Source organism: Semicossyphus pulcher, unplaced genomic scaffold (genome assembly GCF_022749685.1).
Source record: "Semicossyphus pulcher isolate SPU_LCO1_2020_fin unplaced genomic scaffold, fSemPul1.0.p SCAF_16, whole genome shotgun sequence".
NCBI classification, from domain to species: Eukaryota; Metazoa; Chordata; class Actinopteri; order Labriformes; family Labridae; genus Semicossyphus; species Semicossyphus pulcher.
The window spans coordinates 7,798,159-8,317,500 of NW_027211670.1; the positions used below are offsets into that span (position 1 = coordinate 7,798,159).

Here is a 519,342-nt window from a genome sequence, read left to right on the forward strand (position 1 = left end):
CAACATCCCAGTAAATAGAAACTTTAGAAAATTGATATGAATTTATAAAATAAGGAGATAATAATAATCAAGCATGCAACATGAGGCCATTTAGTAACCTACCTTTATTTTCTGTTTTCACCTGTTGAAACATTTATAATCAAATCATTATTTAGAATCATTACATTTTTCCTTCTGCTTGTAGTATTCCACATCTTAAATGATCATTTGATAAAGATTTTGCAGATCATAAAAAGGCATTTGACACAACAAATCAAGATATTCTAAATCATAAGGTTTACAAAGTTTGTTTCTGTGATCAAACTTCAGAAACAGAACAGAAATCATCTTTTATAAAGACAAAAACAGGAGTCCCACAGGGTTCTGTTCTTGGCCCACTTCTTTTAGTTTATATACAAATTACATACAAAAACATGGTTCTGTAAAAGGTTTTCAAACATATGCAAATGAAACAGTTATATATGGACAGTATATGGTAGAAACACTTCACTCAACTATTATATCATTTACAGTCCATAGCAACATGGTTTAAGAGCTTATGCCTTATACAGTAGTTAACATTTAAAAGAATCAAGTCTTATCAAGTTTTATTTTTCTGCCAATGCTTGTTCCTCAACAGAGGCTATGCCTCTTATGATGCGATACAACTGGGCCAAGTTTTGGACAACAAGCTGCTAAGATAAAAATTGGCTTGCTCTCAAGAAATCAGATGTTCTAAGTAACAATTATTTTATTTAAGCTGCAAGTCTATGACTCATCTATACATTATCATTACCCAATTCCACTTACAGTTTCACATTTGGTAACATGTAGAGCATCTAACAGGATTTGTAATTCGTAACAAATCCTCATTTGTACAGAAAGTTTATTTTTCAGTGGACCAACATGTGCAAAACCACCTGCAAACTGGATCCTGATTAAAGTTTATGTTTTGTACCATCTCTCATGTATTTCTTGTTGAGTTATGTGTTCTTAAAGGCCCAGAAGGTATAAGACACTGCACATTAGCTTAAGCGTAATGCTATGGCTTGTGGCATCACATTACATAGGCCTACTTGTCCCTATACAAACAGAGGAATAAATGAATATTACATGCATATGTGATGCATATTGTGTAAATAAACATTACTCATTTAATATTGATTCCATTGCACATTTGCAAGTCTGTACGTGATCAGGTTCAGTTGGTTGCAAGGCAAAGCACCATTTTTATATAAATGGTGTATATATATAAAAATGGTGATTTGCCATGCAACCAACTAAACCTGATCACTTGCAGACTTTGGGGCAGAGTATACATTTGCCCTGTGGCCCCCTAGTGGGATCACCCAGTCATGGCTGGATGAAGTTCTCTAACTGGGCACGATACCACATCACCAGGGTTTGATTCCCATGATATTTACGCTGATGTACATATCCACAACTGCCACAGTTTATTGATGTGGTTAATAAATGATAATACATATTTTATAGAACCTTTATATAGTTTGTCATGCAGTGGAATCCCATTTTTGATCGCATTAAAGGAGTTCAGTAGACGTTTTAACAACATAAAGTGCCTGCACTATACAAATTGTCTAGAAGATTCATGATTTGGATAGATTTCTGATTACATTCTGTTGGCCAGTTTAGTTTATTTTCACTGATTTGGACAGAGGACCTTTGGGGCCTTGTGACATTGAAAAAAGATTGTCTTTCTCATAAACATGTTTAATTTTGCATTTTTAGGTCAGGAGCATTTGCAGCCTTACTTTTTTTTGTCAATTGAGTTCACTTTCAAAACATACAAAATGTAATATAAGATGATGGATTTGGTGTGGTTACAAAAATAGGCAAACCTCATGCATATTTTTTAATCCCGATAGGCCACTTAATATGTTTATGAACACAGTATGCATCCCAAAAAGCCTGAATCAAACAGAACCAGGATGAATCAAACATGCATCCCTAGCAGTCAAATCACACTGTATTCAAACTTATAGAACACATCATGATGTTTAAATACATTAAACCATGTTCTACATCTGTTTATTTTGTGCAGCAATTACAAGTAACATATTTGCTTTAACTGTTAAACTCAGTATATGCACATTACTGCAAAAGTTTTGAGCAACAAGCAGAGGTAGGATATACAGTAAATGTCACACTGCCATACAGATGTTTTAACCCAACTGGCTGTAGTATAGGCCTACATCCATACTGAGCTGTGTACAGTGTAGCAGTATGCTGCAAAAGTATATTGAGGCAAACATTTTGGTTTTAACTGGTCATTGCTTTGCAAACCTTAAAGACTATAGCATAATGATAATGTCCCTGGAGTTATTAAGTTTCATAAGAGAAAACATGATGCAGAGACTCAGGTAGCAAATCCTGTTTTGGGAGTGTATAAATACTCAATAAGTGACAGAGTAAGGGCTGGTGGCTGTTTTGGTGCATGAGGAAGAGTGTTTTTTGACTGAGGGCTTAATGCAGAGTAAACAGACAGACAGGCTGAGGAAATTGCATTCTTCTGTGCTGTATAATTGAGGATTTACAAATGCACGCATGGATCCATGCCAATGACAAAACAAACAAATCAAAATAAGGAAGACAGCATTGGGTCTTTAATTTAGTGAATGTAAAAGTTCCACCAAATCTTTCCAGTCATGCATAGAGTTTTCAGTGTTTGTGAATCCACCTTGTTTGAAGCACTTTAAAAAAATATTTTGCTTAAAAAAAAAAAAAAAAGGTTTAAGATGCAAAACTGATTAGCAATTACAATGGACTACTTGCATTGAAAACAGCTGTTTAACAAAATCCAACTTTTATTTTTTCAACTAAACCTCACCAAAAGCAGATGCAAGTTAGCTGCATGTTAATTCAGAATACATCCCTTTTCTTTTTCTTTTTTTGCATGCACAGGCCAGCAAATAAGCATTATATTTTAACCACCAATGCAGCTGCACATTTGTCAGCTTTATTTTTTTATTTGCATCCCCTCATCCTTACCCGCTGCCACCAGCAGCACCACCATCACTTCGCAGGCAAACAAGCCTGTTCTGCCCGACATTATCTCCATCCAGACTCCGCTGGAAAGGAGGTTGAAATGACGGATGCAACCATGGAAGAGAGACCCGGAGACAGTTTATTTACATCCGAAGAGGCTGTGTAAGTTTAGAGGGAAGCCGCTGCGTGTGTCTCCCTCTTTACTTTCACCGACCCCCTCCTCCTCCGCTGGCAGAAATTTATAAAGAACAAAAAATCCGACGAGGGAGGGAGGGGGGTTGATATACGCCGAGGCTGAAATCGAGAGGCGAACCCAGGGAAAGAGGAGTAATTTGTACACGGGACTTTCCCCCTCTTAGTCCCCCAAAAGGAGGGGGAAAAGTCGCAATATTGGAAACGATAAGGAATGAGCTTCTAAGGGCGTGAAAACGTCTGCAATTGTGGATACTTTATATATTTTTATTTCGAAAAAATATGGCCGAGAACGTTCTGGACCATGGCCCGCCTTCAGCCAAGAGGCCTAAACTCTCCTCTCCGGCACTTTCCGCCTCCGCCAGCGATGGAAACGGCAAGTATTGTTTAATGATTTTATTTGTTACGGTGTTATTCCTTGGTTGTGTTATTTTTCAGCGGCTTGTGTTCACTTGAAAGGCGAAGAAGACGCGTGATTACTCCTCTGTTTTTGTCGTAGCTTGCTAACGTTAGCTAGCTAGTAGTGAATGTGTGTCGGACGTTGAGAGGAGCTCCCCCAGCTAGCTCGCATGCTAACATCCATTTTAGCCGGAGGTAGCTCTGTTAGCTATAAGGCTAATGCTAGGCTAGCTACCGAATGCGGGTCCTCAACTGACGGTCCCGTGTCTAATGGCTACTTTAGCCGGGCTGATAATAAGCTCAATGCCAAGCCAAGTTATAATAAAGTTTTTTTGTGTCTTACAGCTGTCCCAAATTAATAGTCAGCTAAAGCTACCCCCTTTTTGTTATTTGAGTTTTGAAGGCTGCTAGCGTCTGAAACAATCTGTTATGTTGCCCCATCAGAACTCGCACCCGTTCCCAACTGACGTTCGCTCCCGTCGATAGTGTAACGTTCGAAAACGTTGTCATTGATGGTGGGGAAAAGCTAAATTTAGGCCCATTGGTCCGACTGATTGTTAAGCCCAATTTGCCATTGTTGTTGTGTTTTTGTGGATGGCGTGTGACAGCAGCTGGAATAGTGGCCTGCGAACAAAACTGAGGAGCATGGACAGCGCCATGCCCAGCCACTGCAAGTCAAATTGGCAAGCACATACTGCTCCATGTACGAAATAGTCACCCAGATTTCATCACTTAAATCACTCACTAAAGTATTTTTCATAAAAGAGCTGCATCTCAAGGCTGTCTAATCAGCTCAGGTTGTCAGATGCAGTTAGCATCTGTGGAAAGGGACTTTTACACTTAAATCATTCAGACGTTACCTTCCATGATGAGGTGCTGTGCAGTGCTGTCAGGAACATTATATGTGTGTATATAATGTATTGTCTTCTAAAGATTATTTGTGACACCACTATTCCAAAAATATAGCATATGCAATGAAATGTGTATAAGTTCTTGCAGAAGCTTACTTATCAAAATGGAAATGGTAAATGGACTGTACTTACAAAGCGCTTTTCTAGTCTCCGGACCTCTCAAAGCGCTTTTACACTACATGTCACATTCACCCATTCACACACTGATGGCAATAAACGAAGTGCCAATTTCCAATCAGGAGCTATGCATTTCCACCAGGAGTAATTTGGGGTTCAGTGTCTTGCCCAAGGACAATTCCAGACGTAGTTCATTAAAGTTCAGGACTGCAATTGCATGTTATTTTTTATAGTAGCTCAATCACTTTCAGTTTACATGAGTAAATATCATGTATTGTTACTTAAAATATGACTTGAAGAACTGATCCATGTATACATGTAGGATGGATGAGTTAGGTGGTATGTGTTGGCTTACCGTGTTAAGAACAACTTATATTTGCGAAAGAACAGGACTTGATTAGATTCTGTACTTTGAGGAATTTGGGGGGGGTGGGATTTTTCATCTTTATGTTCAGTTTAAAGATGCAAGATGTTTTTGATTTCTGAATAGTGCTCTTTTGATCTCAGACAGTGTTTGACTTGGCTCCATTTTGTGGCGTTACCTCTATGAATTGGTCCATTCGTCACCTTGTCTGCACAAACCTGCCTTAGCAACATGTTGAATCACTTTACCAGTCAGGGATTCTCTGTGCAAGCCGGCCATGTGGGCGTGTGTGTTTGCATTTATATATGTGCAGGCAGCTTAGCACAAATCTTAAAGTTCTTTAGGATCAGTTGTGTTGTGCTTGATGGCATGTTATGGGAGAAAATTGGTGATACACCTCTAAACAGCTTTTATCTGATTTTTAATGTCCGCATGCAATTGCATTTTCACTCAGCCATGCTGAAAAATGAAGGATTACACCAGCTTAACATGGCTGTGGCCCTATTTGTCCTCGTCCTCACCCTTTCCCCATTTTGTCTCCCATCTCATTGTTTCCCCCCTTCTCAACTTTGTATTTCTTCCCCATTTTAGATTTCGGCTCTCTGTTCGACCTGGAGCATGATCTCCCAGATGAGCTCATCAACTCCAATGAACCAGGCCTGGTCAATGGTGGGGACCTCAGCCAGCTGCACACCACACTGGGAGGACCTGCAGGGCTGGGTCCTGGTGGAGGAAGTGGAGGGCCAGGAGGAATGGGTCTTGGTCTTGGCCCTGGAGGAGGTCCTGGTGGAGGTCAGGATGCAGTAGCCAAGCACAAACAGCTGTCTGAGCTTTTGCGTTCGGGAGCACCATCCTCGACCCCACAAGGGCACCAAGGAGCCATGGGCAGCCCAGGGGGCCCCACTGCCATGGGGCAACACTTGGCGAACATGAAGGCGTCCCCTGGCCAGGGGCCTCCGCAGATGATGGGCCAGGGGCAGCAGCAGCACCTCTCCCCTCAGCAGCAGGCCAACATGATGCAGCAGCAGCAGAATGCGACAATGATGGGTGGCATGAACAGAGCCATGATGGGAGCGCAGCAGAAAGGCAATAACGGGCAGCAGCCAGGCATGATGGGGAGTCAGGTGATGAACGGCTCCCCCAGGATGGGCTTTGGGAATCAGGGGATGGGTGGCAACAGCAACCTGTTGGCTGAGACCCTACAGCAACAGGGAGCTGGGGGCCAAGCTGGGATGAGAGGCCAGCAACCTGGAGCCATGAACAAGGTAAGGACACCTTCAAATATAGAAAGTTTTTATTAGATTTTTTTTTTTTTTTAATTGATGGGATTTTTTGAAGGTTTTTTTGATTATTATTAATTACTAAAGGCTCTAATGTGTTCATTTTTTCCCCATTAAAACCCACAAAGTAGTGCTCTTGGTCCATGACTGTCTCTATGTATTTTAACAACCATGAGCGATGCACAGTACACTTCCGCTTGGAGTTGAAGTGGCAGAAAAACCGCTCTGCTTGTGTGATTGACAGTCCCACAGGAGTCACAGTAAAAATGTTGCAGTGGTAGGCCGTTGCTACTGAATGAATGTGGTGTTGAGACACTGATGTTTGATTCAGCCATAGACATCAAGAGCAGTGAAATGGATTTCAGGTTGGGTATAATAAGCAGTAATATAAACATGCAATGCAGGCTGTGAAGGCAATAGAAGGGATAGAAGCTTTCCTCCAGAGAAATTGGTCAGTAATTTAAAGAAAACCTCAAATATCTCCTTCAATGTGCAGGGAAAGGGGGAACTTTTCATTACAGGTTGCTGTTACAAACTCTGCTGGCCACTGTTAGGTTTTTTTTAAATGATTTCATTGCCTTTTACTTAACACAATACCATGTTCCACAGATTTGAGAAAGTTAAGGTTCGAGTAGTAAAACCAGATGATTCAATGTTTTTTGGGAAATTTAAATTAGGCTTTGATGGAATTCCTGTTGTGTGAAAATATCCACAGGCTATGCAAGGTTAACAGTTGATTTGAGAGCTTGGGTAGACATAGGAAGATCACGTTGCAAACTGCAACAACAGAAAAAGCAGTTACATTTACAGCTTAGACGTGATCACTAAAAACATCTGTCTTCTTTTTTCCTCCTTCCCTCCAAGATGGGGATGATGGGGAACCCAGGGGGCCCCTTTGGAGGTCCGTACGCGGGGCAGGGAAATCAAGGTCTGGGAGGCGCAGGGCTGGGCCCTCAGCTCCAGAACAAAGGTGCCATGGCCAACAGCCTGGCCCAGTTCAGCGTGGACAAGAAGAACCAGCCCATGCAAGGAATGGCCACCATGGTAGGAAAATTGTGTGACAGACCAAAAATAAGTCGATCATACTCTCTTTTACCTACTTGCACTACTGTTAAGTTATTTCCCATTACTTTTTCACTAATTGTGTAAATTACTCCTTGTTTCGTTCTACCTTACACCTCTCTATTTCCTGTTTTCTCTCCTACTCCTCTCTCATCCATGTATCTGCCTTTCATTGCCTCTCATTCCCTCCCACTTCACTTTCCAGGGCTCCCAACAGTCACAAACGGGTGTGGGCGGCCCCTCAGGTGCACCTCTGGGAGGGGCCCCGGGGATGGTGCCTAACGCTCAGGCGGGTCTAGTCGGTCCCAGTGCCCAGGTTTCTGCAGCATCTGCTGCAGCCGGAGCACCACCAACAGCTGACCCTGAGAAGCGCAAGCTCATCCAGCAGCAACTGGTGCTCCTGCTCCATGCACACAAGTGCCAGCGGCGGGAGCAGGCCAATGGTGAAGTCCGCCAGTGTAACCTACCCCACTGCCGCACCATGAAGAACGTCCTCAACCACATGACTCACTGCCAGGCTGGCAAGTCCTGTCAGGGTGAGTAGTAGAGATGTTGTGTGCTCATGAACTCAGAGGAAATCTATGGTGTGTCTGTGTTTGGCAAGACATTTGTTACAGAGATATTTAAGAGTTATCAAGGAAAACCCAGAGTTTTATTTGTATTCTAACATAAGAAAGGTCTCTTCACTTATCCTTACGAAGGAAACAAGCACGGTTGCATTTAGTGTGATTTACCTTCAACAGAGAGACATTGAACACTCTCTTGGATGATGTTCAGGGTTTACACTGATTATTAAAGTTTATGATCTAAGAGAAATTGACTTTGGTGGCTGTGTCCTCCAAATGTCGGTATATGTCCTATAATGCAACAGTAAAGCTCTTAGGCAAACAATGCAAGAGCTTGAGCAATATAAGGTTATGGCTACACAGACAATACTCGTTAGTACAGTAGGCAGCTTGAAGTAACAGTACAAAAAACGTTAACTTTGTAACTTTGTTCTTCTGCCTCTTTCTCTTCTCTCACCTTCCTCTGTGCTTCCTTATTCCTCCTGTCTTTCTGCCCTTTTTCATACCCAGTTGCTCACTGTGCATCATCGAGGCAGATCATCTCCCATTGGAAGAACTGCACGCGGCACGACTGTCCTGTCTGCCTGCCGCTGAAGAACGCTGGGGACAAGAGGAACCCGCAGTGTGAGTGTCTGTATCTGACCAAACAACGCTATACCTGCACATTCTGTACATCACCATAAATGTGACTTATTATATATTTATTGCAAATATATAACTAAATAAGTGAGCTAAACAAAATCTACTGTTTACTAAACATTCACCAACTGATCAGATATATTTTTAACGCTCTCCTCTTCTTATGTCCTCACAGCTCTACTTGGTGCGGCCGCTGCAGGTTTGGGCAGCTCCCTAGGAGCAGTACCGGGCGGCCAACCCAGTACTCCCAACCTCAACCAGGCGAGCCAGATTGACCCCAGCTCTATAGAGAGAGCCTACGCAGCCCTGGGCCTCACTTACCAGGGCAACCAGATCCAGGCTCAGTCTGCCCAGCCCAACATGCCCAACCAAGGCCTACAAGGCCAGGCTGGCATGAGGCCTCTGAACCCAATCGGTGCGTAGGATGCACTTTCACTTAACTTCTTTTTCCAGGGTATTCAGTAGAAAGATATACTTTTCCTTGTCTCTGATAGCAACGATTGCTCAGCAGACAAGAAGTGTTAAAGTGACTGAAATGTTGATATTACAATTTGCAGTAGTCCAGATTCTCCAAATTGACTTTCAATTATGATGTATTCCTGGAAGGCACTTAAAAGTTCCTGCAGAGAGTATCTTTATAGGGCCCTAGGTGAAAGAATAGAGGAGCCCAATAGATCCAGTACGTTCAGCATCTCAAGTATACACTTTTGGTATGTTTCCAAGACCAAGAGCAAGGTATAATACTGTCTTTATTAGTAGGGGGACAACTTACAATGTCTTGTCCTTCCATCTGTAGGTGCGAATCCAATGGGAGTTAATGGAGGTGTGGGGGCTTCCAGTCAGAGCCAACAAGCCAACCTGCTGCAGGATACCATGATGCACCTCAATGTAACCAGTCAAAGGTAAGAAATAAGGCCGAACACCTTAACTAATTTTTGGCGGATACCATCATTGGATGCAGCTGCCTTGGCTAGGAGCATTTTACTTAGTTCTGCATCAGACCAGGGTGTGTGTTATTCAGCTAATCATTCAATTTATGCCCCCTTTCATCTTCCAGTCTGATGAATGATGCTAGTGGAGTCGGGTCCATGCCCACAGCAGGCCCTCCCTCTTCCTCAGGTATGAGGAAAAGCTGGCATGAGGACATCACACAGGACCTACGGAACCACTTGGTACACAAACTGTAAGTGTTAAAGAAGAGCCCCACACTTCATGTTTGTTCGCACTGCACATTTAATCAGTTGTTGTTGGCATATAATGTAGTCAATTATGTTATTTTTAATTATTTGTTTTTTTTGTATTTTATTTTGCTTTTTCAAGGAGCACAAAAACTATGTATACATGAAAAATACAGTGCATTAGAATACAATTAATGACAACACAAAGTTAACATACGCTACACACATTTAAATAAAACAAATAGACACTGTGTACAATGAGAACAAAACAATTTTACTTAAAACAATTAGAGACACAAGACAACTTAGTGTTTAGTTTACTCTCATTCCACAACCAGTGACTCATTTTCTCTAGGGGTGTACAGCTGTACATTTCAGGCCCGACTCAAATACACCTCATGTACAGCTTGTATCAGTCAGATTTTGAAACGTCAAATTCAGCTCTGACCACATCCTCAGATTGTCCCCCACACATGACTACAAGTAGCATTAACAGGTTGAGAGTTGCACAAGAGAATTATTTTCCTCATATAGCAGTCATTGCGATACATGAGCCTGCTGATATCTTTTACATGCTTGACATGACACTTATTGCTGACAAGAAATAACAAAAACTTAACCCCAATAAACAGCAGGGCTATGACTATGCACTGGCACTGGGAAGATATACACAATCCAGGTAGTGTTTCTCTAGCTGCATCAACAGAGTAACGCTATACACTATGGGACTATGGGCCATATTAATGCAAATATGAAAAAAATGACAGACGTTACCAACTACATAATATTCTCTACCTTTCACTTTTCCTTCCTCCTTTGACTTTTTTCTCCTCCGTTTTCCCACCTGCAGTGTTCAGGCCATCTTTCCGACTCCAGACCCCGCCGCCCTCAAGGACCGCAGAATGGAGAACCTGGTGGCCTATGCTAGAAAAGTTGAGGGGGACATGTACGAGTCGGCCAACAGCAGAGTAAGTCGCTCTCTCCTTTACTGTGCTCCTCAGAAAGGCAGAGGGAAAACTGCCTGAAGTTATTTTGTGGCTGTAGCCGGTTAAGCGGGGTACGCACTGATTTTTTTGATGGTTCTAAAGATTATCTCGCTAGATGTTCCTGTGGTGTGAGGGATGTTAAGAGTGGTTTTTACTTCCCCTTATCTGCTCGGAAAGGCCGTCATGGTGATCGTAAATAGTAAACATGTTCAATATTTACGATGCGATATCCTGTTGTGTGGGGGGGAACCCCGATGACAGCCGAGCACACAGTCTGTGGATTGTCACGTGGAACGAAAAGATAGCCAATGGGGAAGCATGCTGACTCAAAAAGGAAGCACGATACTCTTTGGCACAACAACCGCAGCAAAAAAGTAACATGTACAGCCCATGTTCACGCCACTTCATCCACAGTTTGTTCTTTTTTTCTTCCTGAATTTTCAGTAAAAAGTCCAAAAACTATCATTGCCGATTCTTTCTGCCCATCATTTGTTTACTCTAAAGTCTCGTATGACCGCGAAAGTTTTGCGAGATTTCCAGTGTAAAGTTTTTCCACCTCTGGTTGCCGGTGAATGAATCTGTTAAGCGTGCGGTGTGCTGGTTTGGCGTAATCGTTGCGCTCCACACACTATAGAAGCAAAACTGTTAAATCTATGATTATATATCATGTGTCATGTGTGGGGTCTCTCACATTTTCCACATCTCTTTTAGTGTGGGCCAGGCATTACCTGTGTCCTCATAGATTGAGTTGAAACTTGAGTGAAAAACCTGCATATGAGCCTGTTCACTTATGTTTACAGCAACTAGTAAAACACTTCCTATGTGTTTTACTGTTTCTGTTTTACATTAAATCTCAACTGTTTATATATCTAATATTTGCTGTTAAAATTAATTGCTCCCCTCTTTATGACAGGCTGAGTACTATCACCTGCTAGCTGAGAAGATCTATAAGATCCAGAAGGAGCTGGAGGAGAAGAGAAGGACCCGTCTCCAGAAGCAGGGTCTGGGCCTCGGGCCTGCCGGCATGGGTCAGCCCCCCACTGGACTGCCTCCAAGTAAGCGGACATGCATAGCAGACGTTGATAAGCTAATGTTACGCTGGGCTGCAGGGGCTCATGTGAACGATAATGCAATCTGGCAGTATGTGACTTTTTGACATTTTAGCATTGTTTTGCATCTCTTACCTCGTGCATTGTGATCTGTGACCTCAGACTTGTCGCCTCAGGGTTATTTATATCATACGTTATTATCTTGATATCTTTTGATATAGATTATGTGGTTTATTGGACCAGGGGTGCAAAAATGTCACCAGATTTTAAAGCTGACAGAAGAGATTTGCCTGTAGACTCATTATCAGACAGTTTTGTTAACCCTGTCATCCTTCCTGGTTGGAAAGAGGCTCAAACTGTACTTCCTGGTGTTTCTGTTGAGTCAACCTCTTTTTCTCTCCTGCTTACAGGCAACAGCTTGATTTTCTTAATATCATTTCTTTTGTTTAATTTACAGACGGCCCCCTCCCTGACCCACCAATGGTGCGACCAGCTGGACCAAATCAGATGGTCAATAGGATGCAAGGCCCAGGTAAAGATGAATTTAGATTAAGTTCTTCAGTCAAAGAAAGAGCCACATTTTGTTTGTCGTTAAGCCAAACCTGTCCCCACAAGTGTGCATGTATGGGAACACTTGTAAAGCACAATATGTAAAGCTGTTTTTATATGAGATGTTACATGTTGTATCATGCCCCTTTCTGTGTTTGGTCAGGTATGAATCAGTTCAATCAGATGGGGATGCAGTCTATGGGCCAGAGGTCCACGCCTCCTCTCCCTATCGGACCGTCTGGCAACCAGGTCAGTACTGAACACACCATGTGTCACAGAGTTTCATTTTTACTTCGCCCATTTTACTTCGGGCCATAAACGCAGTTAATGATTCACGTAAGTGCTAAAGTGTGTCTTTTATACAGCACACCACCACATTTTATTGTTTTAACTGTATTCAGGACAGAAGCGTGTTCAAATTGGGCGGGGGTAGTAAAAACGGTTAAAAACACTACTTTAACCGATTTAGTGGCTTTAACATTTGTAATGGTTTTAAGACCCCTGCTTTTGCCTCCTTAACTCTAGATGGGAATGGTCGGACCGAGGATGGGGCAGCCTAATGTGAGCCAGCTTCAGAACCAGTATCTGTCCCAGGGACAGTTTCCTGGCTCAGGACCAGGAACGGCTCAGTCTGGGATGAACCAACCTGGAGCACAGGCAGGCATGGCACAGGTAAGGTGGCCTCACGTTATTTCTGCCCGCTTTTAGGTATCTTGATAGTAGATGTGTGATAAATTACACATCAGCACACATGTTAATTGTAAAGCTGAGCTTTCTGCTGTTGATTTCTTTGTAAAGGTGTATTATAGATGATAGTAGTAGTGTTTATAGTACAAAGGTACCTATGCTAGGACTTGATATACAACACAAGCCACATCTCAAAATGGAAAGCACACATTTCTAACTTACAAATTATTCCTACGTCCTTAATTTTGTTTTCTCTCTTCATCTTCTATCTGAAGACGCAGATGGGCACTCCCCCCTCTCTTCCAGTTGCTAGTCCTCTAGCACAGCCTGGTTCAGTCGGTGGTCCTGGTAGTGTCTCGGCAGTGGGTCCCATGGGTCCTCAAAGCGTCGGCGCAGTAGGTCCCAACTCAGCTGTTGCTGCTTCCTCAATGACTCCATCAAACGCAAACCAGCAACCCAACTCCATCCCCCATTTGGCAGCCATGCGTGGCAGCTCACCTTCACCTGCTCACAGCCGGTCTCCTACCCCTCACCAAACACCCCCTAGACTAGCTGGGTCCCAGACTCCGCAGCCACACACCCCTAACGCACCCCAGCTGGCTCCACCCTCAGTCCCCCAGCAGAACCAGCATGCCCAGGGCCCCGGCTCCAACAAGTCCCTCCAGCAGCAGCACATGGGGCAAGCTGGTTCGACCACTCCATCTCACCCTGGACTGGCCTCCAGCTCAACGCCGCATGGTGCTCAACTGCCACGCACTCCGGTCAGTGTAAATCAAGACCAGACAAACTTATTCCACAGATTTAACTAACTAACCTTAACTTGTGTCCTTTTGATGTTATTATGAGATCAGTCATTTTACTTTTAGTTTTACGCCTGACTGTGTTTCTATGTCTCTCCCTAGCTGTCCCAAAAGGGTTCTTTCCCAGCGGACGGTCAGGCTATGACTCCCGCCTCCGTTAGCAGCCTGGACACATCCTCCCAACAGCAACAGTTGGACACTTCAGGGGCCAGCCTCGACCCCAAGATGGAGATCAAGCAGCAGGACGAGGAGGATGAGAGCGATACAGGTAGCTGCTCCAAAGGAGGGAAGCTCAGCAACCTCAAAACTGAGGAGAAGCCTGTGAAATTGGAGCTGAAAAAGGAAGAGTGTTCTGGAGAGGGAGGTAAAGGTGTTCCCATGGACACATCAACAACAACGCCCACAGCAGGCGTGAAGACGGAAGACAGGAAACCGGAAGTAAAAAAGGAGGTGAAAGAGGAAGAAGAGACGTCGGAGGCTACACCACAGGCCCAAGCGAAAAAGAAGAGTAAGCGAAACGTCTTTGTATTTTGTCGTCTTTGAGTTTGTATTTAATTTGTACTAATTGGCTTCATGATTTCATTTTTTAATAACTCTCTTATCCCATTCTTCTCTCTGATGTATTTTTCCTCCCAGTTTTCAAGCCAGAGGAGCTTCGCCAGGCGCTGATGCCCACGCTAGAGTCTCTCTACAGACAAGATCCGGAGTCTCTGCCCTTCAGAATGCCTGTAGACCCACAACTGCTGTGCATACCTGTACGTATCCCTGCTGCACTCCTCTCAGTGCCCACCATGTCTCTGTGCGGATTCTATTCCTCACTCGTGTTATTAAAAGCCGTTGTCTGTACCGTCTTTTGTTGTATACTTTGCAGGATGTCGCTTTCATATGTCTTGCTTACTTGTGTATGATCATTACAAAATGTGTGACACAAGTTTTAATAGAATGTTCTCACTGTGTTCTCGCAGGACTACTTTGACATTGTGAAAAACCCCATGGACTTGTCTACTATTAAGCGAAAGCTGGACACAGGTTAGTTCTTCTTGCCTAATGTTTGCTCAGAAAAGTATTTCACAATGAATCAAATAGTTACGAATTCATAAATTTGTGTTCAGGTAAAGAAGATAAAGATTGGAGAATAATATTTTTCTGAATGCACTGTGCACCTTTTGTAATGCTGACTTATAAGAATAATAGTTTTGACAGGAGGCGCCAGTATTCATTATTTTGTTTTATACTCTTGGGGGAGAATTCACTACACATGAATTGCGGCCGCTGATGGCACCATCATTTGCACCCGCTATCTGCTCCGTCTCAAGGTCCGATTCACAAGTCAAATTGCACTCATGATATTCAAGCGCAAACATGCCTATAACATTTCGCAGATTGGTGCAGTTAACTCTTGTTTTGTGTCTGAATGTGGAGAGAAGCTGTCCGCACCTCCGCTCTCTGCTGCGCGGTGCTGCACTCTCAGGCATTAACTGAGCTCCACACTGACAGAGCTCCACAGATCTGTGATAAGCAGGGAGAGGAGGGGGAAGCCCTTTTAATTATTATTTTAATTAATAATGACAATATATTATTAACAGGCTGTATTTACAGACAAATACATTTTTTTGATCACACAAAAGGTTGAATTGTCGTCATGATGACTAGAAACTAAAATACTAAAATGCGCCGCAGTTACCACCAGCTCTCAGCAGACAATATTTTCACTCTAACTGTGCAGTGCTGTTAGGGCTTGTGTTTGTGAATTACGTGCATTTTGCCACAAGGCTCATTTATATAGAAAGGGGCCAAATTTCCCCCGATTGTCTGCATAACGACTCATTTAAATACGCGCACTGGAGAACAGAGACACTGTTTGCTCTGAAGCGCACTTTGGGGTGCATTTAACCCTCTGCATGTTCTTCAAGAAGTCTTATTGTGTCATTTGCACAGGTTTAGCAGACGCAAAAGCCGCTTAATCCTTTAGAGAATTCCCCCCTCGGTTCGTTAGCAGTACAACTGTAGCCCGTTTATAGGAGATGCTCCAACGAGCACTTCCATCATCCCATGCTTTGTGTTTTGCTTGTAGGTCAGTACCAGGATCCCTGGCAGTATGTGGACGACATCTGGCTGATGTTCAACAACGCCTGGCTGTACAACCGCAAAACATCCAGAGTCTACAAGTACTGCTCCAAGCTGGCCGAGGTTTTCGAGCAGGAGATCGACCCCGTCATGCAGAGCCTGGGCTACTGTTGTGGGAGGAAGGTGAGACAAGCGGCAAAATGCATGGCTGAATAAGTACGCTTGTAAAAGTTTGAAGAAGACTGGAGGTTAAGATGCTCAAGTTTACAAAGAAATATCAGTTAAACTAAACAGATGTTTGACTGATTGGCTGGTTTGACAGGTGCTATCACACTCGCTCTATTTACACGATACATTTTTAATGCAAACTTACCATCAGATGAACAGAGCCTTCATAAGAGATATAGAGTATATGAAGTTATACCTTGAGAATGTTTCTGTAGCATCTGACGTCTGTGAAACGTCTGGATAAGGTGGTGTATAGTAACGTTTTTAGAGTGTTTGGATGCAGAAATTAACCATCTGAAAATGGAAGCTGTAAGGTTGGTTCATATCTAAATTTGGCCATGGGCATACCACAGTATCACATTTCAGCTCTCATTAGACTCATCTATTTTTGGTTTTGCAGACAAATAACAAAACAGATTGACCCTTATTATGAATGGCTGCCTGAAGGGTTACTTCTGATAATGTAAATATCTGCATATGAAGGTAGAGTCTGAAGGTCTGCTTTTCTTACTTCTGATTGTAGTCCATGTCGTATTGACAAATAGCATTTGAGAGGTGGTTTTAAACTGTCTGAACAAAGAAGCAAAAGAGACAGAATCTATCAGCTTCCTTCTGAAGACAATTTAGCCTTTGATATACCTCTATGCATTTGAAGGCACCCAAAAATCTGGTCGTGGATGTTATCTCTCAGCTACAACTCCATTATCCTGTTACAAGTTGCTAGTTGGACTGTAGAATGCCCAAGGACACAAGAGGAGGCCTTGGCCTGGATATCCTTTTGTGGATATGAACTCTTACCGTCAACCCCAGAGGCTTCATCATCTTTAGACCATAACTGATTGGTTCCAAGATGGCTGACGAGGAAGCACAGCAGAGTAGCGGTAGACGTTTAACAAACAAAGCCAAACAGAAATCGAATCATCAAAGTTCAACGTTGGTTTTAAAGCTTTATGTGAGGCTCATCTCATCCAGAAGGACTTCAGTGTCCATTCATTTGAATTAGTCCTCACGTATTTTGACGCATGATTATCCGAGGTGGGTGTGACGGAAGTTACCTTGTTGATGTTCAAAGATTAATGTGTTTTTTTCCCCCCTATTTTTTGCCTCTTTCCCTCAGCTGGAGTTCTCTCCTCAGACACTCTGCTGCTATGGAAAGCAGCTGTGCACTATTCCCCGAGACGCTGCTTACTTCAGCTACCAGAACAGGTATGGAGGGAGGGAAACGTCTTCATGTTACACACTTTTATAACTTCATGTTCTGCTTACAACACTGGCATTTTAACAGTCGGTCCTCTTTTCTCACATCTTTAACCTGAGCGTCCTTAAACTAATGTAGAAATAACACCTCTGCACAGAATCTTTAACAAGGTTTCTTTCAGTGTTTAAGGAAAAGTCGACACAGACAAAGCAAAGGTGTCCTTTTTATCCTTTGTCCTTTTAATGGAAAGCGTTACATCTTAATTGATTCTTTACCCACCCATGAAAACCTTAGAGTGAGAGGACCCTCTTTAAAATGAACTGCTTGACTGAGCGAACAGCTGAGCAGTCGTCTGTGCTCACTTGTTCATATTTGTTCAGTGTCTGCATTGTGTCCTGTGCTGCAGCTTGCGCTCCAGTCCCCCCCCCCCCCACCATGTTTAGCTCCCGTTGATTCTGCTCCCGCTCTGCTAGCTGTGATGGTGCTTGTTGTTGCTCATCCTCTCATGTCCAAACCGCTAATCTGTGCTTTGCCTCGGCTCTCTGCTGCGTGTTGTCTTGGATGTTCGTCTCGTCTTGTTCCTTACGATTTGTCTGTCCTCCCTTCCACTGGCTGTGATGTCAACATTGGCTTGCTTTTGCCTTGACCAACCATGCACCTCCAAACCCATCCCCTCACCCTCACCCCTCAAAATCATCACTGGCTGTTGCGATGACGACTTCCCGCTGTCCTGCGCTCCTACTTCCTGCTTGCTCCGCTTGTGGCACCCTTCCTTGCCACCCTCCCTTGGTGACTGCCCTCCCGTGTGCTGTCTGTGATTGACTGTGCTGTGGGAACGGTGTAGTTCACCAAAATTTGGGCTTATTGCTGACAGGTACCACTTCTGTGAAAAGTGCTTCAACGAGATCCAGGGAGAGACGGTTTCCCTGGGTGACGACCCCACTCAGCCACAGACGTGAGTGCTAGTCCATTTGATAAGCAAGAATATACTCTATTTAAAATTATTTTATGTATTGTAAAAGGGATCATCCTGGTATTTTAGCCCCAGTCCTCTTTCAGATAGTATTAGCTATGTAATCTATGCTTAAAGCGGCTGTTTTTATTGCTGTATTATTATTGTTCCTAATTTTGTAATACTGTCTTTATTCATTTAGATCTATTAATAAGGATCAGTTTGAGAAGAAGAAGAATGACACACTGGACCCTGAACTGTAAGTTAATAGTATTTAAGGAAACTGTATATTACTTTGAAGCTTATTTAGTTGACTCTTAAATAACATGTGTCTTAAACTCTGTCACCCTTTTCAGGCTTGTTGAATGTATGGACTGCGGGCGCAGGATGCATCAGATCTGTGTCTTGCACAACGACACAATCTGGCCATTGGGGTGAGTAGATATTTTTTTATTCCAGTCGTTCTCAGAGTTCTTGTGAAAATCTTGACGTAGTTCGCTAATAGTATTATTTTATGTTACTCAACTGACTTTTTTTATTTCACAGTTTTGTATGTGATAGCTGCTTAAAGAAGGCAAATAAGACGAGGAAAGAGAACAAGTATTCTGCCAAAAGTAAGTGGCGATGTTTGATCTTTTGGTTGCATACTTTTGACCTATTCATATAAGACTATGTCACACATTAATCTCATATTGTCACCGTTAAACACCTGAAGCCTCTTGTCCAAAAAACTGTAGTTTGACATGTATCACTGCTGAACTACAAACTTGCTTTAAAACAGCTGCTAAATCAAACAACAGTTTAAAGGTGTAATATGTAGGGTTTTTCCTTGCATTTTGTCAATACATTCAAACTGGGCCCCTCCTCCTGGGCTCTTCGTCACTAGAAGCTTACTCTCACTCTTTCGTGCGAGAACACACCCACCCCGCCGAGCTTACACTGACAGCATCACGGTTACCGTTGCGCTAGCATGCTTACCGCCGGTTAGCTTGTCCTACCCGGATTGAGACACCTAACCTGTCCAACAGAAAGAAGGCCAACTCTGCATCACTCTTTCGCCATGTTCGCCGGTCTGAATGGGGCCCAGTTGCTAATTTAAACCACTCCCACACTCATCTATACGCTGTGATTGGCTCAGGGAACCACAACAGCGCCCCTCCTGAAAACGTCCCGTGCAAAGCAAAACAACAGAATAGATGCAGAGGGAGGGGTCTCACAAGGGTCTGCACACACACTCACCAACACACATGTATAGAGGCCCACAAGTGATGATTTATATTATATTTGTAAAAGTCTATATTTTATTTTTCTAGGAAAATCCTACTTATCATACCTTTAAGTCTATTTTTCCTTTGACTTGCTAACTTGGTCCATTGCTTACTTCCTGTATGACTAAGCACAGTATGTCACATTAAACATCTCTAAATCGGTATTTTCATAGCTTAGTATTTTTTCTCATCTGTATTTTAAGCTGTTGTCCATGCTCTCCTCCACACAGGGTTACCCCAGACAAAGTTGGGCTGTTACCTCGAGCAAAGGGTGAACGACTTTGTGAAGCGTCAGAGCCACCCGGAGACCGGAGAAGTCACGATTCGTGTGGTTCACGTCTCTGACAAGGTGGTGGAGGTTAAACCAGGCATGAAGTCCAGGTACAAGAGCAACACGCAAACATAACAAACACTTTGCAACTCCAACTCCGGATGGGAAGAGAATAATTTGTTACAAAACTAGTCGCAAGAAAACTAGACATATAAGTTAGCCAAAAGAAAAACAGATTTCGCAAAAAGCAAACTTTGCAGCAACGTCAAAACTGTCATACATTCATCACTAATACAATATGGCTGCTGTATTTCTAATACAGAAGTTATGTATGAATGTGAATGTGTAAGTGGTTATATTTTCCATTTGAATTGTTAAAAATTGTCATTAAGTAAGGGCATGGTTACTTATCTACAAGTAGGGTTCTTTACTTTGGCTTAGAACTTGTTGACATAGAAAGAACACAGTGATATTTGATGAATGCACATTGTTTATTTTACAGTCAGTAAGTTTGAACTCTAAAGTCTCCGAACTTTTTTTCTCCACAGATTTGTGGACAATGGAGAGATGTCCGAGTCTTTCCCTTACAGGACGAAAGCCCTGTTTGCGTTTGAGGACATCGACGGAGCAGAAGTCTGCTTCTTTGGTATGCACGTTCAAGAGTATGGATCTGACTGCCCCCAGCCGAACCAGAGGTAATGATATCACTGTATTACTAACATTATTTTATTTGTTTTTTTTAATGAAAATTAAGTTAAATAAATCAGTATTTAATAGTAAGTAATATTTCCTCTTTCATCCACTCAGGCGAGTATACATCTCCTACCTGGACAGTGTACACTTCTTCCGGCCTCGCAGTCTGAGAACAGCAGTTTACCATGAAGTCCTCATCGGCTACTTGGAGTATGTCAAGAAGTTGGGGTGAGTGCTGCTGCTAATAGATTTACATTTATTTTAATCCTCACTATCTGACTGCTTATGCAGTTTTTTTTATCCTGACTCCTCCCATCACACAGCTTACTCTTCTTAATCTGTAAAATATTGCTTATTGTTTTCGGTTTCGTGTTCCCACCTCAGCTATACCACCGGCCACATCTGGGCCTGCCCGCCAAGTGAAGGGGACGACTACATCTTCCACTGTCACCCGGCAGATCAGAAGATCCCAAAGCCCAAACGCCTCCAGGAGTGGTATAAGAAGATGTTGGACAAAGCTGTGGCAGAGCGGATAGTGCATGATTACAAGGTAAAGAGGCAGTTCTGAAAGTAATTCTTTTGTGTGTTTGAGGAATTATATGAAAGGTAAAAGTCAGACATCTTTCATTTTACAAACATACTTGCCTGACCCTTGGCTAAATTTCTCCATCGTGTGAAGCACAGCAATTTATAGCAAAACTCTAACTTTACTTCTTGTACTCCAAAAGGATATCTTCAAGCAGGCGACAGAGGATCGTTTGACCAGTGCCAAGGAGCTGCCTTACTTTGAGGGCGACTTTTGGCCCAATGTGCTTGAGGAGAGCATCAAAGAGTTGGAGCAGGAGGAAGAGGAGCGGAAAAGAGAGGAGAACAGCACTTCCAATGAGAGTATTGATGTAAGTATGATATCATCTGTCACCATGGCCCTGAAGTGTCCTGATGCTCCCAGTGTCTGATCACTGTCGTTCCCCTTCTTGCTCCTGCAGGACACAAAAGGTGACAGTAAAAATGCAAAGAAGAAGAACAACAAGAAGACGAGTAAGAACAAGAGCAGCCTGAGCAGAGCCAATAAGAAGAAGCCGGGGATGCCCAATGTCTCGAATGACCTATCACAGAAACTGTACGCCACTATGGAAAAACACAAAGAGGTACGAGACAGAGAAATAATACATTGCTCATACTTGTACGAACCCTAATTTAAAATGCCTGAATCTCGCTAATTGACAAACTTCTTCAGATTGAATTCGCTTTGAAAGACCGCTCTTCTTCCTCCCCTAGGTGTTCTTTGTGATCCGGCTGATCGCAGGTCCGATGGCAAACGCTCTGCCGCCCATTGTAGACCCAGATCCCCTGATGGCATGTGACCTCATGGACGGCCGTGATGCTTTCCTGACAATCGCCCGGGACAAACACCTGGAGTTCAGCTCGCTGCGGAGGTCCAAGTGGAGCTCCATGTGCATGTTAGTGGAGTTACATAACCAAAGCCAGGACCGCTTCGTCTACACTTGTAATGAGTGCAAGCACCACGTGGAGACTCGCTTCCACTGCACCGTCTGTGAGGTGAGCTGGGGAAGGGTTGTTCTGTTGGGTCTGATTTATCATAGTGACAAAATAAAATGTGTTAAATGTTAAATTCAAGCCTGCAAAATATCACAACTAAACACTTTTAACTTTACCCCACAGGATTACGACCTCTGCATCACATGCTATAACACTAAGGGCCACGAGCACAAGATGGAGAAGTTAGGCCTTGGTTTGGATGATGAGAGCAGCAACCAGGCTGCCGCCACCACTCAGAGTCCCGGAGACTCTCGTCGCCTCAGCATCCAGCGTTGCATCCAGTCCCTCGTCCATGCCTGCCAGTGTCGAAACGCAAACTGCTCTCTGCCGTCCTGCCAGAAGATGAAACGGGTCGTTCAGCACACAAAGAGTTGCAAGAGGAAAACCAACGGTGGCTGTCCCATCTGCAAGCAGCTTATTGCACTGTGCTGCTACCATGCGAAGCATTGTCAGGAGAACAAGTGCCCGGTTCCGTTCTGCCTCAACATCAAGCACAAACTCCGTCAGCAGCAGCTGCAGCACCGACTCCAGCAGGCCCAGATGCTCAGGAGGAGGATGGCCAGCATGCAGAGAGTGGGACAGCCCGCTCCTGGAGGAGTTCCTGGGGGTAACGGACTCCCCTCTCCTGGAGCCAACAACGGTGCAACTGGTCCTGGTACGCCTACATCTGTGGGCACGCAGCCTGCTACCCCTCAGACACCTACCCAGGGGAACATGCCTGCGCTCCCTCAGCAGCCGGGAGTCGGGATGGGAGGAATGGGAGGAATGGGAACTCCGGGCCAGCAACAGCAGCTTCAGCAGCAAGGTGGTGGCGTTCCCCCTCAACACCATCTCCATCAGTTTCAGCCCGTGGCTGGGGGAGGTGGAGGGGGGATGATGAACTCTCCCCAGCAGCAGATGATGCCTCAGCTCCAGCAGCAGCAGCAGCAGCCTACCAACGTACAGCAACTTCAACAACAGCAGCATCCTGGTGGTTTGCCTCCATACAACCCGAGACCACCTGGAGCATCTCCTCTCCACCAGTCCCTGGGCAAACCTGGGCTGGGTCCCGCTACCCCACCCCAGCAGCAGCAACAACCCAACCAAGGCCAGGGGTCCATGCCTGTACCAGGCCAGCAGCAGGGGCCCCCACTGGCTGCTGTAGAGACGGCCCTGAAGATCCAGCGGCTAGCAGAGAACCAGAGACAGATGGCTCAAGTTCAGGCCCAGATACGTGGCCTCGGACAAGGAAGCATGATCCCACCACATCCTCACCACCAAAACACGCAGGCCCAGATGGGCATGCCCCATATGGGGGCCCAGGGCATGTCTCCCCAGGCTCAGGGGGTTGTTGGCAGGACTATGTTAGACCCACAGCAGCAGGGAATGCTTTCAGGGATGCAGCAAGGTGGCCCTCAGTCCCAGTTGCCCCCTCAAGTTCAGCAGCAGCTCCAGCAAGTCCAGCAGGGTGGAGGTGGACAACTTCAGCCAGGAAACCAGCAGTGGGGGGCCGGGGGACCAGCCATGAACCCACAACAAAGATCGGGCATGATGGGTCACATGGCGCCGCAGCAGCAGCCAGCGGTTGCCCAACAACAGCAGCAGCCGATAAATCAGCAACAACAGCAACAAGCAAACCGCGGGCTGATGCAGGTGATGGGTGTAGCAGGAGGGGTAGCAGGGACGCCTGCTGCACTTGCAAGCGCAGCTGCATCAGGAAACCTACCGCAGGCAGCGCTACAAGATCTCCTGAGAACACTGCGCTCCCCGAGCTCCCCTCTCCAACAGCAGCAAGTCCTCAACATCCTTCGCTCCAACCCCACCCTGATGGCAGCTTTTATCAGGCAGAGAGCAGCCAGGTATCAGGGTGGTCAGGGGGGGCCTGGAGGACCAGGAGGACCTCCACAAGGGGGGCCTGGAGGAGTGAGATTCCAAGGGGCTGCTGGAGGGCTGCCTGGGGCTAACATGGACGGACAACAGCAGGTTAATGTCAACCAGGCAGGTCAGCCAGGAATGAACATTGCCCAAGGTGGAGCAGCCGGAGGGAACATGCCCTTGGCTCAGCTTCAGCAGCTACAACAACAACAGCAACAACAACAACAACAACAACAGCGGCCGATGTTGCCTGGAAATCTACAGCAACAGCAGATGGCTGCATTACAACAACAACAGCAGCAACAACAACAGGGAGCCATGCAAGCAGGGCAACAAGGCAACATGAGCAATATGACGCCACAGTTCAGAGAGCTGCTGATGAGACGACATTTACAACAACAACAACAACAACAGCAACAGCAGCAGCAACAACAACAACAACAACAACAACAGCAGCAGCAGATGGGAAACCATGGGCAGTTCCAGCAGCCTCAAGGACTAACACAGCCGCAGGGCCAGCAGGGCTTCATGCAGCCAGGCCAGGGACAGCCAGGCATAACCCCCTCCTCTCAACCCCAGCCTGGAAGTGGAGGAGTAGGGGGTCCCCAGCAGCAGCAAGGAGGACCTCAGGGTGGAGCAGGACAGCTGGGTCAGCAGCAGGGCTACCCCAATTCTATGTCCCAGGTGGCTGCAGCGCTACAGCAACGGCTACAGCATCAGATGCAGATGCAGCAACAACAACAGCAGCAACAACAGCAGCAAAATTCAATGGCTGGACTTCAAGGACAGGACGGAGGGCCGGGTGGAGGCACCGGGGGATCAGGAGGACCTCCGCTCCAGCCTGGACAAGGGGGACCAGGTCAGGTGCAACAACAGCAAGGAGTCGGGGGAGGAGGTGGTGGGCCCCCACTGCCACAGACGACCCAGAGCATGCTTCACCAGAGCATCCACCAGAGGCTCCTGCAGCAGCAGCATCTGGGTGGGGGCTCTCCAGCTCACCACAGCAGTCCCATGAGTCCCCAACAGCAGATGGCGCAGTCGCCCCATCCCCACCTCCAAGGACAAGGAGGACTTGGTCCAGGAGGGTCACTCAGCAGTCAGGTCAGGTCGCCGCAACCCTCGCCCAGGCCGCAGTCGCAGCCTCCGCACTCCAGCCCGTCGCCCCGCATGCAGCCCTCTTCCCAATCGCAGCCACAACCCTCGCCTCATCGCATCTCCCCGCAGACCCAGACTGGCTCACCTCACCCGGGCCATCTAGGCCAACATCACCCAAGTATGATTCCGCCCCAACCTCCACAACCCCAGCAGCAGGCGTTATCACAACAGCCGGGAGGTCCTGTAGACCCGGCTCAGTTCAGCTCGGACCAGAACTCCATCATGTCCCAGCTGAGCGGAATGACGGGGATGCACAGCGGACAGGGGGGGCAGGGGGGACAGTCGGACATGTTGGGTGGGAACAATAACAGCAGCAACACCAACCAGGAGCTGGGAACGAACATTAACCACAACAGTTTAGACCTGATGTAGCCTTGACTCCGCACTGTCTCTCTGTGTTGACGCTCTGATCAGTCGCCCCGAACGACAAACTGCCACGAGAGGAGAGCGAGGCGGGACTACGGCGTTGGGGTTTTAGAAGTTTTTATTTTTTATTTAAATATTTTTGTGATGTATAAATAAGAACTGAAGCTTCCTTCCTATGGGAGATGCAACATAAATCTTAGAAGTCAATAAATGAATAAATTAAAACAATGGTAAGTTATTGCTGTTAATATATATCTATATATTTTTGCCAATTGTGTACAAAAAGGTGGAAGGGCAGTGTTTCAGGTTGAAGATATTTCTTCCTTAGTCTATGACACAATATTTTTGGGGACTGAGAATTTTTGCCTTTTTATGAATATTTTTAAGATTTTAAATGTGGCTAAAAATTAAAGTGAGTTGACACAATGTACCTTTTTTATGGTTTTGTTTTCCTCCTCAAATACCCAGTCAAAATTGTATCTATTTTGCAGAGCAAGTATATTTTATTTCTGAATTCTTTTTTTCCCCACCCCTCAATGAATCGTTTAACAAGCGTCTACATATCGTCTTCTGGACAGTTTTTACAGCAATGTACAGCGACTGCAACAATTCACATATATGGAGTTTATATTATTTGATATGTTGGTGGGGGGTGTTCAATGCAGTTTTTTTTTTTTTTTTCCCTTTTTTTTTTTTTTTTTGGCAGGGTTTACTGGTTGGAATGAAACCTCAACAGTGTTTTGGGAAGTGGGTGACATTGACGTGGGTGTGGTCATATTTTTCGATGGCCAGATCTGCAGAACAAACCCCATGGGCCACCTCTCCTTCCATCCTCAGTTATCCTATGAATGTGTACAGCTTCCTGACCCCCACCCCCCACCCACCCACCCACCTGCTCCAAATGGAGGGATGAACTGTTGATTTCCGACCGTCTAGCTGTCAGGCGCTTTGTTTCAAGCTGGCTGATGTTAGAAGGTTGTGCGTGTACATATATTTACAGCCTTGTTTATGAACTGTGACATGTGGAAGAGGTTGATAAAGTTGTTTTTCTGGGCTGCAGAGGTTTGAGAAAATCCTGCCTGTATCCTCCACCCCCCAACGGTTTCCTTCTCTCCTCTCCTTCCTCTTTCTTCCTCATCATGACTGCCTCTCAGCCACAAGATTTATTTCAATGTTAGTACTGTACAAAGTAAGAAATGTTGGACTTAGATACTGTTTTTGTAATGAAAGTGAAAGATGTAAAAAAAACAAAAAAAACCTGTACATAATTTAAACCTTATGAGCAGAGAAGTTATTTTCTGCTGCTTGTTTTCCCTCTTGTTTGATTGGATATTTGCTGTATCTGTAAAAACTTCAAAGTACTCCTGAGCTACTGTACAGTATTGAGATTTTTTCTAAAAGGTACAGTATGGGGTGTAGTGGGTCACAAGCACCAATGCGCCTTTTTCTGTGTATTTTTGACAAGGTTTTAGGGAGGGAGGGGTTACTGCAACACGTCACACACCTGAACAATCTCAAAACTTAAACGTGAAACCCGCAGGAAGTCGAGCCGAGGCTGGGGTTCATTAGAGGTGTGATCTGAAAGAGTTTAAATTTGGTCATTTAGCTTTTTATGGAGAGGACTGAAGACACAATATTCACATGCTCACTATTTTTCTCAAAAGGTTGGGCTTGCTGGGTGTGGGGAGGGGACGCATCAGAACCAGGTGGCAATATATCTTGAGACTTATTTTATAAGAAAAAACAAGGAAAAACTGTCTTTTATATATAGATATATTATTTAATTTTATTTTTTGGAAATAAAACTTGAAGCTACAGGAATTATTAGATAAAACATGTTTTGTTTTGTATTAAAGATGTTATGGTGATGCAAAAAGACACTGCAGACAGTCATTCAGTTTGCCCTGGGGAGGCCGTGGAGTATATTATACCATCCTTTTTAAGAAATGTTTCATGTACATGAATATAGTTGTAAACATACTGAATCACTGTACAAACCGATGGCAACTGAACAAATAGTTTTGTTTTAATCATTTCTTCTCCTTAAAAGAGACTGGAAATAAGACTATTTAAATATTTGTTTAGTATTCAAATGGAATCTTTGACCACTTTTTCGTTCCTCTTGTTAACAATTTTGGTGCTTGCTGAGAGAAAGCAAAAATAACTGTTGCTCCATTTTCATTAGTTTTTTTTTTTAAGTTATTTTGGTGGTCTGATTGTTTTTTGCCAATAAATTAATTGTACAATAAAGTATGTTTGTACCATTGAAAAAATACTCTATTGTTGCCTCCTTTTTCACAATTATATAAATAATGAATAAACGACTTAACTCAAATGTAAGCATTATTCAATGAACATTTCATGTAAATGTAGATTTAGGAGGAGTTTTGTTTTTACATTTTCTAAGTTATTTAATGGGTTTGAACAAGAACTAGACTTTTATTTTGGTTGTTGAATTGCAGCTATATCTACAGGCTGATATTAGCTTATTACAGATATATCTGTTGGTGTTTATGCTGCGCAATAAGTAAAAAGAAATTGCACTTTAGAAATTGCACTATAGAAATAGCAAACAAGCAAACAAATCAACTTAGTTTTTTAACTGCAAAATATTAGCTCTAAATGTATCTCAGTTACAGTTGTAAAAATACTGAGGAATCAGTATCAAAGTTTAGTTAACAACAATCTGGTTACTAAAATGATCAGGTAAGGTGAGGGGTTTAAACTTAGATGTAAGCATCATTGTTTTTAAATAACAATACCCTTTCAGACATTATTTATTTAGTTTTTCTTTAGACCCCTACCACTGACTTAGAAAACAAAACAAAACTGCAACACGAGTCCCCCAATATCTCAATATATGGAACTGACTTTGTACAACTCATTTCACAAAGAGTAAGTCAAAGATTCAAACCCCAACTAGTTTTATGACAGTGTAATCTTACTGAACCCTTATATATTAATGGGAAAAAACAATCTTCAGTAATACAGGCATTAAAACTGGATACAACTGACCAAATTTATGTCAAACAAAAGTGTGCCAGCCTCATTATTTTACAAGAGAAAGATTCTAAATAAAGCTTGAAATAAATCATGAGCCAGCTGTGTTGTAAGCTTTCTGTTTTACATTACACAACAGTTAGTCCCCATCAAGTAATCTCAAATGGACATTCCATGAGTGCTGATATATAGAACATCACTCCGCCTCGGCCAGGTGTTCTGAATACTGTTAATTAACATTACAGCAGACTGTCTACATTAAACAAGCTGGTGCCTCTGAATCACATAAACTCTTATTACACAGGTTGCATCATAAATTAACACAGATACATGTACATCACACAAAGTAGCTGATCTGTGGTCACCTGTCGGCACAGAGTGCAGGAGAATGTTTGGGTTGCTTGGTAACAAAAGTCAAGTTTCATTAAAGTTGTGGAACTAGTTGAGTTGGTGGAGCAAAAACCAATCTGTTGATTATTACTGTTTGCTACTGTTTGCCGCTTGTGTAACTGTTGTATAAAAGTCGGTGGCCTCGTGCCTACAACCTAGGGGACAGAGGGGTTCTCCCTGTGCATGCATGGGTTCTCTTCCTCCCACAGTCCAAAGACATGCTCGTTCGGGTTCATTGGTGACTCTAAAAAAGGTGTGAATGAGAGTGTGAAAGGTTGTCTGTCTCTATGTGTCAGCCCTGTGATTGACTGGTGACCTGTCCAGGGCGTACCCCGCCTCTCGCCCAATGACAGCTGGGATAGGCTCCAGCCCTCACACAACCCTGAATCATGCTGCTAGCTCCCCCCGAGCCTCTTTGTTAGCAGACCATTTACAGAGATAGCTTTTTACTCTCTTTTTTTTTATTAGAATTGCACCTACCTGAACCATCTTTACAGCAAAGAAGTAAATGAGTGTTCATAGACATGACATGTAACAGCTGTTATCCATAGAGGTCCACGTGTGTTTGTGTCTCTCATAACTTTAACACTCAAATGTTTGATGTGTCAATAAGCAGCTGAACAAGTTTGGTTAAAATGATATTAAACATGAGCAACATTTATTTTAGTGTTACAATAGAAATATTCTATACACACTGACACTTCATAGACCGGAGCAGGTTTACATCACAATAAAGTGCAAGGTTCTCAGTCAGTGGAGGATGAAAGCAGCACAAGCAACCACAGAGGCCACAGTCATATCCAGGTGCTTGTTTTACATACATACATTTAAATATGGCATCAGCTCAGTGTTATCACAAACCGTATAAAACTATTCTGTTCAGTCATCAGCATGACGGATACACAGGGTTCTTTAAAGAATAAATATACATTCAGGTCAATGTAGAAAAATAAGGACTTAAAAAATACAAGTTTCTTCCTCCTGTCGCCTCAACTTCATCCCCTTTTAATGTTTGATCATAGTTCAAGTCTTAATAACATCAGTGGACGATCGTGGACACATACAGAAACAATAACCTGCGACAGTAATAGTGTGTGTTTTATGAAAGCATAAGACATTAGCCCTACAGACAAAATAATGCAACATCAGGCACTTCCGCTCCCTGCGGCTTCATTGTCACACCGAGACGCTTTTGAGATCACGAGACGCTGACCCATCATCCATCAGCGCGGGATAAGCATCTTGTGAACCAATGGGACGCCTCTGTGGGAGATTCCACAGACGTGACACATCACATCGGCTCCTGTGTCCACCGGGCAGGAAGCCAGCAGGGTTAGAGGGATAGACCGGGTTCAGATTTGGGCTTTTATTGATTTAATAAGCGGTTTTTATCAGCATTTATCCCTGACCACAGTATAATGAAATCAGTGTGTAAAGCTGAGGGGAAACTTACACTTTATATTTGGTAACATTGTTTGAAGAGTTCGTCTTCATTTGATTGATTGCTGTTGTGTAAAAGACAACACTGTGTCTCATGTCGTGTCCCATTGCACGTACTTCACTTCGCTAAATCACTTCGGGCTTACACATTTGTTTCCTACCTTCTATGCAAAAACACATTTCAGATGAGTTGAATTGTACATTTTGAAATGTCAGTGTCAATATTTGTAAAACTTCTAAATCTATGTTTTTCATTACACACATATTTTCCCTCTCATACTTCTGTTTGTAGCAGAAGTTGTTTTCTGAACTGCTGCTTCCGAGTTCAATGATGAGCTTTAAAACTCGACTTCTGGGCCAAATTAGGAAAAACAAGAATTTAAAAAATCTACACTTCAATGACAACTAAGCAAACTTGGGTCATGTGATTTAATCAGCCAATAAATGGACCAAGAGGGGACTTTTTTTTTTCCACAGTCAAGACTGAACCTCTTAGACTTGATTTTCATGCCATCATGTCTTGATTTACTTCAAGATGTGCAATCCATCCTGTGAACATTCACTTGCTCTTGCTGTTTAAGCCTAGCTTACACAATTTAATGTAAATGCACGGCCATAAGGTGACTGTTTAAATTGCAAGATTTGGTGCCTTTTTTGTTTTGATAAGTTCATATTTTTGTTCCAATTTGTCCTCTAACAATAGTTAGGTTTCTGTATACACACTGATATGTAAGTGTTAGAAATGGACATTAAAGGAGGCCTTCCGAATTTGCCAACTAGGGGCCAAAATTTAAAATCCCTCTTTTCTAAAAATGTATAAACTAAATGTAAGATGAGTCTTCTGTAGTACTTTGCTTGTATCCCTCCACTGCAGCTCAACAGGGAAGACTGAGGGCTCTATGTAAACGATCTATAGCACATGGTCAAAGTTCCTGGTACAGATGGATTTAGGGCCTTTTTGTACTTTAAATAAAATAGCTGTCAGACAAGTAAACTATGATTTACCCTGTTAGTTAAACTCTAAAGAGGCTTCTACAAACACACAAACTCCTCTCTCTACAGCGCTATTCCACAGTGCATTCTGTTACCGTGCCTCTTCTAGTTTCCTAATGTTGGTACAACACTCGCGTGCTGTAAGTCATGAGATGAAGACCTTTGTGGACGGATGAAACTACACTGTAAGTCTTTGAATGGCTAAAACTGTACTGGGGGGAGAACGGCATGCAGGCGGATCAAATCGTCTCTCAGATGATTTTGAAACGCGAACAAGACTAAGCCACATGTTGTATAGTAGTAACAGTCTATGTGTTCACAGGTTACGGGTACAGCATGTTAGTATGGGACTGACCTCACTGTACTTTGTACTATACGTATAAGTCCAGTACTGAACGGTTAGCTAAGTGTGGAAGAGACAGAGAGGCAGCGGCCATGTTTACATGCACAGAGAACTCCTCTTCTTCACATGACCCCTCATGTTACTGGATGTCAGGTTAACTAACTAACTGAATTATGTTGTATTCTTCACTCTCATACGAGGATAGACTGTTGATTCATTCGACTGAACTTTATTGCAACTCTATGTTTCAGTTTCATGCTGCTCTTACAGCACATTTTTCTGTAGCTTCTATTTATTTTGCAATTCAAGCTCATCCCATTTGCTGATGTTTAAAACTCCTAAGAGCCTATTTCACAAAATAAAAGTATGTGAGGAGAAAACAACAAGAACATTTTAGTGCAGGGTCTACAAAACAAACGTTTCAGACCTCTTGTAGCGCTATGGAGCAATGTTTTGATATGATTTGGTCCCTATTTTGTTAGCTATTGGGCAATGTGATTCAAGACATACTGCTGCTGTTGTCTCAAAGTGGCAGTAATGCACCAAAAAGTAAAAAAAGGAGCAATGTGCCAGCAAAATCCAAGGAAGAGGGAATCTGAAGCAAGCTAATGTGGATGTGATCAATGCAGGGTAAAATGTAATCTTTAAAGTGATAATCTCGAAGATTTTCATGTAAATAAACGTCTGTTAAGTCACTATCCATCTCTGAATGAGGTAACACAATGGTTATTGAGCCTATGGCCCGCTGATGAAAGCCTTTGCATTTGCAGTATTACGGACTGGGTGACTGGTGCAACTTTTGCGGAAATATTCACAAGCGGCGCCCGGTTAGTGACGCGTTTTCCATCAGCCAGCAGTGATTGGCCAGAGAGGGTAGGCGGAGCTAAGCGGCTACTTTTCCGCTCTCTGCAAGTGTTGCGAGTAAACAGTAATCTACTATGGCTGAACAAACAAAGAAAAGATGGATGACTACAGATACAACTTCGACGCTCAGATGAAGGCAAACAGTCTAAAAAGGAAAGCGACCGTCAGCGAGGAAAATCAAGAGTTAGGAAGCAAAACGTGTGCGAGGTGTAAACAAACAGCACACACACAGCGCTGTTCCGCCCTGCCGGCTCTGCAGTTTACATAGACGCCTCTAACTCCGATGCCCCCTCCGATGAACAACTTCACCCTACCATTCAACCTCCGTGAGTTCTACATAGAAGATGGAACTAAACAGAGGCATAATAATCCCGCCTTGACCTGTCAGTGTAAAAAGCCCTACTGTATGGATATCTGGGAAGTGTGCCCTAGTGTTGGGAATTACAGATCTTTGAAGGGAGCCGGATCTTATGGCGCCATTTTTTCAGGGGGCGGAGGTTACTTGGTGCGAAATAATCACTAGGATAATGATAGGGTAACATTTGAATCAGATTCCAACTTACAGCAAGCTCTTCATCTACCTTCCCCTGTCTCAATGGGGTTATGAAAGGTGCTGCATATTCTTAGAGAGATGTCTGTTTTATGGGCGAGTGGGGTCTTCTTGTGCCAGTGGTTGCCTAAGCTGCCTGTGGTACTCCGGCATAAAGCGAGGGGATGTAGGGCAGGCAGTGAAATGTAGGCACAATTATAAAATGAACGGCTCTCACCTACGACTCGGTTCCCACCGTTCATTGTTTGTCGTTCAAAAGAATCAGATTGTTGGTGTCACAACACTAGCGTGCTCCCGCAATTACCGTTTTTCACCATAGGTGCCGCCAAAGAGAACGAAACTGAGATCTTCGAGATGATAACTTTAAAACAGGCTTTGCAAATATCGTATCAGGAAGATGGACCTTAGGGCTACAACTCTTTTTGTCTCATCTAAACTCGCTGTAACGGCGGGTTATGTAAAACATCAACAAGGTACTTTTAAATGGGAATGCTGAAGCTGAAAATCCTTTTAAGAGTGCTACTCTCGCCTCACCTGACTGGCCTGCATGGTCACATTTTCAACTGTCCCGTCTGATGAAGAAGATTACAGAGGCAAACAATGGACCTCTCAGCTAGTCTACAGGGCCAGGGACTGGTTCTCATCCAAAGAACGGCACCAGCCTGACACTGACAAAAGTCTGGCAGCCATATATTGACCACATTTGGTCCTCCAGTGCCAGAGATTAGATCTCAATCAATTGCATGACTTCTGTCAAACTTCTGCTTCCCTGATTTGGTCCCTGTTTGAATGATCTAATTTATTCATCTCAGTGGAGAACATGGAGTTTATTGAATTTAGACTGTATTTATTTCGAAGTCATAAACAGTTGAGAGGTTGTCAAAGCTGAACAGCTCAACCTAAACATGATCACCTGGAGCTCAGCCTGTATTCCAGTCACTCTGTGCATGTAAACGTACCACTGACCCGGCTGGAAGTAGCTGGTTAGAGGAAGAGCAGAGCGAGAGGGAATGAAATCACCAACTCCTCCCCACGAACCAACACTCACGTCATCACATTTCAGACCTCCAGGCCCAAATCTCTGAAGAAGCCTTTGGCCACTCTCGACTCTCTGAAAGTCACTGTGAGGGAGTTCAGGGTGACGTCTGTGACCGTCACCTCCCCTGTTCCGATGATGGGTCTCCAGACGTCGCTGTTGTCCGGCTTCTTCGATGAAGCGACCTCGTCCGGTTCGAACGCGGAGCTCCATTCATCCGTCCTCTCCGGTCCTGAGTGAGACAGGAGCGTGGAGAGAGAAGGAGAAGAGGATAGAGTTGCATTCAGATGGCGATTACATCAAATCTATCACGCGTTCTGTTATTGAGTTAACCTGCCTGGATAAACTATCTCGGCTCTTATGGATGTAACAGGCAGATAGGAAGCATTTGGCTGCAGAAACAGACAGCTCCAACTGTTTGTGAGCTGATAATGAGAAGTTATAGTAATCTCACCTTTAACTGTTACAAGCAAAGTGCCAGTGCCTGCATTTCTTATTTGATGATGATGTTATTTTGGCAAAGGTAAGACCCGTTAATTCGTTTCTTTTCTGGGTTCATACAGCAGTAGTTGGCCAGTTAGTGCAGCTTCTGTGTAACTTCCCATTTACAGTGAAACTAACACCAGAAACAGATGAATGGGCGCTCCTCCGGGGGATGTAATGAACCAAGAAATGATGGTGTTTATTTTGCAGACGTATCTAGAGGGGTGAATTTCGCTTTTCACTTTTGATCTGAACACACGGTCGCTTCTCAAGTTGCTAGTTGGACAGTAAACAAAGCAGCGCATGGAAAAGGAAGTCTTGGCTTGGCAGTCCTGGTCTCTTAAGGCTGGCTAAACCGGAATGCCTGCAAAATTCACCGTCACTCCCAGGGGCTATGGCTGATGGGTTCAGAGATTCCTTTATTTCTTTATGTGTCATTTCTTGGGAGTATCTATAAATGCTTCATATCCCTAGAATCTGCACAACCAAAGCTAAAGTACTATGTGAGTTTATACACCATAATACCTAGATTAAAGTACTCAAACTGTGAAATAATAATAGTACCTCTTATCTCTTTGCTGATTTTGTCCTGTACCTGCTTAAGTGTTAATTTTTACCAAATAATCTCAGTCATATGCATCACTCACTTTAATTTTTTGCCCTGGAAAATGTAAACAAAGGCAGCGTGCAGTTAATCATTTTATCTGACACCTACCCCCCCCCCCCACCAGCAGTTTCAGGCATTAAAAATAACTATAACAAAATAATCAATCTTGTCACTGATGGTCTGGTTTGCTTTTGTAGCTCATATAGAGACATCAGAATTCATTTCAGCCTGTTTCTCCTCAATGGAGCTTTAAGTCTGTAAAACTTTAAGATTTTAAAAATGTTGTAAGTTAAGCTCTAGTTTTATTGTATTTAAGTTAGATCAATTAAAAAAGGATCATGCAAACAACAGTCAACAGCGACATCGGCGCCTATGCCTTGTCACCACGTTTTACACCATATGTAAATAAAGTAATAATGTCATTAAGAAATGTATAACATGATGACACTTAAGATGGATTTCTTTGTTTTGGGCTGCAAAAGCAATGAAGGCTTAGCTGTCACAGTTTTGGTATTAGATTACTTGATCATTCGTCTAAGTCAAGTTCATCTGCAGTCTTGTGCCAGAGGTCCGTCTTCATAGGGATAAATAGTTGCTACTTCTCTGTCAAATAACTGTCAGACTTAAAATTCACGAATTATTCATTAAATATTTACATGTGCGATGGCGTCAAACTTAAAGATATAATCTCGAAGTTCTCAGTGTCGTTCTATTTGGTGGCACCTAGTGGAGATATAAAAGTATTGCAGGCGCATACGTCCCAATTAACACGTTTGGCTCCGGTTGTAACTCTTGATTTTCCTCGCTGACGGTCGCTTTCTTTTCTAGACAGTTTGCCTTCATCTGAGCGTCGAATTTCTTTCTCTTTCTTTGGATTTTCACTTATGTTTGAAGTTGTCTCTGTAGTCATCGATCTTTCCTTTGTTTGTGTTTACTCACAACACTTGCAGAGAGCGGAAAAGCAGCCGCTTAGCTCCGCCTACCCTCTCTGGCAGACCAACCACTGCTGGCTGATGGAAAACATGTCACTAACTGGGCGCCGCTTGTGTTTTTTTTTTTCGTGAATGTCGCCACAGACACCCGGTCCGTAATATTACTATATACTGCAAATGCAAAGACTTTCATCAGTGGGCCATCGGCTCAGTCACCATTGTGTTAACTCATTTGGGGATAGATAGTAACATAACAGACCTTTATTTCAATGAAAATCTTCATTATCACTTTATTGAGTTAACCTGCTAATAAGGATGTAATGTTATTGGTCAGTGTAGTAATTTGCTTCTAAGGTTGAGACTCTGCAGGAACTGCTGCTTTACTTTTCCATTAACTTCTATTCCAGAGTCTTTGCTGAGTCCATATTTTGAACTCTGCATGATTTTCTCCTTAATCAGCTCAGGATGGAGGAAGTTTAATGCTTTTGGTTGCCTGCCCAGTAAAGAAAGCCTGCGCATGTCCGTGCCTGAAAGAAGGTTCACAAAGAGTCAAGTAAACTGGGTCTGATGGTGATTAGAGTCAACTGGCTGACCGACTGACACACTTACTGTTTAAAATGCCTCTGCTCTGTCCTGTCTTCTCTAGTAGAGCCTCCTCTTCCCCCCCCTCCTCCTCTCTATCCTCTTCATCGTCTACATTGTCCTCCTCCTCCTCCTCCTCCTCCTCATCTTCTTCCCAGTCCTCTTGTGTAGGACTTGGTGGGTTTGAGTCAAGGCACGTAAATTGTGACCTCTCAGGATTGCTCTTTCGATGAGCTGGTGGGCTCTGCTTGCTGGCGCTGTACGGCTGCTCCTCCTCCTCCTCCTCCTCCTCCTCCTCAGGTACCAGCGAGCGCGTCAGGGAGAGACGAAGGCGTGGCGGAGGTGTTTCTGGGGTCTTGTGAGCGCTGCGGAGATCCATGGTGTAGACAGTGCTCTGAATAAAGACCAACAAGAGAGAACAGTTAAACTTTACAATCAGAATCTCTGTAGTAATATCAAAGAGGTTATAAAGGAGAGTGCAAACACGGCTCTGTTGTGAGGATATTTCAACTGCAGTATTAAGCAAAATCATTGGACAGGGGCCAACAAGGGGAAAGAAAGTTGTTATGCAGATTAGAAAAATCCAAACTTTACCTGCAGAAGGAGTCTTTTGGTCTTGGATCCTTTTCTCCTGTGCCCCAGAGCTCTGTCTCTCTGCTCTCTGAAAAGCCAAACACACTGTGAAAAGAAGCTGATGGCAAAATGTCTTCTGCACATACATTATATAGCTAACCATTTTAAGAAGTGTTTGTAAGTCTTTAAGCACTTGTTGTGTTCAGATGTGCATTGGATTACACTTTGAGACACTGACCCCAAATTGGCATCGCCATCAGTGTGTGAATGTGATCCCTGATTGACAGCTGGGCACTTTAGGTAGCAGCCTCTGCCATCAGCGTGTGAATGTGTGAATGTGACATGTAGTGTAAAAGCAGCTTTAGAAAAGAGCTATAAAAGTACAGTCCATTTACAATTTACTTTTTCACATGACCTATGCAATGGGGGTAGATGGTAGCTCAGTCTGTAGGGACTTGGCTTGGTCCCAGAACGGACACCCTCCTGGTAGCTGGAGAGGTGGCGTGTCATTTCCTGGGCACTGTTGAGGTGCCCTTAAGCAAGGCATGGAAACCCCCAACTGCTTGGGGTGCATGTCCATGTGCAGCCCCCTCGCTCTTCATTGAGCATGTCAATAGAGTCCATAGAGTTTGTGCCGAACATATATCGGGCCTGTGTGTGTCGCATGTTTGTAATAATAACAGAGTGAAAACATTGAATTTCCCCTCGGGGGTTAATAAAGTATATCTTCTTCTTCTTCTTCTTCTGAGAAGCGTATCCAGGGAATAAGCTTCAAAACATCCGTTTCTTACCATTAACCAGAGTTTTCGCTGGCAGCAGCACTGAGGGACAGTGTATTACTGTTTGGACACTGTATTTTTTCTTCTAATGCATGAGTACAAGGACACACATGCATGTGGTTAAAGCAGTTTACATTTAGACCAATGGCTGTACATTATTCCACTGATTCACAAGTGACAGTAAATGGCAGAAAACACAAGATTTATACGTGTTATTTTACGTAGCATTTTCAATCAGGGTGATCTAACGGTAAACTGATTCTTTGTCTGCCATTGGCCCTAACGTTGACACCAACGTTTTAGATGTGGATTTGATTTTAGTTGTGTTTTGGCATGGCGGTACAAGCCAAGAACCCAGGACACACGCTAATGCCAGCTGGAGAGAGGCCTCGGATCTGGGTCTTGGTCTGCTGAGTCATTATGTGTTTTTGATTAATATAATCTAAGAAGAGTATTTACTCATACTGTTCATTTCTGCGCAGCTATGTGTCAAACCCTCTGAGCTTCCCTTGAATCTCAGGGGGCTTTTCTTCAGCAAAGTTTTACATGCTGTTGTGTCGAGCCTTACTTCTCTTCATAGGCCTGCACCAGTCGTTGGTCCAGAATGTGTTCCTCAGGTTCCCACGTGCTGTATCTACAAGACGTCACAAATAGTATATTAAAGCCTCCGTTATGTTTCACCCATTTGTTGCTGTAATCAATCAGATGATTAAATCATTCTGTCAGTTTTTTGACATGTTCTATTTTAAAAAGATTTTAATTAAACACTTATTATGTGTTAAAGACGGGCTTACATAACAGCTGCTTGTTCTCTAAAAGTTACTGTGTGCTAAAAAACAATGGCACAGTGGTGACACTTAACCGATCATTACTTTGTCATTACACAACGCACAAAAATGGGGATTGTTTCTGTTGCTGGTGCAGCAAATAACCTGATAAAAAACCCCATTTGGAAAAATATTTTCCCTTTCATAATCAGTTCATGTGCTTGTTTTGTAAAAGCTGTCATACTTATATAACCTCATCCAAAAGCATTATGTGCATATGCTTTATAATACATTTCAATGTGACTATGACGCACATTTGCAAGTGTTATATAATCCATCAGTCTATACTTATTATTACGTTTACATACTTACTTTGGAGGCCATCCTTTCCACTTTAACAGATACTCCACATTCCCCTGTGGAGACATGAGATTTCACAGCAATGTAAGCCAAGGAGTTAATTGTATTAAGAATATACTGTACCTTTCCACAGCCTTCCTATACAGTACTTTCTAGATGCCAGTGTGAAGTACTGTGGTCCCATCTTTATCTATCAAACTGTGAATTCTTTGTCCAAGAAGATTTTTTAGGAAATTAATAAACATGTTTTTTCGCAACAGTGGGCTACTGGAGGTCAGCTGTTTGTAGGATGTGGGTGTTCAGGTCAAGAAGTCAAACTGAGAGAGGCTGCATCTGCTGCAGCGCTGATTTGAACTTGATTAAATCTGCAGGAGGATGAATCTGTCACGATGGCTCAGGAGGGACTGCATCAATTGTTGCACAGTTCATTAACCTCCTGCGACGGATGCAAACCATTATGAATTATACATTTAAGTATCACATGAGTACAACGCATGCAAGCAGAGTTGTGTAAATCAATATCAGAACTCCTGCTTTTGGTTATATTAACCTCTACTCTACTCTCATCTACTTAATGTCTATTATTATTAAAATCTATTGTATTCATTCTGTTGCATGGACATTTTGTGCAGGAGGTTGTTGCCATGCCATCAGATAATATCTATAATTAAAAGATCATGTAAAATGTGCTGTATGTTTTCAATATACCAGCCAAGCCACTCAGAGTTAGTCATCCATGGTGACATCATCCAACAACAACTTCCGAGCTGCCAAAAGTATTCTCAGAGGGTGAAGTCACCACGTTTCCCGGCTTTACATTAGTCACCCAGTTTCTCGTGTGCAACAAAAAGGGCCTAAAATGTTTCAGTATGCTGGTAGATTTAGCCCCTTATTCAACAGAACTTAATATGCTGGAACACAAAACTCGTTGTTAGAAAGATGCGTCCTAATCCTACATATCTTGCAATGTGAACACATACATGTTTTTATCTACAGTATATAAACAAGGCAATAAACAATACTTTTTGTACCCTCATTCCAGAGAACAGCTCTCCTCCTCAGTGTATTTTAACAATATTAAACAATATAAAAATATTGGTAAACCTTTTTTTGAGTTATTGTTGGACAGGGCATTTTAACTCTGGCCTATGTTTTCTTTCTACTAACTTCACTGTATGAAGCCTCTCTGTAAGCTTAAAAAACATTTACACAAAGTGTTGACAACATAGTATCAAGCAAGTCTCCATTACTAACCCTAACCCTTATATAGGAGTTAAAGTTAGATTGCATACCAATTTACAGTATTTTTCTTGTTGGTTGCATACACCTTGCAAACATTCTTAGTCAATGAATTATGTAAACATTACTCACATGTTGCTGCTTAGATTGTAACCGATTTTATCAATGGGTTGATTGACAGCGACTATGGGAAATCAATACCCAATGCACGACATTTGCAGAATATGAAGGTTTTAATTTAGACTGCTAGTAAGACAACGCACAGTTTTAAGAGCTCACTTTTGTTTCTGAAAAAACAAAGTGATTAGACAAACATGATTACCAATTGATTTATCAATAATCTAAATCTTTAGTTGCTTTAGTTGCAGACCTCCTGCACCTTATAAGATGTAACATTTATCATGCATTTCACAGGTTAAATTAGCTGCTAGCCTGACTCAAAGCCTACTAGCTTGAAAACTCAAATGTTGAAGAGCTAATGGAAAGAAAATGCAGCCAATTGACATAATAGCTAATATGCTGTGCCTGTGCTTTTAACCTAGCATACTTCCGACCTAGAGCTCCTTTAATCATATCATAAGTTTTTAGCAAATTTATCTGGCCCTGTAAATTTAAAGCTCCTATGAGGAACTTTTGGTTTGTGTTGATTTTGGCGCCCCCTGTGGACAAAGCCGTATCTCTTTTCTCTTCTAACAGTCATATGTATCACTCACTTTAAATTTTTGCACTGGAAAATGTAAACAAAGGCAGCGTGCAGTTAATTGCTTCACCTGACACCTACCCACCACCAGCGGTTTCAGGCATTAAAAATAGCTATATAGAATGAATCAATCTTGTTGCTGATGGTGTGGCTTGCTTTTCTAGGTCATACAGAGTAATCAGAATTAATTTCAGTCCGTTTCATTACCAGCGAAAAACTCCTCACAGGAGCTTTAAATAACATAACATTTAATATAGTAAACTGGGGTTTACAGGGGCCCCTCTTGCGCTCTGGGGGATCCATATTTCTACCTGCGCCCCTCAGCTGTTAACCCTATATTAACATTTACCTAACTCAAATTAGCACCAAATAGGCCAAAAAATGAAGGTGTTCGTTTGAATACATCATCCCTTGTACTCTTATGCTGCCAAACACCTGACATGTTAAACTGGAGTGCAATGACAACACTCTCCACGTTACGTTAAAGGGACAGCCTCCTCTAACCCGCCCACTTTCTACAGCCTGCAATTAGATAACCAGATTAGCCGCTCAATTCTGCTCATTTAATCTCTCAAGCTTTCATTAGCATCAGAAGTAGCATCTCTTCCTCCCAAATATGTGACTCCTTAGGTTGCGGACAATGTCCCGCAGCTGAACGGACTACCATATTTCGTTAAAATGTGTAATGGTTACCTTTCTAACTCTTTTCTTGAGGACTGATTCCACAGCGAACACTTGCTCTCCAATCGCTGACAGCTCCATCTCTGTGCGCGCGACCGTCCGCTGCCTTTTAACTGTCAAAGTAACGTCTTTCTCCTGAACAAACTAAGCTAACGTTAACTGCTAATGACAGCACTGCTTCGGTCCTGTCCTCTTCCCACCGCTTCTCCCTCAGCCGTCTTGTTTTTCCTGACAGTTTAAGGACCCTTTGATCTTGAGCGACTTCCTTGTGATGTATCTTTCCGAGCGTCCAGTGACTTTACAAAATCTGCGACACATCTGCACACCGCTTTGCGCGAGCCCGTCTCCTAGAGCGCGCTCCCTTTACAATGAGTCCGCGCGTGCCACTAGCTGCTTCATCATCATCCTTATCCTTCATACAGGGCATGGATGGATACCCAAAAACAGTGTGGGATCAAATACTCAGCAGCCTCAAGTAAAAAAATGTAAACCTACAATGTAAAAATGACTCTTTTACGAGTGAAAGTCCGGCAAACAAATTGTTAAAATAAGTATTATCAACATTTTACTTTAAGTACCTAAAGTAGCCTATACGTTTTCATTTAGCAGAAAGGTAGATGTGTATTTTTTAATTATTTCTTATTAATTATTAATTTTTAGGGATGGGAGGTGACTAATGTGGTAGGAAAATACAATTCTGCTACAAAAACGTAATCCTTTTTTGAGGGGAATGAAGCCATCTAAACATGTCAGAGACATCACTCTGTTAGAACTGCAAACAATTAATAAGCATTTAAAGCTCCTGTGAGGAGTTTTTATCTGGTTATGAAACAGACTGAAATTGTCTCTATATGACCTACAAAAGTAAACCAGACCATCAGTGACAAGATTGATTATTTCTATATCATTATTTTCAATGCCTTAAACTTCTGGTGGGGGGAAGGAGTCAGGTGTCAGCGATTACCTGCACACTGCCTTTGTTTACATTTTCCAGGGCAAAGATTTAAAGTGAGTGATTCATATGACTGTTAAGGAAAGCAGGATACGATTTAAAAAAAGACAACACATTAATCATGCACAGGACGAAATCAGCAAAGTGATAAGACAGCTTTGTCCACAGGGGGCGCCAAAATCAACACAAACTGAAAAGTTTGTCACAGGAGCTTAAACTACTCAGATCCTCAAGTACAACAAATGTAAAACTACCAAGTCTTTTACAAGTGAGAGTCCAGCACACAAATTCTTAAACTAAGTATCATCAACATTTTACTTTAAGTACCTAAAGTAAAAGTTTTCATTTAGCAGAAAGGTAGCTATGACTTTTTCAATCATTAGGGATGGGAGGTGACTAATGGGGTAGGAAAATACAAACTAAATCCTGTTTTTGGGAATGAAGCCATCTAAACATGTCAGAGACATCACTCTGGTAGACCTGCAAACAACTAGTAAGCATTTAAAATGTAGCAATGGGCTCAAAAAAGCCAATTTTTCAGTCTCACTTGGCAAAAAGGTTTAGTTTTTGTATTTTGAGCTTTTCATGATTTCTATGTAAAATCTTTATTTAAAATTAGCTAGAAACTGCATCTGTCAAATTAACTTAATTGTGTTTACACATTATATTAGCAGAGTCTGAAAAAGAAGGTGGAATAAAATGAAAATACTCCAGTAAACAAGTAACTCATGTATGAACTTAAAGGTAGGGTAGTCTCCTCACATTCTGAGCTATTAACGATGACAACGATGCGCTCCTTCTCCCCAACGCTCTCTCATGGACTCGTCATAATCAGTAAGTTAGGCAAGGCACTACATGTGTCTGGTTGGATACTTCCAAAATCTAGTTGAACCTTTCTTTGATTAACTTCCTCTACCGACCACAACATCCACAAAAAGAGCAGTTTCCTACTCCAAAAATTAGCAATAAGGCTTTCAGAGCAAATAATTACCCATTAATTGGAGCCACACTGTAGCTTTTACATAAAGTGCCATTATAAGCATTTTATTTGTATGCAAAAATAAAAAAACAAACAAAATACAGTGACAATCAGGATTCCTTTATAAGAAGGGCTAAAAGATTGTCATGGCAAAAAAAGCAAATGTTCAATGCATTGTGAGACACTATTCATGATGTGACTGGGTCCAAAAATTTCACCAATCAATGACACAACCTCTCCGGTGTTTTCTGCGGGTTCACTTGGTTATGACATTAAAGGTCTACGGACTGGGCAGGAAGTAAGAGCGTCATTCCAAAATAAGACATGCACCATTGAAAAACATGTGATCTTTACAAAATCATATCATTTCAAACAATTGTAAATAACATAAAGCCCTTGGCTGCAAAAGTGAAAACATTATATTTGATAAGTTTCAGTTGTTTCTCCTTTTATTTAGGACAAATTGGTGCTCTGGAAAAATCTCCTGAAATGGCATCAAACTGCACAAACCCTCTTAAATTTTCAGAGCAACAAATATTCTTTATGTAAACAAGTTAAGGCCAATATTGTCGTTACACAGACAATACATGTAGAGTATTAACAGTTTCTCTTCTGCTGATAGATTTGAAAGCTACAAACAGTGGAATCTCTCATAAGGCTCATTTCACAACAAACAACCAACAAAACACAAGTCTGACTGGTCATGTGCTCGCAACCAGCTGGTCAACTTTCACTTTCCTTTCTACATTTTCTTTCTTAACATTCTTCTCCTCTTAGGCTCACTGCATCTGACAACTTCCCTTTGTGCAACCAATCTCTGAACCCCTCCCCAGACAGAAACATCACACACTAGAGACCCCCATGGACTGTTTATGATTTGTTGAAACAACTTGTGACATCCTCTTAGTGCTTGTTTGGCAGGTTTGAGAAAAGAAGTGTAAGAAGAGACGGAGCCCTGCATCAGATGAGCTCCTGTGCTACAGAGGGCTGCTGCGGTGTGACCCTGTGGACCTGTGTGGACCCAAAGGGAAAGAAGATAACAGAACTTTCCTTTATTTTGTCGCCTGACTGATGGATGTCATTTTACCAACATGCAAAAAATAGTAAGGCCCTAATTAAGCAAGATTGTGCGATATGGTAAAAATACAAATATTTTTTTATATCAATATAATTTGTTCAGATTATCAATGACAATTTAAATAACAAGATCAGTTACTCGCTTTTGACTAAATCATAAAGTCCTCATCAGCAGATTAAGTTTATTCAGTTGTCTGTTATTTTCATTACAACTACACTGTCCATTAATCTCACTAGAAATGTAGAATTATGTTATTTGAATAAATGTCTGTTAAGTCACTATCTATCACCGAACTAGGTAGCACAATGGTGACTGAGCCTATGGCCCACTGCATTTGCAGTATATAGTATTATTATGGACCGGGTGTCTGTGGCGACATTCGCGGAAAAAATCACAAGCGGCGCCCAGTTAGTGACGCTTTAGTGGTTGGTCTGCCAGAGACAGTAGGCGGAGCTAAGTGGCTGCTTTTCCGGTCTCTGCAAGTGTTGCGAGTAAACAGTAATCTGCTATGGCTAGACAAAAAAAGAAAAGATGGACGACTACAGATACAGCTTAAACAATAAGTGAAAATCCAGAGAAAAAGAAACAAATTCGACGCTCGACAGAAAATCAAGAGTTACAACCGGAGCCAACCGTGGACGTCACACATGCAACACTGTCTGGAAAAGAGCCCAAGAATAGTATTTTAGTTGCTGACAAAATACAATATGACTCAAAATTTTTGCCATTGTTTTTGTTGTCAACTGGTTGAATAATGAACTTCCTGTTTAATCTCTAGCAGAAAGTTTGAACATCCCATTTCAATGGCAACTGAGCAAACTCAATCTGTTGAATCATGAGGACCATGTGAAGCAACCAAAAACTTCAGAATCAGCCTGTAAGTAGACTTTGGAAAAAGTAGTCGATAAAACAATCTCACAGTCAAACATGAACTGTCAGATTGTACCTGCATATTATAATTACGTTTGGCCAATGTTTGTAATTTAATATTTTGAGAGTTAAACAACTGGTTATCTCATCACTGGGATTTGACAGATATATTAATAGGATACAGTATAATTCTACTGGAGGATGATAATCGTCTGTATTGCATTATTATTTCTCCTACGACCAGCACTCTTCATTACCTTAAAGCAACCATTAACAAGTGAATAATAAAAAGAAAATTAAATGACTGATGCTGTTACGTCTTCAATGAAAGGAAACGGAGGCAAACATCCACTAGAGGGAGTGCTCGGCCTGGGTGTTGCATTGCTTTGTTGCATATAAAACTGTTGTGTGGGCACAGCTGCTGTACACAGTAAAGGCTCAGTCTGTGCCACAAGTGTTTGAGAAGTGGATGAAATACAAAGTTAGCAACGTGATAAATCACAGATTTCTGATGTATCATACGCAAAAAGTGACAAAGGAGGAGGAGTGAAGTGGAGTCACGCTGAGGCAAGGAACGGCACGCTTTGGTGAAAGTGAAGGATGGCGGGGATAAGGACAGCGTTATTCACGACATGAAGGTAGAGACGGAAGCAAGAAGACACATCAGTGAACATCGGGACTGAAGCGGGGAGGATCACTGAGGGAGACAGGCACATAAACACAGGATTTTCAAAAAGCCTGAACTCCCGTGACTTTGGAAAGTTGAAAAAAACAATAAACAGAGCAAAAGTTGACATTGAAAAATAGTCAATATATATAAAAAACACGAGGGTAGCAGAAACATAAGAGTAACTTGTTTTAAAGTCTTAACTGTGTCGTGAGTAAAGGACTGTGATTCTTTGATTCTCCCTGGAAAGTGTTTGCTTCCTTCACTGCTTTGCCTCTTATCACAAAAGAGTCCAGCAGTGGCTGTGTAAACAAAACCCAAAAAAGGGGGGGAAACACATCTGCAAGTGTGCATCCACGTGATTGGCTGTGCACGACCCTACTTCCTCTCCTGTTCATTCCGTGATTCGCCTGTTGGCCCTGTCGGAGCAGTGGTTGGCTGGTTAAACCTTTAGCCATCGGACCGCCATGTTTGGTGCGCCTCCACTTCCTCTGAGACAACCAATAGGAGTTCACAGTTCTTCCCTCGCAGCTGCTGGCGGAGAAACTTCCTGGGATGTGGGAAAATTAACAGAAAGAAGGAGAGTCGCAGTTATGCAACATGAGCAACTGTTTTATATTAGTTTGTATAAAAAAAGGAAAACACTACAATATACAGGTCAATGCAATTCCTGCTTTAAGCTGATTTTTGGCCAATTACAAGCAAAAAAAACATGTTAACATATGATTACTTTCTAAAAATGTTATGGTGAGTGTGCAAGAGAACAGTGGCCTATTCACACATACAGCAGACACTTATTTGGAGTAATATAAGCTACCTGACAGATGTAAGACCAAAATTCAGTCTCTTTTAGCTCCGTTTTGGTCTTGGTAGCAGGTAGCATACATTGGGTTAACGAGAGCTCAATCTCAGATCCCATTGGCTATAGTCTGACGACAATATAGCCTCTGGGGACAACGATGAACATGTCTGGGCATGCAGCCAGCGGTTAGTAACAAACAACATCCGGTCAAGACTTCCTTTTTCCGCGGGCTGCATTGTTCACAGAAAAAGAATCCGTTTTTCTTGTTGATTTACTTTAATTAACGTGTCATGTAACATGTAGATTAGTAAAAAGTAAAAATGAAGCTTTGTCCGGTTTGTCCTCAAGAGGAGAAAAAAACTACTTTTAAAATGCCTGTGTGTTGAACAGAGGTTGGATCATATCTGATGCATTCGGGAAGTCGGGAAATCTGAACGGCTTTCGTGACACAGCGTAAAGGAAATTTGTCTCACGTTAAAATTTAGATCTAGAACGGATTGTTAGCATTTAGCATGCAGATGTCTGTTTATAGAGATTAATAAGAAGCTAAATCATCATCAGATTGCCGCTGATAGGGGCCGGGATGTCATTACGGTGCGTTATGTTCCGCCTGCTTTTGCTCTCCACACGGACTGTTTTTCCTGCATATGCCGGAGCCTGCTGATACAGGATTGGTCAATATTACTCGGACTACAAGTGTAGTCCAAACGGAAACCAGAACACTTGCCATCCCTAAAATCCACGTCCCTGCCTACAAATTCTACATTTCTATGTAGAATAGCAATAAGCTGAATGAAGCTTAAACACTCATAAAAAAGATCAAATTCTTTAGTGTATCTATTGCCAGCCAGCAGTTAGCTTAGCTTAGCATACTTTCATGTAAGCATAATTACATCAGTTCATTTTGTAACTTTGGGGCTACCCCTGAATCAGGACTTAAGAGTTTACTTACAGCTGCCACTTAAACTGCTGCATTTATATATTAACACATGCAGTATGTAGACAGTATAATATAATGTTTATTTTGTAAAAGCATTTTTCATGTTCTAATAGTACGCATGTTCATTCCTTTAGCTAAAGGTTTCATTGTCATTATATACTGCATTATACAATACAAACATGTATAATAAAACATCAATATATTTCACCTATTTAAGAAAAAAGTTTGAACGAATTCAACGTGATATGGAATTAATTCAAATTATATCGAAAACTACGGGGGGCATTGTAGTGGCACACTACACATTGGGTGCACACTGTGGTACATAACGCGCTTCTGTGGTGGGTTGGTGTTGATATGATCAGTTCTGTAGCACGGCCTTAGACTAGAAGCGTAGCTCTGTTTTGGAAGAGCTAAGTGCGTGAGAATGGGGTGGTAGAGCGAGTGAGAGAGAACAAAAGTGTGCGCACAAGTTAGGTGAAGTGTTGGGGAGCAGAGAAGAGTGATCGGTAGCTTAAAGGTGAGAGCATTCTGGGACTCTGGAAAGCAGATTACTAATTTTTTTGTGGGCAATCACATCATTACAGTTTGAATATTAATATTTCACCAGGTTTGAACAATATATCGAATTTCGATTGAAAAGTGACAGCCCTAGTATACCAGCATGCTAATGTCAGCCTATTTGGGTCTCTTGTTTTAGCGGTACAACTCTCAATGAAATACCTTGGTTCATGAACTGTGACATGAAAACATCAGATTCAGAGACATTAAAATTGTGCATCCTGCCAATATTTATAGTTAAAAAATCCTAGCGAAATATGGGGCGTCTCTCCCAGCTGTCCTTTAACAGTGAAATTGGCAAAACCCTCGGTCACACTGGACGAGGCGAGAGGAGGTTGTACAAGCATTTGGTTCTCCAGCGTTTGGTTGGCTAACTTCACTAACATTCAGCGCCGGAGCAGAGGACAAAAATGAGTCCCTCAGCTCTCTGTTTCCATCACCAACTTTTCAGTTCCATCAATGTAAGTTTGGTGGTTCAGTTATTTTCAGCCTGTCATTCTTCTGCATTGCTCTGTTTGCTATGAATCGACTTAAAAGAAGAAGAAGCGCAGCACTTTGACAAAATGTGGATTGACTTTTACGGGGGAATTCCTACCAAAAATGTTTAAATCTGAAATTGAATATACCTTTTTAAAAAAAGACAAAATAGAAATCATTGTGTGGCCACGCTGGCACCTCCAGAGAGCTATTACTATCAATCAGATAGTAGGCAAACTATTTTCTAGCTTTCTGAGAAGTTTCAAAGCAATCTGGCGAATACTTTAGCTGTAAAGAAAATCTCACTCTTGACCAAAGTGTTAGACAGACAGACCAACATAATCATCCTTGGATCACTACACCACCCTGCCACTAGGAAAAGACAGGGTATGGTACCGTATATTCCTGTCTCTGCTGCATTATGGCAGATAATTCTAAACTGCAAAGTCAACCTTCCATAATAGCTGTCAAAGTACGAACACAAGCAAATAAACAGATATCCAATAATGCCCACCTGAGCTCATCCGGGGTGCCGATGGGTTGGGGGCTACGCAGCTTGGAGTCCAGGTTGTAGTATACTCCCCCGACCTCTCTGACTCCTATCCAGTGCTGCCGTTTGAGCGGCAGCCGGAGAGGCCCCCAGCGCAGGTTGGACGGCACGTTCAGTATGAAGCCTGTCACGTTGGACAGCTCGATGCTGCCGACATCCCTGGAGGAAGAGAGCAAACTTTACTTTGTACCATCAGAAAATGTAATGGAGTAACAAAGCACCTGCATCATATTGTGATTTATTATAGTAGTGAATGTTCTCTACAAGAAATGCAGTGTTTTGATTGACCGCACAAGTATTTTTGTAATTCTCTATCACAATGTACACAAATTGTATAACCTGTTATAAACACTACTGACAGCCTTTAAGTTCTGTGTGATATGAAACTAAAGTTAATCCAGGAACCTGCCTGAGATAGTTATCATAAGGGGGGAAAAGGGGGCTTGTTGTCCATGATAGCGATTGGAGCTCAACGGTAACTGTTCTGACAAATGAAAAACAACAAACATGAACAATACAATGTATTCATTGCACTATAAAGTGCTGTTAACTAGACTTAAAGTGATAATCTTGAGGATTTTCATTTAAAGTCACTATCTATCGCCGGATGAGGTAACACAATGGTGATTGAGCCTATGGCCCACTGATGAAAGCCTTTGCATTTGCAGTATATAGTATTATAACAGACCCAGCAGTGGTTGGTCTGCCAGAGAGGGTAGGCGGAGCTAAGCGGCTGCTTTTCAGGTCTCTGCAAGTGTTGCGAGTAAACAGTAATCTACTATGGCTGAACAAACAAAGAAAAGATCGATGACTACAGATACAACTTCAACAATAAGTGAAAATCCAAAGAAAAAGAAACAAACTCGACGCTCAGATGAAGGCAAACAGTCTAATAAGGAAAGTGACCGTCAGCGAGGAAAATCAAGAATTACAACCGGAGCCAACCGTGGACGTCACACATGCAACACTGTCTGGATATTTGGGAAGTGTGCTCCCACAATTACCGTAAGAGAACAAAACTGAGATCGTTGAGATTACAACTTTAAAACTGCCTGTACCAAACCGCATACATCTTTTTAGATACATGTAGAAACTTCCCATTTCTCAAATGTCAAACAGCCTTAAACTGGGTGCTGATGGTGTCTGAACTGCCCCAAATCTGAAGAGTTTCAGCATTAAAATGTAAAAGATGGACACGACAAGGTCACCAAAACATTTCAGAAAAATATATAATATGTTAAATACTAAATAATACTAAACATATATTCCTTACCTTTTGATCAATACTAAATTGCAATTGCACTGAATTATAAACATGTTAGCTTTGGAATAAGGTACTGCCATGTTGGATAGTAGGCGAACCTTACCGACGTGTGCTGTAAGCATAGGCTGTGTAAAGCCCAAACCAATTACCTGTGCTCTTGTTTCTTTATTTATTGCACACAATAATGACATTTCTTGAATCCGGGTAGAACATAATCTAAAAGTAAGCTGGCCTAACCACATTTAAGCCACTACTAATCAACCTGCAGTCATCATGGCAGCGTTGTAAAAACAGCAAACCTCACGTCGCATGCAACACACCTGGCTGCATTTACCTGTTCTGCAGAAATGCAATACCATTATAGGCAGCCTCCCCCAGTGTAGAAAAAGAACACTACAACTACTACAAAAAAAAGTCCCAGGTCACAGCTACATTGCCAAAGCCTGAATACATGCTATAGGCTGAATAAGCGCTGGGTTGTATCAATCACTAACAGAGAAGCATTGTTGTTTTTGTAGCAATGATTTTGTTCCTGTTTTGGAGACAGAGAAGCAGGAACACATCTTCGTGATAACAGTAACATTTTACTGATAAAAGCACATCTGCGGCCGCTGTTAACGACCTCAGTCATGTAAGACTTTAAAAGAGGGAAACAGGAATGCTGACAAAACTGTCTCCTCGACTTTGTCGACTGATGAAACTGCTGACTAATCAAAGAGATCATTCAGGGCCCTGCTGATTAGCTGACTGAGGTGCAGAGGAGGACACAGGGAGCCTCATTGCAACATTTACCTTATGTGACATTCTAGGATTTAAGTGGATGCTCCTTTACTGCAGTGTCACTGTACACACTAGGTGTCTGTGCTTCAATGTGCGTTCATGGAAGACAAGAAAGTAGCAAAAGGAATAAGCCAGGTGGGATGAAAGCTCCTTCTTCCTGACCCTCAAACTGATAATTAAGAGACGCAACAAGGGCAGCAGATAAAAGATGTACTACAGCTACAACACAAGCAACTGATCTTAAAAAGGGTGAAAATAAATCTTGAGTAAATTAACTGTCTCTTAGCAGCCTTATGTTTCTTTGAGGAAGAACAATGACAACAGAAATAGATGTTTTCAGCAACCAACATACCTTCTTTTATCCCACCAGACTGCCTCAAACCCTCGGGTCTGCAGGGCGGCCATAATGACATTTACATCGTAGTTCCCATTTCCCAGCATGCTCTTCTTGTGAGGTGTCACCAGAGTGCTGGAGTGCCTGCAACAAGTGTGCAAGAAAGATTACCAGAATATTCCTAACGTTTCATGTGAACACGCCAAATTTAGTGCATAGTTTGGTATACCAGACACCTTACCTCTGGTATATCTCCTGCAAGGTGTCCCTGCTGAACGCTGTCCCGTCCTGGAAGACGTTATTGAGCGCGTGCAGAGCGCACAGCTCCCTGCGCTGCTTCTCATGATAAATGGCTTGAGGTGTCAGAGAGGGTTGAGGAGGCAGCGGGGAGGTGAGGGAGGAAGAGGAGGATGAGAGATCCTGCTGCTGTTGCTGCTGCTGAGAGTCCGATGGATCCCTGCTCTTCCTCTCCTCAGCTCCCACCACCACCTCCCCTCCTCCTCCTCCACCACCTCCTTTCTGCTTGCCGACCTTCCAGGGCATACAGCCCAGCTCTTGCAGGCCGCCTCGCCCCTTCCCCTTCCACTCACCGGCCGGATACGGAGCGCTTCCCATCCCTGGACGTTCACCACCAGCACCGCCACAGCCGCCGCCACCTCCTCCAGCTCCACCACTACCTCCACAGCTCCTACCTTCAGAATGCTACATCAGCATCAGGACAACCATTGCCATAGCAACCTCTCAGCCGCTTGGAGGAGAGGAGCTTGTGTGTCTCTGTGAATGGTCGAGGGGGAGGTGGGGGTTGCGAGGTAAATGAGACCTGCGGCTTGTTCAACACAGTAACACCTGCTCTCTCTAAAGGATGGATGTGACGAAAGGTCAACACTAGGGACCAAAGATACTCCAGATGCTCCCAAATGAAAGATTACTCCTCCAACAGCACCACAGCAGTGTCAATCAAAGTGCAGCTGCTCTCTGTGTGTTTCCACTTCCTCCATCTTTTGTGAGTTTCAGTGTGTTGACAGCCCTTTCCATCTAGTCATCAAGCCTATAGCTGTGCACTTCTTTCCATCACCAGGCTCTGACCATGAAGGGTCACATCCACTGGAACAGACTCAACAGATATGTGATGCTGAGCAGTGACGGGTGCACGAAAAAGCCCTGAAAGATGGACAAAAATCATTTTAAATTACAAATATGGTCACAAATTCCCACAGGATAGCAGAGCCCAAAATGACACCTTAAAACTGCACACTTAATTGAACAGCAGCCAAACAACTTCAACACTTTAAAGCAAAGTTGACTGTGTTGTTGACGGTGCTAGATAACTTAGATAACATTAAAAGCTGCACCAGTCCCCTCTTGGTCAGCAGACCCCAAAATAAGAAGGTAAACATTAGGACTGGATAGAGGAAGCAGGCTGCTCACTAAGCTAGCAACATATCACAACACCGCCGGACAAAACAAGACACACACATTAGTCAGTCTACACTTTCATGAGAAGGGATAGCTGCTGTTTTACCCAGAAATTATACACGTAAAGATGCTATTTATCCAAGATAGTAACATGTATTTGTCGTTAGTCTCCTGGCTGCTCTACGTGACTCCCGTTTAACAGCAAACACAACCACAACGCTTCCTTAACGTCTTATAACTTCATTTTCTCCAACCGAACACTTACCTGGTGGTTTCCTGCCGGTGGTGTCACAGCAGGGCAATCATAAACCGGTAGAAAAACTGTATTTACTCTATCCTGTGTCCCTAAATACTGCTCAGTCCTTTGTCTTTGCCAGTTTTTCCCTGATATAGCTCTCTGTCTCTCTCTGTCTGTCTCTCTCTCCGTCTGTGCAGACGCGGACATGCGCAGTAGCGCCTGCCTGGCTCCATATTGCTGTCACCGCCTGCGTCAGTAGACAGTGGAGCCGTCCCTCCCCTGAGACTGCGAAACCCACTTTATTATGACTAATCAAAAAAATTGTTTCATGCTTGTTGGTTGATTAAAGTGTATTTATAGATACACATTTTTCTTTTTCAAGAGTCGTATAGTTAAAGTGGTTATAACCATAATGTTTACACTAGTAGTTGATCACGTGATTTAGAGAAGCCACAGATGATTATCACTTTACTTTTTGTCAAGATCTTTGAAGCTTTTTAGCCTCTTTAAGTTAATTGTTTTGATTTTTAGCCTGTATTTAGCAGTATTTTATTATTGAGGAAATTATTAAGTCAAAATGTCAGCAAACATTTTGCATCCAACAGAAAAAAGACACATTTCTAGCTCTTGAACAAAGTGTCTGGGCAATCTGATGAAGGCGGGTAAGTTAGAAACCTTTGCTACTTTCCTTTAGCTTTATTGAAAGTCTGTGAGAGTTAAAGGATCATCAAGATTCAGCCCTGTTTTACCTAGGATATGTCTGTAAAATAATGTGGATGATGTAAAATTTGAGAACAGACCTTTTTTGTAATGGATCTTAAAATCTAACAAAGTGTAAATGGTTATTTTACTAGTAACCACATCCTGGTGTCCCCTCAGTTCTTTAGAAGTTGTTACTGAGCAGTAACAACTTACCCAATAGGGACACTGAAGGAGGAGAATATTGGATTTTTTACCACCTTTGCACTTCATTTTTTGAATATATAAAAACACTCTATGTGATGCTGTCTGAGTGAAGCCAGTTTTTTTTAAACCCTCAACCCACAAACAATAAAACAACAGATGCTAACTCATATTGTGTAATGACAATGATTTCTTCCATATCTGTCTTGTGGTCAGGGTTCACAGAGTTTGGTTGCAGGAGGGTGTGATAAGCTATTTTGTCTTTACAATCTGCTTCTAACTCTTTCAGTTGGATCCCTGAGCCTGGTGAGCATTTTGACCTTTTCCTTTACTTACATTTCTCTTTTCTTCTCAGATCAGAGGTCAGGTTTGGCAAAAGAACATCAGATCAGATGATTATCATGCCAGTGAGGAACCCGATTGGTCAGTTAAAGGTTGCGAGTTCTCTCTTACCACAAGGCCAGAGCTCTTCAAGTCTAACTAGGCCCTCGGAAATGCAATGAACAGAAATTTATGGAGATACCAAGATGACTATGAGGGTGAATTTGGTTATGTACTCTACCAACAGATATATATTTATATATATATATAATGGGATTAAACATGCATGCTCAAAACAAACCTTTCTTGATGAATAAGAACACTGTAACATGACATTCAGTTGCTCACAAACCATCAGTAAAAACCTTGGGAGAAAGTGTTGAAAGAAGAAAGTTTTCCCTGGAGGATTGTTCCTTTTTAAAAAAAAATAAAAACAAAAACAATATAGCACAGAATACACTTCTGAACTCTACCCTGAATACAACCTCGTTTTTTTCTCCCTGATCACGTTTAAAGTTTAATTTCTCTTGTAAATTATGAAAGACGGGAGCAATGGAACAGAGTAAGAAAACATAGAGGACAGGTCTACACAGAAGAATAATAAACCAACAAATTCTAACACATCACAATTGGAAAATTAAGTTACGTTAAGCACATATGTGACCTAAAATATCTGTAGTATGTTAAAAACCAAAAGGCAGCAAGTAGTATTAAACTCATGTGGACAGTGTTAAACCAGCAAAGTCATAACAACATGCAAAGAATCACCATTGCACTTAAACTCAAAATTGCACTTTTAACAATGGAGTGAATGACCAACACCGATGACCCCATCTCTTTATTTACATGTGTCCCAGTTTTCTAGCAAGTTCAGAGGCCATGTCAGCCAGCAGCTCCTCCCTGATGCGCTCCTCCCTCATCTGCAGCTCGTGGACAAAACACCCCCTCACTGTCTTCATCTCCATCACACGCTCCACCAGCTGTCTGCGCAAGACACTCCGCTCCTCCAGGGGGCGGTCTGGCCTGTTGTCCACCAGCTCTGGCCTCTGGTCGCACACAGACAGAGCCTTTTTTAGACTCCCTGCGTCTGCGTCCAGCAGATTTTCTAAAGTCTGTTTCTGACCCAGGCGGTCTGCATGAGTAAGCAACGGGATGATATACTCCACAGCCCCGTCTCCAAAGAGTTCACATGCGGCTTGGATTGCCTGAGCCGCATCCTGGTCGATCTGCATGCTCGAGCCTGGAGCTCGGATCACCAGAAGGAAGGCGTGTGGTCCAGGACCGGCGAGCTGAAGGCTCCTCAGAGCTTCTCTGGATCTTTTGTTGTTCCCCAGTGAAGGCCCCAAAATGTCTGGGGTGTTGATTACTGTTACCAATCTTCCATCTATTACTGTCTTTCTCATAGTGCACTCCATTAGAGGACCCGTGGGTTCCCTAGGTTCACTTTTGCCCAACAAAGTGTCCGACAAGGAGGTCCGTCCTCCACCTGAGGGTCCCAGAAGGATCAGCCTCAGGCCTGGATTGCTGGTTGGATCTAACTCTGACTCCAGTGCTTTGTCACTTGATGAACCTGCAGAGATGAGAATTAAGAAAGGACTCGAGTGAGTGGATTTCCTGTTTTAATTTTATTATTTTCATCACAACAATAAAGAAAATTTTGAAAACCTAAAAACCTATCTGAGGAAACTGAAGGTGAACGAACCTGTGATTTTTCTGATGAGGGCATTGAGCCACTTGAACTTGGAGGCACATGCTGATGGAGGAGAACATTGGTTTAAATGTAATTATAGGCCTTTAATTATTATGTAGATCCATCTCTAAAATAGCCACAGTCCCCTGAGATACTAAATTGCTGTCATGTGTCTGCTGAGTCTCTGAGTCACTTCCTTTAATTACCCAAACGTACCCACTCAGACTGTAAACTCCTCCTGACCTGTTTACCTTCACTGAAAGTCCATTTGAAGCACACAGTGAAGAGTAAACAACATCCGACACAAGCGCAGGCAGCACTCACCTACGAAAAACTTCCAAACTCGAGCCAGCCATTTACACAAGCTCTGGATCCCTGACACACAGGACATTAGAGGAAAAGTTAGTTTAAAAGTAATTTACTAGTTAAATGTGACACAGAAATGAGTGAATGTATATTTTATACCACGAAGGGTTCCCACGAGGCGGCCCACCCAGCCCCAAAGAGCTGACAGACCTGAAGAAAGAGCAAAAATGAGAGTTTTGGGGATTTTATTTCACTTTATACACACTAATGTAATATATATTATATTAAATTATTATTGTTATTTAATCTATCTATCTTTAATCTATCCTTCTTTAATTTGGGACAGTTAGGGTAAAGGTTAGCTCTCTGCAATGTCACTTAAAGCTCCTATGAGGAACTTTAAGTTTGTGTTGATTTTGGCGCCCCCTTTGGACAAAGTCGTACCTCTTCTTTCTTTGCTGATATTGTCCTGTACATGTGTAAGTCGTGTTTTCTGATTATCAATCTCCTCCTGTTTTCTTTTAACAGTCAAACATATCACTCACTGTGAAACTTAATGTGGAAAAAAAGGCTGATTTGGCAGCCCAAAGTGAATCGCCTTGTCTGACACCTACCCCCCAGCAGTGGTTACAGGCCTTAAAAATAACTATAAAGATATAATCAATCTTGTCGCTGATGGTCTTGTTTACTTTTGTAGCTCATGAAGAAGCATCGGTGTTAATTTCAGTCCGTTCCATAAAAAGCTAAAAACTCCTCACAGGAACTTTAAACTATACTCACCAGTTAAAGAGCAGAACAGACGAATGGGCCATCGGATCAGAGCTGGGAGCGCTGCAGTAAAAACAGTGATGAAAGATAAAAGGTGTAAAATGATAGTTTATATCGAAGTTGCATTATTTTCTTATATGGTTTTAAAATGAGGTTCAGTTTCAATGAGTTGGTTTTAAATCTAGTTTAGTTAGTCCCTAAAAAATGTCCAAATTATAAATATAGAGGCACAAGCCTTAAAAAAAAAGTGGCGCCTTGATTGGTTGTTTCAAGCAGCTCTTCTATTTGAACTTTGAAGATCAGATCCTGCAAACTGCTCTTACTGTACAGATTTAAATAATTCAGTAAAGCACCAGCATGGAATAATCCATCCACCCATATACACTAAATACACTCTATCCTGCTACACAATATTTAATCATATAAAGTACGCATATAAAATTGCAAAACTTTAAATTCCAATTTCATGGAGCCTTTGTCTGCTGTACGAGCTAAATTCTTACTGAAACATTATAAATCTTAAGGGCTAAATTTGCAATAACAGAAACATTAGTTAAACAGCTATGTATAAACAACTCATACTTTAATTTCATGCCACCGGATATTGAGAGGTGAATTTCCTTAATCTGAGAAAGAGGAAAATTCAAACAGATCACAAACAGAGGTGGGCTTTATGAATTCAAAGTATTAGGTTGGTGTTATTCCATATTTTGTTACTGTTTTAAACATAAATATTTGACAATGTACATAGAGTTAATGCATTTGTGTGCATTTGGAGGGAACTATTTTCAGCAGCGGATTTATACACATTTGTTGCATATGGTCAGCAACAGAATGCGGTATGAGGGATAGCAATGGAGTTAAATGGGAAAGGGGAACAAGGCCACACAGGCAATACTTGTTAGCGAGAATAATAATTATAATCCTTGTTGCTTTTGTTAGAAGAGTTATCTTCTTTATCCTTTAGAGAAATGTGTTTTTGATCTGTAAATACATGAGCACAGTAATGTTCTTGTAAATTGGTTTACTGTAGCCGATGTTGATATAATTATAATAAGTATATTTTTAAAATGACTTAGGTTAGGTCGCCCTCTGTAAGTAGGAGGGCTGGAGCCTGGCTCAACTCCATATAAAACCACAAGAGATGTCTGTTCTTATCAAAGCCTTTTCTGATCAACTCAGACAACTCAACAAGTTTAATCAGTTTAACTTTATCTTAGCTGACTTGTTTTTATACCTACTATCTCTGTGGAGGACAGGTCAATTAATCACAGAAACAATATGGCTGATATGTTGGTGATATTATCTGTGAACGAATCTAAACTTGTGTTTTGGTGGGTGACTGACTCTGTGAGAATCTGTAGAGGAGATACCCCACCACAGTAAACGCTCCCATCTGGGTGCTGCTGCCATTCAGCCACCAGCCTAAACAGAGAAGGGAGGGGGGGGAAGCACGACATTAGTACAGCAATGTTGTACACAACTTATCATGGGGTTAACCTTTGACCCCAATGTTTAATACTCTAAATCCCTAGTTGTTGAATGGGCTTTGTGCTTGTGTGCCTATGTAGGCATGTCAAGTTTACATTCAAAATAAAAGTTGGCTAACATGAAAACTTCTATCATGCATATTTCTGACAGTTTTTGACGTGGCAGTTCACAGCTGATGCAAAAACAATTGTTTCAATTTGACTATTTAATAAAACAGCATAACATATTGTTGAGTATTAGACGTGTTCAATGTCTCGTGAATTCAATCAGAACTGGAAAGCGGACAACAAACTTTTCACTGCCTATATTTATTTTGAAAAACTTTCCCGGAAGTCAAAACATTTCGGTGTCAACTTGAAGTTATTGATTATTCACAGTTTGGTAGGTGATTTTTTGCAATCAATATAATACAGTATAATATGAGATTAAAAAAGGATATGTCATGAAACCGCTTAAATTGTATGAGCATATAACGAAAGTAAAATACAAATAATACTCCGTATATTCCGTTTGAGGCGCAGACATCTTTCTGGTGTTAAAAGTGTATGTTTTTTGTTTAAGTACTGTTTTACCTGCATCCTCTGGGTTGTCTCTTTCACACTGACACTCCATTTCTCCTCAGTTGACGGACCTTCAGCCAACTTCAAGGCAGCGCGAACCACTTCTTCTCACAACTTTCAAAGTAAAAGCCCTGTAAATACATTGGTTAAGCCGTGTGTTACGAAGTTCATGGCACGAAATAAAACAATCGAAACTAGGAACAACACCCTGATTAAATCTGAAAATACAGCAAATAAGTAGTGTAGTAGCCTAGATAACGTTTAAACAACAGGTCACATTCAACTCAGACCAAGAGAAGTCAGTTTCAAGAGGGTAAACCAACCAGAAATCCTGCTTTGGACTCAAGACATACAATAGAAAGCAGTTATAAAACCATTATTAACTACTTTAACTTTAGAATATTTCATAAGCCCCATTACCTGCTGTGTAGTCAGATTATCCTCAAGCAGAAATGCCATGTACTTTCAACCAAATCTGACCAAACACACACGAGGTTGGAGTTGTGTGAGATCCCTTCTTCCTGCTGTTATGCAGAAATGTTTTCCTGTACAGGCCTGCCCTCAAGAGGAACACTGCTCTTTATTCTGCTGAGTGGTAAAACAATGCAGTATGAAGGTCCAGGTATACTGATAATGCTGCAGTCTTTCCTATGAGTCTCACTTTGGATGGACACACCTTTTTCTCTGCTACAAGAAGAACTGGAAATGCTGCTTAAGATGTGCGGTATACTGACTCATGCGGTTATTAAAATAGAACAGAGTAGAAGCACGGCAACAAAATTATTTTGTTTTATTAGTACAAATGCAAGATTTTTAACAAGGGTCATCACTAGTTACATTACTTTATTTTTCCATCCAAATAAACCAGTCTGTGGGTTTCTAATCAGTTAAAAAAGACATATTTTTTACAATCAAACATTATTAATGTTATTATTATTATTATTAAAGCTTCAGACATTAGCACTTAGCCGCACTGAGCCATGCTGCTTGTAAATAAAAAAATAAACACACATTTAACCCGGCCGGTCCCAAAATTGTGGTTGTGGAAAGTAAAGGTTTTTAAAGGTTTAAAGGTTTTTCCACACCTGGAAGTGCAACAACAGATAAACTGATCTGAACATGTTTGCCTTCTCAAAAAGGCACAGTGGGGTTTCTTTTTAAATCGTCATTAGCCCAGCTTGTCGATAAGCGCATCCATCAGCTCCTGCTTCTTGGTCCCAGTGGTCCGGACCCCGAGCTGCTTACAGGCCTCCTTCAACACGGGCACGGTCAGCTTTCCCAGGGTGCCGTTCTTTACATGGGCCTTCAGCTCGTCTTCTCCCACCTCTACTTTGGGCTTCTTCTCGGCTCCGCCTCCGGTGCCAGCTTAAAATAAATAAATGGAGAAAGATTCAGCACAAAGAGAAATCTGATTTTTACTGAAGCACAGCATCCAGTGATGGATTTCATCAGGTCTGATCGTTTACTCGATCAAACCGCAGCAGATGCAAAAACAACAAAGATGGAGTAAGCTCAGTTTCTCTAATGACTCCAGACACTAAGGCTGCACGATAAATTGTTTAACCATCGCAATTGTGATGAGCGCATGTGCAACACGTCAAGCTGCTACTTTATTGTTTCCTGGTGCAAAAGGAGTACTGGACATTTCTCGTTTTCCCATCACTAATCTACAACAAAAGTCTGTCTGATATAACTTTAGACATACCGTATAAGTAACGCATCTGCAGCCCACAAGTCTGTTTGTAGTCATTTTTAAAAAGAAACGTGTCGCTCCACCTGAACCCTCTCTACTTTTTCATGCGGGTGTCAGAGTCAAGACCAAAACCAAGAGTGATAAAAGTAGAAGGGTTTTGTTTTGTTAAAGGAAAATAGACTTAAAAGTCACAAATATTAAATAGGATGATTATTAACTGTATATATGTGCATTAAAACACACTAAAGTTATCTGGAGTAATTTCCTGTATTTTTTTATATCGCTGAACAAAGAATTATCGCAATGTCACTTTTTCCAGTATCGTGCAGTCCTACCAGACACTTGCCTGTTTTGCGTTTAGCTGCTGGTTTGCCCTCAGGGTTGTAGCCCTCAGGGTAGACCAGATCTTTAAATTCCTGAGCCAAAGGACCCAGATCGCGGTCAATCTGCTCCACCTTTGGCACTGAGGCAGAGAACAGAGAGACAGACAGTGTCAGAAAGTGTGAAAAGGACGGAACACCATGTGTTTTCCCAGCAATAAGAGGAAACATGGGATTTCTGAATGTTTGTTCGTCTGCGTCTTACTGATGAGGTCCTCTGTGTCCTCTGGAGCCACCATGTCCAGAGCCAGGGCCTCCAGGTTCCTGTAGTGCTGCTGAATGACTGGATTCTCAAAAGCATCACTCCTGCGTTACAAAGAACAAAACCTTGTCACGGAAAAAAGCAAGTGCATGAGATCGTTATGAGCAGATATCACACCTGGTAATATTGATTTTGTAACCAGAAAGAGTCAATAAAGTTGCAATAAATTAGTTTACTTTTTGTGGATTCTATAAATGCTCCCAGGAAAGAAATGCCTCTGAAGTGGCAAACACCAAAGACACTTACAATTTGATATAGCACCCTAGTTCATTTCTACAAAGCCCGTTAAGGCATCTCTAAACTTAGATCTCTATAAATCACGTAGCATGTGCAGGAACCTGTATTTGAAGCGCAGCTTGGACACGATCTCCTTCATCTTGTCCACCTGTATCTGTGAGGCTGATGGACTCTGCGGAAGATCCAGGGTCCGCAGATCGTCAGCGTACGGCAGGTAGATGGCGTTGAAACCTGATACAGGTAAGAGAGATGATCAAGCTTCGCTACAACACAATGACTCAAGACTATAATAAAGCTGCCTATCATGCATATTACCGTTAACTGAAAAGCCAAATATAGCGGCAGAACTTCTAAAAGGAGCTAAATTTTAGTGGTGTTTACCTGGTGGTGTTATCTGTACTTTCCCCTCGTCGACCTCCTCTCTCTGAGGCACCAGGGCAACAAATCGAGGCGGGTCGTTTTGGCGAGCGACGCACCGGCACAAAGCGAACACGTTTCTCTCGCTACATTTCGTCAACAAGGCAGAGAAGAGACAAGCGCTGCCTGAGGTGGAAAACACAGAAGAAATTAGAGCTGAGCCAACAGACATACTTTGTTGGTATTAATTCAGAGTGCTTGAATATACTTCTGAAAACACTGTCCAACAAGTTGCTAATTATAAAAGGCTCAATCAGTAAAAAAACATTGCCATTTAAAACTAAAATATTAGCATGTTTATTCAAAAACTACAGAGCCCCTCTGGTGACATTTGAGGGAAAAGAATAAAGCATGGCCACGAGATGACGCATGGCCACGAGATAGTAACGCGCGGCCACCAGATAGTAACGCGCGGCCACGAGATAATTCCACGAGGGTGGAGGTGCATTCAGACACAGACCAAGAGCAAATTGCACGGAGTAGAAACACGTTATGGTCGTGTTTGGTCTTGATTATCATTTATACAATATGCTTTGGGAATTGGACCTTGAGACAGAGCAGATAGCAGGAGCAATCCAAGGTGTTAATAATGGCAGCAATCGATTCTCAGTGAATTCGTATTAACAGCAGCTCATAACGATTCTAGAACACTAACTTCACACCGCAGGTTCCCACAGACGAGGCCTATGACCTGTTCTTAGTTCACAATTGACAGAGCAGTGAGGACACATTCAGGTGACGAGCGGATGCGGCGATATTGATGCGCGCTTAACCCACGTTGGAGCTATCAGACACAACGCGTGGCCGATAATTAAGTCATGTTTCTCTCATTTTTTCCCTCAAATGTCACCAGAGGGGCTCCGTAAAAAACAGATACATAAACAGTAAAATTTCAAATAACACCAAAATCTTTTCCCATGTTACAATGTCTTAAAGCCTAAGTGCTTGTTTTGTCTAACCAACAGCTAACAACCCAAATATATCCAGTCAATTATCCAAAGGGCCAATTAAGAGCAGCAAAATCTGAAAACTGAGATGCTCAAATTAAGTCATTTTTGGTATTTTTCTTTAAAAAATTAATTAAATGGTCAGTCTATTATAAAAATTAGGGATCGACCGATTATCGGCCACACGGCGGAGAGGAGAAAAAGTTCATTTCTTTGCTAATTTTATTTAACTTTGTTTTATTTACTTTATAAAACTTCAGGAAGTTGTTATTTATTTATTTTTACATTTTCAGTTAACTTTATAAGAGATGCTGCTGACCCTGGGAACTCCCGGCGCTTTTTGTTTGTTTGTTTAATAAACATATGCTTAAAGGCATTTAAACAAAGTTAAGTGTTGGAGTTTGTATTATTCACAATTTTGATGCCAATATTTTCACTTTTACTGTAAATGAATATCGGCTCCAAATATTGGTTATCGGCCTCCTTGACTACTAATAATCGGTATCGGCCCTGAAAAAACCATATCGGTCTATCTCTAATAAAAATAGTTTGTGTAAATAACCAAAGTGAAAACGGTGGTTTAGACATTTCTTACTCATAGTATTGAGTCGGTCAGACACAGACAGTCAAACAGCGCTACCTTTCACCTGCTCCTCATCAGGGTAGAGGAAGACAGCAGGTCGGATGTGGTGGTGACGTTTGAGCTTCTCCATTGGTTTAAATCCGATCAGAAACAGTCCGGGATCCTCAAACTTCTTGATGGCGTCCACCTCGTCTTTCTCCATCACTATCTGTTTCTTGCCATACGTCTACAGCAGACACACACAAACAGGCAAGAAGAAAAAACACCACCAACAAATTTACTAAATAAAATCACTGATATTACTCAAGTCAACATGATTCAGGTAATTTGCCATTCTAGTGGATAATGGCCTAAATTTAAAAAAAGGATTAGCTAGTTATTAATGAGTTATCTTAACAACTAACAGTACACACAACAGTTGAAAAAAATAATATATTTAGTTGTCTCCTACCTGGGCTTTCTTTATCTCACTGGTCAGCAGTAGGCTGCCAGTCTGGGTGTGGAAGGTCCGGATTTTGCGGCTGACCGTCTCGTTGGTTTCCCGGTAAAGAATGACGGGAGGTGGTTTCCGAGCTGACACAGCATTTGAATACATTCCCACTGCTACGTTCATGCCCTCACCAAGACACAGGTTTAACCTAAAGATGGCAGAGAGGGAATGATGGTGTGAAGGATAGGATAGAGTTGAGTGATTGAACACAAAGACTTAAATATATAGAAAAATAAAATGAAAAAGTGTCTAAACTGCAGTAAACAAGTGAGGAAGACAAACTTTTATTTTGCCGAAAATTGAGACCATGTCACTTATCTCTACCTTGCCCTTGCTCTCTTCTTCTGCTCCTTGGCATTCACCCTCTCCTGGAGGTCCACCAGTTTGTCACATGGCTCCAGCTGCAACTCCAACTCGCTCTCATCCTCAGGTGGACTTACGATGTCACGAAAGAAGGGAGCTACATTGAAGCCACCCGGTTTCATCAGATGCATTAAATCAATGATGACACCTATGAGAGAGTAGGAGATTTCAAAACTGCACCTGTATTATTGAACTGAATGTTGAAATAAGACTGCACTTTAGATTCTTTTTCATAATAAAGAAAAGTATAAACTGCCACCTTTGAGCTTTATCAAAAAGCAGTTTTACAGGCTTTAAAGAAAAATCTTCAGTCGTACCGGTCTCTTTGAGGTCACCGGCCTTAGTGCGAGCCTGTCGGTCCTTTGCATTGTCGCCCCTGTGTGGTTCATCCCTGCAGGTGAAGATCATGAGCCGCTTGTGTGAGAGGCGTAGCTTGATATCACTGTAGAGGTTAGCACAGCACCACAGGGCGTCGCCCAATGACGTCTCCCCGCTGCCCATTGTCTCTGCTGCTAGCTTGGCACCTATTTCACCCCGCAGAGCGTCCACTTCCTGCACACGCTTTGCTCCTGTGGAAAATAACAGATACATGTAAGAACATAGACAAGGAAAAAAACTAAAGATAAGGGGTGTAAGTAAACGTGCAGAAGACCAGTGCTATAAGACTTATAAGCGTTTGAAGCAGAAACAACAGCATTATAAATGAAGTGATCCCGTGTACGTTTTAAAAGTGCTGCTTCTTACCCGGTTCATCGAGGTCGTGGTACACGTAGACATGCTTGAATGAGTTCCTGGGATTTTTGCTGTGCTCTGTGCCGTAGAAAACCAAAGCCACCAGGTCCCTGTAACTGCTGATGATCTTACTGGTGTACACAGTGCGCACGACCTACAAAGGAAGATCACAGACACTTATACCCCTTTCCCACCTGAATTGTATCCTTTCCCACTAAGCAAAAAAGAGGTTTTTAATTTTCTCATACAATTTTTGTAAAAAAAATGATTCTTTATTCAAAATAAGTTTTTGTAATAAGGATGATTTCAGACAAAAAATGTGCCTATACGTGATATTTAAAATATCAGCTGGTTAAGATCCGCATAAATACCTTTATCAAACATTTTTAGTTGTTCCAGAACAAGATTGGCTGTTGCAAAAACAAAAGAAGCCGAACACAACAGAGACAAAGCAAAAGAGACGAGTGGAAAACTGGCCATGTTACCTGCATGGTCATGTCGAAGTTTGAGGGCTCCCCGTCTTCTCCTTTGATGAACATTTCCTTGGAGGCATCGACTAAGAAGACCAAACTGTCTCTCCCTGTGATCTTGTAATCTCCTGACAAATACAGAGAGCAGGTTTTTTGTTGTGCAACTTTAAAGCAGCAGGCAATATCTGATCTGAACACATTTTAAACTCATAAAGTGAAGTTTCTAACAGGAAACTGCAGGGCATGCAGTGCAATCAAAGCAAAGTTCCATAAATGGTGAAATGCAAAGTGATTTTGTTACTTGTAAGAGGGGAATAGTGGTCTAATGCATTATTTGCACTTCAGATAAAGTAATAAGGTGGCTTTAATCTTACCTCCTGATTGCTCTCCTTCATCTTGCTCTTCCTCATCATCCTCATTCCGGTAGTAGGCATTCCACTCTGCCATTTGTCCCGCTTATGGTCCTGTCAAAGGATTCAAATGTATATAAAGACACAACAACAGATCAAACAATGTTGCAACATTTGATATGTAAACTGTTGGTAAATGGCACACATATTGATATTTTTCTATGAAAGTCATTAACTGGATCATGTCCTAGCAGTGGGCCAAGGTGGTAGTTATACCCATTTTTAATGCCAAGGCATTCAAGTATGGATCATTATGAGCTGTGTTAGATTATGTCTTTATAACGAGGCTCAAAGGTGGACACTATTTACTGTCATGCCGTGCTCCTTCAAAACTTTCAGAAACTGCCTTGCAAAAAATATGCAAAATAAAGTGTGGCAGTTATTTAATATGAGAATAATAAAGTGAAGGACAAATCCACTCTCAAGGAATTGTTTACCTTTAGCTAGCTTAGCTTAGCTTGTAACTAGCCACTTTTCGTTTCAGTTGTATTTTTGCTGTAGCTTAGATTACAAATGCATCTTTCTACTAATGCTCACAAACTATATGTGTTGAGCTGAATCTCAGGAATGGGTCTAGAAGGACTACACTTCCCAGAGTGCACCAGCAGCAGCAAACCGGCTGCTTGTCACCTAATCAGTCATTGGCACTGATTTGGAGCACCTGAGGAGAAATGGAGGTCAGTCATTCAGACAAACTTCAGAGAGAACAAGCTCCAAGTTCACTCATTGCGGCATTGATTACATTGACTTTCTGTTGAATGAGTTTGCACTAAGATTACTTATCATTTTGAGTTTGAAAAATTAAAAGTATAAGATACAGAAGGATAATACAAAGTTAAAAATGTTAAAATTCTGTTAAATGTTAAAACTTGACTGAAAAAGTGGTTAATTCATGTATGTTTAATTAAATGTTTAAATTCATTTAAAATTCATTTAAAAATGTTTAATTAGACTTCCGGTTTGCAGAGGATGGAGTAGGTGCGTGGTTTTCTAGCTCCCGCTAACAACTTTTCATTTTCCATTTAAAACCCTATTTTTGTTCTTGCATCAACCTTTATCCGAGGCTAAATTTAAAACCGCAACATAGTACGGCACAAATATGTCCAAGTCCGGGAAACAAACGAAGAAAGAGTGCTCTACGGCTAGTGCTAGCACTAACGCTAGCTTAACAGCGGCATACATGTCAGACCTACTTGAACAGCACAGAGCAACACTAGCCTTGGACTTCAAGTCTTCGTTTGCAAATCTGGATACCAAGCTCGACCAGATTCAGGCCATAGTTTCAGGCCAGGTACAGCGTATCACCGATCTCGAATCGAACGCGGAGGAGGTCAGTCAACGTCTGGAGCAACTTGAAGCTACATGCACGTTGCTACAGGGAGACAACAAGTGGCTGAAATCTAAACTTTACGATTTAGAGGGAAGGAGCAGGAGACAGAACATTCGTATCGTAGGCTTACCGGAGTCTGTGGAGGGCACCCGCCCACGGTCTTTTTCTCCCAGCTTCTCCTCGGCATTTACTCCGGAGCTAGACAGAGCCCACCGCAGCCTTGCGCCCAAACCTGGACCTCAGGACCGACCACGTCCCGTCATTATTCGTTTTCACCGATTCCAGGTGAAAGATGTGGTGATGAGAGAGGCACGTAAACGCGGCGACCTGGCATATAATGGCCACAATCTCCGATTCTACGAGGACTTCACTGCAGATGTTTTGAAGCAACGGGCTGAATACAAGGATGTGATGGCTGAACTTTATAAAAAAGGGCTCCGACCGTCTCTCCTCTTCCCAGCGAAGCTGCGCGTTACTCTCCGGTGCGGCGAGAAGAAGTGGTTATCGTCTGTGTCTGAGGCTGTCCGCTTCATCGACAAGTCAAAAGAGAACTGCGGTCAAGCCAGCCGTGGTTCGCGTTTCCTTGGTCAAATCAGCCGCACCTTTTTTTTTCCAGTGCGCAAATGCACTAACATTTAAGGTAATCGTAATGAAACCGCTCTGAAGAGCTGCTGGTAGTGAATTTGGGGCAGACTGCGGTCTCACAAACAGATACTTTTACAGTAATTATTCCCGGTAATAAACTGAAGGTATCACGAAGGTATCCTTCCGGATTTCAAAGTAAAGGACGACGTGAGAAAAAAACAAAAAAACATTGTTTCCATAAGTAGTCCAAGATTCATATATATATATATATATATATATATATATATATATATATACATATATTCATATGTCAAAATCCTTAACAAAGAACAAGATTAAGTATATTTTGCCCAACTTTGATGTGGAATAAAAACCTTATTTTCCATAAGTAGTCCAAGATTCATGTACTGCTGAACTAAGTACTTCCTAGAGTACATGCATGAATAATAAGGAGTACTTTTACTGAGTACTTTTCGAGTAATACTCAGTCAACATCCTTAACAGAAAGCAAGAATAAGGTTGCTTCACCCAACTTTGATGTGGAATAACAACCTTATTTTCCACAAGTAGTCCATGATACATATACTGCTGAACTTAGTATTTCCTAGACTATTTGTATAACAACTATGAAGTACTTTTACTGAGTTCTTTTCGAGTAATACTTTGTCAACATCCTTAACAGAAAGCAAGAATAAGGTTGCTTCACCCAACTACTCGAAAAGTACTCAGTAAAAGTACTCCTTATTATTCAGGCAAGTACTCTAGGAAGTACTTAGTTCAGCAGTATATGAATCTTGGACTACTTATGGAAAATAAGGTTTTTATTCCACATCAAAGTTGGGCAAAATATACTTAATCCTGTTCTCTGTTAAGGATTTTGACAAAGTATTACTCGAAAAGTACTCAGTAAAAGTACTCCTTATTATTCATGCAAGTACTCTAGGAAGTACTTAAATCAGCAGTATAGGAATCTTGGACTACTTATGGAAACAATGTTTTTTTGTTTTTTTCTCACGTCGTCCTTTACTTTGAAATCCGGAAGGATACCTTCGTGATACCTTCAGTTTATTACCCGGAATAATTACTGTAAAAGTATCGTATGTTTCATGGGTCTGATTGTGAGACCGCAGTCTGCCCCAAATTAACTACAAGCAGCTCTTCAGAGCGGTTTCATTACGATTACCGTAAATGTTAGTGCATTTGCGCACTGGAAAAAAAGGTGCGGCTGATTTGACCAAGGAAACGCGAACCACGGCTGGCTTGACCGCAGTAAAAGACTGCTCATCCACTCCGCCATAATCTGACATCCAAGGGCTCACGACTAGTCATTCCAGCCTTATTATGATGCTCAATCCGACTTCTGTGAGTAAACATCTTCGGACTTTAGTCCTGTCCATCTACCGTTTCCGTGGACTACTCTGACACATGCCGTCTCTATATAATATAGCGGGCTGGGCTCTTTGTTATGTTAGATTTTACTTGACACATATTATCTTTAATTTCTACATGTTAAAGCAATACGTTCCAATAGTTGAAGAATAATACGGATGACCAGATAATGTGACTCTGAATAATGTTTTCCCGAGGAGTCAAGTTAAAGAGACAATGTTAAGGTGAAGAAGCAGACTTAAATTGTGCTTTACTGATGTTGCTCACATCTATCATGTCTATCTCACATTTCCCCGTTGTTTGACTCTGACCAGTGGCGTTTGGGGAGATGTTGGACAGGGCAGTTTTTTCACTTTAATGTTAAGGGTAAAGCGAGGGGCGCAGCTATCCTTATTGATAGAAATATTCCCTTTGAGCCTTCTAAAGTTATATCGGACAAAAACGGACGCTTTATAATTGTCTCAGGCAAAGTTTGTCATAAGTCAGTGACGCTAGCTAATGTGTACGCTCCAAATATTGATGATGTACAGTTTATGAAGAATTTCTTTTCTCAACTACCTGATCTTAATTCTCATTCTCTAATTCTTGGCGGAGATTTTAATTGTTTTTTGGATGCTGCGCTAGATCGTTCCTCCCCTAAACCTACAACTTTGAGCAAGTCTGCAGGTTATATAAAATCATTTCTTTCGGACTTCAGCCTCTCCAATCCCTGGCGTTTTTTATATCCCTCGGGAAGGGAATACTCTTTCTTTTCTCATGTCCACCACACTTACACCCGGATTGATTATTTTTTCTTAGACAACTCTTTAATCTCAACCCTCAAATCCTGCAGTCATCAGAGTATTATTATTTCAGACCACGCACCTCTTGTTCTTACATTGGATTTTCTAGACTTTGAGCAAGTAAGAAAGCACTGGAGACTGGACCAGTTGCTGCTCGCGGATGAGACATTTTTAACACGCATCTCTTCTCACATTAAAACATTTCTTGACATTAATAAAACTCCAGGTATGTCCAATAAAACAATTTGGGTGGCCATGAAAGCATATCTTAGAGGTGAAATTATATCATTTGCAGCATATAAAAGGAAGCTTTCAAAACAAAAACAAACTGAAATTGCTAATACAATTTTAAACATTGATAAACAATACGCAAATTCACCCTCTCCTGAACTATATAAGGAGCGTTTGAAACTCCAGACAGAATTGAACCTTCTTTTAACTCGCCAAGTCAAAGGCCAATTACTTCGGAGTAGAAGTAACTTTTATGAGCATGGTGAGAAGTTAGGCAAACTCTTAGCTAATCAACTGCGTGGTATGAGAGCAAAGCAGCTTATAGCTGGAGTACGGAAAGATGATGGGGGTGTAACATCTGATCAGAAAGCAATTAATGAGAAGTTTAGAGTCTTTTACTCAAATCTGTATAGTTCAGACTGTACAGCAGGTGTAAATGTCATGGAAAACTTCTTCAGTAATTTGGATTTACCATCCCTTTGCCAAGATTTGAGGAATAATCTGCAAGCACCTATCACCCAAGAGGAAATTGCTGTGGCAATATCTTCAATGCAATCAGGCAAATCTCCTGGCCCTGATGGGCTCCCTTCAGATTTTTTCAAGAAGTTTTCTGCTGAGCTGACTCCATTTCTATGCTTAGTGTTCTCTGATTCATTCGACTCAGGTGCACTCCCTCCTTCATTCAACCAGGCCTGTATCTCCCTTTTGTTGAAGAAAGATAAAGACCCGCTAAATTGTGCTTCTTATAGATCAATATCATTATAAAATACAGATGTAAAGATCCTGGCCAAAGTCCTAGCTCATAGGTTGGAGGACACCCTCCCCTCCATTGTATCCCCCGACCAAACTGGGTTTATAAAAAATCGCCATTCATTTTACAATATCCGCCGTCTGTTTAACATTTTATATTCCCCAAAGCACGGTGAGTCAGAATGCCTTCTCTCTGTCGATGCTGAAAAAGCATTCGCATATTAACAAATAGCCATTACTCAAAGTATTTCAATCTACACCGAGGGACTCGACAGGGTTGCCCTTTGAGCCCACTCCTCTTCGCTATTGCCATAGAGCCGCTCGCGGTAGCTATCCATAATAATAGGAAAATACAGGGAATATATAGGGGGGGTATCGAGCACAAGGTCTCGCTCTACGCAGACGATTTACTCCTATATGTATCAAAACCAGCTACGTCCCTATCAGAAGCCCTCACCCTTTTTGAGCTTTTCAGTCAGTTTTTGGGATATAAACTTAACTTAAATAAAAGCAAACTTTTTCCAATTAACAAGGAAGCCCTTAAACTTAACTACACAAATCTTCTATTTAAGGTTGTTACAGATAATTTCAAATATCTTGGCATTTGAATTACTAGAGAATTTAAACATTTATTCAAATCTAATTTTCTAAGTTTATTTGATCAAGCTAAAGCGATTCTATCTAAATGGTCCCCCCTATTGTCTCTTATCGGAAGAATAAATTCAATAAAAATGACATTGCTTCCAAAATTCTTGTATCTTTTCCAGTGCCTCCCCATTCTCATTCCTAAATCCTTTTTTAAAGCTCTTGACTCTTTAATCACATCCTACATTTGGAATGAAAACATCCTCAATTACGTAAGGCATTCCTTCAAAGGCCTAAGCAGGCTGGAGGAATGGCTCTACCTAATTTCCAATATTATTATTGGGCAGCAAATATCCGCTGTTTGATATGCTGGATGTACTTTCACCTTGAACCCTGTTGTCCTGTTTGGGTAACAATGGAGGTTTGTGCTAGTGGTCCAATATCTTTACCTGCCCTATTGGGTGCTGCCCTTCCACTAGCCTCGGACATTCCCAACAGTAATCCCGTGGCAAAACAGACTTTGCGCATCTGGACCCAATTCAGAAAACATTTTGGATTGCAGACTATTTCACTTCCAAGTCCTATCGCAGGCAACCACCTCTTTGTTCCTTCAATGGCTGACGGTGCATTTAAGATTTGACACAAAAAAGGCCTGAAATGCCTTGCTGATCTTTTCATTGATAATCACTTTGCCTGTTTTTCTCAACTGAGGGAAACCTTTGGTATTGACAGCACTCATTTCTTTAGATTCTTACAAGTGAGACATTACGGACAGGGTTTAATACCACGCTTCCCTCATAAACCTCCAGCCAACCAGGTTGATATATTTCTCTCTGTCAACCCAACATCAAAAGGTATTATGTCTAACCTCTATAACCTTATTTTAAAGTTGCACTGCCCCTCAATGGATGCTATTAGATCAGCTTGGGAACAGGACTTAGATTCTACTTTTACAGATCACACATGGAATCAATCCTTAACCGCATACATTCTTCTTCTATGTGTACATGCTCTTTTACAATTTAAAGTTGTTCATCGCATCCATACATCCAAAACTAAACTAGTTTGAATGTACCCGGACGTTGACCCCACTTGCGATAAATGTAGAGGCGCACCTGGCTCACTTCTGCACATGTATTGGTCATGTCCTGCTTTAGTTACATTTTGGACATTATTCTTCCTAACTATCTCAGAAATCCTAAAGCATCAATTTGAACCAAATCCTTTGACTGTGATCTTTGGCATATCTTTAGATTTGGACTTGCCGAAAGCGAAACTGAATGTGTTGGCCTTCACGTCTTTGCTGGCTCGGCGGGCCATCTTACTTAAGTGGAAGGATTCTGCTCCTCCCTCCCACTCACACTGGATTAGAGACACAATGACTTGCTTGAACTTAGAGAAAATCCGTTATACTACCCAGGGAGCAGAAAATAAATTTTACAAAGTATGGCGCCCCTTCTTGACATTTTTTGAGAAACCCACTACAGTCATCTCTGAGTAGCGTCTTATTTCATTTTTTATTTTATTATGTATTTTCTTATTTTTCCTTTTCGTTTTCCTCTTTATAATTTTTGCTTGTGGTTAATTTAGTTATTATTATTATTATTATTATTATTGTTATTTATTTATCTAATTTTCTTGGGCTGGGCGGAGGGATGGGGGCGGGATACACTCTACATCCTACTCATTTACCTGATACTTAAATATTACAGCTTGCTTTTTCAGTCACTATGAAGAACTTAAGTCTCTTTGTATGGTTGTCTATAAAGTTAACTGTACCACCATTTTATAATTCAGAACATGTCTTCTGTGATAAGTTGTTTTGTTTCGGTGTCTGATTTGTGTGATGTTTTGTGACATGGATGAGTGGTGTTGTTATATGGGTGAAGAAAGGAAAAAATATTTCATTGTACACTTTACATGTTCTTCATTGCTGGCTATCAATAAAAAGACCTTTTGAAAGAAAAATGTTTAATTAAAATGTTAACTTTGTTTCTCTGTCTTTAAAGGTTTACAACCAACTGAGAAAGCCAAAAGAAAAAAAGAAAAGTGATTGAGTTGGAAATTTGAGTTGTCCTTGTGTCCTTTGGAAGCTGAACAAGAGTGGGACTTGACAATAAGAACTAAACTCATTAAAACAATCATCCGATACATACTAAGTTAAGGAATGAACATACACACACACACACACTCACGTTTCTGCTCAGTAGCCACAAGTCCAGGCAAGTTTCAATGGCTGGCGCGCTCCGGCGCGTGAACAAGCATGGTTAAATCCTTACACTTCCACTTTTCGTTTATTGGTTAATCCGTTTGTTACGAAGTTCATGAACGAAATAAGACAATCGAAACTAGGAACAACACCCTGATTAAATCTGAAAATACAGCAAATAAGTAGTGTAGTAGCCTAGATAACGTTTACACAACAGGTCACATTCAACTCAGACCAAGAGAAGTCAGTTTCAAGAGGGTAAACCAACCAGAAATCCTGCTTTGGACTCAAGACATACAATAGAAAGCAGTTATAAAACCATTATTAACTACTTTAACTCCAGAATATTTCATAAGCCCCATTACCTGCTGTGTAGTCAGATTATCCTCAAGCAGAAATGCCATGTACTTTCAACCAAATCTGACCAAACACACACGAGCTTTGAGTTGTGTGAGATCCCTTCTTCCTGCTGTTAAGCAGAAATGTTTTCCTGTACAGGCCTGCCCTCAAGAGGAACACTGCTCTTTATTCTGCTGAGTGGTAAAACAATGCAGTATGAAGGTCCAGGTATACTGATAATGCTGTAGTCTTTCCTATGAGTCTCACATTGGAGGGACACACCTTTTTCTCTGCTACAAGAAGAACTGGAAATGCTGCTTAAGATGTGCGGTATACTGACTCATGCGGTTATTAAAATAGAACAGAGTAGAAGCACGGCAACAAAATTATTTTGTTTTATTAGTACAAATGCAAGATTTTTAACAAGGGTCATCACTAGTTACATTACTTTATGTTTCCATCCAAATAAACCAGTCTGGTTTTCTAATCAGTAAAAAATGACAAATTTTTACATTCAAACATTATTAATGTTACGTGGGAAGCTTTAAACATTAGCACTTAGCCGCACTGAGCCATGCTGCTTGTTAAAAAAAGCAAATAAACACACGTTTAACCCGGCCGGTCCCAAAATTGTGGTTGTGGAAAGTGTTTAAAGGTTTTTCCACACCTGGAAGTGCAACAACAGATAAACTGATCTGAACATGTTTGCCTTCTCAAAAAGGCACAGTGGGGTTTCTTTTTAAATCGTCATTAGCCCAGCTTGTCGATAAGCGCATCCATCAGCTCCTGCTTCTTGGTCCCAGTGGTCCGGACCCCGAGCTGCTTACAGGCCTCCTTCAACACGGGCACGGTCAGCTTTCCCAGAGTGCCGTTCTTCACATGGGCCTTCAGCTCGTCTTCTCCCACCTCTACTTTGGGCTTCTTCTCAGCTCCGCCTCCGGTGCCAGCTTAAAATAAATAAATGGAGAAAGATTCAGCACAAAGAAATATCTGATTTTTATATAATAAAATAAAGATAATGTCAGTGTGATGATCGAGGCAGGCTTTTAGTTATGCGTGGCAGCTTTTCAGTGTGTGTATTGTTATCAGCGGCACCTCATCATGGTGCTGGTTAACGCTGTGGCTACATATACAGACTGGTAATGGAGCAGACATGCCACGGAGTATTTACTTTTAGCGGCTAGAACTGGCTCTGTGTGTTGACAGGAAGTAAGAGACGGTGAGCTTCGGTTTCCAAAAAGAAACCGTCACTGAGCTGGTCACGCTGATTACACAAACATTTGAACACCGTTAGAAACGGTAGATGACATACCGTATAAGTAATGCAGCCCACAAGTCTGTTTGCAGTCATATTTAAAAAGAAACGTGTCGCTCCACCTGAACCCTCTCTACTTTTTCATGCGGGTGTCAGAGTCAAGACCAAAACCAAGAGTGATAAAAGTAGAAGGGTTTTGTTTTGTTAGAGGAAAATACACTTTAAAGTCACAAATATTAAATAGGATGATTGTTAACTGTATGTAAAAGTTATCTGGAATAATTTCCTGTATTTTTTTATTCGCTAAACAAAGAATTATTGCAATTTTTTCCAGTATCGTGCAGTCCTAGCAGACACTTGCCTGTTTTGCGTTTAGCTGCTGGTTTGCCCTCAGGGTTGTAGCCCTCAGGGTAGACCAGATCTTTAAATTCCTGAGCCAAATGACCCAGACGGCGGTCCATCTGCTCCACCTTTGGCACTGAGGCAGAGAACAGAGAGACAGACAGTGTCAGAAAGTGTGAAAAGGATGGAACACGATGTGTTTTCTCAGCAATAAGAGGAAACATGGGATTTCTGAATGTTTGTTCGTCTGCGTCTTACTGATGAGGTCCTCTGTGTCCTCTGGAGCCACCATGTCCAGAGCCAGGGCCTCCAGGTTCCTGTAGTGCTGCTGGATGACTGGATTCTCAAAAGCATCACTCCTGCGTTACAAAGAACAAAACCTTGTCACGGAAAAAAGCAAGTGCATGAGATCGTTATGAGCAGATATCACACCTGGTAATATTGATTTTGTAACCAGAAAGAGTCAATAAAGTTGCAATAAATTAGTTTACTTTTTGTGGATTCTATAAATGCTCCCAAGAAAGAAATGCCTCTGAAGTGGCAAAGACTCTTACAATTTGATATAGCACCCGTTCATTTCTACAAAGCCCGTTAAGGCATCTCTAAACTTAGATCTCTATAAATCACGTAGCATGTGCAGGAACCTGTATTTGAAGCGCAGCTTGGACACGATCTCCTTCATCTTGTCCACCTGTATCTGTGAGGCTGATGGACTCTGCGGAAGATCCAGAGTCCGCAGATCGTCAGCGTACGGCAGGTAGATGGCGTTGAAACCTGATACAGGTAAGAGAGATGATCAAGCTTCTGTACAACACAATGACTCAAGACTATAATAAAGCTGCCTATCATGCATATTACCGTTAACTGAAAAGCCAAATATAGCAGCAGAACTTCTAAAAGGAGCTACATTATAGTGGTGTTTACCTGGTGGTGTTATCTGTACTTTCCCCTCGTCGACCTCCTCTCTCTGAGGCACCAGGGCAACAAATCGAGGCGGGTAGTTTCGGCGAGCGACGCACCGGCACAAAGCGAACACGTTTCTCTCGCTACATTTCGTCAACAAGGCAGAGAAGAGACAAGCGCTGCCTGAGGTGGAAAACACAGAAGAAATTAGAGCTGAGCCAACAGACATACTTTGCTGGTATTAATTCAGAGTGCTTGAATATACTTCTGATAACACTGTCCAACAAGTTGCTAATTATAAAAGGCTCAACAGTAAAAAAAATTCTGTTTAAAAAAAAATATTACTACAGAGCGCCTCTGGTGACATTTGAGGGAAAAAAATTATGCATGGCCACGAGATGACACATGGCCACGAGATAATAATGAGTGGCCACAAGATAGTAACGTGCGGCCACGAGATAGTAACGTGCGGCCACCAGATAGTAACGCGCGGCCACAAGATAATTCCACAAGGGTGGAGGTGCATTCAGACACAGACCAAGAGCAAATTGCACGGAGTAGAAACACGTTATGGTCGTGTTTGGTCTTGATTATCATTTATACAATATGTTTTGGGAATTGGACCTTGAGACAGAGCAGATAGCAGGAGCAATTGATGCGCAATCCATGGTGTTAATAGTGGCCGCAATCGCCATTTTTTTTCAATTTTTTTCCCTCAAATGTCACCAGAGGGGCTCCGTAAAAAACAGATACATAAATGGTAAAATTTCAAATAACACCAAAATCTTTTCCCTTGTTACAATGTCTTAAAGCCTAAGTGCTTGTTTTGTCTAACCAACAGCCAACAACCCAAATATATCCAGTCAATTATCCAAAGGGTCAATTAAGAGCAGCAAAATCTGAAAACTGAGATGCTCAAATTAAGTCATTTTTGGTATTTTTCTTTAAAAAATTAATTAAATGGTCGGTCTATTATAAAAATAGTTTGGGTAAATAACCAGAGTGAAAACGGTGGTTTACACATTTCTTACTCATAGTATTAAGTCGGTCACACACAGACAGTCAAACAGCGCTACCTTTCACCTGCTCCTCCTCAGGGTAGAGGAAGACAGCAGGTCGGATGTGGTGGTGACGTTTGAGCTTCTCCATTGGTTTAAATCCGATCAGAAACAGTCCGGGATCCTCAAACTTCTTGATGGCGTCCACCTCGTCTTTCTCCATCACTATCTGTTTCTTGCCATACGTCTACAGCAGACACACACAAACAGGCAAGAAGAAAAAACCCCACCAACAAATTTACTTAATAAAATCACTGATATTTTTATATTTAAAAAAAGATGAATTAGCTAGTTATTAATGAGTTTTCTTAACAACTAACAGTAGACACAACAGTTGAACCATATAATATATTTAGTTGTCTCCTACCTGGGCTTTCTTTATCTCACTGGGCAGCAGTAGGCTGCCAGTCTGGGTGTGGAAGGTCCGGGTTTTGCTGCGGACTGGCTCGTTGGTTTCCCGGTTAAGTCTGACGGGAGGTGGTTTCCGAGCTGACACAGCATTTGCATACATTCCCACTGCTACGTTCATGCCCTCGCCGAGACACAGGTTGAACCTGGCAGAGAGGGAATGATGGTGTGAAGGATAGGAGAGAGTTGAGCGGTTGAAAACATAACAAAAGAAAAAAAACAATAACACAAAGACTTAAATAAATAAAAAAATAAAATGAAAAAGTGTCTAAACTGCAGTAAACAAATGAGAAAGACAAACTTTTATTTTGCCGAAAATTGAGACCATGCCACTTATCTCTACCTTGACAAGGCTCTCTTCTTCTGCTCCTTGGCGTTCACCCTCTTCTGGAGGTCCACCAGTTTGTCACACGGCTCCAGCTGCAGCCCCAACTCGCTCTCATCCTCAGGTGGACTTACGATGTCACGAAAGAAGGGAGCTACATCGAAGCCACCCGGTTTCCTCAGATGCATTAAATCAATGATGACACCTATGAGAGAGTAGGAGATTTCAAAACTTTAGAGTCTTTTTCATAATAAAGAAAAGTATAAACTGCCACCTTTGAGCTTTATCAAAAAGCAGTTTTACAGGCTTTAAAGAAAAACCTTCAGTCGTACCGGTCTCTTTGAGGTCACTGGCCTTAGTGCGAGCCTGTCGGTCCTTTGCATTGTCGCCCCTGTGTGGTTCATCCCTGCAGGTGAAGATCATGAGCCGCTTGTGTGAGAGGCGTAGCTTGATATCACTGTAGAGGTTAGCACAGCACCACAGGGCGTCGCCCAATGACGTCTCCCCGCTGCCCATTGTCTCTGCTGCTAGCTTGGCACCTATTTCCCCCCGCAGAGCGTCCACTTCCTGCACACGCTTGGCTCCTGTGGAAAATAACAGATACATGTAAGAACATAGACAAGGAAAAAAACTAAAGATAAGGGGTGTAAGTAAACGTGCAGAAGACCAGTGCCCTTATAAGCGTTTGAAGCAGAAACAACAGCATTATAAATCAAGTGATCCCGTGCTGCTTCTTACCCGGTTCATCGAGGTCGTGGTACACGTAGACATGCTTGAATGAGTTCCTGGGATTTTTGCTGTGCTCTGTGCCGTAGAAAACCAAAGCCACCAGGTCCCTGTAACTGCTGATGATCTTACTGGTGTACACAGTGCGCACGACCTACAAAGGAAGATCACAGACACTTATACCCCTTTCCCACCTGAATTGTATCCTTTCCCACTAAGCAAAAAAGAGGTTTTTAATTTTCTCATACAATTTTTGTAAAAAAAATGATTCTTTATTCAAAATAAGTTTTTGTAATAAGGATGATTTCAGACAAAAAATGTGCCTATACGTGATATTTAAAATATCAGCTGGTTAAGATCCGCATAAATACCTTTATCAAACATTTTTAGTTGTTCCAGAACAAGATTGGCTGTTGCAAAAACATAAGAAGCCGAACACAATAGAGACAAAGCAAAAGAGACGAGTGGAAAACTGGCCATGTTACCTGCATGGTCATGTCGAAGTTTGAGGGCTCCCCGTCTTCTCCTTTGATGAACATTTCCTTGGAGGCATCGACTAAGAAGACCAAACTGTCTCTCCCTGTGATCTTGTAATCTCCTGACAAATACAGAGAGCAGGATTTTTTTGTTGTGCAACTTTAAAACAGCAGGCAATATCTGATCTGAACACATTTTAAACTCATAAAGTGAAGTTTCTAACAGGAAACTGCAGGGCATGCAGTGCAATTCCATAAATGGTGAAATGCAAAGTGAAATTTTGTTACTTGTAAGAGGGGAATAGTGGTCTAATGCATTATTTGCACTTCAGATAAAGTAATAAGGTGGCTTTAATCTTACCTCCTGATTGCTCTCCTTCATCTTGCTCTTCCTCATCATCCTCATTCCGGTAGTAGGCATTCCACTCTGCCATTTGTCCCGCTTATGGTCCTGTCAAAGGATTCAAATGTATATAAAGACACAACAACAGATCAAACAATGTTGCAACATTTGATATGTAAACTGTTGGTAAATGGCACACATATTGATATTTTTCTATGAAAGTCATTAACTGGATCATGTCCTAGCAGTGGGCCAAGGTGGTAGTTATACCCATTTTTAATGCCAAGGCATTCAAGTATGGATCATTATGAGCTGTGTTAGATTATGTCTTTATAACTAGGCTCAAAGGTGGACACTATTTACTGTCATGCTCCTTCAAAACTTTCAGAAACTACCTTGCAAATATGCAAAATAAGGTGTGACAGTTATTAAATATGAGAATAATTAAGTGAAGTCCAAATCCACTCTCAGTTTCAACTTTCCCCATCTTTCAAAACAGTCTTTGCTTTATCAAGGATTGTTTACCTTTAGCTAGCTTAGCTTAGCTTGTAACTAGCCACTGTTCGTTTCAGTTGTATTTTTGCTGTAGCTTAGATTACAAATGCATCTTTCTACTAATGCTCACAAACTATAAGAACTAAACTCATTAAAACAATCACCCGAGACATAATAAGTTAAGGAATGAACATACACACACACTCACGTTTCTGCTCAGTAGCCACAAGTCCAGGCAAGTTTCAATGGCTGGCGCGCTCCGGCGCGTGAACGAGCACGCTAAAAACTGTACGGAACGTCTCCTCGTCTATTGGACACCTCTCCGCCAATCAAACATACTGGCCAATCAGAGTGAAGTAGGCGGGATAAGATAGTAGAGAGGCTCGACACCGGAAAAGGGTTCCCCCTCCATGAGAATGCACTTTTTTGACAGCCGTGTTGTTGTTTGCAGTTTGACAGTGACAAAGCACGAGCTGTCAGCACTCGGCTACCTCTGGGGAATTAGTTTAACTACTTTTTAAAATCACTTTTCGTTTAAGATAGTCTGTTTCCTATTTTTTATCCGCTAAAGTTAAACGATAAACTTTTTGATAAAGTTTTATTTGTTAGCCGCCGGTAAATTAGCTAGCCAGTCAGTTCTCAGTGGAAGTGAGTCAGCTTGTATGGTAGCTGCACTTGTTATTTTAAAGAAATCCTTTTGTGTGTTATCATGGACCAAACTGTCTGTTACCCAGTGAAACTCTACATTTACGACCTGTCCAGAGGCATGGCCCGCCAGCTGAGCCCTCTCATGCTAGGTGAGTACCTGTCAGGATACCAGCTAACTTTATGAAGCCGCAGACTGTCCAATCTGGCACAGAGATGAAATTTTTTTCTGCCAACTTGTTGCACAGATAAGTTAATTCTGATTAAATTTATTGTTTTATCATCTCAGGGAAGCAGCTTGATGGGATATGGTGAGTGCAGCTTCTTATATTAAGCTTATGTTGTAGAAGTCTTCTCTTCTTGTCATCTGTAGTCAGTCACTTTAATTTGCTTGGTTTTGTTGAGTAAGAAGTTGATGTGTCTCATAGGCACACTGGGATTGTGGTCCATGGAGAGGAGTTCTTCTTCTCAGGTTCAGGAATCAACAGTTGTCCACCTGTAAGAAACAAATTTATCCCCTTCTGAAATACAAAACATTATTTTAACCCTTTGCTTTTTTAAATTACTGTAGAGTTAAATGAAAATAATTAGAAAGGAATGGATCAAGAAAAATCTGTCATAGGTTTTGGAACAAGTTATCCACTGAGGTGTGTATGCGTGTGTGGTATCCTAGAGCGGGACCGTCTTGGGTGATCCTTTATCCATAGTGAACCTGGGCTCCACTGAGGTGACTCCAGACATCTTTACAGAGCATCTGAACTCATTGTCAGAGTCCACATACAGGTAAAGGCTCAGGCTCTGGTGGTCAGGGGTCACTTTTGCCACTGCAGGTCTTTCACTAGGAATACACATGTTTATTAGCTTACTACCACATAATTTGTATATAGGTGACAACTTATATTTTTACATCTGTAAGATATAAAAAAGTAATATCCCCTGTTAGCAATACATATTTTATGTCAACATTATCTTGAACGCACTTCATTTTCAGTCATTTAAGTTTCTTAACTGTCCATCAAAATGTCTTTATCTTCTATTTTCCTGCCACTCACCCGCCCATCTCCACCCTGTCTTTTCTCTTTGATGTGTATCTGAGTTGATGTCTCCATCATGTCACTTTCTCTCCCTCTGTTTCTTCTCCTCCTGCCGCACAGAGGTGACAAGTACAACCTGCTGGAGCACAACTGCAACACTTTCAGCAACGAGGTGGCTCAGTTCCTCACGGGCAAAAAGATCCCGTCCTACATCACTGACCTTCCAGCTGAAATACTTGCCACGTGAGTCCACAGATTACTCGCTCACATAAAGTTTAGGCATCAATTAGTACTCTTGATTTCAGTGTAACTGTACTCTTTACTGTGTTTCCTCTTTAGGCCTTTTGGTGCAGCTCTCCATCCCTTACTGGGTGCCGTCATCGTAAATCCTGGAGGCAACAACGTCACTGGACAGCCATAGACGATGCTCCTGCACTTTACTTCAAGGGTTCAGAAAGAGAGGAGGACCTTGGACATCAGCAGCATGCCATACCTTGATTACATCTCTCTTAAAGAATATACATACTCATCCTTTTTAAGGGGCCTTATTATGACAGAGTGTAGTTTAATGCCTCTTATAAGGTGCCAAGTTTCCATCCTAACTTCTCGTCTTTGTGGTAAAGTTTTTGTTCGTTGTGCACATCTGGGCCTCTGAGTTGAGAGCCTCTCCTCATGTTCAGGGATGCTGTTTATTATAATTGATCACAATTCTAATAAGTTAATGCTGTATTATCTATTATTAACGCTTCATTTTCTATTATTAATGCGTGTTAAAGATACTTTTATTGTCCTGAAGGCTACAAACTCCTAGGGGGGAATCACTAAGAATGAATTGCAGTCGCTGATAGCACCATAAATTGCGCATCATTTGCACCCTCTATCTGCTCCGTCTCAAGGTCTGATTCACAAAGCAGATTGCACTGATGATATTCAAGCACAAACACGTCCATAAAGTTTCACAGATCCGTGCAGTTTGCTTTTGTTTTGTGTCTGATTGTGGAGAGAAGCTTCATTTTTTTTAAACGAGCACGCAACAGCAACTCAGCAAAGTGTTCCCGTGTGCCGGGGCTGTGCGAGGTTCAACCCGGGCACACGGGAACACTTTGTCCACATGTGTGGAGCCGTTATGCGCAACGGGGATTATTATGTGGTCTCTCGCATAATAATGTGGTGATTGGTCTCTGAATTATCAAGATTGTTTTTACAGACATTTTTTGATCACACAAAAAGTGGATTGTCGTCGAGATCATTGGAAACTCAGAGCGTGACAGACCTTATAAAACTGCGCCACAGTTCCCACCAGCTCTCTGCAGGCAGTAATATTTTCACTCCAACTGCGCGGTGCTGTTAGTGCTGGCGTTTGTGAATTAGGTGCTTTTTGCCACGAGGCTCATTTACATAGAAAGGGGCCAAATTTGCCCTGAATGTCTGCATAATGATTTATTTAAATACGCACCGAAGCACAGAGATGCTGTTTGCTCTGCAGCGTACTTTGGGGCGCATTCAACCCTCTGCGTGTGCGTCAGGAATGGTTTTTTTTGTGTCATTTGCACAGCTTTAGTGGGTGCAAAAGTTGCGCAATCCTTTAGTGTATTCCTCCCTAAATGTTTTACTTAAATACCTACATTTTTGTTTAATATGTATCAAAAAACAAATAGTAATATTTGTCTACCCATTCTCTAATTATTCTTCTTCTGAACATGTCATTATCTGTTTAATTTGTATTCAGGTCATTATTATGTTAGGAATCACGGTTAGGAAAAGTTAAGCTCTCACTCACTCGGTTTTTCTTGCCATTTTGCAAATGCATTTTAACCAAACCTCCGAGAGCTGTCTTAGTGTACTGACATTAAACCTCTAAGATGCTTCATTCAGGAACCTCTAACGACCACTTAGCATTGATTTTTCTAAATACAGGACCAATCATTTTTTACATCAGCAGCTTCACCTGCCTAGATTTAGAATGTGCTCAGTTTGAAGGACAGGCTGTTGCACATTGAGCAACTGTGTCTGATATAACTGAATATTTTGTACAGTTTGTATTTACTGCATTACCGCAGGGTCATTACTCCCTCCTTGAAGAAAATATATTGCTGATGCTCTCAGTGTTTTTATTCTCCTGTCTTATCGTAATATATTATACTTATTGTTAGTATTGTTTATTCTAAAGCTATTATACCTACTTTATTATGCTTAAAGGGTGTCTGTGGGTAGTTAAAGAATGATTAGATTGACTGAAATGTAATTGCACATACATGCCACTAAAGTGACTTACATAGCTTATAAATTGGATTGTCTAAATTCATTTTATTCATTCTTTTGCACTGAAATGAATCAGTCACGAAAGGCCTGATTGATGATTCTAATCGAGCTGTTTCTAGATAAGCTTAACTCCCTTTAAATGACCTTTATTACTGACTTGAGGAGAGAAATCTATAGAAAGTTTAATGAATTATTTATACAAACTGTGGTCTTCAAGGTCTTAATAAAACTGTCTGTACTTTGACACCCTGCACTTTGTTATATGTGACGTTTGAAACTTTACTTAAGTTGTATAATAAAAAAACCCTTTAAATCTTGAAATCGTTGCACTGTGAACTGTTTTATGTTAAAACTGCTGCATCAGTGTTTTATATTGTAAGGATTTACAAGTGATCTGACAGGACATCTGGCTTATATTTCAACACGACAATTATAACTGCTTTGGAAATGTAGTATAAAAAATAGCCACAGGGTGACACTACAGGCTCGCTACAACGGCTGCTCCTGGTTCATGTCACAACACATCAGAGCAATGCATAAGACCTAAATGTGATTACATTACAATTCTCCCATTGAAGGGTGAATTGATGGTTACTGGGACACGGTTTTGATTGTCGCTGCTTCAGTTCCCAGTCGGGGATGCACTGCAGGAATGTACTGTCTACTACTACTGTCAGAGAGAAGAGAAGCTGCTGTGGCCGACAGCGAAACAGCATCTGTGCTCTCATTCTCCTGTCAGTGCATAACTAGTACTTTTGGATTTTATCCCCATCAATAACACACACTATTTACTAATAAAAATATGAAGCAAAAGTTGTCAAAAGATCTAATTATGATGTTTTTCTAATTCTGGTAAATTGATCTAACAGACAACTGTAATGAAGTTAATTGGTTTTATCCGATCAATTTGCTTCGACGGACTAAATGAAATCAAAAGGTCCAATAACTGTGATACAAACACAAAGCTTCACATTAGTTTTAAGAATCTTTAATATTTCATCTTTAAAAGTGGCATCATTTGCTAAACAATCCTCTGCAAAGAACATTTCTAGAACATTTTGTGTATAAATAAGTTGTTTTGTTGTAATAAGAAGTACAGTTACATACACTATATACACTTTTTTGCTCCGTGCTGTTTCTCACAGCAATACAACCTCCGTTTACTCCCCTATCATATTTGTATTTATACATTTTTATAGCTTTGTTCTCTTCTTTGTAACACATACACTGTAAGATAATAACCTGCGAATGTTCCTTGTGCCCATGAGGGATAAATTCCTGTCTTTCACCCGGTTGCAAAGAAACAATTTCTGTTGCATGTACAGAAATAAACATCACAATCTCCTCTCTGTTTTAACCCAGCTGCTGCATGCTCACAAATGTTTCACTGCAAATCAAATTTGTACCCAACACAACTTGTTTTTCCACAGCGCCCCATTTATCATTGTCAGTATCGCGTAAACGCACAGTATAAACATTTCCAGTGCTTGAGACAACCTGTCTTATCCCTACAGTAAATCTGTGTTTCACCACTAATGTGAAACCCACTGAAGTCATGTGACACACAGTTCAGCAGGCCCACTAAGTCCTCTTCTATTGCACATTAAAAATTGCACCACTCGGCTATTATAGTCCCTCTGTGTTATTAAAACCATTCACATGAAATAATATATTTGACTTCAACAGTGATTATAATAAATATTCTTAGAAATAAAATGACCTCATTTCATACATACAGCCCTTATTCAAACAAAACACATAGAAAATACATATATTTACATAATATTCATAAATAAAGCAGAACCATTATTTCAGTGAGGTTTGCACGACATTAAACCTAAAAACTGTGTTCAGAAAAATCAAAATGTACACAACACAAAGAACAGAGGTAAATAGTATCAGGTGGAGAAAAAGCATGATCTCATATCAAGAAAAACATTGGAAGCACGTGCTCACGCCGAAGAACTCAACTTCTATTGCTCGTAAAAACTGATTCTGGGTCTTTAAACCAGCAGATCTCAACATTGTGTATTTTGCACTCGTATCATCTAGCATTGTAAAAATGATGCCTCTCCAGGATCTGCAGTAATGAGAAACAGTGTAGTTACAGACATGTTGATCTATAGTGTAAAGTTATGAGAACTAATTGCATCTAAAATGATTGTTGTTGAGCAAAAGTTGAAATTTGATTTATTGCATTTTTAGTTTGTCCATATTCATGCTGCTTAATTGCTGAAACATGTCTTTGTGCATATAGTAATAGATGTTTGTAATGGAAGGAAAACTAAGTTATTACATTGTCAAAATAATTATAACTGAATTTATTGCAGTGCACTTTTTAGATAATAAAATACTTGCTCTAATTCTGTCCATTGAGTTGGTAACCGCTATCAAAGTGTGGGGTTAATATTAAGTACCTGCAATACCGTAAAATTCGTTGTATAAGACGCACTTTTAATACAGTTTTTTTTTTCATCTCAAAAGTAGGTTGCGTCCTGTATACCAGTGTAAAATGCAGAGAGAGGTATTTTATTGTGTTACGGTAATTTAGCTAGACGCTGGCGCTATAATCTAGCTAAAGCTTCATCAAGGACATGCAGCGTCATGACCGCCAGTGCAGCCGTAACCCTGTCTGATATTCCGGTACAATTTATATTCCGGATTTTACTTAAAGCTCCTGTGAGGAGTTTTTCGCTGGTTGTGCCTGAAACTGCTGGCGGGGGGTAGGTGTCAGACGCAGCGATTGAATGCACGTTGCCTTATTTTACATTTTCCAGGGCTGAAATTTAAAGTGAGTGACACATATGACTGTTAAAGAAAGCAGGATTTTGTTAAAAAACCACAACTTTAGCATGTACAGGACAAAATCAGCAAAGAGATAAGAGGTACAGCTTTGTTCACGGGGGGCGCCAAAATCAACACAAACCAAAAGTTCCTCACAGGAGCTTTAAATACAATCAAATAACTAGTGTAATGTGAAAGGGGTCACTTGAAGGAATGAACCCTCAAAGAATTATCATCCAACTCTACAGTTTGTCTAAACTTTTTGGAGCATTTTAGCCTTCTCGTTGTTTTTTGTTTTCCAACCAGCAACTTCACTGCTCTGTATTTTATGCTCACCTGCCTGGCAGCTCTAAAATCCCTGCCTTAGCGACCAGCTTGTGAAACATGAGTCCAATTACATAATGATGTTGCCTCCTTGTGTAAATCGTCAATATTTGCTTTCATGTCAGCTTTCACACATTTAGTCATGTCACTGCTGTTGAAGACTTGTTTTTGCTGCCCCCAAGTGGCCACAAACATTGCTGCAGGCTTAAAATTGCCTTCGTAGCTTTGTTAGATTGTTTTGATATCAAATTCTGCGAACAATGTTCTTGTTTGTTGCCATGAGGGTTATGGTTGCTTATAGGTGTTTTATTAGTTATAAAAGGATTTCAGAAAGGTTAATAAGTATCTTAGGAAAATGGAAACTCTAAATTTTGTTTGACATCAAAGCCCCATTACTTCCTGCTTAACTTTGTTTGACTATAGGATTCCGAAGTCGAAGCTAGCCCTAGCATGTTTGTGTGTGTCTGTTTAAGAAGCTGAACCAGTAACGTTTAATTTAGTTGGGTTTTTCTGGACTCACTTTCTGCTGTAGGTCATGGTCAGGTTCGGATCTATTTATTTCTCTTGGTAATGAGGTCAAACAGGAACCTAACTTGATTAAATAGAGTGTTTTAACGTGACGTCAGTTGCAAAGAGACAATGCTTCCTTCCTTCCTACCTTACAGTATATGCTGTGACTGTATAAAAAGATGGACGATGTGTCTTCACCTCCTCTTGTACAAAAGTGAAGCCAAAATATCGGAAGCGGGCGCTGTCATCTTGCCCATTTGAAGCCAGAGTCTGTGCAGTAGAAATCGGCTAGGTAGGTACCACCCTTCCGCTACCCAAAACGCACACATTTACTCATCTTTTTTGCTTGACTATTAATCCAGCTGCTACAAAAGCCCTTAACACTTGAAACAAATAAAGGGGTTTGGATTATCCAACTCTCTCTCCTATTGGAGTTTCTGGACACGTGCAATCAGTAACAGTTCACTTCCTTGTGCAGTTCCTGAGGGTGAAACTTTCAACAACAAGTACAGCGTACAGTTGCATTAACTGTTGCACACATTGGAGATAAGATGAGAAATATCTAACGCTTCCGGCCTGAACATGCCTCAGCAAATTCCCCCGCAATGATGCCCGGGGGTTGGAAATTACACACAGGCATCCACATACGTCCACACACTCGAAGTTATGACCCAGACAGCTCTGTTGTGAGAGACCCAGATCCACAGTGACTCCTTCCCTTTCCTCCCCTCGAGGAAGGAACACATGCAGCCATGTAGCTTTTGTTTTTCTATTTTTTCTCCTCCCTTTTATTCTCTTCTAAAGAGTCCCAGCCTCTGGCCCTTACTCTGTCCCTCTCTTTCCTACTCTTCCTATCTCTGGCTGGGATGGAGGATGATGGGAGCTGACATGATGGTGCCATTGTCCTCTCCGTCGAGTTAATGTGACCTCAGGGATGCTGTCCCTGTATGCTTGGCCTGATGGCACAGAATGCAAAGCGTTTCATCGTGGAAAGAGGGTGGGAAAGGCCGAGAGGGGTAAGAAAGAAAAGAGCAGAGAACAGCTGTGCATGGAGGTAGACCGAGAGAAGCCGAATATTGGAGGTGTTTTTACAGAGAGAAGAGAAGAGAACCTGTCAGAGACGGCATAAAAAGACATTTGAAGGGCCTGAACATGACCTGAATTGTGTTCCCTTGAGATAATTTATGATTACTCTGAAACTAAAATCTATGTGATGGAGTTCATTTAGCCTAATCCTTAAATCCTCTAAAATAAATCAGAATTTAAATGCTTTGATTATTTTTGGAATGATTTTTCTGTAATCCAGTTAAATAAGGTTTGCTATTTCACAGAGATGTAAATTGAATCAGCCTTCAAAGCTGCCGTTTTGTAGGTCTAATTTAAATATGCTCAAGTCGAGATCCTTTTCTAACCAGATTGCTGACAGAGAATATTTAAATATGACAGAAAATGGTGCTCCATTTAACCATAATCTAACAGCAAAGAGTGATTTTTACTGCACCATAACGAAAACAATATCAAAGAACGCTTTCCAAAACAACATTTGGCGTCATGCTGACATGTTTAACTTCCAAATCAGACTTTTTAGTGTTCAGGAGCAAAAACATCCCACTCACTGTAATTACAAAGGACTTTTCAACTGTCGCAGCAAAGAATTTAATTTGATTATATGTGGCAAAGCAATTTATAAGAAGCATATAATTACAGTATACATTTCTATAAATGTCATAAATTAAAGTATTTATACTATTTTTCTTGTGTTTCTGCTTGTATTAGCTCCCAGATAAGGAGGTCCCTGTTGTTACACACATTACTGATTTAATCGATTTAGCTAAGAGGACAGCTCGACAGTTTGAAATCATGCTAAACTATTGTATTGCTTAGAGTTAGATGAGAAGATTGATACCACTCTCATCTTCCTAAAGTAAATCTAGCTACTACAAGCAGCTAGTTAGCTTAGCTAGCATAAACACTGGAAGCAGCTAGCTCTGTTCTGAGGTAACAAAATCTTCCTACCAAAGCCTCTAAAACTCATATAGGCCTACGATAGGTATGTTGATTGTTTAATCCATACGAGACCAAATTACCAAACCAAAGGCTCCAGGAAGGAACTGCACATATACTCTTCTTTGTGACTTTTGCTTAGCTAAGCGAACTAGCTGCTGTAAGGAGCTTCACATATACAAATATGAGGGCGGTATCAATCTTCTCATCTATCTATGGTGGTGAAAAAGGCTCTATCCCAGAATCAAATATTTCAGTGATGGGGAGGGAGCTCTGGGAGGGTTGAGAAAGACAAATACCTGTGTGTCTACAAATCCCTGTACTGTAAAATTCGGCGTATAAGACGCACTTTTAATACACATTTTTTAATTTAAAAAGTGGGCTGTGTCCTGTATACCATTGCAACCATTATACCAGAACAAAATGCAGAGAGGTATGTTATTGTGTTACGGTATTTTACCCAGACGATGGCGCAATAATCTAGCTGAAGCTTCGTCACGGACATGCCATGTAGCCGCCATCCTCACAACAATCAACAGGGACTTTAAACAGTGATGGCTGAAGGGACGGCTACAGTGCCTGTGAAACGTTCCAACGGGATGCTGCAGTGGTAGAAATCTAATTTCACTAAGCAACGATTTGATCTGGCAACAGATGACGTGTATAACAAAAAGGAAAAACGGTCAAATTAGCAGGTATCTTTAACAAATATACTAATAATACATGCAACAACTAAAGGTAGATTCGAATATAAACGAAATGACAGTGTCAAATACGATAAAGAGAGTATAATTACTGCAACGTTGTACTGACTACGGCAAACCAGTCTTCCTCCCGTATTAGACGGCCGGGCTACAACGGAACTTTTTTCGAATGCCGTAGCCGTCCCTTCAGCCGTCGCTGCTTAAAGTCCCTAACGTTACAGTAACTCAACTACGGCACCTTTAGCTAACAGGATTGCAAACTAGACATGGTGAAAACAGATGGCAGGCTGGTAAAGTTGTGTGTGTTTTGAATGTGTTTCAAATGAAAATAAATTAAAATACTGTTTATTAATAAATAGCTTTAGAAAACCTTTTTCCTTCTGGTATAACCCCAAAAACAGACTGCCGCTTATATTCCGGATTTTACGGTAATTGGTTCCTGAAGTCTAACATCTGTAGGTAAACCCAATAAATTGATGTTAAAGGTTAAAAACTACTATTTCCATAAAATCCGCAAATGGTAATAGCTGCATATGTGCACCAAATGTACGTAAAAACGCATGGGCTGGTTTTTCTCATTTCCAGGCTCATTATGGAATGTTATTAACAACTGAACCTGCCCATGAGCAGGCGTGGTATTTTGCAGCTACGTGTACCAATGACCTAACCTTAACCAGAACTACTTGGCTAACACAAACCCACTGTTTATTCCTGCCAAATCTGACAGGAAACCAGCATGTTTAATCTCACCACCCACAGAATCAAACTGTTTCTCTGCTCTTTGTGGGATTTTGGTTGCTCTGTGCTTCCATTTCTCTTCCTATACGGCCTGTTCAACCACGACACCTCCACACTGTGAAGCTAAAACTGTAGCGATTGAGAACCTCTGAAGGTTGTGTGACCTACAGCAGCCTGAGAGTGATTCGTCTCCGCTGTTTTTCTCCTGAATCTCACTATTCCCACTTTTTAAAACACCTCTTTTCATCTGAAAGTTTCTTCGGTTGGATAAACTGTCCCAGACTCTGGCGTTTAACGCCAAAGACTTTTGATGGTATGTTTTGCAGTAGCTTGGTTTCTGAGGTCTTGGCACTCAGACGGTCACCTCAGTCGTACTGTGGGTGGAGTAGCTCTTCTGTCTGGCGTGTTGGTAGTAGGAGGGTTGAGATGGGTGTTGGGATAGGTGCTGCCCCTGTACATGCTGCACCTGCCTCGCTCCCTCTCCAGCTCCTCGATACATCCCTCCATAGGGCTGGTTAAAGAGTTCCTGCATGTTCTCTATGCTCTGCTGCCTCCGAGTGGAGTAGCAATGTCTACGATTGGAGCTGTGCATGTTGGAGGAGGACGTAGCGTGTCCAGGGGCAGAGGTCTGTCTGTGAACGTGGCGGGCGGCAGGCTCCCAGGCTCTGAAGGCCGAGCTCGAAAGCATCGGGTGCGTGGTGGTCTTGGGAATGTGCGAATGCTCCAGGTGGCTGGAAGGGATGGAGATGGAGAGGGGGGCTTGGAGGTCGTGGTGTGGTGACACATGCTGGTGGATGTATGACTTCTCTTTGGGCTGTATTGGCACAGGCTGGAAAGTAGGAGGTGCCACCGGCTGGTAGTGGGAGAAGTCCATGAGCGGGAAGCTCTTGTAGTAGCTCTTAGACGCACTGTGTGCTGTAATGAAGACAGGGGTGGGTGAAGACAAGTGTGAGAAAAATCACAAGGTTTATTACAGTAGAATCAGACATGATTTCTATCTCAGTTAATCGCAGAAATCTCTAAATTAAACAAAATAAAGCAAGAACATGAGCAGGTGCCAGATTATCCAGACTTATATGGAGAATTAAGATCATCATAGTTTACAGAATAACTTCCTGGTTTAACTTTTAACCTGTTAACTACCGACCAAGCGGCAACCTTTTATCTGAAAAATGAAACTTATGCAGAAGCAATCTTTGAACCCAACGGCTGTTGTCTGACGACGATATAGCCTCTGGGAGCGACAGCCAACTTTTTAGGGGTTCCGGTGTAGCCAGCAGTTAGCAATTAAGGCCAAAACTGTCTTTTCCGTGTGCTGCATTGTTTACAGTGACTAGCAACTTGAGAAGCGAGAACGTTGTTTGAGTTAAGCTACTGCATCTAAAAATGGAGTTAGCTGCCCTTGCATGTGGATTTTGTTTATAGAGATTAATATAAAGCTAAATCATCGTCAGATGACTGCTGATATGAGCTGGGATGGCTTTACGGTGGATTGTTTTTCCTGCATGCAACCAAAGCCTGCTAGTACAGGATTGGTCGTTACTACTCGGACTACAAACGCACTACAAACTGAAAGCAGAACACTTCTGATACTAAAATCTGGCACCACGTCTACAGATTCTACATTTAAAGCAGAGTCTGTAACTAGAGAATAATGCAGAATTAACAAAAACTGCAGTTCCTTGAATGGCCACTTGAGACAGGCTCAAAGTGAGTCAATTCCCACAAAAGCCCAAATGTCATACTTTACAGCAGTATTAAACATGCCTGTTATAAAAAAAACGGTTTAGAGCTAATTTCACTATTCATGACAATTTTACAGGGGTTGGATTTTTTATATTACTGACCTGTTTAAATATATTTTTATTCATATTAAGACATAATGCTATGCATGTATTGGGGTGAGGTTGGTAGGTGTAGACTAAATGTACCTGTGTTGGTGCCATTTGGATTGTTTTTCCTGTAATAAAGAGCTTGCTGTGTCCTAACATGCCTTCCAAGAAGAGTTCCTGTTTTGTCAAAGAGTGACATTCTTGTGTAATTGTATTTAAATATTAGCCCTAATAAGCAGGTATCTTTGTCTGAGCAGGCAATGCTTGGCTCGCTAACTTGTTCAGTGTTTTTTAAACAATTAAACTTGTTGCATCCTGTCCAATGGAGTCGTTGTTTTTGCTTTTCCCTGAGAAGAAAGATCATACGTTCCCAAGCTTTTATACCTTTTGTAGACTATACAATCCATCAGCTACCACCACAAATATAAACACATTCTGTGGTAAACACTGTGTTTAACTAGACGGCTAATGAATTAGCCATGGGCCTTTACTGTATAGCTTTGATGACTTAGTGCTAGCTAACCCTTTTCTCTTCTCCTGCTCCGACCTCTGGCTGTCTGGCTCCAAAAAAACAAACCAATGAGTAGCAAACTACAAGGAAGAGCCAAACATTTTAGATATGCTAATTTATTTTATTCACCCCCAAATGAAATTATAATGTCATCATTTACTCTTACCCAAGGATTATCAAATAGGAATTATAGCCAAAAATAGTTGGAGTGAACAGTGTAATCCTTTAATTTACTGTAGTCTTCTCTGTTTATAACTCTTCTCAATTAGGTCAGTTAAAGAAACTCATGCTATATTTGGCCTCTTTAAACTTGTTTATACTTAAGAGTCATTTTCAATTTGTCACAGTCTGATGCAGTTCTGAGTCACCACAGAATTAGCCTAAAATGAACTGCCAATGTGCAAACACAGAGTTTGTCATTTTAGGAACACTGGAGACTGAATCACACTTAATCCCTGATGCATTTATTAGGACCTCCCGGCTCCAAACTGTCAGCACTGTCCCCTTCTTTTGCCTAATGAAGTCTTTTAAAAAGTTTTAAAGGGGGACCATGCAACTTTTGAAAGAAGAAATTACTTATTTTTCTTGCTGCTAATGGAAACTTGAATGCTTAAGCAGTAAAACCCACACTTGCTTAATTTAATACACTGAGGAGTTTGCCGCTTCAGCCTCACTTGGTCTGGTATGACCCGTAGCTTTGGGCTTTAGTTTGCTAATGGTAGGTAGTGTTTGCTAGCTGAGTTCACTTTCATTACTTAGCCTGCTGCCTTTATGTCTCTTCTCTTCTTAAGCTACTAAAACACTATGCTTTAGCATTTATCAATGTAACTTTAAGTGCCTTTTTATTATTTTGTTAGCTTTAATAGCACAAATAAAGACTATAAAAAAATGGGAAGAAGTCCTCACAAAGGTTCAGTGCAAGCATCAGATGCACAAAAAAACAATTACATTTTCCTCCACAAATAAATGGTTATAGAAAATAGAAAAAATTGACTTTAATTGCAGTTAAAGATAATATATGTAGAGAATCAGAAGAAGGTAGAGCAGTCAGGAGGACAGGCAGGGTTTGAAGAAGATCAAAGGCGAAAGCTGGTGATTTCAGTATTTCCATTTGGTTTATGCCCTCAAGGTGAATAGTAGGAGTACTCTTCTTCTGATGGCAGACGGCAGGGAGAGCGATAAAGAGGGAGAAACCGAGGAGTGCAATGGATAGGGAGGTAAAGGTATGTGTGTCAGAATGTGGGGACATAATGTAGCTATGAAGGTTTATAAATACCCTCGCCCTGAGTACACAGTTTGCACGTGTTTGTATGAGTGTGTGTGTCATAGGCTAGCATGAATGTCACAGAGAATTATTTAAATAAACTAAAAACTGAGGTCACTGCCGCTAGCTTCCTGGCTACATGAACTGTAACCTTGTCCCTGTATGTGTTTTCATCATTTTGGTCTGAAGGTGAGTGAGTCAGTTAGTCCACTAACAACAGCTGTTGTTTTCATGGCTATGCAAAAGCAATTTTTCCAGGTACAATATTAAAAAATTGTTAATAAACTAATTCAAATAAAATCATTCAGCAATAAATGTTCATATAAAATAATGTGTTATATTTGAATACACTGTTTGCAGACCAATTTATAAGGTTGGTGATTAAGAATAACACTTCATACATTTTTGACAGTGTGTTTATCTGCTAAAACCTAAGCTGCAAATGACTGAATGTCCAGCTAACTAGCTTACTCCTTGCTAGTATCCTAGCCTTACTTCTGAAGCAAAGGATTATATTCTTAGCTAACTGCTGTTTTGTGGGGTTACAGTAGAAAAGGTCCACTTTAAGACCGACAATTCATTGTATGTTAGCAGCTCTGTTGTTCCCCTCATCGAATGTAATACTTTTCCTAACAAAAGTCATTACCAATAGTAGCTTTACGTTAGCTAAACTTGTTGATTGGTCCTTACCACAATAGCATGTTCTGCTTTATACTTATTGTGGGAAATACATACAATACAAAGTCTAAATCTAACCTCTATGTTTCTACTCCAAGTATAATGTTAAGTATCAACAAAGGGTTAAGGTAAGCCATGCTAACTATTTAGCATCTATACCCCCCACCAAAGTCATTACACGAGTTAGCATTACGTTAGTCAAACTTGTTGATTAGTCCTTATAACAATAGCCTTTTCTGTTTAAAAAATTAAACTTATTGTGAGAAATACGAGCACATCCAAATCCAACTTCTATGTTTCTACTCCAAGTATGTTTTTCTAAAATGGTTAAGGTAACCCATGTTAACTATTTAGCATATATTCTCCCCACCGAAGTCAATACAAAGTCTAAATCTAACCTCTATGTTTCTGCTCCAAGTATAATTTTCTGTATGTACCAAGAAAGGGCTAAGGTTACCCACGCTAACTATTTAGTAACACAACAATGCTCAACCGCCAATGCCTGCTACGTGGATTATTATCTGATAAGGATACTGACGTTTGGTCTGGAAGTTTTTTTATAGCAGCTATGTATCAGTTAAGGCCTTTTACTCTTTTACTCGGTTCTCATTTTAAAATTAGATGACCAGAAACATAAAAAAACTGGAGACAGAGTTTACAGCTAACGCATGTTGCCATCATCAGTTAGCTAGCAAGCTAAAAGTATAACAGTTGTCTTTTCAGTTGAAAAACAAAAGAGGCGTTTGCTGGATAAAACAACAATTTTAACTGTTTGTCTTTGTCCAAAATTACCATGAATGTACTCTAAATCAAACACACTTATCATTGTAAACTGTATATGTGCCATGCTAGATTGAAAAAGCTTGACAGGCATAGCAACAGTAATTAAGGGTGGGGATAGGGGTTGTAGCTAAAGGTCAAATGCTTATTTTTTTTCACGCCCTCTAGCGAGGCACCTTACCTTCAGAGCTACAGCGTCTATGTGTAGAAGCCTTTGCACTTACTAGACATCTCCCATTTGTATATTTAGTGTATGTAGTGTGTTCTGTGCTTGAAAATCACACTCATATTTAGTTATCCTTCCATGGATGATAAAGAAAATCTACCTTGACAAGCGTTGATTTGCCTCCAGCTCAGAAACACAAAGGATTGTTATATTCTAACAAGATGCCTGGGGTTGGATGTTCCGTACATGATTACACCTTCTGTTCAAGGACGAAAACGTGTTTGTGTGCGTGTGTGTGTGACCTTTGCTGACATTAACGGTGTGTACCATCACCTGGTAAAACCCTACAGCCTCTCCTCCAGGCTGCAGTAGCTTAGCATGTTCATCGTGAATATCAGGAGGCAAAAGTGCAGTGAACAAATAGTGACCATATATTAAGGAATCGTGAGTGTAAAGCTACAAATGTGCAACTTAAAAAAATAAGGTTGGGGAGAAAAGTTTTATTGTGGTATAGTTAAAATCAAAGTGAGGACATGAGAGGATGGTGCGTTCACTGTCACATGGTTTCATAGTTTTCAAGTTTGTCCCAGTATTTTTCCCTGTTCCCCGAGGCTGCGTTGCATAAAATACCAAACTGGTAGAGCTCTATCCTTGAAAAGATTGTTGCACAGAGATCTGTTAATAATTAAAACAATAAAATGTTCTGTTCTGTAACTCTTATTAGACAGTTTTCTAGGCCTGTCTTGGCCATGAGGAAGTTAACTGTGAAAGTATTTTATCAATCACATACAAGACACTTACCGATCGCACCACAGTGCCTAACAGGAACAGCATGTGCTTCCCTTTAAGATCAACTCCATCATCACTTGACACCTCCTGTGCTGCCATCCTACTGTACTCTAAAGTTCACTGTGTCAGGTGGAGTCAGCATCATTCTGTGTGCGTTTGTGTGTCCAACTTACCCACAGCTTTGAGGGAGGTATACTTGTTGAGTCCCACTGCGCTGTGGTTGCTGTGTGGGTGTGGAAGCCCTTGTCCGAACGGCCCGTAAGCTGAGTTATTCAGCTGGTACTGTTCTGGTGAGAGGCAAGCAGAGAGATGGGCAGAGTCAGTTGGTTAAAGTAACAATGTCTTTACAGAAACCTTCAGACAGTCTAACTCATTTTCTTTTAAAGCAAACAGATCCAGAGTTTGGAGTGTGCTTTGTTCTTTTTTCAACCAGAACCACAACCCTGCTTGGTGTTTTAAAGATGATGTAACCATACCATTGCCGATTATGCAGATGAAAAATAAACATTAAAAATGCAGGCATTGAACTGATTAACCCCGAAGGAAGCCCTGGAGCAAACTTAGCACCCCTGGGGCCCTTCTGAACAACAGTTTCTTCCGCTCCATGCGCTCTTAGAGCACCCTGTCACCTCGAGGTACCAGCATGTACAGTGCCCACAGCAGAATCAATATGGCAGCTTCATTATAATTATTCTATAGCTTCAGATCCAACTAGTACTCCTGTAGTATTGGGGTTACTGGTGTTCATTTGTATCAATCCCGTTATATTTCGTCACATTCGCACACCTACCCAACTCCATCCATCCATCCATTGTCTATACCGCTTATCCTGTTCAGGGTCGCTGGGGGGCTGGAGCCAATCCTAGCTAAGCAAGAGGCGGTGTATACCCTGGACTGATCGCCAGGTGATACATACAACTTTTCACACTCACAATTTAGAGTCACCATTTAACCTAACGAGCATGTCTTTGGACTGGGGGAGGAAGCAGGAGTACCTGGAGGGAACCCACGCATGCACGGGGAGAACATGCAAACTCCACACAGAAAGGCAGGAAGGAATTCCAACTAGGAACCTTCTAGCGATGAGGCGACAGCGCTAACCACTGCACCACCGTGCAGCCCAACTACATGACCCCCAAAACTGTACTAAAAGCATTTAGGGTCCCTCGCTCACCATGCTGAGAGTTCGTTGAAGCTGGTATTAAGTGTCTGTGCCCTGAAAAATAAAAGGCTACATTCTTGGGAGTCAGTGATTTCAATTATTTAGGGCTGGTTTTCTATCTCCAAATAGTTTTTTCACAGGAAAAAGCAATCAGAGTACAAGAAAATACAGGTGGACCTTACAAAACACTTTAAACAGAGTTTGCACAGAGCGGTGAGAGTTACTGGCTACAGAAGTGAAGAAGCCTTTTGGATGAGAGGCAAAACATCTGCAAGAACTTCAACCAAGCCGAGTTGCCTTTTGGATTAAGCTTTGAATGGTAACCTAATTTACTTTAGTTAGCTCTATGATGATTTGTGGGTACAATACATAGGCTGTATAAAAAGATGGACATGACAGCTCCCTGAAAGTGAAGCCGAAACATTTCAAGCGCCCCCTGCTGACTGGCTGCAGTATAAGTCATAAAGCCCGCCTCCTCTATGTTAACAGATGGGACATGAGTCAAACTATGAAATCAAAATACACGCCTGATAATTTTTTTTCAAACATGGTGTCTGTCATTAAAGTTAGTTCTTATGCTGATTTACGTCCAAGTGTTCATTTTTCTGACAAGTTTATTTTTAATTAGTTATTTGATGCTGTAAAAAGGATGATTGACAGCTCTGTTGACAAATACGGCTCCTGCAGCTGATCTGGATTAGCAGAATGGAGGACGATCCGCGAGAGGAAACGTAACAAACACAATCACTACAGTCATTGAAGTTTCCATACCTGTGAACGTTAACCTCAGACCAACACAAAGAAGCTGTTCTGCTGTTAAACACGCCGCCGTGCAGGATCCTTGCTGTTTTTTCAGTAAGTTAAGCGTGTGCTTTGGTTAGCGGTAGTGGCCGTATGACGTCACCATCGCAAGATGGCAGCGCCTATCGCGGGGGCTATTTTGGCATCACTTTCGTACAATGGGAGCAGATGGAGACACGCTGTCCATCTATATATACAGTCATTGGTATAATCCTGAACACAGGAGTAATTCTGCTGTAGTGGGACATAGCTGCAGGTTGGTATTCAAACCTAAATGCTATGGGGGCACACTTATCTGTAACTTTAAAGTGGAGTATTTTAAACATTTGGTGGCATGAGGTAGAAGAGGCCTTTGTCATTGTTTGGAATTTGGCCATGAACCTTCAGCTCACCATTGTTTTAACTGGTGGGAATGTGAAGTGTGAGAGCTGGATTAACAGTTAAAATGCAGTCCCTTTACCTCTAGGCTGGTGACTTTGCATGAGACAGCAGCCCCGCCCCTGACAAAGCTAAATAAACTGGGTTAATGAACAATGGAACAAACTATCTGAGATAGAGAAGCCCTGGCTATTAGCATTAATGAAGTCCACTGATGCAGCCAGCGCATTTGATGTCAGCCCCAGGAATAGATCGGCACACATGCAGCGCTCACGGATGCCAACACTAACACACACACACACACACACACACACACACACACAAACACACACACAGAGGCAACATGCTTTGTAAGGTCATTTGGATGAAAGCAACAACATCAGAGGTAATTGGAATGATCTTTTTTAACCTATTTAAAATGTGTTTTAGAGTGTGCCATACACAAGTAAATCAGCAAACTGCAGTTCCTACAATAGCCAGTTGAGGCTGGCTCCAAAAGCGAGTCAATTCCTATTCCCCGTCATGTTTTAAATGTCAACAAAATTAAGCATCTTTACAGCCTAGTACATAAAAGGGGGTCAACTTTCATACGACAGAAATGTCAAAAGATATTAAGGCTTAAAGTTGTGAATAAAAAGGGGTGTGGCCAGTTTGAATAATGGGAAGGAGCTTCTGGCTGTCTGCTAGGTGTCACCTCAGCTAATTCCTGCCACTGAACTCGGCTGTGTTTGATGCGTTGTCTCTCAATAAAAAGTAATGCAAATATTAGAAATATGACTTGGTCTGCAGTTTATTGTACTACTAATATCCAAGACGTCTCCATCTTTTAGGTGAGTGAATATATGTTAGCACTTGTTAGCAGGTATATTTTTCTGCGGCCACAACACCTAGCTTGGTAGCTTATTCAGCGTTTCAAGGTAACATTGATTTATTTTTTGCAGCGCACCTGAGATGCGTGCTAGCGAGTGTTGAGTTTAGCGTCTTAGGGTCCTATCGTCCACCCGGCACAAAGCGCCAAAGAGCACAATGCAAGTGTCATTGCTATCTTCCACCTGGGGCAGTCATCATTTTCACGCCTAGCGCCAACATTGTGTAAATAGCAAGTGATCTTGCACCACTGTTAGCGCCAATGGGTATGTATGTCTTAAAATGATGTGTGGTCAGGCAAACGGGTGGCGCATTGCTATCTTGAGGACGCAGAAAGCGACAGCGCCATAGACCAATAAAAACCTGGTCTAAAGTCTATGGCGCAATCTGTGTTTGCTATGTAGAGGGCGCATTATGGACATACATCGGAGAGTGAACAACACGAGTCTCTGCTTGTCACTCACATAGCACAGCAGCACTTCTACTCATAAGGAAAAAGTGTGTTTGCAGATACAGTGAAAAAACATTTAAGGGAAAGACAACAACAAGCTTTGGTTTCCCTCGTCTCCTTAAATCACGATACTGCTTTCGGTTTGTTACAGATCTGCTGAGAAGTGCAAGGAAGACGTTTACAAGCTCAGCACTGCCTCCACACACACCTCCCTCACCTCAGGGTGATGGTCAGGGAGACCGACACAAAGCTCTCCATAATGCGCGGTGTCCAGTTTATGTAAGAAGAATGACTGAACTGCACCGGGCTCTTAAAGGTAATGAGAGCTGACACTCTGATTGCTTTGATTCATATTAGCCAAAAACACGCCTATGAATAATCCAGGGACTTAAACTAACCTCTTTGCGCCTCGGTTTGCGCCCAGATTGTGCGCCGTCTTACTAGGAAAAGTGCGCCAGACGCCCTAAATCACTTAGACCATGCGCTTTAAACACACTCTATTGGTTTCACTCAAAGTGTAAACCAGCCTACTCACTGCTTTAACCACACCCTCGACCTTGTTCTAGCTTATGGCCTTGAAACCGAAAACTTAATTGTCTTCCCACAAAATCCTCTTTTATCAGATCACTATTTAGTAACATTCGATGTCCTATTAACCGACTACTCTCCAGTTAACAAAAATGTACTCACAAGATGTTTGTCTGATAGGACTGTAGCTAAATTTAAGGAAACAATTCCAGCTGCTTTTAATTCTTTACCACATCTGTTTACTACAGAAAGCTCTTATGCTAATGTTAGTCCCTCTCAGCTTGATCAATTTGTTGATAGTACTGCAGGTTTGCTGAGAAGTACTCTAGACTCGATTGCCCCCTTAAAAAAGAAGATTATTAAACGACAGAGGCTAGCTCCATGGTATGACTCAGAAACCCGTAACTTGAAGCAAATGTCGCGTAAATTTGAAAGAATGTGGCGATCCGCCAAAACAGAAGAGTCTCGTTTACTCTGGCAAAATAGTCTTAATAAATACAGGAAGGCCCTACGGCATGCTCGAGGTGTCTACTACTCCTCCCTCATAGAAGAACATAAAAACAATCCCAGGTACCTTTTCAGCACTGTAGCCAGGCTGACAGAGAGTCACAGCTCCACTGAGCCAAGTATTCCTATAGGCCTCAGCAGTGATGATTTCATGAGCTTCTTTAATGACAAAATCCTAAAGATAAGAGACAAAATTTGTAACCTCCTGCCGTTAACTGGTGCAGATGTATCTTTGGAAACTGCTCAAAAACCTGATGTTTACCTTGACTGTTTTTCTCCAATTGACCTTCCTGAGCTAAATTCTCTGATATCTTCATCTAAACCATCAACCTGTCTTTTAGACCCGATTCCAACCAAGCTGCTTAAGGAAGTCTTTCCCTCAATTAGCACTTCTTTACTAGATATGATCAATATGTCTTTATCGACGGGCTATGTACCCCAGCCTTTTAAACTAGCTGTAATTAAGCCACTTCTTAAAAAGCCTACCCTAGATTCAGGCACCTTAGCTAACTATAGACCTATATCTAACCTTCCTTTTATCTCAAAGATCCTTGAGAAAGCAGTCGCTAATCAATTATGTGACTTTCTTCATAACAACAGTTTATTTGAGGACTTTCAGTCAGGATTTAGAGTCCACCATAGCACTGAGACAGCCCTTGTGCGAGTTTCAAATGATCTACTTACTGCTTCAGACAGAGGACTTCTCTCTGTACTCGTCCTGTTAGATCTTAGTGCCGCTTTCGACACGATAGACCATCACATCCTGTTACAGAGACGAGAACATTTAATTGGCATTACAGGATCTGCACTAAGTTGGTTTAAATCTTATCTATCAGATCGATCTCAGTTTGTTAATGTTCATGATGTGTCCTCTATGCAAACCAAAGTTAGTCATGGAGTTCCACAAGGTTCTGTGCTCGGACCGATTCTTTTTACCTTATATATGCTTCCTCTGGGTAATATCATGAGGAAACACTCCATTAATTTTCATTGTTATGCAGATGATACTCAATTATACTTATCTATGAAGCCAGATGAAACCAATCAGCTATCTAAACTAGAAGCATGCCTTAAGGACATAAAGATCTGGAAGACTAGAAACTTTCTGCTACTTAATTCAGACAAAACTGAAGTTATTGTGCTCGGCCCAAAACACCTTAGAGACTCTTTCTCTAATGATATAGCTGCCCTAGATGGCATCAGCCTGGCATCCAGCACTACTGTTAGGAATCTGGGAGTTCTATTTGATCAGGATATGTCCTTCATCTCCCACATAAAACAAATATCAAGGACAGCCTTCTTTCATCTTCGCAACATAGCAAAAATCAGACACATCTTGTCTCAAAACGATGCAGAAAAACTAGTCCATGCATTCGTTACTTCCAGGTTGGATTATTGTAACTCGTTACTATCAGGCTGCCCTAATAAGTCACTAAAAACTCTGCAGCTGGTACAAAATGCTGCAGCACGTGTGCTGACAAGAACTAGGAAGAGAGATCACACCTCTCCTGTATTAGCCTCTCTGCACTGGCTTCCTGTAAAATCTAGAATAGAATTTAAAATCCTTCTTCTTACTTACAAAGCTCTTAATGGTCAGGCACCATCATATCTTAAAGAGCTCATAGTGCCATATTACCCCTCTAGAACATTGCGCTCCCAGGATGCAGGCCTGCTTGTGGTACCTAAAGTCTCTAAGAGTAGTGTTGGAGGTAGAGCCTTCAATTACCAGGCCCCCCTCCTCTGGAACAATCTACCAGTCAAGGTCCGGGAGGCAGACACCCTCTCTTCTTTTAAGAGTAGACTTAAAACTTTCCTCTTTGATAAAGCTTATAGTTAGGGCTGGCTCAGGCTTGGACTAGCCCATAGTTATGCTGCTATAGGTTTAGACTGCCGGGGGGATCTGACACACCAAGCTTCTCTCTCTCTCTCTCTCTCTCTCTCTCTCTGACTCTCTCTCTCTCTCTCTCTCTCTTCCTCTCTCTCTGACTCTCTGTCTCTCTCTATCTCTATCTGTCATATTAATGCAGCTCATTAACTCTGTATTTTCTGGTCCCATTAACATTACTAACCACATATCTTCCCGGGAGTTCTTGTGCTCCCTTGTCTTGAAGGTTCCTGAGGATCGTTGCTGCAGACCACCTGCTGCTGTGGACCTGCTCGACTGCAACACCTACTAACATCAGCCTTCCCCATAGTATCATTATTGTTGCTGCTAATGCTAATAGTAGACCTGTTGACTTCAACTGTTACAATTACGATTACCTCAGCCTTTATCGTTACTCTGCTTCTCTCGCTAATTTATTTATTTATTTATTTATTTAGCCAATCTTCACCCTAGTCTACCACTATTATTGGCATTGTAACCATAAGTATGTGTCTGTTGTTGTTCATGTAACAAGGACATATGTTGTTGTGGTAACAAGAACATATGTTGTTGTTGCTCTCTTTGCCTGTCTCTATCCTGCATCTCCTTCTATCCCATTTCCAGCCCATCCAGTCGAGGCAGATGGCTGTTCAACATGAGTCTGGTTCTGCTCGAGGTTTCTGCCTGTTAAAAGGAAGTTTTTCCTTGCCAATGTGCCGAATTGCTAAGTGCTACTCATGGTGGATAGGGCCTTCTGTGTTTTTTAGTCAAAGTAACAAACTACTTCAGTCTGCAACCACCACAAATAGAAATGTATTCTTTGGAAAACAGTGTTATTAACTAGCTAATTAGCCAGCAGATGGATTAGCCTTATACGTGCTGCACAATACAGTGTTGCTAACCCCTCGCTCCTCTCCAACTCAAGTCTAAATTAATGGGTGATGTCACCATGGCTACGTCCATTTCTCACATACAGTCGAGGGCAAATGTCAAGTCTATTGGTGCATATGCATGCATGTTTTCAGCAGGGAGAAGCACATCATTAGACACAGAAGATTATATTACATCTGTGACTGTCAGTGATTAGAGAGAGGTGAACATGGGACAAGTTATGAATACTAATCGCTGCACAGCACACAAGACACACATTAGAGAGTCATGTGTGACTTAAAGAGAGGCAGAGCCGGAGAAAGAGAGAGAGAGAGACGTGGAGGATGGAGGTGGCAGCAGGAGTAAATGAGAAAATGATCCTGAAGCCAGAGGCAGAGGAAAATGTCAGGAGTTAGTCCTTACAGTAACAACATTTACACTTACAACTCTGAGCCTCTACCTTAATCACTGTTCACACACGCACGCACACACACGTCAATGTGCAGTGCGCTGTCGTTTAAGCTGATTAGCTGTGGAGTGTGTGTGTGTATGATCAGTGTATCATCCAGTGTAATTCGGTGGTGCTGACCTCTCAGAATATGCCAGATTAGTGGATTATGAGGAAAAAGTCCTTTTCATGCTGTCATCATCATCATCATTATCACTACTTTCATCATCACCAGCATCATCATCCACCCACTTCTCATCACTATCTTCATCTTCTTTTGTTCATCTTGACGTCGAATGAGACACACAGATTCTGTATATTCATTTACGGTAACATACAGTACACACGGTATATCCTATAAAAGTAAGCAAATCTCAAACAATCAGCCCTTTCTGTTTTTGCCTGTATCTTGTAAAATGATGTTAAAGGTATTTGTTTTTTTAAAGTGGGGTGGTATGAGGTACTTACTAACAGTAGATGATGGTCAGCAGAGCCTCATTTTAGAGAAGCTGGTCCGTGTACCAACAAGGAAGCTAAACTATGTACCACTGTAAATGGGGCCACTGATACACGTAATTTAGCCACTTTAAAAAAATAAATTCCATATAAAAGAAATATTTCAGCTTACGTTTTCTGACATCAGAAAGCCCTTTCCTCTGGGACTATGTTTTGAACCAAACAATGGCTCTGTATTACTACGCATCAGACATGTGGACTTGAGTCACGGTGACTTGGACTCGAGTCGACTCGAGTCACTGTTTGAGACTTGACATGACAAAAAATAAATGACTTGAGACTCGACTTGGACTTAGAGCCCTGCGCAGGACTGTCTTCTTAATCCCGCTCCCCTTGAACTGCAATGTGTGTTTTCCACTCCCGCCCACTTCCGCACAGATTCTGACCATTCCCGCCCGTACAATAGAGTTCCATTGATTTTGTGTCTTTTCCCGTCCCGCGGGGAATAAACGTTATTGTATTTTTTAGTATTAATAAAGAGAGGCGCAATGCGTATACTTGGGTGATTCCAAAAGACGAGGAAAAGCGCATGGACCAAAAATAGCCAGAGGCCGACACAAAGCTCTCCATCGTGCTCGCTCATTCTGGTGCGCACTCTCTCTAATATAGCCTACATGCGAGACAGACAGACAGACACACATACACACATAAATAAGAGGTAAATTTATTATAATCCTCAAACATAACTAGCTGTGGCACTGACAATCATGCCCACAGATATTAATACACTGTCCAGCATTACGCACGCACAGCCATGTGATCCAGCAGCAACAATAAGTCAATAAACATTTACAGCATTTACATTTGTTTTTGCTTTGATTACATTTATTTCACTGAATATCAATAATTATGATACAGATACGATTCATTGTCATACTTTTTGAACAGGTTATATAGACTTCACTTGACTTGACATAACCTGTGACTTGCCCCAAAAAAAATGACTTGAGACTTACTTGGGACTTGAGCAAAGATAATAAACTTTACAGGAAATGGTACAAACAAATAAATAGATAAGAACGCTCATGCTGATGTCCTCTACGCCCGTGTGCAAACACCCATACCAAAAAGCAATCAGGACATATTAATGACTCCATCTGCTTGGCCAAACCCTTTTCTAGGGTACAAGTTTTCCGTGCTTGCGTAATGGAATAAGTGTGTTAGAGTGTGTGCATCACTGTGTGCAGACCGATACATAAAACAGGAAGTGAGGGAATTAGGGGAGGTTGTGGTTTGTGGATGTTAAAACTCCAGCATGGCTGCACCCGTTAATTTCACCATTAGGCACCTCCAAGTGAACGTCTAGCACTGGGATCTTTTAAGTGCAGAACAGGAGAGCAGGAACGCCGCTTAATCAGTTACATCGTGTCTTCTCTCTCTCTGTGGGAACTGGAGGCAGCGGACGATTAAGGTAAAGATCTGACCTCCTTTTTGTGTCATTTGTCAGAAGGAATCAGGTGTGTTGAAACAAGCCGACAAATCTTAGGGATGAAGAGAACTATTAGGTCCAGAGACAGGTAGGTGTAAATGAGTGAGAATATTTGGGAGTAAGAATACCCCACTTAATAAAAAAAATGTTTTAATAACTTCAAGTATGTCTTAAGAAAATGTGTCTCTACTGGAAGGACAACTCATCATACTTCTCTTAAATATTGGGCCTCTGTAGATGGCATTTTATCATGTTTCTCTTCTTAAAGGGCACCTTATTCATAGAACACACTAGAAGGTTTTCATTTAAATAAATGTCTGTTAAGTCTCTATCTATCGCTGAATGAGGTAACACAATGGTGTATGAACCCACTGATGAAAGCCTCTGCATTTGCAGTATTACAGACTGGGTGTCTGGTGCAACTTTTGTGGGAAAAATCACAAGCGGCGCCCAGTCAGTTTTCCATCAGCCAGCAGTGATTGGTCTGCCAGAGACGATAGGCGGAGCTAAGCGGCTGCTTTTCTGGTCTCAAATTTGACGCTCAGCTGAAGGCAAACGGAAAAGGAAGTCGACCGTCAGCGAGGAAAATCAAAAATTACAACCGTTACAAAGGGAGCCAACCGTAGATGTCTGGTTATCTGGGAACCACATCACGCTAGTATGCCCCCGCAAACCAGCCATGTTGCAGTTTACATCTTTCAGTGTAATTTTGTCAGAGTCCGGGAATTTATGTGTATATCTGTAAGAATAAGTAGAGAATAGAATTGACTATTAAAACCAATTAACAGCATCAACTGGCCTACATTAAACAGGAAAGATTTCACCACCATCATTTGAAGGCGGGACATGATATGACATGACATGATAGATCGAACAGGTTCGCAAGGGGTTGATCGAGGGGAAAATTGTCCTCTAACTAATAGAAAATGGTGTTTTATTCTATCTGAAAAGAAAAACAAATCAGATGTAATAAAATTACCTCAAGCAATACTGAGATATTATGTTAATAGGAAAAGGATAAATAGGTCTCACTGCAGCAAAATAAAGTCGAGGTGAAATGAAAAATGTCATTTTAGATCCTTTTTAATCCTTTTAAATCACATCCTCCTCTATTTGATGATATAGGCCAAAAAAAATACAGAAAATCAATTTCTTCGTATTCTTGTTTGTATTCTAATATCCCGTGTGCTTACGTAGGCTAGAACCAACCAATTTCAACCAATCAATCTGCAACATTTAGCCGCAGAGCACCAAGAATGCTCGGTCAGTTAGCTAGCTACTGCGCTGTGGAGAATGTCTGTCTACACCCACTTCTCAACGATCAAATCAAATCCCTCTGATGATATGTCCCGCCTGCACGTCCTGTTTCACTCGGAAATACATCACGATACGGAAGCTAGATACTCTCGAAATGCCGTTTCAGCTCGACTTTAAGATGGTAACCGCCACATTGTTTGACTTGGCAACAACAGTGGGCCAGCTCTCTACTGGAAATAGCCCTGATGGAGTGGTCCGTGGCCCGAATGCATGGAGCTTCCATTAAGACTCTCCGGGCATGCAATGCAGCTTACAAGGCAGTTAAAGAAATGACACAGCGTGATCGACCTTAATATGTTGTTAAACTTTTGTTTTAGGGTTGAGAGATCTGGGGTGGGGCGTATATTGGTTGCCGGGGTGGGGGGTGAATAAGGTACAAAATATAAGTTGTGTAATGTTTTTTCTATGCAAACTTTTTTCAATAAAAAATTGATCAAAAAAAAAAAAAAAAAGGATAGGATAGGATAAATAAAGTGAAGTCACAGTGACCTTGAACCCTTAACCGCCAAAATTCACCGGTTCATCCTTGAGTCCAAAAGGATGCTTGCACCAAATTTGAAGATACTCCCTCAAGGCTTCCTGAGGCATTGCATTTATAAGAATTGGGTAGTAATATTGGGCATTAGAGTTCCACGACCTTTTACAGGACATTATGATGTTGACCTTTGACCTTTTTGGTATAAAATGACATCACTGCATAATGTTTTGTTCTATTATACATTTATAAGTAACTTTGTCATAATTTTCCCATGAAGAAGGTTTTAACATACAAGGAATGTGGCTTGGTGTTTTGGTGCAGAACAATGGACTGTTAATGGTAAATACTGTCGTGGCGAAATAAGCACGGAAACCCAATCAAGCAGGAGAAGGTCAGGAAGCTCAGTTGCAAAACAAAACCATATATGGTGGTCTGGGAACAGTACACTTGGGAAACAAGGTTGAACACACATTAAGCGAGAGATCATGTCAGGATGACAGAAGAACTTAGTGTTCCCAGTAAAGATAGTATCAATAGCCAAAAGTGTCCACTCACACACTCACAGAGGTTGACGTCAATGAAGGGCTATAACTAGATGAGGAAATTGAGAGTCTGTCAGTCTGTCTGATAATAATAATAGATGTGAGGTGGTTGAACTGTGTATTGCATCTTCAATAACCCCGCAAAGGCTGCAGTTATGATCCTGTGTTAAGTCTCGTTTATCATCGTCATCGAGAAAATCTTCAACGATACTTATACAGTGCTTTTCTAGTCTTTGCGACCACTCAAAGCTCCTTTAACACTACATGTCACATTCATTTACTGATGGCTACCTAAGGTGCCCAAATGTCAATCAATCATCACATTCATACCCGAGCAATTTGGGATTCAGTGTCTTGCCCAAGGACACTTCGACATGTAGCCTGAGGGAGCTGGGGATCAAACCTCCGATCTTCCGATTGAGAAACGACCAACTCTACCACTGAGCCACAGCTGCCCAATAAACACAGCTGTAGAAATCACAGTGACCTTTGTCAACTCAGTTCATCCTTAAGTCCGTGTGAACGTGTGCGTTAAATATGAAGATACATCCTCCATTCACAAGACGAGCAGAAAATAATGCCTCGGCTCACAACCATCCTATGCAGAAGTAATCTATCTTCCATGAGCTATCCAAGAGGGCATGCTGAGGCCTTGCTGCTTCTTAAAGAAGACCATCTTTTTTTTTTGTCTGACAAAAAAATAGGCAGAGAAAAAGGAAAACCAATTTAAAGTATTCTTATGATTGTGTTATAATGGCAGAGCTTCTGGCTTCTCTGTAGTTTTCTTTCAGAAGATAGAGGGTATTGCTGTTGGATTTTGAGATGACAGGAAGAAAATATATTTTTGGTTAACTGCAGACGCACAAATGACGCACAAGCAAGAGTGGAGACGTTTAGATTGAAAACCAACTTGAGGTCAGAAACGTAAAAGAAGAGAAAGTTTTTAGGAGATGTTGAAGGAGTTTTTGATCCAATGGGATTCTCTCTCACAGACACAAGTACACGCACACACCTATACCCTCAGCCCGCTGTTTACACTGCCTCGCTTTTGTGAGTGCTCAAGACCGTGAAACACCAAGAAAAGCAGTGAGGCCAACACGTGTCCCTGCATATAATGAGCGTTTTTGTGTTCAAAATGTGCATGTCTAAGTGTGTGTCTGTGTGTGAAACGACATGAAAGCAGTCTTAAGTGCCGTGGGGAAAGCGATAAAGGAGAGGGAGCGTTGCAGGCCGGCTGTCATCACTAAGATAAAATATGAACATGAGAGAATAAAGCGAGTACGTCTGTCAGATCGTATGTTTAAAGTCTTTATGTGTCATCATTTACTGCAGCAGAGTCACAGCAGACAAACACATCCTCCTCCCACCCCCACGTATTTTATAATCCTCGCTTTGTGCGATCTGCTGAGTCGTGGTACACATGCCTTTTGTCAGAATAATCAACATGACACGAGCGAGGGAGCAAAGATTCAAAGTGAGATCATTAATTTACAGGAATAAGTGGTTTAAATCTCATGGCCCCGAGGGAAGAGTTTAGACAGCAGGGAAGCATTTAGGAGGAGGCGAGCGCTCCAAAAGCAACTCTTTAGTCAGCTGGGAAAAAACGAAATAAAAGCAGGAGAGTAAACGGTGTAATTTGTGTTACGAAGAGTGATTTGTTACTGGGTCATGCTACAGCGCTTCTGCAGTCGTCTTTGATAAATAGGTCAGCGCTTTTGGCTTCAAGCTTTCTTTCTGCAATGACTCATGTTTGTTGGTGACTTTTAGACCAAAATATTTCTGCTTCCTGTCCCCAGTTAGCATGTAAATCACTCAAACTGGGTCTGGCCGTTAACGTTTCTGACATTTCAAACCTTTAAATTCACAGTGAAACTGAAGTGAGAGCATCTCCGGCTTCAGTGTTGTCGCATACATCCCAGTGTTACACAACATGCAGTTGGAGTTTAAGCTACCAGAGGAACTTCAAACCCTGAAGTGAGATTGGGTTGCTCACAGTTAGCATGACTTAGCGAATATGGCACGATATGGAGCCGTAGGGAGCTGTTGGCCTCATTGTTTGATCAGGAGATAGAAGATAAAGTTCAAATGAAACATTTCGACTACTACCACGCAATGTTAACAAACTTGACACTTTGTCTTATGATATTGTCTTGCTAGCTACCTACAAGCTAACGGTTAAGTGTGGTTATACATGACTGGCGGGTAAGAAAGTCACCCCAACTCACATTTGATTGGATAAATGTTCCTGCCCAAAAGCTTAAGAGAAGACTTTTTTGTTTAACAGGAAAATAAAACGGGGATTTGGATACTAACACACTCTTAGTTTTTGGAGTCACGTGACTTGACTCAGACTTGAGTCACAAAGCCGGTGGACCCGTGAAGACCTCTAATTGCACCTGCAGATTTGCATATCATTAAAGACTGATCTATCACATTTGTTGCAGGTCTGTGTTGTGCAATTCTAGTTGGTTATGAATTTATTATTTAGTTATCAGTGTTGGGTAACATTACTTTTAAAAGTAGCGCGTTAGAGTACTTTTGCATTACCAAAAATTAAAACTCCCTTTGTGCCTTGTTACGCATGTTGGTTATATTGTCAGGACGGCGTGGAGCTGACTGTACCTCTACCTTTGAATGTATTGACTCTACCATCATTGCATAGCCTCGTTTACGGCCCATAATCTGTAACTCTGCAGCCTAATAACAGGAACGACTGCCGCAATATAACCTTTACAGCTCTTTTTTATGCTAACAATCTGACAGTGAACTGGGCAGAGGCAGACAGTATTAGGCACAGCTCTTTCCATGAAAACAACACAGGTTCTTAGTCCATGTCCACAAGTACACTGGTATTTTTCAAAACGTAGCTTTTTCTCTGTGTTTTGGCACAAACGCCATTTTAGGTCACTGAAAACACATCTTTTGAAAACCCTGGCCAGGGTGAACTCTCCGTTCCCACGGAGACGTGTAGACGGGGTAAACAGTGTTTTTGGCTTGTGATGTTTGGCTGTGCGCCGTTATGTCCTTTGTATGGCGTCACAACTGAGGCGACATTCCTTGTAAATGATGGACATGACAAAAACAGTGATGCTTAACAGGACTTTGTACATGTTTACACATATATGTACAGTTACTCGTCTACTATATTGAGGAACAAAGGCGTTGGAATAGATTTTTTCAGACGTTTGACGGGCTGCGATTCTTCTTCTTCTTCTTCTTTTGGTTACATCGCCGCCTGTTGGTGTGGCATTCTCATGACAGCGTTCCAGTTGTGTTTTTGCGTTTTGTTTTTTATAACCGTGCTTGTGTGGATGGGGTTTTTTTTGGTTTGTTTTCAATAATACCCGTATAATATAATAATAATAATGGCCTTAGTCCCACCAGTATTGTGGAGCTGCGTTTAGCTGCACATGCTTCTTCACATTTGAAGTTGAGCTCTTCACAGCTGACTAGCACTTATCTTCCAGATACAACTTCTTGTTCTTGCCCCTTTTTCCCCAAAATTCTGAACAATGGGAATATTTCCACAAAGTAAACGCTGTCCTCTCTGCCACCTTGCTAGTTGAATTAGGTAGCTTCACATGCGCACTGACACAGCTGTGTTTACCTTCTGCTGGTGCGCAGCTACCTGCCAAGAAGTAGGAGAGAAACAAAAACAGTGCTTTGGGGATTTTCTATTTTTGTGGCGACAAAAGGAAAAAGGGAAATACAACTTTTTTTTTTTCAGTATCAGATTCCTTTTGATGGAAAAGAAACTAAATAACAGATTACTTGAATTGCAAAAGTAACGCATCATGTTACTCATTGCCACAAGAAAGTAATCCGAGTATTCTAACGGATTACTTTGTAATGTGTTACCGCTAACACTGATAGTTACATAATGTTATTTTGATGTGTCAACCACAGAAAGAAGGGCAGTTGGCCTTTAAACAAGTACCTCTAATCAGTTCAAATGTATCACTGTGTGTAATGAGCATTACTTTTTCCAAAGCCTGTCTGCGATCTTATCTGCTGTGGAAAAACCAATACTGTTTATCTGATCTCTGCCCAGCAATCTATGTCGCATTCCACTTTCTGCTGTGGCTCAATTAGGCAACATTTTGTCATACATCTAGTCTTTGCGTACATTGTGAGACATCTTAAATTCACATGATCCCAAATAAAGCAGAAGAGAGTTCAGACGCGACTGTATCAGGGTGAACAGAGGATTTCTGACAGACTGAGGTGATTCATGATGTGAAGCAGTGATGTGTCGACCCTTAAATGTCAACCCATGACCTTCCTTAAAAACATGAGATGACCAAGAACCAATTCATGTGTGGACTAATATCAGGTGACGTATTATCAGTTGTTCTCCAGGCAAAGTTAACTTTTTCCTCTCAGACAGTAACCTGTCACGGGGAGTTCTCATGCGATACGATGAGGATTTCACTTTGTTGTTTTGTCGGAACTAAGCAGCCCGCTGGACAAGGTTTTTTTTTTGCCGTCTGATTTTATTGCTCACAAACAGCCAGCGGACATTTAGTGGGTGTAACGTGCATGAATATGGAACAGATTTGCATCAATAAGTGTTACCATCAACACTGATGTCCCTGCCAAGTGTACTGCCTCCCGCTACTGTCGCTCCACATTAAAAAGTGGACTATTAATGTCCCACACCTACATTTACTTACATATATTTCATTCAACCACAACGTTCTGCTACATGCCCTTTTACAAGTCCCTATCATGTGCTTAAAAAACATCCAGTATTTGTAGGACGTCTGGCCCCCCAGAGGCTGCTGGGTGATCGTTTCAATCCTCAAGCGCTCGCTGGTTCTCAGCAGTGGGAGATTTAAAATTCCTCTGTTCGCTGTCGACGACTACACAAGGCTTAAACCTTTTTGAGGGCAGCAACAGGAGAAGCAGCAGGAGCGAGCTCATAAACGAGGGAGAAATGGGGAATAAAGAGAACTATGTCAGGTGTCAAGGTCAATAATAAGCTATGTGTTGTCATTTTTGAAATACACAGAGTAGACACGAAACATTTATACGTGGCTACCTGTGATTGACAAATCATGGCCTCAGCGGCCTGCCGACCAGTGTAGATGTGTATCAGTCCACCACCTCATCTAAATATTTTCCCTTCCTGCTCAAAAACAAAAAAACCAGGCAACAGCAAAAATTGCAAATTCAAAGCTTTAAAACACGAGTCAACAAACCAATAGTCCAAACCACGGGCAGCTACATCCACTCCTTTTATACAGTATATGGCACATACCTCCAAAGTGTTGGCTGCCTGCTTGTTAAACCTAAACCAGGACCTTTACGTTTACATGTATGTTCTTATGCTATATTGTCACAAGCCCTTTTTACACTGTCAGACCAAGTTGGGATTTAAACGCCTCTGTTATGTTCCGTCTTCTATGTAAAACGCTCGGAGGCGGAATGGAAGTCGTTCCGCTTCTGAGCCGGCATCGGAGGTAGCAACAGAGGCGTAACGGCCTCTGTGTAAACAGCCGAGCCGGCAGGGCCGAACAGCACCGTGTGTGTGTGTATTTCACATTTCGCTGTTTGTTTACACCTCACGCATGTTTTGCTTCCGCAACGCCGGACAGCTTTATGCTGACATTGCTTGGTTCAATGTAAAATGGCAAAGGGTGCATGGTGGTGGAACTTCGTTACAGCGCTGAGTAAAAAGGGCTATAGTCTAAAATGCTTGCAGATGACTCTTAGACTTGTTAAAACCATGTTTGAAAAAGTTTTTTAAACTGGGGTTGTTAAAGGGATAGTTCTGATTTTTTGAAGTGGGGTTCTATGAGGTACTTATCAATAGTATGCGTACACGTACAGTAGATAACAGTTAGCTTGTTCCCTGCTAGCCGGCTGGAGTCCCTACATGGAAGCTAAGCTATGCACCACTGCAGACGGGGTCAAAAGTACCACGTACGTCAGACAGCCCTTTCCCTCTGCACTATGTCTCACTCTGCACGACAGCCTTGTATACCTCAGCATGCAGCGCACGATATCGGATCAGCTGTTTGGGTCAGTGGTTTATAGGAGAGACAATAAATAAAAGAAAAAATGTTTTCTGCGCACTTGTCATTGTTTAAGTCCAACTAGCAACTCAAGATGCGGGAACTGAGTTGGAGTGAAGGGATAAGGTATATGACTGGACTGTTAGCTGCACATATATGCAGATATCTGTTTATAGAGATTAATTAGCAGCCAACTTATCATCACATATAGCTGATGGGTTTCGGGGAATGCAGTACAACCGATGGGTGCAGCCTGTTATGCTCTCCACACGTTCTGTGATGGGACATGTGTGAAAGGGTAAGGGAAAATGTCGGGGGCAGACTGTTAGGAAAACGTCAGGAGTGCATGTGTGAAAGTGGCTTTAGACACAGGTGAAACACATCAGGGAGGAGCAGGTAATCACACAGGCGGGAAACACAGGAGGACAGGAAGTGGAGGATCTGAAGCGAGACACTGAAGGTGAGTATCAAAATAAAACAGGAAACACATAACATAAGTGTAACAAAAGGGAACTATCAGGAGCAAGACAGGCTCCATATTACATCCAAAATCAGAACTCCTTCACCCCTTCACCGAGTCCCTGAGTCTGATTTCCTCTGATGAGGTCCTGCTTACTATCCCCGACACCAGCCTGCAGAGCCTTCAGCCTGGTAGCCAAATTCCTCCCAGCACACATCCACAATGTTACATGTTTGGACACCTTAAAAAACTCAATGTTCTCAAAGCCTATGGTCTTTGATTTTAATGTGCAGATCAAACACAGTTAGTGTAATTTTCTGCTGTTGTGCTGCTTTGTATGAATTACCATATGTAAAGTGTCATTGCATCCCTTGAAAGCAGTTGCATTACTCTTACACTGGACATATTTGAACATGATTTGCAATCATCATTTAGTGCTAATTTTAATATCAGATATGTCCATGCTGTGTGTGCATTTCATTTTAAACTGCATCAGTGGTCCTGCTGCCATGACACAAAGTTCTGCAGATTTTCTTTCCGGCTAAGCATAAAACGTCATCACAGCTCATCACACTTGCAATCATGAGAGTGGATCGCTGCTGAGATCGACTGATGTGTCCATTAATATTTATGATTTGATATCTGCAGGGCCATGAAGTTCTCCTGTTGCAGATCAGCATCGTCAGTTACACCGTGACCTGTATTTCTTTAACCCCCTTCTTTGCTCCATCACAGCTTGATTCTTGTGCATTTTAGTGATTTTTACTTTACTGTCCGTCCATGCACGAACAACCGTTACTCAGCAACTTGGAGATGAAATAAAAAGGCTGCTGCCAGACTGTTCCTTATTTTTACAGTGTCACTTCCAGCTTGGTTGTTGCCCTTTTTAAGTGTATATGATCAATACAACCTGCTGTGATAAAGCATCCACCTCATACAGCCTGTCATATCATGTCAGCAGCAAAAGATGAGAGCAGGCCGCTGCAGGGGGTCGCTCATATCAAACACTCTCCTTCCCTCTGACACACACACACACACACACACACACACACACACACACAGGCTCACCAACATGCATAATGATCCACACGTGCACAATCAGCTTCACTTTTAAACAAAATGAACATCGGTCCAAACCTTGAAAATAACACGACCCTCTTTTTCTCAACGCTGTTAAACCAGAGTGTGTTATATGCAGGCTGCTGTATCTGCATGTATAGAGAGTGTATGGAAATGGCACACGCTGCCTGTAGGGCAGCCTGCTTACATTAACATACTAATTAAACTGCTTATGTGTGTGTGTGCGTGTAGTGTATGAGAGTGCGTACACGTGCAACAAGCCTGTGTTCTACTTCCAGATGAAGATGCTCATTGTTCACTCTGTCCTCTTTACACCTCTCTTCCTAAATCATTCTCAGCAACCAGAGCCAGAGCGGACAAAACATTTGAAATGCTCTGAACTATTCACGGTCAATTCTGAAATATAATCGGAGAAGAAAGCAACATCAGTTCCTCCTCACAGGGTGAATTTATGCGTGGAGATTTCAGCGGTAAAAAGTTGTCCATCAAACACCAACATAAAACCACAATATAACTAAACTAACCCAAAATGAAAGTGAAGGCCACAGACTGTTTAAAAAGATAGACTGTATAAAAGTCAAGCCAAATCATCTCTATTGCCCCCTGCTGACTGGCTGCAATATAGGTCATAAAGCCGCCTCCTCCATGTTAACAGATGGGACATTTTTTTCAAACATGGTTTCTGTCATTATAGTTAGTTCTTATGCTGATTTACGTCCAAGTGTTTATTTTTCTGACAAGTTTAAATTAAATTAGTTATCTGATGCTGTAAAAAGAGAGTGTAGCGTCATGATTGACAGATCTGTTGACAAATACGGCTCCTGCAGCTGGTCTGCTCCAGATTAGCCGGGTAGAGGAGGAACAGCAACACTAACACTACAGTCATTGAACTTTCCATAACCGTGAATATTTGCTTCAGACTAATCTCGAAACCCATCGGCTGTAGTCTGACGAGGATATAGCCTCCGGTTAGCCAGTGTTTAGCAGTAAGGACTTCCAGCCAAGACTTATTTTTCTGTAAGCTGCATTGTTTACAGTCCAGTTAGCAACATGAGAAGCGACTGTGTGTTCAGATCAAAAGTGAAGTGAATTTCGCCCCTCCAGGTATGTCAGCAAAATAGAACTTCTTGGTTCATTAAATCCCCCGAAATGAGTGCCTGTCATCTGTTTGTGGTGAATCTCAGTTTCACTGTCAATAGTAGGTTACACAGAGGCTTCACTCAGCTGTAATTACTTCCGCGGTATGAACCCGAAAAAGAATGTTTTTCTTGTGCTTTACTTTTATTACGGGTCTTAAGTTTGCCGAAATTACAACATTATGATGCAGATTAGTAAAAAGTAAAAATGAAGCTTTGACGGGTCAGTCCTCAAGAGGAGAAGACTTTTAAAATGCTCGTTTGTTGAACGGAGGCCAGCTCAAAGATTGCTGATGCATTCGAGGAAGTCAGGAAATCTAACTGCTTAATGGCTTTCGGAATTTGTCTCCAGTTTAATTTTTTTATCTAGAACGGAATTGTTAGCTGAACTTGCTGCAGATGTCTGTTTATAGAGATTTATAACAAAGCTAAATCGTTGTCATACGTGATTGGTCAATACTACTCGGACTACAAACATACGACAAATGGAAACCAGAACACTTCCTGAACTAAAATCTGAACATTTTTATGTAAAATCTGTAAGTAGAGATAAGCTTCAGACAACACAAGAATGTGCCGACGAAGTGAGCGACAGGAGGAAGTGGCTTCTACACCCAAGCTGCATCAATGGGTTTGGATAAAGGATGGATGATTTTTCCTTGATTTTTAACTCTGCCTGTTAGATTCTTTGAAGCTGTGTAAAAGTTTTAACTGAGGATGCAAAATTCAAATCATTACAATTGAAAGGGGTGAAATTCATTTCATGTCTGACCCTGCATATAATACTCTCCAGTATGCAAATACAGATAAAGAGAATCAGATCCAACATGAGATGAAGCTGTCAGTTGAGCTCCTCTGAGGTTGGAGTGTGATTCTCACTGCCTTCACACACATGCAAACACACACACACACACACACACACACACACACACACACAACCTCCCTGTATTTGAAACCAGCATCAGTACTCACCACTCCTGCTGCGCAGCATCCTGGCTGACACGCCGTTGGCTCTCCCACCGTTGGGCGAACTGGCCGCGGCATTTTCCACCGTGCTCACCTCAGCTCCCTGCTGCTTCAGCAGGTCCGTCAGAGTCCTGGAGAAGAACACACACACTGAATGTAAGTGACTGCTCAACATGTCATTTGCTCTCCAGTGATGAAGCAGGTTGAAAGAAGGTTAAACATCAATTGTTATTTAAAATCCCAAAGGGTATTATTGCATTGCAAAACACAAATGAGCCTCAAATGACGTAGCTTGTACAAAAAATGCTCAGCCATGTGCCATTGGCAAAACAGAATTTAAAAAGTTTAAAGGTCACAGCAAAAGAGAAGCTACGTTGGATGAAAATGAATCACAGAAAAAGTCTTTTTCATTTGACCTTGCACACAAAACGGAGTATTTGCACAGCTTGATTCTGAAACAACAGCAGCCTGTGAGCGGCAAACATCATCTGTGGTCCAGATGTGTACAGTCGGTCCCCTGCAAGGGCTTTCCTGAACAGCTGCAACCTCTGCGAGCGCACACACACACAATTGCAGACACACTAATTTGCACCACGTCCCTTAATCCACAAGAAGCTGTCCGCGGTAGTTTGATTGACAGATTGATGTGGTGGAAAAGGAGGCGGGAACTTTGCATGATTTTGCTTTCCAAGATATTTTTCCAATGCTCCCATCTGCTGTCAATATATTTGGACCATATGTATTCATCAACAGCAGACGTCATTAGTCAGCTGATAGCAACACAGCTGTAAATGAGCGAATGATTTTGTGACGCATGAAAGGAGCATCTGATGCCAATCAGCTGATGACAAATGTTACGCCATGTTATGCAGTGTTAGATCGGACGTGATGTCCCATGGAGCTGAAAACATACTGGAAGAAGACCAGGATTTATTTTTAACACGACTTTTGTTTACATGCATCAATATGATGCAGCCTGTTTGAGCCATCATTTTAAATTTGATCGCTACAATGCTACTTTGTCTCTAAATGTCTTTAAATTTAGTTCCATATATGACACTACTGAACCCATCGTTAAACCACTTCTGCTGCGTCACCTTCAATTAAGGAAGAGGTTCTGCATACTGCTATAAAAGTGAGCGTTTTAAAATCAGATTCATTCTTTAATTAATGTCATCCTCCACATCCTGCGCTTGCTGAGGCAGATTCTCATTCAAAGTGGCTCATCTCCCTGCTGTGTGTTTATGTGCATTTTTGCTCTGCGAGTCCTCTGGGATGAATTCCAGTCAGCTGTATTTGTCTAGCGGCCTTTTTTCGCTGAACAACATACGGGGAAAGATTTCCTGCAATATGGTCATGTTTGGACTCAGGGCTTGTTGTATTTGGAAGCCAGAAATGCAAACACACACATTTTTGTACTTCCTGGTACAAGGACTTCCTGTTTGTTTCATGAATTCACTGTCGGCGAAAGACACATGCTACCAGGCTACTCCAACCGCTTTCCCACAGCTGATGACACCCTTTTTGTCTCACACTAACACAAACACACACACACACATACACACTGGCAGGCATACTCATCACTTTGAATAAACACATTTCCGCTCCCTGTGCATTTGCTGAATTTACAGTGTTGATGATATTCACTCCCTTGATCAATAATTCAAACACTGGTGCCTCTGTTTCGCTAACGAAGCTCATGTGTTTAGCGCCTTCTACCACACACACACACACACACTTACACATATGCAGGTACAAACTCCTTACAACCCAGAGTATGACTGATCTGACAGCGAAGGCCAGGGGCAGCTTGCTCACACTCAACTTGTCAAATAGAAAAGTGAGACCCGTTGGCCACTTCTCTGATCATCTGCAAACTGTTTATGAGTGTGACGATCTCAAAATGTCTCCTGTGGGGACTCTGATGATGGCATGAAGCTGTTTACGTGTCAGATATCATAAACTTGCTGTTTAATCAGCCACAAGTGTCACAACTAGCCACGTGTGTACAGTTTATGGATTTTGTGGCTTTTGTATTGACTCAAAAAAAAAGGTTTATCGTATCATATGGTTTTGTTTTTGTATCGTAACGTTTTATACCCAATCCTTTCATATCGTGTTGGTGCCGTTTTGAAATGTCCTGTATCACATCGTATTGTGTGTTGTTGCATCGTTCCGCATGGTGCTGTATCATATCATTCATACCGTATTGTACTGTTTTATATTGTATCATATATTAGCATATTGTATATTGTTGTGGTATTGTTTGGTATCGTATTGTATGGTCTAATATTGTGTCGTATTGTTTGGTTTCACATTGTAAAGTATCATTATATTTTATGGCATTTTATGCTATGCTATCATATATTAGCATATTGTATCATATTGTATCGTATTGTGTTTTGTTGTATGACATGTATTACAAACTTTAGGCTCCTGCTTGCGTGCTTCATGTATTTTATGCCACTGGCTACTAACTTTTTACTCCAACACCATCATGACGCTTTCTCTCTCTCTCTCTCTCTCTCTCTCTCTCTATATATATATGTAAATATATATATTTATGTTTTTGTTTTTTCACAAACTGTTGTTGTGTTCTTTTTTAGGGAGCCTATTTTAACATCTGGCCAGGGACTACAGATGTAAACTAGCCTTTTGGCTAACTCTGGCGTATTTACAGAAATGTTGATTAACATGCACTCTCCCTGTAAAATAAAAATAAAAATAAATAAATAAAAAAATAAAATTAGCATATTGTATCGTATTGTGTTTTGTTGTTTGGTGTTGTAATGTATGGTATAATATTGTCATATTGTATTGTTTCACATCATTTAGTATCATATTGTATTGTTTTGTATGGCACAATATTGTATGCTATACAGTTGTATTGTATTGTATGCTATCATATATCAGCGTATAGTATCATATTGTATTGTATCATGTTTTGTTGTTTGGTATCGTAATGTGTGGTGTAATATCATGTCGTATTGTATTGTATCGTATGCTATTATTTCACATTTTCTTATTGTATTGTACGATATCATATACTGTATTATATGGTATCTGTTTGTATCTGATTGTATCACATGGTGTTGTATGATATCATATAGCAGTACTGTATCATATCATAGTAAAGCAGTTATCCACCTAAATGTTCTGCTGTGGATAGTTTATTTCTGGGCTGAATAATGGGCTTTGTGGCAGATAAAGGAATGCTGGGAAATGTAGAAGATGAGACATGTTATAGGAAGATAAAGTCCCAAAAAACTAATTACCATAACAACAAGACATTTATGAGTTGTACTCTATTTCTATAGAGACTTATTTCGTCAAGGAATATAATATTCATTCATTTAAATCAATTCAGATCATAATCATCTTATTGTGAATCCTTTTATCCACTGTGCATGCCGTCTGTAGAAAATTTGGACTTGAAATTGTGCCCTTCTAAATATTTGCATAGCACGACAAAAAGACTTTAAACGCCTCCTGATCTCTGTTCTTCTTCTGCAAAGATGTAAATCACTTCCTCTCCTCTTCAGTTTTCAATTCTTTTTCCTTTCAGTCGTTTCATTCTTTCTCCGTCTTCCCCCTCCTCACCTAAACTCAGCCCTAAATCTGTCTCTTTCTTTTCCTCCCCCTCTTTAAACCATATCGTTTGTCTTTCTTTCCTCCAGTCTCTCTCCGCTCCTCATCCCCTCTCTGACTCACTGCCGTGCGGCGCCTCGGGCCTCCACACACTCTTCTCTTGGCTTGCCGCTCAAACAACTTGCTGATTTGGACTTTTAATCTTCAACAAAAAAAAAAAAAACTTCACCTGTCTCCAGGCTATGTAGTGTTTATGTGTTGGCTGTGCTTCATGAGAGTTTCTACGGATGCCTTTGAAAGAGTGAAGATGGCCGTGCGTCTGGTTAAAAGATTAAGACTCGCAGAGGGGGATAGATTGACAGAAATAGCTTGTGCTGGCTGCGAATGATGAACTCTAAATCAGTGACAGGTGCATGTTTGTGTGATAACCTGGATCAGTTTTCATATACTGTCAATACTTCCATGGTGTCATCTCAATTTGTCATGCTGTTGGTGTTTTTCTTGTGCCCACAATGATCCAAGTCAGAATTAAAAAGTTGTTCCTGGGTCACAACAACTACCACAACTAACTTACAAATTAGCTTATTATTGATCTTCAAACTTACCCACAATTTAAAAAAATGATCTCCAACTTTCCCATCAAAACACAACTTATTGAAATTATACTTATGATTCATATTTACATTACTGTAATCAGCCCCCAGGATTATTTTCAGGTGCAAGAATTCACCAAAATTCAACCTGTCCTGAGATCTTTCACCAACTTGTGTGCACATGTATTAATTCTTTCTACAAAAGATTGAAAGTTGACATAAAAGTGTGCAAATATCATCAAATTTTGTCACCATACAGTGTAACCAAAGCTCAACAAACTAACTTCTTTCAATCTTGCTGTTCGTGACCTTCCCAACCCCCGTCACATGCGGAGCAACTTCCAAAACTTTGGCATTTAGTCCTTTTCATGTCCCCTGCATAGCGCCAGCTCCATCTGCACACACAGAGACACAGTTTTCCCAACTTAGTCCCTCCTGTAAAAAGTCAGCTTGTTGGGAGCTCGGGGCTCTGTTGGAACTGCAGGTGCCTAGCGCTTCTCAGTCAATGGTGCTGCTGTCTTTGGAAGTACTTTCAGCTGACCCACTTCGACACCTCCTGTTGGCCCAGGTCTTGAGCTGGTACACTTATTCTGAGAAGCCATCGCTCCATAGTCGTTCCGTGTGATAGCTAGCAAAACTGGCTATAGCTACTTGGTTCAGCACAATATTGTGATACAAAACCGCCAACCAGGACTCGTGTGCACGCACACTTTGACTCTCACCAGCACTCTCATAAAATCTGTTCTAAGGCAAACTATATCTCTGGGACAGGTGATGTAATGTAAAAAAAAACATAACCCAAATCGATATATGACTCCCTCTGGGGTCGCGACCCCCAGGTTGAGAACCACTGCCTTAAATGACTTGATGACTTTGTGGCCCTGAGTTGAGACTCCGAGGCACAGCTGGGAGACTTGACATGACATGACATAAAAGTTAACAGAGGTACCTGAGTATTAAATATGAATAAAGAAATTATTTTTCTCTTCATTGTGCTGACTTAAAAGCAGAAACAAGAAAAAATTGCAGACAATTCCATAAGTACCCTCCAGGTTACTCCTCCCAGGGCTCTATATTACTCTTTAACATATTACATAAAGGCAGTGTGCCCGATGTGAGGTCATCTGTACCTCCATGCTCTCCCTTTGCATTACAACCACATTGAGATGAGACTTTGCTAACGTCCTGTAACAATCAATTACCCCACCCAGAACAGGACATACAATCAGCGATCATATACAGCTAATATAACTCTCAAAACAGATCTCTCTGCAGCATGACATCATTGATTCCCTGCAATGTAAATGTCCTGAATACATTAAGCTGCATACATGCAGGACATACAGTTCAATGCATGTTTCCTGTACAGCCTCACGTCCTGATCATACATTATTGAGCACATTATTGATCCTGTAACAGCACTATTACAAATATTTCCCGCTCTATCTCTGGAGTTCAAGATTAATTACAATTTTTTTCTGGTAATTCAGTTACAGAATTTCTGGCACTGTTATGGAGTCTCAGTTATATGACAAAGAGGCTTGACGGGCTTGAATAGTAAACACTCAGTCACACAGAAACACATGTCACAAGCACACACATGGAAATGATGAATGATGTCCGTCCACTTTACTCAGCAGTCCATCAACATGCCCTGGCCTCTTATTTTTCTCATACCCTTCATACTCTATCACCATCTGTCTTCTGACCAAAACTGATGTCTAGTTTCTACGAACCATCCTCTAGGAGATTATCTACAAAAACAAATAAATAAATATAATATAAAAAATAATAGAAGATAATACATTCAATGGCAAAATGACTGTGGCAGACATCTCTGTGTCACAATCCATTTATTCCCCCTCTGTTGTCACTTCTCTCTCGTCACCCAACTCCCTCTTGTCTTCAGAGGTACACTTAAAGCTCACATCGCTGTCACTGAAGATAAAGTGTGACAAGATGACAACTTACATCTTAAACACATCACACACACAAGTGTTTATGCACTCTGAATTGTTGAAGACAGCAGAACTGCAGCTTCACATAGTAAGAATAAATCTGTATGTATGTTTCATTGAAAACAGCAGACATGGCAACGATGAGGCATGTACACCTATATTTACATCTGACTGCTCATTTCTCAGCCATGCAGAGAGCTATAATGTCCATGACAAACAGGATTAATGGTGACATATCTAGTGTGTTTCAGTTTTCCAAATAGCACAGCCATGAGCTGTTGGATGTCGGGTAAATCTGAGCGTTTGTGGTTTTATGAAAAAATGCTAACATGTAGCATTTAACTTAAGCATGTATATTTAATTCTTACATTTTTCAGCCACTTAGTGAATAAAATCATATGTTTTTCAGGTCATTTATGAGTATCTAGAAGCTTATAGTGTTTTTTGGGATATAATTGAATTGGCGAATAGCTTGTGTGTGGATTGGTATTTCATGCTAACAAGCTAACTAGTTGTTTTACCTCTTTAGCATAGAGGTTATCAAGCGTATTTCTATTTTAGAAGCAAATTCAAAAGGATGCAATAGAGTTATATGATTATTAATCTGTTTTCAAACAGCTTTCTGGTATATTCAGTTGTCTTTGTTATTGTTCAGCTTTTAGAAGCAGGAAGCTTCTTGAACAGTTATGTTTTCATGCTAACAAGCTAGCTTATTTAGTTGTCCTTTCAGCACAGAGGTCGATATTTGGTTTCTCTTTTTCTCTGCCACTTTAAATATAAAGGAAACGTAGTTCTCAGCTGATTTTTTTAAACTTCTCATGCACCCTATACAGTTTTCCTGGGTGTTTCTCAGCTGTTCGATGCGGGTACAATATCATCTCAGCAGTTTTGTTTCCATTCTAACAAGCTAACTTGTAGTTTTTCCCTGTTTAGCAGTGAGGTTAGCCTGCTTGTTTCCTTTTTGTGACCTACTTTAAAGGATGTAATGCAGTTCTATGGTTATTTATCAGTTTTTAAGAAGCCTTCTGCTGTATTTAGTTGTCTTTGTTATTACTCAGCTTTTAGAAGCAGGAAGCTTCTTGAACAGCTATATTTTCATGCTAACAAGCTAGCATATTAAGTCTTCCCTGCAGCACAGAGTTCGATATTTGTTTTTTCTTTTTCTGTGCCGCTTTGAATATGAAAGAAACGTATTTCTCAGCTGATTTTTTTCTTACATCTCATGTACCCTATATAGTTTTCCGGGGTGTTTCTCAGCTGTTTGATGCAGGTACTGTATCATCTCAGCAGTTTTGTTTCCATTTTTACAAGCTAACTTGTAGTTTTCCCCTGTTTAGGAATAAGGTTAGCCTGCTTGTTTCTTTTTTAATCTATTTCAAAGGATTTAATGCAGTTCTATGGTTCTTTATCAGTTTTTAAACTGCTGTATTTGGTTGTCTTTGTTATTATTCAGCTTTTAGAAGCAGGAAGCTTATTGAGCAGTTATGTTTTCATACTAACAAGCTAACTTGTTTAGTCTTCCCTCCAGCACAGAGGTCGATATTTGTTTTTTCTTTTTCTCTGCCGCTTTGAATATGAAAGAAACGTGTTTCTATGCTGATTTTTCACTTCTCAAGTACACCATATAGTTTTTACAGGGCGTTTTCAGTTCTTTGAAGCAGGTATCATCTGAGTGGATTTGTTTTCATACTAACAAGCTAACTCGTACCTTTCCCAGAGGCTGCAAAGTGATTTTTCTTTATTCAGCCAACTTGAAAATGGAAGAAATGCAGATTTTTGCTGAATTAAAAGTTTTCGAGTAGCTCACATAGTTCTGTGGGTTCTTTATAGTTGTTTTTTTTTCGTGCCTTTTTGAAGCTGTAGACAGATGGTCCAAGTTTCTGAGAATGATGAAATGGAGCTACCAGGGCTAATTCACTGAGAGTTTGCTGGTGCTACTAACTTCACTTCTGACGGTTTTAAGTACGACAGACAAAAATGTCTTATGGGAATCAGCTTTTTAAGCAACATTAAAAATGGAAATGCCACCCTCAAGGTAGAAGAGATAAGAAGCTGCAAATCTTCAGAGTTTTCAGATGTCAACCATTTTATCTTCACCCTGATAAACAGACCAACCACAAAGACAAAAACAGAAACAGTACACAGACAAACCCTTAAGTCAGTAGTCGCTGACCCACATTAAAGTATCTGTTAGGGCTCAGTGAGGCCTGCAGGACTGAGGAGGAGGAGGAGGGAGGAAGGTAAAGCAGCTGGGAGGTGAAAATTGTCACATCTTATACAGACAGGAAGCTGTCAACTTATATGTCCCTCCACTCCGGGAGGAATAGTTGCAAATGGTGATGCGCTTGCATATGTCACAAGCAAACATGATGCAGACATGCTCTCACACACATCAGTGACAGGTGAGAGGTGATCGGGAGTGACAGCTCCACCCTGGAGCTAATGAGAAGGCAGGAAAGATGGAGCACAGCTGAGAAAGTGGAGCAGAGGAGGAGGAAACTTTAAGGAAAGTCGCTAAAAACTTCTGTCCTGTTTCTCTTCTTGGTGCAAATGTATTTCCTCACACGGCGGATATTTAGGGCTCACTCTGGTTTGATTCGCTTCCTGCCTGGAGAGTTTTTTCTCCTTTCTTCTAAAGCCGGAGGAAGTCACAGAGACACTCGCTGCAACAAAGAGATGGAGCTCATCAGAGAAACGGGATGGCGGCATAGATGTGTGTACTCTCGGGTTTGTTGATTGAAGTGTGTGTGTGCTCAAACAAGTATACTGTACATCAGTGAGCACGTAGGGTTAAATAAATTTGAGTTTTACAAAAGTGTATTCATTTTTTTAATTTTAAGAAGAAGCAGATAAAGAAGAAAGAAATAGCGTCTTGGAAGATTCGTAAGGTTTTACTTTGTGTAGGTGTTATTGTTGTCAGAGTGTTTTCATGTGCATGGGGGTGTTCTCACCTATTTACATGACTAGCAGGAGCCCAGAGAACATCAGGAAGCGTATTCACAAACATTCTGACATACTCTCAGAGAGCTCCTAACTTAGCGTAAAAAATCTAGCAAGGAGTCCTCACTTAGGAGGTGTGATTTAGGAACACTCTCAGAGCAACAATGAGCAAGGAAGAGACAGAAACTTGTATCCTAGTGAGGAGGTGTAGTTGACCGAAAAATCGATCGGCCTAATAATAGAATCTGATAATATAATAATAATAATAATAATAATAATATACATCTCACTAAATTGTGTAAATCTCAATAAATTGTGTAAATAAAGTTTTTGAAAACACGTGCCCATTTGTGCAGTAGCCTCTTCACATGCATGATAGTTCTATTTGCTCATGTTTACTGACTTTGCTGGTCATTTTAATCTAATTGATATTAATGAAGGAAAATGGCTCAGCTTCCGTGTGCTGTTGACAAACACTACTTCATTTTCTGATGGTGCAATAATGCGGATGTGCGTCCCATCAATTACACCAACAACACCGGGGAAGCCCAGTGGCCCTTTAATGAGCCTGCAGGGTGTGGACATCCAGTGGAAACGGAACAGATTGCGTCACAACGCAAGGTGCCAAATATCGTAATGTTGTGATCACTGGGTGTCGTGTCGACGACCAGCTAACCTTTAAGGTTCATGTGGCCTCGATTGCTTGGTCATGTCGATTTGCCCTGTACAACATCAGGAAGATTGGACCCTATCAGAGCATGCAACACAACTGCTGGTACAGGCTCTCATAATATCACGCATTGACTACTGCAACAGGCCTCCATACATGCACATTCAAACCTCTGCAGATGATCCAGAACGCAGCAGCGTGACTGGTCTTCAATCAACCCAAAATAGCACAAGTCACTCCACTGCTCATATCCCTCCACTGGCTCCCAGTTGCCACTTGCATCAAATTCAAAACCCTGTTGCTCGCTTACAAAACAGCAACAAAAACGGCTCCTGCCTACCTGAACGCCCTCATCCAGGTCTACACTCCCTCCCACCTACTACGCTCTGCCAATGAAAGACGCCTGGTACTCCCATCACAACAGGGCCCTAAGTCGCTAACTAGCCTCTTCTCCTCAGTCATCCCCAGGTGGTGGAACGAGTCCCTTTCACCTTTAAGAAGAAGCTAAAGACCCAGCTTTTTATGAACACCTCTGCTCTGCTGATATTTATGATGATGATTATGATATTGACCATGTTGATGATGATGGAAAAAAAGTACATATATACTGTATATAGGCTATATATTTGCTTCCTTACGCCCTGTGCACTGCCTGTCAGCACTTGTGTCTGATCGCACTTGAAGCTGTTTGTTAGAAGTTACTGACGTTGTTCCCTCCTGTCTTGATCATTGCTTGTGTTGTATTAACTCTCAGATGTACGTCACTTCGGACAAAAGCGTCTGCTAAATGAAATTGTAACACTTTAACGTCCGGTCATATTGCGTTGTTGTGTTGAGTGAAAGATGTGAGCACATCTGTTATGGGATCTACCACAAACAGCTCCAGAGCTGTTAAAGAGCAGCTGCAGTCATGTTTTAAGACATATAGGCTTGAAATAACAAATTGTGTCTGATATATTTTTTCTGCAAAATATGTTTAATTACCTTGTAAAAATCCTCCCAAGGCATCTCCTCCTTCTCCCTCTCTAAAAATTCCTCAATCTGCATAGTCCCCGCCCACTATGCATATTTCCAACCTCCACCTCCACCTCCGTCCCCAAAACAAAAACACCTGTTTAATGGCAACTTGTTGAAACTTAGCTAGCTTGAAATGTAGTAATTAGTAGCAGTGACGTTAACGTTACTAGTCAGTAGTGAGAGAGAAAATTACGATTATTACAACTAGTTTGCAGATCACGGAAGTGGTTGCCAGAGGTTGCACATAATGTTACGCATAGCGTCACCCCGTCCAATAACGGGATTGGCTCCTTAGGTTTGTGACGTCTCAAACCTGCCAATCTGAAAACGTGTTGTTCAGCCTGTCCTTGGTACACTGCAGTTTAAAAGCAGACAGGCCCAGCCATTGAGACGACTGCTCATGTTGTCCCTGATATGTCTTGTAGCACATGAAGAACACCACATGGGGATGTTCACAAGGTTAAACACTTGATTTTCACTGCAGGAGTTCACTTTAATTGGGGTGTAGCTTCAGTTTATTAAGGGCTTTATAAAAAACTGAAAACCAATAATTCTTTACTCATATTCAGTTAAGAGTGACTGATTTAATGTTTCCAGGTTGTGCTAAAATCCCTCTGGCTTGTGTGTCTTTTTGATTCTAGCTCTTTAATTCGTCAAACAGGAATAGCTGGATCTCCTGCAGGTCTTCAGACCATCCGTACAAAATGCCTTTCATAATTACTCGCAATAAAATCAACCTCTTTTATTGCAGCCCTCCACAGCTTGTGGTGGTAGGAGAACACTTTCCCATGATTTACTATCTTCTAAAACTGCAGAGCTGATGACAGAGAGACACATGACCCTCTATCAATGACTTAATCCCTTTCTAACAAGTCATCAGTCAGCTGCCTGCAGATATATAGAAGTCATTATAAAGGATCAGGAGTTTCTCACTTTCTAATAAGCCATCAAGACAGATTAAGGAGCTGTCACCGAGACAACTGGGCGATGATGTCACCAGCCACGGGGATGTCCTGCGCCCGAAAGTTGATGTAATGAGCCTAATGGTCATTGCTAATTTCTTGTAACGCTTGTAAAACATGCCTTATTAGAAAGTGACCCACGTAAGAGAGCACAGCCTGAAGTACAGCTAACTAAACTTGCACCAAAGTGTCTCTAAAAAACATCAACAGGCCCAAATTATCTTCAAATATTAAAGAGCAACTCTCACAGAGAGCAGGAACAGCCACAGGAGAGACATATATTTGTAGTGCGACAAGAACCAGTGGAGAACTGGGCAGGTGTCGTAATGAGTGAACGACATTAGCTTAGAGATTAGATATCATGACAACATTGTAAAGCTTATCACATACCAAAGGCTACAACAAATCATGAGTAGTAGTAAGTGGGAGCATTAATATTTACCCATTACAGTTACTACTGTGCGAGTATCAGCTTGTATCAGTTGTATTTTGTATTGCCTTCTATATCGGTAAATTCGTACTACGTTTTAAGGTGCCACGGCGATGTGTGAGAGAGAGGAGAGAGACAGAGGGGGAGAGAGCGATGACAGTTTCCTGATACATTGTTTGATAGGTGCTTGTGTGACCCGTCCCGAAGTCTCGTCACAAAACGCACCCAGGCACGGAAGCTAGCTCCGTTCCTCTTCCTGTCAGGAAAACGGTGGGTTCGATGTCCTGTCAAGCTAGAATTTGTGCAACCGGCACAAACGCAAAAATTAACCATCATAAGAACTGGTGAAATGAAATGTTATATCTCTTTGCCACCAAAATTAGAGCGTTGACGCAGGTTTTTCAGACCCATGAAGACCCGCTAATAAATGCAGATTGTCTCTTTTTCCATTGCCAGTGAAGTATACTCCTTTCGGTCTCTTTTCTTCTGCGACACAGTCTGACGTCACAAACGCGCCTGAAACAGGGTTAGTAACCAGTGAAGATTTTATGGCGGTTAGGTTTTTATTGTATCTATTACTCATTCAGTCTGTGTATCAAACTTGGTGCTAACAAATTTGGAACGATGTTCGAGCACTGCTTGGACGAAGACAGACAGAATTTGTTGCTGAGATGACAAGGAGTCGCATCAATGCGCTTCATAGCATCGTGCCAGAAAGGGGGCGGAGATTAGCGTGTCGACCCGGGTTTTGCATTCCCATCATTACCCGATTTACTGCAGAGTAATTTGACCTGGAAAAGACTACAGAAATAATATCTACACAGTACGATACGACCGTTCAGACTCACTACCACCTACTTCTGCACGCTGAGCTAGGGCAGAGTCTGACACCGCGAGCCCCTCTTGTTACGTAATATAACGCAATGTTGGGAAAAAAAGCCCTTTTTAGCAACTTCACTGAAAACGGCCACTTTTTCCTTTTAAATTTGTGCCCTTATGTCTTGTGAATAATATGAAATCTTTTCCTTTAAACTTTTTCAGGCAAGATTGAGTATTAAAGGAATAGCTCAGATTTTTGGACACGAAGTTGTGTGAAATACTTGCTAGTAGTGTAGTGGATACAAAGCTATTAGCTCACTCACACAAAATCAAAATCAACACAAAATCATCGTTCTAAGATTTCATATACTGCGCCATTTTTTTTTTCCACTATTTTCTCTCTTAAACAATCCAGTATCACTACGCCTGCGGTAGTTTGGTTTCTCAGGTAAGCCAACCTAGTAGCCGTTTCACGGTGATCCTGACTGATTCACATCATCGTTGAAGTGAACATATCGGACTATGAAAGTGATGACGAAGATTTCCTTTTACAACCAATCCAACAGCATTTCTGGATAACCCCAACCCCACACACACACACGCACACGTTAGTATTACCTATTCTCTCTTACCTGGAGTGCGCAGCCATGCTCTACAAAATATAAATTTTCTTCTGTCCTGGACGTGTAGGGACATAATCATCTGCACTGCAAAGTTTTTTTACCCTCATCGCCTTGGTACCTATGTTCAAACCGACTGCAACAGGCCAAAGTTCTCTACGATCCGTGTCAGGAAAACGATGAAAAACGTGCGGTGCATTATTTTTATTACTACAGCCAGGAAAATCACAAATTGGCACCATTTAGACATGTATTTTCCTCTGTTACAACAAACGTTGTCTCCCAAGTTACCAATTCCAGCGTGTTCTCTTAGAAACAGCTGATGGATCACGTGACCTGAGAAACTGGCCTGCTGCAAGCGTAGTGACACTGGATTTGTCAAGAGAGAAAATAGAGCCAAAAAACGGCGCAGTGTTTGAAATCGTAGGACGATGATTTTGTGTTTGAAATGGATCACCATCGCCTGCGTGTTTTTGTACGGTAAAACTTTTTGGTTTCATGACCCTGGCACCTCGCCGGAACTACTTATTCTACGTTCAGAACCGGCCAGCACTCCGACCACGGGACTCGGACTCGACTAGCAAGTATTTCATACAACTTAGAGTCCAAAAACTATCCCTTTAATGTGGTAAAAAAAATGTAACCTGCAAGTTGCTCTTTAACCATGACGTCGCATCATGTTGTGTCACAGAGAAAGTCAGAGGGCAGACGGGAAAGTGATCCCGTTTGTTGCGTGCAGCGAGAGTCCATATGTTTACCCACAGTGTATCGAGTATTGCTTATCTGTCTGCCTTAAATCAGGACACAGCAGTGAAACCCTTTAAGTGACAGTGTCCTTCATTACATAACATGATTGGTGGAAAGCCCACTGCAGCACACGCACGCACACACAAACACACAGTAGCGATAACTACATGCAAAGCAGTCAAACATATAGATCTGTATGCATGCGTGTAGTGCTGATGCCGGATAAAGACCTTGTATCTCCGGAAAAGCTCTGTCATTTTCATCCTATAGAGGAATCATTTTATTCCAACTCAGTTTGAACTTTATTCATCACCATAATAAGTTGGTTAATTTAAACTTCTACTTAATTGTATTTATCTCATAACTGGAGATACAAGGTTTTCATGTTGACCGTATCTGGAGTGCAGGGCCACACAAACAGTCACATACATGCATGCACGTCAACACTCACATGAATGCACGCACTCACTCGCACATGCTCAGTTTGAACCATGTGACCTCTGCTGTCCTATGTTGGTCCTCGGCCTCTCACACTTGTGTTAGGTGGACTTTGTATCGCGGCGCCTCCCGGCTATCCTGACCCCTCACTGCGGGGGGCTGCTCCGTGCTCACGCAACCTAAATGCCACCACTATCATTCTTGTTGTTAATTGAACTATAAATCACTGTGTGTGTGTGTGTGTGTGTGTGTGTGTGTGTGTGTAAAATCATGAAGGTCATTGGTGTTTGTTTACTCTTTGAGGTTAAAGCCAGCCTCTCTCCCGGTTGAAGCCTTTCATTAGACGTGACACATATGACCTAAGGCGGCGCTCTCCATTGCCTTTGTTGGCGGAGGATTAGCGCTGAATGCTAACACACTGGACCTGGTTTCACCGTGTGTTTAGAAGGTGTGTGTGTGTGTGTGTGTGTGTGTGGAGAGGAGTGTAATCTGAGAGGAGGATCATTTCGGATTGTAACTTTCAAAGCTGATTCGGGAGAAGTGCAGGGATTTCAGAGGGTAATCACTCTCTGCTTGCTGGGTGTTTTCGACGAAGAAAAGGATGATGGGAAGGAAAGAAAGACAAATAAATAAGAAAGAGCAAAAGCATGGCAGAGTGTAGAAGTTTCCTTTTGGGCTTCAGCACATCAAAATCCAGCTCTGAAGTGGGCGTGTGCACGCGTTCACGCCTTTCACCTCCTGAAGTGTGTGCGGAACATGAGGTCTTAGTTGCATGTACATTTAGGACCAGGGATTTATGTCAGCGGGCTAATAGCTAAATGAGCGTGCAGGCAGAGTGGTCCAGAAACGGTAAAGCTGTAATCTTGGGGAAATTTGTTTAATCACAGGGAGGAGCGGTAATCTGTCGAGATGGGCTCGGGGAAGGGAAGGAGAGTGTTTATGCAGCCGGAGTGTTTCTATTTCAGTGAGGTGCTACCCTGCAGGAAATATTAATCCTGACTGTGTGTTAGCCGAGGAATGAGCTCAGGTTAATGGGAGACGCAGGAGCAGAGCTGCTGGAGAAGGGCGTGGTGGTCTGCGTGTCCACTTTTGAATTAAAGTGCAAAAAGAAACAAACGAGGGAGAGGGTGACGCAGACAGAGGAGGTGCGAGGAAAACGGCCGGTGCAGAGGTGCTTTGAGGAACGTGTGACGGAGAAACTAAGCATGAGGAAAAACAAACGGCACGTGATGGAACGGAGATTCCAGGGAGAAAACGAGATCAAAAAAAAAGAAGCTCGCAGAGATAAGAAGAATTAGCTCCAGAGAGAGAGGAGAGCGAGGGAAGGGGGGGACCAGCGAGGGATGGATGGTTTGGGATGAAAGCGAGGAGGCTTGAGCCCATGCTGTGCGCCGTTTGCTGTAATGATTTCCTGAGGCGAACAGATTGAACCCTGGACCACGTATTGAACCCGTGTGTGTGTGTGTGTTTACACGTGTGTGTGCAGTCTTGCACTGGTATCCTTATAGAGAGAGAGAGTTTATGTCTGAAAAAGCAAACTGTAAATGCTTTGTGTTTTCACTGCACAAGACTGTGCGGGACAGGATCAGTGTCTCAGCTAATGGGGGCTTAATTTGATGAGTTTTTGTTGTTTAATCCAAAAAAAGAAGCAATTTGACTTTTGCTCACAGTAAAAAGTTGCACAAGTGCACACTCAAAACCTACAGCAGCAAAAATGGTTTGCTCAATTTTTCTTTTGTCATTTCGTTGTTTTATTTCAAATATACGTCATGCTTACAAGCAGAGCAAATGGTACACAAGGGATGAGATACAAAAGCATATTAAAAAAGAATAAAAATGAAGAAGGAGAAAAAACAAAGAAACAAGCACAAAGAAAAAAAACAGTGAAAAATGAAAAATTAGAAACATGATACAAAAATGATGAGAAAAAGCAAAATAAGGGTGTAATACAGGCGTATGTAGGAGTCTATAGAAATGTTAGCTTATCACCGACTCAAAGGATTACCTGGCTCATAAAGCACAAAGCTTTGCACACTAATTTTAAAAAAATCAATCTTTCTCTGATTTGACTTTCTTTATCAAATTGAAAAACACTCCTGTTGTACTTTGGGTAAACTGATCACCTGCTATAAAAAATGTCTTCCCTCAAAAGTTCTGTGAGGTTTGGATGAGCTGGTCTCGTGTGTTTTTAGAGAAGGCTTAGATATTCATTCATACAAGTGCAAGCAACATGCAGACATGCTGGTAGGCCGACGGAAACAGGGACACAATCAGAGCTGAAAGAAGGGGATTCCAGGCGGGCTGTTTGCATACAAAGGTTTCTTGTCTGCTGGGGTGAAGCCAGAATTTCAAACTTTACAACATCTCCCAGAATGCATCAGAATAGACATGCATGCGCAAACAAATACACACATACATGCATTCACAAACACACAGACATGAATACACGCAGACGCACGCACAAATGTCTATCCTACTACACTTTTTACTTGTCTATCCTTTAAGTGCCACATCATTGACATACAGACCTTGCACACACACACTTACACACACACACACACACGTCACTATCCTCACCTGGAGTTGAGGTCAGAGTGCGCTGCCCCCGCTGCGCCTCCTCCACTTCCTCCGCGGCTCTTCTCCAGGCCCAGTTTGGTGAAGATGCCCACCAGCACCATGATAGCCACCACGCCGCAGATGATGTAGACGATGAGGTGTGTGCGGTCTCGGTCCCCGTCCTCCTGGCCCTCGGTGATGGTGGCCACGGGCTTGCCCGTGTTGGCCCAGATGGGCGTGTCGTAGTTGGAGCAGATTCTCTGGTCCAGCCGCTGCTGGCGGAACTGGCAGCAGAAGCGGTAGAAGCAGGTCCCACAGCAGTACAGGAAGACGCCGGCGTTGCAGTTGAACGGCGGGTCCCATTGGCCCATGACGTCGTAGTAACCCTGACAACGTGTCCCTCCGGCGGGAGGGACATCTTCGTCGTCTGCGTCTCCGCCGCTGGTGGGAGTGGACAGGCCCGTCTCGGCAGGAGTGTTCAGAGTGGGCTCTACGTAATTTGGGGCCGTCTGGTTGAGTGGCGCCGTGGGGGCGATGAATGGGTCACCTTCTGTCACTGTGCTGACAGATGACTCCTGGGCGAGGGCAGGTGGAGGTAAAAGGAAGGAGAGGAGGAGGAAGAGGAAAAGGTGGCAGGAGGAATGGTTTGTGACTGCCATGTTGCTGGGAGAGCCTTTCTGTCCAACGTCCCACCTGCAGGAAGCGGACAGGAGAGAGAAAAGATTGGTGGGGAAAGTGTTAAACACAGGACAGACTCTTCACATCCATTTTTTTTTTACTAATTCAAACTCATTAACACAAGATAAAAGCTTTGCAATAATGACATGTCAACAACAGTCTTAATGAGGTTGCATTGTGGAGATGCAAAGCAGCACTTGCTCTATGAGCGTGCACCAATTGTCAAAACAGATTTGCAGCATGTTCCCTGTCTAAATTGATTTCAGCCAGTTTGATTAAACACATGATGCATCTATTGACCCCACACTGCTTATGGAATCAATAATGAAGAGAGGGTAGAGGACGTTTTAAACAGGTCAGTCACAATCACTATTGGCGTTCAGTGAGACGTTATCGTCAGCGAACTTTTTTAGGTTACAAAGAGAACGGCAAACGTTCAGAATCAGCTGCACAAGTGATGATTTATTGTAGGTAGATGGCAAGAAAAAAAGTAGCAGAACCAAAACAGCATCTTGCCTTCAAAATAAGACATTTTAAATGCAGTATTTTATAATAAATACTGCATAAATAAAGCACAATGAATCAAACAAAGCTCACTGCGAGTTCGGCATACAGAATCAGTCTCACCTTTTTCCCTTTGCAGTCTGCACAGTCGACCCTCCTCTGCGATTCTTCACCAAAGTTCAAGGGCTACAAAATTCCCTCTAGAAATATCCACAAACTTTACTCAGCAGCATTTTCCCCCCTCAGATCTCTCGCTCTTCCCTATGTGTTCTCCATCGTCGGCTGGGGGCTTGATGCGGGCGACTCAACAAGCACAAAACGACACGCTCCTCTTATCCTCTTTTCTCCCCCCGTATCACTTCTTCTTCTTTTCCTTCTTCTCTCCTCTGAAAAGGGATGCTCAGTGTGCGCTGGCAGGTGTGAGTCCAGATCAGTCCAGGACTGTTAGGATCTTCTGCAACCAAGATCCCTGTGTGCTGCGTGTGTGTGCATGTGTGTGTGTGTGTGTGTGAAAGAGAGAGAGAGAGAGAGAGAAACTGAATGAGAGAGTGTGTGTGTGTGTGTGGCTGCGCTGAGCGCTGCAACAGTTCAGGAACCAAATGAGATCTCCTCCCCTGTTTACCTCTCGTCAGTGCCAGATAGACAGGGAGAGAGAGGAGCAGGAGAGAGAGGGAGAGTGTGTGTGTGTGTATGCATGTGTATGTTTGTTGTTGGGGGGAGTTATATCCAGCTGCATCTCACATCATCCCTAGAGGGAAAATCCTCGGAGGAGGGAAAAATGAGGAGTGATTAGTGATTTTTTTTATTTTTATGTTGGTGTTTTTTTGTCTCTTTTTCCATTTCGATCCTGTGTGTGTGAACGTGTGTGTGTGTGTGTGTGTGTGTGTGTGTGTGTGTGTGTGTGTGTGTGTGCGTGCGCATGTGTGTTACTATATGTTGGATGTGTTTGAGTGGCCAACGGGGGACAGTCAACATCTGCTGCGGTCACTCCTGCTCATCATCTTCTTATTGCCCCGTCACCGTCTGCCTACTGCCTGTGCTGCATCCCCCCCCTCACCAAACACACACACACACACACACACACACACACACACATAAAGGCAGACACACACGCATGTACACACCTCCCACATCGCTCATCTCCCACGTTGCCATTCTTTCCCCTTTTGGCGTATTTTCCCCACCGTCCCCTCGCTTGTTTGCAGATTTCTTTGTCGAGCATGCTCCTGTGTGTGGGTGTGTGTGTTTGCATGTGTGTGTGTTTGCATGTGAGCGTCTGCTTGCATCAGAAAGATTCAGAAGTCGGCGAGGTCCAACTCCAGCTTTGTCACTTCTTTTGTTTACATCCTAACCTGCGCCGGAGATGCCAAAACCAGGAGCTGACAAACTGGCACACACTGCTGCAGCTCCGGAATACACATGCACAGACGTACACTTTGAGCACACACATGCATGCGCACACACACACTAAATCCACACAGACGAAATCAGTCCACATGCATATGGAAGAAATGTAGAAAGTGCAGATAAAAACCCGCTAATTTGCGCACAAACTTTGTTCTCCTCTGTACACACACAGCCAGATGCCACTGCTGAGGCCAATTATAAGAGCTTTTCTCACAGTAAACGACCACATGTACATTTTTTAATGGAATTATAAGCCAGATTGACAAGGGGCTTTTTGTTTTGCTTCCCGCTAATCTCCTCTCCCAAAATCCCCTCCTTTATGTCTTGTCATTCCGCGGTAAAAACTCCACGCTTCCTCCACTTTCCTCTGATTTTTTTCGCTCGTTTGCGTGCGTGGATATCAGCGAAAGGAAGCGCGTAATAGAGAGAATGAAAAGAGGAGAGCGAATGTAGGGCAGTGGGGAGGAGGCCGACAAGAAAAGAAAGAAAGGAGGAAAGAAAAGAAAGGACGTGGGGGAGGGAGAGGTGGAACAGTGGAGGAGAGACTATTGGCTGAGGACCAAAGATGAAAAAGGAGACGCACACACATAGACAAACAGTGAGATGGGTTAAGAGGAGGAATTAGGAGGGAGAGTTTGGATGGTTTGAAGATGAAGAGAGCAGAGTTGCGACAGGTACCTGATGGGGAAATGGGGAGAGATGATCAGAAAGAAGGGAGAAATGGTTGACATGGCGGACAGGGTGATGAAAAGGCTAATTTATTTATTTACCAGATGTCTTTCCAACTTTATCTGCTGATAAGACTCCCCTCCCTATGATATGAAGTTCAGAGAGCGCATAGAGTATAACCAGACAGATGTGTGTTATATAAGAAAGAGCAGCGAGTATTGATGAGGGCAAGGATGAGGAAATGGAAACCATTTCCAACTGAAGAAAGCTACAAGAACTTAGAACTTCCTGTCATTCCCACCAGATGACACAACAATCTAGGCACAGATCTCGTCGTGCCTTGCCTTGCCGATATCTCTAAATGGACTAAAGGACGGCACCTTTAGCTCATCCTATCTAAGACTGAGCTTCTTGCCATCCCAGCCAGTCCCTCTCTGCAACTAGATCATCTGAAGATGATCCAGAACGCAGCAGCGCGACTGGTCTTCAATCAATCCAAAACAGCACATATCACTCTGCTGTTCATATCCCTCCACCGGCTCCCAGTTGGCACTTTAAAATTGAAAACCTTGTTGCTTCCTTACAAAACAGCAACAACGCCCTCATCCAAGTCTACACTCCCTCCTGCCCACTACGCTCTGCCGCTGAAAGGAGCTTGGTACTCCCAACACGGCCCTAAGTTACGAACTAGACTTTTCTCCTCTGTAGTCCCCCAGCAGTGGAATAAGATAAAGACCCAACTCTAATAATAATAAATGTTTGTAGTGACTTTGGTTACGTGTATTCATTGGGACTGGTGAAGGGGTGTTAAAGCTTTGTAATTATCTGAAAATACGGTACAGCCTTTGAGCCAATCAGAACTTCTGTAGCCACACAATATTAAGAAAAAACTATATCCTAATGAATGCCTCATCTTAATGGGTGTCCTTATGAATCAACCAGGCAACCACAAAGTGTTCAATGCATTAGGTTGAAGTCATAGTTTACATGCAAGTCATAGTAAACATGCAAGAATAAAATATGAAAGTCAATAATGCAAGTGCAATAATCTTATATGTGTAGATACATTGTAATTCTGGGATGTGTCCTTATGACTGTGGTGAGCTCCTCATTTATCCTGTAGTGCCTCCACATTTGTTGGGAAAGGTTTATATTTGTGAAAAAAGCACTTGGCGACAGCAGCAAGTAAAAACTTCTTTGAAACAACAGGTGGATTGCCATCTGCCTCAACTGGTTGCTAAAACTGCTAGTGTGCTATTATTCTATACCTGCTAAATATCAGAGTGTAATCATTCTTGATATAGCCAGTCACATCCCAATCACTTCACACTCTGCCACAAATGGCCCCAGTGCCTGCTGGAGTTCAAAGTTTGACGAAGCCTAAAGAATCACATCATCTGCAAAAAAAAGGTCCACAAACTGGACACTCTTCTCCTGCTGCTGTGCCTTGAGATCCAGTCCATGAACTCCACCAGGGCCAAGGAATTAAACCGGAGTCAAATTCCATGTGCACATACCTGGCCAATAAAGCTGATTCTGAAAACCACAAAAAGAATCAGTAACAAGGGACAGCCCTGGTGGAGTTCAACGCCCACCGGGAATGTGTTTGACTTTTTGCAAAGGATGTGGACATAGCTCTCACGTTGGTTATACAAGGAGTGGACGGCTTGTAGCAAGGGCCCCGGTACCCTATATTCCTACATTATCCCTAAAAAAACCCCACAATCTAATAAAATCTTCAGGTTTCCCCATGTGTTCACAAAACACATGTAGAATGGATATGCAAACTCCCATGTCCCCCCCAGCAACCCTACAAGGGTAAAGATTTGGTCCAGTGTTCCCCAACCTGGAGGGAATCCGCAATGTTCCTCCTGTATCTCAGGTCAGAAGATCAGGTTAGATGATCAGCTTCCTTTCTAGCAACCTGGAATAAACTTTCCATGGGAGGCTGAGTACCATGATACCCCAATAGTTGGAGCACACCCTCCGGTCCATCTTTTTAAAAATGGGAACCAGCACCCCAGTCTGCCATTCCACAGGCACTATCCCAGACCTCAATGTGACAGAGAGGCTTGTTAAGACAAGACAAGCCGAGACAGCCCAAAAATGTCTAGAGCGTTCAGCATCTCGGGGGAAACATATCTGAGGATTGATCTCAGTTGATCTATGGCCTGGGGTGTTCTGGTACCAGGTACACTAATGAATAACTCTATTCTGGTGTGGGTTATGGCAAATCCATGACTAGCACACAAATCCAATAACAAAACAGTGTTCAGATCGGGATGGCAGTTCTTCCCAGTCACCCCCTCCAGGTTCTCAATCATTGCCCACATGGGCGTTGAAGTCCCCCTGCAACACTGTAGAGTGCCTCGGTGGAAACCCATCCAGGACTCCGCACAGAGACTCATAGAAGGCTGCATACTCTGAAATGATGTTTGGAGTACAATTGGGCTCACATCCACGTAAAGCACTGGTTCTGGAACCAAACTCCTGGAGAGAGGCTTGACACGCCATTCCTGGATTTGTGCAGGATGAGAGGTGGATGTTGGGATACTCAAGAGAACCTGGCTTGGCGCTGTTGTCTTGGAGTTCTCCCTAGAGAACAAGAGGGTTACCTCTATGTGAGTGCTTGTCACGAAGAGGTCACTTGGGTCCCACAGAGGGATCTGTGTAGGGACTCTTTGCTCTTTGGCAGCTGCGGCTCAGTGGTAGAGTCGGCTGTCTCTCAGTCGGAAGGCTGGGGAAACATATCTAGAGTCTTCTACGGTCAGCATGTCGAATTCTCCTTGGGCAAGACACTGAACCCCAAATTGCTCCCTGTGGGGAATTGAATGCCTATAGATCCTTTGGAGATTGGCATAGTATCCTTTGCCACCAGTGTGTGAATGTGAGTGTGAAAGGGTGAATGTGACATGTAGTGTTAAAGTGCTTTGAGTGGTTGGAGGACTAAGAAAGCGCTATATAAGTGCAGTCCATTTATTATCTTACCATTTAATGCCCAGGTGGACTTTAATAAATGATTTTTTTTCTATTCAAGTTTTTCCCCAAACTCTTTTACATTTATTTCATTGTTATGCTACTTTACAGTTAATCTTTCTGGACAATAATCTTTCTAGTTGCAGAACATTACCTGTGTCTACAACACATTTGAAAATACACATTTTTATCCAATACTCGGGTGTTCTTTGGAATTCTACCTTGGAATTTTAAGAGATGTGTGTGTACATTTTTTCTGCCATCATGTCAGGTGATAGATATTTGATGACCCCACCTCCCTCTACTAGAGACGTGTTGTTCGTGTGTATGTTTGCTTCTCTTTCTCTGACGAGGCTTTGTTCAACCCAAACACACTTAGAAAATAAATTGAGTGTCTGCAAAAAGGATGAGTGAGCAGATGCTCAGACTTTTTTTCATTGACCATATGTTTGACCGTATGTATATGCGTACACAGTTGTACATTGGGGTAGAATACAATAGCTCTGGTAACTTCCATATTTTACATGCACAAATTGCCTTGTCACCCTAAATGGTGGGAGCAAAAAAAGATAAGTTGCAACAATGAATATGTCACTTTCTGTTTTCAGCAGCATTGCACCTTCAGGGAAATGGAGGTCATGGTGTCTAAATGAGAAATCACGGTGTGTTTTTGTGAAGCATTTAATAGAGACAGGAAAATGAAGATGACGATAACGCGCGCGTGTGTGTGTGTGTGTGTGTGTGTGTGTGTGTGTGTTTGTGTGTGTCGGTATGGTTTAAATGAAAAGGGGTTGTTGTCAACCCATGAATTCTAAATAATCCTGTTGAATTAATTTTCATCTTGAACTAGATTCTCAAAGTGCCTGCAGGTCTCTGATTTACCAGAGCAATGTTGCCGTCTTCATTAGGAGACACTTTGAATATCCCGAACATGTTGAATATTTCATTTGATGAGTTCACAGCGTCTATGAATATTCATACATTGGCTTTGTGTGCCTCCGCTGACAAATGTTGATGGGAAAATTTTAATCCTAAAACACATGTACATATCAACTATTGGTGCTGTATTTAGCCTTTTCGTGGTATTTTTAAAAACAGTTTTCAGAGACAAAGGCTCTTTAAATTGCTTTTATTATATCATTACCACCTCAATGAGAACTGGTTGCCTAAAGCGTTCAGGGAGTTGTAGTAATTTACTAACTAAAGGCAAAATAGAGACCAAGCAGATTGAGAACTAGTTTTTTTTTAAGGCGCTTTGCATCATGGTCTTCCTGAGCAGTCTATGTTTGGTCTGTTGTCTCGGATTTATCACTAAACAAGCAACAAAATGAACCAACAGTTTATTTTTGTATCTCAAAAACTTTTCAAAGGTCAAGAAAGCAACTTTAACATTAAAATAAAAGCTCAAATACATTTTATTATATATCAGTGTGTTAAAAAAAAACAATGACTTTTTTGATCTCTTTAAACTATTTCAAAATATTCCCCGGCACTGACTCATTCTGGAGGGTCTTGCAAGTGTTTCTCATCTTCAGAAGACTTGCAGATAAAACACAGTGATTTACATACTGACAGGCGGCTGTATGTGGGAGCCGAGCAGACATGAAACAGAGGTACAGCAGGCGCAGCAAAGATTCATATTGCGTCTATTTGAAAGCATTTTCAGAGGATGTGTCTAACTTTATCCGAAAACTTGACGATTCCAAATTTGCACTGTTGACTGCTGTGTAGCATCTGTGAATGTGTGTGTATGAGAGTGTTTTCACTGCGTGCACGAGAGAGTGAGTACTCCACTTGAAGCTGAAGAGCTGCAGGGCTGTGATCAGAGGGAAGCCCCCTTAATGAGTTGATCCAAGCGAGGCTTTGATGCCGCTGTTCTCAGGGGATTCTGGAAAATAAAGGGAGGAGGTTGGATGGTGGAATGACCTTTAAACTTTTACAATCAGTGGATAAACGTATGCCTCAGGGTAACGTTACTAAAAAGTCAAGACTTTTTTATGTAATATGCTTTTGAAATCTCTTTTGGGCAAATTTTGCAACAGATTTTATTCAAGGAGCTTCTTGAAAAAATATGCAAGGACTCTGGAGCCTCTCTGTATCTTAGAATATATAAGTGCTGTCAAAATTAACACGTTAATTTTTGCGATTCATTTGAAATATTTAACACGTAAAAAAAAAAAAAAGCAATTAACGCAGGTGTGTTTACTTCCTGTGGCAATTCCTTTGAGTGTTGCCAATTTAGCGACCTTCTCTCTCTCTCCCTCTTGGCAACTTTTTTTCTAAAAAGCAACTAGCGACAATTTTAGCAACTTTTTCAGACCAGTAAAATGTATTATATGGTAATTAATTCCCATGTATGCTGCTCAGAGTAATCGCAGTTCACAGCTCCTCCAAGTTGCTCTCTCTCCTCTTGTCCCGTGCGCAGCAGCACTGCGCAGGCAGTCAGGGGCGGTGCACGGCTGGCCTGGGGCAGCGGGCAGGAAGAGGACAGCGGCCAATCAGGCAGCTCGCTCACCGCAGCAGTGCTGTGACAACCACCACACTGAACCATCCTGGCTAAAGATGGATAAGGACAATGATGGTTGAGAAATTCAACTGGCACTTATAGGCCTCGGTTTTGTTATTATTTCTTTTACTACATAAGAAATCTGCCTTTCAAGCGGACAGTCAATTTTGACGGCCTTGAGGGTTCTATTGGTAATCTGTGTTTAAAGTGAAAAAAAGTGATTAATCACAGCAAATTGTGCGATTAATTAGTTCTTCTTTTTTTTTAATCGATCGGCAGCCCTAGAAAATATATACATTACATACATTAGTCTGCTTATAGTCGGTTGAAGTCCAAATACCTACAGGATACACTGAACATGATAAAAATGCCACATGCTAAACATTTGCATGTGTACACGTTATTGTGACCATGCTGACACTAGCATTTACAACATAGCATCACAAAGGTGCTAGCATAGCTGTATAACTCCTTCTTGTTTGTTAGCTAGCATCGGTCACTTTTGAAGGTAAAATGGTAAAGGAATTATCTCTTTGAATAAAACCTGTCTGAACAAAGCTACATTATTAAGTCAAATATCTATATTGAGGCATACAGGTGTAAAAGGTATTCTTCTGAAGTAATACCACACATACACAAGTGGGCTAACATAAAATGTAATTTCTGAGCTGAGTGATCTTGTATTGTAGTAATTTCAGATTGTTAGCTAGCTAAAGATTTGGGACATACGAATAACCAAAGAGGTCGTCACATGGATTCCACTTCTAAATAATGTCCAGACTATTGATTAACATGCTAATCTAGAATTAACTCTTTATTAAGCTATAATGTCAGTTATGTAAGCTGTGTCTCAATTCGGAGGCTGCATTCGCAGTCTATGAAGGATGTCTTTTGTAGCCTACGCAGGCCGCTAAAGCCGAACTGAAATGAGACAATCTGGTCTATGGAGGATTTCCTGTTTACGTCACCAGCTGTTCCCACCCTTAACCTTGCGTCACCAAACGCAGCTCCTGTCGCCTGGCAAAATGTAGCTAGCGGGCTAATTAGCTATCATAACTAACTTAAGCTATTATTTTAAAGATAATTAGTTTCAAGGCCCCTTTTTAACATTTGTATCTCTAGTTTTTCGACTGAGTTGAAACCACAAACTTTTACAAGTAAAAAGGTATTCCTCGGTCGTTTAAGAGTCCGTCATTTCTTTGGAATGGCACGCAATGAATCTCGGGATATGTTGGGTGGCCCGGGAAAGGGGGACGCATTTGTCAGCCACATCTGAGTCTTCGAATTGGGACCTTGGACGCGCCGCTGTGACACAATCATCCTTCAAATACTTCCTTCGAAGGACGCAGCCCCTGAATTGGGACACAGCTGTTGCTTTTGTCTGAACAAATCAAAGGCTTCTGTTGTTTTGCCCTTTGAGCTGTTACAGCTACAGGTCAGACCAGAGAGTGTGCAAGTGCCTGCCCATGACCGTCTGAGGCCGTCATTGTTCCTGTTGGCATTTCGTTTTCACTGCGCAAGTGATGATTTTGCTTCCCAACATGTACAGGTGACTGAAACAGCCGAGTCTCAATGTGTTTACCCAAAGTAAAGATAAAATGTTATTTAGAGAGAAAGCCGGCATCATGCATGATTAGTTGATATGCTTGGGCCAGTTAATTCTATTTTTAAAATGCAATTATCATGAAGTCCAATCTTAATCACATCTGCTCTCCACAGCAGTGAAATAAAACACACTGAAAAAAACTCATTACAATTTATGGCTGAGAGAAGAGAGGAATGTTCAGAGTCTGTGGTTTTGATTAAAGCTTGGAATTGCAAAGATGCATATATGTTATCAAAGCTGAGTGTCATCAAGTTTGCTGTTCTATTTCTTAAGACCATGTGAACATGACCAATCAGATTTGATTGACACCTGCCTGGCGCCGCAAACAACAGCACATATCTATCAGTGTAGTGCACCCCTTAAGAAAATCCCTGCCATCTAAAAACATGAATTTTAATTGGTCACTGAATGCTATCTGTATCATAGTTAGCAGTTACCATACACCAGCAACATTAGCTGATGAAGACGAGATGTTAAGGGCCTAAAATGTTTGTGATTGGCTGTCGGACATTTAAAATCCATATTTCCACCTGCTGTGCGTCTAATCTGTCTGTCAAAATCAAGCAATGCATTCCTGCAACTGGCTGAATTGGTCCCCCAGGTATCTGACCCAGCCATACAGGTGATACGGAGAGATGCCCTGTGGCTACGAAAGTGGGAAGAATCGGTGGGCAAGTCGAGGCTAGATTATCAAAGGTAAGAAATCCAGATAGTACACAAGATAAAGAGTGAAATGGTGCTTTACAAGTTCAAACACTTGGTACAACCTGATACCAATTTCTGATACCTGTATTAGGCTAATTGAATTAGTTTAAAGAGAGAAAATGTTTTGACTAAAGTGTAATGACTTTTTATTGACTAAAACAGGACTAAAACTATAAAGAGTAAAAATAATCAACATGATCTAAAATAGTTGTCAAAATTAACACTGGGGAACTATCAGCTGAATAGCTGTCATGTGACTTTTTCCTGTGATTGGTTTGTAGAATTTGTTGGGTAATTTGTGAAACAGATACCCAAGCGTAACAAAGCCCAATTCAAACCAAATATCTGAAATAAACTACAGAAACCTAATCTTTATCTACAGATTCTACATAGAAATGTAGAATCTATAGACAGGGACATTAATTGAAGTGAATGAGGAATGGCAACTCTACTGGTCTCCGTCTGAAGTACGCTTATAGTCCGAGTAATATTGATTGACCAATCCATGGACCACGGAACGGGTAGGGCCAAGGCCTGACCCACTTTATAATATAAAACATTGCAGCAAACAATACGTCACCCTATGTAAAACTAAATAACTGTGTGAATAACTGTTAGTTACCTTGTGTTTTTCTCTCCCTACATGTCTCCGCTCTGTTGACATTCATCATGAGCTGTACATTTTTGAAAAAGTCGCCAAAATAAGCCGCAATTTTTCAGCCGCAATCTCGTTTCCACAGCAGCAGGGAAGCAGCGTGTGAAGGAGGCTTGTTGGGGTGGGCCCTACTAATTCTAAATGCGTTTCGCTGTCCATGGACCAATCACGTATCAGCAGACTGCAGCGTAGGAAAAACAGTCCGTGAGAAGAGCAAAAGTGTAATCTGCCATAATGACATCCCGACTCCCATTGTTGGAAAAATACTTAGAGCCTGTATAACCATCTTGACGGTGAAAGTGAACTATATTATCAGAATGAAAAACTTATAACGAGTGTGAAAAAACATATATCAAGTAGAATGAATCAAGTAGAATGATTGAAATCAATGTGCTTTATGCTAAAAAGTGATTTGTTTGAGATTGTCAGAGATAACTGTGTCACAAGTCAGCTGTTTACAATAGCAGGGGTTTTTACACAAGTAGAAACCAGACAACACCGAAACCAAACAGCTAATGGCTAAAAGGTCAGTTTCATTTACACGGTTAAAAATAAGACGAGATGAGACGTAATATAAAAATAGAAGTTTCTATGCATCTATGAGCCCACATCAGGCAGGGCATCCAGGGAGCATGAGAACATGCTCTGTGAATGCTTATTCAGTCTCTATTGCCCGGGCTTAGATTCTGGTTGTATTGTGGTTTTGTTTTTGGACTCAATAAACCTTCAGATCCTGCTTTTCTCTCATCTCATCATCAAGTGACTTCAGTTACCTTTTAATTAAGTTTTTGTATCCAGATTTTAGACACGTATAGAGTTTAAAGTGTCAGTGTTTGGAGAGGCCCAGGCCTCATCTGGCCCTTGGTCTGAGGCCTATTCTGACACGACACCATGAGCGTCAACTGACAATGATTTAGCTTCAGACATCTGCAGCAAGTTCAACTAACAATCTGTTCTATATCTAAAATTCAACTTGAGATAAATTCTCTTAACGCTGTGTCACGAAAGCCGTTCAGCTTTTAGAAACAGATGAAACAGGAATGCCCATAATCTTCACCGTTGTCCCCAGAAGCTATATCGTCTCAGGCGATAGCTGATGGGTTTCTGAGATTGACAGAAACATAAATACTATATTCAGTTTAAGTAAGTTAGGATATGTTGGTGTTGGATTGGACCCAAACTCTCTTCTTTAATTTTGATCTGTTATAATCAGTGTTTGTGTTCGTCATCATACACAGCAATTATCTATTTATCCAGTGATGTACATTCATCAGGAACATACTGTACTTATAACTACCGCAGTTGTAATGATGTTAAGGACATGTAACATACTGTACACACACTCTCGCACAGTTGCATCTGTGTCTCCTGACAGATGTTACCTCTCAGTAGCTCTGACAGCGTGGGGGGCTTTGGGTCAGGCGATTATAAGGTCAGCTCCTTCGGGACAAACAGGCCGACCGCACACTTCAAACAGGAAGCTGATAGATCACAAACATCAGCCCATCGATCTCTGCATATAGAGCGTGATGTCATGCAACCGGATCATGACGGGAGCTCTGCATGCACGTATTTGTGTGTGTGTGTGTGTGTGTGTGTGTGTGTGTGTGTGTGTGTGTGTGTGTGTGTGTGCATGTGTACTAATGTATTCAGCATGTACACTGAGGGATTGTGTGACTGTGCGAGGAGACACATGTTTTTACAGCAGATTGAACGGTGGGATTCACTGAGTATAAATAGAAATGAGACCACAGTAGAGAGAATGCGCAGCTGGTGATTATTACACTTTTTAAGACTACATTTCCCATAAACCCTGATGAATAATACCAACTTTAAAGGTGAATTTCCTCCAGTCATTCATTTCTTTCACCATCTCTGTTGTTAAAATGAAGCTACAAGTCTTTTAAAGCATCATATCGTGTGTAATATGCAAGAAGAGCTGCAACATCAGAGGGCTCATTTCACTGCTCAGTCATACTCCAATGTTAGCAATCAATCAGACTCAGTTTAATAAGCCTTAGCTCATGCAAGGACCTTTTAATGAACACCAATTACATATGTTAATTCAGGCAATGCTTTATCTGCATTTATATGGGCACGGTGCACACTGGAGGATGAGGGTTTTGTTGGACGTGTGTGTGTGTCTGTGTGCTCTCGTTTGTTCAGGTCTCATCGGACCACATTCTCATGTAAAGACTTTATACTCCAGGGAGCTGGAAAAGGTAATTACAAATTACCTTGTGAGGCATTGGGAGGGGGGCTCAGAGCGTCTCTGTGTGCGAGTGTCATCTTGTCATCTACCCATGATGTTGTTGCAGCAGTGCCGGCGTGTACGTGCATTCACGTGCAAACATACCTACGGAAAATGAAACTATGATGTGCACTGTCATAGTGATGATACCTAATTGTGGTGTTTGTTTGATTTCTGGGCGTGTGTGTCTTATCTCTTTTCCTTCGACCTACAATAAGTGCGTTATTTTGAGGCGTCGGCTGTCAATCCTTTGTCTCATATCTGCACACTCAGCCTGTGTGTTTATGCATAAGTGAGTAGGCTAAGTGTGTGTGTGTGTGTGTTCACTCCGTCAGCCCCTGTTGTGTGTTTACATCACGCAGCTAATGAGTGAGTCGGATGTTTCCGATGCTGCAGGACTGAACCCGCATGACGGCACATCGGCCCAACAGCCCAGCAGAGACTGTGACGGACTGACACAGTGTTTGGAGTCAGGCACGTTTAGCGCTCCTCATGTTTTGACCACAGTAAATGTTGCTGACTTCACAGCTCTGCTTCGGGTGGTGGGTTTTTGTGTTGTTGATATGAGTTGTGACGTTAGAAAATGTTTTCTCTCCGACTCTATTTGGTTTGCCCGGAGAACAGTTTAAATCTCTGCCTCTGCCGCTGTCTGTTCCCTCATGCATTAACGCAGCACAGAACATATAAGGTCAGACATCCGCTGGAGCTTTAATAAGGCGAGTTGAGGTGACGCATTGCTGCATGTTTTGGTAATTGTACGGCAAAAGGTGAAAGGTGCAGAGGAAAACTATATGAAGATATTGTGACACAAAAATTGCAAAGCTGCCTAAGACTATAATTGATGTATGTAGTTTATAACATGAACAAATAAAGGCAACAATTTTATACTAATTTAGAATTTGTCAATCATCACTCACTTCTGTCTCCTCAGTAGAGGATTATTAAAGGTTAATATAATTTGAAAACACCTCCTCAACAGCAGAGATATGTGTTTATATATATTTTTAATTCTTATTTGATTATATTTGAACCAATATAATGAAACATCAGAGACCAGTACAGTTAGCAACAGTGCTGGGGGTAACACGGTACAAAATAATCCGTTACTCAGATTACTCTTGTAACGAGTAACGTAACACGTTAGTTCTACATGTCAAGTAATCCTTTATTTTTCTTAAAATGTAACCATTTACTGGAAGAAAAAAATTGTCATATTTGTCAACACAAAAAAACAGAAAATCCTCGAAGCTCACAGCTGCTTCAGTGCGCATGCGTCGCTAGCTAATTCACCTAGCGAGGTGGCAGAGAGGACAGTGCTAACTTCGTGGAAATATTCCCATTAATTTACATTTTTGGGTGAAAGGGACAAGAACAACATGACGGTGAAATGTAAGTTCTGTTTGAAGGATAAGTGCTTGTCAGCTGCAAAGAGCTGTACTTCAAATGTGAAGAAGCATCTGCCGCTAGACACAGCTCTGCAACACTGGTGGGACTATGAGCCTGTGTTGTATTGTCTTTGAAACAGCTGTGCCTAATACTGTCTGCCTCTGCCCAGTTTACTGTCAAATTGTTAGCATAATAAAGAGCTGTAAAGGTTATATTGCGTAAACAAGGCTGCAATGACAGTAGAATCAACATCATACGTTCAAAGGTAGACGTACAGTACACGCCGTCCTGACAATATAACCGACATGCGTAACGAGTCGTAAAGGGGTTTTTTGGTAATGTGAATATACTCTAATGTGTTACTTAAGTAGTAGTAGTTAGTAACAAGTTACTTTTAAATGACAGTAATTTCTTAACGTAACGAGTTACTCCTAAAAGTGACGTTACCCAACACTGGTTAGCAAACATGCCCATACTTTGCACAGTTTGCTGATGTCTTGCTGTATGTTTTCTGCCAACTTAGTGTCAGCATGAAAAACTACCAAGATAACAAAGACAGTTAAAATGTACATAGCTTGAACCCCTAAAAATGTCAAACTTCTTGTTACAAACTGCGTTTGTACAGTCACTGCAGCCTGAACAAAGTGATCATCAATAAATCATTACAGATGGACTCCAGAGATGTTTTAAAACAAGGTTCATTAATTGTGGGAGATATTTCTTTATAACTAAATAGTTCAATTATCCAGTGACATTCTTTGAACAGGTTAATAATGTTCATTTTAAAACCCTTACTCTGTCTCCTACTACTTTTTTCACAGTGGTTGTGACCTGGAGGTTCCAAGTTGTCACCTTGACCTTGACAAGTTGATTGCCTTTCACAGACAAATCTTCAACTCAGATTTAAGGTTAGAAGAAAAAATCTTGGGGTGCTGGTTTAGCTCAGCAGTTAAAATGTGCATCCCATACAGAGAGAGGGTACAGTCCTCGATGCGGTGGCCCTGGGTTGAACTCCCACCCTCAGCCTCCTGCTGAATGTCATCCCCAATGACACTATCCACTGTCCTTTCTCTTTAAATAAAGGCATCACAGGCCCAAAAGATCAAACTTTCCAACAACTGCAAATTAATGTAAAAACTGGATTAAAACTCGCCTGTTCTGCACAGTGAAGCTTAAACATCTAAATGTAGAAACAATAAGCGAAGCACATGTTTGAATGGAGAGGAGCTTTAAAGTTTAACAGCTACAATCACAGCTCATTGCTCTTGGTGAAGGGTCAAACTGATTGAGGATTGCACAGTTATATGGCTTCATCATCAGCATAACATGTGACCATGTAGTTTTATTATAGTATAATCTGACATGAGAAGCTCATTGGTCCAGGATGACCTTTAAGTTGAGGGTAACCCAGCTCTGTATTGATCACTGACTGGCTTGAACGTCTGTCACTTGATGGTTAATTCCAGGCTGAATGAGCAGAATGGCTGCAAACAATCCATGAAACAACGGCGACATTGATTGTTTTTGCTGAGTGCTGTTACCCTGGTATTGAAGTAAAGTTGTTTCATCTAACTGCATCCTTTTTTCAAACCCTGGGATGACCAATGTTTAAGCCAGTCTTTCTCCAGTAATCTAGAGGAGATGGAAGTCTTGCTTTCCAACATGGCCACCTCAGTGTCCCCTATGTTTCCTAAAAGACAGAAAGAGTTTTAGAATGAGACTCCAGAGTGACAGCAGAGTTATTAGAGTTAGTTAGGTGAATGAGCGCTGTTGATCGGACTGTTTGAATGCACTCTGTCAGCCAATTAGAAAAGCAAAGACAAAGAGGGCAGCAGCGCCCAGAGGGCCTTAATCAGAGCGCAGGACTACACCCACAACACCCCCTGACACACACAAACGCATTGTTGTGAGCTATTTTTACACTGAAATGTACAAAGAGCACAAAAGCAGAGGAAGGATATAAAGAGTGTCAGTTTGGATGATTTAGACACAAGAAAGGAAAATCAAAGACTGCAAAAAGCATAGTTTCCAGTTAGGGAACCATGTGTGTGTGCATGTGTGTGCGTCTCCACAGGCCCCCCTGGACCTCCCTGTCAGCACTGACCTTTACCAAATCAAAGGAGATGCAAATATCCAGCTTCATTTGGGCCTATTACAACTCCACACACAGCGACACAGGAGTGAATGAGCTCGGTGCAGACCTCCAGTGAGAATAGCTGTCAGTCGTCTTGGCCCGCTTTGATTAGCAATTTGAAAAGGCCTCTCCCCGGCCCCGACTCTCCTCAACAGATACAAATCAGCCCTGACGCTGCCTCGTCCATTACCGGCATCATTTCTAGAGAGAATTGTAATGAATCTCATTTCCCCACAGTCTTTGTGTCTCCCCGCCCCGTTTCTCTCTCCACCCTCACAGCTTTCACGGCAAAGTGCATTTTTTTTGACAGAAACATCCTCCCGCAATTAACCGACAAATACTTTTTTAGCAGCTCTGAAAGATGAACCTGTGACTTTTATGGTGGAGCATTCATTTTTAGTCATTTTAATACCTAAAGTTTTCAGTATTACAAACTAAGTCTTTTAACTGTATCGTAACTAGGATTCAAAAATAAGACCTGCTTAATGTAGGTAAAACGGTGGTATACTAAGTAGTGCTGCAAAGTTCTACAAGGCCACAATCACAATGACCACACACAGCCCTACACATAATACTGAAACATCAACATAAATCTACATATCAACTTTTTATTTCCCCATAAATTTAAATATAAAAACCCTGTTTCACTATGGATGTGAATAACAACACGATTTATCATTGACTAAGACATATTGCATTTTTTGGGTGTTTCCTGCACAGTCAAAGTTTAATAGCTTTACATTTTAACTTTAAATTTAAACACAAATAATTGTGGCACCCGGAAGACCAGTTGTTTATTCATTTAACAATATCAGATTTCAATGCCAAGTTAGCGAACAGTTTCAGAACACTCAGAAGTTTGTGAGCCATATGCTTTCTGCTGTTGAAACATTTATGCTAGCAGCAATGCTAATACCTGCACTGAGCATTTGAATTAGTATAAAGTCATGTTTATTTTTATTAAATTCTGATCAATTTCAATGGGCACACATATATTATGGATAAACTACGCTAAGAGTCTTAACTTCAAATGCAGTTTGAATAGCAGAAGTATGTAGTAGTATGTTTTATCCCCAAATTCCTACCTAGCTAGCTAGCTGCAATAGTTAGGTGACCTATTTTGCCATTACAGGGTTTGTTGGTGGTTTAACACGTTTGGAAAAGGAGAAAGATGATACGAAATGGTACCACAATTATGTTGGAACGTGATGTCATGGTAAAAAAATGTATCTCTGGAGTTTTGCTTCAGCTGTGTTGTCTTCTCCAGCTGAGGAATCAAATATTTTATGGTGTGGAATCACATGGGTTTTAGGTGAATTCTTAAAGGCTCAGGTCATGAATCCAAATTGGGCATTATTGCCAAGAAGGTTTACACATACAAGGAATTTGTTTTGGTGTTTTGGTGCAGAACAATTATAACAGAACTAGAATAAAAATAAGTAAAAGATAAAAACAAGTAAGCGGCTTAAATAGAACAAGATAAAAATAGGCAATAAGAATAAAAAACAACACTGTAATTAAAAACCGTACAGATGTGCAGGATACTGGTGAGTGCAAAAAGCTTACAGTATCAAATAAAAAAATAGTGCAGTGTACAGACACTATAAAAGTCCAGTGTGCGTTAATGTAACGATTAGAGTCTGATCTACAGTCCTAAAATTCGTGAACTGTTGAGTGACTGAGGGGCTGGATGAGAGTCCGTGTCAAGTGGTCGGGTCCGGGCCTTGTTGACGAGGCTGGCAGCATAGGAGAAGAAACTGTTCCTGTGTCGGGAGGTTTTGGTCCTGATGGACCGCAGCCTCTTGACAGAGGAGAGGGTCTCAAAGAGACTGTGTCTGGGCTGAGAGGGGTCGGCCTCAATCTTACCTGCACGCCTCAGGGCCCTGGAGGCTTACAGGTCCTGAAGAGAGGGCAGATTGCAGCCAGTCATCCTCTCTGTAGACTGGATGATACGCTGCAGCCTGCGCTTGTCCTTGGCATTGGCAGCACCAGACGGTGATGGAGCAGGTGAGGATGGACTCAACGATGGCGGTGTAGAAGTGCACCATCATTGTCTTTGGCAAGTTGAACTTACATCTTAAATCCTCTGCTGTCCCTTTTTGATGAGGGAGCCGATGTTCAGCTCCCACCTGAGGTCCTGGCTGACGACGGTCCCCAGGAAGCGGAAAGACTCCACAGTGGAAACAGTGGAGTCACTGATGGCCAGGAGGGCGGGTGTGGTTGCTTTCTTTCTAAAATCCTTTCTAAAATTTTGATTTTTTTGTGTGGCCACTCTTTGAAAATCTCAACTTTATAGAAAGGCACTTGTGTCCTCATTGTCCACCTTGAGATGTGTTTACTTAACTGCATAACTGAAAAATCTTCTTCTCTATGTAATCTAATTCAAGCTCACTTGAACACGCTCTCTTTCACAACATATGCCAGACTAGGGCCCCCGTGAACAACACATTCAAAACTGGTTCAAAAGTGAACGTTTTTCACCGACTACTTGAAGACTATGTTTTGACCAGAGATCTGCTTTTATATCACAGGATTCATCACAGATTTAAAGACATTTTAAAATTTTCAAGTTGCTATCTCATCTATATTTAGCAGCTTAGTGAGCAGTGCATCACAGTCACCAACTGAAAATGTATTCCAAACACGGTTGAGTTGGATTCAATCTCACAAGAGCTGCATTTAATTAGAGCACTCATCAACATTGGCCACTTAAGGCCATGTCTACACGTACACAGGCATATCCCTGTCCAAACGAAAACGCAAAAAACACATCAGAAACGTCGTCATGAGAATGCCACACCAACAGGCGGCGATGTAACCCTGACATGCAAAGAAGACGAAGAAGAATCGTGGCCAGTCGAAAGTCGGAAAAAGTCTTTGTTTCTCAATATAGTAGACGAGTAACTGTACATATACGTGTAAACATGTATAAAGTCCTGTTAAGCATCATGTTTTTGTCACGTCCGCCATTTGCAAGGAATGTTGCCGCATATGTGTGTCACAGTTTGGCTAAAAATAAAACGGTAAAGGACCCAGGTTTAGACTTAGATATATGATTTCATTAACAAAAGGCAAAAATGCAAAAACTAATCTAGAATCCAACAAAAGACAAAACAGTACCAAAAGGTAGAACAAAAAAGTCTCACAGTCAAGGTAAAAGAATAATCCAAAGGAAAAACTAGAAACACACAGAAGCAACAACGGGGAGCCACAAGGGAACGTTAGTTACGTATTGTAACTCCAGATTCTATGAGATAGAACAGGGAAAATCAACAAGGATGACAAAAGTCCACAGGTAACACGACAAAGACAATGAACCAGCACAAAAACAAGGGAGCACAGAGACGAAATAAATTTAGTAGGGGAGGCTAATCAGACACAGGTGAGACAATCAAGGGGCAGGTGAAAACAATCAGGGCAGGGCACATAATCAAACAAGCGGGAAACACAAATGCAGGAAGTGGACCAACACGAGAGACAAGGTGACAAAGTAAAACAGGACATGATCTAACCAAAGAGACACAAGTGAAATACTAAACAAGACTAAATACTGACAAGAACACAGAAATAACTAAATACAAAACTAAACGATGAGAACTCCTGACAATAGACAAAGTGACAAGGTAAAACAAGAAATAATAACCGAACACCGAAAAACCAGAACTAAACCAGAAACTCATGACAATGTGACGCCTCACAAAGGAGATAACGGCGCACAGCCTGACGTCACGAGACAAAAACTCTGTTTACCCCGTCTCTGCGGAAGGTGACTTTCTGAAAGTCTTCACCCTGGCCGGAGTTTTACAGAAGATCCGTTTTCAGTGACCTAAAACTGCGTTTGTGTGTGGACGAAAGACCAAAACGCAGAGAAAAAGCTCTGTTTTGAAAATACCCGTACGTGTGGACATGACCTTCACTCTTCAAATATATCTTCCCGTTAGTTATTAATGAACTATGTCAGCATCCAGGGGTCGTTCTGCCTTCACAGTCAGAGCTGCACAGCTGAAGTACCTGGGCATGCACAGTCTTCTTTTTTATTCTTCTGTGGATAATGTTTCAAATTGCTCCCTTAACGATGTCTCTGAACCTTCTTGTTAACATCAAACAGCCCAGAAAGCACAGTATTGTTGGAATCACATCTTTGTGTAGACGGGATTTCACCAACTGCTGCAAAAAGATTTCGGAGAAATGCTGTCACAACAATAATTTTTGTCCTCCTTATTACAAATTACAAATTATCAAAATTAATCAATTATTAATTTTTACCCAAGAACATAATGACAGGTCAGTACGGTGGCAGACGAGGGCAATTGCACTTTGTCGGCCCAGACAGTTTCCATTAGAAGAAACAGGCTGCAAATTCAGAAACGATGGCAAATCAAAAACACATGCAATAGTCCAAAACAAATACAGCAACAGAAACGTGCTGCAAATGAAATAAACGTGCTGCAAAAAGTTGAAACAACTACATTCACATTAAATGCACTGCAAATACAGAAATGATGCGAAGTCAAAAACACAAACCCAGAAAAAACATGCCAAAGAGAAACGCTGCGAATCCAGTCAACACAATGGAAGTGCTCCAGGCCTGGCTTAGCTAAGAGCAAGAGCTAAGCGTTGCTTCCATTAGTTACAAGTCCAAATTAATCATGTGCAGCTGGCAGTGCTAAGTACAAAGTCCTCCGTACTCCTAAAGCCCCTGTGCTAGTTAGAGCAGTTAACACCATCACTTCACTGTGCTAAGAACACGACAACGGCCAGAGTCATCTAAAAGTAGCCTACCACTAGCTGCACAGCTAATGCCAGCTAACAGAAGCTAAACTCAGTGTTGTATGATTTCTTTGCTCAGGTTATAAGGTTGTGTTCTTGCACAGCAGTCAGTGGTACATGGACAACAGAGACACTCTGGTCCAGTGTCAACGTTACAAAGTCTGATGATTAATAAATGGGCAGTTGCAGCAAGATTGCCATTGTCAGGAAATTGAGATCTATCTTGCTACGGCCTTCGGAATAAGAACACATAAAATGCAGCCCAGCAAGACCTCCTCGTGTGTGTTTTCCCTAGCACCACAATTGTTTCGTTAACTGGTGCAGACAGCCGCTTGCTGTCGAAGCAACAAGAATCCAAGATGGCTCACCGATGGCTCGCTGATGTCCAATTAAAATAGTCAGGTTGGTCTGGCTCTGAAGGCAAAAAAAACATCCTCATAATTATTTTGAAATGATACAAACAATCTTTACAATTACAATTCTATAGATGTTCTCAAATCCTCTCCATTTAGCTCAGACAGCTCATTCACATAGTCACGTTTTTAGGTCATAAAAATCCGGAAATACAGACTTACCAGGGAAAATCACACCTCTGATGGATGGATTGATATATGGACAGAGACTGGATGGACTGGACTGGATTAGGACATAATATAACTGTACACATGAGTACAGATTGACCCAGTGTCAGCTTATTGATGGATGGCCGGATCATTGAACCATAATTAATCAACCATTAACTCAACATAATTATTTTTGCTGAGGCTCAAAATCACCAAATCTGGAGTTAAAACCTTTCTGCACAGCAGTTTGTCCTTTCTTTCTTCCTGTAAGAGTTTCACTGCTAGTTTTCTTTCACATGGATCAGTTTCCTTTTGAATGTCAGAGAATGACAAAAGTTCAACTCAACCTTATAACGTGCGACATATAATCCATTGATGAAGTCCAGCTATTGATTTCTACTTTTCTAACCTGTAGCTGTGAAAGGTCAAGATGTCAACGCTCCATGTTGCATCAGCCAATCACGGAGCTTCCTCTTTGTCATTGCAGGAAAAAGTTGTTTTGTATTAGCTCAGTTTAGACAAGGCAGTATGCGGTCGAGATGGTAATGTTGTCTCTTTGATGCCATATAAATAACACATGCAGGATTTATATGTTATAATGCTATCTGGAGAATAAAAATGTAGGTGAGGTTAAAGTAACAACATAAAAATGCAGGAGCAACTGAATCCAATGATCATTGGAGCAACAAAATCAGGGTGTGAGAGAACATAAAGCAGAAGAATGAGAAGAGGCTTAGTGCAAAGCTTTGATATCTGTGACCGAGCACATTGTGATGAGGAGGGGAAAAAGAGAAGAAGTAGGAACCTTAAAACCTTCACAAACTTCAGCAGGAGATTTGCTGATTCCATCTTAAACTCAGAAAACATCAACTGTGCAAAATAAACTGTCAGAGGAGAGATTTATTGTTCCACATTACTGGCTCAGGGCAGGTAGACGCACACTAACACACCTAAAGGATTAAATACTTATACAAGCCTGAAATATAATCAGTAATAAATAATATATTCAATCATAAATCCAAACATTCATAGAAATCTCAACCATTACACCCAACTTTACGGCCATGTTTTTGTCCCTGCCCTTGACCTTATTTTTGGAAGCTTTAGGTTACTATGGTAGTGTTCTGCATATGCTGTTTTTATGTGCATGTCAAAGGCCTTTTCCTCACAGGGTGAATGTGTTTGAAATTAATAAGTAGCAAATATTCAACGCTGGAAACCAAGTTATTATGTCAGGGATCATACGTTCGGTACGTGTGTGTGTGTGTACCAAAGACTGTATAAAAAAAATGGAAGACGAGTTTACAGCATCAAATAACTACTAAAACTAAATTTACAGAAAAATGAACACTTGGACGTAAATCAGCATGATAAGAACTAAGTGTAATGACAGAAACCATGTTTGAGAAAAATATCTGACCTGTATTTTGATTTTATAGTTTGACCCATGTTCCATCTGTTAACATGGAGGAGAAGTGACCTGGACTGCAAATCTTGCATACTGCCGACTACGACATGGTATGGCGCACTCACATTTGAGTCTGCGTGGCGTCATTGTAGTACGTCGCAAAAGTGGACTCTGGTCCAATGTAAAATAAGGGGAGGGGAGAGCTAGGCGAGTCGGCTCATTACACACCCTTCCCCCTGAAAAAAGCATGAACAGGCGTTCACGTCATAATTAACATCTATACATCATCTCTGGCAAATCCGTGCAACTCTTCATCCTCAGACTCTTCTTCAAAGATATCCAGGATGCAACGTCGCTATTGTTTGTCCAATTCTGAAGCTGTTGGATAACATGTCACACGCAGATCCTCTCCAGAGTCCGCAAAGACTATTTCATAGTGGAGTGGGCTTATTTTCCGCACCACTCTGTATGGGCCTTTTCAATGAGGAGCAATTTTGGTGCAGAAAGATCGTTCCATTTTGAAATATGAGTTTTTAGCCAAACTATGTCCTTTTCTGCAAAGGTTTGCTCTCTCTTACGGGTCATGTTCTGTTGTAGATCTGATATTTGGTTGATCTTGGGAGACATGATTTTTCATTTGCTGAGGCACTTTCCATGGTCTTGAAAGGTGCACTTAAATATCCAATTGTACCATGAGCTCATACATGTGGGTTTGCGGTAAAATCAAAGAGTCCCTATTTTGAGGTTTTAAAATATGGTCACCCTATATTTGACACATCAAACCATAACCCCCAAAGTTGAGACCAAGGACCACAGGAAGTGCAAGGCATGAGGTCAGCAAGACTACCACAGGTACTGTTGCAGATTGTAGATGAATGTTGATGTCTAAATCACTCCAGCCAAGAGGATATCTCCCTGGGCCATCAGCCAGATAAAGTGGAGTTGAAGCCAGGGCTTCAGCAGATCTTCACTCCCTCTGAACTGTTTCCAGATGGTGCCACTGATGAGGGTATAGGAGGAACCAGTGTTTAAGATTGCAGTTACTTTCAAAGAGCCAACCGTGAAGGGATACCACAAGGGTGACACGTGGCAGGGGACTTCCAGGTGGTATTGTTGGTAAAGGAGTTTTCCAACGGTGTGTGATTGTATTAATAGTAGGATGACTTGGCCCATCTCTTTGCCTCTGATTGGTCTGTAAATCTCTCTTTGGAACTTATTTTTTCCAGATTGATACCGAGGACAGGCTGACGGAGGATGGGGGTTCTTTCTTGGGAGGTGGGTTGGACTGAGATTGCTGGGACACAGGGTTGGTTTTCTCAATGGCCTGATATTTTTTTATGTACATCAATGCCTATACACCGAACAACCTCTTATAGTTGATGACATTTACAATTTTTGACATGCCTATTTTATTACAATACGATTTTCTTGGTCGTGTTCATATAGGTGGATTCTATTTACCTGGATTGCACATCAATAAGACAATTGTGTATTAATTTAATCAAATAATTCAGCAGTGGTCATTTATAACATCTGATAATGTCAGCAGCTGCTGAAATGTATTCATTGTCATGGTCCCAATACACAACCGGCTGGGCCTTTCTATTGCAGGCCACATTTTGGCCTTTGTCACGGCTCAAAAACTGGCTCCTACAGAAAAATTGTGTCTTGTCTAAAGAATACTCTAACAGTGATCCACCATAACTTGAAGTTATTCACACAACACTGTCTCACATGCATGAACTTGTGTGACCTTGTTGTCTAGCTGGCTTTAATCCAAACCATCATAAAACGTCATTGCAGCTAAATGCCAAAGATTATTGAGAAAGCCCAACAATTATGATGTACTTGATTAACTCGGTGAAAAGAGAGGGATGATGTGGTGGAGGACAAGCAAGTAATACTGATAACGTTTATCAGCCAGTGGCAGCTAATGATAAGTAGCAAGCAAGTGGCTGCAAGGAGGTCAACAAGAGGATTACTGGGTTCAGGAATTGAAATGGCTGAGGAGGCAAAGGGCAAAATGCTCTGCATTATAAGTACAAAAACATGCATTGTCCAGAGGTGCGCTACAATGCAGAAAGTGACTGTTCTCACCTTAAAGTCATTAAAAACTTCTTTGTCAGAAGCCGAACTCATCAAAATATGTCGCTGTAGGTACACCTTGAGCGTAAGTCCTTTAGGTTGTTGTTTCGGGGTGCTACTGACGTGAGAATGACAATTTAAATGTCCACTTGGGATCAGGGGCAATGGCTGGGCCTAACAACCACAGGTGTGTCAGCCAGACTCATTTCGGCTGTTAGTCAGTGGTGTTGGAAAATTTGCTAATGTGCTGTACTTGCAGCGTTTTTCTGTTTGCAACATGTTTGTATTTGCTGCACGTTTTCCAAATGATGCACGTCTTGTCGATTGATAAATTGATAAAGTTTTCTTACTTTGCTTGTGTTTTGTGTATTTGCATGTGTTTTCTTAAGTTGCTGCTCAGAGCAACCGTTGCATCCAGTCGAGGCAGATGGCTGTTCACCAATGAGTTTCAACCCTGCTCCTGGAGAGCTACCTTCCTGCATGTTTTACGTTTCTCCGTACTGTAACTCACCTGATTTGAATGATCTGCTTGTTATCAACCAACTGAAACTTCTCATGGGATTGGTAATGAGCAAAACATGCAGGAAGGTAGCTCTCCAGGAGCAGGATTGGAGACCCCAGGTCTGTAGGGCTGCATCCTTCAAAGGATGTGGTCTTTGAAGGATGAGTCATTCGTAGCCAGCGCGGACCGCTTAGGCTGAACTGAAATGACGGAGGAGGATATCCTTTTTGTGTCACCAGCTGTTCCTGCTTTTACCCTTGCGTCATCAACTGCCATTCCCGTCGCCTAGCAACAAGTAGCTAGCTAGCTGGCTAAATAGCTATCATCGTCAACTTAACCTATGATTTTAAAGAACATTTCGTTATTTTTAACATTGGTATTGCTAGCTATTCAATTGAGTTGAAACCAAAAACTTACGTTTAATTGAATTTAGTGTATTCCTCGGCCGCTTAAGAGTCCGCCATCTCGTTTGAATTGGCGTGCAATGAATCTTGGGATACCATTGTGCCATAAAGGATCCTTCGGGAAAGGGAGGACACATTTGAAGTACAGTGTCTTTAAGGAGACTCTATACCAGGGGTGGCCAACCCTGCTCCTGGAGCGCTACCTTCCTGCATGTTTTAGGTTTCTCCATACTCTAACACACCTGATTTGAATGATCTGCTCGTTATCAACCAACTGAAGCTCCTCAGGGGATTGATAACGAGCAAAACATTGGAATCAGGTGTGTTAAAGTACAGAGAAACCTAAAACATGCAGGAAGGTAGCTCTCCAGGAACAGGGTTGGAGACCCCTGGTCTGTAGGGACTTGGCTTGGGAACCGGAGGATGTCGGGTTCAAGTTCTGGTACGGAACAAGCACAGTGGCTGGTAGCTGGAGAAGTGCCAGTTCCTTTTCTGGGATTCGTCAAGGTGTCGTTGAGCAGCAAAGCACCGAATCCCCCACTGCTCATGTCCACGTGCAGCCCCCTCACTCTGACATCTCTCCATTCTGTGGGTGTAGCATGTTAGTAAAAACAGAGTGAAAAGATCGAATGTCCCTCGAGGATTAATAAAGTATATCTTCTTCTTCTAAGTACTTGCTCATGGGAGATTAATGATGGGTCTCTCTCTCAGTAATATATCAAAGAGTACAGTCTAGACCTGCTCTATTGTTTTGTGTCTCAAGATAACTTTAGCTGATTGCTTGATTCTTTTACATCTCTGTTAAACAAGAGATCTGGCCTGTATCACCATGTTTCAAAAACTATGTGTAACATTCAATCAGGAAGACTCGTCTTTAATTCATTATTCATTCACACTCTCTCTCCCTCTCTATCTATTTTCCCGCTTCCCTGATCAGCTGATCATGTGCGTTTACGCTTGGAAGTATTAAACCAATGGATTTCTCTGCGCTGTTGAACTTTAAATCCATTCTCCTCTCTGCTGCTGTCAGTTTGTCATTTCAGCGTGGATCGTTGCGACCCTCACTCCACCCCAGTCATTCCAATCCATCTCATCAGTGTCCAGGTTCAGAAGATCAGTTGTCATCATATCCTGCACACATCCTTCCTGCACCACCACCATCAGTGTTTAGACTCCATCGGGGGTATCCTATCTGCATCGTTACCTCTTTTGAATACATGAATAACTTTGACAACTCTGCAAATTTCTCATTCTTTTCTAAACTTCTAAAATGAATTATTGTTCGCTTATAATGAAGTGTCTCCTGATTGAAATGTGCTTTCTTCCTCTCATCTGGAATCGCCTTCCTTTTTGTGCTGGAAAGTTTGGCCTCAATCGGCCTCTTAGATGCATAAAACATTGTGAATCCAATTTGTGGTAAATTATAATCATCTACATACGAACTCTTTGACTCAAAGGGAAACTACACTTCAGCTTTGCATTCATCATCTCACCGCAACAAGGACAAATTCTCCCCGACGGTGCAGCAGCTTCCTATAGACGCTGTAATGTTCCGTCTTGTCATGAACATTTGCATTGCTAAGCAGCAGCCAGGTGAGTGGCAGTCGCTGTAGTTGATTTTAATAGGGAGCTGCTATTTCGGTTAGTCCTCCAGCAGGCTGCTTTCTCTGGAGTTAATCACACTGAACAACACATCAGAACGCTGCGGCTCCTCTCTCCTCCTCTCTGGGGTCTCCACTGGCTCTCGTATTCCCCATCCCTTCCTCCCTCCCTCCCTCCCTCGCTGCTGCTCCTTGTTTTTATTTATATCTACATCTGTTTCGCCTCCCCCTCGTCTCGTTTACACCTCTCACTCCTCGCTGCTTCTAACCACTTTTCTTTGTTAATCACTCAGAGTCTCTCCGGGATGTTTGGGTTGAATGTCATTATATTGGCTGCAGTGTAATAATACTCACTGCCCACCATCGCTCCCAGGCCACCCATCCAGGATCACCCAGCAGGGTTTTGTCTTTTTAAAGAGCCGCAAATAATCCTGTGGCCACTTTGAACACATGTGAGGAACTTTATCTGAAGAGAAGGATCTGACTTTTGGATTAAAGATGTTAAAAGGTTTCAAATTGAGATTAATTTAGCAAAAGGATTGGGTCTTATTTCCAAAGTTATGTCATTTTTACCCAATTTTTTTTCTTCTTTTGGCACTTTTTGCTTTTATACGACATTTGGCACCAAAGAGGCCGACAGGAAACGGGGGGTGTTGCAGTAATGTAAAATGTGTTGTAATGTTCTGTTAGTAGGGCACATTTCTATTGATTACAGCAGAGTCGAAGTCAGACAGGGCAATAACATCAGTCAGACTGTGAACTGTCTGACAGTTATGCAGATTATCCAAACCATGTGTGTAATGTAATGTAATGTAAAGTAATAGTGTGTCACAGCAGCAGGTTCAGTATGATCGAAGTTAAATCATCAACATTCATCCTCATGTGCACTATGCCTCGTCGAGTGTTTTTCAGTGTTCATTTTGACAACAAATTTCAATTTAGTTTGAGTCTCAGTCTTTTGATGAAAATACTATTTTAGTTTTAGTCATATTTTATTCATCTGAATTAACAGCTCCATTTTATTTAAATTACAGGATAGCAACGCCCAAAAACATTGTTCTTCTGATGCAATAAAGTGCAGTAGACTGACACTAAACATTTTAACAACTGCCAAGCAACAGTTTTATCTTCTTTGAAACCAAAAATCATTTTTTTTATTTAGCACAGGGGTTCCCAGGGGTCGCTTAAACTAACGCATGGAACCGCCCTACCACACAAAGAGACTCACTCTGATTGGGGACCATGCAAAGACATTCCAACTGACTGGATATGGTCACTGGCACACATTTTCGTCTGGTTTTTATTCGCTGACAAAAGTGTCCATACATTTCGTTATCGTCGTCATTTTGCATTGATTTTTATTTAGCTATTGTCTCTTTTTCGGTGTCATATCAGTCCAGCCTAAGCGGTCCGCGCTGGCTACGAATGACTCATCCTTCATAGACCACATCCTTTAAAGGATGCAGCCCACGAAATTAGACACAGCTATGACACAGACAGAGAACCTTTCACGCTCACATTCACACCTACCAGATTTTAAAGCCATTCACCTAACGAGCATGTCTTTGGACTGTGGGAGGAAGCCGGAGGGAACCCAGGCATGCACGGGGAGAACATACAAACTCTGTATCTGTACCAGGAACCTTTTTGCTGTGAGGCAACAGTGTGAACCACTGCACCACTGTGCCACTCTCTTATCAAATATAACATATACCATATAACATACAGTATAACTAGCTTCTTAGAATATCCAGAGCACGGTTGATACTAACAGAGTCTTCCATGAAAATGCTGATTGTAGCAGCTCACGCTGGTCTGCTGTTTACCAAGTTAAAAATAAGACCCAAGTTTTCCTTAATTATTCTCTGGATGCAATTAAAACTGTGCCACTACAATAACACAAACAAGTAGTTGATGCTGGTGCTGCTACTCGTGAGCCTTGTTTGAACTTCATTTAAATTTGGCCCTGAAAGTAAAACAGGTCTTACAGATTTCAAGTAGGGCTGAACATGTGGATGACTGTTGGATATGAGGAGATGAACAATGAAACTGCCACATATAAAGAGCCTACTAGATAATATAGTGCAAAGCCAGTGTGTATAATATAAGACATGCCTTACTGTAACGGTACCCACATTTCCGGTAAGACCACTAATTAATGTAAGTGATTCGCAGTATATCGGCCTGATCACGTCTCTCATCCGTCGTTCTCAATTAAACTGAGAGCTCAGGGCCGTTTGGAGAGAAGCGCTCAATTAATTGATGCTTCCATTGTGATGAACCTACTTTCATGTCGTGCTCTCATCGTATCCATTCAGTGTTTTTTACGCTGATCCGATATCAGAGCGCTGACACAGAAACGATGAACTGTTGACCTGCACCATGAAACCTATTTATTGTAAGAAACAGACCAATAGAGGAGCAGAAAAAGAGCTGAACATGTTTCACACAAAAAGATGCTTTTATTGAAAAAAACAACTTGATTGTAAAACCAGTTCGATCCACTGGGGTCGAGCTGCATGTCAAACCGTCCGACGCCTCCTGTATGCTAATGCAGATCCATTGATCTTAAATGGAGCTGACACTGCAGGCGATTGTGCCGAACTCGACATCATGCTTCATCTTTTTCAATAAAACCTGCTTTTTTTCTGCACACAAACCTCGTCCCCAGCTTTCAGCTCACCTGAACTCTAAGTTTGTTGGACTTTTAAAGCCTCGTTTTTCTCTCCTCTTCCTCCCTCTCTCGCCCGTCCAAACCAAAAACCTCTAAATCAGGCCAACACGGGTGCGTTACATAACTCTGCCTCACTCTGTTTAGCTGTCCCAAGGTTATGTTAAAAGACCTCGATTACATAATAACTGGTCGACCGTGAGTGCAGCCGCCCCTCTAAAAAGCCTGTTTGATCCCACCCAGGTTTACATGTCAGGGTTATTTTTCTCTTAATGCTGCATTGCATCTATTCATAGCACTCATAGCAGCTCATTAGGCCCCAGGACAACAAACCAGCACGTTTTTACTCCTGACAGGGACACGACATGGAGAAAACCCTAAACTATTTATGTCAAACAAGCTGGATGTAGGACGATTTTGGGGCTTTTCCTTTAAACAACACAATGTTTTTTGCAGTTTTAACGTCAATTATGTTGTTGAGTCGTTTGGTTCAGCTGTACGTTTGCGTTTTACAAGGACAGCTTCGGCAACACAAAGAAATGTGGGTTTAAGCTCAAAGTTGCTCAAAAATGCTCACAAGGCCCGAGGGGAATGTAAACTTAATTTATAATTCTCTGTTACAATGTGACCTCATTTAATATGACACATCAGTCATTGAATTATTTGTTAACATAAAAATATTGAGAAGTGTAGTTTTAAGTTAAAGCTTGTGTTTTTAACCAACTTACAGGTTACAGGGATTAAAATGCAGTATAGGGGGCGCCAGTTTAGCTCAGCGTTTAACGCATGCGTCCCATTTAAAGAGGCTCAGTCCTCAAAGCAGTGACCCCAGGCTTGACCTTGACCCTCAGCCCCATGCTCCCCACTCTCTCCTCCCACATTTACAACCCTATCCACTGTTCTATCAAATAATGGCAAAGGCCTAAACATTTAAAAAACAACAACGGGGCTCTGGTTTAGCATAGTTGGCAGAACAGGTCTCATGTACAGACGCAAAGTCCTTAGCCGCAGGTTAGACTGATGCATGTCTAACCCAACTCTCTTCTCCCGATATTTCCTGTCCATCTTCACTGTGATATCTAACAGAGGCAAAAGGCCAAAAATTGTATCTTAAAATAAACGATTTTTTGTACAGAAGCTTTTTTTGATTAAGTCAATCAATCAATTTTTATTAATAAAGCGCCCCATCGTAACAAAAGTTCAAAACACACCTTAAAAATAGAACACGTCTAGTACTCTTTGTTATATCATTTAGAGAGACCCAACATGGATCCACCATGAGCAAGGAGGCAAAAGTGGCAAGGAAAAACATGTTACCCCGTCACAGGCAGAAACCTCTAACAGAACCAGACTCATTTATGAACAGCTATCTCCCCCGACCGCACTCACCATATTCACACAGCGGCCATTTTCCTCTGACATCATGCTCAGAGTGGGAAGCTCAAATACTGTTTTAATGTTTTACTGCTGTGTTCAAGGTTGTTATGAATTAAAGTATCAGACAAATCATTATTATTTCAGTGCTTCTTCAATTGATCAGAAACTGACTATGATGAGCAGTGTAAATCTGGAGGGAAATATGGCCGTGTTTGATAATGTATTAGCTAGAGACAAACAACAGCTAGCTATAGCATTCTGCCACATTCTAGATAATGTTACTGTTAGCTTCTAAGTACCTGAAAGCTAAGATTTTGTAGTTTTACTGTTATTATAGGAAAGACATAAAGTCCTAACGTAATGTTAACAAGGACTTTAGTTGTTAGCTAACATTATGTTAGCTAAGTGGCTGAATGCTAACATTCGCTGTATCAAATTTGTTTGATGTCACTTCATATTTTTACTATCCATTGTCTTTTAAGTTTCTCATTGATCAGGAAGAGATAAAATGATCATATTCGTCATATTCTCTACATTAATGATGTTTACATCCTGGATCACAGTAGTATGACATAACAGCATTTTAGCTTCCAACCCTGAGAGGAAAATGGTCTTCGGGCCGAGATTAAGATGTATATTGCAACCCTTTCCCACTCACAACCACACCACAACTTCTAATACTGTAAGTACTCAGAATATCTTATAAAGTGTGGATCAGACGACTCTGCATTTAGTTTGGGAACTCACAATGACTGTTTTATGTTTGCACGCCCTTGTCTGCGACCGACTCGCTCTCTGTCTTTTTTCCCACATACTCTCTTGTCTTTCAAACAAACAGGTGTAGAATAAAACACTCCTGCTTTTCTCTCAGCCTCTTTGCCTCCCACTTTTCTGAGTGATCCCCCCCCGTCTCCCCCTGCCCGTGCAAATGTCAGCCTTCACATCCTCTGCTATCAAAGGTTCTGCAGTCGCAGCAGGATCCACCTGAACCTGACTGCTCCCCTCACATCATACAACCTCACACAAAACAGGAGACGGAGGCACGACGAGAAACATTTGCTCTCCCTGAAACACAAAGGGGTTGAGTTGAACAAACACGAACAAAAACACACACGTTCAGGTTTGGTTTTTGTGCAACTTTTGGCTCTGTGATGGGTAGCATGGTGCTCCAAATGCAATAAATGGCTAGCAGCCTATTAATCTGCCTAACAAGGACAAAGATAGTGGTTTGGCAGGTTAATTAGAGGTTTAATTTTATAAAAAGGTATAAGGTTTTTTTTTAACTTTAAAACACAGTCATTTAAACACTGTTCATGGAGTCCTGTCATCGCCGTAAAGTTGAAAGAAAACTAGCAGAGACGAAGAAGTCACCACAGGCAGCTGTTGTTTGCTAAGAAATAGTTCCAGCGTGTACTAGTTATGTGTAGATTAAACATTCAAAATATTATGTGTGCTAATTACAGTAGTAAGCTTATATGTGCTAGTAGGCAGTGTTGTAGTCGAGTCACCAAACCTCGAGTCCGAGTTGTGTCTCAAGTCCGAGTCCCAGTCCGAGCCACGAAAGAAGAATCCAGGTCGAGTCCTCCTTACCTGAGTCCGAGTCCAAGTTAGCTAGCAGCTAGCTAACTTTAGCATCTTACTTACTTTTCTGGGTGTGTCCTGGACAGTTGTCTGTTAAAGTCTGAATTTGTCTCTGTTCTCTCCTTGATGGTTCTTTTACATATTGAACATGTTGCACTGCTCTGGCTTGCATTTGCTGTAAAATCTTTCATAGCAAAGCACACCATTCGTGGGGCCTCGTCAGGCATCCTGACAGAAACTTTTGCTAAACAAGACGGCATGTGACGCGCATGCAGGTGAACACATGTATACTCCATATTCCAAGTCCAAATGCAGTCAATGCTCCGGTCCGAGTCATGAGTCCGAGTCCTGGACTGGAGTTCTGCAACACTGCAAGTATGTGCCTTCTTTATCAAAGAGAGAGAGCCAGGCTAGCTGTTTCCCGCTTTTTTCCGTCTTTAAGCTAAGTCGCTAATCACTCCATGGGTGTAGCTTACTTACCATAGAGACAGACTACAACTCGTCATACTCAGTTAGCTTAAACCTCCATAGTTTATCTAGCAAAAGACTAAGTTTTCCAATGACTCCTACAGCTCATCCTCCGTTTGTAGAAAAAGTGGTACCATTCTCTTGCCTTTTTGCCCTTTTGTAAGGTCAGTTTTTTCATTCTGATGCTTATAAAAACCAAGCCATGGTTTTACCGTGTTGGCAGTGCATCACACACCAACTTTGAGATGATTTTTCTGTAGTTTGCTAGATGAGTGAAGTGACAAAGAGACACCTTCAAGCAAGCAAATATACATATTTCCCAAAATAACTGATTCGTATAGGAGAAGTAGCCTAAAAGACAATCATTAAATGAAAAATGTCATTTTAATCCTTTTAGATCACATCCCCGTTCATATTGTGCATCTATTTGACAATATGGGCCAACAAAAATACAGAAAATCAATTTCTTCATATTCTTATATCAAAATCCGATCACGTTTTCTTCCGGTAAAACTAAATTTCACACGTACTTACGTAAGTTAGCACCAAACAATTTCAACCAATCAATCTGCAACATTTAGCCTCAGAGCACCAAGAACGCTCGGTCAGTTAGCTAGCTACTGCGCTGTGGAGAACGGCTGTCTACGCCCACTTCTCAACGATCAAATCAAATCCCTCTAATGATATGTCCCGCCTGCACGTCCTGTTTCACTCGGAATTACGTCACGATACGGAAGCTAGATACTCTCGAAATGCAGTTTCAGCTCGACTTTAAATATCAGAGTATTCTGAAATGTTAACATTTATCTTTGGGTTATCTTCCCCGTCCCCCTCTGACAACCACAAGTGTATTTTGAAACTTTTTTTAAATTAAAAAAATGCAGTTTTCTTTTATTCTTGCAACTTTCAGATTTCAGTGGTAAAAATGTTCTGCTTGGTGTGATTAAAACTCGTGTGTGTGCAGCTGCTGGGCAGGGCCTCATGTCAGCGGGATGTGGAGTACAGAGGAGATCTTTAGCCCTTGTGGCTGCGGCCCTTTGGAGCTCACTGTAGTTAATTAGTGGCATGGCCTCGGGTCTTTTATCTGCTGTGTGTATGGGAGAGAGGAGAGAGAGAGAGAGGTGGAAGTGATGCGGCTCTGGGGAGCTGCTGTGACCTGTGTGTGTGCGTGAAGTGAATCTGTAAGAGTGTACTGGGCTGATTGCATGTTTGCGTGCTGTGCATTGAATATCTGTGTGTGCTGGACTCAGTATGAACGAGTGTATGTGTGTTTGAGAGAGAGAGCGAGAACTGATGGCTCATCAGGGTCTTTGAGGGATGATGATGAGGGGCTGGCCGAGTGAAACTTGAAAGGCTGGAAGTGAGCGAGTCAAACAGGCCGTTCAGGCTTGATACAGGCCTAAAGAAAGGAGGAGGAGGAGGTGATGATGAAGAGGTCACTTTTCTCTCTCTGTTCAAAACAAGAGCTCTCTAATTACTAACACATCTCCCTTTAATTCTGGTCAGTGGGTAGGAATTAGTCTCTTTTACTTGAAGGGGTTTTCACCCTGCAGGATTGCACTTGAGCAAAAATTGTGGTACTAGAAAGACGCCCTAGTTTAATACCCACCGACACCTTTTATTAAACTGTACCTGCGTGAAATAAGTGAATATAATAACCAGGTTTGAGGGGAAAAAAATAAAGTATCTGGTTGTGTATTTCACAGCACATTACTAGTATCTCTTTTGAAAAGTAGAAGTTTAGTGAACACACCAGAGAGCATTAGCATTGTAGTTCTGCTAGCATGTAACATTGTTAAACTTTGCTTTTTAAAAAGGATCATTAATGCAGCAGAACCATAGATTATTTCAGACTTTCTTCTTCTATGTTGAACCTGGCACCAACATTACCCACAATGCAACAAAAATGTCAGTTGTTTTGCTAGTAGCGGCTAATGTAGCCTCGACCCTTTAGCCTTAAGTAGGGACGAGCAACAGGCTACAGAGGTCTGGTAGGCTCACTTCTTCCTCCTCACATTTTAAAAGTTGTAGTTTTCTGACCCACCTAAAGCCGACTTAAGTGACATCACATGAGGCAAAAGACCCCCATCTGGTGAAAATCAAGTGTTTAACCTTGTAAACATCTCCATGTGGTGTTTTTCATGTGCTACAAGACATATCAGGGACAACATCAGCAGTCATCTCCATGGCTGGGCCTGTCTGCTTTTAAACTGCAGTGTACCAAGGACAGGCTGAACAACACATTTTCAGATTGGCAGGTTTGAGACGTCACAAACCTAAGGAGCCAATCCCGTCAATGTATGGGGTGACGCTATGCATCATTATGTGCAACCTATGGCAACCACTTCGGCGATGCGCGAGCCAGCTGTAAATAAAGTATCTTACACAAGTTATCCAAGACAAACAAAAAACGCCATTTAGCTTATAAAATACCAAATAATCTTTTTGACGAGCCCCCACTGGTCACAGCCCGGCTCAGGGGAGGGACAAGAAGGAGAGGACCACACATTACTTTAAACCAAATATGTTTTTATCTGTAATGTCCAGTGTGTTGAATGAGTGTAAATGTCGTGTGAGAAACCAAAGAAACTAAATAAGGAAACAGTCTAACCCAAACAACACACCATATGCCCAGGAAGAGAGAGCGAGAGGGGGGGGCGCCAGCGCTTTAATTAACCCTTCCTTCTAAGCATAATTCTTTAGGGACTCAAACAGAAGATGTGTGTTCAGAGTAACAATTTAAAGTACTAAAGGAAATGTGCCACATTGAAATGGAAAGAAAGCTAATAGCAGCCTGTTGCAACACAGCGCAAATAGTTGATTTTAACACAAGTCCCGCCTCTGACAAGGCAAATAGCCAATCCTAGTTTAGGATTTTGGGGTGGCACTTGGGATAGCCAATCAGATTTCAAGGGGGGCCCAGGCCACCCCTCTGGATCTGCCCCTGGGGACCTGGATGCTAATGCAGAGCTGGTTGTGGGTTGCCCCACCCATGCTATTGTGCGACCAAATGTTTGTACTTGGTGAGGGTACACGCAGTGTGCGTGTGCTACGCCTATTTGCGTTTGTATGGGGCCCATGGTGAGTTTGTGCCCAGGGCCTGTCGTCATGATAATCCGTCCATGCTACTCACGTAAACGTTACTACTACTTATTGCTACATTTCAAGCTAGCTAAGTTTCAACAAGTTGCCACTAAACCATGGCAGATACTTTTTACATGGCAGTGACATAAAAAAAATACATTTTCTGCACCTGCTTTAACACAAGTTTCTCACATGTAAAGAAGCACTCCCTTACAACTGAGCAGTGTTTGATTATTCAAATCTGTGGTGTTGCCTCAGAAGGGTTAGGTATTAGATGGTTCAGTTGCTCATCGGCTTTTTATTACAATCAAGACCAAACATGAAGCTCCCCATATTAGTGTATAAAGGACAACAAATTTAGATCGCGGTGTTTTGATAAAGTGAAGCAGATGATCCAAAGAAAATAAAATGATTGATGTGTCTCATCACCCAGATGTTATTTACTTCTAAAAGAGAGCTACACATACAACTATATTAGCTGCCAGCTTCTCCCACTTGGATCTATTTTTTATTACCTTATCTCAAGCCGTTTCTGGGAGACACTAATTTTCCATGTGTTTCCAATTGTCAAAGTGTGCTGAGTGCACTGCTCTCCTTCATTACACATCTTTTAATGAGGTGATCATGTAATTACATGTAGTCATTACTAGCAGCAGAGAAGATACAACTGGTTTAGAGATGTGTATTCTTTTTCAGGTGTGTATTTTGCCTTTGACAGAGGCAGTTAAGATCATGAAAATAAATATTTGGGTCACTGAAACTTTACATTGGTCAGATTTGAATAAAAATGTTAAAATAAAAGATGTTTGAATCTCATCAAACATGTAGACTTTAAAGGGGTCATCTCTTTTGAATGGATATTCACTTTTCCACTTAAACATTAAACACCCATGCAAAATATGAGAATAAGGCATAATTCCATGTTTTTCCAGAATTACATTTTTAAAAAGGTCGCCTCTGTAATGGGCCGTTCAGAACAGCTGCAGGTTTCTACATAGAACCTTGCTTTCGCTGAAATCGACCAATCGTCATTCACCGTCATTCACTTCAGGCTGCCTTCTACTAGCTTGTAGTCAAGTCATTAAGATTTCAACTTACCATTCGGATATCTTCTAAGGATTCTGGCTCGTACATATAAGGCTGAATAAGTGATCCTAGAGCAGCCATGCTTTCTACAACTTTGGAGTGACTGTGCAGTGCTGCTGCTACGCGGTTACTCCAAATACTGTCAGCCAATCGTGGCTAAGGTCTGACCTTTGAATGACAAAACGGCTTGTTCGTTTCAGGAGGAAGGAGAGGCTCTGAAAAATAATTAAGTCAAAATATGTATACAATTTTGAAAATGAAACAAACTTTACCAACGTGATTAAAAAACACGTTAGAATAAAAGAAAATTGATTGCATAGATAAAATATGCCCCCTTTAAAATGTCATTTACATGCATGCAAACAGGCAGGTCAAACATATGTTGCTTTCAATACAAAAGATTTTAAAAAGGAAATAAAATATTTTTAAAGGGTAAAATAAATATGCTTTCTATCTTACTGTCAGATATCCATCCTGTGTATGGTACAGCATTAAATGATACAATGCAGTCTAATATGAATTGATGGTATCCTAACCTCATCTACATGATGATTTCAGACAGCTGATTTCTTTACAATGGCGCCCTCTGGTGGTCTCTCCATCATCAGGATTATATCCAGCATGAAGTAACAGAGGAGCAGATTACTAATCATTTAATTAAAGTCAGTAACAAAAATAAGTAAATTATCAACATAAATAAAGCAAGTTCTATTGTTTCATATGGAAAGCTTTATATTATATATGTGATGGTGTAAAATAAAAACAGAAGCATCTTTTGAGTTTTTATAGTATGTTTATTTTTTTAACTTTTTTTCTTTAAAAAATGACAAGGTCCAAGTATTTTGGAAGCCCCGCCCTCACCCTATGTTCCCAGCCGGCGAGCTCGACTCTAAAGCAACCAGCAAAGAAAAATAGTCATATGGACAATTGATAATATACACCCCATATACAGCAATACATAGTGGTCTACCATAATGTTACCAATAATACACAACCTCCAATGAGGCTTCAATTCAAACTGTTGCCAATGATATGGTTCATTTCAAAAGCAACTGTCAACCAATGACGGTTGTGTTTTTTTGACTAGTGTGGGCGGGGTTCAGGTTGCCCTGGGAGACGGCGAGGTCACAGACAGCTGCCTTTCTTTTCACACCATCAAGGGCTCAGCTGATCAACACGTGGTGGCTCTCGCTCTGCGTCACCAGGCGGAGTAAAGATGGTGACCTGAACGCCCCCCTTTTAACCAATCAGATTCAGCATAAGTGCAAAGTTTAGGAGGCACTGACACACACACTCTGATATCAGGGAGCCTGAGTGAACGTCACTGACGTCTCAGCTCTAATCTGTCAAACCGTTTCAAAGAGTTGAAATGTTGTAAATGTGTTATTACAGTGACCTACAGTTAGAGTCCTGCTGGTTCACTTTAACCTGCCTTTAATGCAGAGCAGGACACAGGAAGTGGGATTTTACCAGCTTGGCTGTGAACCATCTGCTGGTTGGATCCCCATAGAGTTAAATGTCACAAGTCCACTTCAGTTCCAACAAGTCCTTTCTATGAATTTAACTTCTATGTTTCTTTCTTATTTCAGCTCATCCTGCATACAGTAACAGCCAGTGAACGACAGGGCAAACTGTGTTAAAGTGTGTGTGTGTGTTTGCATGTGCCAGTGACCCCCGCAGTGGTAGAGACAGCATAGAAAAGGTTTCAGTATGTGCATGAAATAAAGAGGCAGCCTGTACACAGTGTGAGCGAGCGCCTGTCAGTCTGCACGCAGGGCTACAGACACGACTCCCAGTGCAGCTGCAGGTCCGTGCTGTCCAGGAAGTCGGCGGAGAAGACGCTGGGTGGAGTGTGCGGCGCAAGCGGGGCCAGGCTCGTCCCGCCGTCTCCATCACCCACTCCCCCTCCTCCTCCTCTCCCTCCTCCGCCGCCCCCGCTCCCGCTTCCGACCATTGAGATATCGAGCCAGTCCATGCTGTCCAGGGTGGGGTCGCCAAAGTCCAGCCCCGTAGAGTGGGGCGAGAAGCCCAGGTCGGACGTGTCCATGGGGGAGGGGGGGTGGTCCAGGATGCTGGGCGTGCTCAGCATCTGGCTGTGGAGGTCGTCGATCAGCGTCAGGCCGCCGTCGGGCTCCACGCCCAGCAACGGGGTGCCGGTGGTGCTCTCCAGGAAGTCTTCCAGGCGCCCGCTGCCTGTGCACGGCTCGCCAACAGAGGGCTGAGGGGAGGGGATGAGGGACTGTGTGGGGGTGGGAGGGGAGAGGTGGAGGGGGGAAGATGGGGAGGGCGGGTCAGAGAGTGGGATGAGGGAAGGGTCTGGGTTTGCCTTGAAGCTGGGGATTTCTGAAGGAGGAGACAGAGAGGAAATTACATCAACATATAGAAGTCGACAGACTTGTGATGTTTCTTATGAATAATGATGTCATGAGTTCATTACCTCCGCTCTTCAGCAGGATGTCAAACAGGTCGTCCATCTGCTGACTGTTCACACCGTTCTCCTGCTAACAGAGAAGAACACAATATCAGTCAGTCACCAGGTACACATGTGAACACAAGCAACACAGACTTTGGCTTTGGTTTGGTTTCGCTCTTTGGTTAGCATTTTCTTTTACCTTTGGATTTCTGGTCGGACACAGCCGACATAATAATGTCGCCATCATCACATGCAGCATTTTTTTTTTCTCTAAAACAGTTGTTTCCAAACTCTACAGGGATTTTAGTGACTCCAACAATCAATTATGTGCCTGGGGCATTCTGTGTAGAGAGGGACAGCACTGAAGCTGCATCTGGGCAAGCTAATGTGTAGCTAAAAGCCCTTTTTACACTGCGACTCAGCCTCAGCGCTGTAACGAAGCTCCGCCGCCATGCAGCCTTTGGCATTTTACATTGGACCAAACAATGCTGGCGTAAAGCCGCCCCAGTGTGTTTTTACAAAGTGCTCCGTTGCGTGAGGTGTAAACAAAGCGCGTGCTTCACATACACACACGGTGCTGTTCCGCCCTGCTGGCTCCTCTGTTTACACAGCCGCTGTTTTGCCTGTGTCACTACCTCCGATGCCGGCTCAATGGCGGAACAACTTCGCCCCACTATTCCAACTCTGTGCGTTTTACATAGAAGACGGAACATAACAGAGGCGTAATAATCCCGCCTTGAACTGGCAGTGTAAAAGGGCCTACTGCTAATGCTACCACACAAGAGGGTGTGTTTTGTGTGGTCATGTTTGAAAGACCAATTTAAATGTGGTACGAAGTTTGGTAACCTCTTACCATAGAGGTTAACAAAGCATCTGTTGGCTTGAACAGACTTTTGGTTTGTGTCACTAAGAATAAAAATCAGAGTCACGTAGAAATGCTTCTTCAGTCTGAACACACCAGATTAACCTGTGTTGTGGTTTGTGCAACAAGTTTATTTTCACTTTCTATTGACTTGAAACGCTTGAGTGGTCGGTGACTCGGGGATTACCAAAAGCATTATGGGAAATGTGTCAAGTTACTCAGAATGCTTCCTTAGGGTATGTCTTGAGGTTAGACTTCAACATTACAGTCTGACATGAATGGAAAATATAATCACAGTCGCACAAAGTCAAGCCCAACATCACTGCACCCTCTCTGCCCCAAATTTTCCAACCGCCTTCAGCTCAGTGAAACGAGCACACGCCTCAGAGACGGAAAAATGGAGGAACAGACAGAAAAAAAGAACAAAACTGAAGGAGAGATGGAAAGAAAGACGAGCTGGAGGACGTACTTTGGAGCGCTGCGCGGGCAGGGAGGTGTTGGGTTTGGGAGAGGGAGGGGTGAACAGTGTGTGCCGGTCGTAAGGCAGACACACCTCCTCTCTCTGCCCAGGTGGAGTGATGAAGAGATGGAATGAAAAGAGAAGAGAAGAAAAAGAGAGGAAAAAAGTTAAGGAAGTTTACAAAACGTGGAGAACACAGAGCAGCGGAGGGAGGAGGAGGAGGAGGCGGTGTTACCTTCAGAGACGAGATTAAGCTGCTTTGGCTTTCGCTGTCGGACACGTCGTCAAAGAAAGGCTGCAGGTTGGGCGGAGCGGTGACGGACAGGCCGGGTTGTGGCACGCCGTTGGTGTCCAGGTGAAGCCCCGCCTTCTGTCCCTGAGCGAAGAGAGTGGAAGAGTGTTAATAGCCTGAACGTTTAATACTCAACTGTAATTGTCTAAGTATCAGGCTGCTGTTTCACATTTTATGTTGTTTTTAAACTGTGTTAATAGTGACACCTGGTGGCAGAAACACGGTACTGCTTAAGGGATGCAGACAGTCAAGCTGCAATTTTGCTCAAGGGCACTTTAAAATGCACTTCACTTCAAAAGGAGCCGATTGATCGTCACTCTGCACTACTGACAGCAGAATTCTGATCGTTACATAAGCTTATATTATTACATAATACAAGAAACATACAGTGAGGTCTGACATTATGAGTTTTTTGAGATGATTTAAATTAGCATAGTTTTGGACATTTATGTGATAACACGTATGCATTGGTTAATATTATCATAATATGTATATAAATACATTCAAAACACACTCATTAAGCACTTTGCAGAAATTGAAAAAAATCAAAAGCTAAGATGGAAAAAATGAAGGCAAAAGCACGGGAGGAATCAACATGCATCAGAAAACAGAAACTGATAGAGTTAAATAATTAATTAATTGACCTCAATTAATTAAATAAATGACCTCAAACTACATTTGCTAATTTTAAGTGTAGATTGAAGGGTTTGGAGGAAGATGCATCAGGTTGTAGATGCTTTGACTAATGACTTTCCTCTATGTGACTATGATCACTATGACTCACTATGTGAGTATTTGTTGAATTGTGTTTGTAACTGTTACTAGTTGTAAGTCTGAAACTTTGTTTAAATGTGCTGCTGTCTTGGCCAGGACACTTTTGTGGAAGAGATCTTTAACCTCAATAATGCTTTTCCTACTAAAATTAAATTTTAATTAAATAACATGACAGAGGTCATCAATATATAATTTATATCTGTAATTGAAGTCAGTTTGTAACCAATGACAAAAACAAATTTGTTAAGTAGTCTATTAGAAGGTTTGGGATCATTAGAACATCATCCTTTACATATGCGGCATGTGTTCATGATACTTTTCCCTAAACAAATTAAATATGCTTATTGACATATTTTTGTTGTTGTACCTTTTTGATTGGCTGGCTCACAGGCTCTGCCTCTGGCTGCTCTTTTGATTGGCTGTCAGTGCTGGGCAGTTTACTGGGAGTCGACTGCAATCTCTAAAAAGAGGAAACCAAGCAGAAAGAACAGATTAATATAATCATCATCTTGTATAATAAGCAACACAGAATAACAGCAGTGATAGTGTAACAGTACCTGCAGTGTGATGCGTCCGTTGGATTTGGCCAGCGAGGACACTCCGTTCTGTCCGTCTGTGGTGTTACTGGTGAGGGCGATTAGGTAGTGGTTGCCGTTGCTGTCCTTGACGAGTGTCGGAGTGCCGTTTGCCTTGAGGAGGTCTAACGAAATGGACTGAGTGTGGATCTGAGTGCCGTTCTGTTGGTTGATGACGACTGGGGTCACCTGGAAAGCAAAAACAAAATGCTTTTTAGTTTCAACACTCAGTTTACAACATGAGCATTTTATGTTTCTACAGCTGCTGAGACACTTTACCGGTTGTGTGGTGACGGCTGCCGTCTGCTGCCTCTGCTGATGCCTCTGCTGAGCCTTCAGCTGCTTCCTCTGCTGGATTGGGTTCCCTGCGGGCTTCTGGATCTGCACTTGAACCTGCTTGAGTTGGACCTGGTTCTTCTGCTGGCTCTGTTGGACCTGCCCTTGTTTGAGCTGGTTCTGCTGCAGCAGCTTCTGCTGACTGAGCTTCTGCTGGGCTAGTTTCTGCTGTGCTAACTTCTGCTGGGCCTGCAGCTGCTTCTGTTGGGTTTGCTGGATGATGAGCTGCTGCAGTTGCTGCTGCTGCTGGAGCAGGATTTGGGCTTCTTTCTTCTGCTGCTGTAGTTTCTGAGGGTTCGACTTTGCCTCGGCCACTTTCTGCAGCTGCGTCGGGCTCTGCTGCAGCGTCTGTTTCTGCTGTTCAGCCTGTTGGACCTGCAGCCGGTGGATCTGCTGCAGCCGGACAAGCGTCTCCTGAGAGCACTGCATCGGCTGCTCTGGTTTCTTCGCCTGGGCTTCCTCCGTTACTCCCTCCATCCCCTCCTCAGGCTCCACCTCCTTCTTCACCTTCACCACGATGCCATTCGGGAGAACAGGGGGCTGAATTGCAGAGGCTTTGATCAGAGTTTGAAGTCTCACCTCAGGGGGTGTTTTGCCCTTCTCACTTCCTGACAACACTATCCCACCGACCATCTTGCCCTGCTCCAGCTGCGACCTGAGCGTCTCCACCAGCCGCTGCTTCTGCCGAAGCATCTTGGTCAGCTCCTCGATCTGTTTGTCCTTCTCCTGCAGCATCTGGTCCTTGTCCATGGTGTCCATGGCGATTCCAGACAGCTGTTCAGAAGGCTGACATGGAGAGGGCCTGGAGAGGCTGCAGGAGCTCTGGATCTCCTCTTTGACGTTGGAGAGAGACTGCGAGCGCGGAGAGACGTTTGACGGGTGCTGAGGAGATGGGTGCAGGGTGAGCTGGGTCAGGGGAGAGCTCACCTGAATGACGACCAAACAAGAAGAGAATGTTAGGAAAGGTTCAAAAGAAAGATGTTAAATTCTTTCACAGTCTTCTTAACAAAAAGACAATTAAAAAAAATCTTATGATCTCACCATCTCCCCAAACATGTCCCCGTTACAGCTCGTCTCATCGGGACTCATCCCAGCCAACGACCTCTCAGAGGGCGTAGGTGACACCGGAGGGCTGGAGCTGGTGCTGCCAAACCGCATGACTCTTCCTGGAACCACCTGAGCTAACTTGAACCCGCACTCCAGTGGATGGTGCTCGGGGGTAGTAGTAGTTGTGGTTGGAGAGGATGTGATGGCGCTAACAGCCAAGGTTGTGGCCTGATGGCAGGGCTGCGATGTGCCATTCTTTAAAACCACTGCAGCGTTGCCATTTAGCTCTTGGTAGTTCCGGAGCCTCTCGATAAGATCGTTCTTGGTGCCTGAGACGGTCAAACCGCGTAGTTTCAGTTCCTGTTTCAGCTCAGCGACCTGGAGGATGAGAAACCAGACCAGGGCTCAGTTAGCAGGTACTGATTCAGAGTGAAAGAGAACAGATTAGCTGAAGTGTGAGAGACAAAAACAGAAAGTGTAAAGTTCGGAGGAACATAATTTGGTTTGGTGGCTCCCAAAATAGGGGCAGTAAGGGCAATTGGGGACATCCTGGCCCCCTATCAGCAGTCACATGACAACGATTTAACTTCCCTATAAACAGACATCTGCATGCTTACAGCTAACAACCTGTTCTAGATCTAAAATTCTACGAAAGCCGCTCAGCGTTCAGATTTCCTGACTTCCTTGAATGCATCGAATCGATCCGACCTCCGTTCAACAAACGAGCATTTTAAAAGTAGCTTTCTTCTCGTCTTGAGGACAGACCTGACAAAGCTTCATTTTTACTTTTTACTCATCTGCATCACGATGTTGTTATTCGGCAAACTTAAGAGCCGTTAATTAAAGTAAATCACAAGAAAAGCGGATTCTTTGTAACAATGCAGCACGCGGAAAAGGAAGTCTTGACTGGAAGTCGTTTATCGCTAACTATAGCCAATGGGATCTGAGATTGGGTATGACATTGCATGTAAGAATTTAGATTAATGATATTTAATTACTAAATTATGAGTAAATTACTAAGATTACTACATTAGTCAGCATTTTCTGACCTCCTTCAATAAAGGGCGGTGGTTTGAAAGAATTGCAAAGCTACAATATAAAACACATTGGTTAACATTTTCTTGGGAGGTTCATGTATTGCGTTGTGCTGTCTGTTCAGCTCACTTTGAAGTCATCCAGGTTGGCCGGCAGAGTGCTTGGTTTGGCTCCGCCCACAGCAGTTTGGCTCTGACGCCCGCTCCCAGTCTGGTTGGAGGCGGCGGGGGAGGTTGTTGCTGGAACACTGCGGGAGGGGGAGGGGCCGGAGTTGGTCGTGGGAGTCTGCTCACTCGGTGGCCTAAAGGAGGCGGAAAACAGGAGAGGATGGATATCGATTGGTAATGTTGATGTCTAACACTCAACACCATAACAAAAATAACAAAGAAATGTTTTGTTATTAGAATTTGACGTTTTAATGCAACAGCAATCATATTCTATAAGACACATATTTAAATGGTTAAACCACAAAAGCTAAATCAAGAAAGAATTTACATAGCATTCACATGACTTCTGCTTTTTGCGTCAGGCTCTATATACTCGCTCAAAAACCACTGATGTGGAAGGAACAAGACAAAGCAGAAAAGGTTTGAAGAAAGGCAGGAAGTCATATTGAAAACTAGAGGCAGAAATGAACTATGGGTAATAACTACTGGGTTAACACGAGGAAGAAAAAGGAGCGTGGTAAACTAGTTGAATCTTTACATTAAGCTACTAAAGTGAGTGACACTCACTTGGGAGGGGCGGGCAGGATGGTGTGGTAGTTGTAGTGCTGCTGCTGCTGGTTGAGGATCTGCAGCTGCAGGAAGAGCTGCTGCTGCTGGAGGAGCTTCGCGTAGGACGAGTTCATCTGAGGCGGACGCTCTTTGTCCGCCTTCTGGTCTGGAGGGATGTACTGGTGGTACTTCAGTTTCTTCACCTGCGCACAGGGGAGCCGAAAGGTTAACTCTTTAATGGTTTTTAACACTGTTGGATCCCAGCAGTGTGGCCCCATCTTCTACACAACTTACTGATGTTGTGTGTATTCTGGTGAAAACAAAAATGTATCTCTTCCCCTTCTAAACTCTCTTCTTGTATAATTTGCTAAATGTCAAAAATATTGAGTTTAGTGAGATCTCGTAGAATCCGATCAGGCCGGTAAATCCTGTGTCTGCACCTTTTACAAAGAAAACGAAACAATGAGCTGACCTTGGGTTTGCTGTCCTTTGCTTTCTTGGGTCTCTGTGGAGGACGGTCTGAACTCGTTCTCGCCTGAGACTGCTGACAGAAAGCGTGAGAAACGGGGTCAGGGAGGAGGAAGTAAGGAAATGAAGACATGAGGGAGGGTTAGTCAGTTATAGCAGCTCCTCAAATATAGACTAAGGTCACATTTATTCACAAGTCATCAAATGAGCAGGAGGTGCAAGTCCACAGGGAAATATGTCATGGTTCTGGGTTAAAAGGAGAATAAGAAGCGATTCTGCACCTTGACCTGTCCAGTAGAGGGGCGGGAGCTCGCTACGGTCACTGTCGTCCCATTTGTCATTTTTGCGAATGGGGAGGAGTCTGAGCTGTTCACCTGGGGAGGAGGTGGCGGAGGAGGTGGAGGACGGTGCTGTGCAAGGAACTGGGAAGATATTACTCTGGTTAATCGTGTGATCATGTTATGAATAATCATTTAAAGTTCTTTATCGTTTGCATTACATCTTGTGACAGTACCTGATTGAGGGAAATGTCCCCGTTCTGGTTGAGCGCGTCGGAGGGAGACAGCTGGGGGACGGCGCTCACAGGGGAGTCGTGATTGGTGAGCTGGTCTGGTGACAGCGCATCGCTGCTGTCTTCATCCAAAGACGAACTCTCCCCTTCAGCTCCCTTTGGAGAATCATCTGTGAGAGGACAACGGATCGGTTCAACATCCAGCTTCTCACAATGTGTGACCCAATCAAGCACAGTCACGGCTGTGTAGCAGATTGCTCAACAGCCGTGACTAATTTTAGAGAAGTTATACAACACTGTATGTCCAACAGTGTTTCAACACAGGAGTGTGTCCACACATTATTGTTGTGTCATTTCTGTTCAAAAGTTCTTATTGTATCACATCGAGCGGGATGATGCAACCTGAACGTACTGAGAAGTGTGTTTGTACACTCATCCTTTAAGAGACTCAATTACAAGAGTGTGTAGATACCTGGATGTTGTAACTGCACAGCTACAGGTGTGCTCAGATCGATCTTACATTAGATTAAGCGGTGGTGCAATCGCACACAGAGTCAGGCAGATATGACTCCAATGAATTCTGTAAGTCAGTTGAAGGTGTGCTGTGTCGTGGCTATAAAACCAGCGAGGGACAAATAGTGATTTGATGCTAGTGCAAACTACAGAAGCCCTTAGTGGACATGCATCAATACATTTTATTGATTCCTTTTTCCCGTGATAACAAGTTATTTCAGTTTTCTTGAGATCTTGACTTATGTATCTCTGTATCTCGAGATAACAACGCAGCACCACTGTCACGTCAGATGACAAGGCACAAAACGAACATAGAAACAGGCTTAACTGGTCTCATTTGTGTGGGCAGTGGCACTGTGGCATGTCCTGGTCTGTAATAGCACCGTGACCTGTTGTTCTGTTCTCAAGATCGTCAGAAAATGATCCCATGATCGCGATTATGTCAAGATAACGGGCCAAATGAATCCGTTATAACTGGAAAACCAGGTTTGTGTTCCAGAGATAACAAAAAAAATAAGTCTCCAGAAGACGACCAGAAATAACTCACAGGGAAAATAGAGTAGATAAAATGTGTATGTCCGCTAAGGGCTTCCGTAGTGAACAACTACAGTTATGTAACTACTGTTACTGTAGCTAGGTAATGGGTTAGCAAACTGTTGCTACAGGGGCTGCTGCAAAGCTAACATGCAAAGAGGACAAGAAGGCATCACAGAGCCAGCACAGCAGCTCCAAACAATGATATTCACAGCTCTTCTGCTCGGCCCCAGAGCCAGGGCTGTGTGCAAACACCAGTTATTGTTTCAGCGCACACACAGAGCAGAGAGCTAGCGGGCTCTGAGGAGACATTCGTCGCTTTAATAAAAAATTGTAATGGATCAGAATCTCACCTCTAAGTCAGGCCGATAAATGAACAATCAGTCTGATTGGATTTACAGAGTCAAAGCTGTTTACAAGTCATCCTGCATGCACAAGTGTTGTGTGCATCCCTGTGCCTGCATGCTTCTTTGAGTACATTATATAATCTTTGAATGTGTGTTAGCATTTGCCTGTATACACACTGTCCTGCACATGTGTGGTTATTGTACTTATGTTTTTGAGGACATTTAGAAAGCTGCAACACTGTCCATATATCAAGACTCGTGTGGCTGTGAATAATACGAGCGGTGTGTTTGTGTGTTTTTACCCAGTGGTGAGTGCACAGTGCAGGTGACAGACAGGATGTTCTTGTGAACCAGTTCGATGGGACCCGGTCTGTGGGAGATCTTGTCGTTGAGGTCGTCGGCCAGTCGCGCCCGCTTCAGCTGCAGCTGCTTGGCCTGCAGGGACGGCTCTGCTGACGTCTCTGTGGAGGAATCAGCAAGACAACAGGCACACGTGGAGATTTAGTCATCGGTTTATTTACATCTACAGGAGAAAACAGGATGCCACCAGGTGCTACTGATACAGAAGTTGGGTACAGACGTTTCATCCTTTTAAATACTCTGACCATTAAAATAGGAAGCTTAATTTCTGAAGATGGAAGATGCTGACATCTAAGGCCCTTTTTTTAAAGCAGTTTATGTGGCCAAGCTCAATTTAAAAACCAAACCAAAAGCAGAAGAATTGCTAATTTAACAGAGGAATTATTATGTGACAAACAGAAATGCATGATGCACAAAATCATGCTACTTCATGAGGACATTTTTAAAACCAGCCTTATTTTAAACTCACTTTAAGGGAACTGACGAAACTCCACATGTACATATGATCTAGAAACCACACATAAACCTTTAAAATGGAATTGGCCCCCTTGTGTTAAACATATGTTTCAGTTATTCAAGTAACTGTTTTTGAAACATGTAAAGGGAATTCTTCTGGGTCAGAAAGTAAAGCTCGATCGTAGGTAAAAACTCACCCTCCAGAATGTGCATCCTGACCAGCTCGGAGCGCTCAGGTCGACTCCGGATCTTCCTCTTCAGATAGTCCTCGGTCTACGACACAAACAGTAGGGAAGGTTAGCAGAGCAAAAAAAGAGGTGATCGACACAGCATCATATTGTGATATTTTGTGCGGCAATATTGTATCAATACCCAGACACCGATTATAGATATGTTATCATGCAAAATTTAAAGTAGTTTCTACACGCACAACAATACAAGTTGTGTTCAGCTAAGTGGTTTTGTTGACATGAATTAGAGGTTGTTTGTCAGAGAACTTTTGAGAAAAACAGATGTTGACAAAGTTTTCCTTCGGAGACCAAGTGTCGAAAACATGTGATGAATTCCAACATACTGTATGTTATTGAAATACTGTGGTAACATCATGTTGTCAGTCCTCGGGTGATTCCCACCCCTAGAAGGTGGATCTTGTTGCTAATGCTAACCGCTACAACTAAAAGCATCCAAAAAGCAGGTGTTGGTTGACATAAATCTTGTCAAAGATTTGCATGATGGCAGTTTTAGATGGCAGCAAGAGGTACATCTGGACTTCGGCTAACATGCTTATAACGCTGAGCAGCTCTGTTGGTCTGTGAGTAGTTTCAATTTTTCATGTATTAAGCAATATGACTATATAAGTGTATGCTGACAGGGGGATTCAATTCAGTGTTCATTTCATCAGCAGAAATCATGACTAAAATGTTTTTTCATGAGGAAGACGAGACGTTGTCGAGCTAAAAATAGATCATTGGTCATGAAAACTCTGACGACATGTATGTTTTGTTTCCGCTAAAATAATAACCTCTAAGATTTTCATGTAAATAAATGTCTGTTAAGTCACTATCTATCGTCGAATGAGGTAACACAATTAAGCCTATGGCCCACTGATAAAAGCCTTTGCATTTACAGTATATAGTATTATTACGGACTGGTTGTCTGTGGCGAAATTCGCGGAAAAAATCACAAGCGGCGCCCAGTTAGTAACGCGTTTTCCATCACGCAGCAGTGGTTGGTCTGCCAGAGAGGGTAGGCGGAGCTAAGCGGCTGCTTTTCCGGTCTCTGCAAGTGTTGCGAGTAAACAGTAATCTACTATGGCTGAACAAACAAAGAAAGAAAATCGATGACTACAGATACAACTTCAAAAAGAAGTGAAAATCCAAAAAAAGGAAACATTCAAAATTCCTTTTTTTTTGACTAAAATGTTTTGAGTTTTCGGCGACTAAAACTAGACAAACTATAAAGAGTAAAAATGACTAAAATGTGACTAATACTTGTAAGCATTTTTGTCTAACGACTAAGACTACGCTGCCAAAATGAACACTGATTCAATTCCAAGTAGTGCTTTGTAATCTGTGCTGTTCATGTATCCTGTAACCAGAAGCTCCAATAAAGCCAGCCCGGTGAGAAAGCAGGAAACCCACTTTACTGAACACACTCACCCTTGCTCGCTCCAGACTCCTCCGCTGTTCGTGAAAGGCTGCCGGGCTCTTCAGTGCTGCATGGGGGGAGGAGGGGGGGGGAGAAAGAGAGAGAGATGGAGTCAGTTCACACAGACTGATGGAAGTCGTGATGCTCCTTTCAGCAGGTGACAATGTGAGAACAGATTCAGATATAGAGGAAGACAGACTCAAAGCAGAAGTGACTGCAGGACGCAAAGGTCAGGAGTGCTATTCTGAACCGCACACTGTGATGACAGCTCAGGAGGCTGAGGGGTCACTGCAGCGTGCTGTGTGTGCATGAACAAGCCACCTGTGTTATTATACTGTAACTGCATTAGAAGTCTTTGGCCTGTTATTTTGCAGATCGAGACACCGGTCGTGTTATTACTGTTCTCTGTGTGCCGGTTACAGTGAAGCAGCTGCAGGAAGTTGTAGTCAATGGTGGCTTAGTTTAGGTAAGTTTTACGAGAGCAAATGTGCAGCGAAACCTCAAAGAAGCACATGACTTTAACCAGAATCAGAGCTTTCTCACACTTCATCAGCAATTTATTTAGCTTACTACTAAAAAGGCTTGTCACATAAACTTTGTCTGCCTATTCTTTCTTTTACTTTGAACTAAAAATATGTTTAAGCCAACTTTTTCAAAGCTTTTTTAGTGACTCTGCTTCTGACAGGCCGACTTCTTTATAGTTTGATTAATTTAAACAAAATATGCTGGCTGTGTGCTGGCTTGGTTGATAAAAGCCTGCGATGACTGTTTCAAAGGGCAACTGCCTGTGTTAATAGTATGTCTGAGAGACGACAGCTGGGAGTCTGAAGGACATCAATTCTTCATGAGCATTAGTCTGGAGTAGATCGTTAGAAAGAGAGTGGGGACTGATGGACGGACTGCTGCACACCAAAAAAAAGTCTAGATTCATCGCTGCACTCCGCCATGACTGTCTGTAATGTAGCCAGTGTATGGGCGGAGGTGTGAATGTCTGTTTGTGTGTGAGAAGCCGCTTTAAACCTAGATCATGTATCTCGTATTTTCAAAAGTAAAAGTGTACGTTATTATCTAACTTTATTTGAAGTTCCAGGTCCTACATTTTTATCTAATAATTCCAAAAAGGTTTTAAAGGGGGGGTAATATTCTAATTTCAAGCTTCATGCTTCACTCTGTTATACCTGTGGAGTAGCTTAGCATCATTTACGGTAAAAAAACCCTCACTTTTCTCACACTGGTGCTCTGTGCAGGCCCTCATGCAGCCTCTGCCTTAAACGGCTCAGACACTGTCCCTGTAAAAAACCCCACCCCTAGGAGCCCTCTTTCTATTGATTGGCCAGCAGTTGTGACGTCACAAAGTACAGCGTGTAGAAAAAACTGTGTGAAACCTTGTGTTCACAGCAGCCTGCAGACTGAGCTGATAAGCCTGGGGATTACTCCTACATACTTTTACCTACAGATATGAAACTTCACCCATCTTTAGTTTGGACATCAACATTGTAAAATTATATACATGTCTTACAATGTCAAACAGCATAATACCCCCTCTTTAAATAGGTTTAATGTCATCTCTTTATAGTAATAGCATATAAGTTAAAGAGGTGTAGCACAGTGTGTTCCAGTGAAGGTAAATGGCCAAGATCAGTGTTTCTAATGATAATGTAATATCAAGACTAACCAGACTGGGACAACAGCCTTTAACATGTAATGTTTGTAAACAGTCAACAGACTCAAACAAATGTTCCCTGTCTTTGGGGAAGGACATCAGGAGGACGGTGGCAGTTGCGATGAAGTAACACTGCTATTGTACTATTGGTGAAGAGCTGGTGAAATCCCCGCTGAAGGTGAGTAAGTGTGGACATGCTGGCTACAGCGGGGCGTCCACTGTATGTGTGACTCAGATGACTGTGCGGGGGTGGGGGGTATTCCATGTGTAACAAGCTCCTGAGGATCGGAGAGGAAGACCCACAAGCCTGCTGTGATAACCAACCGTCATGACTACAGCAGGAGAGACAACTGGTCAGCTGATCCTGCAACCAGCATCCACTGAAATAAATGATCAGGCAGGCTCCTTGTTTAGTGGAATTAATGGAAGACGGCTTAGTGCCGAAATACTGTGAAAGCAGAAGTTTTCGAAAGTCTCTGCAAAGTAGATTATCTAAAAAAACAACAATGTAAGTTGATGCCTTCTGATGCCTCTGAGGCTCTTTCACTGCTTGGTTTGTATGTTAATGCAATCTGTGTCATTATTAAGCTATAATCGACATTTTATTCTGTTTCAGCAGAAGTTAAAAATTCTGATTAAGTTGCTACACTAAGAAATCAATCCCAAAAATTCAGACATTAATGCACAATTCTATTCTTTGACAACCTCAAACCAACTAAAGAATGAGGGGAAAAGAAGCAGAAAATTATCTGGACGTGCAAAAAAGACATCGGCACATACACAGCCTTTACAAAGGTGTCAACTTTAGTGGAAACATCACCTAACACTTCTAAGAACCTCAACCCCTAAGTTCCCCTAACCTGACACAAACACTACAATCTCTACAGAATATCTCAGATACTTAAGGATGTCAAATGTCTGATTTTCAATGTGTTAAAGCCAGCAGCTCAGACATGCCTATATGTATATATATATTTTCAAGAATTACAACACAGTGAGCAACTAGTACAACTGTAAAAATAAAAATAAAAAACATGGCTGACCTCAAGACACAAGAGCCTTGTTATTTGTTCAGTGCAGCAGCTGGGAGCTGTGGTGCTATACAGTGGTTACTGAGAATAGGAGGGTGGAAATGTTGCTCATAACACCTACAGCTCGCAAAACCAGTGTGAGGATTTGAGGCTGCAGCAGAAACTGACCAGTCATCAGTTCCTAGTACTCACTGCCTCCTCTATCGCTGGGAAGGATTCTTTGAAGCACACGGTTATGTTATTAGTAATATTTTGCCTGTAATTATATACATAGTTTTTTGGAAACTTTACATCAAACATGTATCAATTAAAGTTGCTCAGAATTGAATTGAACAGATTTCTAGACAAAAGACAAAATTTGCTCATGTGATACCTTTCCATTCAAAGTCGATAAATGATGATTTATCCATCTGATCTTTTTACAGTCCTCTAACAGGCACAGAGGAAACATTCCTTTGAGTGCTAACACCATATTTTATGAATCCAATGCAAACACATGCTTCTTTTTTTTCCCTCTTCGTGTATCGTGTGCCACAGACGAGCAGTTTGAGAGTGAAATATTCCACCAGAACATGCAGATCCCAATTCAGCGGTCAGGCATGAGGTCTGTTGCATAAGGAGGACACTGGCAGATTTACTGTAACAACTAAACAGTCAAATGAGACTCGATGAAGCCCCAAAAAATAAGTACCGAGTTATAAGTGTCCACTACAGTGTGTTCTTTCCTGCCTAACTCATTCTCTTGATGCAAAGGGAGCCAGTTTAGTTGCTTAAACAGCATTTTGAGTGGACTGATTTGTTATGTAATTCCTTCAGTGTTACATGTCACCACTTACCAACAGCAGTGCTCGATTACAACAGCTGGACAGAGTCAGACTTTGAAGGACTCGCAGCAAATTTTGTTTTGCTCTACACCCCGACCGATGTGGGATTGTTAAGGCCGATACCAGTTGCGATTTGGAGGCCAATATCTGCCATATTATTCTGATACATTATATTTGACCGATATATAAGATTAGACCAATATACCGATATATTAGATTATACCGATATAGTTCATTATACTGATATATAAGATTATACCAATAGATTACATTATACCAAAATATGAGATTATACCGATATATTTCATTATACCAATATATAAGACTATACCGATATATAAGATTATACCGATATATTTCATTATACCGATATATAAGATAATACCAATATATTCCATTATACTGATATATAAGATTATACTGATATGTTATATTATACCGATATACACTAGATTATACCAATGTATCACATTATACTGATATACTAGATTATACCGATATATTAGATTATACTAATATTAGACAGGCTTTAGTTTCTTTACCTGTCAAACATTTTTACATCCAGCAATTTCCTTTTGGACAAAAAACCTCAAACTCACCTTCTAAGGGCTCATCTAGAACATTCTGTGCATAAGCTTCTCTGTTTCCTCCTTTCATTTGGAAATTACCTCTACTTCTACTACTTCATTGTGGATTAACTTCCATATTTCCTGTGTAAGGCTACATTCTTGGTGTTTGGCCTGTTTTTTGAGAGAGAGACTTCTTTGAAATGGTGATGTATTTACTGTTCAGCGAGACGCTCTAAACAGAAATGGAGGAAAATTCTAAAAAATGTATCTCCTCCTGTTGTAATGTGCGGAACTGTGAAACAGGAAGTGGATACACGAGAAGAGGAAGCTGCCCTATTTGATAACATAAAGTGGTGCAAAGACGCCACCAAATTTGACACATGCAGAACACACACAGATAGCATATGCAGATAATGACGAACAGTTTCAGCAGTGTTAATCTTTGTATTGTTGCGTAACCTGAAGTTTTTTTGATTTTAAATGCAGTATGAAGATAAAATTAACCAACATATCCTGTGTAGCAGACGAGGATTATGACATATGTTAAAGCGCGTACACACAATGTCCTACTTTTCTTTTTAAGTTCTTATAAAGAATCATAATATTAAGATCTAACATGAAACTAAATAAGTTTCTGCTTCTTCTGTTGTGTGTATTGAGCATGTGCATCACTGACTGTAGTTGTAACATAATACCTAAATGCTAAGATGGAACTAAACACGTTGTCAATGCAGGGTGCATGTTTGCAGAACACATCACATTTGAACTCTTCGGAGCATCGCAGACTTAAGGCAGACTTACGTGGCATGATCCCTTGGCTGACCAGTTCCTCTCGTGTGCGTCTCTGCAGGAGTTTGAGCTGGAGGACTGCATGGAGACAGAAGAGGTGAGGAGGAGGGGAGGGAGGAAGAGGAGAAGAGAGAGTCAGTGACGGCCGGTGAGAATAAGAAACTGCAGCGATGGATCTCTGAGCTCTTAGAGCTTCTTTATCGTCTCTTGTTGTCCGGCGGTCAGCAGTCCATCCGCCACATTAGATAAATATCCACACACGGAAACCCAGAAGCATAAAGAGGAGCTAATTCATCCTCCCATTTCCCCCTTCTTCTGTGAAGCTACAGAGGAGGCGGTACAAGAAGGGCGTGCAGCTTACTACACACTTCCTGTTTCTGGACTTTTTTTGTTCATTTCTGGTTACTAGGAGTGCGCGGATGTGTGTGAATAAAACACAGTCATCATTTTTCAGAAAGAGATCAGTATAAGAGATAGAGCAAGGATAGCAACAGAACAATTAGATAGCAAACTGAAACAAGAGCTTTGTTTTTAGAGTAAGAGAAAAAAGAGATGTGTGTATCGGCTGATTGCTCCGTCATTTCAAAACAGGAAGTACTTGTTACATAACGCAGAGGCCCGACAGAGAGAGAGTTTTAAGGAACACAGCGCTGGACAAAAGGACTTGTACGACGTCTAACCTTTCTGCACACATACATTTCAGTTGTTGGACATTTTGTAACACCGTCCTTCTCATCTTTGTACCTTTTGAACTTTGACAAAACTCTTTCTTCCACGTTATAATTAGAAGAGTTTTACATAAATATGGCAGCTGCAGGGTCATACAAGTGCATTGTGTTTAACATTTCCAGCTGACATTGACAGAGCGGTGTGTTTAAAGATTGATTTTAACGTTATCACTTGTTTGAAAGCCTTTAAAAGGTTCAGAAGCCGCCTATGTTACTAATTCTTTATCGTTTTATAATCCTTCACGGCCTTGAGATCCTCTGCAGCATCACACAAAGCCTTTTTAACTATGCACCAAATCCTACCACTACTCCCTACCAAAGGGTTTTTTTTAAGACAAAATTGCCTTTAACTGTCTGTATCTTCATTTTGTCTTTGATTTATTTCATTGTTCTATAAATTCCTTTTCTTCCTCTTTTTTTGCTCTTTGATGCCGGTTTTGTTTAATATTCATTTGACTGCTTGATCTGATTGCACAGTACGTGCACTTATACACCGATCAGTCACAACATTATGACCACCTGCCTAATATTGCGTAGGTCCCCGTTTTGCCACCGTAACAGCCCTGACCCGTCAAGACACTTGAGCTCTGAAGGTGTGCTGAGGTATCTGGCACCAAGGCGTTAGCAGCAGATCCTGTTAGTTGCAAGAGGGGCCTCCATGGATCAGACTTGTTTGTCCAGCACATCCCACAGATGCTCAATTGGATTGAGATCTGGGGAATTTGGAGGCCAGGTCAACACTCACAAGTGAACTTGTCGTGTTCCTCAAACCGGAGTGGCAGGGCGCATTATCCTGCTGAAAGAGGCCACTGCCATTAGGGAAAACTGTTTCCATGAAGGGGTGGACTTGGTCTGCAACAATGTTTAGGGAGGTGGTACGTGTCATAGTGAAATCCACATGAATGGCAGGGCCCAAGGTTTCCCAGCAGAACATTGCCTAAAGCATCACACCGCCTTCTTCCATTGCTCCATGGTCCAGTTCTGATGCTCACGTGTCCACTTTCAGCGGTGGACAGGGGTCAGCATGACAACATACACAACAAACTGTGATGCACTGCGTGTTCTGACACCTTTCTATCAGAACCAGGATGAACTTCGCTCCCCACACGCATCAATGAGCCTTGGCCGCCCACCAGTTCACTGGTTTTCCTTCCTTGGACCCACTTTTGGTAGGTACTGACCACTGCAGACCGGGAACACAGTTGCTGAGCTGCAGTTTTGGAGATGCTCTGACCCAGTTGTCTAGCCATCACAATTTGGCCCTTGTCAAAGTCTCGCACATCCTTACGCTTGCCTGTTTTTCCTGCTTCTATCGCATCAACTTCAAAAGGATAAAATGTTCACTTGCTGCCGAACATATCCCACACACTGACAGGTGCCATTGTAACGAGATGTTGTTATTCACCCGACCTGTCAGTCGTCATAATGTTATGGCTGATGGTGTATTCATCTTTTTATTTATTTTCCTGTTATTTCACTTCATAGTACAGAACTTAAAGCTGCTTCCCCTGTATTACGTTTCCAATTTACTTCCTAGTTTAATCGACTCTTCAGTTAGCAACACAGAAAACTAAATAACAATTCATCAGGGACCATGACAAAGACGTACAGAACAGCTACAGGTTTGTCTCTGCAGACACTGAGGTCCATAAGTAACTGATACTTCACTCTACTTCCACTGCAACAGCCTGTTTCCATTTTAAAACTGAAAACTATTTTCACAGACATTCAGCTCAGCTCTTATCAGCTGAGACTTTTTGTCTAAACGCACCAGCTGTCCCTGTTGGAGGGCTCTGTGTGTGTGCGCGCGTATGTGTGTGTGTGTGTGTGTGTGTGTGTGTGTGTGTGTGTGTGTGTGAAGTGGAACACACCACCGAGGCGTCCCGAGCATTTAAGGCCGGGCTTGTGTCTGCTCCACAAGCAGCACCTGTCCCTTCTCACTAACAAAGTGACATCACTGGTGCTTGAAGCTAAGCTAGCTAGCCAGTTAGCTGTCCTGCGTAGCTGCCTCTCTCTGTTATGACAAACAATCCCGGCCTGGAAAAGAAACACTGCGCGTTCTACGAAATAACGTCAGCCCCTTTGAATTTAAATGTCATCCCTTGGCTCTAAATCCTCGCCGGCAGTCCAAGCTCCCCTCCATTATATTTACAAGTGTGTATGCTCTACATCACGGAGGATCAGACCGGCACTAGAGACTCCCCCTCTGGAAGCAATAACATGTCAGGTTCACATTCAGCGAGGTAAACACAGAGACCTAAACACAGCCAGGCCCGGTGAATGTGTGTGTTGCAGCAGCGCAGCAGCGAAGAGATTAATATTCCCTCAGCGACAAACACACGGGCAAACACTTAGGGGGACTCACGTGTTGCTTGAGGCCGCACACACTCGCACAAACGCTCTCTCTGACCGTGCCATGGCAGAGCGCGGGGTAAGATGCCGAGACACTTGGCACTTCCAGGGAAGCGGTTTATTCTGGGAGAGGGAATCTTACACTTTCCCTCGATCCAAGCCTCACATCTCGGAGCTCCCTCCTCATATTCTCTTACACCGACAGAGCCCTGAAGTTGACTTATTTATTCCCTCCTGCTCTGTTTCTCATCTGGTAATTTGTCCCTCATTTGTAGCCGTAGCTGAATGAGAAGCCCTTGTATTAGCGGCTGAGTTTGTGGGCCATGGTCGCTTGTTTTACATGTTTTGTTACATACATCGATGTTGGTATAAAACAGACTTTAAGATGAATGTGTCATTTCTCCGTGCTTCTAAATGCAGAAGTCTCACGCTGACACCTCGTATGTTTTGGTGGCGGTGCTATGTGTGAAAAGCTGCAGTGGTGTTGAAACTGTATGCTGATGTGTCGAACCAAATCAACAGCTAAAATATTCATCCAACACACCAGACTAAGACTTGATATCTAAGACTTAGTGAAGTGCATGTGAACTTCCTGCCCTTGTTTCATGTGAGCATGTAAACACTTTCAGTACTGATGCTAATTAAAATGCTAGCTGTTAACGGCCTGGTGCTTAAACACGACAATGCCTTCCTCTAAATCAGGTTACAGGGCCATTTATGGTTAATTTAAGAAAAGGCTGAAAAGGCAGGGCAGTTTTATTGGGATACTAGGCCACCAGAGCCAGAGCTGGCCTCCGCAGTCATAAAAAGTAAGAGAGGAGGAACAGAGAGCGAGAGAGACAGACAGAAAGCGAGCTGCAGTTAGAGCTGTAAGAAGAAGCAGGGGAAACAGGGCTGCATGAAAGTCTGCTGGTTGATTCACAGACTCTTTCGACTCATGATCAAAAGGATTTTCTGGTAGCAGGATGTATGTTTCCCACAACTATGACAAGTTGCTGGTCAATGAGTCACAGATAAAGTCACAGATAATATAAAGTTAGACACAGCATGAGAGAAAAAACCACTGCAGCAAAGTAACATCCTACTTTCACACCTTAGTTTCTCACTTTGAACATCTTACTGAAAGGGTTTCATGTTTAAAGCTATTTTAATTTTCCACCTATTTAAAATTTTGTTTTGGCCTTTTTCCTTTATTAGATATGACAGGAAGTGTTGGTAGGTCTGTGAGTCAGAGTTGATGCGTCGAGGCCTTTGTACATGGGGCGCCTGCTCTACCAATTGAGCTACACCAACACCTTTAAAATTCCTTTCTAGACATTTAGTACTGTAAATTCAGTGTATAAGACGCGCTTTTAAAACAAGTGGTCTGCGTCCTATACACCGGTGTGACCAATATACATAATATATATAAAGCTTCATCACGGTCATGATCACAGGTGCAGCCGCCCTCCTTTACTGTTGCTCAACTACGACGCCGGGAGTTAGCTGGATTGCAAACTCGACATGGCGAAAACAGTTTGCAGGCTATAATTTGTGTTTTGAATGTTTCAAATAAAAATAAGTTGAAATAGAGTTGAAATAACTTATATTCAAGTTTTTATTATTAAATAGCTCCTCCCTCTGTAAACCCCTAAAACAGACTGCGTCTCATATTCCGGTGCGACTTGTATTCCAGATTTTACGGTAATTGTTATTTCTTTAAGAACATTAAAGAGAACTCATCATTATTATCCAGAACCCAAAGTGTGGGTATCCATATTGTTTGCTTTTCCTGACCAGCAGCAAAAAAGAATCTACTGATGTTATGTGGCAATGAAAAGCAGCATCATTGTAGCATTGCTAAGCAACAAAGAGCTTTCCTTTGAAACTTTTTATCGGACAAATAAAATATATAATCAATCATCACGATATCTTCTTCTTCGACCAATTCATTTGCATTCTCGTTACCCTCATTCATGTCCTAAGCGCCACCGCGAGGAGTCATGAAGTAGTGATGCAGGGAATTCTGTTTAGAGCGCCATATATTTGTAACTTAAAATATGGATATTTGGCGTCAGCGTATCAATAATTGTATCGCACGATTCAGGACGACGATATATTGCTGTATCGATATTTTGTCCCACCCATAATATTCAATGATCATAGCTGATATTGTTTCTGTCAATAAATGAGAAGTGATTTTCTCAGACAGTGCCGTCTCACAGCTACAAGCTACAGCGTACTAGACAGAAAAAGGTTGTATGCTAGTTGTTTGGATAATGAGACTATAAAAAACAGTTTTTTTCTGCAGTTGCCAGGGTTACAGACATGAGAGTCATACGTAGTAAGACATGGGAATTTTGTTTACATCCTCTGACCCGCGACGGGTTAAAGTAAGGGGCATGTAAAAGTGGTGGGTAATGAGGGATGCCAGGGTTAGGTTTAAGGTTAGAGAGCCTTCACTGAGAAGGAAGGAGGAGGTCAGTGAGACAGAGCCAAGTTCCTGCTGGCCAACTAGGCTAATCCTGCTGTGCTCATGTGTCACCAGATCTGATTAAACATGTCTGAGTTCGTCACTGTCCCCAAAGACCCCTCAGGCCTGGCACAGCTTAACCTACACACTCATGACCGTTATAGCAGCACACATGAAGGCAGAATGCTCCGTGCCCACACTGAAGACGGGGAGGTGATCATACCGGCACAGGCCCAGCGTACAAGCATGCTACACTCTGGCATTAGCTTTGGAAATATTCTATTTGGATGCTGATGTTCTCCTGTGTGAGCTCATCATTCGAACTGTAGCACAGTTTGATTGAACGGAGAGCCAGACCACAGCACATGTTTCACACGTCAGTAAAAATGGAAAGAGGCAAGAGGGCAGGAGCAACACAAGGTGAAGGCCATTCACACCTTGAAATCAGTCGCACTGCTTTGGCACTGCTGCGCTGTGCTGCAAAGCCAGATGACAGCATGAAGGGCTGCAGTGAATACTAATCATCTTAAAAGTTCAAGGAAGAGGAAACACACTCCCAAAGCTTTCCAGGCTTTACGCAGTTCCTGTCACTCACACTTTCTCAAGACGTGATGCCTGACAGTGCTGAAGAGTTCAGCTAATGTTAGCGGTTAGCTTTTGAATACGTTTTTTTCAGCTCACTGCTAGGGTCATGTTTGCAGAGTGAATGCCTTTCTCCTCCTTCGTCTCCAATCGCACTGACATCACAGGAATGTTTTGTTTCTGTCGTCAGTCATCCACGACTCCCACTCTTGCTTGTAATGTCGGGTATAAACAAACTAAAGTGAGTGTAAACCATTCCAAATTAGGCTGTATCCCTATTTTTGATGTCACTGTTGGCTGTAGTAAACTATTTTCTACTGGCATACACACTTAAAGGTTTAAAGTTCCTAACCACTAGTAGTCCTGCGGCCGGTCTACAGGTGGCGGTAATGTGCCCAAAAAAAATGCAGCAACCTGTCAGCATAAGCAGGGATGAAGAAGGGCCCGATCAAACGGAGTGCGTTTTAGCAGCTGGGGGCGTTTTTTTGTAGTCGTTTTCGATGATTCGTTTTTTAAGGAAACGCTCTGAGCGCCTCGAGTTTAAAAAACGTCAATTCAAAGCAGAAAAGCGCCCGACGTCCTTGGCGTTTTTTCTCATTGTTCAATAGCATGAATGGAGAGCTGGGCCTTCTGTCAGTTTACAAAATGACGGTTAGGTAAATGACAGCTAATGATTCGGTGGTTGCCTTAACAGAAAAAAAAGATGCATCGAGCTGCTCTTCTTTTAACTGTGGGCTTCAGCATAAAAAGGCAGTGCGGTGCGCCTCATGTTTTACAGTCTGCAAAACCCGCTCCGTCTGATCGGGCCCTAAGACTGCTACAACTAAACATGGAGGTTTTTAAAAATGTTTTTAAAAGTACATAGTTACAAGTTTTTTGTTCGTTTTTAAGCGTTTTGGTGACTCTTTATATAAACATTAAAGGGCCAGTTCACCGATTTTCGACCTCAGTCCTATCATGCTATCATGGGGAGCTAATACCGTTATGGTAGAAAAAAAATGCAATTTCACTCTGTGCCTTTGGAGGACGCTATCCGCTCCTCCAATGGACCCTGGAAAACATCCACCAGACTACGTAAAGGCCAGGGAGCTTGCTAAACTACACTTCCTCACTCTATAACGCCCTCCTCCAATGTCATGTCTCGTTCAAAATCATCAGGTTTGAAATGTAAACTGCAGACCTGAAGATCTTTCAGCCGATCCACCGGTATATTCTCATCATATTTCAGATTCTGTTCCGCTCTGAGCCATCGCCTGCAGCGATCAATGTCCTTGACTGGAAAACGGTAGTATTTCCCTCCAGCATCTCTCACTGGGCCGTTTCTTTCAGAGGGAGGGGCGCAATGCATGCTGGGTGTTGTAGGAATGTAAAATGGGTGAATCCACAAGCTGTTTGTACAACTTCCTCCACAGCTATGGCGCCAATTTGAAATATTATTGCTTCTATCGATTACAGAGAACACCAGCTTTGACTGACAGCGGCTTTTTTCTGGGGCGAGCTGCTCCTTTAATTTGTTTGTTCACAAAAAACGTCTGCAGTGCAGCTTTAAGTCTGAATTAATATGTGATGAGACTTTAACATCTCGGTTTTTTATAGCTGCAGTTCCTGGTCATCGTGGTCGAGTCTTCTCTATTTAAGAAGTTTATCAGAGAGAACAACTACTTCTACTTCCTTCCTATGCAGGCCTGTTACCCACACTGCTTCCCTTTTGCATAGCACTGTTAACTACATACGTGAAGCCAATAGTATGAACCTGCAGGCACATCAACACAAATCATATCAAGTATCTTGAGTCTCAACTGACTGTGTGCAGCTCCGGATCTCCCACCTTCTTTCAGGCTGTGATAGACATGTCTGTCATGATCCATCGTCAGTCCTGCCTTCTCCATGTCCTCTCCCATTGGAGGAGAGCCCGGGGGGGAGGGTTCGAAGGACAAGCAATGGTTGGTGTCCAGCATTATCATTCAGAATGTAGTACAATTATTTGATAAACATTGGACTTCGTATTCAAAAGCAGTCCTCCTCCTGAGTCCAAACTGTTGGCTGTTTGTGGCTGAAGAGGAGAGAAAAGAAGAGTCCTCGATGTGTTGATACTGCGCCAGCTGTCCCCTCAATTAGCTGTCCTCTCTCTCCAAAGGAAGGACGTGATTCAAATGCTTCAGAAGACTGCTGTAAAAGTCACAGAAAATCCTCCTCAATTGAAAAGTATGAGGAAAAAACGCTGCGTCTGCCTCGCCTCTCTCCCTGTGCGTTCCTCTCTTCTGTATCAGAGTAATCGATTGGTCTGCCTCTCTTCTTCTCTTCTTCCTCCTGCTCTCTCCTTCCCTTGCAGTGGCAGCGGGCGAGTCACGACGGAGCTGCTTCCCGGAGAGAGAAATCCACAGAGTGAGTCGTGGACGAAAAAGAAAGCCGAAGGGGAAGGAATCTAAAAAAGAGGCCAGTGGCGGAGCGAGGGAGTCGAGGACAGCAGTGAGCTCGCCAGAGAAGAGTGCCCGGAGAGACTGCTCTGGTTGCAGCTCCTCCTGAATCTCTCTCTCTCTCTCTGACACACACACACACACACACACACAAGCAAGGAGTGTTGCCGATAAAGTTCTCCAGCTCAGCTGTTGCCGTTCATTCACTGTTACAAGCTGACGGGGGACTGCCACATGCGAACCTCCTCCCCGTCAAACACACAAACAGAACAAACTCAGGGCAGCGTGAATGAGACAATCTGTTCTTGAACACTTTCTAAACTACACAGAGTCGCTCTGAAAACGGTGACTCAGTCATTTTATGAGCATTTCTTATTGGGCGTGTGGAAGTAACGGTCTTCAGCGATGACCTCATCCAACATAATCGACCTTTGTGAAAGATGCTCGGGTAAATCTGATACGGGGATGAATCACACGCACACACTGAGTGACTTTTAGAGCGATTGATTGATACCCAATCACTTCTGCAATCCTGGAAAAGGTTTTTCGAGCCGTGCCCTTGAGGAATATGTTTCTGACGACTTATTATGGGATGTTTATTATGCACTCAGAGGTAGAGTTTTTCCTATTTTAACATAAGTGTAAGAGGTTTAGTTTTTAAGCTATTTTAATGGTATTTTAACCATAAGTTTTATAGTTTTTCCACTCAAAGTCTGTAGTTTTCATGTTCTGTAATGAAAATAAACTTTAAATCCTTCAAACTTCTTTGATTTGAGAAAGAACAACAGCGAAGCATCATCTCAATCCTGTCATTAACTCCACCAAAGTGTCCCAGGCTCCCGCAGAATGCTGATGGTAAACGTCGACCCCGGCCGCACCCTCCCTCCCCCATCGCCCCGCTCTGTTTTAAATAGCAGGGCCAGCTGGCCATAAGGGGGCTATATTCAGCTTGGTATCACCTGTGCACTCGCAGGGTAAGGTTACTGCGAGCTGCACACATCACGGCCTGCGAATACACACTAACTTTTAAGCCGCGTTTCCTCGGTCTTAATCAATGTTTCATGAAGCATCACACGAAGGGAGATACATCGCTCTCATAGCTTTTATTTCACAGAGAAAAGCTCATCTATTAATAAACAAAGGCCTGCATAATATCAGTAGAAAAACTCAGCACACTGTGACATCATGGCTGACCACTGCAGGTGACACACACATGACCGCAGCGCACCTGAAAACACAGACAGCACCTTGAACAAACGTCGGCTGATACCGACAATGACTGTCTGTTCTGAGGGTGTGATTAAAGTCCACCTGCTGTTGTGATTCACAGTCTGGGCAGGAAACACACGGATGACAGCACACACACTGGGATTAGGATGTCGCTGTGTGGGCTGGGACAATCTCGGCAGCGAACGCACTTCATGACCTGACACACAACATGCCAAAGGTGTGTTTATTTTCATCTTCATGGGTATAAATCTTGAATACTTTGACATTGACTTTTAATCCTGCAGCTTGAAACTCTGGGCAAAATGCAATAACAAATCTACTCTTTATTGTTTGATCATTTTCAAAGTCATCTTCACTGGTGGTTTAAAAAAGCGGGGGCGTTTTTATGCTTTTAGGGCTTAGTGGCCATAGTGTGTGGGTGGTATGGTTCAGTTCTTTCCCATGACTTTACTACACCTGATTTAGTAGCGATGAAACACTTAGTAACCTGTGGGCTAAGGATCTAGGAGCTACAGATGTAGCTTACAGGCTACAGCCATGCCACTGGCCTATCAGTGATGTATGAAGGCACAGTGGCGCATTGAGCGCACAGTGGCTAAATGCTAACGTCAGCAAGGCAACATGCTCACAATGGCAGTGCTAACATGCTGGTGTTTAGCAGGTATAAGGTTTGCCATATTTATCATCCCCCATTTCATTTCATTATGTTGCTTTTGTATCGGTCAGGTGATCACCAAAGTTAGTATGATTAATCCTAAGGGGAAAAATAATGTTCCGCAAATTGATGCTAGAGCTGCTAAGACAGTACCTAAAGGGGGAGTATTATGCTAAGCTACTCCACAGGTATCACAGATATGAAGCTTGAAATTAGCATAAGTTACAATTAAAAAAACGTAATTTTTCTGGTGTTTTGTGCAGGCCCTCACACAGCCTCTGCCTCAAACGACTGTCAGCTCTGTCTCTTTAAGAAACCCCACCCCTACAAGCCCGCTTTCTTCTGATTGGCCAGCTCTCTGAAGCCTGCTGAGGGGCAGAACTCAAGTGTTCGAGGCCTACCTCCTACCCCTGTGGGGTAAACTTCACTTTTTCGACTTGAAATGAAATGTCTGCTGCTCTTGTAGTTTGACGTCTTTCCTTCACAAAGAAACACTTTCTCCAAGACATTCTTAACCAACTCCACAAGTAGAGCCATTGAGCAGAGTGGTGGAGTGAAAAAAATTTCAGAAGCAGACTGAGCTGCTGGGTGGGCGTGGAAGATGTGTCTCGGGCAGATGCCCAAATATAGAGTTCCTCCACTTTGTGACATCACAAAGTGTCTCGAGGAGTCTGTCTGAGACAGCAGACTGAGACCTTTTTAGCAGGGGATTACTCAAACATACTTTTACCTACAGATTTAAAACTTCATCCTAGTTTAGTACGGACATCCAACATTGTTACATATACATGTCTTAAAATGTGAAACAGCATAATACCCCCTCTTTAAAAGGAATGCAAACCTTGTGGCGGCACTAGAGGAAAAGAAAGGGGATCACAAAATTCACACTGACTACCACTTCCATCCCTTGAGACAGTTTCACATGCTGTTTGTGTTCAGTAAAGTCCCAGTGAAAACCATTACAGTCGGCAGTTAACCTTTAGCAAGAGAAATTAGCCGTCATCGTTCAGCCTCCAAGAACATTCCAGAGAAACTATTTGGCCTTGGACATTTTTTATCAGGGCCCTTCTGTTTTCGTCACTGAGACACATTTCTGGGAATTGAACAAAAAGTCAAAAGTGGTTTTTGACCCAGGAGACAGGATGTAGTAATTGTATGAAGGACTCACTGTAATAGTGATGAGGACTTCCTGTGTAAGTGTTAATGAGGGGAAAACTCCCTCACAGCTTCCAGTTGGTCATTATGACCTGGACCAGCAGGGACATAACCAGTAAAAACAGTGGTTGTTTTACGGCAGCTACAAACACCAGCTTTAAAATACCATAATGTACTTTGATAAATGTATAAGCTACTAGGAAGGACTGTCAGAAACAGACACAGTTAAGTACATTATCATGTTTTGTCCACTGCTTGCTGTGGCATCCCAAACATCAGCCCCACAGCTGCTAAACACAACATGACCTCCGATTTATGTTTTTCTATCCAGGTCCTGGAACATCATGACCCCTCAGCACATCGTACATGTCCTTCAGACACAACCTGCCCAAAACAACAACCCCACCACATTCCAATAACTCTCCCCACAGCAATTAGAAGTTTCCTCAAAACTCCCCCAATCAGTGCCAAACAACAAGACCGGGCAAGCCTGTTCCAGGTGAAACAAGCATGAGGAGCCTGGGAGGAAATCTGAGAGTTTCCGGCCACAGTTGGCACATACACCTCTTTGTACTTTTCCCTCTTTCTCAATCTGTAAAAATGAAATTAAGAGAAGATTTTTGAACATCCTCTTGACTAACTGTTGATGCAGAGCCGTGGTAACTTTTTTTTAACCTGCCAGGCTCGCTAAAGAAAGGTTTACCACTGATGCACCCTCGACATGTACTTAGAAACAAGTATCCGAAGTTGCGAAATCTACGCAAGTGTACCTGGACTTTGACCAGATGTTCACTTTTTGAAATGAGGAAACAAGTTTAGAATACTTTTTAAGTAGTGATGCATAGAGCAGTTTGGGATATCCTCAATAATGAAAAAATGGGTCAATATTCTAAGGTAGCATCTTTGTTATCTGTACCAATCCGCATTATAACCAACAATACTGATCACTTTTCCCAGGATGGATTTTTCCCAGGATGCCCTTTATTCTCAAGGTAGCTTAAAGTGCTAATTTCGAAGATCTTAGTGTCGTTGTCTTGGTTTTCCTGGCTGGCGGTCGCTTTCCTTTTTAGACAGTTTGCCTTCATCTGAGCGTTGAATTTGTTTCTGTTTCTTTGGATTTTCACTTATTTTTCTTTGTTTGTTCAGCCATAGTAGATTACTGTTTACTTGCAACACTTGCGGAGACCGGAAAAGCAGCCGCTTAGCTCCGCCTACCCTCTCTGGCAGACCAACCACTGCTGGCTGATGGAAAACGCGTCACTAACTGGGCGCTGCTTGTGATTTTTTCCGCGAATGTCACCACAACAATCGGTCCATAATAAAACTATATACTGCAAATACAAAGGCTTTCATCAGTGGGACATAGGCTCAATCACCATTGTGTTACCGAACGCAGTGATAGATAGTGACTTAACAGACATTTACTTAAATGAAAATCTTCTTTAACCAACACGAGTGATTGAATCAAACACAAGCAGAGCAGCAGAGAAACCACCCAGGGCATGTGTCCCTCTACCTCAGGTCAGAGTAACCATTAACATTCCAGCAGGGAAAACAGAAGGTGTTTTTTTTTTTCTTCACTTCCTCGTCCCCTCCCCGCCCCCCGCCCCCCGCCCCCCGCTCTGCTGTGGAATTTACCAGCACTGTTTGCATTGAGCTGACTCAACACTGACATCAGGCCCAGGCTTTCTTAGATTTTATCCCTGACATTTGTGAACCGCAAAGAGAGACAGCCTGAGGAATCTAGTTAATGATATCCTGACAATCTGGTAGAAAAAACTCTTAATGCAAACTTGAGTAAGCAAGCCTGCACTTAATCACATACTGTACTGAACTCTCTGTGTGTTTGCACTGGGAGAGCTTAACTCGCCGCCAGAAGCTGGAGAGCAAACTCTGCATGTGTTTGTAGATGATGAAGCAATTGTACTTCCAGGATAGCAGAGGCATAATAAGTCTTGGCTGATCCGATGCTGCACTTAAGATTCGCCGCAGAGAGGAGTCATGTTTTATTCTCTCAGAATTAAGAAAATTGCCTTCTATGTAGCTGCTTCGAAGACAGTTCATGTTTGCAATGTAGGAATGTAATAACTACAGGAATATCTTCTGGAAATTACTCTTACACATGCAGGACAAATGCATGATGGGAAAGATAGCAGGGAAGAGAGCTGCACTGCAAAGCTTTATTTAATTTCACAAGGTCTGGGGTCTGGAATTTTACAATAGTTTATTATCACTCGGTTGCTATTCGTTTAGCATGGGCTGCCAGTTCTGTCAGCTATGATATCTGAAATCATCACCAAAGTAATTTCAACCATAAGTGATCATACTGTCATGCTGCTAATTAAACCTCATTGAGAAGAAGAAACAGGGTATGAACTCCGATATATATATATCGTCTGCTTGCAGCTTTGTTGGACCTCATTTTAGCAATGTCGATATATTCATAGATCTCAGTCTGGTTAGTGATAACCAAAGTGCTAATTAAATATAGTTTTCTTTAAATATCTTTCATCCTTCTCGCTCTGTTATTACGAATATGTAAATGTAATTAAAAGTCTAGTCAATGCTGTCTCTTTGCTGATTTTTGTCCTGTACATGCTTGAGTGGTGGTTTTTAACGAAAAATGTCACCCTGCCTTAACAGTCATAAGTATCACTCCCTTTAAATTTCTGCCCTGGAAAATGTAAACAAAGGCAGCGTGCTTTCGCAGCTGGTTTGCTTTTGTGAGTCATATAGAGCAGTGGTTCCCAACCTTTTTTCCTCAGGGGCCCCCCCTGCTTCTATCTAAGAAAGGCTGAGCACCCCACGCCCGCAAACACGTACACCACAACAATAAAGTGATTATTACAAATCTGGCAAAAATTAACATCAGCTTATAGTTCGATGTCCTTTTAGTTTATCAAAGTTATCTTTAGTTATAAATATAAACACCCCTCTTAGTTAAAGATACAAACATGAAGATAAAAATTTTTGTACTCTTGGGCGCCTCCCATTGTCAATAATCGGTATTTACGAGAGCACTCTTAATTTTCTTTACAGTTTGCCTTCATCTGAGCGTCAAATTTGTTTCTTTTTCTTTGGATTTTCACTTATTTTTGAAGATGTAAATGTAGTCATCCATCTTTTCTTTGTTTGTTCAGCCATAGTAGATTACTGTTTACTAGCAACACAGAGAGCGGAGAAGCAGCCGCTTAGCTCCGCCTACCCTCTCTGGCAGACCAACCACTGCTGGCTGATGGAAAATGCGTCACTAACTGGGCGCTGCTTGTGATTTTTTCGCCACAGACACCCAGTCCATAAAAATCTGATACACTGCAAATGCAAAGGCTTTCATCAGTGGGCCACAGGCTCAGTCACCATTGTGTTACCTCAATCGGTGATAGATAGAGACTTAACAGACATTTATTCACATGAAAACATTTGAGATTGTTACTTTAAATTTAAATATGAGGATGTAGGCATTTCTGAATGCATGTATGAATGTATGAAGGTTGGCGGTTCGATCCCTGACTGCTACAGTCTACATGTTAAAGTGTTCTTTTGCAAGACACTGAACCACCACATGTTTGAATATAGTTACTTCCTGATTGGAGATCGGCCTTTGTGATAGAAGCCATCAGTGTGTGAATGTGTGTGAAAGGCTAAAAGCGCTTTGAGTGGTCAGAAGACCAGAAAAGCACTATGTACAGTAAGTGCAGTCCATTTACCACACACGTGCAGTCCATATAAATTACTCACGTAAAGTGTTGGACCAAGCAGATAAGAGTTTCTTTACTACTAAAAAATATGTACAAGCTTCTAAGAGGCTAAAAAAAGCAACTGAGCACGTGCACACCCAGATACAGAACACCACAGGAAGAGAGAGCCTTAATGAAGCCTGGTAAATTTGGCTGTGGGTAAAGAAAAAAGGTACCAAGGTGAAGAAACAAAGCGCTCTCTTCATGGTCAAAGGTTCGTTGTTAAGTAGCCATTTACCGTTCTGCAGCAGCACCCGTCACCCTCTCACATCTTGTCAATAAAAAGCAGCCTCACAGTGGGCTCATTGTGTTCTGTTGAAGGAGAGAGGAGCACCTATAAGAGTGCAAGCGTTGAGGGAAAAATAGAGGCTCAGGCCAGCTGGCAGCTGTTAGCATCTGGTAACATTACCCTCACTGTAAAACAGAGGGGACTGAAGGAGGGATGGAGGAGGAGGAGGAGGGGGAGAGGTTGTGTTCAGCAAATGAGACTTTAAGAGGCTGAGAGAGAGGAAAAACAGAGCGGCAGAGCCGGAGAGAGAGAGAGGGGTGTTCCCTGCCCAGCGATGACGGCTTTGTAGCAGACTGTTACATAACTCCAACATCTGAAAATCATTTTTATTGTAGCGAACCCCCTAACCTCGTGCCCTACTTACAGAGGAAACACGGCTTTCTCTCCTCTTTTTACAACTGTTTTCCAATCCCGTTTACAACAACAGACTCCAGGGCAGACTCAGAGAGGCGGGCGAGGGAAGCCAATTAGCACGGCGGAGAGAAAAGAGGAATAAAGTCTGCAGAGTTGAAGCGAGGGTGACGGCATGTGCGCAGCAGATGAGCAGGGGGGAGTCTGATACTGTGTGTGTGTGTGTGTGTGTGTGTGTGTTCTGGCTTTGCTTCAGTTTGCTGTTTGGGGTTTTATGGGCGTCTTCTTCCTGCCTCTCGTCTTTCTGTGACTGTATTTAACATCTCATAAAAGCCTGGCGGTTAATTTAGTTCAGCGTCCGAAACGGCAGGTTTTTTATTAGACATCGACCTTTTATTGGGGACAATTGAGAAGCACTTTGAGCCTCATCTCTTGTATGAAAGTTGGAGTACAAATAAAGTTAAACTCAAGGTGTGTCACTTGCTTTGTCATTATAATATAAATATAACCTCACCTATAATAATTTTACCTCACCGCGAACACATCAGAGGCAGACACAGAACTCGGACAGTGGGTTTGTTGTCACCGAGCAGCAGCATTACTGAGGCTAAAAACAAACGCGCAACACAGACCCGCACAACAAGAGTATGTGAACATGAGAATGAAGAGGTATCGAGTGACTATGACGAGTCCCTGATGAGCGTTTCAAGCACAGGCAGCTGTGTTCAGTAGTCTGCTGTGACAGCGCGCGCGCACACACACACACACACACACACACCGGTTGCCATGTCCTCGGAGTAAAAGGGGGACAAAGTGATGAGACAGGAGCCGAGCTGAGTCCCTGGGGTCTCTGTTGATGCTATTGACTGTGAACAATGTTTCCTGCTTGTGTGTGGGAAAGACTCGATTCTCACACTGACATTGACATCATAATAAACTACTCACTTTAAATTGTGACCTGAATATTGCACAAACAGGCCACATAAAGACTGCCTTCTCCGCACATGCCTCTGCATCTGCACGTCAGCTGACACTGACCTCTTGCTACATTCATCAGCTAACGCTAAGTGTAACACTCTCAGTGTTAGCAGGTGAGTCACAGGCTAATGGCTCTTCTATTATTCAGAAACACAGCAGAGAGTTGAACAGGAGACACGAACTAAATCAACTAACAACCACAGCACCAGATTTGTACCTGAGAGCAGGAACTCTGTGTGTGTGCAGCAGTACACCTTGTTCCTACATATTAAAAGCAGAGGCTTTGTATTGGATAATGTTGGGTTCATTTAAATGCAGAGTGCTAAAGTATTTATGCGACCCTTTATTAACAAGGTGTTCCAGAACATTCTCATTACACGACCTACCGTGCAAGACTGCCGCTGTGATCGAAAACGAATACACCAATCTGATTAACATGTTACAGTAGTGTGTTGTCCACACTACACCACAAAACGCTGAGTTAGTGTCATGGTTTTGGCTGTGCGGTGATGCAGTGGTTAGCGCTGTCGCCTTACAGCTAGAAGTTTCCTAGTTTTAATCCCAGTTCAGGCGAAGGAGGCCTTTCTGTGTGGAGTCAGCACTGCGGTTCAGCCTCAGCGCCGCAACGAAGCTCCGTCATCATGCAGCCTTTGTCATTTTAAATTGGACCACGTGACGCCCGAGTGTTTGTTTCTACAAAGCGTTCTGGCGTTGCGGAAGCAAAATGTGCTCAAGGTGTAAACAAACAGCGCATGCTTCAAATACACACACACGGCGCTCTTACTACCTCTGATGCCGGCTCTGAATGACTTCGCCCCACCATTCCGCCTTCGTACATTTTACACAGAAGACAAGGCGTAACAGAGGCGTAGTAATCCCACCTTGAACTGGCAGTGTAAAAGGGGCTTATGTGGTCAGCTCTGTGATTGACTGGCAACATGCTCAGGGTGGCGACCCAATGACAGCTGGGATAGGCTCCAGCCCACTGCGACCCTGAACAGGATATGCGGTATAGATAATGGAGGGATGGATGCATCGGTTTTCTTTATTAATAATTCACATGCAAAGATTTAGGGTGACAAAGTTTTGTGTTGTGTTTAAACTCCGAACTGCAGTGTTGTAAACTTCAGTTTGAACACAAAGAACACAGGCTTAAAAATCAGGCGCAATATATTCACAATATATTGCAGTATATTGAATTGAAACCCCTGTATTATGCCAGATTCTTGCCAACACACGGCCCTAATGTAGACAGGTTCTGTTGTCATATTTCCGTCATGCCAGCAATATTATATTTCCACCACAGCTTTAATGTCTATATCTGTCAAAAATGACGGACATGAAAACAAATGACTGAAACTGATACACAAAGGATTGAGTTAGTGAAATATATCGGAAGTAACTGAAATAACATGAAATAAAAGTGTGACTATCAAAGCCACTTTCAAAGAAAACCACAATCTGGATAAACAGAGGTTTGCTGCCCGGCAGCAGTGCTGTCTGTGTGGACACCACACGCCAACCATAGCAGACCAGCGAGGTAGCTGTCACGCACAGGCAGATGTAGGCAGTGTAGCTCAGGCGTCATGTATGTGAACATATGAACTTAAGTGCGAAAATGTCTAAAGTCTGATATCTATGAATGCAGGTATGATGTAATGTGCAAGTGCATGCTCAGCAGCTCCATATGGCATTATTAAGACTGCTCCCAGCTTGCGTGCCCTGGAGGAATGAATGCTATAAGATACTGTGTATGCTCGTTGGTGTGTGTGTCTTTAAAGATCAGCGATCTACATGAGTGGGCTTGTACCTGTGGGTGTGCAGGCAGGCACCGTGTTCCTGTTGCTACGAGCAGACCTACGAAGCTGATACATCTCTTTTGTGTAGCTGTAGGCTACAGATGTGTGTGTGTGTGTGTGTGTGTGTGTGTGTGTGTGAGGCTGCGCTCGCTCACTTCTCATTATCCAACAAGAATTTACTGGATCACAAATCAAAGATGTGAGTGGTGTTAGTGCTTGTCGAAATACCGCGCTGTCAGGACACAATGTGCAAACGGATGGAAGGCTACCAAAGCCTGTGAGTGCACGTCCAGGTCCCGGCAGTGACTTGAGCAGTGAAGTGTGTGTGTTTCTGTGTGCTTGTGTGTTACTGGTGAGTCATGAAAAGTCTGTGGGTGTGTGCGTGGTGAGCTGGACACTTCTAAGATTTAAGCCCTCTCGCAAAAGTTGCCAGGGTTGCATAAATATGTTTGTGCCTGTTTATTAGACTGAGAGCTGTTTACATTCAGCAAAAAGTCCGACATTTGGTCTCCTGCTGTTTAGATTCAGCCGGTTATGCAATCGTTACTGGAAAGCTGAGATTTGTGCTGCAGTTTCATGTGCACCGTCAACAACATCCATTCATCCTCAAATCAAATGGACTCGAAAAAGAGATGCCATGAGCAGAAACAAAGCCGAGTCTCAGTTCCTATCTTTAATAATATGTTGCAACTCCTCTTTTACGTCTGTTTATCATCTTAAATGAGATGATTCGTCTTGTACAGTTTGAGTGCTTTTATCGGGAATCTACAGATTATCTAACGCCACTTTAGAGTCGCTGGCAGAGATTGGAGGAGACACGCAGCTGGACTGTGTTTGCTGCAGCTGTGTGTTTGGATTAGACTGCAACAGAACCCCCACCTCCTTCCTTCCTTCCTTCCTTCCTTACATCCACACTTACAGAACATTTACGCTCTTATTTTCCAATTCTCTACTCCTCTAAATCTACACTCCTTTATTCTTCTCACCTCATGTATTCCTCCTCTTTCTTGCTCCTCTCTCTCTCTCTCTCCTCCGTCTCAGCCTGACAAGAGAGCTGCGGGCCTCTGCTGCTGGCAGCCTCCCAAATCTGTTACATAACAGCACCATCAGGCTCCCTGAATCACTGCAGGGCTAAGCTAGCCTCGGCCACGCTGCAACGTCTCGCTATCGGATCTTAAAACGCTGCCCAGCAGCTAAGAGTTCCAGATAACATTAGACTTGTAAATTTGTGTTGGCAAACTGATCGTTTCTGGTGCCCGTGGAGCGGAGCCGAGCGCCGATACCTCAACATCTATTGTTATTATGAAGGGAGGGGACGGAGAGGGAATGATCTTTATCTTTGTATGTTTACAAGTCTGCATGATGAGGTCAGCCAAATCCCTAAACCCACTGATGGAAGTCTCCCAGCTCTTCACCTCTCAGCTTGATCTATAGCCTGAATCAAAGACGCATTTTTACACTAATAAGAATAAATACGCACACTAACGCAGTTTGATTTTTCGATTAGTCCTCTGCACTTCTTGTTGGTGCGAAAATCAAGAAGAATTGGCTGCAAAAACCTGCAGACTCTCGAGCAACAGCGGCACAATTACAAATCGATGCTCAGGCCTCGGAAGAAAGTGCTCGCACGCATTAAAGCCCCACTCGTCAATGCACGTGAGCAGCAGACACAGCCCGTGTCATGATCTGGAACAATCTGTCCCGACTGAAAAAGGAGTGGGTCATTTCCACCTAAATCTGGAGCAGAGTCTGCGATGCCTCTAACCTACTTCCCCCCGCCGCTCCAAGCTCCAGGCTCCATGAATGAGCCGGGGCTTTTGTTCTCTGTTCCTCCTCCCTCTGTTATCCAGAGCTGTCTGAATCCCGGGGCCCTGCCGGCCCTGCACTCAGTCCTCGGGGAGCAGCGGTGCCTTGGTCGGACAGTTGACAGCTGCGTTAATGCAGGGTGGAGGAGGGGGAGCCGAATTTACCAACCGCACCTTCCAACCCTAAACGACCCCATTCGCAACGCATACCTGGCACTGAGTGTTCCCTTTTGTTCTGGGGACCCTGTGAGGTAAAACATTTCCACACAACACACTGCACTGTCTCTTGTGTAAAGTTTATCCTTATCTTAATACAAGCTTTCCTTTGTTGGGGCAGTAAACTTCACAGTGCATAATGAAAGTTTCCAATAAAACTGTGTTAAACATTAACCGCATTTAACGCTAAATACTATCACTTCTGGTTGATCGTAATGTGTACAAGACAAATGATGTTCAAAGTGAGCTGCAGCTCAGAGAAACAACAAGTACACCTTTAAGCACAGCCGTACCTGAGCCTGCAGTGTCAATACACCCAGCATGAGACATGCAACAGTTCCCACCTGCAGGCTGCACAGCTCATCTTAAAGTACACCTCACAGGTAACGTTTCATTGTCTTGTTGCCATTATTTGCTCGACACACACACACACAAAGATATGAAAAGCAGAAGACAGCGTTCTCAAATGGACTTTACCTGACAGGATAGTCATATCCTTCTGCACCATGCTGTAGCGAAGCTTCACCCGCCCCGGCAGACTTAGCCGCTCATACTCCCGAGGACACAAGCACAGCGAAAAAGTTTGGGAAACACAGCAGTTGCAGCAGGCGGAGGACAATTCCAGCGACAGGAAAAAAAAAGCCACATTAAAACAGGTTTTCCTCTCACCGGCAGCGTGTGCTCCACAGGTAGCACCTTACATTCCCCCTTTCTCTTCGCTGTCTGACTACAAGTGTGTGCACGCCCCGGCCGGGGAGGGCGTGTAGGTCCGTCCCTCGCTGCTCCTCGGATAACAACAAGGTCCACCCAAAGGTTTCAGAGTCTCCCCCGGTAACACCTCTGGTTTCTCGCCTACTCCTGTGAACTTCTTCAAAACTTTTGGTGACTCCTCTGCACTCAGTCGGCCGGTTTGGAAGTTAAAAAAATTAAAAATGAACAAAAACGAGCCGGTGCCAAGCCTCACCTCCTCTAGTGTAAGTTACACACCCCCTCCTTTTTTTTTGCTTTCCATTTTCCCTCGCTTTCCTTCTGTTCCCTCTGTGTGAAGTTATGCAATACTGCCATTACAGACACGGCTCCCCCCTCTTCCCTTCTTCCCCTTCCTCCTCCTCCTCCTCCTCCTTCTGCTGCTGCTGCTGCTGCTGCTGCAGCCCACACTCCCACTCAAACTAGCTTCCCACCACAAACATCTGAATGATCTCAGTCACATTTGCATAGCACGACAAACAATACACGTTTGTGACTGGGAAGACAGGAAGTGCAAATAACTTTAACCGCATTTTTTAGCGCGTCGACCAAGCCGACAACTAAACATCTGCCTCTGATCCTCAGCCTGAAAAACATGCCACCTCTCTCTCTCTCTGTTAACAATAAATCTCCTCAGCTCTTCCATGACAGAGGAAGGAGCCTTGTGCATAAACACATTGCATAACCTGCTGCGAGAGATAAAGCCGTGATAAGCTTTACTATGTGGGCATTCCCCCTCCGTTTCATGCTTGCATGCAGATATGCTCCTGCAGTCACATGCGATGCTCTGAAAGCATCTTCACGTTAAGATTAGCTGCAGCAGTGCCTGCAGCGACACGTCTGCCGCTGCCTCGCACAATCATGTGTGTGAGGAGCAGGCCAACAAGAGCAGGGGTTGTTTAAAATTTGGGAGTGGTTGCCCGAGGCTGTGAGAGAGTGTGTGTGTCTTTGTGTGTGTCTGTGAGGTAAACATGATCCTGTGACTGCATGTCACACAAATGATGTAAACATGTACCAATGATCTTCTTCATGCACCATAAATACTCCGGCTAAGGCCTCACCTCCTTTTTGTACCGTTGACTTTTATTGTGTGCTATTGTGTATTATTGTCTGTCGCCCCTGAAGATGGTAAATCATTTACTGGTCCCACCTTGCCTCACCTTCTTCTCCTGGCAAATCAACGGCAGGTCAGCCAACGGTGGCTCCGAAAAACAGGGTTGCCAACGCCCAGCTGGGAACAATGGCCAATGTGGCTTACTCTTCTAATAACACAATGTGTGTGTGCGCCTGTAACCAACAGTTACACTCTCCCTCATCTGACCAAGGCTTAGGGATTTCAAGTAATCAGACAGATCTGAAAGCCAACAGCTGAAACGTGTTTGTAAATGTATCCCCGAGTTAAAACTGAGGATGCAGTCCGACCGCATTGTTTAGTAGACGTTCAGCAGAAGCTGGTAAAGTTGGCAAGATGCTTTTAATCTCACATGGCGCTGCAAAACCCAGCTGCACCAAATCAAGTGAAAAAAAGTGTGTTTTGATCTTTTTCCGTCTCGGTTGTGGTGCAGGTTTTTAGAAGCGATGACGTCGTCAGACCAGACGACAGGAAACAACCGCAAAACAGGTTTTTGGGCTTAAGGAGGCATGTGTTTATGTCTGCGACGTCTGCTGCTTAGGAGGAAGCATAATAACATGAGGCATGATTAAACTGCAATCTAAGCGGTTGGGGAAAAAAAGTCCATCATAATTTCCAATATGTCATAGTGATATGTTTAAATGTGTGGTCCCAGAGTCAAAGACCTGTTGGTTAAATATACTTAAAGGAGAAGTGCGGTATTTTTTTTCTAGTTTTACAAATTTGTGTGTCAAAATGAGTCATAGGAAGAAAAACTTTTGGAATCGGTCCAGTAGATAGCCGCGATATGGCCGCAGTGGCTGCAACATAATCCCCTGGGGCAATTGCACCCGATCAAAGTACCTCCACTAAAAGTGCTTGTTTTTGCCGCTGACAGGCTCAGATTGTTTCTCCAGGTGTCCGACAACATTACGGAAATGATCCCGACAAAGATAATCCTTTTTTTAAAGAGTAAGATAAAGTTTTTGTGTAACCAGAAACAGAAGTCTCGCTCAAGGCGAAGTCTCGCTCTGAAATCTCGTGGTTTGCGAGATTGATTGCATGATATCTCAACCAGAATATACAGACGAAGAGCTCATAGAGATTGAAGAGAGAACGAGGAGAGAGAGAGAGAGAGAGAGGCAACAGGCAGAGGAGGGTAAAGCAAATGCACTAACCTACGCTTTCTGTACACCAACACAATAATCTCTCTCCAGCTCTAACTCACGTTTCCTCCGTCCTGATCACACAAGATTTCAGAGCGAGACTTCTGTTTTGGTTACACAAAAAGGACCGTACTCTTCATCTCTGTTGCACCCTTCAAAAGGCACTACAAATAAACAAGGCGCTTTGAGTGCTGGTGACTTTATGAGCAGACGACACAAACAGCACATTCTGCTAATTCAAAGTTCCCACTATAATTTGAACCACAGGAAGTTGCAGCGTGTTACGCTGCCAACTTTTCTCAGTGCTCAGCTAAGTCCAGACGCAAAGCATACAGAGTCCACACAGCAAACATGCAGCACAGTCTAATCCAGAGTAACAGCAGGTCAGCGCGGAGGAGCAAGCCAATTATGCACAGCGGCTTCATCACTCCCTTCTTTCTGGAGACTTCCCTGCACGCACACACACACACACAGAGTTTCACCTGGGCACTTAAATCTGAGTCTCTCTGCACTGAGGCTGCTCTCCGCTGACAAAGGAACAAGACGTACACTCACATATCTGACGTTTAACTTCTGCCTCTCTCTTAAGTCTTTTTTTCACACTTGCACTTAACCTCGAAATTATGTAACGTGTGCTCCGTGCGCTCCTCTTTAGCTTGGAGGAATTTACATTTGAAATAGGCAACCTCAGCGACGGATGTTTGGTGACACGCAAAATGTTAGCTGGAAGCAAAGCGTTGGCCTGCGAGGTCAGTGGGGAGTCGTTTCCTGTAAGTGCAGAGGAAAAACTGTCCCTGCAGCCAGGACAAACAACATTCATTTCTAAACTGTTCATATTGTCAAGAAATAGCCGTCATGTTGACATGTAAAATGCAATAAGCTAACGCCCCCTTGCAGTTCAGCGGTTAACCAACGCCCAAGCCTGCTGTCCCATCATGATTACCTTTATGCAAAATAGGGCTGACATATCAGACTAACAGATCAATTAAAAATTAGTGGTCACCCGATATGGGTTTTTCAATGGCCGATATTTTGAGAGCAGGGCGGCCGATGGCAGATATATGAGGCCGATATCATGTTGTTGCTTATTTTTGCATTTGTTTGTTATTTTTGCACTTAAGAGAGAACGAAAAAAAACGAAACAAAAAAATAAATAAACAACATTATCGTAGTTATTGTTATTGAGTTAGGTGTTTAACGGCGGACCCTTCCCCTTTAAGAACGGTGGCCTTATGTGTGACGTATGCATGTGACATCTGGCAGGTTTGTTATGGGAAGTGAGTGTAGACTGTGTAGAGAAAGTACCCGCAGCAGACTCTGTGAAGCGCATGCTTCAAGCCAGCCACGCTTGTGTATGCAGACATATTTTGTTTGATCAGCCTTGTGAGCGCAGACATCAGCTGATGCTGATTATGTCAAAATGTCATTAATCAGTCGATTAATCGGTCCATCACTATTACAAATCACTAATTTGATTGTGCTCTGCGTGAGCGCATCACACCCTACCAGTTGCACTGAGAGAGGGAGAGAGAGAGGGAGAGACCCCTGTTTAAATAATGGCTTGTGCTACACAGACATGTAGGTCTGTGTAGCTGTCTAAGCATGCCAGTATATGCTTTGTTTGTTGTTTAATGCACAGGCCCACAGTATAGAGTAAAAATGTCTCATATGAGACGGAGTAAACACGAGGTCTATGATAATAATAATAATAATAAGCATGACAGCGGTCAATGGGCCCACCCTAAGGTCGGCGCCACATACCGCGGTTTGCATGCGGTTAGTGCATGCATTTACCATCATAGCCCTAGTTTTAACACGTCTAAAAGAACAGTGTCAGGCTGCACTGGGACAGGAAACATTTCTGTGTTTCGTAGCTTCCTTCACAAAATCAGATAAGACATGCGGCCAAGAGTCAGACAAAACTGCAAAACTGTAGTATATCACCTGATGACAAAGCCCCCGGTCACATACATGAAAAGTCACAGTGGAGCGTTACGGCTTCATTTTGTTTTGTGTTGATGTGGTTTAGAGACAAACTATCACTGAATGAAAGGCCCTTTTGTAAGAGGAGGTTTGACGTTGCTGAAAAGTAACCAGGCCGAGTGTCGGTCCTCCTTTTCACCAGATGATGAGCAGTTAAGCACAATGTTGTTTGACCTCTAAAAAAGGAGGAAGGATGAGTAGTGTTGACTGAAAACAGAAGTGTACACAACTTGTCATTTCCATATGTAAAGACATTAAAAGCTCTTTATACAAAAAGTGCAAAAAGGTTATTTTGCAAGCGAAACACTGAACACTACTGCCATGTGATCAGGGCTGTGATAACCTGACCCTTTACTCCTACACACTCATCATGGTTGGACGACTGTGAAAACGAGCCTGGGTGTACGATCAGTCCAAAACCATTTAGATCCAAAAGGCAGCATGAAAGCAGCCGAGTGGAGCGTGCATCATGCAGCCGAGTCTCACCGTTCTTTCGCTCCTGCAGAGGCATCTCGCCAGGCGCGGGCTGGAGGGACAGCTCCTGGAGCTCGTTGGTCACTGCCTCGCTCTGAGGGCTCGGGGCCAGGCCTGGCGTCCCGGCCACTTCCATGCTGCCAGGACTCGGCTCATGCCCGTTCTGTGGGTGTAGCGCTGCCATGGTGACGGAGAGACCTGTGGCAGAAAATAGGACGTTAATAGTTGAATGAGTCATCAAAAGGCTGCGACCGAAAATAGATTCTAAAATATGAAATTCAGGGTGTGAATCGTTAATTTTTATGACAATATTTAATTTAGAACATCAGTGAAGAGACACTTTAGATCTCAGTTAGATGCCTGTGCAATGCATTCTCCTTTAAAGCCTTTGTTTCATAAGCTCATCATTAAGTGTTGTGCATTTGGAAACTTGTCCTTATTGGCCAATCCGAGTTGAGAATAAAACAAAGCCATGGATAAAAATACAGATAAAGCACCTGCGGCGTTTTTACAGGCCACAACAAGTCAAAAGTTTGTTCCAGGAAACCTAAGCCGTCTCTTCTCCTCTCCGTCTGTCTCTCTCTCTCTCTCTGTCTCCCTCGCTCACACACTCAAACAACAGGGAGAGAGGAAGAATGCAGCGCTGTAGGCTCGGGGATTAAATCAGCCATCAGGGAAGAATTTGCATGTTTGAGCTTTTACAACTGTTGCTGTGGCCGCTGCTTTAGAAAGTCTGAACTCTGTTTATGGATTTTGTTTTACCTCTTAACAAGCGCAGAGCGATTTATATACGTTAAAGCCATCTAACAAGTTAGCCGCACAGCTGGAGGTTAATCATAAAGGAAGCTGTAAAAGTCTGTGTGTGTTCATCTGGCTGCAAGACATATTTCCCCTTTAGGGAAGAGTTAATGTTGGGTTTCAAGCTCCACTCGAGTGAGTCAAAGCTTAACCAGACTGTAACCAGGTACCACACAACCAATCAAGCATTAAGAGTGAAGCCTACAGAAAGGGTTTAGATTTTGATGGTCACACATAAGCATAATTACACGTATATAAAGACTCAAATATTGAAGGAAAATTACAAAACCACTGCTGCACACCTGCCGCTGGGAGCAGACTATAGGACCACCAGCCTATAAGCCTGCTAAAAATCAAAGCAAGAATAAACTGATCTCTGTGCAAACAAAATACAGAAAAAAGTTGCATTTCCTTATTACCAGGCTAGTTTACTGTAATGGTGCGTTCACAGGACTTAAAAAAAAAGTTCACACACACACAACAAGTTGCAGCACCTTACACGGTTCCTTAAATCCCTGCACTTGCTTCTTGTGTGTCAAAGTGTAGATTACTAATTCCTCAAACTCCTTTTGGAGTTTTCGCTGGTTTAGCTCAGTTGGTAGAGCAGCGACCCCATGTATAGCGGCTAGAGATAGACCGATATGGTTTTTTCAGGGCCGATACCAAAACCGATTATTAGTAGTCAAGGAGGCCGATAACCGATATTTGGAGCTGATATTCATTTGCAGTAAATGTTAAAATATTGGCGTCAGAATTTTGAATAATACAAACTCCAACACTTAACTTTGTTTAAATGCCTTTAAGCATATGTTTATTAAACAAACAAACAAAAAGCGCAGGGAGTTCCCAGGGTCAGCAGCATCTCTTATAAAGTTAACTGAAAATTTAAATAAATAAATAAATAACTTCCTGAAGTTTTATAAAGTAAAAAAAACAAAGTTAAATAAAATTTGCAAAGAAATGAACTCTTATCGGCCGTCAGATTTATTAAAAAAAAAAAAAAAAAAGGCCGATGCCGATATGTGTCAAAATGCAGAATATCGGCCCAGCCGATAATCGGTCCATCCCTAATAGCGGCTACAGTCCTTGTCGCACTAATCGCAGGTTCGACTCCCGGCCTGCCGATCATTTGGTGCATGTGATCCCCCACTCTCTCCTCCTCGCATTTCCTGTCTCTCTTCAGCTGTCCTGTCAAATAAAGGCAAGAGCCAATAATCTTTAAAAAAGTATTTTGTCCACTCCAGATATATCTGTGCTATACTTGTACCCTATGAGGCAGACCGCACAGGTTAATCCAGGACTCCCTGGATCAAAACCATACATGGTTGAGCAGCCTTTTGTTTGAATGCCTTCCACCTCTGGGTTTGATTTGAATGCCCCTGTAAAGCACTTTGAATGACCTTGTGTACGGAAGATGCAAAACAAATGAACCTGCCTTGCCTTGTAAACATGTTATTCTCGGCCCAAGACCAACTGTATTCATGATGTATATTTTAGGGATAGGCCGGGCCGATTATCAGCGCCGATATACGCATATCGGCATCGGCCTTTTTTAAAATTTTTAAAAAAATTTTAATCTGACGGCCGATAAGAGCTCATTTCTTAGCAAATTTTATTTAACTTTGTTTTATTTACTTTATAAAACTTCAGGAAGTTATTTATTTATTTAAATTTTCAGTTAACTTTATAAGAAATGCTGCTGACCCTGGGAACTCCCTGCACTTTTTGTTTGTTTGTTTGATAAACATATGCTTAAAGGCATTCAAACAAAGTTAAGTGTTGGAGTTTGTATTATTCAAAATTTTGACGCCAATATTTTAACTTTTACTGCAAATGAATATCGGCTCCAAATATCTGTTATCGGCCTCCTTGACTACTAATAATCGGTATCGGTATCGACCCTGAAAAAACCATATCGGTCTATCTCTAGTATATTTCCTTGTACCATAAACTAATGTAATTGTTTAAGATCCGACATGAATTACACTATTAGGCAACAAAAATGGCGGCTAAATCCAATGTAATGTGTATAAGATAAAAATCTAAACCTGTTTAGATTATGTTACTTTATTTGAACAAGTTACATAACAGCCTTCCAGTGAACTCATTACCCATGTCTTCTGATCGAGCTATCTGATAAACATGTATAAGGTCACACTGATGCTCGAAGCAATAAACTGCACATTGAGAAAAATGTTTGGTTTTTCAAGACTGTATCAAGCCAGGTGTTCCAGTAAGCCCAGACAGAGAAGCAGCGTGCACAAGACCAGGACCTGCAGCCAAAGCAGCTAAATGGAATTCAGCCATCTACAATTTTATAATCGACACTTTTTGCTCTTCATGTCAAAATCTTGAATCAGATGATGTAAAAAAAAAAAAAAAAAAAGGCCTCATTTTTCAGGGAAGGAAATTGTTAACACAATAGCAAATTAAGAGATGTGATATCTTCTAATATGTAAATTATCAGCCCGCCCTGTTTACATAACATTAATATGACACTGACATGCAGCATGTGTAGCAGTTTGACACAGATTTACGTACACAGAGCAGCATTAATGAGTGACAGCTGGGGAGGAACATTGTGTTTCAGACTGGCACGTACATTTGTAATACAAACTGGTTAAGCTGCGTGAAGCTAAGCCTGAACACAAACGTGTCTGAGATTACACCGGTCTGAAGGATTTGTTTTCATTGTAACTCGGTTCACATTTATTAAACACCTCTAACACACAGATGGAACAGAATTTCCTGATTTACTGGACTGAGCCCGGTGTAACTGGTTCTCTTCCTTTATGAAACACTCCTAAAGGCCCAGTGTGTAGGGAAGCACATCACCGATGGTTGTTTACAGAGGCGGGCCCGCTGCTGCGTTGTGTGTTGTTGATCTCTCTCTCTCCTGCTCTCTCTGCAAATGTGTGTTTTCTAGCCGAGGGGTTCTGATGGGGATTCTGTGTTTGCGGCACAGCGGGCCTGAAAACAATGAGGCAGTGTTGTCTGAGATGTCACTCTGCTCTCTCACAATCAAATGCCAGCGCACACACGTCTGAATAGCGGCACACTAACCACATGACCCACTAAATGTACTCTTGATGTCGCTGGCTGCTCTCAGGATGTCTGCAGATTTTATTATGTCAAATCTCAGCATTGAGGATGTTCTGCAGTGCTTGTTAGTAAAAAAAGAAGTAGTTTTTTTACATTAAAAAAGAAGTATAATACATGCAGACCTTTCAGAATACAGGCGATTAGGCCTACTTCCTAAATGATGTATTTCAAGAAACAGAATGAAGAAGCAAGATTTCAGTCGTCTCTGGCCTCTAGTATCATTTAAAGGGCCAGTTCGCCAATTTTCAACCTCGGTCCCATCATGCTATTATGTGGAGCTAATGCCATTATGGTAGGAAAAAATGCAATTTTGCTCTGAGGATGCCATCCGTTTCTGTGGAAAACCTCCGCCAGACTACATAAAACATGTCATCTGGTGGAGGCCAGGGAGCTTGCTAAACTACCCTTCCTCAATCCAAGACTCCTGCCTTTGATGTCATGTCTCATTCAAAATCGTCAGGTTTGAAATGTAGACTGCAGACCTGAAGATTTATTAGACAATCACCACCGCTCTGAGCCATCACCTGCAGCGAAAAAGGTAGTATTTTATTCCAGCATCTCTCGCTAGGCTGTTCCTTTCAGAGGGAGGGGCGCAATGCATGCTGGGTGTTGTAGGAATGTAGAATGGGCGAAACCACGAGCTGTTTGTACAACTTTCTCCACAGCTATGGCGCCAATTTCAAATATTATTGCTTCTATCGATTACAGAGAACACCAGCTTTGACTGACAGTGGCTTTTTCCAGGGGCTGATTACTCCTTTAAACTTTACAAATTAACAAGATTTTTATAACAAAACTGTTTTTGTATTTAAAAAAACAGAGTTTAAATGTCAAATATTACAGTCATACAAAAATGTATCCCTTAAAAATATATTTTAGAAAATGGCAAAATTATGACTTAAAAGGGATGTAACTATCTCTTAGCAGTTTTCTGAGACCAAACCGATACATACAGGACATTTAATGTGATAATACACATGTGCTGGGGTTTAATATCTAGCCATACCTCCCTGTGATCGACTTTAAAGCTGCTGTGAGGAACATTTGGTTTGTGTTGATGTTGGCGCCCCCTGTGGACAAAGCCATACCTCTTATCTTTTTGCTGATTTTGTCCTGTATATGCTTAAGTGTTGGATTTTTACACAAAATCTCATCCTGCTTTCTTTAACAGTGATATCAGTCACTTCAAATTTTTGCCCTGGAAAATATAAACAAAGGCAGCGTGCAGTTAATCGCTTTGTCTGACACCTGAACCCGCCAGCGGTTTCAGGCATTAAAAATAACTATATAGAAATAATTAATATTGTTGCTGATGGTCTGGTTTGCTTTTGTATGTCTTATAGAGTCATCAGAATTAATTTTAGTCTGTTTCATAACCAGAGAAAAACTCCTCACAGGAGCTTTAAATCCCATTTTTTCCCTCCCCAAGTGCAGCATAACATGATTTTCCACAGGATGAAGGAGATCTTAATGGGTTTTATAGACTTGGTGGTGAAATCAAAATCAAAGCATATGCCATTACATAAGCTTTAGAAATCCTTTACCACCGTGTGCACATATCGCGCAACCTGATATCCTCCAGTCAAAGACTTTGCCATTACACTGACAAGACAGCACCAGTGAGCAAATCCTCAAGTTTATCTGCTAATCTAATTCACCTGCTTCTAAGAGGAGCTCTAACACAGCAGCAACCGCATACAGGCATGAGTCTAGTATGTACATTTTGGCCTCATCATATTAACCTTGCAATCACATGTTGTAGTTGTTTATAAATAACTAAAATATAGTTTCAGGATATTAGTTAGCAAAAATGTTTACTCGCACTGCATAAAGCATTAATTACAGTAGTACACACTGTGTGCTTAATACTGGTGCAAGCTGCTGTGGTTTAAGTGTGAGAAAACGATTGCAGTGGCCTCAAAGCATCATGTGATCTCTGTCTTAGTACACTTTGAGATGAATATCTGCAGTCATCAAGACATCAGGGAATATTATACTGTATGTCTGCATTGTATAAATACATGATCTGGCCTACCAGGGCCCAGGTCTTTACAGTGACCCGACAATTTCAAACAAATGCATTTCAAAAGATGTTCCCTGCAGTATTAATTTCTTCATCCTTACTTTCCCAACAGAGGGATGCTGTTCAAACACGCTGTGTTACCTGTTATGGTGCAATGCACTCAAAAGAGAGACGAAAACACCAGCATTCCTCTCTGCACGCCCACACTAGCTTTACAGATGTGTATCACAGGTACACAGAGATGCACACACACACACTGCTCCCTTTTCCCCATGAGACACAGGAAAACCACTACCAAGAATTACATAACCTAAAGGATGTGGTATTCACATGTGTTCACAGAATCTAGGCTAGTAGCTTACCAGTATTACTAGATGTTGGAGAGGCGTTTTCCCATTTCAGCACGTCGCAGCTTTGAACGGTTCTGTTGAGGAAATTAAAAACAATAAAAGCTTAAAAATACAATAATCAATAACTGATCTCTCCCTGCTAAACCCTTTATCTATTCTGGTCCATCACCCTGCGGATTATGATGCTGAGCTGTAGGAGCTGTATGAGTCTAACCAGGGCACGTGCAAAAAGGCCATAGTGGAGTAAAATACGTTAAAAAACAATACTAAGTACTGGACATTAATATAGACATAATAAGAACAGACAAATCCACGTTGCAGGAGGCCTTTCCACATATGTCATGGGGCAGCAGCCTGCAGCTGTCACTGTCCAAAACACAGACATGCTAAGCTATTGTTAGCTTGTCTGGGTGGGAGTTAACCTGAACAGTCTAAACGCAAAATAAAGTGAAGCTTCTGTGTAAAATCACACACAAACGACACAGTGAATGTGATAGGTTACCAGCTACAGTGTAAAGAACTTATTGCTAGCGCCGGCTACATTTGAAATCTGTTCGGCTACCTTGTTGACTCCAGACAGTCAGACATCCCAAGTTAGCTAGCTACTGTTAGCATGCTACATCTGCTAGCTCACTGTTAGCATACTTGCTGTCACGCTACAGTCTGTTCTAATGGGGAAGCTAGCTAATGACGTGATTATCTATTTAATGTATACATTTGCGCTTACTTTGCATGGTCGCCACTTGTTTGATGTATCAGTAATGATAAACGGCTTTGGCATCACACCACCACTTCCGAATCACAAAGGAAACTTTAACCGGAAAACCCTCCTCTGCGTGGGACGCGAAGTCCTCCACAACACCTTTCCCACCAGTGAACTGACACTGCTATGATACAGGAGATAATACAGAGGAGTCATATCCGCTTATTTCAAACACAAGATTGTCTTCAATTTGACATGTTAAACGTTTACCTTAATGAAACGGAAAATTAAATTAAATTAAATTAAATTAAAGGTAAATGCGTGCAGACTGCAAAACTATAATAAACCCCCTCTACAGTCTTTGTCTCCATCTAGTGTCCGCCTGCATGTACTTCAGGAGACAGAGCTACAGGTTAGTAAAACTGCTAAGTTACATACAGTTTGTCTTTTTATATTAATCTTTTCTAAATTAAGTTAGTTTCTTTGGTTGCATTCCCTATCAGTTAGATTTGCACATTAGTGCAAAGTTAATGTTCAATATTTTCAGTATACTTTGTACAACAGATGGCTCTGTCCAAGTTATTTGATTTAATAAGAGGCATTCAATAAGCACCGATATAGAGTACAACAGTACTGGGACCAGAGTTATTTTAGTTTAATTTTTTCTAAAGTATTATAGTTCCATTGGCTTTTTCTTTTACTTAGTCTTTCTGTTTGGTTTTTGATTTCTGTTTAGTTTGAGTTAGTTTTATGAGTATTTTTAGCTTTATTTTGAGAAATTGACTAGTTTTAGTTTAGTTTTTATTTAGTTTTAGGTAGTTTTAGTTTTTCAGGTATTTTGAGGAAAGCCTTGATTTAAAGAAGCTGAAAAAAGTAGGATGAAAGAATGCATGACATCAAATATGATTTACAAAATCCTTGTTTATTTAATGTCCCATATAGTGCAAAGCCGTTTTATTTTTTTAAGGCCAGTGTCTGTCGTCAAATAGAATAGGACAAAGTGATTTCACAGCCAAACTGAGGCTGATTTTACGTGCAGTTCTATTTAGTTTTAGTTCGTGTTGCACTGTTCATTGTAGTTTTTATTAAGTTTAATTTCTTTTTTTTTTAAACTGTTGTTTTAATTTTTATTTCAGTTAATGAAATTATTTTGTCACTGCTAGTTTTAGTCTTAGTTTTCGTTTACTATAATAACCCTGACTAGGACTTTTTGATATATCAATCCACCTTAGTTGCTTTAAATACTTTTAATTAACATTACAGAAAAAAGTCTTTGTCTAGATTGGTCAAAACTAGTACATCAGAATTACAATAAGCTTTTGCTTAATACTCTTTACAAATACATGCAACTTGTACTTACTTTATAAAAGCAATATCACACTCAAAGTCATGCTGTCATACTGAATATCAGCACAGCTGTGATTATCTTCAGCACTCGGCCTGCCTTGTGCCTCTAACAAGATCACATATGTTGATATTCAGTATAACAACACCCCCTATCAGGCAATATTGCTTCATTACATTTTTCAAAATTTTAATGGTTTAAGTTTAATAGTCTCCTAATATTACAAGAGGTTCAGTTAAAAGGCCTCGTTTCTTTAGACATGTGAAGCTGTACATAGAAAACAGCAGGGGTTACACCGACAACACCTGCCTCTCCAGCTTCAAGGTTCATGAAAAACTCCCCGCCTGACAGCACTGCAGCGTATTTTGAGGAGAAGTCAACTGACATTGATATCTTTTTAGGATAAGTCGATGTGTTTGGTTAGAAGTATCTTCTGTATCCTGCTTTCTTTAAACTTTTTTGGTGCTGCCAGAGCTGGACATATAGGCACAGCAATGAGATCATCTTTGTAGCAATGATAAAAGACTTTACTGAGCAGTCAAAAGTCAAAACTAAGAGATCAGTCCAACAGGGAAACAAATCTGAAGAGGAGCCCGCAGGTATCCAAAATCCCAGAGACGGTAGAGCAGAGTCGAAACAGGCAGATTAAAACAGACAAGACAACTAGTGATTGCTCACGACGTCCCACTTGGTTGGACAGGATGAGCGTGGTGGAACTGAGCACTCTTCAGTACCCGTCCAGTCCATAAGGTACTGATTTGATGAGGCCATGGACAGAACAGGCAGGTTACCTGTGGGCTGACAGGATCTGGAGGAAGGCTGAAGTGGGCTCTCCTTGACAGGTTTGACCCTGAAGACATGAAAGGTTGAATACTCATGAAACTGAAATGTTAATTTATTGTGATCCTAGTCAACAAAGCTTTAGTTAATATCTATCCGTTATCTATTATCTTATCCTGTTCAGAGTGCTGGGGGGGCTGGAGCCTATCCCAGCTGTCACTGGGGGAGAGGCGGGACCCTGGACTGATCGGCAGTCAATCACAGGGCTGACACACAGAGACAGACAACCTTTCACACTCAAATCACCCCGAGCAATTTAGAGTCACCTGTTAACCTGCTGAGCATATATTTGGACTGTGTGAGGAAGACGGAGTACCCGGAACCCATGCATGTACAGGGAGAACATACAAACTCCACACAGAAAGGCCCAGTTCGTCCAAACCGGGATTCGAACCAGGAACTTTGTAGCTGTGAGGCAGAAACGCCAGCCACTCCACCATCGTGCAGCCCACTTTAGCTAATATTCCTGGTATAATTTTCTGTTCTCATTGATCACAACAAACAACTGGGAATTTAAAAAAGTAATGTATTAATAGTAAAGTTTTTCGGTCTGAAGGTGGCCAAATGGGGCAGAATGAATGTCATGCCTAAACTATCCATGCTAGTTTTAGCATCTAGCCATGCTACCACAGATCAGCTGTTAATGATGTAAATGTATCTGTATATTGTAACGTATCATCAACCAGTGAAATAAGAATCTGCGGTGTGATTCAGAGGTACCAGCTTGATTAATATAGACATACACGGTCTGCTGTGATGTTAATTTACAGTATTAATTTATGAATACTGGCTGAGGCGGAGTGATACACAGAGTGAAAAGTCCCAGTGATGTTGTACTCTATATCGTTACTCATGGAATGAGTCCAACCAGATGACTTGGTCATTAGTAACAATTTTAAAATTTGTAATAATACATGTTTGTACAAAATTTCATCACAATCTGTCTAGCTGTTGATGAAATATTTCAGCCTGGTTGACAACTTACAGACAAGCCACCCACTTACTACTGATATGAAAGTGTCTCATAAACCAATGGCCACCACACTGGTAGCCATATTGTCCAGGTGGCCACGTTTTGCTGCAGAAAGAGGAAACAAGCCTCACACTCCAACCATATGCTCAGAAAAGTTCTGTATTTTTTCTTTATTCTGGTCAAATTAAGGCAAAAATGTTCTTTAGCTAGCTTGTCCTCACTAATGCAAGTAACAAATACATAAACATATTAAATATATATGTATAACACAGTATCCACCTCTGCACGACAATGTTAGCCTACTTCTGTAGTTCCACAACACTTTTACAAAGACTACACCTCCCAGTAGGCATTTCCTGTCATATGACAGCTGTGTGTTTTGTCATGTGACCTTCACACTGCTCAGCCAGGACTCCGTTTCCCTTTTCGCAGCGGTACAGGCTCCAAACTGAAAACACTTCATTTCCCTACTCACGCTTCACCACATTTTAGACGCGTAACTAAACGGCTCTGAAATTACACTCCAGTTTGTGTTTAGCACAGTTTCACTTCTTCACAGGCTTTGCACAAGACTTGCATGTCAGACTGTGGTAGACTCACAGCCCCAGCGGCTCCCCGGCAGGCCTCTCTGTTCATCGTGCGAGCATCAGTCCACACGCCGCGGTTGGGTGGGTCCAGCTCGGCTACAGAGGCAGCATGGCCCCGGTGCACAGCTAGCCTCTGCTCCTAAAAGCTACAGAAAGGGATTAATCATATCGGTGGTGAACTGTTAAGCTTGGATGTCAATGCTTACGGAGTTTGGCTGTCAGAATGAACGGTGAGTTTGTGGTTTCACTTCCTTTGGCTTGTCAGTCAAACATAAAGGCTTAAAATGTCACATCATGGAGGGGATTCAGTCACTTGTTAGCAAGTGCTGTGTTTAGACAGTAAGTTTGGGATTTCTGCTGACTCTTAGAAAGGACTGCAGCTACTTCACCAGTGTTTGTATTCAGCAAATGGCATGTCCTGTCTTTCAAAGGTTGGTGAATTAAAAGTGAGATGCTCAGATTTTGCTAGGAAAAAATGAAAGCAATTAAACTCTTCAAAAGCTGCTCAAAACGTGACTGGATAAATCTGATCAATGCTAATCAAGAACTGTTTACTCTTCTCTGTGACACCTGATAGTTTCGTTTTGAAGTTAACATTAGAAGCACTGTAAGTAGCCTTGAGGTTATAGAAGTGTGCTAATGACTAGTGCTAGCCTGAATCACATGTAAACATGTAGGTGGGGGAAAGTGACTGATGTTGCTTCCATCCTTCTGCAACTGTTGAGATGGGCTTGATTAAGACACTTGACCCAGAGCTGGCTCAGTAGGGTCTGCAGCTTGTTGGTTAATATTTCTAACAACAGAATGAGAAAAAAACATTAAAATGAAACATAAAAATACCATATGATGTCATTGATGACGACTCATATTTGCACCTCATAGAATGTACTTAGGGGTGCAGCTAATGATTATTTCATTATGTCTGTTACTCTGACGAATACTTTGTGAATATGTATTATTTGTTTGGTCAATAAATTGTCTGAAAATCCCTTAAAAAACGTCCAGCACTGTCTACTTACACCCTAATGTAATGTATTATTCGATCACCAGGATCAGAATGAATCGGGAATGGAGTTAATTGCAAACAAGGACGACTTAATAAAAAGAAGAAAAAACAGAAAGCGAGTAAACAGCATCAAGAAACCTTAATAATAATAATGAAATAATATCATTGTAGGAATGTGTAAGACATTGCCCAGGGAGTGTGCAGAATGTATAAAACAATCCAGATACAGAGATCATAATGCATGTTAATCCAAGTCTTATGTGTTAGTGTAATCCATAAGAGTCAGATGTAGAGTGAGTGCTGAAACAGGCAGCGTATTTTTACACTGGAGAAGCTTGGTCGAAAGATCGATTCTGACTTAAAAAAATGACTGTACTAATTGTTTTAGTTCTAATTGTAACAGTATAACAAACATATATAGACAGGTACGTTTCTAATATTACCACAAAAACATGAAGTTTCTTTAGGAATATTACAGTAACACTAAGTTACATTAAGTGAATATAAAGGCAGATACCTTGTATGTGTGCAAGACACACAAACAAAACAGGGGCCTACACGCTGCTGGTTAGAAACACCAAAGAGTGATTTTAATAATAATCCAAGAAGATTAACCCACTGTAACACACACGTAAAGTTTGTTCATTTCCTGGATTTTTATAAACCATTATGTCATTTCATTAAAAACAAACTGAAACTATGCTTTCATGCATTAAAGGCCCATCACTTCCTTAAGCTGTTCATTTCCGTCTCCTCCTCTTGGACATGCATAAATAATACACACACAACAATTAGTGGTTCTGTAGTCAGTATGATTGAATAATGCCACAAAGAGACTAAGTGGGCTCTTTACAGTGATGTGTCTGTACACAAAAAAGGAAGCTTATCTGGAAAACACAAGATGTGGCGTGACGTTACGGTGAACAGAACAGGTAAACAAAGGTGAAACCAAACCCATGTGCCCATTACCAGCAGTGATTTAAACCATAACGGGAGTGCAACATGAACAATAATAATCATCATAGACATATTACGGCTCCTGCACTGAGTCTGTATTACAGTCATTTTCTCATTCCATCATCTAAGTGACTTTGGGTCACTTTCTTTGTTTGTCTGTGTCAGCAGGCACTCAGCAGAGTGATACCAAGAGGCAGCACCTCCTGGAGAGGCTGCTGGATGCTGTCAAACAGGTGAGTCACCTGTTTTCTGCTTGTTTTTGAACAAGGAAAAACATAACTTAATTCCTAAACCTGCTTGGGCACATACACCCCACACTTTCACTTCTTTATCAGCATAGTGGGAAAGTGCCTTATAGTGTCATTTGGACAAGCCAGATTTGTGTTAATATCATTCGCGACCTGGATCTGGGCACGTCTGACATAAATGTTTATCATTGTTTGACAGAAAAAGAAAGACATTTTTAAAATCTAAGGCTTTGTTTTCAAGACGTCATGTCGCTTTAAGAGTGCATAGTGTGAGCAATATGGCCTTTCACTGCAACAGAGCATTATTTAGCATTAGCTAATCATTGTGTTGTCTAAATATCTTTTACCCTGTTATCCAAAACACAATGGAGGAAGTAAAACTACTTACAACTTTACAGTCATGATTGGTAGATATATGTTAAAATACAGAGTAGGATTTTAGTGGCATATAAGGATCATATTCTAAATGATAGTTTGAGCAAGGAAACATAATACTGATAATGGGATTTGATGTGATGTCCTTTCCTGTACAAAGAGGGAAAGAGAAAGTGGGAGCTGGCTACTGTATCAGGGCTGGTCTGGACTGGTTTTCTGTTTCAAGCTCCGGATGATGTTCCTCTCTGCAAACCTGTAAAAACAATGTTTGGCAAGTAACCAGATTATAGTTGAGGTATTCAGTTAGCTTTTAGTTCTGTTTGTCTTTAAGGGATTATCGCAGGTTCTCTTCAGCACTCTGAACTTTCCAGCTACCGGCTCAACGACAGGCTGCTGGTTGTCTATCCTATAAAGTGCACTGTCAGCACTGTTTTTTTTTTATCAGTAAATGCCTGTGTGTATTTCGCTGGAGTATTTCTTATGCAGCTATTATCATTCCCTTCATATCTCCCCAGTGCCAAATCCGCTTTGGAGGAAGAAAGGAGATTGCCACAGACTCAGACAGCAGGTAAGAGAAGCTGCTATTACCAAGGCATTCTGGAGCGGAATCTGAGTTTATTTAGCATCCAATAGGTTGCTTGGTTTAAGTGTGTCTAATCTTTATTGAAATGTAGAATCTGTAGGCAGGGGCGTGGATATGCTTGTATTCCGAGTAGTAATCACCAATCAGGTATCAGCAGGCTGTGGGGTATGCAGGAAAAACAGTCCGTGTGGAGAGCAAAAGCAGACGTAACGTAATCCACCCTAATGACATCCCGGCTCCCATCAGCGGCTATCTGACAGCGATTTAGCTTCTTATTAATCTCTATAAACAGACATCCGTTGCAACTTCAGCTCACAATCCGTCAAGATAAAAAATTCAACTTGAGACAAATTCCCTTGACATGGTGTCATGAAAGCCGTTCAGTGTTTAGATTTCCCGACTTTATTGAATGCATCAGAAATGATCGATTTGACCTCCGTTCAACAAACGAGCATTTTAAAAGTAGTTTTCTTCTCCTCTTGAGGACAGACCTGACAAAGCTTCATTTTTACTTTTTACTGATCTGCATCATGATGTTATTTAAGCAAACTTAAGACCTGTTAATAAAAGTAAATCACAAGAAAATCAGTTTCTTTTTTGTGTGCATACTGCTGAAGTCAACCAGAGTGAAGCCTCTGTGCCACTTATTATTTACAGTGAAACTGAGACTCACCAGAAACAGATGGACGGGCCTTTGTGGGATTTAATGAACCAAGAAATTACGGCATTTATTTTGCTGACGTACCTGGAGGGGCGAAATTTGCTTTACTTTTGATCTGAACACACGGTCGCTTCTCAAGTTGCTAACTGGACTGTAAACAACGCAGCTCACGGAAAAGGAAGTCTTGGCTGGAAGTCGTTTATCGCTAACCGCTGACTTAACCGGACACGCCTGACATGTTCACTGTTGTCCCCAGAGGCTATATCACTTTATCTCAGACGATAGCTGATGGGTTCATCCATGTCAGTTGATGCTGCACTGTTTTAGACTGAAGTGTGTGCTTATCTAATTTTCAGCCTTTTTTATTCAGTGATTTGGAAATATGCCCTCTATCCTTTTTCTAATGACAAAATAATTTTCAAATGTAGTAAAAAAACTGTTTTTGCTGGCTTTGAAATGTTTTTGATCATTTTCTTTTATCAGTAAGAAAGTTCTATTTTATAATATAATGGTTATTAAAAAAGTAAATAAATAAAAATGATGTACCAACCTTCTTTTATCAGACTTTAAAGCTGTCAAAGAGAAACATCTGAACAATATTTCACATCCTATGCTGCTCAGATCTCATATTGAGGTTGGAGAACAGTATTGGAACCTTCATTAACACATTCTTTACAAAGGACATCTTAGAGACATTTCAGTCATTGTATGATTCAGGGTAGATGTTCAGCAAACATTCATTTATTTACTGTTAATAACTTAGTTGTAGTTTCCAAGTTTAAAAGCAACTGAACCGTCATTCTCGTCTAATTTCATCTCAAAATATTCATACTGGTTCTTTTACTTCTTCTAGTTCTTCTTCTTACAGAGCTCCCATGATTTCTAGTGGCATAAAAAACATGGACTTATACATTTTCATAGCACTAGACATGCACTGCTCACAAAGAGCTGTGAATTATAAATCCCTTTTCTCTCCTAACAATAACTTGTCCTTGTCTCCGCAGGGTCATCTGTCTGTGTGCGCAGTTTGAAGCGGTGCTGCAGCACGGCCTGAGGAAGAGCCGAGGCCTGGCCCTCACCGCCGCCGCGCTCAAGCAGGCTGCGGGCTTCAGCAGCAAGACTGAAGCAGGTATGATACTTAACCAGCTGTACAGTCTGTTAAACTCAGGTCTAAAGTTGAAAAATCAAGGTTGCAAACCTCACAACACAACCAGGCTGTCTGACCAGATTTCTCTGACCGGACTAAAATGGCATGCACAGGAAGGTCTCTGCTTCCCTGTTTCACTCCGCTGTGCTCACCTGTCTGTCTTCAAACCTCAGTCTCTCTGTCTCAGCCTGCGGTGGGAGCACACCTGCTTTGCACTCCTGAAAAGTACTAGAGATGTGCTGTCATTATAAATGCATGTTGTGTGCTCAAGCAGTACTCAAACCGACAGAAGTTTATTTTATATTGCAGGCAAGATCCAAAGATCCCAAACAGCCCCCAGCATGTGTCACTACGGGGAAATAAAATCATAGTGGGTACAAAAATGCATCAGGGTTAACTCCAGCTGATATAATCAGGCAGCTGTAAAAAAACTACTTGGGTTCAAATATTTAGTTAGGTGTTGAAAAATGCAGATGATATACAGTATATGATACAGTACTACAGTATGGAAGATATTCTAAATCTTCCCTTTTTTATGATAAGGACTTTCCCTTTTACTTTTCAGTGTCCGCTGAGGTAGAGAGCTGCATTTTTTTGTTACAGCCACCCCTCTATTTGTCTTTCAGTTGAAATAGTTTTTTCTTTAGAGAAAAAGAGCTTCCAAGTGTTTTATCGACAAACTTATGTAGGTTAACTTTGTTATTTCCAACGAGAATTACATCAGTTGTGCTTTAACACAGTGGTTTCCAAGTCAACATGTTACAAATGTATGTGTATGTAAATGTTACAAATTTAAATTATTTTTAAATAGAATATTATCTTCATTATAACTTATGATATAAAAATTTGTAGATAATGGATGTTACATTTTTTTTCATATAATTTTACTGTAAATGTTCAATCGGTTGAGTTAAGTTTGCCTTAACTCCAAATATGTATTACTACCATATGGAGTGCAAGTAGCTTTACTATTAGCTTACTATCCAAACCATCCACTCAATCTAATAGTATCAGTTCAAAGTTCAATAGTTCAAATCCTTTAGCTAAGTAGTTTTTAAGTATTTGAAGTGTTTAACACATTACTTTGTGTTTCAACCATTTATTACATAAGGCTGCTTTAAGCTAACAGTTTTTCTGTAGCTTTAAGCTAGCTGTTTTAAGCACTTATCTATTACTTTTAGCTTACTATTTCAGCCATTAATTCATAACTTAAGGCTAACTATTCAACCATTCATCCTTTACTTCTAGCTTACTACGTTAAGCTACCTCTTTTTACTACTTATCCATTACTTTAAGCTAACACTTCAACCATCTATCTGGTACTCTAAGCTAACAAGCTAACGTTGAACCTATTTTTTCAACTGTTAATCCATTAGTATTAGCTTTTCAAATTATGCTTTAGCTTTCAATTTAACACATTTATTACTTAAAGCTCTCTTTTAACGATGTATTGATTACTTTAAGATAACACTTCAACCATTTATCTAGTAGGCTATTCAAAGCTAACTAGCTAACTTATAGCCTAATTTTTCAACTGCAGACGCTTTTGTCCAAAGCGACGTACATCTGAGTTTATCCATTAGTTTATCCATTAGTGTTAGCATTTTTCAATCATTAATCAGTAAGCTAAGTATTTAAACTATCCTACTTCTACATTAATTTCTATTCTAACCGCTTACCCATTACTTTTTTCTGTTATTTTTAGCAGGTTTCTGTGATCATTCATCAGCTAATGCTACTTGAAGCTAACTGTTTCTCTTTGCCTCCCTACTTGCTGCTGGCTAACTATTTTTAAAACACACTTTTGGACAAAACTTTCATGGTGTTGTGATGTAATAGGTCATCTGAACTTAAAAAAGACTGCTCTCCTGGCTGAGAGACATTAGTCTCCCATTAGAATAATTTTTTTCCACTGTGTCATATTTAAGAAGCTCATGGTTATTAATTCCAAATGGAGGAGAAATACATGGCTTCTGTAATGGCTACCATGTCATATTCATTAGCATATCTGACATTTTCCAGTATTCCACAGTCGATTAGTAGAAAGGACTGTGGCTGAACTCATGGAGCCCGAGCTCCCTAATGAAGCCAAGCCCTCTGACAGAACCAGAAATAGCAGCCATAATTTTTAACTCATTGTTCTGAGGTTATGTGCTAATCATATGCAAAAAAAGAAGAATAACACTCCTATTCCTATTAATTATCACACCTCAGAAAACTTAACATTGAAGCAGAGCTGCATAAGTTCGATTGCGTTTCATCTTTTTCGATATGTTTGAGAAAATGATACAATTATGTGTGAGTGTTAAATATGCAGAGGTGACAGATAGGGATTCAGGAGGGAGCTGTGTGGAAGGAGGTGTAAATATATGTAAATGAGAGATGGAAGATTTGCTGACTCTGAGGATTTCAGAAGTGTTTTTGCTGCTGCTTCAATGACCTTTTGAACCTATTATGAACTCAAGAACAGTTGTTTTTCACAAATGAGATAAAACTGATTCTCTCTTTTTTGTCTCTTTTCTCTACCTCCTTCCACACCTCTCTTTTTGCACTCTATGCACCCTCTCTGGGCCTCCTTCCTCCTCTTTGTATCTACTCAAACTTTGCATACCCCTTTCGAACTTTGTTTCTCCTTTGTCTTTCCACTTTTTACTCCCTTATCTTCTTCTTCTCTTCCTCTTTATCCCCTCCAGAGTTGACTTTCTGGTTCTATGTGAAGGAGCATCTGAACCGCCACGAGCTCCAGCGGTTCTATTCCCTACGTCAGATCTCTTCAGAGCTGGGCCGAGGTCGTGCCTGGCTGCGCTGTGCCCTCAATGAGCACTCACTGGAGCGGTACCTGCATACACTGCTTGCTGACCGCCCACGCCTGGGGTTAGTACAATGTTTCTGTGTTTGTGTCTTCCTATGAGATATTTCGTGTGGCAAAATATTTTTGAACAGTGTGATCTGACATGCATGCAAGTTATACTGATATTCCAGAATCTTTGTAGATTTGTAGAAGAGTTTGTATTTCCTCAGGTGTGCAGGGCTTTCCTCTTTCTCTCTTGATTAGAGATGTTACTTCACTTCCACTCTGCTTTCTAGAACTTACTATGAAGACTGGGCTTTCGTTCTTGATGAAGAGAGAGCAAGCATGCTCCCCACCATGGCTGCAGGTGAGTTTGTGTTTGGGTGTAATTTATACCATGGTCTGGGTGAATACTTGATTCTGATTGGCTGTTTTAAGCTATTTATTCCTGATAATGGACACCTTCTAAAAAGTTCTGTTGTGTCTTCTCATTGTTTTAAATTAGTGCACTTTATCTAAAATGAGTAACCATAGCAACAGGGACGAAGTCAAAGCCGCCTCAACATTTCTTCTTACCTCTGTGGAGTCCATAACCTCCTGATAATGGACCCCTTGTTGGCATTATCCCTTACACAGTTGCAGCACGCCAGACTTCAGTATAAACATGGATTTACCAAAGTTTAACCATGTTCCCACTATGGCTAAAATGTTAGCCATTATCAGCATGGTAACTATTAGATCAAAATGCCACTGAATGGAATGTTTACACACGTTAACATGTAAATGTGTCATTTTATGCTAATAAAACATGCCATCATCTTAATGTTGGTGTTATAACATACATACATAAATACAAATATACAGTAACACTTTATATTAAGGCACACATATTCACTATTAATTAGTTGCTTATTAGTATGCATATTAGTAGCATATTGACCCTTAATTAGTTATTATAAAGGACTTATTAACACCTTATTATGCATGACCATATTTTACAACTACTAGGCCATTAAAGCTCCAGTGAGGAGTTTTTCAGTGGTTATGAGACAGACTGAAATTAATTGTGATTACTCCATATGAGCTACAAAAGCAAACCAGACCATCAGCGACAAGATTGATTATTGCTATATAGTTATTTTTGATGTCTGTAACCGCTGGCGGGGGTAGGTGTCAGACGAAGCGATTAACTGCACGCTGCCTTTGTTTACATTTCCCAGGGCAACAATTTTAAATGAGTGACGCATAGGACTGTTAAAGAAAGCACGATGAGATTTTGTGTTAAAAAACACCACATGTATAGGACAAAATCAGCAGAGAGAAGACAGGTACGGCTTTGTCCACAGGGGGCGCCAAAATCAACACAAACCAAAAGTTCCTCACAGCAGCTTTAACTTACGTTTTCCCTCAATAACTTCCTAATTACTGCTTATTATTAGCAAGTAAGGGAGTTGTACATTAATTACCATCGTAATATGCTTTGCTCAGTAAGGGCCTTATAAGGTGGAAGTACCTCAAGAATAGTCATTCTCCCTTAATAACAATTGATAAATGTGGACTATTCTTAAAAACACACAATTAGTTTTTACTGAGTCCAAATAACTTAATAATAATTAAGTCTTTCTATATTAGAATATGTTACCCATTCTAAACATACTGTATAATGTAACATCACAACTTGACCATGCTAAAACGATCCAGTTCGTACGTGTTGCAGATAGTAAGTTAAAATGTTAAAGTTTTGCATGTCATGCTTACGCTAGAAGTACACTATAGCACACACATAGCTTCATAGCATAGCTAAAACTGAGTCTAGTTAAATCCGACAACATACAGCTGAGCCTGCTGAGTGAAGTGTTAAATGAGCCTACAGAGGTGATAGCCCTTTGGTTTATTTCTTCTGCTTCTCCCCTCAGGTTAGTCTATGTTTTTTCCCCCCCAGTGATAAGGGTCTAAAAAAATCAGTTATGTCTTAATTTCCATACATAAAAAAGGACTTTGATAGTGAGGCTATCAAAGTTCAAAGTTGGTAATTCTCACCACACATCAGCAGTATGAATACATAAAAACATGCATCACACAAACAAAGCTGTAAAAGCAGTAATTTAACTGACTCTGCACTTTACTTATTTAGCATGACTGCGTTTGGTGCGGATTAGTGTTAATGGCTGTTCTCATGCTGTTCAACTATTGATGAGTGCAACTCAGATGAGCACAAACTCTAAAATATTAAAGTGTAAACCACTGATCTGATGCCAGATCCTCTCCTCTGTGTTCACAAGCAGGCGGAGAGCCGGAGTTCATTTAGATTGCCTGGTTTTGCAGTGTGTGCCCAGAAAAGCCGACTAAGCACTTTACAGGAGTTTAAAACTAAACAGATATTTAATAACTGCTTCTCTCTCAGGTCTGAACTCCATCCTGTTTGCCATCAACATTGACAATAGCGACCTGAACGGCGGTGTGCCACGAACAGGGGGCTCCTCGGTGTCTCACCTCCTGAAGGAGTCCACGCAGGGCATCGGCAGCCTGTGGAAGGAGTCGACTCAGGGGGTCAGCAGCCTGCTGAGAGAGATCAGCACTGCCACAGCTGTGGTTCCTGGGTTTAACCCCAGGGTGGACGGAGCCTCAGACCCGCTGCCTGTCCTGCCACGCAGCACCTCTGCTGGTACAAAACAGACTTCTGTGTTTTCTATTTCACTGATTTGTTGGGTGTTTTGTGTTATTTTATCCACCCCTTAAATGCAGTAAGTATTATGTGATAGTCCTTTAGTTCTAACATAAGATAAATCTGACAGAGGAGGGAAACATGGTTGTTAGAATTGCAATGTAGAGCTTTTTAGATACAGTATCAGAAATAACTTCCACACTGCCTCAACTGTGGTATCGGCAAGCGCTGCATTCAATGCACCAATCGACAACATCATTTTTAAAGAATACAAAACATCTGCTTGTTTCTTCTTCTCAAAAACAGTAGCCTATACAGCTCCAACCCCGCTCCTGGAGAGCTACCTTCCTGCATGTTTTAGGTTTCTCTGTACTCTAACACACCTGATTCGAATGTTTTGCTTGTTATCAATCCCCTGAGATGCTTCAGTTGGTTTATAGCGGTCAGATCATTCACCCCCGTTTGAATATAGATAATTTTAAACAGGTAGAAACACGAGATAAAACAGTTTCATGTCATAAAAGTTTCTCCGCATTCTTCAGTGGACTACAGTAGGGCTGAACGATTGTGAAAAAATATCTAATTTAGATTATTTTCGCTTTTCATTGAAAAATATGAATGATTGATTATGGTGTGATATTTGCAGGGATCTGTACCAAGCGAAGATATTTGATACGTGTGATGTGTAGGCCAGAGCATCTCCCTTAAAAAATATTGCGCCTCCCGATTTGAAAATTGCAGCAGCCCATAACGTGACTACGATTAAATTTCGTTGAATTGTTCAGCCCTAGACTACAGGACAACAGGAGAGGCCGTGACCTGAACTGAGCTGTCGCTATCGCTAGCTGTTTTTTTCAGTGTTGTGACCTCAGCCAAAGATAGCAATCATATCACATCCATAAAGGGTTAGTCATAAAGCCTACAGCTGGTTAATCATATTAATCTGAATATTTTATTATTGCATTAGTATCAGAGGTGTGCTTGGTATTGGCTAATGCTTAAATCGTATTGAGGAGGGATCTGAACATCTCTATCGCCGTGTCCTATTTATTTACTCTTATAAAAAGTGTTCAAAAAAGATCACAGAACAAGCACAAACAGTAAAACAACATGCACTACAGTCTAAGCATGCATAATGGAAGCACTGGTAGAACAAATCCAGTGAATGCAACACAGTGTCTGCAGCAGAGCGCAGCAGCAGTGATGAAATCCCTCATGAAAAGAACAAACTTCCAGAGTGTCGGCCTCCTTGTTTGACCTCGTTTAGCTGTCTGCCTCGGTCCATCCCGTCGGGGGAAATCTTGCACCGTTTTCTCTCCGTATGTAGCGCTCCGAGGGGAGAAGAAGCTTTTAAGTTGTAACTGTGTGGTGTTAAAACTTTCCAGTGGAATGACTTTAAATGAAAATCTAGCTCGAGCTCCTCCAGGAGCAAAGACCCATTCAGATTAAACGCTGGTGGAGGCCTCGCTAATGCACAGCTGGGTGTTTTTGGTCTATAAAGGAAGATCTCATAGAAAGGCCTAATTGTAAATGAACTTAAGATGTCGATTTCACCAGTGCTAAACTTTGCTGTCTGAACATTTGAAGGGAACTCGTCTAGACGGGTTCAAAGTCCTGAAAGTTTTTCCAGTTTGACTTTTTGTTCACTTCTGTTTCATCTCTTCCCCTTCAGACTCCGGGTTGAGGAAAGAGCGCCGGAGGAAAAAGAAAGTTACCAACATCATATCCTTTGATGATGACCTGGACGGAGGGGCGGAGGACGAGGAGGAGGGAGAGGAGGACTCCCAGAAGATGACAGCGATGAGAAAGAGCCACACCGCTCCGGCTCAGAGCAGCGTGGAGGAAGGGATAGACCCCCTGGAGCCGGACTTCTCTGAGTCCCCGGCCCAGAACGGCCTGGACGAGCCGGGCATCGTCAGCTGGGTGGGGTCCCCGCATCCGTCTCGTACTCCTCCTGCTACTACACCTCCTCTGCCTGACAATAAGAGTGTAGACAACGATGAGGAGGAGGAAGAGGAGGAGGTGTACAAACCCAAAGCACAAACCCAGGAGGAGGAGAGGATCAGCTCTGATCAGTGAGTCACACGACCTCAGCTGAACGTCACATTGTAAAACTTTTTCTATCATTGTGACAGAAACTATTATGAGCTGATACCCTCGGAGGTTGTTTGCTTAGTGCCTGTGAAATTAACAAGGAGATCATGAAAAAAAATTACAGCTTTAATTAAGAAGCGCTCATATTTTAGTTTTATTTGTCGAGATGTCAAATTATGTGACGCTGCAGGTGATTAGTTTGATCCAGGAGTGAGCTTCCCCTGTGAAAAGTGAAAGTGATTTTTAATTGGAAAACAAATGCGTTCACAGCCTGCAGAGGCAAAAATCTAACAGTATAAAAGAGAGGTTTGTGGAACACGGACCATCACAGTTGGGTGGAGGGTTTAGTGCAGAATAACTTACGTAAACCTGCTTAGAAATACAAAAACACGCTTCAATACTCTGTAACCTGCCTGAGAATTATGGTGTTTTTTCTGTTTTGTTCAGGATCAAAGTCATCTTGATTGACCGATTCTACATAAAAATGTGGAATTTTTAGTACGGAAAGTGTTTCCGTTTGTAGTCCGAGTGGTATTGACCAATCACGTATCAGCAGGCTTCAGCGTATGCAGGAAAAACAGGAGAGCAAAAGCAGGCGGAACGTATTGCGCCGTAATGACATCCCGGCTCCCATCAGCAGCTATCTGACAACGATTAAGCTTGTTATTAATCTCTATAAACAGACATCTGCAGTAAGTTCAGCTTACAATCCGCTCTGGATCAAAAATTCAACTTGAGACAAATTCCTGGACGCTGTGTCACGAAAGCCGATCAGCATTTAGATTTCCAGATTTCCTCGAATGCATCAGACATGATCGATCATCGATGCATCATGATGTTGTTATTTCAGCAAACTGAAAGGAGAAATTCTCCCCTGGAAAAAGCCCCTGTCAGTCAGAGCTAGTGTTCTCTGTAATCGATAGAAGCAATAATATTTGAAATTGGAGCTGTAGAGAAAGTTGTACAAACAGCTTGTGGTTTCGCCCATTCTACATTCCTACAACACCCAGCGTGCATTGCACCCCTTGCTCTGAAAGGAACGGCCCAGCGAGAGGCGCTGGAGTGAAATACTACCGTTTTCCAGTCAAGGATATTGATCGCTGCAGGTTCAGAGCGGAACAGAATCTGAAATACAACGAGAATTGTGGATCGTCTAAAAAATCTTCAGGTCTGCAGTCTACCTTTCAAACCTGACGATTTTGAACGAGACATGGCACCGGAGGCGGGGTGTCCTAGATTGAGGAAGTCTAGTTTAGCGAGCTCCCTGGCCTCCACCAGATGAGACGTTTTAAGTAGTATGGAGGAGGTTTTCCAGGGTCCATCGGAGAAGCGGATAGCGTCCTCCAAAGGCACATAGCAAAATTGCATTTTTTTCCTACCATAATGGCATTAGCTCCACATAATAGCGTGATAGGACTGAGATTGAAAATCTGTGAATTCACGACCTTCAAGACCCGTAGAGTAAATCGCAAAAAAGTTTCTTTGAGTTCGTCCTCTGTGTGACTTACTATTCACAGTGAAACTGAGACTCACCACAAACAGATGAACGGGCGCTCCTCCGGGGGATTTAATGAACCAAGAAATGACGCTGTTTGTTTTGCAGACATACCTGGAGGGGCGAATTTTGCTTCACTTTTAATCTGAACACACGGCCGCTTCCCTTGTGCTAGTTGGACTGTAAACAATGCAGCGCACTGAAAAGGAAGTCTTGGCTGGAAGTCCTTATCGCTAACCGCTGGCTACACTGGAATGCTTGAAATGTTCGCCGTTGCTCCCAGAGGCTATATTGACGTCAGGTGATAGCCGATGGGTTACGAGATTGGGATCCAAGTAATCAAGTGATATTTCTTTGTGTCTCCATGGAAACACTGCAAACAGAAACTGCTAACAGCAAACTCAGCATCCTTTTTAATGTTCGATAAGTTGTACTAAGTTGTACCAAAGTACCAGACTTTGAATTTCTTTGTAATAGGTTATAGAAGTTTGACCTCTGGGCTAAAAGGACTGGAACAAACTTACTCTCTAATCTAATCTCCCTGAGATAACACTTGTCTTGTTTCAGGGTGGTGGTTGGCAGCCTGCCCACGGTGTCCACGTGGAGCCCTCTGCAGGTGATGACGGTCCACAGCAGCTCTGACATCCTCATTCCTCTGAACCCCACTGACCCTCAGCCAGGTACGGCAAGCCTACAAACACAGCAGGGAAAGCAGCAGACTTTATTTGGAACGCTAAACCTGCAAAGAAGAAAACAAATTAAACACTTCCTGATACACTCTGTTCTGAGAGGAGGAAAGTTGTTGTTGGCTGGCTTGACTGTACACTCCTGTACTCGCTGCAGTCTCTCTACCTGTTCCTGTTGTGTCTATGAACCTGTTCTTATCACTGATAACAGCTGCTTTTGCTTCAGTGCAGCGATCAAATGTCTACAGCATGAATTCTCGGGACTTTCTCTGTCGGTCCGCACCTTCACTTTCACTTCTGTTTTGCCTCAGTGAGCTCTGTGGAGGACACAGCTGCATTTCCTGCTCAGTGTGAGTCATCGGGACTGGTGGGAAACTGCGAGAGCAGCAGATCAGCTGACCTAACGTTCAGGTAAGCTTTCGCCGTTACAGGAGGGGATGGTGCACGTTTGTGTGACAACATTTGCTTCTTTATTCTGTTTTAGTCACTGAATTAAACAAGCAAGTCTGGCTGCAGCCTCAGCTGCCTTTGAAGAAATAAATGATGGACTGAAGGAGCCTCAAAGTACCTGCTTCCTGTCTGTGTGTGTTTCAGTATGGAGTCCAGTCCGCCGGTCCAGTCTGCTCCTCTCTCCAGTTCGCTGCCAACATCTGGTCTGCCTGAGTCCATGACAGTGGGTGAGTGTTTCTCCTCCTTCCACCTGTCTGCTTTTTACTATCCCTCGCTCTCTCACGCTCATCTGTGTGCTCGAACTGGCTTTGTGTTATGAATCATGGTGGATTACACCTCATGTGAGCGAGCATCTACACAGCAGAGCAGAGTTTCCACGGAACAGTTGACTCATAGCATTTAGATCCATGTAACTGCAAAATGCAACAAAAAAATGCATCAATAAGTTTTATTTTTGACCCTTCGCTAAGCCCCTCCCTTGAACGGCCACTGTCCAATCCTACGTTAGCAACCGTAACTAGGCACGGGAGGCTTGTCAAGCTTTCAGAACAAGGAGGAATGCCAAAATGGTCCGACAGCAGATGTCCTCAAAGTTTAGAGTGGGTCTTCATATATTTTGGCTTTTCCGAAGCCAAAAACTCGAGAGGAGAGACGTCGACATGGATTATAAATTGTGGAAGACGGTCGACTGGTCACTGCTTGTGATCCTGCCTGGTCTTCGCTACCACCACCGATGATATCGGCACAGCCTTTATTTAACCAGCCCTTGGTTTGTGCCATTGTGGTGGTGAACTTGTTGAGGATTTTGTCGGGTTTTCCTGTTCAGACTTAAGGAGATCCAGTGTCTGGATCAAGCCCACGATTTGCGAGCAATATCCTGACGCGCCTTAAACAAACTGAAATAGTGGGATAATTTAGTTTAGCTAGCAATGAGCTAAAACATATGAGATAATGAAAGTTATAGGGAGTCTTAACTAAACATTAGCCTAAAATAAAACAATTGATTGACTTACACTGCTGTGCAAGAACATTGTTGTTTCTGTATATGATTGTCCTTAACATGACTTGTCAAGCCGTGGGGTGCCTGACGCTTGCATTGGGACCGCTGAGCTTTTATGTCGTCCTCATTCTCAACACTCCGCTGACTAATGATATTCTGGATGTAGCTATCAAACGAGATTTCTCGTCCTTCTCTTTGATATTTTTCCGGAAATTTGCTGTTATTTCCCTCGGAACATCTCTCCCTGTTATAGCTGAAAACACCATAATATTTATACGCCTGTGCGAAAGCTTGACAGGCGTAGCAACAGTAACCAAAGGAGGCGGGACTTAGCAAAGGGGCAATTTTCACAGTAGATTTTTAGCATATCACAGTAGGAAAAGCGCAGGTGTTTATAGTAGCATTAACGAGGGCTGTATTCCATTTAGCTGCTTCAATTTCACCGTCCTGGTTGTGTGCATGCCGACCCGCCTAACGTGGCTTTCTCAGACGCCTGAATAGAACCGTTGTGCTTTTCCTCTTGTTAGAAGTCAAAATGTCCGCTGTGAAAAAAAAAGCCCATACATTTACGATCTCAAGGATTCATCACCATCACCGAACTCGCTGCAGATTCCGAATAAACCTCGAGAGGAAGTGGAGACTCACACACTACAAAAGCTCCACATTTGCACAAAAGCCTTTGATTAAAGCTTATTTATCTTCATGTTAGACACTCAAATCAAAGATGCTTCAAACTAGATCTCTTGTCTCCCAGACTGCAACTTCTCTGAAGTTTTCTGCTCGGCAACCGGTGACATCACCACACAGAAACTGAAACACTAAGTAGTGGGCAAAAAGCAGCAAAGGAGTGGAACTGTTTTAATTTGCGATTTACATCAGAAGTGATTTACATTCGATATGACAGCAGAAACTTGCTGACAGGTATTTTCAAACACGGTTGTTTGTTTTTGCAGTGATCTAATTGCTATGATTGAAGTCATTCTTCAGTTCTTTGCCATAATCGAACCATCCACCAGGTGGCACTGTTGCTCTAATAGATGCACATGTTACTGTATGCCTGCTCCCCTCAAAGGTTTTCACTTGTGACCAGAACAAAGAGTGAGACACACAGAAATGTGTGCGTTTAACGGCCATTTTTATCAGCTATGCAATTTCAGATGAGGCGAAGACATTACGTTTAAAATAACTTTGAGGACACAGATGTGTGCGACCAACTCACAGCTCGGTGCCCTGCAGCTAATCTGACCCTGAGCTGTCAAACTGGTGTTTTTTTTTAATCCTTAGTTGATGTTTGTGTGACTGTGTGTGAGAGAGAGAGAAAGAGAAGGGAGGTGGGGGGCGGTGGCACCCTCCTGTAAGTGCCGCGATTGAGCCCTCGTCCAATCTATTAGCCCCCGGTAAGAGGAGGCCAAAGGGTCACGCAGAGAGAGCTGGTGATCATAAAATCGCTGGAGCAGAGGCAGGGAAAATAGGCTTCAAGGTTCAGAGATCTTCAAGGCCTCTGAGGGATGTAAAACAGCAGACCTGAGTCAAAGAGGAGGTTTGAGTTAGAAGTCAAATCCAGCCTGAAACTCTGTCACATCAGTGTAACATCAGGGTGTGATGTCAGTCCCTCAGGATCAAAGAGCCGCTCACCAGACCGGCTCGCATCCAACCGGCCGAAAGGGAGGAATCATCACGGCCGAGTCAGAGACACACATTTCTACTTTAACTTAAGAGAATAAAAGTACGGGATGCAGCACAGCCAAAACAGACGGTGTCACCACCAGAACAAATCAACTTACTCATGCTATCACTGCCTCTGTTGCTTTTGCTCTGGGCCCACTCATGTGACCCAAAGCGACAAGTATGGGCACTTTTATAAAGTTCTTCCGTGTAATGTGGAAACCACATTCCAATTCCAAACACATGATATACTGCAGAGTTTGCCTTAAAGCAGGTTAAAGACAATTTACATTGGTCTCAACTTGTTTCTCACTAATGCTCACCATTTATATCTTCATACAGGCAAAGTTAAAGGAGCCCACTACATATTTTTTTATATTAAAAGGATAGCTCTGTTTTTTTGAAGTGGGGTTGTATGAGGTACATATCAGTTGTAAGTGTACTACGTACAGTAAATAACAGTCAGCAGGGCCCCACGCTGCCGGAGTTCCTGCACAGAGGCAGAGCTAAGCACCGCTGAAGATGGGGTCATAAGTACCGCAGACTTTAGCCACTTTAAGACGTCCTACATATTAAACAAACATTTTAGTTTAAGTGTACACTGTATGAGATTTTTCCCTCCGTCTTACCCCGCACAACAGCCCTGTATACCTACGCATGCAGCACACAGTGTCACAATAGTTGTTTGGGTAAAAGTTTATGGAAGAGACGTGTAAAAGAAAACACTATATTATGGAAACAACGAAATGCTGCTCAAAACTCGAACTATCCCTTTAAGTTCATTGTACTCAGACTTGTGAAAAACCAGTTGTATCATGTCTTCTGTACACTGCTCCAAAGTGTTTGAGAATGAATCCTGATGATGCAGTGCTTAGTGCTGTTGCCTCACAGCTAGAAGGTTCCTGGTTGGAATCCCGGTTCAGACGTAGTGGGCTTTTCTGTGTGGAGTTTTCATGCGTGGATTCCCTCCAGGTACTCTGGCTTCCTCCCACAGTCCAAAGACATGCTCATAGGTGAGAGTGTGAAAGGTTGTCTGTCTCTATGTGTCAGCCCTGTGATTGACCCGCCTCTCGTCCAATGACAGCTGAGATCACCTTCAGCCCCCCCTCGACCCATAACAGGATAAGCGGTATAGAATATAGAGGGATGGGTGGATGTCATCGTGAGGTCATCCAGCTTATACTTGCTTGAGCTTGACACATTTTAAAGAGAAGTCCTACTCTTTTTGAAAGGCAATAAAAAAGTCTAATGAAAGGCACTATTCGGATGCATTATGGGAAATGTAGGATCCAGTGTTTTAAAGCTTTATCCACAGTAGGAACTAAAAATGAGCATGTCTCTGCCTCAGCCGGCTGGATTTTGACCGTTCCTTTAAAAGAAAATCTGCCTCTTGTGAGTTCTTTAAATTTATGCAGGCGTGAAATAATAAATTGCTTCAACACTTTAATTAATGCAGGGATCAAAATGAGCAGTTGATTGGCTCTTATGCTGACACAAATACTAATGAGACCTTCTATGGATGGGAAAATGTGCTATATAATTACAGCGCGTGTGTGTTTAGAGCTTAAGAATAGAAACAATATCTAATGAGAGACTTTGCCCTTTTTGTGTTTAAGGCTTTGTTAGAAACACACACTGCTGGATTTTTAAGGGTTTGTTGGAGAAACCGAGAGAACAAGTGTGTTAAGAGAGACATCCTTCTGTGATTTACATCCGGATGTGAGTGCGTGTGGACCGAGCGGGTCATTGATTAGAGAGTATGGAGTCTATAATTCACAAGGCACCTCGATTACATGGCCTGGCTCTCCGCTAATGCATCTATTATTGGAACAATGGAGCGAGAGCATGCAGGTTCCGGTGGAGGGGCACGCACACACACAGATCTTCTCAGGAAAAGGTTGCTCTTACACATATGAGCACAGCATATATTTCCACACACCCATCGGTGCTGTAATTTGTCCACGTCCCCCTGCGAGGACAGAAGGCCGTCTGGCTCCACTGAAGTCCCTAATGGTTCGTCTGTGGCACCCGCTGTGAACGCGTGGTCGGACTAAAGGTCACACTTATTTCTGGCCTGCTGATGTGGAGATAATAGACCTCCTCTTTTCTCCGCTACGCTCCTTCTCTTCCTACCAGGCTCTCAGCTCCGGGCTGGAGGAGACCTACTTGTGTCCGGGGCTCCTTCGACACCCTGCATTAGTTGTGTTCTCTCTCAGTGCTCTCTCTCTGTGTGCGTTTGTGTGTGTAAACGATGCAGGGCAGATTAACTCCTCGTCTCATGCTTGTTATTTTTGAAAATCCTGGTCTTTGAAACCATCATGTGCACCTCCAAGTGTTACTATGGAGATGAGTCAGTGTACCACCACACAGCTGGTCCATATCTGTCCTTTACATCAGGATGGAGATTAACATCAGCCAGCAGCCGCCTGCCAGCACGCTGTAGCAGATTCAGCTTTACTGACTGTTGCTTTAAGGCTGAAAGGATACTGAGGATGTCAGACTGAAGTTGCTGCTATCTGATATTTCGTTATAGATATGTGAAAGGTTCTAACTCAGCTCCTGCCTATCTCCTCTGTCCCCTGGTGGTGGAACGAGCTACCAAACTCCATTCGGTCCGCAGAGTCCCTTTCACCTTTAAGAAGAAGCTAAAGACCCAGCTCTGTCAGAACACCTCTGCACTTAATGATATTGATGCCATTGATGATGACGACATTGAGGACGTAGTTGATGTTGATTGGAATTCTCATGATGATGACAAACTTAATTTGCCTTGTTGATGTTGCTGATGATGATAATTATAAAAACAACAACAAACAAACAAAAAGTGCACTGCCTGTCAGCACCAGTGTCTGATTGCCCCTGAAGCTGTTTGTTGGCACTTCCTGACTTTGTTCCCTTGCTCCACAAAAAGGATCTTACTTTCCACGGCTACAGCGGAAGCTACTGACGGAATAAGGCCCGAGTTTAAAAATACCGAACTTCTCCTTTAACATGGAGGAGGCGGGCTTTATGAGCTATACTGCAGCCAGTCAGCAGGGGGCGATAGAGATGTTTTGGCTTCACTTTTAGGGAGTCTTGCTGATAGTTGTGTGATGTGCCACAACAAAAGACCAAAGTGCAAATGGCACTTTTAAAGCTGAATATCATTGTTCCTTTGTTCACATTTTATTGGTGTTTGTTTGGCTGTGGATTGTCTTGAGAGTTGATGATGTCTTGTTGAAAAATGCTTTTATTTCCAGGTAGAGTTTGGTTGAATATTTTCCTCATTCACAGTTTAATGAAAATGGTATTTCGTGTTTTCCTCCCCTGCATTTATCTGAGACGAGTTTGTTTCTCCAGAGTTTTATTGTAGTTTCCTAAAAAGTATGTTTTACTGCGGCAATAAAAGTGTTGTCTCTGAGCCGGATAGATATCACCCTGTATCACTTCTGTCAGCTGAAAAAAGAAGAGATTTAATGAAAGCAGTTCATCTTAAAGATGAAACAAAAGTACGGCATTATAATCCTGCAAAAGTTGCTGTTATTTCTACATCAGAAAAACTTTAGGTTATTAGTTTATGCATATTGCTGTGTGTAGTGTCTGTGTGTATAATGTGGCTCTGCTCTCTCTCTGCAGTGGAGCTGCGTCAGGCCATTGTGGCCATGATGAACAGGAAGGACGAGCTGGAGGAACAGAACACGTACGTTGGGATATATTCTCCTTATCTGCTGCTCACACACTCACACACGCGCGCACGCGCTCAGACTGGAGGAAGATATCGGATGACCTTTCTGTAAAAATGGTGTCAGCTTGTTTCCTTTTTATCCTGAGACGAGTGTTTTTTGTGCTGACTTGGGGGCAGGAAACAGTTTAGTTGTGTTTGTTTTTTAGCAATAAGCCACCAGAGACGTTGATTTACACTCATTTAACAGCGTCTGAGAGCACACTGCAAACTTGTAATGACACAGTGTTATGTTTATACACCGTTTTGATTAATCATAAATAAATGAGACTCTACTGCCAAGACGTGTTTAGATCTTTATGATAAACTGTGGCGTTAAAATACGAGCGATGCAATCACAGACGTGTCCTGATTAGGTGTTTTATCTCCGAGCTGGATGTGCTCGACTCAGTCAGTCATTACTGCAATTAAAGCAGCTTAAGACTGTTTATCCGACTGACTGTTTGTGAGAGTAACATCAACAGCATGTCAGCGTTTAGCAGGCTCAAATGTAGAGGATACGGTTTGTACACAGCGACGTGCTTATGATGTACTTCGTGTGTTACACAGGTCCCTCCGCAGCCTGCTGGACGGGGAGATGGAGCACTCGGCAGGCCTGAGGCAGGAAACGGATCAGCTGAAGAAGAAGCTGGCAGAGCTGGAGGAGAGACACACGGGCAAGGTCCAGGCGCTGGCCAGGTGAGGAGCAGCTGGGATGTCTGTAGAGCTAAATTGGTTCATTTCAGGTCTGAGGATTGAAGCTGCAATCATGATTCTTAAAGGAACAACCATTAACACAGATGAGGGCTGTGACAAATAGTTTCCCATAAGAATTTATCTGTATTTAGAGATTCTACATAAAAATATAGAATCTATTGGTGCCAGGTTTTGGTTTCAGAAGTGTTCTGGTTTCCATTTGTATTCCAAGTATTTTTGACCAATGAAATATCAGCAGGCGTTGGTTGCATGCAGCAAAAACAGTCTGTGTGGAGAGCAAAAGGGGTAGAACGCAATCCACTGTAACACTGTACCGGCCCTGTTGGCGCTAAACCAAACGATTTACCTTCTTATTAATCTGTATGAATAGAAATCTGCAACAAGTTCAGCTAACAATCTGTTCTAAATAAAAAATTCCACTTGAGCGACAAATTAGCCTGACACTGTGTCGCGAAAGCCGCTCAGCGTTTAGATTTCCCTGACTTCCTTGAATGCATCAGGAATGATCAGTTCAACCTCCGTTCAACAGACGAGTATTTTAAAAGTAGTCTTCTTCTCCTCTTGAGGACAGACCTGACAAAGCTTCTTTTTGACTTTTTATACTTTGGATCTGAACACATGATCACTTCTTAAGTTGCTAATTGGACTGTAAACAAAGCAGCGCACTTAAAAGGAAGTGTTGGCTGGAAGTCATTTCTCACTTACCGCTGGCTACACCGGAATGCCTGAAATGTTCTCCGTCACTCTCAGAGGCTGTATTGTCGTCAGACGATAGCCGGTGGGCTCCAACATGAATACTGAGACAATTAATAGGTCAAAGTATTTTGCTCAACTCTTAGGGGGAGTAACTTGGGCTGAAACTTCACGTTTAACAAGTTGATTCGTAGAAAATTAATTAGTAACAGTTTTAGCAATCTTGTTAGTAATTTTTTAAGCAAAAATACCCTTAATTCCAGCAGCGGAGGGAGAAACAGGCAAAATTAAGGCTGTGTAAAGGAGGGTGTCGGCAGGACAGAACAGCCCTGTGTGTGTGTGTCTCTGTTTCTTAACACTGCAGGCCCCTTTTGCTTCAGCAACCCCACAACGGCAGTATGTTTGGTTCAGTGTAAAAGTACAAAGGCGGCCAAACAGTAGAGCTACGTTACGAGATAGTGGCAGAATGTCTGTGTAAAAGGGCTTTTGTGTAATGAGCATGCGGCTGAAGAACAAACAATGTTGTCATTTTTGCATTAATACATGGACGGAAATATTTTGAAAAAGCAGAGGCTGTGTGGGCAGTAATTCTCTTTTAAACAGAGAAAACGTATCTGTATGCCTGTGGACCAGGCCATCAACTCCTTACAATCAACCTGCTGTGTATACCTGCAGTCTTTCTGCAGGGGCATAAGGGCCTGTGTCCACTAATGGTGTTTTGTGCTGGCAGCGGCTAGTTTCCATACAAAACTGATACAGTACAGTGTCCTCAACGCATCTTTTGGAACACAGCCGTGCTCGTCAATGTCGCATGTCCCTCTCTGACCAATCAAAATCAAGAAGGTGTGGGAGTTCTGATATCATGTCTGTCAACAACAATGGCGGAAGAGAAGCTAAGCCTTACGATTTCCAGGTCCAGAGCTGCTGCTAATGCCAGGACACGATTCCTTTCTGTTGTTTTTGTGTTTTCTTTGTAAGATTTCCTTGAAGAAAAGCAAACATTAAGCAAACAGAGCGATTTAAAACAGACTTAACAATCACTACCGAGGGAAGCGGAGAGCCGCCAGACAACTTTCACACTCTGAAGTGTGGACACAGGCCATTATTGTACTTACACAGTCTGTGTTTGATACCATGGAATTAAAATATTCGGTGTCTGTATTGAGAAGAAAAAAACAGCATAAACATCAAGTGAAGAGGCAGGGTGTCTAATGTTCAGAAATACATCTTTAACTTTTTAGTCAGAGGAAGTTATTTCCTCAATGTGCTGCGTAAAATTACAGTTTAGAGAGTTATCCAAGCAGGGTGCGGGAACACTTTAGAAAAGCCACATTTGAATCACTTGACCATGTAATGATGGTTTGATTTGTCGCCTGCAGATATATATTGGCTATGTGGTGCTGTGGAACAGGACACTTTTTACATTATGCAGATTTAATTAAACGGCCAACAGATCATTTAAATAAACATTTCTCACATCAGGCAGTTTGACTTTGCGGGAAATACACCGGTGTCACATTACCATGAAGTCAAAAGTGGGATTAACATCAGTAAACATTGTGCCGAAGCTGTATCAGCCCTGAGGACGTCTGTTACTGATTAACGCTGCTCTGTTCGGTGCTGATTGTGCCTCACACCTGCAGTAGCTGCATCAGTGTTTTAAACATTATTACAAATATCAGCACTACACCAAACTAATGTCAAAGTTTTTAACAAGACAGAAAAACGAACTGTTCACTCTTAAGTCTCCAGTATTACAGGATGTCTGAACAACATAGAGAACAAACTCATGTGGTCTGTTACATTTCCTCCTCTTAATCACACATACACACACTTTTATCCCAATAAGTGACCACCTACAGTTTCCCTGAAAGTGAATTGCGTCAGCTCAGCATCTACAATTGATTTCCTGCGAGCCAGAAGTCTTCAGTCGAGGCCTGAGCCCTTAAATAGAGGATTAGTCACCCTTCAGCAGTCTAAACAGAAAGCCTCAGCCAGTCTGTGTTCAGATAGGAGCCTCCTACAGTCAGTAAAGCCACCAGCTAGCATTGATCCAAGGAGAGGCTCCAGTTAAGAGTGCAGGGGCTGAGAACGCTGATGGGTTTGTAGTGTGGTGAGGAGGGTGCAGTCGCTAAAGGGCCTTTTTAATCTGTGATAATATTAATTTTCACATTGAACAATTTGAAAGGCCCTTTTATGCCTTTTTCTAACTAAGGTTATGCTTGAGTAGCTTTGAAAGATTCATAGTCTGAAAAATGAATAATTTCTCTTGTTCTGGCCCTTTCTCTAAACCTTTGGTTAGTAATTAATATATATAGTTAATCCTCTATCTTTAAGCAAGGACTGTGTAAAAAAAGTACATGTTACCATGGCGACATAACCTATTGATTTGTGAACTATTGTTTTGGAGTCTTGAGTTCAGCATTCAGGATAATGGAAATACTGTATAATGGAACTCCAACAGGGTGAGCAGGACCCCAACACAAAGCGGAAGGGTTGCTCTGCAATAACAACCTGCTCACACTTCATTATCCTGTTTATTACCAACTTTTTACTCACAAATCAATAATTTGACACAAAATATTGATTTGGAAATAATTTTCTTAATTTAAAAATCATTATATTTCTGTATTCCGTTTGAAAATAGTCTGTTACAGTCACAGTGAGAGCTGCGTCCATAGCAACGGTTAACTCTGTAGCCTTTATTTCTTTCTCTCTGTTTGTTTCTGTCTCTTTTCTGTTTTTTCCCTCTGTAAACAAACCAACGTCAAATTTACTGGACTTCTTTCAGCGGATTGATATGATTACAGTTAGACCTCTGGATTGTGTGATTAGAGCAACCTGTTCTTCAAAACAACGGTCCGTTATTGAGAAATAGCAGACCTCAGAATGCTGTGATAAACCAATCAGAATCAAGTATTTAACACAGCAGTGTAATACATTTATATATTTGGACCATAGTGACTTGCCAATAACATGAATACCATAGTCTGCTTTATTGTCAATTCACTCAAAATGGGGCTTAAAACTAGAAATTAAGACCATTAACTGTGGGTGGGTGTGGGCTTATATAGTTGAGAATGCATGCACTAGCATTTACATTTTGTCTCACCCATGATTCTTTTGTCAAAACAGCAGGTGAGCTGCATGTAGGTTGCTTGTTGTTAATGATGCAATGTATCAAAACCAATGTGGTAGCGTTACCATAAGAAATTGGCATCAACCAGCTCCGCTTACAAAACCACAGCGGATTGTCCACTTTTCAGTAGATAGCGATTGGTGTGGTTCTCTCGGGTGCATAAAATGAAGTAACACATAATTAAGCAATGTCACACTCGATGTTGTGATGTTGTTCGGAATATCAGCACAGCTGTGATTTGGTTGTAGCCATGCTCTTATACAACAGTTAAACAAGCAGCAAATAGTAGTAACAGTATAACTCAACAACAGATTATTTTTTGCTCTTTCAACTCAAATAGTTCCACAACTTAACTAAAGCTGGACTTCTGTTGCCAAGCAACGTAAACATATATATTGATCTGTTTGTTTTAATTTATCATTAACCAGTGAAATAAGAGTCTGTTGTGTGATTCAGAGGTACCAGCTTGATCAATGTAGGCATACAATAGCTGTGTCCCAATCCAGGGGCCGTATTTGAAGGCCGATTGCGTCACAGAAGCACGTCGAAGGCTGTCCCAATTGGAAGGCTCCTTCAGATGCGGCTGACAAATGCGTCCTCTGTTTCCCCGGCCGCGAAGGATCCATTGAGTGCATCCTTTGCAGCCCAACGTATCCCAGGATGCATTGTGCAGCAATTCATACGAAATGGCGGACTTTTAACGGCCGAGGATCTTTAAAATAATAGGTTAACTTACATGACGTTAGTTATGCTAGCTAGTTAGCCTGCTAGCTACCTGTTGCTAGGCAATAGGGGCGGGTTTGGCTTTAACAGTCTACGCAGGCTACGAATGGAGCATCCTCTGTGGACCGCCTCCTTCAAAGGCTACACAGCTATGCTCTGCTGTAAATGTTAATTAACAGTATTAAGAACACCTGGCTGAGGCGGAGTGATACACAGAGTGAAAAGTCCCAGTGATGTTGTTCTCTATATCAGCACTCATGGAATGCTTCTTGTCCAATCAGATTACTTGGTCGGAACTAACTGTTGTATAAGAGGAAATAACGATGGTCAAGTAGTTGTTACTAGAGATAACTCCAGTTCTATGAGTAATAACGCCTAGCATCTCCCTGCACAGTTGGTTATTTGTATGCTGGAGTACATACTTGCGCATCACAACCAAAGCAGAGTGTTTATACAGTATATTTACCTATAAAGTGCTGCTTTGCGTCAGGACTTGACTTGAATTAATTGTAAATAAAACGTTTTTATTCATATTTTTTGCGGAAGTAGAAAAATAAAAGCAAAGAGTTTTACTCACAGGGTAGGGTTGTAAATGCATTTGCATGTTTTTTTTTAAACTTTGGTTACATTTGAACCTTTGAACATCTGACAAAAAAAACATAAAATAAGGGAATTAATTTTAATTCCCCTTAATTGGAGTTGGAATGGCAAGAAAGGTAGAAAAAAAATGATCAAAGAAACAGGAATGGCCTCACTCTCCCTGCAGGTGACCGAGACATACAGTGTGCTTTCTTTACACAAGCAAACACACGCGCACACTCTCAGACACACAAAGCCTATTCTATAGTCCGCCGCTAAATCTCAAGTGCTGCTTTTCCTTCTCAGCCAAATCTGTCTCGATCAATAGCGGCTATAAATACCAGTGAAGGAGCAGCTAGCCACTGAATGAGGGCTGGAAGCTGTCAGCATCATTCAGTGAAAGAGGCTACTGGCAACAGTTGCTATGTATCCCACAATTCTTTGTGATTCACACACACTAAGGGTAAATTGGGAGTCAGAAAGCCTGACATGAAATCTGACACTGAAAAACAACTTCTTCACACGTGAAAGGACAGATTGACCGACAGCTAGCAGAAGTATTCTCCTGCTGTTTCGTTTATTTACTTGACCTTTAGTAATCACACTTTCACAGAAGATGAGCCCCCTAATTCAGGGAAGCTGTGTGTGTGTATGTGTGTGTGTATCTTGAGCCTGGCTGTATATGGGGGTGGAGGAGGATGAGCGAGCCTCCATAGATAGATTTCGGCTGACGTCTGAGGGGAGTGGGCTAAAATGAGCCTCTGCTCACTTATTGAGTTACTCACGCATACAAACTGCGAGATACAGCTGGACCCTTACTCACACACCCATCCAAATATACACCGGAAGTGTAGGACCCCTCCTCACACATGGCAGCCCACATCCTCACTCTCAACCTCCCTCAGGCTGTGGAAATACAAACACACGTGTTATGATCGTCAGACACACACACTCACATCTTCTGCAGAAGAACCCCGTAAAACTTACAGACTGTAAATGTATTTCTGTTCTCTTCTAATGAATGGGTTTAATGGATTTTAAACTTTCCTCTGGGGGAAATAAAATAATACAAATTTTATTGATCAACCATGTCAATATCAGTGGGTTTTTACAGAATTTTGAGGATCGCTGGGGATTCCTCTCAGCATACAGCAAATAATGGAACATTGTTAACATTAACATTGTTATCTAGAGCTGAGTTTGCAGAGGGGTGCACATTCGGGAAACAACAGCTAAACAAAACGTAGCAAAATGGCGGCGGCCGACGCAACACCGTCGCGTCCTCCAAAAGGATTGCCTGCGGGAGCACGTCGGTAATGTGTGAGCGCTCTAAGCGAAGGCGTGTTGGACTTGTGGATGATGCAGACTCGCTGAGATAAGACACTTAGCTTCTCAGCTAGCTAACGTTACGATACGATACGATACGATACGATACGATACGATACGATACGATACACTTTATTGTCCCCTTAAGGAAATTTGTCTTGGACTCCAGTGCTGCACACACTTCACTGCCAATACAGTAGAATTAGAAAATTAAAGACAAAACACAATCCACATGTAGACAAGAGAACATGCCAGTGAAAAACCACAAACATATATTGCACGTAACCCAAATTGCACAGATCCATATAAAGGAAGGCATTAAAAGGGAAAAAAATAAGATAAAATAAAAAATAATAACAATATGAAAAATAGAAATATAGAAATATATAGGAACACCATGATGCTATTGCACAATCCACAATCTATATCACCTCAGGAAGCATTTAAAATTTTGATCGACGTGGGCACAAACGAATTTTTAAAACGGTTTAGTTTGCATCTGGGGACTCTGTATCGTCTGCCGGACGGTAAAAGTTCATATTCCGAGTGAAGGATGTGAGATGGGTCAGACAGAACTCTCTGGGCTCGCCTGAGGACAGACTGCTCATATACTGACTGCAGGGAAAGGTTTTCCGTCCTCCCCACAACCTTCATGGCAGTCTGTACCAGGTGAGCCAACCTAGATTTCAATTTAACAGAGAGACCACTGTACCACGCCGACATCCCGTACCTAATAATGCTCTCTAACACAGCCTGATAAAACAAGAACATTATCTTCTGGTCCACCCCAAACACTCGCAATCTGCGTAAAAAATACAGTCTTTGCTGTAAGCGAGAACTAGCTATCTATATTAGCTATCTATAGACGGAGTTGTATTGGCTTCTAACATTAATATAACACTGTAGTGCTATAGAAAGAACCTGACGCATCTCTTTTCAACAGTCTAAAGTTACAGTCCCGCTGTGTGATTCTTCTCTCATTTACACTTTCAGCCCCTCACCTTTAAACCTTCATCTTTTTCTTCCTCCTCTTATTCATCTTTTGTATCAGTAGGAGCCAAATCAGCAGCAAAATTTATTTAAAGACATATTTTTGAATGAAGAACTCATATTTATTGTTAGTTAGCACATGTCAAAGAACCTCCAACTACATTTAAAATCTGATAGCTAAAAAAGTAATTGTGCAAATCATTATCTAATTAGTCAGCTAATCATTTCAATAATCGATGTATAGTCGACAATCCCAAGTTGCAGCCCAGGTACAAACAAACTACCAATGAAATGTAAAGTTTTAAACCGTTAGTGCTTATTGGCATAGGCATCAGTATACTTAAAATGATGATGGTTGCTAAACTTGTCCAGTTGGTGGAAACAGAAGGTAAGAAAGAAGAAGCGATGCAAAAAATCAATCAATCAATCAAACTGTATTTGTATGGTGCCAAATCATAACCAAATTTATCTCAAGACATTACAAAAAGAGCAGGTCTAGAACATACTCTTTGTTATGTTATTTTGAGAGAGACCCAACATGAATCCACCATGAGTAGCATTCGACACATTGGCAAGGAAAAACCTCCCAGGCAGAAACCTCGAGCAGAACCAGGCTCATGTTGAACAGCCATCTGCCTCGACTGGATGGGCTGAAAGTGGGATAGAGGGAGATAAAAGGGTTTTTTTTAATATATTATTAACAATCTTCACTTGAAAAATTCAGAGTACCTTTAATGGCCCTTAATTGCAATTGGAAAATAATCTGAAATTGTGCAATTAATTATCTCTATCTTCATAACAACTTTTATTTAATAACTATCACTGCTAATGATAACGAATATTGAGTCATTAAAAAATGCTTAAAAATAAATGTCTGAAACCAAAATGCCCTTGCTCTGATATCCAGCCCTCCAACACTTTCCCTCAAGAAGGCTCACAGACACGCTAACACACACACAAACACACACTCTTTCCCCACAACTATTTCTTGTTCCCGTTTTGAGACATCAGTTGGCAGAGTAGAAAGCAGGCCTCTCCAAAAGGAAGATGGGAAAACAGTCGAGTGGGCTCGGGCCAGGAAGTGGAACCTCGTCAGTGGGAGTGGGGGCGGTTGGACAGGCGGACACGTATGAATACACGCACGCACACACACACAAGCACACACGCAAAAAGAAACAAGAGCAGATGCTTTTTCTTAGCTGGCAGAGCTGCGGCCGTCTTTTCTCCAGGCGGTCTGCTTCGGCTGATCGAGGAAGTGCAAGAGAAAGAGCCTGTGAAGTTTGCCTGGATTAGCCTACATGTTGGGAGTGTTTCGGCTCGCCTTTTTTCTTTCTTTGGGAAGTAAATGATGTCAGTCTGCCCCTGGGGTGGCTTTTTTCGTTCAACGCTTAAGTTTTGACAACCCAGACCTGAACCACATTGCCTAACCTTATAGATCTACATTCAAGTACAGCAAGCAGCACAAATACACTGATCAGCCATAACAATACGGCCTCCTGCCTAATATTGCCCTGACCCGCTGAGGCATTGACTCCACTAGACCTCAGAAGGTGTGCTCAGGTATCTGACACCAAGACGTTAAGGCCTGTAAGTTGTGAGGTGGGGCCTCCATGGATCGGACTTGTTGTCCAGCACATCCCACAGATGCTCGATTGTATTGAGATCTGGGGAATTTGGAGGCCAAGTCAACACTTTGAACGTGTTGTGTTCCTCAAACCATTCCTGAACCATTGTTGCAGTGTGGCAGGGCTCATTGTCCTTCTGAAAGAGGCCACTGCCATTAGGGAATATCGTTTCCACAAAGGGGTGTACTTGGTCTACAACAATGTTTAGGTAGTTACAAGTCAAAGTAACATCCACATGAATGGCAGGATCCAAGGTTTGCCAGCAGAACATTACCCAAAGCGTCACACTGCCTCCACCTTGCCTTCTTCCGATTCATCCTGGTGCCATGTCTTCCCCAGGTAAGCGAATCACAGGCACCCGGCCATCCACATGATGTAAAAGAAAACATGATTCATCAGACCAGGCCTCCTTCTTCCATTGCTCCTTGGTCCAGTGATGCTCACGTGCCCATTGTAGGTGCTTTCGGCGGTGGACAGGGGTCAGTGTGGGCACCCTGACCAGTCCTCGGCTACACAGCCCCATACGCAACAAACAGTGATGCTCTGTGTGTTCTGACACCTTTCTTTCAGAACCAGCATTACCTTTTTTAGCAATTTGAGCAACAGTAGCTTTTCTGAGCCTTCGCCGCCCTAGACCATGTCGCTGGTTCACCTGTTTTCCTTCCTTGGACCACTTTTGGTAGGTACTGACTACTGCCGACCGGGACCACCCCACAAGAGCTACAGTTTTGGAGATGCTCTGACCCAGTCGTCCAGCCATCACAATTTGGCCCTTGTCAAAGTTGCTCACATCTTTACACTTGCCTATTTTTCCTGCTTCCAACGCATCAACTTCGAGGACAAAATGTTAACTTGCTGCCAAACATATCCCACCCACTGAGGTGCCATAGAAAGGAGATCAATGTGTTTCACTTTACCTGTCAGTGGTCATAATGTTATGGCTGATCGGTGTATGTGAATTCAGCTTTTGGAAGTGTGACACAAGACTGTATGCTTGGGAACTTTTTTTTTCAGGCTGTGCAGTAAGTTGCACTCAGGAGCTTTATCCTACAATTGAGCTGTCTGTCTCTGAAGGCCTCTGCCTCTCATTTACCTCTTCCAAATGAAATCAGATTGTACCTGAAGAGGAGCCAATTTAGCAGAGTTTATTGCACATTAAGACGACTACAGATGCACAGGGATAATAAAGGAAAGGGTGGGGATTATACCGAGTGGGGGAAAAATCCCTCCAGGGACTCAACTTACGTAAACACTGCAGGATGTTTAAGTTAAAGTTTTTCAAGAGGAAATGAGATCCTTCCTCTGTTTCTGATAGTCCTTTTGCTTTATCGAAAACTAACTAAGAAACATCCGTCCTCTGTAACTTTCTGTCCTTTATTATACAATGTTTTCAATTAGATTAAACTTTTCAACTTTTTAAACTTTCACAATCTGATTAGCTCAAAAAACAATCATAAACTTTTCCGAATCTGCTGGTGCTGCTCTACTCCTCTGTCACACTCGTCTCTCACATGGAAGAACATGAGATGACCTCAACAGCTTTATTAACCAACATAGTTAATAAGCTTATGTCCTGAGTAGACACTCACACCAACAATATTTGTGGTTCAGACTCTTGGCCTTAATGAGAAAGTGGCTCGTGTCTGCTCCCATTGGAGCCGGACAAAGGATGCAGTTTTTGAAGCAGAGATGCCGAGCAAGGACTTCACTCCACCAACTCATTTAAAACTTTCCTGTCCACTAAGGCAGAGAAGACACTTAAAGTGCCAGATGAGTTTCAAACACCCTTCTAGTGATACAACAATCACAAGAAGCAAAGCATAGAAAAAATCGACCGCTCTCAATTGGAAAGCGTCGACACAGAGCCAATGCTGCAGTCACTTGCTATAATTTTGGTTTTGAGTAAATCGTACAACACCCTCAAAGCCTAGAAGATTTGTTTTCTTGTGTAACCATCATTCATGATGTGCCCTGTGTCTCTGAATAATGGTTGACCACTAAACTGAGTTTGTAATGATGGACTTGCCAGAAGCATTAAGGAAGTGAATGCAACACAAATATCTAGGATTGCAGCCCATAGTGAGAGCTTAATAGCATACAATTATCCAGATGTCTAAAAGCAATATAAACATAGGGCATGCTAGGTGGTTAACCTGCTGTCCCAAAATATATGAAGCAGAGCTTAGCAGGGCATTGAACAGAGAGTTATATAAGTAATACTTTCTTTTACCATGGTTAAATTCAGATACCACTGCTACCAAGTCTTCAAATTGGCCACTTGATGATGCACATAGAAGTAGTGCTGAAACATGTCGTCGATTTTGGGTTCTTACAAAGTAGATCTGATTGGTCAATGTTGATGCTAGTGGACCGTGTGTTGGTTGGTCCACCTCTTTGCTCCAGACTAAAATCTCAACTGCTATTGGATGGATGAAATCACATGAAATTGGTTACGCTATTTATGGTGCCCAGAGGATGTCACCTAGTGAGCCATTTACTTTTGATCAAGGATTATCAGCAGTTTAGAAATGTTCACTTAATCCAGTGGTTCCCAAAGTTTTTCTGCAGGGCCCCAATTTGGTAGATGAAAATATTTGCAAGCCCCCCCTACCCCTCACCTTACTCATTGACACACAAACATCCATCCATGGTAAATGGACTGTACTTATATAGTGCTTTTTTTTGTGACCACTCAAAGCTGCTTTTACACTACATGTCACATTCACCCTTCACACATTGATGGCAGAGGCTGCTATGTAAAGTGCCCAACTGTCAATCGGTTATCACATTCATACCCATTGGCTATGCCACCGGGAGCAGTTTGAGGTTTAGTGTCTTGCCCAATGGACATGCAGACTGAGGTAGCTGGGGATCAAACCTCCGACTTTCCAATTGAAAGACAACCGACTCTACCACTGAGCCACAGCTGCCCCATCCATAACACACGCTATCAGACACTTGCTGCTCCTCCATATCTTTCGACATGTCATAAATGCGCCTCTCGATGGTATTGTTGACAGAGGGATAGCCTTGCGTTTGCTGACTGTTGCTTCATCAATCATGGGTGGAACCACAATAGCTGACTATAGTATCAATTCCTCAGCTATAGTTTGCAGCTTTCTACATGAAGCAACTCTGTAAGCTGCTTTTTCAGAGGTGAGTTGAGCATTTGATGACAACGATGCAAATTTAGTAAAGCCACTCTGTTTGGTACGACTTGAGGATAGGGCTGAACCATAAGTCGTTTGTAAATCACTAACTTAATCAGATGAAGTATTTTAGCAGCTTCTGGATTGATTGACACTATAGTTTGTAGAGATATTAATAGTCCCTAGATGATGTATCTTAATGACTTCGATGGTCCTTTGACTATATCCCCAGTGCCACCATGCTTGACAATAGAAAACTCTTGTGTCCTTGCAAATGCTGGAGAGTTTTTCCGTCTTTTGTCCTCCGCTAAACCAACAAATGCCAAAACAATCTGAGAAGGGAAACAACGCTCTTTTGTTGAACTGCTCCGAGCTCATAGACATGCTCACTTTGTGAGAGTGGTGGGAATTGCGAGGGTAGAAAGGGTTGCAAGCCAAAAAAAGCAACAAATGATCAAGCAAGAGCATTGTCAGTCTCCAGCTTCTTAAAATGGTTTGGGTGATTTTTTTCTGTTGTATCAAGATCATGTTTTTGTTGTCATGCCCCTATTTCTGCCTAAAGCATGGGTTGCAATGCTTAATGATGTCTGTGTTGCATTAGCTAGCGCTTAACTATCACAGCTTAAAGCCCCTTTTAGACTGCCAGTTCAAGGTGGGATTATTACGCCTCTGATACGCCTCGTCTCACACTATGGGAAGAAGGCAAGTGAGCGGAGGCGGTGTGATGCTTTGGGCAATGTTCTGCTGGGAAGCCTTGGGTCCTGCCATTCATGTGGATGCTACTTTGACACGTAACACATACCTAAACATTGCTGCAGACCATGTACACCCCTTCATGGAAACGGTATTCCCTAATTGCAGTGGCCTTTTTCAGCAGTGGTTTGAGGAACATGACAACTCAAAGGTGTTGACTTGGCCTCTAAATTCAGATCTCAATCCAACTCAGCGTCTGTGGGATGTGCTGGACAAACAAGTCGGATCCAGGAAGGCCCCACCTTGCAACTTACAGGACTTAAATAGGACACAATGTATAGCCGCATTGACTCCTCACAATAACTGAAAGAACACAAAATGCATGGGGAAAAAATGTAGAAAAGGATGTCCAATAATGTTGAGGCATGTGTTTGAGAGTTTTCTTGTCGGTAATGAGGTTTATGAGACATGTGGAAAATCAATAAATCCCTTGTTTGATTTACCATATGGAGGCTGGAGCTGCTGTACGACCTGAGGGAAGCCGCTCAAACACAGACAGACACAGCAGGCGTATCTTACACCTGCAGGTCGTGTTTTATCAGTCTGCTCTGAAATTGGATTCGACGATGTAATGTGCAGGTGATGCTGATGTTAGAGCCTCGTTCCCTCATACTTCCCTATGAATTTCCCTCAGGACCACTTATTTTGATGATTCACATCATAACGTTGGTGTGATCCATGCCTGTGTCAGGGTTTTGTTCAGTCTCCATCCCCTCGTATAATAATTCAGAGACTTTTTCTTCAGGTTAGGGTTGGTACATTTATTCCTGCAGAGGTATAACCCCGGAAACCTTCATATGTCTTCATGGAAGAAGCCAGACCAATGGTTAAACCTCGAGCTTTCCCAGTTTAAATTGTGTGTTTTGCTGACGTTCAGGTCGGATTATAAATATTTCACACTGAAATTTCTCTTGTTTAAACATTAATGTTGTTTTTCATATCAGGAGGTGTTTTCTCTTTTGAATATTGCAAAAAGCAAGCACATTAAATCAGCAGAAAACATTTCAGAGGTATCAGAGTGATCAATAATTCAAAAAAAATGTGTTCATTATCAAGTTGTTTTAACCTGAAATCGAATATTCAATTTCAAGTGCAGGCGCAACACTTTAAGCTTTGTTTGTTCAGAGGATCATTTATTTACAGCCATGGAAACCTGCTGTGAATAAATGATTCAGAGCATTGACAAAGAACGTTGAACAAACAGTGGTGTTCTTGAATCACTGAAGAGCTTAGGGCTCATTTCTATTGGCAGCATCTTAAATTTGGATTTAGCATTAGAACTGTTGAAATAAAATAAGCTTGTAATGAATTGTGAATATTATAAAAACCCAGACTGATGGAGCGGGTTGGAAATGGCTGTCAGTAGATCCCAGGCGGCGGTGGCACCCATTGAAGTGAATATGTTGAATCGATAACCGTCAACCTTTGCTTCTTTTTGATAGGGTACTAGACTTAAAAAAAAGTACTTTCACCATATCAAATGTTTTGAAATATTTTACCATTAAAGTAAAAATACAAACATGGTTTTAGCTGATAATGTGGAAAATAACAGCAAGTTGTTAGCTTGTGGTTCACCTACCTTTTGTGTCCCGGTGGAAAAAGCCCAGGTGTAATTGATTGATTGGTAACGAGGTGAGCCCGCTCAGATGTCCTTGTGCAGATCCATCGTTAGTGACACCTGTGCTTTTCCTGCCTTAACAAGTCAAAATGTCTGCTGTGACAAAAAATTCCACCTTATTCGCTTATATGGAAAACGTTTTAGCAAAAAAATCCTCAGCGTAACATTTGTGGTCATATTTCTGGACATCTTTTTTGCTCTGTTTTTTGGTCTCCACCAACACAAAATAAGATATGTCTGTCTCCTGATCTCTGGAACTAAATGCGTGTTGCAAGATTGGACGATTATCAACACAATGGAGTGGGAGATACTTTTCGTTATTTTGCGCAGTAGTTAAATGCTTTTTAAAAACCTTACATCTGTTTGTTTATGAATGAAGACATTTTTCTTTTATGTAAAGTTATCTGAAAGACTTGGCCCCTAATACACTAGAGGATTGCGTGGATTTGGGGCCGCTAAACCTGTGTGCTACACGCAAAGGGTTGAATGCACCCCCAACTACGCTGCAGAAAAACATCTCTGTGTTCCGGTGCTGTTTGTATTTAAATGAGTCATATGCAAACATTCAGGGAAAGTTGTACCCTTTCTATGCAAATGAACCTCATTGCAAAAAAGGTCCAATTCACAAACACCAGGGCTAACAGAAGCATGCAGCCTTTGGCAGTGCCTTGGTGTTCACTTTTTTCATTAATGCGCGAGCCGAAACCGAACCGGACCCGTCTATTATTTGAAAGCTTTGGCCCAAACTGAGTAATGTCGGACCCGACTTCACAGCTGATTGCTATTAACAAGTTACCGTTAGTCAGCTGTCAAAACAAACCTTTTTGTCCTACCTGTGTGACGCAGCCTTCTCCCCTGTGCCTGGCCGTGCGTTTAATCCATCCTCTGCCAAGAAAGTTCATAAAACGTCGTAAAAATGTCCTGTTGATAAAAACAGCAACGCTAATCCACTCGTTATTTCCAATTAGAAGTCCACTTGCTGTCACGCAGATGGAGGACAAATGCGTGGTTTTATCAGCATCTGTGGGCTATAAACTAAATGAACAAGCTAAAAGGGCTGGAAATCTCCATAGAGCCAAATTAAACAGCTGAATTTGGTCTTAGCTCTTTACAAGCGGCCATTTAATGACAGTCAACTGATCTGTACTTAATATAAAAATATCAAGCAGACAGCGTTAATGTCTCTTAAAAGGTTTTCAGATTATTTTTCTCTTTTGTAAAAATAAATCAGTCATTTCTGTGAGGAACGACCAGAGAGCTGAAGTAATCGAGGTATTAAGCGACGGCTCTTCCTCTCCTCAAAGTACATGTTTTACCTGAGAGTCGACTAGCAACGCGAGTTCACTCTCATTTCATAAATCTCTGTAATGTGTCTGCTGGTGTTTCAACAGACACAAGAATCATTCTCAGTAAAATGAGACGCATCTGAATGCCTGCGTATCTCCTGGAGCGCCGACGCAAACACACACACACACACTAAGAGCAAGTGGTGTGTATCAGCTCTAATTTAATCAGGCTGGAGCAGCGTCTGGGCTGCGGGTGGTTCCGATAACGACGACGCGGACGGCTCCTCTGAGAGCTCGTCATGTGGATTCAGGAGGTCTCCCGGCAGGCGCCTCCTTTTGATGCTGGAATGTGGGGCTGATAAGCAGGGCACCAAAAATCACCCGTGGAGAATGAAGGGTGGGGGGGGCGGCGGCGGAGCAAGACAAAGGCTGTTAAATTTAACCGCCAAGGGCATAAAGCCGCACTCATGCTCTGATTGATTTCCTCCCCAAAGTCGATGATGTTCAACTGGTTACGGCTTGTAAGGAGACTGCCTCTGTCTCGGCTTTATCTGAGCGTCCGTGTCCGCATCCGCAGTCGGACACACACAAACACACACCACTGCTTTAAGAGGAGCTAATGTGGGACTTTATCTATGCTGGGCTGTAACTGACACCAGTCACACCTGTCATTAAACTGCTTCTTTATCTAATGTGGCTCTTAAACATTTCCAAGTGCTGTTAAATAGCATCTCTTTGATACTTCTAAAATGCTAAGCACAGGTCTGAATACACACTGCTGCCTCTTGGATTCTGTCTCCTTACAGCCTGCAGGCTTTAATATGAGCATTAGTCAGCAGATAAAGTGTATTAATGTGTTTGAAGGTTGGCGGTCGTGCCCTTTATTACAGCCTCTCAGATGTTTGTGCAAGGTTTTTCTGCCTGCTTTCTGTATCCATTTAACAGTTTGTGTGATGTGTTTTCTTTGTGTAGTTTCTAAAGTTACTTCAATTGTCAATACATTTAAATAACAAAACACCCGAATATCCTTAAAAAGGCGTTGCCTCTCAAAGGTTTGTCCTGCAGGTCTCGTGACAGAAACTTTTAACACGGTAGGTGACCGTCTCATTTCAAAACCTGTCCAAAGAATTTACCTGCTCATACAACAGAGTTCTGAGATGATTTTCCCACAGCAATAAGAGGATTTTGCTAACAGCAGTTGTGAACATACTGCACATTCAGAATATGTTAAGTAGGGCTCAGGTTGGGGATCTGTGGAGGGCCTTACCCAAACTATTGCCATGAAGTTGGAAGCAAAATCGTTGTGTATTTAGTAGACTTGTTCAGACGACTAAACATATTTAGAAGTGGAAATGAGATTCAAATCAGATTTTTAAAGATGCGTCTTGATACTTTAACGCTTTAACTGCTCAAATCAGATTTCTAAATGTATTATGGATAACCTTGCAACACAACAGCAACGTCAAATGCAGAGTGACAGAAGTGTATCAGACCAAACCTGACAATTGTTTTTAAGTAGGGGAGGGTATCAAGAACCGGTATTTTTTGGTACCAGTATGTCATTGGTCAATTCCAATGCTGGAGAAATTCTAGATCTATATGGCGAACACATCAAAGTGTTTATTTATTTTTAATCTATGTAAAAGGTAGTTGCGTCTAAAGGGGGCGACATCAGCACCCTCATGAAACATCTAAATCTGAAGCAGTGCAGCTTGTTTGACTGCTTTAGCAAAGCAGCTAACGCTATAGCGATCGCTAGCGTCACTGCTAGTACGTCCTCAGTGCATCCACTAGTCCCGGTGGCTCTGATAGCAGTGCTGCAGGTGGGATTAGCCTAACTAAAAATGCCAGGAAAAACACATGGTTCTTAATAAATAAGCCTGTAGTTATTCAGTCGCTGTTGTTAGCTAGCTTCGGTTATTAGCACTTCTGCGTTAAGTTTCGATTTATTCCTCCGACGGCGTCAGCCACCGCAGATGAAGCTGGGGCTGCTGCTTGACTAACGTAAGCGGAAGTCAGACACCCAAGTAAAATGTCTCTGTTGGTAAACGAGGGAAAAAGACACAGGAAAGAAACGCAGGATGTCTATTGTAAAAGATTTACTTCACTACAGTGGAGACCAGTGGGTTTAGGTACGCTAGTATCTGGCAGCTTGCCTAAGTGTGAATTTTGAGTTGCCATGACAGCCAGAAAACTATTTCTGTATTGCTTATGTTTGTTACTGTTACTACATTTACTGTTAATGTTAACTGATGTTACTGTAGGGAGATGACCACCACCCTTAACCCTGGTTACCCCACTTTTTGCACCAAATAATGGAGAGTAGTATCGATTAGCAGTGTTGTTATCGATAACCGGTATTGATAAAATCCTTATAATACCCATCCCGTATTTTTAAGGATGAGAAAATGACACAAATCCATTCTGATCACTTTCAAATAACAATGTAGATAGTCTGTATACAAGAGTTACTGTATTTTTTAAAGATTTTCAACCTTAGAGGCCGAGCTCAAACGAGGACACAAGTAGGCAAACATGCATGAGGTTGCTTGGAAACAGCGTAAACGATTTCTCTAAACTTGAACAATTAAAATTACTATGTGACCAAAGCTTAGTTTTGGTCTTTATTTTAACACTATTCTTGGATAGAAGGTGAATAGATCACTTGTTTGCACTTTTAATACCCTTCTCTGCGTAGTATTGCAGACCTGCCACCTTCAGAGAACCAGAAGTCCTGCTTAATTTGTTACCACTCGGTAACCTTTTTCTTCTTGGTTGGATTTTAATTACTTTTACATTTTTGCTACTTATTAATAGTTTGAAAAAAAACATGTCTTCGTCCACCCACAGAGCCCGGTTCACGATCTGATCCTGATGGGTATTTTCGGTCTCTGACCCTCCTCTACCGGCCTGCCGGTTGTGCCGCCGGAGGGTTGACGTGCAAGTCAAGACACTTCCCTGTAAATATGCCACTGTGTGACCACCTGGATTACATTTCAAGTGTTTTTATTTTCACCGTTCCTCAGGTGACAAGATGTCACACCAAGTTTCACACAGTGTCCCTCTGCCACACGCTGTCAGGAAAACGGAGTAAACAACTTCCTGTTACTGGCTCGGTGCAGCTCCCAGAGGTGTTAGACGGAAAATGAACCCTTTGTCACTTTGTGCACGGTGGACGGAAGATGCACAAACCTGATTTATGAATTATAGAGTATTTGACTTTATAAAACTCTGAAATGCATGTAATGTATTGCAATTACAGCCTCCTTACTGTATGTGTACTGTGGTTATAAGCTGTGTATGTGTGTGTGTTTGTGCAGGGAGAATGAGGTCCTGAAGGTCCAGTTGAAGAAGTATGTGGGGGCGGTGCAGATGCTGAAGAGAGAGGGGAGCCAGGGCAATGACGGTAAACACACACACACACACACACAAACACTCACATGCATCGTTATGACCTGAAATTAGATTTCATATCTGAGTCCCTGTCCGTCTATTTCGCTCTCAAACAGAAACTCTCGTAGGTGCACACACAGAAAAAGAAGGTCATCAGCTCCCTCCACCTCCCCGATCGGTTCTGAAGCACTTCTCAGGGGAAACTTTCCTCCTCACGGTGTGCAGCCCAGTCACACCGAGCGAGCCTCTCACTCTTTGCGCCCTCTCACGCCGTCTTATCCTCGCTCTTTCTGTTTTTTTGAGTCGATTTGATAATTTTGACTTTGTTTCCCCGCTGCCGGGGGGATGTAAGCGCTGCTCTGTGCAAATACTGGCGAGATAAGCCCCTGCTGTATCAAAGGCAAATAAAATGAACATGGCAGATTATAGAGGGCCACATAATAGCTGATTGCATTTTCAGGGGTGGAAGGGAGAGCGGTTATCTGTGTCGGCCCCGAAGGGTTTATGTGTTTGTGCGTTTTATTGCTGCTTCTTGCGAGAGCACAGAGGTAAAGAGATGTGTAAAAGTTTGTGATGTCGAGTTTTATGATTACTTTTAAAAAGGCCATCTTTAAAAATAAATGTGAACTAAGCATGCATTTAAGTTTATTGTGTAAAGAAGAATAAAAAGGGGAATTCCAGTTTATTACAACATAACTTTCTATCAGCGATATTAAAAAGTCAGCACTGGTGGTCCAGAAGGGCAGACAGCTACAGCAAGCATGGTGGGAATGTTATATCCCAGAAGCAGGGATAGCTAGGCATAAACACTGGGGCAAAATTGAATATAGTGCACTACCATAGTTATATCATCAGTTTTGTGTTGGTACCGCAAATGATTTACTCTACGTAATACTGATCGAAAAAGCGACCGCCGGGGTCAGCCCTACAAATTGTTCTGTATGTGACTGAGTAACTAACTGACTGAGTGAGTGAGTGACAGTACTTTCACAGCTGTAGAGAGAGAGTTGCGACATCGCAATGGCGGATCATGGAGAATATTGGACCTCCACTGATGCCACTCTCTGTCTACACGGCTCTGCATACTTGGTTCGGGGGAGTAGGCGGGGCTGCTCCTCGTTGCCCTCGGCCTCATAAGGACAGTCCTTGTAACACATTGCCCACAAAAGCGCACATTGACCTGATGCAGTCAGCCACATACGAGGTTCTGACCTAGCCTTTTTACTTATATAATGGGTTTAATTTAACTCATCAGATGGAATCATTGCATCACGTGTTACGTTACTCTTGTAACTCAGCAGCAGCTCAGTCAAATAGGAGCTTTAAGACATCTCCAAACCACCAAACTTCTGTGTCACAAGTTCTGTGTATAGCACTTTAACAAATGGAAAATGAGACATTATGAATTATATCGTCTGACAGCTATATAACCTCTAGGGGACAATGGCCAATTTTGGGGATGTCCTACTGTGAAGCATTTGGTTATTTGGATAAGCGAGAAAAGGATGTCGGAGAAGACGTCCTCTTCCGTCTGCTGTTTTTTGTTTACAGTTGGACTAGCTACTTCAGACGCAAGAATGGGGTTGTAGTTGAGTGAAGACGTCCATGAATGGATATTTATCTGCACTTTCAACAGATGTCTGTTATAAAGTTCAATGAAAACCAGTGGATTGCATTATGTCCGATGTGTTCCTGTTCTTATGCTCTGTGCATGGGCTGTTTTCCTGCCAAAGCCTGCTGAGAGGCGATTGGAACATAGTAAATGGGCCGCACTTAAATAGCGCTTTTCTTGTCTTCCAACACTTAAAGTGCCTTTGTACTACATGTCACATCCACCCTCTCACACACACATTCACACACTGATAGCAAAGGCCTATCTCCAATGAGGATCTGTGCATTCATACCCGATTGCTATGTGTTCAGGAGCAAATTAGGATTCAGGGCACTTCGACGACCGACTCTACCACTGAGCCACAGCCGCCCAAAAACACTTCTTGGACTGCAAACCCAGTCCAGAATGACATCCAGTTGACAGAGATTACGATTTAAGCAGACATCATTCATGTTGATGGTTGTCACTGGCCAGCAACAGCTCACGTTAGCCTAGCTAGAGTGACTCCTGGTTGAAGGCGAACAAACCGAATGCAGGCAAATGGGAGAGTGTTGAGCGGGCAAAGGCCATGTCTACACCCAAACTGAGTTTTTGCCTCCTTCGTTTAAAAAAAAACCCCGTCCACACAAGCACGGTTATAAAAAATCCCTGTCCCAAAGAAAACGCAAAAACACAACAGAAATGCTGTCATAAGAATGCCACACCAACAGGTGGCGATATAACCCTGTCATGCAAAGAAGAAGAATCCAGACGCCTTTGTTCCTCAATATAGTAGACGAGTAACTGTACATACATGTGAAAACATGTACAAAGTCCTGTTAAGCATCATTGTTTTTGTCACGCCGAGGTAATTTTGCAAGGAATGTCGCCTCATTTGAGACGCCTCACAAAGGAGATAACGGTGCACAGCCTGACGCCGAAAACGCTGTTTACCCCGTCTACACGTCTCCGCGGAAACTGAGTTTCTAAAAGCATTCACCCTGGCTGGAGTTTTACAAAAGTTTTCAGTGACCTGGACGAAAGACCAAAACGCAGAGAGAAAGCTCCGTTCATGTGGACATGGCCTCAAAGGTTAAGGAGGCCAGTTTTCCTCTCACGGATCCTGAAAGAACAAACGTTCATGATTCATATTTATAATGACATTTTTTGGTATTTAAATTGTGATCTCTTACACAACTCGTTTCTCTAAGCGTTAAGTTATTATATAACATAGGATTTTGTATCAAACAAACCCCGCAATTAACTCCTTAAATCACAGAAGTGAACTCGACTTATACCAGATCCAAATGGGGCCTTCCCTTTAACCTAATCAATCATTTATAAAGTTTTCCACATCTATTTCTTCTGTTTGGGTTCAAACAGTCAAACGATGCCGTCACTTGTTAACCGGGCACCGACCTGCAGCTTGAGCCTTCAGCAGCATCATGTTTAAAACATAGCAGCCGTTTCACATTTCATCCCCCTGCTTCGTGGCAATTACCGTGCTCAGCCTGTCAAACACGGCCGCCCGGCCCGCCACCACCGGAGAGCTCTGTGGGGAGGAACCGGGCGATCGGAGGGATGATTGGAGGGAGAGGATTCTTTCACACCTATTTTATCAGAAAATGGTCTTCACACAGCTCAACTACAAAGTCGTAAATTGGTTCTAGTTGTCTTTTAAGTTTGTTGCTCTCTTGTTTGTTTTTTCTTTCCCGCTCCTGTTGACTTCTCACACCCTCTTCTCCTCCTTTATCACCCCTCTTCCCTACCTCTTGTCTTCCCCTCTCCCTCCATCCCGGCTCCCCTCATCCCGACAGGCGTAGTAATTCCCTCTCGGCAGCGGCGTCTAAATGATTTCATCCTCTCTCGCCTCTGTCTTCTCCTGCTAATGATGCGCCTGGTTCCATCATACTTTGATGTCGACTTCCACACTCGGCTGAGATGTGTGTGTGTCAATGGGAGCGAAGGAGGAGGAATAATGTAGGGGGAGCAAAAGATTGGGGGTAAAAGAGACGATGTGGATGAATTGATACACAAGCGATCCCCTTTTTCATGTGCTGTCAGCCTGCTTGCCGATGATCAGTGTGCTGCCTTTCTGAAAGCTCCTGTCTAATGAGAGCGCTGCGTACGTGATCTCTTGAACGCTCCTCGGGCGCCGCCAGCCCCGCTGACATCCTGTAAGAGACGGCTCTCCTTTCTACTGTTTCAGATAAATGGTAATTATATTTTCTGCGTGGTGCCGTCTATCGCTTAGTTTGGGGGGATTTCCCCTCGTATTAAACTGAGAGAAAAGTGTTCTTTAGAGTGACACGACTGTACAAGTGTGAGGTGCATGAATCCAATCTGAAAATGTGCATCCCTTTAGTAGACGACAGGGTGTGTATATACTTTACATGTCACTTTAATGGGCTCCAATTTGTGTATGTCAAAGTACACGTATGTTCAAGCGCTTCATATGTTTGTGTGTCTTCCTGTATGTCATTGAGAGAAGCCATTAGCAGAACCCCAGAGGACTCGCAATGTAACAGCGACAGTCATGTTTACTGTAAGGCAGAGTAAGATGAAGAGAAGTCTCCGGGGAGACACCTGGCAGCACGAGTCGAATCATCACACACACATATAGACGCCAACCCAGAGTCACAAACTCACCCCGGGCTCTTGAAGCTCTACTCAGCCCGTACAAGTTTTTAGAACATAAATCAGCAGCTTTTGAAGCGAAGCGTGTGATTTCTTTATTATTTATGATGCTCGTAGAGATCAGTGACTTCTTCACGGTGCCATCTGATGATAGACTCGTGGTCATGACTCAATCAGATGCTGTATTTTTTCACCTGGTTTCATCATTCTGTCCTGTCTTTTCATCTATCTCTGTTGGGAGCAGATACGCAACAGACCTGTAGAGAACCTGTGTGAATTTAATTTCAGGAGACGGAGCTGGTTTCGACGGTTCGATCCCTGGCCAGGCCGCATGTTGAAGTGTGATTTGTCAAGATAGCGAACCCCAAATTCCTCTCGACATCACCGTTAATGTGTGATTGAGTGTGTGAGCGCGGTGACATCCTGATGGGCAGGTTGGCGCCTTCATTGCAGCCTCTGTAATCAGTTAATGTGTAAGTGGTTGAATGCAGGGCTGAGGTTGATGTAAAGAGTCTCAAACTCCATCAAGTGTCTGTTGCCTCGGGGTCTGTTAGACATACACCTGTTGCCTTCTCCTCTAAAGCTCCTGAGAGGAATTTTGAGCAGGTTTTGAAACAGTCTGACGCCGCTGTATGACCTACAAAAGCATCCAGACCATCATAATGCCTGTCACCGCTGCTACAACGTCGGTGTCAGACAACACACTGCTGTAGCCGCCTTTGTTTACATTTCCTCTGGCAAAGATTCAAGCGAGTGATACGTTGGACTGTTAAAACGAAGCAGGATGAGACGCCACTTACACATGTACAGGACAAAATCAGCTAAGAGAGAAGAGGTGCTGCTTTGTCCACAGGGGTTGCCAGGATCGAAACAAAACCAAAGCGCCTCGCTGTCGCTTTAAGGAGGGAGGACTTGTGGGTAATGTATGCATGTGATCTAGTTTGGTACGCCTGGAAGTGAGTCTCTTCCGTGCGTGAGTAAAGAAAAGTACAACCGAGGTTACAATCGGTGTAACCGAGCCAGAGTGAAGCGGATGCTTTCTATTGGTTGCTAAGCGAAGAACAATTGACTTGAAAGTAGTCAGAAATGTTGGACAGTGGACTTTTTTTTTCCCGGAGCTGTATACTTGTCTCATTAAGTAGATATCATAAACCAGCAACTACCAGTTGACTATGGGGCGGCTGTGGCTCAGTGGTAGAGTCGGTCCCTTAATAGGAAGGTTGGTGGTTTGATCCCTGACTGCTACTGTCACACCTTGACGTGTCCTTGTGCAAGACACTGAACCCCAAATTGCTCCTGAAGGCTCCATAAGATTGGCACATAGGCTTTTGCCATCAGTGCGTGAATGAGTGAATGTGACATGTAGTGTAAAAGCAGCTTTGAGTGGTCGAAATACAGTCCGTTTACCATTTACTATTGGCTTAAACTAACGACTATTAGACTATCAGTCAACTAGGGAAATCTTAACACCGGGGTAGTTCTAGTGTGACAGGGTGAATACAATGCTTTGGGTGTTACAAAGGCGGAATATAAGTGCAGTCCATACTAATACAAAAATAACCCGAGTACATTCAGACTGGATCCAAATAGAGCCAAGGATCAGTTGACCTGAACGAGGCAGATCTTCTCTCAGCCTCTGGATGTAGCAGGTCAGTAGGAAAAGGGTTCCAGTGGTTGCGGTCCATTGACCTGAGTGAGGTGAGTGTTTGAGAAACAATCAGGGCTGCGAGTGTGACTTGAAATGGAGTGCTTTGGTCTTCAATGATAGGAAGTCAGGATTGGAAAACGAGGGAATCGACTGGATAAGAAAACACTCTCAGAGAGCCTGCGCTGTCTCCTCCTCAGCTTGAGCTCTTTGTCTCTGAGGAGATAATGTGTAAGGGCGTTTGCTTCTCCCAGGGGGAGCTTTAATGGCTGGCTGGTTGACCTGCTGCTGTTTGACTGACTGCTTCACCCGCGGGATTGATTCCCCGGGGGGACAGCCACCGAAACTGGGGAAAAAGGGCTTCGCCGTCTTCCTCTGATTGCTCCACGTAGTGAGCCGAAACGGGCCTGCTGTGCTGAATATAAAAACAGATCGGGATTGGGATCAGCAGTTATTAACCTGTCAAGTGCTGGCTGGGCACGCCGAGGACACTGGAGGTGATCGATGAAGGGTCAGAGGGCAGTTAGTCAAGCGATGGAGTCGCCTCTCTTCCATTTTCTTGTCAACAGCTTTGTGATATTTCTATTTCCCCTCTTTTATATGTATGCAATCCAATATTCTGTTAAATCAATGCCCGTTTCTGTAGGAGCAGCAAAAATGAGGAGTGACCTTAACCACTGGCACGACCTCCCGCTGTTGTTTTCCAGCTCGACTTTGTGACCTTATTTTTTCATCGTGTTTTTTAGTCTTCTCAAATGATAATGGATTCAGCCCCCTGGGTCTGCCCTTACAACACATTTGATCTGTGATTTTTCTTTTCTTTTAGCCAGAAAATAATGAGAAATATGTGTTTCTTTCAAAGAAGTTTTTTGTAAACCCTGCATAATTTCTGTACTTTTATTTCGTTAACCTTTTTTTTATATTTTATTTATACCTTATGTAATTAAAGATCGAAGTTTTTAACCTTGTAAACATCAACATGATTGGCAGGTTTGAGACGTCACAAACCTAAGAAGCCAACCCCGTTAATCGACGGGTTGACGCTATGCATATCATTATGTGCAACGTATGGCAACAACTTCAGCCATGCGTGAGCTAGCTGTAACCGCCATCGCAATTTATGCAAACTCACGACTAACTGCTAATGTTATTGTTACTACTGCTAATTACTACATTAGTAAGGGGCGGTTGGACATGTACATAGTGGGCGGGGACTATGCAGATGCAGGAATTTTTAATGAGGGTGAAGGAGGAGATGCCTTTAGGTTTAGTACAAGGTACCGTAAAATTCGGCGTGTAAGGTGCACTTTTAATTTCTTTTCATCTTAAAAGTGGGCTGCGTCCTACATACCAGTGCGACCAATATACCAGTATAAAATGCAGAGAGAGGTATGTTATTGTGTTACGGTATTTAACACAGACGATGACGCTGTAATCTAGCTAAAGTTGTCGGTTGTTAAGTGACGTCACATCTCCGAATTAAACAGTTTTGGGTCTAAGCCGCTACAACGTCTCCTATTTCCAACATGCTGCAGTGCTGCTTACTGTTTCTGCGAGGAAGACGAACTTGATTGTTGCTAACGTTCGTCACCGACATGCACCGTCAGTGCAGCCGCCGCCCTCACAACAGTCAGCGTTACTGTAGGCTGCCAGCTACCGCTAGCTGCAGCACCAGTAGCTAGCAGGATTGCAATCTCGACATGGCGAAAACAGATGGCAGGCTGTGATTTGTGTGTGTTTTTAAATGAATGTTTTTCCCCTCTCACCTGTGTTGACACACGAGCAGCGTCAGACCTGTACTTCCATTCATTCTGCTTTTTGCCTGTCTTTGCGTACGTGTTTAATTCGCCCATAAATAAACCGGCTGCGGACAGACGGCAGCTTATTCATCTCCAATAAGGAAATGGATTACACGGCTGTTTAAAACCCAATAAGCTTCCCGGGCTGCTCCTCGCTCTCTCCTGCCTCCTCCGACAGCCGGTGGCCTAATGAGTGAATGAGAGGCATTTGTCAGCGCTGCCTGCCCTAATAGGAGAGTGTAACTTATTCATTACACACATAGATCTGCGTTTATTGTGGCTGTGCTGCGCTCCGCTTTGCCCTTGTAGTGCCTCGGGGAGGTCAGGACTCCTGCTTTGAGGCGTCAGAGTGTGCACGCTGTGTTTATGAGACACACATAGATTAATGTGTGTGTGTTAGCATGTTAATAAAAACGTGTGTGTGTAGTTGTTTTGTTTTCCCTGTGTATGTGTGTTTATGTGTTTTACGGAGGCGGATTTTCATTACTTGTTAGCTGAGTGTGTTTGGGGGTTAATGTGAGAAAAGCAGGTCACCATGGCGATAGGGGGGTCATTATAAAGCAAATGTGTGTAGGTATGTGTTTTGTCAGGGCCATTGTGCATATGCGTGCATGTTAATACTGTATTAGTGTTAATTGTTTTGTGGTGGAAGAGTCCCATGTCCCTTTGAGTGAGTGTAGGTGAGACACTGTGCGTACAAGGCTGAAATTAAAGTGTGCATTAGCGGCTGTAGGTGGGTATGAACCCATTGTAACGGGTGTGTAAGTGGTTTATGTTATAAATCTGTTTACGTCCCAGTAGGCCGACTGTAAAAGAGCAAATGATGAGTCATTCTCTGTGTGAATTGAGCTTAATTGCGCCCACACGTTACGCGGCGGCCTCGGATCATAACAGGAGAAGCTGAACAGCTCACATTGTTTGGCCTCTCAGGTCTGAATCCGACAGATTGGACATGTTTACCGGCTCAAAGGTGTGATGGACTCCTCATTTACTCAGCACAGGGTGGTCTGTTTTTGTGTGTGTGTGTGTGTGTTAAAATTAATCCCACACACACTGTTTATTTACCTGGCACGAGAGAGGTGACATCGCATATTATAAGTCACAGGTGGGGCCAGGTGGTCACCGCCCGACAGTCGCGTACGTGTGTGTGTATTTCTGCACCTGCGGCGTCACATCTCACAGGGGTTTCCATGTGGCCGCGGCAGGGGTGCGTGACAGATTTCATCACCTGGACTGATCGGTGTTAATGAACATTTTAATCATCTCGCTGAATGCCAGAGCCTGCTGGGTGTCGTCGCGTCCGCCTTTCCTGCAGATAAATATGGAAAAGTGCGAGGAGGGAAGGCGCTTCACGCGGTGTGGATTCCTGTCTGATGCTTCTTTCTGCACGAAGGAAATCTTAACGTTTCTTTCACTTGCTGACACTTTTTCACAGCATTTGACACATTGCAATGTTTGTTTAGCTGTTAATTAATCTCACAAATGAACATGTTTTAATACAACTGTAAATATCAAGTCTTAATTAACACAGGGCTTTCATGTTTCAGCATTTCTTTGAGTTCGATTTACCGTTAAAAAACCTGCTCTGACAGTCCGACTGTTCTGGACATGGAAAACTCACAAGCTTGAAAGTGATATTGATTTTGATATGAAATCATTGTAGTGTAGTGTTGGCCCATTCATAATAAAACGCCCTCTAGGAATCACAGCACTAATTGATTAACTGACGGTTTTTCTTCTTACAGGAATGAGTAGAATAACTTCGCTGATAGTACGACCACTTAGTTCCTCCGTTGCTCATCAGTGCCTGAAAATAATCGGCACCTAAAAATCAAGGAGACGTCACAGTTTTTGTCTCAGTTGGTCTCTCACAGGCATATTGAAAGAAATAGAAATACCCAGAAAATACCCCAGAATTAAAAAATGCTACAAAAATAGTGAAAGCAACAACCGTGCAATAGGGATGCCACAGTGGGGAAATTTTCCCACTGGCTTATAAACTTGTAACTCCACCGGTCATTGATGATGCTCAAAACCTGTAGAGCGCTTGCTGTGATCTGAACAAAACAATTGCTTAGATGGTTGGTTCATTTTATTTTTTTAATGAAAAAGACAACAATAATAAAACAGAGCAATATTAAAAATTTAAATAGGCTTTTATGAACAAAACGAACAAGGCGGAAGACGGCTTGGCAGCGGCGCATGGCGCGAATACCCGTGCTGAAAAATAAAAATACACAAATAAATCTATAGATCTATAAAGGTTATATAATATACAGTAGGGCTACATAGTAAAAAAAAGTGACATTGGCAAACACTCTGGAACCAAATAAATAATGGGAAACGAATTCAAATAGGAACCAAATAAAAAAGAAAACGAAGCCTGAACTCCAAGTTGGAGGCGGCACAGGCTTAAAAGCCTAATAATAATAATAATAATAATATTAACAATAATAATAATAATGATAGAGAGAGTAGCAAATTGAAATAAGCAAATATTGAACCAAACAAATATTGGAAACGAATGTGGCCTCACTCTCACAAATCTGACACCTGCTGCCACTCTGCTGCTGCTACTGCTGCGATGGAGCAGATACTGCAGTTTCTAATTGTAGCATGAATATACACCACTGTATTTAAAAAGATATATATTTTTTATTTTTTGATGAAAGTGGGAGCTGCGCTGATATGTGAAAATGAAATCTATGGGTTTTATTTCTATACGCCCAAAAAAGGCAAAGCGACGGTGGGGGAGTTATGCGGTGGGGTGCCTGAACACCGTGTAACACCGGTAACACCGACTACCGCGGCAAGCCTACGATTCAACAGTTGGGGTAATATTGTCCATATTATTATGCCAATACCAATCACATAAATCAATCACATAAAATATTCACTTTTCTCCTTTTATGAGACAACCCTGATGGGTTTGGGTTTCCCTCATTGCTCTGCATTCTAGACACAGAAATAACTTCTCTTATTGGTTGTTTTTTACCCACTTTGTGCATGGATGCATTCCAGTCGGTAAGATTTAGAGTCACAAATAATGTGCCATTACAAGTGTCTCTAGGCGAAACACCTGTCTGCCTGAGCATTACTCTACACCCCTGCGGGACAAGAGGATCCAGAATCAGATACGGCTAAGTGCTAACCAGCAAACTTCCAGCGCTCTGCACAGCTAACAGGCCATCATGTTCATGTGTTCCTTTTTCATAATAATGATTCTTTTGTGGTTTGAATTGAACAATTGGAGCTTTTGAAAATTCCCAACCCAAGAAATCTGTGTTCATGATGGAGGTCGTAGCCCCTGTCTCTGTTCAAAGATGCTCTCTGGCCTCAGATGTGATACTTCCTTGATCTTCCTCCAGTAGTTATGTCGCCAAGGACCTTCAAACGTTTCTCAGTTCGGCCGATGAAAGTATATGTTGTCCATTTCACCGTTTCTCATTCAGTCTCTTGTGCAACCGCGTTTTTCACGCCTTTGATTGTCTTCCTCATTGCCTGTGTTGAATGAAAACCTCTGAGCTGCACCTTTGACCATCTAAATTAGCATTTCAAAGTCATTTTACCATTATATCACCTTTTGTGAACTATAACAGCCCAAACAGGAAAATCTACGTGAAAGCTCCGATCTTTTGTTTCTACCATCAACTCATCTTCACAGAGGATCAGAGAGGAGCTTACAGAGGTATAGAAGGATTTTCAAGCTTTCAGACGGCCGAGGCATTGTGTGTGAAACTTGGGAGCGACTCAATTGAAGGAGGGCGGCTCTGATATTTGCGCCTGTTCAATCCTCTTGAAGCTTTGTAATGGAGTGAGTCTGTCTCTGACACTGGATTAAGTGAAGAGAGAGGAGCGAGTATGAGTCTGAAGAGAGAGGAGACAGAAGGGAGCAGGGGAAGCCTGCAGGTGATGCATCTGGAGAATCACCTCCTCTTCAGCCTCGGGCTGTTTTTGAATTCGTACACACATATTTAGAAACACACACACACACGCCTCCAGGCCATTACTGTACCTGGTATTCAAAGCAAAATGCATCTCGCTGTCCTGCAGCCAAACAAGTGTGTCAGACTGGGGGTCCTTCTAAAACTGTACCCTACCCACTCCAGCTCTGTCACGGAGGACAAACTTACCTCTCTCCCGCAGACAAAGGACCTCTCCTAGACATAAAGCGCCTTTCCAGTTTTCTGACTACTCAAGGAGCTTTACATTACATTCAGCATTCACCCTTTCACACTAATTGAGTGCAAGGCAACTGTTCATTAGTGATTCACACACATTCAAACCCCCCAGGCTTTGCCTCTGGGGGCAGTTTGTGTTTTTCTTCTTGATCAAGGATATATTGGCATGTACGCTGGGGAAGCAGCAGACCTCCACTCTACCTTTGAGCCACAGCCACGCCTTTAGAATGCAATGAAGAAGTCTTCCGTTTTCTAGACGAGAAGATTTTTCTGATCTTTAATATTAAGTAACAATTAAAGTAATAATCTCAAAGATTATTAAAGGTGTTTTCCATCACCCAGCAGTGGTTGGTCTGCCAGAGAGGGTAGGCGGAGCTAAGCGGTTGCTTTTCCGGTCTCTGCAAGTGTTGAGACTTAAGTGGTTCTAAAGAAGAACAGAACTTATTTGTATGGGGGTGGCTGTGGCTCAGTAGTGGAGTCCATTGTTTTTCAACTGGGAGGTTGGTGGTTCGATCCCCGGCCGCTGCACTCTACATGTCAAAAGGTCTTTGGACAAACCACTAAACCCCGAAGTGGTGTAGCCATCGATGCGTAACTACAACTGTGAATGGCATAGCAGCCTCTGCCATCAGTGTACTTCTAGTGTAAAAGCGCTTTGATTGGTCTGAAGACTAAAAAAGTATTAGCTGTATTAGCAGAGGCCAAGCTAGGCTAACCATGATGATAGCTGATAACTTAGCAAAGAGTCACTTTAGCATTTGTTCTTGCGGACGGAGGGCTAAGTTCGAATTGCAGAGAGCAGATGTCAGGGCGACATCATGGCTGCTTGTTAAGCTGGCTGTTGTTCTACTTTGACACGTATCCCTGCTGTGACTCGCGGTGGAGCTGCAAAGTGGTGTGACTGTGACAGTGTGTGCATCACTGGAAGGAGTGTTTGACGTTATACGAGTGTGTTTTGAACCACACAAGGAGAGTTTGAGGTTGAGTGTCTTGTTTGAAGGAGGCGGATTTTTAATTACAGCAGCAGCTGGATGTCGGATTCCTCCGACACTCCCACTGATTTCCACACCTCTTCTCAAAGTCGTTGCAATGCACTCTGGGTTAGACGTGGAGGCTTACAAGTAGTCTTTAGCAGCGATGTATTCATTGGCTTGGTTGGATGGAGGGATTATAAATCAGAGCTGGTCGGGGCTCTGCGACAGCCGACCTACATGGCGTCCCACACACAGAGCTGATAATGAAACTGTAGGAGCATCTGTCTCTGTTGTCCTCTCCCCTGTTAGCGTTCACTTCTCATGCTGGCAGATATTTCGGTTAGACATTATTATTGTAGATATTTACAGAGAACTTCCATTTTCTCTTCTTTTGAAATAAATGAATTGGATTTAAGACAACAAAGACATTCAATAGAAAACAAATGATTCCATTTCTTTGTTCTCCAGATTCATTGTAGTTCTTTGGACAGCCGTGCTCGAAATGAAGCTGCTCTGTTCAATTCTTTAGTTTTTCTTCTGATTTCTGAAACTTTGTAACTGACCTGCCTGACTGACTTTTAACTGATAAGCTGCTGAAACAAGTGACGTGCCTTATGGTTCTAAAACACACCACTGGTGACTTGCCAAGCATGCAAACCATCAGCGTCTCAGTTCAGCAGTTACCATCGCTTTCCCTGAAAGGTAAAAACGGTTTGTTCTTGTCGCAAAGATTTGGTTTGATCTGGACTCTTGCCGTCTCAGATGAGTTGAGCAGTTTTTTTAATGAGTGAATGGTTGTCGCGTTGCGTATCTCAATAAGAAGAGAGTTCCAGAGGGTTGGGGCTGCCACACTAAAGGCTCTCTCCCCAAAACTCTACAGGAGGGTGAGGGGAATGTTGAGCAGGCCCGTGTCCCAGGACGGCAGATTCCAGGACGGTGTATAGGGGTGGAGGAGTTCAGAAAGGTACTGTGGGGCCAGGGCATGGTGGGATTTGTAGGTGGGAAGGAGGATTTTATAGGAGATGCAGGACCTGACCAGGAGCTAGCTAGGAGCTAGAGTGTGTTTTCAGCATTGCATCCATCCATTTATCCATTCATCCATCCATCCCAACCCATCCAACCCAACCCAACCAACCCTTCCCATCCCAACCCAACCTAACCCAACCCATCCATCCATCCATCCATCCATCCATCCATCCATCCATCCAACCCAACCCCATCCATCCATCCATCCATCCATCCCAACCCCATCCATCCCAACCAATCCATCTATCCCAACCCATCCATCCATCCATCCATCCAACCCAACCCCATCCATCCATCCATCCATCCAACCCAACCCCATCCATCCATCCATCCATCCATCCCAACCCCATCCATCCCAACCAATCCATCTATCCCAACCCATCCATCCATACTGCTTATCTTGTTAAGGGTCGCTGGGTCAGCTGTCATTGGGCGAGAGGTGGAATACCCTGTACTAATCGCCAGTCAATCACTTGGTTGAAATGCGGCAATCATAGGACCCTTTTTTTAAGAATCCATCCAACAGATGTTTATCACATTCACTTGAAACTACAAATATGAAACCCACTGTGTTGCTAGAGGAAACGGCAGGACATCACCACCATGTCTTTATGACTCATCCTCTTAGCACTGTGGGTAACCGTGCCAAATGTCACACAAAGCAATCCAATGGTTGTTTTGAAATTTGAGTTCCGACCGATGTGGTGGGCTGACTGAATTGTCACCCATAGAGCCGAGCAACGAGTGGCTAAAAATGGATGCTTTTGAGTGTTTTGGGGCCGACCGTGCAGCAATCCCTACAAATTCAGTGGTTAATAATTGTACAATGAAGCAAGTCTTGATTAGAAATGATTGGCTTAATGGCAGGGGAAAGGAAAATATTGTCATTTTTATTGAGTACAGACTGATGAGCTTTGTTCTTTGATGGTGAGATTACAAGCCGACGGTACGGGGCTGCAAAGGTCAAACCAACATTGTAAAACTGAAAATGACTGCAAGAAAAATGGCTGAAAATAAAAGGCACATAGAGACAGACAGATGAATTTATTCTGTCACCCAGCATTTCTGTAATAATAATAATGATACATTTCAGCTTGGAGTGCCTTTCAAGGAACCCAGGGATCCTGCAGACACAAGAGAGTCATTCTTCTAGCCTAGCTTCAGATTGAGTCTCCAAACATGTGGGAGTAATCTGTTTTGAGTAATACTTTTGGGCTTGATTACGAGCTTTCTTTTTCTTTTTGGGAGCACTGCTGGGATTTGGATATGAATATTTAGAGTCTTACACAGATAACTATCCACGCTTGTTTGGAGCCTTTTCATTTCAAACCCCATGGAGCCTTTTGAGACGCAGCCGCAGCCCTCCACTGAGTAAGTGCCACCAGCAACCCAGCAAATCTCTGCTATCTCTTTATCGCCGCCTCAGAGCACATTTCACTCCCTCCCCTCACACCGAGTCACCCATTCCTCTAAGACCCCCTCCTTGTCTCTTTGTGTGCGAGTGCGTGTGTGTTTGACTAATGTCTGAGTGTTTAGCTTGTTAATGTGCAGCTCTATAAACAACTTAATCCTGCTTCTTATGTGCCCGGGAGCACCGCTCTCTGCTCCGTCAAAGACCCAGGGGCTTTGGAGGAGCGGTGCAGGTGAGCGTGTTTGTGTGAAAAAGGCTGTTGACAGAAAAAATGGGGTTTGCTGTCAGGTGAGATGAAGTTGAGAGGCACAGCTGGAGATGAAAGCAGCAATGAAGTCCTCGTAGAAAGATGATGACCTCAGTAGCACCTCGAAAATGTGTCTTTTGAAGAGGAAGTTATGTTTCAGCGATCTAACCTCAGTGGAGTGCTAAACCCAAACTCCAGTCAGTATTCCAACGAATATGAAAAGGTAACGGCGCTGAAATTTGACTCACATTTCTCTTTTTGATTCATTTTTGTGATGTGATCGATCGTTACTTAATGACATCTGCACCTTTTTATAAGCTTTATAAACAGCGACAATCAATGCATTTACAATAGGGACATACGACCTGACTGGAAAAAGTGCATACCTGGCTGGAGGGACATCGCCAGGGAGCTGAGAGTTTGATATTGAGCACACAGCTGTTATAGGCACGTGGATTGTTTTGCGTAATAGAACTGCATATCATTCTGTTTGGACAGAGAGCGTCCGATGTCAGCGATGTGGAGCGGACACGCCGGAGTTGCTTGGTTCAATGTAAAATGGCGAAGGCGCCTTTCGTTACCTTGCTTTGATTCCTGGACTAGAAATGTACCTTTTCATCGTTTACTTTGAAAGTTTTCAATTCAGTCCCAACATACCACACAGGCAGTTAACCAGCTAAGTGCGCAGGAGCTGCTGACATCTGAGCAAGTGATTGAATAAAATAAGCGAAAACCCAACATCCAGTGGGAATCTAGTGTTGATCACAGTTTCATCACAATACCATCTGAACAATCTTTACTCCGAAATCCAAAATATTTCCACACTGCTGATTTATACCAGAAAAGGGAGTAAATATGAGAGCCTTTTATCTTCACTTTGGCTGCTTGATATTGTTTATCTGACTCAAATGTTCCAGGGTATTTAAAAAGAAAGCCGTAAGATAGTTATGGATCGATTGTTATTTTGTATTAAAGATATTGTTTCATTGATCATTGAATATATCAATCCATTTATGTATTGTCACACCTCTATTAGCAAACTAGACAAACTAGCTTTGACTTTCTGCATGGAAGTTAAAATTTACAGCCTGGCACAGATTGAGCTCCTGATTATAATAATGACAAAATATCATTAACAGACTGTATTTGCAGACATTGTAATTTTTTGGATCACACAAAAGGTGAAATTGACGTCATGATTAGTGTAAACTCAGAGCGTGACAGCCCTTATAATACTGCACCGCAGTTCCCACCAGCTCTCTGCAGACGGTGATATTTTCACTCGAACTGCGTGGTGCTGTTATCGCTGGTGTTTGTACATTAGACGCTTTTTGCCACGAGGCTCATTTACATAGAAATGGGCTAAATTTGCCCCCAATGTCTGCATAATGACTCTGTTCGGGGAGCGTTAAATCCTTTTGTCTAATTAGCTCAGGTTTAGTGGCTGCAAAAGCCACACAATCCCTTAGAGAACGAGACCCCGTGTGTTTTATCACTGTTTCTCGAAAACCGCCTCTTCTCTCTCCACAATAGTTGTGGTACGAAGGTTGAAAAAATTGGAAGAATTCAAATTTCAGCTTCATTTTAAATCAAGTGGACCCACGGTGTTAAAACACTCGGGTGCTTTTGTCACAGTTAAAGTGGGTTGTGTTCAGTTGCTTGTTGACATCGTCTCTGCTGCTCAAAATGTACTCTGCTATTATTCTGTGTAAATGTTTTCTGCAATGTTTTTTTTAACTATTTTGATACAATTTATAACCCAGCACCCAGCAGGATGTTGAAATCGAGTTTCAGCTTGCAAAACACATTTCATAACAGAACTAGAGTGCGCAGAATTACATATTGAATTCAATCTTTTGCCTCAGACTCAGTGGTATTGACATGTCGCCTGACAGAGGAGGTTCCAGAGTGGAGATGATGAGAGATTCTTCTTCTAACCACTTCCTGAATCTCCTGAAGGTCTTTTGTATTAGTCAACTGTCTTTGCGGAGGATAAGGCGATCTCTCCAAAGGCCTTCGCTGTTCTTCTTCTCATATATTGTCCTCCTCTGGGACGGGACAGAGGCTATACCTGCTGATCCAACCAACTGTACCACGTCAGGCATTTACAATAATGTAAAGTGAAAGGTCCCGTGGATTGGACATATCTGATGTCACAGTGACGCAGAAGTAAAGTCAAATCTTTAGGACGTGAGCAGCCAATGTTTCACTTTTGGACAGCACACACTGATATATGATTCATCTGAGCCTTTTTAATCAGAACATCTGAACAGATCGAGCTTTGATCGTACACACAGCTCCTGTCACACAGTGACTGAGATAAATATAATTACTGTTTTGGCTCATGTCTGATTATGATATTAGTTTAGATTAATGGGTTTACAGATCAGGGTTTTTAGATTAATTAGATCCGCAGTTTGTTTTTAGCATGACAATCAAGTCCATGTGTTCTTGGTTCTTGTATTAAAATTGAATTACAATTTTTTCTTCCACTTATTGCTTTCATTTTACATCATCTTTGTTAAAACACATCGATGAAAACAATCTTTTTTCAGCTCTATAATTTACTTAAGGATTGGTTATGAGTTTGTCCTGATAAAAACTAGTCTGAAACAGGAGCGTGATTGATAAAACTTTCATAAATAGCCATTAAATATAATGTGACACCCAGTTGCCCTTTTTATACAGAAACTCCACAATAAAACCTTACAGAATCTCCAGCTTTAGCCAACTTTGCTAAGCTGCATGCTGGCGTTAAAGGAGCGAAAGAGGCATGGCTTGTAAACAACAGTTCTGGCGTCACTCAAACACATACAGTTCTGTCCCGAACTGCCTGGCTCTCTCATTAACACAGCCGTCAAATCAGCTCTGTTACTACCTCTGCTGCCCCCATTTCATTGTACCTTTAATCCAGAACAGCAGTGGATTAACAGCAGATGAACGGTGGTTCCATCCTGCCTTGGGACTACTGGCTAATTAGCCTAGTTAGTCTGCCTAGCAAAGGCATAATTAGCTGCATGTGAAGAAATACAGACATTGTACAGTTAAAAATGTAGTGCAAAGGAAAGTGCTGTCTGCAGTAGAGCCCTGCGCAAGACTGTTTTCTTCACGTGTTTTCCATTCCACCCGCTCCCGCAAAGATTCTGACAATTCCCACCCGCACAACAGAGTTCCATTGATTTTGTGTCTTCCCCCGTCCTGCAGGGAATAAACGTTATTTTATTGTTTAGCATTACAAAGAGAGGTGCAATGCGCATACTCTGGTGATGCCAGAAGATGAGGATAAGCTCACCGCTTCCTCAACATGCGCCTGCTTCACCACAGGGAGATTCCTGCTCGAGCCGTGCATGGACCAAAAACAGCCAGAGACCAGCAACGAGCTCCCCATCATGCACACTCATTCTGCTGCGCGATCCCTCTAATGCACACAGAAACAGACACACACTGACATGGAACTGAGAGGTAAATTCATGGTGAACCTCAAACACTACTACCTTTGGCACTGACAATCGTGCCCACAGATATTGATTCACTGTCCAGAATTACACACGCACACGCACAGCCGTGTGATCCAGCAGCAACAATAAATCAATAAACATTTACAGCCGTTCTTTCTCTGATGGTCAGCACACAGAAGTTTAATAACCATAAGATCCTGTTCGTCTGGAGATTTAAATAATGAATGATGTTTCGCTGTTGTGCCTCGTGTGTAAACATACACAGCTTCTCTCTTGTTTCTGCTGGGCAGTGGGATTGCTTCAGTGGTTTTAACATCAATGAATGTGGTGTATGAAAACACAAGGAGCGAGAGAGTCAGAGGACTTTCATTGAATCCTGCACAGTCATGTAGGCAAAGAGGACTCCTGAGCCATCTGTTCACCTGGTGTTTATTCTTAATAAACAAGGTTATTTCAAGACAGTGCGATCATTTACATACTTAAAGGGATGAATTTTCTCAAACATGGTTTCTGTCATTATAGTTAGTTCTTATCATGTTGATTTATGTCCAAGAGTTCATTTTTCTGACAGGTTATTTTTAATTAGTTATTTGATGCTGTAAAAAGGATGATTGACAGCTCTGTTGACAAATACGGCTCCTGCATCTGATGTGTTCTGGTTTAGTAGAGTAGAGGAGGAAAGGTGAGTTGTGTTCTGCTGTTAAACACGCCGGCTTGTGGGATCTTTGCTGTTTTTGTTTTTCTGGTAAGTGTGTGTTTTGGTCAGCCGAAGTGGCTCCACCCGCCGATCTCTACCGCGCAGCCTCTGGCTCCAAAAACACATCACCATCGCAAGATGTCAGCGCTCGCCTCAGGGATATTTTGGCCTCAGATAAGTACAATGAGAGTACATGGAGACGTGTCGTCCATATGTATATATTCAGTGGTATATACAGTATTGTAGCCTGTTCCAGCCTTTACGCTAAGCTAATTGCTAGCTCTTGCTTCAAATTTAGTGCACAGTTAAAGAGGGCTGTTGTTCTTCTTATCTCTCAGTGCAGCTTATTTTCAAAAATGTTGACTGTTCCTTTAGGTGTTTCTCAGCTATCCTTACCATGTATTAATGTTTAACCCTATCATGACCTCAAACTATCCTTTAAGGTCCCATTCAGACAGAGGGTGTTATGAGATTATGTATGATAATTTATTAGCAGCTTATTTAGCTCTTTTTACCTGTTACATAAAAATGTGTACATGCTTTCGCAATTTATTCCTACATCCGTGGTAGAACGTTTGGGTAATTAATGTGAAATGTCGACTGAATTCCAAATCAAAACCATCATTATGGTGTTATTCTCTCCTGACCCCCGCTGCTGCCTGTTTCCCTTTTACATTTAAAAGCGCTGATTAAGTCGAGTCCTCATAATTAGCACGTTTCCAGCACTTAACACACGTGCGAAACACATGGTACGGGTTTTATCTCGTAGATGAAAACTTTCTACAACATAATGAAGATAACTCACTTGGAGGGAATCCACTTAGTGAGCTTTTTTTTTTGGGACTCCCTCCCTCGGTGAATCCCACTGTGCTGCAGCCAACTCAAAGAAGCGCCTGTTTTGTAAAAGTCCTTTGGAGTCTGAATCAAAAGCAACTCAATCTGTGATTGAAATATTTTATGCTGGCACCGAGCCTCGTGCCATCTCTGTCGACGCTCCTCCTGTTTCCTGCTCCCCTGTCCCTCCGCCGCTCATCCTTACTCTCACGTTTATTCTCTTCTATCTTGTTGCATTAATAATCCACGCTAATGCAGAGCGGGTGTGCGGATATAAATAAGAAGCTGTATGTATATTTGATCATCTTCCGGACCTTTGACCGCACATAGAAAGCGGCGGGTATCGGCTCGTGTTTGGAGCTGCTGCCTCGCAGAGAAAATAATGGAGGGTGTCGTCAAAAAAGGAACAGAAAAGCACACTTTACAGTAATTGTGCTTCACTCCTCGTCCCTCTCATCCTCTGCATGTGAGAAAAGCCTGTGAAGTGCAGTTTTTCCTTCAGCTTTCTTCTTGTTGTGTAAATATGGAAAGAAGTGTCAGGATGTTTCGTGGGAAGCTTTCCACAACAGAGACGTTCCAGACTACTTCCTTGAAGTTCATCTCTTAATGATTGTATGTGTTTTGCATATGCCAAGGACAAGACAGGCGATGTGATGCGCCTCTGTGTTGCTGAAATGATCAGCTTAATGCCCGTTTCCACACACCAGCGGGGGTCACTTTCACTGCTCGAGCAGCCCGCAGGCTTTGTTTTCCTCCCCCGTGTTTCCTGCAGGTCTGCTCCGCTGATTAAGCCCAAGAAAGAGAAAGCTCAGATGTCTGCAGATAAGTTCGCATGATTAAAGGACACTTAATAAACTCTGACAACTTTCGGTGTCACATCTTATTAGCCGCGGCGCGCTGTGCGTATAAATGAACCGCGCTCCTGAGTGGCACGCAGGGTGGAGTTGAAGAGTTTAGGAAAACAAAATCTTGCTTGGCGCTGTTGTTTTCAGGAGCTCCGAGCAGGTGGTGCTGATTGAAAGTCGCTGTCACCTCTAGTGATTAGCTCAGTCTGAACTTCAGTGTGTAATAGCACCCTCATCTCCGCCATAATTGGCTCTCCTATTGATTAAATAACATATGCAGTGGGTAATGTTTGTTTAGGAAGTTGAAGTTGGTGAACTTGTTTAGCTGAGCTGTTAAACATCCTGCCAGAATGGCGGCTGCATGATTATAGATGCATATGATTAATATATTGTCTTCTCCGTTTGACATAATCAATGTAATGCTTGGCACACACTCTAAAAGATCTCCTGAGATTATGTATGATAATTTATTTTGGCGGTGTCCTCTGGTTCTCTCAACAGGCCTCGTCTCCGTCGTGATCTGCCAGAATGACTTGTGACTTTCTGAACTTGTTGAATTTACATTTAATTCAGATTCAGTGAGGAACTTAAAGGTATAATCATTCAACTTCTGGTGTTGTGCGTGTGCGCAGGCAGGACGGTGTGTGTTAATCACTTCCAGAAACGTAAATGTAGCAGACTGGGCTGGACGATATGCAGTAGGGCGGCACGATATTGGAAATAACTGACATTTTGTTCTTTATAAAACAAATACAAACACACGTCAGCTCGTGACGGTACCTTTTTTTTTAACGAAAGCTCACTGTCTCCTACATCCTGTCGGCACACACAACCTCACGCCGTGTGTGCGCTGCAGGTTTAGCCGCTAAAAGTAAACACTCTGCGGCATGTCCTCTCCGTTAACAGTCTGTTTATGTAGCCGCAACATTAACGAGCATCAGGGCGGGTGCTGATGATAATGGGAATACACTCTCTGAAAAGCTGCCTGGCGTAACGGAGCGTCTGCCTCGATCATCCAGCCAACACTATCTGTGACAGCAGCAGCGTCACGTGCTTGTTTACAGTTTACAAGCAGTTGACACACACAGACGCTGCAGCACAGCATTAGTTCACTCTGTTGCTCTGGAGAACCGCTGCGCTAATGTGATGTCAGACAGACTTCTCCTGTAGATCAGTCATTAAAAACAAGAAACTGGTGAGTTTTCTTTTTACACTAAGCAACAATACAGTAGCAGCTTGGCATGTTTCACTTCATTTGCGCCCCTATCGCACATCCTGCGATGTGACCGTTGCACATGTGCACATCACAGTCGCAATCATGCAGCCCAAATATGCCGTCCCTCCAGGACTTGGTGGGGTTCTCCTGTGATTGTTGCGGCCTTAAATGCCTGATTTTGTAGCAGCTTTCTAAACATTTGCAATGCAAGTTGTGATATTTTGAGGCTTTTTTTCGGTGTTGCACGTTACACATCAACTGTGAGTGAGTGGGACAAACATTCCAACAAAGCCATCTATTGGCTGAGCGAGCTGTTTGTCTTCTTACATCACTTCCCTGCGAAGACGCCAAATAAAATGTTTGAAAGTTGAAAAAAACGTAAGTAAATCTGAGAACCTACATGTTATTTATTACATTTACGCTACACTGTTTGAGCTCAGCAGTGACTCACATTTGTAACAAAGCCTCTGGTTGGTGGAAAGTAAGATACACGTTCTCCCTCATTGATCAGTAGACTCAACACAAGGTCTCACGATGTGGCTAAGTGGACGGTTAACGCTTTTCAGCCGGGAAATATGGATTGGATGGAAATGATCACATCGAGTATTGGATTTATTATTCTGGACTGACGGTACAGTGTGATGAAACATGGTAGTGGTTGGTTATATTGTGGAAAAGTTGCTGGGGTTGACATATTTATATTACAATACGGTAAATGTACGCAAAACCACACACAGAATAATGTTAGAACTCATGAACTGTGTTTCACTGTAATATAGGTGACATAAATGTGTATAACATATCGTAAATGATGGGATGTACATGTATAAATATCACTTTAGTTCACCTTTGTTAACAAAGAGTGAGTATAGTGAGAGAAACAGGACTATCTGTCAATCACTGTCAGGGTGCTCTCTATGAGCGCTGTGAAGAAGCTGTTGCTCTCTAAGTCAGAGAAACTAACAACTGACACTTCATACTGCTCCATACTGTAGTACAAGTTATGAAATTCTTTTGTTCCATGAATTGTAATGTTGCTTTAAAGGAAACTCCATCGATTTCACACATCAAAGTGTGTTAAAGATCTTGAGGAGAACTTCTGCGTATGAGAAAAAGGTTGTTTAAAGCCTTTTGTGGCTCAAGAGGGAGCTGCGGGAAATACACCACCTCGAGCGATCGGCATCCTGGGTGTGAAGAAGGTAGGTTTGAAAATTAAAATCAGATGTGGAGTTAGACAGAAGAGAACTTAACAGACCTCTGAAGCTCCTCTTCTCTGCTTGAGGCTCGTGGATACAGTAGATGCTACAACAGTCAACCAACCAAAGATCCTCTGAAACAAAGATGGTGCACTACAAGCTAAGCCAGTGGTATGAAATGAACTTCCTGAGTCATTATCCTCTTCACCTTGATGACTATAGGTTCAAAAAAATCTGAGCTCTCATTACAATCAATAGACGCAGGATCTGCCGCTAGTCTCTTAAAGGGACGGCGCAGTGTTGAAACCCACTTGACACAGATTCAGGAGATGACTCTTAACCGTCTCTGGATCAACACATCATAACACATGACTGAAATGTTGGCAGTCCAGCTGCATTATGGGTAATAGTTTAGTGCCAGATTTTGACACAGAAGAAGAATACGTGTTATCTCTGCTTCTCCTACATTGATTTATCCATCATGAGTCGACCACATTGACTGTATGAAAGTGCAACGTTAAATCGTTGGAGTGTTAATTGGATCAGAATGCAGTAATTAAGGTTTTTTTAATTCACTCAAGTCAGCACAAACCGAAGAAAACCTGCTGCCAGAGTGGGCTGGAAAAACTAACTGGACTGGCCACAGACATCTCGCTAGCAGGGTGGACTGACTGTCTGATCTGTCTTGCTCACGTAACCCCCAGGGGTCTCATTTATAACCTATACGCACAAAACAGAGCCTGAAAGTGGCGTACTCCACTTTCCACAGAAATATTGTGATCTATAAAAACAAACATTTAGCAGTGGCTGCTTCACCCGTCACCTCCACAGGAACATTCTCTCTACCTGCACCTGCAATCTAAACTACGTGCATGCTGTAACAACTCGTCACTCGCTGTTTTTTTCTTTTGTTTGTGACCCCAAAACCACAGCCCCCGAACAATATAATTTAACAAGTTAATTTCCCCCAATGGGGGATCAAGAAAGATAGTTATCTTATCTTATATGTGCTTTCTGAACTTCACCTCAGTCAGTCAACTTCGAGCTGTCAGAAAGTTCATTTCCTACGGCTTCCTCTCGGTTGTTTCCGTGATTTACCTTAAACACCTCATTGTGATGTCGTATCAGCAGCTAGTTATTTTAAAGCGCCTAAATTAAACACAGTATGGGATTTAATATCGATTAATTATGGATTTTTCCTTTAATTGTGATTTGAATAGACACTTTGACCTCATTTCACATCAGATTTTGTTGTTTTCTTTGAGATGATGAGACAAATGAAAGAGAAAAGTCCTCTAATCTATACTCTGTCCTCAGTTTGTCTCACTCCATAATTAAGCACTATGGATATACTTATTTAGCTGTCACTTGATGCTGTTGTTTTTTTTTTCTTTTAGCAGATAACAAACTCCAGGCTCTGCATTATAAATTCTAACTGTACTGAACGTAAGCATACATACAGAGACCCCATACTTTTCAGTGTGATCTAAACTATTAGTGCAGTAGATGATACTGGACGACATGGTGGCTGTCATGAGACTAATCTCTTCTGTACTATAGATGCATCAGCTCCCTCCAGGTCTATATCTATTACCCATAGATGGCAGTGTGTCCACGAGTCTCCAGCGCGTCACTGTGTGTCTGCCGCCCTGTAACCGTGTGAGGAGAGGCAGCCAGCCTTTGACAGGCCTCTGTAATGTAGATTTACCATAATGGCCCGCGAGGAAATGAGATGTACACTGTTAAACAGTTTGGAAAGACATCTTGCTCCGCTCTGCCGTGGCCTGACCTCGCTGTACGAGCCGAGCGAGACTCCCGTCCAGATCATTGATTTGACGAAAGGCTTTGACTAATGATACGAGTGAAGGAGTGGGAAGAGTCGACGGGGAGAGAAGACTGTCACAGTCTGTCTGTCTTTTTTATCTCCGCTCTTTTGTGAAGACGTGGGATGAGGTGATGTGAACCTGTTGATAAGGACGAGGCGGCAGAGGGGTTGTGCATTAACGAGCGCCATCGACACCTGTCTCACCTCGTCTGCTGTGAATTTGTCACCTGTGTCCCCCGCCACCTCCTCCTTTGTCCTTTTTGCAAGAGTCCCTCAATTAAGGCGGCCTCTGGTTTCTGAGGCTCATATGGAGGCACTGGTCCGTGTCATTCTCCTCATTCATGGTGGATCAGAACCGGACTTTAGATAGTCGTCTAAAAACGTCCTAAGTAGGACTAATTTGCAGTGTATTCTGGGTAAGCTCAGTCTTGTTTTCAACCTAAAAAAACATGGCTGACTGAGCAACCGTGTCAATCTGCGGCTCTGTTCACTCCAGCAGAAACCATCGAAAGAGTCCGGGGTAAAAAGCTTCACAAGGACATTTTTGTGAGTGTAAAAACAAAAAAAACCTCGTAAGTGATTCGGAAAAAATTGCAGCAACAGGAAATGGAATTAATCCCACAGTTGGCCGAGCATGAAAGACGGTCTCAGGACAGTTTCTCTGAGCAGACAGAAACCAGTGACCATGTCCTCACCGCTGAACTGTACGCTTCCAACAGGTCACAGCGGCCTCTAGAAACTCCAAGAAGTCGTTACCCTGCAAACCATGAATGATTCTCCTCTTTTTGCCGATTTGGGACCGCTGGTCAGCAGGTGCCTCCGCTTGTTAGCATGGAAACATCCCTCTTAGCAGTGGGTTAGCCTGAGGGAAGTGGAGCTATTCCTTTAGGCCTAAAGGAGCAGCTCGCCCCTGTAAAAAGCCCCTGTCAGTCAAAGCTGGGGTTCTCTGTAATCAGTAGAAGCAATAATATTTCAAATTGGCGCCATAGCTGTGGAGAAAGTTGTACAAACAGCTCGTGATTTCGCCCATTCTACATTCCTACAACACCCAGCGTGCATTGCGCCCCTCACTCTGAAAGGAACAACCCAGAGAGAGACGCTGGAGTGAAATACTACCGTTTTCCAGGCTCACAGCGGTACTGAATCTGAAATATAACGAGAATATACTGGTGGATCATATAAAAAATCTTCAGGTCTGCAGTCTACATTTCAAACCTGACGATTTTGAACGAGACATGACATCGGAGGCGAGCGTCCTACATTGAGGAAGTGTAGTTTAGGGAGCTCCCTGGCCTTCGCCAGATGACGCGTTTTAAGTAGTCTGGCGAAGGTTTTCCAGGGCCCATTGGAGAAGCAGATAGCGTCCTCCAAAGACACAGATCTAAATTGCATTTTTTCCTATCATAATGGCATTAGCTCCCCATAATCGCGTGATAGGACTGAGGTTGTAAACCGGCGAGCTGGCCTTTTAAAGCATGTCACAGACTAAAGTACAGGCAAGTCTTTATTAATTATCTTTATTAAAGCAGCCTGCAGGTCTCTGTTCTGTTCGTCTCTTTGGCTCCACTTGGCACCACTGAAACTTTGACATGTTTTTTCCTGCACTCCAGACCTTTCAGTGAGGGATCGTTTTCTCTGTTTTCACTGTGCAGGTACACTCATCTCAGACTGAATACATGGCTGAGATGTTTCTTTCAGTCCTTTTCACAGGGACAAATCTTTTGTTGCTTCTTGTGAGTCAATATTTGCCTCACTATGACTGGAGACTGGAAACTGTTAGCTGCTGTTAGCAGTCACAGTGTTCATAATGTAGTGAATTAAGCATTTACTGTCTGTTTCTCCTACTTTGATATGTTGCTGAAACCAATTGGTGCACACTGCTGTCTTTTTCTGCTTTTCTTTGGCAGCGATTTCTTCTGTTTCAGCACACAAGTCTTGTCTGACATAATAGGATATTTTACCAGATTAATGCAGTGTTTTATGGACATACAATTTCCACACTTAGTTGAGCCGTCTGACAGCGACTCTGACACCTGCGTGAAAAAGGAGAGAGAGACCAGAAGGAGTGACACGTTTCTTAATAAACTTCACAAATAGACTTGTGGATCACAGTTGTGTTACTTGAATGCCGTCAACCATTTTTAATGATGTTTAAATGTATGTTTAATCAGCGTGTCCAGCCCTGTGATGGTAACTTTTCAAATAAAAGCTCACCATCTCCTACTACCTTGCTGAGATTATCTGTGACGGCAGCAGCATCACGCACATGTTTACGGACTCTGGATGCACAGCGGTCAGTTCGCTGTGCTCTGGTGAAGAGCTGCACTAATGTGACATCAGACAGACTTTTCTTGTTGTAGTCATGAAAGACGAGAAAGTTGTAGTTTTGCATCAAGCTACAAAAAAGTAGCAGCTTGGCGTGTTTCAGGTAATTTTCTTGCCGTCACACGTCCTGCCATGGGACCACTGCAACTGCTATGGGCAAGCTAGATATAGTGCAGCCCTACTTTGTAATGTGAATACTAACAAGAAATACATATCAGACTTTTTATGTGTGTTTATCACACGGCTGTTTTTTAATCCTTCATTCTAATTGGTCGATTATGGCATTCTAAGGTCTGCTATTTCTCTATAGCAGACCACTGCTATGAAGAACAGACCATTTGAAACCATTAAACTCTGATCACATCAGTCTGCAGGAAAATACTTCTGTCCGTTTACTGTGGGGGGAAAAAAGAAAAGAGAGAACCAACTGGTAAAAGCAATAGAAGTTATTAGACACAAAGAAGTCATAGAGACTTCGCCTTGATCGAATTGAAGTTTTAACGTAAAGTAAACACCAAGCGGAAAACTGTGTGACGCGGCAGAAAACCTCAATCAGATGCTCTGATCATACTCCTGGTCCCGTTCATGTTGTCTCTCTTCCCCATCAGTGGAAATGTTCTGTTTAATGTGAGTAATAACAGCTCTGTAAGCTCTTTTTAAGTAGGTTTATAGAGTGTACCGTTGCCATGGAAGCAGGTACAACCATAGAAACTGAGGGACTATTTCTTTCGTGGAAGAAGAAATGAATAAATCATTTTTAAATCAGTAAAATTATGCTTTATTAATTCTTTAGTAAGGACCCTTCCACGACGCTCGCTCGCTGTACATTATCCCTCATGTGAGCTGCAAATCTGGATGTGTTTAACGAGAACTTCCCTGGACCCCGTTTTGTTTCTGACAAATGTTTCTCTTCAGTGTGTGTTTGATTGATTTACACGTAAAGTAGCCTCAATACGTCAGAATCAACGGCCGCTACAGACCCTGATACAAACCTCCGTCCTTTTGCTCTTTCTCTCGTACTTTCTACCTCTCTTTTCTCTCATTTCTCTCTGTGTAATTCCGTACTTCATCTCTCTCTCTGTCACTCTCAGTAGCCTCCCTCTGTCGCCCTCCCTCTGGCTTTCCCCTCAGCTCTAAAATAGGAAATGTCTAAATTACACTTGCTAATAGGTTGCAGCAGAGTTTTTTTTGTCTCTGCCACCCTCTGACTTCTTTTTGATTCAGTGTCAGGGACAGAACACATTTCAACTGATACAAAATTAAAAGATTTCTCTCTCCTCTGCTCTCCTCTCCTCTCCTCTCCTCTCCTCTCCTCTCCTCCACATGGGAACATCAATTCTTAATGCTCATTCTGTGCCGGTACCCGTCTCCCCTCTGGGCGTACAAAACCAGAGCGCGGGGCATCGTCGCAAACTCTCAGAGTCTCGCCTCTCTCTTCTAAAACAGCCACGAGAACATGTAGTCTTAATAAAACCCCCAAGACACGTGCGGCAAATCCTCATTAAAGGTACTTCATGCTGCGCGTACACATCAACAGATCATTAGCATATTAATTTTAGTCATTAGAATAACTACTCTTAACAAACAAGAGAGTCACTGAGAGGATTGGCAGCCTCCTTTGGCCTCTACAGTGTAATCTACATGTTGTGCTGATGGGAGAGATTTTGAGGGAACTTTCGGTTAATGTAATCGAGCAGACATTAGGATGCGAAGCACTGTTTGTCTAGTACAAGTGGAAATAAAAGTTGCTCAAATTGGCAGATAGTGAAAGAAGTATGAGAAAGTAGCAACATTACAGCTGCAACTAACAATTGTTTGCATTAAAGAGCAACGTGACAGAGTGGAAACGTGTCAGTCAGTGAATTTAGTTCCTCACGTTGCTGTTGTACACCTACGGTAAGTGCACTCCTCAGTTTGTACACTGCCACGTCATTGTAAGTAAATAGTAAATGGACTGTACTTATAGCGCTTTTCTAGTCTTCTGACCACTCAAAGCGCTTTTACACTACATGTCACATTCACCCTTTCACACTCGCATTCACACACCGACGGCCCAAGGACACTTCCACGTGTAAACCCTCGATCTTGCGACTGAGAGACGACCGACTCTACCACTAAGCCACAGCCGCCCCCCAGTGAGGTCAGAGGTGAAACAGACTTCATGCTTTTAAAGTTGGCAGGGAATTCAGTCAGCATCAAGTTACTATTTTAACATGAGTTAGGTTTTTAATGAATCAATTAAGTTTTATGTCCAAGTGATTTTGGTCTATTGTTTCTTATATCTGACCAACAATCCAAACAAATAAAACAAAACAAATCAGTGAAAGCTAAAGGAGTTTTGGTTTCTTCACAAGAAATAGAAAAGAGAGGAGGAAAAAAAATTTAGAGTTTCCTAAAATTAAGAGGAGGAAGACAGTAAATGTATTAGCCACTGTAGCAGTGTGATTCTATGGAGGGATGAAAGGACGACTGTGGATGGATGTACCCTAACCCTCAAATTCCAGGATCCTTCTCCGGCGTGTTCCGTGTGCGCCGGGACCTCCAGAGTCAATCGCGCCCATTCAAGTCAATGATCGTGATTCCACAGCACGCGTCGCGGTCCGTCTCCGGCGAGTCCCAGAAGCGTCTCTCCGCTCTGCTCCGCTAAAGATACGCGCCGGGTCTATTTTTGACGGAGGCCGCTTCAAGCACACGTCAAACTGAACAGAGCATATCGTTCCAATGTGTGTTGCTCTGTTTAACATTGATGTTATCGTGCGATAATGTGGGTCTCCCGCGATCTTGCAAATCCAGCTGCTTGGGCCAGCGCTCTGCTGCACTGTGGATCAGACACGCTTCCTGTGGGCGAGGGCTCGCGCCGTCTGACGGATCCTGTGGGATCAAGGCGTAATGTTTGGTGATGGTGATTTACTTTCCTCTGGCACCACCGTTCCGACATTTTCTCACGGGGGGCGTATCGCTGTGTTTTAGGTTAGCAAATGTGTATAACACAGGGAGTCTGAAAAAACCTCACTATTATTTCGCGCCTTCGACCCGATCAGCAGCTGAAAAGACAATGGAAAGTGAAATCCAGAGGGACATCATTTGCTAACGTTAGCATTTACCCAGCTAACATTACCATTTGATAGTGTTACGAGATACATAACATGGGAAGTCGTTTATTTCCAGCTAATGTTGCTGTTACTGAGAAATGATTTGAATGCTACCATTGTGACGTGTACAAGGTCCGTACCTTGAGAGTTATCACATATGTTGTTTAACCATAAAATGGGCCATGACCCAGATTTTCACTTTCCTTTCTCTGTACAGTTGCTGATCAATTATTAAGCACTGAAACTATAAAGAGACTCCCGACATTTGTTTGATTTAAAAAGCTGTTAAACAGCAGTTCAACCTTTTAACAGCATTTGAGCTTCCCACCCTGAACGTGACATCAGAGGAAAATGGGCTCTCTGTTTTAAAAGGATGACATTTTCTCTTGTAGTGATTAGCTTCTAAGGCTATCAGGTGGATTATCGTGGCATTTAACATATTTGCGTTCCCCTTATAATGAACTCAAAGGGCTCTACTTTGTCCAATGCTTTGGTTTTATACCAAATGCCTTTGCGTTCAGTGCTATGTACCAACTGTTAGCATGCTGACAAGCTTAACAAAGATGGTGAACATGGTGAAGGTTATTTAAGCATGCTGATGTTAGCATTTAGCTAAAACTACCTAATGTAAATGGTACATGGACTGTACTTACACTGTATAGCACACACTACATGTCACCTTCACCCTTTCACGCACACATTCACACACTGACACCAATGGCTGTGCATTGGCAAATTGGGGTTCAGAGTCTTGCCAAAGGACACTTTGACATGTGACTGTAGCGGTCAGGGATCGAACCACCAACCTTCCAATTGAGAGATGACTGACTCGACCACTGAGCCTCAGCCGCCTGCATTAAGCCTATCCCATGTTCATCCGGTAAATAATTGATTTCTTTCTATTGTTCACAGTTCCACCGATACGACACAGTCTGCCAGTCACTGCTCAGCCCCTGCTGCATTATTCTTCCCGGTCTCACTCGAGTAGTTTCATTGTATTTTCAGTCAACATGTCTGCAGAGTCAGTCTGCATCAAAGTGGATGCTGTTGCCTGAGTGTATGCCGGGGCAGTGATCCATGGAGGACAGGATGGCTAGACGAGCTCATTTGTTACCACGGCTGATGTTGCCTTTTAAGTATGCGAGGAACTCGGCCATTAGACACGTGTAAATGTCAGCGCTGGATGTTTTCTGATTGCATTGTTGCATGTTGTTCTGCCGTGGTGATACATTGGATGTATTTTCACTTGGTATTTTCCATTCATCTTTTTTGTATCTCCAGTTTTAGCTTCCACTTTCTTTGGCCTGAGATGCTGGGAATCATACGTTCTGTTGTTGTGAGGGCAACAGGACAGCTCCGACTCTTCATTCCTTTTCCCCTTCGTTTCACCGTGGAATGCTGCCGGAACACAGACAGCTCTTTCTATCACAATCCACAAAAGCTTTCTTGTCCAATACAGCGTCTTCTGTACATTTTCTCGCCCCATTGGCATCTGTTTTTGAGAGGAGAGATTGACCCTCATTAACTTTTCCCACCCGTATTTTGGGAATCCCAAATTTCCCCACCCTAGATCTTCTCTGCTATTTAAAACATCTCCCACAGTCTTCCTCTTCCCATCATCTAATTGTGACTCTGACTTTCTTCTAATGAGCAGTCACCTAATGTAGTTTGTTGATAATTTGACCCCTTTAACCTTTCTCATTACTCATCAGAGCTAAGTGGCGGTCGGTCGGTCAGTGGGCGGCTCTGAACAGTGAGAGCCGTCGCGCAGCAAACAAATGGCCTGTGTCATTAAGTTGGATGTTAGCAGCGCAGGTGCCCTTTAACGGCACGGAGACTATTAACACAATAACCAAAAAGCAATTACATTGACTTTCTAAAATGGCAGTCAATTAGCAAAGCCGCTGCGCTGCTCGGTGGGAGAGGTGAGAGAGGAAAGACTTGGAGACAGAGAGGAAATTAAGAGTGGAGAGAGTAACTGATGTGATGTAGCAGGAAGGAAATGTCAGATTATTGCTTTTAATGTGGTGCAATTTAGACTAAATCATTTTAAAATACCATAAATTATTTTTATGGTAGCGAGAGATCCAGGCCTTATGCCTTATTTCCCTTGTTTCCTAACCCTCTTAATTTGCAGGCTTTGAATGTGAAAATTATACAGGAAACATTGATGGAAGTTTGTAGAAAATATGATTGGACTAGTCTTCTTTCCATTATTATAATACCAGCTTTCATATATAGCCTCTTGCTCCTTTATTTAGGAAACTACTGTTGGTCTGTCTTATCTTACATATTACATTCTTTGTCCTAATTTTCCTGACATTGAAGGTCCCTAATTTCATTAAACAGTTGGCATGCAGCATACTTATAATAATATTCAAATGAAATAATGACAACCCTTCACAGCGAGCTTCCTCCATGGCCATAAAAATTTAAGATGGTGTAGAAGATTTGCATATCCACTTGAGTGCAGGATCACTTGTTCACAATTTCTCAAAGATTTTCATTTAAATAAATGTCTGTTAAGTCACTATCTATCACCAAATAAGGTAACACAATGGTGATTGAGCCTATGGCCCGCTGATGAAAGCCTTTACATTTGCAGTATTACAGACTGGCTGTCTGGTGCGACTTTTGCGGAAAAAATCACAAGCGTTTAGTGTGACAGTTAGTGACGCGTTTTCCATCACCCAGCAGTGGTTGGTCTGCCAGAGAGTGTAGGCGGAGCTAAGCGGCTGCTTTTCCGGTCTCTGCAAGTGTTGCGAGTAAACAGTAATCTACTATGGCTGAACAAACAAAGAAAAGATTGAAATGAAATAAGTGAAAATCCAAATAAAAACAAACAAATTAGACACTGAGATGAAGGCAAACGGTCAGCGAGGAAAAACAATTACAACAACAATAATAATAATAATAATAATAATACAACCGGAGCCAACCGTGGACGTCACACATGCGACACTGTCTGGATATCTGGGAAGTGTGCTTCCGCAATTAATAATAACAAGCGGTCGTTGCTGCGTCCGATTTTATAATGTGCGACCACATAAACACTCGAAAAGCGGTGACTGTTGCCAAGCAACACACTACCTAACTTCAACACACTATCCAGCTTCTTCCATCGTATTTTCGACTGAAAATTTGAATAACAGAAACCAAAAGAAAAGAAAAATACATGTTACGGATAGTGAAATAAAGAGACTAGAGCTGTATGCAGAAGATACAAATGTTCTCACAGCAAAAGTGAGCAACAAACAAACAAAGGCAATCGACTTGGAAATTGATCACGGCTGCAATCAATTATGATAATCCAGCGTGCATTTTGTCCAATGTGCATTTAATATGTCTCCCACTGTGTTTTGAAAGGCCTCACTGGTATAAAATCATTCAGCACCTGCAGGGCGGGGACAGCTCCATGTTTCTGTCTGACACAGAGTTGAAGGGAGCGCTCTCTATTAATCCAAACAGGGCTCGTCTGCTAAAATGAAACCTCTCTATCTCTCTCTGCGTGCGACGTGCTGCCATTGTGCTTTTCTTTTCAGTTTTGTGGCCGTAACTTTTACTGTCTCTATTACCTCGCTCCATCCTAGGCGAAGAAAAGATACACCCGGGTGCGACACGAACAGGGTTTAAGTCTAACAGGTGCACAGGACGTAACGTAAAGTTACTTTGAAGTACACTGCAGAAGATGCTGCACAGATTTTTCTTTATCTTGCGTATACCGCCAGCCCTGTTCTCACATAATTTCTTTGTTTGTGGATTAAAAAGCGAAAGAGTTGTTCTGCCACAATGACAGACGTGATGAGTCCTAATTTTCCTCTCCACAATAGAAGTCTCTATGACTACGAGATGAATTTGTAAGCTGACTTTTCCGCTGCTTAGAAAAAAATATTTGTCTGCACTTTTGTCTGCGTGCCTGTCTGTGCAAGTGTGTTTGTTATTCAAGGCAGCAGTGCACAGCTTTAAAGAACATGATGAGCACTCTCCTTCCTGCAGAGTGATTGTTTGCTTTTGTACATGTAATGTCGTCTCCCAGTGTGCCGTCGGCTACTATGAGAAAGAAAACCTGACAGGAAATAGGAATAAGAAGCATGTTGTCATGGGAATAGAGCAGATAATAGGCGGGTTGGCCTTGGACAGGCATGAAAGGCTGGTAGGTATTTTGAAGGGCTGCTCTCTGTTTAAGTCCCTGTCACTAACCTGCCTCATGCTGATGTGCTGTCCTAAATGTGCTTGTGTTTCCTGTAAGGGGAAAATAGAGAGAAATGAAGCAGTCGGTGTGGCTGGCTTCAAGTCGATAGTGTAATGAACGAGACACAAGCCACACTTACTGAAGCCTATAAAAATCAAAACACATCTTAATACCAGAACTACATGCGAATAAAAACTGAATATTGTAATTAGAACATTGTGTGCAGTCCTTCAGTGCCTCATCCTCTAAATGCCACAGGACATAGTAGGCTGTATGTAAGAGAACATTACCATCTAACACTTCTACATTAATGTGAATAAATTGAACAGCCTTAACAGGCCCTTCAGTTAACGTAAAATTTAGCTGTCAAAGGTCACAGCGGTAGCGGACTGTATGGACTTCTGTTCTGTGTTGCTTCACACCTAACCCACATGTTTTCCGCTCTCGTAGCTGTGGTGGTGGCTTGTCCCCCGGCTCAACAAACGGCATCAGCTCACGGAAGCCTTCTCCTTCCACAAAACTTACTGAGAGCATATCTCCAGTCACCATGTTCGTTATTAGCAGGCTAATCTTCTCCGCTCTCGTATCATCACAACGATGTGTGCTAACAGGGCTAGCAAATGATGTGATGCGAGACTGCCTGTTGTCTCCACTGGCTCCCCCTTGTGCTTTGAGCGCGTGGCTAAGCATCGAACTAGTGTTTCTATGTGTGTTTAACACCACATATCTTGCACAGCACATTATCATCTTTTTTTATCAAAGCTATTTCAGTAGATTAAGCTAACAGCTAAAGCTGCTAAGCGAGTATAGAGTTAAACGGTTTAACAGAGAAGTCGCTAAAGTAACGACAGTGCTCGGTGATAACTCGTGTATGATTAAGTGCACAGCGGTGAACTAACAGCACTGATGACAATTACAGGATATCAATCGATTTAGCTTGGGCGCTATCGACAGCTTCCAAACAGGAAGTGGCGCAATACGCTCACCGTAGTACTAAATGGCAAATGTCATTGTGATAATGACAGGGTCTTGCAGGGTGTCCCGTTTTATAGAATTCAGCCCCAGCCCCTTGTAACTTTGTCGAAAAGCGAGGGGTAGGGGTAAAAATAAGAAATGGGATTGGGCCATTATGTACATAATTTGACACCTTTAGCGCAGGCTGAATGAGGCAGTGAAGTAGTATGTGAGCTCATGTATAAAATAATGAACGTTCTTTAAACAATAATAGTCTCTGATGTTATGTAAGTAACACTGCTGCTTGTGTGCGTCTCAGGACTTCTTTGTTTCCATTGGAGCCAATCCAAATATCAACACCGAGGGAAACTAGAAAGGTTTGTCCCTCAGACGGGGCACCGAATAACCAGGCCAACACTGTCAAAGTGTTCGTGCCAGTATTCAGAATCTGAATATTTCCATTTTGATGCCCAAATTGGCAAAGATTCAGAATGTCATGCCAGCGTGATAGAAAAGTCTCTGACAGAGTATTCAGACCTTCATGGGCCAATCGACCGTGATTGAAATTTACAATAGAGAAATTGTGGGTTTCAACCCTCCTCAAGAGTTCACTGACAGGAAAAGTGAAAACCATTACTGAGCTGTTTTACTAAAGATCAAACCTGCAGAGAAACCTGCATTTACTACAGGCTTCGCTGAATTAAGATATATCAATCAGACTTCGACAGTACTTCAAGACCTGAAATGACTTTGCGGTATGATACCGAGCTGTAGCTTTCAACGTGTTAAGATCAGAGACTTTAATCTGCCTGGAGAAAAAGCAGACTTTTACTGCAGTGCTTTTAATTTGGTAAAAGTAGTTTGTCGTTCATGCTTTTATGTTCAAGGATAAACAATATTTCATGCATAATTAAATGTAAATGTCGGCTTGCTGCATTACGTGCGAGCTTTTGTAAGCCACTCAGCTTGATTCATACTGTGTTTGTGAGTCACTTAATGGTTGAACACGATGCGAGACAGTTTTGTTTCAGTCCACATTTTGCATGTGATCTGTAAATGTGTGAATGTTGCCATGCATGATTTTCTGCTCTGTGAAGGCTTAATACCTCTTGTAATAGGTTGCAGCAGATTGAGCTGTGATGTTTCCAGCTGAGACATTTTTGGGTCAGAGTTTCTTTTTATTCTAATAATTGCTTTGATCACAGAAATAATTAGATTTTTTCCCTCTCTATCTGCTGCTGAAAACACACGTTAGCAAACAGGCAGCAAAAACAAGTGAAGCGCTGTCAGGTCAGAGATGTAGCAGAAACTCAATCTTCTTAATGCACGCGGACGAGATAATGTGGAAGGAGGAGGGATAATGACTCTCCTGGTGCTGCTGTACTAACTGTTACCTATTTGTTGAATGGAGCCGGGCCTGCTGTGCTCAAGGTGGAGACTTATACAACCCAGATTCAATTACAACACCTCCCACAGTGTTCCTTTCCTCCAGAGTCTTTTGTATCGAAGATGTACAATCGTATCGTGAAATGAAGTCGAATTCTGGTGGAGTGAGTAACACATTTTACCAGTTTACTTTATCCGTCTGTTATTTGTCTTCAAGTCATTACAGACATAATCCTAATCATGCCACATCTGGGCAACAAAAAGTAATATGCACCTCCCCTTTCTTCCTCTTGCCTTCTCTATTCATGAAGTATCACTTCCTTGTTTTTCACCAATAGGCTTGCTCATTCAAGGAGAGTGATCCTCCCACTCAACTGATGAGTGTAACTTGACATACGTGTGCAAACCACCGCTGAATCGGAGATGAACTTGCTTTTAACTACGTGTCCACGTGCGCATGATGGCTGCAGCACGTGCCCTGTGTCTGTTTGGAGCGTCGGCCGTTCTTGCGATCGCGAGATGCAGTCTGCACATGCCCAGTAGGGGCAGTGTGGAGGCAGAGGGGATGTGACAGGCTCAACACAGCAGCAGGGACAACGATGGCAGAAAGTTCTGAAGACAAGCTGATAGACCAAGTCCCCAAAATCCACATCTGTACGATGTGTCATTGCCACTGCACAGCGACAAACATGCCTGTAAAGGTGGAGGCAGATAAATTACCGTAAAATCTGGAATACAAGTCACACCGGAATATATATATATATATCATCAACGTTTCATCTGATGAAGGTCGAAACGTCGATGATACGAAATAAATATCATCAGCAACAAGCGAGACAGCGTGCAGGAGTTTTTCACCTATTGTTTCAAGGCTGCACCTCCCTCACAGGTGCACAGGTTTTCTTAAGTCAATTTATTTTCATTTAAAACACATTCAAAACACACACAAATTACAGCCTACCATCTGTTGTCACCATGTCGAGTTTGCAATCCTGCTAGCTAGCTGGCAGCCTACGGTAACGTGGATTGTTGTGAGGGTGGCGGCTGGAATGGCCATCACGACGGTGCATGTCCGTGACGAAGCGTTAGCACCAATCAAGGTAGTTTTCCTCGCTGTTTTAAGAGAGGAAAACTACCTTGATTGTTGCTAACGCTTCGCTGCTAACAGCACTGCGGCATATTGTAAACAGGAGACGTTGTAGCGGCTTGGACCCGGAAACAGTTTAATGCGGAGACGTGATGTCACCACTTAACAACCGGATAGCGCCATCGTCTGGGTAAATACCGTAACACAATAACGTACCTCTCTCTGCATTTTATACAGATCGCACCGATATATAGGACGCAGCCCACTTTTTAGATTAAAGAAAATGTATTAAAAGTGCGTCTTATACACCGGATTTTACGGTACATTTTCTCCGTGCACGGAAGAAAATGTTGGAGAAACGGATTTGTGATGGTGCCGACGGTAGTTGCATACGGCCTGAGCTCTCTGGTGTGCCCTCTAGAGGTATCCTCCAGTAACACGCGTAGTGTATAGCCTAGTATGTGAACAATTATGTTCATGATGCAGCCGGTTGTGTTCGAGGTGCAAAGTATACCTCCGGCCTAAGCGGATCGTATTTTTAATTGAGTTAATTTTGTCACCCATGCAATGACCCCTTCACAGATGAATTAAGCACAGCAAATCCAAAGTATCTAAAGAGCACCTGTATGTGATTACTACAAAGACCCAGCAGCAGTGCTCCTTCAGTAAATGTCTGAGTTGACAGCAATAAATCAATATCATGTTGAGGTGCAATAAATTAGTTAGCAACAGAGGCAGGTTTCCTTATTATAAAAATGCTTAAAAGTTTGGACCACCGTAGCAAAGTGACTTATTTTGCATAACTGAGTTCCCCCAGAAGAACTTAAGCCATCAAGGTGAAAAATACGCTCTGAGAGAAGAAAGTTTTTCCACAGGTTTAATTTTGGGAAATGAGATTTTGCACAGCAGAATTGGAGAAGTAAGCTGTGTCGGTGTGTGTGTGTGTGTGTGTGTGTGTTTCTTCTTCATGCATCTGTGTGTGTTAGAAACTTGCTTGTGTTGCATCCGTGCATTTCTGATGATGCCAACAGTGGCACATGCACACTAAAATCCAGTTTTTATTCCCTCTCATATGCTGAGAATTTGATGATTAAGCTCCTTACATGCCCTAACACTTCCTATAAATATTAATCAATTCATTCCACTGCACGTAATCCCAATATTGATCGGCCCTCCCTTACACAAGCAACGCCGTCTCATCGCGATCAGCACGCTGCCGCACTCTGTCACCTCAGCGAACGTTCATGTAACGCTGAGAGGTGTGAAGGCTGAACAAAGGCTGAGCACTTCAGATTAGAGCAGATGATAAAATGAAACTTTAATAATCCCCCTGGGGAAACTGGGTCATTGCAGGAGTGAAGAATAAAAGACGAGAAGAGAGAAAATGGAAACTGGCGGATAATGCGAGTAATTACAAGCAAAGAACATACTGTACTGAGGGGGGAAACACAGGAGAAGTCGAGATAGGGCATGCGAGTTGGCAGCGGCGGGTTCGAAACGTCATGTTCATTTGGACGGAGTTGAGAACATATGCTCGAAGCATATGGTGAAAGATGAACGCCAGGCTTTTGCAGATTTGTTTAGGTGCATATAACTGCGTCTAATGAGGCCAGAAAGCTGTAAAATAATCTCGTCAAAGTGTTGAATCCACGCAGCAGGTTGCTTCTGTTCGGGTCACAGCGACAGGCGGGCGGGGATTACTTGCTTGTCCAAACAATCACCTCCCTGATTTGATCAATGTTTCTGTAGACACATTACTGGATTCTCTCATTATAACCTCAGTGGGCCATAATCAGATTTAATCGTCTGAGTCCTTAGAAGAGCGTCAGATGGACTTTATTGATCCTGGCAGCTAAATTGGGTCATTACAGTAACAGCTATTAGATGTTTTTTTCAGCAGCGAGAAACAAACTACTTTTCTGATTCTCTGTTGATCCCTGAAGGAGAAATAAATCTGTTAGTGTGACCTGAAATAAATGGACGAGATGTTCCAGGGCAGCTTGTGATGTTAAATATTTAAGTAGGAGGACAGCTTTTAGCTGTTGCAACCATAGACTGTGTAAAAAGATGGACGACATGTCAGCTCCCTTAAAGTGAAGCCAAAACATCTCTATCGACCCCTGCTGACTGGCTGCAGTATAGGTCATAAAGCCCGCCTCCTCCATGTTAACGGATGGGACATGAGTCAAACTATAAAATCAAAACACGAGTCAAATAAATGTTCCTCTGCTCTGTCTTCATAGTTCCCACTATGGGTCAAAACAATGCTGACCCCGAGGTAACTGTGATTTCTGAGATCAGTCATACAAGTTGTATATCTTGGTTTCAGTGGTGGCTCTCGAGAGCAATTTATACGTGCAGTCGTTGGATGCCCTCGTCCTCCACAATGTTAATCGGCCTGCAAGCTGTAGCCACCCATTTACCGATCGCCGTTGAAAGTTTGTCGCATGGAGAGTTGTCCAGGCGTCTCCGTTGCAAATTATCCAGCGTGGTCTGCCTTTGGGGAGGGGGAGGGGGGGCTCTCTGCGTCAGCTGTGTGCTTGGCCAGCAAGTGGTATTTGCGACTGGACCTTGGTCTTGTCGAGAGATCCATCTGGCAGGGCTTTGAGGCTTACCCTTTTCTTTTTCCATTCCTGTTCAAGGAGGTTTGTTTCTGCTTGCTATCCACAACATTACCGCTGCATCACTTCCTGACTTCCCAAACTACGGGGCGGGCCGAGGGTCACAATCACAGAATGTGTGTGCGTTAATCGTGTGTACGCTCTAGTATTTCGTTGGACTGCCTTTAGCTTTGATTACAGCACACATTCGCCGTAGCATCGTTTTGATAAGTTTATGCAACATTTATTTCCATCCAGAGTTGCATTAATTTTGCAGGAGAGTCGGGCAGCTGCATAAAGTTTTCTCGAGCATGTCCCAAAGATGCTCACTGGGGTTAATGTCTGGACTCAGTGGTGGCCATTGGCCAATCCATGTGCGAAAATGATGTCTCCCTGAACCACTCTCTCACAAATTGAGCCCGATGAATCGTGGCAACGAGTCACATCTTTTCCACGACCACAGGATATGTCTTCTGACTTGGTGTTTAAGAAATGAGAGCTACTCACTGCATCAGTTTGGGTTAAAGAACTTGTTGCGAGCTGAAACTAAGAAATTAATCACTGCAGTAATTTTCCAGTAGAAGGCTCTTAAGTATTTGCTTAGTTAAATCCATATTTATACATATGTATGTATATGTATTATATATATACGTATATACATACATACATATACATATTGGAGCTGTTAAAAATTAACCTGATAATAACGAGTTGAACATAAGTACTTTGAATACTTGAGTGTTTTTAACTCATGTAATGATTTGACTGAGCAACTTTCACTTGTATTGGAGTAATATGTGACCAGGAGTATCTGTACTTTGATTCAAGTAATGGAGTTGGAGTGGATATGTTAGAATGAAAGAATATACATGCAGCTCCAGCCTCAGGCAGTCTTTCATCATGTGTTGTGGACGATGTTCTCATTAACAAAATGTGATTATGGGTGTAAAGACTCCCCAACACACTGCTAATGTTCCTTACCGTTACAAATGCTCTGCATGAGTCACGGCCATCTCTCCATGCTGTTATGTCTCCAGGCCTGAGACGTCTCTTTTTGTTACTATGGGCGGCTGCTGAATGGGAAATGTTTTTCCATTAGTATTCACCATCTGCCAATGACTGATCTTACACATAGATGTAATGCCTTGGTTCTGCAGCAGGTGCTTTGAAACTAATGAAACATTGTGTTACAGGAAGGGCTCGGTGTGCTCCCCAAATCAAGTCAAATTGTGCCATTTTGTGCTGCTACATTTCCAGGAAAGAAATAGCTCTTCGGGTTTCTTTTCAAAGGGTTGCGATATAATTTGACCCGGTGTGTGGTGTGAGAAAGGATATGCTGGGGCAGGAGGCAAGTCATTTCAGCCACTCTTCACCTTTTTTTTTGTGTGATACAGGGGCTGGAAACAGGCGTCATAGATGGCGGGTGATTTGCTCTGATTGGAGCTATTCTGGACACTTTCGAGAACAGATCAAAAAGAGCCCTTAAAATAAAAGTCGAGGATTTAAAAGGATTTCAGTCTGTGTCAAAGGCGGCGTTTCATCCGAACTCTCTTCTGTCTTCTGGTTCACTCACGTTATGCGTCAGGTTAGTAGCTGCAGCCCAGCTACCCTTCTTCGCTTCGGACTCAGTGAAGATCAAGTGTTTTGACGCCATGCACGACACTTTGATCTGATTGGCCTGTTTTTGATGCGTCGTTTTGGTCGGTGTCCGGTCCAAGTGGGTGTTCTTTCTAGCTCGCAATATCGGTAGTTAATAGTAAGTTATCTTCTTTTATTCAATAGTAATATTTATTTATTTCTCAAGGGTCATATGTGCAATAAAAACCTGTCAATGTGCAATAATCTCTCACCACAGTGCAATAACCTAATACCACAGTGCAATAACCTAATTTAGTTTAATCGAACTAAATACCAGGTCAATTACCCACTGTTTACTTGTATATTTCTAAGAGTGTATATTTTATATATTTTGTTATCTAATTTTGTACTTTATATATATATATATATATATATATATATATATATTGATCTTTATTTTTTACCCTCTGTGTGCTGATTCTTTCCTATTGTATTGTACTGTATAAGCTGCTGGAGACTGAATTTCCCAGAGGGAGTCATCCCAAAGGGATCAATAAAGTTGAGTCTAAGTCTAAGTCTAAGTCTAGTTAATATTTGACTAAGTAACAGATTGGTGTACAAATGTAGCAAATGACTTTACTTCATTTAAAATATACTTAAGTTATTATTCCATTCCATCCGTTTCCTGTACGTTTACTTTGCTGGATAGTTTACTCCGAGAAAATCTGACCTTTCAGGTTCACGTGCATCAGAACATTTGTCCACATTTCCTTGTTCAAGCGAGATATCCCGCAAAGATAAAGACAAAAGATTCCACATCTTTTCCCCTCTTAATTAGAGCGGTCGTCTTTCATCCTTCACGCCACCTCAGACCACTAAGCAGCTCTTCCACACCTGTCCTCAGCTTCCCTGTGTGTTTTTTTTGTGCATGTGTAATCAGGATGTCAGCGGTCCACTCATGATCAGCGGGCCTCTGCGTGAGCCGGGCCGGCGCTGAGCTCCCTGATTGGAGCCATCGGAGCGAGGAGAACAGTGATTTCCACACCTTCTGACTCATGTGTGCGCCGTCGAAAATCCTCTTGCAGTTTGTCCTACATACCAGCGGCCTTCCTCCCTCTTCTCCGTCTAAATGCACAAACACGCACTGATACAAAAAGGCCTCTGTTATCTGACGGAGGCGAACGCACGGAATGAACTATGAGCGATTAGAAAATTAAAGAAGATTGCTTTTGATTAGCGCTCGTTAATTAACTCAGTCAGCCTGCCTGCTCCCCAGCCAGCCCATCGTGAATCTATGGCCTGCGTGTGTGATTAACTCCCAGTTTGTGTGTGACAAAGCGTGTGCGCTGTTGTTAGCGTCGCAAGACATAATGTTGTTTTTTCTTCATCTCGACATTTTTGATCTTGTAGCTTTATAATGAAAAACAGATGAACCCTGAACCTCTGTGCGCACGCCGCTCGGTGTGTGTCGGTGCATTCGCATGTGTGGAAAATCTTTTTATTCATGTTTTCATTGATATGCATGGAGGGAAGTAGCCGGCATTCTCAACATACATGATTAGTGGGATGGGACTGCTGTAACAGCACAGCTCGGTGCGCTGCCAAGTGAAATTGAATGGCAATGAATGATTGAAAAGGGGAAAATATATTAAAGGAGAGGACAACGAAGAGGGGGAGGAGGGGGGGGAAGGGTGAGGAAGATTTCAAAGGTAAAGGATGGATGAAGGTTGCATAAGCAAGTGGAAGTGTGGAGGAAAGATGCCAGTAAGTCGGGTAAAAAAGAAGCCAAATCAATACTTCATAGAGGAGAAGACGCAACAACAACAAGGACGTGTTTTAAAGAGAAAAGAGATGAAAGAAAGTAAGAGGCACAAAAAGAAAGAAAGAAAGAACAAAGGATGGGAAGCAGGAGCTGGGAGGGACGGAGTGATTTCATAAGAAGATAAGACACAGAAGACGAGATTCAGAGGAGCCCCAATTTCACAGCGGTGTGAGTGCCGCAGGTTTGTGCTGTTACGGCATGACGAGGAGCGCTCCACTTGATTGCGCATTAGTCCTAGTGTGCAGGCAGCCCCGCACATGTTTTATTTAGCGGGCTCGCTCCGGCTCGCCGAGCGCCTCGGCTGGAGCGGGGACGGACGATTGTTTGCTCTCCGGCCCCGCCGTGCGCTCGGGGTCGCGGACGCCGAGCCGCGTCTCCTCACCGCTAATGGACGGAGCAGCATTAGTCAAGAGTGTCGGCCTCTGCCCTGCTGCTGCGCGGATCATTATCAGCCGTCAAAGCTTCCACTTTAGAGAGGCCGTATAAGGGTTTTCACAGACGTGCTGGGTTAGAAGTCATTTCTAATGTGAGGTCTCTATTCCTCTTCTGTTTTAGAGCATGACAACAGGAACGCAGTCATATGAACTGGATGCAGTTTGTGTTATGTGTTTAGGACACACTGAAAAATAGCCTCTTTAAACCATTTAGGTCACATCCCTATACAAGTCTATGGCAAACTTATCACAAAAAATTTTGTTTGTATTATTAGATTATAATCTAGTTGTGCTTTCTTCCACTTAAAATGTGACTCATGTAAATTTAAACCAGCCAATTTAAACTAATTATATCAGGACATCCAGCCATCGATCAGTCTTCATCTTTTAGCGCTACAGAGCTAGCATTTGGGATTTAGCTAGCTAGCTAAGTTAATGTCTAAAAATAATATTGAACACCAATTTTTACTCCAAGTACATCTTTTTTTTTATATGTCTTTGATTAACTTTGGATCTCACCTTTAAGATTTTCCATTTGTTACTTAGCTAGCCAGGTGTTTGCTAGCGCGAGCTATCTTCTAGGGTTGTCACGATACCAGAATTTCAAACTTTGATAATTGTAAAAAAAAACGTTACTCGATACCTGTTTCATTACCACGGCAACAAAAATAGAAGTCCTTGGAAAAAAATGAGGTAATTTTCTTGTTTTTAGAGCTGTCTTTGTTTCATTGCTTTATTTACGTTAAAGGCGCTCGCTCTTTTCACTTCCTGTCTATGTCGCTCGACTGTATATCTGTTATTTTTTTAAAGCTTCGGTACGTTTCAGGACTATCGAATGTAGAAATAACGGAGATTGTATCGTTTTAAACACATGGTATCAAAAAGTCGTATCAAAATATCGAACACTTTGTTCTGCTTCCCCAAAATATTGTAGGTAAGGGCGAAAAATTGTATCTACAACTCAAGCTGATTGGACATTTGAATTCAGCGACTTTAATGAAATAGCGGGCATAGTCCTTTTAAAATGTAAGTTTCTTGGATGATGAGCACGTTAAGAGTTTTATGGTTTGTCCTTTTGTATGCAAAAAATTGTAGCTCCTCAAGTATGAAAAGTTGGTCTTTCCACTTCTGTCTTCACAATTTTATGTTGCCGTAATGTGGAAATAACAAATCTACAAGAGGCAGCAACTAACCTCATAACAAATTACTTGAGGGAGTTTCCATGAATTTCCGCAGTCAGAAACTCATTTTTCGGACTATTCCATCGCTACATGATTGCAGGGTTATTACAACTCTTTAAATGACTTCCTGATGTCTTAAAAAGCCAAAGAACAACCCTTTTTCAGCCTGACAGCTGGTCCTGCTGTACTTTAGTTAACATCTAGCACTGCTCCGCCTCACGCAGGGTCATCCTTCTGCTTTGTGCTTTAATTATTGAACGTCCCCCTGCAGTCACAAATGGGTTATGTTTATTCTAACGTCTCTTGGATGTTTGGCCTTCACCGTGCAGAATGATGTGTGAGCAGTTTGACACCTGAAGGCTGGTTTTATATTCACCTGCTGAAGGAGGAAAGTTTCTCTGCGGTCACATTAAATCTCCGTTTCAGGGCGATCACAACTAGTTATGATGAAAACAAATGCTATTAAGGAGTTTTTATTCCATGTTTTTTCATGTCTTTAGTTATTTTTCCACTTTCTGAATATTTTCGTTATATGGTCCATATGTTTTTAGCTTGACTTTTTAGATTTTCATGTGAATAAATGTCTCTTAAGTTACTATCTATTGCTGAATGAGGTAACACAATGGCGATTGAGCCTTTGGCCCACTGACCGCCTTTGCATTTCATCAGTGGACATATTATGGACTGGGTGTCGGTGGCGACTATCGCAGAAAAAATCACAAGCGACGCCCGGTTAGTGACGCGTTTTCCATCAGCCAGCAGTGGTTGGTCTGCCAGAGAGGGTATGCGGAGCTAAGAGGCTGCTTTTCTGCTCTCTGCAAGTGTTGCGAGTAAACAGTAATCTACTATGGCTGAACAAACAAAGAAAAGATCGATGACTACAGATACAACTTCAACAAGACTTGGTCAAAACCGAGTATGTGGCAGGTCAATGTGCGCCTTTGAGGGCTATGTGTTACAAGGGCTGTCCTTATGAGGCTGATGATGTTTGAAAGCAGGTGCGCGCTGCGTACGTAGATGCAGGGCAGCGGACGAGCAGCGGAGGAGCAGCCCTGCCTACTCCCCGAACAAAGTATCCAGAGCCGTATAGACAGATAGTCGCGTCAGTGGAGGTCCAATATGCTCCATGATCTGCCATTGCGATGTCGCAACTCTCTCTCTCTCTACGGATGTAAAAGTACCGTCACTCAGTCAGTTAGTTACTCAGTCACCACGGCAGTCAACAAATTCGACGCTCAGATGAAGGCAAACAGTCTAAAAAGGAAAGCGACCATCAGCGAGGAAAATCAAGAGTTACAACCGGAGCCAACCGTGGACGTCACACATACAACACTGTCTGGATATCTGGGAAGTGGGCTCCCGCAATGACCGTTTATCGCCAATAGGTGCCGCCAAAGAGACGGAAACTGAGATCTTCGAGATTACAACTTTGATATGTTGTTTACTGTACAGATTGTGAAGCTTTTTGAGCTATTAGATAAACTTAACGCCGATCGTCACAAATTTGCATCATACCGCTTGCATTCAGACTGCAGCTGAGATAGCGTATGCATTCCCCCAATGCCGGTTTGTGCATATTCAGTACGTACCTAGGAACCTTTTGCAAGCACTCGTTTCTCGTAGGACCTGTTGTAATGCCTGTTGTCGCTAATTTGCATCATACCTAAATAAATCATATCTATTCTATGTGCTATAGACAAATTAACAGTCTCCACTTATTTTAGCATCATTTTTACCAAGTTAGTGTTTTAACACTTTTGGTTTCTGAATGAAATAATGACACAAATTCAAGACTTTGCAGCAGTGTTTTTCTAGATGTTGAACGTCTGGTCCAGTTTCCAGTTTGAGTTGTGTGTGTGTGTGTGTGTATGTGTGTGTGTGTGCGCTTGTGTGTGTGTGTGTGTGTGTGTCCGTCTCTCGGCGGACTTCCCCACTAAAATGGCTCATTATCTCACACACTGTGATCATTAGAGAGGTGTCTCTGGAGATGCACACTCTCAGGTGAAATCCCTGGGGGACACACACCTCTGGGAATGGCACAGTGCTGCCCAACACGCACATGCACACACGCACACGCGCACACACACACACCTATAAACAGGTTTATTACTTCATATGATACTCATTCTGCAGCAGTTGCGCTTGCAGCTTATTGCTCATATATAGCTCAACATTACTGACGCTTTCTACGTATCACACATGCACGCACACATACGCACACACACACATCTGCTGGGGAGTTTTGCTCAGTTAGTTTTGTTATTACAGACCAGCTGTCTGCCCAATTTCCTCGAGTCAGGAACATCTGTGTGTGCCCCCTTCTCTCTCACTAACTCACCACACCTCTCTCTCTCTCTTGTTCGCCCACACTCCCCGTGTATATGTCATTATTAAGAGTCTGTCAATGTGACAGGTAACAGAAATCCAACTTAAGCGGGGGGAGGGGGGGGACTGAGAGCTGAGGGAAATATGTACTGCAAGTGCAAGCGTCAGCAATCCTCTGTTTGTGTGTGTGTGTGTGTGTGTTTGTGTTCAGGTGTTCCTTTGCCACATTTATGCTGTTGTTCCCGTCTGTGTGTGTCTTCTTGAATTCCTCTCTCACTGTGGAAGTACATTATGTGGTCTATTTTACAGTATGTATATATTTTCATTTTGTGTGTGTGCGTGTGTGTTTGTGTACTGTGGTTTTCCAGGCTATTAGGCTGCTGACTGAGGTATACAGTACAGCTATTGGTGGGCCATAGATAAGCTTGGGGATTGCTGTGCTGCTGGGCCCTTTCAGGAGCCGTGATAATGCATTTCTGTCAGAGCCTGTGCGTGTGTGTGTGTGTGTGTGTGCGTGTGTGTGTGTGTGTGTGTGTGTGTGTGCGTGTGCGTGTGTAACTGCCTTGCTGTTCCAGTAAATGTAGTCTGAGCGTGACTTTGTCTTTTTGCTTTAAGGGCTGTATCTCTGTTCATGTATCCTATATGTGTAGATGTGTTTCTCTTTAGTTTCAATGAATCCAAAACAATAAATTATTAAACTGAAAAAATAATAAATTTAAGTAGTTGAAATAAAAGAGAGAAATATGAATCGACTGAACCCCTCTGAGAATTGTAATTATCATTCAGACACAAAAAGCAATTTGAACACCTGCTTCAATAAAGGGGGTCAAAGGTCAGAGAAGCTCGTTTGTTCCCGGGCCGTCACTAAATTAAGAGAGACTCTAATTTAAAACGAAATGAAAAATTAATTTAAAAGCCGACTTTTAAAATAAATGGAAATTATTTTTTTAATAGGGAGGATCCTAACCGTGTTTCTTGTTTAATATACACGTTTCAGCTTTGCATAAATCTTTTTATGTGATTAACTTTTTATGGAGTTTTTCACGGTAAGATCCAGAGACAAAGTGCTGCACAAGCAGCACATCAAACACAAACTGTTTACACATCACCATTGCTTTTATAAGAAAAAAAGGTCCATAAAATAAAAAGACGAAATGCAAATAAATAAAACAATAACAATAATAATAACAAATAAAATAAATTATATGTTGTTTTTAGGTTCTTCATTCTTTCAAAAAGGAGCGTTTATAATTGTTCAAGAAAGAGCCAATCCCAGCTGTCATTGGGCGAGAGGCGGGTACACGCTGGACTGAATGACAGTCAATCACAGGGCTGAAACACAGAGACAGACGACCTTTCAAGTGCAATTTTAGAGTCACCAATGAATCGAATGAGCATGTCTGAGTGGGAGGAAGTGGGAGTACCCACACAGGCACGGGGGGAACATGCAAACTCCAAATGGAAAGGCTACGCCCGAGCCGGGTTCGAACTTGGGACCCTCTAGCTGTGAGGTGATAGTGCTAACCTTTGCCTCAGCCCTAGTCATTAGTATGTTGCTGTAAAAATATAGTATAGTATAGAATTGTTTAAATGTAAAGAAAACACACTTTCTTTTCCCTTTTTGTACAGAAAGAACCAATCTTTTTTTGTTTTTGCTTTTGCAAAAGATAGGGCAGCTGAACGGAGACAGGAAATGTGGGGAGTAGAGAGTGGGGGATGACATGCAGCAAATGATCGGCAGGCCGGCAGTCGAGCCTGCGATCAGTGCCTCCAGGGCCGTAGCCTCTGTACGTACATGAGGCGCCTGCTCCACCAACTGAGCTAAACAAGCATCCCGGGATATATCCCGGCGTATACTGGATGTTGAGAGGCAAGAAGCTGCTAACTCTGAATGAGCGATGTTCTAACCCTGGCTCATAATGAGTTCCATTGAGACGTTGAAAATTGGCACACAATGTTTTTACTATATAATGAGCCATAAGCCGGTATTGTTAAGTTGCATTCAAGTGAGGAGTTTAAGCCAACCTGTTGTTTGTCTGAGTGTCTAAATCTGCTGTTATGTTTATACCTGTACCTGCTCGTGACTCCCAGCACTCGTCTCCCTGCAGTCGTGTCTGTTTTAAACAATGAGTCGTCCTTCCTCATCAATACCTCCCTCTCTCTCCGTCTAGACATTCAGACTCTTTCTTTCTACTCACAGTCCGGTTTTTATAGTTTCCTAAAGTCGTCCCTGAAGAGCCATCACCACTAGTTTATCTGAGCTCTGTGCAGCCTTCGGACATGCTGAATCTCTCAACCTGTACTTTATTTTCCCTCTCTCTCCTTCATCTCTGCTCTACTCTCTCCCTTCTCTGAGTCCTGCTAAGGTTTTAGCTGTGCTCGGTAGCAGTGAAGTAACGCTGTTAATTTGCTTTTTTTCTCTCTGATGAAAAACAACCCGCCTACCGACCACTCCTCCGCAAAACCATTCAGAGCTCCGACTTCGGCTAAGTTCTTGCCGTTCTCCGCTGAGGGAACCCGATTAGATGATGTTTATGGGCTGAGAAGCTTCCCTTCAGGCTGCGTCGAGATGACTTCGGCTGGTTAGCGAGCTACAGTAGTGCACAGAAACAATAAGCTCTGTCTGAACAGAGTCAAAGTAAACGGAGGATGGTGAGAGACGGGGCGTTTATCATCCTGACAGAGCAGAGAGGAGTTTTCTCAGAGGGAAAAATGTGTGTGTGTTAATTTCCTTTACCTTGCTGGTTATGTGTTCATCATATACATCTGCTGCCTCCTGTGTCTTCTCTCCCCGCCAAAATAAAAGCATCAAACAGCCCCAGGTGCCACAACTCCCTACAGAAGACGACACTAAACGCATAATTGGCAGAAACCCATCTTTTATAATTAGTTTTCATTACTCAGTGTGTTTTTCACATGTCACAGTATCTGCACACGTGTCTAAACACAGCTGTGGTCTCTCTCTGTGTGTTCTTGCTGCAGCCCTGTCAGTGTTGCGGAGTGAAGAACAGGCTCCTGTCCCGCAGAATAAGTTCATGGGAGACATCGAGGAGCTGGCCGCCAGCTACGAACGCAAACTCATAGAGGTGAGTGCTGCCTCGTTTCAGTGATACTCGCGACAGCAGTGCCGCAGTTCTGTGTTCAAGATCTCCTTTTTTTAGGTGGTTCACAAATCATCTTGAGTCAGAGGGTTGTGTATTCATTACAGTTTAAACTTTCTGTCTACAGCACTTAAAGGAGGAGTTTGGGAAACTGTTTATTAGCTTTTTGATTTAAATTTGGCCCACACAATTAGATTTTTATAATCTATACAGATGTTGAAAATGTGAGAAACCCCACACATGATGACAAATAATGATAGATTGAACAGTCTATCATCCTCTACTGGAAACCTTGCTGAATCTCTTCAGGTCAAACGCGACTTTACAGTAAACAAACATGGTGGACAACGGGAGATGTCCTTTGGCGCTTCCCCCCGCACAACAGGATATCGGATCGTAAATATTGCACATGTTTAATAAGATGCAACTGGAACTTTTTTTATGATATGAAATTGTAGCAGCCACAACTTTCTTCTGAGCAGATCGGGGGAAGTAAAATAACTCTTGACACACCTCACACCACAGGAACATCTGGAGAGATAATCTTTAGAACCATCAAAAATCTGGACTTTGCCTGCTTTGGTCAGAAGGGGGAATCAGGCCCAAAATCGCCTGGATAATCTTGTTATGTGTACCCCGCCTTAGAAAGCTAGAGCTAGCTGGGGATTAGCTTCGCGTAGCACAGACACTTCAAGCAGAGGGAAACATTGTGGGAGTGAAGCTCAGTGTATTTAGTTGTTCCTTGTCACATCAGCCTAGTTAAAGGTATAATATGTAACATTTCCACATTAGAATATTTATTGTCAGATTATCTCAAACCGTTCAAACACAAACTTTATTCAAGGTTCATCAAGTAGCTGTTTTTTTCAGGTGATGTCAGAAAGTACAGAAGGAAGTTGCCAAACTGAAAACTTTAGCTAACATTTCATGCGGCTATTTTATCAATATGAGATGACATAACTTGAATAACTATGGCTAACTTCGATGTAAACCTTTAATAAATTTCCTAGTCTGTTTTAGGGCCTGTGTCCACTTACTGTGTATTTCTATACAAAACCCATGCAGTTTAGCATTTTCAGCACTCAGCGTCCTCAGCGCAAAAACGGCCTCGGCGTCAGCTGTTTTTCTGTCCCTGCGCTCTCAGCACTTAGTTGAAAATAGTTCAACTTTTTTTAACACCGCTGAACTCCTCAATGTCACCTCTTCCTCACGGACCAATCCAAATCAAGAAGGGGCGGCTTCCGATATCAACTTTGTCAACAACAATGGTGGAGGAAAAGCTAATTCTTTTGTTTTTTTGAAGGTACATTTTCCAGGTGTAGAGCTGCTGCTGATGCCAGGACACGATTCCTTTCCATCGTTTTTATGTTTTCTTTGTAAAATTTCCTTCAATAAAAGCAAATATTAAGCAAACAGAGCGATTTAAAACAAACTTTGTGGTCACTACCGAGGCAAGCGGAAGTGGCACGATACAATTTTCACAACCTAGCAAGAGAAGCGCCGAGAATGAGAAGCGTGAGAAGGTTGTTGGAGCTACCAGCGCAAAAAACGCTGTCACATGTCAAGTCATGTGAGAGAGAATTTTATCAACAATGGTGCTTTATTTACAAGAAAAGACAACGATTCCCATGACCCCTGGCTTAACAGCATCATCAAACGTCATTTTTTGTTATTGTTTTGATTGAGAGACCTCCAGCACCAATGTGGGGTTTTACATTAAAATGATAATGTGTCTTAATTTCCAGCTAATGGTTGCATCTATTTTTCCTACTGTGGACGCAGCCAGGCCAGCTGTTTCCCCGTGTCGACTATTTACACTAAACTACGCTAATACTCTGCTGACTTCTTCATTTACCGTACAGACGTGAGAGTGCTCTCAATCCTCTTATATAACTCCTGGCAGGAAAGTTCCAGTTGCATCTTGTTCAGAAGAGGAAGTGGATTTCTCAGTCTGCGTTTCATCCTGTTTGTTTGAGAGGATAAACATGATCTTTTTCCATCTGCATTTCACTCTTTGTATCATCTGCCGGTGCCAGAACCTCAAACACAATCAGCTCTGTTTGCTGTAGATGAGTGGCGCAAGTCGTAGCTGCTGCCACAGGCGGCAAAGAGCAATATAAGGGCCAATAATCCTGTTTGTTGAAAGTAATTTAATTTATATGGGGCTATAATTAAAGCAGAAAATTGTACTTTTTGCAGCTGCACTCATTTAGAAATGCTCACAGTGCCAGAGTTTTTCCCTCAGCAGATTCTTCTCAAAAATATAGATTCGGTGCACGGTGAATATCTGTAACAACCGGACAGGAGTAGTGACCAATGTGGAAACACTCCCAATAAGAGTGACATCAGCAGCGGAGAGAATCTGTGTCTTCTAATGGCTGCTGAGGTTTTGGGGTGTCCACATGAATAATTAACCCTCCGTTTTATATTTCTTTTATAAGAAATAATCTTTCCTGTGGCTTTCCTTGGCTAAACTATGTTGTCACTTATGAATGCACATGCATGTGTTGTGCATTTTTAATGGTGTTTACTTATTTATTTGTCCATTTGCTCGGCTGTCAGTGTAGATCTGGTGTTTACAGCGAGCACGGAGGACCAGTGTGGGACTTGACGCATCACAGGCTGTGTACTGGTCTCAGGCCAGTCAAAGCTTGTTGTGTTTTTCTTATCAGCGATATGTAAAGACTGGTAGCTGGCTCTTCATTAAATAAAGTTGTCAAGTGTCTTACACAGATACACCAGGCTGTATGCAACTACCGTGTGCAGGATGAGACAGAAACAACAGACATGGTGACACTCGAGGAGGTTGTCATGATGTTAATTCTGGTCAAAGCCATTGGTAACAGAGTGTAACATAAACATCAGTGCAAAACTAACTTACATATTCATGGACGCACACGCGATACAAAGAGTCCGTCGGCGATCACTGATGTCTCCGCAATAGGCGCAGTAAACAAGTCCGGGCATGTCTCCCTCACTGCCGTGTTTCGAGGGGATGCTGCATTCAGGTGCGCTCAGAAATGTGAGTGATCAGGCACGTTGACCTTTTGTACAACGCCTCTTCCGTCAAGCGTGAAAAAGGGAAAGCAAAAAGGGGTTGGAAAATATCGGCATATCAGTCCAATATAAAAAAATCCAATACACACGTAATCTCCTTCCTTTGTCTCTTCGCTTCCTCTACAGGTCGCTCAACCACAGCTGCTCGCTCTCTGTTTTGTTTGCGAGAGCATTGGGTTAAAGATTTGGTACATTTTGGGACCCTGAAATATAAAATAAATAGAAATTGAATCATTTAAAACAAGTGGTACTGCAAAAGTATGAAAATGTGGAAATTTTACAAATGTAATGCAAACAGGAAAATCAAGAGTTGTTATGGTTCACCAATGTTTACAACAGTGGGGTTACAGTTGCCTTCTAATATTTCTATGAAACATTGAAGGCAGAGACAGAGGAAAAAGTTGTGGCTATTTATAAAATGTTATGTTTGATAGTGTCTTTGTGTTGCCGACCCTGATACACACAGTCACACATCATCGGCGCTGATGTGAGGATTCAGAAACAGTGTGCTTTACATGAGCAGCTGTCAACACTACAGATTCTGCTCTCCTGTCACTGAGACAAACTGTGACCCACTCGGTTATTGATTTCTCAAAATGTCACATTGGAGCCTTGTTGGATTCATACAGGCCTGCCAGACACATAAATAAATATTGGACAGAGCTCAGCCTTCATTAACGTGGGAAACACGCCCCAGTTTGTGGCCTAGTTTAATTTAATGATGCTAATGTCTTCTTTGTTTGTGTTTGAGCCAAATCTCAAGGTGCTCCGTGCTCTTTTCCTCCCCCTCCTCTACTGTTCATGTGTCCTGCTCGGCCTGGCACTGTCCACCAAACTAAGTCTCAAGATTAATATATATTACGGATAATTACTAATTAAATCCAGCAGGTAAGGAGGAACGTTATTGTTCATTTGCGGTTCAGCTTCCGTCCAGCTGAAGAAAGCAGGACCAGTTTTCTGTCTATTTTTAGCTCTGCTTTGATCCCATCAACCTTGTGAGAATATTATCTATCAGCTCTTTAGCTGCTAAATGATCCACTGTGTTCACCAGCTCTGCACTAAATGTGTCTGTCTGCTGTTTGGGGCTGAGCAGGTTGTGTACTGTTAGCGTGTCATAGCTTCTGCAGGCCGGACAACAAAACAATGAGCTGAGAAGAGACAAAAACACCTCAAAGGGAACTGTAGTGTTATAACTCTCTCTGGTTTCAGTACCACGAGCAAGGCTTTCACATTATGCACAATCATTTGATCCATTTATAATAGAAAAGTATTGATTTCTGCAGCTTTAAAAGCAGTATTACTATTTGGAGTTCACCGTGCAGCATGTCTTATTAATATATCGTTGTTTTACGTTGTGTCACTTCTTTGCTGTCCATGCAGCTGGGAAATGACAAAACTTCTGAAATCTCTGGGCCTATTACAGATTTAAGGATTTAGAAACTTTGCGAACAATGCTACAAGCAGACCTAAGTGATTACCACTGCCACCTTAAATCGTGAAGCTCTGCTTTTTACCCACCTGATTTCCCTTCACCATCACACAATATCTGCCTCAGTTTGCTCTTAACTTTGTTATTAAAAGGATATTTCTGATATTTGGACACTAAGTTGTATGAAATACTTGCTAGTAGTGTAGTGGATGCAAAGCTATTAGCTTACCCACCGAGTCCCGTGGTCGGAGTTCTCTGTTGTTTAAACATGAACTTGGGTTCTTTGCATTATTTGGTTATGTTAACCAGTCATCATTTTCTGCAAATAAAAGGCCTAAAAGAGAATATTTTTAGGTATAATAAGTTGGATTTTTCTTGCATTTTGTCAACAACACATTCACACTGGGCCCCTCCTCCTGGGCTCTTCGTCACCAGAAGCTCACTCTCACTCTCTCGTGTGAGAACACGCCCACCCCACCGAGCTAACAACGACAGCATCACGGTTACCTTTGCGCTAGCATGCTAACTACGGGTTACCGTTGCGCAAGCGTGCTAACTGCAGGTAACCTTTGCGCTAGCATGCTAACTGCCGGTTATCTTTGCGCTAGCATGCTATTCACCAGTTAGCTTGTCCTACCCGATTTGAGGCACCTACCTGTCTTATAGAAAGAAGGCCAACTCTGCATCGCTCTTGTGCCATGTTCTTTGGTCTGAATGGGGTCCAGTTGCTGATTTGAACCACTCCCACACTCACCTTTACGCTGTGATTGCCTCAGGGAAACAGAACGGCGCCTCTCCTGAAAACGTCCCGTGCCCATAAGTGATGATTTATATTACATTATATTAAGTCTATATTTTGTTTTTTCTAGGAAAATCCTACTTATTATACCTTTAACACAACACAAACCTATAAACAGAAGAACCAGAGGAAAACATATTTTTGCAGTGGTCTCTTATTTTTTTCCGGAATTTTCCCAAGTTCTTAGTTGATAGTCAGAACTTAACATTTTGCAGTTTAGATCAAACATTTAAAAAAAGAATAACATTTAAATCATATATTTTTCTTTGTTATTTAATAATGTTCAGTTGCGAAATTAAGGAAAACACAATAACCTATACTTTTGCTCAAGCTTGTCGTTACTTAAATGTGCGTAATTATGCTCTTGAGTGAGCAGGGACACAGGATACAGCAGAGACCTGAGGAGGGAGGATTTATTTTTACCCTCTGGTGCCTCTAAGGCCACCTCGCTGCCTTCTTCATGCGTCCCGCTCCTTCTCCTCTCAGCTGTGACTCTGAGAAAGTGATACGAGGCGTGTCCGTGTTTGCCTGTATGTTTTCACCAGGTGTGCAAGCTCTAGCATCTCTTACGTCAAGCTGCATGGATGTCTGATCTTGGTGGGTTTAAAAAGCTATCAAACATATCCCAATGGACCGGTGCCTGAAATGAAGGGAGAGACGGGGAAACAAGTGAAACATCGACAGGCGCAGAGAAAGATAAAAAACAGAATGGAGAGAAATTGAAACAACAACTCGAGGGAATGAAAGCACAAACATTTTAATTTCCATGTTTATTGCAAGTTGACTTTTATTGTTTGTGAGTGATAAAAACAAATTACATCATGCAGTTAAAACGTCTACTGAGGTTTCAGGAAACAACAAATCTGCCTGACATCGATCTGTGAGGCTCCAGTGATAAAGAAAGGGTGGACAGGAAGTGATGTAACATATCCTCTTATCAGAGCGCACAAGCTGCTGCTGTTTTTATCAAGTGTGAATCTTAAATGGGGTTTCGCTTTTCATTATCATTATCACATGTTGTGTCCTTGGTTATAGAATGATGTTAGGGTGTGTCACTATCATTGATGTCTTCCATTTGGCAGATACATAATTAAAGTCTTTAATAATCACAGCAGGAACGGTCCAGCGAGCTGAAAGTGATGGAGGAGGGAGTCCTAAAGAAGGAGAAGTTCTCAGTTGCAGTTAAAGGTGAAAACGACTTCTCCTCAGGCTCAGGATTTCTACACCCAAATGAAATGTTTCAGTCGATTCTGAACGCCTCATTCAAGGACTCGTCTCGAGTGAAGTCAGGCTTACTTTTTGTTTCAGACTTCCACACTCTACAAACTAATTTATGCTGCCCGCAGCCGGTTTTCATGCTAATTAACAAGCCACAGTGCAGTTAAAAAAAGGAAATACTGATACCAGCAAATATGTCCGATATATAAGAAAATATAACTGTATAAATGTAACTACATTAAAACTGTTTCAGAGTTCCATACTTTTAAAAAAAGGAATTTTGGCCTTTTATGCAGTGTTAATATCATAAACCAAAATGATGATGTAAAATGTTCGTCAACAACATTTTTCTATGCCGAAGATGATTCGTTGACAAGCTCAAAATAGATTGTTGATAATAAATACTGTCGACACGCATGTTTTGTTTTCTTTAACAAGAGACATGACTAAAATGCGCTCACAGAAAAAGTCTCGTTTTACTCGTCATTTGACGCTATGTCTGCACCGAAAGCGATGACCGACTGTCTGCTTCAGTCAGACAGTTTAAATGAGAAGCGATGATGAATATATAAAAAGTTTCTACTGTAAATACCAACACTGCTGCTGCAAATAAGGCAAGAGGAATGTGCAACATGTGCTACTGTAACTGCACGACTTAATTCTGTGGCTTTGCATGTGTAACATTACGTTCCAGAAGTTTCCATTTAACCTCAGCTGAGGATCTATATTGCCCGTGCAGAACATTGTCAGGAATTAATGTAAGGACAGATGAAAGGACTTTACAGCAGATTGAACCTGTATTAGACTGATTGATTTAGTGTAAAGAGAGAAAACATTCTGACTAAAAGTCATGACTAAAACTTTTTATTGACTAAAACTGGACTAAAGCTATTAAGGGTAAAAATGAATCAAATGTGACTAAAACTAAGAAGCATTTTCCTCTTAAGACTAACACTAAATCTACAGCTGCCAAATAAACACGCTTTTGTGCCTCTGTTCAGAGAGTGAGAACTGTGGATAGTGTCGGAAACATGGGAAAAGAGAGCGGAGATGACACGCAGCAAAAGGGCCGAGGGTGGGAGCTGAACCTGGAGTCACCGCATCAAGGACTGTAGCTTCTGTGTGTGGGACTGCTGAGCTAACCGCTAAGCTCAACTGGCACAAGTCACGTGATAATTGAACTGACAAATGACATCTGAGCAAACACTTTATAATTAAGAATGCTAAAAAAGCCACTAACAACATTTCAATCATAATCTGAAGACAGCTGGCGGGTTTTTTTTCTGTCCATCACAGCTGATCGAAGGATACCAATACAGTCCTGATGACGCAGATGAGCTGACTTTAAATGTCAAACTCTAAATGAAACCTAAAGATGCGTTATTTCATCTTTCATTGAATTTTTAAAGGGGCTTTAAAGATAAATGCACTAGTGTGTATGAATTCAATACCTGCCGATGGTCATCAAATGAAACAAGTTGAAGACACAGGTAACTGTAGTAAAGGGAATTTCTAAACAGGATGGATTAGCCAGCTAATTAGAGTTAAAGATCACACAGAAGTGCCTTAAGAGATCATCACGGTGCAAGCTTATACTGTTTTTAATTAGTCCGTTTGGCTTGTGTTATCATGCTTGAGTGTGTTAACCATAATACAGGCTAAAGGATGAGATGCTTGCAGGCTGCAGCTGTTGTAAAACAACCCTTTGAAACCTGTGCACAGGCTGTTTGCTGTGGTCAGTCATTGCGATGGAGCAGTGTACTCCGCCTTAAGACTCCTGCATTTCATTTATTGAAAAGCGTCTTGAACAATTATAAAATTCAGATTGAGAAATCTAGGCATTATTACATCATACTGTATTGCTATAAACTAGCTCATCCTAACCTAAATTGTTCAGCACTAGTCTGATTCATATAAACAAACTACTTTAGCGAGCATGTGACTTCGCAGTTACAGCACATTTTTTGTCTTGTTTTGTTTTCCCATGACGTGTTTTTATACGGGCTGTGCTGTAATGACACGTAGAAGGAGAGTGCTTTTGGAGGATGGAGAAGAGATATGGGTCGAAAACTTCCAGTGGGATCAGGGATTCTCCCTTTGATCCGCGTGCTCATTAATTAACCATAAACAACATCAAGAACAAGAACAACAATTACGAGCCACCGTCTCAGAGTCTCCCCTGTTCGGAGAGGAGCGGCAGTAACAACTTGAAGAATATGAACTGATATGCCTTTATAATGCTGGCTGTCTTTGCTGTGCAAAGCAAGTGAGTGTGACTCTTGAAAAGCCAAAATACTGCATAATGCATCCTGTTCGTCTCAGAATAATGCAGGTGAATTTGCTTTGAAGTGATCACACATGCTTAGAATACAGATTCCTTGTCAAATTAGCTTTTGCTTGAAGTCCAGATTGGGAAAATATTTTTTCATCATGTATGACAGATGCATGAATGTGTATCAGCTACAATGTTTTAGCATTTACTTCCTGTTTGGATGACTCATGTAAGACCTCCAGCGCAGTATAATCCTCCGACAAGTATTTAAACTTCATGTGTGGCCTATAGATTGAAGAAGTGCATGTATGTTTACATCACACAGCCCATCTATGCTGTGCTTGAGTGTTCTTTTTTGCTGCAGAAGGAGTTTATGGTTTTGAAAGTCTGTTAAAAACATGTCTAACTTAATGAACAGACATTTGTTTTGGCCAGCCTTGTTTCTGTTTACTGCTCGAAATTCATTATATTCAGATAGAAGTACACAAAAGCACCTTCTTATCTCCAGACCACAACTGTCAGTTTTGTCCCCTGAAATGACAAGTGGCTGGCAAATTCTGGCAGCTGTTGCTAGCTAGCTAATTAAACTAACATAAGCTTCATGAGGTGGTTGAGAACGCTACCTCTGGCTGACTCATTCATGTTTCCAAGTGTCTTATTAAGATTTGTAGCTCATAACTGTCAATTTTGCCCCTGGAATGACAGCTGTAGCTGGCAAGTTTGGCAGCAGGAGCTAGCTAGCTTATTAAGCTAAAGTTATTACCATGAGTTTGTGGAGAACGCTTTCCAGCAGAGTTTTCAGCTCATTTTTTTAAAATAAGAGTCTTATGAAAGGTGACTTGCATAAATATTTGACGGCTACATACATGCTAAAATGTTGAGGCTGGCTGTAAGTAACTGTAAATCAATATGATCAGGAAAAATGTTAGCAAAGACTGTTTTTTCTGATATACATAGCTGTGTTTGCCTGTTTGGTTTATAACTTGTTCAGTTTTTTTCGCTTTTAAACTGAAATTGTTTTTACTTGTATAGCTACAAGAAAAAAAGGTGTTTGGGATTAAAGCTTTTGTTGTTGGGTTTTGTCAGCTTGGTCGCTAAATGTCAAAGTGAAGGACACAGCTGCTAGCGGAAACCTGACCAACCAAATGGGGAAAATATTATAGCCTACACAGATTTCTCGGACGTGGTTCAGGCTCATTTTTCCTTCTTTTTTTTGTACATAATCCCTAAACCTGACGAAAAACAAATGTAGTTAGTACATGATGGCCTTGGTGGCAATGTTTAGTAACTGCTGTTGGTAGTATGCTGGTTAGCCGGACATGCTAACGATGTCAGCTGATGTTAGAGCTGCTAAATTAAGAAGAAATAAAAGACACAATGCTCTAAACTATATGACTGCTAAGTATTGCAGAGCTACATCCACACCTTTTGAAATATTTTGACAAATCCAAAGCTTGACAAACCTTAGACATAATGAGGTAGAAAAGTTGTTATAAAGCGGTGCCGTCTGCCTGGTGCGTCTCGCTACAGTAGGTATCAAATTCTCGGCCATGGAGTCCGCGTGTATTGCGTACGCACTGTCCAGCATCATGTAAGCATTGATTCATGCACAAATAAGTGCAGAAATACTTGTGCTGCGATACATCTGATATGTTCATGCTAAGCTAAGTCCTGTCTGTGGTCATTAATATCCAGTCCTTGCTAATGAAAGTGCCTACAGTTGAATGTGAACCTAGTATCAATATGTCTAAATACTTTTGGCATGCAGACACTGGGAGAACATGCACTAAGAGAGGGCTTTGGATCTTGCAGTGCTCATCCGGTTGTGATGAAAACACCCCAAAATTAAAGCTGACGGACTGTACTTAACATTGTCATCACTGCAGCGTTTCAAAGTAATAAGACTACATAACCGCAAAATGTGTCCAAGTGCTAATGGAGCTCGCTGTGTAATGCGGCAGTGACAAAGAGTTCCGTCTGTACCATAGGCCGGATTTAGCTTCTTCTATAAACTCCCATTTCTGTCTTTTCTATTGGTCCATCTGGCGCTCTCATGTGCTCACACTTCTTAACTCATCTCTCTATCTCTCTTTGTATGAGTTTTTTTTTTTCCCACCTCGGTTCAGAGTGGACAGCACAGCTTGTGATGTCTATATCTGTCCTTTCTCACCCTCTTTTTCTTCTTCTTTTTTTTTTTCCCGTCTCTCAGTCACGTCTCTTCCTGTTGAGGAGCAGCTGTGCTGAAGTGAGTCAGAAACACAGATAGAGACACAAGCTGCATTTAGATTTACAAAGTAACCCAGTATCGGTCGTATTCCTTTTGAGGTCTTACCCAGTTTAAGATGTTTAAATAAACCTTTGATACCCTGTGACTAGGTCTCCCATCTGCCATGAATAAAAGAAGATTCAAGACATTTCCTTTTATGCTCTGCCCTCTATGAAGTCTCAGTCCCAACATGAACGTTAGGAACCACCTGCCACTAGGTTTTATGTAACATTACAGTACATGATGACATGAAGGTATGAACATCTCTAAATAAATGTGTAAGTTCAAATTGAAACGAGACAAGCCCATACATTTTTGTTTTACATGACATATTTTCACTGGATTTAGGTTCAAGCATGTGAATTAGACTATTGCAATGCACTTTAGAGAGAATGCAGTTGTAGGATGATTATTGAGATTGAAAATATTATAAAGAATGCTTAATAAGACTAAATTATGTCTGGTTCGGTAATTATGAATTGTTGGGTCTCTACACAGGTTTGGGATGGTCTGTTTGAATGTATTTTTGTGCCCATCCTATCAGAACTGCATACAAACAGTTGAAATGCATAAAACAGTAACATTAACAGTTTTACAAATCCTGCTCTTAACCTTAGTTTTACTTATTTTCATACACTTCTTTTTCAGACTTGTTTCCACTTGCTTTTTTTCCACATAAATCAATGGTATACATAAATAAATAAAAATAAATAAATGACAGTGTATTCTGGAACATTTGTGGGCTGTCCAGGAACGACTTACTGAGGCAGGTGAAAAAATATTTGCTGTAGTAAAGCCGGGAAGCTGTACCTCTCTCATCCAGACTCTGAAAAAACAGATCTCAGTTTAGCAATGTTTCTTAAATACAAGAAAAAAACTCATTGAATATGTTGAAAACAGCCTGATAAAATATGACAGTAAGATGTTTAGGGTTCGAGAAAAAGGACCCAATAAACTTGGAAACAAGGCAATCTAATGCAGTGGTCAGGACCTCAGTCTTATCACGGTTTAACTATAGGAAGTTGTCAGTCATCCGGTCCTTAATGGCAGTTGCACAGTTGTGCAAAGATGTACGTTTGTAGGTGTCATCAGACTTAAAAGACACGTACAACTGAATATCATCCGCGTAGGAGGGGTGCCTTTGAATTTTCAGATAACAGGACTTAAAGCTCCTGTGAGGAACTTTCAGTTTGTGTTGATTTTTGCGCCCCCTGTGGACAAAACCGTACCTCTTTCCTCTTTGCTGATTTTGTCCTGTACATGCTTAAGTGGTGTTTTTTAACAAAAAAGCTCATCCCGCTTTCTTTAACAGTCTTACGCATCATTCACTTTAAATTTTAGCCCTGGAAAATATCAACAAAAGCAGCGTGCAGTTAAACGCTTTGTCTGACACCTACCCCCCTCCAGCAGTTTCAGACAATAAAAATAACTATATAGAAATCATCAGTGTTGTCGCTGATGGTCTCGTTTCCTTTTGTAGGGCATATAGAGTAATCAGCATTAATTTCAGTCTGTTTCATAACAAGCGAAAAAAAACTCCTCATAGGAACATTAAGGGAAGTATAAACAGAGCAAATAATAAAGGACCCAGGATGGATCCCTGAGGCACACCACAGGATACAGCCGCAGTCTCAGACACATAAGGACCAGCTGACACAGCAAAACTCCTATCTGAGACATAAGAAAACTAGTCCAGGGCCCTTCCAGGGACATTCATTCACTGTCTTAGCCTTTCTATCAGGATGCTCTGCCGGTTAACATGGCCACTGTACTGTATGTGACCTCAGCACTGATGTCAGCTGTCGTCTGTTTTGTCATCTTGTTCCGCCCTGTCCCTGTCCTTTTCTTGCCCCTTATCTGTCTGTCTGAACATTGACATGATGTCATATTCTCTCCCTCTTCTTGACCTCATTTTCCTCAACTCCATTCATTGTACTTGTCCTGTTTAATTAAGTTTTGGGTCAGCTCTACTACTGCTGCTGGCTCTCCTTTTCTCCCTCAGTCTCTTTTTTTGGGGGGTTCCGCTCAGCTGGGGCTTTCTTAGCCTTTTTTTTATTCAGGCCAGCACAGCTTGGCTCAGCTCAGATCAGATCATACACCGAGGGAGAGGAGAGGAAGAGGCACAAAGAGATTCAGTAAAGATGGGAGAGGATCATAGAGGAGGCGGATAAGGCGTTGTGTGAAGAAGGAGATTGTGTGTATATGCATGTGTGCATTTTGAACAGTGTGTCAGAGAGTGTTTATGTGAGAAACCATGCGGTCAGCATCACTTGGGTGGCAGTTAGCTATGATGACTACAGCAGTGCCGACAGTTGCATCACACTAAAGCAGCCCTGCAGGCCAAACAAAGTGTTTGATGGCAAACAACAGTATACATCAGTGCTCTGCTCCTGTCCCATTTTAAGTCATAGCAGGTGTGAAACCTTTCCGTATATTCGATACATAGACTCTAAATGTTTGACAGATTACATAATATCTCTATTTTCAAGTGTAAGCCTATAAAAGCTAAGCTGAGCCAGTTTCTCATACATCTTTTTCATCTTCATTTCTTCTATATCAATTATGCCCATGTGCTGTTTTTGCACATATAAATAAAACATGAACCATTCTTTGAAAGTAGGCAATGAAGCGGTTGTTTTTGCAGTGAAATTGTTCTGTCCTGAGAAAATTGCAGGAGTTTATAATTCAACAAAAGAAAAAGTTGCTTTGTATTTACTTTTTAATATGTACTGTTCCACTTTCTAGTGTTGCATGAAATAAATGATACCAATTTGTCTTTGTTGCATAGAGAATTACCAACATAGGCGGAAATGTTGACTGCAGAGCATACAATATGTAGTGAATTTATCATTATTAATGTTATCGGGGTCAGATGAGGGAACTATTTTCCCTTTCACAGTTATGTTTCAGCTCTCTTACTCTTGCTTACAGTAGTCAAACATAGAGGAAAATAAAATTAAAGAATAGAAATGGCTTAGACCTTGGAAAAAAAATGTGTCAGCCAAGTAAATAAGAATGTTATTTTGCTTTATTACACAGCATTTTTTAAATAGCAAATATATACCAAGAGCCATAACAATGTTAAATCCTACATTAGAAAACATAATTGTTTGCAAAGAAACTTAATTTAATCTGGCCCTGGCTAATTAAAGGGACCCCGTGGAGTTTCTTGTGAACAAATAAATATATGTTTACATAAGCTGTTTCCCATCATAAAGCATTGTGTGTATTCTTAAGGCCTAACACGCCTATTGAAAAAAGTTTTCCTCATTAAAAAATTGAAAAGCATTTTTAATATATTTTTAAAAGCCACATTGTTTACATCCATGTTTTCTAGCCCTCTCCAGCACTCTTCTTCTTCTTCCCCTCTTCTTTTGTCAGCAGTGTGTTTTGTATTGCTAGCTTGTCTGCATACTGTATGTGTTGTTGTACACAAGATACAAAGACAGACAGAAAAGGAGCCCATTCCTCAAAAATGTTATGTGCTCCATTCACCGTATTTCACATGGCGGCCATTTTCCTCTGACATCATGCTCATGGTGCTGTTTTCCAGGTTGCAACTTAAACGTAGTGAACCAATCATTTTACTCCCTCCAGATTTATCAGCAAGTAAATATCTGACGAGATGGGGGGCCATGTTTTAAGCTAAAACAGCATATTGTTAACGCATAAGCTACAGTTAGACAGTAGTTAAACTTTACCCTTAGCTACTGCAGTGTAAGTGAGTTAGCTTGCTAAATAGGAAGGGTATGCTAACAATTTAGCTTGCAAAAACAAAAAAAATTATAGGAAGAGCATAAATTCCTAGCTAACAGTTTCCTTTCCTCTTCAAGGCTATCGTGTAAAGCTAGCTAACTGTTGTGTTAGCTAAGAAGTGGTTGAATGCTAATGTTAGCTCTTGTCTAGTACTAGCTAAATATCAAATATGCTGTTTTAACTTGAAATATGGCATGTTGCCCTTCCAGATTTTCACTATCAATTCTTCAAGTCAGTGATCAATCAGAAAGTAATGAAATGCTAACATACGGTCAGATTCAAACTGTTTCTTGCAACCTGGAATACAGCGGTATGACTTATGACAGCATTTGAGCTTCCTGTCCAGAGTATGATGTCAGAGGAAAACGGCCTGCGTGTGAATATGGTCAGTTGTGATACTTGTGATAAAAAGACTACTAGGTATTTGTAAGTTTGAATAATACATGCATAATAAGGATGTAGGAGTTCCTAACAGTTACTGGAGCATCAAACTGTTAAAGTTACACAGGCAGTTTATCACTGTTGTCATTTGGCACTAAGGTACTCGACTTCTTGCCATGTCACTACAAAATAAACAGTTTTAGATATTTGTAAACATGTTGCTGACTTTGCTTGCCCCAGCTCCCCAGACAAAACATTTCAACCCAGTCTGGTCACTTTTGACGCTATATTTGATCTTTGGATGGCCTTGGGACTTCTCGTCTGAGCCCCACTTCCATTAGCTTTAGCCTTGCGCACAAATAACAGCCTCCCAGGGCTTTTACTTTGCTGACTTGTTGAGCTGTCAGGTTTATTGTGATGTTTTTATTGTTTAACACTGAAAGCTTTTCGACTTGGAACTGCTCACGCTTAAAGGAAATTGTAAGCGAGTCCATCACTTTGAAGAGTAACAAGTTCCTGTTCAGGTTGTGGGTGTCAGGAGAAGAGACTCACATGCTTTATTTTCTCACATGCTCATGCTAACACACCCTACAATAGAGCTTGTGTGTGTGCGCCATGTTTCCTGGACACATTTATTTCAATGTTTGCCATGTTATCTTTTTGTATTTTCTGTTTAAATCATGTGCACAGTTCGCAGAATTTTAACCACGGTCCTATCATGCTATTATGGAGAGCTAATGCCATTATGTTAGACAAAAATCCAATGTGGATCTGTGCCTTTGGAGGACGCTATCCGCTTCTCCAATGGGCCCTGGAAAACCTCCGCTGGATGATGCATTTTACCGAGTACCGAGTTTAAATCACTACATTATGAACACTGTGACTGCTAACAGCAGCTAACAGTTTCCAGTCTCCAGTCATAGTGAGGCAAATATTGACTCACAAGAAGCAACAAAAGATTTGTCCCTGTGAAAAGGACTGAAAGAAACATCTCAGCCATGTATTCAGTCTGAGATGAGTGTACCTGTAAAGTGATGGAATCACACTGCACAGTGAAAACAGAGGCAACGATCCCTCACTGAAAGGTCTTGAGTGCAGGAAAAAACATGTCAAAGTTTCAGTGGTGCCAAGTGGAGCCAAAGAGACGACTCAAGACAAAACAGCTCTTCTTGATAAAACAGAGACCTGCAGGCTGCTTTAATAAAGATAGTTAATAAAGACTCTACTCTACTTTAGTACAGGCGAGTACGCCTAGTACTGACATGCTTTAAAGGGCCAGTTCACTGGTTTTCAACCTCAGTCCTATCATGCTTTTATGGGGAGCTAATCCCATTATGGTAGGAAAAAATGCAATTTAGCTCTGTGCCTTTGGAGGACGCTATCCGCTTCCCAATGGGCCCTGTAAAACCTCCGCTAGACTACGTAAAATGGTCATCTGGCGGAGGCCAGGGAGCTCGCTAAACTACACTTCCTCAGTCTAGGACGCCCGCCTTCGATGTCATGTCTCGGTTCAAATCATCAGATTTGAAATGTAGGCTGCAGACCCGAAGACGTTCCACCAGTATATTCTCGTATTTCAGGTGCAGTACCGCTCTGAGCCATTGCTTGCAGCACAAACTGTATTTCACTCCAGCGTCTCTCGCTGGGCCGTTCCTTTCAGAGGGAGGGGAGCAGTGCACGCTGGGTGTTGTAGGAATGTAGAATGGGCAAAACCACGAGCTGTTTGTACAACTTTCTCCACAGCTATGCCGCCAATTTCAAATATTGTTATTGATTATTAAATATTCTATGGATTACAGAGAACATCAGCTTTGACCTGCAAATTGCGAATTGCTCCTTTAAACTAAACTGCAAACCTACCTCTTATTGAAGACCTCTTGCTGCAGCAGTTCCCATAACCACTTTTATGTTTCCCTTTTCACCACCCATAACCTCCTTTTTTTTTTTAATGCGATTTGTTGCCTGAATGAGATTTCTGCAGCCACTCATTAGCACTTCTGTTTACTGGTTAATGCAGGCCTGAAGCCAGCCTCTCTGTGGCCTTGGCTATATAAAGGCCAGATAGAGGACGGGATAATGCAACTGAGTTATAATGCTCATTGCGTGTAAGGTCCAGGCATGAGAGAACGGCTGAAACTAGGTTGTGCATCTTAATGACCCTCCGTTAATAACAGCAGAGAGGATTGAACCTGCCTGTTTAATCAAATTGGCAACGCTAGCACATAACCACACGACCACTGCTTCACCGTTTTGTGCACAAAATTAGCGAGCACACTCTCAGTACACACACACACACAGCATACTGTACATGCAGACACACACCCACACAAACGGACGGAGAATGACAAACTGATTAGCTCCCTCTCACTGAGAATTAATTGGGTTTCTTCACGCTTAAAATTAATTCCCTCTTTTTATAACGTCCCATTTAAGAGAAGCGGCGGCTAAATAAATAGAGGTGATGAATGGCTGGCGTGTCGAGGACAGTCAGAGCTCCTGGGCACACTTCCTGTTCCCCGGCTTGAGAATAACAGGAGGTGGCATGTGCCTGTTGGACTCGGCCATCAGCTTGACCTTAAAGTGTAGCGTTCGGTTGTCCTTTTCAGTGTCGGACACAAAGGTTCTCTCAGGATACAAACACGAGCATTAAGATGTCAGGTTTGCGTCTGTTCTGTTTTATGTTCTAAGATTACCGTCAGCTGTGTTTTATTGCTTTTCGGCCCCTATCTGATCCTGAGATTTCTAGAGTCTGAGTTGTTTAGGGAGCACTTTGATATATCTGTTTATTCCCTTTAAATAATATTCAGAAAGGCAGGCAGAGCCCTAATGGTCTGATGCAATCTCATTCCCATGGTTTCAGCTTAACCGTACCAAGATTTTCGTATACTCCTGGAAGTAAAATACTTGTGTTATGTTTCAGTCTTTCTATCTCTACATTTTCTTTCATTACAAAGTGTAAAAAAAACGATAGCCGAAATCTGCTGCAAGGGATTGACGTCCTTCCAAAGCTCCCCGACTTGTTGCAGCGTCTTTACTTTTATACTTGGGATGGATTAACGCCTATAGAGCTCCGCTTTTATTTGACAGTGCAGAGATTTAACAGCCTGCCGGAGGATACACTTATTGTTTTTCTCTTCATAACTTCTCAGCTGCCGCTAAACAGTAATATAGAGACACACAGACCGAAACGCAAATGAGAGCCTCCTTAGTAAAACTTTCTTTTATTAAAGTAGCTGATGTGTTGATGAGAGGAAGATGTTGATTAGAGGAGACTCTAATTCCTGCTCTTATTACACTACATAGACAATTGCAATCGTTGTGGTATAATTAGTTTTATTTAGTGAGAGCGTTTGTCGATTGGTGTTTCATACTGGGTCAAGTCCTCATGATGATCATAATCTGCCTGTTAGAAACCATAGACTTTATAAATAATGGAGGTAGCCATCATGAGGTGAGCCAGAAGTGACCATATTTGGAAGAGAGGGTGGAGCGAGGGGTTGGCAAACACACAAATCCCACTCTTGTCAAACACTACTACTGTACCTACAACTATGACAGTGTATGTAACGGTCAGCACAGCCCCTGTTTGTAGAAGCTGGCCATAGTACCAACCAATGACTGTATATAAAGATGGCTGACGCATCTCCATCTGCTCCCATTGTACAAAAGTGATGCCAAAATTGCGATGGTGACGTCATTTGGAGCCCAGAGTCTGCGCAGGAAAGATCGGCGGGTGGAGCAGGCCGTGGCCACTTCCACTAACCAAAACACACACTTAACTTACCAAAAAACAGCAAGGATCCCGCACGCCGGTGTGTTTAACAGCAGAACAGCTTCTTTGTGTTGGTCTGAGGTTAACGTTCACAGATATGTAAACTTCAATGACTGTAGTGATTGCTTTTGTTATGTTTCCTCTCGCTGTTCATCCTCCATTCTGCTAATCTGGAACAGATCGGCTTCAGGAGCCGTATTTGTCAACAGAGCTGTCAATCATCATTTTGACAGCATCAAGTAACTAATTAAAAATAAACTTGTCAGAAAAATGAACACTTGGACGTAAATCAGCATGATAAGAACTAACTATAATGACAGAAACCATGTTTGAGAAACATTAATTTCTTGTGTATTTTGATTTTATAGTTTGACTCATGTCCCATCTGTTAACATGGAGAAGGCGGGCTTTATGACCTATACTGCAGCCAGTCAGCAGGGGGCGCTTGAAATGTTTTGGCTTCACTTTTAGGGAGCTGTCATGTCATCCATCTTTTTATACAATCTATGGTACCAACACTGAAGCTAAGCTATGTAGCGCTGTAATAGCTTTTACTTTAGGAACTTCCTGTAGAATCCTACTTATAAAAAACATTTCAGTTTGAGTGAACGCTGTATTTTTAGGGGATTTTCACTGCTTTACTTTGCACTTCACCCATTCCTTCAGGACTACGTTTCCCTTTAATTCCCTATCTGTAAACAAATATCTTTCAATGTACATATATTTTTGAAATGTTTCGCATTCTTGATGAGAGGTGCAGATGAAGATCAATGTATCTGTTAATAAAACCAGCCAGCAGCCTGTTAGCTTAGCATAACAATCAGAAAGAGGGGGGAACAGCTAATCTCTGTTTACTTATAAACATTCTGCTTGTTGTTTTCTTGGTGTGTTTTTTTTCACAGTGGAATTGTCATGATATAAACTTGTGGATGTACATTGGTTACACAACAGAAATCTCCTTCTAAGTGTTTCAAGAGCTGATAAATAAAGTTTTTTATGATCATTATCCCTGTTGTTATTACATAAGAAGCCCCTCCTCCTCCTTCATGGCAGCGAGTGGGCTTTTTAAACGGGATGTGAATCAGTTAATGTAAGAGGGCCGGTGTCGGAGCAGCAGTGATGCGGCGGCTCGGCTCGACCTGTCAGCCTGCGACGCCTCTCTGCTGAAGCGGCTGTGACAGCAGGTGTCCTCCATACAGCACACTGTGTGTCACGGCTGTCACTCTGCCTGACAGAGACCTGTCCGCACTGTCCGGCCTGGTTAGGCAGACTGTTCGGGGAACACACACACATACACACACAGCTTAGCTTGGCCATATTTGGGTGAGAACACACATACACACGAATGTAAATACCACGTCAAGGTTTGTTAAAGCTGATGACAATTGATTAGCAGGCTGGCAGGAGTCTGACTGTTAAGTATATGAACTGGTTTCACCCCCACACACATGCTCTCTCTCTTTCTCTCTCTCTCTGTCTGTTTCTCTATGTCTCTCGCCCCTCTCTCTCCCTCCATCCCACCCGTCTCTGTCGGGGGTTTGACTGTTCCCAGAATCTGTCCAGCTGTCATAATTCATTTAGTCTCACCTGGAGGTTTTCCGCCTTTTCTGTGTTTAACCGACACTGAAAATGTATTTTTGAATGTTCTCATGCTATATATAATGCCTTTACATGATTCTCTATGTCCATATTTACATGATAGGGTCTTATTTGTTCAGCACGATTCATTTAAGTGTCTTCTTTGTGTCTTTCTGTGTGTGTGTGCTGCAGGTGGCCGAGATGCACGGTGAGCTGATAGAGTTTAATGAGCGCCTGTACCGCTCCCTCATGGCCAAAGACCACCTCATAGTCCAGATGAGACAGGAACTCATTGACCTGAGAGGACCGGTGAGTGACTGGACACACACACTCGCGCGCTAATCTCCACTCTCGTATGATTTCCCTGCATGTTTTTCCTCTCCTCCTCCTCTGCCGCCCTGCTATTTTCTCTGCCCTCCACCCAGTGATTTTGTTTGATTTTCATCTTCACTCGTCCCTCATTTGTCCCGGGCGGGGGTCCTCTGCTCTTCTCGACTGCAAATAACGGTTAACTGCATTTTCCTGGACGTTGTCATCCGTGAGATTCCTCTGTTTTCATTTCTCTTTGATGCTCCTGCACTGCAGTTCCCAGAGATAATCTGTCAGTCAAACAGTGTGGGCTCACTTCCTACTTTTTATGTGATGAAGCTTGATTTTCTGTACATGCTGCCCCTCTCTGTGCCTGCGTAACCGCGGTGACTCGCTTCCAATGCTAACTATCTATTTGTTCTGTTAGAGGATGGTTCAAACATATTGCGTTTTTTGTTCCCCGGCACTTCTAAAGTTGTCCTCTACAACAACAACAAGCACAAACAGAATGCCAACATTTGGTCATGCTCAGGAGAGCTTGAAGCAGTTTGGACACACAATCCCACACACACACACATCTAGATAAACACACACACACTCTGTCCACAGTATGAGTTGATACGGCGGCAGTGATGGGAGCCCCAGGCTGAAGATAGGACCTCTTATCCCCCAGCTTCAGCCCTGCTCTGCTGGACCATTCACTGTGTGTGTGTGTGTGCTTGTTTGTATAAGTGTGGGTCCATATCTGGCTGCATGCTTTCAGCTTTCAAGTGCTGCTACAGATGATCAAACCCGGGTCACTTTCTCCCCGCCTCTGTTACCCACCGTCCCTTTCTCTACTCCTCTAAATCCTAGCTTTATCGTAGTGTGTGTGCGTGTGGGTTTGTGCGTGTTTATCTTGGAAAGTTTGATCAAAGCCTGGATGTGGGAGACCCCACTAAAGGGGGCTGTAGTCTCTGTGGGAGAGCTGAGAAGCTGACAGGACAGCTCCAGACGAGAGAGAGAGAGACGGAAGAAACACATACTCATTTTCTCACACACAGACACACTCTCATCCAGAAGGCCAACATCTGGGCCTGGTCATGTGGTTCCTCAGGGGAGCTGGAAGCAAAGAGTGAATTAAATCAGAGGCTTGATGTATTTAAACACACACACACACAATTGCTGAAGGTGTCAAGTTAGGATAACAACTGCTAAGTGAGGATAATCATCAGCAATATCAGCCTCACACACAAACAAGACGTATGCGCATGTAGAGGCATTCCAGATGTGTAATTCAGATGAGTAAAGTGTCTACTGCAGGGGTTCCCAACCTGTTCAGTCTGACTCACTCTACAGCCCTGTCAGATAAACTGAAGTACCCCCTGATGGACACCACCAGTCATGTTCTAATAGTGTTAATTTCAATTGATTTTAAGGTGGATTTCATTCGTACTAAAGTGAATTTTATTAAAAACAATAAATATGTATATACTTATTTTTAATCTGTCAGTGTTAGGGCGGGTTAGTCCAAGATGGTCTAATCCAAGCTCACGTTCCCTATGACACACACACCTGTAGTTAAGGCTGCTCACTTGTGATCCGATCACGAAAACCATATGTTGATAACCAATGTGAACAGGGTCTTAGTGGTGAACAGTCCAACGCTTGGTGAATTCTACTTCACAATGATAGGAAGAGCAGACATAGAAGGATAAAAAAGCGACGTTGCTATGAATGATTCACCGCCACAAGCCAGTGGCACCTCCTGCTTGAAACCCAAAAAGTCAGAAGGATTGTAAGGCCCTGCTTTCACGGTCTGTATTCATACAGACACTCGAGATCAAGCGAGCTTTTGCCCTTCAACTCCACGTCCAAGTTTCTACTTGTGCCACATTGGATTTATAATTAAACTGTTCATGAATTACTTTAAAATACACAAACAATTTCTACAACTACTTTAAGCTAACATATTAAACTGCTAATGCAATACTTTCAGCTATCTTTTTAGACTGTTTATTGATTACGTTTAACTCACTATTTCAGTTGTTTACATGTTGCATTTGGCCTGTAAATGAAGGTAGCTGTTTAACTTTATAGCTAACTAGCTTAATCAACAGTTAATTCAATACGTTTTGCTAATCACTTCAACAATTTATTTTTAGCTAACAATTTCAACTGTTTAGTCATTACTGTAAGCTAACTGTTTTCAATGTTTACCGTAAGTTAACTCAACTTAGCTACAGTAGGCTAACTATTTAAACTATAAACTGTTAGGCTAACTATTTCAACGTTTACCTTTTAAGCTAGCAGGTCAACTGTTCATTTATAACTATTGGCTAATTATTTCAACTATTTACCCTTAAGCTAACTTGCCCTGCAACTGTTTATTAATTACTCACCAATTACTACTTAATTGCTTTCAGCTAGATTTTTTTTTAATCATGTTTGTTACTTTAAGCTATTTCAACTGTTTATTACCGTTGGCTAACTCTTGATCATAATTTATAGCTAGCGACTTCTAACTACTCCTTTAGCTAATTATTTCGACTATTTACTTTTAGGCTTAATAGCTTGCAACTGTTTGTTTATTACCTTTGGCTAACTCTTTTCAGCCATTATTATTATTTATAGCTTGTACTTCTAACTACTCCTTTAGCTAACTATTTCAATTATGTAGTTTTAAGCTAGCTTTACCTAACTTTAGGCTATTTCAACTGTTTATTCATTAATTTCAGCTGATATTTAAACAATTGCTTTTTAAGCCAACTAGTCAACAGTCACATAACCATTGGCTTACTATTTCAACCATTTACTTTTTAGCTTACTAGCGCCGCAACCGTTTTTACTATTACGTACTAATTACTACTTAATAACTTCCATCTGACTTTTTAAAACTATTTATTTCTTACTTTTAGATATTCAAATGTTAATTTGTTTTTGCTAAATATTTTCAGCTATAAATCTATTATCATATGATTAGCTAACTACTTCTAATTGGCTCAATCTATTTTTAATCATAGCACATGGTGTTTAGGTGTTACTGACTCGGGTAGGAGGGAGGTGTGACTGCACAGTCAGCCCAGTGTTGCTTGTGCCCAACTTATCATTGTGACATTTTATTTGCAGAATTCCATCATTGCACCAAAGTGTTATCATATCTTGCTTTTTTCACTCATTAGAACACATAGATGGATAAATATATGTTTTTATATTAGTTGAGCAACTTAACATCTTTCCATGAACCCCCTGGGAACTGCAGAAGTATCGCATTTAGTACAACTCTCCCTGATAGAGAAAGACTTCCATATTGGGCACTGTGTGTGTGTGAGTGCTATATTTGTTTATAGGTTTGCACTGTGTATGTAACAAATGTCCTTAATTGTTTCTCTCTCATTATCAATCTCCACTTCTCTCTTTTTCCACAGGTTCCAGGTGATTTAAGCCAGACGTCAGATGATCCCAGCTTGTCAGATTTCGAGACGTGAGGATATTTCTTTTTTACTTTTTGTCCATTACACTCTCCCCCTCACTCTGTCTTTCTCTGTCCTTCTCTGATCTACACCCTTTTTTTTTTAATTAGTTCATTCTTATCTTTAGACTGTCTTTCACTTTGTTTCTTGCAAGAGCAGTATAGTGCATATAAGATATATCTTCTCTCAGCTTAAGAGTTTCTAAATAATTATTTCCTTAGTTTACCTGTGAGCAACGCATAAAGACTGTTTAATTTCACTCATTCTCCCACTCTCAGATTATGACCAAGTTAGATTTGGTGTTTTGCCAGAGTAAGCTGTAATTTTGTGAAGCTGTCCAAGCAAACTGCTGACTCAGTGTTGATGTTGCTGCTGCCAATGATAATGATAATGAAGGCGATAATGATGATGATGATGACGGCAGTGAGGATGGTTTGTTGTTTGTGCCACTCAGGGCTCATCGTGCTCTCATCAACGTGTGGATCCCCTCTGTGTTCCTGCAGGGCCGAGCTGCCAACGCCTACCACGTCTATCAGGTACACTCAGCCTCTTTATCATCTGTCTGTCTGAGCAGTGTTCTCTTTTTTTACTTGGAGAAGTACGCGCACGGATATGTTGTGGGGAAACCCAACCCAGGGGACAAAGAAGCTGATGAAAACACAGGCAGAAAAGGAGTGGGAGGTTTTTGTGAGCTCAACGAAACAAAAGAGTGATGGTGTTACAAGTTCATTAAGTCGGGGAGCGAGGGAACAAATTTGCAATCTCTGAAGTAATTATACGTTAAACCAACTTTGCATTAATACCACATCATCAATGTTCATTAGCATTGTCGCAGTCGGTGCTTTTTTGTCACTGAACTCGGCTCAAGTGCGCAAAGAGAGCCATCTTTTTTATTTAATAGGTCAGGACAGTCCTGCTTTTAGCCACACTAGTAGACTTGCTAGCAGTGTTTTAACGGTGTGTGAACATCTGATCTGTTTGTCGCTCCAACACTTTGACCGCTACAAAGAAAGCAACAACTTTTACATGCATTGACTTGAAACAATGGTATCCAAAGAATACATCTTCAAGACTTGATTGATCTTTTGATTTTTCCTCTTGAAATATCTCGACTTTCACCAAATTGTTCAACCAAAAAAATGTATGCAGGCATTCATGGTACGGGGCTGCACGGGCGTTTAGCGCTGTTGCATCACAGCTAGAAGGTTCCTGGTTCGAATCTTGGTTTGGACATAGGGGGTCTTTCTGTGTGGAGTTTGGATGTTATCCCCGTGCATGTGTGGCTTCCCTCCGGGTACTCAGGCTTCCTCCCACAGTCCAAAGACATGCTTGTCAGGTTAATTGCCCACAGCTGGGATAGGCTCCAGCCCCCTGCGACCCTGAACAGGATAAGCGGTATAGATAATGGATGGATGGATTAATGGTACCCAGATGAAAGATCTGATGTATCAGTTCCCCTCACTTCTCCTTTAGCACCACCATCAGGTTGACATCTACACTGCCATGCCATGAAATTTGGTACAGACCTTTATGTTGATGCCTTTAGTTTATGTTCAGATACCTGCAAAACTAATTCCATCAGCCTCAGCTGTACGTTAGGTTCAAACTTCACACATGAGCAGCTTGTTGCTTTTTATTTAGGCTTGCATGTTAACAGGTGAGAGCAGCCACACAGCCTGCGCAACACTGCGGCGGCAGCACCACAAATCTATATTATCAGAGGCGTTTTCTTTACGCAAGACGCACTCGGATCTCAACAAAATGATCCGTGGATAGTCAAAGTGATCTCATACCAGCAGTATTAAACCATTCACTACAGTTTTAATGTCTTTATCTGTAGTATACAGAATGTCACAGACACAAAATAAATATATATTTTCAACTCAAACTTTCCTTTAAACTGTTTTGGATTTCTTTCTAAACCGAATATAAGTTAAATCTGTATTAAAAAGCATCAAACATTTGATTATTTATGGCTGCTATAAAAGGAAAACTCAATATAAATGGAGAGGACTGACGGATGCAGCGCTGCAGCTGACACTCTGCTTGCTCCGACACCGCAACAATGTGAGCTGCATCAGTTCAGCAAGGCAGCCGTCACGTGCTGCTGTGTGTCCTAGGCGTTCAGCATTCAGCTCAAATATGTTCCAAAGCTTCACCGAACCAACAGCATGGCTTTAGACTCTTAGGGCCCATGGCGCTAAGTGATTAAAGGCTGATTTCTGACCCTCTTTTGCTAGCTAAGCGGCGCACAATTTGGGCGCAAAGTGAGGCACAAGGCGCAAAGTCCCTTGGTTATTCATCAGTGTGTTTTGGGCGTAACATGATTTAAACCAATCAGAGTATCCGCTGTCATTCCCTATAAGAGCCAGGTGCGCCTGCAGGCAGGAGTGTTGCTATTTACACAACGGATTTCAGCCTTTGTTCTTTTGTAAACCGGCTAGGACCAGGTTTTTGTCGGTCTATGATGCAGTCGCTTTCAGTGTCCTCAAGATAGTAATGCGCTTCTTGTTTGCCACCTCATTTTAAGACCAACATGCTCACGGGCGCTGTCGTTGGTACAAGATCGCTTGCTTGGGAGCTGGGAGTGAAAATGACAACTGCGTTGGGTGGAAAATAACAATGACACTTAGGCTCCTCTGTGCTTTGTGCCGGGTGTACGATAGGGCCCCTAATCCTGTTTTGCTAAAGTGAACAGGCTTTAGGCTTAAAATGGGGTTGTCTAGAATGTTATGTCATGTTCAAGCACCAAAAAAAGAAAATACTAAAAACTTCTTGTTTGTAATCGAGAGTCCCTTTTTGCCTCGCCACCCTTTTAACAAAGCAGTGTCCCTTGTAATCTATTGCTACCTGCCAAAAACTTTTGTAGACCTAAAAACAATCCCCGCTTCTCTCTGCAGTGCCACTTCCGACTTTGTAATCAGGTCGTATCAAACCTTATGGCACTCAAATGACAACACCCCAACAACACTTGGCTGCGTGGAGGGCACTTATCTAAGCAAGGTGTGTTAGGAACTTAACTCAAGAGCAGCTTAACAAACCAAACCGCTGCTACTCGGTGTATCTGTCAAGATATCGACTAAAGTAGACCCTGTGTGACTGTTTTACCATGTCTGTCACATTAACAAGGTGTTACACCTCAGCTCCCTCACCGCGGCCGTCCACCAGTTCCCCCCGGTGAGACAGAAACACACACACTTAGACATGCAATCCCCTGGTTCAGCTTCGTGAGACACACACGCGCACACACAGATTGGCTGTTGCACTGGCACACATGAATACACACGTCTGCTGCTGTGGCACAGACAAAAAAAAAACACAGACACACAGATACATGAAAATCTGTACAGTCGACACACTTTATTTTATGCTGTACAGAACCACTTGTCAGACACACACACACACACACTCACTGAGCTGTTATCTGCTCCGTAGCCAGGAGCTACAGCTGTAACGTTAGTCAGGGGAAACCATATGGGACGGGAAGAGACAGGTGACACATCCTCAGCTCTAACTGATAGTCAGGACTGAGTGGCTGCAGAGCTCAGCCCGGCTCAACTTATACATAATAGATGTAAATTCTCAGCGCGGGGCTCGAGCCGGGAGCGCCGACACCTTTTTTTTTGTGTGTGTGTGAAATAATCTCCATCCTCCCGACAGGGCAGCAGACGCTCCACAATGGCAAATGAGATGCATTGTTTTAATTCCTCTCATTCCTGCCAATTACATCCTCAGGCCCGTGTGCAGGGATTGTCGGTTCTGCGCTCCCCACTGAAGAGAAGACACTGTGATAAAAATATCTGAATCCAAATGATTTGGAACGGGGCATTTCCTGGCATTGGCGCAGGTAAAAGGCTTATGTGGAAAGCAGCTAATTTTTAAAACCTGCGTAAAATGTTGGGAAAGTGACGCGTTCGCTGCAATTTGGGAGCTTATCTGTGCAGAGGGTGCTTCCTAATGGCGCTGTCATAAAATCTCATATTGGAGGATTCATTAGAGAGCGATGTAGTACATCACCAGCTCCTGTGTGTTCCTCCAATGTATAACCTTTTTAATTTGTGTAACGGAGTTAAGCCTCTGATTCGCTAAAGAGGAAGTCCCCTCTGATCTTTGGTCCTTCTAGTTATTCCAGCAATCCTCATCAACTCGTGATCATCTGCATGTCAAAATATTTCCCCTGCTGTGTGATTTAAAGAGATTTTAAAAGCATTTCTAACAAAGGTGATTAAGTGTTAAGTACTTTCTTTCTCATACTGTCCAGGAAAGTGAAAGGTTTACTTTTTTATACAAAATATCACTAATGTTTTAATGTTTCATTCATTAAGAGAGCAGGGACGTTTGTCATTTAGATATAAGGATTAATAAATGATGATCAAAAAGCACTGAAAATCCTGTTAATACCTTCAGAACAGTGTCAAGCATTAATAAATTACCAGTCGAGTTTTCAAAGATTGCTATTTTCCAGATAATCTGATGCTTAGCTCTGTGAATACATGACAGGCACAAACAGGGGCTAATCTCCAACCTTCTAATCTTTCATGCAAACAAACAATAATCTGTATCTTCCTGTGGTTAATAAATAGAATAGAATCTGTAGGCACGGGAAGTGTTCTGGTTTCTGTTTGTCGAACATTTGTAGTTTGGGTAGTGTTGACTCATCATGTAACAATAGACTTCTTATTAATCTCTATAAACAGACGTGCAGCAAGTTCAGCTAACAATCTATTCTAGATCAAAAATATTAACTTGAGCGACAAATTCCCTTGATGCTGTGTCGCGAAAGCCGATCAGGGTTTAGATTTTCCGACTTCCTCGAATGCATCAGAAATAATCGATCCGACCTCCGTTCAACAAACAAGCATTTTAAAAGTAGTTTTCTTCTCCTCTTGAGGACAGACCTGACAGAGCTTCAGTTTTACTTTTTACTCATCTGCATCATGATTTTGTTATTTCGGACCCATTAAAGTAAATGACTTTTTCTGGTTCGTACCGCTGTAGTTAGGCAGAGTGCAGCCTCTGTGTAACTTTCTATTGACAGTGAAACTGAGACTCTTTGGTTTATGACCACATACAGACAAAGCTAATGACATTCAGCCTAAATCAGCCTCCGCAGCACTCTGTGCCAGTTACGCAACTGCTAGCATGCTAAATGGCTACACTTACAGTGATCATGGTTACCACTGAATATCAACACATTAGAGTTAGTTAGTTTATAAACACGCTAGCATGCTAACGTTAGTATTTAGCTCAAAACACTTATCACCCTTTTCCACCAAAATTAGCACGTTGACACGTGTTTTCCAGACCCGGGAAGACCCGCTGTCTCTTTTCCCATTGCCAGTGAAGTATACTCCTGTTGGTCTCTTTTCTGCTGCGTCCCCGTCTGACTGTCCTTTCGAGGACGGACCTGACAAAGCTTCAGTTTAACTTTTTACTAATCAGCATCATGATGTTGTAATTTCGGCAGAGGCGAGACACGTTAGTAAAGTAAATAACTTTTTCTGGTTCATACGGCTGTAGTTAGCCAAAGTGCAGCCTCTGTGGGGCGGCTGTGGCTCAGTGGTATAGTCGGTTGTCTTTTATTCAGAAGGTCGGAGGTTCGATCCCCAGCTCCCTCAGCCTACATGTTGAAGTGTCCTTGGGCAAGCTACTGAACCCCAAATTGCTCCCGGTGGCATAGCCAAAGACTAGAAAAGCGCTATATAAGTACAGTCCATTTACCATTTAAACTGCACTTGATCTGAACACGTGGTCGCTTCTCAAGTTGCTAACTGGACAGCAAACATGCAGCACACAGAAAGGGAAGTCTCGGCAGGAGGTCCTTATTGCTGACCACTGGCTACACAGGAAAGTTTGCCGTCTCTCCTAGAGGCTTTGAGACGATAGCCAGTGGGTTCCTAGACTGTACCCTAGGAAATCCCACGCTTTTTAAATAAGCAATAACGGTTAAGTTAACAGTGTGTGAAATGATTGGAGTGAGCGGATATCTGCCACGCTTTGGGCAATAATCAGTGTCCACCTGCAGCTCCACATTTATGGATCATCTCCAGCATGAAACCTGAATGTTTTCCATGTGTTTCCCTGATTTAGCCTGATTTCTTCCCTCTCACTAACGCTCTCTGCGAGACTGCTGTCCAGCCCTGGAGCTGCTATAAAGCAGAGCCCATCTGTCGTATTGGATACTTCCTCTCCCAGAGCTATATTCGTCTAATGGCTCCCTATGGAAACTGCTTTTGTTCTTAGACAGGCTAATGGATGGCCAAGGTTACCGGAGTCATTGTTTGTTAAGGTGAGGTTGTTGTGGTGATTGAACACCGAGCCAACAGCCTTAAAGACCGGAGAGCATCAGGAGGAGAAGGCAGGGGTCTCTTTAAAATACCCTCTAGCGGCTGCATGGACTTTTCTTCCCTCAGTATTCTTCTCATTCTCCCACACACACACACACACACACACACGCATATGCTTGCAAAATTGAACCAATGATGAGAGCAATGAGCCGTAGCCGGAGCCAGAGAGGGTTTTGGGAGGCTCGGAGAGTGAATGGGATTTTCGTAGCCGGAGCCTAAGTTAGGTCACAGCAACCTTGTGGTTTGAAATAAGCACGCTAACAGCTCTGTTCTGCTGCTTAACTCAACCAAAGAAGAAGAAAGGCTGCTCCAACCTCCACCTCTGTCCTTAAGTGTCGGCTTCCTGCTTGTTGTCTTTCCTTCCTGCGCCATCTCCTCCTTCTCTGCCCATCTTTTTCAGCCTCCGCTCCAATCTCTAGCAGATTGTGCGGCATTACGATGCCGCTAAAACCGCTTGTACTTCCCGTCTGGATTTCCTCAGAGCCACTTTTCCCTCCAACAGTTCTGAAATGACTTCCATCTGAAGCTCAGTAAGGCCCGTGGATGGATGACAAGAGACAGACACAGACGGAGAGCGAGAGACTGATGGATTTGCTCCATTATCAGTCGGGTTTTTTGCTCTTTGTGGCACGCCGCGCCTCTGGGCCTTCATCCCTCGCTGTGCTTCTTTCCCCCTTCTGAACTCATAATGAGAGAATTATACCGGCCGCGGCGAATCAGTGTCTCCCTCCCACACATTACCAACAATAGAGGTTATCATGAGGAGGGAAGGAAGAATCATTTGCACGCCGTCGACGAACACGAGGAGTCATTTGTTGGGTGCGGGAGTGTCTGTGTTTTTATCACCTGTGTATTTTAGGCTGGCATTGTGCTGCGGAAAGAGCATCAGTCACAAGCTGATGAGGAACTCTTTTCTTCCCCCAGTAAATGAGCTGCGGACTAGTTTTATGTTATCAGGATGTGTGGAGGTGTTTGTGCAATAAGGCGTTTAGAGAAAACTCATATAAACTTTAAGAAAGAGAGCGGAGAACTAAAGGAGATCTAAATGGCTTTTCAGTTCTGCTGCAGTCAGGGATGAAATATTTCAGCAGCTCTTGGATAGTTCTCCATGAAATTTGGCACATATATTCGGAGCGCCTGCATGATGAATTCTTCTAATTTTGGTCGTCTTCTTTCTTTTCCTCTCGCGCCAAAATGAGTTCGACATTTACAGCCTTCAGATTGGATTGCCATGAAATCTGTTGAGACGTTCATGTTCCCCTCAGGAGGAGGACTTTTCATCTAAAATGCTCTCATCTGCTTAGAACTCGAATATGTCCAATACTTTGGTTTATGACCACATACAGTCAAAACTAATGACACTCCAATCGGCCTCCGCAGCACACTGTGCCAGTTACTAATGCACAACTGCTAGCATGCTAAATGGCTGCACTTACTGTGAACATGGTTACCACTGAATATCAACATGTTAGAAGTGTTTTTATAAACTTGCTAGCATGCTAACGTTAGTATTTAGCTCAAAACACGTATACCCCTTTCCCACCTAAATGTAGCGTGTTTTTCAGACCCGAGAAGACCCGCTTATAAATGCCGATTGTCTCTATTTCCCATTGCCAGTGGAGTATACTCCTTTCTGTCCATTTTCTGCTGCGTCTCTGTCTGAAGTCACAAACACGCCGGAAACAGGGTTAGTAAACAGTGAAGATGTTACAGTGGTTAGGTCTTTATTGTATCTATAACTCATTCAGTCTGTTTATCAAACTCAAGGCCGACAAATTTTCGAGCGCTGCTCGGACTGAGACGGGCAGAATTTGTAGCTGAGATGACGAGGAGTCGCAGAAGTTACCGACGGAGCATAGCATCACGACGGAAAGGGGGCGGAGATTAGTGTGTCGACACAGGTTTTGTGTTCCCATCAATGCCGATCGGAGCCGAGGCGATAATTACCCGGGTCTACTGCAGAGTCATTTGACCCAGGTCTGAATGCCGATTGTAGCCTTTCCCACTAAGCAAAAAAGCAGAGTGTTAGTGGGTGTTAGCAGTTTTTTTAACCAGTGGGAAAGGGGCTTTAGAGTGCTCTCACACCTGACAGCTTTGACTTTGGGACTTTACCCTGAAAGTGTGGTTCGTTTGGACAGGTGAGAACACACATGCGAACTCCGGTGGGGACCAAACACCCGACCATGGTTTGCCAGCAAAGACGGGACTCGGTCCGGTTGCAAACGAACCATTGCATTGTGGGTTGTTAACGGGTGCTGACACTTGCAGAGACAGCCAGGCAGCAAGAGGATAGACGTGGAGGAGTTACGAGGAAATAGACATATGGGCTGACCAAACAATTTCACAGATGCTTGTGGAAGCACACAAGAACACAGAGGTGTTCAAACTGATCAGTGAAAAACTTGACAACTGAACAAACTGCGGAACAATGTTGGTTAAAAGTAACTCTGTCCAATCACAGAGCAGTTTCCTCACACATTAAAACTTTTGGTCTGCTGGTCAAAGCTGCCGTGTGAACACAAACCAAACTGGAGGCAAAATGCAACATTGTGACAATTAGGTGTAAAAGCACCCTTAGTATTAACAGTACAGCAGCACAGAGAGTGCAGTGTTATTAGCTAAATGATAAAGTTAGCATGCTAACTTGTTTACAGTGTGGCTGCAGACTTGAGCTCTATTTTTCGGTCATTTTTGCGACCATGCTTCCCAAAATTTGGTCTCTATCAGCTTCCGAATCTTTTTCTCTCTCCACATGGTGCATTTAGTTTGTCCTCTTCGTCCAACATCCAACAAGTTTTCATCACCTTGTTGTCATATCTTACGAGGTCAGAGGATGACAGCGGTGAATCCTCTGAGCTTCAAGTTCTGGGATAGAAGTTCAGCTAGAAACATGGTACTTGTGTAGCATATTTAGAAACAACAAAGGTTGACACAGAGTTACTTTAAAGTTGCTGCACAATACAGGTAAACACGGTTAAAAGAACAATTAAAGTATACACACAACATAAACTCTAAATTTTGCTATCTGACTCTGATTTTACATTTTCCCTCCCAGACACTCGGGGGGGAGAGGGGGGTGGCGTCCCACTGAGAAGCTCTCTGCTGTCTGATGGGAGCTTTCAGGTCGTTGATTACTGGGTGTCATACCTGCGGTGCTGCAGCTGTGGGGGGGATCCTCTCTTTGTGCAGCAGCTGACACAGTGGAGCTCTGATAAAGTTTTGTTTGCTAACAAAGACAAATACTCTGATTGGGCGTCTGAAAGTTAAACTCCTTATAAATGCAGTTTCCCTCAAGCTAATTAGGGCATCAGTCAGCAAAACTCTTTGAGAACATCTTGACATCTAAGTTATCAGCACAGGAAGGAAAGGCTGGTATAACATGAGGTCTGATTACTAGCTTTTTAACCCCTTCAGGCATACATTTATGCACACTGCTGACCATTGACTGTATATAATGATGGACGTCACGTCTCCACCTCCTTGTACAACACCTCCTTGTGCGAACACCAGTCCCAGAAGTCCTGCTTCCGGCGCTGCATCATGCATCTCCGTGATGAGAAGTCAATCGTTTGTGGACACACCTCGGGTTACACGATGCTCCTCAGCCTGCATCGTGCATTGACAGGCATGACCATTCTTTTTTTCAATATAAATTTCATGATGTAATTTTTTACTCCTCTACTCCTTCCTTTATCATCTCCCTCTTGTTCATCAGTCTTTTTTTTTAACCCTTGTACCCCCTCTGTCTCCTTTGCCTCACACCCAGGCTTTTGTCTTTTTCCTTTTATCGTGCAGTTTGAAGGCGAGGTTGCTCCTGATCATGAGTTCTAACGAAATTTGGATGCCTTCCCAGATGAGACCAAGACAAACACTTCCTCCTTTTTCCTCTTTTTCCCATCAGTGCGTTTGATCCACACATGCTTATTTTGTTCACGGAGGAGAAAATGAGTGTTGCTGCAAAAACTCCGATTAAATTTGCACGTCCTTGTGCATCGATCCATCCATCCATCTGTGCGTGCATACAGAAACATAAACACCGCAGGTACACAGGTGAATGAAGAGTATTTACAAAAAGCCGCATGCCAGCGTTGGGCCCTCGCACATTTGATGCCCCACTCCCGGCCTGCTTTACATATACTGTACGTTAATAGATATGTGCATATATATTCCAAATAAGTAATTCTCTTTGATCAGCAAAAAGCTGAGCCTATAATTTCCACACAAAGTCAGGGACTCTCTGCAAACTCCTCACTGTTTTTAATCATGCAAATGAGGCGGGATAATGTTTACTGTAACTTTACTTCCTCTCATTCTCCTCCTCTCTCTGTCCTTCACACAGTTGTTCTGTTTCTAAAGAGGCGCGCTCAGAGATACAGCAGGTACAAAGTACACACTGCGTTTTTAAAAGCACCTTTGTATCATCTTTTCTGCATATGCTTGTCTTCTTGCATAGTAGATCACCTTTAACGGTAGCCGTTGGAGAAAAGTCCCAATTAATAGCAGTTACATAAAGCATCCTTCGCTTCACGGTGCTGAGCCGAAGCCTTTAATATGCTCCATATGAAACCACATAAATCAGCCACTCAATGAATAATTGAGACGTCCTCGCTGACACTCTTTCAGATGTGTGCCCCGTTGCCTGCGACGGTCCGCCGTCCCCCAGAGAAAGGCAATACGGGAAATGTGTGAGCGCCTTTAATTTCTATATTAGCCGCCGGGTGTTGCCGGGTTAGCGCGTGAGACCTGTGGCTGCTGAGGCGGCGAGCTTTACATTCAGGGCGGCGAGCTTTACATTCAGAGCAGCTCAGTGTGAGCCGCTGTGATCAGCCACAGGCTCAGACCGCATGCTGATGGACCACTTTATCTATGCAGATGAGATAATACATCCATATGTATAAATGGCTTTGAGTGTGTGTGGAGCTGTGTGTGTGTGTGATGGTGTTGCATTCAAAGACGGATGGATGTTCTGCTTTTTAACGATGTGCATTTCTTCGTTGTTGTGAGTGTGTGTGTACGTGCATGTGAGTGATTATGGCTGGCTGGTGACAGAGGGAGATAGCTATTATGCTGATGATGGTAATGATGAATGTTTTACAATGATGATGCTGATAATTACAAGCGTCGCCTTGGTCGTACTTCCATCTCTCTTAGATTTAACACCCTCAGAAGCTGCTTTTAATGCTGAACGCTGCAGAGCGGGCAGCGCATCGACTCCAGCATCACTGTGATTTACATTATATTTCCATTTCAGGCACTTAAGTCAGTGCTCTTATCCAGAGTGATTCACAATGGAGAGGACGGGCTTCAGTGTCGCGTTCGATGGCACTTAAACAGGATGCAGAGATTTTGATGGACATGGTTGGCAATGGCAGGGCTGAACACGGTTACTCTTTGGTTAGAGCTCAATGATTTTTGATTGTTGAGTTCTTTCTTTATCGATGTCATTACTTAACAATCATAAAAATGTGATAACACCACGGTGGACCCTGTGGTTGGAGGTTGATTATCTGCTCATTTGAAAATTATTCCGTGATGTTTGTGCTTCTACTATGGAGGAATTAATTAAATTAATTAAAAGAGTTCTTTTTTCAAGATTTCAGTGTGTTGTTATGAAAATGGAAAAACACGGGAGTCTGTACCGGTCTGTACATGGTGTTTTATTTTGAAATGACCGGATGCCGTCTGCTGTTTTCGTGTGTGACTTCCTGTTTGGAAAGATCTGCTCTGTTCAGCTTGGTGCGTGCTTGAAGCGGCCTCCGTCAAAAATAGACCAGCCGTGTATCTTTAGCGGATCAGAGAGGAGAGACGCTTCTGGGAAGCGCCGGAGACAGACCGCGGCGCGTGCTTTGGACTCACGAGCGTTGACTTGAATGGGCACGTTCGACACCGGAGGTCGCGGCGCACATCCTGTGGAATTTCAGGGTTAGTGTTTTTTTGGCATGACGAAACACAATGAGCATGGTGGTGCAGTGGTCAGTGCTGTCACCTCACAGCTAGAAGGTTCCTGGTTCGAATCTTAGTTCGGACGTAGAGGGCCTTAATATGTGGAGTTTGCATGTAATTCCCCGTGCATCCCTGTGGGTACTCCGGCTTCCTCCCACAGTCCAAAGACGTGCTCATTAGGGTAATTAGTGACTCTAAATTGCCCGCAGGTGTGAATGTGGATGGTTGTCTGTCTCTGTACGGCCTGTGATTTACTGGCTCCAGCCCCCGCAACCCTCAACAGGATAGGTCTCTTTTTAAAATAGAAAGAAAAGTAATTGTAATTTAAAGTATCTAAAAAATAATAACACTTTTGTTTAAAGAAAATCAAATTTGATTCAATTTAAGTTAAACTGAATGGCTGAAAATAAAATATATATTGCTGTATAATTTTCTTTTTTATGTCTGTTAATTTACCTAGAGATACCTTTTATATTAGTCTCTGCTTTTATTATTTTATTCACATGCACGTTTGTCTAACTCAAGGTTTCGGTGCTGTTCTATTGGAATCATAGACTGTATAAAAAGACGGACACGACAGCTCCCTAAAAGTGCCAAAAAATTTCTATCATGACATATTGGCAACGGCAGATATGTCATTTTTCTGCCGATATTTTATAAAACTACCCTTTAATTCTGCCTAAATTATCCATGATTCCCTAAAAAAGCTTGACGTAATGCTACGACATTAACTCAGCACAAGTGTGCGCCTGCGCAAAGTTCTCAACAATATACAAATGAAGACTAAAAAGTCACAGAAACTTGAGCCAATGAATAGAGGTTAAACAACTTGCACAACTCTTAACTAGCTAACAGTTTGCTCACATTCTCGCACATTTTACCGGACTTGACAACATCAAACACGCTGAAAATACACTCACGGCCAAAGCCATTGCTAACGGAGTGTAACATAAACATCAGTGCAAAACTAACTTACATATTCATGGACGCACACACGATAGAAAGAGTCTGTCCGCGATCACTGATGTCTCTGTAGTAGGTGCAGTAAACAAGCCCGGGCATGTCTCCCTCACTGCTGTGTTTTGGAGGGGATGCTGCATTCAGGTGCGCTCAGAAACGTGAGCGATCAGACACATGATCTTTTGTACAACGCCTCTTCTGATAAGCGTGAAGCAGAGTGCAAGATGTCTGCGGGGTGGCAGTTTTTGGCCACTACGATAAGAGCAGGCATGATATCAGTTCTACTACGGAGGAGACTTGATGTTCTCTGTAGTTAGGTGGAAAAAAAAACCTTTGTCTAAACAGCATCCTGTTTAACAGAACAGACTCTTGAAGTGAAATACTGCTGTGTCACCTCATCAACCATCAAATACAAACTTCAAAGGTGTGTGGTTATCAGGTGGAAATGTGGAGGTGGGGTGAGGACGTGGCTCGACCCTCTCTCCCTGCGGGTATACGGTGGTGGAATCAGGATTTGGCTGGTGACGGTGTTGTCCCTTTGAGGGAGTCGGGAGGGAGAGTGATGATCTCTGCTTTGGCCTCGAGGCATCCGTTTGGATCTCAGGCTGGAATATCATTTTTCAGTTTGCTTCATCTCTTTTTCCCTCTCTGCTTTAACTCTTAACCGTTTTGTTTGTGTCTCTAATTGTCTCATCACTCCAGCTCGCCCTCCCCTCTTTCTTACAGTCCCATTCAGGTCCGCTTCACTCTACACTCCACCCCCGCCCTTACCCTCCATCATTTACTCCCCTTACTCCGCTAAAAGCCACTTTCCAGGACTTGTCAGTGACTCACTCGTTAACATGAAAGAGAGAAGAGAGAGTCTCTTGCAGTGGCTGAGTTTTACTCAAGTGTTTAAGGAGTTGCACACGGAGCGGAAGAGGAGTGGAGAAGGAGGAGGGACGGAGTCGAACGGATCAGAATAAGTGAAGCAATTGTGATAAAAGACGGAGATAAGAGCCGCAGCGTGTCCCGTTTTCCTCCCGCTGCGGCGTCACACCGGTTTTTCCAAGGTTTCTTCCAACCTAGATGTGGAGTGCTCATATGTGGTGGCCACCCGCTGGTCTCAAAGAACTTCTGCTGAGTCATCGAGTGATAAAAAGCTCACAGCTTCTGGTGTGCTGATGCCTGTTCCAGTTAGAGGAGAGAGGAGGAAAGAAGCCTGGGAAGAAGAGAGTCGTTTGGGGCCTTCAAAGCCACATTTTGCCAGCAAGCTCAACGGCAGTTAACCTCCTGACACTTAGTACCTGAGTGTGCACTTAGACTCTGCCTCTCTTTATTTCTGACAGTATAACATCAAGCCCCACTTTAGATTCTGACCTTTCAATCTAACTTTGCAAATTAGCCAAACAATGCAAACAGTCATCATCTAACTGACTCTGCAGTAATTTATCATCACATAAACACTGCTCTAAATGTTGTTATGCATATATTCAGCATTGCACAGCTTTATGTTTCCATTATAGACTTTCTGGCTTAATCTCTGGGCTGCTTGTTTCTGATGAAGTAGTTTATCTCTGATTATCATCATTATTTTTTACTAAAAAGGTCACACAGGGTTTTCAGTCAGGCCTCAGATGACTTGGCTTATTCACTCTTTGCTGATGTTACTTTAAAAGCTGTAGAATGAATATTTACCCTTAAAAAATAGATTATATGGCGGCTTTTATTTGACGTACCCTTATCTATGGTGGCCGACAAGGGTAGTTGAGCTGCGATGGCCTGAATGGCTTCTTTTAGAAGAAATGAGCAACAATGGAAACGGGCCGCAAATGAAACAAATGCATTAACATCAAACCCAGAAAGGAAACACGCTGCAAATCCAGTCAACACAACGGAAAGTGTTCTAGGCCTGTAGGGGGCGCTCGGTGTAACAGCTAAGAGCAAGAGCTAAGTGTTGCTTCCGTTAGCTACAGGTCTAAGTTAGCCGTGCAGCTAGCAGTACTGTCAGCTGACCCTGGTGTCGGGCTCTGAGCACAGGGGATTGTTAGTGATTGTTAGTCACTACTCAATCAGCACTGGAGCTTCAGACCGCCAAGAGTTTGGAGTGTCAGGCCCAGGACGGTGGTTGGGGAGGGAGTAACATTAACATTACAGTAGCCAGGATATTAACAGTGAGGCTAACTTGCATTCTGACATGGGAAGGAGGAGCAGGACCGAAATGCGGCAAGAAAACCACCCCGCTACTGTCTTCCCTAAGCTCAAACTATCCCTAACTCCAAACAGTCAAAGTAACTCTGCTAGTTAGCAGCGTTAACACTTAACTGTGCTCAGAGCCCGACGACGGGCAGAGTCATCTAAAAGTACTGCTAGCTGCACGGCTATTTGAGATCTGAAGCTAACAGACGCTACACTTTAGCAGTGGTTATTTTAGCAAAGCTATCTGTCAATCAGGAGCTGTTCCTGAACAAAAGTTGTGTGATTTCTTCGCTCATGGTAAGGGTTATGTTTTTGCCCAGCAGTCAGCGGTACATGAACAACAGAGACACTCCGCTCCAGCGGCATCTAACTGACCCGTCAATAATAAACCTGTTACACTGAGCGCCCCCTACAGGCCTGGAACATTTCCGTTGTGTTGACTGCATTTCCAGCGTTTTTCTTTTGCATGTGTTTTCTGAGTTTCTGTGTTTACAGTGCATTTGATGTTCATGCACTTGTTTCTGCTTTTTGCTGCCAGCGTGCATTGCGCCCCTCCCTCTGAAAGGAGCGGCCCAGAGCGAGACACGCTAGAGTGAAATATTTTCCAGTCAAGAACATTGATCGCTGCAGGCGATGGCTCAGAGCGGTACAGAATCCGACATACGACAAGAATATACCGCCAGATCGTCTAAAAAATCTTAGGGTCTGCAGTCTACATTTCAAACCTGACGATTTCGAACGAGACATGACATCGGAGGAAGTGTAGTTTAGCGAGCTCCCTGGCCTCCGCCAGATGACTCATTTTACCTAGTCTGGCGGAGGTTTTCCAGGGCCCATTGGAGAAGCGGATAGCGTCCGCCAAAGGCACCTACCATAATGGCATTAGCACCCCATTATAGCATGTTAGGACTGAAGTAGAAAATCGGCAAACCGTCCCTTTAATGCAGTTGGATTATGCTGTGGATCCACCCAATTCTATCTTTCAAAAACACCAGTCTGCACATCGGCACAGTGTAGTTTGCCCAGATCATCAGAGTGATGTGACATTTTCTTTAGTAAATAGAAAACAGTATTAATGATCAGTCCCCGTCACATATACGTAGACGTAGAAGAAGCTTGTGTAGTGGGTAAAATGTGGAAAAACCCTCCTGTGTCACTCTCTTTTAGTTTCAGTCATTACATTTTAATGAGCAGGGTTCCCCTTGAAACGCCATCTGCTTCTTTTATTTCATATTCCACTGATTAATGGAAGCAGCACAAAAGTAATCTGTTAATGTGCGTGCAAGATCGAGCCAATTCAATTCCCTGTTATTATTTTCACAATATACAGGAGATGGCTTGTTATGTAACACATAATGGGAATATGTTTGCATCTATCTTCTGGTGGATTTAAAGCACATCAGGGTAGGTCTTTCTTTGACGAGGGTAGGATCATTTCTGAGGCACTTTTTTTCTTTCTTTCTGCATGTCAGAGCTCACCTCTACCTCACAACCACCCCTCCCCGAGCGGAGACACAGGGTGTAGGACACACTAAAGGTGAATGTCTTTATTTTATCTGCCAAAATAAATATCCCAACCTTTATCAGCAGACGGGGGAGCAGTTACACCTGCACCACCGCCGACCTCAGCGATGGGTCACAAAGTGGAGCTTGCTTCAACTGATGGCGGGAGTGGTGAGGGAATAACAAGCGTCTTATTCCCCGCAGCAGCACTGAATCCATGAATCAAGTCAGTCAAAAGGACACACAGCTGTATTTTACTGTTCTGTGTAGCTTTCATTTGATTCCACTTAGCAACACAACAATGGAATATGGATTATTTTCTTTCAAAGTGCCACCTATTTCTTCATCACGCTGCCAAAACGGTGCTACGCATTGTTTTCCTCGTCGTATTCTTTGTTGACTCAGTCATTACATCAGTCGATAATCCCCCCGTTAAATCATTACTGTAATTTCAAAGCAAGCAAATTTATTTTTCTCCTCCTCCTCACTCTTTCTTCTCTCGCTCGTCCCTTTATTCTTGCGTTTCTCTGCAGGTTCAACTGTAGCTGCCCCTTGTGTTGAAAGGCTTTAGTTCCTCCTCCTCCTCCTCCCTCCTCTCCACTCTTCCAACAACATCCCTCCACACCCCTCCTCCTCCTTCTCACTTCCTCATCTGCATCCATCAGCTTCTTCTCGGCACAGTGTGTAATTCTGTAGGCTGTCAGGAGCAGCACAGCTCTAAAATAAACATCTCTACTGCAGTCAAGGTAGTAATCACCCTCTCTCTGTCTTCTCTGCACGCCTTACTTTCCCAGATTCCTCTTGTAGGGTTTGTTTTGAAGGCTTCTTTTAAATGCAACAAAGATAAAGTTATTTCTTCTCTCTTGTGTAATGGCGACGGCCCCAATCTCGTCACCAAAGGGGTCCTCCTTCTCTGATCATTCTTTCATCAAAAGACTTTTCATGGCTCACACATGTCGGCTAATGCTGGGTTCAGACTACAGGACTAAAGGGGCAATTTATGTCTGTTGAGCATGGCCATACTCCTGTTTATTCCCCTTTTAAGATCAAGCGTCTATAGCCAATTTATGGTTCTATGAGGCTCAGCCAAAAGCAAATGTCAGCATGCTCTTACATCAGGGGTCTCAAACTCAATCAGAGAGGGGGCAGAAATTAAAACTGGGTCTTAGACGAGGGCCAAAACGGGGTCAACATTTTTAGAACAGACTTAAATAAAGCACGTTTTTATCAGAGGTATTATGACAAATTAGTCATACAGAAATATGAACTTTTCTGCTCCCAAGACGTCTTATAGAATTCAGAACAAACCAAGGGTATCAAAAAGAAGAAATGAGATCACATTTAAAATAAAAGACACATCAGCATTATTAGTTTGTTTATGTCTCCCTCTCTATCTGCAGTTTTTCATTTTCAAAAAAGCAGAGCAACATGGTGGAAGCACAAAAATCACAAAATGATCTCCAAATGAGCAGATAATCGACCTCGGATGTGCAAACTGAACTGTAGTTTGTGTGCTGCTCTGCTAACATTGATGTTATCGCGTGATCGTTCAATTCTCACGGATAATGTAGTTCTCCCGCGATCTTGTGATCTCACAAATCCAGCTGCTTGGGCCAGCGCTCCGCTGCACTGCGGACCAGACACGCTTCCTGTGGGCGTGGGCTCGCGCTATTGACGGACCAGAAACGCGGCGCAGATGGAACGCGCCGGAGACGGATCCTGTGGAATCGAGGGGTAACACCGTCAGACCCAGAGCAAAACTTTTAGCATCAGTAAATATATATTGATTTCTGGAGGGGGGTTTTCAGGCATGAGTGAAAAATCAGTGTAGGGCAGTAACCGCGCTATAAATAGCGTTGTTAGTAGTTAATCTACATTTCTCCGTAGCTCGCTGGTAGCGTCACAACTTTCTGAATCAAATAACTTCACTCTTTTATTTATCAAGTAGTGCGGTAGCGTCCACACAAGTTACATTCTCCTACTACAAAGTTGCAGGGCACAGAGCTTTCTGCTGCGGTCTGAAATATTAAGGATCAGCAGATGACTTGTGACGCTGACGTCACTGTCTAATCCTTTAGCAGATGCCTGCTACGTCTCTGCTGCTGGGGACAGCACGCGAGTTACGGAGGAACACTCAGGTGATTTACAGCAAATACGCAAACACAACCAACCACTACAAAATTAGTCAGCGTAGTCTGTGAGCGCCGGTTTACAACTTATCAAGAGTTAACTTCAGAACAAAGAGAGAAGAGGTGTACTGACGCGTTTGGGGATTGGGCATTAGGGGAGAGTGGGGCAAGGTGAGCCACCTCATGTTCCTAGGCAACTGTGCACGCTTTTTGTCATTTAAGCCCCTTTTATGAAGCGCCCATGTTTTGGTTGGCAAAGAAGCATTTTAGTTTAGTTCAATGACAAGTATGTAAAATCAAACTATCGGGGTCACAATGTTTTTTTTTTTCCCAAAATGGTGGCTATGTGGCAAAGTGAGCCAAATGCCGTGCGGTAAATTGAGCCAGTCGTAGTGACGTAACATTTAATGTAGAGTAACTAGTAGCTCACTACATTTCAGCAGCTTGCCCAACACTGGGAAAACATGCTCAGTCCATTCATCTGTTTCCTTTCATGCGTTCCTGTGGTGTCCCTTTTCTACAAACCTCCAAAAGGATTTTAATTTCTGCCTAATTGACCAAATGTTTTGGCCTGATCTGTTCAGAGGGAGGAGTGACATGAGGCTCTGCTGGCTTGGCTTCTGTTTGACTTGGCTCACTCTCTTAATTTTCTTGTTAATTATCGCTGTCTCGCTAAAAAACACAAATACAAACACATTTGAAGACACCCTGGTCTTCTGTCTCTCACAGGCTCCAAAGCTTCTTTTGTCTTTTGTTTCATGCTGCTTTTCATTGAAATCTCCTTGCAATGAAAATATGTTTCCTTCTTCCTGTTGTTTGTTGTTGTAGTTTTTATGTTTCTTTCTCTTTGGTCTGATCAACATCCTCAGCCAGTGTTCAGTTTCTTTTACGTCAACCAGAACATTATTGACAGTAGAGATTGGCAGGTGGAGCTATAGTATTGACGTCCCGCCTTTTCCTACCCAAAACAAATTTAACACCAACGTCAAACCCTCCTACGTAGAGGCACACTACATATTGGTTACATAGTGGTACATACAGTCTGTCTGAGGTACACTGGTGTTGCACGGTCTCATACTAGAAGCGTAGCTCTGTTTTGGGAAGAGCTAAGTAAGTGAGAGTGGGATGGCAGAGCGAGTAAGAGAGAACGGAACGTGTGTTACTGAGAAAAGTGCAACCAGCAGCTGTATAAACAACAGAACTAATGTACAGTTAAGGCTGTGTGTGTGCATAATAAAGCCTCCTTTAGACTCGAGCCACTCTCCTGTGTCTTGCTTGCTGCATGCTGCCGGCATATTAAAGTGATGGGAGTTAGCCCCTAAGCTAGCTACAGCTTCGGCCCTGGAGCAGAACAACAATAAGTCTCTTGGTGCTTTCTGAATACGGTAGGCACGCTGAAGGAGGGAAGGTTAACGACGGCTTGACTCGGACTGGACAGCAGATTACTGATTTGTTCGTGGGCAAGCGTTATCTGCTGCTCTTCAGTTTTGAATTTGATCACATCATGACAGTTTGAACTGTTAAAGGTCCTATATGTAACTTTCAGAAAATCCTCATTCCTAGCGACACGGTCGGCCATTGAGAGAACTGCAGTCAACCTTCTCGTACACGCTCGCTCGGACACTCATGAACGAGCATCCAGAGTTTTTGCCGAAGAGACACAAAACTGAGCTCAGTCTCGGAACTCATCGGCTCTGTTTACTTTTCCTTGACGAGACATGTTCATTGACCGGCATCATGTTGTCCAAAATCAACACTGTTTGTCATAATACCTCAGTGAAGATCATGTTAGGTGGCAAATTTAATTGTCAAGCTAGACTGCCAACACTGATATACACACTCGGATAGTATTTTGGTAGTCATAACGTTAGCGAGCATGCTAAGGTTAGCCAACTAGCTCTATCATAAATACACTGCATGGATCTGCCATTGTGCTTCATAAACAAACGGCAAATTACGCCGGCAAACCAGCAAATCTTCACAAGCATTAGCGAACATTAGCCAGGCAGGGCAGGGCGGCTGGAGAGAGCTGCACCCACCTGGTGAGAGAACGCTGCACGCAGGTTTTGTTTCTATGACAACAATAAGTTGTGGGTCCGTTTTGATCCCCAAAAGCAATTGAAGGTCTCCATGATTCGCATTCCCTGCCGATGCTGACTCTAGTTTTTCCCCCTGACATCAATCACATTCCTGTTTGGCCAGACGGGCTTCACTAGATAAAACCTTTTTTTGTTTTTTAGTCTTGTTTGTACTTTGTGTTGGTGTTTGTTGTTGTGGGTGCCGGTGGTTTGTTGGCATTATCCATCCATCCCGAGTGCTTTACATAAAAATCAGCCCACAGGCTGTTAGGGGCAATGGAGGAAGTTGGGGAAGGTCTCAATTTATCAGTTCCTCAACTATCCCTTCACACATTGGCGATAAGAAATGATATTTGATTGATGAATAATGTAAAATCTTACATATAGCTCCTTTAATATTTCACCAGGTTGAAACGATTTATTATGAGTTATTCTTTAAGGTACATTTCCTCCCATTGTTCCTTCTCCAGAGCCCCTCTGGAGCCGTATTTGTCAACAGAGCTGTCAATCATGGCATTTCAGGCCCTTTTTACAGCATCAAATAACTCATTAAAATTAAACAAAATGTATTTGGCGTGGAGGATGGAGGAGGCGGGCTTTATGACCTATACTGCAGCCAGTCAGCAGGGAGGCGACAGAGATGCTTTGGGCTTCACTTTGGGCGAGCTGTCATGTCGTCCATCTTTTTATACAGTCTATTATTGGAACAGGTGATTTTGATTGACAGTTTTTAAGAATAGCTCCTTTTATTACATGCTAATAAAAACACATTAGCCACCTCCAAACTCCAGTTAGTACATTGTTCAAAGAAGACATGAGCCATCCTCTGCCTTCGCATTGCCGTTGCTTAGTCTTCCAATTGTAAAGTGAGCGAGTGGGCTCCCTGTGTGGCTCTCCTGGGGTGCTGGAAATAGATTTGTAAACCGTTTTTTTCACCACAGTAGGAACTCCTTCAGTTTGCCCGTCTGTCAGATGGGGGGGATCAACAGACCAGGATCTTCACAGAGAGAGATGCATAATGATCATCTGCACTTTCTGCAAGTCTCAGATGTGGCTCTCGACGACTCCTCGTTCCACCTGCTCGTCGGGATACCTCCAGGCTAAAGCTCCAGCTGAATGTCAAGCAAAGAAAACGCTGCAATTATCCTTTCACAGACTTCCTGTTTCAGATGTTTCCCTCTGAAGTTTTCACTGCTTCCTCAGAAAGCTGTTGTCCTTGTGGTTTCTACCTGGTGCTGCGGCTTCCTCGCACATTACAAACTTTGAGTCCCGCATCACTGTGGATGTGTGGATGCAGAGCTCAGAGCAGCGTGCGGTCGCTGGTGTGTCTGCTAATGGGGGACTTCATGAATAAATTAAACACATGCCGGCCTTTTTACATGGAAGCAGGCAGGGGAAACACAGAGCAGGCTTTTATTATAGTGTCACTCCGCAGGCGTCGTTAATGTCATCTGATAAATGTCACCGGACATCGATTGTTGTAATGAATTATCCCTCAAAGGGAAGACATGTATAAAAGATAAAACACACATTTTCACAGGGAAATTGATTTCTTCCCTTTTTTGTCCACTGCTGTCCGTCTGTTCATTCCCTCTTTTCTACACTTATTAACATTTCTGTGTGCATATGTTTGTAGCCTGAATGTCACCACTGATCTTTAGGAATTAGTGCAACTTGTTGGCTTGAAGGGAGCATCTAAAAGAAACTCAGCGCTCATATTACGAGACACAAATCATAGTTATTCGTCCTTTTTGTAATGGGAGATGCATATTTTAACTGACATAAAGATTTGTCTGCTTTTTAGTGCATTGAAAGTGATCACAGTCCACTTTAAAGTGCCTGTCGGTAACATTTTCTGTTCCAGTTTGGAGTGAATGAAAACAGAATAAGGCAAATTAAAACACAAAAAACTAAAGGGGGGAATTCACTAAAGGATTGTGCGATATTTGCGCCTGCTAAGCCTGTGCAAATGACACAAAAAGACTAATTCTCGATGCACACGCAGAGTGTTGAATGCAACCCAAAGTGCGTCTCTGTGCTCCAGTGCTGTTTGCGTGTATTTAAATGAGTCATTATGCAGACAATCGGGGCACATTTGTCCCCTTTCTTCTCAAAAAAGCACCTCATTCGCTAACAGCCCCGCGCAGATAGAGTGAAAATATTACCGTCTGCAGAGAGCTGGTGGTAACTGCGGCGCACCTTTTATAAGGGCTGTCACGTTCTGAGTTTCCACTGATCATGACGACAATTCAACCTTTTGTGTGAACAAAAAATCTGTTTGTCTGTAAAAACAATCTGATAATAATATATTTCATAATTATAATAATCTGGAGACCATTCAGTCTGTGGCTGTTCGAGGCTCAAACCCGGCACACAGGCACAGACACGGGCAGACGGTCTGGAGCCGTTACGAATGATTGGGATTATTATAAGGACGAGCTGCTGTTGCACAGACAGTTAAACTTGTTAACACCTGTCGAGTCTGGACTTTACAATAAACTGATCAAAGATCTGCCCCCTCCTCTCCCTGCCCATCATTGATCTGTGCATGGAGTTGAGCTCTGTCAGTGTGGAGCTCAGTTAATGCCTGAGAGTGCAGCGCTGCACAGCAGAGAGCGGAGGTGCGGACAGCTTCTCTCCACAGTCAGACACAAAACAAGAGCACACTGCACCGATCTGTGAAACTTTATGGGCGTGTTTGCGCTTGAATATTTGCACAATTTGCTTTGTGAATCGGACCTTGAGACAGAGCAGATAGACGGTGCGAATTATGTGCAGTTTATGGTGCTAGCAGTGGCGGCAACTCATTCTTAGTGAATTCCCCCCTAAATACTGTAGTAAAAATGTGATCGATGTGGGCATGTGTATTAGTCACATTGCAGGATTTGCGATTTAAATAGAAGCAAGTGGACTCATACGCTTGTTATCTGCAGGAGCATTCAGTCTGATAGACACAAGCTGGGGTCTAATCAGCCCTGGCTGGGTCACCGGGAGGAGGGTGTATGATGTAAAAAGACCCGAAACACCCGATGATTCCAGGAACATCACTGAAGATATATCCAGAAGCATCTATTGATGTATGTTCACACCACGTACACCTGTTATCTGCAGGAACAGTCAGTCTGATACGACAATTGCAAGCCTTCACCAGATAACAGAGTGTGCAGAGTTGGTCAATGTTGGGCTGCAACAATTAATCGATTAAATCGATGATTAAAGTAGTTGGCAGCGAATTTCATCATCGATTAGTTGGGTCTATGTTATGATGGGGTCACTAGGGGCAGCCAGCCAATGCCGTGGCTTGTGTAGCTGGTCTGATGAATTACAGGAACATCTCCGGTCTCCTTTGGGATAAACATTAATTAATTTTCATTGAGTAGTATCAGTTTGTTGTACAGTGCTGATGATGTGTCCGCCTCCGGTAGATGAGTGTCCGTTTACACGGACAAACGCACGATTACAGTTTCTAATGTTCATTTAAAAACAAACGTGAGGGGGGCGCTGTTTAACTCAGTCGGTAGAGCAGGCGCCCCATATACAGAGGCTACAGTCCTCGTCGCACTGATCGCAGGTTCGACTCCCGGTCTGCCGATCATTTGTGCATGTCATCCCCCACTCTCTACTCCCAACATTTCCTGTCTATCTTCAGCTGTCCTGTAAAATAAAGCCAAAAGGCCAAAAAAAAAAAAAAAACAAACGTGAGGGAATGAAACTCCGTCTGTTTTCTCTCTTCTCCATTTTGTGATGGGTCGGTGGAGACGTCCCCTGATAAAGCAGCAGAGGACAGTAGGCCGTGGTAAAGCTGTTAATAAGCTAACGCCACTGGTGAAGCTATTTAAACGCTAACTCTTGATAAAGCTAATGCCCGGCTTTATTAAACATCACAACATGGAGAGGAAACTTTGCCGGAGACAGCAGATTAACGCTAATTAGCTGAAATTCAGTCAGACAGACTCTGAAGTATAACATAACTATGGAGATTTTGAATATGTCATGCCATTAGTCAGAGACGGACTAAAGTCAATCTTTTATTTATTCGCAACAGAAACTTAAACAATATCTGATTAAATATATATTGGTTAGTTACATTTCCCTGTTATACTCAGTTCACGGCTGCATCCCCAGGGTCCTTTTTTAACTATATGTGGGCCAGTTGTTGAGCGGATGTGCTGCAAAGTGTATCCTTTTAGTGGCTTCACCACCTTCACCTTCACTGGGATTTATTAATTCACAGGCAGTGCTAGCGGTGAGCTTTAGGTTTTTAAAGTTACTTTCATGGTGCTGGTCGACCGTAAGAACAGCTTAACACACGTCACATATTCATATTAACATCCAGCCGACATAAAGACAGATCTGTCTGTTGCTTGAACGGTTTGTAAAGTTTATTAATAAAGGTGGTGATTCTCCCAAATTTTTCTTCACCTGCTATCAGGGGGGTTTATTTGTTAGATGTGGATAAACTTTTAAAGTACTGAAATGGTAAAAAATTATTAATGTTACATGTATACCAATCTCGGGTCCCATCGGCTATGGTCTGACGACGATATAGCCTCTGGGGACACCGATGAACGTGCCGGGGCGTGTAGCCGGCGGTTAGCGATTAACGACTTTTCCTTTTCCACGTGCTTTCCACCTTTTGTCTTGTGATTGACTTTAATAAATGGGTCTTACCTTTGCCGAATTTTCAGCATCAGGATGCAGAATTGTAAGAAGTTAAAATTCAAGCGTTGTCAGGTCTGTCCTTGAGAGGAGAAGAAAACTTTTAAAATGCTCGTTTGTTGAACGGATGTTGGATCGATCATTTCTGATGCATTCAAGGAAGTCGGGAAATCTGACCGCCGATTGGCTTTTCTGACACTGCGTCAGGGGAATTTATCTGAAGTTAATTTAGAACGGATTGTTAGCGGTTAGCATGCAGATGTTAGCATGCAGCTAAATCATTGTCAGATAGCTGCTGATGGGAGCCGGGATGTCTTTATGGGGCATTACGCAGCCTGCTGATACGTGATCTGTCAGTATTACTCGGACTACAAGCGTAGTGCAAACGGAAACCAGAACAATTGACGTCCCGGAAATCCACATTTCTATGTAGAATCTGTAAATAGAGATTAGTACATGAATAACACACTGCATGTATCTGGGATTTCCTGCCTTGTTTTATATCCCACTACACAGTAAATCACAGAAATAGAATATATCGCAATGTCCGTTTTTTTCCAGCCCAAGTTTGCATGACTGCACATGATGAGTCACTGTGTTACAGTTTGGGTAAAAATGAAACAGTACAGAACCCAGTTTCAGACTTAGATATATGATTTAATTAACAAAAGGCAAAAGTGCAAAAACAAATCTAGAATCCAACAAAAGACAAAACAGAAAACCGAATGGTAGAACAAAAAAGTCTCACAGTCAAGGCAAAAGAATAATCCAAAGGAAAAACCGGAAACACACAGGAGCAACAACGGGGAGCCACGAGGGAACAGGGAAAATCCACAAGGATGACGAAAGTCCACAGGTTACACGACAAAGACAATGAACCAGCACAGAGACAGGGGAGCACAAAGTTAGGAGGTGAGGCTAATCAGACACAGGTGAAAACAATTAGGGCAGGGCACATGATCAAGCAAGTGGGAAACACAAAGGCAGGGAGTGGACCAACACGAGAGACAAGGTGACAAAGTAAGACAGGAAATTATCTAACCAAAGAGACATAAGTGACTACTTAATTTAACAAGACTAACTACTGACAAGAACACAGAATAAACTAAATACAAAACTAAACGATGAGAAGTCATGACAATAGACAAAGTGACAAGGTTAAACAAGAAATAATAACACCGAAATACAAGACAAAACCAGAACTAAACTAGAAACTAATGACACACTGCAATGTACCCTTTATTTCTGGGACTTTTTTTCCTTCCTTCTGTTAATAACTGCTCAAAAATGAGTCGATTTCAATAATTGTGACCCAAAATATCATCAATAAACCATTTCGTATACACTGCTCCTTAAACTCAGGACAACACGCTTTTCTTTCTTCTTCTTCTACATTGTTTATATCGTAGCGGGAGAAATCCATAGTTCATGAGGCAGAGACGACTTCCCGCACCTACACGAGTCTCAGTGGGCCCAAACACAATAATGTAACTGTAGAAGGAGCAGAACACTGTCGACCTTTCACTTCGCTACAATATGGCCTGAAGCTGAATGCACCTGAAGAGTCAGTATAATAGAGACGTGAATTACAGCACTCCACTGCTAAAAAAGCCTTTCTCTGCATTCTAAATTGCTGAAACTCCAGGAACTAAAGGTGGATTTTACGTCTTATTTTGTGTCACCGAGGTTATATTTTCATCAAACGTGTTATTATGCTTCCTCAGATATTCTCATAAACCATTTAAACACCGACAATAGCAGCCCGTCCATCACAGCGGAGCTTCAACAAAGGCCTTCACCCTGTTCCACGAGGCCCCTCTGAAGCGTGATTAGAGCTCCCGTCCCTGTTTGAAGACGCCTTTTATTGAAGATATCAAAGCAAATATTCAAGGATGCCGCAGTTCGGATGTCGCCAAGATTTCGGTCTGAGATAAAGAGAGAGTCTGTGTGATTAGGGAGCTGGTGGCTGTGAGCAGAGGCTAATGTGTTGCCATAAATAAGTATGCCAATGAGACGCTGGAAAAGTGGATTAAGCTCGCCGAGCCGAGACTGCCATATGTGTGGAGATATCAGATATCTGAGAGACTATAGACGCCGCGGAGCTGCAGCTATCATCGCATCTTTGCTAATGCAGCTCTGATGTGTATTCAGACCCGAGAGACAACATGTGGGAATATAATTTGAAGTGCATAAGGGCATGTTGGGCTTTTGAAGCCGGCTATTCAGTGTGTTCATTATGCATTATGTAGAATTATAATGAGGATATTTTGCTCATCTTTCGCTTGAGATAGAGACGTTACGAGCACACAATGTTACTCACGTCTGTGCAGAGGGTGACATCAGATAAAAATGCATTAATTTGTCTGGAATGGAACCAAATCGAGTTATTTGTCATGCTTGTCAGGGCTGTAAGTCCAGCAGGGTATTGCAGCAGAACATATGGAATACTGAAGAGCTACTGAACAGGCCGTGCTCCCCTCAGTTAATATAGTGTAAGGAATACTTCATGGCGTGTTAAGCCCTCAGTTTAATGCTGCAGTAATAGCTCGCCAGCGCTTTGACACAGTCTGTTTTAACAATGACGGAGTGATTGAGGCAAGAATGCAGATGAGGATGTGTTGGGGATTTGTTTTTGTACACATAAGTTTTCGAGTATGAAGGTTGTATAAGGGCCCGGTCAGACAGAGCGCACCGCACTGCCTTTTTTGTTGAAGCCTACAGTTAAAAAAAGAGCAGCTCCCTGTGCCTTTTTTCTCTACTATTAAGGCAACCATTAGCTGTCATTAACCTAACCGTTATATCGTAAACTGACAGAAGGCCCGCCTCTACGTTCATCCAATTGGACAATGGGAAAAAATGCCCATGACGTCGGGCGCTTTTCTGCTTTGAGTTGAAGTTTTTCAACTCGGGGTGCTCAGAGCGTTTCCTGAAAAACGCGAGGCGTAGTGATTAGGTGCTGTATAAATAATAATGTATTATTTAATTGAACTGATTGATTGTTATAAGTGTATAGAATATATGAGGCGTTCAGGTGCGTCTCTTTGTTTCTAGGGTGCAGCTGAGAAATCAGTTTTCCTTCCAGTAGCGTCACTGTCGTTTGACGTGGTTGGTGGCCCAGATAAATTACAGATGTTTTCAGCTCGGAGTTCTTGTCTCTGCCTTAGCTTGTATTATAAACTACATATGACACAATGTGAGTAAGAAAATGTGAGTGCAGAGGCTGTAATGAGTGAGGATTCATTTTAAAGTGTTGCGGCTAACTCGGTGAATCTGCCGTTTTGAAGCCAGAGTAAAAAGTCGAAACTAGAGGATCAAGATTAAGGCTACTTGCACGCAATGCATCATGGTACACGTAGGCACTTTACGAACAGCTTTTGCTTCATATTGTCGAACTTGAACATCATTATACAGAAACATTCTTCTAAAGTCTTTAATTCATCCTAAAGAGAGTAACCAATACGGCCCAGGTTAGTAAGGTACAACAGGAGACGTTACACACACGCACAAAGTCAGTCCGTGTCCTTACATGCAAAAGAGAGGTTAGTCAAACTAAGACGTGCTTCTGTAGTTCAGACAGAAAGTGCTGAGATGACAGATCTCCGGTCCATTAGCGTCCTCTTCTGCTCCCATCTTGTCAACCCGTCCTGTCATTTACCGGAGCCAGGTCTTTCCTTTCGTGCAGCTGCTCCACATACAACAGGTGACAGCTTATCAAGCTCTTTGAAACTCTCACTCTTCGGGCCACGACGAGACAAGACAGCTGCTCCCAATTTTTAAAGGTCCAACAATATAACAGTATTCCAAATAAGATTTCCGACATGTTTAAATTCCTTCATTGTAGAGCACCAGGGGATGTACAGACAACTACCACCTGATCATTTGATACTGTAGAAAATTTTGAAGTACCCTGATTTTCAGGCAATTTCTGGAGCGTTAGGCAGCTTCTTTAACCAAGCAAATGTTTAAATTGAGTTATGAATATGTGAAGAAAAAAGCAATGGTTAAAAATGAGCCCGCTCTGTTTGTTGAGGAAGAGCACTGACACAGTGACAGGAGTCACAGGACATCAGGACGCTCTCTGACCGCACAATCATATGCAGTTCTGTAACGCAATGTAAACACTCCTACTGTGTATCTCCGTATGTCCCTATTGTAAATGCATTGATTGTCGCTGCTTATAAAGCTTATAAAAGGTGCAGATGCCATTCGGTAACGATCGATCGTTTCGATCGCTACGTCATTAATAACGTCCCTCATGCACATGCGGCTCACATGCTGTGAGAACTGAATTGCGAGAGAAAATATTTAACTTTTGTGACTTAATTAAACAGACTGCTGATGAAGACAGTCAACACAGCAGACAGAGACAAGAAGAGGGGGCGGGGCCAGAAGCTGTGCAGAGAGCAGAGGTGCAGGAGTGTTGGGGGACTGAAGCAAAGCAAAGTGACCAGATTAAAGTGGTGTGTGAATTAAAACTTGAATTAAGGTGAAGAAGAGAGAACAATTAAACTGTGGATGTAAGAAATAAGCATCTAGAGAGAGGGTAATCCAGACTGAGTAAGTCTACATGTGATGTGCTTCTCACAGAAATCACTGATATATGCGATGATTGCCATGTTATGCTTTCAGCATATTTTCTGAGCATGCAGTTCCTTTGAGGTTTTTCTGCAGAATATTCTGGACAGTATTTGTCTTTGCTTTGGAATGTTGCAGTAATAATAAACAGACATTTGCATAAAGGAAGCATATTTGTCCATTCCCATGTTGATAAGAGGATTAAAAACTTTAAAAAAATATCTCTTTAAGGTACATTTACAACAGGTAAGAAATGTGCGATTAATTTGCGATTCATCACGATTTAACTACGGACAACTATGCGATTAATCACGATTAAATACTTTAATCGATTGACAGCCCTAATAAACACACAAAGAAGTAGACAGGATGAGAAAAAAAAATCTCATCTCCAATAGGCTAAATATATATTTCCATTTAAATGCTGTTACAGGCACTTATTGGACTACACTGTGAAGTGTCATTCTCCGATTGCCATTACAGCCTCAGAGATGTCTAGACGTGTCTGTCAGCGATGCTGAAATATTAACAAGCAGACATTTAGGACTTCTAACAAAGCGTCAGCTGTCATCTCCTCTTAACGGCTGCCCAGAATGTCACATTTTTCATGTTTGCCGTGTAGCCTCAGCTGAGCAGTCGCTCACATGCTGACAAGAGATCAAGAGAAGTAAAATAGCAGTCACCTCAAAGTAAATAAAAAATAATCATCACCTGCTCGGATCTTTGACAAAATATCTATGAGATTGACAGAGACATAAATGCAGTATGAGTCAGTGGCTGTAGCTCTGAGAGTCGGTTGTCACTAAATGACACTATATCTTTTTAAGTGGTACTAAAGTGCATTTATGTCAAGAGATTCACACCCTTTAAACTGCTTTAATCTAACTAATAACATTATATGTGGAATTTGTTTTACCTCTCTATGGTTGTTGGTCTGTTGCTTGATCCACCACTTCATGGTCCCCAGAGGAAAGTTCCTAAGGACTAAAGTGATCCTCTGGGTTTGCCTGTTCAAAAGGTTCATCTGGATAAGAACCATCCGGATTAGGCCTTTTGAAATCCACTTGAAATACATTTTTTTCTATCCAGGATCAGCTAATCCGTCTTACTTTTATCCCGGTTTTTCAAAGAACACTGGGCTTAAGAATCATATTGACTACCTACAAAGACAGAGATACAAATGATACAGAGGTGATATAGAAGGATTCACAATCCACAGTAAAGAAAAGAAGAGTGGGACCCTCCCCCTAAAATAAATAAGTAGGATAAAATAATAAAGAAATGAAAAAGAAGATAGACATGCACAGACATGTACTTGCAGTTATAGTATACATATACCAATCCTTCCTGCCAGTACTCTGTACCCCTCTTTAATGTGTTACATCTCTAATATAGATCATAAAGGCCTTCCATTTTGGCAATTTTATTGGCTCTTCAAAGGCAGCAGTCTCTGTCATGAGTTTAAGCCACTCTAGGCTCTTCCAATCGCGCAAAATAAGCCGAGCTGCTACAACACAGCTGTCTCTATCAGTCCAGACTCTACCTTTGTTATGCCTGGTGGCACAAGAGATTTGTCACCTTACAAACATAATTGAGGGGATTCTGGAAGAGGCTGTTCAAGCCGGGTGGTGCTTTTTAGGACCTCCTTTGAGAATGGCAGTCCCATAGAGCATGGAGAAAAGAGTTGTACCAGTGCTCTAAAGGTGCTTTCACACCTGACAGGTTTGGTCCGGACTTTCGGACTTTACTCTGAAAGTAATAGAAATAGAAATGTGAGCTGACCAAACAATTTCACAAAGTTATACGGCAGTGTTCAAATTGTTTAGTGAAAAACTAAAGGAGATGGAACTGATCGAGATGTGGAACAATGTCGGTTAAAAGTAAAAACAAGTAAATAAAAACTTTAGTCCCTGATCGTGCTGAGTGTGATTGAGGAGTGTGCTCTTTACTTCAGGGAGTTTTCCCACGTGGAAATTCTGACCAATCAGAGAGCAGTTTCCTCCTGCATCAAATCGTTTGGTCCGCTGGTAAAAGCTGCCGTGTGAACACAAACCAAACTTTAGGAAAAATGCAACATTGTAACAATTCAGTCTTTGATTCGGACCAAACAAACAGACTTAAGGTGTGAAAGCACCCTAGGGGTGCCAAAATCCACACAAAATAAAAATTCCTCTCCGCTGCTTCAAATTAAATATTTAATTTTTGATATTAAACAGCTATTTGGTGACTTATTTTATGGGTACAAAATCCTTACCCTTAATCCAACCCTAAAGGCTACTTAATCCACGACACTGTACGATACAGTGATTCAAGTGCAAAATGTAAATATTAATGTCTTGATATCAACATCATTGCAAAAATATTGTATTGTTTGATTTCCTGATCTTAACCGATTACGTTATTCTTTTTTTTTTTCATTTGAACAACACATTTTTTAAAGATGTTTTCTCGAAGATTTCAGTTTTTGCAGGAGCAAAAACTTCACGGTCGCTTTTCCTTTGTAGACTGTTTGCTTCATCTGAGCGTCAAATTTGTTTCTTTTTCTTTGGATTTTCACTTATTTTTGAAGTTGTATCTGTAGTCATTGATCTTTTCTTTGTCTGTTCAGCCATAGTAGATTACTGTTTACTCGCAACACTTGCAGAGAGCGGAAAAGCAGCCGCTTAGCTCCGCCTACCCTCTCTGGCAGACCAGCTACTGCTGGGTGATGGAAAACGCGTCACTAACTGGGCTTAACAGACTAGTGACTTAACAGACATTTATTTAAATGAAAATCTTCAAGATTATCACTTTAGCATTTGATCTTATCCCATAGCTTTAATCCCATCAGACTACCTTTGAACAACCGGGCCCTGACTTCTAGTAGGTCAAAGGTCAGTAGACGTGGGCCTTTCCGTGTGGAGTTTACATGTTCTCCCGGTGCATGCGTGGGTTCCCTCCAGGTACTCCGGCTTCCTCCCACACTCCAAAGACATGCTCGTTAGGTTCATTGATGGCTCTTAATTGCCCGTAGGTGTGAATGTAAGTGTTAACGGTTGTCTGTCTCTATGTGCCAGCCCTGTGATTGACTGGTGATCAGTCCAGGGTGTACTCCGCCTCTCGCCCAATGACAGCTGGGGTAGGCTCCAGCAGCCCCCCCTAAATAAGATAAGCGGTATAGATAAGGGATGGCTTAAAATGTTTATAAATTTAATTGTTTAAATATGAGAATTACTGCACACATTTCAATGTCTCCAGGAAGACATTTTTATTGTTGCACTTGTTTGTTTCTACCTAAAAGTAGCAGAAAAAATAGAGAGTTTTTTCTCAGCTCCACACTTCTCCCCAGTAGTTGCTTGAATTGGGTGTAAATGTAAAATTGTGGGTTTTGAAAATTGAAAATTGTCTGCTTCCACAAGTTTTGAAACCTGAATGATGTTGGGGATTCAGTCGGTGTTTGAAGATTGACAAGCTCTTCTGTTGGAGTACTAGTGCCTCAAGATTCATCCTTCCTGTTGCAGCGGCTGTTTTGGCGTGCCACGATGAAGCACTTCGGTCCATTCAATACTTTCTTGCATCTTGACTTTTTGTGTGAAACTTCTTGTGAGTAATGGCCATGAACACTTTCAGGACTGTGTGTCTGGAAGGGGACACGAAGTTCAACATTACGGCTCAGTTTTGACGTTCCTGCCTTTTGTTTACTTTATGCCTCGCCTTGCCCGGCAGGGGGGGGAGCCTTGCCGAGGTACATTGGTCGATTTTTTTTAGATCAATTTCTGTTTTCACATACCTGAAGCAAGGCTGTTTTTTCTTGTTGTTCGGTATTGCTAAATTGAATTCTCGAAAGCAGCTCCACTCTCTCTTCTGTCTTTTTTCTGTTCTTTTTGTTCCCTGGTTTCTACTGTGAAAATGGAACCCATCTCCTGCTCTTATTCCCCCTCTCTTTCTTGTAATAGGCTCATCTTTCCTCCTCTCTCTGCTCCCTCTATCTTTCGTGAGTCTGAATAAAGCAGGTAATGGTCCATGGAAATGGTGCCAGCACAGTCACGCCTATAGACAGACTTTTCCCCTCTTATGTGTTGCAGTATGTAAGTGAAAATACACATTTGCAAGGATAATAGGAAGTCTTTCTTTCACCCATCTTATTTTATTTACTGTAAGGGACTGTTAGAGCTCAAAGAGACCAATGTTTTCTCACAGCAGTGTCCAATTGATTAGTTTCTCTTTGTGTGAGTTCTGATTGTGTCAGCCTCTCATAAAGAAAGTTTATGTATGCTTGTTTTTCTCACTCATAACTACTGTTGCTATTGCTGCTGATGTTTGTAATCATGATGATGTGTCTTACCTCTCCTCAGGTGTACATCCGTATCCTGGACAATGAGTGGAATGTGTACAGGCGTTACACCGAGTTCAGGGAGCTCCACAACCACCTGAGAACCCACTTTCCACAGGTGGACACCTTCAACTTCCCACCCAAGAAAGCCATAGGGAACAAGGTAAGCTAAGCGATTGTTGGCCTTTTATTTGACTTCTGCTCACATAAATATGAATTTTTCACCTGTTGATCATGCTCAAAATATGCATACTCATAACCCTAACCAGTTTAAACTAACCGATTGCAACACCCACACCCCTGATATTGCTACGGACGTACAGCCTTTATAATATAGGACTGCTAAAGAGGGACAAGAAATGTGGGGAGTAGAAAGAGGGGGATGACATGCACCAAATGCACCAAATCACGAACGATCAGCGCCTCGAGGACTGTAGCCTCTGTACATGGGGCGCCTGCTCTACCATCTGAGCTAAACCAGCACCCTGGATTCACCTCTTTAAAGGTTTAATATGTAGGATTTCTCCTTGCATTTTGTCAACAACACATTCAAACTGGGCCCCTCCTCCTGGGCTCCTCGTCACCAAAAGCTCACTCTCACTCTCTTGTGTGAGAACACGCCCACCCCGCCGAGTTAACACCGACAGCATCCTTGTGTCCTACCCGGTTTGAGGCACCTATCTGTCCAACAGAAAGAAGGCCAACTCTGCGTCTCTCTTTCGCCATGTTCGCCGGTCTGAATGGGACTCGGGTGCTAATTTGAACCACTCCCACACTCAGCCATACACTGTGATTGGCTCAGGGAACCACAACAGGGAAAACATCCCATGCAAAGCAAGACAGAATAGATGCAGAGGGAAGGGTCTAGGCTACCTTTAAATTCTTCATAATAACAAACAAAAGGTCCTTTATTTAAGAGCTAGATACATTAAAACATATCCACATTATCTGTTGTCTGTGAACTCTGTCGGCTGAACAGTAGTGTTGCTGAGCGGTTACATTAGCGTTAGCTAGCTAGTGAAATGAGCTAGCTAGAATGTTTTCTATATTTATTAGTAAATACTTTATTTATAGATGACTTCTAATGTTTACAGGTGACTCATTTAAAAGTAGAATCTAGTAAAGGATCTTAATTATGAACTCATGGCTAACCTATTGTCTGATGTGACCTATTGTGCTAATAGTCTGAAGCTAAAGCTACATGTCCCTGGCAAACAGTCAACAATCATACCAGTTGATGATCCATGTAGAAGTCATGGGAATAAGGAAACAGCCCTGCTCTTGTATTGTAGAATAGAGATAGATAGTCAGTGGTTGTTATAAGGAAAATTTAAAGAGCAGGCCATTCGTTCAAACAAAACACTTATCGGCTATTAGCTTAAATGCTTGACGAGCAAGAAAGATTTGAAATGTTTATTGTTTGTTTTAAATATATCTTTGCAAGAGAACATATGCAGACTCATACATAAAACTATCTTTGGAAACATATTTTGATGTAAGTTAGACTTTCCCAAATGTAACAGAGCTGGAGAGAGCTGCTAATGTTAGCATAAAATTGGATAAAGTAGCACCCAAAAACAGCTTTCACGCCACAGTGAAAGACCACACAGTGCTTGCGCTATCGTAAACAGCGAGTTTTGTGACACAAACTTAATCCCCAGAAAATAAAGTAGTTAGCTCATAAAATGCTTTTTGGCTTATGAAGTTACACTGGCTTAGCTAACTGAGAGTATTAAGCTAGTTAGCGTATTACTTAACATCTATAGCAGATGTTAAATGCATTCTTTACACTTTTGCTTGCTTTTCTTGACTTAAAAAAAAAAGACACCAATCTCTAAACTCTTAAAATATAGATCGTGCTACAGCTCACATTGTCATCAGCCTCACAGATGTGCTGTGGATAGTTATGGTTGCCACGCTCTGTGTGGGGAGAGGTGTAGAGAATGGTCCATTGAACCCTTTTATACCATCCATAAAAGATACCTACCCCACACATATTTCACCAGTCATAAAAGTTTATATCAAGGCATTTAAAATTTATATTAGCCCATAAAATAGTAAACCATGTTGAGCGAATTAAGCATGTGAGGTTAACTACCACCAGTTCACTGCCAGCACTTCATCATTCCTGCTCTTTCACCATCTTTTTACTGTCACACACACCTAAACTCTTCATCGACAGGGCACAATGGCTGCTCCAGGTCCTGTGTTAGCTAGAACTTCCATCTCTTTCTCTCTTTATCATCCTGTTCTCTTCTGTCTCCCTCCATCCTTTGGGAGATAATTTGGTTCTGACCCCGATTCTCCGTCTGGTAGGATTTGATGCTGCCACAGCCAAAAGCAAAGGTCCGACTCCCCACCTTCAAAGACATTGTGTTTTCACGGCTGGGAGCTGGACTGAACGCTGACTTGCAGGGCCTGCAAATTTGAGACGAGTGTGTGTGTGTTTGTGTGACTGAGTGTGGGTCTGCATGACCGTATTGGATCATGTGAAAGTGCAAGTGTCTATGAAAGGGCCTGGACAGACTGTGTCATTGTGTCTCTGAAAGCCCATTACTCTGCAGGTTTGTGTGAATTATTGGTTTTCAGGAAGTCAGCTATCGCTGCAGGGATAGCACTCACTGTGTTACACTTTGAAAAGCAGGGACAACTCTGCTGGAAAGGCCAGCACACTGAAAACTTAAACTTTGTGTAAAGTCTAACGAGTATAATACAGTAACTCGACACCAACTTTGTTGGTCTATTTGTTGGTTTGATATGCAAACCAAACAGTATGTAGATAAAACAGAGAATCTATTTACTTCCTTGTTTCCTCTTGAACCAAGCAGAGGCCCATTTCACAGAAATGTTTTGAGCACAGCTAAAAGGCATTTGCTCACAATGTCCCCAATACATTTAGAGACCTGCAAGGAAAGCATGACATTTGTTTCTTTTGATGAAAAAGCAACACGACATCATCAAATTGCCGCTCACATGTAATGGGACAAAGCTAAAAATCTTTGACCTTGAAGATACACCGATCAGCCATAACATAATGACCACCCGCCTAATATTGTGTAGGTCCCCCTTTCGCCACTAAAACAGCCCTGACCCATCGAGGGATGGACTCCACTAGACCTCTGAAGGTGTGCTGAGGTATCTGGCACCAAGACGTCAGCACTGCGGATGCTTGATTGGATTGAGATCAGGGGAATTTGGAGGCCAAGTCAACACCTCGTTGTTCCTCAAACCATTCCTGAAGCATGTTTGAAGTTTGGCAGGGCTCATTATCCTGCTGAAAGAGGCCACTGCCATTAGGGAATACTGTTTCCATGAAGGGGTGTATATGGTCTGCAATGATGTTTAGGTAGGTGGTACGTGTCAGAGTAACTTCCACATGAATAGCAGGACCCAAGGTTTCCCAGCAGAACATTGCCCAAAGCATCACACTGCCCCCGCTGGCTTGCCTTCTTCCCATAGTGCATCCTGGTGCCATGTCTTTCCCAGGTAAGCGACGCACACGCACCCGGCCATCCACATTATGTAAAAGAAAACATGATTCATCAGACCAGGCCACCTTCTTCCATTGCTCTGTGGTCCAGTTCTGACACTCACTAGGCACTTTCAGTGGTGGACAGGGGTCAGCATGGGCACCCTGACTGATCTGCGGCTACGCAGCCTCATACACAACAAACTGTGATGCTCTGTGTGTTCTGACACCTTTCTATTAGAACCAACGTTAACTTTGTCAGCAATTTGAGCTACAGTAGCTCTGCTGTTGGATCAGGCCACACAAGCCTTCCTACACGCATCAATGAGCGTTGTCAACAGTTCACCAGTTTTCCTTCCTTGGACCACTTTTGGTAGGTCCTGACCACTGCAGACCGGGAACACCCCACAAGAGCTGCAGTTTTGGAGATGGTCTGACCCAGTCGTCTATCCATCACAATTTGGCCCTTGTCATAGTTTGAAGACAAAATGTTGCTGCCTGACACATCCCGCCCACTGACAGGTGCCTCTTTAACGAGATAATCAATGTTAATCACCCGCCCTGTCAGTGGTCTTAATGTTATGGCTGATCAGTGTACATGATAATTATATCATTAGTATAGTTGTGTTATGAAAGCTACATACTGTTAGCACAACTTGTGATTTTCTCTGTTGCCTTTATTAGATCTGTATTGTTCAACTCTCTCTCTGAATATTCCCCTTCTAGATTAAATGTACTTTACAAATAATTCCTCTCTCGCTGTCATCTGCATGTAGTGAGTTTGCTTCTTCATGTTTAATTAGTCGCTCCGCACTGCTACAGTGTCCTCAGGCAAATATTTGCACTTTTATCTCACTCATTTAATGGGTTGTCATCCATCAGTTATTCTGCACTTTTTAAAAGTGTTAACCTTCTTTTAGCTACAAGAGGTTATTTGATTGAAAATTTGGAACATATTCGAGTATCTGCTGAGGTTTATTCCTCATTAGCAAATGTATCATGAGCTTAGAATCAAATTAAATGTACGTGCAATGTATGTGCAATAACTGGCACTGTTTTGATGAGGTGAGCAGCTCGGTGTTTTTGGCTGCTGTCTTCTTGCTGATTTATTTTTAAGACCGTGCAAAAATGTGTGAGCTTTTTCCAGTCAGAGGTCTGAGAGAGGACTCTCCTGAAGGTGATGCTGTTCTAACCATGACATGATCAACATTCCTCAAATTAATTAAACAGCACCCATGCGTGCCACAGCTTTGCCAATTTCAACAAACTATATATTCAGTTGGAGAATCTTTCATACGCCTAAAGCTAGTGGATAATATGAAGTCCTTCAAGCTGTAAAATTAATTAAATTCAGTAATTTCCTCATATTTCAGTCACCAGCTTCTCCAGCAACAGAAGTTTTGAAGAAACTTGCCGACAAAAAACAGAACTCTGGGCCTTTTGGGCCAGACTGAAATGAAATGAGGGAGCAGGTGGAGGGCTTTGTAGCTTAAAGATTTGATAAGCAGCAGATTGGAGAAGTATGTGTGTGCATGTTTAATGCGTGTGTGTTTACATTTAAAACACAAAAAGTGCAGTTATACTGTGTGTATGTGAGAGAGGAAGGAGCTGTATTGGCTGTGTGTGCAGAGGTGTGTGTGTTTGTGTGTAAACATTGCTGTTCTCTCTGGAAAGGTGTGTGTGTGTCTTGTTTTATACCTCAAAAGCGAGTCTCAGCAGCATGGAGTGTTTATTATGTATATTCCTGTGTGCTTATTGTGTGTGTGGTTTTCTTTAGTAATCAGCAGGCCTGCTGCGCCGAGTTTCCCTGTTATTTCAATCCAGTCGGTGTTTGTTTGTGGCTCTATGTGAGTACTTCGGAGTGTTGGCAGCAGCAAAGGCCTTCTTCTTCAGGTGAAGTGGAGAGCAGTGCTGCTGTAGAAAGAAGAATATTTTAACAGACATTCTGAATTTTTAACGAGGCCTGTATGGAGATAATGTTCCTGCTATGAAATAGTGTGCACAGGTGGCAGAAATAAGCAGTGGGTTTGAATACTACGTTTGCCTATAAGGAACTTTAACAGACCATAAAAGGCCACCATTTGGCGATAAAAAAAAATCCTTTTTTCCCTTGTGTCCTTGATCAGAATCACTGTCCTGCTGTTTACAGTTAGAGTCGTCACTGTAAATACAATCAATGTTCCATTTGGAATCGAGTTTACTGGAGAAGGGAGCCATAACACCAGAAAATGTGTCCCAATGCGAAGTCTGCCCGACTTTTAACCAGCCGATAAGGGTAGCAACCCAGACATTAAGCCAACTAAAAGAACCAGGATGGGCTCACACTTTTGTATAAGCAAAGATAAGGATTTAAAGGAACACGTGGAACAAGACACTTATGAAAAGGCTAAGCGTTCAGTGAAGAAACCCCTCCCATTGTGCCGTCTTCCTAATACGTATAAGTTACAAAACCTACTACATATCCATTAGTGGTCACCCCAACCCAACCGCATTGCCACCTTCAGGCTCTGTTCATGCAAGCAAGTACCAGAACCAACCCCTCCAAGCTAGCTCTCACCACCAATTTACCCACACACAGAACTTCTTTGTGCTATCATATCCTTATGTAGGAAACGCAACTATTCCAGCGTTATACATGAAAAAGGAATGGCATAGAAACAAGTATTACATCTTACCTTTGTTGTGGCCCCCAAGTAACATTAATTCCCCTAATCCAAATCCACTGACTTGTTGTAACCGCTTCGTCTGACATCTCCTTTACCGCAGGCCCTGTCCATGCACTCCCAGTTCTCCCAGTAACAAACCCGGACAAACCTTAACTTTCAATCCTCGCTGTTCAGCTGCGGCTGCCAAATCTGCATGTCTAAGCTTCTATCTATCATATCTAAGAGTCCTCCCAGGGCACCGTCAGTTCTATAAACTGAACTATCCGCTGATTCGCGGACCATAACACCATGTCAGGACTCAAGTTAGTGCAAACTATTTGCTGTGGAACAAGTTTTCCTCCCAAATCCACCTGCATCTCCCAATCATTAGCACCATTTAGGTGGCCTGATTTGTGCCTGCTTAAAAGCCTACTTCCTTTACCTTTTCTCCCTCTCACGGACAAATTTAATGGCTGCACTCTTTTCCTGATTCACCTGTCATCTACCTTCAATTCCATGCATTACCTTCTTCATAAAACATTAAACTTGCTGAACTTTTTCAAAGAACCATGAAGTTTAAATGGATGGCAGAGAGTGTTCTCATCAAAAATAATCTGTGACCTCTAATGGCTGTGGAATTTATTATGGGATCAACGGAGGAAGTCAGGTGTTTCAGGCACCTGGTCAGGATGCCTCCTGGGCCCCTCCCTTTGGAGGTTTTCTGGGCATGTCCAAGTGGGAGGAGAACCCGGGGCAGAGCCAGAGCTCGCTGGAGGGATTATATATCCCCTTCTGGCATGGGAATGCCTCGGAATCCCTCAGGAGGATCTGGATAAAGTTGCCGGGGAGAGGGACATCTGGGTCACCTTGCTGAGCCTGCTGCCACCACAACCCGGCCCTGGATAAGCGGAAGATAATGGATGGATGGATCATTACTTCCATATGTAATTACACATCTGGTTAACAAGTTTTAGTGCCTAGTACCAACACTTATTTGTCCTTATGGGTAGCAGGACTAGTTGGAATTACTTAGTTGGAGTTCAAAGCAATTTGAATGCCCCCCATGCAATAGCTCAAGCAAATATTTTCCCAGTTTTGGATTAATCTTCTTATTTTAAGTTATAACCAACAGCCCCATGACTTTATTGGATGCTTTCTGGAAGTCTTTGTTGGGGTTTTTGCTACATCATGAGTCTTGTTGGGCAGTAGAAGAAAACCACTGGCAGGACTTGATCAGTCCTTGTGTCATACAGAAAAAAGAGGAACCTGAAACGTTGCTGCATAAAGTTATATTGCTCAAAAACTATGCAAGGTAGCTTCACGGTTTATTGATTGCGTAAGCTTCAACTGCTGAACAGTTTGTTCCCGGTTTTAAATGAAAATGTGATGGAAATTCAACCGAGCATACAGTATTGTATCTATCATATGAACAATACCACTTACTGTAGTGTATAAAAAATCCCCAGTATAAGATGGTACATGATGATGATTTTCTTCACTTCTAACCTCAGTTGACGGCTTGTCAAAACATTTATTGGAAGGACTGTGACGAAACCTGTGTTGATAAAAGGTGTTGCTGTTTCCCAGTCCATCTGTTTCTGTTTGTGTCCCTCTTTGTTCATGCGTTTTGTTGTGTCATCTCCGTCTCTCTGTGTTTTCCACTGTCTATCTCTCTTTTTCTCGCTTTCATCCGTAACAAAGTGACACACTGGGTAGAGTTTTGCAAATCCAAAGCTGACTTTGATACACACATACATTAAATACTGTAGGGCCACACTATTACCTGCAGCTAATGATGGAGAAATGTTAACGTTGGGAATGGTTACTGGGTGTGATGTGAGAGGCAGAGACCTTCAAAAGCCTTTCAACGGCACCGTGAATATCTGCTCTGGTGAGGATGAAACACACTAACTGTCAGAAGAGATCAGGTAGCAGGGGAAATGTGCACACACACACCCCTTACTAACCATATTACATGCCAAGGACTCTCTCGGTTTCATCATAACACACACTTCCCATAATGATTGACAACTCAAAGAGAAACACAGCTGTAGATTTCAAAGAGCGTCTGCGCTGCAATGGATTTAAGTCATTACAAATCTTCAGGGACATCATACGCACACCTAGAACATGTAACAGCTAACCTGCATGAACACTCACGCTTTAGAGAGATTATCTATGCTAACTCTTACCTGACTCCCCGGTCAACTTGCACGCCAGTGACATGTGAGGGACGGTTTGGTCAATCTCCTGCCTTGTGTGGTGTCAAGACTCATCACTAATGCAACACAGGAAGTCATATAACATGTAACGTCTGATGATCCGATCCGACACATGCTAAGCAGCTTCTTCAAAGGTGCTTTCGCTGGAAGAATGATCAGATCCGCAAGTGCTTAGGCAATCAAGGGCATCGATGACAGCAGGAATGCTCAAGTTGAAACCAAGTACAATCCCTCTTGTCAAGGAGGGAAAGCGGTGAAGAAAATCCAAGATCAGCTCTGTTGGCTTGACTTTCACTGCACAAACTACAAACTACTGAAACTACTGAACTACAAAAGCTACTGAAAATCAACCGCCTTGTTCCTTAGGCCATAAGACAACTCATCTTCCTTGAGTTAACTGTGCCCTGGTAGGAGAGGATGTGGGATGGACATGAGAGATGAGGGGCAAAGTACCAGGAGCTGGGTATTGATTGCCGCAGGAATGGGCGGAGGACCTGGTGCACTTTGGTCAAGGTTGGAAGTCCAGGGTTTTGCCATTTTTCATTCCCTCAGCAAGGTGTACGGAATGCAGTCATCATGGGAAATAGCAGGAAAAGAACATCAACAACAGCCCGAAGAAGAGGTGGCAGAGAAGGAGTTGAGATGATTCTGCCTGAAAAGGAGTGACCAGTCTTGTCCGTAGGATGCCATTTGGACACAAGCTGAGGCTTCATTAACCTGGTCGCCTGGACGAGGGTATCTTTTGTCAGACCTGGAACACCCAATCACTCCAGGGTATAACACCAATGATGTGTCCAAGTATACATCAAATTTAACCATGCGGGGTAACCTTCTTTCTTGCTACATGAATAGCATGTTACTTCTGATGTGACAGGAGTTTTAAGTATTACAAAATAGAAACATATCACTGAATTGTTTATGCATTATTTAACTCAAATTCTCAACCTTATTCCAGCCAGGAGTCCTTACAGAATACCATTGCTTTCCTCCAGTTAATAGTCCTCGAAGTTGATGAAAAATGGGCAAGCGTAAGGATGTGAGCAACTTTGACTTTGGGGTGTACCTACCAAAAGTGGTAGGTGAACCAGAGACAGCGTCCTGCTACAATGGGCATGTGGGTATTAGAACTGGACCATGGAGTAATGGAAAAAGGTGGCATGGTCTGATGAATCATGTTTTCTTTTACATCATGTGGATGGCCGGGTGTGTGTGCGTCGCTAACTCGGGAAAGACATGGCACCAGGATTCACTATGGGAAAAAAATAGGGGCAGCGTGATGCTTTGGGCAATGTTCTGCTTGGAAAACTTGGGTCCTGCCATTCATGTGTTACTTCTACATGTACCACCTACCCAAACATTGTTGCAGACCAAGTACATCCTGTCATGAAAACAGTATTCCCTAATGGCAGTGGCCTCTTTCGGCAGGATAATGCGCCCTGCCACACTGCAAAAATGGTTCAGAGATGGTTTGAGAAACACGACAATGAATTCAAGGTGTTGACTTGGCCTCCAAATTCCCCAGATCTCAATCCAATCGTGCATCTGTGGGATGTGCCGGACGAACAAGTCCGATCCATGGAGGCCCCACCTCGCAACTTACAGGACTTAAAGTATCTGCTGCTAACGTTTTGGTACCAGACACCACAGAGGTTGAGTGGAGTCCATGCCTCGATGGGTCATGGCTGTTTTTGAGGCAAAGGGAGGACCTACACAATATTAGGCAGGTGGTCATACTGTTATGGCTGATTGGTGTATATCCATTGACATTTTACTTACCTACAGTTCCCACTTCAAGCCGTGACAAAGATTAGAAACTTGCGTGTTGCTGACTTTAGCTTAAGTGGAGAATTTGAGTTGAGAACCATTTACTTTTACTTGCCCATGTTTATCCTGCTACTGCTTGAATTTAAATTGACATATTCTTTTAGCCAATTTTGAATCAGACATTTTTTTTTTATTTTGCCAAAGGAGTGTTTTTTCAATTTAATTGGATCCACTTTCCAGACACAAATCTGAGATGTAGGTGGATGTTGACAAGCCGCCATACAGGCTTAGAAATCTGCATACAACACTAATGTATGTGAAAGATTTCAAATTTAAGAGAACCAGTCAATCTAGTTTCATTTTGAAAATATAATCAAGTGCTGTTAAAATGATGGTTTTAATCTATTCAATTTAGTCCAATTTTAGCAGATGTCTGGGCAGCTTTCTGAGCTGCTCTGTTATCCAACAACAAACTGAGATTTAGAAGGAAATTAAAAGTAGAAAGCCACAATCCGTGAAATCAATTTTACTTTCATCATTGTCTCGTATATTTATGGCATGTGGAGAAAGAGCTAACTCAGGACCTCTAAAGTCCAAGGGATCTGCCTACTCTGAGCCAGCGTGATGAACCACTACTGTCCGTAATTATAGCTTCAAACTATGTTTTCTGGCTAAATTTAAACGATGTGTCTCACATTCAGACAGCAGGGGTCGCCAGAGGTGGCGCATTAATGGTCAATTCCCCCAAATCTGTCATAACTAATTTCAGTCTTTGGTTTCAGACTAAACAACTAAACAAGTCATGGCTGCGTTTCTTGATGAACACAAAAGTTCCCGTCACACTCCTCGCCGCAGACTGGTCCTTTTTCTCTGACAAAACCCCGATAACCCTGAAGGATTTGCTCGCTCGATAAATGCGTCTTCTTCTTTGAGCAGAGAACTTTTTTATTCCAAAATTCTCCTTGAAAACATTTTGAGTGTAATTCTCAGAACTTTCTTAAGTGCAGGGTCGGACTCATATCCCCCTGCTTTATTGAGGTCAGAACAATACGCTGCTTTCAGAATTGATGTTAACTCAGTTTCACCTTGAACTGTGGCTCAAAATGATGTGAATAATTTGAAACTGTCAGTGCATTTTATAAAAGGAGAGGCTTCATTATAGGACTTTAAACACATACAGCTCCAGGTTGAATTAAGGTTAGTCAAGTTTGAAATTGTGTGGTTGACAGAGAGGAAATAACCTTATTATACTGATTGAGCAAGACCTCACTCAGTATAAAGTGGCTTTTTCTAAATGAATTTAAACTAGTTTGAAACATTCAGAAATATAAATATGCTTTGTTAATATTCCTTCAGATTTTTTGTATAGGTTCGAGTCTTTCAGTACACTCACCATAATGACTTTAAGCTTTATTAGATATACCGTAAACTTTGGTGTGTAAGACGCACTTTAAATACATTTTTTTCCCATCTAAAAATTGGGCTGTGTCCTATATACCAGAGCAACCAATCTACCAGTATAAAATGCAGAGAGAGGTAAGTTATTATGTTGCGGTATTTTACCAAAGGGCTGCTAGCTACCGGTAGCTAGCAGGATTGCAAACTCCACATAGTGAAAACAGATGGTAGGCTGTAAATTGTGTGTTTTGAATGTGTTTTAAATAAAACTAAATTGAAATAACTTGTATACACGTTTTTATTAAAGGCCTAATATGCGACTTTTACGTCCAGTAGATGTCACACTTGAGCACCAGCATGAAACCAAAACAAACTGTTTGGCCAGACCTCCACCTCCACATCAGCCAACTCCCCCAACCTACAACCTGCTACTTTTTCCCCCCGGCCTGTTCTGCTGTACCCTTTCGGAGACATTTCTAAGTATCATGTTCTACTAAGTAGCAGCAATTGAACATAATTATAACGGTCCGTACAGGCTCATCTAGGCAGAATGCATGTTACAGCTCGAGCTGCAGTAGACCGCAGCTCGCATCGTACGTCTGACGTTAGCACAGTTTAGTCTACTATGCATGTTGCTACAGCCCTCCGCTAGCTTAATTACACAGAATGACCGTGATATGATAACGCTACAGGACACTCAGCAAGCGTAACATTCAAATAAACATTGAGTTAGCTATCGGCCCTAATGTTACTCTAGTACACTCACATGAAACGGGAGCGCGGAGAGCTGACAACAACAAACACAGAGGGAGTTTGACTTCACTCTCTTTTAAGGAAGTAATTTTTCGAGGATATATTTACATAGGACATACTTGATTTCAGATATATTAATGTGTAAAATATTGCATATTAAGCCTTTAATAAATAGCTATAGAAAACCTTTTTCCCTCTGGGATACCCCCCAAATCAGACTGCGACTTATACTCCAGATTTTTCGTTACTTTATGAGGGGCAATTCGTCTTAGGCAAAAGTGCAACTAGTTAAAACATAAACAATGCAACACCAAGACTGGCAGCCATACAAACAAATCTAGTACAGCATCAAAAATACAGTAAGGCACAAAAAGTCAAGATACATTAAATAATATTCTTAAATATACACAAATGTAGAAACATAGAAACACTCGAAGACTAATAGGCTAAAAAAGAAAATAAAAAAACAAGTTCACTGTGCATGGGATTGGGTCAGCAGGGGTCAGGTTTGGCTGCTTGTTGGTTCAGCAGTGTGACTCATGTTGGAATGAAAGAAAGCTTCCTGCTCTGGCACTTCCTGCTAGGACCAGTGAATGAGGACCAAGATGCAGAACACAGACTCAGGGCCTTACTCAAACCAATCCCCCTTCACACTTCCGCTCCATTTGTGCGCTCGCGTGGAGGCTCCGCCACATTGATTGATGTCCAAAACCTCTGAGTGTGGAGTGGGAGAGAGAAGAGAGAAGTGCCGTAAATTAAAGTTCTGTGTTATTACCTGTATAAACGAGAACTGCTTTAGTTAAGATAAACATAAAATAATAAACTAACGTCAGTGTCTGAAAGTTGAGATTTAGAAGGAAGTGAAACCATGGTTACACACATTTCCTGTCTCCGTCGGAGTGAAGGGAGCTCGTCCCAAAGCTCGGGGCTGTATTTAAGCCCTTCACCTTAATGAAGGATGCTCCATTCTATGACGTCAAACTGAGTGTGTTCCGTGAGTGGGAAGGGTCCAGTTTGAGAAAGGCCCTCAGAGATCTTGGGATAGTGATGTAAATGGTTTAGTGTCTTGCCCAAGGACACCTCGACATGTGACTGTAGCAGTCACATCCGATCGAACCCCCAACCTTCCAATTAAGAGATAACCGACTCAACCACTGAGCCACAGCCGCTCCCAGTGAGGTAATAAGGTTCATTGCAGGGAAAGGGAGATGGATGTCGTCCAGAAGGTTGCAGGGGGAAAGGACATATGGCAGACCGGGGCCAGGCGAAGGTAAGAACCTGGAAGGCAGATGGTTTGAGTGGTGATCCTAAGGCACGGAGAGAACAGGATAAGAAATCACAGTCAACAATACGGAGCCAAAAACTTCTTAAGATTTCAAAATCAATGGAAGGCCTGAGGCGTAGTCTACCGCAGTAGCTGAAACAACGATCAGGCGATGAGTGGATGAAGAACTGGGGTCGGTACTGTTGGGTTGATGAGTAGACCCCCTGACAGTGGTTGTGACCCCGCGAGGTCTCAGCGCCATCAGGACTTTGGCTCAGTGTCTCCTCTGTGTCCCTCTGTCTTCTTAATGAGCTAATGAGCCCGTCCCTCTCTGTTTCTCTGAGCGCTTCAGGCAAGACTCTCCAGCTGTCTAACCTTACAATGCAGATGATGTTACACACACACTCCCTGTTACAGCCTCTAACCAGCTGATTTGTCAGGGCCCAGCCAGGCAGAGGGGGTAAATGCTCCCAAGTCGCGCTTGTTAAATCCCCCCTGATGCTAACGCTGAGACGGAGGGGGGGGGGTGCACAATGATTACATCAAAGTGAGTCCAGCTGTCAGGTTTTCTCACCGGCCGCACCTCATCCAGATTTCATGACTTCTGTCCAAAGGCGTGTGCCGTTCCTTTTTGCTCTCCTCCCTCAGTGTCCATTGCTCTGATTTGCCCACTTGTGTTGTCGTCTCTCCTCCTGCTCGCTCAAGTTACTCAGCAGCCTTAGGCCCTGATAGAAATCGCTTCATTTTTACTGTGGCTTTTATCTCTCTCTCTTTATCCTTTCAAGGCCACAAATGGAGACATTGCTTTTTTTTTCCTTGAGCTATGAATTAAAAGAGAAAGAATGAAATGTGAAAGAATTTTCAGGTGATGGCTTTTTCCTTCTGTCTCCATCAGCATGTCCTAAGAAAGACATTTCGAAGACGCATTTTTATTGTCTTAACGATGCAGTTAACAATTGCAGACAAAGAAGATTTTTCAGTAATATTCGCATATTATTGGCCTGCAAATTCTGCCCCCCAAGGCTAGTATAGCTTTATGGCGGCAAGTGACTCTACCTGACTGCACTGCTTGCTTTCAGCTGCATCAGAGGTGTGTTTAGTTACCTCTGTTAAAAACGTTTCCTGTTTCCTTTTCCAAAACCCGATAGTGTTGTGTCCTCAACCTAACCAAACCGTGACTTTTTCACAACATTAACCACACACTTTCTTCTGTTAAGGCACTACTTGGTTTGGTAAAGATACCAAATGTACTTGTTCAGGTTCAGGAAAAATATCATGGTTTTGGTCAAATATCAAAGCATGGTTGATGATTAGTTTCTCACAGAACTCTAACCGTGGTATCCTGGTTGGAAGTCCTGTGGTTGACCTATTGATGCTCCTAGCTCATCAGAACTAGTGGAAATAGACACATTTTACTGGGGGAATGTACTTGGGTCGGCTTCTGTATGCGGAAACACGGAAGTATAACTTGAGCCTGAGATTCGTAATAGTTTTCAGCGTACCGATAGCTGCTAAAGACACAGAAACACTCTTTAAAAACCGGTTATCATGCATATCAGCGTATCATATCCTTCCTATTGGCTGTTTTGGTGCGTTCAAGCGCACTACATTATATTCCTCTTTTTATGAACACGTTTAAGAAACATTCTTAAACAGCTGTATGTGAATTCCCCCAATACAAAAGATCTTTCAAATCTGTGTTGGTAGCTGTTTCCTCCCGACTTCACTGCAGGGATGGCGTTCCCCGGCATTCCCCGGCATTCCCGAGCAATCCCCAACAATAATCCCCCCTGTTTCTATCCCTTGGTTGTAATAGCAAATCACAGCAGAGGAGGGCAGAATTAGGCAGAGGTTTTTTTTGGAGGAAAAACACTTCAGCCAGAAGCTAGTTAGCTTAGCTTAGCTTTGACAACAGCCAGCCTGGCCTCATCCAATGGTAGAGTCCAACCAGCACCTTTAAAGCCTGCAAAATAACATCCTTTATTTTGTTTGTTTATTCGACCAATAACTTTAGAACCACAATTTGCTGTTTTATTGGACATTATGTAAATATTTATTGGCTTTGAGCCCTAACTATGTGGAATCACCAATGGTTGCCTGGCAACAGCTCCCTGAAATACTGTTTGACGCTGAGTTTAGGGATCGTTTCTCTCCCACACAGGATCAGACTTGTGATCAAACATATTCATCAAATGAGATCTGTTGTTACACTGTGTGCCACTGCTAAACAAATGTTTGGTCCATTGTATTGAATGCAGAGACAAGGCAGCCAATCGTACGCTTACAGTAGAATTAAATATTAAAGCTTACACAGAAACACTTGAACAGGAAGTCATTTCCACAGGGGAGCAGAGACAAGACAAAAACAAGGATTAAAATCATTTATTGATGCTTTCTTAGATATATTTGTTTTTATATATATAATATATATATTTATAATTAATATATAACGATATATAATATAATTAATATAATATACTTTACAACAATGGAACTTGACGACTTTGATGATGTCATTACAGTAACATGAGAGGTAATCACACCAGCAAAAATGGCACTAACACATCTACTGCTTCCCCTTGGCAGTCGTCCCATCTGCATACAAAGAGCGAGCCCAGGCTGCCCTTATTAATTAATCACCAACTACAAAGTGAATTATTAACCACTCTTAGTATGTTATGTTCACATATTATGCAATATGCATGTTTTTACGCTTTTAATTATGACAAAGAGACATTGTGGAGGTCTTGTATAAGCATTCCTGAATGGCCTGTGATGTTTTATGCATGGCCCCGGACCCGCGTTTTGGTGTGTTCTTGAACGCAGCGTGCAGAGAGAACAGCGTGTTCAGCCTCGCGTGGGCTGACTTGGTGGAAAGTCTTGACCTTGTTGGGTTGCCAGAAAGTACCTGTGCTGTTCAAACTGGTTTAATTCAAGTACATGAGAGGTTCGAATCAACAGTCAGGTCGATGTTGCTGTTGAAGTGGTGACCTGGGAGATTGAGTTTTTTATTTTCGCTGCTTACGTGATGCTAAGAAACTTTTGTTTCCATAAAATCAGACAGATTTACACAAAATATTCGCTTGCTGTCTCAATTGCCAAGACAGCAGCTTATTATGCAACCAGCAAGTTTGGCCTTTTAGCTCCATTACACTGCATCCCTGCTGCCTTTTCTCTGCAAATACAACAGCTACAGGATATATTTCACTGTAAACACACAGTAATTACAAGCAGGATCGATGCGTTGGTCAAAAGCATTGATTTTCTGCTGGGGGAAAAAGTGGTTGCTACTGTAGTGTGTAGTTACTTTTCACATCTGAGCGTGTTTTCAATACGAGGCAACATTTAGTTCTTCAGACGTGCAAGTGAATGGCAAAGCTGGGAGCAAATTCCACTGAGCACTTGAGGAAACCCCGACACATCTGTGACTTCTTCACGCTTCTCTTCTATTGACAGCCTCCGCTCTCTGCTTATCCGTCCTCCCTGACATTTAGCTGTCCTGTCGGTATACTGTATATGTGTGTGTGCATCCAGTTTCTCTTTCTGCCATTACATGACCATTTCATAATCGCATATCAAGGTACGTTTCATGCACATAGCCACAAGGCGAATACTGATAAGCATGCATACAGAACTATCTTATCTTGCACAGCCTTGCTCGAGTACAGGAGGAGAGAGAAGAGCGGATGCAAGAGGAAAGAATCCGTCTTGTGCCCCGCATCAGTATGCTGCAGCCGTCTCCGCTCTGCCCTGACGTTCCTCTCTGCAAACAAAGAGACAGCACCTGGCCTCTTCATTCCTCCTCTCCGTCTCCACAAGAGGATGAATCTGTCATCATGTCCATTAGTGTTATTACTGCTCTGACATCCATGAAAGCAGCCAGGGTGTCCCTTATTGTGTTGACATAGCATGAAACCCACGCTGGCATGCACAGTCCCATCTGACACATCAGATTTAGCCGCTCGTACCGTGTCTATTTTACTCTGCGTGCGGCATAGCCTGGTTATCCGCTCCTACAGTACCCTCCTATACTTAGATACTTACCCAGTACTTTGAGCCACAGTAAACCTCTTACCCTCCCCTTTTTGGAAGTTCTCCCTGGAAACCGTACTGCGTATCATCTACCAACTTTTTTGCAGCAGCGAGATGTGATTATAAATTTGCAGCCAAAAGCAGCAGATGTGCTTCTGTTTTAATTGAATATGCATCTGTGGAAATTAATCACACCACGTTTTCCACCTGTTGTTGTGCACAGTTTTTATTTGGTACACAGTGATGCACACACAGTGACTAACTGGGCGCTAGGGTGCAACAACTTCAGCGAAAGTGTTGTTCACTACAGTTGAAGGCACTCATATTTAGTAGAATGACGGTTTGACTGTGACGAGGCTGCTTCCACAACTCCAAGTGATGCAAAGTGTCTGCTGCCAGAGAGTAGTAAACAAGTAGTAAACAAGGGCGTAACCATGGTATAGACATGGGGGGGGGGTTCTATGATATTAATATTCAAAAAGACGCTCATTTAGAACATCGTCTGGACCATTTAAATGCACATCTAAAGGAATAGTCTGTGATTTCTCTGAGATAGTCGCTGCCCCTCTACTTGCTTTTGTTTTGGTCAGGTGCTTACTGTTTACTATCTTTGAACACGCCTATAAATTAATAGTATGCCTTTTCTAGTAGTAGCCAGTAGGATAGCTTCCAATGGCGAAAATATTCTGATTAAAATAACAACTAATGCTGTTCTTGAACAAAAGACAGATGACTAACCCTTCGATTCCACAAGATCCATCTCCAGCGCGTTCCGTGTGCGCCGCGACCTCCCAGAAGCGTGTCTCCACTCTGCTCCGCTAAAGTTATGCGCCGGGTCTATTTTTGACCTAGGCCGCTTCAAACACGCGTCAAGCTTAACAGAGCAGATCGTTGCTGCTTAACCAGCGCTCCTGTAAGCCAATGTTCAAATTAGGTGGCGTGTAGTCTTCTAGTGTAGTGTAGAATTTTGTCATATCAACGTCACTGCTGTTGGGCAGTTACCTCGTTTGAGACAAATACGAGAAGTCCCAATGGAGGGTGCTGGTTTAGCTCAGTTGGTAGAGCAGATGCACCATATACAGAAGCTACAGTCCTCGAGGCACTGATCATCATTTGGTGCATGTAGCCCCCCACTCGCTACTCCCCACATTTCCTGTCTCTCTTCAGCTGTCATTTCCAGTCTTTAAAAAAAAGTCCCATTGGGCCTCAGATGTTAACAATTAATAAATCAGCATTTCACTGCTGTCATTTATGAATGAATTTTAATCTACAGTTTCTAATTGTTGCATTTAGCTGCTGTCTAGAGTCCATTTCTCTCGTACAGTAGAATCAAACTGTATTTGTAGACATGACAGTTGAATTCTCTTGTGTTTGGGGATTTCAGATGAAAAGAGAAACAGTAGTTTCAAAAACAGGAAAATGTTGGCCGTCCGTAACGTTTGTTCCACTTCCAACACTAGAATGTAAAACTGAGCCGTGCCCAGGCTTTGTTCTTGCTGGACAAGGATTAGCCATGCTAGCACGGGCCATGTGGCTCTCTGCCTCTGCCTCTTTAGTTTCTCAGCGAGAGAAGTGTCAATGCTCAAGAAACATCGGATCTTTCTAAAACATCAGCAACCAAATGACAAAATAAACCTACAGTATATTGAGGTATTTTAATCCTCAAAAATGCACATTTCTTATTTATGGGATGTGGGACTTGGAGGCCTGGTCTTTGGCTGTATTATGGACACTTTAAAGTGCTTACACTCTGCTGTGCTAACCGTGGGAAAGCTCACAGAGAACATCTATGAGAGGTTTGATCCTGGCAGAGAAACAAGAAAGAGTCTCTGCAGAGTCGCAGGGTTTTATGCAGCTTTTTACCTGCAGGCTGCCTGTGTTTATGAGACCCACCTTCCTCACTCAGAGCTGTGCAGCTCAAATCTCCTCACCTGTCAGTCATCCTGGAGAACTCTGACTTGAAACAACTCAGTTCAGCCCAAAAAATCATTGAAAAAACTGACAGCAAACACCTTTTTTTCCCACAACTTTTTAATAAAGCAATGGAAACGGTTATTGTGTTTGGAGCTGGTCTTTTTTGCTGATTTGCTGTGTGACCTTTCTTTTGCTGTGTTGTGTTTCCCGGCCTCATTCTTGGTTCTACTTGTAACTACCTTTCCGACTTACCTGCTCACAATCACTATTGTTCAACCAAAAAGGCTTTGAACACTGAAAGAAAAGTCAATGTCAGACAAGTTGTTGTTGTCGATTGTATAGATTTGGTAACAAATTAAAGAGAAACATTAAAGGGTGCCAAACTTATTTAAAGAAAATGGTAAAATTATTAGTAGCAGTAGAGCATTATTGTTAATGTTTCAAGTTTGCACATCTTTAATTTTGCGTCTTAAATCTGGTTAAAGCTGCTGTGAGGAACTTTCGGTTTGTGTTGATTTTGGCGCCCCCTGTGGACAAAGCCGTACCTCTTATCTCTTTGCTGATTTTGTCCTGTACATTATTAAGTTGTGTGTTTTTTTAACAAAAAATCACACCCTGCTTTCTTTAACAGTCTTATGTATCACTCACTTTAAATGTCTGCCCTGGAAAATGTAAACAAAGGCAGTTAATTGCTTTTTCTGACACCTACCCCCCGCCAGCAGTTTCAGGCAATTAAAAATAACTATATAGAAATAATCGATCTTGTCGCTGATGGTCTGGTTTGCTTTTGTAGGTCATACAGAGTAATCAGAATTAATTTCAGTCTGTTTCATAACCATCAAAAAACTCCTCACAGGAGCTTTAAGATGATCTGGCTCAAGTTTTAAACCAGTTTTACTGCCTATATTCCTTACAGGAGTGAGCAATATGGCCTAAAAATTATATTGTGATATTTCACAACATTTTCTGAAAACGATATTCATGACGAGATGGAAAAAAAAACCTGAATAATGTTTTATCTGTGATTTCAGGCTATATATAGGTAATTCCTTGATTATTTCATTCATAAAGCCCATAAACGTCTGCATGACATATTAGGAAAAGTCTCCAATGCTTACTGTGCAGGCGTCACATCGCTGCCACCGGTGTTTTCCGGTGTTTTCCAAATCAGCACGTAATGACGATGAGCGCTCTCTGTGCAGTAAAATGCAATACTTCTCCTTGTCTTCAATTCTTTTGCTTATATCTATCAAATACTGAAGTCTGCTCTCCGCCAGATGCGCTCTCTGCTCTCAGCTGAGCGCCCCCGCCTCCACACACGCCGCGCATGCAGGGGCAGGGGCAGGGTTTACACGAACAGACAGGCAGCTCTCATGCTCGTAGTGATTTAAAGTGGAGGTGAGTGCTTTTAAAATGAACAGGAAAAGCAAGACGCAACTTGTTAGCCGTCACTTTCTTGCAAATTGTGTAAATGATGTTGCTTTGTTGGAGGTCCGACCGCTTGTAGCCAAACCACTCCCACACGACCGACGTAGCGCCCTTCCTAGCTTTAGCTTTGTTTCTTAGATTTAGCAAATACTAAGTGACTACAGTGTTTCTGTCAGAGTACAGATAGAAATGATGGCACAATATCTACTCCTCTTTTGGCGCAACTTCGTAACAAACAACCCGTTAGCCTCTTAAATGCTAACCTCAAGCATTCTGTTCTCAAGCATTGCTAACTGTGTCTGTCTGCTGCCTGGTGCAGGGCAAGTAGTGTACAGTGGATTCAAGTTATTTCTTGTTCTGGAAGCAGCTGTCTGTTGCATGAGAGACGCCACTGATCACAGCGGTGAGAGTAAACAGAAAGTGAAAAGGTGTAACCATAAAACAAAATCAATTAGCTCAAAGATGCTAAAAAGCTCCACAGAGAAGAGAAACTGCTGAGTCAGGTTAGAAGCAGGATTGTTCCTATGTGCAAACCTTATACATACACATAGTGATGAAATGCATTATTCATAAAAATATCCATAATGGCCGCTTTTATATACTCCATTAAAGTATTATTTTAATGTGATAAAAAAGTGCAGCTTTAACCTCAGATTCTTTCTCTGTTCTCTCCTTCTTGTTCTGTTTCTCTCTCTCTCTCTCTCTCTCTCTCTCTCTGTTGCTCTCGCTCTCTCTCTCCGCAGGATGCCAAGTTTGTGGAGGAGCGCAGGAAGCAGCTGCAGGGCTACCTGCGCATGGTGATGAACAAAGTGATCCAGACACTGCCGGAGTTCGCAGCCCGCCCCACGAAAGAGACCCTGCTGTCTCTGCTGCCTTTCTGTCTGTAAGTGGACACACACAGGCATGTTCGATGCTGCGTCCGAGCCTTTATGTGAGCATGTGTGGTTGTGTGTGTGTGTGTGTGTGTGTGGGTGAGAGAGAGAGAGGAAGGAAAAGTATGCCAGTAAACCGTATGTGTGCAATGTTGAAGGAAGGAATACAAACAGGAAGAGACAGGAAGTGTGATAAAAAGAACGGATCACAAAACTCACAGTTCAGATCGTTTCACGGATTTAAGTCACAGATCGGATCAGCAAAAAAAGACTAAACATATTTAAAATAAAATCTTAACTACACAACCATTCACAATACATCTCTATACATCTATACAATGTATCGGATCCTAAATTGTCTTTAAAACTTGACATTGCTAGTATTTCAATAATTAATTCAAGCAGAGTTCAACTCACATATTATTTCAGTGCTGTTTAAAAAATTAAGACCACAACACCCTGTAACATAACAAGACTAGGTCAAAACCTAGAATGTGGCCGACCGCGTCAGGCCAATGTGCGCTTTTGTGGGAACACTGGAAGCACGGCGTGTGCGTGACGCCTGCAGGACGTGTTCATTTTCATTCAGTCATTTCAGTCATCACAATACTGGCGTGCCGAAAATGAATGAACGAACGAATGAAAATAAGAGGCTCTGCAATTTTTACCGCGAGCCGCGTGCTGTTCTCGGTCAGAATACACGCTGAAAATGAATTGTGATGAGTCCTATTGATCTCTGACAGCAATATTAACATCTCCTCCTGCAGTAAAAGTCACAGGCATGGAGAGTAAAATCGGTCAACACTTCCGGTATGCTTTTTCAAAGTAAAAGCCTGATCTGGAATTCTCACTCCCCTCGTTTGTACACAGTACTTTTATTTTGAAGTGTTTCCCAGGCCGTTGTTGTTGTTATTTTTTTAACTTTATTTGGCTCTGAAAGTACCATCACTCACTCACTCACTCACTCACTCAGTCACATACAGACCCATGTGTAGGGCGACCCCAGCGGTCAGCCAAAAAGCTGTTGATTTGTATACCTGTATCTGTGTGACCCATCTCAGAACATAACAATTACAAACACTGAACATAAATCCTTCTGTAGCGCACTACAAGAGAACATAATACTAACCTTTATTTATAGAGCACTTTTCAAAATAAGAGCTGCAAAGTGCTTCATAAAGGCAGCAACGTAAAACAGGCAGGTCTGAAAATCCAATTGTAATCTACAAAAAGTTTTTCACACAGGGTTATGTGGGTTATCGTACATACAATAAAATAAAGTCACTGACGTTAAGAGAATGATAGTTATCACAGGCATCCACCAGCTGGTACTTTCAAGTAGAAACCAGGAAGTCCTGTTTGACACAAAGCAGTTAGTGTGCAGAGAAGTACGCACACCTCGCTAGAAATCTTAAAACAAGCCTGGCGTGTTTTACAGTAACAGAGCGGATCTCCGTCGACTGATACACTCCCTCTCCTCGCTGCTCTCTCGCTAGGTAAGGCACCGCGAGGAAGCTAACGCTGCGGCAGTTGTTAAGCTAACGTTCTTTTTCCCCAAAAATGTGGTGTTCTTTCACTGCGTTGATGCGTTACCATGGATGTCCGAATCATCAAGTCCACACCACTAATCATTGTGCATCATGTGTAAAACGCATCATGTTATGTCGTCTCCTTTCTCTTTAACTCTGCATTGGGATTTTAATAATAAAAATAAAAATGCTCACAACAAAAGAAACAATAAAATAAAATCGGAGATTAAAAGCAGTTCTAAAGAGGTGGGTCCTGATCAGTGGGAGGTCAGGTCGGTGCAGTCTCGGATGTGCTGGGGTAGAGAGTTCAAGAGGGAGAGGTCAGCTGTGGAGAAGCCTCTGCCGCCCCAGGTTCGGTGCTTTGGTTCTGAAGGGTGGAGGGAGGAGGTTTGCATCAGAGGAGCGGAGGCTGCAGGAAGGACAGGGAGGTATGAAGGGTGGGTGAGAAGAAGGACTTTGAACTGGATGCGTATGTGGAACAGGGAGCCCAGTGGAGGTTCTGAAGGACAGGGGTGATGTGTTCGCGGGAGTGAGTGAGGAGGCGGGCAGCAGAGCTCTGGATGTATTGGAGTTTATTGAGGACTTTGGAGGATGAACCATATAGGATGCTGTTGCAGTATGTGATGAAAAGCATGGATCAGAGTTTCGGCAGCAGAGAAAGACGAGCGATGTTTTTGCGCACTTATAACTCTATTTCACACCATGAACTTTGCATGGGCCTGCAGATCCACGGATCAGCTGCGTTCCTTACACCACTATTATTCATAGCATTAGATGGTAGTTGAAACTCAAATATGACGGTGTCAACATTATAAATTTCTTTAAAAAATGTAGAGCTGCCTTTTACGATTGCAGAAATCCCTCTGGTCGCTCGCACAGGATCAAAAACAGGACAATAAATGTCACTTCTTAACAGTTTTCAGAAAGAATAAGCAGCCTTGTTCTTACAGGGTACAAACAGGGAGGATTAATGTCACTCAAAATGCCAAATCCCTTGTAAACAAACTGCATTCATTCACATATTCACACATGCAGCGTATACGTTCTCTCACACATTCGGAGTGTGAAAGCGCACGATGCCCAGGCTGCCCAGCTGCCCTCTAAAAATGAGACGTTCCAGTCATTTCCTGTCAATACTCACATCAGTATCTCGTTTACAGCGATCAGTCGGCGAGTGCGACCCGTCACACCGTCTGACCGGAATGTCATTTCCTCTGCGGAGACATCTGAGTCATCAGGCCAAGTCACAACAACAACAACAACATGGTAGACGTGGTGTGGTAGTAAATGTGTGAGTTTACGATGAAATCAAAGGATACACTTCTGCATCCATCTGTTTACGGTCTAAGAACTGATCTACATAAGACAATCCGGTTACCATGGTAACAATTATGCACATCAGCTTGTGATAGGAGAGATTTTCCAGATACACCAGAAGATGTTAAACAGAGGGGGGCTGCTCTTTTTTTTCCCTCTCTGTGTGTACCCTCTCCCTCTTATCATTACAGTGCACTTCCCCTCCTCGTCATGCTGTATGCGCTGCATTATGTATGACACATGAGGTCCGGTTGCAGCCTAGAATAATAATCCTTGTAATCAATAATTCCTTCATGAGCTCATGAGAGAAGATTGATGAATTTTAAAGCTGCGTTAAAGCGCAGCGTGACCTGCTGTCAGCAGTGGAAAGTGATACTCAAGCAATCTCATGGAGTGGAAATACTCTGTTACAAGTAGAACGTATTGAAATTTGTGCCATTCACATGTTCGCGGAAGTTCAAAAAATTCCTCTCATCTCAGTTTTCCTCTTATCTTGAGACTTATGTCGTCAAAGAAATAATAACTAAACCGAGGCCTATAAGTGCCAGTTGAATTTCAAAACCATCATTGTCCTTATCCAACTTTAGCCAGGATGGTTCGGTGTGGCGGTTGTCACAGCACTGCTGCGGTGAGCGAGCTGCCCGATTGGCCGCTGTCCTCTTCCTGCCCGCAGCCCCGGGCCAGCCGCGCCCCTGACTGCCTGCGCAGTGCTGCTGCGCACGGGACGAGAGGAGAGAGAGCAACTGCTGTTGGCAGAGGAGGCGTGAACTGCGATTACTCTGAGCAGCATACATGGGAATTAATTACAATATAATACATTTCACTGGTCTGAAAAAGACGCTAAATTTGTTGCGAGTCGCTTTTTGGGAAAGAGTTGCCAAGAGGGTCTGACACACGCGAGAAAGTCGATAAATTAGTAACACTCACAGGAATTGCCACAGGAAGTAAACACAGCTGCGTTAATTGCATTTTTTTTTTTACATTTTTTTTTTCTTGTTACAACCTAACTGTTAGAAACGCAACGGCGCGACTACGTTATCAGTCAGCTGGTAAGGTGTTAGTAGTAGTAACGTTAACGTTTGTAGTCAGTAGTGAGTTGATATGTCGTCCTTCTTTTTATACAGTCTATGGATTACACGATATGATATGCATACGTGTTGTTCAGCCTGTCCTTGGTACACTGCGGTTTAAAAGCAGACAGCAGACAACATACCGCTGTTGCAAGCCAGAGTGCATTCTCTGTATGACAGACTGATCGGAAACAGGTGAACAGGCACTCCTCCTTTTGAAATAGAACGCTGATAGTTTGCTTCCATCAGAGAAATCTCCTCTGAGTGAAGTGATGAACCAAGAAATGACGGCTTTTATTTTACCGACATAACTGGAGGGGCAAATTTGCTTTAAAACTTTTGATCTGAATACACCTAAATGATCCCACGCTCAAATATTCTCTTCGCTTTTGATCTGAACACAAGTCCAAGTAAAAGAGAGATTCTTGGTTTAGACCAACTTAAGTAATCTAGAGATGAGAAAAAAAATTGAAGGGGTTTCCATGCAAATAAAGTGTAGGATCTGTCAAACCTCCACATTAGGGAGCTTTGACAGATGTGTTCCAGGAATTCAACATGCAAACAGGAGCAGGAGCAACAGATCGTTAGCTGCTCTGCAGACGTTTACAGGTGTTTTCAATTGCCGTAGCTGATGACACATTTTCAGGATGAACGAGACCGGAGAATCCCTTCATTGCTGGGAACGACTTAATTGATTTATTAAGAAATTACATTTTAAAAAGCAAGCAAGTATCCCCATTAACATCATTAAAAAAATCAATAAACCATGTTGGTAGGTCTCCTGAGGCATTAGTCCGGTAGAATGAGAGAACATAGACCTCATCCAAAGCACAGGCTTATTATTTATTCTGCCCTCAGAGGCTTGATAATCTCACCTCTCTCTCATCTCTCCACCTGAAATAGAAACCTTTCTATTGCACGACTGTGAATGGCATGAAATATTACAGTGTCAAGACAGCAGAGTCTGACTTTTCTTTCTTCTGCTCATATTCCAAGTTTAAGATGTCATCATCCACAGGTTCATCTATTCTTTAACAGTTACTGAACGTGTTTGGGATTGTGAACACCTGTTTATATATCTGTTAGTCCTGACTTTTATCCCAGTGAGACTCTCATGTACTTGGTGGTGGGAAAAGCTGATGTTGTTATTAAAGTTTAGAATAATAATAACCTTTATTGAAAAAGCAGTTTTCTTGTCAGAGTCATAAAGTGCTTTATAATCATCTTAAAGACCCCCCATCCAGAGTAAATGAAGTGTTTAACCTTGTAAACATTTCCATGTGGGGTTCTTCATGTGCTACAAGACACATCAGGGACAACATCATCTCCATGGCTGGGCCTGTCTGCTTTTAAACTGCAGTGTACCAAGAACAGGCTGAACAACACATTTTCAGATTGGCAGGGTTTGTGACATCACAAACCTAAGGAGCCAATCCCGTTAATGGACAGAGTGACGCTACATTAACGCACTACTACTAATTACTACATTTCAAGCTAGCTACGTTTCACCAAGTTGCCGCTAAATGATGGCAGAGACGTGTTTTGTTTTCGCGACGGAGGGGGCCGTTGGCATAGTGGGCGGGGCCTATGCAGATTCAGGATTTTTTAATGAGGGAGAAAGAGGAGATGCCTTGGAAGGATTCTTACAAGGTAATTAAACAAATAAAGCAGAACAAACATATAAGACACAATTTATTATTTCAAGCAGAGCATTTTATATGTCTTAAAACATGACTGGAGCTGCTCTTTAAGATGAGATTAAAATTCTAAAATGATGAAATACTGTTCTGCCCTCCCTGAGCGTCGGTGTTCAGTTTCTTAAATGAGTTCTTTAAATGAGAGACGGCATCTTGCAGGTTCAGACAGCTTTTTTGCCTCCCAAATAAAGGTACAGTAGAAATAACACAATGTGTCACATTATCAAAGTAACAAAGGCGTATCCAATGACGATACAGTGCCAAATTTACACTTATTAAAAAGATAAACGTGGAATAACAATATAAACAGAAGAAAATCTTTTAGAAGAAGAATCTTTTAATCTGTTTAATCCTCTGCTGTCAAAAACTCCCCTCTGAGATGGTTAGCTTTAAAGCTCTCATTAGCATCACATCATGCTACATGTACAGAGCCTGAGATTCCTGCATTTAATGAAGCCTTATTTTGACAGCTGACGTTGATCATAAGAGACTTTTACCTACACATGCAGGTCTGTCTCTTACTCTACTGATCCCTTACATTACATAATGGAATTACAGCCGACATGGGATCAACACCAATCAGCACCTCCACGTACAGTATGCTCTAGTTTCCTCCCAGCGCTGCTGGCAGGCCTGCCAGCGATGTCACGATGTTTAATGGTTTAACATGATGTTGCCGTCTAATCTGGACTCGGTGACTGCCTGTTTCAGCCGGCACGTTCGGGCTCGTGTTGGACTTCAGCGAGGGATGAAAGCCTGATTAGTGTGGTCATTAACTTGTGGAGTGGGATGGGAAGGAACGTGGGGAAGGATGCACAAGGCTGTCTCTGGCTCTGAATATGAAGCATACATACATCGCTTGGTTATGTAACAACCGTGACTGATCCAAATAATGAAAAGATAGCATACCATAAATGCATTAAATGAGGACAAGTCTCAGATAATAGCTAGAAGGAAAGAAAACAGGCCTTTGACAAAAATAGACCATGAAAAACTAATTAACTTTAGCTAACATGTTAGCTTCAGCGTACTGTTTATTTCCTCGTCCCATTTCCGCTGTAATTACTGTAAACATTACCTATTGAATCTATAATCACACACTAATATTTTCACTATTCTTGCAGGCTGTAAAGTATTTAACTTTTTCTGTGTGCGGCTAATTATCCTTTTGTCGCTGGTAATTTATCAACACAATGGCAAAGCCTATATAAAGACGGAGAGGCTCAGATGACGGATGTTGTGTTGCATTGAGGGAATTTGTGGAGAGACAAAAAGACAGGAAGCAGTTTAGTAAAAAAGATGAAGAGAAGGGGGGCAGCTGTTTGAAGGCAAAGAAAGCTGGTCTGGGGGTCTGAGGACGAGACAGAGGAAGGAGGGAGAGAAAAGGGGGAAGACAGATTTGCGTTCGGCACTCCAGATCTCCCGCTGAGACGCTCGGTGCTCGAAGGCCAGATGGATCTCCTTAATGATTCTGCGCTGACCTGAACGGCTCATGAAAATAGTTTGTAGTGAGTAACAGGCAGCGTTTCAGTGACAAGATTCCTCTTACAAAGCAAAAAAAAAAGTTACTACTCCCCTTTAAATATCAGCTTGAAGTTGAATCATTACATGCCAGCGCTCTGGTTGGAATTTGTCTTAATTAGCGGCTCGCAGTGATGCGAGCTGGCAGAAAACTCACTTGGACGGTTTCCCACTGCTTTCATTAAACTTAGCAGGAGTTGGAGAAAGGCACCGATGCCCATACATTTGCTATTTGATCACATGGATCTTTACAAATGAGATATAAAGGCGAGAGTTGGGGACTTCTAATGTTTTCAGAGGATCAAATAATTGCTCCCATCACAGAGTCTTTGTCACGTCGGTGGATCTGTGGACACGAGCTCAGCACTTTTAGGACTCATCATCATGTTTAGCAATGAAGGAATATCAAAGTATACTTTGATTAATACTTTGGTTCTTTGATGCTGTCAGCGCTCAGCTCAAAGCAGCGCAGAGCGTGTGAGACCAGCTGAAGACTCAAGGGGCCCAATTTAGATGATCCATAGCGTATGGTGCAAGTCTATTTAGGGCGCATCCAACCCCCGTTTGATTGTTAACAGTGCACAATCTTAGTGAAAGGTAAGGCAAGGTGGAAAGGGGTCGGATTAAGAATGTCATCTCTCATTTCTTTTAAAAGCCAGCTGCACCTGCAGGCAAGTGCTTTGCTATTTACTCAGCAGATGTCAGACATTATTGATAAACAGGCCGGGCTCAGGCCGGCTCATGTAACTCCTCTTCTTCAATTGTGCCCATTTACATGCAGAACGCAGACCACTGTCTGAAATACGGCTGGATTATAGCTTATTTTTGCTGTTGGGTCACAGGGACATATTCTCTACTGCATGGCTAATGGACACTGGAGAGTCTATTCATCTCTGTGGACGTCACTGTCTGTATGTAACCCCTTGTTTCTGGGCTCAATCACAGCAGACTGAAGGGACCACTCGACAGCTTCTCCAATTCACAAGATTTATTCGTCCACCATACAGCACGGCGGAGCTCTGTTTGACGAACACGTGGATAAATCATACGGCTTCTGCCCCTTCACATCAGAATAGGAATACAATCATCGCACTGAACAGTCGCCGTCTTACATAAGATTGATTAAGAATGCTTTCTCAGAACGCGGTGCGTGAAATAAACAAAAAAACAATATAAACTGGGGATGTAACGATACACTCACGATTCGATAAGAATACCGATACAATTTACTCATATTTATAAAAAAATTAGGGCTGGGCAAGTTAACGCGTTGTTATCGCCGACAATTATTTTATCGCATATTAACACAGTTTTCATTTGTCTGTTGCTAACTGGATTTTATTTTGAAAAAGTATGTTGTGGCGCTCACAGGAACCGGAAAAATAAATCATTCGCGGCTAAACAAATATGGATAAGGGTGTGCAACTTTTACATGGACATTTTTATTTTAAAGTTCTTCCAGACGGCGGAGTCGACAGAACCAAGGTTATTTGTAACCACTGCAAAGCTGAATTTTTGTATCACCGGAGTACTTTCAGTTTAAAATATCACCTAAATGCGGTACACACAGTTGATGCCAGCAAATCACTCAACGAAACAAACAGTGGAGGGAGGCTTCGGCAGACTACGTTGGATGCAACGTGTGGGAGAAGTATAGATAAAGCAAGGCAAGACAAGCTAACAAATGCCATAGCGACGTGGATAGCTACAGACTGCAGGCTGATTCGAGAGACGTTCTCAGAATCGCAACAAATGACTGCAGGTATGAGACTCCCTCAAGACACAACATCACAAGAAGAATACACGAGCTCTATGAAAAGGAGAGGTTTGCAAAAGGGACAGCTTTACAACCTGCACCCTATGTTTCTCTCACTGGGTAAATGCAGTATTAACATGGACTTTACAGACTAGTCCCCTGCACAGTAAATCCCAGCCGTGAACTTTTTTTGTGTACCTCACTTTAACAGGGACATTTGGTACTGAACATAGAGTGGTTATGCTGCTCCCTGAAAACAGAAAAATGTTTCTGCTGTTACCTCAGAAATTGCCTGTTTTAATGGTATGATTGTGGCTCAAGATTTTGTGGGCATTTTTTTGTTTTTTTGTAACAAACAGGATAACAATAATGCCCTGGCAGTGGCAATAAGCTTTAGTTTTGTATTTTCTTTAATTACATTGTTTAAGTTGAGATTTACACTAAATATTTTATTTAACTGCTACTGTATAAACAAAATGTTTATGCTAAAAGTATTTGCACAACAAATGTTATAGCACTTTAGTTCATATGGCAATACATTTAAAATAAAAGTGTGCTATACACTACTTTTGAAATCATTATTGGATTTTGCGTATAACAATGCGATTAATCGCGATTAAAACTTTTAATCGTTGCCCAGCCCTAAAAAAAATATAAATTTAAATAATCATTTTATTTTATTTATTTTTTTTGATGTAAAAAAAAAAAAGGAAATAATAACCTATATGATAAATGCAGTGTGCCCTAATGCTAATTTATACAATTAACAAGAACAAATACATTCTGTACGTATAAATCGCTCTCCCTACTTTTACCACTCTTGGTCCGCCAACTCAGACACCCGCATAAAAGTAGAGAGAGTTCAGGTGGAGCAACATGTTTCTTTATATAATAAATATAAACAGACCTATGGGCTGCAGTCGTGTTATTCATACGGCATGTCATCTACCGTTTCTAACGGCGTTAAAATCAGCGTGAGGAGCTTGGTGATGGTGGAGACGAAGGCTTAAGTCTCCTACTTCCTGTAGTGGGTGCAGCAGCTAAGTAAACAGTCCTTGGACTGTCCGTTTATGTGGCCACAGCGTTAACCAACACCAGGGCGAGGTGTCGCTGATAACGGGAATACACTCACTGAAAAGCTGCCTCGCGTAACTGAAAAGCCCTGAAAGCGTAAACCTAGCCGACAGTGCGTGTGACAGCAGCAGCATGCAGGTGACAAGACAGGATGCAGCCCCTGGATTGGGACACAGCTACAGACTCTGATGCACTGATGACGGGCTGTACAAAAGTGATATCAGATTGACTTTTCCTGCTGATAAGTCGCGGAAAACCAATTGCACAGGCGCACATCACAATTGCGACGGTTAAACTATTTATTTACTCCTCTATTCAGCTACAAACGCACAAAAAAAAATGTGATGACGTCGAACGAGGGAAGCCAAAAGCAGAGAGCGCCCTCTGCTGTTTAAAAAATAGTATTGCGATATTTGAAAAAATCACAGCGCTGTTTTCTGTACATACCACAGAGTAGATCGTTTGCAAGCAAAGGGGACGAGCCAACGATTTCCGGTCGCTATAGTTACCACCACCTGCCACATGAGGGCCATTCAGTAAAACAAATAAAAGCCTTGCATAGATGAAGATAACACAAAACTAATTCCCAAGGAAATAAACAAATAAAAACACAACAAAAATAAAAGAATACTAAATGAATATAGACATGAAGTTTGACGAACTTCAACTATCTATAACAACCCCGTTAAATATAGAACACGGTTGCGATGTTCGAGACATGCTTTTATTAGTGAGAGTGCAGGGAGGGAGAGCTTGGTGCTGGTTTAGCCTGGGATTCATGGGCTGTGCAGGGCTCGAGCAGGTGAAGCAATTAAGGAAGAAGGTAGCAGTGAGTTTGACCTCTTCTCCTGGCATGCCCGGAACGGCCACGCAATGCTGAAAGCAAAATAATGATGTCAGGAGATGGAGGAAACAAGCTGTCACATCAACAACTCCATTTGACTACATATGACTATTGCACTGATAATTAACTGAAGACTAGTATCTCTGCGGTGCCTCCGTGTGCGTAACAGAATATATGAAGTGTCTTCTTAACCCCCCTTCGACAGCAAATCTTACTATCTCACTAATGCGCCCTCTACATAGCAGGAAAATACAGCACCACTTAATTTTGACCAGTTTTTCTTGGTTAGAAGAGCTGTTGCTTCCCTCAAGATAGCGATGCGCAATCAACGCACTTGACCACACCTCATTGTAAGACTAGAACGCCCATGGGTGCACAGGCTGGTGTAACTACAATTGCTACAAGGTGAACACTGGGCGTGAAAACAACAGTTGCATCAGTCACAAAAAAGCCACAGAGGTTGCAGTTTACACCTAACTAACATCTCCTCTCTCTCCCCCTCCACAAAAGTGAACCTACGGTGGCCTCAGACGTTAAAGGCCCACTCCAGAGTTTGGTTTGTCCTTTCTTGGCTACATTAGAAACATGGTGCTGATACCATGGACTATACAAATATTGGACGTAGCCATCGTGACTTAACCAATTAGATTCTCATCTGTGTAAATTAATCCCAGAGTTCAGAATATGGCCGCCGCCATCTTGGTTTACTGGTGACCATTTTTGGATGAGAGGGTGGCGCTTGAGAGGAGCGAGGGGTCGGTTAAACTGTCTTCACCCGTGGCTAATTCATTAGCTTGTGACTGAGCTAGCTTAACTTTGCGTTTCCCACAGAGGAGATTCTTTTTGTGGTGGTGACTGACTGCTGTTGTTTATTTATCAGACTAAGGCCATGTCTACACGTACACGGGTATTATTGAAAACTGAGTTTTTGCCTCCTTCATTTCCAAAAAAAACCCCGTCCACACAAGCATGGTTGTAAAAAGTCCCCGTCCAAATGAAAATGCAAAAGCACAACACAAACGCTGTCATGAGAATGCCACACAAACAGACGGCGATATAACACGGTCATGCAAAGACGAAGAAGAAGAATCATGGCCAGTCAAACGTCTTAAAAAAATCTACCCCGACGCCTTTGTTCCTCAGTATAGTAGACGAGTAACTGTACATATATGTGTAAACATGTACAAAGACCTGTTAAGCATCACTGTTTATGTCACGTCCATCATTTTGCAAGGATTGTCGCCTCATTTGTGACGCCTCACAAAGAAGATAACGGCGCACAGCCTGACGTCATGAGCCAAAAACGCTGTTTTCCCCCGTCTACACGTCTCAGCGGAAACAGAGTTTCTAAAAGTCTTCACCCTGGCCGGAGTTTTACTAAAGATCCGTTTTCAGTGACCTAAAAGAGCGCTTGTGTGTGGACGAAAGACCAAAACGCAGAGAGAAAGCTACATTTTGAAAAATAGGCGTGTATGTGTGGACGTCGCTCGGCCAGTAAGATAGCGCTGAGTAAGAGAGAACGTCCGACTCCCATGCACTGGCTGACGAATAAATGAATGAATGATAAACGGTTAACAGGCTGACAAGTCAGGTGTGGCGAGCACAGTATACCTGCTACTTAGTGCTAAAAAAATAATACTAGAATTTAACTGCTGCAACACTTCTTGCACGGCCAGATAGTTTCATAAATCACACAGAAAGCCAGACATGGTCCGATGTGTCTGTGTTGACATCCAGCAGACAGCCAGCAGGCTTTAACACAAAAGAAGTTATAAAAAAATTCTCAACCACACAACTAAAAATGGCCATTTTCACATCTGCGGTAATGTTATTTCTTGGTTTTCTGGAGCCTCAAGTGGCCACTTGAGGAACTGCAGTTTTTTGCACTTCCGCATTGGCTTCATTTTTCAACACCAGAGGTTGCCGCTTGAGCTGTCTCAGTGAACCAGCTCCTTTTTTACATATAAAGAGCTCATTCTACAGCAAGTGAAAACAGGACTTTTGTTATTTCCAGGTGATTATACAGCAGTGAAAACATGCTCATGCATTATTCATTCATTAAAACGTCTTTTTATTAGGATGACGGGCTGTAAAAGCAAAGCAGACAACATATTTGTGTTCTCCATACATATTCAACACGAATATGTAAATATGTCTCTCCACATGTGGACTCAAGTGCTGTCATTTTCATACCTGTGTGTGAACAGCGATGTAGTCTCCCTTAATATGCCATCACTTAGTATGCAGCCTCCACACTGTAATGGTTAGACTCAGAACACTGTGTACACACTCAGTCTGAGTCCTCTCCTTATTGACCTGCTGCCTTAGAAAAAGTGTTACAGACCTTTGTCTCGTGGTCGAGAGCTTTCAGAATGACAAATTAACCTTTTAACTGCGATGGCTTTAGATGATTATTCTGTGCTCTGTGTGTGTTTGTGTGTGTGTGCAAGAAAATGGTTTATTGTTCCACTCCCTTTTCAGTCAATTTTTCATGCATGCTTATGTTTGTGAACCCATTTACTCTAATTGGTCTACTTTGCAGTGAAATTATAAATGTTCCAGCAGAGCCTGGGAAAGTTGTTATCCCGCACGAGTCAATATCATGTCCAAACGGGGGACAAACACATGCTGAAAGCAGGAGGAAAAAAAATCGATAAGCCTAATTAATTTAGCACATTTGGCTACTTCACCCAGTTTGATATGAATAAATGAGATGGCCTGCAGTTTCAACTCCGCACACTGCCCCAAATTTAGTGCGATTTTTGCTGATATAACTCCCCAAAGCATCTCAACTTAGCCAGCCTTGGTCAAATTCAAATTGTGTGACTGGATTTGATGGAGCTTGCCAAGTGCAGTGCAGATATGGGAATAAGTGGTGCTGGAGCCTCGGCTAAAAGTACATTTTGTGCCCGAGGAGAAGGAATAATGTTCAGCATGTTAACAGAATTCAGGCTGATCCCCAATTGGCCGGTGACACCGTGTCCTGAAGTTGATCTTGATAGTTATGTCAGAGACACGCCGCAGCCGTACTTTATCCATATTTAATATTTAAGCTCAGATCCTCACTTGTGCTGTAACTGTGTCCTCCGTGTCTCAGCCGCCTTTAACATGACGGAGCCTCACTGCTGCTTTTTTAGGCCCTGCCGCTTCACATACAAGCATATGGCTCGCATTGACCCTGTCAGCCAGAGCACCTCGCTATGGGTGTGTTTATTTAAAGCATGCGTGTCCAAGAGGGAATCAAACTCCTGACACGGAACAACACAGATGTCCCAGATAACCTTAATCGCAGCTCCATCAGCTTCGGCGTGTCATTAAAGAGACACTGGCAGAGGTGGCAAAATACATCTGAAAAAGTGGGGCTGTCTTTTATTCGGGGTCTAGACTTTTAAATGCCAATATACAGCATATGTTCACAACAGTACACAGCACTACTTAAATGTAATAGGCTGGGAGCCAGGTCCCGCCCTCAGGATGTTTGCTGCTTCCTTTTTTTCACTATTATTTTGTGTTAGCCCGTACGTTGGGCCATCACAAGATGATAACGGCCACTCCCAACTCATGGAGCCCAAAAGCCCCCCTTTTTTGAAAGATGCTTTTGCCTACATGATGTCAATGCACAATATGAAGCTACTACAATTGCATAATTGGAGTAGACTGTAGCTCAGTCTGTAGGGACTTGGCTTGGGAACCGGAGGGTTGGGGCTGGTAGCTGGAGAGATGCCAGGTTCCTTTCCTGGGCTCCGTCGAGGTGTCCTTGAGCAAGGCAAAGAATCCCCCACCGCTCGAGGCGCATGTCCATGTGCAGCCCCCTCACTCTGACATCTCTCCATTATTCTCCATGGGATTCTGATTGTGCTGACTTTGACTCTCCCCTAGGGGATTATTAAAGTATTCGTTTATAGTAAGTATAAGTATTAAGTATACGTACCTTCTTCTTCTGTCTTCTAAACAGGCTTATGGGTATGAAATTTTGCGGGGAGTTCCCTGAAACTTATGGGAAAGTAACAAAATAAGATTTAGGGGCTTGCTCTCATTATATTTTGAAATATGGCAATATTACCCACAAATGACTGTCGGATTGACAAATTCTCATCATAAATGATGATTTTTCAGCACATTTAGTTAGAAATGACTGTCTCACATGTACCATTCCTCACATTCATTGTACCTCAAATCAGAAAGAACAGAATTGTCAGTTATCAACCTTCCAGATGAGGGAAAGTATGTATCTAGCAACATTTCTATTTGCACTGCAACTACTGCTTTCTGAAGTTAAAAACATAAAACAGTAAACGGTTAAGAGTAACCCTAACCCTCCTGACTGAAGTGAGCCATCACTCACAAATACAGTGCCAGGGGGGATGAAGGATGGAGAGACACGGTGATGCTGCTCTATAAATAGACCTGACTTTGATGGATCATAATTTATTGAATTTCTAAAAGGCATTTATTTTCATTTAAATATGACAATTTGATGTGAAAGATATTGATTTTATTTTAAAGAATAATAAAATTATTTTCTTTATAAAACAAATTTGGTCCTCAAAAAGTATTTCGAAAAAATCTTATTTTAATAATCTTGAAAAGTGGGTCGTCTTATAATCAGGGTTATCTTATATTCGGAACAACACATTAACTTTATAATAAAAATAAACAATATGCGCCAATGTGCAAATGATTTGGATGGGATTGTTCTTCTCTGAATCAGCTCCAAGTCATCAGAGATGTTGGCTGGTTCACTTTTATCCATGTCGCTACAAGTTCTCTCTTTAAGTTTTCTCTCGTCTTGTTTGGCTTGCTTCCTTATTGCTATGTTCTGTCAGTCTGTTATGATATGCACAGATGGATCTGCCAAGGAATCTTTTCTTTGTGTTAATGTCTCATTGATTTCTTAGTAAGTAAAATAGTCCATAAATCGCTACAAGTGCATTAAAACTACAGTAAGTAGCATGCTTTAAAAATGTATAGAAAGTAAACATATTTGTGTTAAAATGCACGTAGTAAAAGTTGTCGCTGACGTGACGTAGAGACAGCTTAAAACTCTACTTAAATACGGCGATAAAGTATTTGTTTGTTGTTACTTCTACCTCTGCACACAGTTTAACGCCCCCCGTCCCTTCACAATATTGAATATTATTTTAAAAACTCCTTTGACAAAAAGCCCTCAAACTCAGCGTTGCTATTGCAGAATATCTACAGCAACACAAGCAGCAGGTGGGAGGTCAGTGTCTCACTGAAGACGTGCTTCAGAAGAACACAATGAGACAGCGTGTAACTCCAGCCTTTCACTCTCTGCTTTTCATTTCCTTCCTTTGACAAGTGCCTCTCATTCATCCTCGTGGTTATCAGATAAGACCCGGGGATCAGGGGTTCACATGATGTCAAGACGGTCGTCAGGGTAACTGGGCCAGTGGTGTCACCAAGTAGCCCAGATATTTTCCTCTAAAGCAAGCAGACTTCATCATAAATCACAGATTAATATGAATTAATTCACTTTGGGTGACAAAAAAGGTTTTTGATGTAATAGAATATCTACAAGGACAGTGGCTAAACTGTAAAATGGATTTCATCTGGCTATATAAAGGCAAAAACAAAGATTTAGATGGCAGTTTTCTAATTAACTTAGCGAATGTAACATAAAGGCCTGTCAAGCTGTGTTAAAGCAGAGTTCAGGCTGTAGTAAGAGCAGTGCTTATTGTTGAGAGAGTTTGCAGGCCGGTGTCTTGTTTGAGCCTCTATAAAATCAGAACATAAGAGAAAAAATATCAGAATTTATAAGCGCTCTGTAAATGTACATTCAAAAAATCTGTAATCATTAGGGTGTTTCGAGAACTAACCAAGCGGCAACCTCCGGTGTTGAAAAATGAAGCCAATGTGGAAGTGCGAAAACTGCAGTTCCTCGAGTGGCCACTTGAGGCTCGCTCCTGAAAACAAGAAATAACATTACAGCAGGTGGGAAAATGGCAGCTAGCTAAAACTGATAAAATAAGTTGTAGTAAGAGGTTTGCCTTTATCAACCTCTGCCTAAACTAACGACACACTCCTTTAACATCAAGCTCAGGGTGGAAAGCTCAAACCGTGTTGTAATAGTTGGATCACTGTATTTCACTTAAGTCCAGAAAGGGACGATCTTTATCATTTTGCTTCCTGATATATCAGCAACTGAAAATAAACTAGATCCAGAGGGACATCGGGGCCTATTTCAAGATTGAACAACATACTTTATAACACATTAGCATCACACAAAAGCTAATTTTAGAGTTCATAAACGTCCTAGCTAACATTACTTATACTACTGTTTCTTCTGTTTTGTTACTGTTACTGTTTCTAGCTAACATCAGTGTTAGCTAACATTAGCCATAAATATACACATACAATTATATCCTCTTAAACTATCAAATAGAAATAGGCATTTGTACTTCCTTGCTAACGGTATTAGCTAGCATGATAGTGATGTCTGATAGTGGCTTATTAATGTTGTTTAAACTTGAAATTTGACATCCTGATGTCCAACTTTTCAATTGCTGACCAATTCAAAAGTAGTTAAATTATTATGATTTGTCGGATTTCAAATATTTACAAGGTTAACAGCCTGTAACACAGCAGTGAGACATTATCACAGCATTCGAGCTTCACACATGTGAGTAATATCAGAAGAAAATGGCTGCTGTTTAAATGGACTGCACTTGTATGGCGCTAGTCTACTCTTCAGACCACTCAAAGCACTTTACAGTACATGTCAGCATTCACCCTTTCACACACACACATTGATACACTAAAGGCAGAGTTGCCAGGCTGCCCATGAGTACTTACCTGATAACATTCACACGCTGATAACCATTCCTATGGAATCAATTTGGGGTTCAGTGTCTTGCCCAATCACTTCCTACACATGCACTGCAAAAGCCAGGGATTGAACCGCCAAGAATACGACCCGCTCCCACCCACAGCCTTGCGAAAAGTACAATTTTAATCTGAATTTGATCCATTTACATTTTACTTCTCTATCTTGGCAATTAATGTAGAATAAGTAGGATTTATTCTTTTGTTTTGTTCACTAAATCTTCCTAATTTGCTGTTTTGACTGTTTCCTATAAAAAGTCCTCTGACAGAAAGGAAATGATGCATTGAGGTTTCCAGATGCAGCATCAGTTGTTTGTTTGAATAAAAATGGGTGATTAATTCCACCAGATGTTCATTTAAAGTTCACATCTCTTTTCTGTTTCTTTCTTCTTTTCTCTCTTCCAGAGACACTCCTCAGGCCAACGACGGTGGAGCCAAGACGCCGCGGTCTAAAACTTCATCCCGCTTTCCAAGACTGGGCCGCAGCCGCAACCAGGATGCCAGACCTGAACCCCAGAGCGGCGACCTTTAACCACCTTTGAACTTAGAATTGCTCAACATTTAGGGTGTGGACGATTGATGGTCCTGTGTCCAAACCTGGCAGGCTGACAGTGTGTGAGGACATTAAGGACGTGTAACGGACCTTCAAAGCCTTACAGATGAAAAGCTTCAGCTGAGGAGGGGAGATGGATGCACTGACATCACAGGCTTCTCCAGGAGATATGTAAATGTTTCCGTGCATTGCCTGGCTGAGTAAAGGATAAATGATTCTCCCGAGGCTGCCTAACAATGAGCCCAATCATACAGCACCTCTTACCTCACTGAGAGACCAAAAGACTCTCTGTTAACTGCACATGAGCGAGACGGGACTCTAAACACAATGACATGATGTTTTTTTTTTTCTTACTCTGCTCAGTTTTTTAGTGAAATGTATCTTGGTCACAGTGCCTACAGTGTTTTGTAGCTGCTTTCCTGCTCCGGGTAAGGAGGGGGTGAAGAGGGGGTAGATTAAAGCATCCTCTGGGGGAATTAGCGTCGTTTCTCAGCTCGTGTCAGCGTTATGGTGCCATTACATTTGAGACGATGATTCACAATCTCTGGCGTGGACCAACAGGCAATGAGCATTCCTTTGTCCTACTTATGTTTTATTACTATTATACAGAGAGTGTTCAGAAAGTGTATCATACATCTTTGTCACCAGGTATGCAGTAAAAATCAAAAATATTATTTAAATTACACATAATGACCATAGAAAAGGATTAGGGTTCAGAACTACAGATAAAACAAAAACCCTTAGGGACTGTTTGAAAATTATTGCTTTAATCTTACGTCTCATTTTGAAAAACAAAACCTAAATCTAAAAATCTAATCTCGCAAGAAAATGATCAAATATAAATATTTAAAGACAGTTTACAAAGGGGTCAATACTTCCCACTTTTGAATGACCTGATAATTTTTCCACGGTCCCTTATCGAGGACTATTTTTTTTAAATATGTCATTATTTCTTGCAAGAAAATGATGAAATATAAATACATCAAAGCCTGTTTACAAAGAGGTCAATACTTCCCACTTGTGAACGACCTGATAATTTTTCCACGGTCCCTTTTTGAGGACTGTTTATATATAACGTATACATATATACGTATATATATATATATATATATATATATATATATATACATACAGTATATTTCATTATTTTCTTGCAAGAAAATGATAAAATATAAATACATTAAAGACAGTTTACATAGGGGTCAATACTTCCCACTATTCAACAAACACTCCCTTATTGAGGACGTATAGAAATGCATTTCCTCATATCTACAGAAGTAAATACATTTATTCCATAAAAAATGTTCGAGCAGAAAGCAAAGTAACCACTATTTTACCATTAAATACATGTGTAAGCGTTTTTTCGCTCGGTTTACCCTCAGAGATATCACATAAATTAGGATCGTCATCAAAGGTTGGTCGGCCATACTGATAAATAAATGTTTAAAGATTGTTTAACTAATGTGTCTTAACAGGATTTCATGCAGCGTTATGCTGCAAATGAATGTTTTAACGATGACTAAACACTTGAAGAAAAGCTGCTTGTTAGAGTGCAGAGAGAGCGTGGCGGAGCATCAAGTGTGTGTAAAACAGCAGCTCATGCATATGTATGGCTCACCCAAGAGTAGACACAGACTATGTTCAAACGAGGAGCGATTGTGTTAGAAGGCTTTCGGAAAACTTGAATCAAAGGGTCGGCTCACAAAATGGTCATGGCTCGCTGGATGAGGAGAGGCGAACAAACGATGTTTGTTGGTTTTAATGAAGTTGTTTTTCTTACAGGAGAGTGACCCTCGCAGGTATCTGACTGCTGGTGAGCGCTGTGCGGTGTTGTTAGAAAGTCCTCACGGAGACGCCGTCAAAGGTTTTTTATCAGACTTCACTGAAGCCTTTTACAGAGAGATTGTCTGAGGTAAACGTGCAGTAAGGTGGCTGATAAAACATCAGTATAGAGGAGTTTTTAAAGACATTATTTCACACATGGATGTTTTCTTTTTTCACAAATGGCGGTGCTGTTGCTGCCTATCAACAACATGTAACTCAAACATACATTTCTGTCATTTTTCTAAATAAACACAACTCTCTGCTCTGATACAGTACAACAGTAGAATTGGTCATATTTTAAGTGTAGCACTGCCTTGTATACACCAAACTACAGCCTGTAACTTTATAACAGCACGTTCACACTTTCAATTATAACAAGTAGCCTTTTCATATATAGCCTACATCACTTTGACAGTAAGGGCCTGTGTCCACTAACGGCATTTTTTGCGCTGGCCGCGCTTCTTTTCTATACAAAACCAATGCAGTTCAGCCTTTTCAGCGCTCAGCGTCCTCAGCGCAAAAAATGCCCTCAGCACCAGCTGTTTTTTGTCGCTGCGCCCTCAGTTTAAAATAGTTCAACTTTTTGCTAATGCTAGGACACGATTCCTTTCCATAGTTTTGATGTTTTCTTGAATTAAAGGAAATATCAAACAGATATACAGAGCAATTTAAAACAGCCCAGACAGAGCACGTTTTAGCAGCTGGGGGTGGCTTTTTTGTACTTGTTTTCAATGAGAGGGAAGCTTTTTGCGCCTCACTTATTTCTGCTCTGTGCGCCTCACATTTTTGAGGAAACGCTCTGAGCACCTCAAGTTGAAAAAACTTCAACTCAAAGCAGAAAAACACCCGACGTCATTGGAGTTCTTTCTTATTGTCCAATCGGATGAATGGAAAGGCGGGCCTTCTGTGGGGGTGACAACATCAAGTTTACTATCGCTGTGATCTTTCCTCTTTCTGAGGGTCTCATGTGCCCACACGGATCTCTGTTTCCATGTTTAATGTATTTGGAAACAGCCTCTCAGCCAGTGCCCTCTGCCTGTCCATTTTTTAATGCAGATATAACTAATCTATTGAACAAACAGCTAAAGGTCCAACCTCCCAGTTGCAACAATCAATAATTATAAGCGCACTCTTCCCAATTTAACCAGATGTCTATGGCTGACTCCCTTTGTCATGGTTTGAACACTTGATTTTCCTTGCTTTCCTTTTTAGACAATTTGCCTTCATCTGAGCGTCGAATTTGTTTCTTTTTCTTTGGATTTTCACTTATTTTTGAAGTTGTATCTGTAGTCATCGATCTTTTCTTTGTTTGTTCAGCCATAGTAGATTACTGTTTACTCGCAACACTTACAGAGAGCGGAAAAGCAGCCACTTAGCTCCGCCTACCCTCTCTGACAGACCAACCACTGCTGGGTGATGGAAAACACGTCCCTAACTGGGCGCTGCTTGTGATATTTTCCGCAAATGTCGCCACAGACACCCAGTCCATAAAATTACGATATACTGCAAATGCAAGTTCGAGATTGTTACTTTAAGTATTTTAGCTAGCCAAAATAAATGGGAACAGACGGTAAGGTTAAAGACAGCTAATGATTTGGTGGTTGCCTTAACAACAGTAAGTAGGCTTCAACAGAAAAGGCAGTGTGGTGTGTTCGCGTTTTACAGCCTGCAAAATGCGCTCTGTCTGATCGGGACAATCACTACTGAGGGAAGTGCAAGTGCCGCCAGACAACTTTCGTAACCTAGCAACAGTGAGCGCTGGTTAAATCACTCTGAAATTGAGGTTGTGGGCGCTGCCAGTGTAAAAAAACACAGATAGTGGACACAGGCCCTAAATGTTAGGGTCTGCGTGTCTCTAGCACCAAAGGGGGGGTCTCACTTCTCTGCACACATTTTGTATCTGTGGAAATGTACAGTAATTATGCACAGTGCAGATTTTTGACAACTTGTCGCACGATGGAGAAAAGTTTCTATGTTTGAGAAGGAAGAGGGCTGCTGGCATGCAACCAACCGTGGATGTAAACAATGCAGCATTTAAACTATTCAATCATGTGTTATGAGGATTAATATACACTTTTTAACTTCACTCGGTTTTGACAAGTAACGCTAAATAAAAAGTGAGCTTTCTAAAACCGAGCTGTTCATTTCTGAAACCTTATGATCTAGAAAAAAGACAAAGGCGCTGAACTCTCTCGCAGCTGTTCAAAACGTATTTAAATCTAGTTTTAATCAGGATGGTCGGCTAAAGTCAAAATGTCGTCTTTTGTGTTCGGCTCCAAATGTTACATCTCAGGTTATAGACCAGAATACACAAGTACAAGCATTTTATTAAAAAGAGCAAGTTTCTTCTGGACGTGAGCGTCCACTCCTCCATATTTCCAGGTGTCGATGTTTTCATCATCTGATCACAAACATCGCTTTTCTTTCAAACGGCTCCATTTCCTCCTCTGTGAATCCTCCACACGCTGGATGCGTTGAATCGTTTTCTGTACTTTGAGGCCATGAATCAAAGCGATGACGAGCAAAGGAAGTGGGTTTAGTTTATTGAGACGCAGCCAAAGTGTTCTCTTGCAGTATGCCATGTGTGTTCTTGTGTACTTTTCTGTCTTTGCCTTAGTCAGCAGTCAGGTTTTATCTATCAGTGTGACAGCAGAGAGGGGCTGAACAATAAAGTACAGTGTACAGTACAATACTAACTCCTGTGCTGCTTTATTGTGTGGATGCCAGTGTACATTTATGCATTCATGCATGTGTAAGTACATACAGTAGGTGTGTGCATTGTCATGTGAATAGAGACAGTAGGTGTGCATGTGTTGTTGCACTGAACGCTTCATTGCTCACATCACACCCTGCACATGAGCTGTATGCATAAATGCCCGGATAGATTGTGTGAATTCCATCTTCTGTGCATCTGTGTCCCTGCGTGCATCTGTTCTGCTCGCCGAGCGCTTATTTAACCTTCACCGCTCCGCTAAGCAGCCTCTGAGCTTTTATTCGAACCAGCGAGCCATTTTGGGAAAGACTGCGTTTTTTTGTCTCTCCGCATCGGGTCGGCGGACAGAAGAATGACGAGGATGCACAAAATGCTCATTGTCCATTGACCAGAAAATTGGTTACGGGCCCATTTAGGATGCGGATGGTTGCTTTTGGCAATGTTAGACAATACACACACACACCCACATGCAAACAACTGGCCGCATGCAAGCCAAGCACCCTGCACGCTGACACCTCACATCTCCTGCAATGTTCCCATTGTTTTTCAGAGAATGGCCTGGCTCGGCTTTGACATTCATCAGTTAGAAAACAGCAGAGAAAGTGTTCAAAATATGTTCATTAAGAGATGCTTGGCCTGCGTATAACTTTATAAGTCTTCTGATTTAGTGGAGTTCGTGTGTCGGAGGAGATAAAAGGGTCAGAGCGAGGGATGTCACACATGGGAGGACAAGCTGATTTGTAATCAGCAACTAATGCAAAACAGCAAGGACACAGCAGCAGAGCAACCATGTGAGGGTGAGTTTTTTGATGAGATTTTTTACCCTTTGTAGCAGTTTGAAGCTTTTTCATGCATATTTTTTACCTGTAAAGTAAAACCTGGACAGCCTACATCTAACGAAGAGTGAGCTGAGAAGAGGCCTTCCAGCTGGGACGGCTGCTGCAGTCTCGTACAGAGTCCGGTCTTGTTGTTACGGGAGAGTCCGACCTGTTCCTGTCCAACCTGGATAAGACAACATGAGGGACAAACAGGTTAATGCTGATATGTACCCATCCAGATACAGCAGCTTGGTCAGTGGCCCCATGTTTCAGTATGATGCCGTAGTTGCACCTCTAGCGTCAGTTTTGCAAATGCAACAATATGCAAAATGTTGTTAGACTTTTAGATAAACCTTGCTGAAAAACATGTCACTTTTATTAAGTTATGGAAGTGTAGGAAAAGTCAGGTCAAAGGTGACCTTTATTGTCATGGATACAATATTGAACAGGTGTGAAATGTTTTGAAATGTTCACAATTGGTTAGGTTTAGAGAAAGATCATGGTATGGGTGTAAATAAATCCTCCATACACTGATTTTTCCCATTCTTTATAGTAAATCACAGGTTTTAGAAGCTACATCCAAACATTACATCGGAGGACAACTTCCAGAAATTACACTAGAGGGGGGTGCAGAGTGGCATACTTTAAAGGAGAAGTTCGGTATTTTTAAACCTGGGCTCTATTTTTACAAATTTGTGTGTCTAGATGACTCATAGGAACAAAAACCTTTGGAATCGGTCCAGTAGATGTCCTCCGCCGTAGCCTCGATATGGGCGCAATGGCTGCAACATAATTCACTGGGGCAATTGCACCCGATCAAAGTACGTCCACTAACTGCTTGTTTTTGCCACTGACAGGCTCAGATTGTTTCTCCAGGTGTCCGACAACATTACAGAAATGATCCCTACAAAGATCCTTTTTGTGTAACCAGAAACAGAAGTCTCGCTCTGAAATCCCGCGGCTGGTGAGATGTTGCCTGAACAGGACAGTGGAAACATGAGAGAGATGTTGGTAGAGATTGTTGTGTAGTCAGAAAGCGTAGGTTAGTGCGTTTGTTTTACCCTCGTCTCTCTCTCTCTCTCTCCTCTGTCTCTCTTCAATTTCTATGAGCTTTTTGTCCGGACACTCTGGCTCAAATGTCATGCAATCAATCTCAAACCTACGAGATTTCAGTGTGAGAAAATCAAGCACTGTTAGTGGACGTATTGTAATCGGGTGCAATTGCCCCAGGAGATTATGTTACAGCCATTGTGGTCGTATAAAGTTGTCCTACAACTTTAAAATTTATTTGAAACCTTGTCTGCAAAAAATACAGAATTGCAACTTCAGTGTGACTTTGAACTGTAACAGGCATCTTCCAAAATTTTAATGTGCAACAGCATTCAAGTTGACCGAGTCCATGGGAATAAACTTCCTTTTGACGTTTACACTTCTAACACAGCAATAATTTCAATAACTGGTAGTTTGCTTGCTTAGTGCTACAGATCTTGTCAAGTCTGCGACAGAGCGGTGAGACTTCCACTCTTTGATCTGTATTTAGTCTTAACTGAGGCAACTGCAGAAAAACCCACCTCACACAGGGCAAAAGGAAGGAGTGTGGCCAGGGCTCTCCTGCCAAGCAGTGTGTACTCCTTGTCCACTCGGATCCAAAATACAACCAATGTCTTGAACTTAAAGTCGACTAAAACATTTTCTTAATTTAGAAGAGCTCCGGACGTTTCTCAAGTGGCCAAACAAAGAATCTTGAATGAATGTGGAGCGAGCAAACAAAAGCAAGCAACTTCTAAAACTTGTTTTGGAGAGATAAAAGCAACATGCACTTTTCAGTTAGGGTAAACACTTGCTTTAAATTTATATAAAATGTATATAAAAGTGTGTTTTGTAGGATATTATGCCACCTTTACTTTTCCCCATTAATTCATCAGGGCTTTGTAAGAAAAGAATAAAGCGGCATACAAGCAAAATAAAAGCTTCCTCCTCTGAGAGGCAGTTAAACTTGATTGAAGGCCGACCTTGTGACGACGTCCACCAGTAAAAATATAAATACATTCTGTGTTTCGCCTCCTCATCCCTGCCTGCTCCTCTTTGTCCCGCTCCCCTGCCTCTCCTTGAAGATACCGAGGTCCTTCTCGGCTGGTTTTACGGGCCTGTGTGTAATTACCGAGCTCTTACCTTTGTGTGAGGAACATCAGGCAGACAGGGGCCCTGGTTAACGCAAGGTCACTGTATAAGCAGCGCTCGTGTCTCTACTGCACAAAGCAGCTCTGCATCAGGACGCATTTTAATGATAAGGAAGAGATGCAGATGTTCCTCAGAGACGGAGGAGCCTCCATCAGCTCTGCTGAGCTGCACCTATAGAATGCTTGAGTCAGTAAGAAGTCAGTTTTTTAATCCCTGTGTTTCCTGATAAAACATATTGTGGTTTGCAATATGTGAGGCATAAAGAGCAATGAATACTCAGCTGGGAAATTCACTAAATTTATTACAACATTTCACTTTTTATACCTTCTCAACTGTAGAAATGTGTGCAACTTAATAGCAAACAAATCAAACATTTGTTATGAAGTGTGACCAAGTAGGGGACCTAAGTCATCTGGAAATCCATTGTGAAACCTTTAGACACCATGGTCATGTCCAACCATTTCTCTGTGCCTTTCTATGATACGATGGACCTTTAAGGAGAGCTGTACTCCGTGTTGGATTCGGGGTCATGTTCATTTCAATCTAGGATCCCATCGGCTATATATATAGTATGTATATATACAGTCTGAGATGATATAGCCTCTGGGGACACCGGTGAACGTGCCGTGCGGTGAGCAATAATCGACTTCCCGTCAAGACTTCCTTTTCCGCGTGCTGCATTGTTACAGAAAGAGAAACCGTTTTCGTGGGATTCACTTGTTATTAATGTGTCTTACCTTTGCGGAAATTTCAACATCATGATGCAGATTTGTAAGAAGTAAAAAGAGGTCGGATCGACCTGATGCATTCGAGGAAGTCAGGAAATCTGAACGCTGAGCGGCTTTTGTGACACAGCGTCAAGGGAATGTATCTCAATTAAAATTTATAGATCTAGAACGGATTGTTAGCTGTTAGCATGAAGATGTCTGTTTATAGAGATTAATAAGAAGCTAAATCGTCATCAGATCACGCTGATGGGAGCCGGGATAGCATTACGTTCCTCCTGCTTTTTCCTGCATACACCGCAGCCTGCTGATACATGATTGGTCAATACTACTCGGACTGCAAGCGTAGTTCAAACAGAACACTTGCCTTCCCGGAAATCCACGTCCCTACATTTCTATGTAGACTCTGTAAATAGAGATTATGTTCATTTCTCTGAAAACTGCTCGGTGACGCAAAGACGCAAAAACGGTCGACTAAATTACCCAGACCTTCTGAATAGCCGCCACATTGTGAGGCTCATAGAGAAAGTGCACTTCACATATTCAACAACCCTGCCTCCTATCCTTTGTGGCTCTGGTACACAATGCCAAAGAAAATAACTGTAATCAAACTTTAAATGCAGGATCGTATTATTCAAATAGAGTTATTTAAGTGTTCTCATTGGCCGCAGGAGAAGAGTAATATTCTGAGGAAAACAAAAAAAACCTGAAATGAAAGTCAGAAATTTGCAAGAAAGTAATTCAAATAAAAAGGGAAAATAGTGTTTATATGAGTGTTTAAGTAGTTTTGTATATGTTTTGTCCGTAATGCCAGGTTTATTTTTTACTTTTAGTAGCCGCCATCAGTGTGTAGGGCAACTTTCAGGTGAGATCGTAACCCCTGGGGCAAACAGGGAGCATAGAAACGTGTGTTTTTGCAGCAGAGGGTCGCTCAGTCTTTCTCTGCTATATGAAGTCTGCTTCTTGTGCGCAGACAAAATGCGCCGAGCTCGGTTCCATGTGCGTCTGCGTAAGCAGCAGTGTTAACAGAGCGCTGAGGAGAAACAGGTGAATCAAGAAGGAGCGAGCCGTGAACCCCAACCGTACTTTTTGGGAGTTCCCTGCTCAAAAAGGTTCCTGTTAACACTATTTTCCTAGTTTTTGTTTCTCTTTAAAGTCATAAATTTGCCAGTTATTGTCTCCAAAATGTTTGATTTTTCTCTGGCAAATTTACCACTTTAATCTCAGAGATATCCACATTTTTCTTCTGGCAAATTTAGGACTTTAATCACTGAATTTTCTTGGAATATTACTACTTACCTTTTTTACAGTGGCCCTAATAGGCCTACGCCGTTGTACACTGGTAAGTTAATGTGCCTAAAAAAAAAATTCACAATGTAAGTTGATGGGGAAAAAGGGTTGTTTTAGCCGGTGTGCATCACGTGATGGCCTAGTAGTTGTAATAACTAGTTTGGCCACTACGTCAAATACGGTGGTTACTTGTTTCATACACGCATGCTAGCTCCTCGTACCACTGCTTACTAAGTTGAGCGTATGAAGAACGACATTTTTTTGGAGAATTTAATGTTACTTAAGTTAATCTTTGTGTGAGTTTAGAGTCTCATTAATGCTCTCTATCATTACATTTTTGATGCATCATGCAGATACCAGCTGACTTGTAACATCCAATCACAGTCATGTAAGTGCAGCCACACTTCTCTCCACCTCCTCAGCTGATTGAATCTTTGGTATTGGTTTCTTGCTAAGCCGTAATGTTGCTCCTCTGGTAAATCTAATAGTGTAACCTTTCACAATAAAACGTAATCCATTGACATTTATAACCTCTCAGAAGTAATGAAAACTAATGGATTTTAGAGGAGAAGTATTTGATTAGATTTTCAATATTACATATTAAGTGCACTCTTTAATGGTTCCATTGTAGAGCACTTTATTAGGGTCATAGAGCAAGTCAAGCACATTATAATAAAATGGCTAAACTACAATATGTGCTTTGGCCTGTACCCAAGCAGAGACACATTCTGCGTGAATGATTTGTGACTTTATTGTTCCTGCAGTTTTTCAGCTACAATCTTTGTTTACATACTTTTTCTTGTTCTTTTTTTTTAGGTTGTGAATAATTTGTCAGAAAACAAGCGTGCGAGTGAGCAGACTCCTGTTCTCCAGCTGGCAGAAGTTGTATTAAAGGTTCACCGTGTTCCCCGCAGCAGTGAAAGACTCCTCTTTACTTTCAACACACTACACACACCTTCTCTCTCTCTGTGTGTCGCTGTGCTGCTTTCTTCTGCTTTGTCTCTTTTCTCTTATACTTGCCTCTATTTTTTTTCTAACCCATCTCTTCCTGAATGGGGACATTCTTTTTTTTTATTGTGTGAAGATGTGAAAAGTACAGAAGCCCGCAGACATGCATCCAAACATTTGATTTACTCTGTTTTCCTGTAATAACGATTTATTACTGGTTGTTATCTCGAGATAACTGCACCTCTGTAACGTCAGATGATCAGAACTCATATCTCCAGAGTGGCAAAGGCACAAAACAAACAGAAAAAGACTTAAAGGGCCAGTTCGCCGGTTTTCAACCTCAGTCCTATCATGTTATTATGAGGAGCTAATGCCATTTCGCTCCGTGCCTTTGGAGGATGCTATCCGCTTCTTCTATGGGCCCTGGAAAACCTCCAGGGAGCTCGCTAAACTACACTTCCTCAATTTAGGACGCCCGTCTCCGGTGTCAGACCTGAAGACTTTTTAGACGATCCACTGGTATAATCTCGTCGTATTTCGGATTCTGTACCGCTCTGAGCCATCGCCTGCAGCGATCAATGTCCTTGACTGGGAAACGGTAGTCTTTCACTCCAGCGTCTCTTGCTGGGCCGTTCCTTTCAGAGGGAGGGGCGCAACGCATGCTGGGTGTTGTAGGAATGTAGAATGGGGGAAACCACAACTTTCTCCACAGCTCCAATTTCAAATATTATTGCCTCTATCGATTACAGGGAACACCAGCTTTGACTGACAGCGGCTTTTTCCAGGGGAGAATTGCCTTCTTACCTGTGGGCAATGGCAGCATGGCAAGTCCTGGTCTGTAATATCACAGTCACCAGCCTGTTGTTTTGTTTTCTAGATCACCGGAAAATTGTTCCGTTATTATGAGAAAACAAGCTTTGTTTACCGGAGATAACGAGAAACATAAGTCAAGATCTCAAGAAAACAACCGGAAACGACTTGTTATCACGGGAAAACGGAGTAAATAAAATATGTGGATATATGTCCGCTAAAGGCTTCCGTACATAACAATACAATACAATTGCTGAGAAAAAAAGGGGGTTAGAGTTTATTGGGGATAATCAAATCAAATAAAGGAAAAGAGAGGGAAAAACAAAATAACTAGGACGGAAAAAGCAGTTTGATGGTCTTTGAGAAATCTTTGTGAAGATTCATTTCCTCACTTTTAATTTTTTTTTTTTTTTTGCCACTTTCTCTTTCTGTTTTCTGTCTTTTCCATCACTTTCTTCTTCCCTCACCCCTGCCCTCTTCTCCTCCACAGGTCACCCCTTTCATCTAGCTCTCCTCCTCTCCCCCGTCTCCACCCTCACTCTGATCTCCTCCATCCTCTCTTCATCTCCCAATTATCTCCATCCCCCCACCCCCTCTCCCCTCTCTCCTCTTCCCTCTGAGACTCAGCCTTCTTTGCACGTTGTATTTGCTCGGCCCGTCTCTGGCTGCCTCTGTTTATTACCTATTCAGCGCTGAGGCAGGAGCGACGCAGAGAGCCAGCCCTTCGGAGGATTTTCCTCCCAGCTCTCCTGCTGCTGTCTGTCGCTGAATGTTAAAACACTGCGCCTGAAAATTGATTGTTTCAGGGGTTTTTTTTGTCCTTTCATCTTTTTCAATTTATTCAGTATCGAGCGCACACACCTGCCTGTTATGCCACATAAAGGTCACATGACCTGTAGTTAAAGTACATGGGGGGGAAGAGGATCATGAAAATGGATCACCTAAGGCCCTGAACTCATGATAAGTTTCTGTTGCATCTTATCCCAGTGAAATCCGGCGTTAAGCTGTGATGGATTATGTTAATTAATATGCGATCAGTTCAGGGAACATGGGAAATAAACGATGTGCTTTATCTCTAAGCTGTTTATAAAGTTCTGCAGCTTCTGCATCACTGTTAACACCAACTTCATGAGATAACAGATACGCTGATTCTCAACATGTTAGCGCACAGATAAGAGCAGAGAAGCTAGTTAGCATGTTAATGTCACGGAAAGGTAAACGGGTAGGACGGACTCTTCGGACTTCATCTTCGTTTCACTTTGTTTCCCATATCTGCAGCCTGCCTCCCCTTCACAACAAAAGCCCGTCCTTTAGTGTGCTCCGCCTGCTCCTCAAAGCTATCACAGGCTTTCACAACAGCCCGCGGCGTTCTTTTCATCAACCCACAAGCCTGATCTGAACACCTCCCAGGCGCTGCTTAAAGCGCAGCAGGGGAGAAGGAGGAGGAGGGAGGAGAGAGGAGGTGAACTTACTGGGAACTTAACTATGACTACATTTAAAAGGCTGCAATATTACAACATTAATACAATTAGCTAATGAAGGAGCATACTTGAGGTACTTTTCAGGATTCCCAGCCAGGAATAGCTTACTTTCTTAACAAACTGCGTTAATCTGAAAGCTATAGGTCGTTACTGTAGGAAGTGGCTACAGTCCTCGAGGCAGCGGCCCCAGGCTCAACTCCCACCCTCGGCCCCTTTCCGCATGTCACCCCCCGTTGTTGTATGTTTTATAACAGGTGTTCTGACGTCACATGCCTCAATAACATCCTGAAAATATCTTCAGAATGTTGCAGTTTAAACGTTTTGTCTTAGTTTTAACGTTACAAGAACTTTATTAAAAATGATAAACATCCTTAAAACGTTCTTTGAATATTAGATTTCTTTCAAACGTAATTAGAACTTGTAGCTGATGTTATGGGAACGTTCCCTGCTACCTGGGTACATCCTGGACTGATCGCCAGTCAATCACGCTCATGTTTCATGCTCACACCTACGTTCAATTTTAGAGTCACCAATGAACCTAATGAGAATGTCTTCGGACTGTGGGAGGAAGCCGGAGTACCCGGAGGGAACCCATGCATGCACGGGGAGAACATTCAGACACACACAGAAAGGCCCTCTTCGTCTGATCTAGCAATCTTCTAGATGTGAGCCAATAGCGCTAACCACTGCACGACCTAATTCAGAATGTGATCCATTTAATCAGGTAAGTAATTGCAGTCACTATGGGCTCGTCAGACGGTATAAAACATTTAACACTTTAACTTGACAATAAATCAAGTTTTCTATAGAAAAGAGCACACAAGGTTTATGCTAATATTTATGGCCCTCTTGGGAATATTTATATGTTTTAAACAGCTAATCCTTATGGGCATTTAGACTATGGTGGAAAGGCAGACAAGAACAGTTTGAAGGAGCTTTTTTGGTTTTTTGAAAAAGTAGTTTCTGGAACTAAAAGTTCCTGGTATTTTTGGTAGAAACGCAGCTATAGTGACTTTGGGCTGGCAGGTTTTGCCTCTGCCTCAGCACAGCCCAGAGCAGTTTCTTCACAACACCAGGTTTCTCCGCTCAAGTGTCCTGATGACCTTGAGCCGGTGCTGGAGTTGAACTGTGGCCTCCACCGAGACCGACGTCTGAGTCACACCTCCATTCAGGGTTCTTTACCTGCTTAATCCTCTCCAGGGTTACAGGGGCTGCAGGCAATCCCAGCATCCTTTGTGAGGAGGGCAGGTGTGGACAGACACACTCACAGTTATATCTGTGGGTCATACAAGCACATTCTCATTGCTGGACCTGAAGGTCAGCTGTGGAGAGCTTACATGTGTTCAAGGACACAACCCTCACTGCTGAGACACACTGAAGAAGTGTGTGTGCACAGAGTGACAATAACACTGCTCTTATTTCTTTTGAGCAGGTGTGTTGCTGTCTTTTTACAGGTGTGTCTTGCATGCTAATGTTAGCTAAGATCTAGGCTGCTATCGACATGTGCAAGTAAACTCACCTGAAAATAGACCCTGTGACCCCTGCTCTAACTGTGTTCTGTTTTTCAACGTGTAGACTCTTTCATACTTTATGTCCAGGTCTTAACCAGAGGTCAAAGGTCAGCTGCAGTCACACAGATATCTTGTTGTCTATATGTTTAGTTTCTTCATTACATCTCAAGCGCAGTAAGTTTGAACTAAAGGTTTAATCCACGGTTGTCCGTGCTTGTTTGAGTGACGAGTTGCAGTGTTTTCTCTCTGGACACTAGTATGTGATTTATTTTGAGCTTCTGTTGAGGGAGCATGCATGTGGTGATTCTGTTGTGAAAAAGACCCATGTTTCGGCCCATTCCCCAATTGCAGAACACATCGACTATAGTTTGACACCGATATAGCCTCTGGGGGAAATGGACCATTTTGGGGGGCTTCCATTGCTGCTGTCGTTATGTCTTCCTTCCAAGATATGGAGATGTCTGTTTAAAGAGATGAATAAAATGTAATATCTTTGGGTTAACGGTTCCTGGATTGTATTACAATACAAGTGACACAACCACTCAGCATACAAATGGAAACTCGAACGCTTCCATCACAAGAAATCTTCTTGCTTGGCTACAAATTCTGTATTTATATGCAGATATGAACTATTCCAAGAAACAGGCTTTTGTTTATGAAACAGCATAAAAGCAATTGAAAGAGTTCTATTTAAGATTATGCTAAATTATACTGTATAAAAAGATGGACAGCATGACAGCTCCCTAAAAGTGAAGCCAAACCCTCTCTATCGCCCCCTGCTGACTGGCTGCAGTATAGCTAATAAAGTCCGCCTCCATGTTAACAGGTGGGACATGAGTCAAACTATAAAATCAAAACACACGTTAAATCACATTTTTTCAAACATGGTTTCGTCATTATAGCTAGTTTTTATCATGCTGATTTATGTCCAAGTGTTGATTTTTCTGACAGTTTTAGTTTTAATTAGTTATTTGATGCTGTCAAAATGATGATTGACAGCTCTGTTGACAAATACGGCTCCTGCAGCCGATCTGTTCCGGATTAGCAGAGTAGAGGAGGATCGGGGAGAGGAAACGTGACTAAAACATCACTACAGTCATTGAAGTTTCCATAACGTCTGCTTCAGACCAACACAAGAAGCTGTTCTGCTGTTGAATACACTGACGTGCGGGATCTTTGCTGTTTTTATGGTAAATGTGTGTTTCGAAGCAGAAGAAGAAGAAGGTATACTTTATTAATCCACAAGGGGAAATTCAAATGTTTCCTTTCGGTTAGTGTAAGTACGTTGGTGGTGGCGCTTTTAGATCATGGCTTTCCGATATCCAAGATGTCAGCGCCTGCTTTCGGGCCTATACAGTCATTGTGCAACATAAAAGGAAAGTCAAGACATAGATTCCCCTCAAGGCCATATTCATGCCCGTATATGCTTTAGCGGTGCAGATTCCCACACGGACATTCAGCTTAATGGCACAAACCAGCTCAGCACTTGGACAACCTTGACCTTTGAACCCCCATACTGCTCCATGATGTGAATTCTTCCATTGGACTCCACAGGCTGAGATACGTGCAGACAACGTGATTTCAAATCGTCTTTCATGCAGCGAGTAAGAGCAGCGTGGGAGGACAATGGGATTATAATTGGACACTTAATCACTAGAAGTGCTCGTTCACGTCCAGAACTGATGACCCTTAATAAAAGCGAGGGATGGAGGAAGAAAAGAAGAAGGCCATCTTTGATTACGCTGATTTGCACCGAAAAATTTAAATTTTTTGTTCCTCACTCCGTCCTACTCTCTGGTCTGACCTGGTCCTTTTTTGTGACGTTTTTAGAAGTTTGCTCAGAGGCAGAAATCAGTGATCCTGCTCTGTGACCCCTGTCATCTCCACTGTGATCTTATCCTTTTCTCTTTTCTGCCGGGGCACATGGAAAGAAAGCAAAAAGGAGGGCAAAGAGAAGTTAGAAGGGCACAGACAGACGAACAGATGGGGAAGAAGATGACAAATGTGGAGCGCAGGAAGAGAGGAAAGAGGAGGGAAAGGGAAGGATGTGAGAAGAGGAAGGAAATGAGAAAAAATGAAGGAGCGATCGACACAAAGAGGAAAGAAGAAATGTGAGAGAAAATTAAGACAAAAAAAGAAGAACGAGGACAGAGAGAAGCCACCTGCCTCCCCTCCTCTTCAGAAACGGAAATGGAGCGTACAGAGGAGACAGAATTCAAAGCCGTCGCTGTCGAACACGCCGCAGCGGATCCGTCTCACGTGCGTTGTACGAAGGTCAGCCTCATTTGTTCCCCGCTGAGACGAGAGGGTCCTTCATGTGTCCAACGAGAGAGATGGGGGGGCAGAAGAGAACAGATGAAAGATGAGAGCGTCAGTGATGGGAAACATGAAGGTTGATTCCATCTTCTGTGTCCTGTCACACACACGCACATGCACGAACACGTAACGGACAGCAGGGAATACATTTGACTGTCAAACAGGTGCTTCTCATGAATGTGTAACAGTGCTTTCCGTGCAGCGCTGAATATGAATGGAATTTAAGAAGACGGAAGTCCTCGGTGAAAAAATGGCACTGTTTGATGGCAATCAAAAAGTCTTCTCCTCCTGATGACGCTCTTCAAGGCTGAGAGAGGAAAGATGTGCATGTCTGGAGTCCAAAGTGACTCAGAGAACTTTGGAATCATTCAAAAATTCACAGCGAGAAAATCAGGGTGTAAACTGTTGTTTGGTTTTGTATTTACACCATCATGGCATCACACGTGGCCTGGAAACAAGATGAACCCTTAAATAATAATAATAATACTTAATCTCCAGTATCTGTTACATTGGTGTTTATGTATTTTAAATGAATCTCTAAAAACGTGCAGTAAATATAATTGATAACTAAATATTCCTACTTAAAGATAAACTTAATGTTTTTTCACGTCACCATCCATGCTTGTCCATTTTGCTGGTTTCAAACTTTATTGAGTATTCTTTCATTATACAAACATTTGTATAATTTCATAACAATGTTGTTCATGCGGACTCACGGAAAGTGCGCATCAGAGCCCTCACACACTTGATGATTTGACACTTGCACACTTACGCCTTGATCCCACAGGATCTGTGACCGGCGCGTTCCGTCTGCACCGTGGTTCTGGTCCGTCAGACGGCGCGAGCCCTCGCCCAGTTCAGTTTGCACCTCCGAGGTTGATTATCTGCTCATTTGGTCATTCTGTGATTTTTGTGCTTCTACCATGGGTGAGTACACTACTTAATTAAAAGTGTTCTTTTTTCAAGATTTCATTGTGTTGTTGTTGTTGTGAAAATGGAAAAAAAACGGGAGTCTTTACCGGTCTGTTCATATTGTTTCATTTTGAAATGACCGGATGCTGCATGCTGTTTTCGTGTGTGACTTCCCGGTTGGAACGATATGCTCTGATCAGCTTTACGTGTGTTCAAAGCGGCCTCTGTCAAAAATAGACCCGGCTTTTGGGACGCGCCGGACACGGAACACGGCGCATGCTGTGGAATCACGATCATTGACTTGAATGGGCGCAATGGACTCTGGAGGTCGCGGTGCACACGGAACGTGCCGGAGACGGATCCTGTGTAATTTGAGGGTTACCAGGATCAAGCTTCAAAGTCACTGGACCAATCCCGATCTCTACACTCAGTGACTCGTGGACTTTGAGGCAGGGATGTGTGAGTGCTTATTGCTGTGCAACGGTCAAATCATCAAGTGCATGAGGGCGCTGATACGGCCTTTCCAACGCACTTTCCGTGAGTCCGCACATCTGCAGACTTTCCTTTGGTAGTTACCCAGAGTTCAACTTGGTGACGTATACTAACGTGATTGTCCAGTCTCCTACTTAATGTAAAAAAAAAAGTTCATACTGAAGTAGTAAATAAGATTAAAATGTTAAGTTAATCATGTATGTTTATGTTTCACTTAAATATTGGCAAAGGATTAATAATAATGCCTTCCAACTTTTGATGGTTTGTTAAAATATAAAAACACTGTAATGTAAGAAACACAATTACATACTGGAGGTCGGCTTTTTACTAATTATTTGATGTTTATTTCCGGGCAACGTGTGACGTCACAATAGTGTGTCCCATTCCTGATTTTTATCCAGTTCTTGTGACACAGTTCAGTTGGCGTCATGCACATTGAACGCTCTGAGCTCGGAAGTCGGAAATTTCTACTGGGAAGTTTTCAAGTTCCCAGCTGTCTGGAATGCAGCATTAGGCTTCAAGGTGGAGATTGGGACGTGTGATTCCTCCACCCACCTCGTGTATGTTGCTCTACTTCCTGTCTGTCCCTTATTGTTTTCACCTGTCACTGATTACCCTCACCTGTGTATCAATCTTTGTCCTCCCCTGAAAGTTTGCTCCGTCAAATATTCCACTGTGTCTCCTGTGGGGGTTTCTTTGTCGTGCCATTCTTGGTATTACTTCCTGGTGTATTACTTGCCTGATTACCATGGACAGTTACAGTTAGCCATATTTGATACAAATTAAGATAAAGTTTGCTTTCTGTTTGTAAAGTTTATTTTGGCAGTGGGATCCAAAAGTTTCCGTTTGATTGGCGCCTTTATCGGCATATTTTGCCTGATTTTCTGTTTGTACAAAAGTACATTCATCTCTTACACTGTGAGAATTATGAAATAAATATGTAGTATGAAATTTGGACGCAACATAAAAAGGATTGTTTTTAAAAACATTCTGTTTTTGGAAGATAAGGAAAGTGTTATCCTGTTCAGCTCCGTGTCCATCTGTGGAGCGCTCAACATGTTCAATAGAAGGATTTACAGGCGAATAAAAATAGAAAATAAAAATAATTGCATTTTTAATTCGGTTTATTGCTTTATGGAAAGTCTAGTGGGGAGAGAGTCTGTTTAAGTTTCAAAAAGAAGATAAAGATTCAAGGTTGCGAGCATCACGAGAGCAGCCAACATCTGCTGTGTATTCACACCACTTTATATCACACAGCACATCAACTATCGCTGAATGTTAAGCGTGTTAGTGCAAGATATGTTTATGCATAGACGGATTATTTAATGAAAGAAAGTGACAGATTTTCCTTTGGGAGGAACGCTGAAGGCAGAAGTTTCCTGAGTGCTGAGTCACAGGTGGAACCCTCGTGATTTGGTGCCTGAAAGACGACGTGCTGGGCTGTTAAATGTCACACTGTAGATTCCCCGCTCGCCTACACACGGCTTCCCTCACATGCTGCAACACCCGGCGCTGTGTGTGAAGAAGGTGTGTCTGCTGATGTGTGTGTGCATGCATGTCAGTGGCAGTTTTTTAAATCTAATTGTGCGTTTGTGTGCGCAATTCTTTTCTTGTGCTAATTGCCTTTATGTCTCAGCAACAGTGGCGACTGCAGCTATTTCAGAGAAGTGCAACATCGCAGCATCTCAGGTCGGCCGGGCTGCTGAACTTCACAGGTTATCTATACCGCTTTTTTTTTCATAGTGTTATCGAGCTGACAATTGGCTGTTCATTTCCATTTTTAACAGGTTTGGAATTTTTTTTGCAGAATAGGCGACGTTTTCACACGGACAAGTGTGAGCATGTCTACCATCCTTTTTTAATACCTCCGAATTCTGTCAATCTGCATCTCTAAGTGCTCATTTATTTAAAGAGACGTTTATTTTCAGTTTTAAAATGAAACTTTTTTAATACCATTTTTGTTAAGTACATTTTCACACTTTGTCACGGTCTCGGTTAAACCAAAAAGGTGAGGACCCAGATGCAGACTTAGATAAACGGATTTAATTAAATAAAAGGCAAAAAAGAAACAGACAAAATCTAAACTCCAACAAAAGACAAAAAGGAAAATCAAAAGACAGAGCAAAAAACGTACAAACAAAACCAGGAATAGGTAATCCAAGGAAACGAGGAGCTACGAGGAAATCAGGGGAGGCACAAAGGTAATCCAAAGAAAAAGACACAAGGAACAAAATCACACCAGGAAGGTCAAAGACTTTGTGTTTAGTGTATTCCATGTTCGGGTCACAATTTAGTCTTGTTAAGTATTTCACTTGTGTCTTTTTGATTAGATCATTTCCTGTTTTACTTTGTCACCTTGTCACTCGTGTTGTACCACTTCCTGCCTTTGTGTTTCCCGCTTGTTTGATTATGTGACCTGCCCTGATTGTTTTCACCTGCCCCTTGATTGTCTCACCTGTGTCTGATTAGCCTCACCTCCTAAGTTTATTTGTGCTCCCCTGTCTCGTTGCCAGTTCATTGTCGTCTTGTCTGTGGAGTCATGACACACTTACATGAAGACAAAAAAATAAAACAGACAAAGAAATTAAACGTCAATAAATAGTGACAAAATACAAAAGGCCCCTAAAAAGGTGAAGTGCAGGATTAATGTGTTTATTCACTGCAATTTGGTGTCAGTTTCACAGAATTTCAAACAAACTGAGATGAAACAATGTACGTGCTCTCGGTGCGCACACCAGCTTCTCATCTACTAATCACCTGCTGCAGCATTTCTACCCTGGTTCTCTGTCTCCACGCTGCCAGATGATTTCCCTCTCTTCTCTTGTGCCTCCGTCACCAAACTCCATGCACCACACCGCGCAGCCTCTCCAAGCTCCCACCGCAACACCAGTGCCCACACTCCTAGACCACATCCCCTCCTCACCAGTTCAAACACTCTTCTCTCCGAGCTCCAAGCCAAGCTTCACAGGCCAGCAACAGTCTCACACTCCACTCAGCGCTGCCCCCCCACCTCTGGACTCACCAGAATCCCTCACCAGAGCCTCACGGTGCCCAGCCCCCAACCCATCCACAGCCTTTGAGTTTCTTCAGTGCACTTTTGCTAATACAATTCAGTTTCTCGTCCATCTCCCGTCTCTGTTGGTTCTGCTTCTGAGTCTGGGTTAAAACTACAGTTCCTAACCGTCACAGACTTAACAGCATTCAACAATAAGACAGGTGCATTCACTAATCAAATGATCCTAATTCTTAAACAGCATTTGTTTCTATAGATAACCCTTATTTAACTCTTTGTGAGGCACTCGATATGATAATTGAAAGACAGCTTTTCCTCGAGGAAAAAGACCAAATATTTACACGTTGACACGCGTTCAATAACCTCTTCCTTTAAAGTTAAAATCTGATAACCTTCTGTGACTATCCGCTCTGACCTTGAGAAGCACATCATACGAAGTCTTAATTTCCAAAGATTTCTTTGGATAACACTAAAAGCAGCTGGTAGGTCATTTATTGCACTTGCTTAGGAAGACGAAGAAGTATAAATAACGGTATCATCAGCATAAAAATTAAACTTTGTGTCCATAACATTTTTACATAAATTATTGATATAAATAATGAATAAAATAGGACCCAGTATGGACCCTTGTGGGACACCATTTTGTATATTTAAAAAACAAAAAGACAAACCATCAACTTGGACACATTGTGTTCTTCCACTCAAGTATTTTTAGGATCTGTAAGTGGCTGGTGCATCTCTTGACTTCTTTTCACCGCTGTCCGACATTATCCCGACATTATTGACTTCTTCTTCAGCCAATTAACTTCTGTTCACGTTACCCTCACCCATGTCATTAGCGCCACCACGAGGAGTCATGAAGTAGTGATGCGTTGAGTCAAAATCACAGGGAAATCTGTTTAGAGTGCCAAATATTTGTAAATGAAAATATCAATATTTTGATAATTGTATTGCACGATTCATGACGACAATATATTGCTGTATTGATATTTTGTCCCTCCGCTATTGTCCAAAGAGAGTCACAAGGAAGCACTCGCCTCTGCAAAACAGGCGGTCCAATTGTGCCATTTCTTAGAAAATTTTGCTCCTCCAACTCATCTTATCTATTACTCTATCTCTATCTATCTATCTCTTCAACTATTTCCACTAATTCCCTGAGATTTGGAGGCTCTGTTTTGTCGCATTTCTTTGAAATTCCTTTTTTTTTTAAGAAGCAGTGAACCCCATTTTTATATTTCTCCCATTACACCATGATACAGGACTTATATCCCAACAACCTTCTCAGATGTACTCCCTCAGAATGTTCCATCTCTCTCTTTGTGCATCCCCCTCTGCCCCACGTTTTTCAGCCCATTTGGTCGAGGCAGATGGATGTTCATCATGAGTCTGGTTCTGCTCGAGGGAGTCTTTACTCACCACTGTTGCCAAGTGGGCTGCAGGGTGGTGCAGTGGTTAGCGCTGTCGCCTTAAGAAGGTTCCTATTTTGAATCCCGGTTCAGACAAAGTAGGCCTTTCTTGTGGAATTTGCATGTTCTACCCGAGCATGCGTGGGCTCCCTGTGGCTTCCTCCCACAGTTCAAAGACATGCTAGCTAGGTTCATTGGTGACTCTGAATTGAGCGTAGGTGACCACACGCCTTCATCTGCTGTACCTGCACACAGCGGCTCTTTGTGCTTCTCTCTTCCTATCCGTCTGCTCTGTTTACATTCGTCATGAGCTGCATGTTTTACAAAGTCGCCCTAAAAATACAACTTGTGTTTTGTATTTTTCCACCCGCGATCTCGTTTTCACAGCAGCTGGTGAGGCGTGCGTGACGGAGGCTCGTAGTCACCTGGCGAAACGATCAAACCCGAACAAAGTTGCACTTACAATCTTTTGAAAAGGAATATGACAGTCAGTATTTCACAGAAAAGGTCACACCTCAATCAATGCATTTACAGAAGAGACGTAATAGCAACCACGGATGTGTGTGTGTTTTCTGATGAGCATGTGGGAGAGGCTGCTCCAGGTATGGGAGAGACAGAATGCTAAGAATGAGTGTCCAGTTAATCGATCATGGATGACAGATTAAAAAATAGACGCCGCCCCATGGATTCATGTTGGGTCCCTTTAAATAATATAACAAAGAATACGCTTAAGACCTGCTCTTTTTGTTAAGTGTCCTTAGATAACTATTGTAATCATTTGCTGCTACATAAATACAATTGATTGATTTACATGTCCAAAATACGACAGGAGTTATTGACGTCCATGTGTCCTCATGGCCTCAAAGCTGGAATTTCTTGCAAACCCATCTGAGCAGCTAAAAACGGTACCAGAAAACTGGAAAGTTTGGAAGCTGCTCAAATATTTTTTTGGCTGAAAAAAAAAAAAGAAGTGCTTCTGACGCTGTTTCTGAGTCACTGTATCGACATTCAACCCTCTTAAACCCCCAGTCGAGGATATTTCTGAACGTACAGTAGCTCCAGCTGCGCTCTTGTTTACAGCACCATTGAATAAAGGCGTACACACTGCTTTAGCTTCGGCTGTGACTGTTTCCGCCCGTCTCTCCGATTACATAAGACTCTCTCCATGAACCGTAGTGCTCCATGATCCCCCCGGGACTGCCAACTGTGCTGTTGTTGTTGTTGTGTGTGTTTGTATGTGTGTGTGTTCCAACCGACTGAGTCATGCGTAAGTGAGCTAGCTTGTGCTTTTATGGTTTATTATTTATGTGTGTGTGTGTATGAGAGGGGGGGAATAAAAGGAGATAAAGTGGAGGAGACAGTGTGGGGGGGGAAAGACAAATCTGTGGGATGGACTGAGACAGATAAGAAGAGAGCCTGGCAGCAGCGTGTAGTTTTAGTTGTGAGAGTAATTACATGCGGCCGGGGGCAGAGGGTGTCTCCCTTTTGTCTGATCTGGAAGACAGCCATACCTACAGCTGAACAGGAGGTCTCTGCTCCCATATAGTATGAGCTATTAGAGAGCAGATAAAATAATGATAATAATAATAATAATACATTGTATTTATATAGCGCTTTAAAAGGTACTCAAAGGCACTTTACATAAAAGAAAGAACAGATTTAAATAGGTGGGTTTTGAGTGCGGCAGGAAGTAAAACCAGACAAAACATACATAGGGCAAGAACTACAAAATAAAACAGGTAACACTAAAAACCAAACTCAGGACTGTGATAGCAGAACTCAAGCAGAAAATCTCTAGACAATGAAACACAAATTACATAACTAAACAAGACTAAATCAAGACAAGAACACAATATATTAAATACAAAATTAAACAATAAGAACTCATGACAGAACCCCCCCCTCAAGGGACGGATTCCAGACGTTCCTAAAAAAACAACAACCCAATAGTCTCTGGGAACACAAACCAGGGAGGGTGGAGGGGGTCCAGAGGAGGGACTCGAAAGTGTTCTTAAACAGGGCAACAGTTAAATATTTGGACAGCCAGGAGGCTGTTGAAGGGCAGAGTCCAAGCCTTCAGGCGGACGGCCCGGGGGGTCGACCAGGCAGGCAGAGCCTCTCAGCAGGCCGACCAGGTGGGCGAAGCCTCTCCGGAGGACGGGCAGGGGGCCGACCAGGCCGGCGGAGCCTCTCCGGAGGACGGGCAGGTGTCTGCCGGGCCGGCGACGAGGAACCAGAACCAGATGCAGGTGTTGGCCGGACCACCAACAGGGAACCAGGAGCAGGTGTTGGCCGGACCGCCGACGGGGAACCAGAACCAGATGCAGGTGTTGGCCGGACCACCAACAGGGAACCAGGAGCAGGTGTTGGCCGGACCGCCGACGGGGAACCAGAACCAGGTGCTGGTGTCAGCCGTACCGCCGACGGAGAACTTGGAGAAGGTGTCTACCAGACCGCCGACGGAGAACCAGGAGAAGGTGTCTACCAGACCGCCGATGGAGAACCAGGAGAAGGTGTTGACTGGACCGCCGATGGAGAACCAGGAGCAGGTGTCCGCCGGACCGCCGACGGAGAGCCAGGAGCAGGTGTCGGCCGAACCGCCGACAGAGAACCAGGAACTGGTGTCCGCCGGACCGCTGACGGAGAGCCAGGATGGGAATCCTCCAGCTGGGCCAAAGGGGGTGTCGGCCGAGACGCTGACGGAGAGCCAGGAGGGGAATCCTCCTGCTGGACCAGAGGAGCCATCTGGACCCGGGGAGCAGGAGTCGGCCGGGGAACCGACTGGACCAGAGGAGCCATCTGGACCCGGGGAGCAGGAGTCGGCCGGGGAACCGACTGGACCCGGGGAGCAGGAGTCGGCCGGGGAGCCGACTGGACCCGGGGAGCAGGAGTCGGCAGGGGAGCCGACCGGACCCGGGGAGCAGGAGTCGGCCTTGTCTTTATGTCTGTAATGTGGTCCTAGGAAGACTTATCAACCAGGACATAGGAGTTAACTACAAATCCCATGATGCTCAGCAGAGATGGACGTGACTTTCCAACGTTTTAATGCAGGATTACTAAACTTTTTGGTTTCATTGATGTAAAGGTCGCAGCCGAGGTCAAAGCAAACTTAGAGAAAAGTTTTGCTCCTGGTTATCAGAGACGAGAAAAAAAGCCCTTTCTTAATAATTTCTCCTTTATCTTATCTTAATCTTATCTTTAGCTTTGTGTTTTTCTATATTGAAAAAGTGACAAGGCGGAAAGAGAAGTCACTTTACTGTCAATCACTTTGAGACTACAGCCCTTTTTTACAGCGCCGTAACGAAGCTCCGTCCTCATGCCACCTTTGTCATTCTACATTGGACCACTCAACGCCACCGCAGTGTGTGTTTTTACAGCATTCCAGCGTTGCGGAAGAAAAACTTGCACGTACACACATACACTGCGCTGTTCTGCCCTGCTGGCTCCGCTGTTAACACAGACGACGTTTCGCCGCTATTACGCCTCTGTTATTACCTCCAATACCGGCTCAGAGGCGGAACGACACCATTACGCCTCCATGTGTTCTACATAGAAGACAGAACGTGCCAGTTCAAGGCGGAATAATCCCGCCTTGAACAGTGTAAAAAGGGCTTTAGTCTAAAACTACTTAGATTAATGCCCAGCTCACGCAGAAGAGAACTCTGGTCCTTGGTTGCTACCTTTGTGTGACTCAGGCCATCTGTAATTATGAGGCCTTAACAGATCCAGTTTTAAAACTCCTGGGTGGTTTGTAGACTCAGCTGACCAGGCCTGATCATTTCAAATGTAAATTTTAGATTTAAAATCTGGATGATAATCTGGATCTGATCAGTAGGCCTACTTAATGGAGCGAGACCAAAATAGACAGTATGAGAGAATTGTACAAGGAGATAAAGTCGCTGACACTGTTTCAAAGCAAGGGTAAACCTGCTAGCCGTCGAGTCTAACGTTGGCTAGCAGGCTAATGTTGATTAGATTATTAAAAGTGAGAGTTAAATTGAATCCTTAGATCCTTAGATAAAACAATGAGGATAGAATTAGGTATGCATGTAAAGTTCGTGTCAACACAGGCCTGAAAAGACCAAAAATGCCTTTGGGAAGGTACCAAGGCTGTGTAACTTTAAGATCTTTTTTATTAAAGCAATTGTCAAATAACTTCCCTTATTTTGACAGGGATGATAATATTGCTGATCCACCCAAAAGCTGCATAATCTTCCAACGTTCCACCAATTTCGCAGCATGTTAGCCAAGCCAACAGCTGTGGTTTAGGGATGGCAAAATGGATGGACAGTGGGTTTTAAACTTTGCAACAGAAGAAATTGGGTACATATGTGTAGGACCACCATCAACTGGTTTTGTGGGTATTTGTTCAAACTATTGAAATTCCCTTCAGCTTTTGCTGGGCTTGTTGTCATTTAGCTTGCTTACACTACAAGCTAACATGATGACCATGGTAAAGCTTATACCTGCTTAACATAATCATGTAAGCAGCACCATTGTGAGCATGTTAGCATGTCGATGTTAGCATTAAGCTTACAGCACCACCAAACCAAAGTACAACCTCACAGAATGTTGAAGACTCAAAATAGGTTTGTCAAGTTTTGGCAACAGTGAGTTTGGAACAAAGTGTGGTGAGCGGAGCGCAGCTGCAACCCTCAAGAAAGGTCAGCTGAAAATGAGTGGATTACGGAGTTCAATTGGCCTGGCCTTTAGGAGGTCACTGTGAGCTGTTTGCACATGAAGCTAAAGTGGTGAAAATCCCTGAGCAAACTTACAGGAACCTACATGAGCGGGAGAGAAAAGACAGATGAAAGACCAATGCAGGTTATAGTGGGTGAGTGGACATAATAAATCAGGCTATTAATTAGGAGTTGAATACAACATTAGACACATTAAAACCATTTTAATTTTAATTTCCTCACACATTTAATTCAATGTTTTAATGTGTGAGGATTTCATGAAAACACTGCATTGAAATTCTGTGTTTTGGAGGCAAAGACTGTTAAGATAACACATCCATACAAAGGAATAAAGGAGTTATTTCAATTTAGTCAGTGTTGCCTGAAAAGAAAAAGAACACCCACTGAGAAGGTCAAAGATTAACACATTCTAGCAAGACTTCTCACAACAATAGGCTGGGCAAAGAAAGAAACATCTTTTCTCGCCAATGAAGCTCTTGCATCATGCAATTTGTACTTCTGTCTTGTTGAATAATGTGGGAAAATAATTATACATTTATTGCGTTGCTGCTTTATTTCGCTCATGCCAGCATCAGTGTGTTCATTAATCATTAATTACTTCCAATTTATCTAATGATTGACATGACCTTGTCTTTAAGTGTGTTCCTCGCCTATCTAGTTAAGTCACACTGTGTGTGTGTGTGTGTGTGTGAGTGATTCTCTTCTCTGTTATGTCCCTGAAGACGGCTGAGTGTGTTGACAGTGTATTTAGGGAGCTTTTAACTCAATATATACCTGAAACCCTGTGGTAACAAGGCCTTTTTATTCCTTTGCACCAAAAACGCTGAATTTTAGCCTCTCTTTGAAGATATAAAGACAAATTACATGTAAAAAAAGATTCTATATTTAAGCAAACTAACTCTAAATGTACATTCAGTCACAGCTTAGTTCTTTAAATAAATGTCCTAAATAAAAGTTCTGCTTTGGGACGTCCTTCAACCCTCCAAGGAGGCTGATTAGCTTAACGCCGTGAAGCCCAGGGGTTCGTGCAGCGATCTAACAAACACCTGTAGTCTTTCACATGGGACGATGCACCCGGCTACATACAGTACTTGCAGACTTTACATAGATTCCAGCCTCACTGTGCCGCTGTGGCCCCAGCGCGACACACACATGCACATGAATAAGCAGAGAAAGCCGCAGGAGCTTTACGGTCAAGCAGCTAAAAAGCCGGCTGAGATGTCCCCTCAGGAAAAATCAATTTCCATACATTTGAAGGTCTGTGTGTGTGTGTGTGCGTGTGTGTGTGTGTGCTTGGGTTTCATTCTTTCTACACACTCAGATGAATTGCATTAACCTCGGACAGATGTGGCGATCACACTGCTGAGAGAAACTGTTTCAAAGTCTGTGTGTGTGTATGGAGGTAAAAGCAATAACGCATCTGCCCAATATAAATGGGCAGGAGTGGGAAAGTCCAAGCAGTGACCCACACTGACACACTTTCACATACTGTACACACTCACATACTACACGTAGACACCCATACAGCACACTACAGTTGTTCTGATATCGAAACACATATATGTATGTATGTATGTATATGAGTATGTAAGTCTGTGAAACAATCCAGTATGGTCATTTATCAAGCGCTGTACTGCCACTATGGATGTATTATGGCTGCCAATTATTAACTTTGTTTTAGAGCAGCAAAGAAAAACAGATTTTCCAGTCATTTGCACCAGGGGCTGCTCCAGACGTTTTTGACTAGGGTGGCCTAATTTGGGCATTGGCATATGCAGGGGTGGCATGAAGTTTTTCCATGCCTAATTATAAGGACTCAAAAAGAAGATATCTCCAAAGTCACAGTTTAAAGTACCAAACTAAAGAAAAGGTGCTAAATGGAAATGCCGCAAAAGATAAGAGCCTGTTGCAACACAGAAAAGCTGCTAGCTTAGCTGCTGCAAACGCTAGCTTAGTTTAAAGTACTCGGTTTTTTTTAGCCTAAGATTCTATTATCATTCGTTGTTCAGAGGTTTTCTTTTCTGCAGAACATACTTAACTGGTAATTAAACCAGTAAAAACATGGAAACTTAATGGAAAAGTTGCAAAAGTTACTAGCAGCTTCTTGCAACACAGAAAAGCTGCTTAGCTGCCGCCAATGCTAGCTTAGATTGTATGTGGGTGCTCTGTTTTTTTTAACCTAAGACTCCTTTACCATTCGCTGTTCAAATGGTCTTCTTCTCTCCAGAACATACTGAACTGGTAATTTAACATGGAAACTGCATGGAAACGCCACTCAGCTATAGCAGCCTGTTGCAACACAGAAGGGCTGCTAGCTTAGCTGCCGCCAACGCTAGCTTAGTTTGTATGTAGGTGCTCTGTTTTTTTTAGCTAAAGATTCCTTTACCATTTGTGGTTCAGAGGTTTTCTTCTCTCTCTCTGACCTGGTAATTAAACCTGTACAGATAGAAATTGTATCGAAATGTTGCTAAGCTATCTTGCAACACAGAAGGGCTGCTAGCTTAGCTGCCGCCAACGCTAGCTTAATTTGTCTGTAGGTTTGTATATAGGTATTCCTTTACCATTTGTTGTTCAAAAGGTCTTCGATACATACTGAAACGTTGATTATTAATCAGTGTGTCTCTCTGACACTCTTAAGCTGACTCAAGCGAGAGAGATCCCTTAAACAAATCTTCTCCATACAAAATAGTTATTTATTCCCAGATGTTCTCAGTTATGGCTGGTTTTCAAACTGCATGATAAAAGAAAACTCTTACAACAATTTTAGGAATCCTAGCAAATAGGGTTACAGCTGTTAACCTATTTATGAAGTCTCACCGTGGCATTGGATTGGTACTCTGTATTAGCAAATCCAGGTGTCACAATAAGTATGAGAAAGGGAAAAAATGGTATTGGAATATCTCGACAGCACACACACTCCATCCCTTGCATTGGAAACAGGCAGCTACACCCACACAGCGCTCCACCCACTCAGCAGCAGCAGGGATGGAGTCTCTCCCCTCCACTCATTCCAGCGAAGCCACAGTGTGACTGCAGCTGGGGAGCCCGGGAAGCTATGTTTATCTAAAGAGGATAGAGACAGATTGAATATGTAAAGCCAGCAGCGAGTGGAATCACATCTCACTGATTGCTTCTGACCAGCTGAGAGTGTGAGATGGATTCTCTGTATCGCTCCCTCTAACTGAGGTTTAGTGGGACGGTAGCAGCGCGGGGGTAAACAGCAGGTGACTGTGTGTGTGTTGGGTGGGGATATTGCCAGGGGAGAGTGTGATTCATATACATTACATCTACTACACTCTGTAATGGTAGACAATTACTACACAGAAGAGCTTATTTGTGGGGTCGCGCGTGTATTGCCTGTAGATTAAAGCATGTTCGACCAGAAATCTGTGAAGCATTAGTGGGAATAATTGGTCAGAAAAAAACAAATACAGGCCCCCTCTGTGGACCTTTCATGTTTCATTGACGTACAACAACGCGTTTGAAGCTTTTTTTTTAGTTGTAAAGTGGAATATGACTCATTTTATGTAAAACTAATCTCAAGCTCTGTCAGATTACATTATAAGCGCCCTTTTCAAGTCGAGCCAGTGGGCTTTAGATCTGGACTCTGACTCAGCCTCTCCACCACATTAACATTGTTGTTCGCACGCCATCTATACAGATTTGGATTTATGCTCCAGTCATAAGCCAGGTTTCTATCCAAATTACCTGCAAACTTTACATATTTTCCAGGTAATCTGCAAATCAAAGGATTAATGCATGTTTACATAAACTAGCATAAAACCAGTATTAGGTGGAAACAGTTCTTAGTGCTTATCCTCCACTTGGCTTCCACTAAAAGAGGAGTAGGGCATAATGAGAGGATTTAATGAAAAGAGCACCGGTAAACATCAAATGAACAAAGATAACATTTATTTGTTTATTTTTTTTACACCAATTGTTAACAAGTATATTTGGTGAATTAATGATATACATGCTATTTATTACCACAGCCAGGTGCAATGACGAGGCGAGATGCACCGCAGGGCCTTTTTTGTTGAAGCCTACGGTTAAAAGAGCAGCTCACTGCGCCTTTTTACCCTTTTTTTGGTCTAAACCTCAAATTCACCATGGAAAGGATGTTGAGGACACTGTAAGATGTAAGGTGAGGACAAAATGTGAGCTTTCTTGGTAAAGACGTACTTGAACAATAATCAAGTGACGCCCTGACTAATGTGACAACACACTAGTGATTGTGTGGCTTCTTAAACCACTCGCTTGTAGCTGCACAAGCACTATTAAAGGGGATGTTGATCGGACCTGAAAGACCAAAGAATTCAAGTTGAACTGGCTGCAGAGTGCAAAGTGCTACCATCTCTTTCTGCCTTATTACTGTTGGGTGTGGAGATTTTTGGTCCAAATACGTAACACAAATGGTTCGCGGTTCGACAAAAGTTCACCTGAAACGGGTCGAAGTTGCAAAAAAGAATCAAGAAAGGAGTTCAACAGTACTAAGACGCCCTCTGAATAAACTTTAAACGTCAAGTAAAGCATCAGCACACATTCTCACTCATGACCTTCTGCAGCTTGAAACACTGATGCTGCAGTTTTTAGCAGGCTGAACTTTTGGTAGCTGGCTGGAACATCAACTTTGATCCTAAAATAGCTGAAGAAATTTGCAGAAATACTTTATCTTTGCCCTCTGTTCATTTGTCCATATACAATGTTTGCAGACAACGCATGCCAAAAGTCTGCGACAAACCCACTACAGCACACAGACAGGAAAGCTCCGTTCATACAACATGCACAAGTCTTCCTTGAATGGACAGAACTATATATCATTCTCAATTACAGCTGGGAGCCGTTTTCCTTTGATGTAAGCACAGAATAAACCCGAAGAGAATATATACACTCACACACACACACACACACACACACACACACACACACACACACACACACACTCGCACACACACACAACACATATAGGAGCGCTGTGATTATAATAGCCTTTTTTTAGCATCCTATTTCTAGAGTGAGGAAGCATGTGAATCCCTCTGCCATTCATGGAACCCTCTGAAGTATAGTCAACAGCAGCATGCGGCGATTAATTAGAGATTTGTCTGGATGAGGGGAGGTTTGGGAGGCAGAGGGATAAAGCAGGAAAATCTGCTGGCCTAATTAGGGGAATTTAATTTCTCTCAGGCTCACATTGACTGAGACCTTGATGAGGCATTTTTTGGGGGGGAGGAGGGACAGCAGCTCGTCCGCGATGTTACACGCAGTAATAGATGGGTGAGGAAAAACTGCCAAAAAGGGACGTGCGAGACACGGCGAAATCATGCAGCGCCTCGACAATAGAGCTCATCAGATGTGCTCATGTATTCTCAGCGAGGGTGTTTCTCCGAGTGTCAGCAGTTAAAGGGGTGAGAAAGTGGGAACGTTTTGCATTTGTTATTTGACAATAAGTCTGACAAAGATAGTAGACAGTCAATTTATTACCCACTTAGTCTTCTTCGATTGCAATTTGTTTACTAATACACCCCTCTAACTCTATCTTAACTTTTTATGACAAGTCATGAGGAAGTCTTTGCTGCTCCCGACCAGAAATGCTAATATTAAAAAAGGATGTTAGGTCATGTTACGTACAGGATGCATCTACAGGTGCTTCTGGACACATCTTCAGTGATGTTCCTGCAATCATCAGGTGTTTCAGGTCTTTCAACATCATACGCCCTCCTCCAGGTGACCCAGCTAGGGCTGATCAGACCTCAGCTTGTGTCCAGATGGTTAGCTACTCTGACGCCATGGCTCTCCTCTCTTGAGCCACAGCCATCTTGAGGCCTTCTCTGCCACATCAGTCACACTGTGGATGACTCTCCTCCTTTCCGCCCTCGATGCCCAAGCTGGTGTAGGCCCTGGCTAGAGAATAGGCTGCAAATCCTTGCCATCCAATCACCACTGGGAAACATCTTGCTCTCCATCCAGCTTACTCACAGTTGCTGACCAGTCCTATTTGGAGAGCTTCCTTTCAAAGGCCTCTTCCAAGCAATCTTCCCACGGGACTGTTAGCTCCAGCAACACAGCTTGCTTGGTGGACTCAGACACAAGGACAACGTCTGGTCGCAGGGTGGTGGCTGCAAAATGGTTATGCCATTCGAAGTCCACCAACAGTTGCCAGTATCTTGTTGAGGTCTCTAGGACCTGATTATGCCTCCATCATTACTATCTCTCTTCAAGTGCCTTTGTACAGCAGCTGAGAATATGCTCCATGGAACACAGCGGGCATAACGGTGACTCTGCGATGCCCAATGTGTGCAGATTTGATGGCTTGGTCGCACATCATACAATGCCTTGATGATGAATTTAATGTAGTTAGGCTTGGCGTTCCAAAGCTTGACCAAGAAAACTCTCCTCTGGACTGCATTCTCCCACTTGGTCCAGGCTCCCTGTTGCTTCAACTCCAATGCCTTGCAGGTTCTTGTCTCCTCGAATGCTGCTCTCACCTCCTCCTGGACTAGGCGCGCCCTTCCTTACCACCGATGTTGGTTGGTTGGGGAGTAGGGAAGGATTTTAGCCCAGCTCGGCCTTGGGTGCAGTCACACCAACCTCCTGTGACACAATTTTGCCTCTGCTTCCTGAACAGCTTCCTCCACCTTCCACTTCATGCCAGTCCTCACTTGGACCCCTGCTGTAGCCACCATCGGATCACTTAAGTCCCTGTACTGCACCACTTCTCTGGATCTTGAATTCCTCTTCTAAGGATTTGAAGGGCAGTTGCAGTTGTTTCCATAAAGTGCAATGTTGCTCAGGCTTTTTGGCAGCCCCAGCCGTGTCCTGAGGTGGTTACTGACCTACCTCTCTACAAATCTCAACTGTTGAGGTTGGGACAGCATAAATGAGGAGGGGCCACAGGATTCTGGGAAGAATGCCATGCTGATAAATCCAGGCTTTGACCTTCTCTGGCAAGCCCGACTTGTCCACAGAGTTTAGCCAGCCATCCAACTCCGTGCCGGTTGCTTGGATGGATGCATGTCATGCATAGTATGTCATGTAATTTATGTCAGTTAAAATAAACTCAAATTTGACATTTGGTCACAGGGTAGAGACCCCGTCTCCCGGGAGAAAATTCCAGGTTTGATTGACCAACAAACTTAACCAGCTTCTGGTGCATATTTTCTTGCTCTTTACTCTGACACGTGACTTCCTCCTATGCTTTGGTGTTGTCATAATTGCTAGTGACTAGGCATCCACAAGGAATCCAGCACTACTGTTAGGAATCTGGGAGTTCTATTTGATCAGGATATGTCCTTCATCTCCCACATAAAATAAATATCAAGGACAGCCTTCTTTCACCTTCGCAACAAAAATCAGACACATCTTGTCTCAAAATGATGCAGAAAAACTAGTCCATGCATTCGTTACTTCCAGGCTGGACTATTGTAACTCGTTACTATCAGGCTGCCCTAATAAGTCACTAAAAACTCTGCAGCTGGTACAAAATGCTGCAGCACGTGTGCTGACAAGAACTAGGAAGAGAGATCACATCTCTCCTGTATTAGCCTCTCTGCACTGGCTTCCTGTAAAATCTCTATATATATATCTATATCTAGCTATATATCTATATCTATATATAGAATTTAAAATCCTTCTTCTTACTTACAAAGCTCTTAATGGTCAGGCACCATCATATCTTAAAGAGCTCATAGTGCCATATTACCCCTCTAGAACATTGCGCTCCCAGGATGCAGGCCTGCTTGTGGTACCTAAAGTCTCTAGGAGTAGTGTTGGAGGTAGAGCCTTCAATTACCAGGCCCCCCTCCTCTGGAACAATCTACCAGTCAAGGTCCGTGAGGCAGACAGACTCTTCTTTTAAGAGTAGACTTAAAACTTTCCTCTTTGATAAAGCTTATAGTTAGGGCTGGCTCAGGCTTGGACTAGCTCATAGTTATGCTGCTATAGGTTTAGACTGCCGGGGGGATCTGACACACCAAGCTTCTCTCTCTCTCTCTCTCTCTCTCTCTCTCTCTCTATCTCTGTGTGTGTGTTTCTCTCTCTCTCTCTCTCTCTGTCATATTAATGCAGCTCATTAACTCTGTATCTTCTGGTCCCATTAACATTACTAACCACATATCTTCCCGGGAGTTCTTGTGCTCCCTTGTCTTGAAGGTTCCTGGGGATCGTTGCTGCAGACCACCTGCTGCTGTGGACCTGCTCGACTGCAACAACTACTAACATCAGCCTTCCCCATAGTATCATTATTGTTGCTGCTAAAGGTAATAGTAGACCTGTTGACTTCAACTGTTACAATTACGATTACCTCAGCCTTTATCATTACTCTGCTTCTCGCGCTAATTTATTTTTCGCTAATTCTCACACTAGTGTACCACGATTATTGGCATTGTTACCATAAGTATTTATTACCTGTTGTTGTTGTTGTAACAAGGACATATGTTGTTGCTGCTCTCTTTGCCTGTCTCTATCCTGCATCTCCTTCTATCCCATTTTCGGCCCATCCAGTCGAGGCAGATGGCTGTTCAACATGAGTCTGGTTCTGCTCGAGGTTTCTGCCTGTTAAAAGGAAGTTTTTCCTTGCCAATGTGCCGAATATTGCTAAGTGCTACTCATGGTGATTCATGTTGGGCCTCTCTTTAAATAACATAACAAAGAGTCGGTCTAGACCTGCTCTTTTTGTAAAGTGTCTTGAGATAACTCTGGTTATGATTTGGCGCTATACAAATAAAATTTGATTGATTGATTGACAAGGTAAGAGTGTGGAACTTCTATCTTGTACCTATGCTCCCTATGTCACCTGATAAAGGCCATTTAACAGCCAAATAACCCTAACCCTAATCCATGTGTGGAGTGGAGGCAACTCTTGGCAAGAAACTGAATCACCCAAAATTATCAAGACTTAACCTCGAACTTCAACCAAAGTTTTTGGGTTGCCTTAACGCAATCTTCTCTTTAAGCTATTTCGGATAGCCAGAAGTCTGTTATTTTGCAATCAGTAGAAAGTGATGGGTTTTTCTTGAGCTTGCACTCTTTTCGTTTCTAATTCAAATTACCATTTGCCAAGCATATTATCAAGCCTAAACCTGGGGAAAAGAAGGGCCCGAACAGCGGGAAACAATCACTGCAGTCAGACTCCATCAGGAAGATGGATAGTGATTAGAACAGGAACAAACGGTTTGCTTATTGAATTAGCTGCGTTAGTGTTGGGATGAACAGGCGGAGATGAAGAGGGGACGGCTTTCAGTGTCAGGTGGAGGTAAAGGGAGTTTTTAAGAGGCTCATCAGTATTTAAATGTCGACGGGGAGTGAAGCAGCATAACTGACGGGGCTCGCAGCTGCTGGAGTAAACAGCTCATACTCCAACATCTAAATACTGTAATTAGTGCAGGTCCACAAACAAACCTGACCTTTTTTCACATCCTTTGCCCATCTGTGAAGATGAGTCATGGCGAGTGTGTAAGGAAGCATTTAAGTAATGCAGCCAGTCCCTGTACATTACACTGATAGCACCCAGAGGGCTACTAAAGAGAGGCCTTTTGTAGAGGGGACTAATACTCTCTTTTAAACACTATTGGCCTTTGGTGGCTGATGGAAAGGTAACCCACCATTTCTCTTGGTCTGTCTCCTTTGCCACACACACACACACACACACACACACACACACAGATATATATGCAGAGTCTAATGTGTCCTCAGGCCTAATAGCTCTTTCATTAGTGCCAATCCAGAGACAAATGGCTCCAATAAGCAGTCCAAATCTATCTGTCTGTTTGGGTTTAGAAACACCCCTGCTCTATACTCCTTATTTTCCATTTATGTACTTAAGTGGCTGCAGAGAGAGGCAGAAAAAGATGAGAAAGTGGATGAAATAGAAAACAGATTGACAAAACTTGGCAAAAAGCGGCTAATGCAAACAAGCTGCACGACAAGCCGCTGCTAACAGGGTTATTGACAAAACCATTACGGAGCGTTTTAAGAGAAAAATCTTTATTGCATTTTTTAGCAAATAGATGAGGATTGTGGGTTTTGTTTTGGTCGTGTCGAGTACAATAGTGTGAGTTGAATAATGAGGGATTTTGTTGCTTTAGCCTTCTTAACAGCTGAACGGGACTTTGTGCTGAGTTTCAGCAGCTTTTGTGCTGCATGTATGGAAGCGATCAAACCAAACGATGGAGTAATTAATGAATACAAAAGAATCATCTGCATACACATACTGTATATTCATGCACACATGGGTAAAATGAATCCACACACCCTCGTCCATGCTTGCTACACTTGAGCATCAATGGTGTGTGTTAATTACATGCCCTAACCATGTGCAGGGGCAAAAAGGCGCATCGGTGACACGCTCCCGTGGACGATGCTTGCGGTCTCTATAATCGAGTCTCGAAATTCCAATTTCCCGGCGATGCCCTCTCTTTGAACAGGGGTCAAGTCTCCTTCGCTAATTTGTTTGCCTGCTGGAGCAAGAGGGAATCCGACTGGCACAACGCCGAGACACAACCCCCCGACAAGTGTCAAGTAGCGGAGCACGACGGGCGGCTTAAGAGGAGCTAAAGTTCTGCGCGTGTCAAGATTTTCTCCTTATCATTAAATAGCTTTGTGGATCAGTGTTCCTCACAAAGCGGCTAACTGACAGAGGAATTTCATTAGCCTGGGTTTCAGTGAAGAGTTTCATGTCTAAATGCTGATTTGGAGGCTTTCCCGCCCTGTCGAGAGTGAAATATTTGGAGGATACATTTATCTGAGTGTGTGCGTAGTGGAGTGGGTGGACAGTGGGCAGCAGCGTGGGCGGGGGATGATTGGTGTGTGTGGGTGGCTGGTTTGGCCGGTGGTGGGGGCTCTCTAAATAACAATGGTCTGTCTGAAAGCCTGGAAAAAGATACTTCTATGTATGTATGTGTGTGTGTGTGTGTGTGCATGTGTGAACATGCCTCCCTCTGTGCTACTGATGCGACAGGACATGAACAAAAGGATTTTGTTCGAATTAGTCAAGGATTAGACATCTATTTTAACGTCTTTTGTCGAGTTGAATGTGTTACATGCTGCTCGAGCGACAAAGTGGGCCAAGCCACCGTGCTGCATACCAAGCATTCGTCGCTGCACTGAAAAAGCTAACACACACTCTTAGGCACTACAAAGTGAACGCCGCGCCTTACCTGTAAATCAAATGAACTTATTCATGACTTGTTGATGGCATCAAAACATTAAAAAAAAAGTGCTTACATTTTTCTTTTCTGATACAGCTATTTTCCTGCGAGTCAGAGCCTCTCACAGCACATTTTTTTTTGCATCCTTCAAAACTCTTTGAGCCTTTTGAGGGCCCTGTTTCCATAGCAACAAGGGTTGGGTGTGTGTTTGTGTGTGTGTATGTGTGTGTCCGGCTTGACTTGTTGCATTTAGTGATGCTCACAAGCACCGAGCTGTGCTTCAAGCTGCAGAGGACACAATCTATGTCTGTGCAGGTTCTGCTTTCTCTCGCTGTAACTGCGCTGCGAGTTTGTATATTTTGCACGCAATTGCATGCAGACAAAAGTGTGTTCACAGCAGACACACACATCACCTGTAATTGCTGCAAATGGCCGGCCTGGGCTGGTGATTTTACTTGCTAATTCTCTTAGCTTCAGCTCGTGATTGTTTCCTCGTTGATCAATGCAACAGCATCATGTGCAGTCTGCAATTTGGAGGCAGAGCGGCGTCTCACTTATTCTGCCAGTTATCACAGTTTACTGAGCAGAGCATCTCTCAGTCTCTTTTTATCCCTCCTTTCTCTGTCTCTTCCCTGACTTAAATCTCTATTTCTAGTTATCATGCTGTGTATGAACATGCCTGTGTGTTCAGCCATTTATCGACCTGTCTAGCCCTCCCTCTACGTGAAACTTCTCCCACTTCCTCACCACATCACTGCACTTTCACTTATGTCACTTTCCCCTCCACACACACTCACACTCACACTACCCGTCTGCCCGACTGTCATTTGTCACCTGTATCTCCCGCTGATGATAACATCTGTCTGTCTGTTGATAAATCAGCCATCCGCGATGGATCAAAGTGCAGAAAAGCTCTCACATACAGGTAGATATCGTCATCATCTGTCCACCTGTCAAAGCTGGCCCTCCCACCGTCACCACCCCCTCCTCTCCTCTCTCCTGTTGCCCTTGGTTGTTGTCATTAAAGTCAGAGAGAGATTGTAAAACACATAAAGCTAAAGTACCATGCAAATACTGTGATATAAAAATGGCCATGTAGCTATTAGTTACATTTATTATGGGTTACAAATGACCAATGATTTAAAGGCCTTGAATGGTAGCACCACAATATTAAATATCAGCTATGGTAATGTCATAAATAAGATGATATTCAATGGATGGTGGAATTATACTATGAAAATCAGCATATTAGCACTGCCACTGTAAGGATGTTAGCATGCTAATTTTAGCATTTAGCTCAACACATCACTGTCCCTATCTCACAGAGATGCAAGTATTGGCTGACAGATGGCTGACAGACAGCTTTATACTAGCTGTTGAACATAATAGCACTTCAGCAACTGCTGAGCCAGATATTACCCTCAGGAGTTGGTGGAGACCAAAACAGAGCTAAGAGGAGAGACTTAGCTTAGACTTACCAGTCAGGTATTGGATGTGCTGGATGTGGTTAGCTAACTGTTTGCTAACTAATTAGAAAACACTTGTTGCACTGCTCTTTCAGGCACTTTTACTTAGCCATACTACAGCCGCTGAGTTAACTGGCTAAGTTAAGGTGGTGTATTATGCTAATTTCAGGCTTTGTAATTCACTCTGTGTTACCTGTGGCTACCCTAGCTTTGCAACAACTTTTTTTTTCTCATACTGGCGCTCTGTGCGGGCACTCACAGCCTCTGCTTAAACGACTCAGTCAGCTCTGTTCCTTTAAGAAACCCTGCTCCTACAAGCCCACACTTTGTGACGTCACAAAGTGCAGCGTGTAGAAAAAACTGCCTGAAACCTGGCAATCACAGCAGCCTGCAGACTGAGCTGAGAAGCCTGGGAATGACTCCAACCTACTTTTACCTACAGATCTGAAACTTCACCCACGTTTAGTCTGGACATCCAACATTATATGTGAGACATCGTATCACATAATACCCCCTCTTTAAACAATACCAGAACTTTCTCATTTTGCAATAAGGCCACATTTTGAATTTGTTCAGCACTTTTGTATGACAAAACATTAAGTGGCAACCTCCAGTGGTAAAACTGTAGTTCCTCAAATGGCCACTTGAGGTTGGCTCCTAAAGCGAGTCAATTCCTATAGAGCCTCATGTAAAAATGTCCAAATTTACAGCTTAAATTAACATGTTCACAGCCTGTAACAGAAAACCGTGTTGATCTCTATAACAGATGTAAACATTCATAAGACCTGTACAGGGGGTGACGTTTTACATAACTCATCCTTTGAATGATATGATGGCATATTTGGGCTTGAAGTTATGCATAATTGCATAAGAGCATAGTTGCCTTGGTTAACAGGTGGGCAGCCGTCACCTCTTTTTCAAGTCACTGTCTCTACTGTTCTGGAGTCCTGTTTCTTGCTCCCTGTTGATTGTCACATTTTTGGCCTCTAACAAGATAAGCAAGTCTCATTTCCAGTGACTCCCATTTCGTGCTGGTGCCAGTGAGTTAAACAGGTATTCACAGGTGCTCACTTTAAATCTTTGTGGTCTAGTTTAGCTGATCGTTATCAGTTAATTGAAGAAGTGATGTGGGACTATTTTGTGGCCCTAATGGAAAAACAGGGTTGTTAAGATAATTGGGAAATATTGGCTGGGCACAGCGTTTGCCTTTAGCCAGGCGCAGTAGGATCTATCTCTTTTGGATGAGACCAGTATTTGGCATTCAGGTAGACAAGTCCCACAGTTGGCAGTCAGAAAAGAGCCAGGCAGCGTGACAATTAGGCTAATGGCAGTTCAGAACAGACTCAGTGACTGGCATGGAGTCTGATTGTTGTGGGATTGAGGAGGAGGGGGGGAAACAGGAAGAAGATGGCAAGGATTTAAAGGTGGGGCAGTTGCAAAGACCACGGCCGAGTCAGTCGTGCCAAACAGAGCAGAACAGTTGGCCGGGCATGGTAGAGCCTGGTACAGCACAGCTTGGCTCAGGGCTGATGTGACCTCCTGCCACTTCTAACAGCTACTGCGGGAAAACACAGAGGAGAAGAAGAGAGGCGATAGCAGGAAGGGATAGATGGAGGGAAAAAAAGAGAGGGATAAGAAACACAGAAGACAGAGGTGGGAGGTTTTAGAAGCAGGAGGGGAAGTGGTGAGGTGTGATGAGAATTTAAGAAGCAAGACGTGATGATGGAGAAGAGGGATGGCAAGTGGACTTAAGTGGAAGAAAGGGAAATAGGTTAAGTGAGTAGTAAACACAGCCAGAGTGTTAACAACATGCAGTGGGAGGAAAAGGACAAAATATAATCACAAACATGCAAATTAACACAAACTGACTGAACCAGCATAAAACACCAATAAAATCTATTGTAAAGTCTAGTGTAATACTTTATGCTTAATTTGTTTAATACATCACATTGCATTACATCCATCTGCCTTAGCTTACTTGGGTTGAGCTCGAATTAGCAAATGTTAGCATGTTAACACCCTTTACTAATAAACATTAGCCTATCTGCTAAACATTAGCGTGATAGGTACTTATGAAATGTAGTGAGCTAAGCTAGCAGTTACTCTGCACTACATTTAGCTTCACTACGGTGAAGCTTCCCCTCAGATAAATGTAGCAAGCTAAGCTACAACAACACAGAGGTAGCTTGCTACTTTAAAGCTATTTTATTTACAATGCTATCATGATGGTATTTTTTATTTGGACTACTTTTACTAAAATTAATAGCTATAGCTATACAGGAAAATACTGAATCAGGAACAAGCGATGCTACCACCAAGCTATGGAATACTGTAGTTAAACTACTAATGCTGCTATTTGTCGTGCTGCTACTGCCCAACACTGGTTAGCTATGTTAGTAAGAGGATATTAGCATGCTAAATTTAGCATTTAGCTCAAAGTATTACAATGCCTTATTACATCTCACAAAGCTGCTAGCATGATTGTAATAGGATCTTTCCTGAACTCTGCTAATACATATTTTTACATTACAAATATGGCAATTGCTATCGCCATAATCATTACAATATTTAAAGGTTTCCCTGAGCACTATGCAACATTTTACCATTATCTGCTTAGCTATGAATAGCATACAGACAAAGTTAACGACACCATGATGTACACAAAGGTATTTAGCAGGTGAGGAGCCTGATATTTCCCCAAGGAGTTGGTAGAGACCAAACCGGAGCTAATAGGAGAGTGAGAATTAGGCCTATGTTTCTCACACGGACAGAGACCTGACTCCAAATGAATGCTACATGTTGCTTCCTTTCTGCTGGATGTGAGAAGTTAGCTCAGTTGCTATCCAAAACCATTTCAAACTTTCTGCATTGGATGCTAAGTGCCAACTCATCCCCTCAAAATATCAGCTTTGTACTAGGGCAAACCAAATAACACGTGGGGCAAAAAGTCTCTTGTGTCACAGTATATAGTACTAAATGTATATATATGTTTGGAGTAGAAAGGGTAGGATAATAATGCCACTGCTGTGAAGACTTTTTCTGATACAATGAAACTGACCTCCTGAGGGTTAGAGGTCAAACAGGTGGAAAGGTATCTCCTTCGTCCTCCACTTGTTGATTGTTTGAAACCTGCAGTGGTGTGAGTCAGAAACATAAACCTGTGATGCCTGATGATTGATAGAATTGTGTTAGCTGTGATACACTGACTGGACATGCACAGGAGATCTTCTGTTGGGTATTCTTAATTAGATTAAAGATGTTTTAAACTCACTTAAGGCTGCTACAGGTGGCTGTTCCCAGGTCACCTCTTATAAATGTCAAAACTTAGCTGATGATAGCTCCCAAAGCCGCTTTTATGAGATGTTTGTTTGGAAGGAGCCACTGAGAATTGAGCAGTTGGAAGACAGAGCTCTCGGAAAACTATGAGTCATTTTAAATATCAGCAAGCAACAGTGTGTTTTCAATCATGATTTCTGTACCTCATGAAAAACTTAAACTTAACTTAAATGTGCTCAGAACCAGATTTTTTCTGGGGCATTAAGTCAAGGTGAAAGTTAAAACTTGGTATAATGGCATTGTACTGTGGGGCTGCACAAATCAGAAGCTGCAGATTTATAAACTTGTCTGTTTTGCTGAACTTCAGGCCGCTACAGGGATTTAGTTAACCCGGTTCTGAGACATCTTATTTTCAGGGAAATGTTTAAGACCCAATTTTCACCTCAACACCAACATCTTGCTTTGCACGGCCTTATTCAAATAACCTCCCCATCTGTTTGCACCTGTTTATCCACCTGTGCACCACCGCGAAGCAGATTTCTAAGTCCCCCAGGAACAGACTGCTTGTTCTCGTTTTCAGTGAGTGTTTGTCAGTCACCTGTTGAAGTTAAAAGCAGATCTATCCACCTTTTTTCCTGAGCCGTGACAGTCCACAGTGAGTTAAAGCGACATTATTAGTGAAATGAAATTTGTTCCAGACAAACACACAACCAACTTTCTGGTGCGATTCTGGTGACAATTATTTGCAGCGGAGAGGGCTGCCTGTCCACTCGTAGAGCTGATACGGCTCAGAGGCAGCTGTTCAAATGAACTCTGATGGGTTAGGACTTAATATAAACACTGCTACTGTTGATCTTTATAAGAGCAAATTAACTCTTTCAGGTTCGGTGTTCATAGTGACCCGAGTATTGCAAACACTCCAAAAGGATGATACCAGTGTCATTTTATGTTTGCTAAGCGGCTTCAAGGATGAGCTTTACCTGCTGTTCATAAGAAGAGGACTATTTCTTTGTAAATGCAACAACTTTCCAGAGAGGGAGCTGCCAACAAAAAAGAGTTTTGTCCAACTTCATTGGCACCACCATCAGCTTGAAGCTTGATGGGAATATGACTCTGCTTAATTAAATCTCGCTGAATACAGCGAAGGAATGCTCATGAGAGCAAGTGGGTACGTGCAGCCAGGAATATGACGAGTGGAGGTGAAACTGAATATTCTTCACTGGATTGAAGGGAGTTTGGGTTTACATGAATATCCTCAGAAGAGTGGGCTCTTTGAATAGATCACAGCAGCGGATGCTCACTGGCTGAAGTAATACTTTCCTTCTCCAGCCCATTCCTTCCTCAGAGCTTCACTCTCTCCAGAGAATCCTCTCCGCTCATACCTGGGCCTGCACGACGGCTCCCTGCAGGAGATTTTCGAAATGAATTCTTGCCAGAAGTTTCAGTAGTAATAAAACTTTTTTTTTTGTCCAGTTCTTGAATTATTTAAAAGGTAAGTTGAGGTTCTGTTTCTGCATTCAAACTTTCTCTCTCTGTGCTGCTGGTGGAGGAGAAGGAGGAGGAGGAGGCGGCGACGGCAGAGGAGGGAGAGGCTGTTTCAGTAGTCTGCGATGTGTTATTTTCTCCCAGCTAGGCCACAAGCTGGGTATCCTCACCCAGAGCTTAGCATTAGAATTAAAGTCGCTGATATTAAAATGATTAATTCAGCGTCACAAAGCGAGCTTCCATTTAGCCAGACTACTTTTTGTTGCTCTCCACTCCCCTTGCTTTTACTGAAAATGTCCCTTTTCATGCAGATCTTCCATTATGAGCCTACAACACACAGTCTATGTGTGTGTGTGTGTGTCTCTGTTTGAAAATGATAAAGCTTCTGGGAGGAAGGGGAGGCGAGGAGGGGGGTTAAGGAGGAAGAGAGAGAGCATGAGGAAAACTTGGGCTGTATGAATTTAGGACCTCTGACTGTCAACTCAAACACAATTCACAGACCTATTCTTTCCCTGTGAACAATGCACAGCCCAGTCTCCCATTTCACATGCACACAACAATGCTGCTGTCACCCTCGGCCAGCCACATCACCAACCTTTCAGCCCTTTCAGTTTTAAAACCAGAACCCTTAAATATAACACAAGTCTCTTTCGAATGCCCTGAGGAACAAGACAAGACATTTACATGCAATGAAAAGAAGAAAGATCATAGACATCCAATCAGCATTGATCAAGCATTTAAAGTAAAGCATAGGTTTCCATTTTCTTGGTATGAGTACCACATTTGGTCACCTTACCTATCACCATTCTGACTCTACAAGGATTATTGATGCTGGCAGCTGAGTGGATGTTGGCAAAAGCATGAGGAGTTTTGGGGAAGAGTGCTCCAGCTAGTTGGATTCATGCAGTGAAGGTTAAATTGGGAAAGTGAGAGGAACTGTCACAGTCTGTTTCACTGTTCTTCCTCACCAGTCACATTCTCACTTCCACAGGTCCCTTGCCAGCCGACCAGATGTCTCAAGACTTTTCCTTGCTTTTCAGGTACTGCTTCTTCAATCTGCCGTGCATCACTGTAATCAACTCATTGCCTTCACCTCAGCTTTCCACCCATTTCCTTATCAACCACTAACCATATATACATCCAGATCCTTTGTTCCTCTGCCAGTTTGTGTTGTACCTGCCTTGAAATCCTGTATCGTTGATTAGCACCACCAAGGTACAACCAACCATGACAGTATACACTTACCAATCATAGATCCAGCAAATTTTCTGTAGAGGATGTTGATGAAACTGACATTGCCACACCCAAAAAGACAGTATAGAGTGCAAAGAGGCAGCTATCACACTTGAGGGTATTTGTTTGCCCAGGCTTGCAAGACAGCTGCCTGGATTAAAGGAGGAACTGCCGACCACTCTGGTCTACTTGTCTGAATCTCTGTCTGCTAGCAACCATCCAGCTGGCTTCCACTCTGCTACACAACGTACTATATTCCAGCCTGCTTGCCTTCACACTGCATCCTTGCCTGCAAGTAACTAGTGTGCCAGCAACCATCCTGCACTCCAGTCAATCAGACTTAAGTTTGTGAGCCTTGAGCCTTCCTGTTCTATGCCAGCTGGCTGGCTACCTATCTGTTTTGCTCCTGCCTTTCGTGGGCTGGCTATCCTGCCAATTAGGCATTGACCTGTGTGTCCTGAGCGGAATTTGCTGACACTTGCACGTCAAGCTGAATCTCTTGAACTATTTAGCCTTCTGTTGACAACTTGATAAACCCTGCAAGGGTTACTGCAGGCCATTTTCACTTGGTCTGAACAGGTCACAGGAGGAGATTTGGTCGGTAGGCTCACAATTGTACCAGCAATCTCCACTGCCCATTGCCTTGGAGCATCCGCTTTCCAGCACCAAAAGCTACCGTTGCACTCCTAGCGCCCCAGAGCCTCTGTTCCCCATCGCCAATGAAACATCCCTATCCACTGTAACAGAGACTCAGTGGCACAGCACCATAGAGCCACCAATCCTTCCTGTGTCCCGTTGGCTGCCTGCCAATACCTGTTCCTGTTTCCCAGTTAAGTGCTCAGGCCAACAACTGCTCTTGTCAGCCTTCCCTGCCGATGCGCAGCCTAGACTCTTTGATCCCTGTTTGGCTGTACGTGTCAACACACAGCCAGAACATTCTAAACCCCAGTAGGTTGTTCTTACTGACGGCCTGCCTAAAACCCCAACTCCCGTAGCTGCAAATGCAGCAGCCAACTCCTGGTCCTGTGTAGAAGAAGCACAAATCCTCTGTTTCTGCTAACATGCTGAAGCAGTCATCTGCGTCAGTGCCAGCTCCCCAGGCTCCATAAGTGCCAGTGTCCCAGCTACTTCCATCCCAGGTAGAAGCCTCCTGCCCAGCTCTCCTGTTGCATGCCTCCAGACCAGCTTTTTTTGCCCTGGTCTGCTGCTCAGCTCTCAACTGGGCTGCCAAGCCTGTATCCAACCTTGACCTTTGGCCTTCTCATCGACCTCTTGTCCCTCAGGGATCAGCTTTGCTTTTCTGGTTGACTTCACGTCTGTCTGCCCCCAGGCCATCTAGCCTGAGGGTCTGTGCTCCACCTCAGCAATGTCCCCAGGCCATCTGCCTGAAATGCCCAGCTCAACTCTTGAGCTCCTAGACCTTGTGTCCCTGAATCTCTCCTCCGTACCCCCTCCACTCATCCTGACTCGTTGTCTCTGACCAGCCTGCTGGGATGTCTGGAGTCCTTCCTCATCTTGCTTTGGAATTTTAGCAATTGCAAATTACCACTAAACTCACATTCCAGCACATGGGTTTGTTTTTATTATTTAGATATTCACTGAGATAGTAACTATTTGGTCTGTTGGTGGTACTAAAGGTAAAGTCAGAGGGTCACCAATGTCATTTGGATTCTGTACTTTCAGAACTACTTAGTAGACTTTCCCTTTGCTGTAGATAGTTCAGCTACTGTCGATAAAGAATAGAAGTGGTATGTACTTCTCTGGCTACCTTCTGACATTATGAGTATTTAATCTAACGAGGCAACCAAAAAATGCCTTTGGACTTGGTTTAGCTGTCTCGGTCTTTCCCGTGAACCTCACCTGAGGTCATCACTCTTCCCTAAGAGTCTCTAGATCAAAAGGAGCTGAAGGATTACTTTTTATCCGGTACATTTTTATGTACTGTTTCTTGCTTTGTTAGTGCTGCATAGCAAAAGAACACTTGCAACACCACCCACCCTATTTTCTCTTCAGACTGATTTGCTTTACAGCAATACATAAATTGATGGGATAATACAGGAAGTAGAATATTACTACTGTGAAAGTCAGAAGAGAGGTTTACTGTCTCTTGCTGTACTTAATAGATTCTCGAGACAATGTTGGAAACTTTCTGCTTATTTTGTTGTTTAGGGGAAACAAAGAAGTTTTTGGAGAGAAGTTCTGTTAATGAGTGTTCCAGTGAAGTGGGAGCTGATGTCGTAGCAGTGTCTCACATTTAAAGGAGAATGTGTCCCCGATCTGTAGCCTTGTCTGACCCACTTCAGCTCTTTGCTGCAGATTCACTCCCCTAATTGCCCACCTGTGGGCATCCTAATTGGCTTAGTACACTGGTTTTAATCACGGAGAGTACCACGATTAAGACCCCAAGACTGCTTCCACAAAGCTAAGACACCGCTAGAATGCAGAGTTAGGGAAAGGCGGCAAGAGAAAGAGAGGGACTTAACGCACTGACAGAGTTGGAAACAACTGTTTAGTAAATGAAAACAAAGTACTTGTGGCATTTTGAGCTACCTCACACACAAGCGAGTACTTAATGATGCGCATTAAAGCAGAGATTTATTAGGGAATCTGTAGAAGGCCATTAGCAACGCCTTTGATTTATTCAGCGGGGACTGAAGCAGCACAATAAATATGGAAATAACTCCTGGCCTTTTCAGACCACAGCTCTGGGGAACCCCCCAACCAGAATGAGAATTTGGATCCAGAGGGTGTCCATGTCTTGTTTGGAGATGAACTCATGATCGCTACTTAGAGGTTTCAGTCAGTGCAGACTTAATCACTGATGGCAGAGGATTGCAATACATTCAATCTGCTTCAATCCATTCTGCACACAGATGCAAATCTTAGCAAGCAGATGCTCTTGCAGGCAAAAATGTTAACTCGTAATGCAAATTGAAATACACATATTACATTTCATAAAACTATTTTTTTCTCTGTTTCTCTGATCAGTGAGCAAAATGCACGAAATGAATGAATTCCTTTAAATGTGTGAAATCAAGATGAAGTAGAGACAAGATGCTCTGTCCCGACAACCAAACCAGTCATTAATATTTCTCCATTCATATCTATGTACACTTTATCACATCTGTAATTTGAATATCACAGAGAGGGGATATGTTGGACTTCCCCCGGAGATTTATCCAGTGGTAGCTTTTACTGTTTATAAGCTGATCAGGCCAAGGGAAATAAATTATTCCGTGCTTTAACATCTGTGTATGTAATTAACCAAGGGTTAATTAATGCTTGAGAGCTTGTGTCTATGCTAATTTAATTTGCCTTTACTGTTCCTCTAAATCTAAATTGTATTGTATTTACAATAAGCACGCACGCTGCAGTTTCCACGCTGTTATTTATTATCAGCAATGTTCATTTCTTCAAAGGTTATTTTTTGATGAAGTGTTGTAATTAATTATTTTTGCCTCTGCCCTCTTAATGTATTAACTTATGTAACAGATTGACTACATTTCCAAGAATTCCTTTCAACAAATCCCCAGACAATAAAGGTTTAATCTTTGCATTACCACCTGACAACCTGTCAGGTGGTTTTACTCTGAGTTCCTCTGCCTCCTCAACAATAGACTTTCCCTGTATGGTCTTTGAATGTTAATGCAAACTGGTGAGTCTACACAATTGGACTGATATCAACTATAAGGATAAAGTTGTGTAATGTGATTAGGGAGGCTTGTTGCGGTTAATCCACCGAGAATAAACAAGCAAGTCTGCATTTACGTCACTTTTATGATGTGTTTTTGTTTAGTTTTTCATTCTTAGCTGTGCCACTCTCATCAACCTCGTGTTTTAAGCCACACTGGGCATCTATTTCAGTAAAAAAAAAAAAATTCTGATAAACACATTATACAAAACATTTCAAGCATCAAACTGCAGAAATACAGAGTTCACAATAAAGAGTTGGTGGAGACCAAAACAGAGCTCTTTAAACTTTACTTCTCTCTTGACACACTCACTCTTGTTATGAGAAAAATGAGCATAAATATATATATTTAACTACATCCATCAATCTATCCATCCATTATCTACACTGCTTATCCTATGGTGGCAGGAGAGTTGGACCCTACTCCAGATGTCCGTGGGCGAGAGGAACGCCTTGGACTGATCGCCAGTCAATCTTAGAGCTGAAACATAAGCTGTATCTCAATTGAGGAGCTGCATCCTTCGAAGGACATGATCTACAGAGGATGAACCATTCGTAGTCTGCGTAGACCGCTAAAGCAGAAATGAGACAGTCTGGTCTACGGAGGATTTAGTTGTTCCTGTAGCGTCACCAGTTGATCATGCTCCTGTTGCCTAACAACAGGTAGCTAGCGGGCTATGAAGCTAATATAATTAATGTCATGTTATTGCAAGTAATAATTGTGATATGATCGTTAAGTTTTACAAGGACTGCTTATTAAAAAAAGAAACTTCTTTCAGATGACTGAAGGCGCAGTGAACCAGGGTCGTGCACAGACATTTTTGGGGGCAGGGGCTCAAGCAAAAAAAAGGGCACTCATTACCACACTGATGTTGTCACACCGCTGCCATCCTATGCAGACTATAACTATTAAAAACATGCAAAATGTTACCATCTGCTTCAGAAATTAATTGCATATTTGTAATTTGCTCTGCATGACAGAGAAAACGTTTTAATGAAAATTAGAATCGCTTGATTGCTAGCGAGTACAGACTATAGAGGCTAATAATGAGGAAATTACAACCAAGTCCTACTGACCTACTTAATCGTTTTTCTTTAATGGATAACACAAGTGTTGTCTTGATTTGTTCCGTAATTAAAACAGTGCCTACTCTAACTGAACTGGGGTGGGGCTGGAGTGACGTGTGCTTTTCATGACACAAAATCATTTGGGGGGGGGGTGGTAATGCGGAGTACTTTCAAAATTGATAAGGCCTATTTTTCTTGGATACTACTTTACATTTCCATCTTTATATTTGATACAATTTAAATTATTTATATATTTTTAAATTTAGGGCACTTTTTGACCTCGGGGGCACAAGGGCAGGGGCTCAAGCCCCCCTTGGGTCTTGTCTGTGCACGTGCCTGCAGTGATCTGAAATACTGAACTGACTGGATCAGGAAACACAAAGGACTATCCTGCTTAAGTCTGACATTGACAAATTTAACTCCATTAAATGCAGTATAGTATTTAACTGAATGAGGACTTAAAGACGTGTTATTTTGTGTCTTTTTGATGTGCAAATAGCCAACACCCTCACCACAACAACCACCTGATGTGCAATTCAAAAGCATAACTCAAATTGAACTGTTAAAAGAGAGGTCATGCTTACGTAACACAAAGTGCCCAGTCTGTGCCAAGTTTCTGTGGCAGTATAATTACAGCCATTACACGAAGAAAATAAGCCACTTCTGAACAGCTCGAATGTAATTCAACAAAAACCTTTGGCCTTCTTTAATCAGTGAAGAAGTCCCCAAACAGAACCTTATCCTCGGCTCCATCACAAAAGACATCTATTCCAGCGTCACAAGTTCACTCTTTATAAAGCTATACATCACTGTGACAGATCTCATCACTGAGCACGGGCAGGCCAAGTGCTTCCTTTGTTTCTACCAAACTAGATTACTGCGTGACACTGTGTGAACTGCAGCCCCTTGGCATTCACAGAAGTTTGATGTTACACCGAAACAGCCAGGTTCTCCTTATAATACTGTCGCTTGGATCTTATGCTTGATAAACAGTCGGTGTGTATGAAGGGAACTTTTACACAAGCCAACACTTTGCTACTCTGCATAGTTTCATGACTGCACATATTTGCTATTAGCAGTGGTCACGTATAAGATTTGCTATAACACAAAGCACAGTAAGTATCTGGCCTGCACAGCACTGTTACATCAGTATGATGTTGCTATGCAACTATCTACTTAACGTATAGTGAAGTAAAAGGGAAATCTGGGGCTGAAAAAGGAGTTCTATATGTAGAATGGACAAATAGTAGAAAGCCATTACATTATGACCACTGACTGGTCGAGTGAAAAACATTATCTCGTTACAATGGAACCTGTCAGTGGGTGGGATGTTTGGCAGTAAGGGAACATTTTGTTGTTGGAAGCAGGAAAAAAGGGCGTAAGGATGTGAGCGACTTTGACAAGGGCCAAATTGTGATGGCTAGACGTCGGGTCAGAGCATCTCCAGCGTCTCCAGAACTGCAGATCTTGTGGGGTGTTCCCGTCCTGCAGTGGTCAGTACCTACCAAAAGTGGTCCAAGGAAAGAAAACCAGTGACAGGTTCATAGGCTCATTGATGCATGTGGGGAGCGAAGGCTGGCCCATGTGGTCCGATCCAACAGCAGAGCTACTGTAGCTCAAATTGCTGAAAAAGTTCATCCTGGTTCTGATAGAGAGGTGTCAGAACACGCAGAGAATCGCATATTTGTTTGTTGCATATGGGATTGCGTAGCCTCAGACCATTCAGGGTGCCCATGCTGACCACTGTCCACTGCTGAAAGCGCCTCCAACGGCCACATGAGCATCAGAACTGGACCACGGGGCAATGGAAGAAGGTGGCCTGGTCTGATGAATCATGTTTTGTGAATCATGCGTGTGCGTCGCTTACCTTGGGATAAAAATGGCGCTATGCGGGATTGCGCTATGGAAAGACAAGCAGAACAGTGTGATGCTTTGGGCAATGTTCTGCTAGGAAACCTTTGGTCCTGCCATTCATGTGGATGTTACTATGACACGTACCACCTACCTAAACATTGTTGCAGACCGAGTACACCCCTTCAAGGAAACAGTATTCCCTAATGGCAGTGGCCTCTTTCAGCATAATATAATGCGCCCTGCCACACTGCACTGGTTCAGAGATGGTTTGAGGAACACGCCAACAGCTCACTTGTGAGTGTTGTCTTGGCCTCCAAATTTCCCAGATCTCAATCCAATCGAGCATCTTTGGGATGTGCTGGACAAACAAGTCCGATCCATGGAGGCCCCACCTCGCAACTTACAGGACTTAAACGATCTGCTGCTAACGTCTTGGTGCCAGATACCTCAGCACACCTTCAGAGGTCGAGTGGAGTCCATGCCTTGATGGGTCAGGGCTGTTTTGGCGTCAAAAGGGCGACCTACACAATATTAGGCAGGTGGTCATAATGTTATGACTGATTCGTGTAGAACTCCTTGTAGAATGGAGATTTAAAGGGACATTACATGTCTTCATTGTAGAGGAAGCTTTGTTAAAAGTAATTATTACCATGGATGAGGATCAGTGTTGATGGTAAATGTAGTAAATGATGCAACAAATTCCTTAGTATGTGCTAGATTGAGAGATAAAATAGAGTTCTCTGACAGAGCCTACATGTACCAGGATTCATCGCTCTGTTGCGCTACTTGGGATATATTGGTTTGGATTGTATATACTGGTTCAAAAAAATATTAATCCAAGTCAAATAAACGTATCCTGGTCCATTAATCTTTGTACTTGTGTTGTGGGATGTTGGAATACAAGCAAGTGAGAAACTACAAATCCAAGCTGTAATGATACTAGATAATAGCTCTTATGGGCCACCAATCATGGCAAATGACATGGTGGGGGGAACGACAGATTTTGCAGCTGAGACGCTGAGAACATCAGTAACATTTTTTTATGCCACGTATCTAACTCGGATAGATAGAGATAACGTTGGAAATTGGTGAAATCAATTTCTTTGAAGACCGATTAAATGCCCCTGAACATGTCATCAGGGGCTATCTTGGCTTGAGACCTGAGATTGAAAAATGCCCCCCCCCTCAAAAAAAAAACGAGCAGGAGAAGAAAACTGATTTACTGTTTCCAGGAAATTTGACAGTATATTCAGTCCAGTTGCAAACCTAAGAGAAGGCCACAGAGTGTCTCAAAGAAATCCATCAGTTCACTCTCTCCAGGAAATGGTTTAGTTCGCTACAGCTGACCTGATAATACATGACTGGCTTTGTGTCCCAGGAAATAAGGGACCTAGACACCTAACATTAACTTCACTAATACAACTGTCTGATCTTTGGCTCTGCTTGCGAGACCGAAATACATGCAATGTGACTTCGGGTGACTTAATATAACTGTGATATTCCGTTAATATGTTTACATGTGTTTTGTGTTCACTTCCTGTTTTATTTTGTAATCCTGGTGCCTGTGTATAATGTCTAGTCTTACTTCCTGTCATTGTTCAGTTTCCCGCCAGTTTTCCCCTACACACCTGTGTCTCATTTGTAATTAGTCTGCCCTGTATAAATTCCCCTGTGTTCCCACCTACCCTTTGCCTGATTGTCATTGTTGCCTTAGTGTGTTCATGCTCTCCAGCCTTTTTGTCCCCCTCATGTTTTTTCGCCCAGTTTTGAACTCTGTTTGGATTTTGGGTTTTGTAGGTTTTCCCTTATTGGATTAAAGTGCCTGGTTGATGAGGTTGGCAGCAGAGGGGAAGAAACTGTTCCTGTGTCGGGAGTGAAGGGTCTCAAAGAGACTGTGTCCGGGGTGAAAGGAGTTGACCACAATCTTACCTGCACGCCTCCCAGTCATGGAGATGTACAGGTCCTGGAGAGAGGGCAGATTGCTTCCTGTTTATCACTGTAAGTACAGTATGTTTTTGTATGTGACCACAGATTCACCCACCATTTACATAATCATACACAAGTAAATCCAGCAGTCTCTTGCACTTATCTGATCTCAATCCAAAACTTGAACTACTGTTTGATCAATGTGTGACCTCTCTGATGTGTTTTCTTCTGATGAACAAACTCACTGATTGTTGCTGTGTGTGATCTTTGATAAAGCGTCTGAATCTTCCTATTCCTCATGCTGCGCATTTCATCAGAGGTCTTCGATGACTCTTTGGATTGTGTGCATCTTTATGTTTGTCTTTCTCGGCTATACTCGCCGTCTTCATCGATCCCAGAGGGCCGAGGATACTCCATATGTATGCGTTCCCTGCAGTCATTTGCATTGTCTGTGTGTGGGGGCGTGTCTCATGGTGCCTGGCCTACAGAGGATCTCCTCTGAGTCTGTTGTATCTACTTCTAACACCCCATGTTTGTGCCATATACGTCTGAATGCATTCATGCAAACTGTACGTGCACACAATTCATTGATGCACAAACAATCACAAAGCTCATCCACCTCATATACACACACACCCGCTGACTTTCTCCGCTTCCCTTTACCTCTGAGGAAATCTAAATAATAATTCTGTGTGTAATAATGCCAGTAATGCCAATCCACACCGGAGCGAGCGCGCCGCGTCCTGCGGGAGAGCTGCCTTTGCGTGCACATCAAAGCCATAACAGAGAGATTGGCATCGAGGCAGGCTGCAGTGTTTGTCTATATGTGTCTATTACATAAAGTTTTATGCTCCCATGTGAGCATCCTGCAGGGCATAGACCTATCTCTGCAATAATCAGATGAATCCTGCATTATTAGGGGCTGCTTGTTTTTCCTGAGGATTAAGCTACAAGATACATACTGCACTTTGATCAGGATCATATGGGTCCTGCGCACAAAGACAACATGTATGTGTCTTTCATGGGTTGGGAAGCTACACATGTTTTTTACATGTGAAAATGCACAAAAGAAAATAGACTGAAGATGTTGTTTTAAATATTAAAGGAACCTATTTTATATCTTTGTTGTAGCAAATACACTTTACAGTCATTTTGATTTCTTATTTTTGTCATAACTGTATTGAGACCTGTTTTCTTTATGAGCTACTTGTTTTATTTAGCTGCCTTTGTGAAGCACTATCTTACATGAATTTTGAAAAGTGCTCTTTAGACAAAGCTTATTATCATTATTATTATCTACTGCTACTTATACTTGTATACCAGCCCACTGCTACTAAATCAATCTTTGATCCCATCGGCTATAGTCTGAGACGATATAGCCTCTGGGGAGCGATAAACAACTTCCTGTCAAGGCTTCCTTTACCGCGTGCTGCATTGTTACAGAAAGAGAAACAGTTTTCTTGTGATGCACTTGTTATTAACGGGTCTTACCTTTGCCGAAATTTCATCATCATGATGCAGATTTGTAAGAAGTTAAAATTCAAGCTTTGTCAGGTCGTGTGTTGAACGGAGGTCGGATCGATCTGATGCATTTGAGGAGGTCGGGAAATCTGAATGCTTAATGGCTTTCATGACATAGCGTCAGGGAATTAATCTCAAGTTGAATTTTAGATCTAGAACAGATTGTTTGCTGAACTTACTGCAGATGTCTGTTTATAGAGATTAATAAGAAGCTAAATCTTTCTGCACGCCGCAGCTTGCTGATACGTGATTGGTCAATATTACTCAGACTACAAGCGTAGTTCAGACGGAAACCAGACTTGCCTTCCCAGAAATCCACGTCACTGCCTACAGATTCTACATTTCTGTGTAATCTGTCAACATCATGATGCAGATTTGCGAGAAGAAGAGATTACTAATAAATTGACTGCACTTATTTAGCACTTTTCTGTGACCACTCATAGTGCTTTTACACTACATGACATTCAAACACTGATGGCTGCGTAAAGTGCCCAACTGTCAATCAGTCATCACATTCACACAAATTGCAATTTAGGGTTCAGTGTCTTGCCCAAGGACACGTGACATGTTCACTGAGGGAGCTGGGAATTGAACCACCAACCATCCTTATGAAAGACGACTGACTTTACCACTGAGCCACAGCAGAGCAGCCCCACAACTACTAGTACCACTGTTACTAGTAGTAATGGTATAAATTTTTCATTTCCTATTCTTCGGCATGCTCAATCTGCACTTTAAAGGTGACATATTTTAGCTATGCAATTCATTTTCTATGATTCTAATGTGTTTTTGAATCACGTTGGTAAAGTTTGTTTCATTTTAAAAATTGTATACATATTTTAATCTAATTATTGTTCGGAACCTCTCCCTCCTCCTGAGACGAACAAGCCGTTCTCTATTCAAAGGTCAGACCGTAGCCACGATTGGCTGACAGTGTTTGGGGTGTCCGCGTAGCTCCTCCCCCACGTGTGCATTCCCACGTGTGCGCTCCCATGTCGGGGAGCGGCCGCACTGCACTGTCACTCCAACGTTGTAGAAAACATGGCTGCTCTAAGAACGGTTATACGGCCTTATATGTACGAGCCAGATTCGGACCCTGAGTGGGAGGACGATACACCGGAGCAAGTGCAGCAACCCAGGAGTTCCCAGGAGGTATCGGAATGGTAAATTGGCAGCCTGAGGTGAATGATGGTGAATGACGATTGGTCGATTTCAGCGAAAGCAAGGTTCTACGTAGAAACCTGCAGTTCTGAACAGCCCATTTCAGAGGCGACCTTTTTAAAAATGTAATTCTGGAAAAAATGATATCATGCTGTTTTCACTTTTTCACAGAGAACAATAAACACCCCAAAATGTGAAAGCCATGCAAAATATGAGAATATCCATTCAAAAGATAAGGCCTCTTTAAATCCAGCAGACAGGGAGCTTAGAAGGAGATATTAGTCACAAAAGCACAAATATCCATTTAAACCAAAGGCCTATAATTTTACACACACGCACGCACGCACACACACACACACACACACACACACACACACACACACACACACACACACACACACACACACACACACACACACACGTACAGACAAAATGTAGGGTTTTTTACAAGATTCAAGCTTGATTTAAAGCAGGACCAACAGGGGACCTCAAAAATGTCCCCTGTTTACCGGTGAGTCCCCTGTTGGTGAGTGTTTAACGAAAAACGTCCACTCTTAGATACACAAGCGCGTACACACACACACACACACACACGCACATGCACGCACGCACATGCACGCACAAACAACATAATAACTGATATCTGTCCCCCGGTCAGACATCATTGTTGTGGCAAATTGCAATATCAAAAACAAACAATAGATCTGCAATTTCAAACAGTCTGAGGCAGGCGGGGATGTGAGCGTATTTACATGGAGCACCGCGCACGGCGGCTACATATCTCTGAGCCACTGCTGATGCAGATAGCAGACAGAATTTAGCAGTATTGCACTGCGAGTGTGTGTTTACATATGCATATGCAAACGCCACATGAGCCTCCAAAGCCACCGCTAGCTCCTGAAATGGGATTGGATCCAGCTGTTGCCCTTGGCTACAGATTAATGTTTGTGTGCATGTGCGAGTGTGTGAAGTGCATAAATGTGTTAAAGGGCCGTATCTGTCTCTCAAACACCTGCGATCCACTCTTTAATACCCCCAGCTTCCTTTATAAACACTGAGAGAGGAGGGGAAAGTTTGAAACCTTGTTTTGCACTGCAGGAGTGATTTCACAGCATCACAATGCATGTATTAATTTGTGAAGATGCATTATGGGTAATATATACAGTATAGCATGATCAATGAGCTCAAAGTTAAGCTTTTGAATATAATGCAGGGTCACAACCTTAAATACATAGCTATGTTTTTTTTGCAATGTAATTGAGCCAGAATGCTAACTGTTAACAACAGAACACTTGGAGAGCTGGCATGAAGTTGCTATGTCAGAGGTAGAGAAGAGGCCTCAAGTTTTGGGGGTTGAATTTCTAAAGGTCATCCAGGAATCCAAAAACAGATTTGAATGTCACGTTTTATTCTTTTTACTCGAGCTGAGTTGTTTCACTTTGGATTGAAACTTCTCAGCATTTCACAGGTACAACTGAAGTTTACAGAGGGGGATTTGAGAGAAGAGAAGTTGCAAAGAACAAGTGAAAACAGGAGTCTGAAGTCATGCTGGCATTGTTGTGAGGCTCAGGCACAGAGTGCTTTGAGCTAAATGCTAATGTCAGCATGCCAAGATGTTGTCAAGAATTATAATGCCGACACGCTGATGTTCAGCAGGAATAACTTTGGGCATGTTCACCATCTTCTGGAAAGTTTCAAACTGCTTAAAGACTAATGCTGAGGGGAAGGTGAATGTCTGTAAGGAATTGCATGGTAAAGAGGGGCAGGGTTAGCATGATTTGAAGGTAGCCGGTTAGCGTTTATAGTAGGAATTAATCTATTTTCTGTAAGATCTGTTTAGCTGAACACATTTTTTTTTTAAGTTAAATGTTGTAAATAACTTGATTGTGTATATTCTTGGGGTTTCTGTAGGTTTAAATTCAGAGGGTTACCTTCTGTTACTTTGATGTTGCACGGTTGAAGTAGAGGTTTTCTATTTTTCCTTTATTCATATTTGTTTTGTATTTATTGTGCATGAGTTCATACTAGTCTCTCTCTGCATGTTTTTATTGTATTATACTTGCCTGGACAATCATAAGCTTGATTACTTGCACGATTGCAGAGTGGCCATTGACCAATCAAGAGCTAAGATGAAGGTACGCGAGCAGCAGGAGATAAAGAAGGACCAGCTTCAGGAAGAAGCAAAGGGGTCGAGCCTGCAAGAAGCTCGGGGAATGGCAACAACGACACGCCAAGCAGACACCATCAGAGTGCGGAAAGAAAACAGAGTCTAGGAAGTCCAGAGTGTTACAATGTGGGTTGCAGTATCACTCTGGGGTGTGGAGGAGAAATCTGAAGTTTGGTACTCCTGTTGTGCACCCCACTGCCGCTCTTGTTTGTCTACCGCTGTGGGTCAGTGGTAGAGTCGGTTGTCTCTCAATAAGTCCCATCCCCCTTGGTTACTGTTGCTACGCCTGTCATTGTTTTGTACCAGCATGTAAATGGCGTTTCCAACTATAACATTGAGAGATGTTCCAAGGGAATTAACAGCAAATTTATGGAAAAATAGTTCCCAAATATCAGAAGTAGACAGAAAGGACAACAAGACGCATTTGAAAGCTACATCCAGAATATAATCTGTAAGCGGAGTGTTGAGAATGAAGAGGACATACAAATCGAGACAAAAGCTCATCGGTCCCAAAGCAAGCATCAGGCACCCCACATCTTGACAATTCATGTTAAGGACAATCACATACAGGAACAACAGTGCTCTTGCACAGCGGAGTGAGTCAATTTATTGTTTTACATTAAGCTAATATTTAGTTATGACTCCCTCTAACTTTCATTATCTCATATGTTTTAGCTCATTGCTAGAAAAAACGAAATGATCCCACATTTTGTTTAAAGTGCATCAGGATATTGCTCGCATATCGTGGGCTTGATCCAAACACTGGATCTGGATTAACTTATAATTAATATTCAACTGTCTTTCTTTGCTAACATGCTAACCTAGCCAAGTTAGTTAGCATCTTACCTTGGAGCTTTGTTGATCTAAACTGCAAATGCGGTATTCCACCATTTTTAATCCATTTCCAACACCTCGTTTTTTGGCTTCGGAAACGTGAAAAATGTGACACACCACTCAAAACTTTCAGGATATCTGCTGTCGGACTTGTAGATTTCATATGCATACAGTTTCGGCATTTCTCCTTGTTCGGAAAAGCTTGACAGGCCTCCCGCGCCTAGTTACGGTTGCTAAGGTAGGATTGGACAGTGGCCGTTCAAGGGAGGGGCTTAGCGAAGGGTCAGTTGTTAGGTTGGGGGTTCGATCAGTCAGGGATCATAAAGTTAGAAAACTTTGGCACCACAAATATTTGTACCAATCCCATAGTTGCTCAAACATTTTAGTTGAAAACAAAAAAGGAATCCTGCTGGGTTTGTCAGAGGGAATGCATCTTCATTATGATCATAATCCTGATCAAAAGCTCACTTATCTCATCATCTATATCCTCGTCATTATCGCCATCAGTATAGGCAAACTTATCTCCGTCTGATCCCCCATCTCATCCTCTGCATCATCTCCATATCTGTCTCCATCATTACATTTTCATGTCATCATTGTGTTATTAAGTGATGGCCCCATGCAGAAAGCCTCAAAGTCACCTTTATCCTGCAGATCAAAGCTACCATCAGCGAGTGAAGACCAGCGACTGATGTTTTGTCCCTCACTGAGTTTAAACTCCCTCATTGTTAGGGAGAAGTGTCTGACAGCAACAACACGTCACACCACAGCGATTTCGCTCCATTTCATCATGCATGTACTCTGTCGGTGTCAGTTGAACTGCCATACACTCGCAGATAGATTTTAACAGCTGAAATGAGAGGCGTTGGATGATTAGTTATGGGTGCATTGTTGATTCTTGAGCTGTCAATAAATGCAGCGTGGCCAGCGACTCCGACTCCGGTGCCTGGAGCTGGAGATCCTCATCACACTCCATTAATTGATATCAACTGCAATCCCATTTTAACTGAAGTGTAATTGCACAACATTTTTCACAAAGCATTTCTTTAGTTTGTCACAATGTAAAACCCAATATAAAAAACCCTTATCACTTTTAGAGCTACATCCATCTCAAAGGACGATATGATGAGATATGAGCAGGATGTTTTAGATGTTACACGGCTCGGATTGTGCAATATTGTTTGCAACTTAATATCCCGGAGATCCCCTTGCTATTACGCAAGTTGCGTTGAAGTTTATCTTCTTTTCTCTACTCGCGCTTTGAAGTGCACTTTAGTGCAAATTATTTCATAGGTATGAGAGAAGCACATTTAAAGAGAAAACACTATTTTTTTTTATTATTTCTGGCCACAAACAGTGAATTTGCCTTAAATCCCCTCACAATTTCCAAGCTTTCCCTCAGTGACCAAGCTAATGAGCTAGCTTAAAAAAAACCTAGTTTCTCCCTCAGTAACTCCTTACTGAATGAAATGATGTAGGAATGCAGTCCTGAGATGAAATACTTGGAGGGAATAAATTGCCTGACTGAAGTTAACAGGTCCCTAGCTGCAGTGTGTTAGCTCTTAACGCAGTAGTGTGACATTGTTGCGTTATATATCATGGACAGGGCATTGTGCCTTTTAAGAGTTTATCGTGCATTGAAGCACAGACTTTTATTTTGAAGGTGGCAGAATAGCATTTCATTTAGTACACTGTTTAAGACAGCAGCTATTTTTATGGTTGGACTGTAATTAAACATTTAGAAGTGAATTCCTCAGCCACTTGAGAGTCCGCTATCTCATGTGTATTGGAGTGCAAGGACTCTTGGGATAATGTTCGAGCAGGGAAAAAGGAGGACGCATTTCTTGGCCGCATCTCAAGGAGCCTCCGAAATGGGACTGCCCTCGACGTGCCGCTGCGACACCATTGTCCTACAAATACAGCCTTCGAATGATGCAGCCCCTGAATTGAGACGTGTGCCATGTGCTCCTATATTTTGTGGTTATTCCTTGCCTAATCACCTCAAACTTATCAGTGTCGTCTGTGTGTGCAGCTACAAGTAATTCACATTTTAATTGATAGTTTATAAGTGATTTACTTGATTATAACAGGAACTGTGATTATAGATCTGCTAGCACAGCATTACCTTGATATTCCAAGCTAGCCAGGTTCCTGGTTTCTGTCTGCCTCTCCCTCTTGGCTGTTTGGTTTTTCACTGCAACAACGCTGAAGCATGAGCTTTCCTGACTCCTTACCTGTGGCTCAGAGATTCTGACCGTGTCGCCACTCTCATCACAGTGTGTACATTTTGTGAACTCTTACCCCCCAGGCTCCTTGAATCTCTGCCAGGCCCCAGCTCACCTTCCGCCTGCTCCCTACTGGTTTGTCGGCTTCTATTACGTGCTTACCTGACTCTGGACCGTCTGCTTTCCTGACCATGTCTTCTATCTCCACCTTCACGATACCATTGACCATAGATGACCTGTGAGTGTGTATGAGCATTTAACTCACCGCACTCACCTTTTAAAGCCCTGTGCATAGGCTACTCTTACAGCTCTAACCCTGTTTAATGAACTCAACTGTGTTTTCACCTGCCGGTTTTTCCTGCACCTGATAAATCTAAGGTTGAGATTCTTTCCAACGATCCCTGCTCTCTAAACTACCCGTTGTGATGAACAATGTCTTAGTGTGTTCATAACAGACATGCTGTAGTGGTTACAGTCAACATTTGGGACAATTGAACTGAAGTAATTCAAACCTTGTGTAATGTCAGTAGCCCCTTTATAAAAGCATGTAAAGCCTGGACTGTGCAACGCCGTCATTCCACCTCGCTGTGACTTATAAAAGTTACAATGATGGTATTGGGGGATGTCATTCCCTTTTTAACCTGGCTGCTGAAGTATGACTCAACGTCTGTTTAAATGGGAGAGCCGGCAAGAACTTAAGGCGCTGTATAAGTGTGTGTGAGGCCGGCACTGTTTTTTGCATGGCATGCCTCTTTGGCTTCTGTAACACCGGCATATTCTCTAAAATTACAAACAGGGCAGCAATATGATGGCGTTTGGCTAACTGTAAAAAACAAAGCGAAGTGTAACGGCAGAGCGTCTTCACTGCATTTTGGTGGAATCTCTGTGTCAATCCATGCCACCCAGGCGCCCCTCTCCCCAGCTACGTTTTCCAGTTCCTCCTGGGGGATTCCGAGGCGTTCCCAGGCCTAACGGGATACATAATCCCTCCAGGGAGCTCTGGGTCTGTCCCAGGGTCTCCTCTCAGTTGGATGTGCCCAGAAAACCTCCACAGGGAGGCACCCAGGAGGCATCCTAACCAGATGCCATCTCAACTGGCTCCTTTCAATGCGAAGGAAAAGCGGCTCTACCCCAAAGCTTGTGACCACAGGTGACTGGTAAATTGAAAGCTTTGCCTTCAGGCTCAACTCCCTCTTCACCACGGCGGTCCGGTACTAAGCCCGCATTACTGCCTATGCTGAACCGAGCAGCCTGTCAATCTCCCGATCCATTTTACCCTCACTCGTGAACAAGACCCCGAGATACTCCTCTTGAGGTAGAGACTCACTCCCCAGAAAACCATGGCCTCAGACTTGGAGGCGCTGACTCTCATCCTAACCGCTTCACACTCAACCGCCCCAATGCCTGCTGGAGGTCCCAGTTTGATGAAGCCAACAGAACGACATCATCTTCAAAAAGCAGAGATGCAATTCTGAGGTCCCCAAACTGGAAACCTCCTCCCCCCGGCTGCACCTTCAGATCCTGTCCAGAATCCTGTGTAAAAACTGTTATTTTATTAGGTGTGAAACATTTTTTAAGTTGCAGTTTAAGTCTGTCCAGGAATATGGGTTAGGGTTATGCTAGAGCTTACTGTTGAGACTGTTACTCATGGTTGCTGACAGCATGTTTGCATGAGAAGCCCTGTGGATGTTTTGTTCCTTCACAGTTGCTGTTGCTGCTAGTTGGATTACAAATGGCTGAAAAACTATTCTGAAAAGTATCTTCAGATTTTACAACGAGTCAAACCCACTACATTAGCTAGCTAGCTAGCTAGCTTACTAACCAGCCCTGCTAGCAGGTGTGATTCCCTTAATGTGACAGAGCCTTGTGTGGGATCAGTTTTAGCACTTTTAAGCACAAAGATGAAATTATCAAGAGTGTTATGTCAGCGCCTGCAATAATAATAATTTTGTACCGCTGTGATTATCCCGAACTATTCATAAAGAAGTGAAAATACCTCCACTGAAGAAGAGGAAGCTACTGTTTTTAGCTCCAGTCTCTGCTGGAATGATTCAACCGTGTCAGCTGTAGGTGTCAAAGCCAACCTGCTTGTGTCAGGTGGGTTCCATTTCACAGGTTAACCTGATAACCCGCCAACAACCCTCTCAGGATTTGCTGTCACATTCAATTACCCCACCTGAGTGGCTGTGTGTTTGTATGTGAAAGTAAGAGAGGGAGACAGAAAAGATGAGATGAAAAAGAGAGGTAGTGCTGAGAGAAGAGATTGATGAGTGTTTGTATGCTCGTCTGTTATTTGCTTTATGCACGTACAAGTGTGTCTACCTAATTCATGTGCACTCATGCCTGCATGAAGCACATCCCAGCGGTGTGTAAAAATGCTGTCAGAAAGTTAATGTGATTTCCAGCGCTGCCTTTGAAGTCACTTGTGTCATCCTCATCACATCGTGATTCATCATCATTCAGCCGTGTGTGTGACCTGCTCTGGCTTATGAAAACCAGCTTTCTTGTGTCACATCTGACGTATCAAAGAGTTGCGTGTGCAAGACTGATCAGGAGAACTTTTGATAGTCTGTGACAGTGAAGGATATAACCTGTTGCAATAACCATGAGGTTAGTGACAAGAGTCCTTTGTAACCTTCAACATGAACCGGAGTCACCCCTGTTCTAGCTTTTTCTGCACAGACAAGTTCCTTACTTTTAAAAGACAAAGGCGGGAAATCACTAAGAATGAATGTCGGCCACTGATAGCACCACAATGAGCAGGGAGAGCAACAGCAGCTCGCAGATACAATAATCCTAGTCGCTCTTAACGTCTCCAGACCCTCTCCACACATGTGGTCACAGTGTGCTGTGGGTTGAGCCTCGGACAGCCCCGGACCGAATGATCCCTGATTATAATAATAATGATAAAATACTTTTTACAGAGTGTATTTGCAGACATTTTTGTTTTATTTTGTGCACTTTGTGGTGCATTCAACCCTCCACGAGTCTTTTTGTGTCATTTGCACAGGTTTAGCGGGCGCAAAAGCTGCGCAATCCTTTAGTGAAATCTCCCCAAAGTCTGTAAAAACTGTAATAGGTAAATAAAAGTCTGTGCATCCAGTCCACGTAGACCAAAATTTGACAGGGTTAAAATTATTTATTTAATACAGACATCCGCATTCATCTCAGGATCAATTGTAATTGCTTTGGTGATCTCTTAGCTTCACTCTATCTATTATCATCAGGTCATGCTCAATTGCTAAGGTCTTTGTGTTACGTGGATCACACAGACCTACTTTCAAAACTGGTAACATTCCTATCCATGGCCATATTTTAGCTGCACTTTGTACTTACTCTTAACATGCAAATGGTGCTATGCTAACTACACTAAGACGGTGATCATTTTAAAATATACCTGCTAAACTTAAATTGTTAGCCTGGTAGCATGCTAACATTGTATCTTCGCACAGTGCACCACTTACATCCTCTAAGAAACACTTACTTGGCTGTAGACTCTCAATCTTGTGGTTTTCTAACTTTAGCCTGTACGTTGAAGTTCAAGTTGCTCCTTAAGAGTAAAATCTGAGCACATTTTTTTCATTTAGTTAAAGGTTTGTAGGACGCCAAGCTAAAAATAAGCTAATTGATTTAGCAGAACAACCCCAATGAAAAGTTTCTTATTTATTGAAGCATCCCTATATTAAAAGGATAGACTGAAGAGTGGCTGTACTGCCAAATATAAGCATGTAATAATCATATATTCGGATGTCTGTGTGTGTTTTTGCTTGGTGCATGAAGTTGGCCACTTGTCTGCCAATTCTGAATTTGCCTATCACACTTGGCATGAAGTTTCCAAAGTTGATTTTACAGGCCCATAAGACAACACAGAACAAATGTCTTCTCCTCCCTGTGTTCAGAGCCAGGGAGTTACAAAATGTACCATGACACTGACATATGCTGCTGGTTTTCACCGCCTGGAAATGAGGCTGTTATTTTTTTTTACTCCATCCAGCAAAGCATTATTGGCTGTAATTCATGAATCTGTATTCTGAAAAAAAGGGAGATAATCTGTCAGTGTAGAACAGATGTAATGCTTTTGAAGACTAACACCCATTTCTAGGGCAGCGCATGTGTTTGTGTGTTTGTCGCTGGAGCGTTGCCACTAATTACTCAGAATAAATCCAGTCCTTATTAAGGCATCTCACTGAGAAAATGTGACAAGATTTATCATGAGCTTCTGCAGTTTATACTGATGGCGTAATGTTATATATGATTTCTTTAGCGTTATGCTGACGAGGAGATTGATGCTGGTGTAAATGCACACAGACAGCTTTGTTAGGCTGTAATGCAGTATGTGGAAAAGCGAGGTGACTGTGATGAATGTAAATTGCATATAAAACTGAACAAAAGCTTTATGGGACATGCACGATGTCCCTGTTTGAATAAATGTGAGACAACTCACACTCTTCCCACAGAGCACACACAGGTGGATTTTACACATTAATATAACACTAAATGTAAATGTGTTGGACTGCTGGCAAAGGATCCAGCAACCTGGTTATGTCATTAAAATGGATGTTAACAGCCTGTGTGGAAAACAGAGCATCTCGGAAAAGGCGCCGCCGAATCTGCCGGGGAAGAAAAGTGAAAGAAGAAGAGTGAAGAACATCTGTGTTCTTTAGCACCAGGTAAGGCGATGCTTTGATATTTTGTTTCTTTAAACATGTGAGTGTTTTTTCTTATTAAGATTCCCTAACATCCGACCACTGTAACGTCTTCAGCTTTGCCAATAGGCCTCAAAATATAAAAATAAGCAATTACTCTTCAAAGCGAGTTCGTGAGGAGGAGAATTAAGATGCGAGTGAAACATTGCAGACATCATTTGATCATTACTTGCACTTACTTGGACTCAGGCCTAGAGTTCTGGGGTTCATTCAGACTGGAGAGGGGCAGAGAGGGAGCCTTCAGGTGGATGACTTTGAGGCGGGGCAGAGGCTGAGCCAAAACCCTCCACAGGTAGACCTGACCGGCAGAGCCTCTTCGTAGGATGGGCAGGGGGTCTTGGTCCAGGATCAGGTGTGTGACGGACCGCTGACTGAGGACAAGGAACAAGTGTAGGCCGGACCACCGACTGAGGACCCGGATAAGGTGTTGGCCGTGATGCCAAAGAACGTACAGGGCCTGGTGTCGGCTGGGATGCTGCGGACGTCCAGGGGCTTGTATCGGCTGGGATGCTGCGGACGTCCAGGGGCTGGTGTCAGCTGGGATGCTGATGGAGGTCCAGGGCCTGGTGTCGGCTGGGATGCTGCGGAGGTCCAGGGGCTGGTATCAGCTGGGATGCTGCGGACGTCCAGGGGCTGGTGTCGGCTGGGATGCTGATGGAGGTCCAGGAGCTGACGTCGGCTGGGGCACTGACGGAGCTCCAGGGGCTGGTGTCGGCTGGGATGCTGTGGACGTCCAGGGGCTGGTGTCAGCTTGGATGCTGCGGACGTCCAGGGGCTGGTGTCAGCTTGGATGCTGCGGACGTCCAGGGGCTGGTGTCAGCTTGGATGCTGATGGAGGTCCAGGAGCTGACGTTGGCTGGGACACTGACGGAGCTCCAGGGGCTGGTGCCGGCTGGGATATTAACAGAGGACCAGAGGGGCACCCTCTGGCTGGGACAGAACCGGATCTGGACCTGATGAGCCATCGGCTGGGACCCCTGACTCAGGAACTGGGGGCTGGGGTTGCTTGGCAGGAACTGGGGCCTTGGCTCAGGCTGAGAGTAGGCCTGAACAACAAGGTGTCTACACAAAAACTGTTTTTCTTTACCCTGAAGATCAAATGCATGTGTTGAAAAGCATGTAAAAGTAAAACAAGTAGTGTGAAAAATGTGTCTGTACCCAGAGACAATATTTAGACAGAAAGGTGTATCTGAAGATATGCGGCTTGACGACCTCTGTCTGTCAATCAGGCCAGCTGTGTGGAGCCAGCAGGAGATCCCAGCAGCGAACGACCCGCAGTCGGACCAAAGTTCAAAAGAGTAATTTCAGCTCCATTTCCTCCTCAAAAGAAAAGCGAACTTATCTCTCCTACTGTTAGGTGACCCACCTCCCGACCCTGAACGCGCTGAGAAGGATCAATAAGTATTCCAACACACAACTGGAAAAAGCTGGAATAAAGAGAAACTCGGTCGTTCTTTTAGCACCTTCTGAACAAGGTGAATGTCAGATTTTTCTGTCAAAGCTACAGTAATCTTCTCAAGAGGTTGGAAACAGGAAATAGGCTATGATTAGGAGAGTAATCTAATTGGAAGTTCACTCTTTCGGTACATGATCAGGAGATGTGTGTGTGTGCATTTATAACACAGTTTCAATCTGGTAGGCCTTTGCCAAGCACCTGAAATTATCCAGGTGTGTGCGTCAGAGCAGAAGCGGAAATGATCCACGCTCTGCTGTAATTCGAGGCGGTGACTTCTTGTATCAGGCCTGTGTTATTGGTAATCGATGAGCTTTTACAAAGATGTGGATGTATGAAAATCACAAGGGTGGATTTATCTGAAGGATTGTGGAGACACAAATCCTCCTCAAAGGAACAAGATAAACTCATTTAGATTCAGAACTAATGTTACACATCAATAAACATCTTGTATAATCTTCAAATTAACCTCAAACATGCTGAATCAGGGAAAAAAAACCACACCAAATATTACAGTATTTCTTCAAAGATGCCCTGCTGCTGCGTCTCTCTGATTCGGTTTTCTGCTGAGTAACTTTGTTTTGGATGAGGTTACTGCAAACTGTAAATTCACCCACGCAGTCACGCATAATCAGGCATAAACAAGGCAGCCATGGAGGGAATAAAAGAGAAGAAGCCCATCACGAAGAGCTGCAGCCACAAACAGCCCACTTCTCATCTGCAAGAAGGACCGCCAGGCGCTGAGTCGCAGTGTGCCTGGCAGACGACATCTACAATTGCTTTGACTCATTTTCACAGCAGAGTGCGAATGTGTAAAAATCTGAAAAATACAATACTCCTCATTTTTGGCCACAAAGCTCATGATGAAAACAAATGAATCAAATGATGTAATGAAGTATGCATAAGGCTTATCAGAGCATCAGGATAATAAGTTGTATAAGACTGGCACTACTTCATAATTGTTTTATTGTCAACCTGTCTATTTAAGCTGCAACATTTCCCATCATCAAATTTCTGCATGTAAAGTCAATCTGCAGGAAGTGAAGAGGATTGAGCTGAGATGCCAAACTCAACAGAACAATGTTCTCCTGCTGCAATAAACATTTCACTTTCCATTCATGCAAAGGTATAATCCAAAAGGCAACTGGACTTGGTTAATCTCATAGACTGTATAAAAAGATGGACGACATGACATGACAAAACCTCTCTAGCGCCCCCTGCTGACTGGCTGCAGTATAGGTCATAAAGCCCGCCTCCTCCATGTTAACAGATGGAACATGAGTCAACTATCAAATTAAACTACACTTCAAATAAATGTTTCTCAAACATGGTTTCTGTCATTATAGTTATTTCTTATCACACTGATTTACGTCCAAGTGTTAATTTTTATAAAGTTTAGTTTCAATTGGTTATTTGATGCTGGAACAAGGGGGTGTATTGTCATGATTGACAGCTCTGTTGACAAATACGGCTCCTGCAGCCGATCTGTTCATAATTACCAGAGTAGAGGAGGAACGGCGAGAGGAAACGTAACTAACACAATCACTACAGTGATTGAAGTTTCTGTATCTATGACAGGCTGCTTCAGACCAACAGAAGAAGCTGTTCTGTTGTTAAATACGCCAACATGAAGGATCTTTGTGTTTTTTTCCCGATAAGCGAAGTGTGTTTTAAGGTGGGACATACGACGGCACCCCCTCCTGATCTCTACTGCACAGACACAGGCTTCAAAAGACCTCACCAGCACCAGCACAAGATGGCAGCGCCCTTCTGGGAAGTATTTTGGCTTCACTTTTGAACAATGAGAGTAGATCGAGATGAAGAACCTTCACAGACATTGTCTATTCATTTCTTCTAACAAACATCACATAATTAACGTACAAAAGGGCTCTGTATTTGATGTGTCTTATGTTTGTTTGTAATGTAACTAATGTAGAACATGCAACCAGTAGTGTAGTCTAGTTTATTGTACTACTCAGATTTTTCCCCACCCAGCCTCATACACACCCGTCCCAAAGCAACCCCCCCACCTCGCTCATTAACACATAAAGCATACATCCACACATTATTGAGAGCATCCTGAAAGACTGGATATGTGTTATCAACATCTCAATTTATCATAAACAACATGAGACTTTCACAGCTACTTTTATAGCACTATTAACAATGAATATTAACAGCATGCATGAAAAGCAGACAAAAGGAGACAAATGTTTCACTCTTTCAATAGCTCTGACAACTACTGATATATAACGTATCATATAGTATATCGAATTGTGTAACTGTATGAAATTAATCCACCTTTAAGATGACTATGAATGAACTGCACTCTCACTTGCATATACTAATTGACTTTATGTATTTCAAATGTTTATACCAGCTTTACATGTTGGCTGATATTTACCTAACATTCTGTTTCTCCTCTCTAACTGAGGATGCTTTTAAAATCCTGAGACTGACTCTCTCTCCACAGGGCTGGCCAGGTCGAGTTCAAATCTAATAGGTACAGGGCATATCCTGTAACTTAAATCACTGTGTATCATCAAAACATTGCATTCTGCTGACACACACACACACACACCAACAGCAGCAGCAGCATCTCCTTCCTTCTCCCGCATTCATTTATCAACCAAACTAAACATTAGTGAAGTTAGTTCTAGATGCAACTCAATATACCAAACAATCCCCTGCTTTTACGGTAACGTTAGTATAACTTAAATGCGACTTCTACTCACCAGGTACGATGACAGCATCACTGTCACTTAACGCTACGGTAGCATCAAACTTACAACAGGTACCTTTCTACAACCCTTTCTGTACTTTCCGTAACGTTTCACCCAGAGCGGCAGTAGCTTCAGGGCCAACAGGCTTATGAAGACAATCAAAGAGTTTTTTCTGAGTTTGTTTTCATTTCACATCTCTGTGGTGATTCTAGGCATTGAAGTGAGCTGATCTGAAACGTGAAATGCTACATAGCTACTGACAAGCCAGAGAAATCACCGCCAAGCATCTGTGTTGTTTCCTTGGTAACGTAAGGTGACATCGTGTCACGGTCGACGGAAACCCATATGGTCAAAAAGTCCCCGAAACGTAACACAGACAGAGCGCACAAAGTGCATTTTATGAATGAAAGCATGTTGTTACGTGTACTTGAGCATTTTTAAGTGGGTAGATGGAAAACTGGGACCTTTCCTAGTGAGTATTTTCAAGGCAAGTCAACATTTTCTGTGCTCACACAGGAATCCCAGTTTGAGGGTCACGTTTGCTTGATGCATCCATCCCCAGAACCTCAACCCTAAGCAGATGTTTGGCTCTTCGTACTTCATCACCTGACTTCAACAGATGATCAGAAAGGCTTTCTGTATGTTTTCTGTCTACAGGGAAAGATGCATTACAGCCTTCATGCAGTAATTTTCCTCTCTGCAGCATCTGCTTTATCAGCCAGTGAAGTTATTACCAATTATGATTCACTACTCACTGGGGCTATGATGTTAAACAAAGTGTTAGAAAACATAAAAAATGATTTAATGAGACGTCCTGTTCCCTAGTTACTCAAGCATTTAAACATTGAGCTAATACAAGATGCCTTATTATAAATCAAGGTTAAAAACAACAGGAACCTTTTTTCAGTATAAGTAGCAGAGTGAACCTGTGGCTCCTCTTGTTTCCAGTCAACAAGTCTTTGACGCTCAGCGAGGCCGATCAGATAACATTTAGGGTACTAACTGGCATTCACATTTCACTGCCTGTCGAGACGGGCACTTCATCTTCCACTAATGCCATCTGCGAGCACTGGCACTGTGCCTGCAGCAGGGACCCTGAGTGTGTGTGTGTGTATATGGTGGAGTGTGAGAGGGAGTAAAATTAGTAAGCAGGTAAGAGAGCTGACTTAATGAGGGCATGTTCCATGTTACAGCATTTGCCTGTTTTTTTCAAGCTTATGTGGCACCAAATTACAGCCTGTTCCTTCGCATACGAACTGTTGGGCGGTTTGTTGGGAACTGAAAATGTATTCCAAAGTAGCTACAGGAAAAAAACACAAAATACTTACAGCTCTTAGGTAAGAGGAGTCGGCATATGTTGGCCAGAACTTCCTCATAATTAGACGGAAAACAGGGCAAAATGCAGTCTTGACAAATGGTGAAATTTAGCTTTGTGCTCACCCGTCGTCAACCTTCTCCATCCTCCTGATATGAAACTATTTCCTTGTAATAGCTCCTCATTCAGCATTTATTGTGTATTAAAATTTTCCTCTTCTTACCTGTCCACCTGTCCCCACTAAGCCTATTGTCTCCCCGTTATCCTTGCCCGTTAGTGTCAGTTTATATAGCAACCTGTTGGCACTCCAGAGCATCTATGTAGCACAGTTGTCTTGGCATTGGGGCTCTTGACACTTCCCTGTTTAAAAGGGACTTTTCGTTGTTTTGTTTCAAATCTTTCCGCCTTCTCTTTTCAGACTCTAATCCCCCCAACAGATTCTTAATGAGCACAGTGACACCTGTTCGGGCTCAGATGCTTGTTAAGACTTTGGGTTGTTAATCGCAGCAAAGAGCGCAGTCAGTTATGCTTTGTTATTCATCAGATTCTCTAATTTAACTGAGTGTCAAGTCATTAAATGGCTGTACAGAAAGCATGCCAGTGATTTTTGTTTACAAGGCCTGATTTATTTAGTTTGATAGTGTGAAAATAATGACCACAAAGCAAAAGTAATCCCCTTTGATATCCAAACCAAAGAATTAGCTTCCTGTGTTTTTTGAGCTTTCTCTTTCTTTTATGTGAATCTTCTTTGTCTTTTAAAGCGGCAATGATAATTTTTTTCATCAATGGATTAACTTTGTTTTTCTAATGTGAAAAGTTGTTGTCTACTTATACGGAGATTTAACTCCAGAGTCTGCAGATAGCCTATATGGCACATTTTAGCATCTATTAACTAACTGTTCCTGTTTTATTTTCTGCAACTTTAAGGGTATTGGTTCAGTCTCTTCTCTATCTCTTCAGTATATACAGCTTTTTGTTGCTGTATGATACTGCCAAGCATCACGTGGTATGCTAACAACTTAGCATTTAGCTGGGAAACATAGTTTTCACCAGCTGGACTGTTAGCTCATTCCTCTACGACATTGGTGGAGCTGAAAACAGAGCTTCAAACAGATTTATTCACCAATAAGCCAAAAACACATCCCCCACTAAGCTATCATTGCTACGTTTATGGTGGACATATAAATATGCAGTGTTTTGCTAGCCTATTAACTTTGAAAAGTTTGGCGCTCAACATGTTGTACTCTTCACAGTTGATGTGAAGTCATATACAGTCAATGCTGTGTGTAACTCTAAGCACTTCTACTCTGAGTAACAAAGCTAAGGACTGCTAGTAAGTCCTAGTCAGCCTACAATAACTTTGGAGCATGTACGTTATTTGTATGTTATGTGTTTTCTCTGTCTGAATAAACTATCCAAGTAAATTTACAGCAAATAACAGTGTAAAATCAACCCTTAAAAATCCTAATACACCAGACAATAGACTCACAACTTACTAATTAATTGAATTAATTACTGAATTAATGAGAAAAATAGGGAATGGAAAGACTAAATGCCTGAACTCAAACTAACGAAGATCAAGAGGATAGGTGTTAATCCTTTGCTCAAAGAATAAAATAGAACATGATGATAAAAAGAAGGGGATTGTGTCAAATAGCTTTGCCTGACAGAAGTTGTCAAGAGTGATATGCCTGAGGCAAGGTTGTCGAAATGAGTGGATCATTTGAAAATCAAGAGATACCATCCAACACTGTTGTTGGAGCGTTTTTAATTTCTGTCCTCTCACCAAACTGTTGCGAGTCCAGGACTTTCTTTTAACTCTAATTTCATGTGAAGCTCGCTATCAGGTCCTGTTTTAATGGAGGGCAGGAGGCGGCAGCGGGAGCACCATTATGCTCCTCATTATCACTTCATCCAACTGCACTTTTACCCCGGGCTACTGGCAAAGCTCATTAAAACAGGCCAACAATGGAGTCCTATTGTGGCTTCTTCACACCAAACAGGAACTCGGAAATGTCTCTGTCAGACTCGGTGTGGAATGTCAATGGCCTTTTTTCCCCCTTAGATTTTTGTAAAAGTTGCTCCTGTCATGGTGATAGGACTCAGCATGTGGGAAAGAAACAACAACCTACCCATCATCCCCTCTTTCTTGGTCTTTTTTGGTGCCATTTTGCATCCCCGATGAAATCAGGTCAAATATTAGACCATAGCCAAACCAATTAGGGAATGTGAATCTGAATAACTCTGAAACCTCTCAGTTATTTTCATTTTCCAAGGGCTGCTATCCAAAAGTGGGCATCAAAATGTCTCTTGCAGAGTCAAACAATCAGAGCTGGGTAGCTTGTTTTAACTTCTAACTGTATGTTGAAGTTCAACAAGATACACAAATGATTTGCATGACAAGATCAGCCATAGTGTCAGTTTGTTTAAAACAGACACTATGGCTGATACAGGTTTACCACAACAGCCTAAACAAGACTCCTTTGTCGGTCATACAATCTCAAAACCCTTGGCTAACCCTTGGCATCAGTTTGAAGGACAGTTTGACTAGAAACCTGAAAAGCGAGAATGGAGTTGGGGTTGAGGTACAAAGCCTAAGAATGGATTGATGCAGATAATCTTTTAAAGAGATAAAAAAAGCTAAATCAAAGCCAGGTGAGCGCTCCTTTATCGTCGCAAGACAATAGCCAATGGGTTCCGAGATGGTCTTATTGTACCAGTCCAATCGCCCATGAAATCCATTGTCTTTTGTACACTTTCTATGACCACTGACTTGTACAGTATTAGATGAAAGCTAGTTTGCAATTAGTGTGTTTTGCATAGCTTGGACCGCATCCAGTGCGGAAGAGAATCTTAACAGCCTCTGCAATAAATTTCATGCTGTATAACATGGTGGATAACAGGTTGAATGAACCTCCATGAGGTTGCTTTCCTCACAAATAATCAGCCATACCTTGTCGACAGTAGAACTTCAGTGAGGTTTTTTTTTTAGAAAGACATGAGTATATTCACATCTAACATTTACTAGGCTGAGAATACTGACAGAAGTGCATTTATGAGAGCAGACTGGGTCTGAAATAAAGCTAATATACTTTTGTCAACATGACCTTTCCAGTGCTGAAGAACCTGTGTTGTGTCCAGTTGCCTTTCCTGAGTGCTTTCCAACTGTGTCATCGATTGAGTCACATCTCAAACTTAAAGGTTGATGTTATTTGTTGAAAATCTAAAGAAGAAAGGTATCGCATGAGAAACACCAAAGCTGGAATAACCTCATCCCCGCGGAGCTGATAAATGTGCCTGTTTTTGCATGTTTTAATATGCATGAAAGGAAAAGAGCTATTTCACCATACATGGTATTGCACCATAGGAATATACAGTAGCTCTTGGCGAGCATTTAACTACCAGCAGAATGGAAATTTGCATGCTTTCATATAACAGGCCCTCCGTACATTCCTTGTCCCTCCTTGTGTTTTTTTCCCATACATACTGTATCGGGTTGTTTGTGTGTATTCTGTCTTGTCTTATGATCCTCTGCCTGCAGTCAGGCTGGAAAGTGACGGAACAATGTTAGCTGGAAAATAAACCAAAGAGTCCTACATCACTTTGTAGGAGGAGGCCTGAAGCGCCATCAGTGTGTGTTTGTGCATGTACGGATGCATATGAATGTTTACAATTATTTGTGCCTTAATTGGTTTCCCAGTGTCAGTGGGAGTCAAAAGAGCTGATTTGCACTCTAGATCAGCCCCATGGCCTGCAGATAGATGGCTCGACGGACGGACGGATGGCTCGCTGGATTGATGGCTGGCTGGATTAATGGCTGGCTGGATGGATGGATGGATGGATGATGGCTAGATGGATGGATGGATGGATGGATGGATGGATGGATGGATGGATGGATGGATGAATGGATGACTGGAAGGATGGATGGCTGGAATGATGGCTGGCTGGATGAATGGCTAGATGGATGGCTTCAAGGATGGATGGATGGGTGATGGATGGATGACTGGATTGATGGCTGGCTGGCTAGCTGGCCGGCCAGCTGGCTAGATGGATGGATGGATGAATGGATGGTTGTACTTTATTGAACCCAAACTGGGAAATTGTGGAAGGTGTGTGTGTGTGTGTGTGTGTGTGTGTGTGTGTGTGTGTGTGAGAGAGAGGGAGAGAAAGTGGACATTACCTGTTTTTGGTGTCCAGACAGCAGCCATTTCGGCAAAACAAACTTTAATTTTGTGTCAATTCACTAACAAGACGATGCCATTGTTACAGTATTAAAGTAGTTTATTTGGAATATGCTAAAGGGTCAGGGTTGGGTCGGATGAGAGGGGGTCGAGGTAAGTTGGGAGGAGAGGGGGTCGAATGGGATCGAGTCAGCTGGAGCCATCAGGAACCTGACTCAGGGTGGGTGCACGTCTTGACGCACTTTCTGATTCAGCATCCCCCAGTGGTTCCTGTGTTGAGATAGCAGGGAGGAGAGGAAGGAGGAAACAGGAGAGAATGTCAGTATTAAATTGAGACAGTTTCATGACCAGTTAAAACTCCTCCTTGTGGATATATTTAGAAAAAGAATCAGTCAGCTTTATTGATCAAGTATTTGCACACAAACAGAATTTGACTCCGGTTTTATGTTGCTCTCAATGCACATACACAGAAATAGACATACACTTAAAAATAGACATCAATTAATGGTTAACTGTTGTATCCTGTCGTTAATGTCAATAGAGACACAAATAGAGCCTTGAGTATGAGAGAAGAGAGGAAAAAACTGATAGTATTTAGTGAAGTGGAGGGTGACTTACTGTCCTTTGTGAACCAGCAGATCCGGCCACAGATGTATTGATCTGAAACAGTGATCCGTCTTTGTTCCTGATCTCCAGCAGAGACTCTGCTAAGCTAACAGCCTTCACTCAAACAAAGAACACACAATGAGAACACCGAGGTTAAGTGTCAGTGACAAGGGGCGCTTTTGTCTGTGTGCAAATGTTCTTTTGTGCGGTTTTGTAGTGTCCGGAGTGAGGTGGATTTGCAAGTGTATGTTTGCAATGAAGTATGCATCAGCGCACATGTGCAAACTTGCCTGTTTGTGTGTGTGTTCGCCGGAGTTTAAGCTGTGTGATACCGCGCTGCACCCCTCGTTCACCTATCCCCTAATCTCTGCCGACTCCCGTGCGAGATAACAGAGCTTACTGACATTTGAATTTTCCGACTGCTCAGCTGGAATATCAATTAAGACCGAGGCGGCGCTCGCAGCTTTCTCTTTCCTCTTTTTTCCCGCTGTGCTTTTTTTCCCTGTCACATAAACGAAAAAAGTAAAAAAGCAAAACGTAGAGTGGACGGGACACAGGTCAACTAAATTTGCAGTGGCCGATTACTTTCAAACAACTGGGAGAGATGAGATGAGATCCTTTACTTTTAGATCCATATTCCTTCTGTCGAGCTTCACGCAAACGGATGGATGGATGGATTGGATGATGGATCGTGGATGGATGGATGGAAGGAGGGAAGGACGGATAGATTCTTGGATGGATGGATATTTGGCTAGATGAATGGATGGCCGCATGGACAGATGGATGGATAGATGGATGGATGGATGGATGGATGGATGGATGGATGGATGGATGGGTGAATGGATGGATGGATGGATGGATGGGTGAATGGATGGATGGATGGATGGATGGATGGATGGATGGGTGAATGGATGGATGGATGGATGGATGGATGGATGGATGGATGGATGGATGGATGGATGGGTGAATAGATAGATGGATGCAGGGCTGAATAGATGGAGTGCGTAAGTAATATAATGGTAAAAGTTGCAATTATATAGTATAATATAGTATAGTGTAATATAATATAATATACAGTATGGCATGGTAATAATAATGTAATAATGTATATTATGAACATACATATAGCATACTACAATATAATATACTATATGATATACTATACTATATAACAGTGACTAGTAATTATAGTAATAGTATAAAATAGTGCAGTACACTATGGAGGTAAGTAGTAAATACTGTACAGTATATGAAGATACAACCACCTGATATATATACCAGTATATAACAAGTATATAAATAAGTCAGCACAACAGAGAGTCAATGAAGTGGGAGTGATGAGAGTTCAGCATAATGACAGTCCGTGGTTTCCCATGCTGTTGTAAAGTCTGACGGCAGTGGGCACAAAGGAGCGCTTAGTTCTGCACCTGGGTGGGATGATGCGCTGGCTGAATGAGCTGCCCATCTGCCACAGCTCACCATGGAGAGGGTGAGAGGGGTTGTCCAAGATAGCTTTAATTTGTACTTTATCCTCCTCTCAGCCACTGACTTTAGTGTCCAGTTCAAACCCAATATGGATGGATACACAGATGGATGGGTGACGGATAGTTGGACAGATGAATAGATGGATATGTGGATGGATAGATAGAGATGGATATATGGATATTTGGATGGACGGACGGAGGGATGGATGGGTAGACGGGGGTGGCTGTGGCTCAGTGGTAGAGTCGATTGTCTTTCAATCAGAAGATTGGAGGTCCCATCCCTGGCTGCTACAGGCTACATGTCGAAGTGTCCTTGGGCAAGACACTGAACCCCAAATTGCTCCTGGTGATCATCAGTATGATGGCTGATTGACAGTTGGGCACTTTATGGATGGATGGATGGCTGGATGGATGATGGGTAGATGGATGGATGGAAATTTCGAGGTATTTGATATGATTCAGTCTCTCTCTAATCTCACTCCCTCCTGCACATTAGAATGTGTGGAGCTGCTACTAAAGTGCGGTGGGTGTTGAGGTCTGATGAGAAATTTCCGGTTGTTTTGAGTAACGAGCAGCCTAAAAAAAATAGGGAGGGTTGCATATATCTGCATACATAACCCAAATGTAACCAAGAGCAGATTACAATACAGTCATTCATCTTCTCTCTGTCAAGTCCTTCTGTCAACTTCCATTTCTCCAGCCTCGCAAGAAAGTACAATTACTCCATTATTCATCATATTTGTTATAGTGGAGATAGAGCAGTGATGAAGCCACTTAGAGGAGTTGGTTTTGTCTCCAACGAAATCACACTTGCATGAAAATAATCTAGAAATACTGAAAAGAAGCTTCTCTTCCCAGCTTGATTTATGCAGTCAATTCAAACTCAGTGGGAATTAGTGAAGCCCCAAGGCAATGCAGTTCAAAAGTTCTCCAAATGAGTCCAATAAATGTTCTGAAGTCACAGTTCAGAACTCTAAAAGATGTTGGATGAGGTTTGAAGCTGTGGAGGGGAAAAAGAAAGGGAGAGAGGGGAGAGAGAAGATGGATGGTTAGAGAAAGATGGATACATGGATAGATGGGTTGGTGGGTGAAATGGATACATGGATACATGGATGGATGGATGGACTGATAGAAAGATGAATACATGGATGGATACATGGATGGATGGGTGAATAGATAGATGGGTGAATAGATAGATGGATGGATGCAGAGCTGGATAGATGGATGGGGGATGGAAGGATGGATGGATTGGTGAATGAATGGATGGATGGAGGGAGGAAAAGATGGATGGATGAAAAGATGGACGGATGGAAAGATGAAAGAATGGATGGATGGATGGATGGATGGATGGATGGGTGAATAGATGGATGGGTGGATGGATGGATGGATGGGTGGATGGGTGAATAGATGGATGGATATATAGATGGATGGATAGATGGATGGATGGATGGGTGAATAGATGGGTGAATAGATGGATGGATAGATGGATAGATGGATAGATGGGTGGATGGATAGATGGATAGATGGATTGATAGATGGGTGAATAGATAGATGGGTGAATAGATGGATGGATGCAGAGCTGGATAGATGGATGGAGGATGGAAGGATGGATGGATAGATGGACAGGTGGATATATGATACATGGATAGATAGATGGACTCAATGATGGATGGATAAAGATGGATGGGTGGATAGAAAGATACATTTATTTACCCTGGGGGTCATTAAATTATAATAGAAGCCAATGACATTTAACATAACTATAAAACAAGAATCTGGTGGCGTTGTTGCAGTCATGGCCTCCTGTGACAAAGAATGATCAGGTAGATCAGTGAAAAGTTACCAAACCGCTTAAAGTGCATCTTGTAATGTCAAAGGTGTAAAATGACTGAATAAACACAAATACAAGTATAAAAGAACGCTAAAAATGACACTGAGCTACTACAAAGGGCTGCCCCTAGCACAGCACCATCTTGCTTGTATGAAGGAAGAAAGGAAGGAGCTTGAGAGAGGTGAAAGATGCAATAGTGAGAATAAAGGCACATATAAGAGTGTGATTGCTGCGGCACAGCTCTCTACACTCCCCAGCCTGCAGATATTCAGTATGTAAAGCAACCTCTGTCTTATTGTTTGAGCTGCTGCATCTCTCTGACTCAAAAGAATCTGCTGAGTAACTTTGTTTGGGATGAGGTTACAGACAAACTGTAAATTCTCCCACGCAGAGAGAGAGAGAGAGAGAGAGAGAGTCATTCTGCATAAACAAGCAGAGGTGGAGGGAAGAATGAAGCTTGTATCTCTGCACCTCAAACAACAAAAACATCATCCCTTCTTTTCCTCTGACCTCGTCTTTTCACTCATCCTCGTCTGCCTCTTCTTCCCCTCTCTCTCTCACCCGTCCATCCTTCCCCTCCCTCCGCACCTATCCACAGTTGTTGCCGTGGTAACAATACAAAAGAGATTTTCTCTTCGCAGCTCTGTCACCGTGGAAACGCTTGGCTTTCCTCCAGGCCATTGTTGGAAGCGCGCCGCCCTCTGGTCTACTGCAGCCGGCGCGCACTGACCACGGCCAGATCCAGGGTGACCATCGGCTGGAAAAGATGCAGATACACCGAGATGTCGAATTTGAACCTGCTGGATATTCAGTGATTGTGTCAAAGCACCTCAGGGTTTGTGATGCTGATTATAAAAGTGTCTGGACTGGAATAGATTTGCAGAATTATTTTCTGTTTTTTTGGTGTGTTTGCATAAAATAATTCACTCCTTTTTCTCAGTCAGCGGAGGAACTGTGCTTAGAATCATAGATGGTGCAGTTAAGTACCCAAACATTTACCTTTCATGTTGCATATTAGCCAAATACAATCAAGTTAAAATGTAATGAAAAAATGCACTCCTCATGTGGCTTGTAAGTATCTCATTGGCTCCTTTATATCTATATGGGATGGTGGAGCTCCCACACCATATGTACCCATCCATCCTCACCCTCCCGTCCTCTCCCTCCCCCACCCAGAAAATGTATATGACTCACATTTGGAGCATCTTTACGCCTTGGTTGGACACGACACACTCCCAGTTAGATCATCAGTTTATATGGAAGGTAGAAGAAAAGATTATTGCATTGATGAAACTGGAAACAAATGTTCTTTTTAACACATTTTCCTTTTTTTTTTTTAACAAATCCAACAACAAAGCATTTCAAATGTGCAAATCTGACTCATGCATATGCACGGCTTCTTCTCCACAGCAATAGCAACAAGGCTCATGGGTAGAAAACATGGCCAAAGGTCACTCCAAAAAAACAAGTAAAGACAAAGTTGAATAATTAACACCTGAGATAAAGAAATGCCTGTTTTTATGGGGTCAAATAATGGTCAGAAAGATTTTGAGCTTGCAAAATAAAGTTCACAAACATTTTCACAGCCTGCAGTTAAAAAAATTGCAGGCAAGAGTGTAAATTTGTGATGAGATTTGCAAATGTGTAAAAAGTTTTTGTAGCTGTAGAAACAAGTAGTAGTTTTCAACTTTGAGATTTAACAAAGTCCAAGGTACAGATGGCCTGTACATGGTGCAGTGGTTAGCGCTGTTGCCTCACAGCTAGAAGGTTTCTAGAACGTAGGGGACCTTTCTGTGGAGAGTTTGCATGTTCTCCCTGTGCATTCTTGGGTTCCCTCCGGGTACTCCGGCTTCCCCCCCATGCCCAAAGACATGCTCATTAGGTTCATCGGTAATCTCTATGTACGCAGGGACATGGATTTCCGGGAAGGCCAGTGTTCTGTTTGAACTACGCTTGTAGTCCTAGTAATATTGACTGATCACGTATCAGCTGCGGCGTATGCAGGAAAAACAGTCCGTGAGGAGAGCAAAAGCAGGCAGAACGTAATCTGCCATAATGACATTTCGGCTCTGATGACAATTTAGCCTCTTATTAATCATTATTAACAGACATCTGCAGTAAGTTCAGCTAACAATCTGTTCTAGATCTAAAATTTAATGCAACACGCGGAAAAGGAAGTCTTGACGAGAAGTCGATTATCGTTCACCGCCCAGCACGTTCACCGGTGTCCCCAGAGGCTATAACGTCTCAGACTATAGACGATGGGATCTGAGATTGGTTCATCGTTAACTCTAAATCGCTCAGGTGTGAGTGTGAAAGGTTGTCTGTCTCTATGAGCCTCTCGCCCAATGGTAGTTGGATTAGGCTCCAGCACCCCCCGTGACCCTGACCAGGATGAGCGGTATAGATAATGAATGGATGATTTACAGACACACACATTTCTTATGTGCATGTGTGTCCCTGCCGTTACAAGCTGGAAGCTGCAAGCACGAAGTTTGACCGTTTCTTGACGCCTCAGCTAACCAGCCAATCAGCTCGCTTCCACGTTGTCCACTGCCCATCCAGTCAGAGGAAACTAAACTATCCTATCAGGGCAAGACTGATTCCAGCGACCATTATTTGACCTCATATGTTTTTATGTTAATAAAAAAACATTGAGGATGTCACAACTCTATACTACTATGTTGAATCCCCAAAGCATTATGGGTGTAGTTCTTAGCTTTAAACATGCTTTTCCTCCATTAAAAGAAGAAAAGAACAACAATATAATAATAACAATATATAACCTTTTTTATTTCACACTGTTAACAGACACTTTTACTTTTTTGGTTTTGCTGTGAAGGGAAGAGCAAAATGATGCAACCGTGACTTATTTTTTATGACCAGCTGTTGTGACGGTAGTAGTTTAGTAGTTTCTCTGATTAGTGACAGCTGGAAGAAGTTGTGGATAAATCTCCATCATAATAACATTGAGGAGTGAAAAGTGTCTGAGACTCGCCTGCCTCCACACGGGCCTTTAATCGCAGCTCCGCTCCTGCTGCTGGAACACAGATATTTCTGCACAGACGTTAATGCTGCACAGCTGGTGCTGAAACTTTTTCGCCACTCGTGAGGCGCAGCAGCCAGTTGGCAACTGAGAGGCTTATTACAACAGCAACAGGAGACTTGACATTTTGGATGCATCGTGGCTGTGAGTAAAATGCACTTTGGAGATGTCACCGTAATGGGATTGTGTGTTGGCAGGCAGGCTTTGGCAGGGGTTGGGAATTTTGACGTTTACCAGGCGAAAATCTGGCATCCGCTCTCCGGGAACTGATTACACTTGTGTAAGAGTGTCACTTTTTTGTTGTTTGGAGTCTTTTGTCAGCTTGTCAATGTCTTTTTTGTCCTTTTTTTTTCTGCACGACTTTGTTTCTGCTTCACATCAAGGCCTATTGAAAAGATTTCTCTGGTATCGCCTCGACAGATTAGTCTCCTCCTTACCCTCATTGTCATGGTGACTGGCAGGACACAATGACAACAAAATCAATTCAATTCAGGCAGCGCATCAAAACAAAAAAGGCGTTATGTATCCAAGCTATTATACAAGAATAAAGGGGCACTTCACAGTTTAAGTTCAATTTACTTACTTATCACAATGAGTGCTACTTAGCCTGTTATATGATGTCTCTATGGGGCCTTTTTCCTGGTTAGAAAATATATTATGTTTTGCAAGGTTATCTTTGCTTGAGCATAAGACTTTAAGTGTTTAACACAAAGCCTGTGTTACAAACTTTAACTGTGGCTTCAAAAGGAGAATAACTTTTCTTTTGATGTGTCTAACTTTTCTAAATCACTAGAGCAACATTATTACTAACACTTTGATGATCAATGTTTGTTGGGTAATCCATTCTCTAAATCATTCTATGAATTTGAGATTATGTTAGCTTTTGGACTTGTTAATCCTTCTCATTGTTGTGCTTTATAACAGAGTGAAGAGAAATGGTTTAATGACGTAGAAAGAAAACTAAATTTTTCTCTTTGAACAAGGAATCACATTTGCTTCCTTTGGTCTGGTCTTTACTTCAGGAAATGTTGCATCACACCAACCAAGACAAGGAAGAAGATGATGTCATGTTAGCAATCATGGTGGAAAACAATCAAGGTTGGTGGAGCCAATCCCAGCTGTCACTGAGCAAGAGGCGGGGTACACCCTGGACTGGGTAACGTTAACCTTTCAAAAGTAACTTGTTACGTTACGAGATTACTGTCATAAAAAAGTAACTTGTTACGTTACTGCATAACCTACTGAGAAAAATAACATGATAACTTTTGCGTTACCAAAAGTTAAACCCCCTTTGCGCATCATTATGCATGTTGGTTATATTGTCAGGACGGCGTGTAGCCTACTGTACATCTACCTTTGAATCTATTGACTATACCGTCATTGCAGCCTCGTTTATGGCCCATAATCTGTAACTCTGCAGCCTTATAACAGGATTAACAGACGCAGTATAACCTTTACGGCTCTTTATTATGCTAACAATCTGACAGTGAACTGGGCAGAGGCAGACAGTATTAGGCACAGATGTTTCATTGACAACAACACAGGCTCTTAGTCCCACCAGTGTTGCGGAGCTGTGTTTAGCTGCAGATGCTTCTCCACGTTTAAAGTAGAGCTCTTCACAGCTGACAAGCACTTATCCTCCAGGCGCAACTTACATTTCACCGTAACGGTGTTGTCCCTTTCGCCACAAAATTCAAAATAATGGGAATATTTACCGAAAATAAACCCCGTCCTCTCTAGTTCTTGCTAGTTGAATTAGCTAGCTAGGCATGTGCGCTTACATAACTGTAGGTTTACCTTCCGCTGTTGCGCAGCTACCTGCCAGGAAGTAGGAGAGAAACAGAAACAATGGTTCAGGGATTTTCTTTTTTGTGGTGACAAAAGGAAAAGGGAAATACCGCACATTTTTTCCAGTGACTGTTTAATGAAAAAGTAACTAAAAAACAGATTACTTGAATTGCAGAAGTACCTCGTTACGTTACGCCAAAAAAGTCCTTATCCAAAGAATACTTATCCAATCAGATCACTTAGTTAGAGCTCAATAAAACTAGTAAATCCAAGAGAATTGAAATTTCAATAAAACCAATTTTATTTACATACTTGGAGCTTTGAAACCCTGCATTTCATGTCTTAGCCATAAAATTGGTAAGACATCACCTGCATTTTCATCCAGCACAGAATCTGTCAAGGTCGGTGTTAAGCTGCCGAGTTTTCACCCTCAGCTTGTGCCTGTTTCTACCGCAGAGTCACTGAATTGATACTCATCTTTGTTTAATAGTCACAGTGCGAGATGGGGCTCCTCTCCCGCACCTCACTGCCATTATATGTTTGTACAATATAATGTTGCTGTGTCACCATGTAATCCGGCCTGTAAGCAGGGAAATGCGCCTGTGCTGCTGTCACAGTTCAGGGAGTGCTGACGGAGGAAACGGTGACAAAGTGAAAACACAGCTGGAGGCTGCAGCGTCACCGAGCCTCCAACCTCAGAGATAAATGTGTGTCAATACTGAACCAGGGCGAGGACCCAAATGCAAGACTCAGAGACAGGAAGCAGAACCAAAGGAGGGTGTTATGAGACAGTTTTCTTTGACCCAAAGACCAGAACAAGCTTAGAGTAACAGATAATCTGATATGGTTGGCTGAGGGGGGGATGATAAATGGGCAGGCGATGAGTGGCTGAGTCGTTGATCCGTTGTCTTGAGAGCTGAAGAGGGCAGACAAGTTTCTGAAACATATCAGCAGCAGGCTACACACAAGAAACAATTCTATTAAGCACAGGAATGTTCTGGCTGGCCTTAACGTACCACAGAGGTAGACTGAACGATCTGGCGATGGCTAAAGAACCAGGGTCTTTATACTCTGCAGGCTGATGACTTAATGAAGAACAGAGGCTGAAGCAGCAGGAGGTGGTAATTAGTGGAGCAGGTGAGGAGCACTGAGGATGGTGACGTCCAGAGACAAACAGAGAGAGAGAGATCAAGAAACACAAGGGAAGGGAACACGAGAGAAAGTAATTAAGTAAGTAAAGTTTATTTGTTATAACACCTTTCACAGAGCGATGTCATAAAGTGCTTCACAAAAAGTCACAGTACAATAACAACAACAACAATAACGATCAAAAAAATTAACAAAAAACTGAATAGTCAGAATGTGCTGCTTTTTAAAAGCATCAGTTGAGACCGCAAACTGTATATGAGTAGGAAGAGTGTTCCAAAGTGTTCCACCTTTTGTCCTCAGTCGTACATGAGGAACAACAAGTAGACCCTGGTCAGAGGACCTGAGGGATCTATTGGGGATATACGGATGGAGCAGGTCTGGGCCTGGGTCATGACAGAGGGTTCATGTCACAGGTCAGTTAAACATCCAAATCCAAACACTTATATAAAAGGAATATATTGTTTGCACTCATTATCACTCTCCTCTCTCTCTCCTTGTAGTTACTAAAAATTGATACATTTTGCCCCTCACAGTTATTATTTGTTTTTTTCTCCCACTGCGCCTCCCCTGAAGTCCTCTGGCGTCCCCCAGGGGAGGCTCGCCTCACACTTTGAAAACCGCTGGTCTAGGTAAGTGGAGACCCAGGTGAAAGACATTAGGGAGGGGCAGATAACCAACAGCTGTGTCCTAATCCACGGGCTGCAGCCTTCAAAGGAGGCGGTCCATAGAGGATGCTCCTTTCATAGCCTGCGTAGACCGTTAAAGCCGAACTGAAATGAGATGGTCTGGTCTACCCTTGTGTCACCAAATGCCGCTCCTGTCGCCTAGCAACAGGTAGCTAGCGGGCTAACTAGCTAGCATAACTAACGTTGCGTAAGTTAACCTATTATTTTAAAGATGATTTGTTTCAAGGGCCCTTTCGTTTTGAAACCAAAAACTTTTACATTTTAAAGTGTATTCTTCGGCTGTTTAAAAATCCGTCATCTCGTTTGTTTACGGTGGGCCGTAAAAAAATAGATCCTTTGCGACCCAGGAATTGGAAGACGCATTTGTCGGCGCATCTGAAGGATCCTTCGAATTAGGACAGCCTTTGACGCGCTTCTGTGACGCAATCGGCCTTCAAATACAGCCTTCGAAGGCTGCAGCCCCTGGATTGGGACACAGCTAACCGTACTGTTGAATTAACACTATACCCTGTCAAGTGGCTACTTTTATTTTTCATTTTTTCTTGTTTCTTCTGTTCTCAGTGAGGTCAAACAGATACAAGATTTCATAACGTTTCTAAACTAAAGATAATGCAGTCAGTGTTATTATGTCTTTGTTGTGTACTATTTAGTAAAGTTCTTTAGCCATCATGAAAATTCTCCTCTTTTGCTGTTGATCCTTTCAGACTTGAAATGTACAGTGACCTCCAGCCCTCTGTCTCTCTTGGGTCTCTACTTCCCAGCACACTTTTGATGTTAGATATTGACAGAACGCTTTAGAACTAACTTTAAAACCATGTTTATAGATAGCAGCAGAAGAAAAGGTCATACATCAGCTGCTTCCTGCTTTGTATTATGAGGTTGAGACCTGTATTTCCCACAGATGTCAATTCAAAATATGTTCTACAGCACTTTTTCCTGTCTGTAGAGTGTTGCCTGCTCTTGCTCCATTTTCTTTAAAGTGAGCAGATGACAGGTGATAATGGAAATGCACGAGGTGACCAAATAATATGAGCCTGTCATGAAGCAAAAAAGAAATATCTTTAAACTGCTTTCAAAACTGCTTTACAACTTATATTATAGATTATCTGTAACACAGAGATGATGGAGCTGACAAGCTGCAACAATAATACGAAATTGGATACACTTCCTGTTTCCTTAATGGGTGTGGTCTCCCCCCTCCAAACAAACACTGTGTCTCAATTCAGGAGCTGCAACGTTTGTAGGGTGTGCACTACGAAGGCTGCATCATTCGTAGCCTCTGCAGACCGCTAAGGTCTGGTCTACGGATGATTTCCTGTTTGCGTCACCAGCTGTTCCCGCCCTTACCCTTTTGTCAAAGCGCCGCTCCTGTCGACCAGCAACAGGTAGCTAGCTGGCTAACTAACTAACTAGCTAACATAACTTACATCACGTAGCTTAATTATTCTAAAAATAATTTTACTTTTTAAGGCCCCTTTTGTTTTTAACATTTGTATTGCCAGCTATTTGATTGAGTCCGCCATCTTGTTTGAATTGGCGCGCAATGAATCTCGGGATACGTTGGGCAACGAAGGATACACCCGATCGATCCTTCGTGGCCCAGGGAAAAGGAGGACGCATTTGTCTGCATCATTAAAAGTGTATTCCTCTGCCATTTAAGAGTCCGCCATCTTGCTTGAATTGGCGCACAATGAATCTTGGGATACGTTGGGCCACGAAGGAGACACCCAATGAATCCTTCGTGGCCCGGAGGACCAAAAAAATGGAGGACGCATTTGTCGGCCGCATTAGAAGAAGCCTTCGAAATGGGATAGCCTTTGACCTGCCGCGGTGAGGTAATCGGCCTTTAAATACGTCCTTCGAAGGATGCAGCACCTGATTGGGACACAGCATATATCAGCACTCAAGGAAGGCCTCTTGTCCAATCAGTTTTACGTTCATTTTCCTTTTAAATTCGGTTTATCTGCAACAAAAGAGAGAAAAAAATGTTCACAGATCTTGCGGCAAAAATGTGGAAAATACAGTATGTGGCTTGTGAAAAATCTTTATCTAATTTTGTCTTTCATTAATGATAAATTTGGGGATAAAAGGTCATAGGCAGTGCAGGTGCTAAAATAATTCAACACCTCTCCATCGGCTGACCTTCTGTCGTGTGTAGTCTTTTTGCACAGCAGCAGGTAGATAATGGTCCGGTAATAGGGATAATTGAGATGGTGAGCAGGAGTGACAATGCATGCGACATGGTGACAGGCAGAGACCCATGTGAGGCAGTTTAGAGAGGTCGATTCTGTGTGTGTGTGTGTGTGTACGAGATAGCGTCAGAGAGGCAGAAATGATGTAATAGAAAGCTTTCAGTGCGTGAACGTATACATAAGGGTGTGTTTGAGCAATGGGGGCAAAGTGTGAGTATTAAAGTAAAGTATAGTGGTATGTTACGAGCATCTAGGTATGTGTGTATTTTTGCGTCAAACCTCAGGTGCAACCTTATTAATACTGTATACAACACCTTACAGTGTGTGTGTGTGTGTGTGTGTGTGCGTGCGTGTGTGTGTATGTGTGTTTTCAAACGGTGCTGTCATGGTGTGCGTGTGCCGAGGCCTGGCAGGGCATGCTGGGAAAGTAAAAAAAAAATAAAGAGCCATCTGACAGCTTGGTGCTGAAATGCACTCTGGGAAAAGGAAAGAGGAAAGCAAGAGAGTGGCCTATTTGACAGCCGGTACACTGCCTGTGGTGTGTGTGTGCGTGTGTGTGTACTTGTGTGTGAAAAGAGGTCCGTGCAACAAGCATGCATGTATTTCTGCTGCGTGTGCGTGGTGTGACTCAGGTGCAACGGTACCTGTGTGTGCAAATCAAAGGTGTGTGGATTTGTCAGAAGTCTATGCATGATCTTTTTGCATGTGTGTGTGTGTGTGTGCGTGTGTGGCCCTGTAGTAATTAGGTAACAGTTTGGCCCTCAGCGATCCATTTCCTGTCAGTGAGGACAAAGAGAGACCTGCTGATGGACCATCTGGTGTCCAGGTGCATCACCAGCTCTCTCGCTTTCTCCTTTCGTTAGCCGGACATCTGTCAGTCCCGCTCACTCTTACCCCCGGGAAGCTGCTTGACCCCCGGCGGCAGCTCGTTGGTCTCCTGCGCAAAATCGATCTAATCAGCAGGAATGATTAAAGTGTGGTTGTTGTTGTCGTCCATTATGTTCTGGACAGCAACATTCATCTCTGTACCCACAGACAGAGTACTTCATCTCCTGGAAATAAGCAGAACGTGCTAGCTCATAGGCTAATTTATTAATAGAGGCGGGGGATGTGGAGCTGACAGAGCTGTTCATATCAGTTTTGTATTCAAGAAACAGTGTAAAGCTGTTGGTGCACTTTTGATGAACCAAACCAAGATACCAACAAAAATAAATGTATTTTTCTACAAGGGCATTCCTGTGGATCTCAATGCTACATCGAGCAACATGTGGTTGCACTTTGTATGCACTGCAGTTCCTCTGAGTGATGCTGCGCTCAGCAGCAACATTTCCACAGAAAATCAATGCTACAGTTAGTCCATGGTATATGGTCAGAGGACTGCCAAGAGTCAGTATTTGTTACAGGCGAGGATTTCAGCATGTGATCTTTAAAGCATATGTATTTCATGAAATAAGCTAATGTAGCGTGGGGTGCTATTAATCCTAGCATTTGGTTCCACCATGATTTACTAACACGACGAGCAGCATCACAGACAGCTTGCATCTTCAATCTTTTGATGTTAGATAACAGTTATATATTTACATGTTAAGCAGATACAGAGTGACTTTGCAGTAGCATTCATTAGAGGTAATATTCCTGGACACATGTCAAACAGAACTCTCCTTCTTGCTCTGTTTTGGTCCCCACCAGCTCCATAGCAAAACTTCTGGCTTTTTAGCTGTAAAATGCTACTTGTTATTGCCCAGCTTGTTGCTAACTTCATGTCGTTTGCATATGGCGCTTTGCAGGCAGTGTGAACTGGGTTTTAAGAGTTTTCATTGGTTAAAACAGGTTTCTTCTGTCAAGGTCAATGCCAGTGTAGAGAGCAGTAGGAGTAAATCAAAACTATTAGGTTGCTATAATGCCGTAGCCCTGCATCGCCAGACCAATTTGCATATGTTACTTAGTCTGAAACCTTTCAGTTCATTTGAAATTTCAAAGGGTGTTACCAATGTCCAGAGGAACAAAATGCCTCTGGATGCCACAATTAGAGCAATGCAACCTGTAACATAGCCGTAGGGCTGCTAGGCTAGGTAGCTTGTTCCACCATCCAATTCAACTGGCTTCTAGATCAACATAATGCAAAGATGTTTGGTATGACATAATTTATACGCCAACGCTTAGCATTCGCATATATGACATACCGTCCAAAATGTTCAATAGATTTACTGACGTAGTTGCGATGCACATCAAAAGCAGCCATCTTGGTTGTAGACAAAACCACTCAACAGTCATCGTATGGAACCTGCCTTATATTGGATAAATGCTTGTGATTGGTCCAATGAATAATCAGGCTGGAGGGAAATCTATCTGAACAGGAGGGTGGCCAGACATATCTGCTAGAGCAAACAAAAAATGAGTTAACAGATCAGTCTGGTTCCTAGGCTAAAAATAGCTGTGTCCCAATTCAGGGTCTGCATCCTTCGAAGGTTGATTTTAAGGCAGATTGTGTCACAGCAGCGCGTCAAAGGCTGTCCCATTTTGAAGGCTCCTTCAGATGCAGCCGAAAAATGCGGCCTCCTTTTCCTGGGCCATGAAGGATTCAACAAGTGTATATCCCTTGTGGCTCATCGTATCCCAAGATTCATTTTACACCAATTTAAATGAGATGGCAGACTCTTAAGAGGCCCGAGGAATATACTTGTAAATGTAAAAGTTTTTGGTTTCAACTGAATCGAATAGCTTGCGTTACACGTGAAAAACACCTTGAAACAAATGATTTAAGTTATGTGACGTTAGTTACAATACCTAGTTAGCCAGCTAGCTACCTGGCTTGCTGGCGATGTTTGGTGATGCAAGGGTAAGGGCAGGAACAGCTGATGACGCAAACAGGAAATCCACCGTAGACCAGACCGTCTCATTTCAGTTCGGCCTTAGCGGTCTACTACGAATGACTTATCCATCATAGCCTGCGTCCTTCGAAGGATGCAGCCCCTGAATTGAGACACAGCTAACAAATTCATTGTTTCAGTTTTATTTGTTGTTTATTTATTTGTATATTTGTTTAAAAGGATCCCCATTAGTTACTACCAGGGCAGCAACTAGTCTTCCTGGGGTCCAGTTTTAGCTAGCTTGTTTCAGCTTTAGCTAGTAAGTTGATCAATTGTTTATTTACACTGGTGCCTTTGGTTTTCCCAAAACCAAACAATACCCATGAACCTTGTTATGCCCTATCAGCTGATGGCTTCATACTCCTGGGTGCTACTAGTCGGTAAGCTGGCAGGTCCTTGTGGTGTCAGGTGTGCCTACTTCTAGGTCTAGTTAAAAAAAATGTTTAAAAAAAGCTTATTGTAGTTTTTAACCCAAGGCTAAGGCCTAGATTTATGTTGATTTGTCGTGTTGAAAGTGAACAATGAAGGTTGTTTGTTCACTTCCATACCCTGTTTTAAACCCCCTACTGCTACTTACGCAAATGTTCTACAGTGCATATTGTGTTATTAACTACCTTGGTTTGAATGGTCTTCTGTACCTTATGTGACCTGCAATATGCAACACTGTACAATAAAATTAACCCCCCCAAAAAATGCTGTCGCTCCAAATGCCAAAAATTCGAAATGGTCCTCACAAGAATAGATGTACTCACTCACACTCGCAATACACACTCCCTTTCATTTAAGACATTTGACTGAATAAGTGCAGAGGATGACAAAGGCGGGTATAAAAGGAGAAACCTATTTATGCAAGTACTCCACATTATATGCCCTTCAAAAGAGCATGGAGAGGAGGGCAGCTTAGCATAGTGCATTATATCCCTGAGAGTCCAGAGCCCACTCTGTCAGTGTGCATGTGCGTGTGTCTGTGTGTGTGAAAGCCCTTTTTTTTCTTAACAGAGTGAGAAGCAAGAGTGTGAAGGAGAAAAAAAATCTCAAAGGTGATTGGCCGGTCAATTCTTCTGACAAGATGACTCATTGAACTTTGAATGCAGGGTAGTCCCATAATACAATGCGCTGTGCGTCAGATCATTTACTGTAGCAGGGTCATAAAGTAGCAGAAACTCTTTGATGTGCAGAGTGCACACCGTGACAGGCCTGGCTTTAACTTTAGTCACGCTGCTCAAGTTCAGCTTTACACTGACATGTATGACACTGATGTCTTTATAAAAGCAACAATAAAAGGTCCTGTAAGTGAAAGGTTAAAGGTCAGAGTCGCATGGGCTCAGACGGCAGCTGCCTTTTCTCATTATGTGTGTCTGATGTTAAAATGCAACAAAGGGAAATCAAAGCTGAAGGGAAAAGGTGAGAAGGATTATTTTGATTGTTGGGGTGACGATTCACCGCCAGAAAATGTGATTTTGTTAACAGTGAGCCATCAGATGTGTGTGCGTCTGATGTCCCAGGGATGTACGGCAGCTTAAATGTGAGTGTGTGTGTGTGTTATTGTTTTTCCATCTTTCTTTGTCTGATCCTTCCTTTTTCTCCTAATGCATTCCTAGGTCTATTTCTTGTAATTATATTATGTAAGACCTAATCAGTCTGGCTTTTGATGTTGCTGCCTCATAGCGAGAAGGTTCCTGGTTCGAATGCCGGTTGGGCTGGTGAGGGCCTCTCTGTATGGAGTTCTGCCAGTGCATGTTTAACATGCCCATTAGGTTATTTGGTGACTCTAAAATTTCCTGTAGGTGTGAATGTGAGCTTGAATGGTTGTCTGTCTCTATATGTCATCTGCATATAGACATATTCTATGGTTTAGTCTGGAGTGATTGTTCTGACAGGAATCTGCAACAGGGGAATCAATGACAATGGCAAAAAAATTAAAGAAGCGTAGGAACCCTTGCCTTGTCCTCGCGTTATTGTGAGACTGTGACTCTTAGTAAGGCGGGGTACACACTACAAGTGTACCGACAAAAGTAAGCAAAGTCACAATTTTTTAATGGTTGTGGCCGCACCGATTTCAAATCGTATATTCTTAAGATTCGATGTGTGGGGGGAACCCGATGACAGCCAAACACACACTCTTTGGATTGTCACATGGAACTCAACGATAGCCAATTGGGAAGCAAGCTGCTAAAGAAGGAAGCACAATAACCACAGCCATGGCAGCCAAGGCCAAGGCGAAGCATAAACATATACAGCCCATGTACACGCCATCTCCATGACTCCATGCATATTTTTTTTCTTTTTTCATCGTGAATTTTCAGTAAAAAAGTCCAAAAATTATTATTTCCAATTCTTCCTGCCCGTCGTCCACCATGTTTGTTTAAGTTGCGTCTGACCGCAAGAGATTTTGAATGTGTTAGAATGCATGTGTGGTGTGCTGTTTAGGTTATATCGTTGCTCTCCACACACTAAAGGAACAAAACTGTTGAATCTATCATTACTTGTTGTCACGTGTGGGGTCTTTTAAAAAAATCTTTTAGTGTGAGCCAGCCTTAAGTTGTTGCAGTTGATCAACCCCCCACAGGATAAGCAGGACATACTGTATGATGAATGGATGGCTAATACACTTTTTTTCTTCATCAGTCTGTCTATGTCTGATTGTTTTTTCTCCACATATTTATGTCTACCTCTGTAACTTCAGGAACTACAAACGTCTAGTCTTCTTCAATCGTTTAATTTGGTCATTATATTCTCATTTCTCAACCATTCAAAATGTTCTTCGAGGCCTCCTGATCTGCAATGCAAGCCATAAAAAAAGCTGAACAGAATGGTGCATGATTTATTCTGACTATCAGGGCACATTTCTAATTTCAAATAGGCAGCATTACTATATTATGAAGCAAAGCTCTGTTGGATCTCAGAGTTCAAACAAACAGTGTAAGAGACGACAAAGTGAGTCCCAGCCTCGCTGTCAGTGGTATCCCTCCAGGCTGAACATTGCTTTCTCTTCACAGATTAGCGTCTGACTCCTCCTGGTCTGACGCTTTGGAAGGGAATGGTTCATTTTCACAGACGATGATTTGTCTGCCCTGGGCCAAAAGAATAACATGCGCAATTTCTGAAAAGCTGAGTGCTATTTTCACTACATAATTGATGCACCGTGCAGTGAATGTAATGCTTCTACATGACGACGTTTTACGAAAACCTAATGTGTGAAAATTTTTCCTTACACTCACTGACATTCCCACAAAGTACGATACAAAGAGATGTATCTGTAAGGGAAGTCTCATTAACTCGTACTTTCAATATTACTGCTGAAAAAGTTAATGCTGGTTGAGATAGAAAGGTCAGAACACACAGTGCTCACATTTTTTTGCGTATGGGGTTGCATAGCCGCAGACCGCAGTCAGTGTACCCATGCTGACCCCTGTCAACTGC

At 42.4% G+C, this 519,342-nt stretch overlaps 11 protein-coding genes across 23 annotated transcripts; 4 read left to right on the forward strand and 7 right to left on the reverse strand.

Moving 5' to 3' along the window:
- The first annotated feature begins 3,260 nt into the window (after positions 1-3,260).
- ep300a (E1A binding protein p300 a) lies at positions 3,261-26,047 on the forward strand. Its single transcript, XM_069663949.1, has 31 exons — positions 3,261-3,553; positions 5,560-6,233; positions 7,113-7,292; positions 7,516-7,846; positions 8,387-8,500; positions 8,691-8,930; positions 9,312-9,417; positions 9,573-9,698; positions 10,544-10,661; positions 11,593-11,734; positions 12,186-12,260; positions 12,441-12,526; positions 12,803-12,949; positions 13,240-13,725; positions 13,867-14,272; positions 14,401-14,519; positions 14,730-14,793; positions 15,839-16,014; positions 17,177-17,265; positions 18,132-18,212; positions 18,412-18,468; positions 18,566-18,643; positions 18,756-18,823; positions 19,708-19,858; positions 20,297-20,443; positions 20,556-20,669; positions 20,826-20,991; positions 21,170-21,337; positions 21,428-21,589; positions 21,720-22,001; positions 22,125-26,047. The coding sequence occupies exons 1-31, from the start codon at positions 3,460-3,462 to the stop codon at positions 25,380-25,382; spliced, it is 8,505 nt and encodes a 2,834-aa protein (XP_069520050.1). The 5' UTR covers positions 3,261-3,459; the 3' UTR covers positions 25,383-26,047.
- Positions 26,048-33,928: 7,881 nt separating this feature from the next.
- cbx7b (chromobox homolog 7b) lies at positions 33,929-41,972 on the reverse strand. The gene is made up of 6 exons (XM_069665047.1): positions 41,708-41,972; positions 39,088-39,131; positions 38,517-38,582; positions 37,191-37,257; positions 36,624-36,990; positions 33,929-34,224 (listed from the first exon to the last, which is right to left on the reverse strand). The coding sequence occupies exons 1-6, from the start codon at positions 41,774-41,776 to the stop codon at positions 34,016-34,018; spliced, it is 822 nt and encodes a 273-aa protein (XP_069521148.1). The 5' UTR covers positions 41,777-41,972; the 3' UTR covers positions 33,929-34,015.
- A 1,744-nt stretch (positions 41,973-43,716) lies between these two features.
- Positions 43,717-53,104, reverse strand: josd1 (Josephin domain containing 1). The gene is made up of 4 exons (XM_069664469.1): positions 52,191-53,104; positions 51,968-52,093; positions 49,536-49,730; positions 43,717-46,791 (listed from the first exon to the last, which is right to left on the reverse strand). The coding sequence occupies exons 1-4, from the start codon at positions 52,562-52,564 to the stop codon at positions 46,692-46,694; spliced, it is 795 nt and encodes a 264-aa protein (XP_069520570.1). The 5' UTR covers positions 52,565-53,104; the 3' UTR covers positions 43,717-46,691.
- A 1,545-nt stretch (positions 53,105-54,649) lies between these two features.
- Positions 54,650-60,139, reverse strand: LOC138593850 (uncharacterized). 2 transcript variants are annotated; one of them, XM_069664932.1, is made up of 8 exons: positions 60,063-60,139; positions 59,655-59,773; positions 58,939-59,016; positions 57,604-57,654; positions 56,983-57,033; positions 56,842-56,892; positions 56,530-56,580; positions 54,650-56,397 (listed from the first exon to the last, which is right to left on the reverse strand). In XM_069664932.1, the coding sequence occupies exons 2-8, from the start codon at positions 59,692-59,694 to the stop codon at positions 55,670-55,672; spliced, it is 1,050 nt and encodes a 349-aa protein (XP_069521033.1). In that variant the 5' UTR covers positions 59,695-59,773; positions 60,063-60,139; the 3' UTR covers positions 54,650-55,669. The 2 variants fall into 2 exon arrangements, with proteins under 2 accessions (XP_069521033.1, XP_069521034.1); XM_069664933.1 differs by lacking the exons at positions 56,842-56,892; positions 56,983-57,033.
- Positions 60,140-60,713: 574 nt separating this feature from the next.
- LOC138593888 (X-ray repair cross-complementing protein 5-like) lies at positions 60,714-74,945 on the reverse strand. Of its 2 annotated transcripts, none has more exons than XM_069664971.1 (13): positions 74,853-74,945; positions 66,591-66,680; positions 66,232-66,344; positions 65,759-65,900; positions 65,332-65,583; positions 64,976-65,162; positions 64,613-64,799; positions 64,219-64,387; positions 62,596-62,757; positions 62,316-62,445; positions 61,921-62,021; positions 61,682-61,798; positions 60,714-61,007 (listed from the first exon to the last, which is right to left on the reverse strand). In XM_069664971.1, the coding sequence occupies exons 2-13, from the start codon at positions 66,661-66,663 to the stop codon at positions 60,811-60,813; spliced, it is 1,830 nt and encodes a 609-aa protein (XP_069521072.1). In that variant the 5' UTR covers positions 66,664-66,680; positions 74,853-74,945; the 3' UTR covers positions 60,714-60,810. The 2 variants fall into 2 exon arrangements, with proteins under 2 accessions (XP_069521072.1, XP_069521071.1); XM_069664970.1 differs by lacking the exon at positions 74,853-74,945 and adding an exon at positions 68,087-68,710.
- A 260-nt stretch (positions 74,946-75,205) lies between these two features.
- xrcc6 (X-ray repair complementing defective repair in Chinese hamster cells 6) lies at positions 75,206-81,418 on the reverse strand. Of its 2 annotated transcripts, none has more exons than XM_069664297.1 (13): positions 81,366-81,418; positions 80,681-80,770; positions 80,329-80,441; positions 79,856-79,997; positions 79,450-79,701; positions 79,136-79,322; positions 78,752-78,938; positions 78,403-78,571; positions 77,348-77,509; positions 77,068-77,197; positions 76,682-76,782; positions 76,443-76,559; positions 75,206-75,773 (listed from the first exon to the last, which is right to left on the reverse strand). In XM_069664297.1, exons 2-13 carry the CDS (start codon positions 80,751-80,753, stop codon positions 75,577-75,579), a joined length of 1,830 nt encoding a protein of 609 aa, XP_069520398.1. In that variant the 5' UTR covers positions 80,754-80,770; positions 81,366-81,418; the 3' UTR covers positions 75,206-75,576. The 2 variants fall into 2 exon arrangements, with proteins under 2 accessions (XP_069520398.1, XP_069520399.1); XM_069664298.1 differs by having other exon boundaries at positions 81,354-81,377.
- A 185-nt stretch (positions 81,419-81,603) lies between these two features.
- On the forward strand, positions 81,604-85,398 carry desi1b (desumoylating isopeptidase 1b). The gene is made up of 6 exons (XM_069664509.1): positions 81,604-81,954; positions 82,092-82,113; positions 82,231-82,300; positions 82,476-82,585; positions 82,957-83,079; positions 83,176-85,398. The coding sequence occupies exons 1-6, from the start codon at positions 81,867-81,869 to the stop codon at positions 83,255-83,257; spliced, it is 495 nt and encodes a 164-aa protein (XP_069520610.1). The 5' UTR covers positions 81,604-81,866; the 3' UTR covers positions 83,258-85,398.
- A 6,991-nt stretch (positions 85,399-92,389) lies between these two features.
- On the reverse strand, positions 92,390-137,996 carry shisa8b (shisa family member 8b). The gene is made up of 4 exons (XM_069664108.1): positions 137,359-137,996; positions 120,006-120,130; positions 98,356-98,469; positions 92,390-93,077 (listed from the first exon to the last, which is right to left on the reverse strand). Exons 1-4 carry the CDS (start codon positions 137,994-137,996, stop codon positions 92,515-92,517), a joined length of 1,440 nt encoding a protein of 479 aa, XP_069520209.1. The 3' UTR covers positions 92,390-92,514.
- Positions 137,997-177,195: 39,199 nt separating this feature from the next.
- On the reverse strand, positions 177,196-227,966 carry mrtfab (myocardin related transcription factor Ab). 10 transcript variants are annotated; one of them, XM_069664029.1, is made up of 20 exons: positions 227,864-227,966; positions 227,149-227,210; positions 220,876-221,061; positions 194,649-194,714; positions 189,772-189,827; positions 188,311-188,386; positions 187,600-187,758; positions 185,907-186,073; positions 185,674-185,814; positions 185,397-185,465; positions 184,943-185,127; positions 184,338-184,509; positions 183,168-183,551; positions 182,070-183,053; positions 181,773-181,979; positions 181,583-181,675; positions 180,385-180,525; positions 180,159-180,251; positions 178,852-178,915; positions 177,196-178,757 (listed from the first exon to the last, which is right to left on the reverse strand). In XM_069664029.1, exons 3-20 carry the CDS (start codon positions 221,045-221,047, stop codon positions 178,192-178,194), a joined length of 3,795 nt encoding a protein of 1,264 aa, XP_069520130.1. In that variant the 5' UTR covers positions 221,048-221,061; positions 227,149-227,210; positions 227,864-227,966; the 3' UTR covers positions 177,196-178,191. The 10 variants fall into 10 exon arrangements, with proteins under 10 accessions (XP_069520130.1, XP_069520131.1, XP_069520129.1 ...); XM_069664030.1 differs by having other exon boundaries at positions 178,852-178,912; positions 185,397-185,468; XM_069664028.1 differs by having other exon boundaries at positions 185,397-185,468.
- A 3,781-nt stretch (positions 227,967-231,747) lies between these two features.
- On the forward strand, positions 231,748-426,001 carry snx29 (sorting nexin 29). The gene is made up of 21 exons (XM_069665100.1): positions 231,748-231,814; positions 233,716-233,780; positions 234,686-234,738; positions 236,419-236,543; positions 239,255-239,435; positions 239,649-239,719; positions 241,757-242,017; positions 243,690-244,092; positions 246,174-246,286; positions 246,604-246,703; positions 246,887-246,969; positions 253,023-253,086; positions 253,678-253,806; positions 273,026-273,111; positions 324,639-324,742; positions 345,478-345,594; positions 349,002-349,057; positions 349,501-349,582; positions 383,753-383,893; positions 405,363-405,502; positions 423,551-426,001. Exons 1-21 carry the CDS (start codon positions 231,808-231,810, stop codon positions 423,675-423,677), a joined length of 2,508 nt encoding a protein of 835 aa, XP_069521201.1. The 5' UTR covers positions 231,748-231,807; the 3' UTR covers positions 423,678-426,001.
- An 18,562-nt stretch (positions 426,002-444,563) lies between these two features.
- On the forward strand, positions 444,564-449,089 carry LOC138593658 (proline-rich protein HaeIII subfamily 1-like). Its single transcript, XM_069664743.1, has 2 exons — positions 444,564-444,766; positions 448,186-449,089. The coding sequence occupies exons 1-2, from the start codon at positions 444,564-444,566 to the stop codon at positions 449,087-449,089; spliced, it is 1,107 nt and encodes a 368-aa protein (XP_069520844.1).
- The last annotated feature ends 70,253 nt before the right edge of the window (positions 449,090-519,342 follow it).

Coding starts and splice junctions, on each gene's coding strand:
- ep300a (XM_069663949.1), top strand. CDS start 3,460: ATGGCCGAGAACGTTCTGGACCATGGCCCGCCTTCAGCCAAGAGGCCT. Junction 6,234..7,112: donor AACCTGGAGCCATGAACAAG/GTAAGGACACCT, acceptor CTTCCCTCCAAG/ATGGGGATGATGGGGAACCC. Junction 20,444..20,555: donor TGCCCCCAGCCGAACCAGAG/GTAATGATATCA, acceptor TCATCCACTCAG/GCGAGTATACATCTCCTACC.
- cbx7b (XM_069665047.1), bottom strand. CDS start 41,776: ATGGAGCTGTCAGCGATTGGAGAGCAAGTGTTCGCTGTGGAATCAGTC. Junction 37,258..38,516: donor GTGCAGGCCTATGAAGAGAA/GTAAGGCTCGAC, acceptor TTGGCTTTTCAG/AGAGCAGAGAGACAGAGCTC. Junction 36,991..37,190: donor CCAAAAGACTCCTTCTGCAG/GTAAAGTTTGGA, acceptor GTCTTTATTCAG/AGCACTGTCTACACCATGGA.
- josd1 (XM_069664469.1), bottom strand. CDS start 52,564: ATGGGAAGCGCTCCGTATCCGGCCGGTGAGTGGAAGGGGAAGGGGCGA. Junction 49,731..51,967: donor GTCTGGTGGGATAAAAGAAG/GTATGTTGGTTG, acceptor CTCTTCCTCCAG/GGATGTCGGCAGCATCGAGC. Junction 46,792..49,535: donor GGCACCCCGGATGAGCTCAG/GTGGGCATTATT, acceptor CCCACATCCCAG/GAAGTTTCTCCGCCAGCAGC.
- LOC138593850 (XM_069664932.1), bottom strand. CDS start 59,694: ATGGAGTGTCAGTGTGAAAGAGACAACCCAGAGGATGCAG. Junction 56,893..56,982: donor CCTCGTGGGAACCCTTCGTG/GTATAAAATATA, acceptor CCTGTGTGTCAG/GGATCCAGAGCTTGTGTAAA. Junction 56,581..56,841: donor AGTTTGGAAGTTTTTCGTAG/GTGAGTGCTGCC, acceptor CTCCTCCATCAG/CATGTGCCTCCAAGTTCAAG.
- LOC138593888 (XM_069664971.1), bottom strand. CDS start 66,663: ATGGCAGAGTGGAATGCCTACTACCGGAATGAGGATGATGAGGAAGAG. Junction 66,345..66,590: donor TGAAGGAGAGCAATCAGGAG/GTAAGATTAAAG, acceptor TGTATTTGTCAG/GAGATTACAAGATCACAGGG. Junction 65,584..65,758: donor CCACGACCTCGATGAACCGG/GTAAGAAGCAGC, acceptor TATTTTCCACAG/GAGCAAAGCGTGTGCAGGAA.
- xrcc6 (XM_069664297.1), bottom strand. CDS start 80,753: ATGGCAGAGTGGAATGCCTACTACCGGAATGAGGATGATGAGGAAGAG. Junction 77,510..78,402: donor TGAGGAGGAGCAGGTGAAAG/GTAGCGCTGTTT, acceptor TTTCCACCTCAG/GCAGCGCTTGTCTCTTCTCT. Junction 77,198..77,347: donor AGTACAGATAACACCACCAG/GTAAACACCACT, acceptor TACCTGTATCAG/GTTTCAACGCCATCTACCTG.
- desi1b (XM_069664509.1), top strand. CDS start 81,867: ATGGACCAAACTGTCTGTTACCCAGTGAAACTCTACATTTACGACCTG. Junction 82,301..82,475: donor GAATCAACAGTTGTCCACCT/GTAAGAAACAAA, acceptor GTGGTATCCTAG/AGCGGGACCGTCTTGGGTGA. Junction 83,080..83,175: donor CCAGCTGAAATACTTGCCAC/GTGAGTCCACAG, acceptor TTTCCTCTTTAG/GCCTTTTGGTGCAGCTCTCC.
- shisa8b (XM_069664108.1), bottom strand. CDS start 137,996: ATGGCAGTCACAAACCATTCCTCCTGCCACCTTTTCCTCTTCCTCCTC. Junction 120,131..137,358: donor CACTCTGACCTCAACTCCAG/GTGAGGATAGTG, acceptor GTTCTTCTCCAG/GACTCTGACGGACCTGCTGA. Junction 98,470..120,005: donor GATGCTGCGCAGCAGGAGTG/GTGAGTACTGAT, acceptor GCCTCTCACCAG/AACAGTACCAGCTGAATAAC.
- mrtfab (XM_069664028.1), bottom strand. CDS start 221,047: ATGGCAGCGCTACACCCACAGAACGGGCATGAGCCGAGTCCTGGCAGC. Junction 178,916..180,158: donor TGCCCGCGCAGCGCTCCAAA/GTACGTCCTCCA, acceptor CTTCTCTGTTAG/CAGGAGAACGGTGTGAACAG. Junction 178,758..178,851: donor CATCCTGCTGAAGAGCGGAG/GTAATGAACTCA, acceptor CTCCTCCTTCAG/AAATCCCCAGCTTCAAGGCA.
- snx29 (XM_069665100.1), top strand. Junction 239,436..239,648: donor GCTGACCGCCCACGCCTGGG/GTTAGTACAATG, acceptor TCTGCTTTCTAG/AACTTACTATGAAGACTGGG. Junction 324,743..345,477: donor ACGAACGCAAACTCATAGAG/GTGAGTGCTGCC, acceptor TGTGTGCTGCAG/GTGGCCGAGATGCACGGTGA.
- LOC138593658 (XM_069664743.1), top strand. CDS start 444,564: ATGCACCACACCGCGCAGCCTCTCCAAGCTCCCACCGCAACACCAGTG. Junction 444,767..448,185: donor TCCCTCACCAGAGCCTCACG/GTGCCCAGCCCC, acceptor TTGGACAGCCAG/GAGGCTGTTGAAGGGCAGAG.